The sequence below is a fragment of the Eutrigla gurnardus genome (assembly GCF_963514095.1).
Source record: "Eutrigla gurnardus genome assembly, chromosome: 9".
In the NCBI taxonomy this organism is placed as follows: Eukaryota; Metazoa; Chordata; class Actinopteri; order Perciformes; family Triglidae; genus Eutrigla; species Eutrigla gurnardus.
Window position 1 is genome coordinate 18,165,445 of NC_139923.1, and position 452,911 is coordinate 18,618,355.

General features: G+C 42.5%; 26 protein-coding genes and 1 long non-coding RNA gene across 52 annotated transcripts in view; 14 read left to right on the plus strand and 13 right to left on the minus strand.

Annotated features, from left to right (window-relative positions):
* Positions 1-38,005: 38,005 nt before the first annotated feature.
* On the minus strand, positions 38,006-39,708 carry c2cd4a (C2 calcium dependent domain containing 4A). Its single transcript, XM_084017634.1, has 2 exons — positions 39,568-39,708; positions 38,006-39,483 (listed from the first exon to the last, which is right to left on the minus strand). The coding sequence occupies exon 2, from the start codon at positions 39,454-39,456 to the stop codon at positions 38,110-38,112; it is 1,347 nt and encodes a 448-aa protein (XP_083873760.1). The 5' UTR covers positions 39,457-39,483; positions 39,568-39,708; the 3' UTR covers positions 38,006-38,109.
* A 2,846-nt stretch (positions 39,709-42,554) lies between these two features.
* tln2b (talin 2b) lies at positions 42,555-110,370 on the plus strand. 3 transcript variants are annotated; one of them, XM_084017702.1, is made up of 57 exons: positions 42,555-42,686; positions 67,776-67,949; positions 68,040-68,137; positions 68,247-68,376; positions 69,053-69,208; positions 69,564-69,706; positions 75,561-75,688; positions 75,974-76,037; positions 76,184-76,288; positions 78,217-78,372; positions 79,037-79,138; positions 79,233-79,309; positions 80,399-80,582; positions 80,888-81,001; positions 81,383-81,491; positions 82,117-82,325; positions 82,556-82,654; positions 83,142-83,309; positions 83,565-83,859; positions 84,988-85,154; positions 86,223-86,351; positions 87,529-87,642; positions 87,722-87,835; positions 87,916-88,050; positions 88,257-88,385; positions 88,476-88,578; positions 89,444-89,652; positions 90,060-90,179; positions 90,310-90,507; positions 90,938-91,077; positions 91,589-91,682; positions 91,986-92,075; positions 92,192-92,314; positions 92,859-93,002; positions 93,172-93,333; positions 93,484-93,624; positions 94,354-94,535; positions 95,208-95,340; positions 95,455-95,556; positions 95,679-95,849; positions 96,071-96,217; positions 97,178-97,279; positions 97,386-97,505; positions 98,129-98,275; positions 99,135-99,301; positions 99,575-99,758; positions 100,126-100,251; positions 101,544-101,660; positions 102,271-102,456; positions 102,867-102,974; positions 104,085-104,190; positions 106,058-106,182; positions 108,223-108,348; positions 108,442-108,504; positions 108,587-108,769; positions 108,856-108,981; positions 110,013-110,370. In XM_084017702.1, the coding sequence occupies exons 2-57, from the start codon at positions 67,814-67,816 to the stop codon at positions 110,139-110,141; spliced, it is 7,635 nt and encodes a 2,544-aa protein (XP_083873828.1). In that variant the 5' UTR covers positions 42,555-42,686; positions 67,776-67,813; the 3' UTR covers positions 110,142-110,370. The 3 variants fall into 3 exon arrangements, with proteins under 3 accessions (XP_083873828.1, XP_083873826.1, XP_083873827.1); XM_084017700.1 differs by lacking the exons at positions 42,555-42,686; positions 67,776-67,949; positions 68,040-68,137; ... (6 more) ...; positions 78,217-78,372; positions 79,037-79,138 and having other exon boundaries at positions 79,237-79,309; positions 93,172-93,357; positions 110,013-110,369; XM_084017701.1 differs by lacking the exons at positions 42,555-42,686; positions 67,776-67,949; positions 68,040-68,137; ... (6 more) ...; positions 78,217-78,372; positions 79,037-79,138 and having other exon boundaries at positions 79,237-79,309; positions 93,172-93,357; positions 108,226-108,348; positions 110,013-110,369.
* Positions 110,371-110,375: 5 nt separating this feature from the next.
* Positions 110,376-112,351, minus strand: LOC311018694. The gene is made up of 2 exons (XR_014597748.1): positions 111,278-112,351; positions 110,376-111,213 (listed from the first exon to the last, which is right to left on the minus strand). It is a non-coding gene; the product is annotated as an uncharacterized lncRNA (long non-coding RNA).
* A 10,332-nt stretch (positions 112,352-122,683) lies between these two features.
* tpm1 (tropomyosin 1 (alpha)) lies at positions 122,684-132,804 on the plus strand (the record flags this gene model as incomplete). Of its 11 annotated transcripts, none has more annotated exons than XM_084017718.1 (10): positions 122,697-122,951; positions 123,321-123,446; positions 123,641-123,766; positions 126,516-126,649; positions 126,862-126,979; positions 127,188-127,258; positions 128,074-128,149; positions 128,357-128,419; positions 128,542-128,611; positions 131,941-132,804. In XM_084017718.1, the coding sequence occupies exons 1-10, from the start codon at positions 122,838-122,840 to the stop codon at positions 132,021-132,023; spliced, it is 981 nt and encodes a 326-aa protein (XP_083873844.1). In that variant the 5' UTR covers positions 122,697-122,837. The 11 variants fall into 11 exon arrangements, with proteins under 11 accessions (XP_083873845.1, XP_083873844.1, XP_083873846.1 ...); XM_084017720.1 differs by lacking the exons at positions 123,321-123,446; positions 131,941-132,804 and adding exons at positions 129,172-129,250; positions 130,149-130,973; XM_084017717.1 differs by lacking the exon at positions 131,941-132,804 and adding an exon at positions 129,172-129,254 and having other exon boundaries at positions 122,698-122,951.
* Positions 132,805-133,601: 797 nt separating this feature from the next.
* Positions 133,602-138,784, plus strand: lactb (lactamase, beta). Of its 2 annotated transcripts, none has more exons than XM_084016715.1 (6): positions 133,602-133,996; positions 134,080-134,146; positions 135,494-135,684; positions 135,762-136,071; positions 136,161-136,326; positions 136,592-138,784. In XM_084016715.1, the coding sequence occupies exons 1-6, from the start codon at positions 133,649-133,651 to the stop codon at positions 137,112-137,114; spliced, it is 1,605 nt and encodes a 534-aa protein (XP_083872841.1). In that variant the 5' UTR covers positions 133,602-133,648; the 3' UTR covers positions 137,115-138,784. The 2 variants fall into 2 exon arrangements, with proteins under 2 accessions (XP_083872841.1, XP_083872842.1); XM_084016716.1 differs by having other exon boundaries at positions 133,602-133,984.
* Positions 138,785-138,916: 132 nt separating this feature from the next.
* Positions 138,917-140,607, minus strand: nrg4 (neuregulin 4). Its single transcript, XM_084016718.1, has 5 exons — positions 140,277-140,607; positions 140,022-140,059; positions 139,837-139,930; positions 139,578-139,730; positions 138,917-139,423 (listed from the first exon to the last, which is right to left on the minus strand). The coding sequence occupies exons 2-5, from the start codon at positions 140,029-140,031 to the stop codon at positions 139,351-139,353; spliced, it is 330 nt and encodes a 109-aa protein (XP_083872844.1). The 5' UTR covers positions 140,032-140,059; positions 140,277-140,607; the 3' UTR covers positions 138,917-139,350.
* A 1,904-nt stretch (positions 140,608-142,511) lies between these two features.
* On the plus strand, positions 142,512-166,839 carry tmem266 (transmembrane protein 266). Of its 2 annotated transcripts, XM_084017706.1 has the most exons (12): positions 142,512-142,647; positions 144,051-144,159; positions 149,216-149,404; positions 157,672-157,826; positions 158,969-159,042; positions 159,945-160,001; positions 160,219-160,357; positions 160,825-160,940; positions 161,958-162,150; positions 163,690-163,719; positions 164,937-164,999; positions 165,099-166,839. In XM_084017706.1, exons 2-12 carry the CDS (start codon positions 144,146-144,148, stop codon positions 165,734-165,736), a joined length of 1,668 nt encoding a protein of 555 aa, XP_083873832.1. In that variant the 5' UTR covers positions 142,512-142,647; positions 144,051-144,145; the 3' UTR covers positions 165,737-166,839. The 2 variants fall into 2 exon arrangements, with proteins under 2 accessions (XP_083873832.1, XP_083873833.1); XM_084017707.1 differs by lacking the exon at positions 163,690-163,719 and having other exon boundaries at positions 142,626-142,647.
* On the minus strand, positions 166,718-173,602 carry etfa (electron transfer flavoprotein subunit alpha). 2 transcript variants are annotated; one of them, XM_084017713.1, is made up of 13 exons: positions 173,477-173,602; positions 172,359-172,508; positions 172,107-172,188; positions 171,831-171,913; positions 171,022-171,121; positions 170,727-170,837; positions 170,439-170,540; positions 170,228-170,296; positions 170,053-170,135; positions 168,850-168,915; positions 168,512-168,592; positions 167,200-167,280; positions 166,718-166,963 (listed from the first exon to the last, which is right to left on the minus strand). In XM_084017713.1, the coding sequence occupies exons 1-12, from the start codon at positions 173,513-173,515 to the stop codon at positions 167,245-167,247; spliced, it is 1,002 nt and encodes a 333-aa protein (XP_083873839.1). In that variant the 5' UTR covers positions 173,516-173,602; the 3' UTR covers positions 166,718-166,963; positions 167,200-167,244. The 2 variants fall into 2 exon arrangements, with proteins under 2 accessions (XP_083873839.1, XP_083873838.1); XM_084017712.1 differs by lacking the exon at positions 166,718-166,963 and having other exon boundaries at positions 167,069-167,280.
* Positions 173,603-175,984: 2,382 nt separating this feature from the next.
* isl2a (ISL LIM homeobox 2a) lies at positions 175,985-180,379 on the plus strand. Of its 2 annotated transcripts, none has more exons than XM_084017628.1 (6): positions 175,985-176,219; positions 176,709-176,898; positions 177,199-177,458; positions 177,932-178,218; positions 178,990-179,157; positions 179,681-180,379. In XM_084017628.1, exons 1-6 carry the CDS (start codon positions 176,162-176,164, stop codon positions 179,795-179,797), a joined length of 1,080 nt encoding a protein of 359 aa, XP_083873754.1. In that variant the 5' UTR covers positions 175,985-176,161; the 3' UTR covers positions 179,798-180,379. The 2 variants fall into 2 exon arrangements, with proteins under 2 accessions (XP_083873754.1, XP_083873753.1); XM_084017627.1 differs by having other exon boundaries at positions 176,098-176,219; positions 176,714-176,898.
* A 1,203-nt stretch (positions 180,380-181,582) lies between these two features.
* On the minus strand, positions 181,583-237,992 carry scaper (S-phase cyclin A-associated protein in the ER). 3 transcript variants are annotated; one of them, XM_084017703.1, is made up of 31 exons: positions 237,716-237,992; positions 233,540-233,657; positions 231,710-231,786; positions 230,937-231,134; positions 228,409-228,509; positions 227,870-227,986; positions 227,215-227,342; positions 226,062-226,348; positions 225,233-225,577; positions 223,607-223,774; positions 223,445-223,511; positions 223,241-223,358; positions 222,802-222,913; positions 222,224-222,364; positions 221,769-221,924; positions 221,534-221,676; positions 221,262-221,343; positions 221,024-221,176; positions 219,788-219,895; positions 215,711-215,847; positions 211,519-211,584; positions 210,656-210,782; positions 204,289-204,404; positions 196,915-197,038; positions 195,228-195,448; positions 193,455-193,610; positions 191,133-191,367; positions 189,600-189,749; positions 183,398-183,589; positions 182,581-182,629; positions 181,583-182,296 (listed from the first exon to the last, which is right to left on the minus strand). In XM_084017703.1, the coding sequence occupies exons 1-31, from the start codon at positions 237,881-237,883 to the stop codon at positions 182,199-182,201; spliced, it is 4,458 nt and encodes a 1,485-aa protein (XP_083873829.1). In that variant the 5' UTR covers positions 237,884-237,992; the 3' UTR covers positions 181,583-182,198. The 3 variants fall into 3 exon arrangements, with proteins under 3 accessions (XP_083873829.1, XP_083873830.1, XP_083873831.1); XM_084017704.1 differs by lacking the exon at positions 237,716-237,992 and adding an exon at positions 236,556-236,864; XM_084017705.1 differs by lacking the exon at positions 225,233-225,577 and having other exon boundaries at positions 237,716-237,991.
* A 953-nt stretch (positions 237,993-238,945) lies between these two features.
* On the plus strand, positions 238,946-240,990 carry rcn2 (reticulocalbin 2). The gene is made up of 8 exons (XM_084017714.1): positions 238,946-238,992; positions 239,500-239,634; positions 239,725-239,827; positions 239,902-240,098; positions 240,185-240,298; positions 240,415-240,508; positions 240,617-240,756; positions 240,845-240,990. The coding sequence occupies exons 2-8, from the start codon at positions 239,500-239,502 to the stop codon at positions 240,986-240,988; spliced, it is 927 nt and encodes a 308-aa protein (XP_083873840.1). The 5' UTR covers positions 238,946-238,992; the 3' UTR covers positions 240,989-240,990.
* Positions 240,991-241,888: 898 nt separating this feature from the next.
* On the plus strand, positions 241,889-248,715 carry pstpip1a (proline-serine-threonine phosphatase interacting protein 1a). 2 transcript variants are annotated; one of them, XM_084017710.1, is made up of 15 exons: positions 241,889-242,006; positions 243,024-243,124; positions 243,858-243,932; positions 244,076-244,110; positions 244,201-244,307; positions 244,436-244,498; positions 244,985-245,089; positions 246,057-246,102; positions 246,332-246,411; positions 246,789-246,887; positions 247,028-247,124; positions 247,374-247,461; positions 247,563-247,639; positions 247,933-248,030; positions 248,113-248,715. In XM_084017710.1, exons 1-15 carry the CDS (start codon positions 241,977-241,979, stop codon positions 248,242-248,244), a joined length of 1,233 nt encoding a protein of 410 aa, XP_083873836.1. In that variant the 5' UTR covers positions 241,889-241,976; the 3' UTR covers positions 248,245-248,715. The 2 variants fall into 2 exon arrangements, with proteins under 2 accessions (XP_083873836.1, XP_083873837.1); XM_084017711.1 differs by having other exon boundaries at positions 247,936-248,030.
* A 612-nt stretch (positions 248,716-249,327) lies between these two features.
* On the minus strand, positions 249,328-253,219 carry tspan3a (tetraspanin 3a). Its single transcript, XM_084017727.1, has 7 exons — positions 253,029-253,219; positions 251,578-251,769; positions 251,291-251,365; positions 251,026-251,127; positions 250,742-250,894; positions 250,549-250,632; positions 249,328-250,169 (listed from the first exon to the last, which is right to left on the minus strand). Exons 1-7 carry the CDS (start codon positions 253,089-253,091, stop codon positions 250,077-250,079), a joined length of 762 nt encoding a protein of 253 aa, XP_083873853.1. The 5' UTR covers positions 253,092-253,219; the 3' UTR covers positions 249,328-250,076.
* A 10,492-nt stretch (positions 253,220-263,711) lies between these two features.
* On the plus strand, positions 263,712-268,365 carry LOC311018179 (uncharacterized protein). 4 transcript variants are annotated; one of them, XM_084017007.1, is made up of 12 exons: positions 263,712-263,817; positions 264,557-265,174; positions 265,805-265,864; positions 265,959-266,011; positions 266,091-266,235; positions 266,345-266,718; positions 266,792-267,020; positions 267,117-267,231; positions 267,391-267,508; positions 267,616-267,727; positions 267,925-268,037; positions 268,186-268,365. In XM_084017007.1, exons 2-12 carry the CDS (start codon positions 264,569-264,571, stop codon positions 268,253-268,255), a joined length of 1,995 nt encoding a protein of 664 aa, XP_083873133.1. In that variant the 5' UTR covers positions 263,712-263,817; positions 264,557-264,568; the 3' UTR covers positions 268,256-268,365. The 4 variants fall into 4 exon arrangements, with proteins under 4 accessions (XP_083873133.1, XP_083873131.1, XP_083873134.1 ...); XM_084017005.1 differs by having other exon boundaries at positions 263,737-263,878; XM_084017008.1 differs by having other exon boundaries at positions 263,737-263,878; positions 267,925-268,105; positions 268,171-268,281.
* A 2,836-nt stretch (positions 268,366-271,201) lies between these two features.
* ch25hl1.1 (cholesterol 25-hydroxylase like 1, tandem duplicate 1) lies at positions 271,202-272,110 on the plus strand. The gene has a single exon (XM_084017523.1). It carries the CDS (start codon positions 271,262-271,264, stop codon positions 272,093-272,095), a length of 834 nt encoding a protein of 277 aa, XP_083873649.1. The 5' UTR covers positions 271,202-271,261; the 3' UTR covers positions 272,096-272,110.
* A 691-nt stretch (positions 272,111-272,801) lies between these two features.
* On the minus strand, positions 272,802-275,914 carry kti12 (KTI12 chromatin associated homolog). The gene is made up of 9 exons (XM_084017524.1): positions 275,695-275,914; positions 275,173-275,224; positions 275,019-275,071; positions 274,865-274,920; positions 274,704-274,783; positions 274,411-274,570; positions 274,265-274,327; positions 273,646-273,716; positions 272,802-273,004 (listed from the first exon to the last, which is right to left on the minus strand). Exons 1-9 carry the CDS (start codon positions 275,843-275,845, stop codon positions 272,863-272,865), a joined length of 828 nt encoding a protein of 275 aa, XP_083873650.1. The 5' UTR covers positions 275,846-275,914; the 3' UTR covers positions 272,802-272,862.
* Positions 275,915-277,164: 1,250 nt separating this feature from the next.
* Positions 277,165-285,556, minus strand: znf592 (zinc finger protein 592). Its single transcript, XM_084016810.1, has 9 exons — positions 285,398-285,556; positions 282,703-284,915; positions 282,265-282,443; positions 282,005-282,178; positions 281,760-281,919; positions 281,131-281,355; positions 279,731-279,843; positions 279,493-279,634; positions 277,165-279,388 (listed from the first exon to the last, which is right to left on the minus strand). The coding sequence occupies exons 2-9, from the start codon at positions 284,893-284,895 to the stop codon at positions 278,897-278,899; spliced, it is 3,678 nt and encodes a 1,225-aa protein (XP_083872936.1). The 5' UTR covers positions 284,896-284,915; positions 285,398-285,556; the 3' UTR covers positions 277,165-278,896.
* A 2,551-nt stretch (positions 285,557-288,107) lies between these two features.
* Positions 288,108-293,621, plus strand: slc28a1 (solute carrier family 28 member 1). Its single transcript, XM_084016857.1, has 18 exons — positions 288,108-288,127; positions 288,363-288,439; positions 288,513-288,589; positions 288,844-288,935; positions 289,038-289,227; positions 289,321-289,462; positions 289,896-290,009; positions 290,622-290,696; positions 290,795-290,875; positions 290,969-291,049; positions 291,176-291,301; positions 291,673-291,803; positions 291,892-292,060; positions 292,408-292,596; positions 292,719-292,800; positions 292,882-292,980; positions 293,071-293,176; positions 293,292-293,621. Exons 1-18 carry the CDS (start codon positions 288,124-288,126, stop codon positions 293,407-293,409), a joined length of 1,953 nt encoding a protein of 650 aa, XP_083872983.1. The 5' UTR covers positions 288,108-288,123; the 3' UTR covers positions 293,410-293,621.
* A 119-nt stretch (positions 293,622-293,740) lies between these two features.
* On the minus strand, positions 293,741-306,849 carry alpk3a (alpha-kinase 3a). Of its 2 annotated transcripts, XM_084017783.1 has the most exons (15): positions 306,395-306,849; positions 305,815-306,094; positions 305,386-305,418; positions 304,891-305,012; positions 304,311-304,428; positions 302,841-304,185; positions 298,187-300,590; positions 297,418-297,565; positions 296,726-296,853; positions 296,605-296,640; positions 296,246-296,520; positions 296,057-296,145; positions 295,752-295,969; positions 295,610-295,658; positions 293,741-295,523 (listed from the first exon to the last, which is right to left on the minus strand). In XM_084017783.1, the coding sequence occupies exons 2-15, from the start codon at positions 305,952-305,954 to the stop codon at positions 295,187-295,189; spliced, it is 5,442 nt and encodes a 1,813-aa protein (XP_083873909.1). In that variant the 5' UTR covers positions 305,955-306,094; positions 306,395-306,849; the 3' UTR covers positions 293,741-295,186. The 2 variants fall into 2 exon arrangements, with proteins under 2 accessions (XP_083873909.1, XP_083873910.1); XM_084017784.1 differs by lacking the exon at positions 305,386-305,418.
* A 964-nt stretch (positions 306,850-307,813) lies between these two features.
* Positions 307,814-315,297, plus strand: malt3 (MALT paracaspase 3). The gene is made up of 15 exons (XM_084016693.1): positions 307,814-307,892; positions 308,142-308,211; positions 308,312-308,433; positions 308,710-308,848; positions 308,989-309,161; positions 309,365-309,461; positions 309,892-309,927; positions 310,066-310,269; positions 311,023-311,200; positions 311,399-311,473; positions 311,637-311,764; positions 312,882-313,031; positions 313,626-313,780; positions 314,352-314,468; positions 314,590-315,297. The coding sequence occupies exons 2-15, from the start codon at positions 308,169-308,171 to the stop codon at positions 314,926-314,928; spliced, it is 1,956 nt and encodes a 651-aa protein (XP_083872819.1). The 5' UTR covers positions 307,814-307,892; positions 308,142-308,168; the 3' UTR covers positions 314,929-315,297.
* A 1,651-nt stretch (positions 315,298-316,948) lies between these two features.
* On the plus strand, positions 316,949-365,212 carry frmd5a (FERM domain containing 5a). Of its 2 annotated transcripts, XM_084016695.1 has the most exons (14): positions 316,949-317,273; positions 348,642-348,746; positions 350,063-350,105; positions 350,648-350,726; positions 352,245-352,342; positions 353,041-353,164; positions 353,932-354,019; positions 354,173-354,261; positions 354,796-354,859; positions 354,976-355,058; positions 355,974-356,048; positions 356,802-356,870; positions 357,061-357,167; positions 360,040-365,212. In XM_084016695.1, exons 1-14 carry the CDS (start codon positions 317,172-317,174, stop codon positions 360,615-360,617), a joined length of 1,704 nt encoding a protein of 567 aa, XP_083872821.1. In that variant the 5' UTR covers positions 316,949-317,171; the 3' UTR covers positions 360,618-365,212. The 2 variants fall into 2 exon arrangements, with proteins under 2 accessions (XP_083872821.1, XP_083872820.1); XM_084016694.1 differs by lacking the exon at positions 356,802-356,870 and having other exon boundaries at positions 317,145-317,273.
* Positions 365,213-365,299: 87 nt separating this feature from the next.
* Positions 365,300-372,947, minus strand: blm (BLM RecQ like helicase). 2 transcript variants are annotated; one of them, XM_084018303.1, is made up of 22 exons: positions 372,592-372,947; positions 371,999-372,059; positions 371,332-371,908; positions 371,090-371,225; positions 370,838-370,941; positions 370,614-370,728; positions 369,898-370,520; positions 369,400-369,576; positions 369,181-369,299; positions 368,975-369,088; positions 368,770-368,868; positions 368,530-368,678; positions 368,332-368,438; positions 367,862-368,022; positions 367,557-367,752; positions 367,182-367,372; positions 366,942-367,086; positions 366,610-366,809; positions 366,316-366,511; positions 366,098-366,220; positions 365,817-366,003; positions 365,300-365,680 (listed from the first exon to the last, which is right to left on the minus strand). In XM_084018303.1, the coding sequence occupies exons 1-22, from the start codon at positions 372,684-372,686 to the stop codon at positions 365,500-365,502; spliced, it is 4,056 nt and encodes a 1,351-aa protein (XP_083874429.1). In that variant the 5' UTR covers positions 372,687-372,947; the 3' UTR covers positions 365,300-365,499. The 2 variants fall into 2 exon arrangements, with proteins under 2 accessions (XP_083874429.1, XP_083874428.1); XM_084018302.1 differs by having other exon boundaries at positions 371,332-372,059.
* An 815-nt stretch (positions 372,948-373,762) lies between these two features.
* Positions 373,763-394,910, minus strand: LOC311018439 (ras-specific guanine nucleotide-releasing factor 1). Its single transcript, XM_084017419.1, has 27 exons — positions 394,558-394,910; positions 391,071-391,177; positions 390,569-390,716; positions 388,952-389,044; positions 388,611-388,864; positions 387,764-387,843; positions 387,476-387,669; positions 386,255-386,364; positions 385,731-385,849; positions 384,998-385,158; positions 383,606-383,669; positions 383,176-383,318; positions 382,979-383,061; positions 382,644-382,892; positions 381,361-381,731; positions 381,156-381,275; positions 380,093-380,263; positions 379,844-379,950; positions 379,221-379,333; positions 379,052-379,112; positions 377,692-377,795; positions 377,509-377,593; positions 377,221-377,418; positions 377,048-377,127; positions 376,830-376,947; positions 376,672-376,740; positions 373,763-376,230 (listed from the first exon to the last, which is right to left on the minus strand). The coding sequence occupies exons 1-27, from the start codon at positions 394,831-394,833 to the stop codon at positions 376,138-376,140; spliced, it is 3,771 nt and encodes a 1,256-aa protein (XP_083873545.1). The 5' UTR covers positions 394,834-394,910; the 3' UTR covers positions 373,763-376,137.
* A 31,443-nt stretch (positions 394,911-426,353) lies between these two features.
* ankrd34c (ankyrin repeat domain 34C) lies at positions 426,354-430,077 on the plus strand. Its single transcript, XM_084017466.1, has 2 exons — positions 426,354-426,614; positions 427,481-430,077. The coding sequence occupies exon 2, from the start codon at positions 427,531-427,533 to the stop codon at positions 429,118-429,120; it is 1,590 nt and encodes a 529-aa protein (XP_083873592.1). The 5' UTR covers positions 426,354-426,614; positions 427,481-427,530; the 3' UTR covers positions 429,121-430,077.
* LOC311018470 (retinol dehydrogenase 13-like) lies at positions 429,674-433,313 on the minus strand. Its single transcript, XM_084017467.1, has 7 exons — positions 433,056-433,313; positions 432,216-432,356; positions 431,944-432,135; positions 431,701-431,862; positions 431,508-431,624; positions 431,215-431,419; positions 429,674-430,390 (listed from the first exon to the last, which is right to left on the minus strand). Exons 1-7 carry the CDS (start codon positions 433,126-433,128, stop codon positions 430,294-430,296), a joined length of 987 nt encoding a protein of 328 aa, XP_083873593.1. The 5' UTR covers positions 433,129-433,313; the 3' UTR covers positions 429,674-430,293.
* Positions 433,314-436,226: 2,913 nt separating this feature from the next.
* On the plus strand, positions 436,227-446,045 carry idh2 (isocitrate dehydrogenase (NADP(+)) 2). Its single transcript, XM_084017427.1, has 11 exons — positions 436,227-436,419; positions 440,206-440,297; positions 440,724-440,889; positions 441,686-441,846; positions 441,968-442,111; positions 443,207-443,343; positions 443,601-443,752; positions 443,901-444,013; positions 444,293-444,390; positions 444,486-444,578; positions 445,635-446,045. Exons 1-11 carry the CDS (start codon positions 436,305-436,307, stop codon positions 445,717-445,719), a joined length of 1,356 nt encoding a protein of 451 aa, XP_083873553.1. The 5' UTR covers positions 436,227-436,304; the 3' UTR covers positions 445,720-446,045.
* An 83-nt stretch (positions 446,046-446,128) lies between these two features.
* The window catches only part of znf710a (zinc finger protein 710a), a 7,945-nt gene continuing 1,162 nt past the window's right edge, over positions 446,129-452,911 (minus strand). Inside the window, exons 2-5 of the mRNA XM_084017423.1 lie at positions 449,458-450,936; positions 448,565-448,756; positions 448,295-448,469; positions 446,129-447,889 (exon numbers count right to left, since the gene is read on the minus strand). Coding sequence (XP_083873549.1) covers positions 447,720-447,889; positions 448,295-448,469; positions 448,565-448,756; positions 449,458-450,897 — 1,977 coding nt within the window. The 5' untranslated portion in view covers positions 450,898-450,936 and the 3' untranslated portion in view covers positions 446,129-447,719. The remainder of the gene's footprint in view (positions 447,890-448,294; positions 448,470-448,564; positions 448,757-449,457; positions 450,937-452,911) is intronic.

The window sequence follows — 452,911 nt, forward strand, 5'->3', positions numbered from 1 at the left end:
TGACAACAGACCAAGATATATTCATCAATAAAAGACTTATTACTCTTGATAAATGCGAGGATTGGGATTCGTACGCATTCCTTTTTAACCCGATTAAAAAGTAATTTGATTTCTCAAGTGTCGTTTATCAAAAAAACAACCAAGCATTGTTCACATCCATGATGAACACCAAACTATTAACTATCAACACTAAGGCATATAAAAGGATGCCCTTAATGAACGAATGCACTGCATGTGTCAAAATGAATCACATTCTCTTTAAATGGTGGAGTTTTTTCAAACTATAGGTTTCGGAAACGGCGTGGGTCTCTAAAATTCACCCAGACTAAAAAAAAAAGGGTGCCTGTAAAGAAAATTACACGGAGACAACAGCCAAAGCTGTCGTTTCCCCCCCAAGGTTTTTCTAAAGCCTGAATTGTTCACAGCAATGTTTGTCTTCAACAACAAAACGAGTCTCTTCTCTTTTTCCTAGGTGGGTTTTTTTTTCCCCCAGCCAGACCCCGTAGTGAGCAGCAGGCACCTTTTATTGATCAACACAAAGTCCCAAATAAATGAGCGCGGAATGAGAGCTATGCTCCAGGGAGTTCAGGGGAGCTGGAGCTCTATAGGTTCCCATCAATTTTAATCACTCCGCTAATGAAGAGGCTCCTCTCTGTTGGGTGTCCATAACTCACCGTGCCAGAGCTACCTCCGCTACCTCAATCAAATCCTTTCCAAGCAGCCAGCTCCTCTTCACAACTCTAATGACCTTTTCAAAAATAAACAATGCCCGCATTAACGGAGCTGAAAAATGGTTAGATATGAATAGAAAAGTTAAGTGTTTTTACAGAAGGAGTGCATGTGGGACAGAGGGAGTTAATCAGATTCAACCTGGGCTTCACACAGCTCCCCTGTAACGCATTCATAATGAGTAAATCACTATATCACAATGTATTTCAATTGGGAATACTCAGGTTGTAATAACATTGTCACTTACAAGACTAAATTACGCATACTGGTATACCTTTTATGAGATGCAACTATAACTAACAAAAATCCTAATTTGACTTCACGTGCTTATTTGCCAAAATTGAAATGAAACAAGAATCCATTGTATTTTTTATTATGTGATCCCTATGTTTTTCCTTTTGTACAATGCCAAGATCAAAACAACATTCCACTTGGGCAACACCAGTTTCTTAAACATAACATGCCGTTCGTTTCATCTACATGCAAATTCCTCTCGTCTCCCAATGTGTCAATAAAAACAACTTCAAGCCCTCAAATGTAAGAGGAGAGATCTGGGCCTTCCTGGAGAGAAGCTCACAATGGTGCGTATAATCTCCTTCCTCTCATCTTTTCTCTCCCCTCCAAGAACTTCAAAAGTTATTGAAACTCCAAAACTCTCTGAACTAGTGCTTCATGAAGCCACACACACACACACACACACACACACACACACACACGCACACACACACACACAGACGCATGCTCATATTTTACTTCTCGTGACGTCCAAAATCTTTCTCCAGCATCTGCTCCGCTCACTGTAGGTAAGGGAAAAAATCCATCACCTTCCCCCTGGGTTTGCATAAGCCTCTCAAAGAGGTGAGTCACTGCCATTGGGCTATTTGTTGCCACGTTCTGGGATTTGCCCTGTCTTTTTGAATTTGATATCTAAACTCTCTCGTTGTGGACATCTTGGCCGTTGCTCAACTTCGACCCCGGCTGACGATAGGCATTAAGCATTCTATATTTCTATATTCACACAACGTGAAATGTGCCATTTTCTCCCATTCTACTGCGGCAGTGCAATAACGTGTACATTATATGGAAACACGTTTTTTTTTTTTCACAACACACAGTTTAGTTGAAGTACTCTGGGGGTGATCTCTCAACTGGAACACATTAAATTCTCTGTGATTAACAGCGTGCTTGGAGAGCCGAGTGAGAGCCTGGTGAACGTTGATGTTTGAGCTTTCGTCTGTGATGTAGCACATGGGGCACTCTTTGTGTGCTGCCGCTGTAGCCTGTGGACACACTGTGCCGTGTGCACAGGCGGGGGGCGGCGGGCCAAGCGGACAGAGACGACGCTCCCGTCTCCGCGGCGACCCTGACCTGCTCGTACATCCACATTAAGAGCGGATGTGACCGGCTCCGGCGTTGCTCTTTAGACAGCGGACTCGTGACCAATTGTTAGACTGGAGGAAAAACACTGTATCCCTGCAGATTTCAACAACATCAAACAAACAGCTTTGAGGGTTTTAAAAGTTCTCTCGCGGCCTCCGACGGAGGATGAAACATTTCTTTCTGTTAAACTAATCATAAAGATAATGGCTGCAAGCTGATGAATGAGTTTGCGTGGCGGGACGTCTACGTCGAGATGTGTTGGTTATTATCGATCAAACTAAACAACCTGATGGAGCCGACTGAAAGTCACCTTGATATAATTCTCGCTATCAATCATTTGGAGTGCACTCTTAGTCATGGTTGGCAGTGCCATTAGCATCGCCGTGGCATTGTTTGGTGAAGACGACAGGGGCTGCTCCGCTGTGATTAACACAATGAAGAATCATATCCTCCTGTCCCGCTGCAGCGCCCATTGTTTCCCATTTAGCTCGCTAATCTCTTCTGGATGCATCATCTCTGCATTATAACCGTCCCAAAATGTCACTTGGAAAGTGTTTGTGTGCGAGATATAGTACACTTGCCTCTGCATTTGTATTTTTTTAAGCCTCGCATTGTCAAGCAGCTGTATCACAATGAGGAAATCTACCATGGATAATTAATGGAGAATAAGGTGCAAAGAAGCCTGGAGATTGCTGAAGGTTTTTTTTTTTTTCTTTCCAAACAGACACTTAAGACTTTATTTCTGCTTTTGTAAACACTGGCATGTTCCAAATGCACTTAAATGAAATGGCAACGACTGCCCAGATCAATTTCCATGACTTTATCTTAACAATTACAGTATCAGACCGAGCTACTTAGCAATATGCAAGCTGTTTACTATTAACAATACTATATTCCTTTGGATATAAGACCTGGCAAAGTCTTTTACTCACAATCATTACCTTTATCATACATCAACATCCAACCATTAGCTGTCTCGCTGCCAATGTTCACAACAGAGGCACAGAGAAGCAACTCGCTCAACACCTGGTCCGGGATCAGGGAGCAGAAAACATTCGCCCTCTGGTCTCGCATGGACCGCATACAGAAGCGAACTATGAGCTTCCTAAAGGTTCGGTTTGGTTGGGAGACATATGGCTTATCCTGGTGTTACGTAACCCTCAACCCCTCACCATCTGCCGGGAAGGCCCAGGTGTGCGGCGCTTGCCAGCCACCAGCTGAATCCGACGCCAGTGGAGCTCTGTCATTCACAGGGTTTTTTAAAAATCTCGCAACCATCCCTTTCCTTGTTCCAATTACCAGACATGCACACGTACAAATAAGCTGTATAAATAACTGTGGAAGCCCCCTTTTTTCTCAATTTGGCCCGACGAAGGAAGGAGGCACTGGTGAGAGGGAAAAGGTGTAGGGGGGATAGTCGTGCCCGGCGATTGTTGACAGGAGGGCCCAGTGCACAGAGCAGGCTGGGAGTTATTGGAAAATAAATCATAAATCATCTCACATCGGTGACAAGGGAAGGCCCTCACAGAGCACATCTCCTGTGCGGCCGGCCTGACTTTCGTCTGATCGCCCGCTCCTGTAACGCTCATGCTAATGCGGCTCTAACGAGTATGCACGCACCACACCGCCGACGGATAATTAAGGAGAAGATCTGAGACACGGATGAGGAAGGAAAACTTGAGTCCCACTAGCAAGAAATAACTTTGACCTCTCTATGAGCACCACTAAGAGTTCACTCCCGCAAACCCTCGGTGTTCCCATGAGGCGTCAAGGCTCGTTTCTACACCAAGGTGATTTAGCCAGCAACTCATCCCTTCAGAATATGAAGGGGGGGCTATAGTGGGCTTTGAAACATTGTGGGTGGCTTTATATCCAAAGCACTGACAGGTTTGTAGTCAGAGAGTGCAAATGCTGCAAAACCAACAAATACAATTTGCCTTTACAAATACAGTGCATCCAGTCAGGTGATCAAGCCTTTTGTAAATATTGAGTGGAGGGGTGTCCCAGTAGCGTGGTCTGCAGGTTTATCTGCAGAGAGAGGAGTACAAAGATGAGCCCCCACGAGGATTCAGGGAGAGATGGCTCGCGTTTGATCACCCATCAGGTGTCAGCGATGTTTCGGCTGTTAAAAACACAGGAGAGGCTGCCGCTCTTGTTTGTGCCAAGCACATCTCTTCAAAGAGCCTTGGAAGCTCTGTAGCTCCTCATTTAAATGAGAAAGTTTTCTTTCAGCTGATAGCGAGCGCTGGTGGATCTCCTGTTGACACAGGACATTTTTTTTTTCCCAGTGAAAACACATCACTGTTGTTTTTTCTTGCCTCGTAGTGAGAAGGTGATTAATGACCAATTTTGAGATTTTTATCAAAGCAACTACGCTGTTCTGCGAATCCACCCTAATTCCCACACGTTGTTACAGGTGTAAAGAGAATATCACATGAATGCTGAGACCAGAGGAAAGAACCACTTTGTATTTGAAATAGATATTTATATATTATATACAAAAATGCTTATCAATTCTAGATAATCACTTAATGTTTTTACTTTCATGATGCCTTTTTTTTAAAACACCATTTCTGTAAAAATTCCGATGTAAGCCAGCGCTCAGCACACACTTGATCAATTTTAATTGCCACAGCTCTCACCCCTCCAATATAAACAGAAAGTTGAAAGTTAAAGTGGAAAAAAAAAGAAGAATGAAATGTATTCCCGCATACTATGATATGGTAAATGTTAGCGCCTGCTGCATCGCACTCCATATCACTTCGCTCCATATGAAAAATAGTTTGCTATTTTGGAACCCCCTGGCAGCCATAGTGGATCACCACAGACCCAGAGCTCATTTATCTTTTGTCAGAGATGAAGCCAAACTAACGCCATCTCCTGAAGCTGCTAAAGAATGAGGAGGGACGTAGGGAGGGTAAAAATAAACCCGGAGCCCAGGTAGCTACACGAGCAAGTCACTCTACAAGTAATGGGTGGCTTCTGAAAGTGGAACTCTGTTTGGAACAGTCTCTCTGCTCGGAAATGATGCTATTTAGTGTCCAAGTTTACTCAATTACCTTTGCTGGGTTTCATCAGATTGGAGACATAATGAGAATGAGTGGACGTAACAGCAATGTTTCCTGATCAAATGACAGACCAATTAAATGATGGCATTGTTAAAATCCCATTTAAAAGCCCCTGTATGTATGATAAGGTTAGGAGCCAAAATTAAGCTTCCATTTGTTTCATAATAAACTGCGGCTGACAAGCTCCAGATCCAATTAATCACCCCAAAGAAAACACACTACTTTAACACTGGTGTAAGGCACCCCTTAATGCTTAATATATTACATCATTAAATGTTCTGTTTATGAAAGAGAAATACTGTTTCAAGTCTAGAATCTTTAAACTACGATTATAGAAGTATGTATTTAGAAGTATGTGATTATAAGCATTTGAATTATTTCTGTAAGGAACAGAAATAGCCATACTCTTTCATCCGATTCATTTTCATAACCATTTCATTAACAACGCGTTCTTTCTAAACAATTGCACATACAATCCATGAATTGTATCTTTGTATGCCCCTAAAACTCTACAAATGGAGACATAGCAAACACAGAAAGATCAGAATGACGCCAGACTTTTGTTTCAGACTGTAGCTTAACACTATAACACATGCCAAGTAATAACCAGCAACAAGAACACTTCAGCTAAATACCTGGATACAGAATCATTGTATACAGGGGAAACAAATAAATCAATAAAAAGAATACTTCATTGCAGGGTCACATTTGTATTAGGGCCACTGTAGGAAAAAAAAAAAAAAAAACAAGCCGAGAGAGGTGAGCAATATTCAGAGAAAATTTACTTTAAAGTCACAAATTTGCTACTTTATTCCAATGCTAACAATTGGCATTTATGCTAGCTAAAATCCCATGAATGTTGTAGGCCTATTTATTTTTGTAATGAATACATCACATGTGACAACACCTTTCTAAGGTCCTAAGGGTGATGGCTGTTGATGGTTATTGTTGGTTAATTTTATATGGGCCAAATTGTCATCTTATGGGTGTTTATTGGTCAGGCAGTTGATGCTAGCAGTAGCTTTCACTTGTTTCACATAGCAACAGCAAACATCTGGTGTTAGCGGATCCAAGCAACTTGTTTATATTAGCTATATGTACACGTGAATATATGCCAAAAGAAAACAGAGGCAAGAGAGGGGGGCAAGAGTCTTTATTGTATAAAAAAGTGGGAAGTTTGCTACTTTTAAACTAGCAAATTTGCTACTTTATGAAGTTGCAAATATGCTAGTTTTAAAGTCACAAAAAGCTAGTTTGAAAGTCGGACATTTGGTAGTTTTAAAGTCGTATCGTAATAAACTAAAATAAAACAGTTGTATCTTTACCTCATCTGCTCTTCCTCTGTAGCGCCACGTAACACAAGCAACACCTGTACAGTCGACACACACATAAAAACATAGTAACCTCAGCCTGATCGGTCTGTGCTAAATCGACTACTACTTTAAAACTACTTACTTGGCTTTAGCTGTTTACAAAAAAATAAATAAATTTGATAGCCTGCAAACGTGTACCCCCGTTGCCATGAATAAACCTGTTAAAAGAATGTTCCTTTACACCTGTGGTGCCCCAGATAGATGGGTCTGCCAGCAAAGACATGCAGCTGCCAGCTACAGCCTTCCTCTTTGACTCAGCTCTAGTAGAATTCTTCCTTCACAGGGAAAATACATATATGATGTATGATAATAATAGCAAAAAAACCTCCTCATCACAGAATGTACCGACATACAATATGCATTTGAGTTTCCGTACATGAGAAAGTATCAAGTCTCTGCTATGTGTCTGACAGCTTAACCAGTTTTCTCATAATTGAAAGATGAGTTTAACCAGTTTTTTTTTAACATAGTTAGAACATGTGTGTGTCTCATTAATACTGGTTGACTTGCATTCAAAGCAGTCGCTGACAGCATCAACATTTTCACTCACACTTTAAAAGCCACATTCACAGCAACACAACTCTGCTTCTTCTTTTTTTTTTTACCGTCTTTTCCAGGCCTCCGAGTTCAAACGGCAGCTCCCTTATATCTTTCTCTTTGGGGACATATACATTGCATATGTATGCACACGCAAACACATTGTCAGGTCTCAACTGGAATTGCCAGTTCATTAAATGCATGGCACATTATAGATCAGCAGTCCTTCCTCACAGCTCTTTTACAGTGTTCCTTACTCTCTCTAGGTTATAAACATAAAGGAATGGCTTCCATGTGATAACAGTTATCTGGTTAATGGCAAACTCCCTTAGAGAGAGAAAAAATAGGGCTACAGAAGTCTGCATGTCACAGTATAAATCATTCTCTGCACCCCGCACATATGATTAGCCCTCCTGTGCATCTTTTCAGCTCTCCACATGATTGACCAGATCTGTGGCGCAATAAACTGTAGTTGTAGCGTATCTTTCTGACAAGGCAGTGATAGATCAGTCTGTGTGGAGCCCTGAGTGAGCCATCTGTGGGTCCTGGTGCAGGGCTGCTTAGCGGACCTGCATGACAGTCCTCTGGTACATCTCTGATAGCGTAGTGGGGACGGCGTGATACACAGCACGGTTCACTGTTACAGACGAATGGCCCCGATGTGTCCCGACTCCCGTCTATCTCCACGCCTCTATCTATCTGTGCACCTCGGAGAAGTTCCAAACGCACCCAGTGCCAACACACGGCCAGCGAGCTTGTCATTGGGAGAGCACACCATGACTAAAAAAAAAGGCCCAGCTGTGATTGCCTCTTCATGCCTGATGTGGTCTGATGATGGCTCATCCCTGGCCCCCGGAGATGAGAACCTGATGAACTGTCAGGGAGGCAAACAGCTTTAAATGAGAAATCGACAGACAAGCGCTGCATATAAGGAGCGTAATTGACGCATCGAGATGCTCGGACATCTCCTTGCATGTGGCGATATTACGGCTTCTCTGTGTCTTCTTTGAATATACAGCACAATGTCCCCCTCAACACCAACAACATGTGCAGATATTGTCTCACACCCTCTCCAGTTAAATACAAAAAAAACTGTCCGTATTTCCATTGCAGTGTCTTGTTAATTATAAAACTGCTGAAACAGACGATGCATTGTTTCATGTTGCACAGCTATTATCAAAGACATGTATTATTCTTCCTCGCGGTGAGAGATTTCATCACATCTGCAGAGCTCGAGAGCCGTTTGACTTTGATCTTAACGCGCCTTTTTAATCAAGTTCCAAAAGAGACATCTTCATTGTTGCAGGCCCCGGTCAGACGGCACTGGGAGACATATGCTAAGTTTATCTTCAGCAAATAGATCGGCAGTGCTTTAATATTTTTGCTCTATAATGGTCTTCTCTCCCATTGCACTGGGCCCATTTGGCATTATTTGCTGCTGGGCATGACTTCTTAATAGAATCGGAATTCCAATTTGACTCTGCTGCTTAGCAGCCTAAATTTGAAGACAGGCTGTCCACAGCCTTGGAAAGTGGCAGGGAGTAATTTGAGCAGACCCCCTAGCATTACAAATGCAGCATAAAGCATAATTCATAGTTAGGTTTTTTTTTCCTTTTCTTTGAAGAATACAAATGAAACAACAGTATTTTCACTGTTTTCACGAGTAACATTGTACTGTATCGTCTTGTGATATAGGAAGTCAATCTGTTTGCTTGCCTGCCCCCCTGCAGTGTGGTCAAGGTACAGGGGTCGGCAACAGACCACCGGGGCTCCGGGTCGGATAAAAGATTTGCACGTTCGCTCAAGGACACTTCAAAACGATGGATGTATTCTGTCACGGGGGCCTGAACTGAGACCTGCTGGATGAAGGACGCTCTACCACATCGCAAACGTCTAACTAGTCTTTTAATTCACTTAGCACAAAGACGTCCAATAATATTGTGCCCCCGCGCTGTAATAGCGAGGGCATCAATAATAAAATATTAGCTTTAAGGCAACAGACACAAAGAGGCTGCTAATTGAATGTATAATTACCCGAACATGAAGGGAGGCAAAGTGGCTCATCAGAGCCCTAACAAGCATGTGACCAGTGGTTCCTTGAGAAGCCTCTTTGAGAATTAATTTCTTATACTTGCCCTGGAAGTGACTGCCTGCTAATGGTGCATGTGACGGGGGAGAGAAAAAGACCTCAAAACAGAACATTATATGGGCTCTCATAAAAGCAGCATTTGGTCGTCTAATGAAGAAGAAGGGATGTTTTTCAGGTAAAGTAGAATATTGTTTTTCTCACTAACTGATCATTTCGATATGACTTATAGGCTTGTCCACCATACACACGTATTTACACGTAACGAATCAAGTCATGCTCTGATATGAATGTGAAGGCAACTCGGTGTGTGTAAAGTGGACGGATGGAGAGAGGGAGAGAGATGAAAAGAGAGATGGCTGCCCAGTCTGCTGGCACTCAGACCCAGCTGGGTTATGGGAAGGTAGTGGCTGCCTAATGAGCCCCTCTCACCCTAGAGAGCTCACCCCACTCCTCCCCCTAGAGTCCCTAATATAAGGATGAAGGACTGCACACACTCCATCACTATCACATGTGTTGCTTTTCCAACACGCAGCGGGGGCGCCGAAAACACAATCTCCCGTCTATAAAACGGTCACTTGCTCACCAGTTAGCGGCGCGCTCGCATTGTCGGAAAACCTCGGGAGGAACGACAACACCCATCAGCACAAATACTCGCACTTACAAAACTGAGCCATTTCCCCCCCCCCCACCACCACCACCTCTCTGGTTTTTTCTTCCGTGTCAGCTTTCACCACAACTCCGCTCATGAAACGTACTCAGGGGATGTGTTTTACAATAAAAAAGCGTCGTAATGTTGTTACTAATGACCACCGTCGCGACTGTGGCAAAAAGGTGGACGCTGCTTTCGTCTTCAACGCTGCATTTCACTTTTTTTAAATTCACGGCTCGACGTCCATCTAGCTTTCTTGGGCTTGTAAAAAGCGTGCTTAATGGCCTTTGCGTTGTAAGGCCAAAGCCATAGTTCAGCCTCTGCTGAGGAACACTCCCCAGACAGAAGTAAATTCCAATAAAAGGTTAAAGCTAAAGTGAGCATGAGTGAGTTATTCTGTTGAGGAGGGTGGTGGGCAGAACTCCAGTGGGCCCCCTTTTCCATTACCACAGCTCCCCAGCGCCTAATGGTCAAGGCCTGTCTCCGCTGGGTAAATGTTTACTCTCCAGCAAGAAAGGGAAGAGGCTCACCACAAACAGGGATATAGAGGCCAGCATGGGCAGGGAGATAATGAGCTGCTATCAGCCTCCCTGCCTCAGCCACAGCCAACGCTCATTAGAGCCTCGGTGATGGGCAGGAGAGTCGAATGCACTCAGTCAAGTGGTTCTTCACGGAAAGAAAAAAAAAAAAACGCCTTCGTATTCAAAAACGAGAGAGAAAAGAATCAACAGTAAAAATATTTGAACAATCTATTCAAACACCTTGTGGATTGTACTGGAGGCGGGCGGCCAGAGAGCAGTTGTTGAGAATGGGCAATGAAGAGATGGCGAAGACTCGCAGGCAGTTCAGTGGAGTTTTTTTTTTCTTTCTTTTTTTTTTTTTGTCATAGGCTGCCAAGATGGCTTTGATTTACTGAGGGACCTATTGATAATTAATTGTATCATCTGTTTCCTCCTCCACTAATGCCAAGAAAAGCGAACCCCCTCCCTCAACTTTTCATCAGAGGCCTGGGCACAATTCATACCATCAGAGAGGGCGATTGGACCGGAGCTGGCTGCGCAAGCTGTCAGCAGATGGCAGCTAAAACTAAACAACTCTCAGCCCTCAGAGAACACAGACTCACGAGCCCACAACTTTGCCAAGGTGTGGAGGAAACAATTAATAGTCTACTTGTGAATCCACCACTCTAGAAACTGCTTACCTAATAAAACAAATGAGACGGTGTTCCTCACGCCTCACCTCCCCCATGAAACTGTAATAGTTTAACACTCCTTAATTCAGCAGTTACAATATGACATAGGAGGTTTCGGCTATCGTCTAACAGTTTTGACTGTCCGGAGCTTTGATGATGTCTGTCTGCCCGCTGTTTCACACCAACACAGATCTCCCGCACATCGACGGAGCGGGCGCCGTCTACAGCGAGCTACAGCACATGACCGTATATGGAACATACTTTTAGCTCAATAATTCATAATCTTGGAGGGATGCTGAATAATTGAAGTGAACTTGGAGGCCTTTCAGCTCAGCGGCGCTTTGCATGTAGCTGATGGATCTGTGGGATTCAATGCACATTACGGGAGGAGAGGGGAAATATAGTGCTAAGCTGTGTTTCTGTTTTCGCTGCACATTCATTGATCAATTATTCAGCCGGGCCCTCTGACTGTGACCTACAGTTCTGAGAGGAGGGCCCGGATCTTTTCAGCCTGAGACGGGTCTGTGACAGCGCTTGCTTCTCTTATTGTGCTTGCATTTCATGCTCCAGCCAGCGCGCTCCTCTGCTGTACAGTGTATCTAATGAAACACACTCGAACTTCCCTCGGAAAAAAAAAAAGAAACGCTCTCATGTTAAGCTGCGGTGGCGACCGCCTCGAATAATGCAGGGGACCGTCTTTCATCTTCTTAAATGAGTCAAAGTGGCGAGGGTGCTTATGAAATGAGCAGCATGGCTACTTCAGGCAACTTTGTTCTTTCCTTGTTCTCTAGTCTGGGGAAAGAGGTGAAAACGAGGGAGGGGGGGGGGGGTGCTTTTAGAGAGCTGGGGGGGTCCCCTGACTGAGCGTGGCTTTATCACACAGAGTGCTGGATCTTTTAATCAAAGACATTATTTCACAGCAAAAGCAGCCTCGCAGCCAACATGACTGGGAGTGTGTAATTAACACAAAAGAAAAGGCGGCGTGCTCGGGCAAAGTCCCTCAAAACATCAACCTCCGTCACTGCATCCTTACATTCCCCGAGAACGCTGTTTTTCCACAGTAAATGGATCCACTGTGGCTATTTCACCATTTTCAGCATAACTCGGTTTCTATGAGGACAAGAAATATCGCAAATGAAGATTTGTAATTCAGTCGTGAGCTCATTTAGATACCTAAAACAAGAGAACTACTGCATGTCTACTGTATTGAGAAACGGTGCAGCATCGCTCTCACTTCTCAGGTCTGATCTGAAAAGTACAGAAAGAGCCGTCGGACCAAAACCGGAGATTGTTTGCGATGCAGAATCAGCCCTCTGGGATCCCGTCGGCATTGTTCAAAGCTCGGATAAAGTAAGTATACCTATTGAGGCCAAAAGACATCCACACTGAATCAGAATAGCCTGATATACAACCGTTTAGAGGTCAAGCTGAGCTTTGTCTGCTATGATTTATGATCCACTTGCTCACCTACAGCTGTAGGGGAGAATACATGTCATATAACATTGCTTTGTTAGAAAAACACAGTTTGATACTGTTTTGATAGATGGATTTGAAGTTGCCCGGGCTTTCTGACACGAGCTGAGTGTGTTTTGGACAGAGGTGTTTAATCTTCATCCTGACTGGTAGGCTCCTCACGTCCCCTGAGCGCCTTGTTTTCCTGTATTGATTAAAATCTGCCCTATCCACCTTCCTGGTGTAAGAACTCCTTCAAAGAAGGCTCAGTGGGATTATTCACTGAGAAAAACTTACCCCAGTCTTTGTTCTACCGGTTGCTCCACCTTGTTCAATGAGGCGAGTCTGTGGGCCAATATTGGTACAGAATAAAAAAAAACTTTATGAACAGGCGGTTTGTAGTGAGCCCCTCTGTGACTGTATATCAGGTAATTTGTCATAATGCTACATCATAAAGCTTATTTAACTGCAAAGAGAGAAAGGTGACCTTTCTACGGCATTCCCTGTTATTTCAGGTTGACCCTCGATGCAGCGGTCTGCACGGAGCAAACGAAGCGGGGATTGAGACAAGGGATTAGTTTGGAAATGAGCCCTTCCCTATCTTTAAACACGGACTAGCTGACGAGTGTATAGCTTAACTCTTATCTTTTCTTTTTTTCCATTGTTGCCGGAGCTGAGGAAATAATTTGAAGACACATTCACAGGTCCGTGTCTGTGGGTATGTTCTACAAAGGTATGATGGCAACAACCACTTAATTTGTGATTAGGGCTTTATTCAAAGGCGTGTTTATTCTCCAAGGAATTCATTAGATCCAGAAGCTGCTTCATTTTTTCCCCTTCCTGCGACTCATTCCCCCAGTGAGGTGATTTAATGCCGGTCTCTAGGTGATAAAAAAACTGAAGAGCATGACCACAAATACACTGAATACATTAGCTCGTTTTTTTTTTTTCTCCAAACACAAGGAAGGTTATTCTATCATGCAAATTACCCAGTGCACCAACACATCTCTCCAGCGTCTCATTCCACAGACATCAAATTATTTTAGGTTTAGTGTCAGGTGACTTATCTGTGTGCAATGTTGCTATTGGGAAAGAAAAAGTGTTTTTATTTGGTATAAACTTTTCCGTTAGGATTAATGTAATATATATAGATGAGAAATGTATTTCAAATAATTAAAAAAAAAGTAGTTTCTAAGGTGATACAACTTCCCAGTTGCAGTGAAAAATAAATTCATTTCTATAATTATTTAATTTAACTTGTTTACTCTCACATATTAACTTTTCACTTGACAAACCTTGGCATATGCTATTTACAATTTGTATTTTAAATATGTATTTCTCCCCAAAAAGGTGATAGATGGTTATCATATCTAAAGTAAATATTTGATGAGCAGATATATGGAGAATTAACCTGAATCAATATAAATGTAGAAAACTGTGAGCATCTGTATGGTATGGAAGAGGATAAGGGCCACATGTGAATTTTGTTTTTGAGTTCTGACTTTAAAGTCAGAATTCTGAGAATAAAGTCAGAATTCTGAGAAAAAAAGTCAGAATTCTGAGAATAAAGTCAGAATTCTGAGATTAAAGTCAGGATTAAAGTCAGAATTCTGAGAATAAAGTCAGAATTTAACTTTATTCTCAGAATTCTGACTTTAGTCTCAGAATTCTGATTTTAAAGTCAGAACTAAAAAAAAAATCACATGTTGACCTAATCCTCTTCCGTAGTATGGAGATGACTTTGTCTATTTTTATTTTTTTATCAACGCTGAAGAAACAAATTTGGAAGGTTTTTTTTTTAAAGCTGAACCAAGACACAACAGATTTTGTATTTCCTGCCTAACTTTGAAAGTCAATAACACCATAATAATATCTGAACTCATCACTTCACATTCTTAGGCATTTCTGTAGTAAAACCCAGACAGAGCCCCCACAACCTGGCCCATAGAGCTTAAACACACCTTCTTCCTTAAACACACCTTCATTTCAAAGCACTTTGACCGAGCTTGAATTGTGACGATAAAGGTGCCAGGACTCTGAACCAGCAGCTGCACAGCTTTTATCTTAGATACCATATAGCCTGGTATGACTAATGAACGTCCATGTGAAATTGACTTCCGTGTGAAAATACAGATAGATCCAAGAGGAGCATATGGGAAAGTCATTATATCTCACATAATGAAATGCAGTAAATTTCTAAGGTGTAATTAGAATGGGAAAGACAGCTACTGAAGTCAAGGGCAGAATGTTTTGGATCATCTTCATGACTCGGGACTGTGAAGCAGCTGCTGGATTCAATGAAGAACTTTCATCAGTTGAGGAAATGTTGTCTTTTTTTCCTCCTCCTTCCTCCTTTTATGGGGCATCATTATAAGCTCAAACTATAAGCTGTTATGTGGACAAGCAATTTTAAAAACCCACTGAACTTCATTTTCAATTCCAGTCCAGATCAAAAAGTCACCATGCGTCACTGAATCAAAGGCGAAGATATATGGAATGATACACGAGTCATATACATTTCTTTTTGATGTCTATATAGGGTCCAGTCAATATAATATAAACATCACACAGCATATTTTACATATGACAGACGTTTTCTTGCTTTAAAGCTATATATTCTGCTTGGATGACTATGGTGTTTGAGGGTGATAACATCAACCATCTCTTTTTTTGTTGTTGGGTTGGACTAAAATGCGTACTTATAAATATTGATTGAGTTAACTCTCCTGTTATATTTCAGTTTGAAGTAGAAGATGCCTTTGCACCTGTACACTAGGCGAGCCTGCCTATGTTAAAGGATGACGTGTGTGCCGTGAAGGCTGTGTTTCCAGACGGCTTGGAGCCGAGCTGCGGTGCACCATCTGTAGCGGCCGAGGGGACAACTGTTGCTCATTAAATTAGCCAGTTCCATCATCCTGATGCATCAGAGGAGGACCTGGGATCTCTGTGACCTTTCTCTCCCCCATAACCGAGCCCTTTCCTTCACTAATATAGATGCAAACTCAAGTAGGTCAAACACCAGGTATAAATCTTCCTCGGCAAGCCACTGCGGCGTTTGCCAGGTATGCACTGCAGGCTGGCGTGACGGACTGTGAGTGGAGGTGTGGCTCGAGCATGAAGTGGGCACGTTGTCGCCGCCGCCAGCGGGCTGGGACCAGCTTGCCGCTGGCCGAAGGGGTTTGCCTCCTACGTGGGGACCAGTTGGCTGCTGCAATGTGTTTTCTTAAAACTGATATTTGTTATTAGAATCAAGATGATGGTGCATTTATAGAAACGGTTGGGAATATAGTGTGTCTGTAAGGAAGGTTTCAGGAAACTAAAACTCCTAAAAGAGGATTACATGCATTTTCAGCAGCAGAGCATGAACACAAGTAAGGTCAAGGTTATGATTTAGTTTATTTGATATGAGAAAATTACTAACTGATATGGTCATAAAGCTTTTATTTGAGTTATAAACAACAGCAATCGAGAAAGAGAGGTCCTGCATAACTGGGTTATAATATACCAATGAGGGGGATTTTGTGTCTGATTAAATTCCAAACACACTAAAAAAGTGGGGAACCAATTTACTACAGTAAACCCTTTCCAAACGTTGCCTGAATGCCTTTCTGAGCATCTTTTCAACAACCGTCTCTTTGGTGATTTGCAAATTGTACCTGCTGATTAAGCCAGACAAGCAGCTGATGAGCTAATGATTGTAGTCAAAACAGCTTGATGATATCAGCTAATTAACTGCTGACTGTGATATTAGCAATGTCAACAAGGTTTTTGGATTACTATTCAGACTTTTACTTTTTTTTACATATATAGATGATGAAATGACAAAGAAAACATTTATTCAGTGGAAAGCATTTCAAAGGAAAAATGCCTTTCTGTCAATATCTTGTTGTTTTGTGTCACTCTTGTTGGAAAACCCGAACAAACATCTTTGGGAAATCTCACACCAGTTGCAAATATCATTTTCACCTCTCCTCTGTTACACTTAGACGCACAGAGCCCTGAGGTATTGTATATGGTGTAGAGAGGGAGATATCTATTTATCTCTCCCTTTCTCTTTATAGATGCATGTCATTCCCCTCCTCATGTGTTGATTGTCAGCTACCTAAATGCATAAAATAATACAAAGAAAGAACATTCTTACCATTTTAAGTTTCATTTCCATTAGAAAGTATGACCTGTCTGGTCAGAATCTAATATTTCCTAAAAGGCAAAACTGTAAAATGTATTCACAAATCAAACCCTTTAATTATATGCAGCACAATAAACACAGAAATAAGCCCAAAAAACAAAGATTTCTTCCCTTTCAAGTTTCTGAATAACTTCAAAATGGAACACCGACACAAATAAAACATGTCTAGAGGAGCGCTCCCTGAGTTGCAGAGGTTGAGGAGAGTTAGCAGAGGTTGCCGTGCTTAGCCGGTATAAAAAATGGAGGCCCGTATTGAGTTTGTAGGCCTGCAGCTCCAGGCAACGGTGATAAATCCACCTGTGAGAGGAGCTTGTATCAGACAGGCCCAGGCCACTGGCAGATAAATGGACTGCCCCGTGCCCTGACTGGGAGACGCACCCCTGTGGGCTTCCCTGCCGCTGAGAGTTATATTTCCAGCTCCGTCCCTCGTAGGTTGGAGCAGCGCTTCAGGACACGAGCGAGCTAAATGAAACACTAATGCACCAAGTTTCCCATCAGAAATTTCCATAATTCATTTCCACACATTTTCCTTGAGAGCACACACTGTCGGATTTGAGGGAGGGGCAGGGAATCTAAGTGGACCAGCTGTGTGCAAAGACGTGTCTGATCAACAGCTCGGTGGCCGGGGCCTTATGGTGGAAGCCAGCCACCTGACTTTACAGGTGTATTCCCTATCTTTCAAAGCCCCCCCCCCTCCCCTCCCATCAGAGTGCAGGCAGAGAAAGTTCAGTCAGAATGTGCTCCATCTCCTCCCACATTCTCTTTGGATTTAGAGTTTACACAGTTTGAGAAAATCTATTATTTTATGTTGCACATTTCAAAGAAAACCCCTTTCTCAGCCGTTTCATTTTTCATCAAATATATAAGCCAGATTCTGCTCTTTCATTTGGCGCTTCAATCTATGTTGAATGATTTGAGGGGGTTTAAACTGCTTCAGCACTTCTCTTTGTGTTCCTGGTTAAACATTTCCCTCCAGTTTGATGTTGTTGCTGTTCAACGACTGAGTAAAACCATGTGTTCTCTGGAATAATAATCTCTTGGATTGCAGAGCCATGAACATAATACTTTTGATGTTGTTCTCTCAGACCAAAGGCGGTTTGCTTCAGTTGGTATATTGAACCATTAGCCAGGGATGTCCAATATTACACTGCTCAAACAGGCAAGAAAATATGTTTTTTAGGGCATTTTAAAGCCCTTTCAGAACTGTAGCTGTCCCGAACTCATTGTTTGTGGATTATTTCATCCAGCATCCAATCAGAAATAATGTAAAATAATGGTGAAAGTGAATTATCCTTTTATTTAGACTTGAAAATAACTAATAATGTGTTCTATAACAGTAATATTTAAGATGGGGCGTAAAAACCCTCCAAGAATAATGGAGCAGTAATGAGGCTTTGCAAGCTTTGTTGGATGGAGAACAAATGGTTTGTACCAACAGTGTTTAGAACACAGAAATAGTCTGAACACCAGGTGCTGTAGAACAATATTCCCTGCAGTGTGATGAATTGGTTGACTAAAGAGGGTATTCATCCAAAAGCACCGTAGTCTGCAATATGTGATTGCTAAACCTGACACACTAAGAGAAATGGCATGTTCTAACAACTCGCAATACATCCACTTTATTCTGAAAGGTTATAATGACACATCTCTATTTCACACTGTCGAGAATAAACAAAATTACACTTTCTATAACAGATTATAGAACAGACTATCATAATTGTCATCATAAATGCTCAGAAACCAAATAGACAAGGTGTTTTTGAATGATGGGATGTCATTACAATGACATGTTTCTTTTCTGCATCATTGTGCCAAAGCCACAAACAGACAGGGCTTTGGTGGGGAATTAAGTGTTCCATTGTCTAGAAAACAATCCTAATGCTGTTTTTTTTTTTTCCTGGGTTGGTCAAAAAAAAAAAAAAACAATCCTCCAGGGGAGCGTTTGCCCGAGGTAAGACACAGGTGGATGGAGCCCAGAGCAGGGTCACAGTAAAGATTTATACTATGTACAAAGTAAAGAACAGAAGAAAAATGGCTGTTCGTGTAGCATCTCAGTGAAGCGAGTGAAACAGCTGTTCACGGAGTGAGGAAGTGGTCAGGTAAGACAGGCCTGGAAATAATAATCACAGGCCCATCTGCTGACCTGGGACTGCATGGCCCCCGGGCTCCCGGCACAGGCCCTCCGTATGGAGCGCAGCACAGCCCTCGCCCCAGGAAACCTGGCCACGCCGCACTAGGCTGCTGACACTGCCACATGCTCTCTTTCTGTGGCCGAGCTCGCCTGCAAGCCGGCGCGCTCTGTCTATACGATGCACTCAAGTTAAGGTGCCACGGCAGATACCATCTATAACCAACTGACTGCTGTTAAATGTAGCGTACTCCAGGAGCCTATTTATACGGTACCTCGGGGAGCCGGTTTAAACTTTAAGGAACAAAAGATCCCAAACAAAAGCTCCGATACAGGTGATGATGATGAATTGTTGTTTTATCATAAGTCCCATTTAAAAGAAATGGGTTCATTAGATACGAGGACAAAGTTTTGGAGCAAAAATGACCAACGGTGGTGGGATAAAGGGGCCGGTCTCGTTCCAACTGCCAAACTAGTTAATTCCGATCATTAATTTGGTGACTAATCGCAGTGTAAAATGGCATTTTAATGTAACGTCGGATTAAAAGACATTTATCATATTATAAAGCATATTAGTGATTTCCTGGCCGTGCATCCTTGATGGTTCCTGCAGGAACAAATCAATATTGTGCTGTAATTGAGCGATGAGGAGGGTGAGAAGTGTGAACAGCCTAATCATAATTAAAGAGCGGGCTGCTGAACATGAGGGTGAACTGAGGCCCTGGAAGATAAACAGTGTCAGCAAGACGCCGCGCCGACACTCCAGCTTCGTTTTACGGCTTCCGCCGTGTTGTCCCAACTCACAAAACGCTGTGTACCACAGCAAGTTAAGGCAAAAGGCAAACCCTCGATTGATGGAGGATTTATAATGGGCGAAGACACATGGAATCAAAGGGTATTGATATTGTAGTATCACACACACACAATATTAAGACTAATCCCAATTAGTCCCCATATTCCCATCACAGTCTGAAATGTGATTTAGGTGAAACTTCAAAACTACTTAAAGAAAGCCGACGCTTCCTGAAAATCCACCTGCTCACGCTGAAAGCAAACACATATAAACAAGCTCCCACTTAATCACGCTCTCTTCCTTTCTATCTCTCTCTCTCACACACACACACACACACACATTCTCAGCTCTATGACGTGCCGTCAAAGCACGCAACACAAAAGCACCTTTAATGTATCGGAAGGAAAGTGGTAAACAGATTTGCATCACTACCCCACATTATCTGCTGACACCCACAAATGATTTGTTTTATGCACACTTGGCCTTGAAGCTTGCAAGCAGGTTGTCAGTGATGATAGAATTGAGGTAAATGGTGTAGACTGAGAAAACAACAACTTTGCTGAGGTCCCCACTTTGAGTTAGGAGGCGAACTGCTTAACGCAAAAAAGGCAATTTTAATTGTATCGATTCAGCCATACAAATGTAGAATTCTCTTCAGAAGTGCGCGAGTCAGCAGACTTTCTGTCTTCCAGTGCAGGCAAAAGGGGAGCTAGTTTATTTTGTAAAGCCCCTCTCAACCCAAGTAGACGGCGCACACAATCACAGAATGGGGTTTTAGTTTTGCACGATCCGACACAATGCTCAAAAGTTACTTGACAGGAAATAAAAGTGCAGATTGTTCAAAGCCCTGTTTGAATGTGATCGGTATTTGCAAAATGCAAACAGCGAGATAAATGTGAGTTTTTGCGCTTGCAATTTGATGTCATTTGTCAGGTGGGGGGGAATAGCAAAGTGGCCTTTGTTGCTCTTTTAATAGCTGAGAAACATTCTTTTGTTGTGGAACAAAATGAAGAAGTTTCAAAGATGTGCTATCAGGAAATAAACTGTGCCGGGGGGAAATGACAAAGTTGGACAAATAACCTATAATTATGACTTCAAGCTAAACAACTACTGGTGCATTACAGAGAATAGGAAGTATTCTAACATTCATTTGGTTGATTTAGATGCCAATAATCTTTGCCTCGTTTTTATTCCATACCATGTGTCACATGTGAATAGTTTATTGTTTAAATCATGAAAAATGAATGAGATGTGGTTGCCAAGTTAACCACAAAGGAGTCTCAGAGTGATCAAATATTATAAACTGCTCCTACATTTAGGTATTAGGCTTTGATAATAAGAAATTGTGTTTCTTTAAAATAAAATATCTTTAAGAATTTGGGTGATATTCAATACATATTAGAAATAAATACATGATTTATATCAGTCATAAGTAACGGCAAGCGTCTGAGATTACAACATACTATTTCAGTTCAACCGTGCAAACGAACAATTAAACAAGGTGAGACTTCAAACTTCGTTCAAGCTTGTACAAATGTAAATGAACATAGTCATTGTAAAAGGGTGTTATTTATTAATGACCGTATTAATCTCTGTGAAAATGAACCACTGTTATTGCGTGGGAGTTTCAAAAGTGGGAGAGTTACTGTTCCACAGGGACGCCCATTCATACAATGCAGCCTAAATGATATTACACACCATGTTTACATTCCGTTCACTGTTGCATGAGCAATGGATATTTACATAATTACACTTCATTATTAAATATGGACATTTATGATACAAAGTAACACCTGTGCAACACTCTGTCGGGTCGTCTTTTGTGTGCATGTGTTTAGAAGAGCGCGCTTTATGTGTCTTCATGCAGGTCCAGGTTCATCTCCGTCTTTGTCTGCACACACACACACACACACACACACACACTCACCTATCGGACCATGTGATCCTGCCTCACTCGGACATGCAGATGGCAGGCCTCTCTGATAGGGATGGTCATATCCCAGGTAGATCTGGGTGCACCGTGAGGGATGGCTTGTTGCATGGCTGTCATGAGATATTACCAGACAGCACCTATACAGTACTGCACTGCTCCACACACACACACACACACACACACACACACCGGCAGCACCATGAAGATGATCACATTTGATACACAGATGACATTCTTTCCCTGCTGTGACAACACGGGGCTCATTTTTCTGCTCTGACATCCGTTGCTGTGTGGGTGTTATTCAAGTCAAATCTATCATTTTAATGGAGAAGTAGTCAGACCTGAGGATTATTTGAGGGATAAATATATCATCGCCTGCTCGTTCGGTATCGACCGGATGTCATCGTGCCCCCCCGACTAACGCTTTCAAGACGAATGCCTTGAGACGCCGCGAGGCGCGCACCGGCTCCCATACCATGAAAACTTCAAGTGAACAAGAGTGGCAAGCTGTAGAAACATTTACATAGGCTCTGATAACAGGCTCTTTAACATAACCGCAGAGGGATAATGAACGGGGTAATTATGTTATCCGCGGCGAGTACAAAGAAACAATAGACCCATCAATTAAACAATCCTCAGGACTGCTCTTGTTTAGCGCCGTGAGTGCAACAAAGTGAATTGTCCGCCACGACTTTAGCTTTTTTTGTAAAACATCTTGAGCGCAGTAGATCTGATGATACTCCAATTTGCCAGCAACCAGTGCACACGGGGCACAATAGAGTATTGGAGCATATTGCTTAAACCGTGGCCTCGGAAAGCACCACTAATTGCATCTGGGATTTGGTTATCCAATCCCACAGTGCATTGCAGCCGGGGCGAGGAGCAGGGGGGTGAATTAGAGGCTGGCAGGGTGAAGCTTCTGCTTGCTGAAGCCTTGACAGTGCTTTGTACTGAATGATTGTTCTCCAGACAGCTGACGGAGGTAGCGGCGCACGCGGAGTTGTTTGAAAGCCCAAAAGGATATGCGGCTGCATCATCAAAGTCCAGCAAGTCTTCCATGTGTCAGGGAGAGATTAAGCTCTTCCAGAGAGGGCAACGCCTCTGATCACTCTATTCAATCGATGGGATTTGAATAAAGGAATAAAAGATCAGGCATTGTGTATCTGGGAGCCGTGCAACCGCTGGATAGGATTAAGGCGCGTTGGAGCTGCGGTGACAGACGCCATCAATCACAAGTTCCCTCCGCTAGTTAGCTAAAGTTGATATTAGCCCTAAATAGGACACATCTGTTTGTTGCTGCACACTCTCTGACTTTAATTAATTCTCAAGTCATTTTATTTTTAGGCACGGGGTTTTTTTTTTATTATTTATTTGTTGCTGCTCCTGTACATGTGCACGAAAAAATGTAAATTGCATCCTTCCTTTGCTCACAGTGAGGGGCTCACATACACTGTGATGCCGCAAACGAAGCTCGTACACACACACACACACACACACACACACAAACACAAACAATATGAAAGTCACTGTGCAAACAAACTTTGGTCCGGTGGTCTGCTCCGGCCTCATTTTCCTGGCTGAGTTCTCTATCATCGCCCAGCGTCTCCTCCACAGGCTGTGTCAGATAATAGCTTCCTTTTTCTCCACTTTTCAAGAGAGAATGAGTCTATTCCCTGGGAACGGAGTTCAAGGGCAGGTCTGTGTAACCCAGAGAGACAGACTCCTGCCAAGACCTTGGCTTCGGATCCTGGAAATGGCCTTTTTTTTTATTTTTTTTTATGCCTGATTGGAACACGCACGTCGCACTGACCGGGAGTCCTCAACTCTCCCACATCAGGCTGAAGCGCGTTGATCCAGTTCGGGTACTCGGTACTGTCCTTGCCATCGTGACCTCTAAGTCTAACCCACCACTAATTGTTCCGACTGTCATCCTCTTGCGTCAGAAAGAAAGAAAGTGGTCGTTTCTTGAGTTGTGTGTAACACCGACTCAACTTGCTCTGATTCTTTCCTCACTATTATCTTCTTGCTCTTAGCCCTCTCCCCTTTCCACCCATCATGTCACACAGTGGGGCATAATTACTAGAATCCTTCGCCTGGCTATGCTATTATTAGCATAGCGTTTAAGCCCTCTCCCTGGTCAGATGGTCAATGCTTGAGGGCAATATGTCACACTACATGGGCACAAAAGGTAGCCAAACAATGCCTATTGAGGACCAGGTGCCATTGCAGTATTACCATTTGGCGACCCTCCACCATTGTGGCGCACAGCGCTTGTTGATACAGTGCATTAATTGCTCGTGGTTTCAAGCGACGATCTTAATTAATGCACCCACGGACAAGGTGTGTGCACTCAACTGTCCGTAGAAGCCATTATGACTGTTCTCTGGATTAGCTGGTTGGCATCCTTGAATGACTTATGAAGACACAATGACAGAGAGGAGAAAATATAACCGCAACCCCACATAAAAGAACGCGCAGTGCCATCGTTGTAGCATCATTACGATGGCTTTTCATCATTATGCTGCATGAGAGAAATGGCCTTTTTTTTCTCTCTCTCTCCAAAGATATTCTTGGCGATTAAGCCAGCCTCTTTAATGATGTTTTGCAGCTTAGTGTTCACTGAAAAGAATAAATTTGATTGGTATTTTTGACATTCAGTCTTTCATTTTTTATACGGGCCCTTGACATAAAGCATCAAAATGTTCTGCACTTTATGCTGCAATAACAGAACAATTGTTTCTCTGTTTGTATCCGATTTAAATGAAGCCAGTGATTTCAATCCACTGCCGACTTATGAAACATGTCTATTGGTTTGTTTGTAACAAAGTGAATAATGTGTTGGTGATTTTTTTTTTTTTTTTTTAGTCATTAAATAAAACAAATAGACTGAGAAACAAGGTTGAAACCAGATTATGTTTGCTTGATAAATGATTAACACAGTTAACCAACTTTGGAACCGCTCTGTCAATCTAATCGATTGACCTGCTAATCATATCAGCGTGATTCATGAGAATAATTCAAGAAAAAAAGAGATTTTAACCAAAATTGCTACCTATTTTAGAAGTTGTAAATATATTCACTTCACACCATCCATAGTTGGTAGCCATTTTTAGTCTGGTGGTGACTGTACATTGTCTGAATCCTAAACAAGCTCCAAACGTAGAGGTAAAGGTGGGATGAAGAGGCCTCTGTGGGTCCGGGTCTTGGTCCGGGTCTGGGTCGGGAGCCCCCTGCTGCGGCAGCTTGCCTCCTGGATAGGGGCGGCAGATCCCGGTCTCTTTACTTACAGCCCGCTGGAGCAAGAGGTCGACACACACCTGAACCCTCCCCTGCACACAGTGGGCCGCGAGGGCCTGGCCGACACACAGGACAGCCGACCTGCTTTGACCTCTCCTCTGCTACGGGCCCCTGGGACGCCGGCCAATAAGCTGAGGGACCACTCACAACCACTCTGTTAGCACACTCAGCACCTCAGCCAGAGAGCGCTGCACTATTCAGAACACACACACACACGCCCACTCAGGCACGTCCACTGTACACACATACAAAGAGACACATTCAAACATTATACAGGCATCACATACTGCCTCGTGCAAACACAATCTGTCACACACACACACACACACACACACACACACACACACACACACACACACACACACACACAGCCACGTAGCGCAGCTCCCACTCTGTCTTCCTCTCCCCTCTCTCTCATGTGGAGCCAGGTGAGAGCTCGGCATTAAACTGGTGAATATCTCCATCTTGTGGACAACGTTTGTTTCATTACGAGAGATATTGTTGGGGCAAACGTTCATTGTCTGTTTAAGTACCGGTTAGAAAGGGTCAGAGCTCTGATTCTCTTCATATCGTTGACTAATGAAGCTCTTCATATGGGCTGCAGCAGCACACATGGTGAAGGTTTATCAGTGCAGCTCATATGGTAAACAGCAATTCTTCTCTTGGAAATTAGCATGTGAGCCAATTGTCTCCGTTGTAAACAAGGCATGTTCATGTGTGAAATCATTTGTCCACATCAACAGCCCGCCAGGGTCAAAGAGGCAGCAGGGTGACTTTATCTTGAATGTCACTTTGTTTTTGGTTGGTTAGACAGTACCCTCTCTTGGATTGGCTTCTCGGATGAAGGCACAGGTGAGGCCCACAGAGGAGCCCCCCCACCCCCCCTCTACAGCGTTTCCTCTGCTAAAACAGCCCTACATTTTAATATGCAACATCTGTGCCGGGAGAGCTTTCCAAAATGGCTGCTCCTTGGAGGATGACGGTAGAGTCTGCTCAAACTTGGGGTTGGGGCATTTGGTACTGCAAGGTTCTGCACAGATGTTAGCATTCACAATGTCACTCCGTCCTTTGCTTCAGTACCCAGGGAGGTCTATTTTAAGGGAGGGTGGTTGTGTTTTCTTCCTTAGTTCCCTGAGATCACTTTATCTGCAACTGTCATTGTAGCAATTCTACATAGAGCTGTTCCAGTGGACTGGGACTGCTGTCTCTGATCAGTAAGGTATGAAGGAGCTTTTCGCCTGTTAATTTATCATTCCGTCTGGTTCTACTGTACGGCAGCAGTGCCACGAAGACAGGCTTGTACGATGTAGTCACCAAACACTTACAGTACAATACAAAACATGAGGCGATGGCGGTAAAAGCTCCTTCAAGAGACACAGCGAACGGTAAAGGATAGCAGGACAAAGCCACGCTTGTTATCCTAGTCTGTCCAGTCGCACGGAGCCATGTTTGCGCTGCGCTTTCACAAAGAATCGGGAGTATTTTCTGAGCAGAGATGCTATGACCTAAAGGCTGCTTGTCAGCCGGATTATTCAGCTGATTCTCAAACAAGACTCCAGACAAGGCTGCACAGAATCAGGGAGGGAGAGAAGGGACCGAAAAAAAGAGAGGAAAAAGCCAAGGAGAGGGACATGTAGGGCGCCTAATGCATCACTTACACAAAGAAGATGTTCATATTTAATGCTCATCATTAAGGCAGGGTTGGAGCATTGGAAGACGCTTCTGCTATTTTCCCACACCCCTTGAGCCAAGTCCTTGTGACAGCCCTCCACTGCATCCCGGCAAATTATCCGCATGAGCTACGGTGAACAAAAACAGCCCAGTGCGGGGGAAGTGAGGCCCAGCCTCGACTCCACTCCGGTGATGGGGAGACACGTCACTTTGCATCAGCTCCAGCCCTCCGAACCATCATCTGCAAGTGAGGAGAACAAGCCCACTCTGTGGGGAAGGGGACAGTTGAAGAGAACGAGGCAGATGAGAATAAAAGAGATAAGGAGTAGGAATGCTAGGGGAGGAGAGAGTGAGGGTGAGAAGAGTGTAAAAGGTTTTGAGGAGACGCTTTAGTAGGTGAAGTCCATGCAAATCAGTGGGATTGAAGCGTTATTAACGAGCAGAACCGCCATATTGTTTTCTGTCAGATGTTTTGGTGAAATGATTTACTATAGCCTTGGGCCTTAAACTGCACGACAAATGAATCATTTAGATTTGCTAAATGAATGTTGTATTCCCCTGAGCATACATGCACTCTATGGGAAAAAATATATATTAGAAGCACAACAAGTACTTGCAGTATATCAACATGGTTTTAACATAAATAACACTTGGCTTTCACACGAGATATTTTATCATTTAACTGTGAAATGTAGGATGCACCTTCCTGGTTTCAGCCTGTGGTTTGGTGTTGTTCAGCCATCCAGTGTTAAACAGAGTCAGGGCACTCTCTGCTGGACGCTGCTAAACTTGCAGGACCTGTGATCTACTGACGCTGGTAGACAATGTAAGGGTTTTTGCTCACTTCATTTCAGATGTTTAGAAAAGTACGCCTATGGCCTCCTTCTCAAGGATATATCCCGATGGCCAAGGAGACTAGAGAAAAATTGAGTTCCACCAAAATAAACCTGTCTTCCAAGATGCATGTGCTCCAAGCCTAAATTGGCCTATTTAAAGGCATAACCATAGACAGCCTTTGAATAATATTGACTTGCAAACTATGCTGAGGTCAAGGACAGGAAGCTAGACCACGTTAGTTGGCACAAGAGTGATGGAAAGTAAACCAGATACATTTAGGACCGGTGCAAAGTAAAAAGTCAAGCACTCTGCTATTTTTACGAAGAATGAATGATTGGGTTTTCTGGCATGAAGAAAATAAGCTTACAGGGAAGAAAAAACCTATGTGGTAGTTTTTTTTTTTCAAATTCAATGAATATTTTAATGCTTATTTCCCATATTTGAGAATTAATTAAATTTCGTATGTAATGCAAATTGCTGTTTTATTCTTTTTTTAATCTTTTTTTTAACAGTACATTTCTGCATCTTTAATCTATTACGTTTATTGTGCGGCGATGCTATTTTTGCAAGCTCTGATGATCACAAGAATGATGTGCTTTAGAGGGAGATGAAAACATCGCAGCGAGCTGCGAAACCTTAATATGGTGCCGACTGAGGAAGCTGCTGTTTCGTGTGGTTGTACTTTGTGATACTAAGTGTGATTTTCATATCTCATAAGAATTAAGTGACTTCATAATCTTTGACATTGTCACAAGAAGACGCACATATTAAACCACTATTAAATCATCTTTTAAAGCAATAATTAAAAATAATAATAAAGCAATTTCACACAATAATATTCTGTAAAAGTATGGAATAAAATCCCAATTTCTACGTCATTTTTTTGCGTGAAACTTTGTTAAAAGACATATTTGGTTTGTATTCCTTGAAAGCCTAATGATACTCCAGCACCGACCGGTCCAGTATTTATTGAACACACACAGAGTAGGTGCAGGCTGTCTGTCTGAATCATTGCTCGCTTGCTGCAAACCACTCTGTACAGCCGAGCACACTATCCATATTCATGTGATTTTTGCCGGAAGGCATTTGTGTCTACTAAAAATAGCATGGTGAGAGAAAGGGTCTCACACTGTGTATCCTAACATTCATGAGCCCGGTCCCTGTGATTGGGTGTAAACAAGTGTCTCTTTGCCGAGACACTACTTCATGTTGTTGAGTAAACACTTGTAAATAATTGCTGTGGGCCAGAATAAACAGATACCCGAGGTGCACGGCGTAAATCAACAGAGTCGTGCATTCCTCAATTTTCTTTCATTTGTTTGCAAACCTAAATAAAGAGATTTCTGGGTGCTTGGTGTATTTGTGTGACGGGGCTTGCTGGTACATGTCCATTACAGCCGGTCCTGTATGAGTGCACGTGTTTCCATGTGAGTCAAAGAGCACATGTGGCTGTACGTAGGCCGTCTTATTGTAGAGCGGAAATTAGCAAGTCTATCTTAGGGAAAATGGTCATATTCAAGCCTTTTCAAACATGTTTAATGGACAGTGAACGCACATTTAAAACCTCATCACATGTGCTTACAACAAAGACAAATATAGTTTTGATTCGTGCTGAGTTGAGGTAGTATTGCCAGCAGATGGCAGCAAAGGTCAAGCTGCTGATGACGTGCAAACTTCCTGCTAACGCCATGATGTTCACAGCAGTCTGCTAGGAGGTGACTATACTGGCAACTAATGAATAGTTAATCATCCCCATTATTTAGATCAATAGGCCATAAGCTCATACAGTAATAAAGTAATATTACCAATACCAATACCTGGACTCTCGGTATCGACCACACCGAGTAATGAGATCAGTGTTTAATTAATAGGCTGTGTTCATAACTTTATGGGGGTGACAGGGTTCCCTCTGGCTATATTTGCTTATTTCTTCCTAGTTTTCCGGTGTTGGGGGTCAGCAAAGAGCATTTGGACCCCATGCATCCCTAATTTCAAATACATTTCAATGCAGAAGATCACAATAATGTCACTTCAAAAGTCAGTGGAGCATAGACATACTGGTATAATAAACATCATATTGTGCTTTTAGCACAATCGTTGTAATGTGTAATGGAAGAATTCAGTGCCAAGTGGGTGGTCATTTGCTATTCTGAGCAAAATACTTTCCTGGACTAAAGGGAAGTGTGTTCAAGATATGCAGGGTCATACTAATGTGGCAAAGATGTAGGTCATTTCCTTTTTGAAGAAATAAAAAGGTGCCTGAGGCTATACTCTGACTTTACTCAAACCGGACATGGAAACTGTGACAATGTGCATGTGAGCCTGGGAGAATAAGCAAGTGGCTGTGTGGGGGTGTATTTGCTGAAAATGACCAATCAGACCCGAGAAGGACCAGATACATTCAGTATTGTAGGACCCAATTCATCTACAGCACAGAACAGTAATGTTGAACTCATTTCTCTTAAATCACAGCTGCGTTTCCCTCACTTGCATCTTAGTCTCTTCCACTGTGATGCAAGGAGAGATATACTGGAAGGAAATCATGCAAGTAGAGAGCAAACAAGGAAATATGTTTTCAGAGAAATGAAGGGGTATTTCCTCTGAAGAGTCACGCGAAGCAACATGTGGAATGATATGAAGCGTCATATGAAGCGTCATATGACACAACGTCTGTTTGTGATGACAGCTGATCATAGCTGGATGAGCCATCAGTGGGATGTGAAAGCTATAGAGGAGGATATGTAATGTACATTCTGCATCACTAATACTCATAAAGTGACACAGTTATCAGAGCAGTGTGTTTTCTCTGTGTAGCCTGTTACCTGTTCAACAAAGACCTGCACATGAATTACTACCTGCATTCTGTATTTCTACTGGCAGGATGAGTTGTTATTTATTCAGTATCCGCCTCTGTATTTATTGATAACATGGTTTTTTTTGGGGGATTTACTGATTCTTATGATTTCACTGTGACTGAGGTTTCATTTGTCTCTTCCATCATTACACACATGTTGGTCACCTCAGTGCATGCCATTTATATGAAGAGTGTTTTAAGAAATGATGTAAATGATGAGACGTACAACACCACACAGAGTCCTTGTTAGACCTCATAGCAAAGCCTCAACTAAACATAAAAACACATTATATGTTACTGACATAATTCACACTCGTTGGCCAAAACTGATATGACCTTCTGCTTAAATGATGTAATCTCACAACCAGCTGCCTCGTTTCAGCTCCTTTCGACTCCAAAATATGTGTTCAAGTTATCCTTTCACCACAACTTGAAGCCCAGGGTAGGCACAGTACAAAGTGTTGCATGCATTAACACAGACACACTCACACACACACACTCCCTCTGAACTACAGCGCTGACATGTGTACCAACACATGCAGCCTTACATGGGGAGAACCACGTGCCCTGCTGAGATCTGAGCGCTGTTTCCTTTGAAACCCTCGCTTTCAACTCACTGCATGAAGCAAAGGATGCCCAACTGTGGAAAACATGCAGTTATTGTAGCTCTCCCATGCAAACTCAGAGCAATATTCAACAATTGAAGTTTTTTTTCAATCAGAAAGGCTAATTAGCTGTGTTGCTAATTTAAACAATTCCATTGTGGCAGTGGGCCAGAACGAGCAAATGATTCAGATATACAGTGGTGTGGTAGACGGTGCCGGAGGCTTTGTTGAAGAAAATCCGTCCACAATCACAGCTCCTTCACGTGTTTTGAGGTTTACGTTCACGGCCAAATCACTGTTGATCAAATCACAGTGACCCTGCCGGACCCCCTGCTGGACCCCTGCTGGACCCCCTGCAGCCAGCGGATGATGCAACGTGGGTCTGCACTCCATGCTGCTACACCTGGACTCCACTTTAATAGAAAACTGCTCAATCAGCCAGGATTATGAACAGAGTTTCTATATGGCGTCTAGGTTCTGACCTCATCACTCCCAAAGTGTACACCAGAAATTTCAAATGATTCATTAATTAATGCATCACAAATGCTCAGCTAGCCAGTTTAGCCCATGCTATTTTGAAATGGAGACTAATGCAGCATAGTGAGACAAAATAAGGTTTGACTGCTGGGCAACAAGTTTCCCAAAAGGAAAATAAATATGAATTTTGAGTGGTACAAGACAACACTCATATTAACAAAATATTAGATTTGACTAGATATCAGAATAATAACTGCAGACGAGCCGGTAAAAACACAAAATACCACAGCAGCGTCCCAAAATAGTCAAAGAAGGCTTTGTTGTTGAACAACTTAAAAGCATCATAATCCATTTGCCGAACATTAACCACAACGACCACAGGAAAACCAAGCTCTATTTCACACCACCACATAGTTGCAGCGTCATGTAGCCAAGCATGAAAACACCCACACAACACAGCTATACTCAAGTTAGCACTAAAGGTTACTGCAGAACCTACCTTGGTCAAGAGTAGCAGTGACACCCGCTAAAGAGCTGCCATGGTCCAAATCTGGTTCCACACAGGATATTTGACTGTTTTAAAAAAGACACCTGAGATTGAGTCTCTACTGTCTCCTTTACGAAATGGCATACTTATTTAAAAAAAAGGAACCATTGTTTTGATTCATAATAAGCTATAGAGGATAAGTGTTATCCTTTTATTAGTCCCTTGGAGCAAGACATAATTGTGACACTGTGACACGAAGACATTTCTAAAGATGCCTAATTGAAACAGAACTTTCATTGTGGTGGAAAAAAGCTGCACCCACAAGCTCTCAGCTGTCATTTTTATAACCGGCCCCCAGGCACCTCCGTCTGTGCCGTCTTCACATCCACAACTGAAGCAACGGCGTGCGCTTACAACCAAGTTCAGACATTTATTAAAGCGGTGTCAGTGTTTCACAAGCACCTGATTCTTCCCGCGTCAGATTGATTGCAGCTGTTACATTCTCTGACTTTGACTATAGCGTGGAAAATGAGGCGTCTGCTAACTTTATAGTGCAGCCTCGAGGTTTAAAGCATGCGGTTTCATGGCTAAAGTCTTTCCTCTGTGTCACAGGTTGAATCACAACACGGCTTACGTTTGCCCTGGTCTTATCCGTCGGGTCGTCCTGTAAATCAAATTGGCAAACAAAGACCCATCAGCTTCCTTGTTTACCATCCGTGTAATAACGTGACTAGATGCTGTAGACTGTCGTCATGCATTGTGATATTGACAGTCCTTTTAATAATTATATTACAATACAGTATGTCTATCTACTGGTGGGATTTTCCAAATGACACCATACTGAGGTTGTGATCATAAACTGATCACATAGCCTTCTAGCTAAAGCTGAGGTCTGCCTGACACACGTAAACGTTAATAAATCACCACCAGTGATAGGTAGGAGATAAGCTGAATAAATCCTTATTGCACTACACAAATCTGTGAATTGGGAACATTGTTTCCATTTTTATGGAGTAGTTATTAAAGCATTGCTTTGAAATCATAATGAATCTTTAATGGATTTGTTGGTTCTTCAAAATGCAAACAGGAGAGCCTGTGTGTCTCCCGGGCTCATTATAATGAAAACGGCAATTTAATGACTTTGGTGTTTGTGGAGCTACAGCGACACTGGATTTCTCCCCGAAAAGTGACGAATACATTGAAAACGAGCATGAATTGACTGTCGGCAAATAAATAAACAATTTGCTCTACAGTCACACTCAACTTCTACAATATCTGAAAGTCAAGGACAAACAAAGTCGAGGTAATTGGGACTGTTAGGCCCCTCTGTGGTTTGGGTGATCGTCGTGTAAGTGGATCATAGAAAGTAGGACAGTTCAAATGACACAGACAGACCTAGATGTGTCTCAACGCCTCTCCCTCTCAGGGAAACTGATCAAGCACCAGACTGTGGGGTAGACTGGGCAGACAAAACACACTGGCTAATAACCAGCATGCAATGCAAAGAGCTGTGATCTCAAAGTGATTTAGTATTTCTGAACGCGTGCACAGGAAGGATCTATTGACGGTCGGCTTTTGGATGCGAGCAGTATAGCATGACTGGAGCTGAGTTGCATCTGAATCACGCAGACAGGGACAGCCTCCATCAACTCATGTGTCGAAATAAAAGCATCTCACACATGAAAGGCAGGATCTCCATGGTTTCCCTTGGAGCCGGGCCTCGTTGCCATGGGAGTGGGAAGCGCTATTGCAAGAGGCAAAAAAAACACAGAAAGGCGGGCAGGAAGACGGTGTCATCTTTCCGTGCACGGCACCTTATCATGCACATGTTTCATTTTGCTTCCAGTTCGGATAAGGCTCGTCATTGCGACGTTATCACAATTTCACTTTAAAAATAAATGAAGGAACCGCTAGTTATTATTTTATATAACATGATGTGCATTTAATCACCACATTTGTGATCACATTTGCTGATAAGTTTAATCAAACAAGTCAACAGCACCTGTTACATGACCTGTGGAATAGCAGACTGTCTGCCTAATTGTTTAATGGCTATTCAAACTATTCAGACTATCCTGTTCTGATTGTTCTAATGCATTTAACCATCCCATCACCATGCGCCTGTTCACGAGTGTGATCAGAGCTATCACTCAGAAATAACACACGCAACCGGTGTGTTCCACAAGGCCTCATGATGAATTGTTAGCCTCCACTCTTTACTGACGCAGTCGACATAATCAAACCTCCTCCTCCTGCTCAACCTCCACGTGGAGTCGCAGCACCGAGGACACAGAGCAAGGTCGAGGGAGTTCACACGTCGGTCCTGTTTATATAAGAGCGATCAGATGTGAGGAAGTCCCACCTACAGTATGTTTGGTTGTTATGTACCCAACAGGTCACGCTTGGACTCGGCTGCATGCAGGAGGCGGAGGTGATGGAGTGGGCGGGTGGTGTAACACAGGGCAGGTGCGCGGGCTAAGTGATGAGTCTGCTACGTGCAGATACGGCGTGATTTGTTCCCCGGGCTTATCGTGAACTGGGAATTTCTATACAGATAAACAATACGTCGGGCAGATTCATCAGGTTGATTTTGTGCCACTGTTGAATAAAGATGTCGTAACTGACTAGACGGCGGCAGAATCGATGACCTCAATGGTCACCGTGACACTGGAAATGTCAATAAGGATGGATATATTTAGGCAAATCAAATATTCTGAGCAATGAAACCATAAAGTCGCTTTTGTTGGTTTTACCAATCATCTCAGCACACAAGCACTCTGTCATTCAATGGTTTTAGGTCAAGCTGACTATTATATTTGTGTCTTACCCACTGCTGGACATTTCTGTGCTGTGCCACATCTAATCACATTTATTTTATTCCGACAGGAAATAATGCTGAAAAACTCAACAGTTTAACATGTCCTGTAATGCAATAACAGAAGAAGAAGAAGAACATGCACGTTTACTATGCCTCTATGGACCTTTTTCGTTGGGAAAACCAAAAAAACAGGAAGTGCAATCAGGAATAATGGTGTTAAATCCTTGCTATTTACAAACATGAAAAACAGCATAAGATACAAGAACTAAACATTACACACTGTTACTGACAGTTTCTTATATCTTACCTGCATACACCAGCACTGACCTTTACGGTAGCTGGCTTGTGTCACTAAAATCATTATTTATTATTATTATTATTATGATTATTATTAATAATCATAATAATAATAATAATAATGTTGTGTGTGTGGCCCAAGGAGGGTGGTGCCTCAGCACCCTCTATTGGCCAGCAGCCCCTGGTCTTATCCTAATGAAGTACTGCAGACTCCAGTGAATTTGAAGCATCATCCAATGTGCGTGTGTGTGCGTGCGTGTGCGTGTGTGTGTGTGTGTGCGTGTGCGTGTGTGTGTGTGTGTGCGTGTGTGTGTGTGTGTGCGTGCGTGTGCGTGTACCGCGTGTGTCTGTTTCAGTCAGGTCTGGTTTCATCCTTCCATGATGTGTCCTCACACTGCCTAATGACGCAGCTCAAATACGGCACATAGCCCGCTCACGACTCCTCCACTAATCTGGTGCAAAGCTGAACACTGAAGGCGGTGTTTACCAATTTGAAGAGTGGGGCCATAAAGTCGTGTCCCTGAAACAAATCACTCACAGCATCACTGCTGACATCATGGAATCTTTTTTGACCTCTCTTAATCAAGCCATTTGATTAAAGTTGAGATTAAATCGTGATTTACCTTTCTTGCATCAAGTCAATATGAATATGGATGCTAGATTATTAGGAGACAAAGACGCTCTCTTTCAATGTTCAGTGAGCTTCACTCCTTTCACCATTCAAAAGCTGTTCCCCACTGTTCTATCAATGCTGGACATCAGAATACATTGTCCTGACAACATCCTGCCTATGCAACACGACTTTTCTCACAGGATATTTGATTGATTGCACTGAGAGGCGGGTCACAAAATGACAAAAGAGGCCCACCAGCCTTCGTCACTCCAATTTTAAAGCTGTTATTACCCCGAGAACATAAGAAGGAGGGGTCAAGGACCCACCGGTGACGACGTCGGTTAGACATGTTTACAGTGACGATTTACGGTGCATGGTATATGTCTTGGCACAATTTAAGGTGCCTGGAAAAATAGAAAAATGAGATAAGGAAACGAGTTTGAACAGACTCGTTTACACTGGAAGTGAGATATGGTAGGCGAAGGGGATAGCTGGCATTTCTTTCCAATTCAAGAAAAACACCGAATAGGGTTTTACAACAAATAGAAAGCTGATCATTTTTTGTTAAATGTAGCTGTTGTGTCATTTCCAGCTCATTACTTTGTCAGTTGTCAAAGACATCCTGGTGAATGGAGGTAACCAGGTAACTGTTTTCAGGCACTTGAGATTGAGCCAGTGCACTTCCCCCATTGGACGTTTTGCATTCGTGATGCACAGCTCTGAGGGAGACAGATGTTTCCTACAGATAATATAAAATCACTTCATGTCATCAGTAGTGACTCCAAAACACTGGAACGGTGTACACGGTCGCATGTTTCCATTTCTCAGGTTGCATTTCTCAGTCTTTTGGCAAATATAAAATTGGATTATGATGTATTTCTTGCTGAAACAGGTTAGTGAGAGATAAATCGTATGTTTATACCAATAACATGATAGTTATGGAGAGAAAGAGCATTGTGGTTAGACTGAACATACATTGTTAGCCGTTTTCCGGGAGTAATATGAATTGCTAACAAGCCATTATGTGATGCTTTTATTCAGTGCCCAAGCCCATTGGTAGATAGCATTCTTGTATGTGTAGCTCCACCTTGGATCAAGGCCCTAATGCTCCTGTAAACCACCGTGCGATATAAAACCAATGCCTCTTTTGAATGAAGATAAATCAGTGGAAATCCCTCCGAATCCTATCAGCGGTTGACCAGCAAAGGGGAATCACGGGTAATTCTCATTTATTACAGGGTATTTCACAGCTGAGTCAACACTCAATACAAAAGTGTCCAACAGTATCAGCCTCCTCTCAGGATCCGGAAACACATCCCATTCAGACAGGTATTGTTGAGAAATGTAGGTCGTCTGCGTGGGATGTGTATGTGTTTTCTTTTGTCAGGAAATGAGACGCTCCTATGTAGCACAGTAGCACAAAAGCATGCGTTGGGCCTTGCATTGAAGAAGCACACAAACCTTTATTTCCATCAAAACAATCGAGGAGGGATTGCAGGTTCCTTGCGGATACGCTGAATCTCTTCAAATTGAAAGTGGAATCATGAGCTATATTTGTCCAAAGGCTTTCCTCAATGGCACAATCCAAACTGTAAAATCTCGTCAAATATTTGCATTATAAAGCATGCGTCATTATAGGCGTTCAGCTTTAAGACCGGTCTCCCAGCAGGATTCTATTGTAGCTTTTGCGAAATAGCAATTTATTTGTATCTTCTCACATTATTGTGCTGTTTTCTTTTATATACTGTATAAGCAGCAGTTGCCAGTCCCATATCAGAGCCTTTCTGAGCCCTTAGAAACCTATTAATCTTTAACTAGGAGTTATAGTGGCTGCCGGTGCTTTTAAGCCCGATCTTTATTGCTGAAAGCAGCAGGATATAAGTGCCTGGAGTCTACATTAGGGGCTGCTGCTCTGTTCAGTTGGGTAAACATTGATGTATATTGCATAGAGAGATGTATGTTATGGTTTTGTTATGTAGTTTGAGTTCATACACAGTCGAATTCATCATGTTTTATTCAGCCTTTTAGCTTCCTAAATTATTTTCATATTGTAAAAGTCATTTGGAAGAAATCTTGTTAGCTAAATGAATGGTGTAAATAATAAGGAGAAAAAAGGTTTTGCTGATTAGATATCTACATTAACTTTGCCATGTTTAAATCAATTTATAGATTTCTCTTCAAGCTTCAGTTGTTATTCTGTTGTCATGAAATATAACAGTTCTGTAGAAGGAAAACAGATTGAGTTTCTTTTGTTGCACGGATTAAAATTATGCATACTCAACGGTGAAAACTCCCCCTCTAAGGTTTCTGGTTTCTCGTGATATTTGTAATCATTGTAAAGGTCAGGAAGAAAACAACAGGCTTAGAGAAATATGAGATGGCAGTTGTGTCAGGCCAGCTGATGCTGCAGCCGTATTAATACACCAAAAAGCTGTAAATTATTATATTAACATGTTGAAATTAACTGTTAGACACTATTTATAATATTAGAATAAAAAACATAGTCTTATTTTGAAATGTATTAAAGACAAACACCCTCAGTTTTTCCCATAATTTAATCATTATAAAATCCTGTTTTACAGTACAAAAATGAAAATAAATAATTCAACACATAAATAAACAGTTATGGAAGTACTTATGTTTATGATGTCACAATGCTAGAAAGAGGCAAATCGCAGTCTCCCAGGAGATAGTCCCGTTTCAGGGTGGACATTTTGTTCACCACTTTAAAGCGGAGGGACCGCTGGCTGAGGTCTTCCTCTGAGATATTATCAAAGAAGAAATCCTCATTGAAGATCGGATTACGGCTCTTTCTGATGACTGTGCTGCGTTGCTTCTGGATTTTTCCTGGCACCAGAGAGAGGCTGACGCTGCAGTTGATAATCTTGGGGTCTACGGAGAGTGGATAGAGGCCTTCGGCGCTGATCAGTCGAACCCGTAGTCTTTGGTTATCCGGGCAGTATTCTGCCGAGAGTCTCAGGCTGCCATCTTTCCCTATGGGGGCCATTCTCTCCTTCATTACCCTCTCCCTGTGCAAGGTCAAGTCCGTGGGGAAGATGTTGGGGGGTGCAAGGCTGTGGCTGCTCGGCAGGCCTTCAACTAACCCATCTGATGCCTTCCTCATGACATTGGGGCTGTTGTCGGTGGAGCTGCCTTCATCGGTGGACAGGGAATTGTTCCTGGACACCATTGCCTTCCTCATGTTCCTTGACAACAGCAGTTCATGGCTCAGTGCTTTGAAGAGGGAAGACTTGGCAGGGCACCTGGTCAGCAGCGGCGAGCTGAAAGGAGAGGATTCAGTGGAGGAAGTCGTATCGCTGTCCAGAGTGGCCTGCCAGTTCAGGGTGTATCCCCTCGGGGAAAGCCTGGAGGTCAGGCTGTTGAGGCTGAATGAGGAGGGAGAGGAGGAGGGCGAGGTGGCCGGGGAGATCCTGGAGCACACGCTGGATCGACTCCTGGGCAGCAGCAGGGGCGAGGAGCCGGGATCGGAGTGGAAGAGCGACTCCTTCCTCCTGGTGTGGGGGCTCTCCAGCAAAGTGCAAAAGCCGTAGCAGGTTTGAGCTTTGGCCATGTGTGGAAGGGAGAGGGCAGCTTGGCTCTGGGGATCCGCGTTGGTGGTCTCCTCATCGCTGCAGCCGTCGTAGGGGCTCTCATCCACACTCTCCACCTGGATAATGTGCGGGTTCATGGCCTCGTAATGCGTCACCTCTATTTCAGGGCTCGCCCTCTCACAGGGGGACACCTTGCCGAGGCGAGCAGCTCGGCCCGGCTCTGTATTCTTCATCTCCTGCAGGGACGGGATTGTTGGGGGGATGCAGAACTCCGGGATGTTGTCAGGGGTGATGACATTAGGACAGAGGGAAATCCTTTTGGGCTTGTCGTCTTTTTCTCCAAACATGATGTCCCCGATTTTAAAGCTGAGCTCCGCTGACGGGATGGGCAGGTTCGATCTCTCCACTGACACACGGATCTTCTCCACCACCCACATGGGTCCTCTGGTAGAAATGTGGAAAGTCTGTGAAATTAAAAACTAAAATTATTGTTCTGAAATTACACAGAATCATATGACATATCATCTTCAAGCATCAACTTTTCTTACCTTTTTGTTGTGAAAATATGGATAATCCACAAGGCTTTCCTGAACAGGATGGACTGATGGCTTCAGCTAAAAGGTCAGGCTGTGGTGAGAAATCTCCGAGGCTCTCTCGACAGCTGATGGAGGTTCTCTGTTGTCAGGACGCAGCACATCTGTGGCTGTTTGAGCAATGAAGACAGTTTAAATGAAGCAGGAAACAAAGTGGATGTAATGCACGCCCCCCCTGTGCCGATCCTCCCTCCCTCCTTGGCCGCTGGTTCCCATGGAAATATCCAAACCACAACAGAGCTCAATGCCCCTGTAGTAACCGCTGTACAGTGAGATAAGCTCAGTAGTTTGAAAGTGAACAGCTGTTTTTAAGTAAATGGCATGCTTTTGATTCCTATGTTTGCTTTCCATTTATTTAAATGAGACGGTGCGTATGACCTTGTTCTCCGAACATAAACAAGTTGAGCTGATAAGATAATAACTCAACAATAGTAAGGACATTTGCCAAGTGCTGTTACCTTAAAGGCCAAACAGTTTGTTTAGGAGAGCCGTCGGCCAATCTCTTTATAACTTATACAAAAATCCATGTAGCCCTGTTTGAATCATTCATTCATCAGCCAACACTTCACCATCACCAAAGCTCTGCTGTGTTGTCGGGGCAGATCAGAACGTCTCTTTATCAGAGAAGTGGCTTCTGAAAAGTCAACATCCGTGTTAAAAAGGACAAGGAGAAAATGTATTTATATAACCACACTGAACATTGCTCCTTCGGTCTTCGACCTTTGTTGAAACATTGTCATGTCGGTGCTTCCCTCTTGTGGCGGCACACGGAGCAGTTGTTTTGTGAATGATCACCAAATATGAAATTTACAGTGGGCAGTGATGTTGTTAGGCATATTTTAGGGGGGCTGGAGCGTCTTTATTTTCAGAATAATCTCATACAGGTGAAAGCGTATACATATAGTTTTAGGTTTATAGCATCATAGTCTGTAGAAAGAATATACTTTAGAAGGAAGCATTTCTGTAAAGCCTATTTTTTTTTTTTTTTTACAGACACTGTATCCTCATTTTGCTGGAATAAATAATACAGAATAAATACATACAAAATACAGTTATTTGGGTAAAGTTCATATTTATGTTGTCAGATTTCACTGTGACCTTTAAAATCAGTCTTGGTTATTTCTACTGTATACTTTATGACAGAAAATCACACTCTGTTTGAACCAATCTACAGTAACTGTAGTAATTAAAGTGCATTCTTTAGACCTGCGGCTTATCTAATGGAGAGAGGAATTAGATACGGTATCACTTTAAGACACATTTACATAATCAGGGCCTGTTCTAAGCATGCAGCTTTAATGTGTCTAAAAGGTAACATTACAGTAACTCTTGTTCAACAGAAGAGAATAGGAGAAGACTGTTGCTTTTAACTTGTTACTAGCTTGTCTTATTCACTGGCTGTGTCGTTATAATACAGTACTAAAATGATGCAAGCGCAAAGAAAGTGTGCTTCTCCTGGAGGCTAAACCCCCCCTGTCTTTAAATCCTAGTGTCCCTGATGGTGGGTCTTTACTGGAACAGCATTAACTTGGCATTTACTCTATAATCATCCCAAGAAAACCCTTTTCGACAACAAATAAATAAATAATCAAACAAACCTGTGTCAGCTCTGCTTGTTTTTGGACAGATCCTTCACTTTTGTCCCCTAGCTTTCCTTCTCTCATTGAAAAGTAGGAAGGGACAGTGGATGGATCCTGACAAAAAAACAAAAGCTCTACTCTGTCCTGTCCAAGGTTCAAGTGGAGTAACTTGGTAACCATGTGTTACCAGGCACCAAGATACAGAGTGATGTCAGTGCTAACATCATTAATAATATACCAGGAAGGAGTCCTTAATGGGGGGCACTTCTCAGAAATGTTTTGCCAAAACTTTTTTGTGACATCAGTAATTCACGCAGACCTCGCAAACATCTCGGACCTCTCAGACCAAATGCCTGAGAATTTAATGAATTTGAGGTCAAATACAAAGATGCTACAAATAGTTACTCTATTTATTTGAAAATATTACTTATACTATCTCTATTTTCAACACTCGTACTAATTGGTAGAAAGAAAGGGTTTAAATGTCGTGGTTCATTGTTAGCTTGCCTTCAACAATAGATTTTTAGGAAGTAGCTCTTTCTGAGATTCAGAAGAGGGAATGCATATGCAGTAATAAATATATATATATATATATATATATATATATATTCGTATTAAAGAACCTGATGCTTTAATAATGAAATATGTAAAATATGTAGTTGATATTGACAGCTTCTTCTTTTCAGTGTCCGAGCTCATCTCTGCACGCATACTTGAACCTCTCCGTTAGGGGGCAGTATACGCTCAAATTAAAACAACAACAGTACACCCACTGAAATGGTAACCTAGAGGGAGAGGTTAGTCTGAATGATAACCTTATACTCTCTAATTACCACACAGATTAGCACAACTATGAACCCAAACACACCTTATTGTAGTTAACATGATTTATGAAATCACATTCATCTTGCAGAAACCAACCAAACCCCCCTCCATACTGTTCTTTTTTCTGGATTCGTTCGTCATGTGCTGCTTATATATTTATGTATTGCTGTAGACAGGATACCAGCTCCAACATCATCTTCCGTATGCCATCGACCTTGTGTCGGGGCGGGATGGAGCGCACCGACGCACGGACTGCCGGCAGGTGTAGTCGACGTTTAAAAAGGTTTTCAAAATAAGAGACGACTCATTCAAACCTCGTTAGCGTTTCAACGCGTCGCGTGATAATCGGGTCTATTTTATCTCGCGGGATCGCTCGTGTGTCTCAATCAGCATCAGGCCCCTTAAACCCATCGTAATCCGGCTACATCTATGCTTATCAGAAACCTGACTGTGACGCCGCTTCCTTTTTCTTTTCTTTTTTGTCGGCGCATAGATATGCGGTCGTCCCCCACCTCTCCCTGTCTCTCTCCACTGTAACGAGGAGGGGCTTGGAGGAGGCAGGCAGGCTGAGCTGACCCGCTTGTGGTGTGTGTGCGTGTGTGTGCGTGTGTGTGTCGCCCAGCCTACATCCAAACCAGGTCGCATGCATTAACGAGTGACAGACGTCAGGTAGGATTTCTCCTTCATTTTTTTTCATTACCATGTGTGTGTGTGTGTTTTTTTTTAAACCCCTGGCTGTTCGCGGTGCTGTTCCTCCCGAACGGGGCTCACTTACAGGGAGGCGGACCGCTCGGTGTTCGGCTCGGCAGAAGCGCTGGGAACATTTCATATTAACAGCCTGCAGGCGACCTCTTACACACGATCGGTGCGATGTGTCCAACTTCGACACCCTTCACCCCCCCAGTCTCTCTTTTTTTGTGTTGCTTGCTCTCCTTCGGATTTCCACATCGGTCGATTTGCTTTATCGGCGCGCAGTTTTACAAGCCTGTCAAAAAAAAAAAAATCCTTACGCCTCATGTTTGACCGGCTGCTTTTGACATTGACAGATACGAGGTGATAAGATGAATATTTCATTGACCTACTTGTTTGGCCGCCTGTTAAATATTTAGGCTCGCCGAAATAATTTCGTGCTTAAAAGTCGGCTCGGATCCAGCATCCTTTGCTGCCCTGCTAAAGAAATGTGTTACAGTAACTTGGACTTGACCCGAATGGGATCTGGATCGGCTCAACATCAAAGCTATGCGAGGCTGTAGTGCGCGTGCAGCAGGCATGTTACAGCTGATGATGTACCCCAGGAGGGCAGACATGGAGGCAGGATAGACAGGAGATGCTCTGTAATGGTCAGTTTGGTCAAGTTTGCCAGCCCACTAATCCTTAGCCAGAGTGATTTAAAAAAAAAAAAAAAAATCTGCTAGGCTATATGTATCCATGTATTCCTTCTTCCTATGCACCTGCCTGCTTCGCTGAGGTCAGAGTGCTCACCCGGCTCTACTTTCTCCAAGATGTGCATCCCCCCCTCATAGAAGGACAAATGACCACTCAGCCACTAGGCCACCCTGCTGCCTCATACAGATGTGAGTGCGCTGCACTTGTGCAGAGATATTTTATGAGCTGTGACGTGTTTGCATCAGACAGGCGCAGGGCATTTAGTGTTACTCCAGCAAAGTGAGTGTGGGGTGAAGAGGCCACGCAGCACATCTTTCCGTGGGTTGGTTTATACAATTAGTTTGTGGAATCGGTGGATGAGTGTTGGCTTTGCAGTCTCTTCCGACATGTCATCTACAGAAGAAGCTTTTGGCTGCCACGGCCAACTGTGTGGGGGAAGAAAGGAAAAAAGAAAAAACCCACCGCACCCCTCTACAGCATAGAGCAGCTGAGCCTTTTCTTTGAGAAACATCTCGGGTTATTAAGGCTCAATTCAAGGATACTCGCGCCGTGAGGAACTGCTATTGAAGAGTGACACGTTTCTGCCTGAGTGATGCAACTAAAAAGAGTTGAGCTGCATCAGCAGACAGCTGTGATGCCGGATGGCTTGATACAGTATGGGGCTCGATTCCAACTGGGAGTAGCTATATTAAAACCGTACTCCCTGGTAGGGCACCAGTTAGTGTGGGATATAATGATTCACCAACCACACTGTAGGGATTGGCGTATGGGCCCCTCGGCGCTGGCAGCATTGTTGTGTGTTGCTTTATGAGTTTGTATAATTTCCACATATGATCATGTGTGTGTGTGTGTGTGTGTGTGTGTGTGTGTGTGTGTGTGTGTGTGTGTGTGTGTGTGTGTGTGTGTGTGTGTGTGTGTGTGTGTTGAGTATCAATTAAATGCTAGAGGGCTGCAATCTGCCTGCAGATGATGGCATACACATTTCCACTGCTATTTTTATTTGTGTCTGTACTGTTTGTCTTCTAATCGATGGTACTAGGATCCCTTATAATGTCAGTTTAGCCAAATAGAGATTAATCTCCAGATTACATAGTGCTGGGAAGGCTTTATTATAAATAAATACCGTTCCCTTAGAATAGAATTGAGCTGGATTGTCTAGGATTAATGTATTTATGTTTAGACTACAGATTTTCTAGTATGTGCATATAGCATTTCACATTCAGATATCTTATTATGTGGAAATACTGAATCCATCAGCAATGGTACTCTGCCCCTGTAGGTTGACGATATGAGCCCTTTGCTTGCCCAAGTTTAACCCAGAAGCGAAGACCTTTCCCCGATGTTTCCGAGCATCTGCAGTGAGCGCTGTACACTTTCCCACAACGTGGTACACGGATATAATTAGATCACAGCACCAGCAATGTCACAAGTTCACATGCAGCGTGCATCTGCCAGCGGTAACTGATAAAAGTCCACTGTTCCATCGAACACAACGCTAGATACTGTTCACAAGGGCCCAAGGTTATGAAAGCAACGTTTGTGAACTTGTGCCAAAAGAACTCAGGAGAGTTCTCAACTTAAAACATAAAAAAAGCAGCGTGAGCTCATCGATGTGGTCAACATTTTACACCTCCTCCTCCCGTCCGATCTTTTGAAATGTTGCATCCCGCGATTTTGCTTTGCAGTGGTAATTAAAACCAAGCGCTATCTAAACGGTGCCTTTCCCCCACTCATTGCCAGCTATTGAAGAGGCCATTACCACGGTGATTCCGTATTATGGGAAGCTATTAAGGGTATCTCTGCTACAACAACTTTAGTTCACTCTTTCTTTTTTCTTTTTTTTTAACTCTGCGCTTAATTTACTGGGAGTCACACATTCTCAAACATGGTCTTTAAATGCACCGCATGCTCTCACCAAGTGCTTTTTTTTTTATTCCTCTGCGTTCTGTCAAATTGTGCAACCCGGGGAGAAACACGTAATCCTTAAACTGTTCCATAAATAACTACAACAAGGTCATGCATTCCCAAGTAAGAGCCAGAAAGTGTGGAGAACAAGCGATTGTTGAAGACAAAGCCTCGACTGTATTTCCGTGCTGTTCATTAGAAAGTGATTTTCCTCTCAGCTGTTGCCGTTGCTCTGTCATCAAGAATACATTCCTGGTTGGAATTTCCCAGGAAATGTTCAGCTGGGGGGGGGGGGGTTAGGGGTTTTGAGTGTCATTGAGAGTATGATTGTTGAACCATATTTAATGCATGAATGTGAAAGAGGTGGAAACTCAAACACGCCCCATGCTGCCGCTGTGACCCAGCCTTTGTGTTTGCCGTTTACTGCTGAAATAGATCCCTCCTATGTATTTTCTCTCTGCTGACTCTCTGTGATCACAGCCTCTTTAGGGCCTGGCTCGCCTCCAGATCAGTTTTCTATAGAACAAGAGGTAGATGAACAAGCTGGCCGCCCATCCCTCTCTCTCCTCCAGTGGTACATCAATCTGAATTCATCATTTCCTGTATTTGTCCCCCCTCTCAGCGGATGACTGGCAGGCGGTCAATATGTGAGAGCTATAATGCAGATGGGCCTTTTTTTCATTAGCAAACACTCGATCACATTTCCAATGTACTGTCAAATGATCAGCCTTTATACACTGTCGCCCATAAAGTTGGAATATTTTGTTTTCAGATACAATCCTCCGTTTATTCCTATTTAAAAGCATCTGTAATCACTTTTGACCCGGTGCAATTTACATTATGTGTCGCAATAACCCAGGTGAATATGTATTCATGCATAACATTTGACAAGACATTTGCAAATTATTCCAACTATTTGGGCGACCCTATACATCGGTTGATATCAGTATTAGTACATCCATGCAGGTTACTCAATTGCTGATCATGTAATACCAGTTTAATAATTGTATATTTATATTTTTGATTGAAAGTTGATAAAAGAAAGCAGCTGTAGTTTCCTCTTTCCACTTCAAAATCAGCTGATTGTGTTTGCAGGACATGACATCATTTGTTCTAACTGAGCCTAATGTGAAAAACAAACACGGTGATGTGGCATGTATACGTCGAATGTGATCCTCACTAAGCCGGCGGTGGCGGATCTAGTACTCGCCAGAGTATTTACTGTACATGCGGTCTGAACCGACACGGCCCTCGCTCGTGATGCGTAAGCGGCAGACCGGAGAAGTAGGTCAGTAGATGCTGCCGTGCTTCAGGTCCGAGGCAGCGGCGCCGCCGTCGGCACTTCTCATCGGCGGGTCAAATGAGATGCCAGCTTGAAGTAGCTGCTGACTTCCCCGTCATGCACACACTACACGGTCCCAAATTGGGTTAGTGGCTTCTTAATAGAAAGGAGGTGTGATCTGAGGGTTCCCTGAGCACAGCTTCACTAAATAGCACTCCAATTACCTTTCGCTGCCTGGCTGGTGTGTGAATTTTCATAAAAGTATATTTTTTTTCGATTGTGGTTAATTTAAGTGTGCAGTTGACACTTCATTTGGTCACCTCTCTGCGGCGTTGCAGAGAAACACTGGAATGATTAGGAACATGACCCACTCTGCCTGAGGCGGACTGATTATCAGTGTTAAAGATCATGTGATACCTGTTGCGAAGGATCATGTGATGTACAGCCTCTGAAAGGGGGAGAAAGGTTCCACTTTTTTTCTCCCTTTTTTTGTCTGACATATTTCTCTGTATCTCAAGGTTGAGTGAACACAATTAAGAATCCGTTGAGTCGCGTTGGAGCACACGAGAAGCCGACGTTATTCTGTTTACAGTAAGTCAATATTTTGCCTTCTGTTCTTGAAGTGCGAAAATGCCGCCTCGGGTTTAATGGTCACAGAATCCATAGAACACAGTGTGTCATCTTTGGCTGCTTGTGTCGCCTCATTGTAACCGGCCCAGCTTTAGTGCTCAGAACATCCGTCTCTTTGCTGAGAGGTACATTTGAAGGTTTGGAGTATTCTCATGCTTTCACAGAGTCGTCTGTATGTACTATGACACTCGAATCGAGGAAATGCAATTACTCCTCCACACTGTACAGTATATGTCAAGAGCTTTTGTGTCATTATACATTTGGCAGCGTTTGTTGTGGCCGCTATCACAAAGAAAACACATGAGAGGCGCGGCCTTGGAGGTTCTGATGGTTTTCCCCCCTTCATCAGAAAGCTGGGAGTGTTTTTCACGGGCAGGGGGTCTCCCAGGAACACAACAGGAGCTAGAGTTCAACGGCAGCAAGAGCAGAGACCCTAGTGAGGGAGGCGCTCGCCATCGATCTACATCAATGATGCATCATAGCCCAATCCAGCTGATCCTCCACCACAGCACAGTCCAGACAATAATCACTTAATCACAATTTATTTATTTATTTATTTTACACCTATGACACAATTGTTGCACAAAAAAATCAAAGAGTGTCGTTTGAAGAAATCCTAGTTTGTGATTTGGCTGCAGCGGGAAAGGTCTGGAGGTTGAGAGGCGAGTAGCTTCACATCAAGGTTAATGGAGGCTTCTTTGTGTGTACAGCAGCTGTCAGTCCGTTTTTGTGAGTGCCTGTGGGGGGGGATCCTCTGCAAGGGTTGCTGACCGAGCGAGAACACTCTCTCTGTCTCTCTCTCTCTCTGGGTTGTGTAGTGTCAGCACCTTGGATGTCAAAGACAGACCGCGGACTGCTCTGACAACACACTCTCGTTGAAATCATTTTCACGTCGGCCTGGCGGACGTGCGTTCAGCAGCTGGATGGCGTGCTGTGTAAGTGATGTAAGCGCGTGTTACTTGAGCCTCGTGTCTCCAGCTCATCAGCAGCGCAGTGACCTTGTGTTAAGGGCAAAGGGACTCTCTGGTTACCCTCGGTGGAAGGCAATAGCTAGGATTACATTCTTGGCGCTGGTTTTCGAGATGGAATGATAGAGTTGACTCAAGAGACCGTGACATGAATTGTGTCGGTGTACTCTTCATAACGCTTTTTCTCACAGTGACTTTGAGCTTGGAACACATTTGGTATGGGGAGACTGAACCTGGAGCCACTGCAGATCAGAAAAACCCCACCGGGACCTCTAGCTATCAAATCAATCTCTAGGTAACAGTTATCATGGAATGTCTTCGACTTATCGATCAGTTGATTACTAAAAAAATCAATGAAACTAGATTGTCGTAGAGATGGATTTCTCGACAACGATACCTGATGAACTCATTCTCCTTAAATCTGCCTTGATTCATATTTGTATAATAATAATAGATTAAATAACCACGTATATGTGAAAGGGATCACTCGTAATGCCAAACATACACAGTTTCTAGTTGCATCCTTATTTTAAGTACAAACGGAAGGAATTTTACCCACAAATGAGCAACATTTGTACAGTATAAAGGAGTTGGTGGAGACCAAAACAGGACTCAAAGACAGGGAGAAGACTGAACTCACAATCACCAGCTGCCGACATTCACAAAACACACAAATATGCTTAAATATCTCAAAAGATGATAATATGCCTTCTGTCTTACGGCTTGTTTCCCTGACACCATGTAGCCAAAACATTTTTAAATGAATGCTTAATAAAACTAATGCTGCTTTAAAAAGACTGCAAAAACCTACTTGGGAAGCTTATTAAATTTTACAGAAAAAACATGTCTTTCAGTAAGGTATTGAAAATAGAATGGGTTTTGGTATTAGTGGCCTACTAAGGTAAACCATGAGCACGAGTCAACATTTCCATAGGCTTCCATAGTGAACTGTAGCTCATAAGTGTCTAACATCTGTTCATTTTATGAACTATTGGTCTGCCCTAATGAATGTGTTGATTCAACCTTGATTGTTTTGCTGATCCTCAGGGTCGAGTGCGACACAAATTCTAAATAGTCGCTGTGGGAATAAGGCCACATGGCCCGATGGCACAAAATCATTAGGAAAGGAGGACATTTTAATTCAAGTCAGGCATTAATTATACAGGATCCTGATGTTTCATACTGTAACCTTCCTGGAGCTGAATGAGAGCTGAATGTGAACGTTGCCTCTCTTGAGAACATGCATTATCTGGCAAATCAGAGTCGATGACCTGACTTGAGTTTATGTTGAGTTTCCTATAAGTGTGTCAGCAGCAACTTCCTCCTAAAGCAGACCCTAATGTAACCTCTCCTCTCTCAGCATAATTATCATCATATCCACACATCTTGGCCTGCTATTATTATTTGTCATCTAATACTTGGTTCCTTTATGATATATCATAGAAACTTTGTTTCTCAGGAATGCATCCTGGATGTTGTGTGATGTTTTGCTTAATTACACTGAAAAGAAAAACAGTATGCCATTTACACAACAGGAAAAAAATAGGAGAAGCTAGCATTCATCTCGTGTAAAATAGGAGTCATCGCATCACGTGACCTCTACAGTGGAGGAAAGAAAGCGCCTCCAGGCTATGGCAGCTGATGGCACAGTCACTAATAGCGTATCACATCGGGTGCATTACCTGTTTGATTGTTTTCCTTGCATTATGAGCTCTAACTGCGTCCCCGGGGCTATTTTTGCGACACTGGTTCGACCTGCGTATGAACACGTGCGGTGCCATCATTAAGTTATTAGAATTAAAGAAACAATCATGTCATTTTCTAGAAGCCTTATTCAATTTAATCCAGAGCGCTAAATCATATTGTCGTAGTCAGTGAGCCATCAAAGCAAGTGGTCGTTGTTCCCATGATGCCCTGCCTGCTCGGTGCAGCGCAACATGAATGGACGGTATTTATCTTGAAAATCCCCTAAATTGGACAACGCCTGCTCTATGCATTTGCTTGCACGTTTTCACGGGCTGCACTCAAACTGTCTGAATTGCTCCTTGTAATTGTAATTAATAAAAAGCTCTTGCACAATAAGCAGTATTATTTTTCATCAAGAAATCACATTTTTTCTCCAATCGATGTGAAAATGGTAGGGGTGCATGCATTGTGCCATTCCAAAGAATGGGCTATATAATGCAAAAGAAAAAAAAAATCTCAGTCTGAGAAGTGCATCTAATATTAGAAAAGTCTTGAGGTTGCAGACGTTTATTCTCTTTTCTTCGCCCCAAACGGAGATGCTGTGTGTAATTTTAAATGATAGCGTTCATTTCTCGCCAACGTTACCATCTGTCCGGTCCACTCCACGCCAGCTGTTTGCTTTTTCTCTGTCGAGTCTTCAGTTTCCTCAGACAGGAGGTTGATGGACCTGCAGCCAATACATTGTAGCTGCCCACCCGCAGTGGACATGCTATCCCCTTCGAGATGACACCCATCTCGCTTCAGTCCGGCTGGGATGGAGTCCTATAACATAGCCGGGTGTGTGTGTGCCAGCCTGAGGTCAAAGGTCATTCCAGTGCTAATGATCGTGGCTAGGGATCCTCTATGAAGTGGTTGATGTGCAGCTCGGTGCCTCTCGGGATTCTTAATCTCCTCTGATTCTGTTTTTGCTGTGTGTCTTATTCATTATCCGTGTTTTCTGCCCTTTTTCATTATCCAAAATCAAATGTAGTCCTGCCACAAGTGGGATTATAGATGTTGTTATTTAATGACTGTCAAGATCACGGTCTATGGGGGGAAAACATGCACTATGTTTACAGTTTAATTTGATTTCTCTCTTGCCTGGGATAAAAAAAAAAAAAAAAGGCTGTCATAAATTACAGGAGTCTCATGGAGCGAGGCGCTGCGAAGCTTTATACATTCCCCACTGGGAGGTGGGACAAAGAGACAGTGGAGGAGGCTGTGTTCTGAAAGGGGCGATCTGCATGCAACTTCAGTGGGAGACGGCATCCTCGACACATGGCACGAGCTCAGAGGCATTGCTTAGGATGTGGCTGGCTCGTCATGTAAGGCGGCTCACTCTGCACTCCGGTTGGCCTGCGAGCCCTCCTCGTTCAGCCACGCTCCCGTGTAGATAAGGGGGTTGCGAGGCGTATTTTAGGATGCGCCGCTTGTTGTTGCTCCCGCAGAGATTCCTGGGTGAATTTTTATTCCCAGCAGCCTTTAAGTGAGCGAGACTATCGTTAATGCAAACCAACAGCACTAATAACGCGTTGCCAATATCTTCTGTGCATACGGGCGGGCCTGCACATCCTGGATGTCTCAATGAGATGGATCTGTCCGCCTCGCCTTTGGTGCAGAACTGTGGGCCCTAATTGAATTACACATCCCCCTCCTCTCGGCCCCCATGGGAGTGCACAACTAATCATTGGGATATCTTTGTTTTTCTGAAACGGGGATGGCCGGGTGTTTCAGTGGGTCTCCGACTGGATGGCCGCTTTGGTTCACTCTTCCGTAGCATCTCCATAGCTACGTCGGGATTAGATGTCGTCACTCCAGAAGGTTCCTAACCTTTTGACCTCTAAAGGCTGTGGTCCGCAGCTGGTGCCCAGATGTACCCCACGGAGTTGCATTGCTCGCTAATGAGAGTGAAGGGTTCAGTTTATGAAGTGGGACTTTAGAATACAGAATTTGATATAAGTGACCTCACTTCACACATTTACTAGACTTTATTGTGTTGGAGCAGTTTGGTAAAATAGATTTGTTTGGATGGGTCGGCTCTTATGTTACATTTTGAGGATAATAGTGAGGACGATGGGCCTTTCCCTGACCTGTAGTGAAGGAGAGATGTGCTTAAATCACATTATTGCACAATGTCAAACGTGCTGGATGAAGGATGTTGTGAAGACACTGAACACAACGAAGCCTTGTTTACTTCACTGATGTAAAGCGTTGTTCCCAACATCAGCAATGCAGTTTGTATTGCCAGTATAACGGAACGTACCGTGTACAGAAAAGGGAAATTAAAGCACTGAAATTGTAATTGATTTTCATATGTTTCATGATTATCACTGCAGGTCTTACTCAACTGCCCTTCCTGTTTACAATAAATAGATTTTTCTAAATGCTCCACTTTTAGTCATGCTGTTCAGGTAATAAAAATCGCTCATATGCTTAGATAATCGGACTCTAACAGTGTTTCATACGACATGACTGCATCTAAATGCTAAACTGCCGCATCGAGGGAAGTATGCTGCACGTTTGCCCTCTGTCAAACATCGGTAAAGCTGTGGAGAAAACATTGCGTGTCCCGATCACCGGCTTTTATGAATCCCCGCTATCCTCCGTCCGTGGCGTTTTCCGCCATCGCCCTTTTCATAAATCAGATTTACTGCTACGTCTGTAGCGCCCATGCTAATGAAGTAACACCCAGTGCAGAGACACGGCATTGATTTCATTTCCTGCCTCTCCGGCTGCTCCCTCGGTAGCTAGATGGAGATTACATGGCGATGTCATATAAAAGGAGAGATTAAAAAGAATCTGTATCCGACCGGAGCGTCGCAGCTGTGTGCTCGGCCTCACAATTAGATGCCCAAGTTTAAGAGAGAGGAAGCGGTGGAGACGGTGCTCGTGGTACCCTGGGCTTCCTCTCCGTCCCCCCGCAGATCCTTGGAGCGTGAACTTTTTGTCTTGTTAAACCGAGCTGGATGTGGAGGTTGGCAGGTTTCTCTCCTCTCTCACACATCTCTGCCAATGATTCGGATGATGCTACTCCCTGTCAGAGATCTGTGGAGAGGCAACAATGAAATGGATGGCTTGTCCAGTTATTAGGGCACAATTTGTTGCCTGCCTTCATGGTTGCCTGGCTTCATACCCATGTGTTCATCCAGAGCCTGCAGTCTGACGGCCTGTCTTTTCCATCTCGACTGGATTGGAATGAATTGTGTCCGTTTTTAAATAAATCACATTCTTAAACTGTTTTTGTTTCCTGCATTCTTTTCTTTGGTTATCTCATAAAGGCTGAAATATCTTCATGTTTCGTTAAAACTGTCAAGCAAAGGACAGTTATGACACAAGGATAGCGTGTTGTTCAATGAGTGCAGTGTGAAGCACTCCAAGGCGAATGTATTGATTGACAGGAAATTAATTGCAGACAATTTTTGTAATCAATTACTCGCTTCAGTCATTTTTGAAGAAAGAATTCAAGATTTTCCAGCTTCCCAAATGTTCCAAAAGCATTAAGGACATTTATACATCTTTTCTGACATTTATAAACTATAACATACATTGATTAATCAAATAATATTTCTTTAACGAAATATCTTAATATCAATAGTGCGGCAATTGTAGGATTGACTGTTTTGTATTTACACAATGAGATCTTTAATACATATTCATCAGTAATATGGATATAGTGATTTACTGGGTAAAGATAAATCATGACTTTACTACTAAGATGATATCTAGACTTATATCACAATATCTATATATTGCCCAGCTCTAATTGTAGCCCTATTACAGTCCTATTTAGTCTCTCAATACATTGTATTGTCTATATACTGATCACATGACTTATTGTCACGTACAAACTCATAAATAGGCATTATTTGTTTTGTGGCTTTATCAGTTTCTTTGCTTCCTATTTCCCCTCAAGGTACTTTAATATTACAGTGCCCTGGATATCATTTGTGATGCACATATTTTGATAACATTTGGAGTTGATGCACTGAGATTCTTGAAGTGTATTTCTAAGTTAAGGCCCTGAGAACAACGGGGGGGCATTTTGAAAAACGCTGCACTCGAATGCTTCTGGCACATTACTGCGTTTAAGCATAGCAAATGCTTTCAGGGTTTTTGTGAGCGATTCCATTACTTCGGTTTTGAATTCATGCGGTGCTCCATTTGGGAATTGCACTGTTTACTCGCGTCGTTTCAACCAATTTAGTCCAATCAAATGTTTAACAATCTACCTCCGAACTTCCTTTACACCAGGAATGTCCTTGTGATGTTTGCCGGGCTGTCACCATTTTAAAACAAGTCAGAATGAATGAATGACACTTCATTTGGGCAAATTAATTCCACTAGTTTACAATCCCAAGACTCTGCAGAACTGATGCTGTTCCATTGATCTGCTTTGCCTCTGCAGCATCACATTGACTCCTCATATTTATTGCCTCCAAATTTAGATAACAGCCTTAGTGTTATTGTGATGTATAACGGCGGTATCCTGGTTCGCTCCGTCTGACACAACATGCTAATGTCCTCCATTTTGTGCCAGTGAAGGGAACAGCAAAAGTCTAATTTACTGCATGCGATAGATCAAAGTGACAGTGCACTTTGCGAACTTCCCCCAGCTGAAATTCACCAAATGGCCTGTTGCATTTATGAATGTTGAATTCAGTCATATCGTTACAGATCAATTATTAAATGCTTTCCTGTGTTGTCAGCCCTGTTCCTGTTTTCGTTCCTGCCTCTCCTCTTGAGCACATTTTCTGTCCATCAATGAACATAAAACATTTTTTGGGAAAAAAAAGGTTCCTTCTATTAACTGCTAACTCCATTGATCCCTAAGGGGTAAAATCCAGTTTGATGGTGCCCAGATGTAGTTCGGAATAGTTGGGCTTTTTAATGAGGGCGCTACAACTGATATGAGGATAAATAGTATAGGAGAAGCTTTCGTTTTACTCGGGTAGATAATCACCTCCTTCATGTCCTGATTCTTCGTTTCACCTGTAGTCTTTACTTGTTATTCAAAGCCACACTCTCTCTCTGTGGCAGGTGATTGCCACGTTTTGATCTGTGTGAAAAGCTGTCAATGAAAACAGCATTTATCCCCGCTGATAAACTGCTGTTGTGTTGAGCGCGGGATAATGAAATGTTGCAGTGCCTCAAAAAGCCGAAAACAACAAGAATCTAAATGATGGGCTGGCTGAATGCCCCCCCACACCCACTTTACTAATTAGAAGTCTGTGTCAGCATTAATGAGTTGTGTGCTGTGGTGGCAGAATTCATTGAGGCAATTAGCGAATCACAGAAAGCATGACGCTGCACGGCAATCTGCTGAGCTGCACGGTCGCCGGGTCACCCGTGGCTGACTGCGATCGGCGATCCGCCGCCCAGAGGATGACCCCGCGGTGCAGCCCGTGACTGACGGCCGTATTAACGCGTTACATTTACCATTGATATCATGAAGTGCAAAGTCTTGTTTTCGCTGCTTGTGCGCGTGAGGGGGAAATCCGTTCAGCCTAGCGAGCGTTGAACTCGCCGTGGCCAGAAATCAGGAGCAGCTGATGAGAATATGCCATGAAAGAGACTTTTGTAGACCTCCACATCAAAGTCCCATTCAGTTATCTCCGAAGACGACAGCGGACGCCTTCTTTGTTCAGCTTGTTAGCATGCTAGCATTTGCTAATTGGCATGAAAGTGCATCTGAGGTTGATGGTCATGAACCAATGGACAAATTAAGATTCCGACCCAATTAGGGTATTAGTTATTAGGGTTCATCATCTGTGATTAATGCATCCAATAGTTGTGGAGATGTTTCAGTAGTGGGCCGACCGACCCACAATGCCGTTCCCCGGAGTCACGCTACTAGCGTGTCCATAAATAGACTGGAATATATTCTTTCCCACAGTACACCCTCTGTATTGTAAATGTCATCCGTCACATCCTATAATACGGCATTTTCTTAGTCCATTTTTCTGTGTTTTTCATGTACGGAGCCTGACAGCCACCGTCGGTTCAAAATTGCTTCTCAGACAGACGTGATAACACCGTCTTCCCTGCGGCGTTAATCAGAGGAAGCAAGCGGGCGGGCGCAGAACGACACGAGGCGTCTAGTCATTTTGCGAAAGCTGTCGCGTGTCTTTCGCGCAGATGTGTCTTTATCTTCCGCGGACGGGACGCGATAAAGCAAACGGAGATTAGCGTGACAGCCGTGGCAGGTGGATGTGTTATTTTGTGTGATATCGCAGTTCCAACAGAGAGGATGATCATTCTCGATGCAAGTTGGGATCATTTAGGAAACGCTGCTGGTATGAGTGGATGCTGTGATGCAAAGTGTAATTTTTGCCTGCGAGTAATGCTTCTTCGTTACCTCCCCCTGTAGTCGAGACATCAGAGCTAGAGTGTATTTTGAAGTCTCCACCTTTTCGTTCCCTCGGGCAATCCTTTACCGATCGCAGACTGGACTTCAGGTGAATCGACACGGAGGAAAGCTTTCTGTTTTTCTAATGGGCTTCAGCTCACTACCATGGAGATGCGATGACTCCCGGCTCGATTTAGTGTTTACAGTATACACACACCCCAACACACAGCATCCTAAGTGGACAGTGTTTATGTTTGGGAAAACCTGCTCCTCTTTTGGAGGATGATGGAGAATAAAGCTGCAGAGCTAGGGGACAGTGAGTGGCGTGATACTACGGATGCAGCACTGATGAGAGATTATTCTTTTCTTGTGAGCATCAATCAAGGCCCATGTTCACCTTCCCTTCAGGAAGCCTCATGTGTATCTTTCTTTCGCCCACACTAAGGCTGGCTCAATTGTTGCAATTGGATGTATTTTTAATCAGCATAGTGATTATTATGATTTTCCTCAAAGACAGGATCATCTCTCAGCTTCTGGTCTTACATCCGCCTTGTTTCTCACCATATGCTCTGTCTTTGGCAGCCGGGCTAACAGGCTTAATTACACTTGGAATGCAGGGGAACAGCCCTCGTATTTTTTGGTCACTAAACCATGTTGCAGAGGGTTGTTGATGCTGTTTATCTGTCAATATTTGAAAGAAATTGGGTAAACTGTTACTATGGTTACTTAGTTTGTATGTGTGTTAATATATATCATTTGAGAAAGATGCATTTCTGAGTGTCAGCTGTTTTTCAGCAAACCATTTACAGTTTGCATACTTTGCCAAATTGCATACCACATTGTTAATTGAGTTTTATTTCCCTGTTCCTTTAAAGCTGCTGTGTGCATCTGGATAACCCGGATATAGAATCTGTTCATTCACTGTGTTTTTACACTGGATTTTAGTCAACATTCACAACTGGGCTTATACAGTACTTTGAAGAGTCTATTAATTTAGAGCGGTGCGCTTTCCCCCCTCCCCCTCCCTAAAAGCCCATACAGCCAGGCTGTGGCATACATGTTTTTATATTATATAATATATAATATATATTTATTTGAATTTATTTATCTCATTTTTTTGTTTCTTTTTCAGTTGTATTATATTCCACTGTTAAAAAGACAATTTTTTTTTAAAGTTCAAGAAATGCATGTTTCCAAAAATCCATGAGTAATTGTGTTAAATAATCGTGATCTCAATATTGACCAAAATAATCGTGATGATGATTTTTGCCATAATCGAGCAGCCCTAATGTGTGCACCAGCCAGGCAGGTGTTCATGGATGTTTTGGGAATCCATCAAACTTATATAAGTATGTGTAGTATTTAAAGCAAGGTCAAGGGTCACACTTTATACACTTCATGGAAAGTGAAAAGTAATGGAAAATATTGATTTTATTTGACCTTTGACCTGTTCTCATCCATAACCCTTGATGTTATGATGTTCAAAGCCAGCTATGCTGTGTTTGGGTCTGATGCTCCACATCCAGTGAGAATGCAGAAAGTGAATGCAGTGTGTTTGTCTGCATCCACATAAGATGCTGTACTTCCAACAGACTCACTTAAGCTCATTACAATAATCAGGTTAAAGGAAGGGGGGGGATCTGGGGAGCGCTTGTTTCGTGCTGCCTGGCGTGTTTTCCTCTGGACTGCCCCAGTGAGACGGAGAACCTCTCACACAGGCTCCGGCTGACTTATCGGGACCCGGGCCCTCGCAGGCCTGCTCCTAATGACCGGCCCCCGCTGCTTCTGTTTGTGTGAAACCCACACCGCACCCATGCTGTCATAATGACCAGCTTGTAATCGTAAAGCCCTTCTGATATACAGCCCTTCTCTTCTGAGTTTTCGGTCCATTTATTGTGGTTCTGAAGAAATCTTGCTTTCTGCAGCGGTAGGTTTTTGCACGATGTTTTTTAAGCGATGAAGCAGTGATGAAAAGAGATGAGCTGCAGGAACAGCCCGGTGAAACGGGGACTGTATTTACAAATGTTGCCCGACTGTATATAAGAGAGGCCTTTGTTAGCTTTTGTTGCTTTCGTTTTTTTTGTAGCTTGTATTTTGCTGAGTCACAAAAGCTGTGATTCAGCAGTAATAATAGTGTCTGGTTTGCATTATGCCCCAGCTGTTTACGCCCTGGTTTTAATTCAGTATTTTTAGTCGTAGGACGCCTGTGAAATCCTTGAAAACCTACAGCTGACTCTTTTTATCTGGCTTTGTGATTCAACATGAATCTGCAGTAGTGACAGCTTGTCTTTAAACACCCAGTGTGTCTAACGGCTTGAAGAAACTGACCATCTCACAAACCGCTAATAAAAGTCAGGGCTTTTTTAAAAATTTGTATCATTCATTGGTTTCTTTTGAAAACTGCACTGCCTGGAAAAGGCTCTATTTTTTTCTTCCTCCGGAGCTGACAGAAGTCACCTGACCTGGGAATTGCCCCAAAATCAGGGTTGCTGTGGTAACCAGCAGATGTGGAGCATGAAATAGTGAGCCTGCGAGTCTTTAACTAGGCATAGCAGCATCCCTTACACACTCTACTCCCTATGGTGTCGTTCCTCCGTCTCAGTAAGGGTCCAGCTGCAAGATCCAGAGGTGTGTTTCCCATCCGGCACCTCGGCTCCGAGCTTGAATTTAAAGTAGTCAATGTGATGTTCTCGTGACCCCCGTTGCACAATATGCTAAGGATATCCATGTTGAGTGTGGGTGGATGGGTGGCCAGATGTTTATGAGGCAGAGATGTTTGTTTCTAGTAATCAGGAACACTTGGGCATAGTTGAGGGTTGCAAAGTGGGAGGGAGGGGTGGGTTTGACAATATATATTATCTCAGTTGTTTTTATATGTATTATATGTCTTTGTCAGATCTCAGGGGTGGAAAGTAAATCATTACATTGTATTAACTGTTGTTACTGTGATTGTTTTTTTGTAGGAGTATACTCTGAACTTCTTTTAGAAATGCAAGAATTACAAAATAGTCTACATTTATGACAAAATCAGGAGGATATATTTATGTTTCATTGAACTTTTTTATTGAATTTAAACAGCTGACATTTGTTCTTTTCTCCCATATATATATATTCCTTTATACAAACACAAATGAGTGACTTTGGGGCTACGCACGTCTTTGAAACATCCTTAAGAAAAAAGGCTTGCAGTCCGTCGGCCGGCCTCCTGCACAACAGCCTCGGCTCGTCTGAGGGAAAGTTGTTGTATACTCCTTCTCCAGCCAATTTAAACATCAGACCCTCCAGTGCTTTTAGTCCTCGCTGGGAGAAAAACAAAGCTGCAAGGAGTCACACAATGATAATGTGTTTGGAATGTACTCCCAGGTTAGCCGAATAATGGCTTTTTTCTTCTTTTTTCCCCCATTTGCTTTGGCCTGACAGTTTGTTTTCAGCTTTTATTGTTCACTCTATAGCCGTTGACCAATCGTTCATCATTTTTGGGAAGGGAACAGCTCTCTGCAAAGCCGTTTGGTTAATTGTGCGAAGGGAGAAGGTCCTTGCTTAAGTGCTTCCTCTGTGCATTCCTTGTCTGCCCGTGTTTGTACACATACGTCTTCTTCACTGCACCGCGGGGATCGGCCCGACGGTGGACGATATCACAGTTCCTCCCTCGTTCTCACAGTGCAGCGAGTTACATTATGTTTCCACGCCCAAGCTTCAACAAAGCAGTTAAGCGGAGGTGACACTTTCGCACGAAGGTATTTCATTTTTCAGACACGCGCTATCAAAGTGAATCAAAGTCACCTCCCTCGATCTCTCCTTGTGCTGAACTTTTCCATGTACTCGTGACAGGATCGCTGAGAGGCCTTCTGGGTTAAACAGGGATGGTGCAGCATAGGTATGTGCACCCATGAAGCAGGCTTTAGCTCCTTCTTTTGACCTGCTTGACCTTTAAAAGCTGACTTCGGTTGGGATCCTGAAAACACCGGCAGAGCGCGGCCGACATCCAGGTGACCCCTGGAAGCAGTCGCAGCCGCCGAACTGAGGGGGCAGAGTGGATGCGGCTTCGGCTGCTGTCCGGCCTTATATGTCCAGGAAAAGGTGGGCATGGCCGGCAGCCATGGTAACTGTGGGCAGAGCTGCTGATCTGGAAACAATGGGCCGACAACATGGCCTCTGCCTGAACCTCGTCTCCTGCAACAACACGGTTCCACTCAGCATCAACAGTGGGATTTTATAGTTACAGAGACCACTTTGATGTGGTTATACATCACCACACCGGTGAGTGGTAAATCTAATGCTCCAGCAAGCTTAATAAGAGGACTACACTAATAGGAACTCCTATTCAACCGATACGTCCGCTTAGTTAAATGTTTGGTTTTGCTTAAAGAGCCAGAACAGTGAATCCCCTCCTTTCGTGTGTGTCAGATTTCTTCCTTTACCTCATGCCGGAGGATATAAAATGCTGATAGAGCCCCTCTGTGCTCGCGCTTTGGAGAGAAGCCAGTGTATGTTCCGTTCCACTGCTCTTAATGCTGTAATCGGCATGCAAGCGGTAGTAGGCAGTCGGCTACTGAGGTAGGAGAGAGAGAGCAGCCCAGACCAGAGCTTGGAGTCACCTGACTTAGGTGGACGTGACACTTCAGGCAGAATGTACCGATGGTGGGAGCCAGAGGTGCGTTGTCTAATCCTCACAGCGCTTCATTTTCAATACTCAAGTCAGCGAAGCCTGTTTGCTTTGTGTTGTTATGCGCACACAATTCCCACATTCCACTCACCTTACCAACTGCATTGTATTTACTTGGGCCGCCATCTCATGCATTCACTCCCGTTGTTTTTCTTACGCAGTTCATTTTTCACTTTACAGACTCTCGTAAGAAAGTGACGTGTGGCTGGCAGCTCTCGCAGGCTGTTGGTTTTCATAATGACTTGTCGGGTGACAGATTGATGTCAAGATACGGAGGGTGGGTGTGACCTTTTGTTACCGTGATGCAAGGATTTCACAAGCCTTTCTCTCCATTGTGCTTACGTATTCTTGCGCTAATTATCGTCACATCTGCCGAGACTTTTTCTCAAAACTCCTTTATCTTCCTCCGCCTGTCTGTCTTCATTTGATAAAACTGCATTTCTATTATGTCATACCGAGTCGCTGGCAGACACGCGATCACGTTTTGTAGCTGAAAGGAGAAACAGAAGACTTCTTACTTAAGTCTCCCCGTTGCTTTGAGTGATGTGGCTGAAGGGCTCTTTAGACACCGTTTTTGATTTTGGTTTGATTTTGCAATCGACTGTAATCTTTTCTCTGTAGGCTGGGGATGGATGCACATCTATAGGAACAAAATACACCTGAGAGGAGGGAGAGAAAGCTGAATTCCGTGTCCAGTGTGCCAAGTGCCAAAACACTCGCTCAGCTCGGGGCTTCCTCTAAAGAAAGGTTTAGTTGAAGCTGTCCTTTGTGATTTGAATTCTGTTCCGTTTTTCTGGTAGGAAATAATATTCCGGGTGTAATTGTGGGGAAAATAAGCCTTCCACCTTGAACTGTTCAGTATTTCTTCTCTTATTATGCATAAATACAGCAATCACATACCCACATATTTTCTGTTGTGTGAGATATACATGTTGAGAAATCCACAATGTTAATCTACCCATAGTGGGTTTAATATCTGTGATGCACCCTTATTCATAAAGAAGTACACTTCACTGATACTGAGAGTATTTGATGACAACCACTGAATACATCCTAATGTTAGCTTAACACCAACCACAGAACTCTGTTCTATATAATAATTAAAGGACCATACCAGTCTTATTCTGACTTCTTGCCATTAGCAGAGATTTCCCCTGTTGTCAACATCAGTGTATGCAGTGTAAACTTCAGTAGATCTCAGCTTACCTTTTTCCAGCCAATCGTTGACCTCCCCTTCATACATTGGTTCTGCCAAGCTGTCAATCCCAACAGAGCCAAGACAGCCATTGAGCCCTAATGCTATTATGTCTGGAAAGATGGTTTCTTATTCATATTCTGTAATGTTTCATTATGAAAAGAAATGTAAACCTACAAAATATCTCACAATATCTAAAAAAAATTAAGCAATTAAGGTAAACCTTATAACCTTATATATTTGGTAAACCCTTATTTGTCTCCTGCTGTTTTCTGTTCAGCAACTATGTTTGGTAAAATCAAATTGGGGAATGCCGCAAAATTCACCACAATGAGAAAAATGCTGATGGCGTGGAGCACGTACCCAATTTAAGTACAATTGTTTTTTAACTCAAGGCATTCGATACGCTCCCATCAGAAACGCGAGTTGCATAGAGCGCAGAAACGAGGTGCGTTCAGCAACGCAAAAGCATGCAAAAGACGCTTCACTCCCTTTGAAAACCATTACAAAGTGCCACCCCAGGCTGCTCAATTGCCCATTGTAGTCGTTTTTTTTACCAAACTATTTTTTCGACTCAAATTATTTGTAACTGTTGACTCCAAGCATGTTCCCTGTTTCACATCATTACATCACTTCATCTGGCATATTATCAGTCAGAAACCAGATGTAGGGTATAGCGGACCAGAGGCCGCCCCCCTGTAAATGCTCTTAAAGAGATTTATGGTTGAAAATGTGGTTGATAATGATAATGAAATCATTGTGGGCTGAGTACTTTGTTGTTGTGGACTGATCCGCATCCATCAGTGGATGTAATGAAAGAAGAATGTTTGGCCAACATCTGCCTGAGCCACCGGTAACCATTGACCTCCCCCTTCCTGACTAGGTGGACCGCCCTACCGACTAGCTCTTTGGTTGACTGAATGCAGCTGCAGAGTGGAGCTCTCCTCTTCTAGCTGTTTCTGTCTCTGCATCTCTAAATGAGGCATGGTGCATATTGGATGACTCAGAGTTGTAAGACTTTGTTAGACTATCTAAACCAATAATTTCTTAATAGTAATGTAACTGAGCCACATTCGATGCCCCGCTTTTATAATTTTGCACCATCTAATCTTCAAGAATTTCATTTAAGAATTAATAGAATTTCTTGTAATCCGCTGCTATTGTAGGTGCATGTATAATTGAATGCCATTGCCTTTTAACAAGCAGGAAGAAACTGTTACGTTTATGGCTTCGGCTCTGGATCCCTTTTGAGATCCTTGAATCCTCGTGTTGCTAAAGGACGCTCTACTTCGCTGGATATTTTTAGCGTAAGAGGAGCTGCTCCCTCCCTCCCAATACAAGAGCAAGATTCATAATTTCTGTCAGCATCCATACCCTCAAATTGCATTACAGCGTCAGAGTGTATCGCCCCAGGAGCAACGCCTGCAGTCCAACGACCGGGTCACGGAGGCAAGGTTCATTTTTAAATGTTGCTGGAAAAAAGAAGTCAGTGTTACTGTTAGTGGCGCTAAATTTAGAGCCTGGGTGTGATGCCTTTTAAAAGAAAAAAAAAAAAATCTGGATGGACGCCCACTAACGCTCTATTAAGTGAAACAAAACCATGCGAGCCACTCATAATACAACAGCTTGTTCATAGTAATCCTGATGATTTTGCTCCATAATGCTGTACTCAGCGGGAGAAATGATACATTAATTTATTAAACGTAGTGACGAGGGTGGAGGTGAAAGCCTTTTGACTTATTAATTGTTTGAACTGCAGGTAGTCTCCGGATTTAGTTGCTGCTCTTTGCAAGGAAATGAGCACAAGGACGTCTATATAAAGAAGAGGGAACGATTAATCTGAAAATAACGTGATGAAGCACTACTATAATAAATGCATGTTTACACCCTCCACACCTTTTTTTCCAAACACGTCACTTCCTCCATCATTCTTTCTGGCTGCTTACTAAATATTTCACTTTTTGCACCGGTCTTTAATCATATTCTCCACGTGTTATTAATGTGCCAAAGGCAGGCTGACAGAGTGATCCCTCCGTGTTGCCACTTGATATTACGGCCCCCAGACTATTAAATAGATGTATAATCATTTTTGCTATACGTTGGTTGTAAATCAGGTAAGGCTCACGCTCATAATAAAAATGTATTTATGGTGATTCATTAACCTTTTCCGCGCTGTAAGGGCCCTTGATTCAGTAAATCCAAATTAGAATGCGAAGCGCCAAAAATGATCATTAAATCTAGAAAAGGCTTTCGCGTGAAGTGGAAATAACACACCTGACCTTGACACTTCTCTCCGTTGCGGACTTGAACTGAACTGGAGTTCCCGGTTTGCAGGAATATGGGATTTGAATGCACAGACGATGAAAAGAACAACCGATGTTTGCTGTTATGTGAGCCATCATGTCTCCAGAGACTCACCTGCAGGACACTGACCTTGCTTTCTGCCAAAAGGCTGATGTTGTGGGTGCGGGGTGTAAAGAGGAGAGGGAGGGAGGCGTGCTGTGGAGCTGTTTTAGCCAATTGGCATTTTCTCAACGCACACATGTTTTAATCCTGCTGTTCTCAACAGTCCTGGGAAACGCTGATGTCGGAAATACTCCCAGTCCTCCATGCGATGCCGTTGGTGTGCTACATGCTTAATTCAAACAACAATAATAGTCCACCAGGCTGGAGATAATAAGGTGTAAAGTCAGTGACGGCAGCTGCCACTAGGTTTTTCAGGCGATTTCACCTGAGCTTTAGGGTTATTTTGCGAGTTCCTCACAGCCTGTTAAAATCAAATCGTCATCCTTAACAACAATTGCGCTTGCTTGAGAGTCGATATATGTATTTATTTATGTGTGTGTGTATATATATATATATGTGGCTGCTTGCGTAAGTAAGACGAGATGTTCTGCATCCCGAATGCTGCCGAAGCAGAAAAGAGTGCACCTTGTTTGCCGGGGAATCGTTACTGTTCCTCCCCTGATCTCCGTTTAATGGGCTGACCTTGAAAAAAAATCCTGTCGCAATGTGGGGGGATGGTGTAGATCCGGCGCTTTATGAATAAGGAATTCTATGTGATATGTATTTTGTTATAATTTTGCAACCTGTTTTTCCTCACAATAGCACACATTCCTACAGTAATTGATGAGTAACGAGCACAAGTGTTTGCACCATGTCCTCTTGGAACCTGCTCTCGGATTACACAAGGCACAAAGGTGAATAGATTAAATGGCCAACAGGACCTTGACGTCTGATGTGAATTGCAGAGGGCAGTCTCGCACAGTGTGGGTCACACATACAGTACAGTAATTGCCATATGATTTTTGCATTGAATGTGTTCATAGCAGGAATGGCCGTGACATTACTATGAATGCGATTTAAAAAAAACACCATCATTGAAGCACCCCTGTACAGAATTGTTTGCATGGTGTCCTTGAAGGAATGTTATTCATTCTCATCCACACCCTGGAGGTTCATGCTGCTTTAAACGCCTTGTTCTATAAGGAGCACCGGTCCAAACAAGCCCTTCAGGCCTGGACCAACACCGTCCACCGTCTCCAGTTACCGCGTGACGGACCGTTGCCGTGATCGCAGCGCTCGTTACTCTCGGGCTCTACCGGTGGTATTACGGTCGATCATTACAGCTGCATCCTCTCCAGATGGCTCCTTCCTTCCCTGCTCTCTATTGAATTGTCTACGTTTAGAGGCCCAAGCAAGCTGCGCTTCGGCCATTTTCATGCCTTAATATTTAGAGTAGAGGCAACTAATTCAAAGCAGGGCTCTTTTGCGGACAGACTAGTGATTTTCATGGCGAGATAGTGTTTTAAAATGACATTTTCAGGTCTACGTGGTGATCCAGGACAGGTAATAAACACAGATGTGACTCAACAGTGAGCAGTTTGCCGTTGCTCCCCTCTCTCAGACGTGGATCCATCGGTGCTTTAAACCAGAGCTAACGAGGAGGCTGGCTGCATTGGAGCGCTCGCACGAGCCGCCGTAGTGAAAAAATGTGCCACGCCACTGTAAGCTCGGGGATTAGCGTTATCCTCCTGGGTTTCATCGTGAGGTTTCTGCAGCGCTCACGCTCCGAAGTGACTGATGCTACTCACAGCAAATACTACAGTGACAGTGTTGCTTTAGCAGTAGACCGATCCAATTAACACATCTTGCAGAAAAGGTGTGTGTGTGTCTATATTGTGAGCACACATGTGGCCTGTCAGTGTGTGTCATGTGTTTGTGTGCGGAAGAAAGTATCTGCGGAAGAGCCGGATGACAAAGCCTCGGCGGGGCTTCTCTGAGAGGAGAGCCCACGCGGCGCCATTCCCCCTTCTTCTCTGTGCTTGTCTTTCCCACTTTGTGTGAAGAAACACTCGGGGAGGGAGAGGGGGGACCCACGACCACGGCAGAGCCACGGTCACAGGTGGGCTGATTCACACTGAAGACGTACCTCTCGGGCTCTCTCTCTGCTCGGCTCAAACGGAGGCCGGCGTATGACCCGTGGATCCCGAGCACAAAAAACCTCTTTGTTTGAAATCGCAGCTGAGATCTGAATCACAGTCAGTGTGAATGCTTGAACTTTTGCCACCGAGAGGAATACTGAAATTAGTGTTGAAGCAGAATTCGGAACAAAGTAAAGCTGAAATGATCAGTCGATTCATTGATTAGTTAAGTGCCAGAAAGTAATCTGACGCTCTTTTGATAATTGATTCTTTTTTTATGCAAAAATAAAAGAATCCATTTCTTCCAGTGTCTCAAATGTGTTCTCAAATTTGCTGGGTCTCTCATCTTCTATGATATTTATATTGATATGTTGGAAAAAAATCTGATGTTTTATGGACCAAAGGATTATTCAATTAAGGTAGAAAATATTCAGATTGTGAGTAAATTCAATGATGATGAAAATGATCGTTACTTGGGAATCTATGCTGATACACCCATCCTCTTCAAAGGAGAGTTGGCTTCGCAAAAAATCCAATAACCAGATTTTCGGTCTATAATGCGGTTAAGAATGAAGCAGAGAGCCCTCCGAGTATAGATGGCCCTATTTATCATGTTCATCCCGCTTCCTGTTGAAGCCAAGGTCAAGGAGGAGGAGAATCGCTCTGCAGTATCCGTCTCCTTCCTTTCTTGCGCACACGAGTCTCAGAATATCCGAATTGATTCGCCCTAATTGCAGCATGTGACAAAACACCCAGTGAGTCTGCTTCTGTGGGAGAGAGCGAGTCAGGAGGAGGAGAGCCGATAATGATGCTGGTGGTGGAATGTCACTTTCTGTGTTTTGACTCGGCTCCTCTTACTGCTGATGATGAGGGAGATTTTGCACAAATCTTTTTTTGTTGCTCCTGAAAGGTTAAGTCGCTTGCCTTGGATCACCAAATTTGACACAGCAATCAGGAAGAAGTCCCCCACCCTTGTGCACTGAACCCTTTAGTATAAGCAAGACCAGCAGGGAAGAATGAGGAGCTGCTGAGACAGGGGGTGTGGCTTAACAAACAATTTCACAGGTCAAAATGTCACCGGGGAGATAATTGGGGTGATTTGTTCTGTGCCGTGTTCTGCATGGGAGCCTTCCTCTTCACACTTATCAAGCAGGAATCTTTTTTACAAGAGCATATATTTTTACAACCATGAATAATAAAACATGGACATTCCTGCTTGGGGATTTTCCAGGTGTGTCGGTTGGTGAGGCCATTCTACTGCTCACCAAGATGGTGGCTCTGTCGCTGAAGATCTGCGTGCGCCAGTGCAACGTGGTGAAGACGATGCAGTTTGAGCCGTCCACGCCCGTGTACGACGCCTGCAGGATCATCAGAGAGCGGGTCCCAGAAGCCCAGACGGGACAAGGTTGGTGGAGGACTCGGGTTGGGGGATGGGGGGGGATGTGATTTACATAATCAAATAATTCACATTCACATGTTTGACTTTGTGTTCCAGCGTCGGATTACGGCCTCTTCCTGTCTGACGATGATCCCCGGAAAGGAATCTGGCTGGAGTCTGGAAGAACCCTGGATTACTACATGCTGAGGAATGGAGTAAGATTTAAGTCACATAGTTCTGGGTGGAGAAATGTCGGAGTCGCTTGTCATCTCTTAAAGCCATTTCCATATCCTGGAAGGTAACTGAGGTATTTATGCATCTCAGGACGTTTTGGAGTACAAGAAGAAACAAAGGCCGCAAAAGATCAAAATGCTGGACGGCGCCGTTAAAACCATCATGGTGGACGACTCGAAAACGGTCGGGGAGCTGCTCGTCACCATATGCAGCAGAATAGGTGAGCCATCACTGATGATACAAACCTCGCCGAGCCGTCGTCCGAAGCTTGAATTATTCACCTGCTTTATTTTTAGTCCAAGTCATACCACTTGACTCCATACTGAGCTGCATTCTATTTCCCCGGCGTTACATGCTGTTGAATTCATATTTCAGCAGCCGCGTTTGTTAAGTACTTGAGCATTCGTGTATGCTTGATAAAGTCCTAATTAGGTTTTTGTTCGGAGCATGTGAGCACGATTTATCAGGCTAAAAAAAAACTGTTTGCTTCTAATAAAATGCTGAAGTGTTCTTCGCGAGGGGCCCCAGGAACGTGCCACCCTCGCCTGTCACAGAGGCGTTCCCTAAGCTGTGTATTTCAATTACAGCGGGCTGCCATCATGCTCAATGGGGTGACGGAAAGAGGGACGTGTGCCTGGCAGATAGCTTTATTGGAAAATGTTTGTTTAGAGTAGGTCTCTCTGCTTGGCTTCTCCTCCTCCTCCTCGGCTCCCATTTGAGTTCTCTGGCTCCGTACCAGCTTCCCTTCACTTCGGCTCTAAAGCCGAGAGAAAGGAAAGATAAAAACAAGAGAGAATTCCAGAGGCACTTTTCTCTCTATCATGCCGCTGTTCATCGTCTCCTCCTCTAAGAATCCCCCGGATAAACTTGCGCCACTTTTGTTTTGTTTTTTTCAGGAATCACCAACTATGAGGAGTACTCCCTCATCCAAGAGGTGGTGGAGGACAAGAAGGAGGATGGGCTGGGAACGCTGAAGAAAGACAGGACGCTGCAGCAGCGAGACGAGAGGAAGATGGAAAAGCTCAAAGCCAAACTCCACACCGATGATGACTGTGAGTGGGAGCTGGAGATATCTCGGTGGCTTTTCTACGCCCGTTTTCTCTTATTTTCCCGCATTCGTGAATCGGACGTCATCCGGACGTGTGCTTTATCACTCAAGTTTCATTTATTGCATGGGCATATCAAAGTTTAATGAAATTACAACTATTATCTTTTGCCCAGAGGAAACCAATTACATTTGGAAACATGTGACCCTATAAATCACCCTTCAGCTAAAACTTCGCTAAAGTTAACTGTTGAAGATTTTCCCGTCTCCCATTCATTTGGTTGAGTTTCCTCTAGTAGCGTCTTCGTAAAGTCGATGGTATCGGCACGTGTGGTGACGGAGTGTGTGTTTGGGTTGGGCAGTGAACTGGCTGGACCACAGCAGGACCTTCAGAGAGCAGGGGGTGGAGGAGAGCGAGACTCTGCTGCTCAGGCGCAAGTTCTTCTACTCGGACCAGAACGTGGACTCGCGGGACCCCGTCCAGCTAAACCTGCTCTACGTTCAGGTAAAAACCAGAACACGCGACTTTATGCTCATGCACACCCCCTACAGACGTTTCTGTGCTGTTGCAGCCCACGCAGCATTTCTATTTTATTTGTGTGTGTGTGTGGCTGTAATTACGGTCAATAACTATGATAACTATGTTGTTGTTGTTGGACGGGACAATGTGGGAGGCTCAGATGTGGCCCAGGGCGTTCGTACAGTGGCACAGCAGTGGAAGCCAGAGCTTCTGTTCAGATAGATTACCATCACATTTGACTTTTACATAGGTTTCCATTGAGCAACACCAGTTGTTGGGCTCGAAATTTCACCTTGAGCATCTTTTCCAACAGACTGTATAATGATTAATTCTTATTGGATGCATGACTCAGTGGAATGGTTTTCATGTTTGAAAAGCCAAAGTTTTGGAAACGTAATCTACTAAACGTTTACCTTTACTTCCATTAAAATCTTTGCAGTGAGAAATGAGCTATTTGTTTGCTGAAATATTCATTTTATCACCATAAAATTAGTTTTTTCCCTTTTATGTAGCTTTAAGGTTGAATAATCAGCTTAATCCAAGCTTATTTCAGCTCTTAGACTCGCAATGCTTCAAATGAAACATTCAAACTCTGTTTTTTATTCATTCCTTTAAATGGCAACGATTCTAGATGTTGTGTGTATTTCCCCAATATTCAGCCGGGCATATTAAGGTATCATTGGAGACTTCAGTATCCCCACTGCAGCGTATATCCATCCGGTCGGTTCTACTAGTTTTTTAATCTGAGAGAACCCTGCTGGCACCGCCGGGTTCCTTCAGTCAGTCAGCTGAGTCCGGTATCACACTAGTCAGGATTTTGCTCACTGCACACTTTACTGCATGCACATGAATCCGTCCTGGAGACAGCAGGGTGTGGAGTCTCCAAACACACACACACACACACACACACACACACACACACACACACACACACACACACACACACACACACACACACACACAGACGTGGATGCAACATTGTTAATACCTAACAATAAGATTGTTACTTGCACTCACACACAAATCTCAAAAACAGCACTCATATATACACAATGTCAGCCCTGTGATAGACTGGCGACCTGTCTAGGGTGTACCCTGCCTTCACCCAATGACAGCTGGGATCGGCTCCAGCCCCCCGCGACCCTGAATACAGGATAAGCAGTAGACGATGGATGTATATGTATATATATATATATATATATATGTATACATCCCGTCTGAAATGTGTAGTTGTTGGAGTTTGACTCTCTTCATCTTTTCCATCCCTGCTGCGTTAACTGAACGTGTTCGTAAATCGCATCCCGCCACCCACGATCCCTGCCTGCTGCTGCTGCACTCCTCTCTTCTATCTGTCTCTTCCTGTTTTTTGCCTCTGTTTTTCTTGCCCTCCGTTTCCTTCCCTTCCAGTTCGCCTGTCTCCTCTCTCTCTCTCTCTCTCCCTCTCTCTCCCCATCTCCCACACATTCTGACATAATCGCACACATCCCCACCCTGTTACCCTGGCACACATCACAGCGCAGCGCATATCATGCTCTCCCTTCAACACCGACTCATATTTCCTTTCACAATAACAACCCCGCCCCTTGCCCCCGCCTCCTTTTTTTTGCCTCTCCGTTACCCTTCCCCATCTGTCTCACCCTCTAGGTCTCTCTCTCTCTCTCTGACACTCACTCGGATTGTTAGACGGCCAGATCACAGAGATTCTTCACATGGCGATGGCTCTAATTTGTCACTCTGTTAAAAAGGCCAGACAGAGCCAGGAGAGGGAAGCGACCCCAGGCTCTTCTTCCACTTCTTGATTCTTTTAACACAGCTTCCATTTTCCTCTTACTTCATCATTCACAATTCCCACATTTCTCAGAAACTCAACAGGATGGAGTAATTGAATTCAGATTGTGCGTATGATGACATTATTGCTATAATTTCTTTGAGAGAGCATCCCTGTGAATCAGCGATGATGTCAAATGTTTATTAATGATTTAAAGCGATTTCAAAACCCACACACACACACACACACACACACACACACAGAGGCATAATGGAAGCTCTGCCAGTAACAGACTAATCTCCTTTACTACTCGGCCACTCCCTTTTTGTCATGTATTCTTGCTAAGACCAGGATAAACCTCCGTAGCCAAAGCATCCCCCTGTGTGTCCTGTGTGTACTTTTACTCACTTTAGGTGATTCTGTTATTATCATACTACATTTGAACCACGAGACAATGTGCTCCAAAGCAGAAACAGATGAAGAATTTGCCTTCAAAATAATATACGAGCATTTATGCTTTATTGAAAAAAGGAAGAGAGCAAATAAAGAAATAAAAGGTTAGATTTGAACCAAGGCCAGTTCATGTGAGATGCTATAGCTAAGCGAGCCCCCAAATCATCTTTTCATTTAGGATTTGTCTTCAGAATGAAACTGTGTTGTCTAGGTCCTAAAACTCTTTAAGCTATCATATGTAATCCTTCAAAACAGTTTCAAATAATCCCTCTCAATCATCACGAATGAGCGACTATACAAGTGTGTGGCGTCTGCATCTGCAGAGACCCTGTCCTCTGCATCTCTTTTGCTGTGTTCGGGACTCGAACCCCCAGCCAATAAGCAGGGTGTGCAGCCTGTTCTCATTCCCGGGTCAAACACTGTGTTATGCCCTTCAGCGTACCGAGGCTGAGTGACTCACACGCCTGACAGAGAAAGCAAAGCGTGCTTTGGGCTGCATTTGTTAAAAATCCAGAAGCCCGCCCTGTGAGGAGGTGTGGAAGTGTTTATTTGTGCTTTAGAACATGACAAACGCTTCTAATTCACTAACGCCGGCCCCTCTATTCATTCACTCTCTTGCTCGCTTGACCGCTGCTGTTCTCCCTGTCATCGGGACCATGTTTTCTACCTTTTAAATATTCCTTTACTAACTGACTTAGCATCCTGGTCGAGCTCCGTGTGCATTTAGCGGCTTTACTGTATCCCTATGTCAGCATTTATTTTTAAGGCCGCGTTACACTCTGCACGCTCCGCTGGGCCACGATGGACCGGTTGACCTCGGCGTTGTAGCCTCAGGCTGTATGTGTCACAGCTTCTGATGTCTTGTGCTTCAATTCCACTCATGCAGCTCGATTAAAATGTCCTAAAACCGGCGCCCGTATCACTTGCTATATCCGCTCTGAGAACAGTCCAGGTCTGCCCTCGCTGTCCTGGTAGAAATAATCTGGTGGTTTTAACCAGATAGAGAAGCATGCACCTGTTAGCCACTTATTCTGGTGTTTGTGAAATGAAGTAAACGTGCCAATGCCAAGCTGAATAATATAATACTTAGAGGTGTAACGATTCATTCGATTAATCGATGAATCGATTGTCAGTCCTATAGATTCTACTAACTCGATCTGCTACAATAAATAAATAGAATTAATCATTTTGGCTTCACCAATAATCGATATAAATGCATTTAATCGGATGAATCGTGATTCTTACTTATGATTAATGTTTTAATAAATTTAAGACACTCTCTCCCCTGCCAGCATGTAGTCTATTGAATAATGTTCAAAATAACTGAGCAATGTTTAATACATTTTTGTATTCAGCATAAAATATTATGCAGGACTACTTTTTTCTAGAATAAATATGTTATTTTTCACCTTTCAGAAGAATACAGATAGTCTCACTCGCATTATTGCATGTTTATTTAATGGATATAGAATTTTCGTTACAAGTTACTGAATCAAATCGAATCGTTACAACAACAAAAAAATCGTCCTTGAATCGAATCGCTGTGAAGCCAAAGATTCACACCCCTAATAATACTGTATTTAGAATCTTAGCCTGGTTTTCATTATAAGGAGCATATGATCCAAACGCTCCACATGTGTCCTGTTTGCATGGAGTGATTGGCCTCAGCTGTTTCATTCATGCTGGCTCATTCACAGCTGTGCGGCGATCACCTGACAAGCAACTTCAAGTTGTATCCAGCAGGTGTGCAGCGCTGCCGTCCTAACCCGACGCTGCTCACTTTACTGTACCAACGCTGTCTCCCCTCGCATACCTAAGCATTTGCTAAAAAATGAGCAGTGATGTAAATGAGATATGACGTTCATGTGGAGCATTAACACGCTTGTTATTTAACCTGCGTGTAGACATAAGTCTAACAGACTAGTATTTCTGATGCTGATCGTCTGTGACGGACACAAACATTTAGAATGAACCCACTTTGGTTTCTGGCTGCCTGACCGCTGTTGCATTCACCACTCGGCTGGAGATTGCCTCCCATATCGTTTTGCCCTGTAATGGAAGATGACGGCAACAAGCGATAAAATGTATCCTTTGCATTACTGGTGTTATATTTATATTCATATATATGCAAACAGTATCCTTGTTCCTATCAGTGCTCCACCTAGCACATCTGGGTTTCCCAAAACCAGGAAACGTGTGACCTAGTTTATGAAATCATATTTAAATATGCAAATGCATTACCAGGATACTCCAAAAGCATGATGTGCATGTTACACGTTGGTTTCTGCTCAACTGAGTGGATCAAGGTTACTGTGACCTCACATTCGTCCCATTCTCATAATGAAATATCTCAAAACTTGGAATCCGGGATGAACTGGTTAGAATGTGCAGTAAAAGTCACTGTGACCTTACAAAACATGTGTTTAGCTCAAGAATTCAATTTAATACAAATGTCTAATAGTATAAAATGATGTGGTGATGACATTTTTTGGACAGGCGTGGGTGTAAACTGCACCGTTACTGGCAGGCGGAGGCATGAAACCGTGAGGCGGCAACTCTACTTTCTAAATGATCTGGGCCCTTTTTAATAATCCGTGCAAAGCGTCATCATTTAATGTAAAATGTTCCATTTACTATTTCCTGTGGCGTCGTGCATCACAGCAACGCCGCCTCGTGTGTACCGGAGTGAATGCTATGTGTTAGGTCTAATTTTAGAGCGTCTTCTTGTGTTCAGTGAGAGCTTACTGTATGTACTCCGTTGTGAATTGCACCGGGGGAAGGACTTGATTGTGAGTGGAGGAGATTGTTGTCCTCATTACAGCAGTAAGCTGCCGCTTAGTTTCCCAGTGATGTAATGGGACATAAGATTGAGTTGAGTCCACGCTGTGGCGCTGATATGCTAATGCTAAACATAAAAAATCACTTCCTCGCTGGCGGCGAGGCCTCTCGGCTTTTGGAGCCGCTCGTTTCGCAGCAGAGAACCGGAGAAGGGGGAGTGAGAGCAGAGCCGACTGCTCCCCGGAGACAACGCCACACACTTGACAACCATTTGAAAGATGTCAACAAAAGCGTCTCCCTTTCCGTCTACCTAAATGTGAAGATAATGTCGACAGCCTGACTGGAAAAAAAACATAAGTCATGTCCACACAGATGCAGAGCTTCCTCTCCTTTCTTTTCTCTTCTGCCTCGGCGGAAAAAAAACCCCCAAAACACAGTCATTATATCCGAACAACATATTAAAGGGCATTCTGTAATGCGGATGGGATATTGTGAAAAACTGATGCATGTCTGTAATGTGTTTTCCCCTTTTAATAACACTTAATGGGCCGTGATGAGAAATAGTTGGTGCTGTTACATTTGAAAGCCGGCTTTTATTGTAACAAACAAATCGTGTTTGGCTCCCCTGTGTGGATGAGTCTCCGTCGTGAAATACACTTAGTCACTCACTTAGACGACACCTCGCTGCAGCCACGGCGCATTTAAAAGACATGCTCATAATGGAGCTCTGTTGGGTGAATTTGGGATAATTCTCTCGCCTTTTTTGCGGTGCCATCCCTTTCCTGGATGTGTGTCCCTCTCCCTAACTCCCCTCTCCCTATCTAATCATGTCTTCTTCAGGCTCGGGATGATATATTGAACGGATCGCACCCCGTCTCTTTCGATAAAGCCTGCGAGTTCGCAGGCATCCAGGCTCAGATCCAGTTCGGACCCCACGTGGAGCACAAACACAAGCCCGGATTCCTGGAGTAAGTTTCCCCTTCGTTTATCACAGAGATGATTAACGCCAACATTCACAATAACTGTACAATAACATGTCAATTTCATCGGTTATTTCCTGCTCCAGTGCAGGCCGTTGCTTCATGGGATTTCCTCTAGTGGAAAGCTCAGGGGTGATGTCAGCTGTTACAACTGTTTAATGATATGTAGGCAGCAGGGCAAGAATGACCTCATACGTAGTGGTATGTTAACAGAAAAGGAAATGCCTGTAGCTCAAACAAGTAACCGTTTAAAAATGTCATTTATCTCCGCAGCCTGAAGGAGTTCCTACCCAAAGAGTACATCAAGCAGAGAGGGTCGGAGAAGAAAATATTCCAAGTATGTGCATAATTTAAAAAGAGAATAAAAAGGGTTTGAATCGCCTTATGGGAATAATAGTAATTTGCATAATTAAAATGACACGTAAAATATCTTACAATCAGTCCATTGGGGAGGTGCAGATGTGACTTCTGTTGTTTGTCCAGGACCATAAAAACTGTGGCGAGATGACGGAGATCGAAGCAAAAGTGAAGTATGTGAAGCTCGCCAGGTCCCTGCTGACATATGGAGTGTCCTTCTTCCTGGTGAAGGTAAGAGCTAACGCTTTACCCCAGTGGAAAGGTCATTGGATCCATAAACACAATATGCTCACATTACCACAAAAAATATCGCCCATTAAATGATAATTACAACTTACTAACTTACTCTTTATCGGCATTTTATCGTACAAGTTTATTGTATGAGATCTTGAAGCGTAGAAACGAAGGAGAAGGACTTCCTGGTTCAGCTCTGACCTAACATTTTTGCCTCCATAGAAAAGTAGCAGATAAATGGTCGGCTTGTTAACAAGCGTGGTCACTCGCGTTCCTTGCCTCGTTAGCTTTGTTGCAGCAATGTGCCACAGTTGCAGATCTCAGTAGTTACCTCCACATAACACACACAAACAAGGGCCACAGATACAAGAGATGTCCCTTCAGTAATTACTGAGCACTATCAATGTAATACATCTGCTTAGAGAAAAACAGCCGCATGACGCCTGGGTACAAACAAATGAGCACCGGTTGTGATTCTTAAGCCGCTCTGATATGCCCTGTGCTGTCAAACAGGTACGGGAAGCTTCTTGAAAGCACCACAAAACCCCGTTATCACGATCAATCACAAGCTGTGCATTTGCAGTTCAGCCACACTCTCGCTGCCCGCTGAGAAAAACTTACGACAATAGCAATTCTCCTCTGTTCTGCTTTGGCGAACGCAAAAAGTGGAATGGAAGCGCAGCATGCTAATGGGATGAAGACGCACCAGCAGGTATTAGAAAAGCTCTCAGCAGCATCAACAGCCCATTTGGTTTCAGACTCGCAGGAAAGAGGGGAAAGGAGGAAGTTTGTTGTCGTCTGGGGGACTTAATGGACGATAAATGGAATGTTTGGCCCCCGTAACTGCGGAGCTTCGTGTGCGTCGACATGGACGAGGACCGTCTGCATTCGATGAGCGGATGGAGTGATGGAGATTTCAAGACTTCGTTGAATAATTCACTCCAGCTGGACTCTTCTCTTGAAAGCAAAAAGCAGAGACCTGGCTTTGTACGAGCACATCTGAGGGTTTATTGCAAACCTCCATTTCTCATCTGCCAGCCTTCAATCAATGCGGGTTCTAGGCTTGAAAGCCCTCGATTGCTGCAAGCTTCACAGATACGACACAAACGCCGGACGCGGGCATTGAATGAGTCTGCGTGCTTGCGTTTGCTGCAGCCATGAATGCAGGTGTGTACACTATAGAGCCTCCCACTTCTATTGTGATTTCTATCCCAAGCAATAATCAAGGTCAAACCATTTAAAATGATATAATACCTTAGCTACCCACTTCAGATTAGAAAATCAAACTTCCTGCTTGATAATTATGACGTTCAAGTGAAGTGACCTAAAACAATGGAAGTTTTTAATAAACCCCGGCACGAAGATATCGTGAACCCCGAGATAATATTATCTGTCCTTGTGTTCAAGAGCCCTGGACCTAGAAGCTGCTCCACTTAATGGCCTTGCTACTCTCAGAGCTCTCAGGGTTAAAAAACAATAGCCTGGACACATAAAATGTAGGTATTGTGAACAAACTGCTAATTTCTGTGTTGCCCTCTGCACCCCTGGAGGGGAGCCAAGTGTAGGCTCAGTCTCTGAAGTGAGCGGTAATAGATTTCCAGTGGGCCGAGAGTGGAGGACACCGGCTCTTCTCAGGAAGAGAGAGCCGGTGGATGCACCATGCTGCTGTGACTAAACCCTGTGGAGACCCTGCTCAATAAAGCAGCCGTTAAACAAGGCTGAACTCTGCTGGGTCAGTTCACAGCTGCCCTTCTCCTCCTACAACTCAGGCTCTAAGCCACAGACGAGAGTGAGTGTATTAGAAGCGCACAAACAGAATGGAACAACGTTGTTGTTTTTTTGGTTTTCGCACCTTGAATGAATCATCTGCGTAGGCGTTTCAGCACCTACGTACACACACAGTCTAACGTTCTCCTATCCAACAGGAAAAGATGAAGGGTAAAAATAAGCTGGTCCCGCGGCTGCTGGGGATAACCAAAGAGTCAGTGATGCGAGTGGAAGAGAAGACGAAGGAGATGGTGCAGGAGTGGCCTCTGACAACAGTCAAGAGATGGGCTGCCTCCCCCAAGAGCTTCACCCTGGTACCGTGTAACGCTCCACATCACGTCCTCCGCATTGACTCACAGAGGCTGTTATTCACTCCTTAGCCTATGCACATAATCAGTTATTCTGTGAACACCCTGGTTTACACCGCTCTGCGTCACACATTCAATCTTTCCCCCCCGACCCGGTTTTTCATTTCCCAATACAAACAGCATCCTAAAAAAAACCTCTCAGACTCCAATATGGAAGGTTTTCAGCATGCTAGCCAGCTATCTCATCCGAGTTGACAATAGATGCAGAGGGAGGGATGTGCAGAATTTAGATGTATTATTCATCTGAAAGCTTTTTTCCAATTTTCTTTTTCTTTTTTTTTATATATATACTGGCTGTTGGCAACAATACTGTCTGTTTTTCTCCCATATTGGAAAGGAGCACTCCATTTAAAGATTAATAGATTATGCAAATAAAAAAACACCCTAAGGTATATTTGCCAACACTGATTTAAACAAAAAAAAAAAAATCGCCCTTTGAGTTTCTGTGGAATGTTTTGAAGTGAGTTCACTAAATGTCATTTTTTTAATCAGGTCTTTTGGAGAAATAGGATGCACTTTAAAAGCTTATTAAGTAAAGAATATTGCAACAATACCAGATAGATGTTAATACACTGCCCTGAATCTCTGCTGTCTTAAATACATTACAAAGGACTTCGGGGAATACCAGGAGAGTTACTACTCCGTCCAGACTACAGAGGGAGAGCAGATATCCCAACTTATTGCTGGATACATTGACATCATTCTTAAGAAGGCAAGTGATTAAAAAAATATCATTCAAACGAATACAACGTACATCTCACGCTGCACGTTGTTGACTGGGATGTCTGCCGCCCGTCTTTCCACAGAAGCAGAGCAAGGATCGGTTTGGCCTTGAGGGAGATGAGGAATCCACCATGCTGGAGGAGTCGGTGTCCCCTAAGAAGTGAGCAGCGCTCGTCTTATTGTCTGCCGCGGGAGAACGTTGACCGTTCTGATTCAGCGGACACAGTCTAGTTATTCTTCATGAATATAAACCTGTTTAATTGTGCGTGTAATTACATTCCTGACGGCACGGCACGGTATCCCCCACGAGAGGTGACGTGGAGAATTAAACACAAAAACAGCGGTTTGAATTTAAAAATAACACTCATCCCATTCCTCGATATTCCAGAACTTTATTTGCTAAATTGCGTCCTTGTTAGTTTTTTTTGGTTTGTGTGGACCTAAACTGGAAAAAAAACGGCCTCGGGGTGAGGACGCAAAAATGATCTTCTTAGTTCACAAAAGAAAGCTGCATCATTGAGCAGTTAAGATATCACACAGGTTAAGATATCATCTTGTTGGAAGGCGTTTTATTCATTAATTCTTTCATCTCCCAGTCGGGAGCCACCTCTCTCCTCATTTCCCTGTGTAGCTGAGTAACCGATGGAAGTAAAGGGAACGCCGTTGGACCGTTTATCACACGGAGCTTGAAAACGCGTTGTCACGGGAGATCCTCTTGGTGGAACTGCTCTCTGGCAGAACGGGGGCATAATATCCCTGCTGCTCGTGGGCCAATTGACTCATGTTGTGGTTCTCAGCACAAAATCATAATTGCTGCCTCTCAAAACAAGCCGTAATTAACCAATGGAGTCGGGAGCATCTGTTGAGCTGGGCAGGGAAACAGACGTTTTCTTTTTTCCCATACATTATCCTTTCTGGCAGTGCCCACTCATCGTGGAAACAGTTGTTGGTGTGATAATTGTTTAAATGATCATTTCTTGCCATTTTTATGTCATCTAAATTGGAAACAGTTGCTTTGGGCCAATTATTTGAATTTGAAGAATTATATCCACTCAAAAGTAACAACTCTGGAACGCCTTGGCTTCTTACGGACGTATAGATGATGCAGCGTTTCACCCTGATCTTTTTTATTTAGATCCTGAGCTCCTTAGCTTTGAATGCATCCTGTGCATGCATGTTGAATATACACACAGAAACAGCACCATGATTGTTTATGTAATCCAACCCTCCTTATCTCTTTCTCTATAAGGTCCACAATTTTGCAGCAGCAGTTCAACCGGGTGGGCCGCGTGGAGCACGGCTCAGTAGCACTCCCGGGTATCATTCGGTCGGGGTCCATCGGCGGCCCGGACACCTTCAATGTGGGTACGATGCCCTCGGCCCAGCAGCAAATCACCACGGGGCAGATGCACAGAGGACACATGCCCCCACTGGTGAGTAAGGGTGTCTTGGACAAATGTCCTACCCTCTATTTGGTCACCATGTTACGGTGAGATATGCGTAATTGCAATACAATACCAAACTAATTTTATCAGAACACATTATGTTAATATGACCCGTGGTGTTAGAAATATTGCTTGTGGTCCCTGCCGTCCACAATGACCCACTATGACCAACATGAGGAGGGCTGTGAGCGAGATAAGGAATGAGATTGAGATTGCAACTCACAAACACGCTGCAAAACATGTTGTGTTTTAAGATTTTGCTTTTGTCTCTTGTGTTCGTTTGCCGTTGCCAGAGTCTGGCCCAGCAGGTCCTGATGGGGACCATCAACAGCAGTATGCAGGCTGTGCAGCAGGCCCAGGCTGACCTGGGATATGTAGATAATCTGCCTCCACTGGGCCATGATCTGGTAAGCATCCTTCCCACTTACTACACAGCTTGATAGATATTTTAGAAGAGATGCAGCGTGGATGTAAAGTACCACTCCTTCCCCACATCCCATCATCGCACCCGCTTTTCTTAACACGCGTGCTTTCTGATATCGCAGCCGGCAGATTAGATTGGAGTTTTCCATCGCATCAAAGTCCATCGTACTTATTCAATATAATTAGGATATCAGACAGACTGTAAATATGGAGGCTGCATTTAATGCTCGAGTGTTTCCAAAGCTGTAGGTGTTGCACGGCCCTTTAATCCTGCACAAGAAGGTTTACTTGAGCTGAAAATCACCCACTGTGATGAAAGCCAATAGCTGTTCTTTTTTTTTTTTTTTCCCTCCTCCACCGAAAAGGCATCCAGGGTTTGGGTTCAGAACAAAGTGGACGAATCCAAACATGAAATCCACTCTCAGGTTGATGCCATCACCGCTGGAACAGCATCTGTGGTCAATCTCACTGCAGGTGAGTGCTCAGGACAATACCAAACAGCTATTCATCTATTTCTGCGTCCGAATTGTGTTTACGAAGTCTGTGCTGAGCAATATTTTAGAAAATATAGTGTGTCTTTACATTATGGCGTGAATGCTGTTACTGTAACAATTAAAAATGTTGATGTCAGCCTTCACTGACGGTCATCTTGGAAATAAAAGGGCATTTCCACATTTTTTCCATGATGGTATTTCTGTTGATAAACAAATCTGGATCGGTTGTCCTGGAGCTTAACTTACTGGAAGCGTCTCGTTCCGCGCCCCTCGTTGCCTGGCACAGTGCCAGTCAAGTTCCCGCCAGTCTTTTGTCAGGTTTTAATCTCACCTCGCCATCTGTTTGGTTGCACTTACCCTCCCTCCACCAGCTAATAAAAATTGTTTTCTTCTTCACGGCCACTTGCTTCATCAACGCGCTCACCTCTGCGGAACCGTCTCAAATTGGCTCTAATTATGACACCGACGTTGATGGGTGTGTTACAGCATATGACACGCGAGCTGCCCCTCGGATTAGCTGGATCGATGTGGCGGCAAGCACAGCAGATTAAGATGCACGGCCGGGGGTGTTGTAGTTTGTAACCGTGGCGATCCGTCCTACACAGGTGAGCCCACGGAAACCGACTACACGGCAGTGGGCTGCGCCATCACCACCATCTCCTCGAACCTCACGGAAATGTCGAAGGGCGTCAAGCTGCTGGCGGCGTTGATGGAGGATGAGGTGGGCAGTGGACATAAGCTCATGGGCGCTGCCAGGATGCTGGCGGGAGCCGTGTCGGATCTGCTCAGATCCGTTGAGCCCGCAGCCGCTGAGGTGAGACGCCCCGGCGATTATTGCACCGACTTTGGACTTCATCCTCCGCTGTAATCCTGGTAGCCACCAAAGCCACATGCAGTATTGAACCGCATGTTCTTGATTCCTATCAGTGTCCCAGTGGGATGATTCGTTTGGATCCAGAAGTCTGTTTTAGATCATTTAATGTAGGCCTGTGTGAGAACGGGCCGGGCCGGAGTAATGAATGTGGTGATGTCACTCTCATGCAGCCCAGACAGACGGTGCTGACTGCAGCAGGAAGCATCGGACAGGCCAGCGGGGACCTGCTCCGTCACATGGGGGAGGGCGAGACCGATGAGAAGTTCCAGGTTGGACGCCGCCCACTCGCTGTTCCTATGACACTGCCGGCCAAACAGGAAGGCACAAACATTATTCTCAGCCCACTTTAAAAATAAAACGCACTCAAGTGATCGCCTCAGGCTTTATTATTAGACTCGATGTTGGATTTTATAACAGAGTGTCCGAATGAGAGTTTTTAATAGTAAATCGACAACACAGTGTCTCAGACATCCATTAACTCGTTATGTGTAGTCTTCTAGATCTGCCTCATTTATGCTTTCACACTGAAATTCATTTACCTGCCACATACAGGCCACTTGTGACCCAATTGCTTTACTTAACAGAGGTATAAATTATTATTCCCTATCTGCCTGTCTTGGTGTTTCTACTGCTATTAGATGTCTTCACGCTGTTTCCACTGGACCAACCGATTTTAAAACGCTCTCCCGGTCCCTTCACTCACATGTGCGCAGCTGTGCCGTGTTTCAGTGAAGGACGTTGATTAATATGTTGCAGGACACCCTGATGAATCTGGCCAAGGCAGTGGCCAATGCAGCTGCTATGTTGGTCCTGAAGGCCAAGAACGTGGCCCAGGTGGCCGAGGACACCATATTGCAGAACCGGGTGATCGCAGCTGCCACTCAGTGTGCCCTGTCCACCTCGCAGCTGGTCGCCTGCACCAAGGTACTGATCCTCAACTTGTTCATCTCAGTAGCCAAGTAGGTAAAGGACATACCAACGGGCAGGAAATCTACTAAGTCGGATGTGTGACACTGGCCATTGCAGCTGTGTCATATCTTGAACAAAACAAGTGTTTTTTTGTCTGTAAAGGCCTGATTTATTGTACTGGATTAAAAAAAGAATGACATTGAAGCCTAATACGACAGTAGTCTTGAACTGTTCTTCTGGGTTCCTGCTAACGACTCCTGTGTGGTGCAGGTGGTGAGCCCGACCATCAGCTCCCCGGTGTGTCAGGAGCAGCTTGTGGAGGCCGGGAAGCTGGTGGACCGCTCCGTGGAAACCTGCGTCAAGGCTTGCCGCTCGGCCAGCGACGACGGCGAGCTGCTGAAGCAGGTCGGGGCAGCAGCCGGCGTGGTGAGCCAGGCCCTCAGCGACCTGCTGCAGCACGTCCGCCACTACGCCAGCTGCGGAGAGCCCATCGGACGCTACGACCAGGCCACGGACACCATCATGAACGTGACGGAAAACATTTTCACTTCGATGGGTGACGCTGGTGAGGACGGACCATATGTTGTGTGTTTTGAGTGCGTGAGACATCCTATGTGTCCATGTTAAGTGATCTAAGGATCCTGTGAAACGTTGTCCAAACTCAGACTGTTTGTTATGGTTCGAGACATGAGGCTGAAGAAATTCCAAACCCAGCCAATTCTCATGGGGTTGTAGAAAACATGTCATCCAAAACCACTACAGAACTCTCAATCTGGTCTCAATCAGCATCAGGGAGGCTTTGAAACTTAAAAGGAAACACATGACCGAGGCATTTTGGGAAGGACAAATGTTTGAGAAAGGAAGGGAAAAAAAATAGAAGCAAAAGATCAGCATTCAGTGATGAGAGTCCGTTCTACACGTGGTGTATTGATTCCCACAGCCGTCGGTTGTAGGTTGTAAAGCACCTAGTTGTCTTCTCTCTCTGGGTGAGTTATATCAAGCTGGAGGTAGGTGTTGGGAAAACACAGCTTTTTATAGCAGCGATGTGGGGAGATGTTACATATATCCCAAGAATGAGACTTTGGTTTGTGAGAGAGAGGGTGTGTGTGTGTGTGTGTGTGTGTGTGTGTGTGTGTGTGTGTGTGTGTGTGTGTGTGTGTGTGTGTGTGTGTGTGTGTGTGTGTGTGTGTGTGTACACACATATTGATATATATTGATATAGATATATAAGATATAGATATCTAGAAAACAACTATTGTGATTTAGCAAGATAGTGCACAGACATGGTGATGATGATGCACAAGGGTTGAGTGATATGATAATAATATACCATAAGATATTATACATTTGTATTGAAATTGTTGTCCTTTAATATATATAGTTGTATTGCGCTTCATGTGCAGGATTTTTGCATCAATACGATGTCGTATATTTATGTTTTATTCACCAAATTAATTTAAAAAAAATTATAATTTTCACTTGTTATTTTATCTCTACAGTCTCAACTGAATATCTAGAAAATATAACGAATGGCTGAAAGGTTAACATCACTTTCAAAAAGTTCCAGCAGTCAGAATGGATACAAATCTGCCACAAACAGCTTTGCAGCACAAAGCGGATCTCAGCTGTAATATGGGCTTCCAATGTGAAGGTTGTGTGACTTCATGTTCTTACTGTCTGTATGTGTCAACAGGTGAAATGGTGCGTCAGGCCAGGGTGTTGGCCCAGGCCACTTCTGACTTGGTCAACGCCATGAGGTCGGATGCGGAGGCAGAAGTTGATGTTGACAACTCCAAGAAACTGCTGGCTGCAGCCAAACTCCTGGCTGATGCCACAGCTCGGATGGTGGAGGCAGCTAAGGTAACAGCGTTTAACTGGTCTTGTAATTTACTTAAATAGCTCAACTTAATAGCATGTGCTGTCATTATGACATTACTTTTCCTGTAGTTTAATTTGTACATTATTCCAACATAATACAGAAGGTTTCTTTCTGAAATGGGTTCTTAAAGTTGTACTCCATACGATTTGAGATACGTTGCTTCTAGCGGCCTCTTTGGCGGTAGATGTAACTGCAGGCGAGCCTCTGGGACCTCATCTCCCAGAGTTCCTTTGGACCGAACAGTATTGACTGTATGGCGTCAATTGTGTTTGTTTTCCCTCGTTCACGGTCACTTTGCTTCTTCATTAGCTGCCCTTCTTCACTTCGATTAGTTATTTGTTTCTTTTTCTTCAGACTGGAAGTTGAATGGTCTTCTTTCTCTGCCTGTTAATCCCCCATTTTGAGTCGGCAGTAATGAATTTTAAGAGTGAATTTTAAGAAAAATGAGTTGGCACATGAGGCTCAATCAGTTTGATCCACGACTGATATTGTGTATATTATTATTTTTATTAGTTTTCTCTTTTTCTATCAGCCCTGTCATGGTGCTCTATACTAAATGCAGGCAAAAATCCACTGAATTGCTTTGATACAATACAAATTACTGCACTAGCGTAGCTACCAGCATCATTTCACATCAGAAGCAAAAGGGTGCAGCGTCAGTGGGTCTCCTTAATAAGCCGCTGGCACCGACGAGCAGGATGCTATCGGTGTGAAATACCCAGGCAATCCAAACGCTGACTGTGGCACATTAGATTAGATATTTTCTGATCTGTGATACATTAATCACCATATCACTGCCATTATCAAAGAGTAGGTGGGAATCTGGAACTGACGGTCTCCTTGGAAACTGCCTGAAAGCAGACAGAGCTCAACGTCTATTTGCATATGTTGCACAATGAGTGTTGCCGGAGTTTTAAACTTTCATTTCTGAATCGCTAACAGTGTGTGTGTGTGTGTGTGTGTGTGTGTGTGTGTGTGTGTGTGTGTCTGTGTGTGTGTGTGTGTGTGTGTGTGCATGTGTGTGTGTGTGTGTGTGTGTGTGCTCTCAGGGGGCGGCTGCTTACCCGGAGAATGAGGACCAGCAGCAGAGGCTGCGAGAGGCAGCCGAGGGACTACGCGTGGCCACTAACGCTGCTGCTCAGAACGCCATAAAGAAGAAACTGGTCAACAGGCTGGAGGTGAGTCACTGGAGTCGATGTGTCGTCTCATCGATGTGTCGTCTGGCTGTGATCAACACTCCTCCTTGTTTCTCGCAACCAGCAACGGTGTCACCTTAATGTCTGTTTCTACATTTCTCATCCCTATTTCGTCTGATCATATAAGACATGAATGGAGAGTTTAGACATTAGGCTAAAGGAAGCATGTGGCGTCTAATGAAATGCCCCAGCAGCCTTTTTTTTTTTTAACAAATACAGCCCATTTAGTATATTTGTCTGTGTTATTTCTCTTCTCCCGTAGCAGCGAGCTATAAATCCCATCAGTGCTGTAAACGAGCTATCTGAGTGTAAAGACCTGTGTTTAGCCCTCGGTATCAGTTTGCCCCTAATGACTACCCCCCCACCGCCCCCAGCTCCAGAGCTCCCAACGTTCAATTTCCTGAGCACATAAACTATGCATTACCCAGGGCTGCTATCACACATATATCTCGGTTCGCCCCGCTTGCATCAGATGGTCACAGTAATGGCGCTAATGGTCGCCTCCGTCAAGGAAATGTGCGAGGCCATTGAAGACTTAAGTGTCATTAATCTGCAAGTGTGCATGTAACAATCCAACCCCTTTAAGGAGCCATTCATCCTGGCTGTTTGTCTCCTGACACGCTGTCATCCAGCTGCTGTGCAGATGTGAACGTGCTTTTATTTAGAAGTAAATAAGGATGAAATATGTAGAGCGCGCTGCACCGTGGGTAGAAAATACTACTCCTACCTACCATGTCGATACTTCACGCAGCTCAGTCTGTTTGTTTGTTTTCTCTCAGTGTGATATCAGGTATTCTTGTATCATCCTTGCCTACTCATCCATAAGGAATGTCTTTTTCTCTCTGTTTTCAATCTTGTCATCACTTCAAAGCCAGTCTCGTTTCTATGAGTTAATGTGAGATAAGCAATATGTTTTTGTTGCTTTAGTTTTTGAAACATAGCAATGCTGATCATCCCATGTACTAAAAATAAAGCACTGCGATCCGACGCATTTCCCTCTTACAAAACGGTGGGTTTGTGGCACTCGTGTTTGATTCACACAACTATGTCCGAGTACAAGGTCTGATCGCTGCAGCACAATACTCGTGGATGTTACTCTCAGCCAGGCAGCACTATCTTACCTTAGCCTAAACGATTTCCATTTGTATTTCCTGCACAGATAGCTGCGAAACAGGCAGCGGCTGCTGCTACTCAGACCATCGCAGCTGCCCAAAACGCTGCCGCTTCCAACAAAAATACAGTTTCACACCAGCAGCTAGTGCACAGCTGCAAGGTACGCTCATATACTGCTTTTTTACCCGTCGTATTTAAACATGTGAAATAATGTACTAATCAAGAGTGTTTGAATGCAGGGGGTAGCGGATAGCATTCCACAGTTGGTGCAGGGGATGCGGAGCAGCCAGGCCCAACCCGAGGAGCTCGGCGCCCAGCTGACCCTCATCATGGCCAGTCAGACCTTCTTACAGGTTAGACCTTTCCCCCACGACACACTCAGCAACTATCACAGTCCAAAAAGTGTATGAATTGTTGTTTCTCTGTCGCTCAGCCTGGGAGTAAGATGGTGACGTCTGCCAAGTCAGCCGCTCCGACCGTGGCCGACCAGGCTGCTGCTATGCAACTGGGCCAGTGTGCCAAAAACTTGGCCACCTGCCTGGCCGAGCTCAGGACCGCCACCCTGAAGGTATCTATGAGTCACACTGTCAGAGATTGCAGGAGGGATCCCGCTGCTCTATTGTTTGTTGTAAGGCTGCACTTAGGTGAGCCCAGTTCTTTGATCTCATTTAGCGATACCCGCCTCAGTATATAGGCTGGCATCCTGTCTGCCCTGCATAATGGATGGGAAGCGTGCCAGTATCATTTACCGTATATGTGTGCGTGCTTTTAAAGGCCCACGAAGCCTGCGGCCCGCTGGAGATCGATTCGGCCCTCAAAACTGTCGTAACGTTGAAGAGTGAGCTTCAGGATGCGAAGATGTCCGTCATCGATGGCCAACTCAAACCTCTTCCTGGGGAGTCGGTCAGTACGCGCAGTAGCAACATCTGCAGTTCACATGCATACGAGGATGTGAATAAAATGGTGTATTTGTGCGATCCGTGTCTCCCACAGCTGGAGAAGTGTGCTCAGGATTTGGGGAGTACATCTAAGGCTGTGGGCTCCTCCATGGCCCAGTTGCTGACATGTGCTGCACAGGGAAATGAACATTATACAGGTGAGAGGGGGTTACTGTATGTACACGGAGAGCAGGTCTAGTAGTAGTTGCATTGCCAGAATAAATACAGTGGATTGCTGACTGTACGTTTTGATAAAAAAAAATAAAAAAAGATGTTCCTCCGCCAAGAAGTCGTGTGAGGATAAAGCATGCAAAGAAAACCATGACTCCTCTACACGTGCACCATCGCCTTAAACTGAACCCTTTGAATCCAGCGTGGCTCGGCTGTTTTTGCCCGTTAATTCTGGCCCAATCGAGGATCTCAGGGGAGGAGAGATGAAGACTGATAGAGGGGAAAAAAGGCCTTTCTAACAATGAACGCTCCCAGGCAACACTCCATGCTGTGACCCACGGTGCTGCTCCCTCCTCATTAATCTTATTTTCACTAGATTTAACATTCCATCAGCAAATGGCTCCACTTGGCTGGTTAATGCAATTTGATGCTCTTTTTTTTCTCTTTCTTTCTCTTCAGTGTATAATAAGTTACGGGCACCTCCCATGTGGAGCCATATTTATGATATTAACTCATTTATTTAAACAATGAGGACACTTCAGGATCACAGCTTGTTCTCGGCGTGGTACAGCTAGCCCCTGCCAGCTCATTTGCACAATGCAATTACAATGATAGGAAAGGCAGGAAATACTCGTACCTCTCAGTTGTTATTGCTGAAACGGCACTGCCGCAAATTTAAACTAATGAGATTGAAATTAATGTTTAGCAAAATGTCAGTTTCAATACCTACAGAGACACGGTTACTTACTTCACTGATGCTGTTATTAGAATGATTTGGTTTGCCTCGTGATATTCTCTCCAACCTTAACGATCCAAATGACTCGTTGTCGTCGTGGTCGTTTTTTTTCGCAGGTGTGGCTGCCAGGGAGACGGCGCAGGCTTTGAGGACGTTGGCTCAGGCAGCCAGAGGCGTGGCGGCCAGCACCAAGGAGCCTCAGGCGGCCGCTGCGATGCTGGACTCGGCCCAGTTTGTCATGGAGGGCTCGGCCATGCTGATCCACGAAGCCCACCAGGCCCTGGTTCATCCAGGCGATGCTGAGAGTCAGCAGAGACTGGCACAGGTAGCGTGTCTCCCAGTAATATGATAGTCTAGTAGCGATCACGTTGTCTCCCTCTCTCTCTCTCCTCCATTGATTTGTTTCTTTTTTCCACAACAATAATCCGCTCTTAGCTGTTTTCTCTCCGGCTGTCTCTCGCCTGCTATTCCTCTCTCCGGAGTGCCGGAGTCAAAACCGCTAATTTTTCTGCAGCCCTTCGGGTTCTAAACACATTGTTTGGCATATATCTGTGACAGCAGCATAAATTAGTGACAGGGATTACTGTGCACCACTGTGAGCCCCAATTTGCATGTGAGATGTATTCTTCCCCCCCCCCCTTATAGCTTTGCTCTGGGACTTTGCATTGTGCATCGCATTGTTAGAATGAATAATGGCGTCGTCCGTTGACGGAGCGCCGTGCTGCGTTTCAGGTGGCCAAAGCCGTGTCGCACTCCCTGAATAATTGCGTGAACTGCCTGCCGGGCCAGAAGGACGTTGACATGGCCCTCAGGAGCATCGGCGAGGCCAGCAAGAAGCTGCTGGTGGACATCGTGAGTCCCATATTCACAGACACAAACACATCTGTACTACCACCCCATAACTGAACAGGTTATTTCTAATATTGGCTTCGACTCCCACTGCTAGAGTATGCCCTAATTGATTGGTGCACTGTCTTTGAAGCTCCCTCCCTGCAGTAAGACATTCCAGGAGGCCCAGAGTGATCTGAACCACACAGCGGCGGAACTCAACCACTCTGCAGGCGAGGTCGTCCACTCCTCGCGCGGAACGAGCGGCCAGCTGGCTGCAGCCTCGGGGAAGTTCAGCCAGGACTTTGATGAGTTCCTGGATGCCGGCGTCGAGATGGCAGGACACACCCAAGTAGGTTTTAATGATCACACGAGCCCCTCCGCACTTAAATGAAACGGCCCAATGGTAATCTACCTTTTAAAGGACCAACACAAACGCAGAGATGCAACGCTCATTGTTTTATTGCCGAATCTATTTAAGTAATTTGTTAATCAGACTTTTTCATCAGATTCACAGTCGGATGTATTGACATCATGCGATGTTCTTGTTCTGGTGATTTTTGCTCATTAATTTGGAAAGATGGTCTGGGATTGGAGTTGATGTAGCATGACAGCCGAGCTTTAATCAGACTCGGCGGCCTGCTGAGAGAGGAAAGATGATATAGGTGGTGGTAGAGATTCTTTACAATGCCAGATCCCTTGACAGGTGCGACTCATAGACTACATGTAAAAAAAGTGTCTTAAAAATCACCTGCGCTTTCCTTTTTTCCTTGCCCGTGCAGAGCCAGGACGACCAGATCCAAGTCATTGGTAATCTGAAGAACATCTCCATGGCGTCCAGCAAGCTGCTGCTGGCTGCCAAGTCTCTGTCGGTGGATCCAGGTGCAGCCAATGCTAAGAATCTTCTGGCTGTGGCAGCAAGGTGCGATTAGATGCAGACATTCTCTTTTCTCAGTATTAAAAATGAACAACGTTGTCCTAAATATGAATCCCAGTCCAGATTTTAGCTTGTCAAGTTATGGAAAATTCCGATTTTTCAACCAAGTTGTCACAAAACCTCATCCCTGCCGCATCTGCATGCCACTCCCAAGCTGAGTCTGTTCAGCACTGCTGGAGGGAGTTCGTAGCGAGGAAGCCAACAGCTGGTCCCGCAGGGCTTTGGGCCTGTCTGACTCCTGTCTGTCTAATTAGGAAGATGGAAGCCTTGGCGAGGGCCTGTCTGTGCTCAGCAAGGCTGAACGCAAAACTCAAGACAATCTCAGCACTCCTGTGTGCCGCGTTAGCCCCGATCGCAGTGAGCGGGGGGCCAGCAAGCGCCATGCTCCAACAGGGGAGCTTAAAGCATCATGTGTGAGCAAAGCCAGGCTGTGCATGCAGGCGGAGGACACATATGAGAGCTAAAAGGCGTGTGTGTGTGTGTGTGTGTGTTCCAGGGCAGTGACAGAGAGTATTAACCAGCTGATCACGCTCTGCACTCAGCAAGCAGCAGGACAAAAGGAGTGTGACAACGCCTTGAGGGAGTTGGAGGTAACCACTCTCACATCCACTGTACAGCACACAGCCTCTGCTTCTCTTCAGGCCTGTTTTCTGTTGCCTCTACATGCCTGTATGCTTTTAATCAGGGGGAATCTATTATGAATGCTCCCGTAGAGACATTAATTGTAGATGGACATTAAATTCAGAGCTGCAGTGCATGTTTTCTTTCAGCTTGATTCTCATTATTTATGTTCTCATCAGCGTGGTTTACATGTATAGTGTTTCTCTGAATGAAGGGGCTGATAAAGATCCACAGTAGCATTCTGAGTGTCTATGATCTCTGTCTGTGTATAGGCTGTCAGAGGGCTCCTGGATAATCCCAACGAGCCTGTCAACGAACTCTCCTACTTCGACTGCATCGAGAGCGTCATGGAGAACTCAAAGGTGCAGGCTTTCAGAAGAATCGCAAGAAAGATGTACTTAAACTGTCAGAGGTATTTCACCTGGGAGGGCTGGATGTCTCACTCGTGCACGTTTTTCTCCATTTCCACCCGCCTCAGGTCCTCGGAGAGTCGATGGCCGGTATTTCACAGCACTGCAAGACGGGTGATGTGGTGGCCTTCGGGGAGAGTGTGGGCGTGGCTTCCAAAGCTCTGTGTGGGCTGACGGAGGCTGGAGGACAGGTGAGATCGCAGCATGGTACCAACGGCTCAGTCCCAGTTACTTCTGCTTTCATTTGAGCTCCTCTGCAGTCACTTTGCTCACCTAGTTCTCTTTAATATATGTCAAGAATTCATCATGTTGAGACTTTTTAAAGGTAGATACGATCCTCTGTACAATACATGAAAAGAAATTCAAACATCTTGACATGGTGGAATCCGTTCATTAATGATATTTAGACTTTTTACACTTGGCCGTGACAGTAAGTCAGGCTTCTTTTGAGGTTTTATAGTCTGTAAAATAACATTATCAACTCCATGCACCATTCAGTTGGCTTGTCTGGAAACAGGAACCATCTGGCAGATATTTTGTTCCATCTGCAGAAAACGTATGCACAATATATACAATATGAATCTGTGTTTGTATCTATTCATGTAACGTGGACAGCGTGTGGAGGGTGTTAGCTTGTCTGTGACAACAAGTGGGATCATGGAGGACAATGAAGACCCTGTCTAGTGAAAAACCGAAGCATTGATGCAACTCTGTGTTTGTTTTCCTGCCGTGTAGGCCTCTTATCTTGTAGGTGTGTCGGATCCCAACAGTCAGTCCGGCCACGAGGGGCTGGTGGATCCCATCCAGTTTGCAAAAGCCCACCAGGCTATACAGATGGCTTGTCAGAACTTAGTGGACCCAGCCAGTAGTCCCTCACAGGTAAGAAGGTCCACGTGGGGATGGAACCATTACAGGACCACACCCCGGCACCTGTGACTGTTAATAAACGGCTTGTTATGTTTCTTTCTGACCTGAATGTCATGAATCATTTCCTCTACACACCTCGCTGACATACATTTCATACGTTTGGTGCTTCTTTATTTGTCAGATCTTGTCCGCAGCAACAATTGTAGCAAAGCACACGTCGGCTCTTTGCAACGCCTGCCGCCTGGCTTCCTCCAAAACCTCCAACCCCGTGGCAAGGAGACAGTTTGTCCAGTCGGCCAAAGAGGTGGCCAACACCACAGCCAACCTTGTCAAAACCATCAAGGTCAACTCCCCAACCGATCAAAACGTTGAGTGTAAATTTGTTCCAGAATTTTCTTTCGTCACGTGAGAAGCCGTGAATGTGTGCGTATAAATCCACAAAACGTAGGACGAGAAACGGGACAAATATTCATACGGCATCGTCTCGTTTCAGGCCTCGGATGGGGATTTCTCCGACGACAACAGGAACAGATGCCGCGTTGCTACAACGCCGCTCCTCGAGGCCGTCGAGAACCTGTCGGCGTTTGCCAACAACCCGGAGTTTGCGAGCATCCCGGCGCAAATCAGCAACGAGGTCTTCATCCGTTTTTGATGCTTGTTTTACTGCCCCATTGAGAACGTTCTTTTTAATTTCCTCCTCTGTTCTCCATGCTTCAGCTGAATGAGAATGCATAGCACCCTTTCATCAGGTCCTCAGACTCTCAGAACCATCCAATTAGTCATCCCCCTCCACTCATCCTGCAGAGGGTCTTGAAGCCCTTCAGAGAGATTTCATGAATATGTTTGTGACTTCTTGCACTCGGTCCCGCTCAAACACACACTATTATATGAGCCAACACAAGAAAGGTTTGCACAGCGAACGTACGGGGAATTGGACTGAGGTCCAATTTTTCCCTTTTCTTTTAAACACCAAGAAAGATCCGAGGAGAAAGATGGATTTTTTATTTTTCAATCTGAAGCAGTTCTCGCACAGTCCTCTGAAAGTGTTATGGCTGTAATCTGTTGGAGGGCAGTGTTTAACGGCACTCTTTCTTAGCACAGCTGCTCTAATCTTCAGCTTGTTAATCTAATTGTCGAGGGAGGCTTTGGCTCGGATCATAAAGACTGAAGGTGTTTCGCCCCGCATCTGTGTAAAGCCGCCTTTCTAATCTCATCCCCTCCCTTTGATTGCACCTTTTGATCTCTTTAAGGAAGTCAAAGGAATATTAACAACTCTCGTCACACCAATGTGGCTAGCTCTTCGCCGTTGAGCTGCTAGCCGGGCTGTTGTTTCACGCACACTGATCTTTTTTCGTTTGCACAGGGCTCAGCAGCTCAGGAGCCCATCGTGCGCTCAGCCCGCTCCATGCTCGATAGCTCCACTTACCTTTTGGAAACCGCCCGCTCGCTGGTCCTCAACCCAAAAGATCCACCCATGTGGTCCATACTGGCCGGCCACTCCAGGACCGTCTCCGATTCCATCAAGAGTCTCATCACCTCCATCAGGTCGGTCTGAAAGGCCTACATTGTTACTATTTTGTCATTATTTTCTATCTCTTGAGATCCACGCTGCCTTATTATAGATGAGTAAATACTATACAGCAGTGGTGAGATGATAATGAGCCCCAGTGGATCTGCAACACATTTTATCAACGGCTGTTCCCCATCCACTTCTATCTCCATCACCCTCCTCCAATCAGAATCAAACACTGTTCTCACAGCAGCTAGGGTCCAAAAAAGACTGCATTTGGTCACAACCTGTCTTATAGAATTAGATATGAAGATCGATCCCCATCGGCTAATATTAAGCTAAAGTTAGCAGCAGATTACTTAGGCTTAGCATAAAGACTGGATCGTGCCCAGTGATGACGAGACTCCTGACTGAAACCCCTCTAAATCCATAACTATCTATTTTACATTAAGGTGTTTTTTTCCTGCAGATTAATCAAACATGATATAACAGGTTACCATGCCGTTCCCTCTGCTTCCAGACTTTATGCAAACCTGCAGTAGCTTCATATTAAGTGTGCAAATATGGAAATGTGTCAAAGTGAGGAAAGAAATGTCAAACTATTCCTTGAAATGTATGTATTTATTATTTCCACTGTTAATTGTATTGTATATGTATTGTACAATCATGTATTTACAGAATGTATTTTTCAACATTTCTGATGCTAGGGACAAGGCACCGGGACAGAGGGAGTGTGATTACTCCATTGATAACATCAATAAGTGTATACGGGACATTGAGCAAGCTTCCCTCGCTGCAGTCGGGCAGACCTTGCCCTGCAGAGATGATATCTCCATGGAAGTGAGTTCAAGTACCCCATCAGCGCTGTCTTGTCCGAGAGAAAAGAACTTAATGGGATCTGTAGTCGTTCTGTCGTGACTTATATCGTAACTCTCTGCCGTCGTAACTCACCAGGCACTCCAGGATCAGCTGACGTCCTCCGTGCAGGAGATCGGGCACCTGATTGATCCCGTCTCCACCGCGGCCCGAGGCGAAGCTGCCCAGCTAGGACACAAGGTGCTGCTTGGACCGTATTACCCCTTTCATCCCCTCTGGATTTAGAAAGAAAAACACATCCTGCCTGTTTTTCTTCAGATGCAATCCTTCCTCAGACCTCTCTCTTCCGCTCGTTCTCCCAGGTGACCCAGCTAGCGAGGTACTTTGATCCGCTCATTGTGGCGTCGGTAGGCCTGGCCTCGAAGCTGCACGACCACCAGCAGCAGATGAACATCCTGGACCAGAGCAAGACCCTGTCTGAGTCCGCCCTGCAGATGCTCTATGCTGCCAAGGAAGGCGGGGGAAACCCAAAGGTACGAAGCGGTTCATATCATGACAGTGTGTTTAGCCTACCGTGACCACTATTTCAAGGGTGACCTGAAATATTAAGCTAAATGTCAACGTAGTTTTTCTTTTCTTCTTAAGAGGATAGTGAAGAACTTGCCTCAAGTGTTACTGGTGTATAGCATGTGAACGTCCCATACTCACCATCTGTTGGGACACAGAAACATTAATCAGCTGACTGCGTCCCCAGGCGTCCCACACCCACGATGCCATCTCCGAAGCAGCCCAGCTGATGAAGGAGGCGGTGGATGACATCATGGTGACTTTGAATGAGGCGGCCAGTGAAGGGGGCATGGTGGGGGGCATGGTGGAGTCCATCGCCGAGGCCATGGGCAGGGTGAGTAAGGGTTGTGTGTGTTTTCATAGAGACTGTGTGTGTGTGTGTGTGTGTGTGTGTGTGTGTGTGTGTGTGTGTGTGTGTGTGTGTGTGTGTGTGTGTGTGTGTGTGTGTGTGTGTGTGTGTGTGAGAAGTCTGCCCAGGTGGTTTGTAACGGGTTTCAGGTTGACACTTATCGCTCATCCTTTGGGTCTGAAGGGTGTGGCGAGAGAGCGTGTCCTTGTTATTGACTCTCATTAGTCCAGTAATGACGAGTTTTTAAATCCACAGCCCCGATGGTGATGTTAGCTGTCACTCAACCTGCTGGGGGACATGTCACTGTCATGACAGTGCAGTTAGTGATTGACGTTGATTTGCTCATGCTCACACATCGACGCTGGGCTCAGATCTGCCTGTTAGAAGCCTATTTTAACATTAAGTTGATTTATTATTTTCTGTTTTATTATTATTTTTTAAATTACTATTAACAGTTTCCGGGCACTACTTGGTTTGGTTTACGCTAAATGTACATTTCCTACAGTAGCCTACATACAGTATCCAATGTGAGCCCAGGCAAATACAGGGTCAAAGTTGGAATCATTTGCACATGTCTTGTCTTTTATAGCAACAAACAAATGTTATGCATGAATTCATTTCACCAATAATTGTGACACATAATGTAATGATTGCACCTGGTCAAAAGTTATTACTGATGCCTTTAAATAGAAATAAACTGAGGATTGTGTCTGAAAATGAAATATTCCACTTTATGGGCGACAGTATAGTATTGTTGGCTTCTGACACCTGGATGCCAATAGCATCTGCCTTAATAAAAACCTCAAACCCCTTTGTACTCTACTTTATTGCAAAGTGGAACCAAACTAAACCAAAAGTCTCACATAGAGTAAATTGGAGTACATAGTGTTAAAACACATAAGATAGCTATGGAATAGTTGAGCACTAAAAGGCTGATCTTCACAGCTGGATGAAGGAACACCTCCTGAACCCGAGGGCTCCTTCGTGGACTACCAGACCACCATGGTGAAGTTCTCCAAGGCTATCGCCATCACCGCGCAGGAGATGGTAAGATGTTCACGCCGGCCTCTTGTGTGTTTGTCATCACATTTCCAATCTGCCGGAGAAACGTCAACCTGCCTCTGCTGATGATGTATGTCCTCTCTGTCCCCAGATGACTAAGTCGGTGACCTGCCCTGAAGAGCTCGGTGGCCTTGCCTCTCAGGTGACCGTTGACTACGGGCAGCTTGCACACCAAGGACGCCTTGCTGCAGCCACGGCAGAGCCAGAGGAGGTGAGAAGAAACAAGGGGAACATGATCTCCTCTTGTGAAATATTATTCTTTCTTTTTTTTGCAATTCTCCCCCTGAAATATCAGCTCACTGTCGGTCTGCGTTTTACACCAAATTCGCTTTCGGATGTATTGGCTCACACACACTGATCAGAGCAGATGTGTGCTGTTCTTTGAAACGATGGCCCCTCCTCAAGGCTGCTCCCGACTCCGTGAGATCAAACAGAAATATAACCCACCCATCGCTCTCAGCGCCCACATTGTCTTTTTTTCCCAAAGCTTCAGAGGACAGCAATGTGTGGAAACGTTACACTAACACGGCTCTTATCAATATCTTGTATGTAACTGGCTGCTAGAAACTCCGGTTACCATAGCGACATTGTGCCTCTACTAATCTAAAAGCCTATAGTGATGCTCATAATGAAGTACCACCCACCGGCGAATCTCTGTCTGTAAATTAAAGGTGCAGTGTTCAAGAGTGTGCTTGAAATCATCTATTTTTTTATTTTTTTTTACATCCAGCTACTAGATAAGCCAGTTGAGGACACGGTCGTCATAGTGAAGTGGCGGTGACAGAAATGAAAAGATGGATTGCCGTGTTAGTCAACGCCTGGTTATGCTTTCAGGTCGGCTTCCAGATAAAGACCCGGGTGCAAGAGCTGGGCCACGGCTGTATCTACATGGTCCAGAAGGCTGGAGCCCTGCAGCTCAGCCCCACCGACAGCTTCTCCAAGAGGGAGCTCATCGAGTGCGCCCGCGCAGTCACAGAGAAGGTGAGACGGGAACCGGCATTTTGAAGGGAAGCCTGTTTATCTGCTGTTAGAAGTTTGGAAGCAACTCAACATTTTTATTTAAATGCATTTCCCATGCATCTCTCAGCTCTCTCTGTAGCTGACAGGTGCTTTCGATTTTAATTATTATTCACAGTTTATTTTTACCGTCAGCCCTAGGAGTCAGAAAATAGTCAGAAGAGTATAGGATTCATGTGTGTGATTTTAGGTGGTAATTACTGTTGTTTTACCGTATTATTGTAGCCGTCGTGCAGGTCATGAGAGCACGCTCACCCTCACACTGTGCAGTTAATGATAATTCTAATGTCTCCCTGCTGCGAACCCTGGCAGCAACTAGCCATGTTGCACACACACACACACACACACACACACACACACACACAATAGAATGTCTTCCCACTTTGAGGCTGTGATATCATTCGGGGGCTCATACCGAAACTTGAATAATTTGTGGTCTCGCATTTGCTGATACGTGAAGCCTGTGCCTCATTTAAATGTACCTCTCGGGGCTTTCCATTTGTTCCGGAGGGACGGGGCAGACGGCAGTCTTCAAGGGAGATGAGTGATTTGCAGTTTCATTGGTTTAAATGTGATTGTGCAGCAGACTCTGATTTGGTGCGTGTTTAACCCTGCCGTCTTTCTTATTCCCAGCATCCTCCTTTACCTCCCTCCCCCCCCTGGTTTATAAAGGCTCCACCAACAAGAGAAAAAAAGCTGCTGGTTAATCATTAAAAATGTGCGCGGCGTACAGAAACAAAGGGGTTATTATCGGCTGCTTTTTACACCTCTGAAAAACAGCGCGTTCGAAGGACCTCTCTGTTTTTTGCTTGACATGCTCCAGGTGTCCTTGGTGCTGTCAGCACTGCAGGCGGGGAACAAAGGCACCCAGGCCTGCATCACAGCAGCCGGCGCCGTTTCTGGCATCATTGCTGACCTGGACACCACCATCATGTTCGCCTCAGCAGGAACGCTGAGCCCCGAGAACGACGAGACCTTCGCCGACCACAGGTGCACTGACCTTGACCAGGACACGATGTTAAATTATTACTTCTAATCACCAACGGAGAAAAACATGTTATGATGCTAATAATTAGCATATGATTAATAGGTTTCGTACTCAAAAGGGTTATTAAACTAAACTTGTGTATTACTAAGATTTTACACTCTTTATCTTTTGATGACTCACTCAGGAGGATGAATGTAAATTGAATCCTTAAACACAAAAAAAACCTTGGTATTACTGCTACTTGACTGTGTGACACCATGTGTCCCGTCGCTCAGGGAGAGCATCCTGAAGACGGCCAAGGCGCTCGTGGAGGACACGAAGCTGCTGGTTGCTGGAGCGGCGTCCAGCCAGGAGAAACTGGCCCAGGCTGCCCAGTCCTCAGCCAAGACCATCACCCAGCTCACCGAGGTGGTCAAACTGGGAGCGACCAGCATGGGCTCCGAGGACCCTGAGACACAGGTATTAAAATCCAATTTCTAACACAACCGTAGTTGTATGCCTTTATTTTCAAACAGAGCTCAGCTATTACTTTTTAATTCGGTTGCACAGAGCATTAACCATCTATTATGACATACTATCTCTATCCTTTTTTGTATTATTAGTCATCTACAATGAATGTCTTTTAGATGTAATTTCAGTTTCATCAGATACAGGTTGTGTCTTCCTCTGTATGCCTCTATCTCTGCCCCTCACTCAGTCTGGAGTATCACGACTACAGTAGGTGGGAGCGATAAGAGCCGCGGTGTTAAATCCTCTCCCCGGGGTGCTGCTGATAAACCTTTACTCAGACCACTGTGCCGCATTGATTCCAGCTCCGTCTCCTCAGGTGGTTCTGATAAACGCGGTGCGGGATGTGGCCAAGGCGCTCGCCGAACTCATCGGCGCCACCAAGTGTGCCGCCGGCAAGCCGGCCGACGACCCGTCCATGTACCAGCTGAAGAGTGCCGCCAAGGTAAAAGGAGAACGCCGCGGAACGAATGACATGTGATGGTTTATCTGTATTCATGAAGTCATTTTCATTATGGATACTGCATGTTGTCTTCTACAAATCCTGTTCTTATCACTGCTGGGTTTCGTTTGACATCTGGGAGCACAAAGCAAGGGTTTCTTTCAAAAGAATGATACAAGGGTCCTTATCAAGGTTTGCAAGGTATCCGTTTTTTCTGTCATATCTGTATCTGGGACTACTAGAGCCGTCACAAGGATGCATGTCGTGTGCATGCTTTACTGAGAACTATCTAGGACTATTCTATTGTGACTGTTGAGACTATAGTCGCTGTTGCATCAACCTGACTGTCAGGATGTAAGCGAAGCTTCAAGTAAAGCTCAGGTTAACGATTCTATTTGTCAGGTCGTGACAGTTTTATTTACATAGCTCAAAAACACGAGTCTCTAAAGGTGAAACTAAAAAAAAACACATAAGGGATTCCTCTTTGAGAAAATACAGACATTCAATACATGTTTGTACAGCGCAGAAGGAAATGGCCGTAGTGGCAAACAATAGTTTAAAAACAATGTGAAATAAAAAAATTCTAATATGAAATACACCTAAAAGCAGATGCAGTATATTATTAAGTAAATATAAAACTCTCCATGGCCATGTCACACCTGCCGACTGCTGAGGAATGAAAACTCTAGGATCAGACCTTTCACGTTTAACCTCACTTATAGAAAAGATCAAAGTATGTCACCAGTGACTGAGCTGCTCTTCTGCAAACTTCCTCCTATTATTTATTTATTGTTCCTACAAACCAACATCCCAAGCACAGCATGTAACTCTAACTGTTGCGTGGGGTTTCTTATGTTTTCTCATCTAGATGGAATTAGGGCCACCCATGGACCGGGTTATGTTGACAGATTGTTTCTGTTCCCTCCAACATATGGTGACCCCCCCCAAACGGGACCCTCTCAAACTCCTGGGGATCGTGTTGCTCAAATTCCTAACCTAATAATGTACACTTTGCCGAATGCGACGGAACACGTGTCACCGTGAATATTACTCTCCCTCCCTAGGTGTACATCAATAAACTTGCATTACAAGTAGTTTGATTTGAAACACATCCCTAATGCTTTCTACAAGTATTCAATTTTCATTTGAAAAGCATCTTCGTCACATCTTACCATCATTCCCTCTGATAGAATCAGTGACGGATGAGGCAAAAAAAAGAAGGAGCTGAGGGGAAAAATGGCTCCACCTGCTGGTCCGACTGTGAGTCTTCATCGCGTCTCCCTTTCTTTTGACAGGTCATGGTGACCAATGTGACTTCTCTTCTGAAAACGGTGAAGGCAGTGGAGGATGAAGCCACTCGCGGGACGAGGGCACTGGAGGCCACCATTGAGTGCATCAAGCAGGAGCTGACAGTAAGAGCGCCACTTTCTCCACGAGCCTTTTTTGAGAGTCGACTGATGTGACGCAGCCTCTTTGTCGAAGCGGGCTCAAAAAGGGTCAGGGATATCCATGTCTATTATTCTGAGCATAACAGGGGAGCTATTTGTTCTTTTCCTCTTTATTATCTGCCCGGCTCCTTTCCTTTCCTCTCGGCCCCTGCAGGATTCTCACAGCTCTTATCGGGCTCTGGGTAGCAGGCGCAGATAGAGTGAGAAAGGAAGGAAGATTTCAAGAGCTTGTTTTTTTTGTAATTTGCAGCTAATCCCTATCGGAGGACCCCCGGCCCGAAAAGGAGGCTTTACCCAGAGCTACAGGCAAATTTAAAACAGCTCATGACGTCCTGTCTGCCTCACTTGTTTATGGTGGCTTCTTAATTTATTCTCCGAATATTCTTGTCGATTTTAAAGCTAGTAGGAGGAAGTCTCATTTTAGTGTAGTCCCAATAGAAATCCTCTCTTTACTGCAGTAGGGTCTGATAGTCTGCCTTGCAATGTCCCGGTTCTGGTTCTCTGGACCAACAGCAGCTTGGTGACTATCTAGAAATATCCAACTACCTGTGTCTCTGGGTCTTCCTCATATCAGGTGTTCCAGTCCAAGGACGTCCCGGACAAGTCCACCACCCCTGAGGAGTTCATCCGCATGACAAAGGGCATCACCATAGCAACGGCCAAGGCCGTGGCTGCAGGCAACTCCGCTCAGCAGGAGGACGTGATCGCCACTGCCAACCTGAGCCGCAAAGCCATCTCCGACATGCTGGCTTCCTGCAAGGTGCTAATCCACACCGGCGTGCCAGAACGCGCCTCACGCCGACATCACGGGGGCTGCCGGCGTGAGGCCCGGCGAGGACACACGGGACATTAGAGTCCAGTCTATTTCACGGCCGCTCCCGCTGCTAATGACTTTTCAAAGTCGTGCAGCGGAGCTCAGGATATCCTTCAGTAACTGCAGAGCACCTGCAAGACAAAGTCAGAAGGAATACAATATCGTAGGCTATGCTTTGTGTGAATCATGTTGGAATTTATTAGCTACGAATATGATGTGTGATTTGCACTAGATAACGAGAATATTCCAGACCTCACACGGCATTCACTTTCATATCCAGATATGTGTTGAATCTTGACATTGAAATGCTATTGTTTTTGTGCCGCAAGAACAACATTGTTTTCTCACAATTCCAGCAAGTATCCTGCCACCCAGAAGTGGGCGAGGACTTGAGGAGCAGGGCCCTGCAGTACGGCTCCGAGTGCACAGCCGGATACATCAACCTGCTGGAGCAAGTCCTGCAGGTTAGAATGAGACAGTCACATGTCTCAGGAATAAATGCATTTCTGTGTGTGTGTGTGTGTGTGTGTGTGTGTGTGTGTGTGTGTGTGTGTGTGTGTGTGTGTGAAACCTGTGGATGAGTGGATCCCAATATTTACTTTTAGCGAATGAGGTTTCACAGGTTTTATCTGCAAGATTGAATTCTCTGATGCTTGAACATCCTTTCCTGTCCTTTACCTTTGTGTCAGTCATGCATGCGTTTACTGTAGACAGAATATGGCTGGTGATATTGTAATATTTGTGTTATTGTCTAAACATTTCACTCCCTCCCTCACTGGCGTTGGGTTGAGAGGCCCACAACACTCTAGAGGGCTCATCGCCGACGCCAGATGTTGTTGATACTAAAAACTATACTGCCCAGCTGTGTTAGAAAATGACTCAGCCTTTTATTAAAAACTGAAAGTATATATTGTTGACCTCTTTTCAAAGGTTGATATATTTGTAGAAAAAAATAGGCTTTGGCTTGAGTGCTCTAGTATTTTGCCAGCCTTATCTGTGAAAGAATGATTAGCAGCCTTCATCAATGAATGGCAAAACTGAAGATTTGAAATGTGCGTTCTGTCCACATCACGATCCGTCTGGAACCACATTCATCTTCGAAATATCCCTACAGAGGATGTGATTTAATGTCTGAACGCCGTGTTGCATAAATCTGCATGTTAATAGCGAAACATTCCATTAAATTCCTGGGTTCATAATAACTCTCACGGTGTTATGTTAAGACACGTGTGTCGAGATGTAACGACTGCTCATTAATGGATGAAGTAACTTTATTCATTATCTCACTTACGTAATTAGTTCGGAGTACGGTGTGTTGAGTTTGGCCATTAAGTCACACAAGTACCTCGTGTTATAATATCATAATATAATATAAAGAGTGTGCTGTCGCTGCATTGCCAAGTTTATAAATAATGTTGCTTTTAAGTTATTTTATATGTAAATTGTTGAAAAGTTACAGAACAGATACTTTGTTAATGGGGTTTTTATGTCAGCTACTATGACCGTTGCTCCCTGACTCATCTTTTACATCACATTGACTGTTGCGTTGTGTTGGTGGGCTCTTGTATGCTCAGGTGCTGCACAGACCGATGCCCGAGCAGAAGCAGCAGCTGGCCTTCCACTCCAAGCATGTGGCAGCGTGTGTGACAGAACTCGTCCAGGCAGCTGAGGCCATGAAAGGTGAGGCCACACACACTCACACACACTCACACACACACACACACACACACTGTCACGCGCTCTTACACAAAACACACAAACAAAAAGTTAGTAATGTCAGGATTATATGATGCGCATGGGAGCTTTGTGTATTTAGAATTCCGAGCGTTTATAGCGACTTATAAAACAGTATAATATTATTTTACTAGGCGATGGATTGCTTGTGTGCCGTCCAAAAAACTCTTGGCATGGGATCATCATTTTTTAATTGACTGAGACATTAAAGCCACCGCGGTGTAAAAGTGGGGAAAGCTGAAATTGCAAAAATACAGTCACGATTTTCACGATGAGCCAAATCAATTTTAAAAATGTGAAAAGAAAAAAAAAAAAACGTCTGACTTGAAGATTGAAGATTAGTCAAAGGAGCCCTAATCCTCTTGTGCCTGAACAATATTCCGATGTTATTGAGTCAAGCCACCAAACCATCATAAAGATGGGTCGTAAAAATCACTTGCGAATATTGAAATGGCACCATAGAGCGAGCGCCGGGCAATTTGAGCACTGTAGGATGTTATGACACCGAGTGTGTCCTATAGAAGCTGCACGGCTGCCTCTGACTGGAGTAATAGATTGTGTTTGAATGAGAATTAGATTTCAGCGTATAGCCTGAGACCCAGTGGGGCTATCCACTTCACCTCTCTAATGTGCTCTCTCTCCCCCTCTCTCTCTCTCTCTCCCCCTTTCTTCCCTCCGCTGCCTCAGATGGAGGTAAGTGGGATATGGTGTGTTTTGTGCCTCCAGATCACCTTTCATGGAGTCAGAAGTGGGGGGGTAGTGGAGTGCAGGACTTGGGGGGTGGGGGTGCTGAACAGATTTCCCCAGAGCTCCACGTAATCTATGAAAACATGGTTCCATCTGCTTTACCAAGCTGTTCCCAAGCAGCCCCGTTTTATAGGCACTTAAACCCCAATAAAAAGACAATGATCCATCAAATGTGCATTTCTCCTAACTTTTAGTTTATTCTTGTTTAACTTTGAGGCATTACTGTTGTACTGCAAACCGTTCTTGAGGGTACATGGTGGAGATTTAGCATTTTATAACTATTTTATAGTTATTATCGAAGCGTGATTTTGACCTATTAATACATAAAATATGATTGTATCACCGGAATGATTGGGCTTCGGGCAAGAAGCTCTCGTACAGACAGATCCTTCTTCAAGTGGCTTGTACACGGGATTGAGGAGAACTTGACACAATTTTCTTGTATGGTGCAAACATCATTTACGAGGGTCCAGGAATTAGTCTGTCATCATTCAAGTCTAAGGTTTTCACTGATGGGTTGCATATTTTTCATTTCATTTCTATGGAGCGACTTCCAGTCTGAAAAAATAAATTACACTTCATGATTATGTTGATTGTTTGACTGCATTTCAAATTACAGGCTAATGTAACTCTAAATGCACTCATATGGCCAAACAACAGCACCATTCATTTCAATTATTCATGCTCTTGTATAATCCTACAATATCAATATCAGCATCTGCAAAACGACTCATACTATTGAACCCTCCCTCACGTTGCCCCTTGCTGAGTCGACACGTTCTTCACGTCGAACTACTCCTCTTTATTCCAGTGACACTACGACCCTCAGGTGGCATTAACAGCACTTAATTCTGCTTATTATACTACTTTACATCATGCTTATGCTGGTCTTTTACACAGTTAGTGTAAAGTAAGCACACTCCTGCAACAACAACAAAAAAGTAAGAGGAAGTTAAATTCAGAATATGAACATTTTCTTCCATGAGGTACATTGACCGGGTGTTTAATGCAAGCGTTCCTTAAAAAAGCATGTGTTAACAAGTCTCTATGTGTCGATCCCTGTCAGGCTCAGAGTGCGTGGACCCCGAGGACCCCACTGTCATCGCCGAGACCGAGCTCCTCGGAGCAGCAGCGTCCATTGAAGCTGCGGCCAAGAAACTAGAGCAGCTGAAACCCCGAGCTAAGCCCAAGGTATAAGCGCCCCTTCTCGACCCTTCCCACCTACCAAACCCACGCACAGCTTTTTGCCATTAATCAGCGGGGAGGCGATGGGGCCCGAGGTAGGAAAAAAAGGTGACGCCGACTTTGAAGTGGAGTCCTCTTTTTTCGGTGACTGGGAGCCGCTATCTTGATTTTCCAGCAAAGAAATATTTGGTCCTTACACTCAGACGTTTCCTCCTCCACTCAGACAGCTGGTCCGGTGTGCTAACACATCACGCTCGGAAAAAACGTTCATCAAAGGCACCTCTGGACATTATTTTGAGTTGTGTTGCCAGGAGACGCAATTACACTGCTGGGTCCTCAAGCTTGTGTTGGAACGAGTTCAGATGTGTGATGAACTGTTGCGACCCCCCGTCTCAAAGAGAGGGCCTCTGTCTTATTCAACACATTTCCTTTTGTTTTTTTATTGTCTTCCTAATCTCTGAGGAGGTTCTTTCAGCCTGAGATTCTTGCTTGGGAGATGATAGTGATAGACTTTTCTGTTGTCCTGTATGCAGTAAGTGGTCGTGTTTGTGGCGTGCTGCTGCATGATTGTGTTGTTTATCTGTCTGGAGACTGGATAGTTGGATCCTAGTGCTTTCCTTCTGTGTCTGTAGTGCCTTTGCCCCTTTTTCTATACCTGTACGTGGAGTTATTCTCAGTCCCCCGCCTCTATGATATTAATTAAAGCGTATTTAGGTTGCCTCGCTTTTAATAATGCCCATATAATGCTCTGTCTCATACTATAATTCCTCAGCTCCAGACTGCATTTATGAGGACCTTTGTGTTTATGAAAAGGGATTAGTGAGTGAAAGGCTTTACCTCTTTTTAGATGTCAGTGTCTCCCTCTAGTGATCTAATAGGAAAACAGCGTTTAACAGGGGGGAGCGCCACTGAATGTTATTTCCTTTATATAGGAATTTTTATTTATGAGCATGCCTTACTGTACTTTATTCAGAAAATAGCTATAATATTTGTCCATCCATAATCTGCGTGCATGTACTGTGCACAGATTATTATTTATTTCTGCGTTAAAGCTCAAGGTTTTTTATTATGATAATGTTGTTCTCGGTTCTTTCTATTAGTCTGAGACAACAAATACCACATAGAATTCTTAGAGTCACCAAGTCTGTGAAATAGACATCAGATTGCAGCAGTTATTTGTCTGAAACGGCGTCTCTCTCTCTTCCTCCTTGTTACTCCCTCCCCTTTGTGCTCCTTCATCCCTCCCACCCTATAAGGAGGGAAGGCTCTTCTGCTCCCAGCATGCTCCCTCGCCCTGCTCCCCCCCCCCCCCCTCCCTCCCTCCCTCTCTGAGCCGGCTGTAGACCTGGAAGCCTTCTCTGCAGGGCTCTGTCTGATATGTTTGATATATTAGGTTGTTATTCAGTCCAACTATATATCAAACATATTCCTACAGTGTCCCGCCCTGTCTCCAGCCACGTGTGCCTTATGTCTTTATGGAGGTCTGCTGCCGACTGCTGAGGCAGCGGTGTGTGTTACTGTCTCTGAACTGATCTGGAATCTACATAACGGTGTTTAGTGCAGGTTTGGGAAAACGGAACGTCATGTTCAATTGTGCCGTTTGTGACAGATAATGGCTGAACGTTATAGGTTACGCTCCAGGCAGTAGCTGGCCTTGCACTCAGTGTTTTATGAGGTTACACACTACAGTAGAAATGTAATAGTTGGTGGATATTTTTAAGCTACTTTTTATATTCTCTGTATGCAAATGTCTACTTCTTTCAGGCCTATTAATAAAGCATAAATAAATAATGTAATATATCCCCCAGGGGTTTATCCCTGGCAGTGTAGGAAAGGCTTTGCAACAGCATTCCGGCCCTCATGTTGGGGAGTAGAAAACAGTGGAACAGTTAATGACAGACTCTTACAATTTGTTTTTGGTGATCATGACTCATGATCCTAGCATTCATAAACCCTGTTTAACCCGGTGGCACGGTGATAAAGATATTTAATACTAGGTGTAGGATACAGTTGTAGGTCTAAATTAACATGTGGTTTTACTTTCAGCAGGCAGACGAGACGCTGGATTTTGAGGAGCAGATCTTAGAAGCGGCCAAGTCCATCGCTGCGGCGACGAGCGCACTCGTTAAATCTGCCTCAGCGGCTCAGAGAGAACTGGTGGCCCAAGGCAAGGTCAGTCCACACACATACTCACGCACATTCCATTACTTATACAATAAAACAACATGCACATTATGTGTTTTTCCCCCCCAATGTCAACCTCAGGTGGGATCCAATCTAGCGAATGCAGTAGATGATGGTCAGTGGTCACAGGGTCTCATATCAGCTGTAAGTTCCCTTCGGCACGTTTACAAATGACTGTTTAACTTTTCCCGAGTCCAACCCGAACGCCTTCTGCGGCTCGTTGCAGGCGCGTATGGTAGCCACAGCCACCAGCAGCCTGTGTGAGGCCGCCAACGCCTCGGTGCAGGGCCACGCCAGCGAGGAGAAGCTCATCTCTTCGGCCAAACAGGTGGCAGCCTCCACGGCTCAGCTGCTGGTGGCCTGCAAGGTGAAGGCCGACCAGGATTCCGAAGCCATGAAGAGACTACAGGTAACGCAGTCCTAACGTGTCCAGGGAAACGGTGTGCGTGTCGTGCTGCGTCATAGTGCTAACGCTGAGGTGATGTGTGTGTGAAGGCCGCCGGCAACGCGGTGAAGCGGGCGTCGGACAACCTGGTGAAGGCGGCTCAGAAAGCAGCGTTTGACAAGACGGAAGACGACAGCGTGGTGGTGAAGACTAAATTCGTTGGAGGCATAGCTCAGGTGAGAGGGAAATAAATCCTGGGAAATGTTTATTGCGAGGCCCGGGACAGAAAATCATTCTCATCGTGAGGGTTCGCCCTTTTCCCTGAGTCTCCCTGATATGCCAAAATGCCAGAGTCGTTCCTGTTGCTGTAGATAAACAGCTCATCAGCTGCATTTAGAAGCCGTTTACCAGGTTTTACCCACAGCTAAGACGTCACATCTGTTGCAGACTTGACAACTGGCTCTTTTTCATCTTAGCAAAGTATCTCCAGGGTGCCACAGGAAGCGTTGCTTTTTTTCCCCTTGATTGATTTGCGTTCCTGTTCAGTGGGTGGCGCCCCCCAGCTGGGCATCAGTGAAGCCCAACGTCTCATAAATGTCTGGTAACTGTCACGCCGAGGGAACTTTGGGCGACGTTGTGTCTTTTAGCGCTTTGCAACTGTGATTGAGCATATTGCCTTTTTTAATGGCCCATATGATGATAGTATGATTAGCATTATTATACCTCTGAGCGGCGACAGCCATATGAGGCACTATGTCTTTGTTGTCCGTCCCATTGTTGTGAAACTGATACCTCAGGAACTTAAAATCTGGTCCACTTGGACTGAAGGAGCAACCGATTAGAATATTGGTGGTCAAAGGTCACTGTGACCTCGCAGAACATGCTTTTGTCCGTGGTTCAAGTTTTCATTTGCTTATTATGATCATTCAGACCAATATTTAATGGTATAAAATGATGAAAAACAAGCTGCAACTTGACGTTGGCAGAGGCAAACTAGTGTTAGGTGGTTTCCAAATATTAGAACCTAAAGTTAATGATCCTTTTCTCCACTTAAACACATGCATAGACATGTTTAGGACATTTTGGTTCATTTCATATAATATCAATATACAAGCCATACAATGGTGTTTTTCGCCATCGGGTGGTGTTTGGCGTTAACGGGCCGAGTTCTGCCATTGATTTTTCCGAATCAAGCCATCCACAGGGACGGGTTTGAAGATGAGTAGAAGCCACATTTTCCACATCAGCTGCTCCCCGTTCTCCTCAGATCATTGCGGCCCAGGAGGAGATGCTGAGGAAGGAGCGAGAGCTGGAGGAAGCCCGGAAGAAGCTGGCTCAGATCCGACAGCAGCAGTACAAGTTCCTACCCAGCGAGCTGAGGGAGGACGAGGGCTGATTGGCCGACGGGGCGATGACACTCTCTTGTGATGGGGGGGGATGTTGCCAATGAACAATTGGCTGCTTTGCTCACATATAACCAAGGAATATACAGCACTTGAAACAGGCCTCTTTGGTGGGAAATACAAGTGCCTGTGCTCTGTAGTGTATTTGTGTGTATGTGTGTGTGTGTGTGTGTGTGACGTGTGTATGTATTTGTCAGTGAACGGCATTGACATTCAATATGGAGACGTTTTTGTTTTTTTTACATTTGTCACTATAAGCGAGTTGAGACGGCGCGATGAAGGTGTATGATAAACGTATCATTGCTTTGTAAGTGTTGCTGCATCGTTACCGACTGTTACAATCACCAAGCAGAGATGTTACGAATGAAGAAGTAATAATCGCAGAATGTTCCGTAACTGTTGAAGGTTTAGAGCAGATGTGAATGAAGAGATGAGTTCTCTGAAGAACCAAACCTAAGGGTCCATAGCTTCTATTCTAAATGTAAAAACCTCAAAGGGGTTGAGAAAAAGGCAGGAGGGGGGGGGGATGCTTCATTTCACCACTGGCTTGCATGCACCATAATGTCTATACATATCAATGAAGCTACTAACCAATAGAGTAGTGGAAAGGCACTTGTATTTTACTAATAAAAATGTGAATTTTTAGGGTTTGCTGTTAAACGAGCAAATCCTTTGAAACAAAAGGATTCTGATGAAACGATGTTGTCCAGCTTGATGCCAAACAATGACGGGTTCTGATTGGAGAAAATAAGAAATAACAGACCACTGGCCAACGCTAGCTATAAAGATATTTATTCTTGGCAGATTTATGTTTTTATGTTTTTTTTTTTCTTAAAGAGCAGGCAAGTGTTATTCGGAGAATCTGGACTGTATGTGACCAAATATGTCATGCTGCTTGTACATCACGTCACTTTGTGAAGCAACGTCGCTTCTTCCCTCTCGTACACAGAGCTGTGTAAGGATCATGTGTTTACATTCTTCCTCGTGTTTGTTCTCCCTTGTCTCCGTGTTTTAATTCCTCTCACATCAACGCAGGCCAGATTTTTTGTTCGGGTACCCACTCTACTGTACACACACACACACACACACACACACACACACACAAACACACACACACACACACACACACACACACACACACACACACACACACAGCTAGTCATTCTCCACCAATCACGGCCCTGTCACCGTTAAGGCATTCTCCCTTTGGACTGACTGTCTGTAGAAATACATTACACTGAATATCCCGGTGAGATTATAACGAGTCTGCACTGTTAGTGGTTGTGTGCAAAGATATTTGGCTTTTTTCGCGAAGCACACGTTATGCACTGAAGTTGCTCATAAACAAACGCACTGAAGACGGCATTTTAAAGCTTCCATGTTATTAAATGTAGGACGTTCTCCTCGCAAAACCAGAAGGAAATCAAGCTTCAAGCTCCGATTGGGGGAATCTAATTCAATGCTTTTATTTTTCTCTTTAGTATATTAATGTATAATATATTGGAATTGTCAGCAGTTCATCTCCTCAGTCTGTTCTTGCCAGTGTCTGGACTTCATTGTGTACTAGTGCCTTACTTGAGTCTGCCCTGCAAGCAGCTGAAGATCAGGCTGAGTGGGAGCCTGAGCCTTGTCCTCTCTGGATCAGAACATTATGCCAGTCTAATCCCAATCGGGGTCTTAATAAACCGTCATCTAGTCTTTTGCCATACAATACAATGCCTTGGCTTGTGGCCTACTTGCCTACAGTATTATAATGCTGATATAAAAGGGCATCTGTGGATACCTTAGGACTTAGAGACCATGTTGGAAGACTAACACTAGACTGCATTCCATGAGCATGTGGCAATTTGTGTTTGAAGTCAAGAAATCGTTGAGATCATTATGCCAAGTCTCTTAAATGTTGGACTTAATAACTTCCATGTTTCATTGTCTATCACTATATATATATATATATAAAAAAAAAAGAAAATACGTTTTTATCAGTAAATGTAAGAATTACCCTGAAATATATTGTCTAACTGATTATTCCGAGTATTAACAGAAATTAGAAGAAAAAAAAAGTTACTAGCTCTGTTACGAATAGGTGTCGTGCTTTCTTTAACAGACTGCATTAGTTTTATGATTTGATGCTGTATGTATAATATTTATCTGGTCACAAAAGTATTTTTTGTATTCACCAAAAAAAATAAAGAGTTTCAGATAACCAGTACCATTAAGATTGCTTAGTATTTTTTGTGTGTTTGTGTGTGTGGTTGACAAAAAGAGATGTTTAATAGTAACAAAAACAGAAAAAAACAAGTAATTCTACATTCTTGCCAGCAGGTGTCAGCATTATCCTTCATAGTTCAGTCAGAGGGCTGAGTGGATGCAGAAATATGTTCTAGTGGACAGATTGGCAATGTTAGCCAGACCAAATATGGACATAGTGGATGTGCTTTTTTTCCCTGCTAGTTCACAGACCAGACCTTTAAGTATGCAAAGATTCCCACTGAGATATTTGACAGTTTCCATGTTGACATGTTGTTTGTTCCTGGCGGTAACTCAGACTTGAACTTAGTCAGGCCTTTTTTCCCCCTCAGGTGATATAAAACTGATTTCACTCCTTTCCTTTAGTCTTTCTGTGTCAGCAGACTAGAGGATGATTAGAGGTGGCCTACACAATATACCGAGTCGTCCTAATGAACACCATATTTGGTTGTTTGAGTGTTTTGGTCTCATGCAAGGCCAGGCCACACACTGAAGAGGGGAAACTGAAGCCATGTGTTTAACTGGGAGTGCCCATCTACTACTCGCCCTCTCTCCCTTCAGTCCTAAGGACCAGGAGGATGTTTGTGGGGAGCTATCAAAACCTCAGTAGATGAATGATGCAAAGCAGAGATGTGGGCCGGTCCAGGTCCTCCTCTTATTTTCCTGAACTTCCATGATTACGGACTGATTAATAAACCACTCTGCTGTAGCTATAATCACGTTTTCCACAAGGGTCCTGCATGTATAGCTCTTTTCTGCCAAATGTCCATTTGGCAGAAGAAGCATCACGGTCAGCATGACAGTTGAAATTAATGGGGGGAAAAAATAAGATCTGGGTTTCTCTTGCACACACCCTCTGTTCACTTGAATCTGTTTCTCGAGCTATCAAGCATTAACGAGACTTGTCGCATGTCATTTTCCTGCACATGGAAGAAGGTATGGCCTCGAGATGCACTTTGTTGGCACTAGGTGTGATGTCTGCTTAGCTTCTTCAAATCCACAGGCTTTTGGCAGGTGTTTTATTATCATGTTGCATGGAGCACGTTTCAAGATGCCATGTTCAGGTCAATAAAGAAAAAAAAGAATCATGCACAAGGCATCTTGATTTTTCTGTTTGAAATAATGGTGTAGACAAAAAAACAAAAAAATATCAAGTTCATCAATGAAGCACTGGAAGCTGAGAATGTTTTTGCTTTAGTTCCTAAAAGTCTTATACAGTAATCCATCAGTGGCGTGCATCTCTGGCATCGTAAATGTCTTATATTTGTTGTGTTGGGAGGTTTTATTTTGCAGCCACTGCAACTTGTGCCATTCCTAATTCCCCACAGCCTGGCAGTCATTTGGATCCAGGCTTTGTTCAAACTCTCAAAAACAAAACCCATGTGAACCCACGGATAAACGAAACGACACTGGGTCAACCCTCCGCTTTCATCGTTTCCACACTAATCTAAAATATGTAAAATACACCGAAACAGAGCCCAACACATGCACTTGTCTTGATTTGGGTTTCCTAAATCCATATGTTTATATATTTTCCACTGTAAATAACAGGCAATCGGCTCAGACGCGATACTGTGCAGGAATGGAGTCATTGATTGTGCCAAGAACAGCCACGCTGTGATGTCACACTGTGTAGTCAGGTAATGCATTAAAGATATGTTACGATAAGTACGTCAGTGAGTTAATTTGCCTTTTGGGGAATTAGTTCTACAGTTATATAACAAGACTTAACAATTGTGAATTCTTTATACATTCATAAGTATTGCCATAAATCTGACCACGAAACAAATCTGCATGTTAAATGTTTTTTTGTTTGGAACCCAGTTGTGATACGGATCGTTTATAAGCATAGAGAGGAAAACAAGCCAGTTTTCTCAACTTGTCAGGAAACGTTGAAAGAAAAAGTGAGCTTTGGAAAGATTTTTTTCTACAGAATTAACGTTTCGGACTCTTTTTTTGTTGTCAAAACACTGGTGTATAAAAAGGTCAAGTTGTAAACAATGTGATGGACGTTCTCATCCCTTGTCGTTTTTGGCAGCTTTTCAAGCACGCCTGCTGTTCGACATTTTTCATGAACATTTACAGACGTAAAGGAAGGGGTTAAGCAGCGCGCTTGCCAAGAACCTTCCAGCTTGCCCAAGCTGATAAAACAGTGGAGAGCAGCATTGTTCATTGGTTGAGTGGCTGTAATTAATCTTTGGCGTTGGTCCACTTTGTGAGGAAGTTTCACATAGTCCAGACCCAAAGATGGTATGGCAGACCCAAAGAGTATAGACGCCAGTTAACAAACTCACACATTCTGTCCTGCGTTATTCATCTTAAAGTTCACGTTACCTGTTTTTTTATGACTGAACCAACTCCTATCTTCTTTTTTTCTTTCCCAAGTTTCCTTCAACGAGACTCTGTGACACGTGGTGTTTGAGGGATGCTGCCTGCTTAAAGTGTAGATGTATGAACTTTGTCTCAACATACTGTGTTGGCAATAAATTCTCTGAAAAGGCTGATTAACAGAGTATATAGCAAATACTTTTACTGAAGGTCATTGTGTTAGAAGGGATGCCTGTTACTCACTCATACTGACTCGCCAGCCGTCTGCCGGCTCTCAGACGCAGGGCTTCCTAACATAAACCTCAGAGAAAGCAGCTGATGGATGTAGCCTTTTACTCAGGTCTGGAACACATGACTATTTTAGGTCATCCGTGTGCTTCTCCCAAAGGTGTCGGCTCCATAACGTATCCACCGTGCAGCCTGGGAGTCTGTAGAGATGACTTCTGTGCTTTCATAACTGAGACTGTCTTTGTGCTGTGACGTCTGTGTGATTGTGAAGTTAAAACCCTGAAAGTCGGTCCACATTCTCCTCCTGCTCAGTCAAATGTTATAGAAATGACATCTTGAGTGTCGAATTGCAGGAAATGCCACACATTTTGGCCTTTATCTAATGCCACAGCGGACAATAATTGGCCATGAGTTGACAAGTGGGCGGCGCTTTCATGAGAAGTATGTGAATCAGCCGCAGTCCCATTCAGAGTGTCCATCCTCTGCTGAGTGACAGTATTTGCTGTCTCTTTCTCCCGTGACGGCACAAACGGCACCTTTAGCCTTCATGTAAGGAGGGCAGTATTTCTCAGTCAGCACTGACAGCAGGGCTATATTGGGTCTCTGCTGAGACTCAAACCCCCGGGTGCTAATTTTGGACGACTCCACAAGTAACGTCAGGAATATCCATTAAACGTGTGTGTGAGACTCCCGACACCCAGGCTCTTCCCAAACTCAGGCCCTTCACCGTGATTCACAGTGATTTTTCCTTCCCGTCTTAAACGGTGGTGGGAATGAGCTGTGGAACCGTCGGTCTCAGACTGTGCTGCCGACTGGAACCGATCTGCAGTGTCTCCTGAGATTTAAGCTGTCTAGAGTGAAATGTAACACCCGTAACTCCAAACCCTCTGTCTTAATAAGGAAACTTTGCTCAACACTCTGTAGATGACAGGCCACATTTCTGCAGGGAAAAAAGGTCCTTGGCTCCGTTTTTCTTCTCTCAATCCTGCGGCCTCCCCGCCCTGTATTAAAGCTGAATAAACAGGCACTCCGCTCAGTGCTCAGCAGATTTTTCTCAACGCTGGTGCCGATTTCTAAGAGATGGTTTGGTGTGGGATCGGCCCGGATGATTAATCAGTGTGACTGTATCCATACTTTGCCCTTCTTCTACTGTATTCACTCAGCCAGAGACTCAGCTGATTACAGTTGAGTGACCCAGTGGTGAAAAGGAACTCTGCACATACAAGTACTATACTTAAAAACAATTTTGAAGTACTTGTACTTTACATGAGTTTTTTTCATTGTATGTCACTTTATACTCCAATTGCTTTCCTTCAGATATCTAAAGTTGTAACTAGTTCCAAATTAAGATTTTACATAGAAACATAAGCTCATTACATACAATGCATCATTAAAAGTGTGAATTCCCCTCTAAACTTTTCAGATGGTTTTATTTCAAAGCAAAGATAAAAGAAAACTAAATAATGGATACATATTTTTATAGCAGAACTTTCTTTTTTTGTTTATTTCTTTTGTATTAACCATAGCATGATGCTTCACATTGTATATAAAGATATTGAAACTTGCACAACCAGCTATAACATTAAAAATGTTGAGTTGTTTGATAATGTCATATTAGTGGTTTGTACTTTTACTTTTGATACTTGAGGTCAATTTTGGTGATGATACTTCTATTGATGTACTTTTTAAGTAAAAAAGGACATTTTTACATGAATGTATTGATTAACTAAAGCATCTGAATACTACTGAGTGCTCCCACCTCTAGTCTTTACCATTCTTTGGATGGGTGCGATGTGTCGAGCATAACACCCTCTCATTGTACCAGATGGGTTTCTATTTATTCTCTCATGCCTGCACTGAGACAGTTGTTTTATGACTGACTCTGCACAACTGTTGTATCTAGCTCCCCAGCTAGTGTGGTGAGTCTCACCCCTGACTGGGGAACGGTCACGGCATCTGATCAAACGTGGGGGCTTCCAGAAAGGCTTCGGTATGAGAATGCAGGTGCCGCAGAGCTGTGGGTTCCTTTGGCATTCCTCACTGCAGAGAGAGAGACCGCTGTGACCCAGTCGTAGTGAACGCAGCCCGCAAGCTTTCAAACAGCTACTCAAAACCACACTGGAATGTCTCATCACCATCCATTCTCACAAACGCTGCACATTACGGCTCTCCCTTCAGCCCAGCGATGGCCATTGTGTGGTTTTGGATTTCATATACGCATAAAAACCTTTACTTTCTCTTTTCAAATTTAGAAAACTGGACTTTTTATTTACCAGAAAATGGATGTCGTAAAGGTTTGGATGATGATTATTCTCCCCTCAAGGGGAGCTTATGGATTTAGTTGCTAAGAGTGGCTGCATTAAGAGTAGCGTCGTCACATAAATGAAGAACCCATAGACATAGTTCCATCCTCCTCCTTTTGCCGTTGTTTCATTTCTCCTGCCAGAAGGTCCTGACAGGCATTACTGTAACAGAGAGAACAGTGGCCGAGCTGGAAGCGCATACCAAGAAGTTTTATAGCCCTGTGGAATGGAAAGAAATATCGAATGCGTCTTTGGACCTCACAAAAAGCCCCCGCGACTTAGCCCTCTCCTCCGTCTCCTCTACCTCGCTTACACCAGAGAGCCCATATATGGACACACGTAGGAAAGATTCTCCCTCTGTGTGTGCAAACACGGAAACTTCTAGCCCTGTGACACGAGGGGCAAGAGATTGAAGGCAAATATTTAAAGAGGGCTATCAACAAGATGCTGGGCAGCTGTGGGACTGAGTTACAAAAGAGCGAGCAGCAATTATTCTGCTGTAGGAGGATGTCAACAAGCACAGGAGCGGAGGACAGTGAGTCAAAATTTGAAATAGATCTTTCAACAGACTCTGAAGAAAGAATATCTGCAGAAGGAATCACTTATCTGGATATGGAAGAAGTTAAAGCTGCCTGTAAACAAGCATTTAATCACTTCCCTCTTGCCCTTCCTTCTCTGTGTACAAATAAACACAACAGAAGTGCAAAAAGTCTTGTCCTCCGAAATCGAAGGCAGATTTGTTTTGGGGACAGATTGACGTTTCCGTGCCAGTATTCATGCTATGACATGTCCTTTCAGAGGATTTAATTCTACAGAAGGATTCTAGCATGGCGTCCCGCATGATGTCTGAAGTGAATCATGACAGTTCCCCCCATCTCTCTCTTCCTCCTCCTCTGTAAGGCTAAGCTGACTGAGCAGCATCAGATATGGCTGACATTCTTGCCTCTCTGTGTGTCTCCGTCTGTAGAGAGGGGAACACAAACAAACGGTCTGGGAGGAGTCCTGCCGAGGCCACAAATATTCCCCCATTATGACTTCTTCCCACATTTGTGTTTGCAGTGCTGGAAACATTCACTTTTGGTATTTTTAAACCGTAGCTGCAGCTTGTTTTCTCTCAAACAGTCATAGCTGCTCGCGTAGTGTCATTGAGGCTTCGCTCCGAACTTCCTTCTCTTAAATTTAGAAAGGTCACGTCTGAATCTCAACTTTGAGTGATCTGTAGAAGAAGATTTCCATGAAACAGCATAAGACTTAAAAACATTGCTGCCTCATCCCCGGCCTGTAGGAGTTTTATTACAGGTCTTCAGTCTGAGAGATGACAGATCCTTTCATTTAACAGCAGCTACTTGTACTGTAGTGAAAAACCTGGCACGGGAAAAATGTGACCCATCTTCAATGGAGCACCTGCAGCTCAAATATTTGACCTTCATACCTCAGGAATTTGACTCAAATGATTAAGCAAGGGCGTGGTGGAAATCCTGAATTTTCCAGCGGCTTATACTGTACTCTCAGTTTCATTGAACTAAATAGGAAGTTAAATAGAATTACAACTAACGGAAGGACACTTTGTTGTTTGATTTACACCTGTAATGACAGATTTACCACCACGGAGTCAAAGTGTCAAAGCCTTATTGCAACTATCCATCAAGTCCGTGGTAGTTTCTGTGCCCTGGTTGTGGTTCGATGCCCACCTGCACTCCCTTATATACCGGTTTGAGTCCTACGAGCAGCATGTGTCAGAGGAGCATTACTGTGAATAAACCCAGCAGCAGTAGGCCATGGACTGGGCTTGGGTTACAGATTGGGTTGCGCCCCCTCTCTCCGTTTTTTGCTATGCTAAATGATTATGCCCCTGCATGGAGCTGTCTAATCCCAGGGGCACCGTCTGAAAGAGCCAAGGAGTTCTCTCTATATATATCTGGACGATGTCTGCAGAAATCTTCAGCTGGTATTTGACAAGGAGCCTGCCAGCACTGTGCTTCTCAGAGTTTCACTCGATGGCTGTGCACTCGACACGGAGGCACGGCTACCCTCAATATTCCCTCGCCGCTCTGTGTCTGTGGTTAGAAAACAACCACACGCATGTTAGAATACTATGGCTTCACATTAAAAGGCGTCCTTTTTAGAGATTTTCCTCCCAGAAAAAACTCCAACTTGCATCAGACAGGCCTTGCGAGTGAGACCGAACAGAAGCAGAGGAATAGCTTCTCTAATGCAGTGGCATTGTATCCATGAGAGAGCCTTAAATGTCTCTCCCAAAGGTCTTCTTATGCAAACATGATTTCAGGCACGACAGCCAAGCTCCTCCCCGAGCAGCAACTGAGGAGAACCGGACATTCCATATGCATAGTGGGTTGTCACTGCAGGCCTAACAGATTATCTAACAGTATTAAAGTATTAGTATTAAAACACTTGAAAAGCCGTTGTGTCACTTCAGTTGGCAGCAGGACAGACCGCACTACCACCTCAGGATCACAAAGGGACAGAGCTGGAAGTCTAAGACTCGAGGGGCGTCTTAGGTCCCTGATGTCGATTTCTTGAACATCCACGTGAAATTCGGTTATTTGACACCGCATCTGCCCACTCGACCCCCCTTTACATCTATATTTACTGGTTTTATTGCTAGAAATACTTGTGAAATTAGAGATGACTCGTGTTTTAATGTGAGACTGTATACTTTAATTTTCATAAGCTTGTTTGTAACCATGGCTGCTGCTGCAAGAAAAACATATCACATGGTAGGAAAGTAAAGATAATGATAGCTAAATGTGAAAATGAATTCTGCTCATTTTTGCACTTGTTTCTCTCAGCTGTTGCCTCATGTAGACACGATCTCAGATCTGTCCAGGAAATGGGCAATTTGTCTGATGGCAAGTCTGTTTTTCTGTCAGTAAAATCAGGCTAAAGAATCTCAGCTCTGGGGGAAATATTCAAAAGATTCTTGACTTTTGAAACAAACTCATGCAACCACTGTTTTCAACACAATCAATTCAAATCAAATATGCAAATAGTAGCTCCTGACATCGGCTTAAAGTGTGTCAGATGCCTGTTCAGTTGTTCTGGTAGGGTGCCTTGGAAAGCACAGAATTATATAGCTGGAGATTTTTTAATTTTGTTTTTTACATCAGCATCCATGAAAAAGAAACTCCACCACAGCCTAAAATCTGCTCTAAATATTGAAAGATATAGTAAGTATAGTAGTACATAGTGTAGTCAACTGAAAGCTTTATGCCCTTTAGCTCTGCATGAATGTAACTGAGAACGCAGTAGCTTTTCAATAACATCTGGACAGAAGGAGAGAGAAGTAAAGTGAGCGTTTTGGGCCCTGGGCTATTTTTACTGTACCAGTAAAGAAACAACATAATGGAGCTTATTTTCATTCCCAGAATGCCATCGCAAATGCAACGTGCCATTGCAATCCTCCCCGCAGTCCATTAAGTGGAAGGGCGGTTTAAGATAATTAAGATCAAATTGGAAATCATGATTAAAACCACTGGTTTACTTTCAACGGTATAATTATGGAGAGAAGAAGATATTAACAGTATAAAATCTGTAAACATTTACAATGATTCAGCATATTTCACTTTAAATGTCCTTGTTTGAAGCACATGTTGAACATCCTAAATAACTTAATTCAGTAAAGCATTGTTACAGGTGAAAACAAGGCCTGATCTGTGACCAGTCATTTTAAGTGTCAATCATAATTACATAAATGCCAGTCTATTACTACATGGCTTGAGATTATCAAAAATATTGTTTCCTTTACTGAACCTGTCGATCAAAGTCTAAGACAAAACTGAAGGCTGAATTAGGACAATACTTAAATTCTAGCAAAGCAATGTTATGAGAAAATTGTAGACACTATTCCTGATATTGGTCATAATTTAAAGTCTGCCAGGCATTTAGCGATAATAATCTGTAAAACCGACCAAAGCCTGAACAAGACTAGGCTTATTTTAGGGCACATATCTAATAGCACTGGACCTTGGCCTCTTGGCACGGAGTCATGGGTCCATTTTACAGACGAAGGCAGGTGCAAGGAAGAGAAGGCGATCCTAAAAATACCCCTGAGGATCCTTGTGAAGACTAGAAGGAACCCTTTGCGTCCTCAGTCACTGCAGTCACCACCCAGTTTTGCATTTTAGCGTTTCATTACCTCAATGCATTTAGACAATGTTTAAAGAAATCAGAAAATGGGATTATTTGATCAAATAGTGAATGATTAATGTGTTATAATGACAGAATATAATAGAAATATACTGTCAAACATTCATACCCTTTCAGATGTAAAAGCTACAAATGAATAGTTCTTAGTACTTTATATAGCAGTGAAAAGTTCTCAAATGCCAAATCAATTAGCGGCTGGGCTGCAGTAATAGAGGTATAAAGCCTGCCCTGCCTAGCTTGTGCTGGACGCTGCGGTGCCACAGTCAAATGACACATCAACAGTTTACAGGGAGGATATCCGATACATTATCAGGTAAACACTTGCCCAGACTGTGAACAATGCCTCCAGGGCTTGCTGGGCTTATCGAAAGCATCCCCTCTTAAACAGCACACTTGCCTTGAGCTACGACGCTTATGCTCACCCACCCGCCCCACCCAAGCACACACATGGTACACACACACACATGGTACACACACACACACACACACAGAGAGAGAGAGAGAGAGAGAGAGAGAGAGAGAGGGAGAGATAGTCAGTCAGGTTTTCATGACTTTCAGCGACATTACATTGATTTAGATGAATTCCCTGGAAACCAGAATTGCTACCAGCCTATTCCTGACCCTTACCCTTACCCTAAACCTAAACCTAAACCTTATCCTAACCTCACCCGAACCTTAAACCAAGTCTTCACCCTAAAATGGATATATGTTTAAGGTGTTGTGCAAAAAAAGGTGAGTCCCCACAAAATGAGTTTTCATTTGTCCCCATATATATCACTGACTGCCAGCCAGTAAAAGCCTGGTAAAACGGTTGTTGTTGTCGCAGCTGTCTGTGGTCCCACTCAGCCTAAAACAGGACTAAAACACAGATGCTGAAGAGAATGCTGTCACTATACAGACATTATTTCAGGAATAGCAGAGGCCTACTGGAAATCAAACAAACTCCAAAGAATCCCAATATAGAAACGTGTGCCATATGCTGCTTTTTTAAATGTGCCATGCAGAGCCTGTGGTGTGGTCGTCCCTTAAACTTCATCTGCATATGCATATACTCCCCATGCATTAAACGGCTTCTGCCTCCATCACCAATAGGGCGTCGTTCCGTGGGAGCTGCCCGCTTGTCCATCACACCCCATATAAAGGCGTTTAAAAAGTCAAATGTTTGAGAGCAACGAATGGCAGAGCAGAGCCTTAAAAAACGCCCGGGCACCCGCACACGCCCCCCTCCAAAAAAGTATTGGATGTCCGGAGGAATCCAGTCACCCCCCCTTGAAGTACATATTTGACAGGGCACAGTCAGGCAGAGCCTGCACTCCAGCTTAGTGTTCAGTTAGGCACAGACGCCCTAGCCGCTCTCCCATTCCCTTCGTGGTTTTCTTTCGGACGTTTTGTTGGAGCCTCACAAAATAAACAGCCATGGATGCCATCAAGAAGAAGATGCAGATGCTCAAGCTCGACAAGGAGAATGCCTTGGACAGAGCTGAGCAGGCTGAGGGAGACAAGAAGGCAGCAGAGGACAGGAGCAAACAGGTCGGCTGATGTTTTTTTTTTTTTTTTTTTTTTTATATAAGTCTTTTGTGGAAAATCCCAAAGATCCATAGAAAAAAAAAGCAGGAATACCAGTAGCGGTGTAAAGGTGCTGCCCTGTAAATGGATCGCCTCCTAAATACGGATTAATTACTTTCATGGATAATCCCAAATGAAGATCAATTTAAGATTAATTCATCCTTCTTGATTTTTTTTTTAAGATTTTTTAAATCCTAATCCAACTTGTGTTGATAATTCAGAAAATGTGAATAAAATAGAAAATATTGCTTGACCATATTGAATATTGAATAGTTGCATGTTTATTTTCTATTCTGTTTAATGTTATGATGTGTTTTTTACACGCATGTTTAGTTAGAGGACGATATAAGAGAGTTGGAAAAGAAATTGCGTCTTACTGAAGACGAGAGAGATAAAGTGTTTGAGGAGTTCCAAACTGCTGAGGAGAAGCTGCTGGCCGCCGAGGAGGTCGCGACCAAGGTATCTGATCCTGACGTGCATGAGCTTCCCTAACTTTTCTCCTCTCTTTCCCCTGTCCTGTCCTGTCCTCTCCTCCTCTGTCCCGTGTGTCTCCCTCCTCTCTCTCTCTGTACGCGCTCTTGCGCCTGTGCGCGTTCACGCCTCTCCTCGCTGATCACCCCTGAAACTGTCCGGGCACTGAAACCTCACCTCAGCTCGAGGACGATTTGGTAGCTCTGCAGAAGAAGCTGAAGGGAACAGAGGATGAGTTGGACAAGTACTCCGAGGCTCTTAAAGACGCCCAGGAGAAACTTGAGCTCGCTGAGAAGAAAGCCGCCGACGTAAGTAAAAGGATAAGGGGGTTCACAAAGGCACCATTCATCCTGCACCACGCTTCTTCACACCTTTGTTCACCGGCATGCACAATCACGTACAAGTCTGCCCAAAGAAAATATAACTTGCATATCATGAGGACCCTTTATGTATAATCATATTGTGTTTTTCTATTTAGGGGGGTGTTCAGTCTTACATCTTACCCTAAATAAGTCTTTTTCAGAGTGAACAGTAAAGTAGACCGAAGCCCAGACTTTTCTCAGCGCGCATAGAGCAAGCGCCTGGATAAATATAGCCCACTGCTTTATATGGTCAAGATAGAGCTCACATCTGCGGGCTGCATGCGCCCTTTACATATCACAGCTAGGGGGGGATGTCCGTAAATACAATATTCCTTTTCAAATATCCACACTTTTGGATAAAATACATGATAAGAAAACTAATATAACCATTATTAATGGGTTATTTGTCCACGATGACCAAAAACCCGTGAATGAGCGTGTTCGTGACCGTCGGGTTCAAGTGACACTTAAGGACAATCAGTGTGTAGTGAGTCTTGTAAGTGGCCTCCGGGATAACCCGTTGTAATAATCCTTTAATTGGATTGATCGGGGGAATTAGCGTGACTACTTTATAGTCTAGTGAGTTTTAGCCTGCCCGGTCACAACTGATGCTGTGATTTCTTCTAGGTCTATATATTATTATTATTATATTATTTCTTAATATTTCTACAGGGAGGGTTAAGTAGCCTCTGGCTGTAGTGTAAATTAGTTGAAGTGCTACTTAGTGTGTTATGGCCTTCTAAGCCCCTTTTCATATTCTTGGAGGTTTTTCTGTGATATTTGCAAAGTCTGAAAATGGTCTGTAATTATGGCGTTCAGCGAAGGCTTACTGAGTAGTCTGTAGAAATATTTTACTGCCATGTGCACTGCTTACAGTTGACCGACAGAGGGCGCTGTGGCTCTGTCAGATCTTTACAAGCGTGAGCATTGCAGTCTACTGTAGTCATTAAAACGAATGCATTCTTACGTCGCATCAATTGAAATCCACATGCTATTATCTAATAGAGTGATGATAATAATTTCAACGTGTGGATCTTTACACAAACATTGATTTTTGGAGGTGTATTTTGAAATGAGCAGCACTTCCTGTACTAATGACGGGCGGTGCAGAGTGCGTCTCTCCAGAACGCTCGCGCACCTTCCGACCGTCTGCGAGCGCAGCTTTCAGCGCAATCAAGCGCGTCATCATCTCGCTCCTCGAAGCACTGCTGGGGAGATTGTGCTCCAGCTCACGGTGTCGTCTTTCTCCTGTTTATTTATTTTATTGTTTGGTGGGGGTGTGGGGGGGTGTGATATAGTTGTAGAGTAAACAATGGCCGGAGCTGCATCGCTCGAGGCGGTCAAACGAAAGATCAAATCTTTGCAAGATCAGGCGGACGGTGCTGAAGACAGAGCCGAGACGTTACGGAAGGAGTTGGTCGCGGAGAGGAAAGCCAGGGAGCAAGTAAGCATGTTGCGGCTTATCAAACGCGATGTTCCACATCCTCCTCTCCCGTGTCTACCTGTGTGTCCGCTGAATCGGCGGACTATGAAGCGAGATAGCGGGATTTGTGCAGACACGCCGCGGTGCTGTAAGCTGCAGACGGCTCCACGCAGCGCCAGCCACCTCTCCAAGGAGTCTGCTGAGGGCTTGGTAGCATGCTGCTCCCGGCTAAGCGGTTCTAATTGGTAACGTTAGCCTCAAGTCCAAATGACTTAAACAATCGTCGCCTCATGTTGCATCTCATTCGGTGCACTTTTTTTTTTTTTTTTTTTGCTGTCAACGCTCCCATTCAACACGCTTTCGAGTGACTTCCGTTCGTTCTGCTCTGCACCCAGGTCAGCTGCAGGTTTGAAACATTTGAACACGTTCATTTCCAGCAACCAGGAAGTGACACCTAAACTGTGGCATCACTTTGAGGTGTCAGTCTTCACTGCTCTTTGACTTGCCCATATAAGGACATATAACGCGCATAATAGGTTTTTTTCACAACTCCAAAAGGGTGATTTCGCCTCCATGAACGCGGCGGCAATTAGGCCTCCACTTAGACGTGGAAGTAAATCTTTCTGCAGGGGCTTATAGCAGTCTGAGCCTCCACAGGCTTTAAGTTGATCGTTCATTTAGAATGGTGGAGTCGGACAGCATTGCTTCAGCACATCACAGGTTATTAGTTACTTCCTTGTTGTTTCACAACCTCAGATGCACTTTGGTCCACCGCTGCACAACTTGAACACTGCAGCTGCAGGGGAACAGCCAAACCTGTGGTGGCTGGAGCCGGTTCTCAGGGCTGCACAGGCACCACGGAGCAGAAGTAGATCTACAGGTTTGAGTAATCATAGAAAATGTCTGCTCATTAGACACTGAAGTGGCTCACACAGTCCTCTTTGCACGGGGCGCCTTGTGAGCAGTCGATGGCAGTTTAATTGTCTCGCTTCGACTTGGGCCTTGTTAATGTGCCCTCAGGAGTCCAGTAATGAGGAAGGGTATTCAAACTTCTGTCAGCTTGGGACATTGTTATCATTTAGCAACAGGTAGCATACAGAAACACATTGAACAACATTGATTACACTCACCCAACCTGGCGTGAATCAAAAGATTAAAAAAAAACACTACCTGCTGTTACTTTTCTTTGGGCTGACGTGTACTTTCCAGGTTGTTTGTCAAAGATGGCGACCTCCAAGTGTTCTCTTGACCCGCTCTTCTTCTCCCCCCTAGGCTGAGAGCGATGTCGCTTCCCTTAACAGACGTATCCAGCTGGTTGAGGAGGAGTTGGATCGTGCTCAGGAGCGTCTGGCTACTGCCCTGACCAAGCTGGAGGAGGCTGAGAAGGCCGCTGATGAGAGCGAGAGGTGGGTTCTCGTGACCTCTGATCTCGCTCCCTCGTTGGGAGGATATCAGACAGTTCACTGTCACACTATGCTGTGTCAGATAGTGATTGACCTTCCAAAATTATGTATTTTCCCTCCTCTTTCATGTCAAAACAATTAGAAATTCACTTTCAGGAGGAGATCTTAAATATTTAGCTTTCTAACATCTCTCAACTGTGTGTTCCCTCACACAGAGGCATGAAGGTCATTGAGAACAGGGCCATGAAGGACGAGGAGAAGATGGAACTGCAGGAGATCCAGCTTAAAGAGGCCAAGCACATCGCTGAGGAGGCTGACCGCAAATATGAGGAGGCAAGTTTCTCAGCCTCCCGGAAACACTTCTGCAACATCACACATGCCGTTTTTATTGCAACACACTCATGGACTGCAATCAGTCATTGTGTCGACGAACGTATTTTTACTCATTGATAGGATATTCGTAGTTTCATAAGTTTCAAAGACTCGCATCACATCCCATGTATGTGTTGCACTGTAACACTTTGCTGTGCTGCACCTAAAGGTGGCCCGTAAGCTGGTCATCGTTGAGAGCGAGCTGGAGCGTACAGAGGAGCGCGCTGAGCTTTCAGAGAGGTAAGGTGTCACACCTTGTTTTACATGCAACCAGATCTGCACTTTTAACACCTTGCACGTTTGCACTGGCGTTTTTTCCAGTTGGAGCTCGGAGCTCTGTAACAAAGTGTCAGACCGTGTGTGTCCTTTTGAACAGTGTGCCCTGTGTTATTACTGTGTGCGCTGATCATTTGCATGCTCTCTGTGGTTTGGATGGTTTTTGGCTTGCACGCGTGCGCCGCGCCCACAAACAGACGAGCTCGGAAGGCGGATGATGAGCTAAGGGTTTTGGAGCAAAGCATGAAATCACTAAACTCCTCAGTCACGCAGGTACTACAAACCAAAACTAACACACACCTTCTGATGAGTGTCTCTGTTCCCACTTTCATTTCTCTTGAGTGCACCCTCTGCGTGGCTTGCTGTTCCTTTTCCTCTTTCGTGCTCTTTTATAAGGCCCTTTTTCACGCCTCTAACACGGTAGAGAATGCGCAAGAATACTACCTCGCATTTGAGAGAAGCATGACGCATTTAGATGCGGAAATAACATTTTAACCAAATTGTCGTTTCCATTGTAACCCACGACTCTTTGCGTGATTAAAAAGATTGACTTTGCTATTCTCACAATCCTGCTCTGTTAAGGCACTTTTAAGGTACTCTGGGTTCCCTCCGTAATCCCTGTAGTTCTTATTTATCTTGTTTCCTCTCCCCTTCTTTTTTCTACTTTCTACCTGTTTTGTGTCCACCTCTGGTTCTGTCCGTCCTCGCTTCCTTCCTGTTCCTCCACCCCCCCCCCCCCTTATCCATGGCAACGTTATCCCCTTCGTCTAAAACACCAGCAAATGCTCTGAGCTTGAGGAAGAGTTGAAAACTGTGACCAACAACCTGAAGTCACTGGAGGCCCAGGCTGAGAAGGTAAGTGCGACCTTCTGGGTGCATGCTGTGAAGCTCCTCAGCCTCCCCGTTAGGTGGATGGGGGAGCAGAAGAGCCAGGGGAATGTCCTCACTTCAGTTTTATATCAGAATCCATCCAAATTTGTAAAGAAAAAACTATCCAAATGTGTTTGAACACTGCTCTCTGTGCCCATGTGTTTGACAGCTGTCATTGTTTTTGGCCCACAGTACTCCCAGAAGGAGGACAAATACGAGGAGGAGATCAAGGTCCTCACCGACAAGCTGAAGGAGGTAAAGTTTCACGAGGCCTTATCTGGGGTTGCCGGCTGACTGGCTCCTGGATCACATGCACAGGTGCTGGGGTCACACCTTGAGCGTTGGACTAACTCGTAAATCTGTCTCCGTTAATGCAGGCTGAGACTCGTGCTGAGTTCGCTGAGAGATCTGTAGCCAAGCTTGAGAAGACCATTGATGACTTGGAAGGTATGTTTTTTCGCCCCTCGCCCCAGAATGCCACTCTGGTTGTTATGAAATCAGTCGTGGTGGTATTTGGGATTAAAAGAAACAACCTCTTTAGCCCATTATCTGCTTTGCTCTTTAACTTTATTTCTGCCTACCTCTGGCTCTTTTTCCAGACAGCATCATACTTTTGTTGCCTTGAATCTTATCCTTTGTAGTTGATTTGTTTTTTGGAGTTTCACGGTAGGAAAGAATGGCTTTGATGCTTATCGGAGGTATCAGGCCCAAATGTTGACTTAGTCAGAGAGTCATGTGAGGGCTAAGGACGGAGAGTCAACTATATGGTCCATTTCTTCATGGCGCTGAGGAATTTCCCCTCACTGTTGTTGTACTTCCATTCTGTCATTTTCTGGTGTAACTTTGTTTTTCCTCTTTTTCCCCCTGTTTTCATTGTCTGTTTTTGTTTTCTGTCACCTCTTCCTCTCTCTCTCTCTGTCTCCTATCAATATTCTGGATGCTTCACCCATCACCTCTTCACTTTTACCCTCCCTCCTCCCCCCGTGCGCCCCTCGGCCTACCAATAGATGAGTTGTATGCCCAGAAACTGAAGTACAAGGCCATCAGCGAGGAGCTGGACCACGCCCTCAACGACATGACTTCCATGTAATTTTCAACCTTCTGCGCCTGCTTGTTCCGCCCCCACCCCCCTCTCCCCCTGCACCTCCGCACACCAGCTACTTCGTCTCCACCTCCTCCCTTATATTTTCTACGACATCATAGCCATCACATCCGACCTTTGTACCTTTTTTGCTATATCAAAATGGCCATGCAGCTATGTCTTTGTATAGTCTTAACGTTGGATGTCTTAAAACAGACATTGTGCTCTCCCGTGTCTGTGCAATTGAAGAACACAATTATTACAACTCCCCTCCCCCTCCACACTTCTTTTGTTAATGTGGTTGCGATGATACCGAATGCCCCTTTGTATCGGTATCATTGCTGTTACTGTGAACTGCACTTACGTAATGTTATGCATTGTGGATTTTGTCAGTCTATGCATTTTTATAGTTTAAAAAAACATTCATCGTGTTGTCCCATCCGAAGCAATGCATGCAAGTTGTCTGTTGAAATGTGGTTCGCTGTATTACCATTTCAATGAGTCTGATTCTAAGATCTGAGTGTCTCTCCATCTACTAACACGGTCTACTTCTGAAGAAGAAAGGCCCCTGCGTGTTGTTGTGAACCCCCCTCTCTGTTCTGTCCTTCTGTCCTATGAAGGTCATAGTTTAGCATCATTGCGTTTGAGCCCCCCAATTTTGCTAAATTAGTGTTGTCCCTTAAATCTCAGCCAACGAAGCGCGCAGCATCGGTCTGGTCTTGCTGAAATCCGAGGGGATTAGTTTGTCCGACCTCCCGTTTGTGTTTGTCAGTGTGTGCGCTACCTCACAATGCGCTGTCATTGTGAATCGTGGCTTTGTCGTGTCGTGCCGCGCCTCTCGAATTCCCGTAAGGTCCCACGCTGGACCCCCCTGGTTCACTGTACTTCTTCTCTCCCACACAGATAAATATTTCACACCTCTTCATAGACGTCTCCCACCGGCTGAGCGGCATCTGTGCGCTCTCTTCTGCCACCTCTCAATTGCCCCCGTCCCATCTCTGTCTTCGCTTTCCTTTCCTCCTCATGATTTCATCCTCATGTCGAAAGTTAATCGCATCCCATCACTTGTACAGAATCCTAGAATCTTTCTGCATTGTGTAAAAAGAAAAAATAAACCTCCTTCCTTCTATGTAAGCTGTATCTCTTTACTCTGTCCTTTTTTTTTCTCCCTCTTCTTTATTATTTATTTATTTTCAAGCGACTCTAATAAAAACATGGAGCCTTGATTTCTTTTTTTTTCTTTTTTCATTTTGTTTCTGTACATCAACATACCATTAGTTGAGCTTTGCCCCGCTTTCCTTCTTGTTAGTTTTATTTTCTTCGACTATTGTTCTGTGAAGCGGCTACATAAAGAATATAACAGCAGTGCAACGAGCACAAAAAACCCTGTAACAACTACAGGTCCTTGACTGGAAGCTGAGCCAAGTTGTCTCCTCTCTTAGCATTTAAGCCTGATGCATGCAAGCACTTTACAACGTTTAGTACTGTGACAGGAAGTGCTGACTGGGAAGATTTGAGAACCGTAGGGGATTAGTGTTGGATTGTATTCAGGAAGATTGTGGTGAAGAAGAGTAAAGGGTGTAATGAAGGAGCACAGGACGGCATGTAAGATTTGTTGAGCCTCATCTGGTTGCTGGAGAGATTGGATGAAACATCGGTGATGATGAGACATGGGCTTTGTATGCTACACAGTTACCTGTCATATATTTGAATAAATATACAATCACACACTCTGAGTCTTTTCATTAAAGTCGTTCCCGTAACTTCAGAATAATGGAAGTAAGCGATTTTCTGGTGTTGTGTGTGTGTGTTTGACACATTGTAGTTGAGCTACACAGCTTAAAATGTCAGGTTATCCTGTTCTGATGTTGATGAGCCATAATTAGGTGTATTATAAGATTAATTTAGTAGAGAATTGTGGAAGAGAACATCTATTTTGTTCTCACACTCTCCACTTTTAAAGGGTTAAATCTGCTCATCCTCCGTTTTCAGTATAACCACCTCTTAAGAACATCAAAACACTGTTTGATCGTGTTATTTGATGGCCATTCAGATATTGCCAATGTGTTTTAAAAGCCTCTTGGTCTAGAGAAGGTAGGTGTCAACAGGTATTTCCTCTTTTCCTGTTTCCCTCTGATCTCCTGTCTCTGTTTTTCTACTTGCTTTCCGACTGCAAAGATCACCTCCACCGACAACTTCAGAAAAACCGCCTTCTCACTAATGAACTCCGTGTGGCCTTGAATGAAGACTAATTTGTGTGGATGAGTTTTGTGTTTAATGCGTGTATGACAATCTGGTCCAGAGCAAGATCCAAAGCTCTTCCATTTGTCCACTTTCACACTGCTTGAAGTCTGTGTTGCTGTTAGTTGAGATCAAGATAGTGGAAAAATAGTAATTAACTCAAACACATAATTTATAGTCTTGCAACCTAGTATTATAATATTATACAATAATCATTTGTATGGATTGTTGTGTTTATACGTGTTAATTGTTTGCATGGTTGCTTGAACATCATCATAATATGAGCCTGTTTAGTCGATGTTGTTTTTGGTGTTTTCTGTGCGTAAAGTGAAGATTTAAATCATTTTAATGACTGACCTGTGTGATGTTGCCTGCTTGATTATTAATGCAAGCTAACCAAATGTTCCTCCCCGCTTGTGTGAGATTAAAACCTCTCCATTTGATGTTCTAACAGAGAAACTGTCACAAGCTAAGGAAGAGAACCTCGATATGCACCAGATGCTGGACCAGACTCTAATGGAACTGAATAACTTGTGAAAGCACGGTCTGACCCCACATGCACTGTGGTTTTGGCTTTTTTTTTTGTACTAGCACCTTGCTTACCATAAACCCCTCTTGTCTTTACGTTGTCCATGGTGGACATGAAACAGCCAGATGCTTTTCCTATCGCACCGTCCTGCCTTCAGTAGAACTCGACAAAGGAGCAAAGACAAGGGGAAGCAAAGCTTAACCATTCCCTTTTGATGAAGCTAAGAAACAGGATGGGTTTTCTTTCACAAGCCAGTTTTCAATCTTGTAGCGATGTCTGCCTTTTGCAATCCTTGAGATAGTTTTCTTTTCTTTTTTTGACAAGTCATCTGGTGAAATGACATTTGCAAGATTGTTTTCTCCTGCATTGAAACTGATCTGGTACGTTCCATTCCACCTTGATTATGCACATACCGAAGGACAAAGTGGAGAAATGTTGCACTTAGTTAAACCTCAACACGATACACATTTTGAAATCCGTAAGATAAAGCCTCTCTTTAAGAGAAGAAACATGCCCTCCTCCCAGAAACGTAACTCACAAATACATCGACGATGCCCGTCAACATTCATGCTGGTGCTACTCCGTTGTTAAGCAATGACGGAAAATGCGTTACTGTATTCTTATTCTTCAAAACCACGGTTCAACATTTTTTCATTTTGTCTATAAAGTATGATTTCGGTCATCTGGTTGTGCATTGTTTAGCATTGTGTTAATGTAGATGTCTCAAGTGTTTATTACCTGAAATGTGCAAATTATGAAAATAAATAAATAAAAGCACATTTGAAAGTTTTCTAACTTTGTTTGTGATGCATACATGGCCTTTTTCTCCATCATGGTCAATTAAAGGCCCTGATTGGGCATAGATATTTTGATAGATTTTTCAAAACTATGGAAGCTGATTTCTGCCAATGTCAGAAAAAAAGAGAAACTTTCTCAAAATAATGTCTTAGCATCTCAAAATATTGACTTAGTATCTCAAAATAATGAGAAACCTTATAAAAAATGACATTTCAAAATTATTTGAGTCTGTATTTTGAGAAAGTTTCCTTTTTTCTGATGGTGGTGAATATCTGCTTCCATACAGTTCAGGTTTATAATAATCCTACCATGTAGCAATGGTAGAAAACTTAATAGATGTTGGGGTTATGTATAAAAATGAAAAGCCTTATCTTGAATTAAGATTATTTTTCGTTTGAGTGGAATAATTGTCAGTTTTTTAGCGCTCAACACCAGTACTGTATATCAATACGTGTTGAGTAGATTGTTTAAACTTCAATCATTTAGAATATGTTATGACCTAAAACCTTGACACACGTTATAACAACAATAATGTGCAACTATCAGGGGTTAAATTCTCTTTACACCAGTCTCCTTAACAACAATAGGTGGGCAGAATACTTCTACATTTCTAGTGGGTCTTTTATACCCTGTGTCGTTGGTACACGTATGCAGATATTTCTAGAAATAACTCGTAGATTTACAAACGTACGAATCATGTTTTGTAGTTCCATTCTGGGATGAATCATTTAGTCGGAATCGGGATTCGATTGCTTTGGTCTGGCTCGACGATGCAAAACAGGAAGGAGGACTGTTATCGACAACAAAAGGCAAGAGGAGCAGCATAACGGACGATATGTCACGATTGTTTTTGCCAAATTGCATGTTTGCCAAATGTACCCTACAAACAGTTCGCGGGTCGGTTTATCAGCAGCAGGCCGATAAGCTGAGGGGTTTTATTCAACAGCAAAAACGATACGTCGGAGGGTCAAACACGGGGTTTTTCAAATACAGGTCAAAGTCCAGGATTTGGGTATGTGGGGTCGGGGTGGGCATCGCTATAGCTGTTGGACTGAAATACCGCGCCGACGCGGCCAACAGTTCCTGTGATGATAAAGTCAAAGAAGTCCAGAGGACTGGTCGATACGACGATGCCATAAAGGTTAGCAGGGACCTTGTGGAGCGGATACAGGTAAGCACTGAGGTAGGCCTATGAACCGCCCGGTTGATTACTTCCCCTCTCTTTCACGTTATATCCCCGTCCTAACTGTGTCTGTTGTCCCCCAGGCTGAGGTGGGAGCTCCAGGCCTGGTTGTTGGGGTTTCTGTGGACGGGACTCAAGTCTGGAGTGAAGGTTGGTGTCTGCAAAATCCACTTTCAGCATAAAAAAAAAAAAGCTAGCTCCTGTTGGTTGCCCTATGTTTTCCTGTTATAAATGCTGGACCAGTGATGGAAGACGTGATGCCATTTTTCTAAGTAAACAGCAGCAACAATGTCGCCATAACCTGTGTTACACACAGAATCTACCACACAGTCCAACATGCAAACTCACCTCAGTGTTAAAATCCTTCTTTTAGCTCAAATTTGAGTTTGAAATTCAGTTCTTGTAAGAAACTATTTTTCCAGGTGTAGTAATGGCTCTCTTGGCTCTGTTGTGATTGACAGCTCAGAGGGCCGAACCAAAGTATAAAGGAGGTCAGTGATTGGCTGAAAGTTACACCTCGTGCTTGGGTGAATTTCAGGCTTGTATGGCTCAACAGCTGCCATTAAATGAATGATTTTCAACTTCTCCCAGTACGTCTTCCTCATATTCATACTGGGACATGTTGTGAAGTTGTTCTCTGAACAGTATCTTCTTCTCTACATTGACTTCCGAATCATTAACCAATGTTGAGCAGTATCTCATACAAGTGTTGTTTATCTCACCACTTCCTGGTTACAAAGTCCAATCAGAGCCAACCAGAGAACTTTTGGCCAATGAGATGCAGCCACAGGTTTGTTCCTTATGCAGAAAATAGGGAAAGGAGAAATATGCTAATTGTAGAAATCAGAATAAGACTGGTAGGGTCCTTGAAGCCAACAATCGTACAATACAATAATTTATATTACCAAGTAATCTGCCACTTATTTTTAATTGATTGAGTAAAAAAAAATTCTAGTAAAATGACAAATAATCAGTTACTCAAAGTAGCTGTTTATAATTGTTTTATTACATCAACTTATCACTTTATCGACTAATCATTTCACGTGTAGTCCTCACAATGTTGAAATGCTGTTAAAGTACTTATTTGTATTGTTGACTTGAGCTTTGTAAACTGGTTGGGCCGATGCGTCACCAGTCTGGCTGGTCTAATGTTGGCCCACAGGACAAATAACTACTGTGTTGGCTCGATGGCGGAAAAGTTCCCACCCTTTCCAGTTATGGCACAACAATTGCCAATATCCTCGAAGTCTGCCGTTCTCACTGCTGGCATGTCACTTTTGTCAAAATAAAGTTGATTGGAGAATGTCAACCAAATTAACAGTGACTCAGCATTGGCTTAATACAAAGAAAAACAAGTAAATCAAATAAAAACATACCAGACAAATACATTATTAACAAACAAATCACTCTTAAACTCTGTTTACCTTGGAACACAAGTGGCTCACTTCCAGTTACCAACTTAATTGGCTTTTTGTTTGTGTCGTTTTCTCAATTCAGGGTTCGGTTATGCTGATCTGGAGAATCGTTTGCCATGCAGCCCAGAAACAGTGATGCGAATCGCCAGCATCAGTAAGCCCTTAACATCTGCAGCTGCTGCACGACTGTGTGAGGAGGGGAAACTAGAACTTGATGTCCCTGTCCAGAAATATCTCCCAGAATTCCCCCAGAAACAATTCGATGGACATGACGTAAGTGACTTGAACAAAAATAAACAACATTTCTCATCATGCCGTTGTACTCACGTGCACGTCATTTATTATTTCAGATCACAATAACCCCTCGGATGATCCTGTCCCACCTGAGCGGTATACGGCATTATGAGAAGGATGCCAATAAAGTGAAGGAGGACAAGGAGAAAGCTAAGCGTCTTTTAAAGCCAGAAAAGAAAGCGGATCAACAGAGCTCACCTGAAAACAAAGAGGAACCTGCAAAAGAACAGAACACCAAAGGCAATAAAGCCACTCAGGTGACGAAAAAAGAGTTTGAGAACGAGGAATACTACTTGAAGGACAACTTTGAAAGTGTCACTCACGCCTTGGATCTATTCAAGGACGACCCCCTCATTTTTAAACCTGGTAAACTACATACCTGCTTGCTAAACCATTCAAATATGATACAATGTATTGATGAGTAAGACTGAGGATTTTTGTTTTACTATGTGCAGGCACCACTTTTCTGTATTCCACCCATGCCTTCACCCTGCTTAGTGCTGTTGTGGAGCGCGCTGCTGGACAGCGCTTCCTGGATGTCATGGCGAACATGTTCCGGGAGCTGGGAATGCTTAATACTGTGCCTGATGAGAACGACCCCATTATTTACCACCGCTCCAGGTAACCTATGACGTGTGTTGTTGTTCCTATGTAGTGCATTGAGCTGATAAATGATAGGATCTGCGTTTGTGCTCGTCGATACTGGTTTTAGACTGTAGCGGAGGCATTTCTACTGGTATCAGTAACTGGAGGGATTTATTAAAAGTATCACATTGTGGAGTGTCATTGAGATGTTTTTAATATCTCCTGTTTTTTGTTTCATGACTACACAACATGATCAACATGCAATAGTGAGACCATATTAATTGATGCTGCTCCTCCACAGATTTTATCACCTCAACAAGAGAGGACGTGTGGTGAACTGCCCATACGTAGACAACTCCTACAAGTGGGCAGGAGGCGGCTTCCTTTCCACTGTGGGCGACCTGCTGCTGTTCGGTAACGCCCTGCTCTACAGCTACCAGGTGGCCCACCTGAAAGACACAGAGGACCTCCTCCCTGGCTTCCTCAAACCCCAAACGGCCATTGATCTTTGGGCACCAGTTGACAGGACAGAGGCCAGCTGGGATAAGGATGGACTGTATGCCCAAGGCTGGCTAGTTGTGGAGAAGCAGCAGAAATATGGCCAGTGCAGGAAGCGCAGACACTACGTGTCGCACACAGGAGGCGCCGTGGGGGCTAGCAGCGTCCTCCTGGTGTTTCCCAGTGAGAAGATAGAGGAGCGCCAAGGACAGACCCCCCTCCCACAGGGAGTGGTGGTCACCATCCTCACAAACATGCAGGCAGTGGGACTCAACGGCACGGCACTGAAAATTGCACACGAGTTTGACAAAACCAGAAGCCTGTAAGAGTAAGTTGTTTACAGAAGTGTGTATGGGCTTAAATCTTACTGAGAAGGATTTCACATCAACCTTTTATGACATTTTACTTAATTTTTTTTTTTTTACTTTCCATTACAACACTTGGCAGCGAAGCCATTCTGCCACTAGGTGGAAGCAATTTACTACATTTCAAACACATAAAATGAAGGTACTGACCTTAAGTATTAGTTTGTTGGCTTAAAACAGACGTTCTTACTTTCTTTTAAAAAAACTTGTAAAATATTTTAATACGTGTATTTCTGCATTTGGAGGAGAAACAAAAACATTTCATTCACAATGGAGAGAGGTTGGTTGCTATTTAAAGCAACATGGTACACCTCGAAAGTCTCCACGTCACATGTGATGACATTTCGGGCCCACCCCAAACAGATATTTCCTCATAGCAACATGACATTGTTTGGGGTTAACTCTGTAGTGTCGACCTGAAACTGTCCTATCAATAATCAATAGGATGACATATTCCCAATGAACTCACGGCTGAGCCTTTTGAGTGTTAAAATGTACTTGAGCCACGAGTACAATCCTTACTGTGCTTGAATTTAAGAAAGTTGAGTGTGCTGTGAAACTAGTTCATTGATGGTATCAAGATATTTTCTAGAATAACTAAGCTGTCAGAAGTCCATATTTATTGTTTTTTCTCCCACTGTTGTTTTTTTAGCAACTGGTTGAAAAGTTATCAAAACAGAATGACTAACAAACGTGTCCTGACTGAATTGAGGTATTTGAAGCCATCATTTTCATTCTAATGTTTCTGGGATCTCCTGTGTCCTTGTTTTTAGATTAAAGCGGACTGATGAATGTCTAATTACACTAAACATACAGACTTCCACACACAATGTTTCACTAAGTTCACTGCTCGTGTATGTGTTCCTGCATGTCCAGCTTTGCCGGAGCCAATTTGAGTGTTGAAACTGCAGAGTAAAGACATTTTTTGCAAAGTGAGGACATCTTGACCGTTCCTTCGTGCTTCAAGGGGCAATTATGGTTTTGGGTTAAGATTAAATTTAGGATTAGGCTAAGAATAGGTTAAGGTTGAGGTTGGGAATGAAGTGCTTATGGTTAGAGGATGGAGAATGACAAGTCCACCATGAGACTCATGACTGCGTGTGCATGCATGCACATAATCCCACCAGAACTTAAAGTAAAACATTTTCTAATTGCATACATTTACACAAAATATTTACTAATAGCACCTTGAGCATATCCATTTACTCAATCAAAAGGTTATTTCATCGTTCAATATTTCACAAAATATTTTTGTTATAGTCCATCTATGCTTTGTAAATTAATTTCAGGCAAAGCACATAGATTGAAATGTGATTTAACATGAGTAACACCAGTGTGCAAGGGTGTGATTCAATTTCCACCCACTCATTTTTAATTCACACCATGTTTGTTTGTGTATTTTTGAGTTATTACATATTACTTTCTATAGCAAACAGCATGAACTCTAGAAGTGTAATAAAGGTACATTTCGGTATTTTTTGTTCGGTATTTAGGGATAAGAGGTTTATAAAAAAAATGTATTAGTGTCTGAAAACATTATGGAAAGGACTCGGTAGAGAGAAATCCATCGGTTTTCTTAACCTTTTGCTTTGTCTTTGTTATTGTGTCATGTGACTTATATCTAGTGAGAGCTGGACCCTTGTGTTGTCATTTTGTTGTGGCTAAATATTTCACTCATTTTGACAACGTGGATGTAACGCACGATTTCAAGAAGAGACTTCTCAGAGCAAGACGCATAATAACAAATGGACCAGATCAAGCGGAAAGGTTAAGAAAAATGTTTTATTTAGTTCTATAGGGTCTTTCCATCATGTTCATAGGCACTTTAATAACAATGTGAGCCTGTCCACGGTAAGAAGCAAGCACTTTTAGTGGATGTAAATTTACAGTGAGCAGTTGCCACCAGTGATCACATTATAGCCTCTTTAATGGTTGCTGTATAGCAGCATACTCCTCAATATTGAATCAATTAAAAAATATGCTGTCCTCATTCGTCACAAATGTGAGAAAATGAGGTGAAAACACCGAAGTTGCCCTTTAAGGTCAGTGCAGCATTCCTTTTAATCTATTGGTCTTTAATCACACTCAAAACAGTTACCGTGTCTGACAAGGCAAGTCACACTCATCTCTGAGAATTGCTTCATCATCCCACCCAGCATTGAGCCAAAAGAGAAACAAATGTGTGTTAGAAGAAAGGTCATACTCTGGGTTTTACTCTCCAATACTGTTGCCCATTGTTCTGTTGGCTCTGTTGCTTGGCTTTCATCATCCTGCGTGTGGACACAAGTAATGGTTATCAGCTTTGAAGGAATACATACTGAGCTGAAGTTAAAGACTGTATAATGCACAAAACACTTCCTCGTCTTGATGCTATTTTTAGACGTCTCGACACATTTGGTAATCCTAAATCCACGATGTACTTACTTGCGTATGTAGTAGATAACAACTGCCAGCACCACTAAGAGGAGGAGGGCAACAACGACCACGGCTGCAATTAACCCTGCTTCCCTCGCATGTATGTGGGTGCTGAAGAGCTGGAACTGCTCACATCGGCTGCCTTTGTAATTTTCCTTGCACCTGATTTACGACACGGGGACATTTGTCAACAATATTGCCATCTGGTGACATCAACAGATATTTGCACATAAAGCTTCAAAGAGGATTGTAAATGTTTTGAACTTACACACAGGAGAGTACATCCATGGAATGTATTTTATAGCATGTTCCTCCATTCATGCAAAAGGTGGCATCCTTTCCATCACACAGGTCTCCATGTTCTACAGATAACATTTCAGGAAAGAAATGTCAGGGCTGGATAGTCACAACTCCAAATGATTTGATGTCTTCCCATCAGTTTTTTATCATTACCTGCCATCATTTGGAATACGTTTTCTTCTCAAGCTTTCCTGAGAACACGAGAAACATTTGTCTCAGAAAAGGAAGTAATCTCTCAACACTAAGGAAAGCTTAAGCAGACGTTTCAGATGCCAATGAAAACAAAGCTGCCGCTGCTGCATTTAGACACAATTCTAAAGAGAAAACACACTGAAAGTCCTGATGAACTAATATTGTGTTGTGAGAGGAATATATAATCACCTTCACTGAAAACAAATCTGTCCTTACCAGCTTGTGAAATCCCAGCTTTTGGTAGTGAGTGCAGGTTTCCGAGGTGAGTCATAGTGACGCCTCAGAATAACTCCTAACTGCTTTTTGTTTAACCTCTGAAGACGCTGTCACGTGGGCGTGCTCCTCCCTTGGCCTAAAAAAATGTTGTGATTGCAGTTTGTCCACATTGTAAATGGCGAGCTCAGCGTCAGGATGCTACCCACTGATTGCAGGTAATTTTTACGGTGTGTCATCAATGGTGTCATTTAATGGTATGTGAGCGATACGAGCCACAGACAAACGCTGAGATCCGATTACGGCGGGGTTTACCTTTTTTGGTTTTTGTTCCCCCATGTTTAGTTTCATCACAACAGGCGGAGGACAGCTGAGCGGATCACCTGTTGTGCATGTGAGCTCAGCGTGTTTGGGTGAAGTGAGAGACAGGTGAATGTTTGGTATGCGGAGATGGCATGAATGGAATCGTGGGAACTTTTCTGTAGTTTATAAGAACACGTCCTTCAGACAGATAATTACTGTTGAACATTCAGAACCGTTAGTTGACTCATCAGCTGGTCATTTTTTTATTGTTCACGATGTTCCTGTGGTGGAAGAATTATTCAAAGTATTTAGTTATTAAAGACAAGTAAAAGCAGAGAATCACTGTATCAACAAGTGTACTTTGAGATTCATAATACAGAGCTCAATGAGGTGTGGAAGTCACAAAAATGTATAAAAATCTGTTTCAAAGTACAATGTCAACCATGTTTAGCAAATCAATTGAGAATGTATGAATCTATTGGTCAACACTTCATTATTAATTAGTGGTTCTGTTTCTATCATATAACGCCTCTTTGAAACTTTAAAATCATTCAAATCACTTGAAACTTTATCATTCCATTTTTCCCATTCACCTCCATTTTTATCTATTAATTTGTCTTACTCGTACCGCTCAGAGTTGCTAGGCTACTGTGCTTTATACTATATTGAAATGAATCATTATCATCGTCATTAATAGGCCTACTATATGTAGTACAGTAGTAGTCAAGGTGGAGCGAATTTGAACTACTTTTAATCAGTAACAATGGCTCACAATACATAAACTGATCATGTGTTTTGTATGCAAAATCATGATTTGAACACAATGAATAAGAATCTTACATTTATTCGAAGTACCTCTAAATTGCACTCAAATACAGCATTTGAGTAAATGCACTTAATTACTTTCCACCGCTGCTGCTGCTGCTGCTGCTGCTACTGCTGCTGCTGCTGCTACTGCTTTCTTTCTAAGAAAGTGTGTTGTTTCCAGTAGTGGTTCACCAGCACGAGACCTTTCACAGGTTATAATCAACAGACTCCATCAAGAAACAGTGTGGACATTTGAGGACAAATCTCTCTAAGGAGGGATTCTTATACATCCTGGCAACCCAAAAGGCTCTGCCTTTTCAACATTGCTAAAATTAAACATTAACAACACCATTAGTTACAACACATAGGTGAAGCCCTTTATAAAGGCTACTTTATTAAAAAAAAAGATAGAGGTATTGATGACAATGACAAGGCAGGTGTGTTCTTTTCTCCACCTATCCTCTGTTCTGTTCCGAGGCCTCATTCCTGCGCTGTAGGAATAAACATCTCAGCAGGGCCGACTGGGAACATCACAGTGACGCTGCAGCGTGATAAATCACATTAAACAGACTCAGCCATCGTGAACACCACAGAAACACTCGAGGTCACTGTATGAGTACTAGTGATGTTTCTTTTTTATATATATCTCTGTGGGTTGTTATCGCGAGGAACTCTGAAGCTGACTTGATGGGAGTATATAGGTAGCTGTGTGTGTGTGTGTGTGTGTGTGTGTGTGTGTGTGTGTGTGTGTGTGTGTGTGTGTGTGTGTGTGTGTGTCTGTGTGTGTGTCTCCCACCCAGGTTCCTGCGCGTTAACGCCGCGCTGCTCATCATCACATCTGTAGCCGCTGGAATCCGGGTTTTTCAGCACCTGGACAGCTCCCGGTCGTGAACCTCCTCCTCCTCCTCCTGTGTGTTATTACCATCGGGCACATGGAGTCTCTGGTGTGATTGTGGGGGAAGCCCTGCAAGCACATTGTGCCTCCCTCACGAAGATGTCGTTATCTCCCTGATCCGGTGACGGTGCCCCCGGTCGTCTCCGTTGAAGGATGCTGCTTTCAGTCCGGAGTCGGTGTTTTCGTCGCGCGCTGCCTTCCGCGAGGCGACACGGCCGCTCGGCCAACGCACATCTGAGGGGAGTCGCAGCCTACACACCGCAAGATCCGAGCTTCCCTCAAACTGATCATCGTCGTCGGCGAGAAGGGGGATATTACCGTCATCAAGGAGCCGAGACCACACTTTCCACAATGTAGAAAACACTGGAGGTCGGTGCGTTTTTTTCTTTTCTTCTTTTCTTCTCGAGTCGTTGGTTTGAAAGCGCGCTTGGTGAATTTGTGTCGGTTTGAATGAGGACGAGCCTGCGTGGCCTCTAAGCAGCACAGCGGGGTGGGAAATGTTAACAGCACCATAACTGTTTATGTAGCCTAGCTACGACTTGGTGAGGAATGATAGAGAATGCATCATGATTGGGTGAAACGCAGGGATGGCTCTGGATAATTGCTGCTCTTTGTGGACAGCCACCTGCACCGCCGAAGCACTGACTGTAGACTTATAGTAATAAGTGGCAGCTCAGGATGCTGACTGTCAAATGCAATCTCTCTGATGCTGTAGTTTATTTAATACTTTCTTCTGCAGTAAATTACACGCTCACCTTTCTGTTCACTGCTAGTTATTCCTTAAAGAAGGTGAAGCACCTTGTTAAGGCTGTGTGACTTTCTGCTGTATACGTGTATTTCTATATATATTATGCTAAAGACCACTTTTTTAATACGTGCTGCAGTGAAACCATGTCAATCACAGCCTTTGAATGACCTGGGCTGATTTATCCTGAGTAGCATTTAATGTGCTGTGCTTCACTACATTACTCTGCTGTGGTCTGCTGCGGCTGGGAGTGCTGACTCCTAACCTCTCCATGACTGAAGGTTTTTGCTGTGCGTCTGTGTCACACACACTACCCAGGATCCATCAAATATGTAGTATAATTAAGGAAGGTGGGAACAACAATGCAAAATATATATATGTACAATCGTCGCATTTATTATTCTCTTGTCAACAGCTGAGTTCAGTGTTACTTTTACTTTGCTCCATCGACAACTGGGCTCGTTCTTCTGTAATGACGGCTGTTTCCTGTTGAAGCAGAATGCTATGCGTTTGTGATTTCCCTGTCTGCTCGTGTCATGTCTGTTCCCTGCAAAGCAGCTGGAGTGGGCTTTCGCTGAACGGACTTGGACATCAATGGCTCTCTATCCCGTGGCACAAAGAGCTTGCATCCTGCTGTACTTGCTATGCAAGAGGTGTGATGTTCTCCGGTCCCTGATTCACAGAGCGGAGCGTATATATTGGGGGAGATTTAAAATCCATTACAGTTTAGCGCTCCCCAGGAAAATAGTTGAACAGAGCATAGCTGTAGCTGAAGTTAGGACCGGGGCGCCTTCAAGAAAAACCTTATCACGGATACCTCGTTGATATTTTAGCATGCATTTGTGTTATACTCAACTGTATATAGATATTTCATGTTTTTTGAGATTAAACATTCATCTTTGACCTTGGAAACAGCAGATGGCAACAAATGAAAAGCTGCTCTGAAGCTCACAATCCACCAAAGCAGATGGAGATTCATGATGTCCTCTGCTGTAGTAATCACACTGTTCTTTTGTATGTTCTATAGGTGTGGTATGATCCAGGTCTCTGCAGCGGTGAAGTCACATTTCACATCTGGGGTCATTTAGTGTGGACGTGTATTTGCAGCAGCGGGACCTCGACATGAGCAACCCCCAGTGAGTATAACGCCTTGTTTGAAACCGCCACGTCTTAAATCTCTATTTACGAGCACACAATCTGATGCTAACGACATCTCAGCATGGCAGGGTCTGATTGGCAGGATGGGCGCATCTGCATATTCTCGTGACCCTCCTGTGAATGACTTCAGTGGAAAGAGATGGATTGGCCTCGTCCAGCATCTCAGAGCGTCTCCAGTTTCCACCGGCATCTCTTAGCATTCAGGAGGGATGTTCACTTGTCATCTTCTCTTATTAATAATTACGCTGTGTGTGTGTGGTCCTCCGGACAGCCCCTGCATTCTGATGACAGCCAGGGTTGGGGCTGAGCGAAGGGAAAACAGGGAGCAGAGGGACTGGAGTGGAGTGGGAGGAGGTGGAATAGAGTGAAGGGTGAATGCAAAATGGGTTCAGTCAGCTGCATCTTCTTGTTAAAGGCGCAGGATGCTACTTCCAACCGACGGAGACCTCCGTCTGGACCTCAAACTGTCTTAGTTGATGGTTGATGCAAAGGAAAATGTTGGGGCAAAATATCTGGAACCAGATAATGACATAAGGTTAGCGGTACAGAGGCGTGATTTAAAGCTGCCGAATGTTGGTGACTCTCTGTGAAGTGAGATGGGAAACTCATGCAGAGAAAGGTCTTAGTTATTTTAGACCAAAACCATCAATTCTTCAAACGAGTTTTATCTAGCCAAAACCTCACTGCATGTAATCCTCATTCCTCTCTGCCCTGAACCTCCATTGTTGTCCAAAAAACTATAAAAACACATCAATGAGCCACACTGTTGCTCAGGATGATGTGTTCCCCCATCACGATGAACCTGGGCACTGATCTTTATTTTGAGTCTGTCACAGATCCCGTCATTTTGCAGTAAATATTCACTGCACATCAAAGCGTATTAATCCTCGGCTGAAAATAGTCCCGACAAATGCCTTTTTGCGAAAAACAAAAATGCCATATCGTTTCAGGAAATTACTTTGCCCCTTTTTTTAAAATAAATAAATGAAACTATTTATTTGTGACCTGTTTTTCAGATTTACATTTTCAGTGGGAAAGACGGCGTAGGGAAGAGGAAACTACTGAGAAATGGACTGTTGTTAGTGTTGGGCTTTTCATGGGATATATCTTTGACAGAAGGATCTAGAATAAAGACAGCCTTATACTGTGTATTCATATCCTTAAATTACTTATTTGAATGTTACTGTCGGGATGTCTGCAGAGTAAACCTTAATATTTCAGGCTTCACCTTCTCTGCCTGTTAATTGATGTGATATGGACACAAAGAGACATCTGAGGTATTGTATCTATTGATAATACAAAGAAGACTCCAAAGACAAATAAAACATGTCCACTCTTCATTGATGCAGCGGAAACTGCACTAATGTCCCTTTGGACGTTTGAAAGAGCGGGCGTTGCCTACCATCTGATCTTACAAATGTACCATTGTGTCCGGAGCTCGTGTCAGAGCTGCTGCTGCTGCTGGGAGATCTGGATGGTTCCCATATAAGCGATTTGGCACGTTCGTTCTGCTTTCCTGATTATATCAAGGCAGCGAATTGCTGTGCGCTGAGGAAGAGCCAAAGCGTCTGGATACAAACGTATTGGGTAAGACGGAGCAGCTGGTTTGTAGACAGTTGGCCAGAAATACCGTGACAGTGAGCACTCAGAATGACAATGATACCAATGTCCGCTGTAAACCAGCCGTTCATGCTGAGGCAGCACTTTATAAATCCACTGAAGTGATAGGAGCAGGGAATGTATTGCTCAGGATGGGTGACTTAAGATATAATGTAATGGCATCAATCTCACACCTTATCACCCCATCTCGGCTGTATAGCTGTATTATACTCCGCTCGATCGTTGTTGCCTTTAAAGCCATTTCTCCATGGAAACTAGCTTCTCGGTATAGTGACACCTGAATGTTGAAGACTGGGTATCTGTGCCGTAGGACATGTCGGCTACAGTTTTACAGCCATTGACAGACTATTCAGCCACAACTGCTCTCCAAGCCTATTATCTGCAAAAAAAAACACAGAGAAAAGTTAAAGTTAAAGTTAAAGCAAGTCTTTATGACCAAATTACAAAGATTACTAAGTAAAATACAAAATGATATAACTTCATGAGGGATTTAACATGTCCTGACTTAAATAAAAGATCCCATCAACACTAATTTCAGTCTTATCTTAACTTAACATATTACTTTGAACGGACTTTACAGGGGCCCTGAAAGTTAACACATTCCAAATTCAAATATTTGTATTGCCCTTTACAATAGCCAGACGGTACCCAAAGTGCTTTACATCAAAGCAATAAAATAATACATAAAACAATACATTAAAAACACAAGAAAAGTGCTACTAGTGCTGCAGGGTGTTAAAGGCCCTCTAAAGTGCCTAAAGTAAAAACAGGCAAAAAATTCCCTCCTGATGCATCGTATATCTGCATTTAAACCACATTTATGTGCACTGCTATTAGTATCCAGAGTGAATAAATAGAATTGAGTTTTACTTTATGTTGAGTCCAGCAGTATTGGACTTCAGTGGTATTTGAGTATCTGTCTCACAGACGACTGCAGAAGACTGAGGCTATAATCGATGCCAAGTGAGATTAATTTAAACTCCAGATCTATGGAACCACTGAATATTGACAAGAAGATGTTCTTATTGGAAATCTCCAAGTGAAAAAAGTTGTTCTCATATGTATTTCCGAAAATTGTCTCACTGGCGTTGTAAATAAAAAAGGGGCAACCTGACAAACCTGAGCACATATTTTCTTAGTTATTTTGACTCTCTTAAACACAAGGTAATGTTATATCTTTGATCAATGCATTGAATCAGGATTACCAGTTAAAGTTCTCTCTTTTTTTGTGTAGTAACAGTATAATTACTATTATAGCTGTATGAATAAATGAACTATTACCAGTTTTATTTAAGTCTTTTGCATTATGATATAAGTTAGCATGTTAGTTTAGTTTTAGTTTTAGCTACAGCCTTAAAATGTGGCTGTAAGAACAATACCATGTACAACTAAACCAGACCAGGCTAGTGTCGGAGCATGTTTTTGCACCTTTTGGGCTTCCTGGTTAGTCTTAGCTCTTGAGTGTGAGATTCCCCCTCCAGCCAAGTGTGCTCTATGTTAACCTTTTTGCTTCCTTCTGCCATTTGCTAATATCACGTGTGTCTGAAAAGATCCCAACCTTTAGCATTCTAGCTGTCCTTGCCTGCATTGTTTGAGCAGTGTTTTCAAATGTGAAGCCCCCCCCTCCAGGATGGCAACCGGCCACGCCACTGGGCTCTGCACATAATGGCTCCTGGCCCACTCTGAGATTGTCTGGAAATGTGATTTTGATTTACTAAACAGTTTGTGTCTGTCATGACTGATTAGCGTCCTTGTTGCAGTTGGACAGACGTGCCAAGTCCACAAATACCACTGGGGATGCTCAGGCGCGTTTTGTGGCGTGCATGTTAATATACGGGCATTTGACCCTCAAGCTAAACAACACATCTAGCAGGAGACGCATAACGAAAGGATCAGATGTTATTAAGGGTGGAAGGGAGAGGCAGTTCATGTAGTGAGGACTCCCATAGCCATGGTGCCATTTTTAGACAATATAGTTTGAGGTGTTCGTGAGAATAAGAAAATAACCTTTCGAGGGAGTCCATTAAACCGCTATTAGGCAAGAGGTTGGTCAGGAAAAAGACCTAGTTTCCTTTCCATGCCTACATTAACATTTAACAGGAAGGTGGGTCTGCTTAGTGATCTTTACTAACTGTCTCCTCCCACACTGTTTCACCTCTGGCATAGAGGTTGTAGAATTCACCAAGCCAATGGCCTCTGTTCCCTGTGCCTTGTAATCAATGCCTTCCTCCACTGTTAAGCACTGGAGTTATTGATGTCTCCACACTGGCTGCACTGGGACGGCTGCCAAGCCGTGTGAGACTCCCGTTCCAGGGTGACTTCTCCTTGTCAGCTATTGGCTGAGCTGGAAGGATCACAGCCCCCCACGCATTTTAGTTTCAGGACCTCAAAGGCAGACAACATGACACTTTATCTGCTTCTGCTGAATATAGACAACCTGATGGAGAAAATACAGTAGATATATCAAAATGGGGGAAACAGCTGAAACAAACTTTTTCTGTGCCCTCCAATGTCATTTATCCCATTTCACTTTTTTTCCCCCATGTTTTGAGCCATGACATGTGTTTTTATTTCAAGCATTCACTGTAATAATCACTCACCTCAAGCAAGTTTAAAATTTGAGTATCACACTGTAGTGATGAATGGAAACCAATGGCTGCCTGGGAAATCATTCTAAACATCTATGATGTCTGAAATGTCCATATTCCATATGTTTAGAATGCAAATTGCCCTATTTACTCCTGCTTGAGACTTCCGTCACTGCATTCTCTATGAGAAATGTAGATCAGCTTGTCATCACTTTCCAGGTAAATCTGTCCTTGTTGAGGGTGCCAGAAAACACTACAAACAAGGACAAGCGTAGTCCAAGTAATTATTATCCCATTCTGCCACCTGAAACATGTCGAAAGTAGGTGCATTGGTTAAGTCAAATAAACAGCACACTTCCATACAACCTTGGGTAGCGGATGTGAAAAGGGCATGATGTAGATGTAGTTTTCCAGCATTGAATATAGAAGATATGAATTGTCTTCTGTCTCGCTTTTTTGTACCTCTCCTCCCTCTGCAATGCAAAACGTTACTGTTTTTTTTTCATACATACAATTTAATTAATTTACCATTTTAATATGTATTAAATCAGTGCAATAAATGCTCAAGCTATGCACAGACATTAACTACCAAAGATGGCGAATGCAGCCTAAACAAATTGACTTTCCGGAACCGTGTGCTATTATTGAGTGGGTAGATTACATTAGCAAGTGACCCAATTTTAGTGGCCAGATATAAACTGTATATACGTGTATTTTTTTGACTCCAATGCTGCTCTAAATGTGTGTGTGTGTGTGTGTGTGTGTGTGTGTGTGTGTGTGTGTGTGTGTGTGTGTGTGTGTGTGTGTGTGTGTGTGTGTGCCATAGGCCTCCTCCCAAGGCGGGAGCCTCGGAGCTGGAGGTGATCTCCCAGCAGGTGGAGGAGGACAACCAGTGCGTGGCCCCTGTCCAGCTGGTCAGCTTCGCCTACAGGGACCTGCCTTTGGCCGCCCTGGACATTTCCCTCGCTGGATCCCAGCTGATCTCCAACCCGGACGAAGAGGACAACAGAGAGGGGTACGTCCCACATGCACGTTGGGCATGTTGGTGGATGTTGCTGATGTTTACCATCACAGTTTCGAAGATACTAGAAATATGACGTTGGAGACGTTGTCTTTGCTTGTTGCGTCAAAGCGCTACATCCATAATGAAGGCCGAACAGCAATTACTACAATCTATAATCTCCCCCGACAGAGGAAAGCTCTGCCGTCACTCTCTCCATTGACCGTTATTGCACATGATAATTACACCTGGCGTATTGACTCACCCCTCGTTTTATATTAGAGTCCAGGAGTCGAGGCTGTTCGGCAATGAATTCATTAGTGTCACAGCGTTAAACGGACAACGTCTCCACTGATGTGTTAATTTCAGTTCAACGACAGCAATTTCTCAGCTACCAGACAGGCTTGTGTTCATAATGTCGATTTCTGGCAGAAAACAAAAGAGTGTTGTTAGCGCCACAGCTTTCCCTGAAAGGTCAGAGCCCTGCGGCGGTGTTGTATCTGTCCGCGAGGCCTACTTGTCCAGGGTTCATGTTGTTTTCTTATCACCATGCTGGAGGCTCAGTACTCTCAGGACAGGACCGACCCATGCAAGAGCACCCCTGTAGCAAGTGTCTGTGACTCTCCGCTCAGAAAGCGTGACTCACAACCCTCTGGCATGCTGTGATGCTGGCATCCATGCAGAGAAAGTCGTCAAATACCATAAGCTTAATAAGAGCATCCGGCATTTCGCCATCTGAGCCCCCAGTGTGTCAGATAACAACGTCCGGCTTGACTTGGCCTGGTCTGGCCGGTCTGGGCCAATGCTCTGTGGGATGAAGGGCGTGGACAGATGGGTCCGGTCCAGAACAGCCACTCTCTGATCGTACCTCATAGCTGTCTCACTCCGTTTTGCTCATAAAAAAAGGGCAGAAAAGGCACACCTAGCGATGCCACAGCAGAGGGCAGGATCTGGCAGCAAAATGATCATCACAGTGGGTATTCTCGCATATGACGCCCTGGTCCCCTGGGATTTGGCATTGTGCGATGGAAAAGTCATGCAGTGTCAAAACGTGTCTCTGAGGGATTTATCAAGTCAACAATGTGAATATTCTTCATCATGAACAGTAAGACGACAATCCTTCTGGAATTGGAATTTATTGTAAGGATAACCCCTTGAGATGCAGCATCTCATTTAAGGGGGTCCCATAGACACAAAACAGCAATACATGACAAGCATAAACAACAAGTGAAGACGCTCTCACATCCCAACTAGCCCTCAACTGTGAAAAAAATATATCAATTAGATGAATTGCATTACCATAAACAGTTAGACTAGTTTGACTGTTAAATTATCAAAGCATGAACAGGAAGTTTTTAGAAGAGAAAGTAAAGGATCAGAGAAAATCCCTCCTCAGAGTCCAGGAAGCTTGACTAGTGAAAAGTGGTAGTGCCCTTCCGTGCAACCTGACACCCACATGAGCGTTATAGATCGGAATTCACGATTTTCAGGTCACAGGCATTCCGAGACATACCTGTCATCACATTTTCCTCCACATTCGTCTTCTGGAAGAGCCCCTGGAAAAAGCAACAAAGCCAGCTCGTCGATACAGATTCTGACTCATGCGTGTAACATCAGAGGGAAAACACAATGTGTTGCATGCTGCAGGATTTTAAATCACTAACAGTATCAAAGGCCCCCATGACAAAGCAGATGTTGACTGACTGATGTTCTTTGCTCTGAAAACTAGTTTCCTCTCATTTTTTTTTAATTCTAATGTGTCGTCAGAGGCTCTGCTTTTTGTAGGCTAATTTTAGCACTTTATAAATTGTCGTGCACAAGAATGTAAACCCACTTTCATTGTGTTGCGGTGGCTTTGTGCATCGATACTGTTGAGTGGGAGGTTTGTTTTCTCAGCCTACTATGACTTACATTCCTGAGATGTTTTTAATATTTCGTTATGCTATTTTGTAGGCGTGACTATCCTGTGGTTCTAGACATATGAGGAAGGGCATACTGATTTCAATTTACTTTAGTTTGGATCTGGACATGATAAAAGAAACGCATGGAGGTCAAAGGAATAGCTTTATGCTAATGGTCAGAGAAAAGAAAGCAAGGGGCGATTACTAAATCATTTGATTTGAGGCCGTGGTGTTGTTTTGTTCCATATGGTTGTAGAGAAATAAGCATAAGAATATGCACACACCACAGATGCGCATTGAGTTTTGCATGGCAGCTCCTCGTGGCTCTCTTTTCAGGAGCCGTGGGCGATTATGTAGGAGGTGGATGTTCTTGCGGTCTACGAGGGGCACACGCAGTCCTCGCAGATTCTGTGTAGCGGTGAGCTGGATGGAAATATTAATAGATTTCTTTGCAGCGCCATCTTCTCCAGAACTTGCTGGAAAGTCCAAGATTAGCGTGGTGTGGTTGCACATCCACCATTGGTCACTGAATCATTGGCTCATTTGTATTATTTCAAAGATTCTGCCATTTAAATGGTGGATAATGTTTTAGAAAACGAGAGAATATCAGATTGCTTTGTCGTGTTCAGGACTCTAAAATTACCTGTTGGTGTGAATGTGAGCGTGTGTCAACCTGAATAGGATAAGTGGTTACAGATGAGGGCTGGACAGTTTTGGATTTTACCAATAACTTATCTCTACAGGCTTATCAGAATACGTCATAGATCCCAGCATCGTCCTGCATTCATCCTGGGTTATCATCCCCAGATCAGCGGTAGCATATGCTGTTGATCACCAGGGGCCGGGCCGAGAGGTGTGAGGCACCGCAGCAATGACAGATGGTTCATATGGGTCAACCTGCCGCTGTGACTGGAGGATGGGGGAGGCGGGGGAGATAAAGAGAAGGACGGAGGGAAGACGATCCTCCTCCGCAAAGCTGCTGGCTGCAGATCACGAGGAAACGGCTCCATTTGCTGAATGTCATATCCGTTCACGTCGGACGGCGGAGTGGGATTAACCCTGTGCCGTGTTGCTAGCCACAGTTGCTAGCTTATACGCCGTCGGGTGAAATGTCAAACGTTAGATAAGCTTAAGTGAGCCCAGGCCGGCTGAGAGTGATTATATTACTCAACAGTGCTCAGACTTTCCAGATCTAGTCACTAAAACGCATTAATAAAGCAGTATGGCAATAATCACTACTAGGTTCATTCAATACTCAAGGTTTAAGAATAATAGAAAAATAGCACCGACGGAACATGCCAGAGTCTAGTATGAATCTTGGCAGCAGCAATATTTCAAGGAGCTTTGTAGCCACAGCCATAGGCTACTATACCTGTTCTGTGTTGATGGATGTTTGAACCGACTCTATTTCAAACATGCAGAGAAACAGTCCTCTCCATCAAATTGGTTCTCTTGCATGGCACCATGTGCGTCACAATGGATGACATTTGAGTGCTGGGTTTGAGGGGTTTGTTAATATTCACAGACATGCAAAGTGTGAGATTGCTTTTTAGGCTGAGAGCAAGGGAGATCAAGTGTCCTGGTGAAAAACCCATTTATCAGAGGCGGCTCGTCTGCCGCTCTGCACACGGAGCCCCATCCATCTCCATTTGCTCAGTGTCTGTGGCCCGTTTCTCTGACAGAAACCAGCTCAGAGTCCCCTCTGCTGGCTAGCAAGATGCAAGGAGTGCACAGATGATAGCCAATTGAAAACCAGTGGAAGTGGCCTGGGTTGTATGCTGGAACGCTATGTGCATTTTCATAAATAGATGGTTAAATGGTTTCCCTATTCCTCAGGGGGAATGCGGAAACCTAAACTTTATTTATTGGTATATGTAATTGAGTAGGCCGTTTCATTTGATTTGTTGATTTACCGCAAACGTGCTTTCTAATTCCCCCGGCGTGACAGTGTAGGAGATTAATAGTGATGAGATGTGGAAGTAAAATGTACAATTGATTACCTATGATAACTTCACTTTATTCAGCATATTTATTGCTTAGCTGGTTTTCCTCTCTCCGGCTTCATTTGGCTGTGATAACACAGATGACTCAGCAGCGGTTACACTGGAGAGGATTTAGCAAGTTGTTATGCCTGCATTTGTCTTGATTTCCAAGCAAACAGATGCCACACCTATTCTTTCTCAGGAAACAGAAGCGGGGGGAGGAAATGCATATATAATGGATTAAATTAAATGCACCTTCAAGTGCATGAACTGAATTAAGGAACAAGAGTAATGTAGAGTTTGAATAGCCTGAATGGGATCCTCCAACCTCTGCTGTTCAGAAGCCTGCAGGCGCACAGTCGAGGTCCGTTTTCTCCCCCGCCTGAGCTTGCTGCGTTCAGCAGATTGGTGTGAATTGGTTGAAGTTTATTCTGGAGGAACCATGGGCTTTATAGTTATTGGTACGGAGAGAGAGTGCATTTTTAAAATGCTGCTGTAGCATCTGACATTGTCCCTTACACCTTCAAAGTAGATGCATTCAATTCAAAAGCTTTTCCCCCCAGTGTTGTTCCTCACCAACAAAAGGACTTTACATATCATCAAAATATTCAGGTTCTTACTTTCTAACTCTTACTAATGGCATGCTCTAACCTGCAGGTCTGGACCCTGATAGGTGTCACAAGACAAATATGACATTATTATTTTTTACATTACATTCATACATTACGTTACATTCTTGATACTTTCACAAATTCAAGCCCCTAACTCTCTAAATGTCCTTATAAACTCGTAACATGACTAATCATTTTGGAAAAACAGGTAATTGTGTGAGGGCTGCCACAGGTCTGTACCCTAATGCGCTGGAGTTTTGTACCAAATAAAGGGTCTCTGTTGTAACTGTCCAATCAAGACATCAGTCAAGAGTTCCGATCAATAATTTGGAAGGCCCGTGCACAGCGGTGTCATTCAGAGCGTCGCTGTTTTAGGCTTACCTCTGCAAACATTCTGAGGGAGAGCTGGCGTGTTTGTGTTGCAATCAATAGCTCAGACGAGTTGATAGAGTCTTTCAGGCTCATTACTTCTGAATGAATTTTTCTCTTTGAAGCCTTTCTCTCTCTCTCTCTCTCTCTCTCTCTCTCTCTCTCTCTCTCTCTCTCTCTCTCTCTCTCTCACTCAGTCTCAAACAGAGCACCACGTCTCTCATATACATTTAACTTGTACGTAATGAGTTTCCATTGTATTTTATCGCATCTCAATTACAGGACAGACAGTATAATGAAAGAGATGCTCCCTGTGATAGGCTCCGGGGCCCGGAGCCAAAGCTCTGTCCTGTCTGTGTGAATGGGCCCCAACAGGGCTACCTCGACACCTTCCTCTGTTCCAGTTACTCTGCCTGACGTCTTCGTCAGCCCCGTCCCGTCTGGCCGTTCTGCTGCAGCGGGTGTCATGCCTTCACAGCTGCTGGCCTGATGTTTTTATTAATCTGTCCACATGCCAACGCGCTGTTCTTAACAGTGTTAAAAGTTTGCCTGTGTACGCACATATTTGTGCATGCCCGACCTTTAAGGTATTGCCAATTTGATCCGCACATGCCGTGACCCCGGGGGGAAGAGTGCGGCGACTAGCTCCGCCACTGAAGCAGCACTCACGTCCTCATAAATACTTCAGGTCCTCGAGGTTCGAGGTTTAAAGTGATTTTCCAAAGAATTACGTTTCCGAGCTTGGAGTAATCCATCATTGCCATTTACTCTGCTTCCAGACAGGGTTTTTCTGCACAGGTTTATTAAATTAATACCTGTTCTGCCTGGCTTGTGGGAGAGGTCTAAATGAATTATGATTCCGCCCAGTATGAGTTAAATCATGCTTTTCGGTCCCGAAGGGGAGGCGAGGTGTCTCTCTCGGAGTGCGTGTGCTGCTCGTTCCGTCTTGTAACTAATGATCCACAAATGTCCGTTGACTGTGCGTATTATTAGGCAAATGGTTCTTTTTCTTGGCTCTCCTCCACTGGCAGATGGGGTTTGACATTGTTCCTTGGGAACAAATCGGTGCTGGGGAAACTCTCGGTGGTATCTGCTAATGATATCATTACCCTCCACCACCTCTTTGTCATCACAGGTGTTGAGCCCCTGATCTGTTGACTTTGGACGGTACTGAGGGTTGCTGCAGAGGACTGAGCGCACCAGTTAGCCTCTGGGAGAGCATTGACAAAACATGGCCGAGCTCCAGCCTCGCCGCTGACCTTGGTGAAGGATGGAGATAATGTGTGGCCGTTCAGGTTCAGCTGCAACTGTAAAATGCCGCTTACTGGGATCCCCCTCTCTCTTTTTAACCTCAAAGGATATGTTTTATTATATTTTAGGATTAGTTTTATGGTTTTGGTCATGATTCCTATTCGCCATCCAAGTCATTGCTTGGATGTGTGATCATGTGGACGTCACTTCAATCCAGTCCAATGGGCTATTAAATACATTTATTCCCTCAAATATGAGGATTTTTTACCTTTCATTATCTTATAACATAGTAAATTGAATATCTGGGTCAATATTTCACATCATGGTTCATGAAATTATAACAAACATTTTTGCTATTTTCTCACAATTTATAGACTAAGTAATTGAGTGAACAATTAAGTGAAAAAAGGTATGACTGGTGGCACTTCTGCTTCTTTTCATGCCCCTTTGGACTTCTTCTAAACAGTTTTGCCACAGGCACAAATCCTAGAAATGGTCTTGGTGAGTGCAGTTCTGTCCTAATTTGGTCGTTATTCCCATCGGTAATATTAACCAATAGGAATGATGGCCAAACTTATGACAAATAAGACTCAATCTGCATCTTTCTCTGTTCTTTATTTCTCATTCTTCTTTCTCCAACTCCCCCCTCCTTCCTCCCTGGCTCTCTCTCTCTCTCTCTCTCTCTCCAGTTCACTTTTGGATGAGTCCCAATGCCTTTGAACCGGATGCACCCTGTTTCCTCTCTGTGTGTGCCTCTTTCATTTTGAGCCGAACCGAGAGGAGAATGGAATAAATTGCATCCCCTTTTTGTCCTCTTCACAGACATTGCCCATTGCTTTCCTCCTATGGGGGACAGGTGACAACAGATTATATTTGCAAAATAATATACACTGTGTATATTCTCAGTGTTGCCTCAGAGAAAGGACTGTCACCCCCCATACACACACACACACACACACACACACACACACACACACACACACACACACACACACACACACACACACACACACACACACACACCTTCCTTTTTCTGTCTGGATTTCTAAGTGAACATCTAATGCAGAGCTGCGACAGGAAGGGAAAGCCTGGTGTGCCTCCTGGAGATTTGTCATTATTTATTGACCATAAATCCCCAGGAGTCTCAGTCGGTCACAGGCTCTGATTGGTGGACGTTGAAGAGGCGAGTAGGGTTGGATTTAAGGCAGATCCGGCACTCACGTCTTCAGGCGTAATGTACCTGGACGCGAAGCAAGCCCAGGAGGGACACCGGGACACTCCAAACTAATGGAAAATATATAGCAACGTGGAGGAAGGTATATAAAGCAGTCGCTGCTTAACCAGGAAAGACACATTATATCTCAGTCGCCCAGATGGGCATTCAGCCAATCAGTAAGCTAGCCAATTTTCACCCAGAGACCTGTCCTGTCACCCAGTGAAGCAGCAGGGTGGAGTATTACAGAAGACTCCAATCACACTTTGTTCATGTGTGATATGTCTAAACAAATAGAGGATATTATATATATATATATATATATATACAAGCACGTTCTTATAACACAAAAACAAATTAATGCTTGGATATGGATTACAGCCGATGTCATATAATCCAGAAAAAGGCAAAAACAAACAATAGCTGTCATCGTAGTCTTGTAACTGGATGATGTACTGAAGCAGAGTTTTAACGGGAAGAGGAAGGTTGCTGAAAAGGCCAGAATGAATGGTTTTATGAGGAGATGAAGAAAGGGGCGGGAATACAACGACAGCGTGAATTCATGAACAGAATTACCTCACTCATAGATCACCTCAGTGCCAGCAGACCATGTATTTATGCTCCGTGTCAAATTAAAGAGTGTGAATTCATTTCAGCATGCATGCTCTGAATGTGTACGCAGAATAGTGCCCTCTGTTGAAAACTATTTAGAAGAGCACTGACTGATGGGAAACGGAGCGAAGTCAAGGTTGACTACACCTCCCAATTTGCGTATCTTGACGTTTCTTGTGTTTTATTGATTTGACCTTGCATGCTGCCTGTCAGGTCCGCACTCCGTACCATTATTACACTTTAAAATAACACCGTAACAAGGCCCACCATTTATCTTTGCACACACAGCTCTTCTAACACCCCACCTTGTCTCACACTCCCTCTCCCTCTCCCCATCCGTCAGGTCCAACTGGCTGAAGCCATGCTGTGGGCGGAGGGCAGCGCTGTGGCAGGTCTGTCTGCTGTCGGCAGGCTTCAACTGTTTCCTGGTGGCCTGTGTCATTCTGGTGGTGGTGCTGCTGCTGCTGGAGCTGCTCATAGACACCAAGCTGTTGCAATGTGAGTGGTAGGAACCCAGACAGTGATGACATGATAAGGGGGGGGTTATTATGCTCATTGTTTACGGGTCCTGGCTTGCAGTGGCATTCTTGAAGAGGGCAAAAAAGTGGATTACTCAGCACGATTGTTTGCTAATTGCTTTACAGAGACATTGGGCCAATGCCTGGAGTTAAGATCTACGGTGTGACAAAGGAGTAGTTCACGGGAACTTAATTGGCACAAAAACTAAGCTGCAAAGAATGAAAAACAGAAATATATTCAGATGTACAAGATTTGTGGAAATTTCATTGGTGAAAGTGTTTCTTTGATTCCTAAGGATAGACACCATTTACCTGACGATATAATGCAGGTTACAGCTGTTACAGGTACAATGTACACAAGCAGCACAGTCACATAGTGTGAGCATGTGTAGACGGTCTTATACAATTAATTGTATAATGAGTCTGTACCACCAGATGATCTATCATGGGACCTCAGGCTCTGATCAATCATAGTCTGGGGAATATAATCCTCCTATTAGTATTCCACAGTTGTCACAAAATGTCAAGTGGTCGAAAATACCACCGTGACCCCCGTTACTCCAGCATTGCCTTCACCTACATCATCTGGCGCGGTGGAGACATCCACATTTATCACAAGTGGAAGGTCAGAGGTCATACCTGTTTGATGTCATGGGGCTGAGTGAAGAGCACACATGGCAGAGACCGTTCCCTTGAGACTGACTGACTGACTTAGACGTGGCGGACAAAGGAAGAGTAAGACAAATATGTGAAGGGAGATTAGCGGACGACGAAATGAGGAAATACAGAGTCGGCTGGTGGATGAAGGTGGGGAGGACTTGGAGAAGATGAATGGACTGATAGACAGATCAGTGAACACGGCGAGTGCAGACAGATGTGGGGTTGGGGGGGTGGAGCATGAAGAGAAATGCCTCAGTTGACAGCCGTGGTGTTTCAGTCTTTTCACAATAAGCCTAATAGATAGGAAGATACAGACACATGCATGTACAGTAGGTATATTTATTTATATATATATTTATATATATATATATATATATATATATATATATGTATATATATGTATGTATCACCATTTAATGTCACAGAAACTGTCCTTAAAAATAATCTGTTTTATTCCCACAGTTAGCAATGCATTCCAGTTTGCCAGCATCATCCACTGGATCAGCCTGGCTATCCTCTCTGTGTTCTTCACCGAGGTGAGTCTCAGTCGTCCTCTCGCTCATCACGGACAAAGTCTCACTTACAGCTGATGCAGCGGCCTGTCCATTAATGCCGTGTTGTGCAGTACGTGTGGGCCAGTGATTAAAACACTAACCGCACCATGAAATGCCCCGTGTCCTTCATCACCGCTTGATTAGATTCTGATTATTAGTAGAGGTGATCTTGTGTACGGCTCCATTAAAAGTAAACTTAATGGATGTGACTACAACATCATGCAACAGTGATGAACAAAAACAAAAAAAAACGTATAACTGCAGTTGTTAAAACACACAAAGTTGGGCCCTCTCGGGTTATTCAATTGATCCGCGGCACTCTTTAAAATGCAGATGGAGCTTTTCTCTGCTGCTAGTTTTAAATAATTTCGAGGTCTCAGATGTGCTGTATTGATTCCCATTTTCTTCACAGCCAGCCACATTTGTCTTAGTTCCCTACACTCGACCACCCCACTGCTAACTTTTGCTTTACCTCCACCCCCCCCCCCCCCCCCCCCACAAGGAAGGCGTAGAAACAGAAGTGAGGCTGATCTCTGCTTCGATGTAACCTTGAATATCTGAAATGAGGTTGGGGGCTAGTGAAGAGACAAAGGGAGAGTTGTTCGCCCTCTGCAGCCCCTGCTGCATCAGCAGAACGAGCTGAACGCGGTGCCTCTAATTGTTTGGATGAAATCCTATCTCGCTGCCTGGGATGTGCATGAATATGATGTCATTGATGAATTACCGGTGGAAGGGGAGAAACAAATCTGGATCGTTAACTGCATATGACATTTACTGGGACTGTCGGGTTTATTATTGGGAGTTTCTACCCAGCATGCTCAGCCTTCATCCTCTGTTTAGCAGTCATTGTTTTCTTCTTCTCTCCGTCTCCACCTCTGTCTCAGACGGTGTTCAGGATCGTGGTGTTAGGCATATGGGATTACATAGAGAACAAAGTAGAGGTAAGCTCCCATGGGTGCCATTAGTCCTGTTACTCAGGGCCCCTTTCACTGCAGTGTCATTCCTTCAATGTCATCCCACTGTGGAAGCTACAGACTTAACAGTAGCCGTGTGTGTGTGTGTGTGTGTGTGTGTGTGTGTGTGTGTGTGTGTGTGTGTGTGTGTGTGTGTGTGTGTGTGTGTGTGTGTGCGTGTGTGTGTGTGTGTGTGCGTTCTCAGGTGTTTGATGGAGCTGTCATCGTCCTGTCTCTGGCCCCCATGGTTGCCTCTACAGTGGCCAACGGCCCCAGCAGCCCCTGGGACGCTATCGGTCTCATCATCACAATGCGCATCTGGAGGGTCAAGAGGATCATTGACGGTGAGGCTGGGAGGGGCTGATGTCCTCTGCATCCTGTCCTTTACTGTCAGGTTGCAGCGATAGATACTGCAGTGTGCTCTCTGCGGTATCGCCTACATTCGATCTTGAGGTTGTTTGCTGATTTTTTTTGTTCAGCCCTTGGTGTCTCGTTATTTTTTTCACTAGGTGGGACATCGTCCATCGTGATGAACCCGTGGTTTGAAGCCACAACAACTGCTACATGCAATTTATTTGATCATATAGGTGCACACAGTGTATTTTAGTTATTGTGAAGAATGCTTTTTTAACAGTGTTGTTCCCCCTTGTGGTTTTTGATTAAACTACATTACGTGTTCAAAGGGATGATATGTATAACGTAGTACAATAAAAACATGACCAATAATAATTTAATATTAACAGACACAAGATTAAATGTTTAGTTGTTTTTTTTGTAGGGAAACTGACTATAATATGCCTTGTTGTTTTAGCCTATGTGCTGCAGGTGAAGGTGGAGATGGAGCTGGAGATCCAGCAGTATGAGAAGGCCAAGGCTGTGAGGGAGGAACAGCTCGACCGTATCACCCAAATCTGCCAGGAACAGGCAGTATGTCCTCTTATGTATCATGACTTTTACCTTACAGCAGAGATGGGGACTTGGACTCTAGTCACAGACTGGACTTGTGAGCTTCTGTGGGTTTGAGAGCCTGGAGGGATGTGTTAAAGTACATTATAATTATTATTATTATTTGGAGACTCAGTGTGAATATACAATATGGTTGAATTCCAACTGTTGTTGCAAAAATAGCATATACGGATATTAATGGATGCCTAATATGTTCCTGTTACCCTAAGTAACATTAGTCTCTGTATATTTTAAGGGACAAAGTACAGTTATTTACTTGAAAGGAATATTTTATATTGCACTACAATAACCTGTTTAAACAAACAACTTATCAATGTTGATACTGCATGCAGTAGATAAGAGAGTGATAAAAGAGACTTGAGACTTGAGACTTGTTATCTCTGCCTTACAGTACAATGTATAGCTGTGACCAGCAGAGGGCAGCAACGTCCTGTAAAAGAAAATAAAAATTGTACTTTAAAAAGGCATAAAAGATGCCTGCAAAGTGTATCCCATATAACCACTGGATAATACTTTTACAGAAGCCTTGTGGGTGTCGGATAGCCGGACATTGTGCATTATCTCAAAGTAATCTATTGACTACTTCACAATTTAATAATGATAGTTTCAATCCTGTTTCTAAGTCATTTTAGTCAGCTGAAGAATACATTAACTTGTGTCACTGCGAGGGCATCCACTGAGTGCTCTGTAATTCTCAGATGTCGGCCCAGAGGAAGAGAACAGTGTCTTCTATGTGCAAATGTCAGAGAGGTTGGAAATCAGCAGTTTGCCATAAGTCCCCTGTATATGTGAAGGTCAACTATGATGCAGGAAATGCAGTAAAATAATACAGCATGTAAAATGCTTGGACACAAGTTGGAAGCGTTATTAGCAAGTAGAATATACAGTATGTTTTTAAACGGTCTGTAAAAAACCTGTGTGTTTCTACCTTGATGACTTTTCTCCAGTCCTCCAATTTGTCCCCCCCTTTTCTTTCAGTTTGAAATCAGGCAGCTGAGGGCTCACCTCGCCCAGCAGGACCTGGATCTGGTAGCAGAGCGTGAAGCAGCCATGCAGATCCACCACATGTGGGGTAAACAAAGCAGCAGTTTCCACGAGGTGGACGGACTGGCCCCTGGGGTCTCCGAGCATCACGGGCCAGCTAAAGCTAGAGAGGCTGGGGGGGCTGCAGGTAACTGTCATTGTATTATAAGCGATCAAAGAACTCATGAGGGAGGATTCAGGGTAAGAGGAGTTGGCTCATGCTAGAAGGTTGTTTCACAGTATAGTGAATCATTAAAGTCATTGTGAAGTATGAAAGAAAAATCATAGTATAGTGTGAGATAATAAGTCAAAGTATAGTATGTGATTAAAAAAATCATAGTTGAGTTTCATAAAAAAAATAGTATTTCACAAAAAGTAAGTCAAGAAAAATAATAGTGTAGTATTATCTGAACAGTTATAGTATAGTATGAGATTAAAAAGTCATAACAATGTAGTTGTAATATGTCATAAAGCCTTCGTATCCCTTAAATCTGTCATAGTATAGTATGACAAAAAGGAGTCAAAGTACAATAAATCATAAAAACCCAATTGTATAGTATGTCATAAAAAGGCATAGTATATTATATTATAGAGCAGTATAGTATAAATCATTAAAAGTGATTGTAGTTAATTGTAGCTTGTCATAAAGTAATTATATAGTCAGTGATAAAAAAGTGTTGGTGAGTCATAGTCATTGTATAGTATGTCATGTAAAAAGTCATAGTATTGTAAGTTAGTTATAAAAAATATAATTTAGTAAGTTAGTGAAATAGTAATACTATGGTAGAAATAAAAATGTATTATAGTGTGTCAGAAAAAAACCCAAATATAGAAGCAGGTTATAAAAGTATCAGTTTGTCATAAAAAAAAAAGAATCCCAGTACAATGTGTAAAAGAAAAAAAAACTCATGGTATATTATGACAAAATGTGGTATAGTATGACATAAAAAGTCATAGTTTAGTTTCACATAAAAAGTCGTATAGTATAGTAAGTCATCGTAAAGTACATCATTATAAAGTCTTGGTATGTTGTAAGCAGTATTGTAGTAGTATAGCATGACATACAAATATAGTATGAGATAAAAACATGTCATACCAAAGTGTGTCATTAATATTAGCAAGAAACGGTGGTCCAATCAGAATGAATAGGCACGCAAAAATGTGAAAATTGGGGTTGTGTTTATGGTTGGGGTTAGGGTTAGTGTTAGGGTTTAGAGTCAGGGTTGGGGTTAGGTTAGAGTTAGGGTTAGGGTAAGAGTTGTGGTTGGGTATTAGGGTTAGGGTTAGGTTACTTCCTTTATTATTTTGGCTGTATCTCCTGAACGGTAAGTCGTAGAGACACGGGCTAAAGACTGGTGTGTTCAGAAGGTTCGAATTAGGTCAGACGCGACCCACTCCCGAGTCTCTACGACCCTCCGTTCCCGAGATATATGCAAAACATGGTCGTCCATTCAGAATGATTAATCCATTATGTCAAAGTTTTAGTATAGTGTGTCATATATAAAGTAATAGTATAGTATGAAAAAAAGGTATAGTACAGTAATTCTTGAAAACTCAAAGTATATTTGTTCCCTTTGAAAAAATAACCTATGCATAATAGTAGTTCCATAGGACTTTGGATCCATGGATTACTTACATGAAATTATTGTTATTACTATTATTTTATCTTTGTATCTTTATGTTGTAGGCTGGGTGAAATGTTGGAGGACCGGTCAAGGTATGGGAAGGAGAAGTGGTGTGTGGGTCTGTGTTAAATGCAGGTTACAATATTTCTTACCTATAATGTGTGGTGTGGTGTAATGGTATGTTTGTTACCCTGTAAATGTGGACAATGAATAAAGATAATTTGAAGTCATACTATAGTGAAACATAAAAAAGTCATAGTATAGTATAACATAAAAAAGTCATAGTATAGTATGTCATATAATAAGTCATATTATAGTATAATAATATCAGTATGTATCCTCATGTACGTAATATCACTCTAGATCATCAAACTACTAATACACTAGAATATTCTCTACTGTCATTGCAGGTGATGTCAGGGCTCAAAACACTGAGGCTTTTGCATTATCAAAGCTATAAATCATAGTGTGTGACCTGCCATCTGATCTATGGTGTTTCTAGTCAGACATCCTTTTAACTGGGGCTGCTCCTCATTCACACATGTGGTATTGATCATCCGGAGATGGCCCCTGTCACAATAAAAGCTCAACAATGTGGCCCCTCCTGGGACATTCATAAAATTAATATGTGAAAGCCAATCGGACAGTCCCCTCGAAGAGTCCCATCATGCTATCCCGACTGGGACAAAACATCCACAACAAGTGTGGTCATTGATGCTTCTGTAATATGAGGATTTTTTTTTTTTTTGCATTATTTGATTGTAAAATTAGTAACTTTGGGTTTTGGACTGCTTGTAGGACAAAAACGAGCAATGAAATGATTAACTAAAAATGAGAATAATAAGCCACAATTTACATTTTACTTCATGTCCCCTGATTTATCAGCAGTATATAAACGTAATAGCTGCTTTATAATGTCCTACAAATGTAGTTGTGAGGAGATGTACAGTAAGAATATTTCTGTGTTAGTATTTTTGTATTTGTCAACCATTATAAGTTCTCATACATCATATGAAGACATTTTATATTATTCCAACTATGGTTTACTATATTATCATCCATTATCATTAATTAACACATCTGCTTACGACTGCAGTATATTGTGTAATGAACCATTTATGCACAATTAAAGGATTAAAGGAGAATTGTTGCTCCTTTCTATTATCCAACTATAAGTTGGTTTCTTAATAATTCAGAAAGTTATTGCCCACACATTGGATTATGAATCACTACCTATGATTAACTCCTGGATTCCCTTTCATTGTGTCTGAGACTAATTACATTAAGTGACCGTTTTCATCCTCTTCAGATCACCACGGTCAGGATGACATGAACAATTACATCAGCCAGTACTACAGTGAGCCGAGCAGCGGTGAGCATCAACAACATCCTGCTTAACCCTTCAACGGCCCGAGAAGCGTCACAAAATGTCACGGTAACTGTGCATTATGGGTTGTTCTTCTATCTGCAGATATGGGAATCCCAGACCCCGCACGTGTCATCACCACAGCAGCCATAGACGTGCACCTGCCTAACAACCCCAGCCAGCTGCCCTCCTCCTTGGTGAGTGCCGACGCCGTGCCCTCCAGCCGCCTGCAGCGCACCGGCAGCTCGGTCAGCGAGGCCTCCGCCACCACCGTGTCCCGCAGCAGCTTCAGCCCTTGCCAGCACAGCGTCAGCAGCCACACGCTGGGCTCCACCACGGACTGCAGCTCCACGGTGCGCGAGGCCTCCACCTCCACGGATTACAGCGACCAGCGCTGCTATCCGCCGCCCTACAGCAGCCCCTTGGCCCTGGGCCCTCAGCCGCGAGGGAGCCCCAGCGCCGTGATGCAGGAGCTGCTCTCCTCTCTGTCCGAGAACACCTGTCTCACACAGAAGGGCCTGGACCCTGTCAACCTCAAACCACCCAGCCCAGCAGGTTCCACCAAAACCAGCCCGGAGCTGGAGCACAGGGTCAACATCTACAACAAGAGGAACCGGGAGAGCAGAGTCGGACTACATTCAAAGCCTCTCATCCATCTGCAGGGCAACGAGACTCTACTAGAGGAGAAGTACAGGATGATGCAGCCGGTAGACGGCCCGGTCAACCGTCTGCCAGAGACATAAGACCCCAACGTGGGATTTCACAGGACTCGCTCTTCAGATCAACAGCAAAAAAATGACATTCTACTAAACTCTGGTGTTGTTGGGAGTCACTGACGCATCAACAGTGTCCGTCGTCCTCTTTGTACTGCAGGGACCGAGAGGACGGCGTTGCCAGAGCAGCACAAAAACAGAGGGCGTGAAAGATGACGAGGCAGATTTGTTATCAGGCACTTATCAGGAATTAACTTTCACAGAAACACTTTTTGAGTTTTATGAAAAATGTTACCAAAAGAAACCAGCAACAGGGCAACATTTTCAGACGACTGGTTTGCGCAAAAAAAAAAGAAAATCCGGCTTTTGATATGTTTCGTTGTGGTTTGCTTTCTAGGAAGGGAAACCAGTAAGTAGGTATGGTGCTGAGGGCTTAGTTCCTCTGATTCACTTTGTAGGAAATGGAGATGCTGAACAGATGAGATCATGTACCGGAGCGCCACGAAGCGGATTTATCACATGTGAAGGTGTGTCAGCTCTTTTCATCGTCAGTCTAGTGTCTCCAAACTCACAAAGAACAGTCCGCTTTGATGGGACTGCTGCAGGGTACATTGGATTAGTCTCAACTTCTTTCTAATCTTTGTCTTTCTATATTAGCAATGTTAACATTTTTATCTAAATTCTACAAGTGGGAAGAGTGTGGCTGACTTTTGACTGGTGGAAAGTGTTTTTATCCAGGTGCCATGATTGGAATCTGACCAAACCCAGTGTTTACTGAGATGTTGCAAACTAAAGCATGCCCCCCCCACACACACACACACACACACTAAATTCATTGAAAAGCTACCTGCACATAACAGATTTGATATCGTTCTGGTCAAAAAAACATTTCATGTTTGTAAGCTGTGTGTAAATATTTCAGAATGGGTTTATCACGGCCGAAATAGTGAGGGACCTGAAGTGGGGCTACGATGAAATGTGAAATGAAAATTACAGCATGAGCCTTGAAGATTTGCCTCTCATCCAAACCAACCCTGTTTATTGTACCGTCAACAGGCTTTTTTCTATCTTGATCATGGACAGAGGGCAATGCAAAATCAATCCAATAAAGAGAAAACATGGCAAATTAAGAACTAGTTACTAGTTGTCAATTTAATACATTATTTTCCAAGAGCATCTCAGTGAGTACACATCCTCCAGGTTACCACGAAGAGCTACGTCTTACAGTCGACTGCTACGTCAGTTCCCAAAGATGCCCTTTGCAGGAACAGAGAATTAAATAGAAATTAAAACACACCGTCCCCAGGTAAGTACAAATGTAATGATAAACAATGATATTGAATAGATTTATAGTATTTATAAAAAGAAAAAATGTTTATTTCTAAGATTAAGAATGTTCTTCTGTTTCCAGTCAGCAAATTATTTCTGCATGCAGACACTTGTTAAGGCAGTGGCTCTGGGGGGCCTGTGGTCGCTCTTTCTAGTCTTCTTACTGCAGACTTCAGCTGTCCGAGGGGTTGGTAGGACTTTGTTTCTCCTCACTTATCCAGTGCTTTAGTCATCTCAGGTACAGCCTGAAGACAAAACAGTGCAGAGACTTAAAATATCATATTCTGCTAACATTTCATGACATTATGGCAGAACCAAACAGAATATTTCTTGTTAAGTGTGTTAACTACAAGAGCCAAACCACATGTATGGTTGTGTCTGTGCTTCTTTCCGTAATAATATGTATTGAACTAAGATATGCTGTGGAAATCTTTTAGGCATTTAGATGTTCTGCATTAATAACTACTTGAAATATTTCAAGGCTTTAAATGGGGAGAAAAATGTCCTCCAGCACCTGTCATTTTCATCCCCAGCATATTCCATAAAATAAGATGTATGGATTTATTTAACAAACCCTCATGTGTGCCGGTGCTCGCGGTATAAATGAGCATGCCGACTTTCACCTGAGATTTATCAAGCCTGCAGCAGCTTGCACACATTCATCAAAGTGTTTGCAAGGTTGACAAATGCGAGCATGATTCAACAGGGGAGGCATCTGGCCCATAAATTTACATGCTGATAATGTTAGTGGTGTCGTTTTAAGATGACAAATTCAAAAAGGCCTTATGATAAATACGAGTGCCTTTTTTCCCCCCTTAAATGGCTCCCCTTGTGAGTCGAGCATCTTCAGAACTGAATCATCAGTCACTGCCCGAGTTCGTTCAAGGTATCAATTGTCTATTCTGGGGAAACGTAGAAAGCCCATCCATTTTAATCAGCTATCTGAGGAGTGATCACATGTAAGGTGAGCTCACCCAGTAGGTCACAACTCTACTGCCACCAGCTATTATTACTAATCACTTCTACAGGGTCTGTCAGGACACATTACTGGCAGGCTTAATAAAACATGACCGATAGGACAATGTGAAAATATAAGCTAGCCTTTTACAAGCTAGACTGGAGTTCAGTGTTAGTTGTGCCAACACTCCTGGCTCACTATCCCCAAGTCCCAGCTAGATACAAGGCAGCAACTGTGTGTGTAAGTGTGTGTTAAAAACCTGACAACTCAATACAAAAAAACGATGCCACCTTTCTCTCTGCACCGCAAGTTAAGCCATAACTCTCTTCTGATTAATTCAAGAACTTCAGAATTCCTCAGTTTCACACTTCCATTAGATGGAATAAGGCATCGCACAAGTGAGAAAACAAATGTTATAGTCTGACTGACGAGTTATTAAAACAGAGTAAGTCCAGGCAGAAGATGCATGAATGTTTTTGTCTCTTTGATTGGTTGCAACATCAATCCCCGACACTTACCTTGAAAAGATCAGCGACCAAGCCGTAGTCAGCCACCTGGAAAATTGGAGCCTCTGGGTCCTTGTTGATAGCAACGATAGTCTGGATAAAAAATAAAAAAAAACAGCATGTTTAGCACCCAATCCAAAATAATAATTTATAGACTGCCTGTGTCTTGTTTAACCAAAAGCAAAGGAACACAGATTTAAAGGTGGTTCTCAACTGCAAACATAGAAGTTCCGAACATCATTTCCAAAGGTAATCTGAGTTATGTTTGTGGGTGCTTTACTCATTGTGTGTGTGTGTGACACGTGCATGCAGAAAATGCATAGGTGAAATCGTGGCTCCTGTGACTTTACCTTGCTATCTTTCATTCCAGCCAGATGTTGAATAGCTCCAGAGATACCAACAGCAATGTACAATTCCTGTGGACACAAACAGATGAAGTGTACCATCAGGCCTTTGGGAAAGGAGAGCTGACTGAGGGTATAATGACCACAGGGCTGTAATCTATCAGAGGATGCTGGGGCAAAGGGTCAGCTGTTCACGTATCTCCCCAAACCCACTGGGAAAACCAGCTCTGTCATATGAATATATCAGTGCTTATTTAATTTTGTAGTTGAAGTCTCGTGAGATTATGAAAGTTCATGGAGAAGGACAGTCCAAGCGAAGTACTTTTGGCCATTCCAACTGATCTTCTCAATTTTTTTTTTTTACCAAAATACCCTAAGAAAAAAATGTGATGTGTGTGGTTCATCTAGTGTCTTCTTTACATACATTTTAACACCATTGAGCACCAAGCACCTTTATTCAGAGACAAACAATGACCAAAACCCAAACAAACCAATTGATTCTGATGCCGATACTAAATCTGGTGGTAATATATTGCATTTTAATCAGCAGACAAGGGATGATTTTACATGTAAATAAATGTGATGTTTTTCATTTACTGAATACACAACATGTTAGATTGGTTTGGTGAGAAAATAAACTCGCTTCAAATCATATATGATCAACTTAGCCAAATTCAACAAGCTTGTCATAACATTTGGAAATCAAATTTGGAAAACTGGCCCAGCCCGAGGCTATGACCACACATCCACTGCACTCTGCTTTAATGGATAGCTAAATCATTTAGAGCGCTAAATCTGCCATCAAGTACAGTCTGCAGGGCCTAATGTGGGGATAATCACGGCTGGAGTAACCCGGCTGGATAACATAATGGGAAGTTAACCTTTTTAAAGGGCTGAGCAGCCACCCTGATCATTCTGGGCAGCAAGCATGCTGTTTGTAAAAGGTAAAAAGGCATTCGTCAAAAGAAGTAGGTTGCCCACTCTGACCTGAGTCCAAGTGTTTCCAGCATTTAAACATGATTTTCAAGGTAACTTCTATTGCCATTTGAAAAATGTTTGCAATTCATTATTTTCATGATTTGCTACACAAGATGAGGCTCCAGCCCCCCCGTGACCCTGAATACAGGATAAGCGGTAGACAATGGATGGATGGATGCTACACAAGATGATGTAAATCCAAACAACCACTTCAGAAAACAAATAACTTACTGGTGCTACAATCTTGCCCGTCTGTCCAACCTGCATGTCATTGGGGACATACCCAGCATCCACTGCAGCTCTGGAAGCACCGACTGGAAAAACAACAGTTTGCCATTTAAACTCAGTACGTAAAATAAGGATAAATTAATGTGATTAATAACATAGAAGGACAACACAATTGTACCTGCAGCATTCATTTTGTCAGCAAGGTCAAAAAGCAGCTTGAAGTTTTCTCCACTCTTCAAGCCTCTTCCTAGCAAAAGAAAGCACCATTAAGTCTACTTTGTTAAAAAGTAGCACACATTCTAATGAATTCAATAAAACCCAACGGCTCCCACAGACATATAAAATAGTTCTGCAAACAAATGGTGACATTTCTTTGGTCATTCCCCCACCTCCTGACACCACAACTTTAGCGCTGGTCAGATCTGGGCGGTCGTTCTTTGTCAGATTCTGTTCCAGCCACTCGGAAACTCCAGCGGGAGAAGAAGCAGCCACTGCAGTCAACAAAGAGGAGGATCACAAATGACAAGGAGGATCACTATTTCTTAGGGGTATACTGTTTATTTTTATTTATTAGAAAAACAACATCAAAAGTAGTTCATAAATTACCTCACAAAGAAAGACACAACAATACTTTCATAGCATGCACTGTCTCAGAGTAATACTGTGAGCTACTGTACCCTCTACTGATGTAGCACTTCCTCCCTCTGATGGAGCGGCCTCAAAACACGTCCCTCTGAAAGTGATGACCTTGACCGACTCGTTACATTTCACTGTGCTGAGAGCATTTCCTACATCATGGAAATATTATTAAGGTGCAATATTAAAAAAAAAAAACTCTCAAAGCAATTGTCAATGAAAACTTGCCAGAGCAAAATCCTGTCACATAATCTGTATCACATTAAAGCTTTTACTAATAGGTAACTAAACTCAATACTTATTTAGAATGTATGAGATTTAAAAAAAAGGGCTTACCGGCATAAATGGTTCTGACAAAAGTGTCTGGAGACTTGATCTCAATGATATCTGAAATTGGAGCAACATCCAACTTGGCAGCCACTCTGGGAAGCAGGTTCTGGAGAACAAGATGGTGAATAAGCGTGCAACGTGCACTGATCAGCTTCGATGAAGAATCAAGAGGCAAAAGAGAGAGTATAGTTCCAAGACTGATAGACAAAGCAGTTTGTATATTACAGATATTTTTTTTTAATTCAGATATTTGAAGCAGGAGCCTCAAACTTTTGGTAATTTGGTACAATAGAAACTTATCTAAACTCTGATTACAAAATAAAATGCATTTCTATACTATATAAGGACTATTTATGACTTGCTATACCATTACTATTTTCATGACATACAATAATATACTATTTATGACTTAATATATCATATATTAGTATAAATACTATGACTTATTATTCATTTTAGGAAATATATACCATGAGATTTTCAGGACATGCTTTCTGTCACTTTTTGTTTTTATGACATAATATACTATGACTTTAAATTATAACTTTTTATGACTTATGAAACTGAGTTTGTATGGCTTTTTACATGCCTGGATTTTTTAGACTTATACACTACAATACTAGGACTTTTTGATTTAATATACTATGGCATGCTGTCTGTGAATTCTTCTGACATACGTGTATACTATGACACTTTTAATGACCTACTATAATTTGAGGTTTTTATAAGTTACTACTATGACTTTTTATGACATGGTATAATATGATTTTTTTTCTATGACATCGATTTACAATAACATGACTACCATGGCTTACCTTTCCAAAGGCAGAAGCACCAGCACAGATATGAGTGAAAGTGAATTGCTTTTGTGTTTCCAAGATAAGTGGAGTTAACTCCTCTGAGGAAGAAAAAGAGAATCAGAAACAAAATCAGGTGTCAACTATCTGACTACTAACTGACTGCTGCCAGTTCTAGCTAGCTTTAAATTTAAAACAATAAATAATAAGCAGGCAAAAATATTCAGCATATATTGGCTCTGCGAGTGCAACATAAATACACAACAGGCATTTGGTTGTTTTCATGTTACAGACCTGGCAGGGCACCTTTGTAAGAATCATGCTGAGCAACCAGAATCTTCTGTACACCTTGTACTTTGCTGATTTGCTCTACAACCTGCGATGACAGAACATGTGATTTCTCCATGTATGTTCAAAATGCACTCTATACATTCTTCATTATACTGTGATATGTATTTATCCGTATGTTAATGCCATATGGAGATACCCAATGACCAATGTGTTGTTTGGTGACCCCTTAAGCAGGTCAATCTTTTATTTGCCTACCTTTGCACAGTTTGTTCCAGCAACCAGACAAGACACCTCACCACCGAGCTTACTGGCAGCAGTGATGGCATTGAGTGTAATAGGGGTCAGACTTTCATTGTTGTGCTCTGCAATCACCAAGGTACTTTGAAACCTTCGGAGGACGCCCGTCTGTTGAGGAAAATATAAACACCTCGGTATTCTAAACACTCCAGCATCAGTAAAACCAAAGATCTGGTGGTGGTGCTGCCTTTAAAACAGCCTGTCAACATTCAAAGTTATTCATATAAATCAACACAGAGAATTCCAGCACTGGACAAGGTATCACTTATTTACCAGTAAAAACATGTTTGTGATAATCTTAATAAAACAATGCAAATCAATTACTAATCAAATTTGATGTGTAATTTCTATTACTATTATGGCATACTTGATCTTTGAAGGTCACCTGTGATCAAAGATATTAATATTATCAGGCAGCTCTAGAAATCAGTTGGTTTTATATGACTGAACAGCGTTTGTCTAGGTTTTAGTGTTACTAATAGTGGAAGTGTACACGAAGCTTAGTGCAAACCGTCTGATACCGCTCCATTAGGATCGGTCAGACTAAAACAGGATAATACCAGCCTCGTCTGGACCCAACTGGACACTATCAGTTGATGAAGGTCATTCAAATGAAGTCCAACAAATTTGACACAACATGAAATACGACATGCTACGTAATATGCAATTATCTACTGCCACGCGTCTCACTGGAGAGCCAATGCTTTGGTAACGCTTTGGTAACACCCGCTGCGTCAATGACAACTTTACAGTTTCGTAACTGCAGTTTAACGTAACGAGATTTCATAATTGCTAGGCTAGCTATGCTAACACCAGGTAGCATAGGTTCAAACACAAAAAAACGTGACTTAGCTAAATCCTCTTATACTACGATGTATATATAAAGTTGTTGCCAGTCAAGTCACATAACTCTGCCACGCAGAAACTTAAAAATAATACCACAGCAGCCAGACGAGCACGGGCGAGCTAGCAAGCTAGCAGCCACAGCAAAACAACGTGTGGTCTTCGTGCGATTGTGCTACAACAGAACAATACATTATGTATACGTTATAAAGTTAGAACTGTCATACTCTTACCAACTGTTTCAGACTCGTTTTGTTGAAAGCTCTGTTCATCTTGGACCCTTCTAGCTGCTTGCTCCTCACTGCTGCAGGAACAAAACTGTGTCAAAGGTAATGTGACGTTGGCGATGGGATCTCGCGAGATCATGGGAGGTAACTTCCGCTCTGTCTTCTTATATACAAAATAAAATACATTTCGTAAGAAATGTTTACAGTGTGCTACTTGGTGGGCATCGCAATATTACCAATACGAAGTGAGCTGTGTCACTGCAGCACACTGACGTGTGTGTGTGTGTGTGTGTGTGTGTGTGTGTGTGTGTGTGTGTGTGTGTGTGTGTGTGTGTGTGTGTGTGTGTGTGTGTGTGTGTGTGTGTGTGTGTGTGTTCTCTCTCGTTTGTAATCACGGTTTACATAAAGTGACTGATGGGAGCTGTAATTAAAATATTTTGAAAGCCTGATTCTGAGCTTGCTGTTAAAATAGTTATTCTATTGTACTTTCATTTTGAAGGATCGAGGGTGAATTAATCAGATTATCTGATGTCCATAGAGAGTTTATTGCATGAGAATTTGTAATGACACCAGACAACCTCTGGTTCTGAAAAGTGAAGTGAATTTATGTGCCCTAAAGTTGCATTCTCTCCACTGGCCATCAGGGGGCGACTCCTCTGGTTGCAAAAAGCAGTCCAGTTGGATAGAAGTCTATAAAAACTTGATTTATCGCTTGATTTATCATTTCAGTAAACATCAGTAAACATTAAACAACCAAATGGTGGTCTAGGGTAAAATAGACGATAAAGTAGGGAATGCTTTAGGGTTCTGCTGCCGGTGATTGAGGTGATTCTGAGATTAGTTTAACACTTAGCTGCAAAGTTTACTTCAAATTATGGAAGCTAACTTTGTGTTAAATACATCCACCCTTTGCTTGTCCGCGGTCCAAATATGGCCGTTTCTGTTTACTGGTTACAAAAATTCCAAGCTGGTGACAGCCAAAATCCAATCTGTGCTAATCATCAAAATTAACATTTGGCACAATAAAGTTCCAAGTCTCTTGATTAATTTAAACTGTTGATAATCTTTCTACGTTAAATAATGGGTCCAAAGAGGAGCATTTTGAGCTCTCTTCACTTTGATTTCCCCTTATTCTCTCTGGGGAAGTTTTTGCATTTTTTGTGAAAATGGCTGGGCAAATCTCGTAGAAAACATATTTCACACCATCAAGCATTCGTTTTTATGTATTTTTGCATGCATGAATAAGCCAGCCACATAGTAATCACTGTGTGCAACAATGGCTATATTAAGTTAAAAATATAATAAAAAGTTATTCTAAGTTTGACATTTTTGTTAAATTTCTCCCTCAAAGATATGATAAACTAGGAAGACACTTTAAATTCCTCTTTGGAAAGCATATTTTCTTATACGGTTAAAACAACTGGCTTAAATTGGCTTTTAAATTAGTAAAATTAATACAGTACACAAGTTGAGACCCAAAATGATTATATTTTTTTATAAATCAGGTTAAATATATGTAGCATACATATTAATATTTAATATCAAAATCCTAGAATGTTCTGTTTTCGTCTGTCGAATCTAATAAATTGCATTTCACTGCTTTAATAGCTGGCTTAAAGCACTTTGTGTTTTCAGTGGCCTGTGTGACTCTCCCTCCTCTCTTTGGTCTCTTTTACGCTACAGATAATAATAGTTGATTCTTGTACATATGATGGTAAATTAACTGAATTGTCCATTGAGTCCTGCTATGTTACAGAATTATCTTTCAACTATCAATCACATATGAATACGAATTTATGGATAAGTCATAGCTACAAAAGAGAAAAAAAAGATACTAGAATTGAACGTTTATTGAACACTATGGGATCCAAGCTGTCAATATGTTTTGTATCCAGTAGAGGGCTCTCTATAGTAGGGTGCGACTGTTGGTTAACTATCAGTCACTTAAACAGAAGAAAATCAAAGAAAAAATAAAGTTTAAAATATTAAACAATAACCAGATGGACAGAAATAATAATAACAACAACAAAATAAAAATAAAATATAATAACGATGATGATAATAATAATAAAAATTACAATTATTATTATTATACATTTATAGCTGTAACAAAAAATACTAACCAGTGATTTTAAACATTTTACATTTTCAACGCTGTATTTTGTTGGGAAATACAATATGATGGATTTACCAAAAATGAATAAATAAACAAAACTATAAAACACAATATCACAGTAATATTGAATATTGATGAGGATAACCCTACCATAAAAAAATATATATTATAAATATAGAGGGAATGTGATACCAAAAGAAAAAATAACAATAGCCAAGCATCTAAACTCACACTTGATATCTCACATTTACTCCCTTATTGTTGGCTACAGGGAGTTAAGAGGGAAATTGCTTTCACTTAAAGAAAGAGAGGCCGGCAGGAGAAAAAAAATCCCACAGCCAGTCCAAAGAGTCAAAAGAGAAAAAAAGAGCAGGGGTCCAGGAGGATATTTGCATGGCACCCTCTCCCTGGACCACCAGAGGTCCAGGTTTGCAGACGTCACTGGTCGAGGATCTTTGTTTTCTCTCCACCTCTCGGTGAAGGAATACAAGTTCATCATCCAGCCAGGGACGGGACGGTCTCTTCTGCCGCTCCTCTCCCCCATCTATCGGCTTGCACTGGGCTACTCTTCCTGTATGGTGGATATCCTGCTTAATACTTCTTTCTTGGATGATATGGGGGATCATTCCAAAAGTAAGTCGTTCTCCTTCAACTCCTTTATTATTGTGAGCTTATTTGTCCTTTTTAAGGCATACCCGGCGAGAGGCTGGAGTCTCTGAAATGTGCTGATTAATTACTCGATTGATTTCGACATTTGCGGAATAATACCGTAAACTGCAACTAAGGCAAGATCAACTGAGTTGTCCTAAGGAGAGAAAAAAACCACCACATTATTCTTTAATCCTCATAAAAACTTATATTGTAATTTAGGTCGCTCGTGCCTCATGCCGTCGGTTACTTGCTGATATGTTTAGCTCCCGCGCCTCATAATAATAATAATAATAGCCCTATAATAATAATAATAATAATAGCCTAATAATAATAATAATCTTGGAAAACCACGTTTGTGTTGATACGCGCACAACCCTCGGTCTCCCTGAGGTGAAGGGGGGTTTAACGGGGATGTCATGGGGATTAAAAGAGCGCACGGTGTTGCATTAATGCATTCCCCTCCTCACACAGAGAAGTCGGGACTCGCAATGTGTGTGGGCTGTGGGAGTCAGATACACGACCAGTACATCCTGAGAGTCTCCCCGGACCTGGAATGGCACGCAGCCTGCCTCAAGTGTGCAGAGTGCAGCCAGTACCTGGACGAGACCTGCACTTGCTTCGTCCGAGACGGGAAGACTTACTGTAAAAGAGATTATGCAAGGTAGGAGTGTGCAACAGTTTTTAACTCTGCTACGTTTTAAAAGCTGGGTTGTTGAAAAGAAAGTGGTGGATAAGTAAAAAGGGGCTGATATGATGAAATCATATTCTCATAGTGATAATGTTCATTCCAATTCCAATGCAAACTTTGCATGCGTTCAAATGTGTGTTTTCATTGTGTCAGCTCGCAGCTTGGTTGCGCTTCTGTTGACTTGAACACTGAACCGAGAGCAACATCACATTCGTTTCGCATACTTTTAGGGCCACTGCGTGAGACCAATGCAGTCTCCGTGCTCATTTCCAGGTTATTTGGCATCAAATGTGCAAAGTGTAACATGGGCTTCTGCAGCAGCGACCTGGTGATGAGAGCTCGGGACAATGTGTATCACATGGAGTGTTTTCGCTGCTCGGTTTGCAGCCGTCACCTCCTGCCGGGGGACGAGTTCTCTCTGCGGGACGACGAGCTGCTGTGTCGGGCGGATCACGGCTTGCTGGTGGAGCGGGCCTCTGCAGGGAGCCCGCTCAGCCCAGGGAACATCCACACCAGGCCGCTGCACATCTCAGGTACACGCTGCTGTATTATCACTGTGAACGAAATGATCGGCACAGGCCTAAAAGTCTTGAATGCTACAGTCATATTTTAGTATTATTTTAAATATTATTATTAGTAGTAGTAACAACTATTAACATGTTTATAAACACGTTATTTCTTGCAAATGTTTTATTTATATTTTCTAGGCAAAATCTTAACAACAATAATATTATAAGTCAGTATAATCAGTGTGCCTACTAAAATTATTAAATATAATTCACAATTTGTATTGTAACAATATAGGCTACAGTTTATCTGGAAAGGTTTATAAAACTGCACAGCAGCCTTATAATATTTGGTAGGCCGTTTCTATAACTATAATATTTTAAATTTCAGTTAATCCATGCTATTTTTTGCTTTAATTTCTCTATTTAATTTTGCTATAATTTGTCAGACATAAACATATTTATTTTAGGCTTCTAATTTAAATGTACCTTTTTTCCAGAACCGGTTTCGGTCCGACATCCCACCCATCACCGGAATCACGTCCACAAGCAGTCCGAGAAGACCACCCGGATCCGGACTGTGCTGAACGAGAAGCAGCTCCACACCCTGCGGACCTGCTACAACGCCAACCCGCGACCGGACGCTCTGATGAAGGAGCAGCTGGTGGAGATGACCGGCCTGAGCCCCAGGGTGATCCGCGTCTGGTTCCAGAACAAGCGCTGCAAAGACAAGAAGAGGTCCATCCTGATGAAGCAGCTCCAATCACAGCACCACAGCGAGAAAACCGTGAGTTGTGAATTATCTTTTTATGTTAAAAATAAATATAAATAAATAAATAAAGCATTAGTGTTACTACTTTTACCATATTTTCTAATTATCCTCTCGCTGTCACTCACTAGACATATTGACCTGCACAATTTGATTCATTTCTGTTCGTTTTAAATGGAAAACTTAACTAAAGTGTATGTGAGTGATCAGGCAACCAAATAATGATCATGTGTAATGTTAATGCCACACCTTTGATGTATGAAAAATGACTAAATGGCAATACTGGTGGAGAGAAATCCTGGCAGATAATATAACATAATTTAGACTGATAACGGTGAATAAAAATATATTATACAACTCTTAAGAAACAGTAACATCAAAACATCTGCTTCTTGTTTTTTTGTTCATTTTCTTATATTCCAGATTCATCTTATACACATGTAGTATATTTCATGATTCAGAAAATAAATGTCAATTGAATAAGCCGAACTGAATTATTTTTTAATAGAAAAATAATACAATTGTGTAGCAGAGAACATTAAATCTAATGTATCTTCTGACTATTACAGAATTAGCTTCAGGCTATTTTACAGGTTCATATAAATGCAACATGCATTAGTTGGTGATCTGTTGAATCTTTTCATGCACATTTTTCTTCTTTTTGTTGAAGCAGCATTGACTGTTGGTTCTCTTGTCATATCAAACATTCAGATTTGTATTTATCTCTGCGTCTTTTGGCTGAACAGTAGAATATCTTCACGAACTGAGCGTTTTTTGTTCCTCCTGCAGAATCTGCAGGGCCTGACGGGCACGCCTTTGGTGGCAGGTAGTCCGATCCGGCATGACAACACCGTGCAAGGGAATCCCGTGGAGGTGCAAACCTACCAGCCACCGTGGAAAACCCTCAGCGACTTCGCCCTGCAGAGCGACCTGGACCAGCCCGCCTTCCAACAGCTGGTAGGAATCAACCCAATCTATTTCAAATAAATGATTTTAATAGTACAAAAGGGACTGCAGGCTTACATTCACAGAAAGAGAATCGTCCAACTTCAACTGATAAAATTCAGATAGGCGTACAAATTGATGGCCTGTAGTTTTATGATGATTATGGGCTTCGTTTAGTTTAAAAACAACCCTTAGTATTAGAAAATGTCATCCAGTAATATTTGCCACTTTGATTTCCAAAAAGATTCAAGTGCAAACGAGCTGTTTCTGAACCTCGCGAGGCCCCCACGTGGCGTCACTTGATATGCTGATGTGGTCTCGTGAGATTTACAAGACTGATAAAGTGATTTGTTGTCGTATGTTTTAATAGATAGGCCTGATACTTTGAGAAACAAGACCCTCGTCATCAGCACGTTCACATGTTGACATATTTGTAACTGGGGGTGCACGTGAGACAGTGTTGCACCCGCGAGACAATCTGTAAAACAAAACAAAAACGTTTGGTTGACCCGACTCCTTCTGTGTGTTCCGGCAGGTATCTTTCTCTGAGTCGGGCTCTCTGGGCAACTCCTCGGGCAGCGACGTGACCTCTCTGTCGTCTCAGTTACCGGACACGCCGAACAGCATGGTGCCGAGTCCCGTCGACACGTGAACAGGCCTCGAGCTCAGCTGGAGCCCCCCTGAGCGCGCGCCCGCGCCCTCCGCAGGGGACGCGCCGAAACCTCGGAGACAATTCAATGAAAAGAGAAACGAATGAAAAGGGACCAGGGTGGATTAATGCTCGAGGATACGTCCAGGTGCCGAGTGGAGGATTGGAGGTCTGACTTTTAGCTCACTGTCTTGCTCAAGGATACTTCGGCAGGACACCCAGCTTGTTGATGGACATTTTGGGCTTTATGGGACCTTCTATCATGATGTCAATGCCTGAATTGGCTATAACGGTATCGGGATTCAAACACGTATCAGGAACCCAGAATACAAACTGTGTAGATGTGCATGATTTGTTTCAATATCAACTATTGTGTAAAAAAAAAAAAGAAAAGAGAAAAGAAAGAAAAAATATGAAGCCGAGATGCGCACTGTTCGCGTTTTCTCCAGAAAATAAGTTATTATTATTTATTATGAAGACAGACATAGCCGAGTTTATCAATAAAACCATGCTTTTACCTGGTTATTGCATGTAATTTCCATTTGTTCCATAAACTTTCAGAATATTTTTTTTTAAATCAGTCGGCAAAATAAATCACTTTGAAGGTTAATTAAAACATCTGCTGCTTATCATGCTTGACACCGTTTGGAGTGGAGGAGCACCACCGTTTAGACTACAACTCTAATTCTAGCTATATCGCCGACTAGAAATAAAAATAAATAAATGAAAAAATAAAATGACTATTTAGGCCTTTTAAGTATTACATGTTCAGTGGAGATTTTTGGGTGCCCTTCTCTGTCAGTAAGCTTCAGTTCACAGAACCCTGAGGTAGCAGCCTTGAAGCCCTGCTTATATTTAGGCCTGCTCAATTTCCCAGCCAAGTGGATCAGTGACTGATGGCTGACACGATATTATTAAGCATTTGGCCCTTTGTGTCATAGGTCATTGAATCCAACACAATAGGATAAAGGCCTGTTTAATTCATTTTATTTGATTCTTATTTTGAAATTTTGAAATCAAGGCCTAGAAGCCAGGGGCAGGATTTACATAAGGTGTTGTTCTCGCCATCGCGATAAAACGATAGAAGTGGTTTTATTTAGACATGTGTCACAGTGCCACACCGACCTGAAACCCGTGGTTACAAGTCTAGACACAGGACAGGCAGTGGCGGCCGCTTATCTGCATCTGGCATCACCTGCAAAGGATACACTGAATGGACCCAAAACAAAACGCGCAGCCGCGCAGCGCTGAGGGGACTCCCAGCCTGCAGACGCATCCTGGCGTGTCCTGAGTTTATTTTCATTCCAGTAGGAATTCTGAACAGCAAACAGCCGCTGGACAAGAGAGCATGCAGGTCAAGCCGGGAATGACACACTACACCTCAACAATTTGTTGGGGAGGACCGGCTTTTATCCGAGGAGGAAGTGCAGTCATTTAAAATCCAGTCTTTAAGAGACTAAAAGTTACTAAAACCTGTGAGTACAACATCAACAACGCCTTTAAGAAGAAAGTTATTAGGAAAACTACAATATATATATGCGATAAATATGTAATGATAGCCCAGTCTTGTATTTTTTTCTCTTCTGGAGGGTCAGTTTATAATTTCAAGGGTCTAAATATCACACCAGCTTCTACATGTATTTCCTGGAGATTCAACAATGGAATTTATTTTCGACAAGTTGCAAGTCTTGAGGATGTAAACAAAATTTACCACCACGTGTTGATGTTTGTTATATATCAATTTAAATCAGTTTACACTGAATAAAAGTGAAAAACAACACATTACGATAGGTGCTTTTATTTTGAACGATACAGGTAAATAACTCAATAAATTATATTGTAAGTCCACCTCCTACGAGAGAGAGAGAGAGAGAAAAGATGTGAAAAATAGAACTCTTAGTACAAGTTTGCGATCATGGCAGGTGATGTTACTTGTAACTCTGTGTGGACTAGAAATAACATTCTGGCCTTTCACATTCAAAAATGAGACTAATACAATAAATTAACAAAAAACATTAATGAAATTATAAATTACAGTATGAGTAAATATTTCAGGTTCAGATCGTTTTGAAACGGATCCTTTTTCTACCAACAACAGGAACAAAAAACATAAGCAAACTGCTTGTACAGACATTAAATGGAATAGTTGTGCATGTGTTCTAACTGTGATGAACAAACAAAACATTTTGTGCAATTCCTCATGAACATCAATCTCATTTCAAAGAAATCAAAACGGATGCACCAACGTGGGATAAGGCTTCAAAGTCTTCACGTTCGACAGAGTCTCTTGTGCAGACTTTAAATCAGGAAGAAGGAAAAAAAAAATCCCCAAATAACTCCACATCTCGCACTTTTGAAATGTTTATACTGTGCTTATCCATTTTGAGGGCAGTGGGCAACTCCATCACTCTTCCTCCTTCTTGAGAAAAAACTGTAGGGCTGAGTCCCACTGATCTCTTGGGAAGCGGTTGGACAACTGACAGAAATCCAGCAACTGGAAAACTGCACAGACAGAAAAGAACTACTTTGTACCAGGTGTCCAGCAGAAATCCCTTTCAAACTGGCAAACAAATCAACCAACATGTGCAGAGGGAAATTCTTCACAATGAAACATGTCTTAATACTGTTCAAAAAGAATACAGATCAATTGGGGAACATGTCTGGTCTTATAAGGCAACACATTTTTCAAACCATGAAAATAACTATTGAATTTAAATTATGAAATCAATACAATCCATCCCATCAATTTTGGTTATGCTGTAGATACGTTAATCAGGATAACTTACCTGGATGCTTTATTTTGTTTTCTGAATCTTTCTCATTTGGAGCACAGTCCTATGGGAATTAACAAGGAGCATTAGTGCCTTCTGACTATAACAGTATACTGCATGTACGAGTAGTGTTGTGTGTGTGTGTGTGTGTGTGTACGATTTCATCCGTCCCATCTAAGGTGAATTAAATTTTCAGTCCAAAACGATGCATAAAAGATGAAGCAAAATGTAAAAGCTGCTACTACATCCCAACGTGTTTATTATAACGAGCGATAAACAACATCGCCGGATCAAACCGTTTCGCTCCCAGGAATGTTCTTGAGGTTAACTCAACAACGAGGGCGGCAGACACCAATGCGTTATTGCTTTGTTTGAAAGAAATGACAATAGCTTGTCTTTCCTCGAATGGAAGTTAATCGGTGTCTAAACAGTGGTGGTTGCAGAGTGGTGAGGGCTGGTTAGTCAGTGGAAGATGAAGGGGACAAGCTGTTTACTGGGAGTCAAACCAGTGGCAGGTAAATCCACTGTGAAGGAAGCCATTCATCTTTGTAGAAGCCCGCGTGTTACAGATTCACCAGGGCTGAGATGAGCAACTGTTCATCGGCCGAGGCAAAGAGGTTTCCTTCTGATATTAAAGATATAGATTATGTTTGGGTATTTTATGCGGAAGCATGAAACCGTTAAAATAGGTTGTTTTTAAATATATATTCTCTTTATAACCGCTTTATTTTTTAATAGCCCACTCTGAATTGTTCAGTTATGTTACATCTGTGTGGAAAACATATATAAATATGTGCGTACATGTACTGTATTACCATGTCTCTATATTTACCTGAATGAACGTAGCCAGCAGCACGCAGCTCATCTCCTGCTGCAGGATGACCTTGTTTTGAAAGTTGTTGTAGCAGGCCGAGATGAGGGAGGGGAAGAGCACTCTGATGAGACGCGGGTGGCTGAAGTACTGGAAGGGCAGCTGACACAGTTTCTGCAGCACGCTGGGCTGGCGGCCAGACTGCACTATCACCTGGAACACACAGGGAGCAGCGCCAGTCAGTCACTAAGCCGGTCAGTGGCACTGGCTGGTTGTAAATCACCATCGCCGTGTTCCTCCCACATGTAAATCTGCCACTAAAACAACACACAAACAGCCATTAGGAGGAGACGTGGGGGGGCACAGCCTCCCACCACGCAATTATGGGCTATAAAACACAATGATGGGATGTTTTGTTCTTCCTTTGTACCAACAATAGCAATGCTGCTGTAACATAAGAGGGACGTTCGAAGTGACGTCATAATTAGCGGTTAAAACGTCACTTTCATGTTCCGCGTTAAGCACACTGTGCAACACCGGAGCACAGAATCAGTGCGAACGCTTGTTACCGCCCCGCGGGAGTGAAGCACAGGTTGAGAGGGCATGCACAGTGCAACGGGGGAGTGGAGGGGTGGGGTGGCGGGTGAAAGGCAGGGTGAGCGAAACCTCCACCGACAGTGTGGCCAGTACCCCCCACTTTAAGAAATGAGCAATACCATTAATGGTATTTTCACCCCGCCGACATCCTGCTCTTCATCGCAGCTCGTCAATCACACACCATCACATCCGGGCCACCAGTATTAAAACCAAATCACTCCCAGCCTCATTTGATTAGAAAGGGGGACCGCTGCAAAGGAAGGGGTCCTGGCCTAATGCTCTGGTCATCTCCCTTGAGTCTGGGAAGATCATGAGCACCCCTCTGAGAGCCAGGGGGTCAGCATGCTAAATCCTGGCTGCACTACTTTACACTTTCAGACTACGGGACCGGGGGCTCAATGCCAATGGAAACCAGAAGGGCAAGGTGAGGTCCCGAAGTCACGGTGACATAAATTCACAAGATTTACAAGATTTTAAAAATACACTCTCTAATACTCTTCCATTGGCTTCTCCTTTGATAATGCACTCCAAGTTTGAGCAGCAGGATAAACAAAGCAATAATTCATTGCTTTTATCAGTTCAAGGTGAAGCTTCTCAGAGTCGCTCTCTACAGCGGCGTTCAAAGGGAAACAAAACAGCGCCATTTCCTCTGTCCTCTGCTTAAAGGACCCATATGGACAGGTCAGACAATATGAACTTTAACGGCTTACAAATACTTAAAAATGTGCAGAGCACCAAATTTAGCGACCTGAAATGTAAGTGTTTTACAGAGTGCAGTTTTGAAATACAGCATACTCTGGAATACGATACAAAGATGTACACCGTGCCGTGAATGTGTGTGCGTAACAGTGGGAGAACAAAATCCCCACAGTTTCACTGACTCAATAAGTGTTTTTCAAAAAGGAATGTGGGACTCGGACGAATTCATCCAATGACAGAAGGAAAAGAGAAAAAAAAAAGGCAAGCTCTGGCTGTTTTCAAAAGTAGAGCTGCTCATTTTCAGTGCATGTTTTCGCATTTTCATGCTACTTTCCACGTCCTACGTCATCATATTTATCTCGTCTGTTGCAACATTGCACAAAAGACAAACTGGCATGGGGAGGGGGGGGAGGCGTCATAAATCTATGGAGCTGGAAAAAAAAAAAAAAAAAAACATGATTCTGCAAAAGCAAAAAAAAAAATACATTAATTCTTTGGTTTTAATCCAGATATTTATGGTTTAGGTATCATAATTTAACACCATAGCAAGTGTTGGATGTTTGAGCTGGGGCTCTGAGAAGATCCAACCCACAAATCACCCAGCAATCTCATAATCCTCTGCTACGCACAGCTCCATCTTCAGCTGCCTAAACAAATTGTCCGCTCTCAAGTGCCTGACGCAGAAAGACATAAAATAAAACCTGGTGGCAGCGAGAGCATGGATGTTACAAAGAAACCAAGTCCCCTGCCAACTTTCCGTGCCTCTACCAGGTGAAGAGCAACACCAGAGCCCGGAATGGTTTCCAACTGGAGATTATGTCGTAGCGTTGCCTCTCCCAGCTCAGCTGAAGTATCTGCAGCTCAAAGCCTGACATCATAAAACTAACAACAAGCATCTGAACCCATGCATCTGGCCCGCGTATAAGGCAGACCCAGTAAAAACTCAAGTGTCTTGGCTGCTCTGGTCTTTCTTAAGTTCAGAGACCTGGTATTTTCAAACAGTGCTGCGTTTTATGATGCCTCCATTACATAACTTCCCCTTCACTGTCCACAATGACAACAAAGAGTGTGTAAAGTTAATGTTCTGAAACGCAAACAAATTCTTCGGGAAAACCCAGCGTCAAAGCAGAAACCAAAGTTAAAGCAGATTTAAGAATGGAGGGGAAGAAGAAGACGAGGCAGCCATCATCCAGCAGCTGGCAATAAAGCATAAATCTTAAGGAGGCATAATTACCAGGAGGCTGTAACACTGCTGGATACGGCAGAGAAATAATAAACCTCATTATACATGTTTAATGTCACATGACAAGTGACGATCTTGAATATGTGGAGGAATCTCCATTGCTTGTAGCGTCTAGACAAGCCGAACACCTCAGGAGGAAACCGCGTCAGAGCGGGGGGGGGGGCCATATATCCGACACTTGAATCCACAATACAAACCAGATCCATCAGAGTGGAACCGCCTCACTGATAAGACGAGACCAGAACAGCATACACCACAAAACAAAAGCCGGTCCAATAACTGTTCAGTGCCTCTTTACAACATTTACAATGGCTGATTGAGCCGAGCTCAGGACGCTGCGTAAATTACCTCCGGACAATCGGACGCTGGCGACGCAGACATTGACATAGACACTCCAACTTGACTTTTAAGGCGGGTTGCCAGTTGTTTTAAAATCCCATAAAAAAAAAACGTCTGTTTACACAACGAAGCTTAATAACTCTTTATTTATCTCTATGGGCCGACGCTGTCATTTCATGGCAGATCTTTACTGCTGATAATTCTGCTCTGAAACTAACCCGACGACAGTGTTGCAGACAAATGGAAACTCTTCTCTGAAAGGTTTGTAGGGATAAAAGTGTCCTCAGCTTCACTTCCAAGTCGGATGGACCTGCGCTCACCCTTGAAGCAGGGTGTAAATCATCTACCGAGCTAACAATCAGGACCTCTCCTGCCAGTCAGTGGAAGACGTGTCTGTCTATGTTACTCTGCCTCTGTTTACTCTGCTGGGTGATACAGAGTGTGCATTCCCCAGTGCTGGCTCCCTATGGTCTGCACGAGCTGCACTTACCCTGCAGGCAGTGAGGGCTCGGTTGTCTTGGTTGTAATGGACTGCTGAAGGGAGCGTTTCAACATCAGGTTAACAGGAATTACAGGCCTAAAGCTGCGCTTGGGCCTGCGGGGCAAAGGAAACGCCCTCGTAGAGAATGGGAAGAAGAGGAATGACCCCACAGATAAGGCTGAGCTCTGGAGACGTGTGTGTGTGGGACGTATACGGTCTAGATGTGATCCACGGCTCATGTGATGCTTACAGGTATAAAGAAAACAGTTTTACGAAATACAAGCACAGAGGAGTCAGGTGATCTCGGGAGCGGGTGCGGGGAAAACGATCCCATTACATTTGTAAAACGTCCATACGCTACCTGAAATTAGACCCGCTGCTGTGTGTACGTGTGTGCATTTGTGTGTGTGTGTGTAGCTCACTCTGCTCGTGTGCTATTTTCCATTTACTGAAAAAAAAAGTTTTCTTAAGATTTCCACACTCTCAAATTGCTCGTGTCCTTCTAAAAAGCGAGCAGGAATCAGGCGGGTTAACATGTCAACGGTTTACAATTAAAATCTCGTCGGCTCAAAGATTCAACAGATCATCACCACGGATGATTCACAAATGAATCACAGTTTTTCAAAGGCAAGGAGATTACTGGCGCGGACTCACAAGGAAGTACAGTTACACGTCAGTTGCAAAAAGAGATGTACTTTGTTCTGTTTTTTTTTGTCGAAAGGTCTCTCCAGACACGCCCAACAGACAATGAAACATATGGCTACATGGCTCAGTGGCCCCCACGAGCAGAGACACTTGAAAAACACACATGCGTATATGTCACTCTCCCAATGGCTTTTTGTGTGACAAGGTGAATTATTCATGCCCCCCGAGCAGAGGGAATACATCACTACATATAGTGCTGCTTCAAAGTTCTGCTTTTTATGAGCAGCCCTATTTCTAGAGCATATATAAATATATTCATATATATACACACACACACACACACACACACACACACACACACACACACACACACACACAAAAGCTGGTGTGCCGACAGTGAATCAGCAGTCTCTGCGGCCGCGCAGGGCCCTGGGTCGGGATGCTTTTGTGTTCTGCCAATGCTTACATTAGCTTGAGAAAAGCTCAAGCTGCTCTAAATATTCTCCTTAACGCCATCCATCTCGGTGCGGAACTGAATGAAAACTGGATGGACGCGATCCAGGAACTGGACCGCTGGCAAAGATCAACTCCATGTAAAAGTTGAGTGGGATCTCATTTCCAGACAATATATACTTGAATGAACTTGTTTTCATTTAATGTAAATCCTTAACCCATAAGCAAGGCAAACATTATTGTAGTTTTTTTTGTTGCTTTTACACAAAATGTCCATATTGCAGTGCCATGGTTGTGGAGGAATTCATTTTGCATCAAATTAGCAAAAAAAATGTTTCTCCATTTGCCAAATACCGTCAAGCATGACTGCCCAGTTAGCGTTGCTGCGGGTGTACAAAGACGAATCATCTGTCACCCGCTTAATTTAATCATCAGTCCCCCTCATTCAATTATTCAATATAATATGCAAATCGGGTCTACAATGACCAACAGATGTTAATTCTGTACATCAGAATAATTAAATTGCATAGGGCCCGAGAGGAAAGAAAAGTGCCACAGACCGGAGGAAGATCCTTTAATTAGAAGTAAAAGATCTGCTAAATGTGAATCAGTAATCGGCCTATCAATTGTTGTGATGGGGGTTGACTGGGACTGCGGCGACATAAATTACATATCAGAGGTTCGGGACTAAAGCTGGGGCTGCTGCCTGTGTGGGTCAGGCTTAACATAATCAAAACCCAGCCAACTGTAGCATGGCTAATCAGGGGCCTGGTAGACGGGCCATGCATGACAGCCAATTACACAGCAGCCAGGTCTGCTCCATCACATCCTGCTCACTTCCACAGAGCCCCCTAAGTAGTTGTAACACCGGGGCCAGCACGCTGCTCTGCTTTACCAGGAGGGAACAATGGGTCACTCTGTGGTACAATAGACGACACACAGACCAAAAGCAGGAAGGTGCCAAGTCATGAATCTTTGAACAGGTGCTTTTTGTTACAATTACAAAACTACACCCTTTTTTTCCTGACACATTATACACGAACAGAACAATAGTAAGATGATATTAGCGACCGCTTCTAACTCAGCAGACAGCTTTTCACGACTGAAATTGTTAAATGGAACTTGTGCCAAATTAGATTGACAGTACATGTATCAATTGCAATTTTAGCAATTGATTATTTGTGTGTAGGTAGTTTTGAAACATAAAGGTGATTAATTTATTACAGAAAATTTATAGGCAATTATTTTGATAATGAAATACAACTTCTGAAATTATGAGGATTTGATGGTCATCTTTTCCATATATGAAAGTAAACTGAATATCGTTAGACATCAGCTTGGGTAATGGGGGAAATAAAATGGACATTTTCAAACATTTCTTATCCAAAATGTTAGAAAATAGCAGTCATACAGTATATCAAGTGAAAACATTCAAGATTTGGAGATTTATTTATTTTTGCCAACATCATTTCTGAGTGTATTTAAATAAAATTAAATAAAAGTTTTACTGTTGGCCTGACAAATAGAGACAAATAAAAAATACCGCTTTTGGTAATTAAGATGTGAATTTGTCATGACTTTTTAAGATTTACACACTGGTGAACTAAACAATTAATCAACAACAATCTGTTGATCGGTTAATAAAAAAAGCAATTGTAAGTTACAGCTTTAACTATAACACAAATATATCTCAATATTTAGAGGAGTTTGGTCTGGTTAAACTAAAAAAAGAAGTGAACTAACTGTGCGGGTTCAAGCTGGTTTACCTGGTTGTCCGGGTGGTTAACAGTAAAGTATCCCACACTGATGATGACTTCGTGCAGCAGTTCTTCAGAGGAATGCTGGGTACAGTACCAGAGCAGGGAGCTGACAATGTGTCGGAAAGCTAGAGACAGGCCCTCGGCTCCTAGGACAGACTGACGAGTCACAGAAAATAAACATGTTAGTATGTTTAACAGCCAATTAAGCATGAATTGTCTATGACTATGATTACAAACAGCTCAATAAAATAACAATGTATAGTAATGAATGACTATATGTTTTGCTGGTGAGAACATGCGTGGTGTAAGAGTATAAGCAACTCAAGTGGGGTCCCGCCATAAAACACCCCAATCCCGCTCAGAAATGACATGCAAGGAGCAGCTCACAGACAGTATTTATTAAACACGTCAGTGTGATGGAGCACCATAAGATCATCACTATTCCACTGGAAGTTTGGGTGTGTTAGCATCGTAACATCCATAAATGCAGCACCTGAGAAGCTGAAGGCCGTTTTCAGGCCTCATAATTTATGCATGTAGGCAACATATTAAACTCACTGAACCATGTAAGCAGCTGTCAAATGGAACAAATGCTAATTTTTCATTCTAAATTTAGATAAATAATAACAAATTATTTAACAAGGAAAATGCAAATTCTAATTCAAATGTGAAATGCTCCTTGTTTTAGAGGATTCTGCAGAAATCAACAATTGCAAAGCCATTTATTTATAATGCACTGAAGCTGAAATCCCTCTCTTAAATGTGCTATTGGAGCGTTAACAGTCTGAATTCTGATCATCTGCCCACCGCAACACATATTAGCTGGTGCTGTGCAGGTAATGTGAAACACAAGGTGATTACAACCCGCGGGCCCAAAAAAAGAAACATTATTTAAAATGTTCATAAAATTCCAGCGGTGAAATGCTTTCATTTGCAGCTGTTTCCAGTTGCCTGAATGTTGCAGGTCAGTGAGAGGAAGCTGCTTCAAAGTGATCACCAAAAGACATTAAAATAATTAACAGCACTCTGGCTTGCTCTCATGCCTTCCCGTCTACATGGTGACTTAGCACAGTGAAGCTGTCGCCCTCTCCTCCTCATGGTGGGTAATGTACAGCCCTGCATACAGTGATAATCACTCGTGCTCCATCCTGACTGCTGACCCACCGGGCTCTATTCAACCCCAACAACTGACCCGGGGTCAGAGGGCAACTGTGTTTATGTCCACAGGTCAGCTTTGTCCTGAGGAGAGTAACTCCTCTTCTAATGGCTCTTAACAAAGGAACCAGCATCAATCTGGCCATGTATACAGATTTATTAAATCCAGGGAGGATCATTTAAATATTTGTAGGAAATTACAAGACATTTCTACCGTTTATTCAAATACCAGTTATTTAACATGAAGGTACGAGCTATTCCCTCTCCAAACCATGTTCTGTGATCATAAAATATGCATGATATAATCATCAACAATCAGGAAAAAAAAATATTTAATGATTTTTTATTTGTGAAAGTGAAAACAGAATATATTTTGGATAATACCTGGAAGGCTGATAGGTCAAGCAGGGCAAAACTGTTGAGGAAGCGGATGCCTTGCAAAGCCACCTGGATGACCCCAGGGCTGTAGGGTTCCTGACTCTGGGAAGAGGACTCTGGCGAGAAACTGTGCATCAGGATGCAATACAGAGTGTGAACCACTCCCACCAGGTCTGTGGAGTGCAGCAGGGCCGTCAATCCGGTCGGGTCCTGGCGTTTATTGTCAAATATACTGGGAGCACTGGGAGAGGAGGAGAGGGCAAGTGAGCAAAAATAAATGCTCATTAACAGATTCACAGATGGGATACTAGAAAGCACTATGTAGCACAGCGATCTTTATCACTTTATGTGGTTAGTGTCATGCAAAAAAATTCAAAACAGAACATCAGACTCTCGATATGACATCCCAAGACGCATATAAGAGTCTAGGCCTCGGCGGCTTCTAGATTAACTCCCCAGACAAGGGTTTAGAGACGACTTTTCCTTTAGATAAGAGATACTACCCTGCTCGTGCTGCTGAATTTCCTGACTTAACTGGCTGCTGCGAGTGGAAGAACACCAAGTTTAACATGTGTTCCATATTGACCATGTTGGATCACAGCAGCTCCATAAGTTCATCTTCTGCCCCTCATGCGCTTCAGGTTTTAACAGTTTTTCAGTCTCTGCATGCAATGAGCTTCCAACGTGCCTCACTTTTTTCAACTCAACTAGTAACATTTCGCTGCCAGCCAATTTGGGTGCAGCTGAAGACCTTCAAGATTCAAGATCGGCTCTTCCGCTCCCACTCCAGCTACAGTAAACATAGTAAAGCCATGACGTGAAGCTCATGGCAGCGACATTAAGCTGCCGGATTGTACTGAGCTGGCTGACAAGGTGCTGAGAGCTCCGGCACGTTTAATCAAGGCCCGCCTGAGAGGATTCAAGGTGATATGTTTGTTTGGTTCCAACAAGATGGCACCGTGTTGGTTAAAGGGAAACAACCATCCTTTCATTAAACAGCAGGTTGAGCAACAAAGCCAGGGATAATAATGTTTGAATATAAGCTTGACAGTATGGAGAAATGGCTTCAGTCTAGTTCCGTTTTTTCTTAAGCAAATCCTGGTAGGAGCTTCAAAAGATAGACATTTAGATGTAGAATCCACTCATTGAAAATGAACAATTACAACATTTTTAATTAAATAAAATAATAAGAATTTAATCATATCAGTACTGCAGTATGCAACATAAAAAAAAAAAACCTGCAACGTTAAAGAAAACGAGAGCAATGCATGCAATGAAGTTATCAATTAATTCCAGTCGCAATGCAGAAGACGAGGTGAAAATCCTCGGCTAGTGCAGACGGACAATTTAAGACTCCTGCAGCAGCACCGGCTATGATTTGCAGCCATGTAGAATGGAGGGCGTGTGACCTCTGAATGGAACCTACGATGCATGCTGATACTTGATGTTAGCCAACAGGCTCTATGTGAAATATGCTGCTAGGCAAGAACACAGAATCCTAATGCCATTATAATCCCCTGACACAGCAACTGGCATCGCCAAAGTATTCTACAGGCCCACGGAGCATTCTTATGTACACGGGGAATCTTGGCAGAACGGCGCTTACTGACTGCTGTATTGATCATAACACTGGTCTCATTAAACCGAGTCTGACATGATGTCTTTCTCACAGATATACAGTGACAAACTGCTGTCGCCATCTTCCGCTTTGCCTGTGTGAAGCAGCTGGTGGTCGTTACCGCGGCACCTTGCGGCTGGTAAAGTACAGCAGGCACACTGGGTGACACTTCAAATGCAATGAGAAGATCATGAAATAAGGTGCTGCCAAGCGGTGGGGTTGTTACCTAGATTCTGTATGACTATTAAAACGCAGCATTGACACTAGAGCATATCTGCTACCGCGGTGAGGATTTCTTCTCCTTTCAAGTGAGGAATTGTGATACTGATGTCCCTCGGTGTGACTGTGTGTGTCGCCTCTGTCAGCGGCGCCACTGAACCTCTCTGAGTGGAGGTCACTGTAGCACACGTGGGTGGGCTCCCCCCACGCTGCAGGCTAGGGTTTATGGTGAGTGACAGAGCGCTGGGTCAAGTAGATGCCTATCTCTATCTGCAGTAATGACAGCTTAGCCAGCTCGCTGGCCGGAGGAAACGACTGTCTGCTTGCAGAGGAACCACAGTCTTTGTTTGAGCAACCCACGAGCCCCGTCTTTACGCATCCTTGTGACATAAAAAGAACCGACGGCGACTCTGTCATTATGCGCACAGAGAAAGGTGCACGTTTGCCAGAGGAAGATCAAGGGATCGCATATATGTGCAGAACATGCTCACCGTCCGGTTACGATGAAGCACAGCTTACACATGCTGTGCAACAGAGCGGAGGCTTGCTGGAGGAAAGCAGACATCTTGGGGTGCTCGTCTACGGGACTTTGGATGGACAGGAAGCACCCGTACAGCTTGTCAATCAAACCCATGTTTACCACGTAGCTGGAAGAAACACATGAGAAAAGAAGAATAGACATGCAGCGGTTAATAGCATTTACAAATGTACTCTGGGAGACTTCGCTTTGAAAAGCTCATCTCACGCAGGCAAACAAAGGACTTCACTGTGCATACTTCCACAGAACCGCAGCTGAAAGCGGATACCTCACCTAAGCCTTCACCCCTGCTATTACTGCGATATCTCCAATTTGTCTTTGCCAATGACAGGTCTCATGATCATGTTCCCTGTACTCTTTCAGCCACAAATCACTGCTAATAGTGTCATTAGAGAGCTGTTGTGGCCCCTGTGCCAGCCCAGCTCTGGGCCCTTGACAGTGTGTTGACCTGGGGCCGTCTTCTCACAGCTCCGGTATGCTCGGACCTTTGGGCTCAGCTTGGGCACCAACAGCTTACGGAAATCTTTTAGAGCACTACAACTGTCAATCAAGGATTTCTAGTAGCCGACGTCTTCAGTGTGAAGCCTTCGGTTCCTCGACGTCTCACTATCTTCACTTCTTTCACATACCTTTTCTGTTCAAACTGTCACTCACGTAGATCCTCTTAAAACAGGTGATTATGATCGTTTTCAACCTCCACTGCAGGTCATCTGACACTTGAACCAAGTCCCATTGTTTTGACTCGATCCTCTTCCACAGCTTTACGTGGGTTGAAAGGATCTTTCCTCACAAGCGACTGCTTTGTTCAATGCCTGCTCTGTTTGACAACCTGCTTGGTGGTCGAACTTGCCACTCGACGTCTCAACATTCATGACAATGACAGGTGACTAAAAGCACCGAATGCCAAACTGAGAAACTGCTAATGAGGGGGGAAAGGAAATGTTGATCTCCTTTCCGTGTGCTGTGATGTATGGTTTGCCTAATGGGAGATTGTTGCAAAAGCTAAAACCGTCTTGATCTTTTGTCCTCACTAGCATATACATTATACAAGGCAGTCGAGGTAAATCTTGTGCTCGAACTTGGGATTACCAGTCTGACGACACCATTTTTCTCAGGCCCTTCCCTGTCTCCAGGGTTACGACTGGGTCAGTGGATGAGAGTGGTGGGCCTGTGCAGCTGCTCCGTCCAGATGAATCATGGCTTGTGGGAGGCATGGTGGAAAGACTGCACTCTTCCACAAGGCTTCATCAGGCCTGGCCTGCCTTTCCTCACAGTCCACATTTCTCCAACACAGCCCCGACTCCTACAGCCCAGACTCACAAGGCTAGCTCTAGCGCCAGGTTCAAGGAGGCCTTTCAAAGCTTTGGAAGTGCTCTCTGTTTATGCTACTTTGTGTGACCCCCCCCCAAACTGATTTTACTTTAAATATGGTGCTGAATGTGTGGAAAAATTTGAAGCTGGAAGGATGCCAGAATACGTCCTCATTCTCACACTACTCCCATTCTAACAAGACACCAGTTGGACCATTTCCAAGGGATCTGACATTTTGTCAGCCTATTCTTAACATAAGGCACGCTGCTGAGGAAATCAGAGGTTGACCAACTCTCAACCCCGGTAAAGAGGAGTGGAGGAGGGATGTGCTAAAGGGGGTAAAAAGGTTGCGAGATGAGGAAAAGAGGTGCCATGTAGGAGGAGGAGAAGCACAGAGCGTTGGAAGGGAAAATACCTGATGAGGTCTTGTGTACGAGTGTTGAAGGACTCTGTGGCAGAGCTCTTGACCTTGGCATCTTGGGAGGAAATCCATGTGTTTTCGCCATGTCCAGACTCAGGCCACAGGGATCCCAGAATGGTGGCAGTGGTCTGCAGCAGTCCTGTCGTCAAACCCTCAAAGACTTGCTTATTCACACTGCGCCCAAAAATAGATTTGTCCTCATCTGGGACATATAGCTGCAAGAATTGAAGAAAAAATAATGTTACAGAGGGTGGCCTACCTGTATACTGAGTAGTTAATAAAAACAGTGTTCTCTGATAAACCCTCATGCTCACAGGCTGCATTAGAAGTCTGACAGCAGTTTAAGGCATTTCCTCAGTCGCACAAATGACAAAAAGCTGGTGTAAACAAGAAAGGTTATGCTGACAAGATAAAGCCCAACTAAAAAAGGCAACGCGGTGAAATTAAACAGTGTAGTCAGACGAGCAGTATCTCATTTGCATTACCAGACAAACTTTATGACACACACAAGCAGTGGTCCACGTTTAAAATATATCGCTACCGCGTAACGTGGAAAACCCTCGCAACGGTAAAATCTTCTCATTTGGTCTAATGGTTGGGGTGCATGCTGACAGCATAGGTAAATCCACCGACATTCTCCACAAATCTAATTAAAAGGGTACATGCTCATATGGCAGTGCAACCCCCACTGCTTTACTCTATTCCTCACAAACACACACACATACCAGAACGTAGACATGCACATGAATATGCACTCAGTCAAGCAATACTAATAAATAAAGTAAATAATAAAAAAAACAACAAAGCTGTGAATGTTTTAAGACTTTAAGCCTTTGTTGTCTGGCTCTGACTAAGCAGGGTTTGTAGGAGCACGGACAAGTCTTGAGCCTAATTCTTAATCTGCAATGAACACATGGGGAACAGTTAGTTTGTCTCCTGCAGTGCTGTTGGATATGTCAGTCAGCAGAACAGCTGCTGGGATATGTTTTATATAAACTGAACCATACAGGCCTACCTCTCCCTGTGTGCCCTAAGGAAATATGACTGCTTCGGATTGGAACTCACTCGCTGGAGGAGGAAGCCCCAGAAGAGTTCATGCATGTACCGAAACTCTGCCTGTGCCTTGTCCTGTCTGTGTTGTGAGTGTAGGCGGCCCCAGCGAGCCGCCACCGTTAGATGTTTGGAGTGGGCTGATGTTTACAGTCCTTCTTACAGAGTGCTGAAGGATATGGGCTGACATGTCGCCGCAATGCAGCTTTGCCTGCCTGCCTGCCTGCCTGCCTGCCTGACTGACTGCACTCTCACATTCCCTCAGTCAGGAGGCATCTGTGAAGAGGCTGGGCAAAACGGTTTGTTACTCGCTAGCTTGTGTCTCGCTCTGTCTTTCATTAACACTGTGGCAGGAGCAGACACCAGCAAAAGTGCAGGGTTTTCACAGCGGTCGAGGCACTGTATATCATCGGATCATTGTAAAGAAAACAAGGAAGGTTTAATAAAAAGGCATGTGTGGCTACATTACAAAAACGTGATCATGCCTCGGATACCCTGTATTTAAACACCGCATATTCTTTACATTCACTGAACTGAATACAAACTGAAATATTGCTGTTGGCATGAACTAATTACACAAATACTGAGTCTCATTGCATCATTTCTGAAATATATATGTACATAAACTTACTGTTAGCTGATGCAGGAGCAGGTCCATGAGTAGTGCTATCTTGTTACTAAACAGTACATAGGAGCAGCTGGGGGGGCAGCAGGAACATGCCAGATAGTAGGTATTTACAGCAGCACAGAGGGATCTAACAACGAGAGATGGCAAATGGTTATTGGTCACAAAACACACACAGTCATGTTTTCAAGAAAATACATCGATTTACCCTAATCTTAAACTATTCATACATCTAAAATGTAATGATTTACGTCATGGGGATGTGCAGTGGTAAAAAAAACAAACAGAAAAATGGCGAGTGACACAGTGAGTGTGTTTTATTTAACCTATCGTGTCGCCACATTATAGGTAAAATACACCAACACACACCAAACACACACACACTTCAAGGCAGGCTGCGACTCCCCCTGCAATCCATTAAAGAAACACTATTACTGGGATGTAAATGTCTAGCCCCGGGCACTGACAAGACTATCTGCAGCCATCAGGAAACCAAACACACTCTTCTGTATTTGTGGTTCCTTAAGGGTGCAGTTTGTCTTCACAAGTCAGAAGCATAACTCACTGACAGCGCGAGTATGGAAGCCGATTGAGGAATAAAACACTCATATCAGCTACTTATGCGGACACTCCCTTCACTGCAGCCACCTTCAGAGGAGCGGGAGCGCAATCTCAGTCCCATCTTGGCTGAGATGGTGCAGTATTTCCGCCGGAGAGATAAAGCTACTCCCTCTCAGCAGCTCCTCAGAGCCGCCAGGCAGCGGACCAGTGCTGAGGCAGTCAGCGTGCCTCTGCATCATGTCTGCTCTGAAGCAAGCCCCAGAGAAGATTAATGCTTCAGATAACTGGTCATCGTTCTGCTGGGACTACTACTCCCCCTCGCCCCCCGTTTCATCAGTTAATATTTTCTGACAACTGTATATTTTAGCCATTGGCGGAATGGCGTGTCCTATCTGCTCGCTGGAAGACAGGAATCTGCCTCTCTAGTGTCTAAAGTAGGCCATGTTTATTCCAAATGGTAAACATTTTGATATCTACCAAAACCTTCACATCTGCTGCGCGTTTTCGGTCAAACCACGCTGGCAAAGGGAAGGAAAATAGATTAGGCTGAGGCAGACCCAAGTCTGTCAATAACTTCCTCTATTCTTCGCTCTGCCTTTTGCTCATGGGCGGATCAGTCGTTTTTGCCGCATCATTATTGACATTGCGGAGTTAAGCTGTCAGACGTGGAATGCGGTGTTAATGTGAGAAGCACTATATTGCGAGTGATCGGATAGTGTCCAAATCTGACATCAAAGCCCACTTCCGTCCACCTGAAAACAAAAACAGAGCAGTGCCTTCTTGGAAATTGTTAATGTCCTATATGGCAGCTATATTGACAGTAATTCTATTAAAAGCATAAAGGCTGTGGAAAAAGTTCAGCCATAATGGTTAAGTGCACTGATTGAGCAGTCTGTGCGGAGCAAGAGGTGAGGTAACATGAGCTCCTGACCAAACTACGCTGTGTGCAGCCATTCTGCATCAGGCCTCCGATTCTTCAGTGAACATGGGAGAACGATCAGCTTCTATGCAAAGACCAAAACAACAACTCCTCAAATATTGTTCATGAAATTCAAGATGCTGTAGCCATCGTGTACATCTCTTCAAGGGACAAGAGTAAGTCACTCTCCAGGTATTTAAGATCATGTGCATGTTGAGTAAAGTAGGAATATAAGTTATGGCCTATCAGAAATTTAAAGAAAAATTACTAAGCACAAGGAGTCGTTTCAGAACAGCAAGATAAAGTTCATCTTGGTCAACGGTAACAGTCAGGGTAGTGAGATTTTGATTATATATTTTTCCGATGCACTGTAAGGCGACCTTGGGTGTCCTGAAAATCACCCTCAAATAAAATGTATTATTATTATCATTATTACCACCTGGGAAGCAGTACTGTCACCATCTCTTTTATAACAGCTTCAATCCTTCTTGGAGTGCTGCCATGCAAGTTCCTTCTATGGGACATTCAATTGCTGCTTCAAGAAGAAATGGAGGAGGCAGATATCTTCTTTGAACTCTCTAATTAACTTCTTGTAAAGATTTAGGGAAGATTTAGAGTTTCAGAGTTTTTACGTTTTAGATCAGCGGACTGGAGAGGCAATGCACTCTCTCTGACTCAATAACATGCCCTCCCAAATGGAATCATCTTCAAAAAATACAAACAGACAAAGAGTCAAGGACAGTTCATAGCAAATTGTTTTCAAACTTTTCAAATGCAGTTTGTCCATATATGCATTTGGTGCATTGATTTGTTGTTCCCACGGTCACATACTACAGTACGGAAGAGTATCAGTAAGGTTCTGTAAAAGTTGAGCTTTTAAAAGGAAAAATAAATGACATTATTATAAAAATGAACAAAAAAGAAAGACACACATACGGTATGACAATTGCAATTCTAATTATTCTCGGCATGAATGTGTTTTCTCTCTGCAAACTTACAAGTATATTCTAATTAAATCACTTGACTCCTGTCAAGACAGATCGGGGCCTCTGGCTTTACAATCAACTCACTCAACTGCTCATGTAATGAGCGTGCGATTGCTTTGTAACACAGCTAATCAGGCTTGTCTTTGGCCATCTCTGAGGAGGCTGTCAAAGGCATGTTTGAGTTATGCCCTTACACCAGCTTGCACAATGAACCATCACAGTGATTTGTCTTTGGTTTCCTCCCACCTAATTGAGCTTGATGAGCACGACACCTGATAGTCGGCCCTCTCTGGGATTCTCACTATCTCAATGCCCCTCATGACAGCTCCAGTCGGTGATTTTTTTTGAGGAACAATTTGGTAAAGTGCCACGCCGCCGCGTCTCATGTTGCACAAAAACTTTGTGGGGACTGATGTGTGCCAGTCTATCTGAGCAGGCGACGTTTCTCCCACCTCACCTCACTGAGAGGTGCTTAACATGTCCCCAAAATGACCACGGCCGCTAACCATCCAGTGAATCACTATTCTGCTTCTGTTTCCACGTTGGAAAGGAGATTGAGAACGTAAGCGAGATGCAAATAATGAGCAACGTAATCTGACAATCGACATTAAACCGCTTAACCTCTCACAGCCGGGGAATACCATTTTACCTGCAAAGCTATTCAGATGCATAGAGAAATGAAGCCAAGAGGTAGAGGGATGGAGCACATCTGATCCCGCCTCGTCCCCCCCCTGAAGCCCTCTGGGGTCTCTGCCTGGGTGGCCAACAGCTCTACACACAATAAGGTGGAGGCTTGGGTGGAGCTTGGATTGGGTGTGAAACTGACCTCTTAATTTAAACTCATAATATTCAAATACACCTTAATTTTAGACGAAGTGTGATGGAGACTATCCAGCATCCAGATTTCACTGCCTGATTAACTCTCCAGCATAAATCAGAAATAAAACACATAAACAAGTTTTTCCTAGCAGAGAGATATACGGCTAGATTAAGTCCATCTTACAATGTAAAGCCATTTAGAATAGTAAATGGTCCACTCTCATTCAGTTGACAACAGGACAACAAGCATGTAAAAGGCTCTTTTATACTTTTTGTCACTGCCTCGACTTATCAACCCCCGAGATCTGCGCTCCTCAACCCGAGTCTCACGTTTCTCGCCCTCTCTGTGTGTTTCCTATGTGCGCAGTCAAGCCTGTCTGGAGCAACGCTGCAGAAATCTGACCAACTTCCAGATCAGGTTGAGTCCCTACCTCTTCAACGGGGTAAATTTGTGTTGAGGGGAAGAAAAAGAATCCTAAGCCAAAATAAAAGGTGAGGAGGCAAATCCGTTTCCTTGTGCTGTCAAACAATCCCTTCATTCACTGCTATCTAAATGACATTTAATTTGAGTCTGCTGTTGATCTCTCCGATACCCTGAGTGCTTCCATGATATCGGCTCTGGCTGCCGTGCCACACTGGCCAGGTATGAAGGGAGAGAAATCTGATGAGCCGTCACACAGCATCACGCACAGGAGCACAAGTGTGTGCGCACACACACACACACACACACACACAGACAGACACACACTCTCTCTCACAAATGGTGGAAAACATCCTGAAATAAAACCACAGGTAGCAGGTCTGATTTCACAGGATACACCAGGTCATGTGAGACAGTGGTGGAAATACAAATTGGGTTAACACGCACTGTACAAAGACTAAAGCCTTCACTGGAGATCACCTGTTCAAGTTACACTCGCAGCTCTGCTTTTCTTTTTAACTCATTGGAAATAGTTAAAGTACAGTATGACCAAAACATTACAATATTACATTTTGAATAACTTTTTAGTCATAGATGAGCATTTCTGTTCTCTTTGTTGTTTGCTTTTTAAAAGTTATGTACAGGCATATGGAGTCTAATACTGAGATAAAAAAAAAAAAAAGTCTTTCTTCCTCTCATCTCTTCAGTGACCCCTAATGGAAGACACAAGGACAAGCCAAAAGAGATTCTAGACAAAAAGGATTCTTCCATCCAAACTAACTACAGAAATTAAAACAAGAGTTGTTCCCTTTATTTATTTACTTACTAGTTTAACAGTCTGGGACAAAACAGCTTCAACTCCATAATAATGGTAATATACTGAAGGTTACTGGTATATGTGATGGTATAATGTTTACTTTACACATGATTTTCAATTTAAGTCACATTAAAAATAGAGCTGAAAAAAATATTTGGGTAATGATTTATCGACAGAAAATTTATTATGACAAAAAATAACTGGTCCTAGTGTGCTGAGAAATATTTACTGATGTTCTATAACCTCTTTTTCTTAATGAAATGAATCAGTAAATTAATTGTTAGTTGCCGCCCTAGAGATATAAATATATTTAACAATAGAGTGAAAAAAGTGATTTAATGTATATGACGAAATAAAAATAATTTACATAATGAAATTCTAATTAACTAATACAATTAACGTGAAGTAAAATACATAATGCACGCGAACATTTGGGATGTCACTGTGCCTTTTATGAGATACGACTAGCTGCAGCTAATGACAGCGGCAGCATAAACCCTGATCTAGACATTCCAGTGACCACAGGGTTACACCAGGACATTAGCGGAGCCTCGCAGAGGAATTAGCTCATTAATGTAATGGTAACAATATGGAATCAGCCTCCCCGGGGAGAGATATGGCAAGAGCATCTCCGCAGCTGCCTTTTTTGTAAATCACTCAGCTTATCTGGTAGGAGGAGGTGATCAATACGGCAGCATCACTGTAAACAGATAATGTAGCGCACTCTGGGGCGGGCGTCTACACAGCAGCCCATTAGGCCACACAGCCATCCAGATGACTGATAGTGATAAGTAGACAGACGGGCTGCGTCCTTGTGTTGCATCTCGTCACTCGCTCCCCGACTGAGGTGCATCGCAAGGTTAAAGTGTGACATCTGCTGCACCTTACACATTTATTTGTTTTTACAAAACAGGGGGAAAAAAGGGAGTCTTTAAGGTTCGTTTGCATGAAATTGTGACTAATAAATCTGCATATGAATTCAGATTTACATACACAACAATAGCCTGTAATAAAGAAATTAATGTATCACTGTATACTCTACAAGCTGTTTCAGTCTAATGCATAGAATATATGGGGTCAGGATGAATGTCTCCACGGTGCTGGATTGATGTCTTCATCTAGGGCTTATCTCCGGTTGAGTTCTCCACTCTCAGCTGGCAAAGCTCTCGAGGGCCCAGCAGTATTAGCAGCACAGGGCGGACTGATAGGCACGCCGCTGAACTGAAGGTATTAAGCTCGATTCTAAATAAGCTACTGAAGTAACCCATTAGGCCATGGACATACCATAGTGTGACTACGGTTTATCATGCTTGTATAAAAACTCCTCTGCAGAGAAACATGTTTAGCCACGTGGGAAAGGTTTAGTTATGAAAGTAAAACTACTTCAAGGCCGCTAGTGTGCAGAGGGCCAGAAACACAAGGCCCTAATCTTCACCTCCTGCTCCTTCGCCACAGCATGTCAAGAAGAGGTCTTAAAAGCCAAGGAGGTATTGTGCTAACACAGCATCATGCACGGATGTAAAAGACAAACTCAGCAAACAAACGCTTTGTCCAAGGAGATAGTCTTTCCATTTGAGATAATAACATTTCTTTCAGAAGTCTACTTGAAATTCCCTCAGATTACAATGATTGAGGAAGAGAGAGTAAAAAAAAAAAAAAAAAAAAAAATCAATAAACATGTGATGCCCTTTAAAAGCCTTATAAATATAAGAAGCATTTGTCCATTAGCAGAGATTCAGAGACTAGTAAATGCTAATGAATGGGAGTGCAAGGCCATTCGAGTCCATTACAGAGTCTCACTAGTGAGTAAGGCAGCCTCTTTGAGGTTATCTACTGGCAAGCTATGCAAACGCCAGACCCACAACTCAAAAATACTCTGCACTCTAAGTGATAGATGGGACACATGTGCTTTTTGTGTTTCAAGAGAAAATAATGAACACAAATTGATTATGGAAATGGAAAAGCTCTCCATTTCTAGAAGGGCAGCACTGTTACTCATTTATACATTCTGAGGATATTTATTGAGATGAAGCAATATAAACAATGATAAAGTAGGTTAGTTGGGATTAGCTCACTCACTTAGGGCAATTGCAAAAAAAAATGACAAAGAGAGAGGAAATAAAAATTGTGTTGTCAGTAGGGTCAGAGAAAGGATACAGTCAAGAGAAGTCCTTTAGGACTATTACCAGCTGTTTGAGGCCTTGTGAACATACAGCAGACTCAGAGTGGACAGACATAAAACAGTACGTTTTGTAATCGGAGATGCACAAATGAAAATCTGCTATTACTATTTTTATTCTTTCAACACTGGCTTGAATGTATCCTGACAGAGAGCCTCCAGTGTATTTGTACACAGCCGAAGAGAATTGTAAAAAAAAAAAAAAAAAAAGTTTATTTTGATATTACATTAGAATAATATTTGTGTTATTATATGTACTTTAAGTGGGGTCGTCGTGCAGCCGATCACAGATCGCTGACAAACGCAGGCTCACAGGGAATATCTGTCATTGCAGATAAATCACTCCACACCTGTTCCAGTCCCGACAATGAAGCTAAATTTAGTCTTACACCTAGTCAACAAGATCACATTCAGCCATGGCTAAAGTCATGATTGATCTCAACAACAACTGGTCAGCGTTTCAGAAATCAAACGGTTCTAATCATAAGCTAAAGAGACAGCTCTCCCTGCTGGCTTGAAACAGAAACTTGATTAAGTCTTCTTGATAATGATCTAAAGGGCATGGTTTGATTTTGAGTCGCGTTTAAAAATCAGGGTGCCATTCACTTTTATGTATTCTAAGGTATATTATTATGGTAAGTTAAAATGCAAGCATTTCAATTTGGTAACAGTACTCACTTGAGAGGAATACGAGGAACTGCATTGGGTGTGGAAGTAGCAGCGGCGACCTGCAGAATTTGTTCCAGAGCCGACAGGCCACCGCCTACTTGGAAGGCCACTTGGTCTGCATTGTTCTGTTGAGGCAAAGACAGAGAGAGAGAGAGAGAGAGAAGGAGACTGTCAGGGGACAACAAGCCACAGGCCGGACAGGGGATTACATGGCTCTCACCAGAGAGGGAACCGCTCTTTCTCCGACAGGGGCGAGGGATTGAAATTTGAAACAAAGTGATCCCAAAAGTATTCCTGTTTAATCTCAAAAGTGCACAACCCGACTCCGCCCCACAACAGTGGAGTTTCAGTGGACGGCAAATGATCTGCAGGCTCCAGTTAGCACCGGGGTGGTCTCAACGGGTGACCACAGTGAAAGGGAGAAAATGCCACTCGGCCAAACAAAGAAGGGGGCAATTCGATAACTTCAAAATGTAAAAGTCATTCCAATAAGATTCTTATCATAATCAGACCTAAGTTAATAATGCATTATTCATTGAGGTAAAAAAAAATTATTCACCTATTGTGTCAGCAGTTACAGGGATTAACGAGCTATGTAATCCTGTTCAGAGACTCTTCTTCAACCTTCAACACTATCCAGCCTCACAAGCTTGCAGAGGAGCTTCTCTCACACTTCTAATTACTATAGATTTCAAAGTTTTGCACCGACAGCAGACTTTTCTCAAAACCGGATTTCAGTGTGATTGACTTAATGGTGTCTTCTCAAAGTGGTGGCATTAGAGGCATCTAATGGCTCTGTTCAAATTCTCTGCACCCCCCCCCCCCCCCCCATCCTATTAATTTTATTTTAGACTAAAAAATGGTTAAAAAAAAAAAAGGGTATAAAGGATAATTTTTTATAAAAGTCATTGCTTCCCGTTGTTTTTAAGTTATTTTTTCCCTCAGTTTATTTATAATAACAAAAAAAGATTAAAAGAAAATGACTTAGTAGCAGGAAAAAAAGTTAGTCCAGTACGTAGGATTTATGAACACATGTAAATAGTTAGGTCCTGCCCTCCTGTGACGATAGAGTAATTGGCAGTAGGTCAGAAGCTGTTGCTACAGTGTCTTATAAATCAACAAGTACAAAGCCTGGAGCAGGCGCTGACTATCAGGCATGTTTGTGCCTGGGTCGACAGGGAGGAAAGGAGCTGGAGGGGAGCTGCTGACGGAGGGGGCCTTCTTCACACAACTGCAGCAGGCCGTGTTACACCGCAGGTCACTCCTCCACCTAATGAGGATACGAGCTCCTCGGTGCTGTGACAGCGCTAAAATCCAGCCACTTCACAGCGCTTTTGTTCTGCAGATGGGAAGTCGCCAACAAGCCTGAACACATTGAGAGAGGAGCGCTTTACCAAATTACAGATAAGCTCTTCATCTGTCATTCATGCCCGCTGCTGAGGCAACGGCTCCTCGATTCCGGTGTTCCACCCACACAGAAAACACAATCATTTAGGGTTCGGGACAATTATCAAACACGCCAACGCCGCCTTGCCTTCAACACAATGAAAAATGCCTCAAAGACGGTCGCAGGAGTCTAAGTAATGTTTGTGAAAGACCTCATGATGACTTTCTGAATGTTGCCAGCAGTTTCCATGCCTTATCAATCGGGTCTCATTCACTGAGCTTGGCTTAACCCATCTCTTAACCCTCCCATCAACACACCTACCTAAAAGCTTCTAGGCTAAATGAGAAAAGGCAGCTCTTTCATAGCAGCTTATCAAATGGTATTAAAGGAGGTAACTGGGACCTGCCCAGTCCTGGCTGGGTTTCTCGGCTACTCACTGCCTTTTCTGCTCTGCTGACAGATTTATCTGTTGTGAGGATGGAACAATACGAGTGGAGGGGATTAAGTTCAAACTGCCTGACATACTATCTTCAGGTGGTCTATGCATGCGACGGGGCCACAGAAAACAAAGCGAGCAACAGAGTATTACTATGAGAACTAACATTTCACCGAAAATATAATGTGTATAGTAAAGTTTCGTTTTGCATAATAACAGAGTTGATGGTGTTGACTTTCTAAGCAATTGGGAAACAGCATCCTTTCTACAAACCCCGTCACCCAGGGCAACAGGAATATGGTTTGTGATTACAGTGACAGCCTATGTTTGCGCCTATGCCTTGAGGCTAATGACAGAACCAAAGAGACTACAAAGTTGGGATACAAATGTTAGCATGCTAACAGGCTTACTTAAAACGGTGAACATGGCAATAATTCTACCTGCTATATATCAGCCCGTTTACATTTTCTGAGTACTGCCAGCCTTTGAAAACAACTGCACAATGTCGTCTGTTGTCAGTGACGCATTAAACAGCTAACAGTCATGTTTCCCAAAATGTAGGGAGTGGCCCTTTATATTCCAATCTGTCAGTGCTTGGTTACACCCCAACAGAAGCTACAACGACACATTAACAGGACTAGTTTCCCCTCAAACAGAAAGAAGAGGCACCGCTAAGGGATGAGCATTGAGACACAAGCAAAGAGGATGGTTCCTGAATTATACAACAGGGGGAATTTTATCCAATTATTGTCCAGAGTGACCATTGTTAGCCCAGCTGATGGGAGGCCCGAAGCAGCTGGTTAGTCCTGCAACGGTGTCCGCAGACCAGCCAGATTGCAATGTGTACTGTCCCACCACCAGGCACTTTAATTAAGCAGAAAGGAGGGCACGGCCAACAGATGGACAACAACTGGCAGAGTTCATGAAGGACTGGCTTCATCTTTGATCTGTACCTTCAAATCACAAGTTCACTCCTTCACAACTAAAACCCCGGCCGTGACAGAGACGAGTATGATCAGCCTCTCCTTACAGCAGTTTCATCATTATGCAGCCTTACAGAAAAGCTTGAGAGAGGTAAACAATGCTCTGTGGACTGAGTCAACTGTAAACCACAACAAGGCTGCTGGAGTAAACATTTTAAAGTCCAGTATAAACTTGAGTGTTTACGTGACATAATGGCATATCACTTAGTACACTACGTGAGTGCAGGGCAAACATGGAATAGGACGATTCCACAAACTGTGTTTATTCAATGAAATGAGCGGAGATTAATCAAAGGCCACTGTGGCGCAAAATCAAACCTTCCACAGAAACCACAGACGGCCTCAAGTTGTAACTAATACACCAGGAACCATTTCACTCCCTATTTGTCTTGTGGTGAGGAAACAAACATGAGACTGTTTGGGGGAAATGACAGCCTGTGATGAGAAAATAGAAATTACATTAGAGCTGAAAATTTGATTATTTCCATTAATCTATAAATTCATTTTCTCAATTAATGATTAATGATGGCAGCCTCAATCATAATGACATGGACGTCTGAGGACATTAGGGCTGAAACTAACAATTTTAGTCAAGAAATATTGTATTATTATTTTGATCAATAATCTCATCTAAAATGACAAAATCACGACAAATACCTCTTACATAGGCCAAATTAATCCTCATACTTTTAGATACAAATTCTGAATTAAGGGTTTTACTGGCCAATCTACAAGCTCTACATTAAAAAAAAAAAACTTCACTGATGAATTATTTATTAAAGTTGCCAAAACAATGAAATGACTAATCAGCTATACATAACTTTTTCTAATGAATAAAACTAAATATCCACCCATTAATATACATACAAGTTTATCATAATGTTAGGATTGATGCTTTTAAAATGCTTGTGAAACAAATAAGACAAACAAGGGGTTCCCATCTACCGAGCATCAGTGACATTGGTGAGAAGAGGTGACTGCAAAGAGCCCAAAGGATATTAAAGGACAATTCCCACCCCAACCACAGCCTGTTCAACCTGCTGCCGTCTGGCAAGCTTTACAGACATATCAGCTGCCGTACCACCATGCTTCAGAGCAGCTTCTTTCCTCAGGCTGCAAGACTCCTAAATTCATCCTCCACCCTCTAATATCACTTTTAATGTATTTACTTATGTAGCAAAATGGCACTACAAACTACATTTTGTTGCAAATGCCTGTTGTACAATGACAATAAATTAACCTTGTAATTATTGACGATTAAATACAGATCTTTATAACTTGTTATGTACACTTTGATTCAACTATGACATATAATATATTGCTTATACTGTTGGAATGTAAACGGAATAGCATGTTGCTCACTTTTGCCGTTTGACAAAGTTCTGACACCGCTGATCTGGGCTGTATCTGTCAGTCTGCCAGAGGCCCAAGCAAGAGACCTTGTTATCCTGCTACACTGCCCTTCACCTTCCCCCATGTCCCCAGATGACAAGTCCCACCAGTACCCTTGGTTGGCCCAACCAGACTCTGACAGCTGACAAATGAAAATGCTAAGTCTTTGGTTCTTAAAACACGCTGCTCCTAACAGGTCCTTACCTGAAAGCAGTGGTGTACACCACTATAAATACAAGTGCTCAATAATAAGGCAAGAAAGAGCAGCACATTGGGAAAATTGATATTTTCAATCACAGAGAGTAAAGAAAAAAAAATCAGGTTTGACACAAAATAAACCATTAGAGGCCACAGAGGGAGAAACACACTGGGGTCAAAGACGTAGCGTAGAAAGCAGGGGAGGAGTGAGGGGGGTGGGACGCAAACAGCAGTGCAGGAGGGGGAGTGTCGGGTGTTGTCTAAGGAATTAGCAGAGAAAGTGGAGACTGAATCAGATATGGGGGACAAAAACAAATCTCTAGGTGAGTCAATGACATGAGAGATGCTTGTTAGGTCAAATAATCTAAACGGTCCTGACTTGATGTGACTCAGGGGCCACACGGCCATGCTAACGGAGACTCCATTTATTTGTCTTTGTCCAGGGATTAGAGTGGGAAGTGCTCCCCAGGCTGCCTCATCGGCCAATCATATTGTTCCAGCCAGTTAAGGGTGGATATCACTCCAACAAGCTGATGAAGCAGAACTTGACAAAACAGTTTTTCAGCTGAGGGAAAAGACAAAGCAAGGGCACCGTGACAGAGCTGCCTCCTTCCAGAGCGACACCGCCGCTGAATAGAGCACATCTACTCTGGCCCACTGACCTCTGACCTCCCACTGGGAGTATGTGGAGCTGAGGGGAGGAGCCCTCATGTAGTGACAGCTTGTGAGCTACTCACATCACACTGGTAACCTCCTCTCTCCTTTCAGGACGCTGTGCCACCCACCTCAGCCACCTCTTTCTTTGCCTCTCTCGGGAAATTCGGTAATAGCCTCTCCAGCCGGCCCCCTCGTCATTGATGGGACAACATAATCTCTCCATCCTCACGCCCAGAGGCACGCACAGTGGGGATGTTATGGTGGCTCCAACAACTTAGCAGGAAATTTATGCCTCATTACAGGAAGTGGGCTGTATATTCTCCGCATCATAAACACGGTGGCAGGTGTTTTAATTCCTCCTCTCAGTTTTACCGGAAAAAAGAATGTCATGCGACAAAGCCTCTGGGACAGATGTTTCAAATAAACTGTAATTATAAATGTCTGCCATTATATCTCACAATTATGAATAGTTTTACAGCTGTAAGAAGTGTAAGAGAAAAGGCAAATCTCTGAAAAAATGTCAAATTCACTTGCTTTTGTTCAATAAAGCCCTGTGCATCCCTGGCATTTCATCTGGAAATCCAATTAACTATTGTCTAAACCAGTGACATCTGAGTCGTGCAAGCCACATCAGACATGAGACAATGCCTGCTCGTGCTAGGAAGCTCCTCTATTGGTACCATGTGCACAGTGAAAACACAGGTAATCTGGTCTTCATTAGTGGATAACCAAAGGCAAGTTGGTTTGGAGTAAGTGATACTCTACATGGGGAGGGTGAGACACAAAGCGACGCAGCCAAACACAACTCATCACTGAGCCAAAGGGCTGGCATGTCCCGTCCACTGCTGCAGACTGTTTAGGTGACTGATGAGCAGCACAGATCTGTGTGTCGTTCGTTCTTATCTTATCGTTCTTTCAAAACAAAATCAGAAAAAACAAAAAACAACTTTTATTCAAGTTCATAGATTCAAGGAAAAAGGTTCCGACATAACTACGTTATTGTTTTTTCAATCTTTTTTTAAACATTTAAAACAGTTGTTTTTCTGATTTTGTTTTGAAACAAAATAAACCAAAGAACGAACAATACGCAGATAATTAACAAAGCAGTCATGAACATGATACACCAGAATTAAGAAGATGTGAAGTTGTAACAGGCAACTTCAATCCATTGCGATAAATAAGGGTATAGTTGCATAAAACTTTTTGATGATTAATATTCAAACAATATATTAACATAAGAATTCCGACACCAATAAAACATACTTATAACTCAATCCTATTGTCTAATATATCTGGATCTATGTGATGCATTTGTTGCTCTACCTGTTTCTCTAGGATGCGAGAGATCTCTCCCAGAGTTCTGTCCAGACCAGACACTTTGTTGTTGGCGCTCTGGCCACTGTCTTGGCCCTGCAGCTGCTTCAACAGGTCCTTTATCAGGCGCTGTAGCCTGAACACACAAGAGCCAATAGTTATTGTCAAACCTGTTTACAAACACCAGTTCTTAATCCATGTTTCCATGCTACTTTGGCAAACTTCTATCCATCACAGAAGAGTTCAAACCCTTGGTGGATTAATCAATCAATGGAAAAATTATACAAACAATGAATTGTTTGTCATTGTTCAAGCAAATATAACAAAATATAACAAAATCTCAAATGTGAAGATTTGCTGTTTTTGTGCGTGTTTTTGGTATAAAAAAACAATGAATATCACAGAGAAAAGAGAACAGAATCAACTTGCAGTAATATGGAGCATTTGTGAAGCAAATGTCCAAAATGTACATCTTCCAGACTAAAAATTGGAAATATTGCCAGTTTTCTTATATCAAAGCAAATCAAATATCTGTGGGTTTTGTTCTCTCTATTACACAAAACAATAAAGATGTCACCTTTGGGAAATTGTGATTTTACCCCAAATTTGATTGATTAACAGATATGCAATTAAATAATTATTAGTTGAAAGCCACCATGCATTTGAGAAATTTTTATGTGCATGTTTATCATATTATTTTTCAGATAAAAAAAAAAAACATTCTGGACCAAAAAATAAATTAATTTAAATATAGTTGGTTTTCATCCCTTCATCCGCTTGTAGTTGGTTGCAGCCCTCCAACCAAAGCTTTAAATCATGAGTAAAACGTACAAAAAAATACTCTGGAATTTTAAATCATAAAAAACACTCACTTGGCCTTGTAGGGGGAGTCAGGGACCTGCGACTTTGCCTCCATTGACGTCTCATATTCCTTTGCCCTGCAGAGGGAGGAGTAGGAAAAAGTCTTTGAATACCAGGAAAAAAGTGTTTGGCCTGTCAGTAAAGAACACAACGGACGAAAGTGTGAAGAGAGAGAGAAAAAGTTCAAACTGAGTCTGTTTATTTGGCCTGTCAGCTGCTCACCAAGTAACTTGGCTTAAAATAATCAGACACCGGCTCTGCAGGGACGAGTATTTTGCAGCCATCGCCTCATGTTATGAACACTTGATTCTACCTTTAAAATCTGGCTTCCTTTGAGTCGTTTTTTAATAAAGGGAGGCTCAAGTTCTTCACTTGTCAAATAAACAGTTAAAGGGGGTTACAAACAGTGTTTTGAATGGGCAACCTCCTAAAAGGTCATGGTCATGAGGGGAGCGGTATCTCTGTGGCATTGCTCCAACAGCCATTCTCTGAGAAGTCGGAGAAACACAAACCGTGTCCTTGTACGTCTGTGGGAAATTGGGTGGGGGATTCTATCTGTCAGTCAGGTTTTCCCAGACATGATAAGTAACTATTGATCAGAGTTAGATTGCGCGTCTTCCGGTTACCCATCTCTCGCCTGATAGGATCTAAATCTTCCTGGAAGACGACAGGTGGATTTGTCCCGGCAGGACAGACCTAAAGTCTCATCCTCTGCAATCTCTTGTATTCAAGGGCAGTCATCTCACAGCGACTGATAACTCACCTCACAGCCTCAGACCAGGACATTGAGATACCAAAAACCTTGCAACTGCTCATGCAGGGCATATATTCTAGCAGTCACAAAGTGTTATTACTTATTTATTCTTACATTTAAAATCTCAACAAGCAAACTACGAAACTATGAAAGCAGAAAAGAACAAACAAACAGTCTTATTGCATTACAAATTCCCCATAAATAGACCATGTTGTGAGGGACAATAAGAATAAACATTATTTCTAGACAGTCATTTTCCATGTCGGGTGAGTAGGATAAATTTGTGGTACCGACTATCTTTCAGAAGGGCCTGAACAATATCCGCTCTGTTTGTCATCCGTGACAGTGCAATATTAATCTTAGACAGGTTATAGCTAACCAGGTTAAACAAGGAGCAATTGCAGAGTTAGTCATTATTGTCAGAAGCAGCCCATGTTAAATGGGCCTCGGGCAATAAATATCAGTGATCAGCAAAAAGACAGAAAGCACGCTATGATCTATATAAGCATATCTGATCTAAACCTCTAATACACAAAGACACACTTCTCTCCAATGCTGCAAAAACGTGACGACAATGAAGACAACACACACCTGAGAAAGGAAGCCAGACAGACTTCCGTTCAATGGCAATAAAGAGGAGTAGAGCCTACAGAAACCTAAAATTATACTATACTTTCATAACTCAATGTCCTTAAACCCAATTTAGCTTCTCTACGCTTTCTTAAGGATGTAAAGTTAATTTACGAGCAGCACCTTTCCCCCTTCTACGGCAACGGATGGTAAAATGAGTAATGGCCATGCTCACCACCTCATATTGTACACCACACTCCCTACAGGAGTTTCTTTGTATACACGCTACCATCTGAGGTCCTCACACAACAACACACTGGCCACTCTGTTCCCTGCTGAGCGAACCACAAGTAACCAGCTACAGACAAGCAGCTTGTACCACAGCATAAGTGGAGACTCTGGTTTCCTGGTCCAGAACCCATCCTGACACTAACTGACAGACTACAGTACTTACGGAACATTTTTATAGCTTTTTTCCCCCCTCCTTCCCAAAACACGTATTATTATTAGAGGTTAGCCAAACCACAAAAAACAATGTGGGTTAAAAAAAAAAAAAAAAAAGTGTAGTCGCTGCTTTATGACAAACCGAGGCTGCGACGTTGACCTGGTGAGAACCACTCACGTTTTACGGACACCATACGGTGTTCCAATAAAACGGTTCATTTCCACTCGGTGGTGAAGCGGCTCACCTTTATGTTTACTGGGGCTCTGTGTTATTTATGACCTCTGAAAGCCTGCTGCCTTTGAGTGCTAGTCTCAGCAGGACCGGTGCAGGAGTGATGGTGAACAGAGACAGATCATGTTGTCACTTTCTCAGTGCCGCTGAGCCTCACAAAGCCAAAAACAGCAGCACTGAGAATAAAGCACTGTAGCAGGTACAGTGTCTCAGCCTGTAGCTGGCTCTTATTCCGCCTTTGAATGAGTACTTTCTCCTGAAAAGCATAATGATAATAATGAATTCCCTTTTTAGAAATCTCACACAGGGTCAAATCCACAGTGTAATCATTACAGGTTGGAGGCTCTATTGTTATCATTAAGTCTGCCTACATTCACACTCTAGAGATAACAAACAATGCAATTAAAAGATTATTAAAATGATTGCATGGGAATAATAATTGGCTATCATACACACATCGGATGCTACTGTACAAATAGACTTTGTTCTTAATCATAATCCCAATAAAAGGTCATTTAGAGCAGACACTTTGCAATAAATCAGTTAGTGTTGTTTTCATCCCAAACTGAATCTTGAAGGTTAAATACCGTATATTTATCATAAATACCATGATGAAACCCCCTTATAGATCTTTCAGATTTGTAAATTATCATCATTATTATCATCATTCACAAATAGTGTGATAATTATTCCAGTAGCTCACATACGCTTCATCAGTGTGAGACAGAAAACAACAAACAAAAGAGTTGAGCTGGCATTTAAGTAAGTTGTTTGCTACTCAGCATGTTAGCAGCCTTTTACTATTAGATGGCAGAAAAGGGAAAAGTGATTCTGATGTTGATGCATGTTGAAGTCAGTGTACATTATATGCAATGGAAATGTTTACCGTACTTATAATTTGAGAAGCCAAATTGACATAGTCGTTGATAACGGTATAGATTGGATTACTTATGTCCGAACTTTAAGACCACATTATCAACACGCCCTCCATTAGATCGTAAATGGAAAATGGACTGCACTTAAATTGCACTTTTCAACCTGAGTGGGACAAAGCTGCTTTACAATGCCTCTCAGCCCCACACATGCACCGGCAGAAGGCACTGGCCTGGCCAATGGGGGGGAATTCAGGGTTCAGTGCTTTGCTTTAGTGTTTAAAAGGATTCTGGTAAAAGTAGAAGTACTGATTAAACTTCTTCTTTACTCAAGTAAAAGTGAAAAAGTAAAGGCCCTGAAATGTACTCAAAGTATAAAGTATATAATATCCCTATGAAGAACATTTCTACTGGCTGACAATAGGAAGAAAAGACGAGTGATATGGATTGATATGGTTTCAGACCGATGCCAATGAGTTTTCAATAGGGCCAGTTTTCTATTTTCCATGTAGATAGAAAATTATATTTCACAAGAAGCACCACCACAACAATCCTAAAGTAAAAACAAAAAGACCATTCAGTTTCACTCAATATGCAACAAAAATATGTTCTACTGTTCATCTACTGTATACATTTCATGTTTACATTATGTTCGTGATTCCTCAGCCACTGACTGAGATCGATAGAAGCCATGTCTTATTTTATGCCTCATTATTTCTTTTTAGTACGAAATGTGCGTTTAGAGCGTACGTCTCAGATATTAATGTCGTCCTATTTGTGGTGGAATACTTCCAATAATCTGCATCAATAACTTCTTACAGTAAGTATTGTCAACATGGTGTCTCTTTCCACTGCTGTCCCTCCCAGTTGTGACAGCCAGTTAAACTGATTGCGCTCAGGTCCAGGGTCTGTCACACAGCAGCTACGCCTCCTATTTGTTGATTACTATTGATTTTCTTTGATACTTCATTTAAAAATCAATAGCTCAGAGGAAGAAAAATAGGCATGGCTCATACATACTTTAACATACCCCCTGTACACAGAGGAGCGCTTTAGATTTGGCAATGCCATGGCAGCAATTTGGAGGAAAGCTCTTTACAGGTGAAAGCCAGGGCCCTACGGATCGATATGCAGTTTTGCTCCCCAATCACAGAAAGTGGTCATAAATTAAGCTCATCAGTGTTACCTTGTGGACAGCCAGGATGCACATAACATCTGCTTTCCATCTCCTTGTCACTCATAAAAAAAAAAAGTCCTGGCACAGTTTTGTCCTCTGTGCGTGTGAGAGGATAGAGAGGGAGAAACGGAGAGACAAAAAACGGATATATTACCTGGAGTTCATCCTGGCGCGGAGCTTCTTTGCTTTCTTCCGTGCCTTCTGCCTCTCTTCTCCATCCTTCATGCTCTCAGAAGACACAGAGCTGTCCATCACTATATCCACGACGTATTTCTTCAAGGAAAGGTGCTCCTAGAGAAGATGAAATCAATACATCAAAGAATGTTGTACCATAACTTATAACGGGCTTCTATTGTGTCTTATTTTTTAAATGCAAAAAACAAGCTCATGAATCAGCATTGGAAAGTAAATAAGTACTTTTACTCTGTACTGAAGAACAGTTTTGAGGTAATTGTAGTTGAGTACTTCCATTTTCTACTTCACTAATATTGTACTTTTTTTTTTTTTTGAGATTTAGATTCTATTTAATCTGCAGATCAAGATTTGATTCACCAAACACATACAGTACGATGCATTGTTATGGATAAAACTACCCAGGGTACAAAACAGGTAAAATTAGCTTTACCCTGTCAGCAACACCAATTATAAAAAATTCCCAAGTTAAGGATCAGAGTACTTCTTCACTACTGACACAGTTACTGCAAAGAAAACAAAGATAGCAAAGGTAAGACTGCCTTGCCTTATCCTAGGATGACTTGTGTCTAATGTGCACCATCAATTAATATTAAGAAGTTCTTCTCAAAATGACTATGGACATAGAACAGCAAATACCATATTTCTCTGACTTTATACACTTCAGATGTGGCGCTGAATATATTGTGCGACAGGTCGATCTACGCCTCTCAATAACACCATTGTGTCCTGTAATTACCTCAAACGATCTATCGTCTTTTGAAGCCCCCACGCCCACGGACATGCTAAAAGGCTGGAGGTGTTGCCTCCTGTCCGGCCCCGTCAGATGATTCTGATATTTCCATCAGGACAGGGGAATGTAACCCAATTTGAACAACACGATGCATGTGCAAGAAACCAATTACCCAATTATGCTGTCATCCTGCACCCCAGAGGACATGATGGCCTCACAGATAAAGGCTTTCCATTCAGCTGTCGGGGCTAACCTGTGTGTGGGATGCCATACCCGCTGGTCACAAGTGTAGCTAATACACCTGCTGCCTGAATAGGGGTTTTTCACTGAGGGTTGTAGGAAAAACAGGTGTTCGAAGGTCGACGAAAGCAAATTTTTTACCATTTTGAAATCCTATTTTTTTAAATGAGCTTCTTACTGTAAGTTTGAACAAGTCTGGTTATACTACAATACAAATATATTGTTTTCTTTTATTGTCTTTTTTCAATGGTCTGATTATACCAAACCAACACAACCCTAATTATGTAATTTGATGTAGTTTTTGGGTGAGAGAGAGAGAGAGAGAGAGAGAGAGAGAGAGAGAGAGAGAGAGAGAGAGAGAGAGAGAGAGAGAGAGAGAGAGAGAGAATATTATTAATGGTTTACATTTGATTGTTGGACTTTTAGTAATTAATAATACATATTATGGAGAAATGTAAGATTTTAAGGAGATTAAATGCTGATCAAGAAGTTAAGTTATAAATAAGTTGGTAACTAACTTAAAGAAATAATTTAGTCTTGGGGACGCGGATATCTGTGAGTGAGACTATTATGTTTCCTTGGAAGGGCGTGAGCGTCTGTATTTGTATGTGCACACCTCTGCCCTCTACTCCATGACACTGCAGGTCGCTCATGACGACCGTAGCTGTCCCTCTCTTGGGAGGCAGCTGTTCAGTAATCTCTCTGAGAGGCTATCCAGTGCATGAGCCACTCACCTAATGGAATTTTTTCAGTAACACATCCAAAACATCTTTGCAAAAAAGAAAGAAAAAAAAAAATCACACTGGTAACATAAAAGGATACCTGAAGCATTAAGCTGCCAAATATAGCAAAAATGCTGACGTTCAGACTGTGCAAGCAAATAAATATATAATGATGACATCCCATTTCCTGTTGCTAGGAGGCGAGTCTGAATGGAAGTTGTGTAGACTTTGAGTGTTTGAGGCGATCAGACGCGGTGACAGACAGGCGTCTACCACGGAACCGTTGCAACAAAGCAGCAAACGCGCTGGCCTAAGGGCATTGCTAATGCACAATACCACAGATTGCCTCTGGTGGGAGTAATCTGATAGCACTCAACACATCTCTCCCTTTCCCCCCGACACAAAAAAACCTATACAGATCTAAAAAGGCAGCAAACACAAAAACAGATTACATGGGATATGTTCATCCACGGCCTCTATTGTCACATACAAAGGCCTGAGAGGTAGGCTTTCCATTTGGCGTGAAACAAACAGCTGGATTTCATGTTGGCTACTCGGGACGATACGCTGTATTGGGTTACCATCACTATAGTGGTTTACATGACATTTTTGTATTAAACCGCATACTATCAGTGACATTTAAGGAGGGGACAAGTCGCTCAAAGACAAAAAACTGAAAACTATTCATTGGCTGTCTCTTACAACAGCAGCTTCACTGCTATGACTAGACAAATGTCAGATTTCTAAACGTAGTGGGAAGGGAGAGGCTAGTCAGCTGGATATTTCATCAAGGTTCTCAATTTTTGGCTATCAGGGCAGCTTTGACTACGAGACCTTTATTACTATTCTTTGGGAGGTCAGCTCTGAATGATCCCTTCTGCTGCCGGGTGATTCCTTCATTGGCCACTGAAGGCAAGCAGGACAGACGAACAGTTTTTCCTCAGAGAAGCCACCGCGTTTTGAGCCGTCACGTCTAAAGGTGATCAATAAATAAAGTCCTAATGTCAGAAGCCACGCGTCTTGGATATTACCTGCATAATTTTAAAACCAGGGCAGATGGTGGACGTAAAGAGCAATTGCAATTGTCAAGAACTCTCTCCCATACATCGATCCTACCCTGTTGATAATCATTGTATTTTCAATTTAATTCACAAGTCACAATGTGAGGAAATGACTAAATGTGAAGGCACAGGGCATCTGCCGCCCGCTTCAGCCGAAAAACTATGGAGTGACCTCTGCACAGTTGAACCAACCATCTTCATTTTAATTAAAAATCTTTCATTGCAAGGAAGAGTTATGGAGCCGCAGTCTGGAAAATAGTTGGCAATGGCATGAATGAAATAGTGGATACCAAAATTAGGTTTGATATAAATAACAAGGGGCCACATAAGTCTATCTAAACAAAGTCTCAAAGGCGTAGAGCTGTTGGACAGCTTAATGTTCTTTCACATAGAATAAGAAAAAGTAGTTCCCGACATCTACATATTATCTATTAGAGAGAGGACAATGACTAATAGCCCATTCCAATAATAACACACTTAATACAAACTGTTCACATTAAGATTTATCTAGATGCAGAACAGCACAAGGATGACTTGGAGTTCAGCCAGGGCTTGAACTTTGACTGAAAGGTATTGTTAAAAAGACAATATGCAAGGTGGGAAATGGCAATTCCTCAACATGATGGTTATTGGTAAAACTCTATTATACGGAAAGAGACATATTGCAAATGAGTATGAAGTAGTGCTCATATATGGACTGTTTATAGTGCTATATTGGTGAAGTGCTTCGCTCCATTCCCTTGTTTATCACACTGTCAAACAGGGAAAAAATGACCTGCATTTGGAAAGAAAATGATTTAGAGGAAAGGAAGGAGGGGGTATCAATTATTCCCAGCTGAAAAAAGCTTTGAATAAAAGGAGCTGCTGGGGCCAAAGGTGCTACCTATAGTACCAACAGTTGTCAGCCTCACAATGAGGACCGCTGAAAAGCCAATCTCATATTGCAGCCTGAGAGGTTACCTTGCATTAACGAGCTGCCTTCCCATGGAAAAGCGCTCCATGACAAAAACAGCCTGGAGACAAGGGGGTGATGTCACCCCTCCACCGAAGCACTGAACCCTAACTGTGTACATTTCAAGGTCCATTTGCAATCGCACAAAAGGCAGCAACGGAGCCGTGGCAGTAAACAAGGGGATGCATCAACAATAATAATGACCACGTCATAAAAGACAACCGCGATGTCTCTTTGTCTTTTTTACATGACACATGCGGCAGTACGCCATTATTCCTTGACAGGATGAGTGGGCTGTTTGTTCCTGGCGGGGTGTGTGGGGGATACGCACCACTTCCTCGTCGGAGAGCTCCCGTCCCTGGATGCTGCTACTGTCTCGCACAGCCTGTTGGTGCCTCTTGCCCTTGGTGTGGCTGAACAGGTGCACCTCTGAGGTAATCTGCAAACACAAACACAGTGGTCAGAGGTCACTCCGGCGGACACAATGGAGACTGAGGCAGGAAAGGGTCAACAGAGCCCCATGGGACTCTGGTGAAACGATATACCACATGGGCTTTTTAAACGGGACATGACCCGTCTCTCCTGAAACTCAGTTTAAAGCAAAGACTATGGAAAGGAAATGTGATGTTATGTGTAACTTGGCGATACAGATAGGATGCCTCTATGATTGTATTATGTTGTTTTTTAAGCTACTAATTGATCTTACAGCAACAGTGTAGACAGGGAAACCGTTAAACTCTTCTGTGATCTTAATACTAAACAAAGACAATTTCAATGTTTTAAAAAAGAAAGAAGAGATTATAGATACGAGATATGCTTAATTTTCTTGCCCTATATTACAACTCAATCAGATATAGGCAAAGAGAAGATGTGAACGAGATGTCTAAATAAAAGCTCTGAGAAATGGCCACAATAACAGGCAGGTGTAAAGCAAGCAGTGTTGTTCTCCCATCCCTGGAAACCAGCCCATTTAAAATGGTTTGTGTTTTAATGTCATTAAATGAAGTGCTTGCAGCTGACCCACCCGTGATCCCTGGTGTCAGATGCTGGCCAAGGTCATCCAACATTTTAACAAGATTCCCTCTTTCAACCCCAACCCTCCTCTTTATCTGACGCTGGTCTGAAGACTCAAGGTGTCCCACCCTTGTTGCTGCGGCAGTCCGTCTGCCAGAGATAAATATGTCTGCTTGTGAGTTTGTTGCCCTGACACTTGAAAAAGCATAATCATGCCCGGTCGTAAATCTCTGTTTAAGAGTACACATTTAATCAATGCAGTTAAATCCTCATTTAAATGTACCCTCTTCCAAAAATCCTCTGAATCACCTTCCTCAGCATTTTTATGTTTTAACAGCCTGTCAAATAGCACAGGGGGACTTTGCTTAGAGCTGTTCTGTTGCAGCACCTGTTTCTTCTTCTTTTCCTCACATCCAGGTAAGAAAAACACACATATCAGTTCAGGAGAGTAAGATAATTAAATGAAAGGATGGAGAAAATGACACCCCATTGGAAGGTAATCAATGGGACACCAACTTGAGCTCTGAGACTGACGGGTTGAAAGTGTACATACCACAACGCAGCACAGGGAGCAGTGTTTCTTGCGCTCGTACGGTGTAAGTTTGGGGGCGTAGTCTGTGTTAGCATGCCGACCACTGCTGAGCTCAGCAGCCTTCTCCTTCCTCTGCTCAATTTGCTCCATATGCCTGCGGCTGCTCTCATCATGCTGTGGAAGAAGCCAGAGATCGTCATATGGGGGGAACTGGGATCCCTATATGATGTCGGAAGGAAATGGCACGACATAAATTTACCTTCATCTGTATTTTCTTCTGCAGCTCCTCCATGGCTTCCTGCTGAGCAGCACTAAGGGCAGCCAGACGCTCCTCTCGATCCCTTCAAAGAGGACAAAGAAGAGCGGTGTGAAACAACTGCGTGTAAATAAATCTCACATTTATCATAGTTATAGTGACATCTATCAAATCAGCCACCTGTGTTCATATATATATATATATATATATATATATATATATATATATATATATATATATAAAAAAACACACTGAAGTGATTTGGGACTAAATACCTGGCCCTTTCCCGTGCTGCATCTTCTCGAGCCTTCTCCTTTTCCTGCCTCTGCTGTTCAATACGAGCCTCCTGCTCCTTCCTCCGCATCAGCAGCTCCTCCACCCGTGCCTGTCGCTCTGCTTCCAGGACCCGTTTACGCTCCTACAGAGGGAGTAGAAGGAGATTATTGAAGATGCACCTAAATGGGGAAATTGCGAGTGGAATAATTAAAAGTGAATGGGTTTGCGTAGCACCTGCACAGCCTCGTCTCTGGCCTGCTTCTCCTCCTGTCTCCGCTGTCTCTCCTCCTGCAGCTCGTTGAGGCGTTGCTCATACTCATTTAACTTGGCCAGAGCATCATGCCTCTTGTTTTGGGCTTCCAGAGTGTTGATGAATGCGATTTCATTCACCTATATAGAGAAATATACTCATGACTGAGGATATAAACACGCACAGAGAATATAATATGTGACTAAACATAAATGCATATCCATATTTGCAGACATCTCTAGCCTAAATATTGTAACATTAAGTTCAATAGTTTTGCTAGAATCAATCAGACTTACATAACCAGTCCACAGCACTATGTTATTAAGGGACATTATTTATATATGAATGCAATTTAACACTTGTGAAAAAGGTACAACTGCAAATTCACAAAATCGCTTAGCTATCACAAGTATATGGTTCCTGCATTTCCCTCCTCTACCTTTGCCTCTTCTTCTTGAGCTTTCTTCACAATTGCCTGGAGCTGCAGCTCTCGCTTTAACTCTGCGTGTAGCAGCTTTTCCTCCATCATCCTCCGGCGCTGCTCCAGCAACTCCTCCTTCCATTTCCTCACCTCCTTCTCCTGCGGAGAGTGAAGAGTGAGGCGCATGAAAATTAAAAAAAAAGGAATAATGTACATTATGAAGGACAATGCATACAGTGGATGCTCAATCGGCTGCTATCCTTTCCAGTGTGTGCACATGGGATTTAATGCAAATATACACCACTTTATGTTTATGTTTTTATGTGGTTAATCCTGATTTATTCGAGGACCAACTCTTCTTGCCATGGCCTGGAGAACAAAAAAAAAAACTTCATAAAAGGCTGTTGATTTTGGCCAGGGGTCTCTCTCATGGCCGGCTGTGGCAGCTGGCCTGGATGAAACTGGAGGGGGTTATAATATTTAGTGATTCTATTAGGCAGTGTGCTGACAAAACCTCTCGTTAAGAGCCAGGCTGGGCTTGGCTCGCATGGAGTTTCTTCAGGGTGCTTTCCGTCAACTCGGCATGTCTTACTCACCCTCTCCAAAAGCTTCAGCATTTTGAGCGCCTTTTCCTCCCGGAGTTTGTCCCTCAGCTGCTGCGCCTTCAGCTGTTTCTCCTCATGTTTCTTCTTTGATTCGGCGATGGTTCTGTCAAAAACATGGAAACAACTCATTCATCTCAACCTGCTTATCAACAAAGGCAGACGTGGACCCTGATAGGCACTAGGGCCTGTTTAGACGTGGGTGGTAACCTAAAATTAAGAAAGAGAGGTCATATGTAGTAAGTGGGCCTTTGACTCCCAGGCTCCTGGGTTAAATCCTTGTAAAAACTAAGGTGAGGGGATTGTAAATGAGCAGATTGAGGTGCTGTTCAAGAGCTGATTGCTAATTATAGTGTGTTGATACTGTCAATGTGTGTTAGAAATAAATGAAGCAGATTTGCTTCATTCACTGCATAATGAAAATGTTCTGCACCTTTTGCGTGACGGCGAGGACAATTTCTCATGCATGTGGATCCCATGTCCAGGAGGCCGAGCGGGTTCTTCTTCTACTATGTCCCCCCATGAGGTACTCTGACGCCATGGCTCACGAGCTACAGGAGAAACGAGCACGTCAGTGTAATGTATGCCATTACAAAGAATGACAGCTCAGTTTTCATTTAGATGATGAGGTCCATACCGTCGTAATCTGCCAGCATGTCGGTCCAATCGATATTGACTCCACAACTTCCGTTGCCAATACTAGCCTGTGGTGAACATTTGTGCCGTTTACATGTCAACATATAATGAAGTAAAAACCAAACCAAACATTTACAGTATAAATGAGAACGACTCATCTTACAGAGAAGTCACTTTCGTTGTCGGTCTCCAGGTCGTTGTTCTCGGCCTGAATCTCTCTGGTCAGCTGTTCTTCCTCAGCAATAGCACTGGCGATCGCCTCCTCGTTGGCCTTCTCCAGTCGGTCGGCAAGCTCCTCTTTTTTGGCCAGGACCTCTGCCATAGACTGTGGCTGAACACACGGCACAGATAGCACCTCACACACACAGCATTTCACACTTCATATATGTTGAGTTCATTCAAACAAACACCGAGTAACCAAAAACCTTATTGTATTATAATATACCTGTTTTTTTAATGTCATTCTGACATGTCACAATAAATTTAAAAAAAGCAGGTATAAATAGTAAAATGAATGAAAGCTGCATTCCATTTAGCTAATTCAGGTTCTGGTGTTTTGCATGCTGCTCACTTTCACATTCTTCCGACTTGGACACTCGGAGAGAAAAGTGCCTTCATTACATGTACCTAGTTTTTTTTTTTTTTTTTAGGCGTTTCTATACTTTTGCCCCTCCCTATATGTAAATTATGTTGATTAATCATTCAAAACCTATAATTATAATGCAGCATATCCCATCTACTAAGAGAGCAGGTGTTACTATTCCTCTTGTCAATGAGTGTAAATTATGAAATATCTTAACAGAGAAATTAAAATAATTAAATATTGCTATTTAATGTATTCAATGTGTAGAACCTGCAATAGTACATTTTAGCTTCCGTGCTGTTGTTCTGATTTATACCCGATTGCACCATATAAAGACCGAGGGGAACACCATATCAACCCAATCACAGTTTGTAGCACACAATCATCACAAGAATCACAAGTGAGGAAGCATTCAAGAGTCATGCAGGCCACGTTTACCATGAGGATGAAGAGATGGCGGAAGGAGGCAACTGATGGTTTTGCGCTGGGAATCCATTTACTTTAAGTATTTTGGGATTTTTCATGACATGAAAATAATAACATTTACATTTACATTTAGGTCATTTAGCAGACGCTTTTGTCCAAAGCGACTAATAAGGGAATGACTCACAGATTACTCCTGAGCAGCAAGTAGGTTAAAATGTTCTGGATATGAATCTGATCACAAGTGTTGCCTGGAAAAGGCCAAAGACTAGACTGATAAATTTGAGGCCAAAAAGCTTTCAATGCAGATTTTCCACATTTTCATTCACAAGAGGTGTTTTCATTTTCGATTAAGTATACAGAGCTCTGTGTTAACACACACTCCATGATGCTTAATAATACCTGATGTAGGCGGACATTGTTTGCCTAACATCTGACCCACGGTTGACTACAACCTGGAAAACTGTTCGGTGGTATTCTTTTTTTTTTAATACACAAAATTTGGTGGAAGAAGTGACCAAAATAACTAAAACAAGTTGAGAGATTAGTTTTGGGCAACACCCTAGGAGCACTTTGCTCAAGTACAAAAGTCTACTCACAGCTATTCTTCACAGTGAACGGCACTATAACAACACTACACAGAGCTATGCAGTTTTGCCTGCACATTTGGTCTGGAGGTTTCTTAAGATTGACTTTGTTTTGGCGGCGAAGTACCCTTGGGGATGCCGGCCCGCCCCCTCCCTCCCCTCCCCTCCCTCTGCTCCTCCATCTCTCAGCACTCACAGTAGAAAGCTCTGTGGAGTCCAGCACACTCTCCAGTTTCACCGCTGCCACGGGAGTCTCAGCCTGTCCTGGAACAGATGTGGCCGTGCCCTGCGACGCGCCACCCTCAGCCCCAATGTCCCCCAAGGCCAACAGTGCACCAAGCCCATCCGTCTGGGGAAGGTCTGGGGATGTGGAGAGGGCCAGAGCTGGGACTGATAAGGTAATGTCTGGTGGTGGGACTGTGGCCGAGGATTGGGGGGGCTCTGGGGCTTGGGAGGGGGTAGGAACTCGTATGGGGGGAGGTGCGTCTTCACAGGGTGCGTCGACACACTGCCCCGAGTCTTGCACACTCTCTGCTGGGGGCTGCACCGCACAAACACACGCAAACCCAATTAAAAACATGCATATTTCAAGCAATTTATGAGAGCAATAACAAACAAAGAAACCCAAAACACAGTCAATACACATAGCTGAAAACACAAATCATGCAGGAAAGCTAGTACTGACATGCCGTAAATATCCGATCATGATCAAGATAAGCCGATATATTGGAAATACTCAACCGATGGCTTTAACACACTCTTACCATGTGTGTCTTGAGGCATCGACACAGTATTTATTTCATGAGAGTGAAAATGGGTTTTCTGCCTCTGAAATGTCAGTGTACAATCAATCGCCTTAAAGTTGATATGCCTGTCTGGACAGTATGTCTATGAATACCAAGGAGCCCAAAACAAAAACAAATGTGGCTGATAAAATGGTCTAGTGTTACTCTGCTCCTTGTGAATAATTGATATCCAGGGACTGCTCTGGGAGAGAGATGTCACAAGGTACTGAACCTCCGTACCTCCATCACGTTCCCGTTCTCCGGACATCCAACCTTCTCCATGGGGTCAAGATCCACAGGGACCGGCTGCTCAGAGTCCTGTTGGGTCGTGTCCTTGTCCGGCGGGCACTGACGACAGAGTTGTTGCTCCTCCTTCGGTGGTGGCTGGGACTGGTCATTGTTGTGGCCGTCCTGCTTTGGGGTGACATGAGCTAAGACAGGAGTGACCTTGGCAACGATAGCAGCCGAGCGAGGTTTGGCAGTACGTCCTCGCTGGACCGTCTCCCAGCCCTCAGCATCCTTTTTACCTGAAAAACACAAGAGGTACTAAGGGTTTTTCCTGCATATAGAGAATTACGATGCGGCTGTCTTTATAAAAATCCGTCCCACCTCCAGCTCTCTTTAGTTGTGTTTCCCCCCCACTTTATCTAATACAAAAGTTCAGATATATCTGTCAAAACTGGTGTTAGTTCATTTTAGTAGCCTACATTTGAGAACATGACATAAAAGTATAAAAGTGGCTTGTGTGAAAGGGGATTACCGTTATTTTATATATTATGATTATTATACTTATCATATTTTTAAAATGCTTCACAAACATCTACCTTTGCGAAAATAATATTTTGTCAGCAGAACCCATTTGTTTTACAATCCGTTTCATATATCAGTATGCGTAGCTTAACCATGTCATATGATATGCTATTTCAGGACACAGAACAAATATTACTACATAGAAGACAACAGATAATGAAAATTAACATTTCTAGGAATTAACAATATGTAGGAATTCCCATTCAATTTTATTTATATAGCCCAATATCACAAATTTGCCTCAGGGGGCATTAAAATCTATAGGACCCTTGCATTAGATAAGGAAAAGCTCCAGAGAAAAAAAAACTTGACGAAGGGGGGAAAAAAACACTTGTATTGTAAATGTATATTTTCTTCAACCATATAATGATTTTGCTTGAGCAAGTTGAAGGCTCACCGCTACAGTACACGGGCACACGTGTGCACATGATCAGTGTGGTTCCACCTCCATCTCATTTTGAGCAAGGGAAAACCCTGCAGCCGCGTCAGTCAAGGAGAAGAAGCGTTACTGCGCTCTTCGCGTTTGAAGGAACGGCGTTCTTTCAAAGTGCATTCTGGGTCTGTGCAGGAGGAGAATTCTTACCCAGTTTTTCTACTGGAGCGGTGGCCGGTTGACTGGAGCTTGGGACGTTCTGAGTGCTCTTCACACGGTCCGCCCAGCTGGGGCCTGTGTGGGCGAGCCGGACTGCAGCCAGATTGGGTGGCGGACCGCTGAATGAGACACACAACATCAAGCACAAGAACAAACAAATGTGCACCTGAACAACGTAACCTTTACTGTTGGTAGGTATGATTTTCAATTTGATCAAACTAGTCCGTCTAAGATGCTTCGGCAGTCTAAAGACTGTCAGTGCCTGGAAACGGGCCTTCATCATGATCAATATCCATTTCCTGCAGCATCCGATTACAGAGCGGTGCACATATTGAACCGATGCTTCAGCAGTCTTTAACTGACACTTTCATCTACACCTTCCACTCATTCTGTGGCCAAAGAGTGAGAGACTCAACAAATTGAATTAAACAAATGCTTCACCATCAGGAATCAATGGCTGTATTGTTAGATTACGTAGTGTGCATTTTCTAACCCCTTTAAAAAAAAAACAGGCATCGTTTCAAAATATTGATTGGTTCAAAACAGGATACCTTATGATACAAATTTAATCAAATAGAATGCTGTGATCCCTAATGGGGTTTTGGTGCAGCGTACGATGAGAGATAAAGACAGTAAGAGAGCTTACACAAAGTTGAGGACGCGACGTGCACCTGGCGAAGGAACCATTCTGTCCGCCGAGGGGCTTGGCATCACATGGCGTCCCGGAGACATCTTACGCACCTCCCAGGCTAAAGATGTGGGCCTGAACAAAGTGAAAATGGCAAACGCTACTTAACCAACACCAACTATAATTCCTACTTGCCAAACACGCACAGACCTGGCTCACACTTTGGAAAATCAGTTAAATGGCTTATTCGCTTGCAGTGATCTACAATAAATTGAGCATCTAAAGGTTTCAGGTTGTCTTATTGATTAACAGTATGTTTTAAATGAACACATTGCGAGGTAGCACATCGACTCAGTCAATTTCCGATTGCAGTGGTCACTGTGTTAAAGAGAAGCCGATAGACTCTCTTTGAATTAAAGCCAAGCCTATTGATCCTTTCCGTTTGTGTCTCGAATCCAGGGACCAGACATCGGCACTTCCAGTTCCACCTCAGGGAGCAGTTGTAACATGGGGAGTGAATGAGAGTGAGGGGTGAAGAAAAATGAAGTGACGATCACCTGTTCTGGGCATCCGTTTTCTCTAACTTCTCCTGAAGCTGGATCCAGTCAATGAGAGCTTTGAAATCTCGTACGTAGTTGTCCAACATCATCAACACCTCCTGAAAACAGTAGTTACAGTGACAGGATGGAGAATGATTACGCAACACAAACATGAACAATCAAAAGGTAGGTTGACACACATGCTTCAGTCTATTTCCATTCAGTGACGATAAAATGCGGCACTCAAACACTCGAAACATAGAACAAAACTTGACTTCATGTAACAATGTTTTCTTAGATTTTGTAATGTTTTCAGTATATCTCTACTTTACCTCTTCCTAGTAAGTTAGTATTTTCTATTCAGGGCTTGTGATATTAACATTTTCAACAGTTAAAAACGTTCAGGGAACTTTAGTAGATCAAGGGTGATGCTGTCAAGCAAAAGCTGGCCCCCACATATTCATGTGCAAAGACGAAATGTTGCCAATTATGTCTTCTTCCATTTATCTAAATAGAAGTATTTAGAAACTAACCTTTTTTGTCAGAGTTAGGTCTTGACCTCTCCTGTCATGTTTTTTTTTTTTTCATTATCATGATTTAATGAAGTCTTGTGTGTGTGGAAATAAAATAAAAAAGAGATCCAAAGTTTTGAGGAACAACAGAGGGCAAATTCCTTTCAGCAAATTCCTATTATCTGCACTTGAACCGACTCACAGCGTCGGTCGTCCAGACACGGTGGGCCGTGTGGAGCTTTTTCCCAGAGCTCTAATGAAACGCACACAACTGATTGATGGGGAGCGTGAAGGGAGTGGTAATTGAGAGTAAAGCTTCACAGTGCTTTTAGTTAATAGACAAGTCAGGCCAGTGAAAGATGTGTCCAGCAGCGGGTCTGCTGATTAGAGCTGGTTAACAGGCAAAGACCACCGCTATGGCGTGGCGTTCATTTGGTAATGAAGGTCAAGATGGAGAGGGGTTTGCTGCTCCTCTGACAGATAAACCAACAATGAGTGAAGGCACCGTAAAGTGCCTTTCAGCATGTTAACAGGCATACTTATCCAAATACAACCCTCACATAACATTTCATGATGAATGACAAAATGTTTAACCTTCCAGAGGCTTTGCCATAAAATAGGAGGGGCAGTAAAAGCCTATGGTCCATACATAGAGACAAGATTGAACAGGTACAACTACCTTAGAGTGACTGCCTTCTTGTCAATAATTAACAAATTGTTTGTGGGATTTTTTTGTTTAAAGTTAAACCATTCAAAAGCAATGAGCCCAATTAAAATATATATTTATAGATTAAAAGAAATTCAATTAGTTCGCCTCCAAGTGAACAGGAACGCCAAGTACTTTTCTAGCCTGGTCCGGGTGATACATCTAATAAATCAGGGATGGGATAAAGGAACAGTTGATAGGAACTAATTAGGCCTGGGGGCTGGGGGTTAAAGAAGTTAGGGCATTATTAATAAGCATATATGAATCATTCTGCTTGGGGAACAAATTCCCTGAGTGTGAAAACATATATCAACGCTGAGGTTCCCATTCAAACTTAAACAAAGCATTACAGGAACATAGTCTTGTCTGAGAATTAGACATCACTTCCTGATAATGGTTCCATTTATGCCTTATACATTTGTGGGTGTTAGCTATTTGTGTGAGAGCACACAATGCAGATTCCCCACAGCTACACTGGGGGTTTGTGGCCAGGGGCTATCAGAGCACTCTGCTTCCTCTCCAGATGACTCCATCATCTATCAGTGTCCATTAAACCCAAGCTGGGTGGGATGGGGAATTACGAACAGCGCCCAGCTCCATGGCCATTAGACAGCATTAGGGTGTAGAGAGATACAGTGGTATGAGGAGGGGGGGGGGGAAACACCGACCGGCCAGATGTCGGACACAGGCCAACCGACAACATGCTGATCACACCACAGGGAACTGTGCTGTGGCACTGACAGCAGGCCAACCACACCACAGGGAACTAGTGTACGGTACTGACCGCAGAACGTCACCAGAACCATGCTCAGCATAATGCAGCATGGCAGAAGAATCAATAAAACACACGACCGTCAAGATCATACCAATACGTCCCAGAGCAACATCACAGTGTCACGCTGCACCAAAACAAACACACAAATCCAAGAATCATGTCAAAAATGCTGTTAATTATATAAGCCACATGTAGACCAAAGGGAGCCAAAAACGGCCAACCTCCAATTCAGCAAATGCCTGACGAAAAACACAACACAAATACATATATTGTTTACGGTCTGTCATCAATATTCGGTCTGGTCAGTCAGGCCCAAGAGAGAGTCCTGTGATAATTCTTTCACCAGCAAGCCTTCAGAGAGCCCCTCTGACATAAAGCAGATATCAAGAGGAATGTAAGCTGTGAGGGAGATATTTCTTCTTTTTTTTTATCTCAAAGTCCCCCTCTAGTGGTCATAAATCCTAACACCCTTCATGAAGCCACTGATCTGAAACTAGTATTCACATGTCTACCTGGGTCATTTTTTTTTCTCTCTCTTTAAAAGCAGACTAACCTTGCATTCTACGACACTCTGATCAGATTCACAGGTGACGTAAATCTCGTCCACAGCCCGACGCAGGTTGTCAAAGAGGAAAGCCCAGTAACGTGCTCGCAGGTCCACCTTACGGGGCTGTCTGGCTTTGGTGGGACTCTTCTCTGTCCCCTTGTCCAACGAGGCACCAGCTGTGCCTTTACTTTCCACACCAGCATTCTGGGGAGACAACGTTTGGACCAAACATTATTGATACAAATGACAAACTCATTGCAGTGTCATGCTTTTCAGCTATTGCATGCCTTATATTGCCAATCATGCATATAGATGAGCATATTGGGACAGAATGAAAAATAAAATGAACATTTTACTAGCCCAGTGAGTGACAGATTGTTATTGGCAATAATTTTGCTATCACACAATTATATAATGTCCCATCTCATAAAATCCTCCTTGGAGCCTGCTGCAATCTAGCTCATATCTTTTTGCACATTTCGCAACCTTATGTAATAATATATAATGAACAAAAGGCTATATGCTGAAAATGAAGTTACGTTGGATTTTGGTCGGTAGCCACAAATGAATATAACGTCACAGACTACAGTTGCAGGCTAGGAGTGGTCACCTTTTTCCACTTTTCTTTTTAAACTCAGGTTTTCCAAGACTGACTTACAAAATGCAAAAACAGGGAGATTCATGACCATCACAGATCCACTTGCAGTGTGGGGGCAAAAGAAATAGATGACTTAGCTTGGTGAATGGTGCCCCCTAGTGGAAGAAAATGGCATACCAACCTGTTTCTTATTTCTCTGTTGCCCAGAGTTGATCCTCTGGGACCTGGCACTACCACTGGAGTTGCTTTTGGACTTTGCTATGGAGAAGAAAAATGACGCTTATACTGTGTAAAGCGGCAGATAAAATAATAATATTCAATAATCCTGATGAAGGTAACAATCGAACATGAATATGGGGTGATCATGGACAATTATTAAGCCGGTCACAGTAATGTGGTTTTAAATAGTTGTTGATAAATGTCATAAAAAGAGAAACAATGACTCTAATGGGAGCGTCCAAGGTTGACAGACTAGACAGAGAGTTCGACCAGCAATTCCAGTGTTCTGCAATGCAAAATTACTGTTTTTTGTCAAATGAGTTTGGTGGCTTTGACAAGAGCATAGATTGGTAAAGTCAACTTCAGTTACAGAAGTTTCAGAAAGAATGTTGAACACACTTAAGTTGAAATTTACCACCATCAGTCTTATTTTTTCTTTTCCATTTCAGGATTTCAAAAATGACAGCACTGTAAACGATTCAAAGCCTCTTCCAGAATATTCTATTGACCAAAAACCTGAACCACAGTATAACACAGGGTGGGCGAAATCATTCAGTTTAGAGACATATTTCTTTCGAATCTGTTAAAAAAAATGTATTTACATTTACATTTAGGTCATTTAGCAGACGCTTTTGTCCAAAGCGACTTACAATAAGTACATTTGTCAAAAGAAGGAAACAAAGAAACCACAACGTATCATTGCCGATAAAGTAAGAGCTAAAAATAGAACAAGTGTTAGGTCCTCATCTGAGTAAAGTAGTACTTCAAGACCAACAGTGCTACGATCAGAGTGCTATAGGTAAGGTTTTTTTTGGGGGGGGGGGGTGTTAGTGGGTCATGCTATGTAGAGTTGAGGTGAAGTCTGAACAGGTGAGTCTTGAGCCTTTTTCGGAAGATGGCAAATGACTCTGCTGTCCTGACATTGGTCGGGAGTTCGTATTTATTCCTTTTCGTTTCATTTCGCTACTTTCAGTCCTTTCAGTCTTTGTTCTGTAAAAGCATGCTACGCCTTATGTTCTGTAGGAATCAAATACGCTTGTTAATGACACCAACTTGCATTATCATAAAGAAATACGCTTACTAACAACTTTACTGCATTGCTAGTGCATTCATATAGGTAGATTATACCCAGTCAGCTCTGTTTTGGGCTTATAGGCAAAGGCAATCACAACAGTCATTGTTCGCCTCTAGGGGGCTATCAAACACGAGCAGCGGTTTCATACTTTGTCATCGAGTTATTAGCCTGAACTAATGTCCAAGTCATGACCAAGTTTCAGGGAATTTGAACTTCTGCTGCACAGACTTGTAAAATAAAGTCTAGGGAAGGAGCGAGATGGAAGATTGACATGAAAGAATCGTTCTCGTTCACTGAAAAGATTTGTTCAAAGACAAGCTCACAAACGACACATCTGTGCCACCAAAACATAATGTTCTTCTGCATGACAAAGGACCAGGCAGTTGTGTAAGCTTTAACCTACATAAGAGATTTTCAACACTCCTTTATTTATCAGTCTAGCCATGAGATAAGACATTTGTTCCTTCACAGACTGTGAACGGCATTACAAAATATGGTCACTGTAATACTCAAAATAAATGGCTGAATTTCTTCCATTGGCCCCAAGATATGAGAAATCAACAAAAGTAAACGTCAGCTGCAACACCTCCCACAGCACAATGAGGACCTAAACAATACAAATGTCATATTCCATTCACTTGTGATGTTAATGTGGCAATAATGTGAAGCCTAAATAAGAGCATGCGCAGAAAGTTTGATTTGCACGCAACTACTAACCTTCCTCCTCTTTGCTCTCGAGAGGCACGCTCCAAGCAATGAGGTTTCGAGCAGCACGGCCCTCTTCAGCAACTATCTTCCTCACCTTGTCATGGCTGTTGGAGCGCTGAAAAGATGCCTGCCGGAAAAAAAACAAAAAAACAGATTCAAAATCTGAAAGTTGAACTTTATCCAAGAGCCAAGGAGAGACGGTGTGGAGCAGCACAATATGAATCATGCCATATGTAAGAACACACAGAACAGAGAATAGATATGGGATTCATTGAGTTCAGGAAAACATGGACTCCATTTATCTAATTTCATGTATGTCAACTTGGAATGACTCATATTGCTCTCTTTATGTAGGAATGCAAGAATGGGTGGACCAATATGTGAAGCTGTGCCGCATCCGGCAATTCTGAGAAACATGATGTATAGGGGCACATATAGGGAATATATGCACAATAAAGCATCCTTAGGTTGCAGTCAGTTTAAAATACAAGTCTGGTCGTAGTCAAAAATCTCCTGAAAAGATCATCATGTACTGCCAATTCAGCCAACGCCTGATATATTGAAACTTAATCCTCTGTGCCATAGAACTCCATTGTTGTCCAAAAAACATTAAACAAACATTGATGAGCCAACCAGTTCGACTGGTTGTCAAATTCCTTCATTATAACAAACATGGGCACTGGAGCATTTTGAGTAATCCTACGTCTTTTTGCATCAAATATTCACCTGCGCACCACAACTGAAAATAGTCCCCAACAAATATGCACACGATAAATCCTGAAGAGTTACATTTGCTAAAAGAAATGACAGTTCCCGGCTGTATTAGGAAATTACTTAATTTTTTTCAAATGCAACCAAGTATTTATGATGCGCTACAGACAGAGTAGGGACGTTAGAAAGTAATAGACACAGACAAATTGGTTGTGATCTCCTAATGGATTTGCTAACCAGCTAACCAGTAACACAGCCTGAAGCATGGGTGGTGTTGCTATGGTTACCTCCATTTTAATACACCCCGCACACACATTTTGTGCAGCACTTCAAGTATATTTTACAGCAGAATAGATCTAAAAATATTTTCATACAAGCAAGTCAACGGTCTGCATTTATTGAAAGCATTATGATTTAAAACAGGTCACAACCTATCAAATTGTCTGTATATACACACACACACAAGTTAAATGTTTGTAGAAGAGGGATGATACACTTATCTGTACCTTTAAGAGGAAATTATAAATAGATAAAAGTACTAATTGTTATAAAAACGACTACTTTAAATCACTAACCCCTCCATTCAATAAAAAAATAGCACTGCTCAGTACAACATGACTCTATTGCAATATGTTGTTTCAATTATCCGTCCCATCCCTGGGGTGTAGCTGTGAGCAGGAGGTTGAAACTACAACACTGCACAAATTAAGTTTATGGGATAGCTCTGCTAGCACAGACTGACAAGAAACAGCTAGAGGCGAGAGCTCTGAACCCACTGTGTGCCCAGCATGCATCATGGTTGACCTACACATTGACTATGCATCAGTGGGCTTGACTGTAACATCGAGTGAAGCAGACACTATGAACCAAAATAAATGTTGCAAGAAGTCATTCATCCCATCCTTTACTTAAGGAACATAAAGATGTGCCCGTGATGAAACATGGCACCAACGACTCCCTGCATCCCTATCTCACTGTCACACAACAGTTTGAACAAACGGCTCATGCATTAATGCAGAGACCGAATCTGCTGAGCACCCGAGAAGCAATAACATCTACAACTCAATTTTATTTTATGCAATTACGCAGACAGAAAATACACTGTGTGCCAGACAGGCTACTTGAAATAATTTCCCTTGGTAATCTCGTATCTAAATATTCTGGCAATCTGGTTACAAAACAAAACAGAATCTAATACCTAGAGGCTTATCATTCGGGACCTTCCACTCCCTGTGTTCCCTCTCCCAGCAGAATAGCCTGTTCTGTACACTTCATAAATTATTTAGTCTAATGTTGACCAAGGACCAGAACAATTTTGGTTATTTTGGTCAGACAACTATAAGATGTGGTTTCAGACTTTAAAATAAATTATTACCTAAATCCAACACAAAAATCAAGAGGCAGTTCTCCTCTTAATAGCAAATGAGTCATGGAACAAACCGTTCTCCTTTTTCCTAGCTGTCTCTCACTAGCAACACTTCCAAGAAAGCTACAGCTATGCTTGAAACACACAATCCAAAACAAGAGGGATACAGTTTTGTCTTGTCCTAGGCTTTGAGAAACAAGCGATAATAAGGCCTTTATGTAACATAATATGTAACAACCTTCGCACACTATCCTTCAATGCCGCTGGAATATGAACATGACACATTAGGAGTCACACATGCAGAAACAGCATGCGTGTATTGGTCCGATACTATTTAATGTCCCAGAGGGAGATACCCAGCTGACCTACTTTTGTTGAGCAAAATTCTTCACGTCGAGTTGCCTGTGCTTTATTCGGCCAAGTACAAAAAAGACGACACAAAAGATAAAAGAATATCAAACAACAAAGGCCAAGCTAAAATTTGCAGAATCTAGTGACGTAGGTCAGCGTCAATGCACCATCTCACGTCCACAATTTGTAAATATTTACTGGATTTGGCAGCCATTTGATGACAGAGAAATGTTGTTGGAATACATTGCCTACTTACAACTGATAGCTGGCTAACTGTGTGCAGTCGACTGAGGCAAAAAAAAGGGCTAACAGTAACATTCTCTTGATCCACTCAACCAGCTGTAAACAAGCTGTCTCTTGGGCTGCACTGTAGAAAAATATGATACATTGTGGAGCATAACTCCTGTTTTATTCTCTGGCAAAGCAATCCATATTCACCAGAGAATGCTTATCTTCTAGACTGTGCTGAATAAGGGGCACGTATAAGGTTTCCCTTCTGGCAATGTCTACAAACAGACGCAAGTCGCAAGACAGTGGGTGAGATCTCGCTCATTAGGAGAGACACAGACAAAAATCAAAAGATTAGAGGATACATACAGAATAGAAGTACAGTCTGTAAGCAGGTTCCTCGTCCTGATCCACCCCTGACATACTTTTGCGGCCCACTTCAGGCAACCTGTTCCCCCTCACCAGCCCTGGCACTTGTGCAAGGTGACATCGTCATCTGACAGCAGGACCAAAAATAGACTCCTACTGTGTAGTCCACACTGCTATAGCAACTTGCCCAGCTGTGTCAACTCCTCTCCCAGTGGCGATTGAGAGAGACAAGTGCTCAGCGGTCTGTCAGCCCCGTCTCTCACTCTTGTCTGTAATCTAGCCTGAGCCCTCACTGCCCTGCAGAGTTTACAGCCATGTCTCAGGCCCCGACTCTCCGCTGCCCACTGCTCTCCGCCTGCCTGCCACACTCTTCTGCTCTCCGCTGCATGTAGCTTCCTATATTTACAGCTTCTCTTCTCTGCTTTCACTGCTCTGCATCAGAGCCCCCCCTCTCCCTCTCACTCTCTCTCTCCTTCTGCCACAGCACTACGCAGTCATGTGCACACATCAGGCCTGCCGCTCTGTGTTGCCAATGATGAGAGTATAGCTGCAGGCTCAGAGACAGTGTGTGCTAACGCAAGCCCGGCCATGCATTAGCTTCCCAGGGTGATGCTCTGGATGTGATTGGACTCGCCATCTGATGATTCATAGGTTGCTTGGGGACAAAACACACAAGCCCACATGGTCTGGCTGCCTACAAATTGTACAAAGTTGCACAGTCTGCAAGTAGAAGTTGGCACAAACAGGATAGCTTACCATGTGATACAGACTTGTCATGATTACTCTCAAGTTGCCCTGCTCAACACTCCCCCTGTCTTGCTAAACGAATGATCTGACTGCACATGTGTACACACAATCCCATGATGCATTGGCGTCCTCTCACAAATCTCAATTATCATCATTTGGTTAAAAAATGCATGGTGGTGCGGGTGGAAGTGCAAACGTTTCAATTATTTACCACTAGGGATGACAACTTGACACAGGTCACCCTTAAAAAAAACCTTTGCTGCTGTAACTGTCAACATGTATTAATCCATTCTCAATTGTCCAGTCACTTAGCTCAAACTAGCTAGGCGTGCACTGGAAATGTAATGCTCCAAACGTAATATACTGCTGTATTTTAGCTGTAATCAACCAGATTAAAAAATGCCATCACGTACCTTTAAAGCGGTTATGGATGCATTCTTGTTTTTGCCTCCTCCGTGCGAGGAGCCTGAGCTGTTGCTACCAGACCTCTCCCTCCCGTCCCCACCTTGGCTAACTCTCGGGCCGAGACGGTGCTGCCCAGCGCCACGCCGTCGTCCATCATGGCGGTTGTCTTTGGACATCGACACGCGGTAAATTCAACGTTCAGTCGGAGGGAAATGAAAGTCAGCGGCCACGGTTTTCTTGTTGTCAGAGTTGATGAAAAAACATGTCAGATAAAAACATGACAGCGAGGACAACCTAACAAAAGCAGGAAGTCTGTGAAATTTACTGGTGATGGGATTATCCAATGAAATCGCCGTAACGTTGACACGGCACAGGTGCCAGCCAATCGCGTACAATATAGTTTAGGTCAAAGGGCGGGACTTCGAACTGTCTACCATGGCAACCATGAAGACGGAAGATCGGGCGGGACGTTTGGTTGATCGCTGCTGTCAAGCACGAAAGCACGACGCCAAGAAGACGTGAACCTGCCTTCAAAATAAAAGCACTTGGGATACTTTCTCAATTGGAACTATAAAAATAGATACACCAAGCATTGCCACCAACCATTTAAAGACACTTACACTAGCATTTAAAGGCTATTAAGGCTCAGATTATTTAAATTTCAACTAGTATTTAGTACACTAGTATTTAAACAGCTGTCTTCTCTTCACATTGCTTTTCAGCGTGTCATCTCCTTGCACTATTTGTAACCCTGTATATACTGCACATTAGAAGTTATAATTTAACCTGTATATATGGTGTTATACATTTGTTATTTGTCTCTGTATGTCTATTTATTCATTACCTTTACATTTACATTTAGGTCATTTAGCAGACGCTTTTGTCCAAAGCGACTTACAAAATGTGTCATCTATATCTATCTGCACATTGCTTATATTTGCTTAATTTCTGTGTTGTGCTCATTTTCACTCTATGTTTTTGTTACCACATTCATTCACACTATTGCTCCTTTCCTCCTCCACTGCTGCTGCTGTAATAAAGGCCACCAAGCAGAAACCTAGTCTGGAAACATAAACAGTAGATTTTCATTTATCTTTTGAGATGTATCTCTTGTCAGTCCTGTGTGTATGGCATCCTAGATGAGCGTGGTGTAGTTAGATTTTAAATTACAAACACATGCCAGAATCACAAAACGTTTACTTTGAAATGAGCGGCCGGAAGTACACGTATCCTCTGGGTTGATTGGCTGAATCACACGGGCGTCAGAAGAGGACATTTTATCAACGTAAGTTCTTTAACGGCATTGAGAGCACATTAGATTTCCATTATTTGTCAGCTTATCGCAATTACTTTATGGTTGGCTTGTATGCGTTGTCCGGAACTGTGTCTATTTGTGGTTAATGTAGTTTTTGAGCTGATTGTGTCACTGCCTGTTTGTATTGCGTTATCTGTTTTCGTACACAAAAACTATGAACAGGACTGAATTAAAGCGACTGCAGACAACAGACAGTTGTTGCACTAGACACACTCTCTCTCTCTCTCACACACACACACACACACACAGACACACACACACACACACACTCAGACTTATGTACTTAGATTTAGCAGGATTCATCCAACATCCATGGTTTCATCATGTAGGACAAGTCTCACACACAGAAAGTAATGAACTTCCACCGGCTCACCACCAGGTCGCACAGTTACATTAGTTTTCAATTAGATAGCATTTTGTGGTGTTTTTCCAATTCACTCATTTGTTTTGCTGTTAAATAATTGTGTTACTCACCAGATGGGATCATCTGCATTGTGGGTCCTGCTGGCACTGCAGTTTGGATTTGGACAAAGCTCTCATAAACATGTCCATGAAGATCACGGCCAGCAGCACAGTCCTGAACATGACATGAACATCCTGCTGGCAGATGAGGTTTCTAAATATTCTTTACTCAATTTCTTACATCTACTCTTCCTTCATCACCTGCTCACTTTCCCCTCTCCTTCCTTTGTGCACCTCTAGGACAACGAGGAGATGAAGAAACTGAGCCCAGCAGAACAGAGGGAAAGGATGATGGGAATTGTGAAGCGGATTGACACAAATGCTGACCGTCTGCTAAATGCGGGTACGTATTTGTCTCTCAGATAAAACAGAGGCGTTGAAACGTCAAACTCAAGTCTGTTGTGTTTTTATCAACAGAGGAGATCGCGTTGTGGATTCAGCACGTCTACAGAAAATATGCTCTGGATGATGTAAAGGAGCGCTTCCCTGAGTTTGACACGGACAAAGATGGCGTTGTCACATGGGAGGAATACAACATGGTCACTCATAACCAGCTCATCAGTTTTGATGACGACACTGTTCTGCAGGATCCAGAGCAAGAGTCTCTCAGACATGTCGGTATACTTTTACTGTCCCCATCACACTGAACTACAGCCTGATTTATCTGTAATACCTTAACGTGGACACATATCCCCGTTAGCTCCACCTGAAGGAAAGGAGGCGCTTTGACTTCGCTGATGTGGACGGCACGTCCGGCCTTAATGTGACAGAGTTTCTCGCCTTCACCCACCCATCTGAAGTGGATCACATGGCTGTAAGACGAGTTTACTCCTGCAAAACCTGATGTAATAATCCATCCTCCCACCCGTCATAAGAGTGCCCTTCACATGTAATCTTACCATTGTATCATTTACCATTTTGTCATCATAGGATTTTGCCATCGAAGATGTGTTGAGTGAATATGACCTAGATAAAGATGGACTCATCAGTCTGAGTGAATTCATTGGAGATGTCCAGGGTGATGGTAAGTTGACAGAGATCAATTTAAAAAAAATAGAGGGATCTGTTTGTTGTTAGTCTTCTGCTATGCCCAATTTCCAACCTCAATGTTCTCACTTTATTTTGTTACCAGAGGATTCCCCTTCACAGTGGGAGATTGAAGAAACCGTGCAGTTTAAAGATCTCTATGATCACGATAAGGACGGCAAGTTGAATCGAGCGGAGCAGCTTCGCTGGGTTGCCCCTAATAGCTACGGCGCAGCAAGAGAAGAGGTAAGACTATACATCATTTGGCTACATGATGGTACGGCAGCATGTTCACTCATTTATTATCCTCGTTTTGCTTGCTTGTCATCAACAGGCTCTCCACCTCATCAAGGAAATGGACCACGACGGAGACGGGCAGATCTCGGAGGCTGAAGTTTTGAAAAATCAAGAAACATTCATGAATAGTGAAGTAACAGACTACGGCAGACAGCTGCATGTATCACACGACGAACTATAACTGTTCTTTTTGAAGTTATTTTCTGGATTTTAATGTTTATTTTTGTTGCACTTTGTTGGGATTGACATCATCGTTGATCTTATCCATCGACAGTTGTTTGTAATGTTGTATGGCTTGGACAAAACGTATATTACAACACATAGAAAACAGTGGGAAATAAGAGGAAATAGTCAAATGTCCTGGGAAATAATTTCAAAATTCTCCTATTTTGCTTTAGCTGAAAATGAGCTACTTGACTTACCTACCAGAGCTCCCAAAAATGGATAACATTGCCATCTGAAAGGTTATGTTCAGGATCATATTAAGTTTCAAATGGTAAATTATGGATGCATGTATTTTGTATCCTTGGTTATGTTGAGGATAAACTGTGAACGCCCCCACGAGTCACGTCACATGGTAGCACATGCAGGTTACGATTTAAGTAGCTGAAACTCTGAATACAAGTTACATTATCCTTCAAATTAAAAAAAAATATTACACACAGCTGTCTGCTAAATGTGGTAGTTTTTATTATTATATTACTATAGTACCAAAGTGTTACATTTCCAGGCATGTAATAGATTATTTCATCAAAAGTTCTAGCCATGGACTGCATGCCATTTACATAAGAGTTGCACAGAGACGAATGACCGGTGTTACAACACCAGAAGCATCACTAAGTAGTAGATGTTGCTTAAAGTGGGACGTTTCTCTTATTGTGTTAAGGACAAGACACTTGGATTTGCTATGATTTCGTTTGCAGACAGGTTTGTCGAACATCCGTTGTCGCATGCGCCTGAAGTGAACTGACATAATCGTCAGTGGTAACCGCTGACATGTTCCTCATTTAAATCAAATGAGCAAGTGAGCGAGGGGATCTGTTTGAAAGCTGGTTTCCTGATTGTGCCCTGATTCGTTTCACTTGCATCAAGCAACTGCCTGTTACACTTCTAGGTGTCGTAAAGTGGTGTGGATTCAGCAAAGGGGACTATTCTTAACCACTGCCAACATGACCTTACAATTTAAAGATGCCTTTTGGGTGAGTTAGTGCGATGCTACTAATCCATACTTGTAATGTTTGTGTTTTGGAGCTCAAGTTAAGCATGATTTATGAGCTGTGCAGTCCAGCATTCAGTGGTAATGTCTGCCATGCACCTTTCAACTTCCATGGTATATAAATGCCTTTCATTTGGTCTGGACAGTATCCATGTGATGTAATTATTTATGTGTAATCTTTGACTACAGTAGCTAAACACTTTAGACTTCTAATCTTCTTTGTTTTCTTTCTTTTTCTCATGTTGATACTCACCGAACAAGTACTGAATTCTTACTTGGATTAAAACTATTTTTTATGTAATCAATGCAATTGTTTTTTTTATTTTTTATGTTTCTATCTAAAACACATACAACGGCTTTTAAAACTGTTATGGTGGTACTGTGTGTTCTGTGTAGTTATTGAGGTTTCCTGTTAAACGGGCTAATCTCATGTTCCTTATGTGCCTTTGGTCTTCCAACTCTGCCCTTTCAGAACTTAACATAGGACCTTTTAACACGTGCGTGTGCAACAATTCAACATACAGGAACTCAAAATCTTCACGTCAAGCAAGGTCTTGGAAATTGGTCACTCGGAAACAACAGTGTGACTTCTGTAGCTTCAGTTTACATTGGGACGTCCTGTACTTCCCCTTTTCTCTTTATTCTCAACTTGTTATCAGTACACAAATTTCAACTGTAACCCAGAGACAATATAAAGGGACATCAGACATATAAGACCAGTACTTTTACTTCCACATTAGTAACTCAGTAAAGCATGATACTTTATAGTGTGAGTGGGTTCTCCCACTTGTTTGCTTTCCATTCAGGCAACAGCATGCAAACATTTCCATCCTTGATGAGATACCACCGTAATACCTCTATGTGGAAAATCTAACAAGTCATCAAAGTAGTAACACTTACACCATCAGCGATTGCCTGATATGGCTCTTTTGAAAACTGTGCGTGTTGTTTGTATTAAGACTGAGATGTGACAATAATGGTGTGGTATTTATGGTTCCAGGGAGCCGACTTCATCAGTAACATTGGCTATGAGACCATCAGCCAGAGGGTTAACGAGGGTCGACGGACGTGCAAAGACATGGAGGAGCTCTTGAAAATGAGGTTGGCTCACAAAATTCTGATGTATTGTTTATTATTATTATTATTATTATTATTATTATTATTATTATTATTATTATTATTATTATTATTATAACCTTCATTTAACCAGGTTTGTCCCATTGAGATCCAATGGCAGCACGTAAAGTTTCAACTCATCGTCACATTAATCAAAGACAAAAAAGAACCAAACAAATAGAATATAAATAATAATTGAATTTTCAAAATTAGTTCAAAGAGTTTACAAGATTAGTCAAATATTTGCACTCAAATAAAAACATTTACACCCCTGAAGCCTGGATGTAATGGAATTTATCATGGACTTGGATACATTCAGAGATACCAGACTTTGGAGTTTGAGCTCTGACTGCAAAATGTTCCATGTACTCGGAGCAGAAAATCTAAAAGCTTTCTTCCCCAGCTCTCTGTTTTGACCTTGGGAAAAGTAAAATGACAAAAGTCCTGAGAGTGGAGACTGTAGGCCCTACTATTCAAAATTAAAAGGGATGATAAATAAGATGGACATCATCTCAAGAATAGCCTTGTAAATCAGCACATACCAATGGCCGATCTGGCGCACATATAAGGATGGCCAATTTACATCACTGTATAAGACACAATGATGAGTTAGAGCTCCACAGTTTGTAATAAACTTTAGAGCACCATATTGTACTTGATGAATCAATAAAGTCCAGTCATACTGTGGTTGAGCTCTATTGTGGGTTTGTCTGCGTAGGGCATCTGCAGAGGAGAAGTATGGCAAGGAACTTGTCATGATCGCTCGCAAGGCCGGCGGTTTATATGAGATCTGGTAGGTGTGTGTGTCCATTTGAGCATTGATGCACTCATCAGTAAGTTTAAGTCTACACATTTGTTCTGCCGGACTGGACATGCAGAAAACGTAACGTGAAAAAGTGCATGAAACTGTATTGAACATTTATTTTGTTTCCACAGCACTTTGAGAACATCTTTTGATGAAATGAAAACACGTAAGCACAGGATCTATTTACGGCATTATTTATTCCTGTGCACTTAATTCATATCAGTGAGTTCTGAGTTGTTATTTGTATGTTTTGCAGAACTTGAAAACGTAGGAAACCTGCACATTCAGCTTTCTGGGTTGCTAAAGGAGGAGGTGAAGCGGATGGAACAGTTCAGAGAGCGACAGAAAGAACAGAGAAAAAGGGTACCTTTTTGTTTTATCTGCACGCACAGAGGAAATCGAAAAAGAGTAACCCTTCGCTCAGTGTGGTTTTCTGATGACGGCGCTGTGGGTTTCTTTTAAAAGTAAAACTTACGTTTTTCACTTCTTAGTTTGATGTCATTATGGAGAAGGCCCAGAAGTCAAAAGTGTCCCTCTACAAGAAAACAACAGAAGTAAGGTCAAGTCATATCTCCATTATGATCTGTATGATTAAACCATGTGTGTGTGTGTGTGTGTGGAGGCCTTTGTTAATAGTTTCATTTCAATGATTGTGTGTTGACTCTTACAACCGTGGCAGTGATAAACAGCATGCATCATTTAAGTGCAGCTGCATATTTGCTTGTATCTGCAGGAAAAGTACATTCTGAACTCATGCAGAGAAGCATGTGTAATTAAAGATACATAAGAGGAAGATGGTTTCGCAAGATGAAGGAAATGCCATTCTGGTAAATTGGTATGATAGATACAAGCCTGAGTTTATACTTCTCTGAAAGGAAGGAAGTTAGGTCTTATTTGCTTTTAAAGATACATGGCAACTCTCTCCGTGACTGAACTTGCCCCCCCCACACCTCCTTCCTGTCAAGGGTTCATAGAGCAAGGAGCTGATAAACAAAGCATGTGTTATAGTTTCATATGGTTTCTGTTCTGTTTTCTTCTAGTCTAAACGATCCTACGAGCAGCGCTGCAGGGAGGCAGATGACGCAGAGCAAACTGCTGAGAAGATGTGCAACGCTCCTACAGCCACACCCAAACAGATCGAGAAGGTAAACCATGGCGTGACTCACGAAAGGTCCAATCATTTCAAATCTGACTTGTAAAAGGATAAGTGCTATTTTTTTGTCTTAAAAATACATCCAATCAATTAGTCTTTAAAGATCCAAACCAGATATGAGATATTAAGACATAAAACGACTAAAATAACCTGTATCCGATATGGTTTTGTCCACAAAATGTTCCATTTTTCTAATTAGAAGAACAACATTCCTTTCATTACATCTAAAAGTCCCTTCTTGAAAAACCCCGAATCTATATGCAAATATTGTACATTTCAAAAGTTCAACTACAGGACACAAGGTGTGTCTGACTTCACTTGAAAGTCTGTGATGAACACCACTCCAGTACGTGCAGATTCAAGCCTCCAGATCACAATTGTGCAAGTTGCATAATATTTGACTGTTTGTGATATCACTAATCCCTGCTTGTTGTCTTAAACTCAGATTTAAGAACGAGCGGACTCATCTGGTTAACACATTTTCTAACACATTAAAGGTCAACCTTCCGCCTGAAGTAACGAGTAGAAAGTTGCACTCAGTAGAGTGCAGATCTCCGTCAGATGGGTCTTCACAGACCACTGCTGTATTTTGGGATTGAATGGCTGTAACCCAGAATTGGCTAGCCCCCACCTCGACACTAATGGGCCGTGAGGCTTCCTATTTCACTCTTCATTCAAACGGAAAAATAAGTGGCAATGTATGCAGGTGCAAAACACTGCAGCTTTCTAACCGCTGTGAGCATCTAAGCAGTCGGGTCTCTCAAAAAAGGTTGAAGACAAGAAATTCTCTTTGCTTTCTTATTTAATGTTATATTTTATTATAAACTGTGCATTTCTGTTCAGATTTAGAATGTCAAAGCACTTTCTCAATACACTTTATTTCCTTTTATTTGAAAATGCACAGGTCTACAGATATGAAGTCACTGTGTAATTATTATGTATTATCTTTTCTTTTTCAGATGAACAACAAATCTAAACAGTGCAGAGAAGCTGCAGAAGAGGCTGGTAAGGACACATAATAGCAGCGAGATGCAGCAAGAGCTTTGTTATTTCATGTATGAAGAAGCTATGGTTTACCAGAAAAAAGGCATTTCACGGGTGTGGTTACATTTACTTCCTTTTTATTGAGGATTCCTCAAATAGATTTAAATACCAGTTAAACATCAGAGTTTATTAAAGCGTTATAGAAGATCTGGGCTTGCTTTTCTTTCACCATGAATCCTTTTGTCTTCAGAGAAACAGTACATGTCGAACACTGAACAGCTTGACAAGACTCGTCAAGAGTGGGAAACAACACACATCAACACATGTGAGGTAAAATATTTTTCTCCTCTCGCTGTAATAATCAAGTGCAGATTGCACATTATTGTATTATATTCAAAATGTACTGACTTAGAGTGTCAGTGATGAGAGTCTGATAAGAAGACGATAAAGTGAGTCAGTCATTTGTGAAACTGTTTCCGGGTAACAAAGTCTTCCTAGATGTGATAACATCAACAAAGCCGAGGCAGCCATTCAACTGTATTATTCATCCCGATTAATAAAGGTCAATTAAACGCAGGGCAACACATGAAAGACAGTTAAAACAATACATTAAATCATACACTTCAAACTAGGAAGCAAATTAAATTTGAGTTGACCGAGTCGTGTTGATGATTTCCTTTTTTCCCCCCAATCACACTGTTTTGCAGATGTTTCAGCAGCAGGAAGAAGACCGCCTCAGTGTACTAAGGAATGCTTTGTGGGTGCACTGTAACCATGTATCACTGCAGAGCGTGAAGGACGATGAGGTGTGTGTGTGTGGGTGCAGTTATTCAGCAAGCTCTCCCTGAGCTATATGGCTACTATATATCTATATATATATATATATATTTTTTTTTTATTATATATAATATAATAAAAATTCACCAGAGACAAACTGCTCTTTCAGTGTTACGAGGATGTGAGGAAAACACTGGAACAGTGTGACATCATCGCAGACAACAACTGCTTTGTGGAGATGAAAAGCACTGGCTCGACCCCGTCAGGTAGGCACCGGCCTCATGCCTTTTCCTGATTGGATTTGAATATGTTCCAAGGTGGAAATTTTAATATTATCTTTCAGCTGCTGCTAAAACATAAAAAAAAAAATGTTGCCACTTTTGAAATCGGGCGATGGAGTGTGAGTTACAGGGCATTGCCCCTGTAGCATTCTGTTTAATCTATATACTATACATAGATATATAGTAGATATAGATATAGTATAATATATACTAATATCAATGGTTCTTCCATAGCTCCAATTGAATACCAAAATTACTACGAGAAGCACACTTCAGATGACAGAAACGGCAGTGCTGGATTCGTAGGGGGAGTGATGAAACGGTCAGTATTACTCTTACAAATAAATTATGAAGACGACGGTTACTATGTAACATTCTTTAATTTACATGTTTTTCTTACCGAAAACTCTCCTTGCTTGGTAGGTTTTCAAATCTTTTGCAGTCGAACATCTCCGGTGGCTCCAGATTGAACATCAACGATCCAGCTCCACAACCTACTGGTAATGTGCCAAAGTCGTTCAAGTTACACAGCAATTTCTAAAATGAAAGGGTAAAATCAGTTCAAATGAACACATTTGGGGCATGACAGATGGGGTCTCTGCAGAGGTTCTTGAGCTCACCTGGGGGTACATCAGCCAAGAAAAGGGGTGGAGAACCACAGCTTTAACACCACCATTAACATCAGATCATTTGTTCAGCCTGCCAGCCATCATATTGGGGAAGGAAGTTGAATATAGCACATGGCTTCACACAGGATGTAAATCAGTGCTGAGATCATGTCTGAAATCCTCAGCAGAAATATCTGACGGAGTATACGCCTCCATCCCTGGATGTCCGGTCTCCCAGCCGAGCAGCGAGGGGTACAAGGTCGTGTACGACTACACGGCACAGGTCAGCCTCTACATCACGCCCATTCAAATGTTGTAATTCTTGTTCTTTTATCTGTTAGTTTAACGTTTCTGTCCTTATTCAGGGGGATGATGAGCTCTCCGTGTCTGTCGGGGATGTTGTGGTCGTCATGGATCAAGGTGAGGATGGGTGGTGGATGGTGAAAAGGAATGGCCTTACTGGATTGGTCCCCGGCTCTTACCTCGCCAAAGAATGAGTTTCCCTGACAGCCATATGGTTACTACATTCCCTTATGTAATATTTTGTAAAACCCTGATCGTTTTTAATCACCTAATAGTTTTATCTTATGTGTTGTTCTCTTGTTAGGATCATTTAAAAGACACTTGTATCACATAATAATCCCACAGAAGTGGGTTCTCACGTAGCACGAGACGGTGATGAATTATTTATTTGCTATGGCATGCATTCGTGTTACTTTGCCCTTCCTGCTAGTGTGCAGAGTTCTCCTCATGCCAGTGACAGCTGGGAGATTAAGTGATCGGTTGCACAAGGTCTCTGCACTAAGTTTATTCATATACTGATGTATTCTTGTAATCTGTGATCCGAAATATCGGGCAGAATATTTGATTGGTGTTGGTCATTGTTTCTATTCTGAATGTTAAATATAATAATTGTTTGTGAATGGGCGTTTATTTGTATTTATAATTCAATATGAAAAGAAAAATGTTTTTTTTTTTTTACACATAACATTGTTTTTAGCCCCTGCAAACTATGTTGCCTGATTACTTTCTCTCACTGTTCTCAATGTGGATTAGAAGAGAACCAGAACAATCCAGGCATAGTAGCTGAAATGCAGCCAGGCACTATTCGTGGGTCATGTGGGCGAGCAGTCTGCTCCCTCTCGTTCACACGTATCTGGTTTCTCTGCAACGGGGGATGCGTGGCTTAGTCTTACCAAAATTAAGTGTGTATAAATGTCCATGGTGCTTGTTTGAAAGCCACAAAAAAACACACAACTACATCTAGTGATTTCAGTAACACCTTGATAATATGCATGCGTTACATTTTGGGCCCGTGGTAAACCAGAACCTGAGTTTCAAGCGGTCAAGCTACAAAACACAAAGACCAGACACAGACTGAAGCACTGAATATGTAAAGCTCTTATTTCGCTCCCTCAGGGGAAACATCTGAACTTTGAACTCCCTTTTAGGGATCAAATCGACTTGTGAATATGAGCTCTGTCTGGACAAAAGGGAAGGAAAAAAAAAACCACACATTCAGTGCTGCAATTTCATCTCTTTGTAAAGATGTGACATTTCCGTCACTGAAAATAGAACAGAAAACGCACTCTTTTCATTTGAGACTTTCCCCACATTTTATTTACATTCTTGAATCTTGCTTTTGCTACATATCAGCAGAGCAAATTCTAAAACTACCATCAGTAGACTGTTGAGACAAACACAAACAAAAGTCTATCTTGATTTAAGAATGTATAACTACTTGAAAAACCCCGCATACTTGAAAAGCTTGCGTCTTAAAAGAAAGATTGGACAAGCCAAAAGCTAATACTTATATAATTTCATGTAGAATAACTTGTCATTGGCTTGGGCTGTGTTCGCTATCTCTTGACAGAATACTGCTGGTGAAAGGTGAGCTTTCAACCATAACTGAGCTTTAATAGTAGTAGTAGAAGTAGAATAGTAGTAGTAGTAGTAATAGTAGTAGTAGTGGAGGTTAAGGATACATTTAATTTTATTCAAATTTAATTGAAGTGCATGACAGATTTAAATAGAAAATATTCAAAGCGATACACATAGTGCAAACTAACAAATGAGGAAACGACCATGTCCACAATTTACTTTGTATGTGAGGTTTCGCGCTCTCGTGCAATCCTCAGAGAACAGAGAGCTTCTCTACATCTCTCTTACCTTGACCGTTAAAGAATTTGGTCTTGAGCCTTTTTGGAAAAACAGGTCAAATATATAACTTAAGTGTGGTTGCTGTTCAGGGTTAGTGTGTTCAGAGATTACCGTCATGCTCTCACCAATGGCACGTTAATGAAGGTGTGTGTTATGGTGAGACGTGTCTTTATGCGTAGGTGCCCCCCGTAATGAGAAGTTCATAGGCAGGATCTCTGCTTCTGCGGCAAAGCACGACAAATGCACACAACATCCCCAGCATCTGGAAAAAAGAGACACCTTATGAGTGTTTTTGGTTTTGAAAGGTTGTCAATAACCTTAAAAACTGTTTGTGGAATCTCACTGTAATTGTGTAAATTTGGGAGTTTTCCATTTCTTTAGCAACTTGTTACCAACTGTCTTTTTCAAACATGTAAAATCTTCAAAATTCATAAGAGGGTTATGTACTGACATATTTTATATCCTAGAAAACATTCAAATCTCTCAATCTTGTGTTAACCACAGACCTTATTTCAGGGCGAAAACTCACTTGACACCCTATAGAGTTACAGTAAATGCGGGCCAGTAAATAAGAGAATACAGGTTCTACAGGGAACTGGCGATGTCCTGCAAAGCAAAGTATCTTGATGAAAGGCACATACCTGGATGGCAGCAAATGTCAGTGCAGTCCAGATGACATACATCATGATCTCCTTCAACTTCTTCACAACCAGAGCTTCACAACCCTACACCCAGAGAAATACATGTTCAGACTTACAAAACTGTAACAAGTCCTCTTTTAAAATAAAAGGCATTTTGGTACAAAACAAATAAGACATGTGCTTTTTTGTTTACTTCTTGGTAGAGATCTTCAGCATGAGCGAGGGAGCCCGTGCAGCTTCCAATGTTTGTTTTGCAACAGCTGATGGGCGCGCTGTTGTTTTTGGATTCTTCATACCAGTGTGTATTCTGCCAGTCTGAGTAATTGTGGATCCCACAACACTGAAGCTGTGGAAATGAAAACAATGGAAAGTCAATATGATTAACTGCTTGCTCACTTGGGGGACAGGTCTAATAGAAATGCAGAAATGCAACCATCATCTCATCACATCTGACTTACAGAGGAGACTCATCCTCACCTGTCTCTGGATGTAGTCAATGGCACGGCTCTGGGCATTGCTGTTGGTGCCATTGTACTCATCGTACACTTTCTTGATTGAAATATTGACTTCGTTTTCAACCTGCAATGGTTAAGTATCGTGAGACTAAGCATTTGATGCCAAACCTCTTTGAACAGTACAAAGCAACATGATCGTAAACACAAGGATATTAGATTAGGTTATCGACGTCATTTGGAAGATCTGCTCGATAACAATCTAAGCAACAAATGACAAATTGTCTCACCTTTGCTCTGTAAACATATCCAAGAACCACCACGGCCACTTCCGTCATGAAAACCAGCAGGAGAATGACAACAAACTGTGGACCGGATTTCAACATTAAAGATGCATAAAAGTAAAAAGTGAACTGTGGATTTGACACGTTGGCATTTTAAAGTTAGACAGCACACAAGAGGCTTGAATGATGAATCACTATTTAAAAAACGTCACTAGATTTTTGTTTTTTAGAAAGTTCTTGCATTTTATACCTTTAATGTCCTGTTCTAATGCATCCCTATCCTTATTACTGACCGTTGTAAGACCACAGTAGCTCTCTCTCACTGTAGCACAGCATCCAATGAGCCCAATGATGAAAAGAAGGGCTCCAACTGCAATAATGGTCACTGCTGGGATGAGAGTGTAGACGTCTTCAAAGAAGTGATCATAGTCATCGTATGTTATGAAGACATAGGCTCCGACATAGCACAGGATACCAGCGGCGGCCTGAGGGTGACAGAAATATCAACATTTTTATCATTTCCCCGAAGCCGGTCCACAAAAGGGAAACAAGTGGTAACAGACCATCACAGTACACCAAGTAGTGTCTGGGTTCTACTGCATCATTAATATACATGACAATAAACAGTTGTGTTTATTATAATTGACCAAAGCGACACAAGGGCCTTTTTTTATCAATATAAGATAACAACTTACTTCAAAATGTATTTTGAACTAGGTGAAGTAAACTGTCTTTTTGTAGTTTTATCAACATGTATAGTTGAATCATATCCTCTCAGATCATATACTAAAAGAGTAAAAGTATACCATCTTTCAAAAAGAATCCATTAGAAGTACAAGTTCTGAATTCAAAACGTTACTTAAAAGTTTAGTATCATAAATAAAATGTGTCATTATGCAAAATAGCTCATTTCAAAGTGGCATTTTATTGTAAAATATTATACAATTCTGTTTTTTTCACCGACGAATACTTGCAAGAGCATTTTAAAATTATAGGTCATGAATTGTGAAGGCAATCTTAGATACTTTGTATACTACTGCATAGATTAGTATTACAGTACTGCATAATGTGTGTGTGGGCAGTAGTATTCATATTATTAGTTCATTAAAATATCATAACCATGGTATAAAAATGATCTGTAACAAATAAACATCATTCATTCAGAATCATACTTATGTCAAAGTACAACATTAGCCATTTTATCTACTTGATATACTGCTGGGTAGTTTAATCTGTAATAATACATCATAATTTTTTTACATTTTGGATATATTATGTAAAACTGAAAAGAAACTAAAGCAATCACACACATGTAGTGGAGTAAAACGTACAAATATGTCGTGGAGTTGAAGTAAAAGAGATCATAAAATGAAAAATACACAGTCAACGTTCAGGTACCTCAAAAACGTAGTTAATCACAGTACTTCAGTAGATGTACTTTACAGTTACATTCCACCACTGGCGACGGTGCATTTTTAAGCAGGCAAACGGTATTTTCCCCCACTCTCAAACGTAATAAAAGGTACCTCGTTTAACAATGACTTGTTACCAGTTAATAATCAAACATTATGGGATGTAATGTCTTTCCTGCTGCCTTCTACGACTCGTCCCTCCCTGGATAAACAAAGGTCGGGCTGCCGCAGCTAGCCCGAGCGAGCAGCTGATCCGACACACAGCTAACAAGGCTACACGCAGATAGCTCAGTGACGCACGTTTAAAACTGTCACAAACCCTCAAAACTTACCCAAAATATCAGGTTCAGAAAGACCAGGACCGTCTTGGACGACGTGGTGCCGCATTGCCCCATCTTCAACGCGAGGGTTTAACGACGTACGAGTAGGGGGGGTAAACAAAAATGCTGCAGGTTTCTACTCGGACATGTCCCGGCCAGCTCCTGCACTCATCCCAACGCTGTGGCTGTGTTGGAAATGCACGAACGTACTGCCTACTACATACTCAACGTGTATGCACTGCATACTGCCGACTAAATGAACGTTGGAGCACGCAGTTATCCTCAGACTGTTCACATGGAAGTATAGCACACATCTCATACTACATTTATTTTATTTATTTTTACTTTATTGACATCTCGTCCTCATCTTCTCTCACGTAACTGAATCGATTACGTTAGCGGTTCTAGCTTTAATGGAAAGTACTTATCAAAATATAAAGCATGATTATTATAACACTTAATTAAAAGTTTCTAAATGTTTTTTTAAGTCAAATTACCATTGTCAAATGTTTTCTACGGTTTATTATATATGCGCGCGTTTTATTAATATGTATGAGTTTGGTGGGATAAACAAGTAGTGGGCTATTTGTGAATAATTTATTAGACAAATAATCCATGTTATACATACAGGTTGCAATACGTGTATGATAAGAAGTAAGTACTGTTTATCAACAAATGAATAGGAAAACATTCAGAATAAATGTAATGTATGATGTTTTCTGTTACAGGTTGGTGCCAGAGGGCCGTACTGCAGGGCTGTGTTCAAAATGCCACACTAACATCCTACTCATACTAAAATGTGACTTTAAACACATTTTCTGCTTTACACACATTTTAAAATTCAAAAATCATAAAGTCACATTTGCCATTTCAAAACACTGCCATTCAAAATGACACTACATGAGCTAATTGGCCACTATTTGTGTTACCTGGCCAAACAATTGTTAATTGTTACCACTTCAACCTGAAAGTAGCACTAAAATACCACAGGTGATGTCGTGTTTTTGTTCTTTCTTTTAAAGCATGTTGTCCCTCTCTCTCGCCCTTTATCTCTCACGCTGTCCTCCCGTAATAAAAGGCCAAAAATAATAATAATAATAATAATGTGTTGCTGACATGTATATATCAGCCTCATTCTTTCAGCTGCAATCCTGGCGGTGTAAAACAGACTTGGGAGCAAATAAAATAAATATAAAAACATAATTCAAAGGAAAATTCATTCCCTCCGATGAGAATCTGGATCTCTCATATAAAACATCGTCAGGGAAAGAAAAGGGGTTTTCCCTGTCTCTGAACACTCTAGTTCTCCTAAGAGACCCGATCTACGATCCACCGAGCTCCACGGGATCTTTTACATACGCTGATGCCATCAAGAGAGCTGATTTGTCAATAGGCAGGTTAGCTCTGCAGCATAAGTTACCATGGTGATGTACCCCAGTAAGAAGTGAACCTGAAGTTACCTCGCTAAGCCCAAATCCTGCTTCATAGTAGAGGCCTCAGGAGAATGAATGATGGTGAACTGGGTGAATGACACAATGACTGTACTCTGCTGTCCCTCCAACTGAGGTTGCACTTGTTGCACACAGCCAGAGAGCACCACAATATGTATTGAAAAGAGGACATTTGTCTGAATATCACCAGAAATGTGTGTAACCCGAAAATGTTATCCTAATTTCCTTTCCTGGATAGTGTTGCAACTTATTTTGTTTTGGCGGCCACATCTTTTCCACAGCAGGAAAAACAGAGCAGCTTAGCAGCTTGTTGCCACGGAGAAGCCTCACAGAGTACGGATATCAGGGCAGAGGCAAAACTCTACACCACAGACAAAGCCTCACATCTTGTTTTTTTTCAGACATAGGTGTGTGCAGCACATGGTGAGCAACGTAGTGAATCTCACTTTCACAACTAGAAGGTAACAACTGTCATTCTCGTGTGCTGGCGTTTTTGTGCTCAGTCTAAGAAAAAGGTCTATTCTGTCTATTCTAGTATGAGGATTTCATGAGAATGAGTCTTTCCTCACCAACGACATAAATCCTCCTTACTTAGCAGCAGAAGAACTGGGGACAGGATAGGGCTTGGCGATATGGACCAAAAGTCATATCTCGATATTTTCAAGCAAAATGTCGATTTAAGATAAATATCGATATTTGTTGACGCAATAACATAGATGGTGTTGCCGTGTTCCAACTCGTCATTCTACATCAAGCACCACTGTGCATTCATTTCCAGCCTGCCTGCGTCCTTGTGCTCGTAACTGGCTGATTGCAAACTCAATACTTAATTTGTCAAATTTAAAGGGACTTGTCGCCTTCCACCAAAAACTCCTCGTGTGTCCTGTTCCCGTTAAACGGTGCAGGGCCACTCGCGCAAGTTGCTAATTGACATCATGTGTCTGCGTGTCTACTTTGAATGTGGTAGAAACAGTGGTTTTAAAATAGGCAAAATGCTGCATGCGATGTGCCGTCAGCCTGTCATGAGCCGCAAATCTTTCGGAGATGAACCAGGACGTGTAACGGCCGCTCCGTTGCATTATGAAACTTTTTTTTTTACTGTGTGTAACTTATAGAAGAAGGTTCTGGTGTAGTAAATAATTGCAAAGTTCGCAACCCTGGCTAAACAACTAGGCTACGGGCGGTACAGACGGCAAGCGCTCCAAATGTGCACTTTAAACGCAAATTATTTTATATCGATGTTGACGATATCTCGTTTGAAAAAATATCGATATATTTTAAAAATCAATATATCGCCCAGCTCTAGGACAGGATGTCTTTTTACGGTTCAGAGGTGACTTTAAAGTCATGGATGATTTAACATGGGCGAACCGGAGCACCCAGCAGACTGATCTCATGAAGTGGCGTATGTATGACACGCCAACTCGTATGCCATTATGGCGTGTTATCACTACGCACAATCGCCTTTTCGCGTGTTTATCAATGCCAAACCCTGACCCCAACCCTAACCCTAAAGGGCGTTTACATACACGCGGATGTGATGGGTCATTTCGCTAAAGGGGGGGGCCAAACACGCGGATGTGATGGGTCGTTTCGCTCAGAACGTACACATACACACGGATAGCTCGAATTGCGTACAGATAACACGCCGCAGGAAGTGGCGTGTATATTTACGAAAAGTCATGATGTCACGTTGCACCCGGAGAAAACCCTTTTATGCCTGCTTTCTGCCACTAACAGCAGCATGACAAGGTGAGGTCCTGAGTTCCTTCCTTAAGGCAGCAGCAGAACAACTGGGGACAGGATGTTTTTTTACGGTTCAGCTGTGACTTTAAAGTCATGGCCGATTTAACGTGGGCGAACCGGAGCACCCGGAGAAAACCCTTTTATGCCAGCTTTCTGCCACTAACAGCAGCACGACAAGGTAAAGTCCTGAGTTCCTTCCTTAAGGCAGCAGCAGAACACCTGGGGACAGGATGTTTTTTTACGGTTCAGCTGTGACTTAAAAGTCACGGCCGATTTAACGTGGGCGAACCGGAGCACCCGGAGAAAACCCTTTTATGCCAGCTTTCTGCCACTAACAGCAGCACGACAAGAAGACTCACTACTCCTTCTGCTGCCTGCAGCAGAAGAACTGCTGGATCCTCTGCAGCAGAGATGTCTTTTTGGTCGGTGCTGCCTGAACCTCAGCTGAAGGAGGCTCACCAGGCTGGCGATGAGAAGAGCTCCTCATCTCGGCCTGAGCTTCAGCCAGGGGTGGGTTCTTTCGGTCACCTCGGACAGTGACCGCATGATGGAGAGTGCCACGTCTCCTGGAGGATGACGGAAAGATGTTGGCTTTGGCTTGAGGAATTGTGGAGGGTTGCCGTCCAAATGGCGCTTGGATCGATGATGAACTGACAGCCTCATCCATTTGCTCGACTGGAGCAACCTTATTTTTACTAAAGTTAAGGAAGCGGCCCTTCTTCTGGATTTTGATGGTATTTGCATCTGCTTCTTTGTTGGTTTTCCTTCTTTTTTTGAGGCAACATGCAGACATCATCCTCCGATAAATCTCGCTGACTACAGATTTACGTTCTTTCCCATTGTTGTCCTTCTGACAGGATGTATCCATTTCAGATGAGGACAGAGAGGTTCCTGGTGATGCTTCCATTCCAAGAGTGGGAGCCTCTTTCCTACAATCCTGATCCTGTGCAGGGTGGATTTTTGTTTTCCATCTTTTTTTGAGGCAACATGCAGACATCATCCTCTGATAAATCTTACTTTTGAGCCTGCCTACAGATTTATCTTTTTTGGCTTTGTTGTCCTTCGGACAGGGTGTATCCATCTCAGATGAGGACAGAGAGGTTCCTGATGTTTCCGTGACAGAGCCAGAGCTCAGGTCTGTCTCCTCAGAAGCCTTGCTGTAGTGACGTTTTGTATGTTTCCTTCTTTTTTTGAGGCAACATAGAGACATCATCTTCCGATAAATCTTGCTTTTGAGCCTTCCTACAGATTTACCTTTTTTGGCTTTGTTGTCCTTCGGACAGGGTGTATCCATCTCAGATGAGGACAGAGAGGTTCCTGATGTTTCCGTGACAGAGCCAGAGCTCAGGTCTGTCTCCTCAGAAGCCTTGCTGTAGTGACGTTTTGTATGTTTCCTTCTTTTTTTGAGGCAACATGCAGACATCATCTTCCGATAAATCTTGCTTTTGAGCCTTCCTACAGATTTACCTTTTTTGGCTTTGTTGTCCTTTTGACAGGGTGTATCCATCTGAGATGAGGACAGAGAGGTTCCTGGTGTTGTTTCAATTTCTGTGTCAGAGCCAGAGCTCAGGTCTGTCTCCTCAGGAACCTTGCTGTAGTGACGTTTTGTATGTTTCCTTCTTTTTTTGAGGCAACATACAGACATCATCTTCCGATAAATCTTGCTTTTGAGCCTTCCTACAGATTTACCTTTTTTGGCTTTGTTGTCCTTCTGACAGGGTGTATCCATCTCAGATGAGGACAGAGAGGTTCCTGGTGTTGTTTCAATTTCTGTGTCAGAGCCAGAGCTCAGGTCTGTCTCCTCAGGAACCTTGCTGTAGTGACGTTTTGTATGTTTCCTTCTTTTTTTGAGGCAACATGCAGACATCATCTTCCGATAAATCTTGCTTTTGAGCCTTCCTACAGATTTACCTTTTTTGGCTTTGTTGTCCTTCTGACAGGGTGTATCCATCTCAGATGAGGACAGAGAGGTTCCTGGTGTTGTTTCAATTTCTGTGTCAGAGCCAGAGCTCAGGTCTGTCTCATCAGAAGCCTTGCTGTAGTGATGTTTTGTATGTATCCTTCTTTTTTTGAGGCAACATGCAGACATCATCTTCCGATAAATCTTGCTTTTGAGCCTTCCTACAGATTTGCCTTTTTTGGCTTTGTTGTCCTTCTGACAGGGTGTTGAATCCTTTACCAGATCTTTTTCTGTCTCTCGGTGCTCTTGCTGCACGAGAGAAGCGTCTGAGCCTTGAGCTTCATCGTCATTGGCTTCTTGTCCTGCTGGTCCTGGTGTTGAATCCATCACCAGATCTTCTTCTGTCTCTCGGTGCTCTTGCTGGACGAGAGAAGCATCTAAGCCTTGAGCTTCATCGTCATCGGCTTCTTGTCCTGCTGGTCCTGGTTTTGAATCTATCACCAGATCTTCTTCTGTCTCTCGGTACTCTTGCTGGAGGAGAGAAGCATCTGAGGCTTGAGCTTCATCGTCATCAGCTTCTTGTCCTGCTGGTCCTGGTTTTGAATCTATCACCAGATCTTCTTCTGTCTCTCGGTACTCTTGCTGGAGGAGAGAAGCATCTGAGCCTTGAGCTTCATCGTCATCGGCTTCTTGTCCTGCTGGTCCTGGTGTTGAATCCATCACCAGATCTTTTTCTGTGTCTGCCATTGGCTTTCCATAGCGCTCTAAATAGATTTTTTCCAAAATAGCAATAGAAAATTTAAAATACAGCTTTGGGCGTGGTCGGATAGAAGGTCTGGTTAAAGCAAACATCTTCCTAAGATCTTCTGGAGGGATTGAGGATGGTGGGACGTAATATCCAGTGCTGCTTGGGCGTCTGGGGCCTCTGGGGGGGTCAGGGGGCAGATTTTCTAGTTTTGGGAATTCAAAACTAGGAAATCTGCGTCTGGGTCGGAGGAGTCCAGCTCCAGGCGGTTTGGGTCCTTGGGGTTTGGGTCCAGGAGGTCCAGCTCTGGGTTGTCCAGCTCTGGGTTGTCCAGCTCTGGGCGGTCCAGCTCTGGGCGGTTTGGGCCCAGGAGATCCAGTTCTGGGTGGTCCAGCTCTGGTCGGTCCGGTTCTGGGCTGTCCGACTCTGGGCGGTTTGGGTCCAGGAGATCCAGTTCTGGGTGGTCCAGTTCTGGGTGGTCCAGCTCTGGCCGGTCCAGTTCTGGGTGGTCCAGCTCTGGGTGGTCCAGCTCTGGGTGGTTTGGGCCCAGCTCTAGGCGGTCCGGCCTTGGGGGGTCTGGGTTTACGACGTCTTCTCCTCTTCCTCGTTTGAGGAGTTTTGGAGGGTTGGATCAATGATGCAAAGACAGAGTCATCCATTTGTTTGACTGGAGCAGAGTGGACCTTAGATTCACAATCACAACAAGGTCTCTCTCAAGGTCCGGGGCATCCAGCTCTGGGTACTTCAGGATCTTGGTACAGAACAAAGAGAAGGGAGTTATATTTATAGTATTCCAGAGTGATGTGGCATCAAAGGCACATCAAAGGCACATCAAAGTTGCTGCGACATCACGCGACTGTGATGACGCATCAGAGGCGCGAAGCCAATCAGCGTAGAGGTTCTACCTCGTGTCGGCACTCGTCAGAGAATCAGTAATGGCTGCCAAAACATGTCTCAGTGGGGCGGGGGTTCGCGCAACATGTCGACCAATGAAGACGTAAAGTTTAGTAGCTGATTCGGAGTTTTCAGTTTTCACCCCTCACTGTCGATTATTATTTTTTACCGGTTTTTGAGACTAGAGTAAAACGCCTGCCAATACTGCTTGTTATTGCTTTTTTTCCCTACGGGAATCAGTTGAGTACGGCAGCTTGCTCGTTAGCTCTTAGCGTTAGCTTACTTACGGCTAACGTTCCACGGACCTGAACTGCTGTCACCATGTTCAAGTCTGAAAGCAAAGAGCTGCAGCTTTCTCACGGAGAACCACCTGATATTTACTCTGGATCTTACTGCGGCTGACAAGGCACTACGGGAGCAACGTTGGCCACTGACCGAAGCTACCAGGTAAGTAGGAAAGAAAGCTGTTCACAGGTAGCCTACAGTCTCGTTTAAAACACTAGTGCCTAGCGTTATATTCAGTGTTTATGGAGATGCTACAAGTGTTGCATAGCCTAGCTCCATTGCCATTTTAAAAGTTATTTGCATGTTGACTTCCGGACGGGGTTGACCATGACTTCTGCTTTTTTGTCTTTTTTATTTATTTATTTATTGTTTACTAATCGTCGTTACTTCGGCATACTCTTTATCCATTTAATGTGTTTAAATCACAACACAGTTTTGGGGATTCCTATGTGTCTCGCTATTCACAGCGGATGAGGCTCTTGTAGGCAGATGTTACAGCTGCTAGACATCAACAGAAAATGAACGGGTGAATTTTTTTCACGTTGGCGTGACATTTCGTTCGTGTGCGTGACAGCGTGAGATTGATGGTGAAAGCGTGAATGTCACGCCAGGAGCGTGAGAGTTGGCAACCCTGGGCTCTATGACGTCCACCGGGCACCCGTGGGTGACGTTATGAACTCAGACAGGACGCCGTTTTGTTTACCAGTGTATCTGGGATTGCCACAACACGTACAAAGCAACAATAGTGGTTATTTCGGCCATACAAATATGAAACATTGTCTGTGTCAGAGTTAAGCCCCGCCTCCTCTGACTCGTCCAGCCTGGTTTATATACATTTTGTTTGTAACGCACGATAATTTATTAAGCAGCTATAAGTTCAACTGTATTTATAGTGTCATATCACAACAGAAGTCATCTCAGGACACTTAACACATTGAGCAGGACTAGAATACGCTCAAGATTTCCGGAGAATACAATTTCAAACTCCCAATATCCCATCATTGCTACACAGGCTGGGATGACAGAGCAAGATTGGTTATATAAGTGCATTGTCCCAGTAGGCGAGCAGCAGCAGCAGCAGCCTGGGCACACTGGAGGGCCAGACGGACTCAGACAGCAAGAAAAGTGACAGATTTCTGTGAATAATCCTGTTTCTGGTCCTCAACAACGGTTTAGTCACTGCAGGTCTACTTCCCTCCCATAAACGTACAAAGAGAAACATTTTTTCTCTTTAAAACATGCCGAGTACAACACTTCTTTTCTCGACCACACGGATCACATGTGGTCTACACCGCCAACTGCTTCTGGATGTAAATAGTTTGTTTTTTAAGTTATCCTCAGATGTAGAGTAGGCTGTGTCTAATGCAATATATGGACAATATATAACTAAACAAAACAGAAGCATCTAATGAAATACACTCAAAACTGTAACCTCTGCAGGACGGAACAAAAATAAAAGATATTTATCATTAATAATTGATTGATTAAGCTGAGAATTAAATGTCGTCACTAAATGGATATTAACCGGTCATTTTTTTTTTTTTTTGCAGTGTCACTGAACGTCGACTTGATGTGTCGGAAACATGAAGTGAGCCCACTTCCTTCTGATGAGGATGTGACGAAAACAGTGTGGGCAAACAAAGAAGGAATGAAGCTGCAGAGAGAGTAGTGACAAGTCTGTGGGAGGGGGGTGAGGGAGGAGCGCGGGGGGAGGAAGTGGGACCATCCAAACCCAGGAGAATGTTGAGCTGCGTCAGTATGCTGCTGGAATTTGAATTTCTGGTTTGGACGACGCACATTTTTTTTCTGGCTCTAGTTAGGCATAAGAAAATCAGTTAGGAAACTTAAAGTCACTCCTATTAAAATATTATTAAAATTTAATGAAAAAAGTATAAAAATGTCTATGATTATTATAAACATGATTACAATGAGCTGGGATCGGCTCCAGCCCCCCCGCGACCCGGAATACAAGATAAGCGGTAGACAATGGGTGGATGGATGGATGATTACAATGACCAATAGTGTGAGATGTGTATAATACAAAATAATTGTTAAATAATAATCCAGCCAATATTAGGCTTCAAACAGTGCTGGTTCACCAAGTAGTCCTAATACACCAATGCTTTATCGTACAAGGAGATAGATAAGCAAGCTAGTGAACTATTCCTGGAGATGCCAAATTATGTTTGCCTCATAAAGTGACCCCTTTGTAATTGATGGTCTTATATTGCCATCTAGTGGTCGAACGTCAAAGGTATGTTGGTCTCCAATCGAATAGCTCAGTAGTAGCACTTTGTAGCACATTTAACTGATGTTTTGGGCCCACTGCTACAGTAAACCTGTTGAAACTTAAGGAAAGGAAGAAGGAAGTGTTGGGAAAGAAATCTCACTTCAAATTCCATTAATTGTATACATTGTATTTTCCCACTGTCCTGATGATGATGAAAATACACTGGAACTTGTGGGTTAAAAACAACTGTTATCCACTGTAACACATTTTCAGCAGGACTATTTTACTTCTCTCAATGTAAAGGTGTCACCTTTCTTTTTAACATAGACACATCTACACATGAATACAACTATGCCAAAGTACTTCACACTATTGTTGTCTTCTGTAATAGCCATGGACTGCCATGTTACATCTGAATGAGGGCCAGTCAGGGTTGGACATCATTCATTCCATGAAGTGAACACTTGTGGTTTAGACATGGTCGTCTGGTCCTCCATTCACATCTATGACGCCAGTGTGTAGACTCTGCAGTGATAATGATATAAGGCCATTATGAATTATATGATATTTAATTGATCCTTCTGAAGAATCACAAATGAAACAGAACAACGGTATCTGCCTCTACACACAGCCAATGTGTCCTATATCTTCCCCCATTGAAGTCACTGCGCCAGGATCAGACATGAAATAACGACATAGTTCATCCCTAATCTGTTTAACCCTCGCTGCTGCATTGGTGGCTTGAGGCAGGGAGGCTTGTTGTAGGGAGGGGTCTTGCCTCCATCTTCCTGGAACGATGTCTCTATCTGGTCCTTCCTGGTCCACAATGTCTGCCGTGTATACATCACAGCCCTCACTCTGTAGAACGTTATGCAGAGCACAACAAGCCAGTACAATGTACTCCACTTTGACAGTGTCTTGGATGTTGATGGTGGTTAGCAAGACATGGAAGCGGTTGTTGAGCCTGTAGTCGAAGCTCTTCAGTGAGTCTGCGGTTTGCATATGGCTTCAACAGGTCACGCCTCATCTGCCAGCATGCAGTATGGAGACAGCTGGGAAGAGGAACTGGGGCAGGGATGTTGGGGGTTCTGTCTACCAGGGTATCTGATAACGTGCATCCACGAAACACTTCACCATCACAAATGATTCCATTACAACCGACATCCACATACAGGAACCTGTACGAGCTGTCGATCAGTGCCATCAAGACAATGGAGAAGTTGTGTTTCTAGTATGTGGATCCTTTTGGTCCAGAGAGATGTTCCGTCATTCCGGTTTTCTTATTTATTTATTTTTTTGGCGACCATTCAAATTAGCGCCGCCTGCTGTTCAGGAGACATTACGTCTCGCGCAGGCGCAGAACGTACGCTGAAGTCGGTCGTCGTTCATGTGTTCGAAGACAGGAGCCGACTGATCAGTCCCACTGCCTTTTCAGAACGACCGGCCGTCGGATTGGTGCGTCGGGCCCTATGTTGCGAAACCGTTTGTTACCCCCAGCCGATTCGGAGCCTCGTACGTGATGACGTAAACGACAGCGCTGCTGAAAGCACGTAGGCCTACGTTTCCTGTAACACACACACACAGCGGTGCTGCCATTTGATAGGTAGCAGGGTAAGGCGAATTTAAAATGTTATTTCTATTCAAACACATGTGGTTTTGTACCACATTAAAACAATAGCTTTGATCTTCACGACGCGACTTACATTAGCAAAACACGTAAACGCTTATAACGCACGTAAACGTCAGGCAGCCACGCAGATACCTAACGTTGCTCTTTTTGTTTTGGATTTCAAATGATAAGTGTACAATGAATGCACCACACCGTTAGACCAACTGTAACCAATTCCATAATAACCCAATTTCTGTATTTCACAGATAATTCACGAAAAACAACACATCTGATTGACCTTTGTATCTGAGTTTCACAGTGCTGAGTGATCACATGCTACACAATCTGGCCACAAGTATACAGACACAACTGTACAGATCTCGGTTTCCCATTTCTTTATGTTGTCAATAATGATGTCAACGTGTTTTAAATGGGTTTGTGGAAAGTTTTGCATTGTTAAAGAGAAGAGAGAAAAAAAGGATTTGGGGGAATATCTTAGCCGGTTGGATGGGTGTGTCTGTTTGAATGACTAATAATAAGTAAGTAAACAAACTTATCATGGACAAGTTGGAGGAACACATAAAGAAAAGGTCCTCACTTTGGCATGGATGAACTCGAAGTGTTGCCCTGTAGTGTTTACGTGTAAGTAAAATATTATTCCGCTGTATTCATTCATTCAGGTGCAAATACCGATGGAGGATGGTGAGGGAGAGAAGTCAGGTGACTCGGAGCCTGTGCTTCATACACAGCAGCCATGTCGCTTCTTCTCTCAAGGAAGACACTGCAATTTTGGGAAGAAATGCAGATTCCTACACGTACGGGATGAGAAGAGTCATGAGAGGAAAACCGTGAGGACACCCAGGCAGTCAGACATTACGTCTGTGAACCCACAGGTCCCTGGAGGGGATGAGGGGTACAGGCTGCCTCCTGGTAACACCAGGGTTCCCCCAACAGCCGGACGCCGCCCCTGTCGCTACTTTATCTCAGGCCACTGCACCATGGAAGACAGGTGCCGCTTCTGGCATCCACCGATGCTCCCCGCGTTGGAGGACCAGCCTGATCCTGGCAACTTCCCGAGACCTGCTCAGAGGAGGCCACCAGCCCCCCGGCCTGTCGTCCTCCAGGAGATCAAGCTGTGTGACCTGACGGAGGATGTCGGCAAGCAGCTACGAGACACGGAGATCAAGCAGTTGAAGAAGCGTTTTCCCAAAGACCAGCTGATTATTCAGGAACAAAGTGATGGCAAACACTTACTTACATATTACAGGGCGGCTGTAGTGGCCACTGATCCAGACTGGGTAAGTGTTGTCTTCCACCTTCTTTCTCCTTTCCTCCACAGAGAGTTGAGAGGCAACATCCACCCACATATTTCTGTAATACAGTGCAGTTTGAATTAGAGACCTTGAACGCAGTCTCTAACGAATCAACACAAAGTGAGGCTGTGTTTGGGGACAATAAATAGTTCCATTCCTACGATGCTGTGACAGCACCCATGTTGATTTTACTGTGAACATGTAATTGTTCATTAGTACAGGAGAACGTGGGATTTGTGTGAATTAAGTAGCAACAATGAGATTAAATGAATCCTAATTGTTATACGAGAAATGGGGTAAAGCAGTGATTAAGACTTGGCAATTTTGGCTCATTTGAAAACAAGTAATTGGGGAAATATGTTTTTGCGTTTCCACTGTTCCCTTGTGATGTCTCTAACTAACTAACCCACCGTATGGGGTAAAACATAGCCACGCTTTTGACTGAATAAATATTACTGGGAATATCGGCACTATTAATCCACTTTATCAGCATTATTATAAAAGCCATAAATTCATGAAGCAACTTTTGTTACACCTGCCATGCATTGTTTTGTTTGATAGTAGATTAAAATGACTTTATAGTATAATCTGGATAACCCTGTGTTTGATTTACAGCCTTTTGATCTGAAAGAAGTGGACATCATGGTGAGCTTCCCAGAGAGTTACCCCCAGGAGGTAAAGCCCACTGCAGTGCAGCGTCTAATATACTATACAGTAAGTGGTTCACACGGAAAGAACAATTCCTCATCACCTTGATACCTTTTCATAGATTTTCACCTTGGACATACCATTGGACCAGGAGCTGCCACCAGTAATGGCAAGGTAGAGCATATTCAGTGTATTTGAGACATTTAATGTTTCGTGTCATCGGTGCCGACATCTGCCATCTCTGTCAAAATAGACACGTTCAGTTAGCGTCCCTGGAGTGGCTTCAAGCCAAACACGCAACCAATCAGCTGCTGGGGAAAGTAGAACTGCTCTTCCGGCCTTTTCTCCGCTGGCTCGATCGCAGTTTGGAGAGGCTGTTCACTGAAGGAGCCCGGCAGGTGAGACTGCAACCTGAATTGTGTGTTTTCCCCTTTTTTTTTTAATTTACTGGAATGACCCGAACATCACTGCTTTACTTGATTTGATTCATTGTGAATGTTTTTGCAGTTGAAAAAAGACATCGATTTAGAAAAAGCCGGCTTGCAGTTCATATCGTACCAGGAGCTCCAGGCAACGGTGTGCGAAAAATCTGGGAACGATGGTTCTTCTGACATCGTTGCTGCCGATGAAGATGTCGGCGACGAAGGAAAACCGGACGAGACAGAAGGCGAGAGGACAATGGAGGGAGGGAAGTTATTGCTAAGGGAGGGTCAAAGTTGTGATGAAGAGCAGGAGGATGAGGAAACCAGTCGTCTGGTGGAGAACATTAAGATCAGTGACCCCCGCAGAGGCACAGAGGTGAAGCTGTTGGGACTGAGGCTGGGAGAGAACACGGCCACTGTAGCAGCCCACGAAATCACTGTTTGTCTTCAGTGTAACAGGTGAGGGGGGCGGGGTTTGATTCATTAGAATGACATGCGACCAGAAGCTTTACCGTCTGTGTGCTGTCTGCAGGTGTAAGGTGACTGCAGACCTGTCCCTGACTGGACGGACACCCTGCACAGCTCAGTGTGAGAAGTGCAGTGCAAGCATCAGTGCTGCGTTCAGGCCCTGCTTGCTGCACCATTACAGCGATGTCCTGGGGTACTTGGACCTTCAGAACGCCACGCCTGCTGACCTCGTGCTTCAGGACTGTGAACTCATTGTTGGCTGCCTCAGCTGCTCCAAGGAGGTCCCTGTTCAGGTGATACAACATGCATACATACAGCAGCGTGAACTGAAATATATCTCGATGCCTTCTCTGTAATTGCTTCTTTTTTTTGTGGTCTTTTGTCATCAGAACATTTCCTACGGTCAAACAAAGGAGTTTAACTGTGAACACTGCCACGGCAAACTCAGTATTCTGGCCGAGAGCACAAGATTCCAGTATATTCAGCCACGTACTACCGGAAGAGGTCAGAGCTCACCTTCACTAGCTAGCAAAGGGATCAGCAAGGGTCTAAGCTGTACAACAACTTACCTCATGTTATTTACCATTGAGAAAAAAAAAGCCACACACTGCGTGAAACTCCTGATCCGAAAGTCCAACACAATGTATTTTTTTCTCCGTGCAGGTCCAAGTGCTTGTGCTGTTAATCACAAGACTATAAGAGATCCTGCTGTGCAAAAGGGGAAGCCACTGCCAGAAAAGGGAGCATGCAAACATTACAAACACAGCCACCGCTGGCTAAGGTACCGTCGTCACCGCGTCCTATACCTCACGTCACACGTCTCACATGGAAGCTCCGAGAAGAGCATGTGAAGTATTGTGAAAGCTTCGTGCGACTGTCTTCCCTCAGGTTTCCCTGCTGTGGACGGGCTTACCCCTGCGATGTGTGCCACGATGAGGACCAGGACCACCCCATGGAACTGGCCAACAGGATGATCTGTGGCTACTGTGCTAAAGAACAGGTGAGCCAAGGAGATGAGATGAAACTTTATTTGTCCTGAGGGGAAATTGATGAAATTGATTGTACTGTTATTCATGCTGACATGCGTTAGAATAAGTCTAAATCACAGACTGTCAAGATAACAATATCAAAGAGCATAAAGGACAGTGCCGGGAAGCATGAATAAGAAATTTTTTTTCTTAATTTTTGTTGTTGCAGCCATACAGCAACGGAAAGCCTTGCATCAGCTGTGGAAGCCTGATGACGAGAGGAGCACGCACCAGCCACTGGGAGGGAGGACTGGGATGCAGAAGCAAAGTCAAAATGAGCAGGTGCATCTATCTAATGACATTCAGGTCCACATATCTCTACCTTTACTGTTTACATTACTCATGAAAACGTCACGGTAGTAGTAGTTTTATTTGTTAAAAAAAGATTTACACCTTTTTTCAGTGGTTAAAAGAGTTATTTTCTTTTCAGAAACGATCGACACAAATATGCCAACACCAACAAAACGGTTTCAAGAAAGGCCCTCGGTGAGAAGAAGTAGATGAAGAGCCGCATTAATTAGTAAAAAGACTTCATTGATTCATGAACTCAAATGACATTTTTGCACATTTTACCCAATAAAACGTGTTGTTGTGATTCGGATTGATTGATTAATATTTTTAAACATGGATTGAATAGGATGACTCTTCTCTTTAACTTTGGCACATTTCTCAGGGTTTCACTGTTCAAGGTATTTATTACATGTAATTGGATGCACAATTAGTAAAGACACACAGTGTATTAAAAGATCAATTCAAGAAGTCCAGTGTTCTAATCCAGTTGTCCTGGTGAATCGTTTTTATACGAGGAGGTTTGAACATTCAGATAACTTTAATTGTATTGACATATGTCCTGAACAATTTAATCGTAACTAAAACAAGTAGTGGTTTCAGTTTTAAAATGAGGGTTTATTGTGCAACTCGGATTAGAAAACTGTTCGGTTCATATTCCACTTTGACATACTTGTCAAGGCAAGGCAAGGCAAGGCAACTTTATTTGTATAGCACATTTCATACACAAGGCAGACTCAAAGTGCTTCACATCATAAAACAAAGTGAGAAGAAAAAAAAATAGAAGAATTAAAAGAAAATAATAAAAATTTAAAAATGCATTACAGAAAGAAAAGAGAATAAAAACATATTTGCAATAATTAAAAACAGTGCAGACATTAAAAGATTTAGCAGAAAGCTATGGTGAACTTAACAGTTTTCAGTCTAGTTTTAAAAGTGGTCAGAGTTGGGGCAAGTCTTACATCTTCAGGAAGTTTATTCCAGCCATTTGTTGCATAGTGACTAAATGATGCTCTCCCGTGATTGTTGTTTACTCTGGGAATCACTAACAGATTGGTCTCAGAAGATCTTAGTGGTCTAGAGGTCTTATGTAGTGGGAGCATATCAGTGATATACTTCGGTCCTAGACCATGTAGTGATTTATATGTGAGCAGGAGGATTTTGAAATCAATCCTCTGACATACAGGGAGCCAATGTAAGGATTTAAGAATTGGTGTAATGTGCTCACATTTTTTGGTCTTTGTAAGAACTCTAGCAGCAGCGTTCTGAACAAGCTGTAGCTGCCTGACAGTTTTTTTCGGAAGACCTGCAAGGAGACCATTACAGTAGTCTAGCCTACTAGTAATAAAGGCATGTACAAGTTTTTCTAAGTCTTGAGCTGACATGAGCCCTCTAAGTCTTGCTACATTTTTTAGGTGATAGTAGGCTGATTTTGTTACTGATTTAACGTGACTGTCGAAATGTAAATCAGAATCCATAATAACCCCAAGATTTCTGGCTTTGTTTGAGGTTTTCAGGGACAGAGAGTGAAGGTGTTGAATTACTTTAAACCTTTCTTTTTTAGCACCAAAAACAATTATCTCAGTTTTGTCCTCATTTAGTTGTAGGAAGTTTTGGCACATCCAGTCTTTGACTTGCTCAATGCACTGGCACAGAAGATCTATGGGGCGATAGTCGTTTGGTGATAGTGCTACATAGATTTGGGTGTCATCGGCATAGCAATGATGGTCAATGTTATTATTTTGCATGATTTGTCCTAGTGGGAGCATGTAGATGTTGAATAAAGTTGGCCCCAAAATTGAACCTTGGGGGACTCCACACGTTACATTGGTAGGTTCTGATACAAAGTCGCCAATGGAAACAAAATAGTTCCTATCTTGTAGATATGACTTGAACCAGTTTAAGACTGTGCCTGAGAGCCCCACCCAGTTTTCCAACCTGTCCAAGAGTATTGAGTGGTCGACAGTGTCAAATGCAGCACTGAGGTCTAATAGCATTAATATTGAAGTTTTGCCAGAGTCTGTGTTAAGACGGATGTCATTTACAACTTTAATAAGGGCCGTCTCGGTGCTATGAAAAGGTCGAAATCCTGACTGGAAGTTGTTGTGGCAGCCAGTTGAAGCCAGGAAGTGATTTAGTTGTTGGAGGACAACTTTCTCAATTATTTTACTTATGAAGGGTAGATTTGAAATTGGTCTGTAGTTGTTGATAATAGAGGCATCTAGGCTCCGCTTTTTTAGAAGAGGTTTAATGACTGCAGTTTTGAAGGCCTTTGGGAAATTGCCTGATTGAATGGAGTTATTAACTATTTGCAATACGTCTATTGATAGGCAGTCAAAAACATTCTTAAAAAAGTTGGTAGGTAAAGCATCAAGGCAGCAGGTGGATGATTTTAGATTTGTCACCGTTTCCACTAGAGTTTTAGAGTCTATGGCATTAAAGCTTGCCATCATTGCTGTGTTACTTTTGCCTGAACAGGGTGGTGATCCAACTTGTTTGAGATATTGATGGCGCGTCTGATGCCTTCAATTTTATTAGTATAAAAGAATGCAAACTCATTGCATTTCTGCGTGGAGTGGAGTTTAGCTGGTATTTGTGTTGGGGGGTTGGTCAGTCTGTCAACAGTTGCAAATAGGGTTTTCGCCTTATTAGTGTTGTTGTTTATGATATTGGAGAAGTATGTTTCTCTCGCACTTTTTAAGACTAAATTGTAGGCCCGGAGGCTCTCTTTATAGATGTCATGGTGAATATGAAGTTGTTCTAGCCATGTTTCAGTTAAAAACATAAAATCAAGTTTAGAAGTGGTAATAAAATCATTGACTAAAAATGATTTGTTATTAAGAGACCTAACATTTAGCAGACCCATCCTGATGGTGTTATTGACAGGCTTTGAGGTTGACTTTGATTTTGAGAGAACAGGAATGAGATTGTTTAGGTTAGCAGTGTGTTCAAGTTTCCCAATGTTTACTCTCTTAGTAGTCACAACAGGAATGCAGAAGGTGCCATGTTTTGATGTAGGCGACCTTGGGTCCAGCTGATAATGCGGTCTACTGCTGAACCCTTTTCTGTCTCAGTAATATTCAGTCAACATTGAGCTGTGTCGTGTGTGTGTGTGTGTGAGGGGGGGAAAGCTCCTTCTGTTGAACTCCACTATATAAAGGCAGAATTCTTGCCTTAATCCTGAGACTTGCAGCAGAAATCAGAGGTGCTACAGTGAGATGTTGAACATCAGCGAGCTGCCTCTGCAGCTCCTGCCCTCCCGGGCCTCGGACCGTCTGCTGCAGCCGTTCTGGGATTACTTGCTTTCACACCACCTTCCTCTCATCTCGTCTCCTTTCCTCCCCGTCCTGCTCGCCTTCTCCAGCTATTTCTTCTTCAGCATACCTTTTGCTGTGATGGACCTCTTGGGAGAAAGAGTGCCTTTATTCTATCAGTACAAGATCCAGCCAGACAGGCAGCCAACACTGGGAATGATGGCGAAGAGCTTCATGACGGCGCTGTATAACCACGTATTCTTTGTTCTGCCGAGTGTCATAATTGCCATATTCATATTGCCTGCACCGATTCTGCCGCAGGATGCTCCCACCCTGTGTGAGGTATTCATCGATGGACTGGCCATTCTTCTCCTCTTTGACACTCAGTACTATATTTGGCATTTCATACATCACAAGCATCCACAGCTCTACCGGTGGATTCATGCAATCCACCACGAATACATGGCGCCTTTTTCTTGGTCGACCGAGCAGCTCAGCATCCCAGAACTGATGACTGTTGGGATCTGGAGCAACCAGGATCCCATTCTTTTAAAGTGCCACCCATTAACCACATGGTGCGTCACGGTTTTAAGCATCTGGATGTCCGTGGAGGACCACATAGGCTATGACCTGCCATGGACCCTTAACCACCTGGTGCCCTTTGGTCTGCTGGGCGGCGCACCGGCTCACGACATGCATCACCAGAAGCCGAGTAGCAACTACGCTCCTTTCTTCAGCCACTGGGACAGAATCTTTGGCACCGCCGTTCCTCTGAAGAAAAAGACTATGAGAAGATAAGCAAGCGATTCTGTAAATACTGCAAGATTAGTGTCTTCTGAAGTTGTTGTCACTATCATCCATTATGTGTATTATATTACTATGAATTTTATAGCATTTTCTGTCTGGTTGCTGCTGTTTTATGGCTTTTGTTGAATTCAATAAATAAAATGTTAAAGATTATTGCACTATTGTTTGCATTGGTGCATATCACATGTGCATATTGACACTACATTCAAGTCAGAAACCAGTGGTAATTAGTTGCACTTGCAAGCAAAGCATTCCTAGTAAACAACTTCCCGTTCTTGCTTTTCTCACAAGCTTCTTACATAATACGTAATCCTGGAAAGAGCTCGACTCAGCAATATTTTGTTTACAAATCCCACAAAGAATTCAGAAGCTTTTGAGCGAGACAACAAGTACTGTGTGTCAGGCTAACCAAGAGGAAGTAATACACGGGGGAATTAAGGAAAACCCATACTGGAGAAAGTGCTGAGCTTTCTGACTTGAATGTGGAATTTGTTACAGAATGACACAGCAAAACAATGTTACAAGAAAAAATACTGTGAATACCACGATAATGCATGTAAAGTCCTGGAATGATGTTTAGAATAAAAAACGTTACGTTGAGCTTGGTGAGTCAATATTGACCTTGGGAATAGCAGTTTGATAAACACTTTTTTGCAATTTCTCCATTAAGAAAATACGAAAACATGCAACAATATATTATTAAACATATTTATTTGTCACAGATAAAACAAACAAAAACAAACACTGCTATAAAGAATTCAGTGAAGACTCTTATTTAAATACTGCACAAACATGTTGGAAATGTGTCCGCTGTTCTCCGTTGGGTGCATCTTGGTGTAGCTGATGAACTGGCGGCGTAATTTCCTCAGCTCTGCCATGTTGATGCTCCTGGTGAGCTCGATGTTAAATGGCAGGTTAAGAACATTAAGTACGAGGAGAAGACAGGAACGTTTTCTACAGTAGAGCTGAAAACTGAAGAAGTGAGAACTAACTGACCAAAAGTATCTGAAGGTCACAGTATTGCATCTCAACCCAACAATGTGCTGAAAGTTACTGACGTCATCTCAAATGTTATAATCATAAAAGGTGGACCAGCATAGAGCCTAGTTTACTTTTAAGTTAGCTTCTTCTTCAACATGTTCAAAAGGAGAAAATCAAAGTGTTTGCTTCTGAGAAGGTCCGACAGTGCAGCCGCCAATTAAAATCCACTAATCTATGCAATTTGGTTTCTCTCCCCCAATACGTATCCCACAGTTTGTTATTACGGACGAGACCTTTAACCGTGATTGGCTGCTGTGCCTTTAACTTTACGTTTTTTGATGGACTTGCACCCATCCACCTTCTCCTTCAAACAGGTAATTTGATGTAGAGTACATTGCCTCCTGCTGATGAGGGAATTAGCTCCTTAGCACAAATTAATTTAAATCATTTGCTGTGAAAGGCCACTGGTCGTGTGACATGCCACATGAAACTAGAACTACCAAAAGCTGTGAAATGATTCTGGGAATAAAAAAGTGGACGTGTAAATGTGTGAAAAGGATATCTTTTCTGTGGCTCCTGGAACAGGAATAAGATCCCCGGGAACACTCGTCTTCTGTGAGTTGAAAATTGCCTGAAAAACGTAAATGACCTTGATCAAACATAACATATAGACTTTACATACAGAAAGTAATGTTTTACCGACGTGTAAAGCCCCCCAAACTAAAGTGGGAAAAGTATTTCTTCTTATTATTCATTTAATTTACAGGGAATTTGTGCGATAATAGTTAAAGAAGTCAAATCAATCAAAGCAAATCAAGTAAGTTCATAAGTAGGGACATAAATCATTAGAGGTAGACTGCATGCCAATAATGAAGTCAACCTAACGTCACTTTATAGAGAGAGTGGTTGCAACGCATTCATTTGACCAAATTACCAAAATGTAGCAGAAATCAGTACGATCATTACATCAGTTGTGTCACATCCCATTAAGTTACAATAATAAAGCCTTGCAGTAGTTCAGGATGGATGTCATTAATGTCTATAAATGTTACATTTTCAATGTGTGGGTTTTACTTTGGTGATCTTGAAATATGACATTTCCAGCAAAAAGAGTATTAGAAACAAATCTGAGTGACTCACAAATAAGCAGAAAATCCAAAAGAACATATGAAAACATACCATTAACACATCTTGTGTGATCTTGTCCAACTCGTACAAGAAGTTTGCAGACGATAGTGGTTGCTGCAGAGAAAAAGAATACCTCTATTACCATCAGATAGTCGTCTACATCTATCGTAAACAGGCCGCGTGTGTACGTCTCTTACACTCTGCGTAGACTGGTTACGTGGGGGTGCTTTTCTTTTGAAAAGTGCGTCAGAAATGGCTTCATATGGAAGCGCGTCGTCTTTCAGGATGGTGAAGAGGGGACTGTCCCATCGGTTTCTGGAATCCGGAGCTTCAAATCTCAGCACTAATGCATCATGGCTGCAAAAGATGAAACCGGAATATCAGGCAAAATACAGAAACTAAAAATTGCAGTGTTCATTTTCGCCAATGACGGGCATAAAAGCGTGTTTAAACCCTATATGTACTGCATGTGTAAAGGCTTCTCACTCACATGTCCTGGGTGTACTGCTCACCAGCATCTCTGCTGGTATTCCAAGCCGAGCTCTCCTCCTCTGTCGTCAAACAGTACACCTTCAGCAAAAGAACGCATATGATTTTGACTTGTGTGGTCAATGTTTGGGTTCTAGCCTTTCAGATATCTCATATACTTACCAGGCAGTGTGGTGTCTGTGCATGCTTGGTGAGACAGAACAGTTCATAGCGGTAGCCTGTAAGGTATTTCAACTTTAAAAAAGGTTAAAAAAAAAAAGACGTAAACATAATGTTTTAATGCAGAATATAACATGCTATTGTTAGCGAGATTTACCTTTTATGTAATTTAATGAATCCAAAATTACAATGGTATCCTTGTTGACTTTCCTAAACAACAAATAAAAGGTTAAAAAGGGATGTGACGGCAGGACATCACTGATTAATCTAATAAAAAAAATAATAATGATAATTAAATCTGAAAAACTCACCTCTCTACTTCAGCTTTCAAAGATGCTCTGACATTTTTCTCCTTTTGAGAATCTGCAACATATCCAACAAGGTTTCATGTCCAGGGTTACTTTCTAGTCTTCTTTGTGGCAAAATGTAAAACCAGAATATCTAGTCATGTGCAGTTTAGTAAGATGACCGTAATGTATGAGAAAAATATTCTGAATATCCATATTTCTGTTATGTCGCGTCTAAGAAGACCCTCCATCATAGGACAGCGATGACATTTACACGCCAATGCCATTTAATTAATGCTAGCCAAACCCTCGACACACACGCACGCGCGCAAACAGTCGGCGGCGCGCCAACGCCACAGAAAGTCTTTTTTTAAACTATTAGCTGTTAGCGGAAAAGCTAGCCTGAGTTCAACCAGTAGCGCGACAAATTAAAACATGTGAACGGCTTTTACACGTGACTTACATGTAAGAGGACTTTGTAACGGAACTCTTGACTATATTCGCATAAACAGCTGAACGCTTTGCTAAAACACTAGCTTGACTTGCCTGCGTACGCCGTGTTTTTCTCCACGTCCAGGGCTCCGTCGCCTACAACGTGAACCTTTCTGTCGGTGTTGCGTTCCAACAACACCTTCAGTTCTTCTGCCCTTCGTGTTTTACCACTACAGGGGTAACCACACATCACTACCAGGGGCATAGCTGGCGTTAGAAACTGTTAACGCTGCCAGATAAACTAGGTGGTGATGAGAGGCATGTTGCCACTGTAACCCGGATGTGATTAGACCTCAAACAGTTCAACCGACGACCAACAGGAGGCGCACCAAAACGCAGCTATAATTTGAAAATACTTGTATTATTTGGAATAGAAACATATTTCTATTGCATTCTTTCTTGTTTTTTTTAAATATAATAAAATAGAATATTTTGCAAAAAAAAAAAAAAAAAGGTTAAAATCAGCAAAAGTGGCTTTCAATGATGGTTTATTAACAGGTGGCACTAGTACATTAATATTAGAAGAACAAACGGGGCAGAATGGCATTGCATTGCCACATATCACATTAAAAACGTAAACTATTCATATTAGAAGTTTTTATAAGTATCCTCTTCATCAGCAGGGCTTCAAGTGTTGATATTAATGGTCTTCAAGACGGATCCCCTCCTCCTCTAAATAAATGGGAAATGTAATCAGTTGTGCAGTTAATTCATTTGTATAATAATTGTAATTAGGCCAAAACCTACATAAAAAGCCAGCAAACAAAGTGCATTGAATAAAAACAAAATACAATCATTTGCTTTTTAAAATAATAATAATATTCTTACATGTCCAATGCCTTTTTCTCTTGTGTTTGTTGGGCAGCGTTCGACAACTGATTAAGCAGTGCCGGCAGGTCTTCCACTTGGTAGAGAGGACTAACAGCTCTGCCTTCAGTGGGAACATTTACATCTTCAAAGGCAGACTTCATAAAGGAACTATCTACAACACTTTTCTTGCCCATGAAATGCCCTGAACACAAAGCACAACATTAAAATAAACATCAATATTTTAAAAAATAGCATGAACTAATTAATCAGAATAGTGTTATTTCTCTTACCTGTTGCCCACAAACTCCCCCTCGGATTCACCTTGAGCTTTGAAACTTTATTTCTCAGCTCAGTTAAATCAAGCGTCATTGCGGACGTCATGGCAATGTACGAGATAAGGATGAAAGAGGACAGAAATCCTGCCCTACATATCCTTGTCAAAGTGCCTTTCATTCCTCAAACAGGTTCTGCGCAATTTGGTGCCGGTTAATTAAAATCTCTTTGCTCTTCTGTTACTTTGGGGCCAGACATTTATACAGAGATAGGATGGGCTTAATATTCGTATGTGATGAAGTCATTCGTCAGTTGGTTTCTTATTGGATGCACAAAACCAACAAATCATCACGTCCAAATGCCATTAAACGCTTTCCTCTCCCGCATCCAGTACTTTAATACAAGTCTATAACACAAGACAAGAGACAAACGCAGCAGATGTATAATTAAATGCACCAATTTATTTGTAAGTACTTTGACGTAAACATTACAGCAAGGCACGGGGGCCACTGCATGCTGAATAGACGTAATGGCTTAAGAAATGCTGTGAATCTGGGGTTCATTGGCTATTGTATGTACACAGGTTACTTTCTTATACAAGTCCTCGCCGTACACTATATATAAAAAAAGTACAAACGTCTTTCAATGAGCATTACAAAAGAACAAGTAGTGAACAAGTCATTCTTTTCAGTCTGCAGTGTGGTAAATTAAGGATTTAAGATTACAGAGAAATAAAGAGCTCACATAGTACTTAAATAGAAAAGTTCACTTGCCAGTCAATATGACCATATAGCCTTAGTATCATTCCCAAAATAATTTATAAAATTTTATAATGTGGGATAATACATTTTATAAACTAATTTTACATTGCACTGAGATTACCTGCAACTCATCAAAAATCTTTTTTTTTCTTTCTTTTTTTTTTAACAATCACTGCCATTAACCATGGAGGTAGGAACTGTCATGTATTCAATACAAAAACAAGAGGTGCTGGTTTACAAATTAGGACATGTGAACAAGAAGTACCCATCATCATGAGCGTTGATTTAAGACATTTCTTTCCTCTGAAGTCACGGTAGATTTAACAAACTCCTCCAAACATACTAGCATCATCATCATCATCATCATCATCATGTTAACGGTTTCTGATTTATAAAACGCTATCTCAGAAATGCCGCCACCTTCACTTTCACACCTGCTGTGGATTATCCAAAACAATGTACCCTGATTTGACATTACATTGACGGTTCACCTGCCTGAAAAATACACTTCTGGCAATTTGAGGTATTTTCAATACTGCTGCAACACACATCCAATACCTCTCCAAGTTACCCATTGACACTTGTTCAAAAAAAAAAAAAAAAAAAAGGCCACAAAGAGACAACACATGCACATAAACATAGAAACAAAAGCATTTCAGAATGCTTAAAAGTCAAAAGAAAGTCTTGTTCTTATGTGTAAAAGAAAGTAAAAAGAAAACCTTACGTAGCCTAACTTTAGTAGGTTTTGCTTAGCAAGACAACTCGCCTGTAATTCATGGGATAGTTTTACGAATAACTGTTTATCAAGAATATAGAAATAAAACTTTAAATGAATACCGAACTATAGCATGTTTTGAAATAAATGGTGACTTAAATTGTAGTTTTGTACTGGACATTAATTGCCACACAATCATGTCATAAAAACAGCAACCTGAATTCCATTCAGGTAATAGTGTATCGCAATAAATACACAAAAAAAAGGCAATTCAAATAAAAGTCGATTACAAAGATGAAAGTCCACCTCTTCACTATTGCCTCAACCAAATCAGACCTAAACACTTAACAGACCTTCCTGAGTCTCATGTCAGGGTGGATGGAACATCTGGGGGGGAATAAAGAAAAGCTTCAGCTGTAATACGTGTGCAGCTATGTCTAAAAGGCTAGACGAATATATTACCAAGTTACAAAAAATAAAATAAAGAATTAACACTTATATGTCCTCTCATTTATGAAAATACTGTTCTTTATCAAATGTTAAGGATCCGCTTGAATATACTGCACAGCCTCTGAATAACTTGAGAGAAATATAAAATAAAATAAAAGGCGCAAACACTTCCATGCAGAACATCAAGCATCCCTAGTGACTTTCACATGAAAGCTGAAGATATTAAAGCGACTTTAAAGAGGTCTCACTACCGGAGAGAGACGGCTTGTGTCTGAGAGTGTGTGCTCAGTTTTAAATTACAGTCCGACGTCTTGTCACAGTGAAGCCTCGCTGGCTCTCCTGCCTGTGAGGGCTCAGGTTCATTTAGCTCTGGGATCAAGTTATTGACCTCATCAGTATCTGCTGATCTAACTGGCTTATTAACACGCTTCTCCTGCCTCACCACTGCTTCTTTCCTCGCTTCCTCGGGACCTTTGACTTTGTGAACAATGAAAAGGTGTCTGTTGAGGGACAGCACAGATGTGAAACACAAGCCACAGTGGAGGCACTGAGGAGTGTTTTCATCACTTTTATGCTGTGGTATATGCTGCTGGAACTGTTTACTGTCATCTGTGACAAAACCACATTTTGAACAGCGGAACTGAGTTTTCAGACGTTTCGCCGGAGGAGCCTCAGGACTAAAAGTGCCACCCTGGCCCTCTTCCTGTGCATCCATGGCAGGTCTTTCTGATACAAGCCCCTGCAAATCATAGAAGGCACACACGTTAAAATGACAACTAGCAAGATTCCTGATGTGTATTTATGCATGCAATTATTTTGCTGTTAAAAGTTAGGATCTAATACCTTGCGAAAAGCCTTTTTTGATTCCTGGATGGCTGTTTTCTGCATTTGGCCAAGATCAGGATTTTTTATTCCATGCATTAGACTGATGTGGTTTTTCAACATCACACTGGTTGTGAATATTGTCTTGGTATCTGTGCAATACCTAAAGTGTAAAGAAATGGAAGTGGAATTTAATGATTTCCAGGTTAAAACTCGGTGTCAGCAGTAATATGTTCATTTTCAAACATACACATCTTACCAGCATATGTAAATTTTCTTCTTCCCATCATGGTCACTGCGAATGTGTCTTCTCAGACTGTATGTAGTGTTGAAAGACTGCTCACAATGTCGACATGGATACTTCTTCAATGACTGTTGAAAAAAACAAAACTCATGGTGTGACGGATCACGCTTGACAAACGTCTAATGAGTTCATAATCCTCATGCAACCCACTTAGAGGTTATTACTTTATGATTTGTGGCAATTATAACCATAACTAAAATCTAATTTGTAGATTTCCGAGGATTCACATTAATCCTCATTTCAAATGTGCCATAAAGTCAGTTTTAAAACCCCTTACATTTTTTAAAAATCTTAAAAACCAAATACAAGAATTAAACATGATGTCACGTAGCTGAGGATTACCAACAGGGCAACACCACTCTTTTAGCTATAAGCCAAAATCCACACTAGAATCAAGACATCGGCAGCGTGTCTCGTGTCATGAAGCTTCAGTCCATTTAATCAACAGGCACTCTGACTTCAGGTACAAGACTCACTGTCCTCATAATCATTTCAGAAGCACAGCTTGAGAGATGCTGAAAGGACAGCGTTTTAAAGTCAGAGCTAGTGATCGGGTTGAATCTTCAGCTAGACTACATGACAAATATGCAGTTATAAAATTGGGGGATTGTTTTTAATGTATTGGTACAATTATATTTACCAACAGAACAGAATTCTCACTGTGAAACCGAATGCTCATTGTGAACCTGTAGGCCTTGATCAATTGTAGGCATTACAGCCCATTTCAGCTATCTATGTGACCTTTTGACATAAATAAACAAGCATCTGAAAGAATTTTACTTTTTAGTACTTTAAATGTAGATGATACACATTCAATACTGTGCCTGAACGTATTCTGTGCCAACACAGAAGGATTGATGCTGCTGATCTGTTAACATACTGCTTTCGCTACACAACTGGTGTGATTTTAGTGTGATAGGAGTGTAAAAAAGGGGAGTGTTATGTATTGGTGCGTGTCACACACGTTCCTCTCTGAATCTATGTGAACCGATACATCAGTAAGGGGGCTCTACCACAAATCAAGAACATGCTGTCTGCAAATTATTCTTTTTTCATAATAAGATGTTTGGCAAATTGATACCATATGAAGATACAATATTTATATCTGATTTAAACCGAAAGTTATATATGAATTTAACAGACATTAGTATAATTAAAATATTGTAGTTTCAATTTTCATCCTGGAATCTGGACAAATCGAGTGTGATCTCGTGGTTTGAGCTTATTAAAGTTGCAGCAGACTAAACCACCCCATCTCCCGCTGCTTTAATATTCTATTATGAGCGAGCGCAGCAGTCATTAATGTTGTTGTTGAACACATACACATTCCAGCATGGGGATTCATATTGGCTGACCTTTCCATGGTTGGCCTTCATGTGAGAAACATAGGAGTCTCGCTCAGGGAACCACTGGAGACACTCGCCACACGTCCAGCCGGTGGGTTTTACACGAGGCCGCCTGTCCTGCTCAGTCTTTTTTCTGGGACTCTCAGTGTGTTTAGCAGGGCTGTGAGTCTTCTGTTGGTCTTTTGGTTTACTTTTCTTCTCCGTTTCTACAGTCACGTTTCCTACATGAATGCCCTGCAAAACAGAAAATATGTTACACAATATAACAAGAGCCCTTTCTCTCCTTTATGTTTATGATCATGTACTATAGGTCATCATTTACTCAGCAATATTTTACTTCTCTTCTGACAGTGTGGTGAAACAACAAGATACTAAATAGCGTATCTGTACTGTGACTTGAAGTAATTACCATGTTGCCTTCTCTGCATCATGTGCATGGTTTTGTATATCACATAATGTGAAAAAATTGCATTAAAAGCAGCAGATCCAAAGGAATTTCACTTTTTCAGCATGAAACTTTGAGAATGCCAGAAATAAGTAGGGACTAGGCAGTTGCAATTTATATTGTGAAAGTTTCAAATAGGTAACAAAATGGATAAACATGTAAACACTGTTAATACAATACATTCAGGGCTAACCTTGAAGTGCTGCATTAACAGCTGCTTTTGTGGAAAGACCGAGTTGCATTCTGGACACTTGAATACACACGTAACACGCTTGTTGGCATTCTGATGGAAATGCTGAAACAGTAACTGCTTTTTCTTGAAAACCGTCTCACATGAACACTGAAAGATTAACCTGCAAAAGAAAGAGAGAAGAGTTCAAATGACCCGTAAAGGAAATGTGTAACTTCTAACTGCCGTGTCATGAGGCGTTGACTTACAGAGGGGATATTTTGCTTGCGCTGTGTTTATTTTTTAAATGCACTTCGCAGCTGTCAAAGGTCTTGAAGGCAACTGGACAGATGGAACACTTGTAAAAGACTTCACAGTGTTTCTCCTCTATGTGAGTCTTTTGTCCTTGAAGCGTCTTGAAAACCATATCGCAGTGAAGACATCTGGAAGGAAAGGAAACACAATGCCACTTTTTTTGCAACGCTGACCTGTATGTTACGAGGCCTGCGTTTCATGCTTGCTCACTTACTTGTACCAAGCCTTGCGAGCATAGTGCAGACAGTTCTCCCTGACATGCTTCTGTATGTCTGCAGAGCGACACAGGGCACCACACTCAGCACAGCAGTACGGGGACTTGTGTGCATGAATGCGTTGGTGAGCTCTGAAGCTGCACTTGTTGGGTAACAACATTGAGCACACCTTACATGTCTGTTTTACAAAAGAAAAGAAGAGAATGGTCAAAATATAAAGATGTGAAACATCTGCTCATAAGGCTTTTAAAAGATGAATCTGGTCATATACTGTATTTTTCCTAGTGTCAACAAATACAATGAAAAGTCTTTTTAAAGATGTATGTCGGGAGTAGGAACTTCTTGGCTCGGGGTGAGTGCCACAGACGGAGGTTTCATTGGAATTTGTTCACAATAACAAAAATATCCTTTAATAATTCAATAAAACATCTACTCACGAGTCCTTCCACATCGTCAGACGGCCTCTGGTAATGGCCTGCAAGTGCTTTGCAGTCAGACAGCTGTTTGTTACACTCCAGGCAACGGAGTCGGTGGCGAATGACACTGTCTGGATATAGGGGCAGGACAGGTTGACTTTTATGTGAGGGTGAAGTGTCCACGTTCACAGTACTCAGGGGTACAAACATGTTTTCCGCTGCTATGGGTTTCATATGGAGCTGTGTGCACTGCATCACCATGCCATTGTTCTTGTGCTCCCTTGCATGTGCCAACAAGGCACACTTGTTGAAGAACACCATAGTCTTTGCACAGTGCGTACATCCTACTTCAATGTGAACACTCCTCCTGCTGTAATGATACGAAAGACTCCTCTCCACTCCGAAGGAGTCGCCACACTCGAGGCAGCAGTATCCGCGTGGTGGTAGGGTGATATTGCTCTCGGGAGGGGGGTTCAGGTTGGGCACATATGTAGGCACAGGGTTGGCATTGTTCAACAGTCTGTTTAAGGTTCCTGCTGCTGTGTTGGGAATGGACGTGCGGGGATGAGGTTTGGCTGATTTGACCTGATGCACCAGTGGGACGGTGCTGTATACTGTAGAGGAGAGTGCGTGTTGGCTTTGTTGATGAGAGGTGGACCGTGCAGCTACTGAAGCCGCAACACTGTGAGGGACCAGGTTCAGACTAGCTAAGTGCATTGCTTTGGGAAGGAAGTTGGTGGTAGTTGCTTGGCCTGTTGTGGCTGATCTTCTCTTTGGTTTCTGCCCCTGATGTGGAGCAGACCGTTTGACAGCACCAACAGTATTATGGAATACTGTTGGACATTGCGTCATACCTGACTTCCTGGAGTTAACTTCTGACTTGTTGCGTAAAACCTTTGGTGAAGACGCAGTAGCTGGGGTACCTTTAGTTTGTACTCCAACCAAACTATCAACAGATGCAATTTGAGACTGTTGAGGAGACATGTTACAGTAAGATTCTTCACTAATCATACTCTGTGATGGAGAGGATTCATATGCAGAATGAACTTCATCGGTTTCTGAATCAGGCAACACACTGGTGACTGTGCGCTTGATTTGCCCGGATGTAGTTTTAATGGTTTTAATTCTGACCCTGGGTATGGCAGGGGGTGACCCCGTTGCCACTGCAGGGGATGCTTTGCCACTACTATCACTGCAGATGCTTGCAGGACTATCAGAGGGTTTCATTAACCGTTTCACAGCTTCAAGTGGACTTAGTGGGGATCTAGGTAAGTTGGAGCTTGCTTTCACGCAGTCATTCTGAATAGTTGATGGCTCTCTGGGAGTAATCTGATCACTGGTATCATTTCTAGCATTCAGAGCCACCAGAGCCTCAAGGCAAGATGATAATTTAGATGTCTGAGATTTGACATGTGGATAAATGGGAACATCCAATGTGGTTCCTGAATTGCAGTTGGTCTCGATCAAGTTCTGGTTTCCACTTGGTTGGGGATGTGCACTGACTAGTCTAGGTATTTTATTGGTTTTGTTACTGACACAGATGTCAGAAGACTCCTCACTTCTACTACTTTCTTCTCTGCTCCTCTGAGTGTTCTTGGGGATGTCAGAATCCTTTGAACAGTCATCAAATATGCTGAAATCCAGTTTTTTTGGATTGTCTGGAATAGAAGGTTCCACCAAATCTGAAGCTTCCGGGACACAGGTTCCGTCTCGTTTTGGATGGATTTCATCTCTACTACACCGATTGTCTTCAGACTCAGGACTGGAGATGGGACTAAAATGAGAAAGTGAATGGGAAAATAATGGTGTTCCATCTGGTTTGCGTTGAATAGGTGCGTTTCCAAGAAGCTCTCCTGAATTATCCCCATTCAAAACAGAGACAAATGATTTGGAAAAGCAAGTGTTGGTTGTCTCAACAGAGTCAATGGAGGTCCCTTGTCCACCGAATCCGTTCGGCAATGCTGGTTCAAAACTTTCCAAGGACTCCTGTCGACTCGTGTTTTTCACAATTACACTTACAGCAGGAACATCTGCTGCTGTGACAGCTGGGTTACTTAATAAACTGTCATCCAGACATATCCCTGTGTGTTTCAGCTGAACGTCTGCCTCCTCATGACTCCCCTGGATGGGCTCTTTGGCATCCAACCCTGTGGCATCTGGGATGTCAAAGGCAGCCAGAAGATCACCAAAATCTGGGGTTTTCATGTCACCCATGGCTGCAGAGTCTCATAAACCTACAGAAACACATACAGAGTTAGTTAGTTAATGTCCTATATTTCAATTTACACATTGGACCCTATAGGTAAGGCTAAATGATCGGTTGTCAGCATAAGAAAAACACTGAATGTGAATAATAACTGTTCGGCGTTAGCAGCTGGGAAACGTCAACTATGCTAACGTTAGCTTTAGCTAGCAAGCTAAACGCTAACAAGATCTTCGTCTGTGCAGCTAACGCTACCATTTCATTACAACGCATGCATTCACACACAAACCAATATCCATATATGCGCATATTAGCGTTTAATTAAAGCCAGTACGCGTGACCAAACAAACGCTTTCATATGTCGAACTAGCTATATTAATGTTGTTTTGCTGTTAGCATACACAGCTAGCCGAGTAGCTACATAACGGAGCCAAGACAGCAAGCTAGCAATCTAGCTTAGCAACATGCTATCGCTTAAATCATTTAACCAAGTCAATAAAGTCGCGCGCTCACCATTTGATCCGGTTATGTTTAACAGCTCTAGCGCATAATATAAATGTTTATATAGTATAGCCACTTAATTGTGGGGCAGCTAGGTTTGACTGTCGCAGGGTTTCATAGCTAGGCTACAAGCTACTAGCGTTAACTTCGTTTTCCTTTCCCTCTGCGTGGGCGATCCAAGTCCTCGGTGTTGTCTTACAGGCGAGAGGCGGCGCCATGGGCCGTTGCTGCCTTGCGTACTGGACAAGGGGAGAAGTCTGCGTGCACTTCAACATCAGGACAAACGTTCACTTCAGTGGCTCAGCTGCGGTATTGTCTGTTGGAAGTAGTCAGAGCCAGACATAGGTAGGTATTGCATCGTGTTATTTTTTTAATTACACCCTCATCAATTATAAAACAAACGTGCCTGGTATGGCAGGCCAACAACCCGAGGACCCGGAGTAAAATGTAAAGAGCCCTTTCCTCCACCATGCCACACTGTCCACTCCTGTTTGCATCAAACTTGCTTTCAGTGATAAGTTGATACAAAATAAAAATGTTATTGACTGTTATTACGTTTTGTTAGACCCTACATCCCTGATGGAAATCCAAATGAAGTCAAACATGGAACATTTACTGCACATACAGTGAATTATAGTGTCAAATGGTGATCAAAATATATATTTTTGCTATATTGCCATTTAGCTAATTTAACAGCAAAACAACTTGTGTATCTTTTATTATGCTAAACACCCTCCAATCCTTTGCGGTAGTTCTTTAAATTAGTGTTGATCCTTGTTCATTTATAATCAGGATGTAAATAAAGGAAACCAGGCATCAGTATTGCTGTTTGTTCTTTTTAGCATCCTGTGCCGTAAATCACATGATATTACACAGAAAGATAAGGTATTGTTTTACTGTTTGTTTTTAATATTACACACCAAGGATTTCCTGGCAAGAGCTATTGATAGAGTGGAATTCAATCTAAGATTGGCACTGAACTGGAAATTACCCCCCTTTCCCCAGTGGTTCCCCATTTAAGGGAGAGTGTCACTTAAATTGTTGTCTTTGATTTAATAGGTTGGCTGCAAGATCCAATGTTTCAGAGGCCTCTGAGTTGTAACCACAGAGCATGGCATTCAGTGAAAGACCTCATTTTTGATATCCTGTAAGACAAAGGGAAGGGAAATCAAATTCCCTACAGCCTACAGTCTACTCTTTCTTCCCGCTAGTCAGGCTGTGCAGTGGTGACAGCAATTCCTGCACTTTGGTATCTGATAAAAAAAAAAAAAGGAGAAGAAAAAAGCTTGAGTATAACCTGAAGTGGACACCCTGAATGGTGAGATAGGCTATCGCATAAATACAATTTAATATCCCATAAATCATAGACTGTCATATCTAATCATCACATTGAGTGTTGGCCAACAAGTTTATGGTGTCCATAGAAAAAATGTCTTGGGTTATTGAACCAAGATGTTTAATGTAGTGCTACGAAATCTATTATTAGATCATTAACATATGCTAATGGATTTCAGGGTCTGCAAGGCTTTCTGAGAAGGTAGTGAACTCAAAAATATCCTGTCCTTAAAAACAAGAGGTAATGTTTATCGTATCCATCCAGACAGACTGAGCCCCCATTGAGTGTTATGAACCACGAACAAACATATTTTTACGAGGAATCAGAGTTTTTTGTGTGTAATGAGATGAAATTTAACAGCAGCAAGTAGAACAAATAGCTAAGATTACATCCGATCCTGAATCATCAAGATGAAATTAAAGTGCAAATTGCACTGCAATATGTTTAATGGTCCAAATAAAGGCTATAACTGATCCGCTTCTGTGGAAAAGATTCAAGTGCTTAATCCCCAAAACAATCATTTAAAGATCTTCTTATCTGCCATTAAATACAAATGAATGTTACGCTGCAATAAAAGTACCATGCGTGTATTGCATTAGGATTTAACTTCTCATAGTTATACGACATAGCCAAAGTTCACACTCGTATCCTTGGGCTATTTTACTAGAGGGCTTTGTGCTCTCGTTACAGGATAACTAGTTCTTTATATTCTAACCTTATAAAGTTTGAAAATGTGAAGGGTCACTTGCTAGAGACCTAACAGCATTTACAACTTACACCTGTAGGTCTGTCTGTACAAGGACCACTTAAGTATTGATCGAAGGGAAAAGTCAGTATCTCCACTATAATCTAAGTTTGTATTTCCTTAAGATGTTTGATGTTTTTCTGCAGAATTAAACGGTTGTGTTATTGTAGTTCAGTAAAATTAGAAAAGACACAAAATTCATATTTGAGTTGAGTCTCATTCATCACATTGGTTATTCCCATGTTTCTGAGAAATGCATTCTTTATAAATAGTAGTACCATGACCTTTTTATGACTAACTCAAAGCACCGTTTTCCTCCCACAGATAAACTCATCCAAGACTTCTCCCCTTCAAACTCGGATGTCCAGGCCCAGCGGATTCATATCTGTCAACAAGAATTCACATCTTATCATCTGTTGCACCAGTGAACATGTTCAACATCACGTCTAATCAAATGTTGCTTCATGTGGCCCATTAAATCATTTCTCCCGCATTACCACACTTATGACTGTGTGCTGTACTTCCGGTGAACAATCAGAGCAGTACGTAACGTGGCTCTTCATTAATGATTAGATGTTTCACAGGCAGGCTGTTTTTCCCGCAGTCTGCTTAACAGAACAGCATTTGACTTAGCATTTGGATTTAGGAGGACGCAACATGAGTAAGCCAGTAGCTCTGCTTTTCCTTTAATTAAGCTGTTTTGTTTTGAAGTTATGATCTGGCATTTCTGTGCATCATACTTCACAAGATAGGACTGTGGACTTATTTCAAGTTTTTTGTTTGTTTTGTTTTTATCACACAGCGTACGCGTAAACGCATTGTGTTATAAATGTGGCATTCCTGGTTGTTAAAGTTGAAGCCGCTGCGTCAAACTGATCAATGATTGTGTTTTTCAGCGGAAACCAACGGTGTCGAGTTTGAAAATTCAACCCACGCCCACGGAAACGGCGTGGACAACCATGCTTTTGAAATAGTATGTATCACATTTCTTTTTTAAAGAAATGGCACGTGATAATTACATTTAATTGAAACAAATATTTTCTTAGGAGGACAACATTCCTTCTATTGACAACGACAATCCGAAGACAAAAAGGTCTAAGAAGGGATTGGGATCATACCTAAGGTGAGTCAGTTCAAAAGATTGCTTTCTGTTTCTTATGCTCTTATCACAGCAGGTGCTCAGCAATGCACCTCTGCACTGTTGATCATGTTTATACTATATGTAAATGTACTTAATATACATGGAACAGAACATCTGTGCAGCTGTTTTCTGTGCATGTGAAAACTTGCATCTTATACAAATTTGGGCAAATATACATGACTTGATATTGAGTGTTTAATGACGTGAAGGACATTTATATCTTTCCCTTAATCCAGCGTGGTTTCCATGCCGATAACCGCCACAGAGGATTACATCAAGGCTCATTCCCAAACGTTCAAATACATTGTGCTGGGCTTACTTGGAGCAGGTAATATTAAATGACCGTTCATTTGTGTTAAAAAAAAAAGAAAAGTACAAACCGTGAATATAGACAATGTTTTTTGCTCAAACACTCCTTTCTGTCCTGTAGGTTATGTGGCATACTTCATTGCAGCTTGTGTATTGAATTTCCAGGGGGCCATTGCTCTTGTAGTCCTAACCAGTTTGGCTGTCGTTGCTAAATCATATGAACTTTTGAAGGAGTACAAAGGAGAAAGCATCGTTCAGTGTTTCAGACCTGCAGTCAGATGCTTTACATCTAACTTGAAGTGGTTAAAATGGTGAGTAGATTCATCGTTTTCAGTTGATAATAATAATAATGAGCTGCACATTATGGACTAATGAAATGAAGGTGTGTTGTATTGTGTTTTCAGGGTTTTCATCTTGGCAGTTATTGTCTTGCTTGTTCTGTGGCTCGCCTTAGACACAAGCCAGCGTCCTGAGCAGCTCATTTCCTTCGGAGGTGTGTGCATGTTCGTCGTGCTTGTGTTCCTCTTGTCAGCACACAGGACAGCGGTGAGTTCACCATACTCATTGGGCGTTATCACTCGAGTTATCTCTGGTCTGTTTTGCTGAGACTTTGGATATTATTTGACCTTGTGACTGTATCATCTTAAGGCTTAGAGCAGAAGCGCTTCCTTGTGATAACATCAGGTCTCATGGAGACTCCCTGATATACTGACAATGATCTAACCGCTTCCTTTTTTAAAAAGACGTTTCTATAATCCAGTATGAACATATAATGCGTTATAATCTTCTTATAGTACTGTATAATTAAAGTATAGTCAATATATTTATAATGTGTGTACTGTTATAAAGCATTATAAATATATATAAGTGCTTTACAACTAAATTGTAGAGCTATAAGCAGATAATAACTAATTATAAGTATGTTAATGATGCATTGTAGACATCGACCTCATAGAAAATGTTTCTAAATCTTTTTTAGGTGTCATGGAGGCCTGTGTTTTGGGGGCTCGGGCTGCAGTTCTGTATCGGCCTTTTCATCATAAGAACACAGCCTGGACTCGTAGCGTTCCAGTGGCTTGGAAAACAAGTGCAGGTATCGGATTTTCCTTTCTCTTTTTTAAATGTACATATTCACAGGTGTCAGCTTACATTTTGGATCCACAAATAGTAAGGCATGTGTGTGACCTCAGTGTTGACCATTTCACGGTAATTTCCTGTTGCACTGTATGTAAGCCCATAGGATGTAAACATGGAGCCAAGCTGTTGCCTAGCAACACAGTCCTCCTCCCCATTGACATATCTTTTTTTTATTAAAGTAGATTGCAAATACCATCATCATCATCATCATGTTATTCTTGGCTTGTTCAGACTTTGCTTGTATGGCACACGGTGTTCCTTATCGACCAGGGCATGATCTTCTTTCACTGATTGGGTCAAGCATGCTTATCTTTAGATCTACTTTATTATTTTGCTCCCCCTTAATCTTGGGTCATCCGAGGGTTGAGTCAGCAAAATGTGAGCGCAGTCACGTGGTCTGTCAATCAATTTTTAATGTGCGTTTTAGCCTGCTATCTCTTCTTAGTAACCACTTCCTATTGTAAAATCGGAATTATGAGTCAATGGATCATAAATGTCATAAATGAATGACTTGGGGAAAGACATAATCATTTAAAAATAATGTAACCTATGTATCTTATGATTACAGATATTCCTCGACTATACCAAAGAAGGCTCGCATTTCGTTTTTGGGGATCTGATTTACAACATTTTTGCCTTTCAAGTAAGTTGATGACGTTGTATTTTTTCATAAACATGAGCCGTTGAGCACGATTCTGAAGTTGAACGTGTACATTTTTCGTTTTGGGATTCCTTCCTCAGGCCTTGCCCATTGTTGTGTTCTTCAGCAGCGTGATGTCCATCCTTTACTTTTTGGGAATAATGCAGTGGCTCATTCTGAAGGTAAAGAACAATTTAAATCTCCAACCTCAACACGTCACTGCTTCCTTATGGTTTATCCTGCTTTAACCTGCACCATGTGTTTTTTCCACGCAGATCGCATGGGTTATGCAGATAACGATGGGAACCTCTCCCACAGAGACCTTGAGTGTGGCAGGCAATATATTTGTCGGACAGGTACTCTGAGCAGGATTTGATGTAACACTATCTTTGACACCATATCCTCTCTCTACTTTACTTTTATGATTATAAAAGAATCCTATAGTTACACTGCTTGTTTCCTCCACATCTTTTGTGCATCAGACCGAAGCTCCGCTGCTGATCAGACCTTATTTGAACGACATGACCAAATCTGAGATCCACGCTGTCATGACTGGCGGATTTGCCACAATTGCAGGCAGTGTCATGGGGGCATTCATCTCATTTGGGGTGAGATAAAGCTGTTTCTTACCAGCACATAATACATCCATGATACAAATAAGGATAATACAAATAAATCTTGAGCAGCACATTTCATAAAAACAGAGATAACACATAAGAAAGTCTTAAGAAAAAATACACAGTGAATGTTTAACAATCTAAATTGTGGGTGTAAAACAAAGTAAACAATGATAGGTGCACTCAGTTAAGCCATGGTAATTCTTCACAGCCACTGTAATGCTTCATTGATATGATGGTTCTGTTTAGTTGAGTTATAGTTTAAGCATTTCAGTCATGCAGAATATCAAATACTGTATCTGTTGCTGATTATTGCAGTAAGGCCACCACAGTGCCTCACATTCTTTCTTTGTATTTGGCAGATTGATGCATCTTCCTTAATATCAGCCTCTGTAATGGCTGCTCCGTGTGCCTTGGCCATCTCCAAACTCTCTTACCCAGAGACAGAGGAGAGCCCCTGCAAGTCAGAGAAGAATATCAAAGTGGCTTGTGGGTGTGTATATCCATCCCATAATTTCTTCTCTTCCTGTTTCACAGTTTTTCTACTTTTGTGAATGAACTTACTTTTTCTCTCTCCTTAGAGATGAACAGAACATCTTGGAGGCTGCTAGCAGTGGAGCATCTGCTTCAATAGGCCTTATTGCTAACATTGCAGCAAATTTGATCGCCTTCCTTGCCATCCTCGGGTTCATAAATGCAGCTTTGAGTTGGCTTGGTGGTATGGTGGGATATCCTGCAATCACATTTCAGGTACGTTTTAACACAAGACCGTTAACTTTAAGTCTGGCATTTTGAAAATGTGCAGTGCTCTTTTGGATTTTTAAAAATTGATTTATTCATTTTTGCACAATTAATTCATTAATTAAAGTAATTCCAAAAGGGGTTATCCGAATGTGCGCAGGTGATAAAAAGATACAAATAAAACAAGTGTATGTATAATAAATAAACATTCAAATAACTGACATTTGTTTTGCTTATGTATTGTCTCATTTATTATTTGTTAAATATTTATTCAGGCACACATTCACAGATTTTCCTTGCTTATTCTGTCAATCAATGCAATGAGTAAATAACCTCATGCCCCTCTCTGCCAATAGATACTCTGCTCTTACATATTCATGCCCGTGGCCTTCATGATGGGAGTTCCATACGAGGAGAGTTTCATTGTAGCTGAACTAATTGGCACAAAGCTCTTCCTCAACGAGTTTGTGGCTTATGAGAAACTATCTGGACTGAAGGACAACAGACTCAATGGAACGATTGGAGGAGACAGACAATCGATATCTGTGAGTAAATGTTCTTAATTGGAGTGAAGTATAACTCAACGAGCACTGGACAAAAACAATGGGGGAGAATCTTTTTACACAATGTAAAATAACATTGATGATACATGATTTTCTTACTTCAGGTCCGATCAGAAATAATCACCACTTATGCTCTTTGTGGGTTTGCCAACTTCAGCTCACTGGGTATCATGATTGGAGGCTTATGTGAGTATTCGATCATCCCATCCCGTTATTGTCCCACCACAGGATATCCCCCCCACTAATAGGATTTTTCTTTCCTCAAAGCCTCCATATGCCCAGCCAGACGAGGCGATGTCTCATCTCTGGTGTTGAGAGCTATGTTGACTGCCACTTGTGTTTCTCTCATCAATGCGTGCGTTGCTGGTAAGAACTTTTGAATTGGACTGGCGGTGCAGTTTCCTGTTGTGCTGTAACTGAGTAGCCTTTTTTTCTTTTCTCCACTTTATTTCTCAGGGATCCTCTTTGTCCCCCCACTTGACTGTGTGACACTGTTCAGTACATCTGCTTTCAATGCCACGGATGTAAATGTACAAACTTGCTGTCAAGATCTCTTTAAAAGGTGAGCATGTACATTTTCATTATAGTGGCTGAATTAAAATGTAATTAAATCTTAAATGTGCACTCAGGTAGCTGTGAGTATCTCTCTGTAATATGTTATTTTATATTTTTTGCAGCACTGTAAACAATGGGACCATCTCATTTACAGGATCGTGGAGCACAGTAGCAAACGTCACTGTGTTTTTCTCTCAATGTTGTCAGTGTTGTGGTCTTTCTGATGTGGTTTGTAATTAGGGAGGAGAATACTACATCGCACATCGTCTGTTTTTATACTGTAGTTCATTTACGTGCCTCTCCATGTTTGTATATTCATGTCACAGTTAATGTAAAAATGTCTATATGCATATCTTTTAATGGTGAATGTATCTCTCATGTATTATATTGTAAATTAATTCAAATATGAACTTTTATTTAAAGCCAATGATTCACAATTTCAGGAATATAACTCAGGCATCAACAGTTTGATGAATGTAAATATTTAAAATAAAGTGACTCAATTCATTCATAATGTTATTAATTATTATACATACAGTCATAAAAAATATTTGCTTGGACACAATTGTTGTACATATTTATTAAAAAAAAACATTTGCTGACATAATGTGACATAACAAAGACACACATTACAAACACATTTATTCTTCTTTCTTAAACATTCATTAACTCACTCGTTCACTCGCTCGCATGTTTACAATTTCTTTTAACGCTCCTTCAGATATTCAGCATTTTGACTTTATACAGACACATAAAGACAATGCAGTTTGTTTGAATGACACTACACCTTAACATTACAGTGTTTTCACCACCGTTAGCTGGCCATTATTTCAACCTTAAAAAAAAAATCATAAACAATCATGCAATTACAGTGATTTAAAGTAATGGCAGTAATGGCTGAAGTTTAAGAGCAGAAGACTCTAATCGATCATTAATCAATAATCCCTTACAGGAATTCTTAAAGATTTTGTGTTAGTTCTTTAATATTTGTAAAAGGCAAATGACTGAATACTGAGTACTTTTCTTTTTTGATTCTTATACTGCTGACAAACTGTACACTTGCAAAACTCACAGCTTTCTCGTTACTGTAAAACATTTCAGAGCATTCAGGGAGCCTTACTTGGGTTTTGAAAGTCCTGAGTGCTCTTTTGGTTATTTTGTTCAGTGTGCTTTTATCCCACAGTCCAAAGCTCAGATCCCAATGTGGAACTCTTTCAGTCGCTTCCTCATTGCTGGGAAAGCGTGTGTATGTCAAATAGTGGGAGCATACCACAGTTAAAGAGTTAACTAGTAATCCCTTTACTGCACATTGCTCTGCATTCACCGGCATCCATTCTGAAATACTATACTACACATTAAAGACGCGGACTCAACATATACAAAATACTCAAAACTACTAAAAAGAAATGTCAAAAACAAAGTGCACACAAACATCTGTGAACTAAAAGTGGTGCTGTAATTCCCGAGCATGAGTAACTTTGCCGTGTAAAGAAACGCTGCATAGGCATTTCTAACGCAAGCCAGAAATAATGTGTCTAAAATTAACTATATGTCCTTCACACATGCTGTACATCACAGATGAACACGCAGCGTTTCATATAGCACTCCTCCTGTGGCTGCATTTAAAAAAAAAATCAAACCATGAAAATGTGCATCGCTTCATTCACCTTCAATGTAACGGTGTGAATGATTTTTGAGATGTCGAGACGTTGCTTGTAGAGTTGTTAGTCCACTCACAGAGCTCATACGATTCGTTAAAACACTGCTTTTGCTGTTATTCTCATAAGCCTTTCGACTACAGCAAGTGGCTGGAGGACGGATGTCTTCCTACTGCAGTCGTAATGGCGACTGAGAAATTCACAGTAACTCTTTATGACATGTCCGGTCAACAAACTATTCCTTTTCTTTTAATCTCACTTTTCAAGTCCTTGCTGGTTTTGGTAACTGGAAAGAAACGGGCAATACTAAATCATTAAAAGCAATCAAAACTTGCTCGACACAGAAGAGGCGCTTCTTCCTACCTCGTTTCAAGAACATCAACAGTTTCTGCAGGTTTGGGTTTGGCGTCTGATTTATTGTCCTCTGCCTCCTGAATTTTTCTAGTCACCTTCGGGCTAGAATTGGCCTTTCTAGATATCTGAGGGCTGTGTCCTTTCCGCTGCAGCTGTGGGCTGTTAGAGCCCACCTTGCGGTTGAGCAGGGGGCTCCTGGAGCCCTTTATCTTGGCGGGTTGCAGACTATCCGCAGTTTTAAGAGGGCGTAGGCCAAGAAGTCCACAGTAGTAGTTGCACTGATGGTGTGTCAGGAACTGTTCAAACACTTCAGGAGAGCCACGCTCTGTTAATCCTTGATATCTGAAATACAGGAGACACATTGTTAATCCAGCTATTCCAACAGAAAACAAGCAACACCGATTTCGTGTCCTGGTTTAGATACAAACCCTTTTGACTTGGTCACGACTCTAACATTTGTAATCTTTGTTTCAACGCCTGCAAAAATGAAATCACAGATGATTAAACACATTATCATCCCAACAAGCCGATGCTCAATCAATGCTTTATGACCTTGGACGTGTGTCTTACCCTCCAGTCGAGTGACCAGCAAATTGCCGTGCGTCCACTGGTGGAGCCAGTGCTGGAAGGTGCAGCATTTCTGCTCCACCTCGGAAACAGTTCGAGTAATCAGCTTGCCCTTAGGCTCCATCGTGCAGTAGTTGAGAAAGACACCCTCGAGATGAGCCTCCACTGTGGCATACGGCACAGAGTTCGCAGGCCGGTACATCAGATACTGAGGAATCACTCTGCGAGGCAAACACACGGTGGGTTGAACACAGGCATTCCTGTACATTTTAAATAAGAACCAATTATCAGAGCTACTGAATACTTACTCTAATGAAAAGCCAAAGTTCTCAATAACTCTTGCTTCAGCCGCAAAGATTTTACAGTATTCTCGAATCATGTCTTGGACTTTGCATTCCTGGCAACACAGATAATTTCATAAAATAGATCACTGGACTGCAACTGTCATCCCTAACGGACATTCTTGGATGAGATGAGACAATGAGTCCACCACTCACTTGCTTGGTAATCTGCAGATTCCTCTCTGTGAGGTTGTTCTCCTTGGTGCTCCCGTAGGCGATGGGGCTCTGGACTTTGATGATGCAGGCGCTTCCAGACTCAAAAATGGGATCCAGGCCATAAATGACCTTCACTCTGCTGGCTTTGTGAGCGTAGCCCTCTCCGATGCGCACCGTCTCGGTCATTATGCGGCCAAAGTACTTTTCGCCCCAGCTGCCACAGTCAGCCAAGCCTTTGTTGAAAAGCAGCGGGGTCATCTCAATCTCTTCTCCGACTGCAAGGAAAACACAAACCCATGTTTGAGCAATGATTTACAGGAAAGGTTTACAAATGGCTGATATGTTACTGAAAAATGTACCTTCCAAATCCTCTTTGAGTAGTATCCCAGACAGAACTGTAAAACGGAAAGCAGAAAGACTCATAAAAGCATTATTTATTTATTATAAGATTTAGATTTCTCAAGGAATACTGTATCTTACTGTCTTCGCTGAGCAGGAAGTCAGTGGTGTCAGTCCCATATTCATTATTGATGGAACAGCCATACACGCCACAGTCATGACTGGCTGCCAGGACAACGGCCAATGCTACTTGGCTTTCATCTCCTCCACTTGAGGACACAAAAAGGGGGAAAACACAATCATGAAATGTGTCAAGTTGAGTTCGACCTCACGTGAAACATTCAACAACAACCCCACAAGGTGTCACTGTGGCCCAGGCGGTCACACCGTGTGGCAGCATTCTGCTGACACAGCAGCCAGTAGCACATATATATAGACTTTTAATGCCCCCTGGAGATGGGAAAGATATTGTGTCAGGTTACAGTTTCTGTGTCTAGCCAGAGATTCACCTCTCTGTGTCACAGCTGTGTGGGGCTCACAGTCACATGAGCTGGACGTCTCTGCAGTGAGAATATGAGAATGAGAGGAAGGCCAAGGGATGCACGGATGCATGAGGCCCAAATAAATCCTGCTCATCCTCGTAGCATTATTGTTTCAGATTTGGAACTTGTCCATTTTTTAAACCCGGTCATGTCTGCTGGAAAATCCTCAAAACAATAGCAGCGGGGTGGAAAAGGTGACATGGAATACAACAAATTGAAGAGCATTATGATACATTTCTGTTGATTTGTGTTACAGGTGGTTCAGGTGGGTTGACACTGTAGGCGATTTACCTTCTCTTCACCTCTAGTATTTCCTCCTCGTCTCTGTACCACTTAATGGTGGAGTCACTGAGCACGTTGAAGAACTGGCACCAGAGCTTCAGGTGTCCCGAGGCGTCTGGGAACGGCTCTCCCCTGATCTTACGGATAACCTGTGGAGCTGGTGGTGCATGAGAGAGGCGGGGTGAGTATATACTGTCTTAATGTTTCCACTTCCTCGAGCTCTGGTGAAGTACTCAGACTCCTGTGATCATTTGAATTATGATATTTTGTGAAAACTACACATAAAAGTCACATCTTAAAGCCATTTAATGGCTGTTATTAGCAATTATGTTGACATTTTTTGGGTTATATTTAATAAGTTAAGGCAGAGTAGGTCATGGGGAAAAACCAGAGATTTTGACTATGAATGCAGCACAGAACTGAAAAAGTCTGTTCAGACCTCCATTCAAAGCAGCTTCCCCAGAACGCCCCAACGAGTGCGTGAGATCATCAATGTGCCCACAATCAGGAAGGAAGCATTGACAGACAGGCAGGAAGTCCAATTATATTCTCCGGTCTGACTTTTTGGATTGGATAGGGGATTTACAGTCCTCCCAAACCATTTCAGAGCATTTAATTTATTCATTGCCATCGATATGTTATGAGGATTTCAAGTAAGTGTTTCTGAATAGAATCACCTACTCAACCTTTAAGTTAGATGATGAGTTAGTTATTGAGTTAACAAGGTAGCATGTTGTTCTAAATTCCATCTTTTGGGTCTGAAAGATTAATTATTTACCTTTCAAAGGGTCTGGCTTCTTTTCAGCTGGTTTCTCCTCTTGCTTGGTGCCGACCGGCTCTTCTGCCGGAGGCTCCTCCACCAGTTTTGGGACCTCCAAGGTGGCCTTTCTGCGGCTCACCAGCGGAGAGCGCCTCTCCATCGGCGGGGTACTTTGTCCCGTGGGAGCCTGCAGTAGTGCTGCTCTGCGAGCCTGGCTCGGTGACATGTAAGGGCTCTCCTTCTTGTTTTGAGCGTCCGTCGCACCGACCGCCGCCCCTTCTCCATCTTCTTTAGGTTTTGGGATGAAGATTTTGCGACGAGCCCCGGAGGCCAACTCCTCGGGCGTGGCCGAGCGTATGAGTGACAGGCTGTCCCGCCGCTTCAGGCGGGGACTGCTCTCACAGGAGAGGGATGATGTTGGCGTTGAGCCTCCACTCAGATCTTCGTCGTTCTGGAGTTCTGAGTCTGGAGAAGCTTTGGACATGAATTTACGGAGACTGGCAGGACTCAGTGATGGATGTGCCGGAGGTTTAGAGCAGAGTCTCTCCACTGATGATCTGTTTCTTTTGAGGTCCTCAACAGACACAGGATTCTCTAGCTTGGCCTCTTTAAGGGGTTTTGTCTTCAGGACTTCAGGGACGCCATTTTCTTCTCTTGTTTTACCGAATGATAGTATACTGTCCTCAACCTTTGGTATTGGAGTTTCGTACAACATGAAGGGAGTGTTTTCTTTTAAACTTCCCATTGTTTCTTCTAGGTTCTCTTTTTTGCTTTCGGTTTTCTCAGATGCAGCTGCATTAATATCGTTGGCATCATGCTTTGTTCCCCTTTGCGTGTCTGTCCACTCACTTTGTGTGGTAGAGCTGAGTCCAGAGTCACTTTCATGACAAGTGACAGAGATTGGTGGCACCACGAACAAAGGCACAGCTGATGTTTCGAAAGGTTTCTGTGTATCAGAAACATGGGTGTTGACGCGGTCCTCCTCTTTGTCATCGGTGCACAAAACATTTATAACAGGAATTGATGCGTAGTCCATCTGAGGGAGCTGTTCACCGCTTTTCACGCCGGGCTCAAACATTTTTGTCTCGTCACCCGATTGTGCAACTTCCTTTACTTTCTCTGCGACTGAGACGCTGTCATCGCTCTGCATTTTTTCGTGCGTGGGCAACACGTTTGGAGAATTAGCCAGGTTGTGGTTTTGGATCGTTACCTCATGCACATGAGTTGCATCATGTTTTTGCCAAGCAGGCTCTGATTCTTCCTCGTCAAGTGCCAACATAGTTAACGGAAGATTGCACTCTTTGAGCTCAGGCTCCACGATTTCAATTTTGGGGATTATAAAATGTTCATTTGGGTTTACACCTGCCACGCTTGGCGTAACATCCGGGGTGTCTTCAACCGTAGATATTTGTATTTCTGGAATATTCGCTGAGGGCCGTACCTGCTGTCCCTCCCTGCTGCCTTGACGTGCAATATTACCCTGTTCCTCCAAAACATCGACATTATTCTTGTTTTCTGTTCCTGAGAGGCTTTCTGGTTCGGCCAACGCCTCTACTTTCACCGGATTTCTCTTTTCCGTCTCCACTTTAAATGGTAAACTCTCATTCCTCACATCGGTGTTCTCACTTTCTTGTGCTTCAAGGTTGTTACAAGTAATAAACACCTCTTTCAATTTGCCCCCCTCGTCACGGCTAAAACCCGTGTTTGAACTCTCTATTGCATTGACATCGTGGCCTTCAGTGCTTTCCTCTTGCTGTATTTTTGGGTCACCCGCCTCTACACTCTCTCGGGCTGCAGTGGGCGGAAATCCTACATTCATTTCCTGCATCAGTGAAGTACATTTGGTCTGTTCTTTTACATGATCTCCCTCCACATTGTACGCTGCCACAGCAGGCAGACACGGAAGCACATGATCTGGTGTTTTAGATCGACATGGCTCTATTCTCTCTTCCGGTGAAAATGCTGTTACTTCAGTAATCTCAGATCTGTTTGTGTCTGAACATGGCTGTTCGTTTGATTTCACTTCAACTTTTTCTTCCAAACATAACTCATCGGAGGGATGGCCCTCCTCCGTGTCAGGCTCACCCTCTTCGCCACTTTTATCAACGCTCATCTTCTTTTCTTGTAAAGTTTCAGTGGGTTCTCCTCCAAGGCTGTGACTGTTTGACGCTGAGATAAGAGTTTGTGGGGAAGTCCAGCTTTCTTCCAAACTAGTGAGGGTGGATGTGGTGGAACATCCCTCTTTATCACCGGCTTGGGTTTGTAGCAGCACAGCTATTTCTTCCCTGGGTGGAAGACTGGACGACTCATCTCTGGCAGCCTGGTGATTAGGCTTCGGTGAAACTACCAGGCAATCTGGCTCTTGCTGGTGAACGGGGTCCTCTTTGATAACTGATGCTATCTGAGAATCTTTCTCTTCAGCCTGATGGAAAGAAATGAAATAATGAATTTTAGTACTTCAGTGTGTTTGCAGCTACAGTCTTTCTTTCACAATAAACTGCGTGAAACACACCGTACACTGCTAGTTTTACTTCTTATGCATGTAAAGCCATTATAAAACTATAATAACAAGATTTGCGACACAACCTATGGAAAAAACATTCACGTTGAGTAGTTAAAATTATTTTAAGAAGCTTGTTCCAGCCAACTTATTGCCTTGACCTTTGCGACACTTTTAGACTCAGACACCTTTTTCTACCATAAATTAACAGAAGCAGTGACAGATTCTGACATACATGGTTTTGCAATGAGGTGTTATATTCCCAGAAGGAAAGGTAGAGCACAGCCGTCAGTCTGTGAACAAAGTGGATAAATAACTAGCTGAAGGGTAAATAGTTTTTTAAGAAGTATGCGGAACAACTACAGTAAGTCAAGATGTTCTTGTTTTCATTAACTGTCAGTGTCTTTCTGGAACTTCTTTACCCCCCCCGTGACATGCAAGGAAGCTGAATCCAAGTGTTTACACAAGCAAGAGTACAATTCAAGGTTTAGATTTTTTTAACAAACAGGGTTTTGATTTTTTTTTTTTTTTTTAATTGCCTGACTTTAAGCCGTGAATACATTTTATACTAATTGTAAGCAAGCAGAGTTTGAACGCAGTCAGTATGCCGGTATGTTGAAACACCGACGGGGAATCCCCACATGATTGACACATACTATATGAATTTGCTGGGTGGGGAATAAATGATTGTTTGTCTCTCAACAAAATAATCATAACATGCATGATTCACACAAATGCCAAGCTGTTGAGAAAATGAAACCATCTTAAGTGCATGGTATCGACGAGAAAATGTATAGATTAAACTTCAAGCTACGCTTCACTGGCCCTGTTTTTGCTGTTCACACTATTTAAAAGGAAACATAAGAGTGATGCAGTCACTTGTCGTCTCGTGACAACGTGTCCAGCAGTGACTACTTAGAAAAAAAGAAGTTGCTGCTTTCGATGGAAGCGGACTGGTGTCACGTTCTAAAAATGAAGCTGTGGTCATCGCCACGCCTCCAGTGTAAATAGATGTCAGAAACGTGAGAAAACACACAACAGATATATCGTTTGACTTCCTGCAATTATCCACGAGGCCTTGCAGTATACAACCATTAAAGTATAGATGCAGTTATAATTCCACATTATGGACAAACAGTCGCTCTGCAGGTAATTTCATTTCCCCTTTTCACATGTCTTTGTGCACCAGAGAACTGAATGTTCATGGACAACGAAGAAGAAGCGACAAATTCAACTTACTTAGAATTTTAATGTTGAATCTCTCGTTTAAAAAAATGTGTGACCTTGGTGAAACCTAGTCGTGTATTTGCCACTTGAAAGAGTTTTTTATCACTTCAAAGAAAGTCATAAGACATACGCGAGCATCCCTATCAGCTTTCTTACTAACTACGTCATACTGAACAGCACATTAATCAAAGTATGATCCTTATTCCCCGCACATGACAGCCATGAATGACTTCTTCGAGCTGAACATTGCCTTCCCGTCCCTTCTCTGGATGAGGAAGAGGTTTATTTTGAGATATGGGGTGGAGGGGCAGTGAGGAATGTGTTCAATGTGTGAAGACACTCCTTTCATGCAGAGACCTGCCGCTCCACTCCTGCTCATCCAGACCACACGGCCCTCTGTCATGCAAAGCCCTGTTTGTAACCTGAGACCCGCTCCTGACATTCAGGTTTCATCATGATCTCTGACGCACTGGTGTCCCACTCATCGTGGCCAACATGCGAGATATTCCCCATCCTATCTTAACGTGTGCAGTGCAGATCCACAACATCCCCCACCCCCACACATATTTAAAGCAGGTTTCTCAGTTCCTATGGTTCTCTATTTTCTCCCACACTATCTTGTCTGGCTTGTCGCTCGAGTGATATCGATGCAGTGCGACCACAGCCCTCACATGGCCAGGCTGACTCACTCCGCCCGTCGCCTATCACTCGTACTATACTGTACATTTTGTATAGTCTGACTAACATCTAACGATGGGTCGACATATGCTTCTTATCGACCACATTTACAAACAGCAGCAGTTCAAAGCCTGACCTGTGTCAGAGGTGACATAGCTCAGCCTTTGGCCCTGAAGGAGCTCATCTTGTATTATCTTGTCACACAAATGCAGCCTATATATAACTCTCAAGTGGCAGCCAGCTGCCCTTCAAGACCATTGTACGTACCTCAGGGAGAACTCGAGGCCCAGACAATGACATGTCTTCACCTGGACTGCTGCTCTCTCGCCCCACAGACGCCTCCACGGCCTCCACGGCCTCCATGTCCTCCACGGCCTCCACGGCCTCCACAGCACAATCAAGCGCTTTGACACTCTGCCCTGCGGACTCCTCTCCACTCTCAGGTGGCAACGTGTTCGCTGGTGGCACATCCGTGTGTAGAACGCTCTCTTCATGCTTATGTCCGTGTGCCTTCAGTGACATCGACTTTTGTTCTATGCCTGCAGTTTCCGAAGGCTCTTTTGGTTTATCTATTTCCATAGGGACAACGTCCTCTGTGAGGGGCTCGCACACTTGATACGGCTCCGGTTGCAGCCGAAATGATGGCGGCGTCGAGGCAGGCGAGGGGTCACACCCTCTCTCGTTGCTCTCAGTGTGATCATGAGGGTCCTTCTTGCCCTTACCAAAGAAGAAGTCTTTGACTGTGTGTAGCACCGAGGAGATGGACGCCTGGATGTTGTGGTGCTCGTGATCCTTATGAGCCTTGCCGTGATGTTTGACTCCCAAACCATGTCTTGTGTATGGTACTGTCTGCGACATGTTCAACCTTTCTTTCTCCCTCTCCATGTCCAATTCTTCTTCTCTCCTTTTCTCTCTCTCGTACTCTTCCTTGAGGGATTTTTCTTGCTCTTCCCTCACCTTTCGCAGTCTCTCTTGCTCCCTCTCTTTCTCAATACCGGCACTTTCAATATGCACATCTATATCATTAGGCCTCTCCCCTCGAGGTGAGTTCTGCTTCTCCTCAGCAGCCTGGGACTGGATAGTCTCTGCCAGAAATTGTGCCAAGCCGAGTCCTCCATCATAACCGTTTTCACCTCCGTTCCCCATCATATGACTTCTACTGATGCGTCTGCTGCTGTCAACATCACCATCTATGCCATTTGTGATCTTTATTTTCTTTTTGGCCAAGGTTTCCTCGGACGGCGATATCTCTTTCTCCATGTCTTTGGACGTGGCGGGGGCTGCTTCCTTGACTTCGGAGCTGACACCATTAGGTTCTGCAGCAGCTCCCAGTTGTTCCACAGCCACGTTCTCTTTGACCGCCGGCTTCTCCTCTGGTGGCGGGACGTGACGCTTCCTCGGAGGGCGCTCCGGGGTTTCTTTGTCCGGCTTCTTGGTGGGTTCCTCCACATCTTTCTTCTTCTTTTCAGCTTTCTGCTTCAGCTTGGCAAAGAACCTCTGGTGGATCTGGAACTCGTTCATGGTGCCAACCTCCAACACTCCTGAGCAGGAGACAATACCTTTGGTATTGCTGGCTGAAACCTGATAGATGGCTGCGTCATCCAACGTGCAGCTGGAAACAAAAAACAAACGTATTAATCTCATATTAAGTTTACAGCGTTACAATTCCCAACAAATAGATACATTTCTAATAGTTTGAGGTAATATATAAGGTAATTGTAAGGTTTTGTTACATACTTGTAAATATGGAGGGTATGGTTTTTTCCATTGCGACGAATTTCATACTTTGGGAGTCCGCAATACCGGTCCAGTTCCATATCATCTTTATACCATTTCAGTTCTGGCGCTGGGTAACCTGAAGACACCGAAAGACTATAATGAACTGATTTCCTCTTTGTTATAAATAATATAAACTGGTACCAGTACAGTTTGCACAGAATATAACTTAATCTGGGAAATGATACCGTAAAAAAACAACAAAAAACTATAGAAGCGTTTGCATTAACATGTTTCTCAGCAGTCACATTGTCTTTGTTATGTGTCAGTTGCTGGAACAGCTGCTGCTGTTGGACCGGCCCAACCACATCCAGTCCGCCTGCAGTCGAACGCGCAACATCCTGAAAAAACTGCTTGAATATGACGTGGTCTGTTGTGTTTGAAGATTAGTTCAAGCGGTTCCCTGTGTTGCCTTTATAGTGAAATCGTCCCTTTGTTTTTTTCAGATAAGTCACATCCTGTCTCTACACAACACAATCAACCAAAGTTTCGCTTCCCTCCAACAAACAACAAGCCGAGGCATGCGTATGAACAGACCTACCTGTTACCACACAGGTGAACCTCACGTTACAGTTTTCTGACACTGCCTTCGATTTCAAGGTGGTCTCAAAGCATGGCTGTATGTCCTCGGTCAGCTGTGCCATGACGCTGCACAACGTGCTCCTGAAAGCACACATCGACACATACAGTCATCGTCAGTGCTTTCAAATCATACAAGGTTTCACTCTTCACGTCATTGACCCCTTCACCTCTGTGCAGTACATTCCAATCACTTCTTTAATGAAGAGAAAAGGATTGTTAGTGGAGATTTGTGGTAGTGACAAGGAAGTGACATGGAGACTTGTGAGACATCAAGCAAAACAAAGTTGTCAATCCAACACTAAAAACCGATGTTCATCACTTGAAAGTGAACGCAACACTGGACAGACTGGACACTTACGTAACAGTTCAACAGTGGAGGTTTCATTCTTGGGGGTAAACTGGTTTTGGTGGTTAAGATATTAGTTGGGAAGAACGTTTTAAAAGTGTGGATTACCTCGGTGATCTGTAGTGAGAATACCTTGAATAGCTATTCAGAGAGGAAGCAAACGATTGAGAAGTCAATGATTAAGTTCTGTGTCACACCTGCATCAAATATTTTAAAGACTGCCCTCCTCTCTGACAAAAAGAGCACGTCCTTCTCATCATGGTTTGTAGATTGGAAATAGAAACATCCATAATTGATGTGATGGATGTGACTTTTTGACCCACAATGTGAACAATACGGTAAAAATCATAATGTACTCCTTCCAGCAAAACAGATTTAAATATACAGAGACAGTGTATGAATGTTTTCACTTGATCCGCCTGATCTAGATGCCTTTTCTTTGCCACCATGCAATCTAAATAATAATAAAAAAACTACAAATCTGCTTTACAAGAAACATCCCGTGCATATACATGGATTATGGATGAGATTGTCTACCTGTTTTCAGGCCTAACACTGGAGAGGTAAGGATTGCGGCTTTCTGTGCGGCCATTGGAAGAGCTGCCCTCCTCTTCACTGAAGCTGCTTGTTCTCCCATTGCCAGAGAAAGAGCGAGTCATCGGCCTTCTGGAAGTCATCGTCCAAGAAAGTAATTCACCAAAAAAAAAAAAAGCTCAAATTTGTGGCAAATGTATCCTCCGCAGTATGAAACCACTCCGTGTTCACGTCCACAGTTTGTCAAGGCTTAAATTTAATGGCATTATCCATGTAAAAGCCCCTGCAGAAGAAAAGAAGAAACAGTTCAGAACGGTAACCTGTTAGTTCATGAAATGAAGTGAAAATCCCCTCATTTGCTCGTACAAATGTACAAACACAGTTCAAAATCAATGTTTGTCCTTTTTGCCCAAGCAAAGTACTTTGTGTTGGAGCAAGTTATAAATAGGATCAGCTATCAGGTTGTGGAAGGGCTGTTAGTGGTCAAACACAAACCAAAGACGTGTTATTGACATGTTCGTGTTAGGAATATAATTCAGGTGTTTCTCAGTCCCCTTAAAACTACATACATTTCCCAACTTACCATTGAGATGTTGTCAGCCTTGCTTTGGAGCCAGAGTCTGTGAAGAAATCTCTGTAACTGCCTATCCTAGACACGCATGTGTTGCCAGCAGAGGCCTATTTATAGCAGCCCTACAAATAGGTGCAAGAGCCCATCAGATTTTCCCAAACTAGACTTTAGACTCAAGAAAGATGTCCGAAAGCGAACCTGAATTTAAAATAAAAAAAGTAACCATTCAAAGTTTCTAAGAGAAATTTCATCGATGTTCACGCTAAAAAAATGTCAATAAGTTGTAAAAGTGGTGTCCCATCTTTGAGACACTGTGGTGGAGTGGATGTGGACTTGCAAAACATGTCTGTGTCTGTAGCTGATGACGACCAATGGTCCACGTCTTACGTTTTGCTCAAGAGTTGTTTAGGGACAGCCCCCCTCAGTTCGTATTCCAACACATGGTCACAACTTGCTGCTCATGTTTCACATCAATAACACAAAAACAGGTTCGTTGACGAATTATATCGGCCTACGACTGAATGACGTAAGGGTATTTTAGAATATTGATGTTAGTGATGTTATTGTTTTCAGTTTGTCTTATTTTTATGGTTTTAGACAGTTTTTGGGTTATTTTACAGTGATAGTTGTTTCTGGATGAAATATTGTATCCACTTGTATTATAAATTGTATTTATAATTCAAATCACATCTTTCCGGGTTGTCATCAAAACACTGTTCCATTTGGCTAAGACACTACACAAAATGTAGCTTTAACAAACAAAATGCACTGGAAAATATCTTTATTTAAACCATGTACCTGTATGTCTGCTCTGTGAAAGGGATGCCTAATTTAAGTTGTACAAATGAAACATTAATAAACTATTTTAATTGGTTTTATTTAATAATTCATTAATTCAATAAATAGCAAATACGGGATCATGAACTTATACAGGATTTGAAGAGCACATATTTCAAGACATAAATATGCTGTGTTAAAGTGCGCTGTGTCCCCTTTCTACAAGGAGAAATGTGTTTATTATGCATGCATCTTGAATATACCATGTTTATTTTTATTTCATTACTTTATAATACATTTAACAAAATCAGGCTAAATGTAGAATAACCTATGATTTCTGCATGTCAGTGTGTGTCTTATTATCTCTCTGAACTCAACATCAGCCTGGTGTTTGTACAACACCTGAAAAATCGCCAGATACCGTAATGTCTGAAAAAGTAGCCGCACTTAAATCTCCATACGTAATACACACCTATGAAAACACATTGTATGGACGGGCGCAATGCTAGTATTTCCATCGTGAATGATTGAAAAGTAAAACAAAATCTCTTTTCCATTGAACCCTTGGTTACGTTCTGTGAGATGCGCCTTTATTATCGGCTTTTCGGTAACATGTGTACTGTGTCGTTCCGGGAAAAGGGCAGGGTTTTCTCGATATGATAGAAGTTATGAAGCTTCAGAGGAAAACATTCAGTCCGACACAGCTGCTCGACTGGTACGCGGCTGACAGCAGGTATGCACTCTAACACATGTGTTTAGAACACTGATTGTTTTAATGTCTAAATTAGGGACATTTCTTACTAAATCTACAGCATTGTTCAACTATTATAACTGCCACTAGAAATGAGAAGTTCAGGTCCGAGGCTGGACGTTACATTTACAGCCATTTCCTTGTGTTATTCATTCAAACGTATTCATACTTATTATTTTTTAACGCTTTTGGGCCGGATACTAATTGATAAACTTTGACTCCACTCCCTAGTGCGTTATAATAAGAAGAAATGCACTGATGACTGGATGCCGCAACAAACCCGGTCGAATAATGATCAGCGGTATGACACGCGCCTCTTCACCGCATGAATGTTGACACATTTAACACAGCAAAGCCTGTGATTTCCGATGACTGAGATTCTCACATCATTTGTTCCCCAGGCATTTTTATAGTGCGCCATCCCGTTTCCGTGTGTGTACCTGCGAACCTCAGGGTGACCCTGAGTGTACGCGCCGAGGGCACAGGGATCCTCAACTACCAGTGGTTCACCGATGAGAACGAGGTATGTGGATTTCACCTAGAGCCTCATATGTGTGTGTCACAAAACTTTCCATTCATTCCTTTTAGAGACGTACAAAAACATTTTGAAGTACTGTTTATTGTGTGAATTTTCTGGTGTACAGCTGATGGTCACCATTAAACCACCAGTTTAAATAAAAAGAAACAGCATACAATGACAAACTGAAAAGTTACATCTTCATGTGGAAGCACTGATTTTTTCCCCCTCCTACCCTGAATGTTAATTATTAATTTACATTACTTGTGTTTTGTGTTGAAGGTGCTCGGAGGCACTGAAGCAGACTTGACCATCAGAGCTACAACAAGTCAGCTCTACGTGTGTCGAGTGAATGACCACGCTTGTAACGTCGTGTTCAGCGACTGGGTGAAAGTCAAGGTGTTGGATATTGATAAATCAGGTATGCATTCTCGTATTGATTTATAGTGTGCTGCTTGTTGTTTTGCATAATGCAACATTGCCTGTCAGTTGGCAGGGAATCAGTTTTACACATATCGTTGGTGTTCTTGCCGTGGGTTTGAATCTCTTATTTACCACCAGGGTTGCCGGTACACTGGCAGGGTGAGCCGCACATCGCCGTCAACCCTAAACCCCAGACGGTGGAAGAAGGTACAAAACTCACCCTCCGCTGTGCTGCCTTCGGCATCCCGACACCACACTACCAGTGGTACAGAAATGGCCAGGCGCTGGACAAGACAAGCAGCACGCTGCAGGTAAGGAAGGCGCGTTTACTTACCTCAGGGGTTGTTTACACTGTGCTGTATTTACTGTGCCATTTCACTGGCTCCGAATCACGAACCCTTTGGTTAATATTTTGCCAAGGTTTTGATTCATGGATTAGTAATCTTGCATGTGGAGTAAAAAAGGGCCAGCAGACAAACAGTGGTAGGAATGTAATCAATCGTGGTTCCTGCAGATCGAGCGTGCGACGGCTGAACACAGAGGATCGTACCTGTGCTCCATATCCAACGTGCTAGAAGAGACGTGGACCGAGCCAGTCGATGTTGACATTGGTAAGTCATAACTGAAACAACTGATTACAATTGAATTGTGTCGTCGTTTTTTTTTTCCCTTCAGACTTTACTTCCTCCACCTCCAATGAAAGGGCTCTGAAGAAAATCTCTTTTCTTCACACTCCTTTCATTCCACTGATTTAGCGCGAAGAAGTAATTTCCATTGTGCAGCAGGTACTTTCCCATTTCTACAGATGAAGGGAAAAGGGAAGTTAGACTCCAAATAGTACTTGATCCGAGCCTTAGACACACAACAGGAAAGTGATGTAAAGTGAAACTAGTTCTTGCAGTTTCTTGTGTTGAAGCGCGTATAGTGCAAATCACAGAAAATAGTTGTGAAATTCTGACTCTAGTACTTTGGATCAGATTTTTGTTTCATCTGAATTAATTTTGTGCTTCTCTCTCTCTTTAAAAAAAAAAAAACCTTTAGTGCAAACTGATCAGCCTCCAGTTGCAGCACCCACAGGTACGTTTTTATGGAAATAAACTGTGTCAACCATCGCTATTTTTAGTGTGCGAAATCAATCTCGGTATGTATGAGAATTTCCTTGTGTTGCTATAATTAGAATTCTTCTGTGCTTTTTTTTTTTTTTTTTGGTTTCAGCCACTGATAAAGTTGCACTACTTATCGGCAACTTGAATTACTCCAACCACCCTGGCTTGATGGCCCCCGTTATGGATGTACACGAGCTGGCCAACCTCCTGCAGCAGCTTGGCTTCAGAGTGGTTTCCCTGCTGGACCTCACCAGGAAGGAGATGGAGGCTGCTATCGACAAGTTCATTCAGCTCCTCGACAGAGGAGTTTATGGTGATTATACATTGAATTTGTTCTGAAATTAGCTATGTTGATTCTTCAGCTTTTGTCCTTGTAAAAAAGACTTTAGTGGGATCTGAAATCCAACCTTGCAACTTCCTCTCTCGTGTTCTGTGGCTCTCATCTGTTGTTGCCCATGTGCACGGTTAACAGGACCGGTAGCTTCACACAAATACGTGGTTGAGTGGGCAGGCAAGGGGTAGTTAGAAGCGTAGGCGTTTGTGTGCTGTGTATTGCACTTCCTGGATTCCTGTTACACTGTGAGAGAGATTTATACAGTATTTGAAGAGGGTCACGCACAATGAGGCAAACAGTCATCCTGTCTGACGTGATAAGCAGTTATCAACAGTGTTAAAAAAAAAGAAAGGTGGCATTGTAGCGTAAGACTTCAGCTTCACGCGCAAGTCATATTGTTCAGGGGAACTGGTCCACTTCTGTTATAAAACAACACAAATAAACAGGGACAGAGATGTGATATGAAATTATGATCACCATAATGTGAAAATACTGATAAGAGAACTGACATGCTGTATTAGAATGATACTGTATATTCACTGCTTTCTCTTGCTAATAACGAAACAAAGAAGACAGTTTTGAAACGTGTCATACTGTACTAAAATCAGAAGTGTTTTGCACCCCAGTTTGACCTCTGCCCTTAGCTGCTTCAAGAATGTCATAATTAGTGTAGGGTTGTGTATGTGATGACTAGAAGTGGTAACTAGATGTGTGTTTCAACACTCTTGGCAGGCCTGTTTTACTATGCGGGTCATGGATATGAGCGTGTTGGGAGGAATTACTTGGTGGCTGTTGATGCTCCCCAACCATACCGACCTGAAAACTGTGTCTGTGTGCAGAGGGTCATGCACAGCATGCAGCAAAGGAAGACTGCCCTCAGTGTAATTCTCCTGGATACCTGTAGAAAATGGTAGGTGCAGAAATTAACGTCCGTTTTCCCTCAGATGAGACTTTTACTTTTTTTTGCTTTTTATTTGCAAACAAATGATTATAAATACTGTATTACATAAGCGTACAAACTGTTATATACTGTACCTGTTAGTAGAAGTTACCAGGATTTAGTTTGATTGCTTTATTCATTCTGAAAACTGTATTTATTTTCCAAAAGGTACAACCACGACTGCACGCCTTCAGGCATCATGCCATTGGGACCCAGCGGAAACACAGTTTACGGTTACGCCACGTATGTACTTTATGTTCTTTTATAAATGATTAATCAAAACACAGAAACTGCCCTCATCAACATGCTGTAGAATGGAAAGATGTTCCGTTTATAAAAAAACAAAAGCAGAACTACATCTTTTGCTGTCTGTTTTTATTAATATTCCCTTTGTTTACCACTGCAGATGTGAAGATGCGGAGGCGTACGAAGTCCAGGATGGAGGGAAAAGTACTGGAATCTTCACTAAGTACTTGAACGCACGCATCCTACAAACGGAGAAAGTCACACATGTCTTAGAGAAGGTATCCGAGGGTAAGGACTACTTTTTTTTGCGATTTTTAACGATGATAAATCCAAAATATATCAGATAGGTGTCGACCATGCCTGTGAGTGTGTGAGTGGGTAAACAGATCTGAAGGGAACAGGTTGTTCTTTGGAGCTCTGGGCGGACCACGCACAAGTTTTATACTTTTGGTTTTGTTTACTCGGTATAGCTGAGGGGGGCGCGTTACCAAGCCGTCTTGAGAGTGTTTGTCTGGTCGATGGGTCTCTGGTGGAATAATCTTTCGAGGTACCATAAGCATGTGACCTCATTCTCCAGAAATTCACACTGTTGGCAAGAGAACAGCAGGAAACCTGAGAACCGCAGGGTGCAAGACAGCTGCTCTGCCGTTTGGGCTGCCCCTGCCACTGATGTCGTGGGTTCACAGGACGCCCTGCTGACAGCACTCTCTGTGCGCCCGGGCATGTCGACGCATTCGGATGAACAAACGCGCCGTGATTAAAACATACTTGTTATTTGAATTCCCAGAGCCATAATATTGGCAGTAACTTAATCATTCCCATGCCTCTGGTTTTTGATATCTGCTTATCGTGTCTAGGACTAATTTAGAGATGGAAAAAGCTGATGATGACGAGCTGCCGGTCGCTCATCCATTACAGTGAAGACAGCTCGCCCCAAATATTCCTGATGCCAAAATCTATTCAAAAGCCAAGCATAAATCTATATTAAATCATGGTTTCACTACCGCCCAGCCGTTCCACCCTGTTAATCTTTTACATTATTCCAGCGTTTGCAAGTATTGCGTCTTGTGAAGAGGGGTTTTCCAAACCTTTAGTCTAGTTTAGCGAATATTAATATTTCTTTTTTCAGATTTCCCTCAGTTCCTCAAAGCCAGCCATGTGAATCTGATGAGCTTTTTCTCCATGCAATTGCAAAACTTAGGCATCCCCATGAGGCAAAGCATATGAGTGGACCGGCTGTTGTCGTTGCTAAAGATGTTTTCATGGTTTTAGCAGTTAATGATGTGGGAAAACACCTTGGAAATTATTCAGTTTGTATTGAAAGTGGCTGTAGAGTTCAGATCTTCAGATAATAAAGGTGTCATATATATATATTTACCTGCACTTTTCACCCTATCTACACCAGATCTAGGCAGAGACCCTCTGGTTACAGGCAAGCAGCAGGTGGAGATCAAACACACCCTGAAGGAACCCCGATCCCTCGCAGACCCAGTTCGGACCACCGGCCACACAAGAGAGCTTCACCTGCGAGAGGCCTGCTGGAGACAAGCAAACGGTGAGTTAAAGAAACTTTCCCTGAACCCATGTGTGTTTTTTTCCTATCTTTATTCAATCGCATTGAAGAAAGCATATGTGAAATACACCCACATTCAGTTCATGTACCATAACGTAAACCCCAGTTCCATTTCTTGCTCTGTTGTCATCGTGAGTGTGCGAGATAAAGATACGCTCGATGTGCGCTTACCCACACCTCCCACATTACAGCTTGTGACAAACCAATTGTAGATGTTGTGGTGTAAGGTGATATTTTCGGCAGCATTATTTTTATGAATCTTAATAGGGAAGTGGTTCATTTTACAGAGCATATTCCCGTTTGATGGAAGGAAGTTGGCTTTTGACATCTTAACTTCCTAAAACTTACTTTAACCCTCTTAAAAAATGGTGTATTACAAACTAGGAAATACATATAGTTGAGCTACTCTGAGAATCTCCTCAGTGTCCTGCAGAGTAGATAAATGTCTGCTGTTTAAATTAGCAGCTTCATCAAGGGTTTGACAAAATCAGCTGCTCTGCCTCACACATGTGTAATACTACAATAATGTTATATTTACTCATCATTGAAATAAACAAACACTTTTTCTCATTTCAGAGCTGCCACGGAAGAAGCGGCTGATGTTTGTTTGCGGAGTCGAAGTGGAAGTCAGCTTCTCAGCGTTGTTCTCTAATGTCTTGGTGACGTTTGCCACTGTAAAGACTACCGGCCGCCGAACCCAGGACTGCACCGTCACCCTGAGCAGCATACCTGTAAATATATATCTTTACTTAAAAAGTAACCTATACAGTGACATTCTTGAACCACTGCACTTAATAGACACACAAAACACACTACAGGTTAAAACATAAATGTCAGCATAACTGCCTTCCTTCCTTTTTTTTTGCACCTCACTGAAGTCTCACTTGGTTTTAAAACTGCAAGTTGTATCTACATCATAAATTCCACCGTCCAAAACGTAGATTGCTGTTTTTCCATGAACCCACGAGCTTTTCTCAACGATGACCATTCACGTCACATGTCTGAGGAAGTTTTGCCCATATATGGACTTCCAGCCTGCCGCAGCCACATGCAAAGCAGGAAGTAGCGATAATCATCTGCTTTACTTCCCTTGGTGTCATACTGCATGCGTTTGAAAGCAGAATATTGGCCAATACTGCCGTCTAGTGGTAGATTTACGAATGAATCGGTGATGTGCATTTCTAGAAGTGAGTGCCAGGCCACTCAAAATGCAGAATGTGTTTATTGATATTATTAATGTTCTGATATAGTTGCTATTAACATTCATAATGCTGATCAAATCTTTATGCTCTAAATCCTTAGCCGATGGAAGACATATTTTCTGGCCCTGGCAGATCAGAGGAGATGGACACTCTACTATTTAATAAATCTGACAACCCGGACTGTACTCTGCAACTTTGTGCTCTTCAAAAGCTTACGGTATGCAGTTAATGATATCCTGATTCTGTTCAGGTGTTTCAGTTTTTTTTTTTAAGCGAAGGTCTTTACATAAAAAGTCTGTACTATAAATATGATTTTTTTTTGTTTATCATTTTGTTAGGAGTTGCTGGTCATCAAGGTGGATCTACACTATACTCACATCGACAGTAAGCTGCGGCAGACAGAAAGCCAGCAGGTGGTCATTGGAAAGCCTCTGGTGGCGTCCTGTAAACTGCACAGCAGGAATCACGCAACGGCAGCCAAGAAACAAGAAGGTGCTCCTGCTCAAAGTATGGGCAACATTACAAGCTGCAAACCACAGGTGCATCAGACTCCGGCTGGGCCATGTCGCCCTTGCACCAGAAAGGCAGATTGCACTGCTAACGTTGCAGCTCCAAGGAGCAACGAACCCGAAGAGAATGACGAAACTGAACTGCAAGACTTCACTCTTGGACATTAGACTTTTCCGATCCTTATTGTAAATATTAGTTTGAAACTGTGATGCTTTTTACTGATGTGGTTAGGAATTACCCAGTTACTCATCGTGCATTTGTTTCTCTGTGGTTGGTGGCGATGATGAATGAGTGAGTGAGTGAGTGAGTGACTGACTGTGGTTTACGTTTGGTTTGCATTACCAGCCTTTATTTCTTAGCTCAACACTGAAGAAACATTAACACTTACTTTCGCTGACTACTGATTTAGTCATTCATTGTACAATACTTTTAAAATATCGCATTTTTATCAGTGGAAAGCTGGCTAGCCTAATTTATGATATAAAGACCATTAATATTAATATTTTCTCTAATAAAGACCACTACTTTCATGACTATTTTGAACATGCCATTCAATTATTATCCCTGTCAAATCAAATGTTAAAATGGAAGTTTTCTCATTGATTAGACGACTAAACTAATGAATAGTCTGATGCTGAATGCTGGTTTGTTTATAACTTGAAAGAGCCAACAAGCGCGTGCACGCTACTTTTGACCCAATCCCATTGCTTAAGACGGACATTACATATACTACCTTCAATATGTGGGCAAAAATAAACAGAGACGTCATGTCAAGATGTGTTATGGTAAGGAAGCCTATTTGGTTTTTCAGTGTAAAGTTAGTCTGTAACATAAAAGTACACAGATAGTTAAGAGTAGCATAAATTAGCTACGGTAGACTTAGCTTTATATTAAAAAACTAGTTTTAGGAACTTACAGCCTTGACGTTCAACGTTACACTTTGCTATGCCAATAAATGTTTGGCATTACCATTACTGTACACGTATTTAGCAGGTCTTAGCTCCAGCAGTTACGTCTGCTAGCCTGAGTTAGTGAACGCTAGTTTAACTTTAGCTAAAGTTAGCCAAACGCTTTTTACCATATCAACCGTTACCTTTACAATTCAAGCCGAACGTTGTTGTTCTTACTATATGTCGGTCACATTAGCCCCCGAGCGTCCCAGAGTCGAGGCTTTTTTCTGGTAACCGATATAACGGCTCTCATCGCTGCCGTGGGTGTTTGTCTTATACACAAAATGCGCACGAGTGGAGCCAGTCCCCGCTAGCTCGCCGTGATCGTATAGTGGTTAGTACTCTGCGTTGTGGCCGCAGCAACCCCGGTTCGAATCCGGGTCACGGCAGGTGATTGAACCAGAGCGGGTTCACTTTTTACATTTCAGTTATACAAATATCACAATATTTTCAACGCGGACAAGAAATACCTCACATTTTTATGTGAAATGTATTCTGCTGTAAACGAAGACATGGCCATTGTCATGTGGAAATACTACATGACTACAACTACAATACTATATTGTTTTCCAATTAAGATTTTAGAGCAACTCTGCTATAAGTAAATACAACAATAGTAAAATTACACCACCTTTGATTTGGGAGATCCTCCACCAGCTCAGGGACCCCAGAGGGTCCTCCTCACACCAAACCACTGTTCTGATGCATGCTTTAAACGCACTAATGGTGTCTGGCCTGTAGGCGGCAGTAAAACACATTTAATGTTCACCCAATATGACCCAGGAAGAGGCTTACCTTAAGTTTGACAAAACTATTTATGTATAGCCTTTTCTATCTGATATATTGTATTCAAGCTTAGCCCCAACCATAATTATTCATGCATACCCAAAGTAGCCTGGTTGGATGCATTTATCATCACAGCTTTATGTTAAAAAATGCACTGCAGCTTTTCCCAACTGCTATATTGGGAACAGTTTTCCCAATATAAATAAAATGTATGACCCTATATTTAATAGTACATATTTTCTGGAGCTAGATAGCTGTGTGTCTGGAAAGAAAGTGACGAAATAAAACCCCAATATTGGATATTAAAGCGCAGAGGAAACGCCACATACTCCCGTTGGTTCACTTTGACGTCAGTGTTCAGTGGGACCCGCCCGCCTGCTCAAGTGGCAGCGGTGAGTGGTGAGAGATAATCCTCGACTCTACCACAGACACACAACGGGGCTGAGCTGCCTCCGGATCTGGATGCTGGCATCCTTGGATTCTGCTCTCACCACGGGGCCTATACTGCGCGACAACTTAACGGGACAACAATGGTGCGCGCCTCGGCGGCTGTATCCGTGGCTGCTGGTCGTTTAGGGGACCGGGGAGTCCGGTCGATGTGACGTTCACTTGCACGCCGGCTGTTGAGTTTATTGTTCTGGTCCTAGACGCGGAGCAGCGATCCCTCCGAGACGATGTTGAGCCGATTCATGAGTGGCAGCATCAGGAATCTTGAGCGGGAATACAGCTGCACCGTCAGACTGCTGGACGATACGGAATATACGTGCACCATTCAGGTCAGTCACCTGTCGACCGCAGTAGTCGATCCACTTCGCAGAGATCTGGATGGTGTGTGTGTGTGTGTGTGTGTGTGTGTGTGTGTGTGTCGGACCTGGCAGACGGAGGAACGAGTGTTTGAGCAGAGGGGACAGCAAGTGCCTGCATGTCCCGCTGCTGATGTTTACCGAGAGACTATGTAGAGAGCCTCACTAGGATTATGTGGTTATATATATATATTTTTTTTTACATTTTAAATAACACAAGACTGATGCATTTCCTTCACGTGACCCACCATTGCCAGGATCCAAGTGTGAATTTAGTGGCAGGTTTTCAGGGAGCATTGTAGTACAGACAGTTCCCTCAAGCTTAGCGTGATGGGGTGTTATAGAGCACTGTACTCTGAAATTCATGACTGAAAGGGCGTTTTGGCAGGAATGTGTCAGTTTGTCATTTTGCTTCCTCTTTGCCAGACTACTGCTTGTTGATATCAATTATCACCATTTTGTGTTGCTCCTCATGCAGTTTACCTTGAACCTTTGACATCAATAATGCACATAGGGTATCCCATTGCCGTTCTGGAGAACATGCCTACTAAGTTACATTGTGAGGCCACACTGGTAGCAACATTTACTTTAATCTAATTAAGTGACCACAGCATCCTTACATGCATGTATATATTATCTTAAATGAAAATGGTAATTTTCCACAGTGGAAACCCAACTATTGATATTCCCAGCAGACACGTATTGCTTGTAAAGATGAAACCATCACTAGGTCCTTTAATATGTTGGATTTCTCTGCCTTGTCTCACTACAATCATTGCTTTGATGACTGTGCAGTTTTATGCTCATGCTGATTTCACAACAAGGAGGGGAGAGGGCCTGTCACATCTATTGCAACTACAAAATTGTTCCCTTTGTGGATGCTGTACAAGTTGTGTTAAAGGTGTGTAAGGAAACCCTTAGAGAATTGTCTGAGTAGTCAGCAACATGTAGACGCATTATAGCCGCTCCACGACCAAAGGGATCCTTTACATCAACCTGCAATGTGAAAACAATGAAACATTAATAAGACGTGCATGATTCTTGTCACTTTCATATCTGTTATCAGGCTGCAATCGCTCCTCTTTTTCTCCCACGATCAAGCGTGAAATAGGTACTGCAATTACGGTAGGATCGTGACTCTGTGCCGAGGTGGTAAACATATCAGCTTGAAGAGCTGAGCCAGAGATGTAGCTGTGCCAGGTGGACTATGAAGCCAGCAGGTGTGCTGTGTTGCAGCAAAGTCGTGTGGTTTCGGGGTGGCTGACGTCAGCAGGCTTTGAGGAGGGGAGTGGAGTGCAAGAGGAGAGCGCTCGAGCACTGTGTTGTGACTGTCTGGCATCCCATCTTTCTGTCTAACCGAGGGAACGCGCTTATCCAGCTGACGAGTCACACGGCTGAAGTGTACTCTTCATTTAGTTCAAACTTTGCTTTGTCATTCCCTCCAGGCCTCTGGCGTGCCAAAAAATAACCAAATCACCCACCTAGATAAGGAATGCAAAGAGGCATAACTAGGTCAGTGTCTGGTGAACTCTACCTCTCTATGTTTTTCATGACGTATCTCTCCCTCTTACTCCTTTTCACCTTCCTATCCTGTTTCCAGGGGGCTGAAAATTGATTCCCACAAGACCTCTTCCCATGAAACTTGGTTTCCCTAAACTGTTCAATGGCTCCATATTCAGACTTGCCCCTGACTTTCCTTAGCCTCCTTCATTTCTCTGACATTCACTCAGGTATCAACTTCCTCAATGACAGGCATATCCCCATGGTGTCTCCATTTATAAAAAAAACACCTTCAGCAGAAACGTCCCCAGCAAAAATAAAAAAACACAAATTATGCATGTGCCGCAGCTGAGCATTGAGGGCTTTCAAAAGAAGGGCAGGAAACGTGTCCATCTTTTTAAAGCAGTGGCAGATGTAATGCATTAACTCGAGTTTTGCTTTAATGAATTATGGATCTTTCCACTATGTTTGGAGGAGGGAAAAGTGAGCACTCATCATCACACAGCTCTGTAGACTTAGCTCTCATCCAGGCGCAGGTTGACGGAAGTGCCTGAAATCCTTTGTTGCTCTCAAGCCTCTTCTGCTCTGATTTTAATGCAGTCTTGCAGCAGAGAGGCAGACATCAGCAGAGCCTCTTATTTGTGTCACATCTGAATAGCAGATAAATCACTCTTAAAAGCTCTGTCTTTTACTTTATGCATATAAAGAAGCCCCAAATATACAGCTGTTACACAGTCATTTGCTATAATTTCTTCTGCATCTCCATGTGTTAAAGTATCTGTTGTCACAGTAAAACAGTTGAAAAGGTATTGTGAGATTTATGTGGGGAGAGGAGGCAGAAAGAGAGTGAGAGTTTTTTACATAAAGAAAGAGTAGGGTGTGTTTAAGCTCCCTTCCACTTTTGCTGATTTTATTATGTCATCATGCTTAGAAAAAGCATGATGACAATGTAAGACATGGATAAATATGATTTTGTCCTTAGTTTAAATCTGTTCTGCATTCCAAAAAACTCCACTGTCTTGTCCTTGTGATTCCCATTGTTAAGTGCAGGTTAAACAGACGTTCTCAAACCTTATTCCCATGTCACACATGTTTTTTTTATCATGTTATTGTACAGGTTTCAACATATTATAGGAAAAAATGCAATTTGAATACTCCATCCTTATTTGTTTATTCCAAATCCTCCCAGCCCCCTGCCCCCACACTGCTTCACCCATGTAGCTACACCAGAACTGGAAACTAGCTCACAGCTGTATGTATCCCTCGCACATATTGACAAACTCTCCTTGATAAAGACGTACTAGTGAAACAAAGCAAATGTGTAATAAACGGTTGCCAATTTCCAAATAATTTCTTAGAGTTACCCATCAGTATAGCTGATCTTTTACAGTTTTAGAAAACAACATGAAACCTGTGATTTGCCTTGGTTTTCTATTTTTTGTTTTTGTTTAAAGAAACTCCAACCAGCTTTCAGGTCACTAAGCTATTCAAAAGTTTGATAAAATAAATAACATAAAAATGAACTGTGTTCTGGAGTCTGTACTAAGATAATTAAGAGGTAATGTAGGACTGTTCACTATTTCACTACTGTTGTCACCATTCTGCTGACATCTACACGAGGAGACTGCCGGGGGATGGTAGCCTGTGTGTGTGTGTGTGTGTGTGTGTGTGTGTGTGTGTGTGTGTGTGTGTGTGTGTGTGTGTGTGTGTTGAGGGGTGCTTTACTTTGAAACATTGTGCCAGAGTCTCAGCTGTTGCTACGGTGACTCCACAGTAACCCTAACAAAATGTGAGCTCACTCACTGGTCAGGATTCCCTTTGCAAAAGCCCTGACAAAGAACTGCCCGTTAATGCTCACAGGATTCAGGAAGGTCATTTATTTCCTTAATGCCGTTGGAGGGCGGTGGTGGTGAGGTGACTGACGCCATGCTCACACCAACCAGGGCTTTGGACTCTCCTACTGTTCCCCTGACACACATCCAGTCTTGCACTTCCTGTGATGTCATTACCGTCGTCATACAATCCCCAAGTTTTGGTACGAATAGACAGAATACATCTTGTCATGTCTCAATATTGAGTAACAGGTGTAAATAATGGAATTAATGATGGCTGAATTCCAACTGCTTTTTGTATTTGAGTATAAATCAAAATCCTTGCTCAAGGTCTTCGTAGTGAATGCAGCCAACTCAAAGTTTTAGCTGCAGTGTCCATTGTGACATTTCCGGGCCCCCTGGTGACTGCAGGTCTTTGCTGACTTCACACTGTCAGGACCTTCAGTGTCCTGTGCCAGGTCTGCGAGGCGTACACTATGTCATCCACGGTTACCTCTGTGTGCGTGCGCGTGTGTGCAGGAGTGTGTGTTCAGAGCTCACTGTGGCTGACAGACTGTTGCTATGCTTCATATGAATGATTAAAATGTGTGCTAGGTCTGAATGTTTCATGAGGAGTAACCTCGGGAGGACGTCACTTGTGTTTACCAGCATCGCTGCACACCGGCATCACGATTGGCTGAACCTGTGGCGCATGGCAGGTTGCGATTAAGTATTACATCACTTTAGCGTCCGTCCAGAGAGCAGCGTCGGGGGCAGGACGGCCCCAGCTTGCAACCCGTCTCTCATGGGGATTTGACATGTGGGAGCAGCCACTTGCCGGTTACATTTGATCGTTCACGTCTTGTACAAAATGAAAGGGCTGGTTCCCCCGTAGTCAAGGTTGCAAAGGGCGGATGCTCTCTAGCCGCCTTTGGATGTGGTCCTTAATCTTCAGTCTTGCGTTTCATGGCTGTCTCACACACAGCTCTGATTCTCCAGCGGGGTATTACTTTGAAGGTAAACATCGCCTGACCTGCATTAGCTTACTGACATTTATGAAAGAGCTTAGCTGAAGATAAGATGCCCGACGTCTCTTTGGCTTTGAACTTATTAAAAAAAAACAAGCTCACACACACGCAGGAACATTTCCACGTCAATTTGTTGCATAGCATCGTATCAAGTTGCCGCGGCCACAAAATGTGGTCACAGCGCTTGTTTGGGTTTGTCTGACCAAATGGCCCTCTCATATTCCCCAGTGTCTCTTTGTGTGTGGGCTGGATGCAGAGCAGGCAGGCAGTCTGTCAATGTGTCAGTAGCAGTCGGCTGAGCCTTCCATTGTGCCGTCTGGGGTGTATTGTGTGACGGAGAGAAACACAGAGGGGCCTGAGTTTATGCTCCACCTGGAAGCATGAATATTAAACATCCTCCCAGAGCAATGTATTCCCGTGGTGACTGGTCCACTAATAAGAGAAGTGGACCAGAGCAGAGCAGTGATGATCCCCTTCCCCTATCAGGCCAAGGTTCGCTTTAACAGGAGACAGCCTGCAGCCATAAGTAATAAAAGCAATTTGTGCAGCTTGTTGATGATATTTATACACTTCAGTGGCCTCATAAATGAGTTATTTGAGAAGAATCTCTGATAGCTTAACTAATTTAATAAGGGGGAAGAAAACGTGTTGAGTTGAGCTTTGATCATCTACAGATAATAAAGGGTTTGTAAACCTGCAGCTATTATGCACAGGAGTGAAGCGCCACCTCAAGCCACGGAGTTAATCAGATAAGAAGAGCGGTCTTCAAACGCTGACCTCAAAAGTTTGTGAGTGCAATTTGTTAGCAAACTGAATTTTAATTGCAATGTTGTATCAGGGCTCAGCATTTATTGCAGCATGGACAGCACAGCAACCTCGGTTAATATTGGCTTATGTTTCATAATGAGACACAATTTGGTGCTGAGCAATTTGTTTTGTAACAGGGCTATTGGTTTTGTTATGGAACCACAGCATGCTCAACCGCAGCTCCGCAGACAGTTATGAATGGAGGAGACAAACATTTGATTTTATATCAGTCGTGATAAATCTCTATATGTTTTCTGCCTTATTGATTCTGTGGTGTCTAAACATACACATTTAGAAGAAAGTAATGCTTTTGCTGATGTTCTCTTTGCAACTTCATTTTCAGTTTAGGGATTTTACTCTATTGCTCTGCATCCATATTGCTGACCTGTGTGCCTTAAACAAGTTTAAATAGACCAATGTTACTGTGCTGCTGTCCATAATAATCCAAACTTTACTCTTTGTCCTCGCCTCTCTTCTTCGTCCTTAGCGCCCTGGTCCTGTTTGTCCCTGGGCCACAGGGCTCTCTGCTGTATAAGAGAATCCAGCCTTTGTCTCACTCTGTACTTCCAGGCCCTGTGCCTCTGCAGACTAATGAGGAAACACAGGCATATGCTCGCACTACCACACTCGCAGTGAGAAAACAGCAGAACTGCACTTTTTGTTGGAACATTTAGTGATTTGCGTGCAATTCCTATACAGCTTTGTGAGACCCAAGAGCATGTGTTTACTCCTTTTCTTTCAGCCAACAATGATGTATGAATAATCCTTAGTGGCGCTCTCCAACACAAAAGTTGCTTTATCATGGAAATTGATTAGAATGTGGGTGTATCGGGACAGGTGCTGAGCTGAAATCAGATGCGGTCTGACAGCCGTGACACTCTTCTGTTGGCCAAACCAGCCAACGGAGCAATGAAAGTCGGAGAAGTACTCATAAAGAACGGAGCAGAGAGGTTAATTCAATCTTTAACTCTCAGTTCAGTCGTCAATGCGTCACTTAAGTTGGATGTCCTACAAGGGAGCTTTATTCAAGAGAAGAAGTGAGCTGTTTTTATGATATTGCTCCTTTCTCCCCCCCCTGTCGTCCTGTTATTTTCCTGTCGTCCCGCCCTCATCTGCTCCACGGCGGGTCACCTCTTTGTCTCTGTCTGCACCATCAGGCTTGCGGCGCTGCTGCACACAGCCTCACTGCAGGGTTTTTTTGAACGAATGATTACCGTCCCTCCCCTCCTTCTTCCATCTCCCCTTTTCCTCCATCCATGGCTCAGTGTCGCGTGTCTTATTAGTCTCCACAGCAGATGTGCTTACTCAGCGAGCTCTGCGGGATCTTGCATCTGTGATGTTTTTCAGCGTGGCCATTGCTGTTCCAGGAACACTTCATTTGCTGTTATTGTTTGTACGTCTGGAAATCCAAATGCTTTTTAAAGTAGTTTCTTTCTGTCTTCCAGCTTTGCCATTTGACAGACTCATACCTAATTTGATTTCAAGCTTTGACTGTGTTCATAAAAACAGAATTTGTGGTTCGGTTTATTTTCTAAAGGCAGCTTGATTCATGTATCATCTGGGATTTAACTTCATAAAATTGAGGTAATACTTCCATATTAATTTGACTGGAATTATGACTTTGTGTTTTCTGGATATTGTCACACAATGTATGTAAAGAGCTGTCGGATACAGGCTTAATGTTTAGCAGTTTGGCAGAATTATCATTTGGTGACAGCTTATTTTATCCTCATATAAACAACACTTAACCACTGTATATGCATAGCCTTATTTTCATATTTTTATACATCGAAGCAGTTAACTCCACCAGGCAGGGAGTCGTGTATAAATAAAACATAAACATAAAGTAAGCAACTAGGGTTGAGAAGTTCAGCAGCAGATTAAATAGTTCAAATAAGTTCAATGTTTTAAGCAATGATTAAAGCAATATGAGGATTGCTGCAGTTTCTAACCTCTAAGAAATAACAGATGTTCAGAGAATTGACCAACAATATTAGTTTACCAAGAGTGGGTCAATGAACAGAAAGCATAATGTCTGCAGAAATGATTCAAGTTGGTGCAGTAGTGATTTGCATGAAGGAGTCTCAGAATGCACAACCTGTCCACTGCAGCTGGAGAGGACAGAAGACGTTTCTGCTCCCGGAGAAGAATATAAAACTACTGAGAGCTTTTGATTGCAGAACTTGTAAAACCTAAAATGCATACCTCACTGCCTGGAACTGAATTGCTGCAGCGATAAAGCAAAGGACTTGTATTCTATGTGAATTGGTCATGCCACAGCAGATACCCATTCTACTTTAATCGTGTCAGTAACGGCGCCGATGCAATTCGGTGTATCAGATTGCTGCATCAGTGTAAACAAGTATAAGTGGTCAGACAAATCCAGGCATTTGAACCGACATGCTGGTGTTAAATTTAGAATTTGAGTGAAGCACTGAGGAGTCTCGCTGGTATCGAATGGAGGCCTTGTTTTGCTGACGCACATTAAGCTCTTTAGTGCCAAATTATGATTGTTTTAACATCGGTGGATCCTCAAAACAATAACAATGAAAAAACCCTTGACACTATTTTATAATGAACTGCATTCCTCTTTGTAATATATTCCACATATGCATAAGGATAAAATAAAACCCTGCTGCTGTTTACCAGGAGAAAGGAGGCTGAACTTCACCATCACAGTGAAAGTGCTCATTGAGGAAAGCCGTCTGCACTCTTACAAATGAGAAATACAAGATGCTGTCATCTTCCTACTGATGTGGCTGGGAGCCCGTGAGGGCCACTTGAGCTGCACTGCGAGTACAAGGTCTGTCTCTGCGGGTCTCACTCCTGCTATCCTTTACCGCCTTTTATCTCTCTGTTCAAAAGAGTGACGGTGCACGCTGTCTCAGGTGTGCCACGGCACACAGTTGAACAAATCCGCTTATGGAAATTGGAAAGGAAGAGAGTGGAGGAGCTTGAGGAGAGCCATGTGTATTGGTGCAACAAGACTTTGAGACGAGGCGGGCTGGTTGTTTTTAGTATTTAGTGTTTGCACGTTTAATTCGTCTAAATTTGCCACCCACTCTGGAGCATTTTCCAGGAGTTGTGTTTTCCACTAGGTAAATAGACGACAGGCTGAGTTGCTTTCATGATAGTCAGTGTGTGTGTCAGCACTGTATGCTTGCAATGCATCGGTCTGTGTGCATATAATATATTTGTATGCCATATCCATCACTCCGTGGGTTTTATTCCATCTTAGAATCAAATAAAGGCTGGGCTCTCGCCAGGTGTCTGGGCCTGCAGATTACACTAACAGCTATTCACGCATGCAATCAGTCTCCTTTTCCTTTGTGTGTGTGTCAGCGCAGCAGTCAGGAGAGATGAGTGTCTCTGGAGAGGAGATAGATGAACACACACTGGAGACAAAGAGGCCGGCCAGTGGAAATACACAACAAGCCACAGACATAAAGGCAGCTGTCCACTGCAGGTTCTGGGTCATTCAGAGCATGTTGACTGAAATCAGTAACACTAGTGTTTGCTACTAAAGTATTGTTCTGTCCAGTAATGATATTTATTTTTTTAATGTACTAGAGAACTAAGGTTTCCTGACACTAAAAAAGTACAGACTGCTGTCTTTAGACATCTTGGATTTTCACTTGGTCCTTGTTGACATGTAGGTCTACAACCATTTCTTACACTTCAGCTGATGTGTCATACATTTCTGCTTCTGCTGCAGTCAAATGTCACCCTCAGTTCCATTTCCCTTTTTTCCCTGCATGCGGTTCAAAATACATATATATTTAGCATGTAGTTAATGATGTGATGTGGAATGATAGATTTAATTTGCAAATAGTCTAGTCATTTTAAGATCTTTGGTTTCACTGATTAAAGCAATCTCACATCATACATATTTATGTTTATAATATATATATAGAGGAAAAATCAACAAATAAATGAATAAAGAAAATGAGTTTCTTTTGGTTTTATATAATTAATAAATGTTTTACTTTTAACTCCTGGTCTCCCATTTTTGTTGGCACCTTTGAGGCGGGCTGTAACAGTTAGTTAGTTAGTTAGTTGCAGCCTCTTGGCATCTTTGGAGATTTTTTAGCCCTCATCTAATAGCATTGCAAGGATATCATAGGTAAATTGTAGATATCACACGACTCCTGTGGAATGTCCTTCTATTCAGAGCAATCTATTCAGCCTCTGATTAGCTGGCCCACCTGGAAATCAGCCAGGTCGGCCTCAATGACCGAGACAACCCCTGCCTGTCACAAGATATTTCCCAGGTGTCTTCCTCCGTTAACCACAACAGTTGCGAGAAATCAGTTAAGGAAAGACATTCATTATTCCCGTTCCATTATGTTGTGTGTCTGGATTAATTACACAACAAGACAAGATAAAGACTTGTTGTCTAGGTTCTCCTATCCTCCTCAATACCCCTCTGTCTCCATTTGCCTTCACACCTCACTGACTATAGTGAGTACACAGTGGACTCAATCACGGCAATCTTTTCATTTAGGTTAGAAAATTCCATTTTGCGCCCTATAATGTTTGTAATTGAAGACTATTCCCACGTCTAGCACAAGATAATCACATTAGGAACAGCTTAAGCACTGAAAAAACTGCATTGCTGTCTTGAGGAAAAATGGGTTTTCAGGCCAAGTGGTGACATGGGTTTGTCACAGTTGTGCATATGATTGTCTCTCTGTTGGTGTTTGTGCCATGACTGACTTAACATTTGATATCTTCTGAGCCATCAGATGTGCACGCCCCTTCCCTCTGTTATGTAAAAGTATGAGGTGCTGCTGTTATGTCCTGTCTTGTGCAAACCAAATATCAAATGGAGCGGGTACATTGGGATGCCAGCATTGTCTTTAAGATTCAACTTCAGAAGAATTTGATATTGAATGAATAATAATGGCACTTATAGGTCAGTGTTTATTGTTAGAGTGTACCCCAACAACTCAACAATATGATGTCGGTATATTTTGTTTGCCAATATCTGAACTTGTAATTGAAAACAAATGAGGACGGCGCTTTAAAAATGAATGCCTGTAGATGAAGCCTGTCTGTATTTGTGGTTTCTAAATTACCCTTCAAGCAGGAATATTTGATAAAATAAATTTGTAGACGGTCTCCTTATTTTTCTCATTGTGTGTTCATATGTTATGAGCTGTGGTAGAAACCGAAAATCTGCAGAATTTGTACAAAGAAAAGACCTCGGGAAACAATCTTAGCCTTTGGTCACAGCTCTGTGTCTTTGTTTTGGCTGAGTACACAGACAGAGGTGTGGCATATGGCAGAAGAATAGCACTCTGGAGGGGATTGTTTCAACGGTGGTGCTTCCCTCTCAATAAACGGTGTTCAGGGAGCTCCCCTCTGTCCCGTGGGTGGGAGACTTGTGCCGCTGAGGGGAATAAAACTCTGTTTGCACAGCTACGCTGCACGTCAGTCTCACAACTCATTTGGAAGGGAAAGAGTTTGATGGTTCGCCCTGGGCCTCTTTGGCTGCGTTATACAGTGCAAGAAGGGAGGAGCCGCTTCAATAGAGTTTCACATAATATGAAATAGTGAGAGGATCATCCAAAAAACCTCCACACATCCTCTTGGCTGTGTCTGTTTGCACGCTACTCTTCAAATATATCAGCTCAAAAAGGCTTTTGAGCTTGTGAGCTATCCCAACTGTAATGCAACTTAGAGTGGATCAGTCCAATCAATACAGAGATCAATTAGGTATCCCCTTGGCTGTCGTTACACTCTAATGATGACGCTGATCGCGCTGTGGTCCAGTTTGTGGTGAGCGTATACTATTTTTAGCGCAAGTCATTCTTCGGTGCAGGTACAGAGAATAAACTCTACAGAGGAGTTGACCTAGCCACCTCCGCCCACGCGCTGCCTCAAGCACAATGCAAAGCTAATGAATCATGAACACATTCTGGGACTATCATTATCTGATACGTCGGTTCCCTGCGTACAAACGCTCTGGGAAGATTCAGCGATGCATCTTGAATTGACTGTGTGCTACAGTTTTATTGCTTTTCAAGCCAAAGGAGGCTGAGGAGTTTGCCTTATTGTATAATGTGTATGTTGTGGCCTCCTTCTTGAAAGCTCACAAGAGGGCACAAGGCAGAAAAAAAAGCAAATTAATAGTCACGTTTGCTGCTTTAACAACACAAATGCAACATAAGAAATGTATACAGATTCGGCCTAACGATCTAAAGATATTGGCTATACACCTTATATAGGTTATATACGTAGCCTTTGACTAATTAGTGTATCCATATACAGGGTTAGGGGTAACCTGGGAAAACAAACTGTTTTCAGAGTATTATTGTCGCCTCTAGGCATTGCTGATATTATTACCACTGAGGTTGATGTATTCCTGCACATTTGGTCTATCTGCGTTGCTTGACTCAGTTTGTCGCTTATAACTTCTCAGTGTTGGACTCAACAGAGAAACGAGGTCCCCAAGCTCCTGAATGGAGTTTTGCAGCGTCTTCATTGACCGTTGCTTTCACTCCTGGCTCCTTAGGGCTTTCCTGAAATGCCACTTATACAGTAGGCATTAACGTGCCTCTATAATTAATGAGGGTAGCTAACTGAAGAGTGGCAGCAGAGCTTTATGGAAAGACCCCAGGAGTGCCCTTCAGGACATCCCATTATCCTTCTCCTCTGGTGGGAGCCGACTCTGACGGCTGCTTGGTAATGATGTAGTGAGGTGGCAGTCATGTCTGAGGAGTGCTGCGTTCTGCAGGAGGCACAATCAAGCCGAGATCATTCTTCATTGTAAATCTAGTGTAACTTTTTCCTTTTGCGGTGTACTTTTCGTCCTGCATCACCAGTCCTCCAAAGCTTGATTCTTAGTCATTCAACAAAACGATCCATACACAGGGACATCATTAAAAAACAAAACAATAAAGCAGGTCATTCAGTCACCAGCGAAGAGATGAAATTGCAAGATGATGTGGTACTTTCTCTGTTAAATGTTGTATTAATTACATTATTCTCAACCAGACTGTTTCTTAAAGTTGCAGGTGGCTAAATAATAGATGAGCCGATGTATGAATGATGTATTTTCATGGTTACTGGGGATGTTTAATATTCAGATAATACTGTGCTTTACTGGGAAATTGATAATGCATTCCCTCTTGCATAAATGAAACTAAATGTGGGGTGTGGATTTCTCCTCCACCAAAAGCCAAGGTTGGTTGTTGCTAATTTAGCAGAAAGCTGTCTCTGGTCTTTCACTCAGGTTTGAAATTGATCTTTTGTTCTGTATTGTTGGCAAAATGTGTTGGCATCAAAGGTATAAGCCTGCATACCTAACCACTTAGTGGTAGATGTTAACTACAATTCCTCAGGTGCATTTTAGTGAGAAACATCCAATCACCAAACATAAAATGGCACTGTTGAGGAATTCACTTTTGATTTGATTTCTGGATGATTTTAACAACTGTAGCACCGTCTTTTGTTCCAAACTGCATGCCGAAGCGTTTTCAATCCTCCACTGCTCTGGTTCGAGCCTCTGTCTTCTTCTCCATGGCAACGGTGGCTGAGTCTCACATGCTTTATAGTATTAAGAGCTATCTGGCATGCCAAAAATGATGAGCAAAACATGATTTCTCAGAAACTAAGACCAAATAATTAAAGCTGGTGGTCATAGCATAAACCTATAGGGTTATTACATTATCCATGAGAGTCCCATGTAAGTCACATTGAGGAGATTGTTTAAAGAAACATTTGAAATGGGAATTAGGGTTAGGGTTAGCTGGCCCACCCACTTCACAATTCTAATAGTTACACCTGTGCTTTTCCTGTTTATGGGTGAACACATCTGCTGTGAAAAATCTCCATTCCCGGGCACAGTCGTTGCTAAACACAACTCCCATCTTTGTCCGTCTGTGTCCGCGGAGACTGATGCACGTCTTTGTTAATTCCTCGGGTTTACTGCTGAAGGTCATGGCTCTGCGATGTACATTATGTCTACATGGATGTATTAAACATTAGATGGAGCATCCAAACCAAAGTAGTCCGTCCATTCCAGTCAAAAGCTTCTTACTTGCATGTCCATAATGCATGTGCATTAGCTTGCATTATTTCCCGCTGGGCCTGGCTGACTGCTGGTCCATGTGACGCTTGGTGGCTTTTAGATTAACAACATGTAATTATTTGAAAGACGCATTTTTAAATCTACGTGATTTCCAGTTTTGTAATGCATGCATGAGTGTGGCAAAAAAAAAAATCTGGGCATGATGCAGTTGTACCTGAACTGTATCAAATTGTCTTGCTGAATTGTAACAAGACAATTAGCTTTGGAGCAATCTGCTCCTTTTCTGTCATACCTGGACAGCTAGTTACCAGTGATACACAGTGATGCATACTGATTCACACAGTTTCTGCTATTTGAATATAATGAATGTGATGAAGTGAAAAAGAAACTTCTTCCAACCTACAGTACTGGTTATTTTATGCGCAAAACACAGGCGTTACGTCTAAACTACATAAGGTGTTCAACACAAGTGTGTCTCTTTGGCCAAATTCATAACAGGCACAGGCATTTTTTGGCAGTAACATGCTTCACATCTCATTCGTCCCTCAGGACAGTGCTTGGCATATTGCACTGCTCCACTTTTCCTCCTTGCCTACTCTACACCACGGATTATCGTGGCTTCGTTTCCCTCACGAGTGACAGTAACCCTCATTCATTTGAACACAAATGTAAAGAAAATAGATACGGTCGTCTACTTGGTGAAACCCAAACAACAAGGCTGCACCACTTCCCCAGCAAGCATACAGCATGAAACAAGCTGAATCACATACATGATGGAGACCTACGCAATTGGGAAGATGATAAATGGGAGGAAATAAAGGCTGATTCTAAAGTGCTTTTGGAATCTTGTCAGTTTTGATGTGCAGAGTGTGGGTTTTGAAGGTCATTTGTCAAGGTTATTGCCTGATGCGTCACCGTGGGGAAGCGATGAGAGCGAGGGAGAAGGGACACAGCAGACTGCCAAACGGACAATGTAATTTTATTTAAGTGTTGTCACATCCTTCAGTATGTCCACACTGAAGAAAGACAGATGGAGGCCTCATTCCTTTTAGAGAATATGTTGAATATGTTGAATATTAGAATATGTTAGAATATATTGAAATCTCATATAACATTGCAACCTATAGCTTTATACTGTTTCAAGCGATCAAACCACATAATCATCTCACATATGCAAAGCTGATGCTTGTTCTTGAGCTCAAACAGCCGTGCAGGTCTAATCCAGGTTTCGAAGCTGAGTCTCCATCTGCACTTCCTTCTGCACACAGACCTTTTTATGTGTAGATCACGAGCCACTCTGCAGGTTTATTTCTCTGTGACCCTGTTCTGATATCCAGTAGTGGATTATTTCTCTCAATCAAGATGTTTTATGTAACCACTGGCCTGAGAGGATTAGAGAAAAACATTCCGCTTTTAGAATTTTGTCCAATGAACCATTAAGATGTGGCCCTGCTTTCCGTCGTATGTTGCATGTGGATAATAATCCTTCTGGTGTGAACATGTGGTAGATTTAATATTTCTGCAACATCATTGCACATGTAAGTAAACATATATTTGATAAAGAAATATCAGGTAGAAATAAAAGGTCCTTGATTTCTTGACCTTGAAGGGTTTCCATTTACATCGTGGTATAGCAGTTTTTAAAGATGAACTTGCGTTGTAATTTGTGTTCTCATTTATCTGTGGTGAGTGGCAGCCAAAGAAGAATGACATTTCCATGTCCTTGAGATGCTGTAGCACCTCATCGCCATGGCAACTGCTCATTTTGTCATTTCTCCCCAGGTGTTCAGTGTAATGTGTGCCCAAACACTCTTTGCTCCCAGCTATGTCTCGACTCGTCTTGCACCTCCTCGCTCACCTTGGATAACACTCTACCGCTATCGTGACGGGGCTGCATGTTATTACATTATTTAATGATTATTCCTTGTTTACGCTGAGCGTTTCCTTTTGTTTTCTCACCCAATCTGTGAGTCATCACACTAGTTGAAATGCAATTTTTGGGACCAAACCTGTTATATTTGAGATTTTCTGTTCAGCTCTCTAAGCACACTGCCGTCTTCCCTTCCTGTATTTACAAATCCAGCGTGCTACAAAAGACTGTGAAACAACATCAAGTGGCAGCACATTACAGTGAGCACTACAGACCGCAGATGAAAATCTGCTTGTTCTGGTAGCATAATTAGAGCCTGAAGGGTGCAGCATTCTGCTAATCCAGTGCCGGTGCTCCAGTGGGCTCAGGGCTCGGAGAGTAGGACTGAGTCCCAGTGGAGCAGACGGATGATGTGATCCGAGGGAGGCTGATCATTAAAAAGGTTGATTACATGGTGTAATGAGATCAGCGGGCTCAAGGATGGTGGTTTGTGGAGTTCTGTCGGGGCTTCCACGGCACAGTTTAGAGGACTCTTGTCTTTAAGGGCTTTTTCTTGTGAATTTGACTCAAGGTCGTGGTTGACTCCAGGGGATTTGTCAACCTCCGCACGTTGTGTTTATGACATTGCCTTCATTAACCAAGATTGCATGACAATACCCCTCTCATCATTAGATGAAGACCCATAATTTGTTTTGTTTTTTGGCTAAAACAACGTGTATTTTCCCCATACAATAACATATGGAACAACTTGAGATGTTCACTGTTGTGTTCAAACGGTACAACATATGCACAAATACAATATTTCCATTAGAATAGACACAAATTAATTAATTGCATGGTGCACAGTAAAGATACAATTGTGGAGTCTTTTGACTCTTGCGATAGGTAGCTGATAAGCTCAGTGTTGGCAGTGTTGTGATGAGGACCGGAGGTGAATGGGGTGGAGGAGGGTCGTATCCGTTTGTAGTGATGATGGGATAGAAACGATTGAGAGAGAAAGAGACAGATTTGTGAATGAATGAGAGTGTAAAAGAGACTCTCCCTGACTGCTTCATTTGACTATAAAAAGAATGATAATTTGTTTTGTTTTTATTTGCATTATCATCACAGAATCACATTAAATGATGGCAATTGATATTCAAATCAGTGTTGCATCATCTTAAGTACCTTGAGCGTACCTTCATCCATCACACACACACCCACACACACACACCCGCACACACACGGTTGATGCCTCCTTGTTTTACATGTCCCTAATGATGGACCAGAGACCAACGTTGTATTTGTCTTGCCATTGATTTCAAATAATGAAAATTAATGGGTGGCTGTATGTGCCCTCATTCATTCAGGGATTACAATTTGATTACAATATTATTTTAATTAGGGAAAAAGAAGCATGAGTCTAGTTTGGCAGGATTAGAACAGATTTAGTGGCTGTGTTGTTTGTGTGGGATGTGGGGAACTTTATGTGTGGATGTGGCTTTATTCAATTTAGAAAGTAAATCTGAACAACTTCCTGAATTTTGTGGACAAATACTGCACTTTGAATAAAATTCCCAAGTCGCCATCTTTTTCATTTTCAGTTGGCGTGTTGACTAGTTTCTGATATCTGCATATTTCTCAAACCTCAACCAAATGTGTGAACGTTATGATTTCACGTGTTTCCAGGCTTCGTTTCCCTGTTTTCTGAATCACCCAAGAGTCATGAATTCATGTATGCTGACAATCCTATCAGCATTCTTCCCAGTTGCAGTTTTCCTTTGCTGACGAAGGCAGTTCTCATTTTAAGGGCTGTGCGGATTTCATGATACAGCAACTCATCCATCTAGAGCAGATCAGCAGGTGATGATAATGTTGAGACACACGTTTTTGTTCTGGGACCACTGCACTCTGTTGTGATCGGATGGAGGCTTGCATTACCATTTTCTGTTGATGGCCCTTGCTAATTGGTTTTCTGACCATATTCCTTTGGGATTTTAGGGAAATTATTATGCATGTGAGCACAGGCTGAGAGTTAGGGTTAGGGATGCATCACAAATTGACTTTGAGTATGACTAGATTGTTATTTTATTATGGAAAGGCATTGTGATTTAAGGATTTAAGCACAGTATTTTTTAGTGAGACTCATCAGGGAGGCTATCCACTGTCTGATGCGCTGGATGACATCATAGTTCCCAGAGCTGCTTGACTGAGTGGAGTTTGGAAAGGGGAAAGGGGGGGGGGGGGGGGGGGGTGCAGACCACATGCCACCCTGTGCAGCCAAGCCATGCCATTCTTGCTTCCCCCTGGGCAAACAAAGACCTCTTTCAGGCCAGTCCCTACTGTGATCATGCAGAGCAGAAGCAATCTGTTCCTCTTGGCTGCTCACTGTGAAGTGACCCAGCCTTTTGGTTGCTACAGCTTTGCTGGTTTGTGCAGTGCTCAACCAGCAAGGCTGATTATGCTTTTTGAATTTTTCTGCTCGTTCCTGTCCATCTTGAAAAGGGCATGAAGACTGAGATAAGCCATCCTCTCAAGAATATGTGAATGCATCTGTGTTGTCAGTGGGGTTTGTGATTTGGGAGTCAGGGAGTCTATTGGTCTATGTCCTTCAACGCTATCCACACACTAACAATTGTGACATATTTAAGGAAATGGCTTAAGTTTTTGTTGACTAAAACTCAAACGACAAAAAATGTACTCAAACTTTTATACAAAAATCAAAGAAAAGGTTCTGTAAGTTGCAGCGTAGAAGTTAAATGCAATAATGCGGAAGCATCTTACGTTCTTCTGCCTGTGTAAGAACAATGATTTGAAAGTGCAAATACCAACATCCACCATTCGATCGATGTCCTTTACAAAACAGAAATGACTTACATAAATGTAGCATTGTATAGAGGCATTGCAGAATCCATCATCACACATCACATATGTTGTCCATATCCTGCAGCCTTCATCTTTCATGATGTGCATTCTTTTAGTGAGAAAGTGGAACAGTAGCTGGAAGTATTTCACTGATGTTGAGTGACTTTTTCTAAATGCACCTCACTTTTGATGGCTTAGGATGCTCCAGGGCCTGAGTGCTATTTGTCTGACTGAGGAGGTCCAGACTGGACAGTCTGGACCAGCATGCACCTGCATTCCCATCAGCCCTCTGGGGTGATGTCACAACTCCACTCTGTCAGTCAGCTAAATTCCCTTTTTTTTTACCTGCAGCATCAATTCAGTGGCCTCATTCAGTCACTCTCTGCAGTAGTCAAGGTGTTCAAGAAGCCTCGACCTACAAAACGAGAAAGCCTTAGAACCCTAAAGACATGTTTTATGTTATCAATTAAGTGTTTTTCTGCAGGGAAATGAAGGAAAATACAACCGTTGAAAGGTGTATCAGGTTTTATGTAAGGCAAAGGAAAAATACAAAAAGTAAAGGAGAAAACATGGAAGTATAATATTTCACCTTTAACTCTAACATGTATCTCTTCTCCATTGACGTGTTGTGTAGTGTCAACACCCCACACTCTCGCTTTGTCATTTGGTCATTTGTTTCACATCTGTTGTGAAAAATAATCAATACTTGAGTAAGATGTATTTGTCAGTGGGTATTGACTGGTTGGATTACAAGTCAGACCAGAGAAAGAAAAACCTGATTGAGGTAACCAAGCACTGATACATATTGCATTCCCCCGAGTATTGTTGCATCCATCACATCATTGCAAAGGCTTAAAGAAAGCAATAAATTAATGATGAATATTTAGCATTTTTGAACGAAAAGAGTGTTTGTGCTGACATTACACTATCTCAGCTCTTTATCACCCTTGTGGATGTGGGAAACTTGAATAAGCTTGATGAAAAAAACACCCAATCCTTTCTTTATATTGTTACGTCTCTTTGTGCTCCTGTCTAAGTTGGAGTTGGGTATTCAAAGGAGGAATACAAAGAGCTCTTCATTTTTAGTCACAATGGCAGCGCACTTTTTCCACTGTGGTATAACAATGCTGTGGGCAGGAATCTCATTTTACCTAGTGTATAGAAGGCTCTTGTAGACACTTGTTTTTTAATTGTGAAGATGCAGCTGTCCTAATTAGAGGTCGAAGACAGAATATTACTGTCATTTCGTGGTTTGACTTTCATAAGCTGAAATGTTTTCTCTATGTTGTTACTGTTCTATCATGTATGCATTACTGAATCATTTCTGGTGTGTCGTCCTGTGTGTTCATTACTCTATGAAGGCTAATGGGCATTTTGAGATTAAATATGCAACTGATAGTTGTCACTTGGCATGGGACGATATAAAAATTGAAAAAGATGATCATGGCCAAAATAATTGCGATTCAAGATAGTATCCTGATAATCATCAAAATATGCTTAAAACTCTTAGATAACACTAAAAAATACTGGAATCACTTTACATTTTTTCAAGAAAGAAATATTTTTATTGCCGATAAGACATCCTTTCAAGTGGAAACATTCAAAGAATCTTCAATATATGAACATAAACCATCTCCCTGCAGTAAGGATACATTCATTTCTAATGAAGGTCTATTTTAAACTTGTAAACAATGTTAACGATTATCCTGGAAATAGAAATTTACCACGAACATCTTAGTGTGAGTGTTTTTTATTGCGGCAGTGTACCATCTGCAGTTGTGGCACACATTTATTAGACATTACAATATAAGAATGTTTTATAAGAATAAAAAAAATATTAAAATGTTCTCCATACACAACTGTAAAATAAAGCTCTGTTTAAATCATGTTTTAGATATAACTCAGAGGCTATTGGCTTAATTATCTAAAGCTGAATGAATGAAATAATGAATTTAAGGGAACAAACAAAACGTTCCCTTTTAGTTAATGCAGTCCATCATTGTTTTTCCCACAATCAGCGGTACTTATAGTGTGTCAAATGGGCTATATAAAAAAAGCCCAGTGTAAGGGACTGTATTATTTATTGTGAAGTGTTGTACTATTGCTCAAAAAGCAGTTTGCCTCATACATACTCGAGATGACTAGCGTGACAGTAATTGAAGTGTGACAGAAGCTGAACTGAGAGAATGTCTCGCTGCCAACATGATTGTTGTAGAAATGAATTTCAGTCCTCCCCAGACATGCAGAAGTCAGTTTTTCTATGGTAGACTAGTTGTTTTATGGGCCAATAACTGTAGCGAACTGAATGTGATGAAGCAGCATTTGAAGCAACAGCAACTTTATTTTTTGCAATGACATAACTTTTTATTTATTTATTATTTGTAACACATTGTCTTCTCTTCCTTCTCTGCTTGCTCGAGAAGTACATACATGCATGTCTTAAGTTTCACATAACATTTGGATACTTTGAGGATATTCTGCTGTATAAATGTCGGGGAGAAATGGTGGAGGGGTGTGTGTGCACTGTAAGAGCCGAAGCAATGATACCACAAGCAGGTGACCACATTACTTCCTCCAGACATTAGACATAAATAATGTTACGCGGATTCTGGGTCCTGCTTTCTTTCTCAATTCTTTGCCCAAATGTTCAGTTTTAGGGGGGACATATTCACGGTGCGGTTGTTGCCTCAGCCAAATAATTTTTCGCAGCTCAGTCTTCCCATTTCTAAGGTGTCAGTTTCCTGCCATTTTAAAGTGAGATTGACAGTCAAACAGATCACCTTTGATAAGATTTAAATATTTTATATGCTACTCCTTTTAGAATTGTGTCTCGCTTGTTTTTTTTCTTCTCCCATTTGAAGTCTGGCACACTCAAATCAATACCTTATGTAAGCTGCGTGGGAGACAGCTGAAGATGAATTTGAGACTCCGTTACTGAAGAAGACCGAGTGCTATCTTTACACCATGCATGGTGTGTGTTCGGCAAGAAGTTGCCTACCTACATTCAAAGGGCATGCATTGAAGAGCGAGGCCCTGAGTAAGAGATGCTCGTAAGAAGTGCTGCTCACGGATACCGCTGTTGCTATGAGACTGTCGGAAACGTGTTTGAAGTACAGCTCTGTGTTGAGAAAAGTTGAAATATTTTTAACACCTAGCGCTTAGGCTGACGTGCACAAACATTATGCTAAGCCCTCTGCTATGAACATGCAATAGTGTGCCCATTGAAGGCAGGGAGAATAACACACGGGTGCTGGAAAACTACGTTGTCGGATTTGTGCTTAGCTTTCTTCCTGTCTCTTTCCCTGCCGACTGCTGTCTGATCAGCTTATGAGGGACAATATTTTCACACAGCATGAATAACAGGGAGAGAAAAGGCCATGTTTGTCCCTCTGGGTCTGTGTTACATTTTAAGGAGTTGTGGGGGCTTGCGGTTATGGGAACACACTCAAATTGTGAGTGATGGATTTAGAAAGGGCACAACTCTGGGGTCACATGACAAATTGTGTATGCAATTACTGTCTACAATAGCTAAATGACACAGTTAATCACCCGTGCTTCAGCGTGTCAGTTTTGTTAACATATCCTTACCTGCTCAGCAATGTGTTATGCTGAAAACGGCCACTTCTCTGCCTTGTGTTACCACGCGATGATGCCGGATCCCACATGATGGTATGGGAGGTTTTTAAACCTCGCTCCCTGTGGGGCCATAAGACAATCAGGACCGTGTCTCCCTCAAGGAGAACAAGCTAAGCCGCGTATGGGACTGAAGCTGAAAGGCGGCGAAAAACGGTTCTCACGGCTGCCTTTGAAAGTTCTATTTTTTGCTCCACTTCGGGAGATTCATAAGAGGCTTAATTTATATTAGCTGTACAATGAGATTGCTCTCAAAATACCAGCTTTTAATTGAGAACCAATTAATTTATGCTCTTCTTCTTTTTCCCCGTGGTTAACCTTAGACAAGGTTAGCTGCTAATTCTAAAAATTAGAAGTTTGATATTGTCCTTTCTAGAATAGATTGCACAAATATATATATATTGTCCAATATAGCTCTAACAGTGTTAAGGATTAGACAGGGGACTCCTCCTCGAAGCTTCATAAGTGACACCACAGTAAATCTCTGAAATAAGCTGTCACTCCAAATCTCAAGCCAACAATTCAACAGCACTCTGTAGCTCGTCCTGCCCCGCTGTTTGGTTGCCAAGTACAGCAAAGTGGATCTCTCATAGTCAAACTCTTCACGGCTGTCACACGAAATAATCCACGGAAACAACACAATCTTAAATGAAGGGCTCTGCTCACTTTTGTGTCCATGCGGTGGTTGGAAGTAAGTAGAGCGCTGTTAGGTGACAGGTGTAGGGCCAGCCATGAAAAGTAGCCAGAGATTACATCACACCATCTTCATTACTGAAGAGTTAATCTCTTTAAATTAAAGCAATTATAATTTTTGTTCTGTGATCAAAATGAAAACTTGTGGTTTATTTTTTACACCTGTTCTAGTAGAAAAACTAGTTTTATGTTGGTTAAGAACTGTAAAAAGTCATAATGGACATGGGTTTGAGGCCTAGTGGCTTTAGGACTTGCTACAGTGTCGTCAGGGAGTTTTTAAAGACACGGCCCACTGTTTCCCAGTAGACCATCCAAGTGTGTGACCAATTAGATAATGTCCTAATTTTCCCCATTACAGTGGAGCCTGGCATTTCTTGGCTTTAATGGGAGCTTCTGACTTTTTAAATATATTAGTGCACCCCTAAAGGAATACGATTTAGCCCTGTACATGCACATCATTTATATTTTGAATGACTGCTGACCATTGTGTGAAGCAAGGTGTAGTGTTTTAAGATTTTAAATACATTATAAACATCAATTTGCAGACTTGAATCTCGTTAAGTTATCTTTTTGCAGTGAACATTAAGGCTGTAACAAACGATTGTTTTCATTCTTGATCAATCGTGTCAAATCATAATAAACCATAATCTAGTACCGTAGAAGAGGAATAAAACACATATTCACGTTTGAGAAGCTTGTGATCTTTTAGACACTTTTGCTTGAAAAGATACTGTAACCATTAAGTGATTAAGGATTGAGAATTGTTACGGATGAATCTAATCAATTAAGCACTCTGTAACACACAACAATTACAAAGTTAAGGGGAATAACAGTTACAGTGAAAATAAAAAAAAAACTTATTTTGCATCTGACTCCTAAAATAACTGTGTTGAGCTGCTCCTCCTCATTGAATTCATTCAATCTTCTCTCCAAACATTCATGATATAGGAACAGGAGCAGGAGGTTTGATGAGTCACCATTGGCCAAATTTATCCTGGTTATAACTAGGTGGAACTGCATTCTACGAAAACCCTTTTTCTCTGAATCATTTATTGAGAAGATTGCATCTCCCTCGGGCCTCCATTAGAGCGTTGACACACAGTGGCAGTGGTGGGTCTTTCACGCCTGTGTGCACAGGCAGCTATTCTCCAGGGCCAAACAGCTTTCTGCATTTTTATGGCTGGATTCACCACTGGAAATGGATCTTTCCTGGGGCTCTGAAGACAATGGGGGGGTGAAGTGGCACCATGGAGGGCCCTTCTGCTCGGCGTTAGATGTTTAAAACAGCCAAAGGGTGCCAATTGTGAGAAATGGAGCTCAACATCTTTCCGGCAGTCAATCAGCCAGCCCGTCTGCCAGTCACACAAGTGCTGCTCCTACACCATGTGTGCAGTGCACATCCACATATTCAGACACATATTACAGTAAACCGTGAAGGAAAACAACCAACTGCAGTAGCTGTTGTTATATTTTGGAGCAGCGGTTTACTTCAGAAGCCTGAGCAGACTCTGATTTACAGCTCAGCCTCTGGCATGCCGAGTCAGAAGCAGCTACAAAATATGTGGGAGGTCATCATAAGTACTAAAGACACGCTGAATGAAATTCAGGCATCACTACAGTGAGGGGGCAGCTGAACGCAGTTTACAAAGAAGCAATACTTCATAGCTGAGTACTGTGTCATTGTAAAGAACTTCTTTATTAAGAACTTTTGACGAGTCCTCCAACCAATCATTGGGCGACAATTATCCTCGCTAAGATATTTGTGATTCACGATACCACCCTGTTATTCACCAAAATATGCTTAAAACTAATAAAAACATAAGACATACTGGACTCACTTAGTATAAAAAGCAACTTTGTGTGAGTGTTCTTTTATGATAATTTTTTTAATCAGGCTCTATTTTTCCTCTACCCTGATGGTGAGCTTGACAGCTTTTTAATATCCTCACTGGCGAGGATAATAAATGCGTCACGATACGGCGTGCAATGAAAATGTAAAATTAGAGCGTGATGAAAAGTAGTACTGTTAAACAGCTGTCAATTGCAAAATCTAGGCTATTTCATCCATTCTAATTCGGTTATCCATCCCCCTTCCCAGCAAATTCTAAAGACATTATGTCGTGTGCAACTTTCTGTGTTGTTTTCCCTTCTTTTAAATCTTTTACAATTATTTATTTAAAAGAATGACATTTTTCATGTTAATATGCCACTTTAATCTAAGAGCATATCCAATCTTACAATTTATGACACTTTTTTTTCACAGTTTTTATCTAGATATTACCCCCCCTCCTCCAGTTCTGTACATTATTTTTTTTTCTTAGCAACAAAAATCACCATTGATGGCTTCTTTTTCACTGCAACCTAATTGACTCTGTAGTGCAAAACTATTCTTTAGGTAGCCAAACACAACACAAAGCAGGTGTATTTTTAGGAAACCAAGAAAACGATGGTGATCTGCTATCCTGGTCTTAATATCCAGATATGTGTACTCTAGCTGTGATTCTATTGGAAAGATGGCAAAGGGGCCATTCCCAACTGATGTTTTCTCCTGACTTCACATTCAATCAGCTCACTTGGCAAAAATAGGAGAGGCTGCAGCTGAGAAACATCCCTCTTCAATAATGATAGAAAAAGACCAAGAATTCAGAAGGGAAATTACCGTTTGACAGTCAAAAGATAAGTGTGTCTGAGTGAATTCTCTTCCCTGACGGCCTTTTTCTTTTGCCTTCTATCTCCTGTAGTCTTTTTTTTATTAAAGATCTGACGGCAGCACTTCATTGAATGAGACACACAATGCTTTAACCAGCTATTTTGTTTGTGTCAACTCATTCTTTAAGTAGCGGCTAAAAGTTTTTGAACGTTCCTTGTTTTGAAAAAAACAAGGAACATTAAAAGTGAAGTCAGTGAATGTGCAGATGGAATGCTCTGACACAGGAAGGCAATCAGGGCACATCAGTGTACAGTCAGGAGGGGATCGTGAGATGAAACCAGCGAGTGTGTCTGCCCGCACACAAAGGGGTTTCACATTATCAGAGCAGTGTCACTGATAATCGTGCCAAACAGAAGGTGTCGTGCCAGTGGAACAATTAGGCCCGATGGGTGTCCACGCATATTTGGGAGACAGCAGGCTGGAGAGAAGGAGCCAGTGGTGAGGACTAACCCTAACCCTAACCCTTTACTGACAGGGGGGGAAGCCGGAGCTCAGTGAACTCATTGTTTGATGTAAAAAGGGCTGAGGCACATTGTGGAAGTTATAGCCTGAGACCAATTAGCAGAGCATGTCGTGCAGCTTTTGACAGTAACTTATATTGGGGTTCTTATGTTCTTAAAAGTAATATATGAAATGGGTGAAAAGGGCTTTAACAGCTTCCCCTGCCAAGGAATCCAATAGTGCTTGTGGCTATTACACTGATAAACAACAGACATTAGTCATAGTGTGAGTGAGTCTCTGACAGTAACTCGAACGCACATGTCTGGTACCACTGGTTGGGCCTGTGGGCCAAACCCAGATGTAGTTATAATCATATTGCATGCTGTAAGACGGCTCAGTTCAGATTTCATGTTGAGGTTAACAGTGCATGGGAATAAATGTCAGGTCTGGCGGGGGGGCGATACAGTCTGAATTAGCGACACCAAGTTGTTGCCCGGCAGCCTTTCACTACACTTAAGGAGACCAAGCTGTGCAAATGCCCCCAAAAAATGAAGCATTAGTTATATGCTAATCCCAGCCATAACACCAATTATGCTGCTTATTCTGTTTTGGGGAGTTTGTCACACTTTTTACATAAAAAATGTTGGAGCAACTCCAAGCTCACTTAAATATATGGTAACCAGGCGTGTGGGGAGTAAGAAAAAATAAATGTTTGATGGCCAGCAAAAGACTATTCTTTAGTTTATGTGAAACCCATGTGCACCGGGGTCGACAGGGGCTTTATTCCTATATACAGCAGTTGAGCCCAGCTGTATGTGCAGCTGAGAGATGTGACAGAAAAGCTATTAGAGCCAGGCTGGCAGTGAAATCCATCGCTGGTGGGCTTAAGGACTTGTGACTCAGAAATCCTCATTGAGAAATGATTATTTATTTCCTTTTTCCTGCAGGGAAGCACGCCATCATTAAGGCACTTTTCACAAAGAAGTCTCCATCAAATGCACATATTCAGCCACTTGCTTTAGGTGCATCTTGAGTGTTTTTGAAGTGTATGAATGGCTGTGAATGCTGTTATGAACGCTAGTGACAGCATCGTACGTACAGGTTAACACTCCTGTACCAGTCTCCTTCCAAACCGGTCTGATCGTTTTTTAATTTTGTAATTTTAATACTTTTGACTAGAATAACAGTCTCGCAGATCAAGTCTTCTCTGCTATTCTTTGTGTCAAAGAACAATAACATTGATCATAATGCCGTTGACGCATTAAGCCTTGCCAACAGGGTCAAGCAGGCTAACAGCTAAACATATCAATTATGAAAAGACGGTCTTGGCATTCAGCTAAATAGAACATTCCTCTCTCATGAATTCCTCTTTTAATCATAAATGCCAACTCGCATATCGCCCGTTCAAACTATCTGCCGTTGAGAAGCTTTAAAAGCAATTATCCATATTGCTCTCTCCACAGCTCTCTTTTGCTGTACTTATTCTCTTGATTCCTCCCATTTCTGGGGCAAATCCTCACACATTCCCATCATGTTTCGCTGACCCACTTTCTGCCTTGTAACTGTTTTCCTGGTTCACAGCATTGTCTTGTACAAAACTCATTACAACTGCATTACATTATATCTGTGTATACCATTAAGCCAGTTAATGCGTTATATGAATGGGAAAAGGAAATGTGTGTTTATTCGGTGTATGCTTGCTTACTTTATGCTGTATTATTCCTCAAGGCATCACTCTGACATCGTGGTGTTTCTGTCAGTGTTGTCCCGTCCCTTTAGCATCCATATTTTCATGATCTTTAAAATAGCCCGAGTGAAGCATCTTAATCAGTCTTGAGATATTCTGTTACTTTTTATTACAGTTCTGTGACTCCTTCAACCGCCCTTGATTTTTAGAGTTTTATATTAAAATGCCAAATTATTTCAGTTTATACCTTGTTTTCAGGGTTAGGGCTAGCCACTGGCATTGTTTTGAGAAGTGACTTTGAAAATTCACCCCTTGAATGCACTTCATTGCAGTCTTCTCTTCACAACTGTTTGATTCTAAGTTGTATTTTAAAAAGCCGATCTCGTAATTGTTATATATATACTGATGATGGATGAGTCAAAAAAAACTCAACTTGTGTGAGTCAGTACTGTACGTACTGGTTTGGCTTATAATTGTTTAGTGACAATAATAAGGATATTGAAATGTGATTCTAAAAATTTAACAAAGCAGTGTGCCTTGAATTTGTGCATTATGAGCATCTTCTTTGTGTGTTATTACCGTGACACCCGAGAAGCATTTTTCTAAATTTACATAATTTTTTTTCATACACAATTAACTTCGTCCTCATCAGCTTCAAACTAATGCTATATGTGGCATTTATTTCTTATACAAAGATATGTTAGAAATGGCTGCTGCTGTAATGCTGCAACAACCTGCATTACTCTGTTAGTTTAATGGTATAATGATGGTATTTACCACAAAATACCTGCTAATAATGTACATGATTCACAACTATAAATGCAGAGGCCGACATGATGTGCTCTATTTAAACACCGTCATAAGAAATAACTTTTCGTGTGTGCAGTTAAAAGAAACAGACGTGATTTTACAACAAAGAGAGCTTCATATTAAATGGAAGTGGTTGTGGGTTGACCTTTGTGTGCCCCCAGTCCTAACCGAAGTGGCAGGGTCACGACTCGAACTCCATGTAGCTCGACGCTGAATTGCTCTCCCTGCAATCACTCAACCTCCTGGGACAAACAAAAGTAATATGCTTATGACACGCTCGCTGTAACTCTCACACACACACAGTCAATGGCATTACGTTTCACTATGAAGTGATACAATCTTTTATTAATGGTCTGTGCTCCTGCGTTGACATAGAGACCGTTTTAATGATTAATCTGAAAGGAAAGTGCCCATTGTACCCTGGGGCCTCTTTGGGAAGTAAAAAAAACACTGTGTTGTTTTCAGTTAGAGGCACGTCAGAAAAGATCTGTTTGATAATGTGTCTTTCTGAAATGCCCCTTTCTCAGGTGACATTTCAATATTTTGCAGACATTTAGCGACGTGTGATTTCCTTGTCAAAAATCCATTCCCTTTTGCATTCTCACAATTTATCCTATTCTTTTCTCACAGTTTATTAACTTTATTTCACGTAGGATCTGACCTGATCACCTGGTTGATTTTAAAACTCAGGTCAAGCCTTTTGAAAGTCTGTCGAGGCTCATGCAGGGCTATATTGAGATGCCGAGGAAAAGGGTTAATTAGTGCTAATCAGAAAATTCAGGGCATCTTGCATCTCCTGCAATCACCTCATTCTTGTAATTAGAGAGAGCAGTGGAGGAATAATGCAGCTGTGTTGGAGACGGAGGTAGGGGGCACCGGAGAGCCAGAAAGGGGGGGGGGGGGGGGGGGGGGGGAGGTGGTTGGTGGGAGTGCTGTTGAATACAAACACACTTGCTTGTTGCAACAAAAGACCAGATGTCTTTGACTCCTCACCATACAGAGAAACATTTTTTTAATTTGTGGTTGCCATTGTCGCTCCCAGTTGCTCCGTAGCAGGGTTTCATAATGATAAAACCAAAGGCAGAAGCATGCTTTACACTTTAAAAACAGGAATATTATTTTTCAGCCTTCGTTGTTTCCTTTTTGTATTTTAAGTGCATACAACCTGAAAATATATAGATTTATATTTTACATACCTCGACCAAGAAATCGACCTTCTCAAGAATAAATCTAGCAGGAAAATCCTACTTCTCTAACCCATTGCTTGATCACGGAGACAGGGTTTCTCACACACGTTGAGAAGTCTGTCTACTGTTTTATCTTGCATGTCTGTGTGTTTCTGTGCCTCAACAAACCACGAGGATTGAAGCCCGTTAAGTTAGCAGGCACGTCAGATTGGTTGGTGATGTTACAAAGAAGTAATAATCTTGATGTGACAGTGGCGAGTGCCCACGAAGCCCTCGATCTGGTGACAGAAAGGTCAGCTACCTCCAGTAGCGGAGCCCTTATCGACATTTGGTGACAGAGAGTCACAGCATGCAGCATCGACAGACCTGTGTCTTAACGAAGTGCCTCTTCATCTGCAGCCTGAGTAGTGACATGGAGGAGACAGAGGCTGCACAGCCTTCACCTTAGCTGACCTCCTGATGAGCCGTTATTGAGACTGAGCACCCATCAGTCTTCAGCTAACGTGTGATTTAATCATGGTCATGAATGGGGCCGGTGCCTTAGTTTTAGGAATGTTATTACATTTTCCATTTGTATAGAAAAAAGGAAACCTATTTACGGACAGTTTTTCCAATAATTGATATTACAGACATATTTTGCTTGGTATTGAATTGAGGTTTGATATCCAGCCAGAGACACGATAATTCACATCCCAAATCTTCATACATTTATTTATTTTTTGGCCTTTTTTCACAACAAGCTATAAACACAGTGACATATCAACTTATCTTCTGAAGTTGAACCAGATGTCTGTTTACACATCCACAGAGTAACATTAGCATTTGCAGTGAGTGGACGGAACAATCCAGCTAAAGAGTGATTGAAGGACCCGGAGTAGATAAGCTGGCACTGATGAGGTGCAGGTGTGTCTCGTTAGGCGCCAAATATGGGAGGGAGAGAGAAAGGGAGTAGCCCCGCCCTTAAAACTGACAGCAAAGAGAGGAGAAGGGAAGTCACTTAGCAGATCATTACACAAAAAGTGAGGGAAATATGTGTCTCTTTAGCTGCTAAATGCTCACTCACATGCAGTGGGTTTATAAGAGAAGTTCTTGCTTCAAACCGCTGCCTGGTGTGGATCGATACAAGGTTGAAACAGTAGAGTTGGAGGCCAGAAAACCCAAATGTGGTGCTGAGAATCAAAACTACGCTTCATAAAGTTGAACAGAACTGCTGTCACACAAGCGACACCTTTCACATTACTCACAATGGTTTATTATTCATAACAAATTATGGATTAGTTCAACAGATGTATGGACATACAGTAAAGTTATCTGCATTAAATATGTAAAACTATGTAAAGATAAGCAGTACTCTGAATTGACATTTGCCTCTAAATAACAGTGACTCCTCATTGGTGTTTGTGCTGAATAACCCATTCAAATGTTCCTCCAAAGCACCAGCACCAGGCTTGTTCTAGCTCTAATGTCTGCTGTCTTTCTGATACCGATTAATCACACCCACCTTTTAACCTCATCGCATTTACTAGAAATAGGAGCCTGGGTTCAAATCCGGGTTCAGACAGACTTCTGTGTGGAGTTAGCATATTTTCTCCATGTAAGTGTGGTTTCTCTCCAGGTAATCCAGCTTCCTCCCAAAGACCAGCATATTAGTTTAATTGATGCCTTAACTTCTGTTTGACTAGTGTTTAAGAGGAATTTCCAAACAGAGAATGCAGTGAACGTTTCTAACTGTATTATGTGCTACTATTGGATCTCTACAAGAAAATCAGATCCTAATAATCTGCTTTGAGCCAGGCTGTTCAGCAGTGTTATCCAGGTACATTGTTGTAAACAGGAAGTATCGGATATTTACTGGACACAGTGGAGGATGCCGAGGCTTTTCTCGGTACTGCAGCACACGCAAGTGTTTAAGTGAAGCGTCCTCATGAGGTTCAGAATGCTGAGTATTACTTTAGCGAAACCCCAGTGAGATTTCAGCATATTTAATCCATCCTCTCTTTGAGCTCTTCTTTGAGCTGTGGATGGGGTTTATTTCAGACACTTCAGATAGGACTGTGTATTAATATTGGATGAATCTGAGATATCTCTGGCAGGGTTTGAAAAAAAACACAACTGAAGCACATTCTGCTGCAGAAATGATTCCTCATGTTTGAAATAAGGACAGTACCCTTTTTTTCTTTTGTTGAATATTTTCTTGGCACATATTCAAATATGTTTGTGATTTGTTTTAGGCATGCTTGCTGATTTTTTTAATTTATTTTTGTATTTCTTCTCTTCTAATACAGCGGGATGCAAAGGGACAGTATCTGTTTGACGTCATCTGCCACCACCTCAACTTGCTGGAGAAAGACTATTTTGGCATCAGATATGTGGATCCAGACAAGCAGCGGGTAAATATGTGTGAGCATGTCAGAGGATCTGTAAATGAAGCAAAGTCACATATCATCGTACACATTACCATTCAGATCCATGACCCAAAGAAGCTACAAATGTTCAAGAGATATCCTTGCTTCAAATGTAGTGCTTAAGTTTATAATTTGTGTGTAAGTGTGAGTTTCCCTGTCTCTTCCTTGATTAGCGCCAATAAGTGTCAATACCAGTTGAGTATGGAGCTGCAGTCCAACGTGGTTAGCCTAGCTTGGCATAAAGATAGGAAATAAAAGTAAAACCATGCAACACCCTTTTTAAGACCACAAACAGCTGCTTTTACATTTCTCTTACAGAATACAGAATGTTGATTAGTTGGATTTGAAGGTGTGAGTAGACCTGGTTTTGAATTTTCATGAGTCAGACAAGCAATTTCCCTCTGCTTAAGCTAAGATAAAAGAGTGCCTGGCTCCAGCTTCGTATTTAACGCACATAGTGGCGTCAATCTTTAAGTATTTAAGTATTAAATCTTTAATTTAAAGCGGGTTATGTCAAACTTTGACTGGAACTTGGTATATTCACTGCATCCAAAGATTTAAAGGTAGAAGTGGTTGAATGTGAACTCCAAATGACTTCAAGCATAAATAACTGTGTTGCACATGCTTGGCTATACTTTAAAAAATGGATTGGGTTTGATTTAGTTGGGAGAGCGAGACTGCGGGTCAGAGTGAAGAGTCATGTTCTTGATTTTTCTCTTATTCACGATGCCTTTCAGACCGGCGGTTGTTCCATCAGCCTCCTCTGCTGTGAGGCATGTAGTAGCACTGCTTGATTCATGAAGTATTCACATGTTCACAGATCAAGTCGACACTCGGACAAGAGCCAAGTCCTGATGCTGTGCTTCCTACACTGTCGCTCAGGAACTCTTTTAGCCGTTGTCCTTGTGGGTCAGTTTGGTTTGGCAAGGAGGCAACCTGGAAGAGCGATGGGGAGACATTGAAGAATCTGAATCTGTTTGTAGACACACAGATCCAGCTGATTGGCACCCGCAGCAAGAGCCCAATGTTATCTCATAAGCTGGTGTCTAATTAGCCTTCCTGCTCTCAGGGTGTATCGAAAAGAAAAGAAAATCCTGCAATCCTGCATCTATGCCACTTCAGTATAATTGGATATCCCGCTGTAACACCGTATGTGACAGGAACAGGTTCCCCCAGAAAACCGTCAGTAACAGTTGAACGTCATGGCAACTGATATTGACGTGTCAGCTAAATGGTTTGATGTGTGGATTTTTTAAGGAGACGATTCATTGATTTGCATGTATGTTTTCTTTCTAATGCAGCACTGGTTGGAGTTCTCAAAATCAATTGGAAAGCAAATGAAATGTGAGTACTTTGCATGTTTATAATCTTGGAACGTGACGGACCTGGAAATTGTAAATATGTAAAATTTCCTGGGCTCTTGGGTAATTGACGCAGCAAGACATGGACTCTCTTATATGTGTTAGATCCATATAATTTACTGTGGACTTTATTTAATAGAAAATTAAACAGTGCAAAATGTCCAATAATTGATTAATATTTAAGTAAAACTTACTCGCTCTGTGCTTTAATACATGCTACTTACTTCATGCTTTTGTGCACTTTATTTGAGAGGCAAACTCAGTTTGCTGAATAACATTTTACACACTAAACATTATATCTTATAAAATGAATACAACATGATAAATATGCACATAGAGGACCAATCAAGACAAGCAAGTAGTTGCTGTTCTAAGAAGCTGATATTGAGAACTTTTTTTTCATTGGGGATAAATCTGTGACGGTCTGAGTCTTGCTGTCTCCTTTAATCTCCTGTTGTTAATGTTTGATCACTTACAATCAAGGGATTCCTGTCGGTTTCTGACATGTTTTGTGTGTTTCTCCAGCTCAGCCTCCATTCACCATGTGTCTGAGAGTCAAGTTCTACCCTCCTGAACCTGCTTCTCTAAAGGAGGAAATCACTCGGTATGACCTCCCGTCAATGTACATGAATGTAAAGGCCTTCACTTGTCTTTTTGTGTATAAATGCACATGGTAGTTTACATTGCCTCCAGATAAAGCTGCTATATGTGTGTAATGTACCGTTTAATGATACACACTCTCATTCGGAGGTGTAATGTGCTCAGCATGCAGAGAGAGGAGGGAGAGTGAAAAGGAAAAGGGAGGGCGAATGAGAGGGTGGGGGTGAGGAGGAGTGAGTGATACATCATGAGATCGGAGAGGGCAGACCACAGAGGGAGGCGAGGGTAAATAATCATATAGGCTCATTCTGTGGGTGCATCATATTGGACAGCCATGTTTTTGGACAGTGCTAATGCCACATGAAAATTATTTCCCCTCTGTGACACGTCAGAATATCCTGTGTGAAATAGGCCTGTTCAGTATTGTTAACATATTTCACCTTTTTCCCAAAACAAATTTATGAAAAAGGAAAAGGAATTTTTATTTATTTTATCAAGGAACAAACTGACAATCCTCCTGATGCATTTTGACCTGAAATAAAGAGCGTTTATGACTAAATATGTGCAGTTACACCTTTGAGAAGCAAACAAAGAGGGGAAGATCATTGGGACACTAATTGGGTTCATTTCCTGGGGATAATGCACAACAATCAACAATGACATTTTACAAACATCAATGTAAATATGCCAAGGTTGGTTCAATGGCTAATTATCCCTTATAGTCCAAAGAAAACTGATTTCAAATAAAGAGGAAAGGTTAAAAAAGTGTATACCATCTTCCCACCGTGTACTGTAAAGGTGAAATAACAGAATGTCTGAGTGCATGTTTGTATTGTGCTGATGTTTTGTAATACAGTCAATACATTAGCAGCTTTCAGCATGTTGAGTTATTACCCATTTATTGTACCCATCACACCTTCAAAAAGGTCTGTTTCAGAGTGAACCAGGTGGGAAATGTAGGCAGCATTTTAATGTATCTCTCAGCACAGAAAGCGCTACTACACTTTATGGAAATGGCCTAGATAGAGAGAAGCAGGTCTGCTGGCTGATTGTGAAAAACGAGATGAATGTCGGATTTCCTCCTCATGGTTGGTGGAGAATGTAAAATTTCAATAATTCCACCTCTAATATGGATAATAACAATAGTAGCTACAATCACCATGATGCATTTGCATCAGACAATGACATTGTTGTCAGCTGATTAGTAGAGTCTAAAAATAGGCTGGAGGCTTTAAGAGAAGCACGGCGTCGGTACCAGCGTTTCCCTCCGGGCCTTCCTACCCTCCTTTCCCCAAAACAAAACCCTCATTTCAGCGAAATCAAAAAGAAATATTCAAAACACCCATAGGGACCATGAACTCAACCGCCTTTGAGGTTTATCTGGTTTGTTGTTTCGCTGCTCCTCCTCTTGTCTTTTCCTTTTTCGCTGAGAAACGCAACTGGATGACTGTGTGAATATCATCAGTATTCTCATAAGCAGGCCTGTCCGACTGTCTGACGTGATTCCCGTCCCTTTGTGTAGATATCTCGTCTTCCTGCAAATCAAGAGAGACCTCTACCACGGCCGGCTCCTGTGTAAAACCTCGGACGCAGCCATGCTGGCTGCACACATCCTTCAAGGTAATGGGAGGTGACAGAAGGGAATGACTAGCACCCTTCTACGCTTCACGCTGTGTTCACGACCTCTGTTTCACCGTGACCTGTAGTTCATCATGCTAATGTTCCTACCAATCCAATAGATGTGTGTGTGGAAAGCACCTGAATTAGGTGATAGTGAGTTTATGCAAAATGGTCCTCAAAGAATATGCCTCCAGTGTTTTCTTTTTATGTATTCATGAATATATGATTGTCTATGCTTGAAGGCATGTACAATTTTCATGCTCATCGGATGCGATAGGAAGCTATTCTGTACCTTTTATGATAATTAGTGGTTATCTGGCATCTTATTGTGATAACACACACACACACACACACACACACACACACAGGCATGAATACAACAGAGGTATGGTGGCACAAGCTAACATCCCAGAAAGCACAGTGTTTGAGGAGAGGCAGGTCCTCTGGAGGAGGGGCTTATGAATTAAAGATGGGCTGCCTGGTCAGCTCCTCCTCACAGAGAGAAATCAGCATCAGGGTCATCCGAGGGAGTGCAGCGTGGCATGAAGGAACGCAGATAATCCTGGGCATGTTTACCCCGCAAAAAGAAGCACCGCGCTGAAAACTGTAGACGTCACTTTAACTTTTATTCAACCCTGAATGTTTGTGAATACGTTTAACATTTCCCCCTTTTTCTTTTTTTGTGATCCTCCCTCCAGCTGAGATTGGTAATTACGACCCTGGGAAGCATCCTGAAGGTTACAGCTCCAAATTCCAGTTCTTCCCTAAACATTCGGAGAAGCTGGAGCGCCGGATTGCAGATATACATAAGACAGAGTTGATGTAAGAGACAAAATATAAACCTACACTGTCAGTATCTCTTGTTGTCACATACCTACAGATCCTGCTCTTATAGGCTGAACAAGCTATTAGACTTTCGCTGACATTGATGTAATTAAGTGCTGAAATGAGGTAACGTGTTTAGGGTTGAGCAGATAGCAGTTAGCTCAGTTATCCACTCACATAACTCTGTCAGATTGTCTTGAGCTCATAACCTGCCCTTTTATTATAGTTGTTAGTGATGTGTCCGAGCCAACTGGGAGACCAGCAGAGCACAATAATGGAAGTGGTCCATTCACAGAGATCTCTCTCAGACAGCGCTTGAGCTGCTGAAATCTTTTATTAACACGTCGAACTCCTCCAGACGATTCTTGTTTTCACTAAAAATACACAGTTTTATTTGTAAAGTGATTCAAAGCTGCTGTTTTAACGGCACATTGAGACATAATAGAGGTAGAAAGGCCAGTTTTGATGCTGTTGGAGCAGAATGACAAACCGCATGAGACTCTGCTGCCCGCTAGTGGTTTCTTCCTTCGTCACCAACAACTGATCCCAGTGCTCCACTATGAATACTCTCACTGATTCGACAGTCTGAATGTTTCTTAGGAGTTGAAGCGAAGATAAACCATAAATGTTTGTTTTTTAATAAATCATGAGATATTTGTTTGTTTGTGCCACTCTCAGAAGTGCCACTCAAGATTGTTGTGTTACACTTCTTATGCTTATGGTGGACTGACACAGATGTTCCGTGTTTTGTTGCCCTCCCTCAGTGGACAGCCACCTGAAACATCAGAGCGAAATTTCCTGCAGAAGGCCCAGATGCTGGAGACATATGGTGTTGATCCGCATCCATGCAAGGTTTTCTGAAGCACTGCTGCACTATTTTTAGATAGTAAACATTTCAGAAATCATATCTGATAGTTCCGTCCGACATGAACATTGAAACGTACAGCACACGCTGAAACATTAGTCTCACGATTTGTGTTTTATTTTGGAATTGCTCTCTTTCAGGATGTGTCGGGGAACCCAGCTTTCCTCGCCTTCACTCCGTTTGGTTTTGTGGTGCTTCAGGGAAACAAGAGAGTTCATTTTCTGAAATGGTGAGACAAATGCGCAACGTTGTCTAATTGTGAGCTAAAGACAACACACAAGCTCTATATGCAGGAAACATACAGCGGCACGTACACTACAGCTGGTTGTACAGTCGCACTCAACAAAACTCATCCATCTGCTTCTGCCTTTGGTGAGAGCAGGCTAACATGTGCACAGGTGGCTAATTACACCAGCTTACTCATTTGAATTCAGCAAGATGCTTTTCTTTTGAATTGAAAATGTATTCAAGACGGTTCTATTTATTTGTTTTTGTCTGTTTGCTTTTAGCTGAAAAGGTTCCTTGTTTAATGATGACGGCAGACTTTATGTTTGCAGGATTTATACTGGCTTTGTTTGGTAGTGCTCAAGTTGCCCTCATTCTCCATTCCCAGTCTGCAGGGAATATTATCATTTATTTGTTTTGTCAGCCAAACACGGAGCTCCGTGGCTGTTATGTGATCTCAAAGTGGTTCTCCTGAATAATTAAAGATCGTATGGCTTTCCTGTTTTCTGCCTGCTGCATGTGTGACTGTGTGTGACAGGAACGAGGTGACCAAACTGAAGTTCGAAGCCAAGACGTTCCACGTATATGCAAATCAGAAGGAGGTGAGAGCATGAATTGTCGGACTAAAACTCAGCAGTGCACGTTTACTGTCTTTTTTTTTGTCGGTTTGTTATATTTTCCTGCACGTTCTCTCATCCTCAACGTGCAGGACGAAAAGCTCATCCTGACATACTTTGCGCCCACGCCGGAGGCATGCAAGCACCTTTGGAAGTGCGGAGTGGAGCACCAAGCTTTCTATAAGTGAGTCCACACAACACTTTCATTTAACTGCAAAGTTCTTCCTATCCCTCCGCTGTTAATCACCTGCCCTACATCTTTGAGCACTGTCGGGTAGGTGACCGTCACGGTACCGTGGTGTCCTCACAATCCCCTTCCCTCCGCGTTGTTTGTCAGCGGGAAAACGAGGTGTGAGTTGCCTCTGACATTTAGTGAACGAGTGTGCACTGGCACGAGACCGCAAGCCCTTCGGTGCTCCCTCTGAGATATGGCTCCCCCGTCTCAGCCGTGAATAATAGCGCGGGTCCTTTCTGTTCGCTCCAGCGAGAAAAAAACAAACAACCAAGCAGCCTGTGAGCTCAGTGGCCATGGAGAAGTGGAATAATGATTCGGGCTGATGGCTCGGGTGATGAAGGGTGTGTAGGTTAGTAGATATAGAGGGGGCACGGGAAGGGCAGAGACATTGGAGTTAATATGATGTGACCTTTCGACGACTCTGAAGTGGCAGACAGATAATGTTTTATCAGCCTCCCACTTATTGAAGTCGTGCTGTAATGAGGAGGCTGGGGGAGCTAGAAGGCAAGAGGACATGTGATTAAGATGTCTTTCAGAGCAAACATACTTCTTGAAAGCAAAATGAAACATTAAACATTAATGCCTCACTTAGGATGACAATATAAATACATTGAATACTGTATGGAGCAGTGCCTATACTGCAAGGGGAATACATGCATAATTTAATTGGGAGGTATTTGATCCTAGTTTCTGCTTTGGTTCTGGGAATACTTATATACATGCTTCAACAGTGATCATATTAGGAGCATAAAATGTCTGGGGTGTTTTATTTTAATGTGATATATCATATTATTAGCTTTCCTTCATGTTTTTTTGTTGAGGTGCATTGGGCTTAATTCTTCTTTTTTTTTCTCGGTCCATCAGGCTTGAGAAGTCAAGTCAGGTTCGCACGGTGTCCAGCAGCAACCTGTTCTTCAAGGGCAGCCGTTTCCGTTACAGGTAGAGTACACAACAAGATGGTATGACTGATGACAGGAAGGGGAGGACACTGCTCAAAACCCCCATCTGGCAGTGGAAAGAAGAAGTGTTCCCAGAAGATGTGGCCTCCTGGCCTTCTGTACTGTAACGTCAGCACACTTTTGCCCGGTGGATAGGACTGACACCTAATGAGAGGACGGGGGGAAGTGAAGGAGAATGATCACATGAGGCATTATCACCTTATATGAGATACTAACCTATAGTGTAACAAGGAGATTGTCCTTCATAAAAGGACCAGCTCACCTTATTAAACAAACATTTCTCACTTATCTTTCGTGGCATCTAGCTTAGATGATAGTTTTGGTTTTATTTGCAGTTTCTCTGGATAATCCACAAACGATACAAAGGATTTCCACAGAATTTACTTAGTTGGTTGGTTTCGAAATATGGATCTCTCAAAACCTCAGCTGTAAAAAGACTTGAGGTATGCGATGTAATATTGCATTGAAAATAGAATATTCATATATGGAGACTGTATATGTACTGAAATCAGAAGCCCAGTCAGTTAAGTGGTGAGTTTACTGTTGATATTCTTGCATGCAAGTCAGGTTAATTCAGTCATGATGCTCATGCACTTTACTCATCCACTGCAGTGATGGCTTTCATGGCATTGGGTGACACCAGGGTGCCTGGTTCTGTGTGTGATTGTGTGTGTGTGTGTGTGTGTGTGTATGTGAAACTCATCCTGAGCATCGTCTCTGTGCTTTATAACAGTGGGCGAGTGGCAAAAGAGGTGATGGAGCAGAGTGCCAAAATCAAACGAGAACCTCCAGAAATACACAGGTAGAGTTGTAAACTCAGGAGAGGTCAGAATATCCTCAATCAGATTTCTGTTGAATTTTTTCTTAGGTACCAAGCTTCTGTAGATGTCTTTATCAGCAGCACCTACTCGCTACAGTATGAGTTTCCTCTGCTCACAGCTGTTTTCTCTCTGCAGTGACGTTTGTGCATTCGTGTCTGTGTGTCCTTGCAGGGCTGGCCTCGTGCCCAGCAGAAGTTGTCCATCCATCACCCACGGGCCTCGGCTCACCAGTGTGCCGCGCACGCGTCGGAGAGCGGTGCACATATCCATCATGGAGGGTAAGAGTGGAGCTCCACCCCCGTGCTTCACCAGGCCTGAGCAAGTGACAAATACCCCCCCCCCCCCCCCCCCCCATGGAAGTGCTAGGGGCAAATTTGTATTTTCACATGACATTACATGTCCTGTAGAGTCACAGTGAGTACGGTATTGTGTCACTGAAACACACCATTTGTGGTTTCATTACTATCAGTACCAAGCCGTTAGGGTCCAACTCTTCAGATATAATCGCTCCTAATGTGTTATTACTCCTATGCGTTATCTATTAGTCCCATTTCTATGAGAAAATACTGCTGCATGCACACACACACACACACACACACACACACACACTGTAACTTGAGCCATTTGGCCCAGTTCATGCTTACAGCACTAGTGGAACATGCTGCAGGTGTGTGCGTCAGTCAGCCTGCTCCACTTCACGAAACAATGAGTTGAAGAGCTGTGATTGTGTATTCCGTGTGTCAACCCATGGTAGCATAAGTCACTCATTCAGCTGACCTGCAGGATCTTGGCCCAGAACAGGGCCCAGAAGTAGCGCTGTCCTGCATGGCTCTGGGTAAAACCGGCAGTGAGACCCCTTTTTGCCTTTCCATTCGATACCGTAACTCTTGTAAGTGAGATAAATACAGGTTCAGAGGCAGGTGTACTGTTTTGTTTATTGAGGGCATTTTGCTGTGGGTTCAAGAGAGCCATAACAGCTTCCCACAGTCAGTGTGTGCTGACTGGGTGTCTTAAAGTGGTATTAATACCCCAGCTGAAAATAGCCAGGGTCTTCTACTCCATGTATGTCACTGTCCTGGGCGGGGCCAAACCAGGCCAGGCCAATGCCGACGATTGTAACACCGCTGCAGACAGACACCGTTTTACCTCACACACTCCTATGTGGAAACTGCAACTAAGGCGGAACCGTTTGGCCTAATTCAAACACAGCGAGACTGTGGCCTGGACTCCAGGACAGGGACCATAAGGACGTTCTAAACGCGCGCCGCAACCATGGTGAAGTGTCTTATCCGTATCACCACCCGGGTGAACGTCCACCTGCGTATGATCAACCACTGCTACCGGGATGTGAAGGTTCGAGTGCTGAGCCTGGGGCCTCGCATGCTGGGCAAGGCCCTGGGCGTCCTGCCGCTTTATCCTGCCCTGACGGGGCAGCAGGAGTCTGCCAGCGCCAGCCCTCTACCTGGCACTCCACTGCCCTGCGTTCAGCCAGGCACCCCTCCAGGTAAAGTCATAGCAGAGCCAGCCAGGGATGTGCTTTACATGGAAGTGCCAGTGGCCTTCTCTATTTTAAATCGGCCTCTGCCTCAGCAGCGTTGGCTGGGGAGGGAGCAACACCATTCCTGTGGTCGTCTGTGCCTCCTGGAGGTTTCCTTCTTGATGCTCTTGTTAAGGACATTGTGTTGGTTTAGATTGGAGGACTCTTTATTTAGCAGCTATATTTGGTTCAAATCAGTCTACAGTATTTCAAGAGGGATGGTGCGTTTGGTTTATGCATTTCCTTTCAAGTTAAGAGTTTCAAATTAAAGGTCTAAACCTGGTAAATACAAACTAAAGCGATATTTTTTCTGCTTGCTGCCTCACTATTTTAAGGACAACACAATAAGCTGAGGCAGATCAACACTAAGCTAAGATGTCCACTGACAGTCACCCAACCTTCAGACTTCCTCACTTAGAGAGGAGTTTCATGTCAGTAGTCTTACACACTCGACACAGTCGGTCCTACTTTTCCTGCAGATGAAAAAAATATTAATCCTTTTCCATTTTAATCCCTTCCCTTTATACTGGAGGTGTAATGTTGCTGCTTTGGCACTGGAGAATGTGATGTCGTCAGCAAAGGGCTCAACCGCAGGTCATCATTACTGACATGTACACTGTACTGAGGCTCTCGTATACTGTACTGTTACTTCTACTGCAGAAGGTACAGCTGCAGTACAAGTATACTTGTCATGCCTTGAAGTCGCTTTGTCTTTAATAGCTCCAGTTGCATACAATGATTGTGGGCAATATTGCAAGTTAATAAGCAATACTGTTTTATGGCAATATTGGATTTGCAATAGACTTTATCTAGATTCTAAGTTTTTATTTTTTTATAGACATTCAGGCATTTCTCAAATCTTAAAATAACACTCACATGTACTTTAGCTTATCTACTGCAAGCCACATACCCATTTATAATAATATCTTCAGCTGGGCTTTGCAATGCATTTTTGCATTTTGGACAATAGCTTCAGCTACACTGGAATTACATTGGACAGGGATGTCTGCTCTGTCAGCATCCATGGAACAACTGTGTGGAATGAAAACCTAAATCTGTTCGATTTCAGAATGAGCCTTGTGGTTTGTATTTGTTTCAGGGTATGAGGCTCAGTTAGGTATATCAAGCATCCGTTGATCAATCTAATCAAAAGTGGAACCAGTGCTCTAACCTCAAGTGTCTGTTTCTTCAAAGATTGCTCTGAAAGTACTATTGCAGAAAGGGAGGATGCTGGCTCTTTATCAGGAGGCAGGCTTGGTTAAAAATAAAATAAACTTAATGTTAACAGGTTTGTACACTCTGGTCGTTGAATGAGATTTCTTCCATTCGAGATGATGATTAGGCATCACATCAGCTCATGAGCATTCTGTATAATGACAATACGCCTCCCTGTCTGCTTGAGTCTCTGTACCAGACCTCTGCTGGACAAACACCAGAATAGAGCTCTCAACATTAAGTAGCACTACAGTATATTGTGGTAGCGAATGCCACACTAGTGTAGATGAATGAATGAATGGTCACATCATGTCAGTAATTGTTTTCCATGTGGTAAAGCGTGTGTAATATTCCTATCTTCTTGTCTGTTTTTCTCCCTCCATCAACCACTCCACAAGGTCTGGAGTCGTTGCGTGACAGTGCCCACTCCACACCGGTGCGTTCAGTGTCCCACGGGGATTGCTTCATGCCGCGGTCCCGGAGCCAGGCCACAGTCGCCAGCGACAGGACGGCGGTGATCTCGGACGAGGCCTACAGCCCGTCCGACAGCGTCCTGCCCACCCCCGTGGCCGAGCACAGCATGGAGCTGGCCGTCTCGCGCCAGATCAACGGGGCGCCCTGCAGCATCGAGGAGGAGAAGGAGTCAGAGGCGGGCACCCCCATGCGAGGGGACGGGGGTGATTTTGGTAGATCCGCACAGGAGGGTGCAGGGGGGGATTCAGCCCTCAGCGAGGTGGAACAGGTGAATAAATTTGTCTTAAGTGTCCTCCGTTTGCTCCTTGTGACCATTGGACTCCTCTTTGTCTTGCTCCTCCTCCTCATCATCCTCACCGAGTCAGACCTTGACATTGCATTTTTACGTGATATCCGCCAGACCCCCGAATTTGAGCAGTTCCATTACGAATACTTTTGTCCCCTCAGGCGGTGGTTTGCCTGCAAGCTCCGCTGGGTGGGCGGGTTGCTCATTAACAAGTGAGAGTGAGGTCGTAGTGTTCGTAAGCCCGTTCGGGGGTCTGAGATGACGGTTAGGACTCCGGAGTGATGGAGGGCAGCCTCGTCCCAACCATGTACCCCGCTTCTCTCATCATCGTCCTGCAGACATACAGCTTGGACCACTCCTGGCCAGGATCTCTCCTCCTCCCCCTCCACTTTCAGTTTAAACCCCCCTCCCACCCGACCACCACCTCGTTTTGCTTGTTTCCTCCTTTTTTTTCTACAAAGCCAGAGGACACCTTTTTGCATTTTTTTTTAAAGTTTCAACTCATTTCAGGTATTTTATTTTTTCAAGTAACACAAAGGAAAAAAAATAAAAACTGACATCAAAGAACTGAAGAAGTTTAAACACTTCCTTTCTACGGGAGCGGAAGATTCTGTTGCAATGGATGAACGTTGCTTTCATTTATTATTTATTGCTTTTAAACATGTATGTGCAGAAGAAGAAGAAGAAGAAGAAGAAGAGATGGAGCAATGGAGGAAGTTGATTTGTCATTGAAATGAAGATGGAAGTGAGTTATGTTAGAGTTGATAGGCCTTCTGATGTGAAGTGTATGCGAGGCAATGTAGTATATCTTTTGATATTGGTTCATCCCTATCAGAAGTCAACAAGACAACAGCACAACAGCAGATTCACGTCGGAAGGAGCGACTTTATGGGAATAATGATGAAGGTTCATGCAGCAGAGCAGACAGGGTGATTACCAAATGCCTTTTTGAGAAGATGTTGTTTGTTTTTAAGACACAATTACATACAACAGTGTACGAAGTTAAGACTGATGAAGAACAAAATTGTTTTTCTAAGATTTTATAGGGGATTCAAATACAAATACACCAGAACCAGTAGTGTTGTGTGACCCAGTAGTATCAAATGTGGTTAGAGAAATATTCATGAAGAGCAAAGATTAGCCGGCACCGATAGATGATAGTCTAGATAAATGTGCAATGCTCATATGGTTTAAATAATGAAGCACTTTTCAATGTGCTCATTCGCTCAATTGTTCTGTTATTTCTCCAATTTTTTTGTTTTTCATTATTCGTTAAGTTGAAATACGACGAATTTCAAGAATTTCTTTGTATGAAGAGTTACTGATTTATTTTGGTTCCATATCAACTTTGCTCTAGATTTATGTAACATACTTTATTATTATTAGAATAAGAATAACGATGTACTTTTGGACAAATTAGTTTTGTTTCCTAATATATATTGACAGGTTTTTCCATGTATATTTTAACAGAACTGAAATGTTATTTTGTTATTGAAGATTAAATTATACCTTTTTTAGCTCTGTGTTTGAAGTAAGGTCAGAAGCATTTATGGAAATGTGGAAGTGGGGACAAAAAACAGGGTTTTTATCCAGATCCACTCGACACTGATCACACCTCATCACTCCACCAGCAGTGAATCAGCCTTTCAATGTGTGGGCAATTTTAATGATCATTTTAATGAACGTGTATTTGTATAGAATGACATCTGGAGATTTTACCACAAATACCAAATAATCCAAAAGCACATTTTCACCTTTCATAAATTTACCATGACTTATTTAACTTGAAGAGTTTGTAGAGGTGACTGGAAGCCTGACTGACCCTGGATCTTGTCGCTTGTTCCTTGACCGGTGACCATATCCTCACACATTCATTTTTAAAAGTATGGCGGCAAAACTAGAGGTGAAACGATGAATCGACTGACAGGAAATTAATTGGCAGCTATTTTGATAATCAGCAAACAGCCATATTTCAAGCAAAGTGGCAAAGATTATCTGGTTTCAGCTTCTCTGATGTGAAGGTTTTCACTTTTTTGTTTGTAGATTGAATATCTTTGGGTTTGGGACTGTTGGATTTAAAAAAAGGCTATTTTAAATACATCACCTTGGTAATTAATCTTAAAAATGAATGGGCAGATTCATTGATAATGTAAATAAAACATGTCACTAATAGATTTAAGAATGAACAATTGTAAACACAACCTACTGCTGGAAGTAACAATGGAGGATGACAGACTATAATATGTATTAATGACATGTTCTGAGGTTCAGTTCTTCATTACTTGCTTCCCTGAATTTCCATATCAGCCTAAATAAAAGCAGACACTAATAGATCTGTGATAAACCAATATTGATGAATAATAACTGCCCTTGTATTTGTTGGTAGGGCTCTAGACTCTTCTGCCTCCAGGAAGCAATAACTGCCACGGCTGCTGGATTCTGGGTAAAATCTGTTTTTTGTATTGCGCGTCTACTTCCTGCACCAAGTGCAGGTGTAAGAGTTATTGTGTCTGTATGTAGGAATGGAAACGGCGTTCATGGTGGTAGTGATGAAGGTTCAGACAAATAGAAGTAAAAGAAGGGAGCAGAGGAAGGAAAAGTAGATGAGGGATATCAGAGGCCTTAGTCAGAAGTTCTTTGAAAGTGTGATTTAAAAATAACTAATTGGGAACGGAAGGCTACTGGTGACTCGTCACTAATGGCTGTACAGGGTTGCTTGTTCTTGGCCTGCGATTTCAAACGCCACACTCTCATATACCAGCACCTGCAGCTGCTCTACTGAAGGCCCGATGGTGCTACCTTCTTCGTTTGCTCCTGTGTAACCCGAGCGCCTCGGCGTCCTTGGCTCAACTGTACTGTCCTGATCACAGAGTAGCACTTTGGTGTTGTGGCTGGATCCACTTCTGTAGCTCGTTATCCTTCAATTATCTGTGGTGAAGGGGGAGCAGCACTGACATTTCCCAGCATGATGCCAGAGGATGAATCTCAACTCATGAGAGATGCGTCGCACGTACAGTATAGGAGCTTATTTGTGTCAAGTGAATACATTTGTAACGTGGATACATCCAGTCAATAGCAATGCAGAGATGAAGCACACTTTTCTAACGGGGTGGAGCCGGATGGGCAGGTTGACTTTATTTGTGTGTTCATTCATGCTTCATATTTATTACTTCTTTACTGACATAAAGGTCAACATGACTGACTAGTCCTAGACTAGAGTTGTCAGCAGGACGTCTTTTAAAGGTCAGTCTGCATCGGTGTTTCTCATTCTATCAGCATTATGTAGCTTCAGTGGTCTCTCTGAACGTGAAACAATTCAAAAAGAAAAGAAAAAGGCAGCATTATTCAAGGAGCAATAATCAGCTGTAACAACAAAACGATGTGATTCACAAACTTGTGTATGAAAAGAACTACGAGTAAGTTAAAAATGTCCTTTCTCTTTCTAGAAAACCACCTACCAAATTGTTGTGTTGACTCTAACGACGACACGACCACTGAGACACTTAGTTACCGTTGCATTCATTGATAACATTTTATAAAAAAAAAATTTTTGTTTTTTTTTCCTTAGAGACCTCTTGTGTGAATGTTTGTTCAGCTGTTTTCTTTGCTGTTTCATTGTTAAGTGATGGATTGTTCCCTGTGCCTGGATCCTAACTGCAGTTTACCAAAGTGTCGAAGATGAAGGAATGGAGAATGAACCTCCCTAACAACTGTACGACAGAACTCTCCATCCTTAAAGCTCCAGGCCAACAGGGGAAAACAGTGTTCACCTCTGTCTGAAACTGAAATGTTGTGTCTTCATTTGTCTTTGAAGGTTACAAACCTTACTTTCATTTTACGTTTCAGTTGTTTACATATTTTACAGTTCTTTTACTTCATGGGAGACGGCTGCGGTTTTGGCCAGATGTGTGACTTTTTGATGAACGAGTGCGATTGTCATCCATGGGTTAAAAATCAGAGACAGCTTGTCCGTCCCTGAAAAACGGCAGCGGAGGTACAGCCGTGCAAATACAATGTGGTGCATTGGAAGATGAAGCGTCTATCCTTGTGTTTGAATTTAATACAGAGAGTGGACTCAATAACAGAAACACCCACACGGTATCACGTAACAACTAACCAACAACTCCTACATTTGTAGAACTTCATTAAGTTGGATGGAAGCATATCGAACTTTACCGAGGTGTTTTTGTTATTGTGTCTACTCTGTTTGCTACATATTTTCAGCAACCAGAAATTAAAGTCTCAAAAAACAATGTGTATGACGTAATCGGGAGATTGTTATTGGCTGGTCTCTAAATGTTTTTTTTTCTTAAAGGTTTTTGCTATTGGTGACGAAAAATAATTACATATCCAGGCTACCTAAATTGAATTCCTGACCAAAGTCCCTGTCCCAATAATGTGGATGATGCATGTAGAACTGGTGAGTCGATATAGGAAACTAGTCACTGAAGGGATCTTGATCCGACTCTTTGCTCTCAGTAGACAGATGTCAATAAGCGTATATGCATATCCATGTCTGGTGGTGTTATGTAGTCTGCATTGTTTTATCCTGGGATTGGAGATTGCTGTTTATTACTTTACATATACAAGTCTATATATATATATCTGTATATGTATATACACAGATATATATATCCATGTGCCAAATCCAGTTCTTGTTCAGTCCGATCCATTCCGAACCCATGTTTGTACTGTAGGTAACCTTCTGTACAAGTCAGTATGAAACATTGTTTCTCTCCAATAATCCCTCGTAACTGGTGCCATTAAATAAAACGATTCAAACTTGAAATAAACATTGAATAAAGATGTGATGTGGCTCCCTGTGACTTTGTGGTACAACACAAATTCAATAACGGCCTGCTTTTCTCGAGCAAAAACACATTACATTTTTAATTTGTCTTATTTGTTTATTATAAAATAGTGAAGACAGTGAAAAATGACAATTTACAATAACCAATATAAAAAAACTAGACAGACATCGAAACAATTACTGTACAGAACATAAATATACAATTTTAGCAGTTACCATTACCAACTTGAACTGGCTTGATAGTGAAAAAGTAGTTCTATCCTTGAAGGTCAGATCCAGAAGACGGCCTTAGCCCAGGTTTGAAAAGGCCGGCTTTAAGAAGGGTCTCTGGTTGGTTTGAGGGGTCGGGATGCTCATGAAGCCCGGTCTCCTGCCTGCTGATGCATCCCCCGCCGAGCTCCTGGACCCCCGGCCAACAGCATTCGATCCACCTCTGGAGCTGGATGATTTATTGCTGTTGTAACCCCGACTGAATCCACAACATCACCACACCAAGACAGAAGAGGGGAAGGAAGAGGAAGTAAGATTTCAGCTATAAAGTGAAATGTCTGGAAAAATACGATCCCTAGTTACATCACATCATGGGAGCCGAACACATTACAGACCCTTTAGAGTTGCCACTTGATTTCCTCTTCTTGGAATATTTGAAGAATGGAGCTTTCTTTCTCTTCTGTCCCTGTGCAGACTGACCACGGAAGTACGTGGAGGACTCTCTGTCGTCCTCCTCGTCTCCAAATGTGCGGCCTTGTGCCGTGTCTATCCACCCATCTCCGCCATTGTCAGTCGGTTCCTCTGTGTGTGCAGAATATATATATGTGAGTAATTTAGTCAAGGAAATGAGGTGCAAAACCTTGAAATTTGCAAAACCTATGTTTGGGTGTCTTACCAGGCTGTTGCCACTCAAAGTATTTCTCAAGGACCTTCATGACTTCAGCTCCATACTTCTCCAGTTTGTCTTCCGTCACACCATCAATTTGTAGGAGGACTTCGCGGTCAGAAGAAAGCTTTTCTGTTCGTGTGGAATCAAAAGAAAAAGGTTCAACAAGTTATAACACGCTTGCTGTATCATATGAGATATTTAAATGACAGTCTTAACAAAATTACCAGCTATCTTTTTCAAGGTGGCGGTGGAGAAGATGTTGTAATAATGAATGCCGAAAGCTTTCCCCAGCTGCTTGCACAGATCCGTCAGCTCCTTCAGACACTCCTGAACCTTCTCCTCTCTCTGGGAGACGTTCTTGCACACAGAAGCTTTATGTTTCCTGATGCTGGATGCACTTTCCGTCTCATAGAAGTCCACCTGCAATGAGCCAAATGTTTTGATTTACATCTTTACGATGTAATAATGTTACATATCGAGCTCGTCATGCTGCCGTACGCTGGATCTCGAATGGTTACCTGCATGTGTCCAGAGAGCACGTTCATGGCTTTGGCTCCAGCAGAGATGTAAGACACAGCTTGTCCGTTGTTAGTGATGTAGAGATCCTCCTCCAAGACGTTGTCCAGAACAAGTTTTTTGAAGAGACGGTCAGCATTATGCCTCGAGTAGGCTCCTCCTATCCCAAACATTCCTGTCTGTACTTTGGCAGATTTAGACCCTGATAGAAAAAATAAATCACCACATCAAAATATTCAGTTTTCCCCCACATGGAATAAATCAGGACAATACATCATGCAGGGTTCACCGTGGCAAAATGCCTTTTTGTTGCTAGCATGTGAATGTACTTTACCTAAAAAGATATCCACCAACATATTCAGTGTTAGTCGGTTTTGCTGAGCAGTCCGGCCAAACCTCGATCCAACTTTCTCGCAGTTTTCCTGGACGAACCTCGCTATCTTCTTCACATCTTCAGTGACGTTTCTCATCTTGTATTGCTGCACACAGGAATATACAAACATTGTTGCTTACTGAATAAAATGGCCAGGTAGGTTTTGAATTTGTACCGATTTAAGAAAGAAATCATTCCTACGTTGGGTTTGGCACAGTTGTCACAGCTGACGTCCGCGTGTTCCTTACAGAAGCTTTTGTTGAACTTCATCTCCCCAAAGTATGCAAGCAGTTGAATTCGTCTGCACTCCATCAGGTTCTCACAGAAGTGCACCATGCTGTGGAGGTTGTTGAAATGAGTGGCCTTGGTGTATCGGTCACCTTCTCTGTCCACTGTTTTTTTAAAAAGAAGAGCCGTCAGAGCCTACATTGACTAATATATACAGTTAGTTATTTGGGAAGTAAATATGCTTTTAACATGTTCATAGACTTAAGATTGATGGACAAAAGAAAATGACTCAATACAAAACTATCCGCATACATTTTGAATAGGAAAGGTCTATATACTGTCACATACTGCCGATAATCCTCTTGATGCGTTGGACGTCGGTGTAGGAATAGAAGAGAATACAGTGAGAGATCTCTCCATCTCTGCCAGCTCTCCCAGACTCCTGGTAGTAACCCTCCACGGACTTAGGCAGACTGGCGTGGATGACATAACGCACATCAGGCTTGTCAATGCCCATGCCAAAGGCTATGGTTGCACAGATGACCTGACAAGGAAAAAGTCAAACAATAAATCCTTCAGTCAACCTCCGGCTTTTTCATGTTCATTGCTTCGTATCCATCTATTATTAAACGTCACATCAGTGTTGGCCTCACCTGGCAGCCGTCCTGGTTGATCCACTTGCTTTGCACATATTCTCTGTCACCGTCACTCAGGCCCGCGTGATACGACAGCGCTAATATCCGTGCTCTCTGCAGACTCTCAGCCATGGCATCGCAGTCATTACGGGACAAGCAGTACACGATGCCAGAGTCACCTGCAACATGCAGATTAATAAACAAAAGACAGAGGGGGGTTGTGATCACTGACAAAATATTCTACATTAAGATCATACAAAATATGGTCATTCTTTCATATATTTCAAGAAATTAAGTATTTGAGAAAAGCAAGGATTTCTAATTATTTCTGATATAAGCTCAAGAATGTTATATGCTTTACATAACTGTCCCCTCAACATGATTCACATACCACACGTACACATACAAATGGGAGTTGAATTTTCAACAGTCATGGCAGCGCTCTGAAAATAACCAAGATCAGAAAAAAGTACTCCTGAATTATTTACGTGGGTAGTGCTTCTTGATCCAGTCGATGCAGTCTTCATCAACCTTTTTGGGTTTCTTGGGCAGGACAGAGTATTTCAGGTTTGTTCTGTTGAAACTCATGGTGAACCTGAAAACATACGAGACGGTAACAGCTGTTATAATATGAAAATAGAACCCATTTAGAAAATGTGAGATAGATTCTATAATGCAGCACGTACACCTGCGGCCGAGTCATATTCAGCTGGTTGAGGATGTCTTTCTGAACGCGGGGGGTGGCGGTGGCTGTCAGGGCCATCATCGGCACTCTGGGGAACTTCAGACGCAGTTCATGCAACTTCTTGTAGTCTGGACGGAAATCGTGACCCCACTGAAAGATTTAAGGTTGCAGGATGATTCACAATAGCTATTGATTAAACTCAAAGCATACTGCAGAGTGTATACAAAGCAGAAGAACACACCTGACTGACACAATGGGCCTCATCGATGACAAAGCGGGCCAAAAGGCCTCGCTCAAACAGGTTCTGCAAGGCGGAGATCAGCTTGTTGCTTGCACTCACCTTGGGGAGAAAAAAAGATACATCGGTCTCGAGTAAAACTCATAGTCACTACTTACTTTATTTATACAAACAAGAAAACACTCATAGTCAATCTGTCATTTCTTACCTTTTCAGGAGTGACATAGAGAAGTTTAATGATGGGGTCTTTCCGAGAGAGCTGCATATAAATCCTCCCTGCTTCGCTGTCACTTTTACTACCAGAGAGGCTTGTTGCTGGGATCTGAAAATGGGTGACATGACATAATACAACTTCTGGAGACGAAACATATTATAGCAAGGTCATACTGATCCAATTGGAGCAGACATCCTTACATCCAGCGTAGTGAGTTTCTGGATCTGGTCTACGATGAGAGATTTAAGTGGGGAGATGACCACAGTGACTCCTGGTGACAAGCAGGCAGGCAGCTGGTAGCACAGGCTTTTACCCCCACCTAAAAATGCATCGGGTACAGAGAAATGTGGACACTGCAGGTGACATCTTAATCTAGAGTTAGTTGGCTCAGATAAAACTTGCTTTGGATCACTACTAACCTGTGGGCATCAGAACAAACGTATCTTCAGCCAGAATTGTTGCATTAATTGCTTCGAGTTGATTGAACCTGAACTGATGAAGACCAAAACGCTTGTGAAAAATCTTCATCATCTCCTGTGAGTGGGGGAAGTTGAACCCTCTGAAGCGATCATGGGCTGGGTTTCTGAAGGTGGGTTCTGCATTGAAAAAAACGTGTCAGTGAAATGCACCACGAAACCATCATCCTAATCAGGGCCTGTGTTTATAGAGTATTCCTCATTAATTGATAAGCATCATTTTTGAAAAACACTAAAAAAAAGATTATTTCTTACTCATAACTGTTTGGTCTTTAGTTAAAATATATATATTTGCTTGTTGCATCCTACCAAATGGCATTCAATAATCCACCATAGAAGAATAAGACGATTATTCCATTATCACAAAAGTTGACGGTTAATTTCCTGTCAATCAACTTATCAATGAATCAACAGGCGGAAAAAGATTTTTACATGACATACCAGGAGAACAGATCTTTGAAGGCTTGGCGGCAGGCAAAGGCGTTGTGGGTTTCTTTTCCCATGTAGACGTGCTTGGTCCCCCCTCTTTCACTGTTGTCGTCACGGTGCTGGACTTTGGTGGTTCATCAAAGTATTCAGGAATATCGTCATTAAAGTCATCTATGTCAAAGTAGTCGGTGTAAAAGTCATCAAGTTCTACGTCTGCTGCAGCTGTGCTGGCTGCTGGGGTATTGGATCTGTTCTCAACAACGGTCTCTGGCTTTTTAGGTGAGAAGAAAAGGGTTGAATCATCCATGTCTGCGCTCATTTTCTTAGAGAAATTAAAAGATGGATTTGTAAGGCCGTGGGTTGAAGGAGAGTCACAGATTTTCACTTGTGTCCCGTTGTTCTTACTATGCAAGGGGTTCATGTTAAGCATACTGTCAGAGTGATCAGAGTCGTAGTCCACAGAGATGACTGAGGATCTCCTGATTTGAGGAAGCTTCATGGAGTTGCTGGATGACATAACACTAGGCGTATCACAGCTAAAAGATTTATCTTTACAGCTGGATTGAGATATCGCAGTGCTGTCCGGCTGCTGCATCCTCACCAAACTTCTACCACCAGTTGCCAGAATTCTCTTCCTGCAGAAGAAAGGCAGACGATTGCAATCATGCTGAGATATCATTAAACATCGAGAATAACAACAAAGCTGCTTTCCATCCAAATGTACACACCTGTGAGCCCTCTTCAGCAAAAGCTCACTTCCACAGGACAGAGCAATTAATTCATGTTCGGGGATGGAATCAACCAGAGAACAGATGTCCTTCATAATGCTGAAAAGCTGTTCATCTGTGATGTGATCAGAAGAATTAAACTAAATTAAAAAGACAAACAAGGACAAACAGAGCCCTGAATCTGCAAGAGGTCTGGACAAATCACAAAAAGGCATAACACCCACTGGTTTTTTCTTCCGAGTGGTGATCAGAGGCTTCATGTAGTGTCGTGATGGGCTCCTTTGATTGCACAGCAGTAGCTCTGCTTTCAGCCTCAGCTGATTTAGATCTGTTTAAATCAAAGAACATTATGCCAAGTTTATTTTTTTAAATGGTCTTTTAAGTCAAATCAATCTCACATTCATGCCAAAAGCTCACATGCTTAATGTTTACATGTTTAATTGTATTAAAGTGATTAATAAAATGAAAGAACGGACCTGGTCTTCAATACAGAAGTAGTACAAGAGATCTCCTCAGGGCTAGGAGAAGGGGGAATGTAATCAACATCATCTTCAGGCTCTGAGTTGCCATCGAGCTGTATAACCTTTGGGTCAATCCATTTTTTCTCATCATCTAAAAAGGCAAAAATGTGTTTGTATGATGTATATTAGTTTGTATGATTCAATGATTTACCCCACAATGTGTGAATAAAATACAAAAGTTGCAAAAAGCTTGTTACCTGTCTTTCCATTGAAAGGCTCAAACACATCATTGTTGTCCTCTTCACTATCACTAATGGCAGGACGTCGTCTTCTGGTCATTTTTAATGGAGAATCCTCAGGTTCAAACTCTGCTGGGTCCCGATTCAAACTAGGTCCTGGTGAAACTGCAGCTTTGTAGACATGGTGCTCCAGTTCATCCGTTTCCATGCACGACTGTTCACTTCTGGAATGATCATTGCTGTTTGCAAACTCTGGTGTCGTAAGAGGTTGTTTTTTTTCTTCACTGAAAGATGGCACTGGATTGGTGCTCTTCCCAGAACTGAAGGAGTCATTTTTTGCTTTGACAGGAGCTTCAAAATCATCTAAATCATCCCAGTCATCCATCGGGAATCCAAGCGATGCATCCAGACCTTTATTGCCACCAGTGAAGCGGTTGTCAGATTTAGCTGGAGCTGATGCCACCTTAAACGCAGACACTGCTGAGGGAGTCTGGCCTGCAGGAGTACAGTTATCTGCTGGGCTGATGGAGCCTGACTTGCCTTTTGAACTTACAGGGAAGAAGTTGTTGATTTGGGATTTTTGAGGTCTCTCAAGCTTGTTTGAAAATGTCAAAGGAGATTTAGTCACCAAACTGCTCTTAGGGATATTGACATTCCTGTTTGCCAAAACATTAGAACTGATTACCTTGGTCTGGACTTCAACCTTAGTAGTGCCTGATAAGGACTTCTTTTTGAAAGAAAAGGTCCTGAAAAAGAAACCAGAGGGAAATTATGAAAAGAAAATCAGATGTGTCACAGGTGTAATGCATGTTCAACTGGAACTTGGATTTAAAGGGAAATTATATTTTATAGTTATACATACACTTGTGTTAACATAATCATCGTTATTAATCTTCTGTATTTATATTGTGCATCTGTGATAAACACAACCACAGTAGCTGATAGCAACAACTGTTAATATGGGGCTTGGTTTAAGCATTGGAATAATATTTGGAAAGTATTGAAGCCAGTTAGAGTAGTATTTCTTCATACTAACGCGAACCAACATGAACTCTTTAAATTACACTGTAGGACTGAGACTGGTTCTAGCTGCATGGCGCCTTTTGTAAACAGCAGATATACTTTCTGCACAGTATGTTATCTCTACCAAAGCTAACTCCCTTGCTGTGTTAATAACTAACGTGAATATGACGCATCAGTTAGCACAGCTGACAGCTCAAAGCTAAATTGGTTAGCTGCTGTAAGGTTAGCGCGATGTCACTGTAACGTCAGACTTACCCCGGTTTGGGTTTAGCCAGAGACAGCTTGCTTTGAGCAGCATTGCTGTGCCTAGCCAGTTGCTCTTGCAGGTTATTTTGTGGAGGACAAGCCATTGTTGGTAAAAGGCTGCGCCAGCGAGTGCTAGCTTGCTAGTAGCCGTGTGGAGCTCAGTTCAAGAGGCGACGGCCAGTTTCTTCTGCATTGCTCGCGACACGGAGTGAGACAGGTGAGCGGAGTGAGACAGGTGACCGGAGGCTTGAGTTGAGCATTTAACGTCACCAAACACCGTGTTATCAACTAGTTTTACGGCTACGTTTACTCCCTCTCTCTCTCACGGAGTCTGAGGTAAACAGACACAACGGAATTTGCGCCCATTCGACAAACTCTTCCTTATTGGTCGAGGTCGAGTACCGATGAGTATTCTGGGAAATGTAGTCTTCGGACGTAACCTAAAACTTGAGGGGATAACGTGGCTGGGACACATACCTGTATATATCTCACTGTTCTTACTGGTAAATCATGATATGCCTCTGAGGTAGTGGGATGTAAAAACGCAAAACAATTGTGTTTATTTGTTTTATTATTGATTGTTGGGGGTAATTGTGCCTTTTTAAAGTTTCTAGGACAAATAGAAGCATCAAATTCACCATTTAATGTTTGTAAATGCAAAGCTGGAATAGTGAAGCAGACAATTTGATAAGCTGTCAATTTATAGGTTTCCACAAAAGGCCCCTGTGTCAACATTAATTTTAATATATTGCGGTCACATTTTCCTAAATAAAGTTGTCTTTAATTAAACTGACTTAAACTATAAAGAAAACCTGGGGCCAGGTTATTGATTTAATGAAGGAGGGTGGCTCAAAAACAATGTAAAATACATACCAAGTAAATACAAAGAGATAACAAATCCTGAATGTAATCACTACCTCCTTCGAGAAATTAAATGATTTTCATTCAATTGACACATTATATCCTGATGGTAACTTTCCTTTCAGCATTGATCAAAACTATGTGCAGCAAAACGTATTTTTAAAATGTGACATTTTATGCCATTTTTGAAATTGTGTACTTCTGAATATGGTTGTGTGTTTTTTCTTTTCGATAAAGCTGCTCTTTTACACTTTGTCCACTAGGCTACACTGTGGTAGAGATGCTGATGTGAAATGCTTTTGTGTGTTATTTCATTCTGAGTAAAAATGATGTCAACTGATGGATGATCTACAAAAACACTTGAGACAAAATGCCCCTGATATAAAATGGATTTATTAGCAAGAGGTAACTGGGAACATATCTTTATTTGTTGTTATTGTCATCATCATATTTTTTCTTTTGTTGTCTTTTCCATTTGTTTTTCTTACAAAACTGGTAATATTTCTTAAGGTGTGGAACCATGAGGGTTGAAAGATAATTTTCATACCACTGGGTATTGCTAACAGCAAAATGTTTATTTGTTTATATACCTTTTATAAGAGTATGTGCATGTATAAGTGTATACAGTATAAGTATATAGTATTATTTTGTCTGTGAAGGTGTTGCATGCCTGCCACATGAGCTTCAAAAGTGTACTGTACATACATAGTAAAAATACATACAAATATTCACAGAATAAGCACTACGTTACTATATTCCTGCTAACAGAAATGGTTATAGACAGGATTACAGTATAAATGCAAAACACTTTGAAGTTTTCTCCTACCTCTAAGTCGTGGTTTCAGGACCACCCTGTTGTAGCGTTTCGCATTCAAACTCCAGATACAACTTTTTTTTTCTTTTCTGAAAGGATTACATTGTTCCACATTGAGAAATACGCAGGGTTGCATGTACAAAATGTACAGCACATCTCTGTGAGGTGAATTAACAACAAAGTACAAAATACTTTCCCATTTTCATATAAAGAGCAGGTCACTCTCTCTTATACTACTACAAAAATAGTGTTTGAATGCTGCAGGCAGAGGTCATTCACATACGTTTTTATCATAGTTTTAAACAGCGATGCATATAACAGAGTGATATACAGTCACGTTCCACAATCACTGGAACAGCAAAAAAGGACAGATTGTCTTTTAATTACAGAAGAGCAACAACCTTTTACTCTACAGAAGTATCGCCGAACCTGAAGGGACAACACGTTCCACCGCACGTGATCTTTTTTCTTAATGAGTTGAACTAAAAACTGAGAAACCGTGAAATTTGAACATAGGAAGAACTCATTGGATTGTGTCGGTATGGTGAGTTTGAGAACCTTGTGAGAAAAGAGGCGAAGAGGGAGAGTGTAAAGGCAGCAAAAGACACTTTTTCAAATTTCGTAAGTTTAGGTTCATGAAGTGTCTCAGTGCAGGTTCCCGACCTCTGTGGACTACCAGCCCTTGGAAAGTTCGCTATCGGGGAGTGAATAAAATGTATGAGTCAGCAAAAAAAACAAACTATAAATGACTTTTTGATCAGCATGTGTCACATTCTCGCCAACAATATCTTAATTTTTGGCCACGATAGCAACTAGAGATGGCAATGCAGGTCTGTCTGTCACCACCACTTTGATCCAGACTGAAATATTTCAACAGCTATTGGATGGATTGCATTGATATTTGGCGCACATTAGAGGCGATCCTTCCTAGTCAATTATTTGACATAATCAGTCATTTTAGTCATAGCCGACTAGTGACTTATTTCTCTGGGAAACACACGATTTAAAGAATTAAAGAATTGTTGAGTGTTAGTCGACTAAGAATATCTTTAGTTGAGGACAGCCCCCATGAGCTTCACACATTTGTGTTTTCTAGTGAAAAGTCTTTGATGGATTGTCATGAAACTTGGTAGAGACACCGTTGTCCCACTTATGATAAATTATAATAACTCCCATGATCCCCTGACTTTTCATCTTGTGCTGTTATCAGGTTGACATATAAATTGTTCCAATACTTGATGATCAAATACTAACATGTTAGCGTTAGCCTTTGACTCAAAGCATGGCCGTTCTATTTGGGCTAGTCCTGTTGGGAACCTCTGACTTTAGAGGTGAAAAAATAATCCCTCTTCTATTGGGAAGAGACAATTATGCTTCAGGTACCTCACTGTTATCTCCACTGATCATTTCCCCACACCTTTAATGACGGCTCTATTCTCTGTGCTCTTTTACCTGATTTGATGCAGTTACATTTTTACAGTGCTACATTGCTTGCAGAGAAACTCAGTCATTGATGATGGTCGGCAGCACGAGTGCTCAGAAAGTGCAAAGTCAACACAGTATGAGATGATGCAAAATAATGTCATTGGTCACTAAGAAGACACTCTTGTGTGCAAGCAAAGGGACCTCTGTTATTATGCTTGAAATACCCCTTGAAATAAAGAATTAAAGAAAACAACAACCTTAAAGCAGGTGGCGTCATGACAACGGTAACACAAAAAAAATATACACCGAAAGGATTTGTGTCATCAAACAACCTTAAACATCTATACTGTACAGAAGAGTAAATATCTTAAACATGTACAACTATACAAAAGGTAATGTGTTTAACTGATGTGTAATATTAACAGAGAAAATAATGTGGACGACCAACTTCCCCCTCAGTTGGACACTTTAGGCTCAATTCTGAGTGAGGCTTCGTACATGCTCTCTTCATCCAGAACAAAGCTATTATCCAGTAGATACTGGGCTACCTGGAATGTAACAAAACAAAGAAGAAGTTTGAGGAATTTTGTTTCATTGAAATGAATCTTAACACTTTTCTAACAATACGAAAAGGTGAAGTTACCTTTTTGTGGTTAAAAGCATTTAAAACCAACATTTCTGATGAAATTAAGGTGTTTAATATAACAAAGCATGGTTCTAGTCATATTCTGTACAGATTGTAAAACTTCTTGAGGCAAAAATGTGATATTGGGCTCTACTAATACAATTGACTTTGCTTGAACTCTTTCTTTTCACCTTGCTCTGCCTCAGATGGCCTGAAGATTAGATTTCTGTGATCAGTGCTTCAAATGCACTCTGTTTCCCTGTATTCACGACGTTGATTGAGCACTTGGCCTCTGCATTTGTTACAGCCTTTCTAACGGCGTCACAAGCCAGAAAGCTGGTCTACACTGTTGGTACTCATTTACCTTTGGTTGTAGGTCAATCTTGTATGCCGTCTGCTGAAACTGCCTGATTTCTCTGATGATGTGAGAAATCTGATAAACATGAGAAACAGGGTGTTCAAATCTGAACAAGCACAAATAATAACACATATTTTCATCAAAAAGTCTTGCATGCATCTCACCATTCTCATCTTGGAGAAGTTGACCAGGTTGTCTTCGGTGTAGTTTGGCGTTCCCTCCTCAATGAAAGCCAGGTCTGTGAGGTACATCCCCAGATACGGCACACAGGGAGGATCACAGCTGGTGGGAGGGGAGTAAAAAAAACACACACATCATCCACTGGTGCTGCATGTCTGCTTTATTGATCCACTACAAAACTATGTCCTTGAAGTGAACTCACTTCTTCAAAGCCTCTCTCAGGTTTTTGAACCTCCCCTCTGATGAAACCAGCTTCTGCAGCTTGTCAATCAATGCTTTTGTCTAGAAAATAAGGTTGTAAAGAACACAATTAATGACAGAACGAAGCACACTGAGAAGAAAGGGCTAAACAAACGTACATAGGGAGATACACACCTGCTTGGAAACCTTGAGCCAGGTCTTCTTCAGGCGGAAGACGGAGCTGCGGTTGAGGGAGGAGGTGATCTCGAGCACGGCGTTGTAGTTGTGGAGACAGCGGCAGATGTCGGCTACAGCCACCCATTTCTCTATGACCAGCACTCGAGTGACTACGTCGTCACAGCGCAGGATCTCCGTGGCAATAAGGTTGCTTATCTTGACAGAAACAAGGATATTATTATTGTTAGTAGACAATCACTTAAAGTTATGTGAGCTGAGTCGAGGGGCTCGTTGATTGGAACATACATCATTGAAGTGCTTTGTTGTTCTCATGATGTACGGCGTCTTCTCATTTTTGTCATTCTTCATCCATCCTTGTCCAAAGAATTCCCTGTGAACAGATTAACAAACAGTCGATCGTCAACACTGAAATCCGTCCGCGTGCTCTTCTTGGCATCGGGGCAACAGCTGAGACGTGATGTCACTCACGCATATGGGATGACCTTAAACACCAGGTGGTCCAGCAGAGTGAGCTGTTCGGCGATCTCCAACGCAGAGTGGCTCTCAAAGAGCTCCGCTTTCCCTTCTACCGTCTAGGAGAAACAAAACAGACCAAACGTAACACAAATTAGAATGTAAGCCCAGGCTCTGGCCACGGCCTCAGATGGGTTGTGTTTCATATCGTTGGAAATCGCATACTATCGTATAATTCATACTGTGTGGCATAACTTTGAGTATGTGGTGTGTTTACACTGAATAGTATGTGGATTCTGTGTACGTGAGAAATGCCTGGATGTATACTACATTGGCAAGAATGTCTGAGTATATGGTGGAGCTTACAGGTGACTTTTGATTTGTATTGATAATGAATGTTGGTTGAAGGAGAGGGGAAACATGGGAGCTCACATTTATAATATAACTGTAGAAAACATTTAACAGACGTTATCGTTCAGTCACGTGAGAGAAGATGAGTATGAGATGTGTATACTTCAGTGTGAACACGGCCTCTCCCCCTCCCTGTCTGTGGGTGCTAATTCCAATCACCACTACCTGGCTCACCTGCACACCTGGCTGCAATCACCTCATCACCTCCAGCATAAAGTCTCCAGCGCTCATGCTGCTCGCCGCCACTTTGTTCTGTCTCTCTTTGTGACGATATCTGCCTCACTTATATCACCAGAGAGTTCTTGTGTTGCTGCATGTTTTCCAGTGCTTTTCTTAATGTCTGTACGTAGGATCTCCTGTTTGTGCCTGATCTTCAGTCACTCTCAGTTTCGGCCGTCCTCAAGCCACATCATCCCCTGCCTGCCTCCCATCTCCTTTTCCCTGTTACTCATTAAAATACTTTCTTTTTCACCTCGAACTGCTGTTTCTGTCAGCATTCTGGGTCCACTCCAAAACAAAATGTAACATTGTAAGTGAAACACAGAATATATATACAGAATATATATGATTTTTGGCAAACAAGATGGGTGCGAAGCAAACATCTAATGGCTATCTTTAGAGTGGGCAATGACTCACTGATTTTTATGTTTTTTTTTCTCTGGGAAGCCAAAACAAGAATTTCACTTTCTGAATGTGCAAATGTACTCAGCTAATGGGGATTAGAGCTGAAATTTCTTGTCAATTAATTACATAAGTCGAGCAAAAGAAAATCAATTGACAATTTCCGCAATTGTAAGAAAAAATGCCACAGATTCGCTGGTTCCAGCAGGATTTTCTTTGGTAATAAACTGAACATTTTGGATTTTTGGGTTGCATTTTATATGAAATAATGTTTAATGCATTTGTTTTGTTCAATAAAAGTCCAAATATATAAGCATCAACAGCTGCTGCTGACTTGACTCACCAGTTGTGTGACGTCTTCAAAAGTGATCTGATTGTCACCGGGATCTTCCTGAGTTAGAGTCCTGATGGGCGGCAAAATAAAAAGTCAAGCTCTGAAGTTTGTGCTGTATAATCCTTTCAAATGTTGGGTGAACATGATAGTCCCACAATGGAACGAGACACAGCAGTACCTGATAATGTTGGCGGCTGCTTTCCTCTCCTGGGTCAACAGCTCGGGGTCATGCATCACTTCCTCCAGGAAAGCAATGACTTTTGTCTTCAGCTCATTGTTGTTCTCAAAGTCCTGGAGAGAGACAGCACACATATCATCAATCACCATGTTTTGATTTTTTAGATATTATTTTGAAATTAGGTCTATTTTTCAGTGAACAATTCAGTTTTATTGGCTGCTTCATCTATCGTATGCTATTTTGTATGCAATGTAAATGGGTTCCCGTTACTAAAGACAAATCCCAAGATGCATAATGATACAAAGACAGCAGCTGACTTTGGGACTGACCAAAGGCCTCCTGAGACATACTATAAATTACCTCCAAGGAAGATATCGTCATTTTATTTCATATCACATTTTATTTGACTGATTGGAAGATGGATATCAAGTTTTATGTTAAGTCTCAAATACAGAGGATGTTCTCCAGTTACCCGTATATGAATTGAAACATTTAGCAGAAGTGTAAAATGCGTGACTGCTACAGAAGCTGAATCAATTCAAAAAGAGAATGTTAATCAGTATATGAAGACGTCAACTACACCGATGTTCCAGCAGCTTATGAGCTGTGTTGGGAGGTTTTACCGGAGAGTGCTTGGACACCCAGTGCCTCAGGACATTCAGGACTCTGTTGGTCGCTGCTCGTCTGATCACAAACTCTTTGTCTCCGTTTCTCTGATCTGTTGGGAAGCCTGCAGAAAACACACGGAGTACGTTCTGACATGATGCTTTCACTTTGGCAACAAAGATCAACACAGTTTGGGAAATCCATTAAACTGATATCAGTTGACCTGACGCAGGGATGTCACTAGAAAAGTGAAAAGGTGTGTGTACCAGTGCTGGCGAGAGACATCCGCCGATATTTTTCCTTGGTAGGAGTGCCCTCATTGGCTCCAGCTGTAGCGATAGCAAAGGCAGAGGCAGCAGACAGGGCACTGCGGTTATTATCCAGCTCTCGACACGAGGACATCACCATGCCATTGTTGTAGGAAAACAGGGAGAACTCTGTAGGAAAGCACAGAGAACAACCCTCTGGGAACTGGCAGAGACTGAGTTTGGTGTCATATACATGAAATGGGTGGTCAGTTGGAGGAGAGACATAACACATTATATGTGACACAAAATGTACATAAAAAATGTTGGTAATATATCATTTATGTCACTGAGTGGGACTGCAGAATGACCTGCTATTTGTTGGGGGAAGTGTCCACTAGGGGGCACTACATGCCAACAGTTTCCCTCCAGACTTTCCTTTACAAGAGGCTTTCATATTCAAGATGGTTGCAGCTAAATATAGCCACCAAATATCAGCATAACAGGAGGAATCAACAGATTATCTGCAGTCTGCTATGTTTAAATCCTGGGAACATAGACGGATCATAAGCAGCTAAGAACTCGCTGCTTCACACTTTTAGTTAATTCCTTGCTTCAGTGGATTCCTGTGAACTCTGTTGTGTGATTTTTGTCATAAGATTCAGAAGGCACAGATAATGTTGGTTCCAGTGAAACAGCCTCATTAGCGGGGGCGGGAAGGGAAAACACGCTCTTGATGTAGTTGCTATGACACAAGTTTCCCTAACACCTACTGAAGCCAAGCATTGGCTTTCCCCACATCATCATAACCATCCACCAAATCATATTTTATATGAGTTACGCTTCACAGTGGCAGGTTGGTCTTTGTTTGTGTTGCACAAGAATGATTAACTAATTGACTATTTGAAAGTGAGAGCGAGAGTTTTCCAACCTAAGAAAAAAAATGTAATAAAATTCAGCTCCAAATTTTGTATTATGTAACAGATTAGCGTAAAGGGCTCTAATGATTGTGGTAGTGGCTGATGCATTGGATTGATGTTAGCATGTATTTATGTCACTGCCCATGTTTTAGGACACATTTTACCTGAGGAGTTTTTGCATTTGATGTTTTTTGGGGTGGTTGGTGACTTGGTGGGAGAGGCTTCTACGTCCCCGTCATCACTGTGGTTTTGATCGTTGTCACTTTCTTCTCGTACAGAGTGGTCTAAATCACAACAAAGTTATCATTAACAACACAATTCCTGCAAATCGAAATTGGGAATAATTCACCGCTGATATGCTCTTGCTACCTTGCTTGCTCACTGAGGTATCCTCCGACTTGTCCTTCTTGTCTTCTCCCTCATCAGGGATTTTGCTCGAGACGGGGCTGGACACGTACAGTTTGTTGATGTCCAAGGTGGTCTTGCTGAATGGCGACATGGTCGAGTACATACTTGCATAGCCATTTGAGGAGCAGCTGAGGGCAGCCAGGTCGAGAGCTTTGCCCCCGGTGATGATGGGGATGTTGAGGGAGAGCTTGCGCCGGCGGTTTGGGGATGAATTCTTGGTGATGGCGAGAGGAGGTGGGGAGGAGAACTTTCTGCTGGCCCTGGGGGAGCTGGGAGGCTCTCCATACAGGAGTTTACTATTCTGACTGCTGGCAAAGAATAACTCCAGGGACCTGCGTCAAGTGAAAATATATGCATTTGAATTTAGAACATTGCATTTTTCTTTGACATTTTTGTAACTATTCTCTGTCTTTAAGAGCTTAGCTAAATACACAACGCTTCCTGAATAATACACACAACCAGAAGTCTCTTTGCAGCTGCGTCTCGTCGTTTCACATCAGGATACAAGCTGCAGTGTTGCAGAAAACCTCTCCCATTCCCTGCCACCCTCCTGGCGACCTCACGGGTTCCCATAAATAGCACACTGAGCGATAGTGCGCATGGCCGCTGCTGACACAGGCAGCCGAGTGTAGGTGTCTCACAGTGACATGACAAGCGCCACGGGAGAGCATGCTGCAGGGCGTGGGCATGGGGAGCTCCCCGTGATCTGAAACCCACAGTGGGGCCCCCCCCCCTCGCTCTGGGCCTGCGAAGCGGTGAGTTAGCCCCACTGCAACACTCCCGTCAATATTTCACACTATGGATCGTTTGCAGACAAGGAGGGAGGGAGGGGGAGGGAGGGGGAGGGTGGGGTCCTGCACCACCGAGGTTGGTTGCCATAGAGCGACGGAGCCCAGTTGAGACACTCCCAGGCAGGCAAGGAGATACTGGACCCAATTACTGACTTTGATCACTGAACACACACATGAACACACACACACATAGTGAAACTGAGGCATCTCCAGTCTGTTTTCCCCCACTGCTCCTGCTTCTCTGACCCCCAAAACAAACTCAAAAGCGTTGAAGATCACTGGACTGGTATCATCTCCATGTTGATTTACTGTAATTTTACTAAGAGCTCCTGTAAAGCACGTACTGCCTTTATATCTTACGTCTGAAAGGATGCCAAACATATCAAAATAACATGTTCATCTGTTGTTACAACCTCGCAACATTCAAATCTGTCCACGTGTGACGCGACTCACCGAGCAGGGATGGCACTGATGGGCTTCTTGTAGATGGTGATGAGTTTGTCTAGCACCACATCGGCAGTGGTGAACACGCGGTAGGAGTGCAGGAAGGTGTTGAGGAAGTCGATGGAGAGGAAGCGGAGGTCGGTCAGCCTCTCCAGCAGGCGCTCCACGCTGGCGTAGCGGATCTGCAGCACCTTGCAGGAGTTCATCATCTTACTGAAGCGGATGTCCACGTCATCGCAGTACAGACTTGAATCTGACCTGCTCAGAGAATGAAAAAGAAATAGAAATGAATGCGGCAAAACTGTAAAGAGTTGCATAACGGCGTCTTTAAAAATAATGCTCACTTGATCATCTGTGGCACTGTGACTTTGGAGTTGTCTTCGAAGGCGTTCATCATCAGCCCATTGCAGCGGATGTTGTCTATGCACTGTGGGACAAATACATTCAAAGGTAGACAGAGAGGACAATGTTAGTGAGGCTTTCTGTCGACATCCTCGGCTCCTCATCTGACTGCTGGATACGGTGATGCGTGTTGACGTGCCTGGCTGATGTCACTGGTCCAAGCCGACTTCTCCTGCCTGGAGGAGGCCACCAGGATGACTGTGAATGACTGGCTGTCCTTCGGTTCCACCACGATCTTGAAGTCCAGGTGCTCCAAGTCCTGGCCGCTCTTGTCTGTTTTGGCTTTGAGGCAAACACAAAGACCAGCTATTGTTTTCTCTATAAATGCATGCACATGAACAGTAAAGGCATACATTGAAAGTGTTTAGAGTGTATCTACATTAATGCAGCCATAATCTAAGAAAGGATCAACATTTGGCTGAAAATAGGGGAATGTTTTCATTTTGAATATGTGTTACTTTGTAGCGGCGCTGCCTTCCTTTTTCCAAATATGAATTATAAAATAAATATACACTCTGGCAAACATGGTATATATGATGCAGACGTATCATATATAATAAAACACTCACATTCATCATCGGTCCCCTCAGGGTCCTCCAGTAGAGTGCAGTCTATAAGCGACACTACTCCATTCTGGAAAACACATACAATATATATTTGTGATTGTGAAAAGGGCTCAGCATCAACTCTACTGCCTATATACCGTCTGTGTTTAATGTATTTGAACCTTTTCATTTATTTTCAGTTTGTTTTATTATCCATTATAAAGGAATATCAATATCAAGCAATAAAACTTCAATAAAACGACAAATCTACTTTTTGACCATTGTGGTGCAAACAACTGTTGGCTGGCTGCAGATTGGATCACTGCCATTGTGTGTTTCCTCTCTTCATTTAATAATACAGCTCTGAAATGGATGCAGGCATTGATATGAGATAAAATGATAAAGCGGTCATGTATCATTTCCTGTGAAAACATGAGACATGAGCACAATTTGAATCGGGTGCGGAAATGGCGGACGCCGCCACTTACAATAAAAACTACAGAGATAATGCGGATCACCCTGTATCACAAACAGGGTTTGATTCCATGAATATATTAAGGATTATAATTATTAAGTGGCTACGATCAGTATTTTTTTACAATCACAATGTAAATGACAATGTGGAAGGGTTTGCTTTCTAGTGAAACATCTCCTCAAACTACATCTCCCCTCGGCTTTGCAGAGCTTTGTAGCGAGCTTGAGCTTGTTGTTTAACTGTCTGCAAGTGTTTGAATTCACTCTCTCATAGCTTTTTACAGTGAAAAAGCTCTACAAACCCACTGAACACACACCTGCTCGGCACCAAAGACAGACAGTTAGTGGTGAACAATGAAAATAGTGGACACTTTAGCAGCTAAAAAGCCAGATATTCAACCTCAGGTGTTAATAGATGCCACAACTAGAGCTAAAAGAGAGTGAATATGGGATTAACATTCATCAGGCAACCAGACTCATGACTTCAAATGGATGATAATGCTACTCCATAACTACTAGACGTGTAAATAAGAAACTGTTTGCAACAATTTTAAAACATCTCACAAGAAGACTATAGTTTTACTGTTATGGATCTGAGGCCTTCAGCTTTTTCGTCTCATCTTAGACTCCAAACATCAATCGCCCTTTGCAGTGTTGAGTAACGTGCAGAAATAATACACAACCACTCCATAACACACGTCAAAGTGGCGTCGAGCTGCTTGCAGACATGTAGCCTGTTGGTGTGCAGGCTTGTATGAGCATGCTAGCTGCAGCGGTCATGATAAAAGACACGACATCACTAACCCTGTAGCTTTCATCCCCCGTCAGTTAATCTGTTCCATTTAGCTCGGAGATTCCTTTTCTTTTTCGTGGCAGTGCCATAAGATTGTGACGTTTGAAACAAGGAGCAGCTCCACCGCTAGCTCAGCAGCACAGGCTCACCTTGGTGAGATGAAGCTTCCCTCCAGAACCCCTGGTACAGATGATTAAATGTTTGGAGAAGAGGAAGCACTGCCTCTCCCCCTCCTTCTTCAGAGACAGAGAGCCCAGTCGCCCACGGGTGATCTTGCCCTTCTCGCTCATCGGCACCTGGATGAGAGACCCTGTATGTGGGAATAGAAGAGCATGTGCAAAAGGAGGAAGAGAAAAAAAAAAGGAGAAAGACACATATATGAGTGGAAAAGAGGCAGAGATACGGTGGGGGATGCAAGAGGACGGAGCAGGGAAGAAACTGAATAACAGATAGAATCAATATCAAATTGCTTCTCTTGCTGTCTTGCCATCCTCTACACATGAATATAGAGTCTCACGAGATACTAGGGATTAAATAATCTACCATTTCTGTTTTCCCTCTCCTCATCCAGCAAGGCCTGTTGGGGACATGTGACATTTACAGTCCCACATTCACCATCAGTTTGCCTCTGAACAGTCTAATTACTACTGGAAATTCCTCACGAGGAGTACAAGTTATTCCCCAGGGAGAGAGGGAGAGAGGGAGAGAGGGAGAGAGGGAGAGAGAGAGAGACATGGGTCTTTCCTTTTAAACCGAGTATTTCCTGCTCAATACAGGGCTGAAGATGTGAGATTAGGCTGTCAGACAGGTAAAAGGGGACAGGAAATCCCCCCCCGCCGTAAATCTGCTTCTCTGTGGGATCTGAAGTACAGCAGGCATTACCTTGTCTTACAAACGTCTGGCTGGTGTCGAGGAGAATCTCGCAGCCCTCTACGATCATGCGCTCTATTGCCAGGTTCTTCCTGATGTTCTCGGTCTCGCTCACTTCGTCATGCATGATTCTAGGGAAGAGGGACATTTAATCACTAATCATTCATCTGTATGGGACTGAATATGTGTGGAACCCAGAACAGAAATGACACAAGAGCAAGAGAAAAACACAAGATATTTTACTCATTTTTTTGTGGTCTCACTTTGATTTACTTGTCTATTTTATTGAGAGTTATAATACATTGTAAAGTGGCCTTCAGTTATCTGTGTATTTACAGCAATAGGCAAGTGGTGGTCATAGTTTCTCTGTATTGTCTAAGCATACATATAGTTGGCCTGCAGATACTTAACTCCATGTTTCTATATACAGTAAATACTCTCCTAAAATGTTTTCTATTATAATAATAGAAAGTTTCATCATAGAGGTGGTTTGTTGAGATAACATGCAAGTCTTTGACCTTATTATATGAAAGTACCTGGAAAGCTCCTCCAGCTTGGATTTGGCGTAGTCCAGACTGGTTCTTTCGACGTGTTCATGGGGTGTGTGGGCCAGAAGTTCGTGGAGCGTAAGAATGTAGCGGGGAATCTACAAGGACAACAAGATAAGCAACGGCAGGGGAGTTTCACTTTATTTAAATTTAAAAGAGCTCGCATCCATCCGTAAATGCAACAACAACAATACAAAGACGCACACACGGGAATACACACGTGCCAACGTACATGTACACTAATGAGAAGGAGATAGGTGGAAATCTACACTCATCAGCAAAATGTATTATCAACATAGCACAGCCTGCAGGAGGCCCCAGCAGAGTGGACTGTCAGGAAACTGCATGCCTTGCCAGAAAGGAGGCATTATGAAAGCCTGATCTCCAAAAACAAGCGCTTATTATAGACATAAAAAAAACACTACAGGGATATTCTGAGCAAATGCAGTCAAATGCCTGCTGTTTCTTTTCTTAATCAGCGACGTTACAATATGGTACATTGCTCAGTGAGCCAACGAGCGCTCAACAAGGAGGTGGGTCTTTGAAGCCAAGTCCTGACTGAGCCATGATGGCCAGAATAGAGGCCAGAAAATATATCTTTCGGTTAAAGTCCAAATTATTTAAATTTGGTGACAATTATTATTTAATCCCACGTTGTATTTGCCATTCATCATCCAAGAAGTGAATTTACATCCATTACTGTGGAACTACAGATGTAACGAGAAAGAAAAAAACAGGTTTCATCTTCAACTTAGCCTTAGATAACAGTGACAACGACTAAAACTGGTTTTCAAGGTTAAGCTCTGTCCATTAATTGCAATTAGAGAAATAAGTCTATGCTAGGCTTTGAAGGCAATAAATAAAAACCTATTATTATTGATTGGAATAGAGGTGAGGGCAATACACTGTCAATGTGAGGATATTCACAGACGGTGTTTGAGCGACATCCAGCTTTGAATATCCAGAAAACAAGGCGGCCGACTGCTTTACACAGAGCTACAACTGGGGTTCATTGGCATAGCTTTAGCCAACTCGTGTTAAGTTGGTGAATTATACTGCCCAAGGGTAACATCTCTCTATGGAGAGAGGACCTTGGCCCAGAATGGCTGCGAGAGCTCAGAATTAACGACAAAATCTGTCTCCAGGCTGCAGCAAACAAATGGCTCCACCTTTATTTCTCGTGTACATCAGTGAGACAAATGAGCTCACCTGGAACATGGGGTAGGTGAGGAAGGTCTCCAGAGTCCTCTCCTCACAGTCGGGCTTGGCTTCGTACTGCTTCAGCAGCTTGTCAAAGTCGCGGTTCTGCTTGCAGTGAGCCAGGATCTGCAGGCTGTACTGGTGGTTCCTCACAAACTCCTGGTAGATGTTCAGCATGGGCAGCAGGATGTCGAACAGGTCGGCTGTAGAGAGATCAATACCAAGATGCTGTCACAACGACACAAACATTGCTGAGGGCTTCAATAAGAAAAGGCATGGAAATTAAATGGTTCTTACCCAGCACTAATGTTGGCCAGCTTGCTATTCTGGCTTTCAGACCCTGGTAAAATATCTGATGCAGAAACATGATAGTTTCACTGAAAAGCAAAACAAAAAGAAAAACTGATTATATTCTCAAACAAATACAGAGTTTGTGTTCATAATTCTGCCAGCATCCATGAAAGTTGTGGTGGAGATGAGTCCTGACAACAGGAAGTGTGTAGGTTTTGAGCATGGATGTGCTTGGATGACTGTGGGCGGTTTTTGAATAGGCCAATGAGGGTGCCGGCAGATTAATGTCATTCACTGTACTGTCTGTGTCTGCGTGTCTACATAGTTGTCTGAAGGGACTATCAATCTGGAACCTTGAAGCTAATAGAAGACAACCCTAGTCTAGGTACAGCTGACATCTTGGGACATTTCAATTGACATGAATTTTTCTTCTTTCATTTCTGATTTTCTTCAATTTCAGGAATTTTCTTTGTACTAAAGTTGGAATAGAGTACGTGACGAAGTCTGATAACTTAATTGTTGCTTTTCTCACCGCAACATGCAAGAAATGCATTGAGGTCTTGAAAATATTCCTTTCCTCATGAAACATCTGATATTGAAGTACTTTCTGCATTGTTTACATCTATTTTGCCAGCTGGTCGTCTTCTTTTCTTGACGTTTGTTCGAACATTGTTATGTTTCTTGACCCATCACTGCCACCAATTGGCTATTCATGCAATAGCGCATGGGCACGATATATAAAAATATCTAGCTACCATTTATAATAGTGTTACTGGTGTTTATAAAAACTCCACAGGGTGCCTTTAAGATGATTACGTTTTGTAAGGCAATTAAAGGAAGTGCTCTGTGGGACCTGTTGAGGAAGATGCTGCTGACGTCGTCGTGGGTGATGGGCGGTTTCTTGGAGCTGGCCGCCATGCGGAGCGGCCTCAGGAAGTTGTTCACCAGGATGTGAAGCTGCTGGACGTACTCGGCCTCCGAGTCCAACATGCTGAACACAACCTGGTTCCTCTTCCTCATGCTTTCTGCATGAGGTGAGCGGATGTAATCCTGGATTATTGTCTTCCACTTCCTCCTGCAGATCCAGCCTCGCAGGAAACTCTGGACCTGAAGTTTTAAAGGCTGTTGTTAGTCTCCCAGCAATTTTAAGAGACAGTAAAAAGTGTAGCGATGGGTTGTAATCACATGCTTTACTTTTTTGATTTTCTTGATTTCTGAGTCGTCATCGGTTGGGGCGGCTGCAGGGCTGGCGTGAATCTTCTCATTGTCTTTGAGCAGACCGGAGATCTGCCACGGAGGCAAGAAAGACCAATCATTCCCACTCGCAAACAGTTCCTGAGCACTGTCAACACCGAGACATTAGCCTGAATAAACTAGCCGTGTTCACTTAGCTGGTACCTCTCCATCAATATTTATTTACATTGATCATTTAAATGCAATAAGTACCAAACTGTCCTGCGTGTTGATAAGAGGTAAACAAAACCAATAAAGACAGACTGGAGCTGCCTTGAACTGTTTGAAGCTAAGTGTCTCCATTTACTTTGTAGACTGCGAGAGAGTTAATTGTCGTTGCATTTCATAGAAGAGATGCACTATAAAGCCGCGTTCATGCATATTCAGCGCGTATTTTGATTTCAAGCATCACATTTGCACATTAAAGTAAAATGACTATTTGATCTGAACAATACAGCCGGGAACGCGGGCCTATCGGAGGCATTGTTTCCGAGAGGAGATGCAAAGTGGAGTGCGGTCGGCCTGAACGCGTCACAGCGGCGCTTCCATTTCTGTCCTCTCACACTGCTTAATACACATATGAGACAAACATAGCAATAATCAGCATAATCCATCATTTCCCCACTGGTTCAGCTGTTTGTTGTGCTGGCAGGATGAGGAGAGAGGATGGGGCACAGACACCTTTTGGAAGGGAGTGTGCGATGTGCAAGTGGTAATATAGTTCAGGAAGTCTGTTGATATTTGATTGGCAAATGCCAGATATTTGTCCATGGAGGGAAAATTCTCTCATTCTTTGTTATTATGGTTCAGTCAGAGTGGACAAAAGTTTTAATCGCCCAGACAAATACTCCTGAGAAGGGATGTAATGCAGGGCTATTAACTGTATCTGCTTATCCTGCAAAAATATGTGTATTTGGATCTACACTCCGGTGGTTAATCGTTTCCCACTCCCATTACCTCCTCAGGAGTATTTGTGCAACTGCCAACATAAAATACAAAATAACAGAACACATTTTTATTGAGCCTGAATAAAAGCTGTGTTTGTTATTTGTTAATTGTCCAAGTGGAAATTAATAGTCATTGTGGAAACAGACCAGGAGGTTTTTACAGCAACAACGGGGAAATAACGCTCAATTTTTCTTTGTATCTGTCAACATGATGGGAGGATAATAAAGTTGATATCTACTTAAACACGGGAAAGCTAACGACGAAAGGCTTTCTCTGCCCGTTAGCATGCACTCTTCAGATCTCATGAGGTAAAAAAGGGAATGTGCTTCATCCTGAATGGCACGACACATCTAGCAGTTTCTGTTCATACTGTACCAACAACAGCCGTAGAAAAATTGTGATAATGAGTCTGAAATGATAAGGAGCACCTTTCTTCTAAGAAACAGATTCATGGACATATTTCTGAATTAACAATTAAGAAAACAGGTGTGATTTTGGGAAAACTGTGTCAATTTGTGAGGGATTGGTGCAAAATGTGTGTGCTGTTAGTCTCCTTCCAAATCTGAATAATGTATTCGTATTTGTTTACATCCCTACTCCTCAGTGTAAAAGCATCGCAGTGAGTATTACCTCCGACTTAAGCCTTTCAATCTCTATTTCCCCATCTTCTATCTGTTGTCGAAGTTGCTTAGCAACTGTTTTCTCCGTCTCCACAATCTGAAGCAGATGAAGATACTTCTGCATGAGAGTCTCATGCTCGTTGGCCAAGTTTCTGTAACTGTAGCGCATGCAAACACACACGCACGCACGCACACACACACACACACACACACACACACACACACACACACACACACACACACACACACACACAAACACACACGTTTTTCATTTTATTTATAGCTTAAGTAATGAATTTCACATCAGTGTCTGTAGTTTCGTCTCACATCAAAGCAATCAGGTTTTTCTTGTGAACAAATCATTTTTTCTGTCATTCCTCATATTTTAACCCCACTTATGAAACCATGGCAACATCCCCTACAGGCTGAGCAGTCAAAGATGACTTACCCTCTACTGACTAATTCTACTTATAATTGGCGTGTCTGTACATTTCGCTGATGTGTGCCTTTACCTGGCGTGTGAAATCGCAGCCACCCATTCATCGCAGTCCTTTACGTCTTCTGTGCGTAACTCCAGCGCCTTTTGGTTTTCATGGGTGAAGCTGACAGTGAAATAGTACTGAAACAAACAAGGTGGGGGGGGGGGGGGGGGGGGGGACAACAGCACTGTCATTAACCTGACATGTTATATGTTCTACTTGAAAGGAGCATGTATTACTGCATAGATAAATCTATTATATAGTGGCTTAACTGGAGCCTCTGCACATGCTTTTGTCTTTGTGTTTGTTCCACTGCCTCGCTGCCGCCGACATAAAGCGGCTGATTTAAAACCACACAGGGCCTGGGGAAGCCACATCTTCCTCGCCCACCAGTGCAATTGATGGAGCACACTTAGGGAAGCCTCCCCCAACTTGGTTCCTGGGATGTCTCCGGTTCCCAGGAGGAAATGCCATAAGACATGGAGGATGGAGCCACGGCCAATTACATAACTGTGCGATACCTGTTTCCTAGCAACTGAAGCTCAACCGAAAATAAGGTATCAGGCCTATTATTATTATTATTATTGTCGTTTTTTTTATTATACTTTTAAATCATTAACTAAGTAAGGTTTTGGGGTTTATATAAGATCTATTTGTAATTTCCTTTTATGTAGGGAGTAATTCTTGAGTACTTTTACTTTTGACAAAATTTGGTTAACACAAGTTAGTGTAACCAGTGACAAGTTAAGTGAAATATGGTGATGTTTTAGCCACAATAAGGTGTTCCAACAGCTTCTAAAAATATGTTATATCTTACAAATAGTGAAATTAAGTTTCTCAAATCAGGGAACAAGTTTTTTTAAGTTTACCTTTAAATTCTAAATGTAATGGTTCTTGGGTTTCTATCGTGTTTATGAATGCCTTTATGATATATATCCTGCTTTTAAAAACAAAAGGAAGATCTCAGAAAAAGTCAGCCATGATAAGACGATACCACAACTCCCATAAGTGAAATGTCATCTTTCCTGTGGGCTGGTCCAGCCGTGTGCTGAGGGAGACCAGACTCTAATCTTTGGCCTGCAGATGTTCAACAGGCGCCTATCAACCTGCAACTGATCATTATTCACGGCTGACTGCTCTTCCATCTTCACATTCATTAGCTATTCATCCTACCGTCAAAGAAAATCTATTTCTGGCAGAGAGGCAGGCATGTTGTTGTAGTTTTCCCTCATGATCTCTCTGAGAGCGCGGTGAGTGTCTGGTGTGAGGCAATGTGAAGCACACTGTCTGCTTGCTGCTTTATGTTTATGGCTGAGTCATGCGCCTTTAAACATCATTACTGATCTTAACAGAGATATATGAGATTGATGCGGCATTGATAAATGCAATCTATATATATATGTACAGTATTCCTTCTCTATATATAGAATATACATACATGTTGTATTGCAACACTACGGTAAAAGCTTCCTGGATTGTAGAATGAGATCTATACAGTATACTCCCTGGAGTACTAAGTGTTGGTAATCACTCTATTTGCACTTACTTTAATGATAATTTTAATGATTGATTAAATGATAGACATTCATTTTTCCATAGCAACATCTCCAGGATATCATACTTTACTGGTACACCAGTCAGATCTGTTCATTTACAGTGCAGTTTGTAGCCGATCAACCATCTCTTGCTCCCATAGCTTCTTGTGTTATTGGTAAGTGCTGCGGTTTCCCAGTGCGAGCGTGTTGTGTTTGCTATAAACGGATGCTGACCCCTCCAAGGTACCGCGAGGAACAAATTTAGCCCAGATAGCGCTCACATTAATAGGAGAGATGCGACACACTACTTCCCTCGTCTCCGTTACCCCGCCTCCTCCAACTGCATCGTTCTTTAGGATGCAAATAAGGGTTGCCATAGAAACCCCGGGCTCAAACGCATTATCATTTTCATACTAACTGCATTTGAGGATAAATATAATGTAGGGATTATGTCGGATTGCTAAAACGTTTGCACAAAACCATCAGTCCAGGTGGGAACACAAGATAGAGGTGGTGTTTTCTCCCTCGTCTTTGTCCTTGTAGAGGATCTGTGCGTTTGTTTACAGTGAGAGGTAACTCTTCAGCAGCCTGTCAGTCACATTAGCCATTCATTATACCTCTCAGTGCTTTCAATCTCTGCAAACGGGATCCGCAGAATGAATCAAGCAGCTTCTCTTCAATGCATCATAAATTCAGTCCATCTATTGATCGGGCTGTTCGCAGCATGTTCACGCTCACATTTATGCATTTAAAACAGCACAATGCAGAGGAAACAGCGCTGCAGGCGGAAACACAAAAGAATCCAAAATCTTTCAGGGAGGTTGTTTTTTTTTTTTTTGTTGGGGGGGGGGGGTGCCTTGAAAGCAACTGTGAGAGCACAACATTAGCCACTGTGTTGCGTTCTGCTTTGTCAGCACAAAGGCAGCTGTTCACAGGAAGAGCCTGGACTCACTTTGGATTGCAGCCCTACAAACAGTCAGGCACGGAGCCTGAAGAGAGGGGAGCAGAGCATGTTCCTCCACTGTTTGTTCACCATGCCAACAGACCCGTCACCTCTCTAGTCCTCACTTTCATATTTTTGCTGACCTAAGGGAATCTTTTTCAAATCGAGTGCTTTATTTGCAGATATGATGCATCCTGCTACATGAAGTCTTTAAAACGGCGTAACAATGTGTAATAATATCCTTTGATTGATACCATGAATACAAAATGGTCAAACAATTACAATCTATGGTGCAAATTTAAAATTCCAGTATTAGACTGCATCACCGCTAGCAGGTCATCCAGATCAGAGCTGACTGATCACTGGCACCCTGCTGCTTCTTGTGCTGGAGCTGTAATTATGTTTCACCACAAGATGGAAACCCTGAAGCAACTTTTTCCTTGCGCGTTTTATCAGAAGGAGCATAATATCACCCTCCGCCTTAAAAACGTAGAAGAAATAAACATGATGACTGAAAGTCAAAAGCAAAAATATGTCACCAGGATGCAAATCCATCACCGTGATGAGAAAATAACAATTTGCATTTTTATTATTATTTTCACTGAAAACTATGCCACCAATAAAATAAAGCATCAAGCTGTAACCTGAAGCAAAAACAAAAAACAAAAAAACACTGCATAGCCCGGTGCCAGGGCTGCCATAATGTCATTAGGTGTTAATATTGTTACCTCATCATTAATGCCATGCATGGATTACATAACGTGGGATACAGCAATCCGGAACCTCGTGCTATTCTGCTGCGCTGGATTTGAGGTCATCGTGCGATTGGATGCGAGAAGAATAGAAGCATAAGAAGAAAGGCGCTTTTGTTCGAGACTAAAATAGTTCAGAGGCGTTTTGCGTCGCGGGAGCAGATTTGTTGTGTTGCGCCAACGTCAATATGTATTTATATTTACCACGAACTGAACAAATAATAATAAAGCAGTGAGGGAGAGGGGAGAGAGAGAGCGTGTGCGTGTGCGTGTGCGCACGCTCTCCATACCTGCTTTTCCAAACACTCCTTGGCTGACTGTGAAGGTTTCGGTGAGGGCGCCCTGTCGCATATGCATCCCTCCAACAGGTATAATCCCGAGGGTCGCGAGCTGGACTCGTTCTCGAAATAAAAGAGCACGTTTTGTAGCAAAGCGAACCACTTTGTGTGCCATTTGGTGTTGTCCGAGCTCTTCTTGCTCAAGCACCCTCGCCTCGTGCCATCCTTTTTCGCCAAAAGCCCCAGGTAGGTGACATGACCGTCATTAAGTCGTATTCCCTTCTGCATTTTGATGAGGAGGCTTCAGCTGCGCGAGGTGGATCGGTCGTTACATCCTTCTGAAGTCGCACCAGGGGGGGAGGGGAGGGGAGAGGGGGGGTAAAATCAAAGAAAGAAAAAAAAAAAATGTTGACTTTCTGAATGCGGACCACTAGCAGCAGGCTTGTCCACTCTGTCCGACGCATCCACCGTGTTGGTATTTAATTAAAAAAAGCACAAGTCCAGCATCCTGAAATCTTGTGTCATACTCCGAGCACTTCGATGGTCCACGCTGTCCGAGGAAAAAATGGTAAAAAAAAAAATGGGGGGCGGGAAAAAAAGCAGTCCAAACAACGCAAGATGAGGAGAGGGAAAGGTGGTTCGGGGTTCGTCCCTTTTCTCACATGAAATCTCCAGAAAGCAGCTTGGTGCTGCTGAGCTCGGCAGTGCTGGGGGAAGTCACGTGACGCATGCTTGGGAAAGCAGATTTCAGGACCTTGGACGGGGACGTGTCAACAAGACGCAAGTTGAGTTTCCTCTCCGGTGTTAAGTCATGTGGGGATGCGAGAGGAGACGATGGAGAACGGCAGCTTCCAATCGGCCATTTGACTGGCTGCGGAAAAGGATACACGCATCCTCGCCTCGTTTCCTTTCCCACTGATCGATTACATTCTTTCTGACAAAGTGAGCACATGTGGATATTTAGAGGTTTTTTCATGCGGTTACATAAAACACTAAAAGTTGCTCTGGAGGAGTTTTTTTTTTTTTTTTTTTTTTTTTGGTGCAACCTCTGGAGGATAATATATTTAGTCCACCACTGAAAGTCTGAATAAAAACTTCGTGTATGTGTTCCACTTACTGCCTCTTTCAAAGCTTTCAACCGCATCTCACGGTATTCATCCACCTTTGAGTTGGTAAACTCGAGTTGAAATGATTTTTCATTTATTTTATTTATTATTTTTGTCACAGATACAAGTAAAGTGACATGTATATATATACACAAAGACAAGAAAGAACAAAGTATTTATTTACTCAATTCTGTTTTTGCATGTTATGCCCATTTACCACAACTAAAAATCACAATTAGGCCTACTTTACTTTCTTTCCAACAATTTATGTGATGATATTTCAAGGGGTTTTTGTTTTCCAAATTCAGTTACTGTATAACAAGTAATCTGCGTTACCATTCATCAATACCTCTGATGAGACCGTGTTCACTGAGATGGATTACCAATAACATCATTAATTTATCAGTAACACTGGTGTTTTTCTGACTGCAACATGTCAACATATCTTCTACTGAAACCACCCTAAAACAAGATTAGTTGCAGTGGTAAGTTTATGTATGTGATTTGGAAAAAAAACACACATCACCATCCTTTAACATGTGGCCTCACTATTTAAGCTGTTATTAAATGCCAATTCTGCATCATACAGTGCAGAAACAAATACACAATAATAACAAATAACACAATGATACATCGAGGTAAAACTACAATTTCAAATGGTTACATTTCAAACACTTACAAACATGCAAACAGTACCATTTTGTTCTGTTTATTTTTCATTCTCATTCCCTTAATATAGTGTTAACCTTGGCTCAGAACACTGCATGTGCAATGGGACAGCAGTTGACAGGTCAATTAGTTAAAAAGGGTGATTGCAACAACAAAAAAACTGAATTTGCAGCTTGAGTTTCTTTGAACTGCACCATGATGTCATGTTTGAACTGGCAGACTAGTTGTGTGTCTCAGTGGTTATGGAGCTGCACAATAAAACATGTTAAAGCACACAGCCAATATGCCTCTTTGAGCGCCCAATTTGTTTAAAAGGCACAGGCTGTAATCTAATGCTGTCAGTCCTCCGGCTACTTCTCAGAGGAGGAGACTTATTTATTACTCCATCTCCATTATTATCGGTGCTCTCTCTGATCTATTCTGCCATAAATCCTTGAAGGCTCTGTCTTCCACAACAAACCCCTTTCCCTTCAAATGTTCTCTAGTTAGATATTAACCAAATATTTAAAATCAATATGATACAGGTGGTCAGTAAACCTCTGGTCGAGATGTGGAGGAATTATTTGTTTTGTAATAAACTGACGCATCGTTGACGTGCAACTTAGCAATTGATGCTGCCAAGTTTTGAATAGATTTGCAGAGACACACGTGTGAGATAAAAATAAACAACAGGGAGGTTGTGTTAAATGTGAGCATTTTCACTCCAAATCTCTGGATTATTGAATCTCAAGAATGCCACAAATGTGAAAAGATGTATCTGAAAGAAATGTTTACTTAAATGAATGAGCGTGTTTAAATTGATCTAAATAAGCAGCACCTCAACAGCTTCTCAAACTGAGGCTCAGCATCTCTGCTGGAGAAAACATCTCACTGAGGAGGGAGGGTGTCTGCGGTTTATTATGAAGCTGTTTTTCCCTCATAAAAATAAGTGATCGTTGCATTGAAGACAGTTAATCAATATAAACAATTAAAATTGCTTCCATTGTCCAACCAAGATAATCTCAAGTTTCCCAAGAAAAAAAATGGACATAAAATATATGAAATTTCATTTGATTTTAAATTGATTTCAGATGTGGAAATCCAAATCTTCCCTTAAAGCTTCTGCATCCACATGTTGTTTGTCACATTGATGACATCTGGTCAGATATGTGAAACAAGAGAGAAACCAAAAACTACAGCAGTCATGCATCACTGTCAGTCTGGGTTGACATTGTGATCGGCGCCCATGTGTGTGTGTGTGTGTGTGTGTGTGTGTGTCTGTGTGTGTGTGTGTGTGTGTGTGTGTGTGTGTGTGTGTGTGTGTGTGTGTGTGTGTGTGTGTGTGTATCAAATGGTGTTTAGTGCTGTCAGTGTTCAGCAGAGGACGCTGCCGTGGTATCCTACTTCCCTGAGACGCCTATAAAAAGGCTCCAGTCCTAATTACATGATCCACTAGGCTTCTAATTCGCCATACTCCTCTAAAATGACATTTACTAATTACTCTTTCCTTTTTTTAGAAACGGCGTTCTGGATTTTACCCAGGCTCCCTCGTGCTCATTGTCGTGTAGGAGCAAACAAGTTGGCTGTTGTAGCAGTCACAGCCTATTTGATTGAAAGTGAGGAAGCAAACATACAAACAGATTTTGGAATCCCTTTAGAGCATGATGTTGTGTTAAACAGTCTGGATTATCTGTAGAGGGATTAAATAAAACGACAGAGATGGGTGTGTGCAAACGGCTGACACCAAGATCCATGTGAGTGATAAAGCATGGGAAAACATTGTTTATGTAGACCTGTCTGGATGCTGCAGTACCTCCTGCCCAGTGCATACTGGGAAACCTCTGGCCGGTGGCATGCACACACTTTTCACACAAGAAGCAGGGGAGAAATTAATGCACGACCACTTTCTAGGTCTCCTTTATAAATGTATAACCGTCAGTTTAAAACTAACAACTTTTTTTATTTTGGAAAAATTACTTTTTCTGTAATTCTCCTCTTCATTTAAAAAAAGTTTAAAGGGTCTAACTTTTCACAAGTCATCTGCTCTGCAGTGATGAATGTTAATATTCCCAAATAAAGGGTAATAACTTTCACATTTTTCAATAAACAACAAGGCATTTTAAAATAATGTATTAATAAACATTGTTATATATTATACATATACAAATATATTTATATATAATAAAGTTGGCAGTTGTAAATGTTGCTTAGTTGGTCCAGATGCATCGCAGCTCGTTTTCCAGAAGGTTGGAGTTCAGTCTTCCTGATTAATTAAAGAACTACAACGATGATGCAAGTGTCACCGTGTCAGAGGAAAAACATCAGCACGTTCTTATTAATTCTATAAAGCATTACTATGTATTAATATTAATAAATCCTTTGTGTTGCCACCTATGCAAACAGGAACTTGTTTGAAATAAAAGTAACACGTCACGGTTCGTTTTTACCCTCAGGTTTCATCAAAGTGGCACTTGAACTAACCAGAGGGCACTTTTAGGAGCACTTGGGCAGCTCAAGCAGCCCTCCAGCTGAATGGGTGAATGCAAAAATGTTAATAATGAATGACATCGGTCTTGGAAGAGAACACCTGTGGTTGAACATGAGGCTGTGCAAACATCCCGCATGTGTTTTGTGACATTAAATTAACATGCCGCAGAAACGTGCTCGTTTTGCGTCTCTGTGTTCTACAGGCCTCGCCGGGTCGCGCTACAGTACAACGCTGTTTTGGGACGTTAACTGGAACGGAGGCAGACATGTCTCGCTGACGCTCCCCAATGTGACAGGCAGCCATTGCTCCCACGGCTGCTCTCTCTCAACTCGGGCTGATTCTCCCGTGTCGAGGCCGGTTAGCCGGCCTGCCACTCACGCCTCATGAGTGGGGGAAAAAGACCGGACCAACCAGACACCGGCAGTACAGTGATACTACTGGCACAATATCTAATCTTCAACTCACACGTGTTTAACAAGTTACAGGATAAAAAAACCTGCTTTCTGTCTTGACATTGGAGCTGGCTGTGGCCGTCTGTTGTGTGCTGGAACTGCCATCACATACAATCGTTGTGTAACAGCACGGAGACGTTCCAAGGTCCCCGGGGCCACTGACTCTTAGTCACATGGAGGAAGTCTGGGCTTGCGCACATGCAGATTTCATGTCTGACTGGGTGAGCCTTCACCGAACGGAGAAATTTCACTTTTCCTTACAGTTTGCCCTCACATCAGCCAGCATCCGCCTTACATTTGATTTCTGCTTGTGCACAGAGATGACCACACAGACCACAGACTGTGATGCACACGTCACTGTATAAATCTGATCCAAACACAATAACCCACAGGCAGCCATGTGTTAATACACTCAAAGTCAGTTTTGTTTAGTGATATTTAGCCTATTATCACAAATCATACATTTGGAAGTTGTGGACATAATAAAATGGCAATAAAACAACCCATACGGCAAAATGTTATAGTGAACAAAGATATCTGAAAACCTGCAACTTTTCACTCCACATGCGTGACTATTTTTTGCAGCCACCGATGAAACAGTGAGTACTGTTCGAGTACTCTATTTTAGGAGCAGGACATGAATTATAGAGCAAAGTGGCCGACGATGTGTATTGCATTCCTCCTTCTACTGACCAGAATGCACCGAGAGAGAGAGAGGGATGCAGGGTGAGCATCTGTGATGAGTGACCATGAGCTGCGTTTGGAGTGGTGGTGGTGGTGGTGGTGATGGGCTGTGTGATGGCAGAATCCCAGCCCTTGGCAGAGGCCCAGGCCATTGTGATTTGCCGCTCGTTGCTGCCTACAGGGTCGCCACCTGGCTGCCGCTCCCTCCAATTTCCCTGGGTAACACAGAGTGCATCCGCAGCAGGTCTGTAATTGAATTTCACACATGTCACAGTCAGCTTAACTGCGTTTTCTGCGAGGTGCATGTACCTTGAAAAATTCAATCTTGATATGCTTGAGAATGACCGTGAGGAGGGAGAATGCACTTCAGTTCCTCTGCACACTTTGAACAGCTTCACCGAAATAAATGCCGTGAGGACGGCAACAAAACAGTAGAAACTTAAATGTATAAACATTTAGAGGGTTGACCTTTGACCTGCCAGAGGTACCGCATTACCTTTGCCTGCAGAGCAACATGGTTTTCTTCCTTGTTGCCTTACTGAAGTCTTTGAGTTGAGACAATCTTCACAAATTGACACACAATAAAAAACAAAAGTCTCGAGTCAATGCATGAACCAGACATCTTTGGTTCTCCATATTTTAAGGACTGGTTTTCCTCTGACCTTCTTCATTCCTATATTTGTGTGTTTGCTCTTCCACCCGACTGGAATCTGCAGGCAGCACAAATCCCGTTTCCTTACTGTACAATTCTACATCTCGCCTCAAAGTAGGCCAATTACCAGTCACTATGAATAAAGACGTTAATGCAATGTGGCAGAGACAAGAAGAGCCGCAAAGGCAGGGTGTCTTCCTTCAGCTAACATGAACTCAGAGGGGACACGTAAACAAGTCCCTCCATTACATAATCAGTCCCTTTCTGCTCGGAGGATCTTCTCTTGTTTTACACACCCGCTCCTCGTCACGTCTTCTCTCTGTTCTCCGGCTAAAGTGGAGACTGAAAATGGTCATGTTGTCTTATTTCATACTTCCTGTGGTGATTACAAGGCGTAGCCGCCTTATTACTTTGTCATGGTCCCCAGAGGATGAACCCTACTGATTTTGGTGATCCTCTGACTTTCCTCTAGCGCCACCATGAGATTGACAAGAAAATATTCTGACAACCATTGCATGGGTTGTTGTGAAATTTGCTAGAGATATTCACGGTATCTAGAGGATTCATTCTAATGACTTTGGTGCAGAGGTGGAAATAATACATTTACAAAGTCGATTTTTCTTCATTAGTGCTTTTTTCTTCATTTGTGCTTTTTTTTTACTTTGTAAAAAACAAAAGTCACATGAAGGAAATACATAAGGATTTGAACAACTGCATCCACAAACAATAGTAGGGATGTGTTTAACTGAAAATAAAACCCCTAAGACCAAAATGCTGACCCGATACAGTAGAACACAAAGTGAATTTCTGTTTCTGTATTATTTGGGTTTTTTAAATTACTGTAACTGCAACAGGAAGACTAATATGAGAAACAAACAACAGTTGTGCCACGGCCACCTGTGCAATTGTGTTCACTGCCCAAATGAAATGGCCACAGGAGATAGTTGTGCCATAACGGGTGGCAGGCACAGATTTCATCTGGAGGAACAGGGGTTATCACCAATAAAGGCTGCGCAGCACTCAATCACTGTTCCGTTAAATCTAAGGATGACAGATGCTGCCAATCAGCGACAGGTTAGTCAGGTCAAATTAAGATCCATACGCTGACCTTTTCCTTGGCTGGCTCCTTTCAGGGTGCCTATCATCAGGGCTATCAATAGGGACTAATGAGCCTTAATGGTCAGATGCTGGCAGAGTGCCATCGCTTACACTACAGCCAGTGCTCACCAGGGCCAGGCAAGGTTATACCACTGTTGACAAGCGCTCAAAATAAAAAAGGCTATTATCTCAGCTGTTGCAGTCAACACCACCGTCCCACCCAGCATGAACCCCGAGTCTTCAGCTCCTTGGTCTTTTTCTTGTCTGGGTGACAACGCAGGACAAGGCTGGAGGTTTTCTATCATTTTTTTGTTATTGTCAACAAATAAAAGGACCAAAACCAACAATGGATTAATCCTGAAAACAAGCATGCCTTTTCTCTCTGCCATAGACATTATTGTTGTCCAAGAACTGTTAAAACACACTTATACGGAGTGGCCATGTTGCTCCTTAATTGTGATTAACATGGGAACTGGAGTTTATTTTTTGCCATAGCCCATTTTGCTGGAGCGTTCCTCCTGCGGATATGTCGGTTACAGACACCAGCCAATGGTGACGACCTTCTCACTTCAAAATCCACAATCCACTGAGTTTAAATGAAACCTGCCACAATCATCCACTAGTCTCCTCTGATTGATAGTTGTTCATCAAACTGCTACCCTTTCCAGTCTGCTGCGAATGAGATTCACATTGTAAGCTGTTAAATTTTTTTATTGGCTATGTACACACTGTGGCAAGACATAGGTTCTTATCATGACGATACATGTATGATATAAGATGAAATACTGTAAAGTAATAATTATTTGACTCCCCTTCGTCTTCATCACCTTTTTGGTTTTTGCAGCAGTTATTGTAGAAGTAGATCCATGTGCTCTCTCACTGCACATTTATCTTCAGCTTTTATCTCTACTTCAAAAATGCAGTTATGAACAAATTTGGACACTTGGGTGAGCTTTTATGCATCATAATACAAATGTGCAGGCTCACCAAGGCTTGCACAGAATGATTAAGCCGTGAACTGTGAAAATGTCAGCCCCTATGAATAACAATGCCGGATCAAGTATGCTGGATGTTAACGTTGGCACTTCATATATTTAGATGATCAACATTAGAAGTCTATTTATGTCACAAAGTGAGTGGATTTTTTTCCCCTGATTGTGGCCTTCAGAGTGAAGCTGCAGCCCTGGGATTTATACGCCTCTCTCAGTCTGCCTCGGTTAGACTCAAAACCACAAAGCCACAAGGAAGCCGAGCAGCAGCCGCCCGCAGTGCACAACAACAGCTCCAAATCGGATAGAATTTGACAAGTCAATGTGGAGAAATTTTGTTTTTCCATTTTAATTGTAAGGTATCTAGCTGTAAAATTACTCAAATGACAGAGACTGCTAATTATTTAATTATTTCTATTTTTATTTGTGATCAATTGATGAATCAGATAAAGAAATGTAAACGTTAGACTCAAGGAGATGTCTGACCAACAGTCAAAACCCCATATTAGTCACAGAAAAGCATAACATCCTCACAACCAATGTTTGTTTAAGTCTTCTTATTCTTTTTTTTTTATTATTATATGCAATTTGTTTGTGCTTGAAATATGACTTAATGTTCTAAAAATAGCTTTGGAAAGAGTCATATCACATCTTGCCAGGTCAGATCTCTTCTGGCTTTTCAGGCTGAATTTCCTCCGATCGCGTTGACGCGAAGCAATGCCATCTCTGTTCACTGGAGATCTCCGGAGCCACATTTGGACGCATGCATCTGTTTATTCCAGCCTACACTGTGCACACCCTGCCCGAGGGTGCCTAATTACATTTGCACAGTTCAGAGGTCCTCCGTCGCCGCCTTTTGAGAGACCTCCCCAACACAATGGCGGAGCAGAAAGTATGTTGAGATTTGAGGGAAGATGAAGCCTTTAAACTGTGATTTGACAGAGTCAGTAATGAACACGCAGACATCACACAATGTTTAAAAAGTGCACGGACGCGTAAGCATGTTTACACACAGCTGAAGGTTCATCTTCATTAGCATGTCTGAGGTGGAAGATACAGAGGAGCAGAAAGAGAGAGGGAAGCACAGTTGACTTCCTCTGTCGTTACTCACACCTGCAGTAGGATGCAATCTCCATAGCAACAAGACTTGGCAACACTGTGCAGAGTTGATATTTGAGGTTGTGATCTTTAATACCCCCTTTTCTCTCCTTTTTCTGCTGCAGTATTTTTTTGTGGAAACTGCATTTCTCTGTTGCGCCTTTTATCCCACCTTTCGCTCATAATGTGTTTGGGTCACAACTACCAAAAAGTTAACCCTTTGCTGTCATCAATCTATCATTAAAGTGAAAAAAATGTAATCAAACCCTGATTTAAAACCAGTAAAAAGATAGGTGGTATAATTATTTCTTTGCACACATTTCTCATTCTGCCTCAGACCCAGAAGTGTTTGAAGGAATGTGTAGCTGAAATTTGCATATTGTGCTGGTGATATGACGCCGTTGTTTGTTTAAGTTGTGCCCGTACTTTGACAGTCAAAATATTGTGTCCAATATAATCTACAATCATTTACTAAGCAAAGTCAGTTTAGCAGGAAAACCGTGTTTATCTGACGCCTGTACAGAAGAGATAATTAACAGTACAACACTCCAGAAATATTGTATTAGCTCAGCAGAAATAAATGTAATTTCAGCTTTATAACATTCATTTAATAACAAATGCTGTATGTGTCATTTGCTGTAAGCTTTGGTCCTATTAACATGTCTTTCTCCTGAGTGGCCTTCTCTTTAATTATTGTTTGTATTAAGAAAATACTTCTTTAAAGCAGGCTACTTGAGATGTGTGTGGTTGGTCAAATCTCTGCATTATTAATCATCACATGCTCTCAACACTCCATACACTATCACCCAGCATGCTTGTAAGCCCTCTCATGTAAGCATGTCCAAAACCTTTAATCGTAATCAACCTAGGCGATAATTGAAAATGCATACGCCATGAAGGAGGTCATAGCAAAATGGCAGTTGCATAACCTTTGAAGATAAGAGATGCGACATTCATAACACATAAAACACCTTAAGACCATCTATAATTGAATCCATGATGAGCATAAAAGCTGCTGCTGCCGCAGAGCCCAGAACCTCGGGGGTGGTTTTCTTATTTCACAATAACCTTGGATGTCCTCTTGTGTTGAATTTGTTACTACTCCGTTTGTTTCCTTTATCCCTCTTAAATATGTATCTAGTAGCCTGCATTCGCTTCTCTCAAGAAGTGCAGCCTCATCATGTGCTAATAATCAGCCTGGTGGCCACACACGAGCTGCCTGATGGTTGACTTGACGCTGCCATCTAGTGGTCATGCAAAGGAGCAGGTCTTAGGGGGAGCAGCCAAACCACCTGATAAATACTATTAGTACGGCTATACTTTAACCTTTCATCAATGGACAGATCATGAGAGAATGGGCCCCTGCACAGACATGTAACAGAACAACAGCCATAGATTCAAAGATGCAAATTTCCAGTTGTATTGCATCTCTTTGTGGTCTTTTAGTGTCTCTTTTTGGTTGTTTTGTCTCTCTTTTTGGTCATTTTGCATCTCCTTGTAGACATTGTTTTCATCCCTCTGTAGTCATTTTACACCTCTGTGGTCTTATTGCATTTCCTTGTAGTTGTTTTGTATGTCTTTTTGATCAATTTCCATCTCTTTGTAGTTGTTTTGCGTCTCTTTGATAATTTTGCACCTCTTGTGGGGTCCGTGATTGACGAACCACTCGTTGATGTCTGTGTTGACTTGCCAGCTGTAGCCTACTGGTGTCAAAAGGTCCATTTCTACAGCTCATGTGACATGTGACATAAGTGCAAAAGGTAACCTCTAATGTCAATATTCAACCTGGTCTCACAGACATCCGTGAAATGGCCACGGCTAACTCAAAATCCGTGACAATATAACGGAAACACCCGAAATTCTGTGAAATGACCACGCAAATCACGCCAACGCAAATCAATGCCACTGACCTCCCATTGTCTACACACGGAATTCCCCATACAGATCTCACTCGATGGACGTGCTTTCTGACTTGGAAACGCAACATTTGAAGCAATATTTAGTTAATTTTCCATGATATAGACACGGACGGCGAGATTCCGTGATATAGAAACGGACGGGGAGATTCCGTGATATAGACACGGACGGGCAGATTCCGTGATATAGACACGGACAGTGAGGTTCCGTGATATAGACACGGACGGGGAGATTCCGTGATATAGACAAGGACGGGGAGATTCCGTGATATAGACAAGGACGGGGAGATTCCGTGATATAGACAAGGACGGGGAGATTCCGTGATATAGACAAGGACGGCGAGGTTCCGTGATATAGACACGGACGGCGAGGGACCGCAGTTTGATCGCGTTTAATAGCTCGGTAGGATAGCCCGAACTCAGTTCTGTGAAATAAACACAGATTAGCCTATTCTGTCATATGAACACGGATCTTGGACGTCCTCCTCCAACATAACAACCGTTGCTAGGTTGCCCCAGAGAATGCCCAATTGAAAAATAGCCTACTTGTATTAATCTTTCATCTGAATACTGATTAAGTTGTGACATTACTAATAGACTGCAGATTTTTTTATATCATTCTTCTGGGCCATCCTCAACCTTTTTTGGGCTCGCTAAATTAACCCTCTGAGACCCATTGTAGCGTATACGCTACAAGATCATGTTGTCTTTAGAGCGTCATAACTCCGTAATGGTTTGCGCTAGAAACATGCGGTTTGTTTCCTCTTAAACGAGAGAACAATCTCGCTGTCGGAATCTCGCTGTCCGCGTCTCTGTCACAGAATCTCGCTGGGAAGGGAACAGAATTGAACTGACGTTTTATGATGACAGGACAACAAGCTGAGCCTTCAACAACTGTGAGGGTATATATGGTGTTGAAAATGAACTAAATATTGCTTCAAATGTTGCGTTTCCAAGTCAGAAAGCACGTCCATCGAGTGAGATCCGTGTGTAGACCATGGGAGGTCAGTGGCATTGATTTGCGTTGGCGTGATTTGCGTGGTCATTTCACGGAATTTCTGTTATATTGTCACGGATTTTGAGTTAATTGTCCATGGCTATTTCACGGAGGGGCCGTGGCCATTTCACGGATGTCTGTGAGACCAGGTATTATAAGTCGAAAATACAAATGAACCTGTAATAAACTACTAAAAATGTAATTTAATTAATTAATTATTAATTAAATAAAAGTAAATGTGTTACGTTTTTTGATGATGAAATTGTATACTTAACTTATGTTAACTTGCCACAATAAATCAAGACATTCATTACCCAACTTCTCTCTCTACCCCCCCCCCCCCCCCCCCCCTCTCTCTAGCGCTTTCAAATGCATACCATTTCCTGTAACAGCCATTTTGTTGTCATGGACACAGATACAGAAAAAAAAAAAAGTAGAAAAAAAGAAAACATCATCTGTGTCCATAGCAACTGAGTCAAGTTTAGTGCTGCCAAAAATGGTTTAGGCAAAAGTCTTCTCAGAGATGTGAGATATGTGTAGTAGATGCCAGTTAGACAAAGACGCCATTAGACAAATGCAAAAGCATTTAACAGCATCTTTCCTCACAGCCCATAAAGAGATCAAATCAAAAATACTGCTGCTTTAGTGTCAGGTAAACACCACGACACAAATGCATGCTGACCCCATCCACAGTGATAATGTTAATACAACACAATTATCACTGTTGCTTAATACTGACGAATTGATAGATGGCTGCTCCACAGTCTCCTATTAGTGCTCAGTCAGCGAAAATAGGCTTTCCCCCTGAAAACTGAGCAAGACATCCTCAGGAAGCCTCTAATCCCCTTTAGAAATTGTAGTCAACCACTATAAATAGAAAGCATCCATGGTGCCCTCTGCTGGAGATACATTTTGGGCCACTGACGTGCACTGCACTGCATTTCGGAGAATCAAGCAATGCTGCAGGACTGCTCACAGACTGGTGATATGTTCATGTACGCACGATGAGCCTACGTTGCTTGTTTCTTGCAAAATGAATCAAAAGGCTGGTACTTGTAATTTCACATCGCCGCCTTGATCAGCCGTGTCTGTGTGAATGTTGAAGGCGAGCTTGCTTCACCACAAAGACATTTCCCCACATGAATGCCTGCATAGTACTGTAGTTATGCTCTCTCTCTCTCTCTCTCTCTCTCTCTCTCTCTCTCTCTCTCTCTCTCTCTCAGGGCGTCATTAGTGGGAATTACCTGGTCTAGGAAAAGCCTAATCAAGCCTCCACTTAAACCGAGTGCCTCTTTTGTTGTGACAAAAAAACAGCAAAAAAAAAGGTGGAAATCCCACCTCTGCCTTAGGCTGATCAACTACCATTATTTAACTGGCAATCATAACGGAGAGGAGGCAGCGGGGTTTCCAAAGTCACGCCGGGTGCCCTCCGTTGGGAGGCGACCTCTTTAGACTGGCTGGGGAAGACACAGGGGAGATAAACAGTGATAGGTGGTTGTGGTTGGATGTGGAGCTCATTTATTTCACCAGATGTGGTGGGAATCAGGAAAGGCCTTTTGCTTTTGCTGAATGTCTTGGTCAGATTACGACTAAACACATACAAGTTAATAATATTCCTGCAGAGATTAGACCTATTAGGTCTACTAATGAATGTCACTGTCTTATTTCAAAATAGTTTTAAGTTCAGCCGTGTCTGTGTGTAGTTTGACTCCAGAAATGGAAGATTTTGCTTTGAAATACAACGCCTCAGCCTTCCGGCGATATGTGATGATGTGTGCGCTGACCTCTTGTTCATACAATCTGATCCACTGTCCCCGGGGCGGCGGAGAGGTGGGGAGAGAGGGGGTCTGTCCTGTGGGTTTGGGGAGGACACAACAAAACCACAACCTTTTCAACACTACACTACTACTATCTAACAACATCACTCTTTAGGGTGACGCTCCACTCCTGAAGATCACGTCGGTTAATGAGACAGAAAAGGTAAAACCAAACTGGTGTGAGTCTGTGGGAGACAGAAAGACAGAGAATAGAAAGAAAAGGGTGTGTGTGTTTGTTTGCATAGATGACCCGCCCATGCCTACACTGAATTGTGTGTGTGTGCGTGTGTGTGTGTGTGTGTGTGTGTGTGTGTGTGTGTGTGTGTGTGTGTGTCCGATGGCCCCGGCGCTGCTGATGGTGGGAATGCAGTGCAGCTAATCCCACAGGAGAGCAGAGCACTGCAGAGGAGATGCTTGGCAGATCTCCCCTCATCCGTGTGACTGCTGTTGGCGGCTGGTGTGGAGAAGAAATCCGGAACTGGATCAAAAAGCGAGCCAGCCGTGTTTAATTTGCACAGGACTTTTCACACCGAGGGGAGGAACTAGGCAGAGATAACCAACACCAAAGCACACAGAGACGTCTGCTGTCCTTCCTCTGCCAACTGCATGCCCAGGAGTGACTATAGATAACAGGCAGAGGGGTCAGGAGGTGTCAGTGTACTGGGTGTGAAGCCATCCTGTCTAATTCTCCCTCAAAAAGACTGTGTTAGAATGAAAGGTGTGTGAAAATGTGATAATCACCGTTGGCAAACAAAATGCAACTTTTTGCTATTTTTTAAGACAACTAAATAAATATTCTGATATCAGTTTCACATGTGAAACAGTTTCTTTTTTAGTAGAAAAACAGCAGTTTAGCTTAAAACTTGATTGAATCAACCTCCTTTACAGATGGTGTAGTTTCCCCTTGTTCCCCAAATTATTATCAATTTGTAAACTTATCACGACATTTAGCTTTCTTCAGCTGAAAAACATTAAAACATTAAAAATAATATATTTTCTTATGAAATGGATTTCTTCCTTAATGGATTGCAATTTGTTGTGAATGTTGTAATGCCAGTATCTCCTTTTATCAATTTTATTTCACTATTAATTTGTTACTTTTACTGATTCAACTATTTGTATCTGGGCTTTACAGCAAAGCCCCTCCTAACAGCGTGTAGTGAAGTTATTACAAATATCAGCCTTTCCTGGGAAAGTGTCCCTGTAACACAATGACTGTGAAAAGCACCGATCAGAGATGGAAAAGATAATCTCATTACTGGTTTTTCGACCAGTCAGAGACGGACCAGCAGCGGGGATGAGGTGGGGCCAGAGGCACATAAAACTGCTCATGGGACATGTCGGATGCAGATGAGTGCTAAACGGACACTGAGCTGCTGAAGCGAATGGACAGAGACTGCAGCTGGTTGGCGTTTCTATGAAGTGATGCAGCGTGATGCTTCGTCTGAGGACATTTGTGTTCATCAACTTTCATTTTCAACTCAAAACAGAAACGTTTGTAAACGTATCGGATGACCATTTTGTGGAGGTAATATGAAGGCTGTGTGAGACTTTTTAAAACATGTTTTTTTTTTTTTTTTTTTCCATGACCTTTGCTAAGGTCAGTTTATATGTTTTCATTATTTCTTTGTCACAAAACTCTGTTCAGGTTATATGTTGTCGAGCACATCTCCTTATCACTTTTCCAGCCCAGCTATCTGTCAAATGTTTGTTGGACGGAGAACTGATAAGGGTATGTGTCTGACACTTTCCATCACTGATAACTGGACAAAATATGCTTAAAACCTTTATTATATGAACCGGTGACACGGTTATTAGCACAACCAGGCCATAACGTTTGAGCTCAAAAACATATTGTATCAATGATCAACTTCATTTGGCGACATTTACTTATATTTCATGTCATTGTGCTGCTTCATATCTGTGAATTTGTATTGAAACATTTTATAATCCTGTATGGATGTCAAACCATTTTAAAATCTGTCCAATTGAACACATTTACAAAACTGTTTTAACTGAATGTGATATTTTAGCCTTTTGTTAATGCACATTTAATACATTATTTACTGTATCAGAATGTTTTAAACCCTTACTTTGTTTAAAATGTAAATTGATTTTGATCAGCTGGTGGTTTCGTTATTTTTTGACTTCATTGTTTGATGCAATAATTTTTTAACACATTTAATCCAAGCACATTGGCCACTTTTATTATCTCAGCATGCAAAGTTTACGTCATCCCGCCGCCAAGTCAACTTTTTTAAGTGTGAGTTGGCATATTGTCACATGTTAAGGGTCTTTTTTTTATTTGCACGTACTGTGTAGACATTTACCATTTCAGTGCATACTCTAACACAACAATGGTTTAAAACAAATCAATCAATTCCACATGTTTTCATGTTTTCAACATGAAAATGTGACTGTAATAGGACCCCAGACCCCTGCCCACTACAAAGAACAAATACAAAAAGGGTGGACTTTTTTATAGTTGAGAAATGCCCATTCAGCTTTCCGTCCTTGTTTTTTTTTTTTTTTTAAATGCTGCGAAATGCTGGGTTGCAAACGATGTAACGATGGTGCAGTACACAACTATTTGAAAGGATGAGACCACATTTCACCAACTCTAAATCCTTATTATTTTTCATACTTTTTCAATAAGTCGCAGTTTTAACTGCTATTTCTCCTCTAAACACGATGAATGTGTTATGTTGTGGCTTTAATATATCATCTAATGTCTGACGTATTTGTGCATCTTGTGTGTCATATGTGCTTGAAGAAATGCAACCATACAAATAGTATAGGAATTAAAGGAGTATTGCACATAAACACACAGAAAAGCTCCTGTGCCCAGATCTGGATTGCAGCCTGCAGCTGCGGCATTCAACACAAGAGGGTATTGTTCCACTACTTTCGTGGAGCAGCTTGCGCGTCAGATACAGGTGGAGTGGATGTTGAACACACAGGACGCACCGATGATACGCCTTAAAGCTCCTGTAATGACATCCCCGACAAGAGCGAATGCAATCAACTTAGATTAGGAAAATAGAATGCAATGACCATTAATCATGTCAAATATGCAGGATAAGCCAATGTCACTGAAGCTGATCTGTGAACAGGGCAGACTTTGGGCTCAGGGGTCATTAACCTGTGCTTTAAGCGTCCTCACCGGCCGAACTTAAGGACCCTCCTGTCTGATTTGTTTGCAGAACCTTTGCTGGAACACTCTGCTGTGCCGTGATGGGCTTAGCTTTTGACTTTTCTAAGAATAGCCTTTATAATTATATTTACAATAAGGCTCGTGGGATATTATGTGCAGCTTGGGGGGCAAAAGGACTTCCAGGGAATTATTTATAAGATTAATTGTATTACTGTTCTTGAGTTTGTGTGATTGAGTGAAAGATTCATCTAATAGGACAAAGATGCCTCGCTTTAGTTAGAGATAACGCAGTGACATAAAACAATGATGCCACTTCTTTTTGACTCTGCTGCCATTATTTACTGAAGTTCAGAAGCATTTATGATTGTGTTTATAGCTGTGTTTATATTTGCATAACAATAACTGGTGTATTTCTCTCAGCTTCCTCTCTAATAGAACCTCACACTCTTCAGTCACCCCAAAATAGTGCCAATAATCTCAGTGAGGAAAATATGTTAATTATAAGAAACAAATTATAAGGGAAATGTTGAAAAGGTGATGCTGTCTCGAAACATCACCGCCATTTTAATTAAGAACTTGATTTGTTTTATTTGCTGTGGGATAATTTGTGATTTTTTCCTCTTGTTTACTGACCCCTGTGTCTCTGACTAAAGGTCACACAGAGTTTATTTGTGAAAGTGTGCATAAAAGAATGCAGGATGCCCCTCAACGTGTGAGTAAATCAACAGTGATGACAGTAAATAACAGTGCAACGGCCATCTCTGTGTCTGATACTACCAGGTTCTGTCCACGTGCTCTGTATGTTCTCTGTGGCTGCACGTGTGCGGTTTCTAATTAAAGATTGACCGTTTGATGACGACACAAGGAAAGGTATTGGGAGAGAGGTGTTCTGTCATCTGAGATAGTCAATACATCTAAAGCTCTCTAATTAGACACAAAGACGAAAACCCATCACCATGACGACACCATAAAAAAAAAACTGGAGACTTAGGAAGAGGGGTTGGTGTGCATCTCTGGAAGCTGAAATGGCACTGCGCATCACCATATATTTGGCTACGATTTTGTGATATGATCACCGCGTTCCTATTAATATCTGCCGCTAATTCTTTTTGACACGGCCTTGAAATCAGCTGCGACCACGTCGTTACACATGATGTCCTTTTAAAAGGGTGGCAGCTCCTCAGTGGTCAAAAATATAGAACAGTTAATGAGATATGATTATGTCAGGATAAGGATATTTGAGAGATGAAATATGGTCTGCTAATCATTTTTAAGGACTTGAAGAGGGGGAGCGATAAAGCACACCTTTAAATATAGTGGGTAGCACATCCCCCTCATCTGGAGCTATAACACCAGACCTCCCACTGATGCTTGGAGCTCCCCACCATCATCTGTTGCCATGTGCTAAGTGTTTAGCCAGACATCCACCGCCTCAAATGCCACAGTGGCACAACACCAGCCCTTTTAACACCTGCATCATCCGAACACCAGCCCACCACAGACGGCAGCCTGAATGAGAGATCCCATTGAATCTATCCCAGGGTTGGTTCAGGGCAACCAAGAGAAGAAGCCCAGTAAATCATTTTTTTGGAGAGCAGCACTGTGTCCGTTGGGACTGGTTTGTCTCCATCTGCTTGATATGATGCTCAGCAGTTACTATGGCTTGACACGCGGCAAAGCAACTGCTGGCACTAATTGCTGCGAGCTCTTACGTCAGAGTCTTACTCACAGGAGGAATCCATGACACTGAAGATAGGGCTGCAGGGCTGGGGCTCTACGAGCTCTATCTCGTGCAAATAATGAGAAGGACGCGCACAAAACCAGGAATCCACCCGTTATTCATTCAGTTGAATCACCATTGGAATCCCGTGCAACTCCATGTTAAATTATATGCCTCTTTAAAGTCATTGCCCTCTAATAAACTGAGTTTTCCCCATCGGGTCCCCAGCTGCTCCGTGACACCCTTTGCATTTTCCCTCATTCCTATGCCGAAGGATTCTGACAAGACCTGTGAAGGTGGTTGCTGGCAGTCTGCCAGCGACATCTTCATGCCTCTGCGCGTCAACTCTGACAGGAAGTCTGGCAAAGAGCTAATAAGGGATGTGCTGCCATACATGAGCATATTTTTGGGCCAAATATTATCATTTATTTCATACACCACCAACCAGTAAGCTATAACAAGGCAAGGAGGGCGCATTCACACCTAAAGATGAGCCACTACACAAGCAGAGAAACAAAAGGAACTATTTCAGATTTTCCTCCCACTGGAGATCTGGAACTCACTTTTTTTTTAAACCCTACTCTCCATTTTGTTTTGTTGGACAGTCGAAGTCGGCCGGCGACCACAGAGCTGCCCCTCAAGGATGCATGGGCCTTACTATTCCCCTTCTGTATAATACAAACTAAATCACAAACTAAATCCTTGTGATCATGATGATGATAGTACATTTGAATCAACACCTTTCTAAAACATCTTCATCAAAAACTGAACTATAACCTTCATGAAGGAAGGATTATTGCAGGACTGTTATTTTAGACAGCATTCATTTTTGATATTATATGTCAAAAATATCTAAAATATATTGCAAAATAGTTGTAAGTCACATGAAAGGAAACACATGATTCAAGCAGAGCTGCGTGCTGATATTTCATCAAAAACAAGCTAATCAGAATGATGCCAGCTGTACCTCTGGCAACAAGCAGCTCATCATTTGATGTCATATTTGGGTGTGAAGTAGCTCTGTGGGAAGAGCGTTGGCACAAGACTGGATTAAACATTAACCAGCCTATAAATAAAAACAGTGCTGTAATGTCTAAAAGACAACGGTTATGTCAAAAAGACAGAGCTGACGTATTCAGTCGTCTAATCTGTTACTTTTATTCCTGCCTGACATCACCGCATGCCTCCACATCTATTCATTGTCACATTCAAGGAGCCTAAAGTCGATCTGCACATCCTCAATACTCTCTTTTTTCGTCTGTGTACCTTATATCTGCAGGGCATGCAGTTTCTGCAGTCTGGAAGCAGTGGGAAACAGCCTGGACCTGTCCATGCTGCTATGCTAAGCTAAGTGGCAGAACAAAAGTCTGCAAACGTGCGTGCGTGGTCACACATTTTGGGCTGCACACAGACGTTACATTAACATGATGACATTTATGTCACGCAGATTGGCCTTTACATGAGAGTAGCATCTGTCTTCTAATCAAATTTAAATTTCCCAACAATGCCAAGCACAAATATTGTGTTCACATTCATTATGATTAAAAAAAAAGCATTAAATTGAATCCAATTTGGAGATTGGACAAGAAAATGCATGCTTGGACTAAAACGGTGATATGTTGTATTTTCTATTCTAGGAAACATTCATAATAATAATGAGACTTGATGTGCAGCAAACTGGTGATCTGCTAACTGTCACGTTTGAAAAGGAGAATGAAGAATCTTCATATTGATAACTATTTGTGTGAGAGCGGTGTAATGACAGCTTTGGCAAGCCAACACATCATTACCCAACAAAGGATGCTTGATTAGACGAGTGATTTTTAGTTGACTGTTACACCACCAGCGTTTTGCTACTGTGTGTTGCAGGAAGAGAGCTGCTGTTGGCAGAAACAGATTGCATTGTGAGCCCGCTCTGGCTCTGCGTGTTCCTCGGTGGTCTTGGCTGGATGTGTGGCGTGGCGTGGTGGTCATCTCCCCTCAGAGACATGATCAGAGCGCTGCTTCTCTCTAATGATGCTATTCTGGGCTGACTCACCTCCCAGCTGACAGACAGTGCTTTATTAGTTTCTTCAGGATAAACGTCTGCCTTTCCACCCCTTCCAAAGCCACATCTCGAGGGTCACTGACGACACCGCCCTTTATTCGGTTTATTTATAAATTCTGCCCCTGTGCCTCACTGAGCTCCTCCCCACACCTGACGGTGCAGGGCTGATCACATTGATTGAGCTGAAACCTCCAGGAACAACGTTTGGTCAACAACACCTTGAACATCTCAAATCCTGTGTTTTAAACATCCTCACACTAAATGTCAATCATATCTCCATCATCAAATGTCACAATACGTCAACGTTGAGATAAAGGATATCGTTGGGTTTAGACAGTGATGAAATCCATTATTGTGTATATGACATTATCAAAACAAAAATCAGGATTGCTCTTTTTCAGTAAAAACCTGACATGTAACATAAACATAGGCACTGCATAATGCATTATTTAACACAATCTCTGGTATTCATACATTTAAGGTGGTCTGTGGAAATTTGCAGGAGGTGTTGTTTATTTCTCAGGGGAGGGTCTTATTTATTTATATCTTTATTTTTGTTTTCTCCTTATTAGATTTTGGAAGGTTTAACAATTCAAACACATCAATAAATCCACAGGTCCTGGAGGTGTTTGGTCGTACAGAGGACAACATTCATGCCTCTGTAGCAGGATTTTATTTTTCACATTAGTCTCTGTAGTAGTTTCTGGGTCCAATATGTACGTTTTGAGAGACAGAACAGACGTGGATCTTGTTTTAATTTTGTGAGTCTGTGTGAGTCATCACGGCCAAATGTGGTGCTAGAGACACCTACTGTAGCGGGAACTACCACAGAGGCGTTTTTCAGTGCTTTGCCAGGTGTTTATATGTCCGTGGACACATTTTATCAACAGAAAAGATGTTAAGACGGGCATGGTCGGAGCAAGGGGGCGAAAGAGTTCACAACTTGTTTCCGTCGAAACCCAAGCGACCAAAATAATCTGTTATTGCAGGCTCAAGCAAACTGAAGGATGACATCACACGGTGTTAATGCGCTCCCGCTATTCTGATCATCAGTGTTCTGACCCTTTTTTTAAACTTGTTTTTCCATAGTGCTCCTGAGTTGCCTGTCAGGGCCGTGATTGCTCCAGTGGTTTCCTGGCTGGACCCGGCTGCAGCTCGTTTGGTCTGACGATCCTCCCAATGTTGAAAAAGGCCACAGTGAACACTCTCTGTCTCTCTTCCAGCCTGATGGAAGCCGTCTGTGGCTTGTTGTGGGGGGTTATGTGTTTAGCACATCTCTGGTGCCCTTTAGGGTTCAGAACGGATGAGACTGGCATACGTGTGGTTCTGGGTTTTGTTTGGTAGATTAGTTCCCCGTATTGGGCAGTATTGGGGTCCGATGGCTAATGGCGTGGCTGACCTGAGCCCTTAGTTGTTTTTAGCCAGTCCATCTGATTATGTTGTTAAATTTGGGTTCATGGTTTAATTTGCGTTTACTTTAAATAAATACTTTTTCACTTTGAACCTGTTTCCTTCTTTATGTTATTTGGAAACATTCATAATAATAATGAGACTTGACGTGCAGCAAACTGGTTATCTGCTAACTGTAACGTTTTAAAAGGAGAATGAAAAATCTTCATATTGATAACTATTTGTGTGTGAGAGGTGTAATGACAGCTTTGGCAAGCCAACACATCATTACCCAACAAAGGATGCTTGATTGGACGAGTGATTTTTAGTTGACTGTTACACCACCAGCGTTTTGCTACTGTGTGTTGCAGGAAGAGAGCTGCTGTTGGCAGAAACAGATTGCATTGTGAGCCCGCTCTGGCTCTGCGTGTTCCTCGGTGGTCTCGGCTGGATGTGTGGCGTGGCGTGGTGGTCATCTCCCCTCAGAGACATGATCAGAGCGCTGCTTCTCTCTAATGATGCTATTCTGGGCTGACTCACCTCCCAGCTGACAGACAGTGCTTTATTAGTTTCTTCAGGATAAACGTCTGCCTTTCCACCCCTTCCAAAGCCACATCTCGAGGGTCACTGACGACACCGCCCTTTATTCGGTTTATTTATAAATTCTGCCCCTGTGCCTCGCTTGAGCTCCTCCCCACACCTGACGGTGCAGGGCTGATCACATTGATTGAGCTGAAACCTCCAGGAACAACGTTTGGTCAACAACAACATCAGCGTGCCTTGAACATCTCAAATCCTGTGTTTTAAACATCCTCACATTAAATGTCAATCATATCTCCATCATCAAATGGCACAATGCGTCAACGTTGAGATAAAGGATATCGTTGGGTTTAGACAGTGATGAAATCCTTTATTGTGCATATGACATTATCAAAACAAAAATCAGGATTGCTCTTTTTCAGTAAAAACCTGACATTTTTGTGAAAAAAAAAGGTTATAGAAGGTTTAACAATTCAAACAGGTACATCAAAAAGTCCACAGGTCCTGAAGGTGTTTGGTCATACAGAGGACAACATTCATGCCTCTGTAACAGCATTTTAATTTTCACATTAAACTCCAATATGTACGTTTTGAGAGACATCTATATCTGCATTTGCTGAGAGGGTGTTTTATCAAGAATGTCATAGAGTAGAGAAGAGTTGATAATATGAATCACAGAACAAGCAGCTCATAATCAGGACCCCTAAGGCCCCTTTGGTGACTAGTTTACACCGGGAGCATTTCAGTTGAGGCATTTGGGCTTTAATAGAGCAGTTAGATCAATAGCATCAGTGGGAGCAGCAGGAGGACCAGGGACTCAGCATGGCTACTTACATATTTATTTAGGGCACATCCCCTCCATCTGTGCCTGTATCAACAGCGACGCTGTAAAACAGCCACATCTTCCCGTGTCTGTGACGGTGCAACACTTGTGATACAGCAGATTTATGGCTGGCACCCAGAAAGGCTCCCAAGCAGTTAAGATTTGATTTAACATTCAGCACTTTTGCCAAGATTCTGACATACAAACAGTTACAGTCAAGATGGCAGCGGCTGAGAATAGATCCGAGTTCTGCAGCAGCCCTGATGTAGAGCAAGTAGCGTTTGATAAATCGCAGGTTTGGAGCCGTGCTGTCGCAGTGCACTGCAGAGCGTGTAATTGATTTCACAGTGATGACCCAAAATCATCCTCCCCAATATCTACTCACCACTTTGGGTGCAAACAACAACCACAGCTGGCTGTGAGCACAAGAAGAGTGAATATCTCTAAGCCCAAAGGGCTGTACCCAGATCAGTCATAACCGGGTTAAGACTTTGCGAAGCCCAGTAACTCCTCATGCTGTATCATTTCCTCGGAAAGACAACTTATTATCCTCTTGTGTAGATGAGATTTGTCGCTTCGTGACCATTTCGTTAAGGCACATTTGGACATAGAAAAGCTTGGTAAACCCTTTGATCAGAGTCTGAGGGCAACACACTGCTTTCCAAAGGAGACGCATTTATTTCTCTTATCTTTGCTGTATATATTTCATTGTTAAACACAGACACTAATATAGCCAACAATTTGTCTCATTTTAGCAGGAGGCACAACAGGAGAGAAGCTGATACACATGAGTCACCACATTGTGAAACTGACACAATCGTGCCATGGAAAACATCCCAGCGGTACTGGGTGTCTCCGACTCCTCGGGATGGGTTCGATGAGAAATGTAGCTTAAAAGGAAAAGAGCATCAGGGATCCTCGCGAGTAGGACCTATAGCATTAGATATAAAGTTTAAAAGTAGAATTATCAGAAATATAATGGTAAAATAAATAACACGACACAGAAATAATCTCAGTAAGCCCATAAGAGATATGATTTCAAGAAAAATGTCTCAGAATGAGAATTTTCCCCAAAGCCAGTTTTGAGGTCAAAGCAAAGATGAGGTTGATCCACACGTCCCTTGTGTGACCCTGCAGAATGAAGGTGATTCAGCTTCACACTGGCCAGATAGATTATCTGGACGAAACCTTTCAAACCAAGACACAATGCCGTCATCCGGACACACAAGATATTGCCCTCCAAATGTGTCAAATGGAGCTCTGTCACTCTGAGCCAAATTAAACCGACTCCCCTTCACACAAATGCTGGGAGAGCCCGGTGTCATGAAAAGGGCCGACGCCAGTTCATCCTCCGCTCAAAGACATGAGAAATCTGAAACGTCAAATCAATATTTTTATTGAATACAAATTTTAATTCAAGTATATATTTTTTTTATTTCTCTGTTTTGTCAGAGATTTCCTTTCATTTTTTTATTTGTTCCTTTCATGAAAATGCACATTACAATATAAAGTTGACACACAAGTCCACATCACATGTCAAATTAATGCGTTTCATGATTGGAAAGGAGCAGAAAGAAGAATATAATTCTTATTTTTTTGTCTGCCCCTTACTTGAACAAAAAATTCTTCGATGGTCTGCCATTTCCATTAACCTACACCATCACCTACACCTGGGATGGAGTAATTTACATGTGTTCTGTCAAATTAGTTCACATTTTGAGTGATTTCAGTATTTCCAGAACTTATTTTCACACTTTGCCTCTTTTTGCGAGCAATGGTGTCCTAAACGAACATGTGACTTTCCACCAAAGTTTAAATTCTACATTCAGGTTTTTTGTGTGTTTTGCCATTGCTTTTCTCTTTGATATAAAATGGGCCGGGCTAAGGAAGATGGTGACGTCACACAATCGGAGTTTACCGTTAACATGTAAACAAGGTTGTTTGCTTGTGTTTCAGCACTGTTGCTCCACTCTGATCAAACGACTCACACAGTAGGTTTTTCAGCATTAACGTCGACCTGCGTCCACGCCTCCCTTGCTGCACAATTCACTGCTTCATGATTACGTTGCACCCTCTTACCTGCTGAACAATAACTCAAAGTGCCTGACTAATATAATAATAGCAAGCTGCATCTATTTTAATTCACTCCATCTTGCCTGGGTAATTTGGGCAGACGTAGGATTTAAGCACTTAAAGCAGATGTCCACTCATTCAAAAGCCTCTCCTGTGAAATTAATGACATTTCAGTGCTTTTAAAGTGACTGTAGATGGAAGTTAGAAAGACGTGCAGTAAATGGTATTATTCTTGTTTGATTGAATCCCAGGCTGCTGTGTCTACTCGGAGAGGTGATCTCCCTCTGGGAGGTGGAGTGCTGTGAGGCAAAGATAACTGGTTCTTATCTTGATCTGCTCAGTCAGGTATGAGAGCTCCCGGCCCAGGGGAACACAAGCGGGGATCTCAGCGCTTTGGGCCTCACGAGCACACTGGGAACCGGGACGCAGACGCATTCCCCTTCCCCTTTAACTCGGCACCGCGTGTTTTAATTGTGTCTATTATCTTCCTCACAACATGTATTTTTGCCAGCAGGCTAGCCGCCAGACCGCCGCGGCGGCGTATTATTGTGCCTGTTTTGAATTCGAAATCAGACGAGATGGGGGGATTGAAAACCAGGAGAGTTGTGATTCAAGCAGAGGCTGCGCTCACTCAGCTCTACCTCCTGTTGGAAACTCTGATGCGAGTCCCTGTCTGGTCTGTGTGTGCAAACAGCAGGATACAAACACAGGCAGCTCAGCCAATTGTGTCTGCTGAACCGCTCCCATTTAGAGTAAGAGAGTATGTGAGTGATGTGCAGGCGATACGATGCTTTCAGCACCAGGATGGTGGTTTAGTGCTCTTTAAGTCTTGTCTGCCAGCATATTCAGTCATTTGACATCAAAAATGACAAATCCAAACGCCGACATAACCTCCCATTGGGTCAATTTAGATCAATGACTGCTTATTGACATGACTATAGATTGAACAGGGATACCATACCATCAATCTGGACATTTTAACCCAGGATAGTGGTTCTGTGGGCACAACAATGTCCAGACTGAAATTTCTCAACTACTTTTGGATGCATTGGCATAACATTTCTTACAGACATCAATGACTGGAAGGACAAGCCTTTCTGACCAATGATTTCATCTCACAGCAGGTCAAATCTTTTAATTTTGTACAACCAGTCACGGTTCCAAAACAATGCATTCTACTAACTTTGATGATCCTCGGATGTTTCCTCTAGCGCTGCTCTGAGAAAGTGGGCATGCATGTGGATGAGTTGCAATAACGTGTGTAATTCCTTAATTTACCATCATCCCATCAAAATAAATGCCTCATTTTGTAGCCAATATTATCACACGCTATGCTAAGATGTTGAACCCTGCAACCACACGGACTACTATCAGCGCACTATAAGAGCGCACCAGAAAGTGTGTGTAAGAGAGTAGTTAATCTCTAAGGAGCGGGAATGCATTCAGTGTGACAGCTTTCATTGTCTCACGGCTCCTTTCTTTTAGCACCCAGCAATAATTACTGACTTGTGTTTTTCCTCTGGTACCTGCCAGCTCTTCCCGCCTCCTTGCACAGCTGATCAGACCCAGCTGCAAAACACTTGTCCCAACGTCTTGCCACGTTTTCTTATCAGGAACACGGAGAACAAAAGCTCCATGTTGCCTTTTCTTATTGGAGCAGGATTATGGATGATAGATTTTATTAGAGATGTATAAATAGATGTAAAGTTCAGCCTGCTATACTGTAGGTTGATATGGTTAATGCAGTTGCTGAGTGACTAATTATGTATGTAACCAGTGGAGCATGATTCAGTCTTATATTAATAGGTGGCAGGTATGCTGCCTTACAACCGTGTTTATGAAGCTTTCAGATCTATTTTTACTTCTGTCACCTACAGAGGACTCATTTTTGCAGAGGCCCAGCTGATCCTGTTCAGTCCTGTCATGTCTGATTCTGTCAATGAGCTCTGACAATCGTTGGGAACCAACAGGATTCATTTGACGTCACCAACGACAACAGACACAGAAAAAGCTCTTTCTCCACCTTGTGCTGCAGAGGAGGTGTATTTTGGTCAGAGTGCCTCGTGGTGTCAAAGACGTCACAGTCTCAGGGGTGTGAACCGCGAGCGGAGTGAAGTTCTCGAACTCACTGTCAGAACATCCACTCATCCACACTGATGTACCCACATACTCTGACAGACCCGAACCGCTGACAGATGCAGCGCTGAAACAGTCTGTGATGAATTTGCGGCGCTAAAAAAAAAAAAAAGAAAGAAAAACGCACTGAAATTGATTCAAATCCCATCAAGATTTTTCTTCCTCATTCTACGAATGTGTGTAAATTATACAAAATTTCAAGATGAGTATATTCTTTAAATGAAAGGTTGTTGAAGGCATGTGTATTGATGTCTGTATGTTTTCTCTGTAGATACCCTATTTGATAGAAGGGAAAGTCTCTGCTGTCTGGTAGGCACGTTGGTACGCTTTTTGATTTGGTGGTGTGAACAGAAGTGTGACCAAAACATCAATTCTGCCACTAATTACTTCTGTGAGGTGGCTGTACAGAAGCTCAAACTATGTCCGAAATGCACACAAGATAAATTGTGGGAACGCATGTCGATTTAGAGGACGGGAGTAAAGGCAATCATGAAATGTGAAGAGCAAAGTGTTCGGTTGGGGATATATTTTGACCACTTGATTACTGACAGGCCATTAAGGCGCTTCCTATTTCAATATCCAATTAAAGACTCCACAACAACTCTTAATAAGTGGGGCGCAGAGTTGATAAGCAACCAATTCTGAAGCTTCGGGGCCTCTGCTTCATTAGGAAGGGTGTTGTAACAAAAACAGAAAATTCAATGTGGTGCACATCAAAGTGCCCACTCTGCAAAATGAGTAACAAACTCCTTATTAGATATGCACCGATCTCCTAGGATACAGCTGACACACACAATGATCACCAAGCAAAATTGTTGCCTGTATAATGGTCTTTGAATAATGCTTTTGAATAATGCTTTACTCAATTACCGCTCACCAGAAGGGCAGGTGTCGCTTTGCACTGCGAGATGTGAAAGAACAGAAGAAGTGATGAAGGAGATATGAGGCAGACGAGGACTGGAACCGTTTCCAGATTTCGAGGATGAGAAAGTAAGCGCCATATCAAAAGATCAAAGTGTCTCAGGAAATGTGTTATACCTCATAATGCGAGTGGATGAGTTGAAGAAAACAAACTTGCAGCATATGTGAGCGGTGGCAGGTTTTTAAGCTGCACTGGAGGCATGTTTTCCCCCCTAAATGTGTCCGTGGTAGGAGTGAGGCATGGAGCGGTCCAGTGCAAAGCTGCAGCAGGGTTCGTGCCAGTTCATTGCTGTCGCAGCCCACACATTCGCTTGATACAATCGCAGAGACACCAAATGCCATGAAAATGTCAAACACAGTCTTTAAACAGACATCCAGCACAGAGGAAGAAACACAAACAGCACCACAACAGTAGAGGAGACGCTCTGGGGGAAAAAATCGACTTCGCTGTCGAAATGCAAATGCAGGGAAAAAAGAGATCTCCCTCATGAGTTAATTGTATAAAAACAACTTGTGTGGATTTCTGTATTCACAATATCAAGCATCCCTTTGTATGACAACAACAGATTTGTTCTGGAGGACAGCAAGGATGTGTCTGCACTAAATTCAAATTCCAAAAAACAGTTTTCCAATCTTAAATATGAGCGAAACTCCTGGAGGTCATTATTCAATCATCTTAAGGAAAAGTTTGACAATTTGGGAAATGCACTTATCTGCTTTCTTGCCAAGAGTGAGATGAGAAGAGGATGCTTTTGTAAACTATTTCAAATTTGAGGTTTTGACCCTTGACCCTTTTGAGGTCAGAAATGTTTGTGACATTGTTTGACTTGAGGAAAACCTGAGACCTTGATTGGTTGTTATTGAACTAGCATATCTGACACCTTCAGAAAAAAATGTTCACATCAAATACTTTCAAATTGAAAATATTTTCTAATTGAAAATATTTTCAAATTGAAAATATATTCAAATTGGTTATCCAGAAAAATAATCTATAATACAGCCATGTTTAAAGCTAATTTAAGACTTTGACAGTTAGTTATTTGCGTTCATGCATTTATTATATCCATTTATTTTAACTTAAATCCATATCCTTTATTTTTCTTGAAATATTGGAATTGTGTGGAGATTAAGGTCTGACATCATGTTTTCTGTTGCTGACTCCTTTAGGGGATATTCTAATCAGACACATTTAATAACTGTTGATAACTTTAACATGTACTTTGAGAGGATCTATAAATAGTTTCCGCGGTACTGTAGTCTGTTGAGTAAAAATCTCTCAATGCAGACTGAAGGAACAGATATATTTAGAAAGGAGGAGAGGAAGAGCAGCAGCTGCGATGTACGATATCTGAAAATGGAAACTGCTCCCAGGGGTGACAGCGCTTATTCTCTCCACTTTAATTATTTATTTTCCCTTTAATAGACCAGCGATGACATTACTGTCGGGGCAAAGATCACGCTGTATGAGGACTGCTGACGTACCTGTGGCTCACAGTGCGAATGAATGTGTCCGAACCGGTGAGCTTTGGCCTTGGTCTGGTCCCCGGTCCATCAGGTCCCCCTGGACAACAGGTCTGTCCATTTTACAGGTCATATCCATTCAAGTGCACAGAAATTCAACAGTATACACAATCGAAAGAAGAGCTGCCATTTAGATTCCCTCTGCCCAAAAGCATTGAGACAACTACATTAAAAATGATTACTTTAAGGGCCTGCATTCATCACAATATAAAAACAATATTTTGTCTTATTAAAACTATATATTTGACTAAATCAAGAGCATCATTTTGCACAGACGTTTCTTCTACAATCTCTCTTGAACGGGGGAGACGCATTATTTCGACTTGGACGACTGTGCTGTTTTGTAAAACCACCTTCACTCGTGAACAACATGTCCCTGGGGGCTGAAAAGGCAATCACAGGTGAGAAATCATTGCCAGCATCGGAGACGGGAGTTCTGAGACATCAAGCCTTTGGACGGGTCATGCAGTGATTATTCCCCCAGTCTCAGAGGAAGAGAGCAGAGGTCAGAGGACGGATGACTGAACGTGGTGGTGGTGGCGTGCTTACTTAAAATCCCCCATTAATAAAATGGTTTAGTAAATACCATACGATCCTCGTGGTCCTTGGTGGAATGTTATGTGTCTGATTTACCTGTTCCTTGCAGGGCTGAGAACATCACTGTTCTCATTAGAAACTGCTTCTGTGCTGTCTCATAGCAACCTAAAAATAGAAATGTCCCTATTAGGCTGTATAGCAGTGATGGCAGCTACAAGTTTTGGCCTCTTTAATTGTGCAGTATCTATATCTATCAGATCTATCACATCCATTTGTCCGTCCAGCTACCCATCCATCCATCTCTTCATTTATTGAAACAAGCCAAATGGAGACGCAGGTGTTTGGAGACTTGCATAAACAAGCTCAAATGATTAATTATTATGGATTAATCGATGCTTATGAAATATGATCTCGTGATTTGAATGTACGAGGAAGCCCATGGAGGTACCATATTGGCATTTCCTGCAAGAAGCAGTGTGGTGGTGATCCAAAACAGATTCCTTTTTCATATTTGAATTGTCTGAATTGCCAACACTGTGCCCTTTATCACACGGTAGATAGGAAGACTGTGTTTATTCTAACAACTGATGTCCCACACTGCAGACAGATTAAATCTTATTTATAGCACAGGCTTACTATCTGAGGCATGGATTTATATATATATATAAAAGATAAAAGAATAGCCCAGCAAAATTGTTATTCATCATTTCCCTTGCATCTCTAGGCCCAACACTTGCTTTCATTTACAAAATTGTCCTTTTGATATTATTTAAATGAAACACACACACACACACACACACACACACACACACACACTCACGCAGAGCGTTTACATGTCTTTGGGAGGTAACGTTTGCATGCTGCTTTTATGAAGACAGAGGTTTCCATCACGCAATTTATTTCGGTCGACTACGCTGACGTCAAGAGAACACACGTTTCATTCAACAAGCAAGAAAGTAAGTTATTTATAACCCGCAGCATCTCCAGGTTGTGATCCTTGAGTGCGCAGTGAAAGGCATACTCCCCATTGGACTAATGAAGTGAGCCAGCATAACAAAAGCCACACAGCTCATGTGCGATGGTGCCAGAGAGGGAGAGCGCCCTGTAACCTAAACTAGGACGCGTCGGTGAAGAATCGGGATATTGCGAAGAACTGCAACAAACTTTCTCTTCTGAATCATTCATTCCTTTCCCCCTGATTTATCCCCTCTTACACGACAAGACTGGGCTACTTTGAGCATGGGAAACCTCTCCTCTGACCAGGTAAGATCATTAGAACGCATCGAATTGCTCTGCGAAAAATATTAAGCTTTATTAATTGAAAACGAAGCTTAATTAATTCAACTTTGCGTCGCTGCTTTATCCATCATAGAGGAGTGTGTTAAAATAGATTGACCTATTGCATTATAATTAACATGACGTGTATCTGTGATATTAGAACGCCTACAGTATACATTCATATTTACATAATAAACACACTTCCAACGCGGGATTTAAGGGAGAAACAGACGACCCAGTTATTTGTAATGGAGCGCGTTATTATTGTCGCCAAGTTATCCAAAATGAGAACCATGGACAGCGACTCTCCGATCACAGCCTGCCGATGTTTAATGTCGCCTGTTTAAGCGGATTGTGTTGTCACCGTGTTGGTTTTAGATATTAAGATGCAATCTCCTTAGTCTCTTTATTTTGTAGGCGTTTTTGCGCACTTGTAGGATGATGGCCGCTTTTGGTCGTCGTTCCTCTTCGCTTCCACCAACACTCGAGCTGCTTGACAGGGATGCAGAGATCAACTTTGATATTTTGATATCCGAATATCATGATCGTCCATCAGTATTTGTGAATCTAACAGGTGCTGTTGCCATGCCGTCTCCTGCCTCTATGTGATTCTTTGGGAACGGGCGTGATCAGTTTCCACTTTTGTAAAACTATATGATTACCTTCATTATTATATAAAACAATCTATTTCCCATATCAGAAATCTGAAACAGTGCGTGATATTTGCCACCTTTAAGTTGTAACAGGCTGCCACCTGCTGGTGATGATTGAGCAAAACAGAGGAACACTATGTGTTATTTTTTAAATGATAAAAGCTTGTAAACTGAACCACTTCAATGATTTGTTCAAAGGATCGTGAGCTGTAAGTTCAACACCGAGAAGACCTGTGATTGGCTGGGACATGGCAGACATACTGGAGCTGCGGACAGATGGGAACTCTCTCCTGAAGGCCGTGTGGCTCAAACGCTTGAGACTCACCCGACTCCTGCTGGAAGGAGGAGCGTATATCAACGAGAGCAACGAACGTGGAGAGACGCCGCTCATGGTGGCCTGCATGTCCACACACACGGACCAGCAGAGTGTGAGCAAGTCGAAGCTGGTGAAATATTTGCTGGACAACCAGGCCGACCCCAACATTCAGGACAAAGCCGGTAGGACGGCTCTAATGCACGCCTGCATCCACAAGGCTGGACACGAGGTGGTGGATCACCTGCTCAGCAATGGAGCCGACCCCAGTCTGGAGGACAGGAGCGGGGCTTCAGCCCTGGTCTACGCCATCAATGCCGATGAAAAGGAGACCCTAAAACTTCTCTTGGATGCATGCAAAGCGAAAGGCAAGGAGGTCATCATAATCACCACAGACAAGTCCCCGTCTGGTACCAAAACTACCAAACAGTACCTAAATGTGCCCCCTTCACCGGCGCTGGATGACACCTCCTCCACGGCATACTGCACTTCTCCTTCTGATATTAGTGTCACTGCATCTCTCACACCGGAACAAGAACAACAAAACACAGTTTTCACTTTCCAGACCAAGCTGAAAACCTCTAGTTCCGCTGCGAAGCTCAGCAACGGGCCCACGTCCCCAACGCGGCGGCCTGCAAACCCCAAACGTGCCCGTCTGCCTCAGCTGAAGAGGCTGCAGTCGGAGCCTTGGGGGCTGATCGCTCCCTCGGTCCTGGCTGCAGCCGCCGCCCATGAGGAGAGTAAAAAGGCCAGCTCTGACGAGGATGTTGTTGCAGGGGTAAATGGACTCTCTTTGACCAAGAGGTCAGCATTATCTCAACAGAGCAGCGTGGAAGGGAAGGACGGCTTATTCCCACCCGTGGGTGAACAACCCTGTAAAATGACAACCTCGCTCTCGGTTCCTCCGACCTCCAAAGCATCGTATGAGCGATCTCTAGGCCAGCACCAGCTGCTGACACGGCGCAGTACCGTGCCCACAGAGCCGGAGAGCAGCAGCTGCAGCAGCGGACTCGCCGGTCTGAGAGACACAATGCATAGGAGACATCTGGGCAACGATCACTATGACTCAGACTCACAGCTCTACTCGGGCTCTGCTATGTCTGACTCTCCTAAGGTCCCAGTGGAGCGAAGGAAACTAAACACTTCTCCTCTCGCGATGCTAACCAGCTCCAGAGAATCTCTCGACAGCAACGCCAGCACGTCCTCCCCCAGCAAAGCACACCGGCGCGCTCCAGGCCTCCTGGAGAGGAGAGGCTCAGGAACGCTGCTGCTGGACCACATCTCCCACACCAGGCCCGGCCACCTGCCCCCTCTCAACATCAACCCCAACCCTCCCATTCCTGACATCGGGGCTAGCAGCAAGCCTTCCTCGCCTCTGGCCTCGGGTTTCAGATCTATAGCTCCAGTAGCCCCCAACACACCAAAGAGAGGCGGCCTGAAGTCCAAGAAAAAGCTCGTCAGAAGGCACTCTATGCAAGTGGAGCAGATGAAACAGCTTTCCGATTTTGACGAGCTGGCTCATTAGTTAGAGGTAGTGTTTATGCAGCACATGTTGTGGGAGTAGCAATGTTAACTCCTGAAATTGTCAGGAAGTACATCCATAGGTTCAGGTGTGTCCGTTCACAGCCATCTAGATGTTGAATAATGTGTAATTTATTTAGAAAAACAAAAATGTGATTGATTGATTGAAAATCGAGCAATATAGACTTCCTCCCTGTGTTAACACCCAACCTTAGAAACCATTCGGTGTGTATGCATTGCAGTTTTGAATGTAAATGCCACGACACGGTACTATTCCTCTGAACTGGCTTTCTTACAGGGTAATTTAATGCATAGGGAACATACAGGGTCCATTTGTAGCCAGCAGGCCACTTGGGTGCACATCGTGCATAGATGTAATTAGAACCATTAATGGCACTTTCTTTTGAAAAGACAAATGTCTTGCACTTGTCTGAGATGTAGCTTTGAGTAAGATGAAATTTGACTGTAGCAAATGTGTACAAAGTGCCTTCAAGATAAAGACATCTACAAAAAAACAAACAAAAAAAAGAGTGGACAGATACATTTAATGTATTAGGGGCATTTTTAATTCATGATGATGTAACCAAAATGTGTTTTATTTCAATATTGTTAGTCTTACGTGGAGCAAAATGAAGACTCAGAAATACACATGATGGGAATGAATGAAAACATGCCTTAAGAAACAGGTAAAACAATGGGCTATGTATAACAGCACTTTAAAAAATGAGAAGAAAAAATGAAAATGTTATGCTCAACAGTGTTACAAAATCTTTCAAAGCACACAGAATTCATAATATCATAAAATCAAGTAACACAGGATGACATTCAAGCCCTTAGTCAACACAGACATTGGTGAAACTTGTCAATTAAATTGTCATTTCACGCTAATGGCAATCAAAACTAAAGATCATACAGCTTCCATGTAACTTACCTGTGAAGCGTTGCTTCTATTTAAGAAAAATCCATAGTATTTTTGCAAGTAGTTTGTTGTATATTCTGAATAAATGTCTATCACTTGTGACTTCCTGTCTGTTTCACTCATTTGTCACATTAGGTAGGAGCTCAGCTGATAGCGGCCACACAGATGCTCATTAGAAACAGCACCGGTCCGTCCTCGGGCCACTTGGCCATCCTTTGGTGCTGCGAAGATGATGATGATGATCATCATCGATGTCACTCATGTCAGGCCAACAATAGAGGCACTCAGATTCCACAGCTTTCTGGCAACTTCATCATCCAGACCCTGGGGGGCTGCGGTTTTAGGGGCGCAGTCGCTGCAATCAGTTTAGAATTAAGTCTTAGTGACTCGATCCGACACGACAGTGCTGATTTTTATTTGTCAAGAACAAGTTCTCATTCAGCAACCGTGATGAATGAGAACTCAGTTACAACACAATGGTGCTACTGTTTGTCCAAGATACTGACGGTAATTCAGATTACAACATGATGAGCTGACATATTTCCCCAGATTCACTAAGTGGCCATTGGTTTGTGCTAATTTAATTCATTGAGATTTTCTTTTGGCACTACTGTAGCATGACCAGGCCAGGCCTTTAGTTTTAGTCCTGGCTTATTTACTTATCTTGATGCACAGTTTTGAAAAGTATCCCTGTGCTAAAATTTTGTTTTAAAGGTTTTACTGATAAATATTTTTTTTTCCAACAATATGAACATTTAATGACTGCCGTGCTACATAAATAATGTGAAAGGGATCGCTTGTAGGTGCAAACCCACATATCAGCCACCTCTGTAGTCCCTCATCAGCTCTATGGAGCCTTTAATTAATTAATAATTAAAAGCCAGATGCTTCCCTCAGGAGTCAGTGGAGAGCAAAACAAAAAGTGTGAATACGGGCAAAACATTGATCAGGTGGCCAGGAACGTGAAATTCAAATAATGCTACTCCATATGTGTGCTGGTGTGCTGAATGAAGACCAGTTTGTCATTTTTAAACCTGCTATGATTGTAATAAAAATTAAAGGAAAGTTGCTACCAGTCTATCGACACAGAACGTTGATAAATTGAGATATCTTTTTATTTTAAGATATTGTCTCACCACTAATAATAAAGCTGCCACCTACTGATTTACAATCACTGACCTGTAGTAGAGTCCACTTTCATGCTGCAGGCTTTCCTCCACGGCGCAGTAGATGGTGGTCTGAGCCCCTTGTGTCGGAGACTTGATGAGGAACCTGAGTGGTGTGAACACAACTCTCTTCCACAGGGGCATCGCGGGCCAGAAGTGTCGGCCGAGCTCCGTCCGGATCACTCCAGGGTGGAGGCTGTATGTCGTTACTCCCGTTCCTGCAAAATGACAAGACGGGACATCGTGTATCGACAGATTATAGAACACTGCAGAATGTCTGGTGTCAGATATAAAAGCTGTCAATACCTTGAAGCCTGTTGGCCAGCTCCCTTGTAAAGAGCACATTAGCGAGTTTACTTTGTGCGTAGCTTTTCCTCGGGAGGTAATCTTTCTCCTGATGTATGTCATCAAAATGGATTTGACCTGCTGAGGGAAAGCAGTGTTCAGGCGTGGTATTTAAAGGAGAACACTGCTGGTAGAGAAGAGAAAAAAACGGCACCTCTTTCATGAGCTAAACTGGAGACATTGACGATGCGGCTCGGAGACGATTTCTTCAGGAGATCCAAAAGACAGTTTGTTAAAAGGAAGTGGCCCAGGTGGTTCACACCAAACTGCATTTCAAAGCCATCTTCAGTTTGCCACTTTGGACAGCTCATAATACCTAAAAGTAATAAATAAAAGTGAATAAAAAGCTGTTGGATGTATCACAGCATCAGGGGTCGGATGTGATTTATACATCCACCTGCATTGTTGATGAGAACATCCAGCCTCTCTTCACTTGCTAGGATGTCTTTGGCTAGTAGTCGCACCGACTGTAGAGATGCCAAATCCAACTTTTTGACGATAACGTTTTCATTTCCGGTCCTCTTCTTCACCTCTTCTGCAGCTTTGTTAGCTCTGTCCATGTCTCTACAGGCCAGAATGACTCTCGCACCTGAAACACAGCAGCAAATCATCCATGTTTTATATGAAATTAGACATTTAAAGGCTAGAATATGAAACCAGGTCACGAACCCCTTCTAGCCAGGTCTACAGCAGTCTCTTTGCCAATCCCAGTGTTGCCTCCCGTGATCAAGACGGTTTTTCCTTCCAACGAGGCTTTGCTGCGACACACTCCGCCTGCCATCCATCTCTGCAGACCAAAAAGTCCAACTCCTGTATGAACAGACATTTTTTTAAGACTTCAATTGAAAGATGAAAAAGAACAAAGCTAGTTCCAGCCTCTCAAACACACTTTTTTTAATATGAAAACAAGCTTTTATAAAAGGACAATTGAGGAAAGTCTCAAGGATTAAATGATTCATTCATTAAAAATACATTTCTTACTAAATGTCTTGTGTTTTCTGTTTTGCCTGGTTGTATAATTCAGTCGTGGCTGATGTATTGGACATTTTTCAATTTTTATTATAACAATGTAAATGTATGGCAGGAATGGTTCTGGTATTTACTTTGTATCTGACCTTTATTACAGTTCCTTTATTGTTGTCAAATAAATCTATCTCTCTCGTCTGTTTATTAATAACATACTTTACGTCACGTGACCACACAGACAACAATTTGTGTAACTATAATGGGAGCTAGCTCACATGTTTTATTTAAGCTATGGGCTAGTAAATATGTACTAATGTTGCAACAATGCTGTACATGTCAAATGATTCCCAAAACACATGAAACTTTTGACGATATGAACTAGTTTCCGACTGAATGGACGTTCAACTCAGTCCTTTTCTAAACGTGCAATCCAGCTCATTCTAACAAGCAGGAAATAAGAGTCAGGTTCATAATCTTAAATATCGCAGAATGAATACGGATTAATGTCAGCGTTCAGACGGAGACCACCCAAAGAGGAATTACCTGTTACCGTGACCACGGCAATACTTTTAGGATACTGGAAAACAAATGACCGTACTGCTGTGAAGGTCTGCATTGTCCTTTCAATCCTTAACACTGTTTAGTTGAATCAACCCTTCCGTTGTTACAGTCCGGTTACAGTATCCGCCGTGTTTTTATTCACGTACGGTCCTTTTCGTATGAGATCACAACAAAAACAACCGCAAACCAAGACGAAATACCCTCAATAGTTTACACGTACATAACAGCTCAGCCTTCCTCCAGGAAGTCCCGCCCACCGGCTTCCCGTAGAAGAATCCTATTGGCTCTTCTTATTAATGATCATATTTAATTGTTTTTATTTTAGCAGTGAGCCTCCTCTGTGTCTCAGACATACAATAATAATAATGATAGATTACAATAACAGGAATAATAATCAGAATAATGAAAACATGAATATAAATAATGAAAAAATAAAAGAAACGTTAAAAAATGCAATTTATTTTTTTAATTTACATTTAAAAAGTGAAGACAAGAGGACAAGACAACATTAAAAAATATAAAACGAAATTAAATTGGAATCCAATAAAATGAAATAAAAATATAAATATAATAACAGCATGTAGCATTACAATAAGACATGTGATTCCATTATTTGTTATTCTTTCCTATCCGCCTCTCCTATATAAAGAAGTTGTAAGTAAAGACAAGGCTACGAAGGTGAGTGCAAACATATGTAAAGCATGATTTTGCAACAACATTTTGGGTCCAGAACTAAATTGTTTTTGGTACCTTATCTGTGTACTACCTCAACGGTCATGGGCAACACAGCTACTGTACTGAAATTACTGACTGGAAGCCTGCAATGGTGATAATGTTTAAATATTGATTACTGCGTTAGATGATGATGGCTGAGTACCATTGGTTTGTGTTCAGATTGGGGTTTAAATATCTAATTTGCGTATTAATCTCATATGTTTTGTTTATTTAATTGAGTGAATTATGTTTACATCTGTATTTGTTCTGTTTCCGACGGACTCAGGACACATTTCCCTCCGGGGACAATACATTTCAAATTGAAGATCCTTAATATAACATTAAATGTCTGTAATGACAAAATCCATGAAATCAAATACCTACAAATTCTCCAGCAGAGGTCAGTGTATGCTCACCACCACAGTCCCAGCGTCTTCTAAAGAAGTCCAGTAGATGGAGCACATATATCAAACTCGGCCCAAGACTGTTTTAATTTTATCCCCACAGTTTCCAATGAAATCTAGAACACTGGGGAAGTACTTTATATAGCATCAAATTATATCCCAAACTCCTACGAGCAAATTGAAATGTGTCTCTGCTGGTGTGCAAGCAAACAAAAGAAGCAGCAGCAGAAAGCTGACAGTAATAATAGCATTACACCCTTAGATCTGAATTCAACTCTGCTCAGAACTGCAGCTGAGCAACTGACTCTTGAAATAAAAAACATTTAGCTCCTTGCAAAGTTTTAATGTGTCAGATTAATAAGTCACCGCCTTTCTCTGAACTCGGCAGCACAGTAGGTCTACAAGGACTAAATACTGTATAGTGCTTTGACCTTGGGGTTAACAGGGTGAGAGTGCCTGTGAAGGTGAGCACCATGTTGTCACTGTTTACATACCTAAGTGCCAAAGGCAGATGTAGAAAGTCAGAAGATCGTGTACTGGCACTGCTCCGCCTGTCTGCAAATAACCTGCTTTATGTTCTCCAGTGCATTTGTGGTACAAAAACAGCTGACTTTCTCTATCATGTTATAATGGTTTATATTTGTGGAAGGTTATAGTTTCCATACAACTTAAGACATGTTGATAGAACATTTTTATTCGACTGTAGCATGTCTGATTTGGCAAGGCATGAGGCCCCTATACTCAAAAGAAAGAGTACTTCAGAGGTGACCCGCAGGCTGTCTCTTCTGCTGGCACACCGCCTGTCATGTGACTGCACTGCACACTTCCCAATCTCTCTCCCAGTATGGTAACCTTCCCCTGCTAAAATTAGAGGGCCTTCTGCCGAGGCTTTTTGGAATGTGACTATCCTGTACCCATCCTGGAGATGACAGGGGATCTCAATAAATGTCACGGCAGTTTTTAATGTTTGTTAACTCCTGCGCCAACTTAAGAAGTATCAAGGCTTTAATAAAAATCATACCCTGTGAGGTTGTCCTTTTTTTGTTTTACAAAAAAAACAGTACTCTGGGCAGATAGCTTAGCTTTGCCGTTTCTGATTCAGAGAACACATTCAATTGTTGTACATCTCTGAACTATTTTCAGTTCAGCTTGTTTTAAAGGTAAACAGCTACTGCATATTGTCCACTTCATCAAATGTAGCCTATATATTTGGTCAGTTTAGTAGGCCTAGTGTGATTTTTTTTTTCCATTTTACAAAAGCATGTGCTTGCTATTATCATTTGTATTGCTGTATTAATGCATTTGTCTTTGCTGCATCATATGTTTGTGCATTTCTCCTATCAAATAATGTTATTCTAACAAGTATGAGGTATTCATATCGTGCAAAATGACATCAAGAGTAAAGCTCTCTTGAGGCAAATAATGAAACAACGGCAAGAATTATTTCAGGAAACACTAAATTGTTTTGTTCTTTAATTGTTATTTATTCTACTCACTCATGTCTGTATGGCTACTTTCTACCAGTTATTATTGGTTTGCACTGACCCTCCATACACTGTGTCTGCAATATAATCGCTTATATTGACCTATAGACACAGTTCAGTGCAATAAGTCCCATGGGACATGTCTTTGCAAGATTTATAGGTTTTTTTATGGCTCCCCCTTAAAGGAGGACTGCACTTATTTACATATGACTGGAGGGCTCAGTGTTTAGTGTAGAACAGTAAGCATGTCTTTAAATGTATTGAGAGAATCATCTATACGGCCATGTTGTCTACAGTGTGTTGTTAATGGAAAGACAGACTAGTTATGCAATGGTGGCCGATGGGGACTTTTAGGGGTCATGAGAAGCTCGGAGTTCACCTTCCCCAGTCTGCACTAAAGTCCAGACGGAGGAGAAAGCGGCTCCGTTTCACCGCTGATCGTCCCTCCTCTGTGTCTGTTTGTGCGACTGACGTAGCAACCAGCGTGTCCCGCCAGTGACCTGAAGGAGGGCGGCGCTGAATCTCTCCGCTGCAGCTCACTATATTTCGGACGGACTCGAACCTCTTTGCCCTTTCTCTGCCCGAGTTCCGTCGAGTGTCAACCTCACAGCGCATCGACTCAGGGAGACATGGCCGGATATCTGAAAGTCGTCAGCGCTCTTTCGAGGACAGCAGTTGCTTTTTCCCGAAACCCCGCGGTGCTCGCGCCGGCTGCCCATTGCCAGACCTCGCAACAAAGGAACTGTAAGTGAAAGATAACCCCGGGTCATGCTCAGCATCTTTCGTTTCAGCGGCTAACCGTGGCGTTGTGCTTGCTGTGATGGTACATCCAAAGGTTAGCTGAGGTAACGTCGGCGACAGCCAGCCTGCCGTTAGTTCAACCATAGAAGCCGGGCGGCGAACGAGCTACGCAGCTAGCCAAACTTGCCTGTGCTGATAAAAGCGCTAATGGTTTTTGTCTCGGAGCAACGATGCTCGTAACGGTTTCCAGCGTATTACCGGTTGTTTTGTCAGGGGTTGACTGCCGGTTGTTTCTAATAATACGGAGACTGTAAACGTCGAGAGAGGGCCGAGAAAGCGGGGGGGTATCCGTCTTTGTCTCCCCCCCCCCCCCATTCAAAGTTTAAAGGAACCCTCGATGATGGCGCTGAATGCATACTTGTCACTTAAACGGTCAAAAATACTACCACTAACAAAACAAAATGTTAAGCGGGCAAGTTTAATCAAGCGGTTAACCTACACCCAGCTCGCAGTGTGACACGGAAACGCGCTGCAAAAATTGGAAGCAAATGAATTAAAACAAGTGTTCCGTTTTTAGCTGTCTGAGCGGACATTTTATTGCTCGTCGCCGGGGCCAAAAATAGAGTAATTTACGACCAAAACCAGCCATCCAAATCGAAACTGACGTGTTGCTCATCTGGTGTGTCATTAGTAGGACACTGACTTGAGGAAAACTTTTTTCCAAGGTCAGCTACGTATACGAGACTCCGCTGTAGTGAGTAATGGCTGCCGGTGTCCTACATACTGTTTTCCATCTGGGTTGTATTCAGTTCCCCAGGGCTGCACATCCTGCCACATCTAACCCTTTTCAGTTTGCCCGTGCATATGGTTACTTTCACTTTAAAAGTTGACTTTCTATTTTAATTCATTTAAGTGCCAGAAGAGCAATTAAAAGCAGTTTTGCCTGAATTGCAACCGGTCAATCACGTGGGATCTGCAGACATCCCACATTCTCAGCCTGCAGGGATTTTGTAACTAAAGTCATTATGCTTGTAGATGCATGTTTCCCATCCAACCCGAACTAGCACCATTAGGTGTTTACAAAGCAGTGTCAGGTGAAGGCCACTGGACTGTGATTGAATCACACATGAGTCACATGAGCTTTGTAGTGAACCAAGCTGTCAGGGTGAGCTATGGCAGTCCTGTTTACACCACCAAGAATGTCTCGGGTAGATAAAAGGGTGCACTACTCTTTAACTCCTTGAGATACCCGAATAAGGTGCAAGATTAGTGCTTTTTGTTTCAGTGTTTAATTCGGTTATCAGGGGTGTAAATTGGTGCAGTTTGCATCGTCTTTGCTTTGTCTTTTGCTCAAAAACAAACATGCTGTTTCTTCTTGGCTGTGGATTTTTTATCAAGAGACAGTATTAACTTTTAATTTGTCAACTTTTGGAAAACTTGCATTTCAGCCTACTCTTTTGTCAGTATGGTTTAACAGTACATTAACTGACCTTCTCACTCACTTCTTACCTGCAGCTTAGTTTTACTCATTTTGTTTACTCGCTGAAGACCTTTTCTTGGTATAGGATTAAAACTGAAGGGGTTTAATGCTCAGCTCCCTCCGTTGAAAGTTAACCAGAGAGGCCACATAGACACAGGTTATTGCAGTCATCTTGTCAAAGCACACTTTGATTTAGACCGCCTTTGGCTGCTTGCCTCTAATGTAAATTGCACAAGTAATGTCATTACTTATTATCAGATTGTTAGTCTTATTTACTTGCTTTTATCAAATGGGGCCGTGTTCTGGTTTTAAATTGAATTTCACAGCAGTTTGAGTAAAAACAACATTAAATACTGAGGCTTTGGAGAAGTATATTAATGTGAATTTAATACTAAAATTAACATTTATTGTTTTATTGTTGGTGCTTAATTCTGAGTTTGCTCTTCTGTTGATTATTTTGTGTTAAATTTGATCAAATACCTCTATTGATATCGTGACCATATTGTCAGAATGACCATTGGTGCTTTCACAAAATATTCACACAGTGATATTTTTTGATGAATAACGATCAGTTATGTGGATATAATGACTATGGGTTGTAAAGGCAAGTAATAGAACAGCTAGACCAGTCTGGGGAATTCAGAAAATGACACCCCTTTACTGTAGTATTGGCTTTAAATCAGGAAAAGTCTAAACTTGTCCCATTTTTTTCAATAACAAAATCTAAGACCATATCTTGTCTCATATCCTGATACCGGTGCATATTTCTGCTAGCGACTGGCTCTGTCTAAAGCCAAAGCTACCGATTTGAGAGAGAAAAAAAAATCTTGCAGGCTTATCTCTGGTGCATGTGCGAATTATGTGGCAGGAAGGCCCACATGACTTTAGTGCAGCCCACCCTTCAGCGTCCAGTTTGTGATGCATTCAGAAGTTACGTAACCTCCCTCCTGCACTCCCCTCCCCCTGCACTGTGAGCCCTGTTATAGCAGATTTAGCCTAGATGAGCCAGAAATGATGCCAGTAGCTCTTAATGATTCAACCACAATGCACTGCAGCTGTGCTGATTCAGTGGCAGATGTAGAATGACCGCCTATATTATGATCATTTTTACTCTTGATCAATCTTCCGATCACCTTCTCGATCATCGCTGGATAAATAAAATGATGTGAAATGCCCATCAACATTTTCTAAAGGCCAAAGTTAAAATATATTGTAAGCCAACTGTACCAAACTTCCAAAATATTTAGTTATCAGATGCCACAAAGAAAATAAACACATCCTTACTATTGATAATGTATAACTTTGGCATATTTGGTATTTTTGCACTATTATTCAATTATAACAAAATGTTGGCTGTCATGTTATTTTCCAAAGGGACCCAAAAATTCACTAGAACCAGTAAAACTGAGTGAATACTTTTGTTGTTTGCTTGATGCTTTTGGTTAACTTGACTGTAACACAGAGGTTACAACTGTCTTTTCAATGAGGTTATTTTCAGTGCTTCGTGGTCACCATGTGCCTGGAGTTGGCAGGTCTCATGTGTCAGGTTTGGAGCATGGGAACAGAACAGAGGCTGTTTTGACAGGTGTTACAGGGACTTCAGAATCCCAACTAGGTCAGATATCTCCACAAAGCCAAGTGGATGTTTGAGATCTTATTAAATTAATTTAATATAGGAACATGTTAGTTGTGTAACTAGTCCACTGGGTTTTCATGTTTACTAGCATTATTCTGGGAAGGCTTTGAGTAGCAGTGGGGGAGCATTAACTTGGCTGGGAAATCTGAGAGACACTTGATCCTCTGCACCTCCCCCTGTACTTTTCTATTCACTCGAATGGTCCTGCTGGCAGGAGTCTCACACACTGAGCTCAATGAGAGCAGATATGATTAGAGATACTAATCCATGTCGATCCGACTAACTGGAAAACAAAAGTTAAGGGAGCTCTCTCTCTAAAGTCATTGCTGGCGTGAAAATAAAAGCACACTTTGGGTTATTAGTGTTTGAAAATGTATAATTTTATAATAAGTTGAGAAAATTACATTCAGGAGAAACAAAGTGTTTATTTCTTTGTTATTGTCTCTAAAACTAGAAATTAAGAGTTGCATCTTTTTATCAATGATTAAACTGTAGACGTGGATTTTATTGGAGGGTTGCAACTACAGATTAGAGAAAGGAATGTTCAAGCAAAATGCTCAAAAACATGAATGTAAACAATGAAGGCTTACTCATCAGTCTTTGACCCTTAATAAGCATTTTGTTGTGAATGGCAAGCCAGATTCATTTAAAATCTTCTCTGTGTGATTGACAGATGCCGACAAACGCATCAAAGTGTCCCAGCCGGTGGTGGAGATGGACGGAGATGAGATGACCAGGATCATCTGGGAGTTCATCAAAGAGAAGGTGACAAAGTGGCATCCGGGGGTGGAGGGGTAAACACACAGACACTGGTGTGAGTCTCGGAGGACGACCTGCCCACACTGTCTCACTCAACTATTTTTACACGGCAGACTGTTGCATGGATGGGGGGGTTTCATTCAGTCACCGACTTCTGAAGAGAGCAGATGGTGCGTTGGCTCAGGATGGAAACGTGAAGAAGCATGTTCCATCAGTGGACGTGTAATTCATAAATGATATCTTATATCTGACACACACCTTTTTACAATACATTTTCCATACATTTGGGGATTTTTATGTATTCAGAGCCACTCCTTCTGTTTACCGTGATGTGATTTAGAAAACTGGACAAAATAAAGATTCTGGACAGAAGAACGGTGTAGATGGTTGTAAATATTGGATGCTGATCTCTGTTTTTGTTGTGTCTTCTAGCTCATTCTGAACAATGTTGATGTTGAGCTGAAGTATTATGACCTGGGTCTGCCATATCGTGACCAGACTGATGACCAGGTCACCATCGACTCTGCCATCGCCACTAAGAAGTACCACGTGGCAGTTAAATGTGCCACCATCACACCTGATGAGGAGAGAGTGGAAGGTATTTACCATTGATAGTATTTGATATTACTTATTACTACCCATCACCTCCTGAATTGTGTTTGCCTTTGTAATCTCAGATTTTTATTTTTAAGTGCTGTATAAACATGTTATAATTATTTATTATAAGAATAATATTCACTCAAAGTCAAAGTATTTTGAAGGCAATGTGGATGAAAACACCAAATATATTTATCTTTTAGTAGGTGCTAGCATTATGTACAATACATTTTAAGATCCAAAGATGGAAGTTGAATAGTCCATTATGGAGGAAAATGTTCACGGCAGCGAAAACGCACGATATTAATACAATGTACATACTTGCAAAAGTATTTGGAAAGTAGGAAGAATCCTGATTGATTGGAAAAGGCTTAGCAGGTTATATGTGTAATCAATATCAAATGTCAAGAAAATTCAAATCTTCTTCTCTTCTATCAGCCGGAAACAATTACACCTATTTGCCTTTTAGATTGGTGGTGATTTAGGAAATCGGAAGGACCGAAGCCCGATACTTCATTCATAAATGCAAAGATATTTTAGGGAAATCCACTTCCTCATTTATTGAGGCTGAACATGTGACTGGTCCAGCTAGCATATGTCAGCCAATAAACAACCAGAAATTAAAGTAAAGAAATGTCAAAGAGAACCAATATCACAATTCTCGTTTTTCCAACAATTTTGTTTAACTGGGAAATGACCTGCCCAATTCGTTAGAAAAACAAACTCAAATATTAATATTGTCGGCTTCAGAACAATGCATCCTGTTCTAACACTGATTTCTGTTTTTCTTTCTTTAGAGTTCAGCCTGAAGAAGATGTGGAAGAGCCCCAACGGTACCATCAGGAACATCCTGGGTGGCACCGTCTTCCGTGAGCCAATCATCTGCAAGAACATTCCCAGGCTGGTTCCAGGCTGGACGCAGGCCATCACCATCGGCAGACACGCCTTTGGCGATCAGGTGAGTCTCCTCTAAATGCTGACACGACTGTAGCAATTCAATTTACAGTTTATTTATTTTGCCCCTTGATCCCAATGTAACAATATATAAAAGTTAATGACATGTACTGTTTGTTCTACAGTACAGAGCAACAGACTTTGTTGTGGACAAGCCTGGCAAATTCAAGATGATCTTCTCACCTGCTGATGGTAGCGCAGGCAAGGAGTGGGAGGTCTATGACTTTCCTGCCGGTGGCTGTGGAATGGGCATGTACAACACAGACGAGGTGAGTGTGTGTGCCTCTGATTAAAGGTTAAGGTGGTTTATACTTTAGTAGATCTCAGTCTACCTTTTTTTAAAACACCGTTCACTGCCATTCATGTTGAAACGTGTGAAACACATTATATGAGACTGTTAAGTATCTAGGTTTAGGTCATTCACCCTTGTGAAAATGTGTTGTTTTTTTTAATCTAAAATAAAACCCATTTCAAATAAGCGCATTGATATGAAATCACCTCTACGTCCCAAGCTAGAAGCAGTTTCTGGATGCACTTGTTATCCAGTTGCTTCCAGTTTACGTGAGCTACACAGAAAATACTTAGTAGTGGAATCAATTAATTGTTGTTGTTTTTTTGTCATATTTTTAAACTGAATTTGTCTGATAAGAAATGACTTGGAATAGAAAACATTTTTTTTACAGTCCACTGGAGTGGAAATTTGTCTTCGGCTCCCATGAAATATGAAATAGGAAATAACAAAAAGAGTCAGACAGTTGGTTAAAAGCAGACACGTTGATAAAAGACGATACATACAACAATTCTTACAACAATAGCAGCAGCAGAATCAATTCCAGCCATGTTTGTGGAGGTTTACGTTTTGCTCATTTCAACCTCAGATTTTCCTTTTGTGCTTTACAGAAGTCATAAGTCTCTGGATAAAAGATCATAAATGGCCATGCATACCTGAGCAAGATGCTTGTCAGATTGAAATGTTTGCTATAAATATGAAATTAATAATGACATAATGTAGGTGAAAGCGAAAGAAAATGTGTTTCTTTCTAATTGTTGCTTTAAAATTATAGATCCAAACTACCCATTAGGCATATGAATTTTTAATACTAATACCTTTTCCTTACCTTGAATTCTATTACTTGTTCGTGCTGAATGCTGTTTGCAAAGCAGTAGTTACAGTAAACGAACCTCATTTAAACTTGCTTGGCTACTGTTTTGTTTGCCTTCATCAGCACAGGTCTGTTTGATTAAACAACATCAGAGGTCATAGTAGATGACTTTCAACTCGTCAAGGGGAAGGTTGTTAACCCCTGTACTACTGATAAAGTGCTACAGCAGTCGTGAGCTGTTTGTATTTTTCCCCTCAACAGTCTATCACAGGCTTTGCTCACAGCTGCTTCCAGTATGCCATTGGCAAGAAGTGGCCCCTGTACATGAGCACAAAGAACACCATTCTCAAAGCCTATGATGGGAGATTTAAGGACATCTTTGAGGATATCTTCCAAAAGTGAGTGTCTTATGTCTTTTGTTTTTTTATGCACAAATAAGCACATGCACATTTTTGTTAAAGTAACATTTTGCTTGCTTTGTCATTGCTAAAATAGAAAATAAATGTATGTTATTTATTATTATAGAGAAATTATTTGAATATTTAGGATTTTGTGCAATATTGTTGAAAAATTAAACCTCTTTCCCCTTGTTGTAGACCAAGGTAAAAGTTCAAGAAGTAGCTTTAGTTGAATATGTTGTTTATGCTTCCTACAGGAACTACAAGCCCGAGTTTGACAAACTGAAGATCTGGTATGAGCACAGACTTATTGATGATATGGTTGCACAAGTGCTGAAGTCTTCCGGAGCCTTTGTGTGGGCTTGCAAGAACTACGACGGAGATGTTCAGTCTGATATCCTTGCACAGGGTGAGATATTTGAAAAAAAAAAACATGACTAATGCTTCTTGGGAAAATGTGTTGTTCCAAAACATGGATGACAGCCTGTTTTTTTTTTTTAAGCAGATGTAGGTTGCGATAATGAAGGAATTGTGCGTTTTGTATTTCCCATTTTTAGGTTTCGGCTCTCTGGGATTGATGACATCAGTTCTTGTGTGCCCCGACGGCAAAACTATCGAGGCTGAGGCTGCCCACGGCACTGTGACCAGGCACTATCGCGAGCACCAGAAGGTTGGTAGCCAACTTTATCAATCATATGGCTCTCTATTGGAAAACATTCAAAACAAACTCAAATTGGGAATTGAAAAAGAGAATGTGTGAAGCCAAATTATGGCCTTTCAAACAGGCTGTGTAATATATGGGGTTGTACTGCCATCATGTGGCGAAACATAAGAATGAGTATGCCCTTAGATGCCCAAAACGAGTAAATAAATTATGCTTTACATTCATTGAAGTAAAAACTTGTGAAGTAGTTGCAAACTCTAATATTATCCTCAACTCTACTTTCAGGGAAGGCCGACCAGCACCAACCCCATTGCCAGCATTTTTGCCTGGACCAGAGGCCTGGAGCATCGTGGCAAACTTGATGGCAACCCCGACCTTATCAAGTATGAGATGTTTTTTTATTTTGTTAATTTTTTTAGGAGTAATTTTGACCCTGGGATGCAATTTACCTGTTCTAAATAACTTTGTTTCTCTTCAGGTTCTCCCAGACCCTGGAAAGGGTGTGTGTCGAGACTGTTGAGAGTGGTATTATGACCAAGGACCTCGCCGGCTGCATCCACGGCCTGCCCAAGTAAGTTCATCTTGTGTGTCAATCCTTATGTTACTGAGACCGGTCAGGGCTAAATCAACAACAGCATCGTAAAAAATATTACTTAGGAAGATAGTGATTAGATATGCTTAGTACAAGTACATGGATCGATGATCCAGCAAAGTGTTGTAAGAGGGATCTTTGTCCACACACAGCTGCACGCCATGATGGCACTCTTATTATAACATACATCGTTTGAAAGGTCTCATTGGTAATTCAAATATTTATAAAGTAAAATACAAAACAATACAGTGTTACAGCTTTTCGGTTGCTTTTTTTTTCTTGCTTTTCTATATGATTTTAATTGAATTTGAGTCAGACAAGCTATCTGCAGATTTCACTTTGAACTGTGGAAAATTGCAATGGCCATTTTTCACTATTTTCTGATTTTATCCACCAAACAGTTTTCAGAAAATAATGTGCTGATTAATCAATCATACAAACCTCATTAGTTGCAGCCCTAATTTGAAGTTCGTATCCATTTAGTCAATCCGATCTTCATGTTTTGGAACATTAAATCTATAATGTCATCCAAAAATGAATGTTTGGAGCCTTAACTGAATTGAAATATTCCCTTTTGATTACAACCATCAGTCTGAAAATGGACTTAAGACAAGGTGTCATTTGCCCTGATTCTGACCTGCCAGCATGTGATACTCAAACATTTCCTCATATGTGGTCTTCTGTAGACAAATAATTTTTTTATTTCTCAAAAGGGTGTTTTTGTTTTTGGTTTGTTTGTTTGTTAGCAGGATATCTTAAAAACGTTAACAATCTCAATGCCGTTAAGAGAAAAAAAATAGTCTCCGATCAAAATGTGGATCCAGGAGATTTTTTAAGTATTCTCAAGTTGGGAAATGAAAAAAAAAAAAGTAAATGTATGTGCTCATTTGAATATTTAAGTATTGATAATGATGTTACTAAGTAACAACCCTAATAATAATAAATATGGGTTACTAACTGTATTGCTTTAGTATTGACTTTTCCCCCTTAAATATGGTACTGAATTTTCTGTTCTGCCTTGTTTTGCCTTTTCAGTGTCAAGCTGGACGAACACTACGTCAATACCACAGACTTCCTCGACGCCATCAAGACCAACCTGGATAAAGCCCTCGGCAAGTAAAAGACTTGAAGGAATATAGTCGGCCTGGAGATGGCAATGTCAAACTGTTTTTGTACCTCATTTTTAACTTAAAAGGTCAATAAATCACTTGCATTTCGTCTGAAGGAGAACGTACTGTATTAGGATTATATTGTAGTGGTCATTTAGATTAATATTAAATGGTTGCAAATTGTGCTTCCACTTGATGCCCCCTGACTATCTGTCCCACTATTGGCAAGGTTTTATTTTTGTAATGTGAAGTACTGTATTCAATACTGTTGTCAAGCCTTGGGCAGGACTGAAGCCTCTGTCAAACATATTGCCAATAAATCCCGTGTTTGACCCACTATTATAGTGTATAGTATATTTTTTTGTTGTCGTTTCAAAGCAAACAAAGGTCAGTCATTTTTAAAGGTAAATAAATGTATTATTTTACAGTCTGGTACACAACATTGTACGTACATTTCTATCCACATTATCTCCACACTAATGTCTAATACAGAAAGTTATTTAAGCTGAACATCTTCCTCTTTTTGTATCATCACTAAAACAGTGATGGAATGAACACAGAAGCGGGCAAAAAAAACTCACAAAATTGAGCATTTTTACTTTTGATGCGCTATATCAACATGGCAAATGGATACCTAGTTTTGCAGGTTACGACTTTGAGAAGCTAAGCACTGGGAAACTGAATATATTGAGCATTTCCCAAATCATTTTCCACAAGGTCCGTGGCCCTGTCACATGTTGGGAGGTTGTCGTTCATCACTTGAGACCAGTGTACAGCATGATGGATGGCATGCTCTTGCAGACACACTGGGGCACTTAATATTTTTGTCTTGAGTTTTTTGGGACACCTCCTTGTTGAGATTCATCTATTTAAAAAAAAACAACTGCAATATCAATGCAGGGTTTGCATTGCGATTGAAAAATGCTGCAGTCTTGTGAAGGCTTGGGGGGGGGGGGGGTGTTGAAAGAGAAGCTGTACCACAGTCTGTTCTCTGTGGCAATCTTTTGAGGAGATCTACAGATGGGTGGAAGGGGAACCTGAATGTAATTTCATGAGGTCTGCGATTGGACCCCAAGAAATCCAATGTCCCAGCTCAACACAACAGCATGGAAAAGAGACGCGCTGTCCCTGTAGCTGCGAGATTTGATCCAATTCTTTGGTAAAGGGGTCCTACCATTTAAAAAGGGTATTTTGATTAGCGTCTTAAACATTCCACAGAAACAATTACATTCATAGACTAGAGATCAATACAGCGTGATGCTTGTTAATGCAAAACCTAAAAAGTAGATACAGTGGTTCTCAGTACCAGCCACCATACAAGAGGACCGATACATTCTGTACAGTAATATACAATCAAACACAGCTGGCAAATCCAATGGAATTTAACTTATTTAGCAGACCTCAGAAGTCATTTATCACAGCATAGGTCAAAGTGAATCATTAACCTCTGCAACGTGATAAGCTTTGGCAAGTGAAATGAACCGTTCCCTTCTTTAACCCTTCACATTAGTTTACCCCAGTAGACTGAGAGAGACTGGGATTGTCTGAATGAGTAAGTGCAGTATCACATTATTTTTTTCTTCCTTTTTTTTTTTTACGCTTGTAGCTAGAAACGGGCTTTTTAAAATCCGGCTCAGATGATATCCTGTTTTAAAGCAAATGAATAACATCTATGTATTTTATATATACATTTTTATTTTAACCTAAATTCTCCTGTTTTAGACAGTCCACCTTTCTCAAATATAATATATATATATTCAGTAGATTTGCTGTGTTTTTAGAGATGAAAAATATGTAATAAGGTAAAAAGTATACATTTTTAAATTTCTGTATCAGTACGAGTGATTCCAGTGCATATGAATGTGCAGTTTGCTTGGTTTCTTCATGCTCCTGAAGTACAACCCAAGCACGATGCTTTTAAAAGCAAACAAAAAAAAACAGAAAACATGAAAAAACAATCCTGTTTTCATTAGTTTACACTTATATTCAATTTGGGGGTCATTTCAATCATTCATGCATTGCTGAAGCGACCTGTGCCTTTCCCATAGGTGCTGTAATACTCCATTTGAGATAGTTTAGCAATGTCCGGTGTGTTGTTGTTGTTAGCTCGGTTTTCTCGCTCGCTGAATTCAAAGCTCTCCTCTTCGTAGTCCTCCTGGCCTTCTGGGTCTGGTGGGGGTTCTGGTAAACGGAAGCACATACACAAATGTGATCCCACTTTGTCAGCAACGCATACAGAGCTCTTCCTCAAGTGACATAGCTTCACTGAGGACAGCCAGTAGATTGCCCGTCCTCCTCTGCCTCAGTTATCAGCCCCTACTGATAGACAGCCATGTCTAATCCAAGCATTGCTATATTTACTAAACACACGGGGAGGGACGGACGGAGACGCATCAAAACACTCGGCCACTCGACTACAGTACATGCCGAGTCAAAGTGCATTAGAGGCAAAGAGGGTGACAATAATGCAACATGAAGCCCGGAGTCCCATGAGGAAATTCGTCACGCGCACTTCGACAGATTCAAGTGTCATCAAGGAGTTGCATCCATTTCAAAGCAGAGACTGTATTTAATGGAGATATTCACCATGTCCATCTATTGAGGTGTCCATGATCCCGTGTTTGACCTTCATGTGTCGGCTTAGGTTTCCCTTCAGGTTGAACTTGCTGGTGCAGTAAGGGCACTTGAAGGGCTTGCTGCCGGCGTGGAGGTGCATGTGGCCGAGGAGGTTGTACATTCTGTTGAAAGACTTTCCGCACACCTGAGAGACAAGAGAGCAATAGTCAGTACTCCATCACAGCGGGACCTAGTTTTTTTTTTCCCCCTTGAAGAAAAAACTCCACTCGTTTCACCCACCTTGCATTTGAAAGGCTTGACCGGCAGGTGGACAATCATGTGCGTTTTAAGGGTCTGCTTCTGGACAAAGGTCTTGAAGCAGACGTGGCACTGGAACGGCCTCACACTGGCATGTATCAACATGTGTCTCTTCAGATTGGCAGACAGGGTGAACTCCCTGGCACAGACGTCACACTTGAATTCTTTCATACCCTGCAGAAACAAAACAAAACAAAACAAGGGCCTTTTAATTCATTTGGCTAAATATACGGTTTAGAAATAAATAAATAATGAGTCACGGGGAGAAATACACACAAAGAGGATTTGCAATCTGGTTTTAGATCCAACACATGTAGATTACATTAGCCCGCCCCCAAGTGTTGAAAGAGTGGAAAACAATGGTAAGTTTTCAACATTTATTTAACTTTTTATATTAATATTGAACTAAAGCAAATACCATTGAAATTAATGTTTTCCTTTCGCTATAGAATAAAACAGATCATATAATGAAAGGGAGAGAAAGACCAGGGTGATTCATTGGACACAAAAGGCAGTAGCTCTGTGAATGACAACACAAAACACATGCAAGTGGGGGATTGAGCCAAACCCAAAAAAAGAGGACTTTGAAGGCTATGTTTACAAAGCAACTGGTTTTGAAGGGAAGGCTCTGGTACAAGTGTGCAAAAAAACCCTCCCATTTTCCAGTAGGGATTCATACAGAGGATTCGTGAAGCTAAAAACCTTCCCGTCTTCCCTAATCCCGTATATGTTCCTATCCTAATAATGACATTTTAAATACAGGTTTAGTCCGCTTACATGAAGCCAGCCGGATTTTGTTTTGAACACAACTAGCAGACAAAGACGCATCATATGGGTTGCACTACCTTACGTGTGAGGGTGTGCGCTGCCTGTACCTTGTGAGTGAGGGCGTGTTGCCGGAGATGGTGGATCTGGACGAACTCCATGCCGCACTCGGGGCAAACGTAGGGTCGCACGTTCTGATGCTTCATCAAGTGGTTCTGCAGCTGGCTGCGGTAAGCGAAGGACTTGTGGCACTCGGTGCACTGGTACGTGGTCGGGCCCTGGTGGCTGGCCAGGTGGCGCTTCAGGTGCGCGTAGGTCGGGAACTCCAGGCCGCACTGGGTGCAGACGTGGCACTGGCCGTTCTCGTGCTTGTTCTCGTGGGTCCTCAGCTCGCTGGGGTAGGCGAAGCCGCGGCCGCAGAAGCGGCAGCTGTAGGGCTTGACGTCCGAATGCTGCAGCATGTGCCTCTTCAGGTGGCTGGTCTGCGTGAAGGCCTTCTCGCACACGGTGCACTTGTGAGGCCTGGTTCCCTGGTGGGTGAGCAGGTGAGTCTGGAGGTGGCTTGGCTGCTTGAAGAGCTTTCCACAGTGTAGACATTCGTGGGGCTTAATTCCATTGTGGCCCAGGATATGAGTGACGAGGTTGTATTTGGAGGTGTATGACTTTTCGCACATGCGGCACTTCCAGCGCTTCAGGCCTTCCCCCACATCTACGCAGTAAGACTCATCGATCTGCACGTTGATGTCCAGGCGGTCGATCTGCATTCGCCTGGCGAGGCCCTCTGGGTCTGACCACAGCATGGCCTGGCCGTTCTCCTCGTACTCTCCCGGCAGGTCAGCGGACTCGTAGGCCACCTCATTGGACTCGTAATAGCGGCTCTCCAGAGGACTGCCTGTGTCACCACTGGTCTTGAGGTTTAATGCTTCCTCTTCTTCTTCCTCCTCCACCACCAACTCTTCTTCCTTCCTCTCTCTTTCTCTGCCAGTGTGTTCTTCTTCTTCCTGTTCGGGCCGCCTGTCTGTTTGTGGCCGGGGTGTTTCCCTCACACACGAGGGACAGTCTCCGCCGGCGTGCTCCTCTTTCAGAGAACATTGCTGTGTGACCGGACCTTCTGCTTTGCCAGGACTTCGCCTGCTGTTCATGTGAATGCAAGAAGGTGGAGTATCAGACTCGAGCCGTTCACCTTTGACCTGAGCCTGCGGACTCGCTACTTTATGTGGGTGAGTGTCCTCACTCCTGGGCCTCTTGGTCCTCCCTCGGGGTCCGGGCCGTCTTCTCTCGCTGCAGTGGGGCTGGGGCTCCGGCTCCCCGGCAGGCTCGGCCAGGTAGTCCCCGTTGGCCCCTATTAGCTGATCCGCATACTCGTACTCCACTGTATCAGGTGGAGGAGGGGGACACTCTCTGGTCTCCCCCGTGTAAAAGCCATTAGGAGCAATGGTGGCCCCGAAGATTTCATTCTGGGAGATGAGGCCGAGAACGGCGGCCTGAGCCAGAGATAGCACCACCACGGGCTCCGTCTGTGTGCCCACATCCACGTGGCCCTCAGTCATCTTGGGGTATGTCCGCACCAAGCGGCTACTCTCCTCCTCCTGGAAGACACATACAAGTTTGTAAAAAAAAAAGGAACTTGAAAACAGCACATCTGTGTGTGTTTTTTTATTACTCTGTTGCACAAAATGTTTCCTCACCTAATTTCCCCATTGTAGCCTCATGATATTGGTAACCATCCTATTAATATCAACAAAAGATTTTGTGTTGCCACAATATTGAAATTATCTTAGGATTTAGTTTTTAAGACTCACAGGCTGACATCAGAAGCTGCACCATGTTCCCCTCCCAAGACATCAGGACCTATTAATACAATGTGTTTCAGGGTTACTCTGTGACGGCTGCGTTCATACTACGCCTTGTTTCTTTGCTCTGAATCCACAGAACATTCGATTGAGGAGATAAGGCAGATCTGTGTTAGCACCCCGTTTCCTTCCTTGACAGGCTTTAGAATAATAACGAACACAACAAGGGATGCAGGTCCAGCCAGGAAGTAGACTTCCGTGGACTGTCCACAGCACTTCCTGTGGGGTCCCGGGGCAGCCTGGCTGACCAAAGTCGGCTCATCACCGGTGCTGTCCGTTCCATTCATGAGGAGCAGAGCGCCTCGGCTCTACACTCGCCATAGCCCGACTTCATAATGCCTGCCACACCGGGCTTCCTTAACAAGATGATATATGCCAGCAGGCAGTCTCATATCCATAACAGACATTCGATTGAGCTCCGAGCTCATTCTGTATTCCAGACCGATGCATAAGACTCGCTAACGTAATTGTATGATTCGGGAAGTGTTTCAGACCCACACGCACATGTTTACTGGGCTGCCTGTGAAAGCGGAACAGTGAAACTATGAGGAAGAAACTGTGGTACGACCAAACTGGCTGTCTGTGGTAAAGGAGAAGCAAGTATTGGAGTTGTTTCTCAGCATGGAACAGAGTGGTAGGAAAATGTATAGAGAAAAAGCCTTCTGACCCCGACTTTCTTTTTCAGATTACACACTAGTCTTCACTGTGTGCACACACACCAGCCAGAGCTGCTTCCTTTCTTGACACAATACTGAGAGGAAAAGAAAAGTGGATGGAGAAAAGGAAGAGGAGATAGCACAGGAATAAAGGTGTGTGTGCGCGTGTGTGTGTGTGTGTGTGTGTGTGTGTGTGTGTGTGTGTGTGTGTGTGTGTGTGTGTGTGTGTGTGTGTGTGTGTGTGTGTGTGTGTGTGTGTGTGTGTGTGTGTGGGAGAGGGGAGTAGACCTGGATGCCCTGATAACCACGTCATTTATAATTACTGCTTTTAAAGTAGTCAGACAGAGACAGACTGTGTGTTTGTGAGAAAGAAAAGGAAAGAGACTGGGTGTGTATTTGAAAGCATGTGTGTGTGAGAGAGAAAAGAGAGGGAGGGAGGTATGGAGAGAAGGAGAAAGAGCTGTGGGCGGGGGAGGAGTGGAGGGAGGGAGACAAGAGAGAGAAATGAGATGGAGGGGCTGAAAGATAAAGAAAGAGGGGAGGGGAGGGAAGGGGAAGGAGAGATTGAGTGAGCATGTGAGAGGAGGGAAGAGAGAAAGGAAAAGGAGAGGGAGGGGGTTTGCGAGGGGGGGTGGTGGAGAGAGACAGAAAGACAGAGTGAGTGAGTGACTGAGTGAGTGAGTGAGAGAGAGAGAAAGAGGGGAAGGAGGGAGGGAGGGGAGCTGGAGAAAGAAGAAAAAGCACAGCAAAATGAAAGGCTGACAAAATGAAAGAGAAAAAGACAAATGACAAGGAGAAAGAGTAGGTAGGGTAGTAATTGCGAGAGTACGTACTTTCACATTTAAAGTTGCATCTGAGAGACACCTAAGGACAACAATTAGAGCAGCAGCAGAGAACGTGTGGCAGAGATAGAAACACAACTCTTATCTTTAAAAAAAAAAAACAACATGTTCTCACTGCGGTGCTCACATGAATGTGAAAAGTAATCTCGCGTCCCCTCGCACTCACATACAGACAACAGTGTAATAAATACCTCACTAACTAACAAACTGCCA

Coding starts and splice junctions, on each gene's coding strand:
- c2cd4a (XM_084017634.1), bottom strand. CDS start 39,456: ATGTGGGTGGTGGAGAAGATCCGTGTGTCAGTGGAGAGATCGAACCTG.
- tln2b (XM_084017702.1), top strand. CDS start 67,814: ATGGTGGCTCTGTCGCTGAAGATCTGCGTGCGCCAGTGCAACGTGGTG. Junction 85,155..86,222: donor GGATGGTGGAGGCAGCTAAG/GTAACAGCGTTT, acceptor GTGTGCTCTCAG/GGGGCGGCTGCTTACCCGGA. Junction 93,003..93,171: donor CAGCCAGTAGTCCCTCACAG/GTAAGAAGGTCC, acceptor TTTATTTGTCAG/ATCTTGTCCGCAGCAACAAT.
- lactb (XM_084016715.1), top strand. CDS start 133,649: ATGTCACGATTGTTTTTGCCAAATTGCATGTTTGCCAAATGTACCCTA. Junction 135,685..135,761: donor AACAATTCGATGGACATGAC/GTAAGTGACTTG, acceptor TTATTATTTCAG/ATCACAATAACCCCTCGGAT. Junction 136,072..136,160: donor CCCCCTCATTTTTAAACCTG/GTAAACTACATA, acceptor TACTATGTGCAG/GCACCACTTTTCTGTATTCC.
- nrg4 (XM_084016718.1), bottom strand. Junction 139,731..139,836: donor ATGGATGTACTCTCCTGTGT/GTAAGTTCAAAA, acceptor GTCGTAAATCAG/GTGCAAGGAAAATTACAAAG. Junction 139,424..139,577: donor GTTATCTACTACATACGCAA/GTAAGTACATCG, acceptor GTCCACACGCAG/GATGATGAAAGCCAAGCAAC.
- tmem266 (XM_084017706.1), top strand. Junction 157,827..158,968: donor AGACACCAAGCTGTTGCAAT/GTGAGTGGTAGG, acceptor TTATTCCCACAG/TTAGCAATGCATTCCAGTTT. Junction 160,358..160,824: donor GGTCAAGAGGATCATTGACG/GTGAGGCTGGGA, acceptor TTGTTGTTTTAG/CCTATGTGCTGCAGGTGAAG.
- etfa (XM_084017713.1), bottom strand. CDS start 173,515: ATGAACAGAGCTTTCAACAAAACGAGTCTGAAACAGTTG. Junction 172,189..172,358: donor CTGGAACAAACTGTGCAAAG/GTAGGCAAATAA, acceptor CTGTCATCGCAG/GTTGTAGAGCAAATCAGCAA. Junction 170,541..170,726: donor AAGTGCTACATCAGTAGAGG/GTACAGTAGCTC, acceptor TGTTGACTGCAG/TGGCTGCTTCTTCTCCCGCT.
- isl2a (XM_084017628.1), top strand. CDS start 176,162: ATGGTGGATATCCTGCTTAATACTTCTTTCTTGGATGATATGGGGGAT. Junction 176,899..177,198: donor TGTAAAAGAGATTATGCAAG/GTAGGAGTGTGC, acceptor GCTCATTTCCAG/GTTATTTGGCATCAAATGTG. Junction 177,459..177,931: donor CAGGCCGCTGCACATCTCAG/GTACACGCTGCT, acceptor CCTTTTTTCCAG/AACCGGTTTCGGTCCGACAT.
- scaper (XM_084017703.1), bottom strand. CDS start 237,883: ATGTCCAAAGACAACCGCCATGATGGACGACGGCGTGGCGCTGGGCAG. Junction 222,914..223,240: donor TCCTCGCCGTCACGCAAAAG/GTGCAGAACATT, acceptor TGTTTTTGACAG/AACCATCGCCGAATCAAAGA. Junction 193,611..195,227: donor CGTACACAAGACCTCATCAG/GTATTTTCCCTT, acceptor TGTTTCTTCCAG/CTACGTGGTAAACATGGGTT.
- rcn2 (XM_084017714.1), top strand. CDS start 239,500: ATGGGATCATCTGCATTGTGGGTCCTGCTGGCACTGCAGTTTGGATTT. Junction 239,828..239,901: donor TGACCGTCTGCTAAATGCGG/GTACGTATTTGT, acceptor TTTTATCAACAG/AGGAGATCGCGTTGTGGATT. Junction 240,299..240,414: donor CTGAAGTGGATCACATGGCT/GTAAGACGAGTT, acceptor TTGTCATCATAG/GATTTTGCCATCGAAGATGT.
- pstpip1a (XM_084017710.1), top strand. CDS start 241,977: ATGACCTTACAATTTAAAGATGCCTTTTGG. Junction 242,007..243,023: donor AATTTAAAGATGCCTTTTGG/GTGAGTTAGTGC, acceptor TTATGGTTCCAG/GGAGCCGACTTCATCAGTAA. Junction 246,888..247,027: donor AGAGCGTGAAGGACGATGAG/GTGTGTGTGTGT, acceptor CTGCTCTTTCAG/TGTTACGAGGATGTGAGGAA.
- tspan3a (XM_084017727.1), bottom strand. CDS start 253,091: ATGGGGCAATGCGGCACCACGTCGTCCAAGACGGTCCTGGTCTTTCTG. Junction 250,633..250,741: donor CTGAAGATCTCTACCAAGAA/GTAAACAAAAAA, acceptor CTCTGGGTGTAG/GGTTGTGAAGCTCTGGTTGT. Junction 250,170..250,548: donor TGACATTTGCTGCCATCCAG/GTATGTGCCTTT, acceptor TCTTTTTTCCAG/ATGCTGGGGATGTTGTGTGC.
- LOC311018179 (XM_084017007.1), top strand. CDS start 264,569: ATGGAGGATGGTGAGGGAGAGAAGTCAGGTGACTCGGAGCCTGTGCTT. Junction 265,175..265,804: donor TGGCCACTGATCCAGACTGG/GTAAGTGTTGTC, acceptor TTTGATTTACAG/CCTTTTGATCTGAAAGAAGT. Junction 266,012..266,090: donor CTGCCACCAGTAATGGCAAG/GTAGAGCATATT, acceptor CTGTCAAAATAG/ACACGTTCAGTTAGCGTCCC.
- ch25hl1.1 (XM_084017523.1), top strand. CDS start 271,262: ATGTTGAACATCAGCGAGCTGCCTCTGCAGCTCCTGCCCTCCCGGGCC.
- kti12 (XM_084017524.1), bottom strand. CDS start 275,845: ATGCCCCTGGTAGTGATGTGTGGTTACCCCTGTAGTGGTAAAACACGA. Junction 274,921..275,018: donor TTCATTAAATTACATAAAAG/GTAAATCTCGCT, acceptor AATACCTTACAG/GCTACCGCTATGAACTGTTC. Junction 274,571..274,703: donor GAGCAGTACACCCAGGACAT/GTGAGTGAGAAG, acceptor CATCTTTTGCAG/CCATGATGCATTAGTGCTGA.
- znf592 (XM_084016810.1), bottom strand. CDS start 284,895: ATGGGTGACATGAAAACCCCAGATTTTGGTGATCTTCTGGCTGCCTTT. Junction 281,920..282,004: donor GCAAGCAAAATATCCCCTCT/GTAAGTCAACGC, acceptor TTTCTTTTGCAG/GTTAATCTTTCAGTGTTCAT. Junction 279,389..279,492: donor CAAAAAAGGCTTTTCGCAAG/GTATTAGATCCT, acceptor TATGATTTGCAG/GGGCTTGTATCAGAAAGACC.
- slc28a1 (XM_084016857.1), top strand. Junction 289,228..289,320: donor AACTTGAAGTGGTTAAAATG/GTGAGTAGATTC, acceptor TTGTGTTTTCAG/GGTTTTCATCTTGGCAGTTA. Junction 291,302..291,672: donor GGGCATTCATCTCATTTGGG/GTGAGATAAAGC, acceptor TGTATTTGGCAG/ATTGATGCATCTTCCTTAAT.
- alpk3a (XM_084017783.1), bottom strand. CDS start 305,954: ATGACTTCCAGAAGGCCGATGACTCGCTCTTTCTCTGGCAATGGGAGA. Junction 297,566..298,186: donor GAAGCCAGACCCTTTGAAAG/GTAAATAATTAA, acceptor ATGCACCACCAG/CTCCACAGGTTATCCGTAAG. Junction 296,146..296,245: donor ATCTGCAGATTACCAAGCAA/GTGAGTGGTGGA, acceptor CTGTGTTGCCAG/GAATGCAAAGTCCAAGACAT.
- malt3 (XM_084016693.1), top strand. CDS start 308,169: ATGACTGGATGCCGCAACAAACCCGGTCGAATAATGATCAGCG. Junction 308,434..308,709: donor GGTTCACCGATGAGAACGAG/GTATGTGGATTT, acceptor TTTGTGTTGAAG/GTGCTCGGAGGCACTGAAGC. Junction 311,474..311,636: donor ACAGTTTACGGTTACGCCAC/GTATGTACTTTA, acceptor TTACCACTGCAG/ATGTGAAGATGCGGAGGCGT.
- frmd5a (XM_084016695.1), top strand. CDS start 317,172: ATGTTGAGCCGATTCATGAGTGGCAGCATCAGGAATCTTGAGCGGGAA. Junction 317,274..348,641: donor AATATACGTGCACCATTCAG/GTCAGTCACCTG, acceptor CTTCTAATACAG/CGGGATGCAAAGGGACAGTA. Junction 348,747..350,062: donor TGGATCCAGACAAGCAGCGG/GTAAATATGTGT, acceptor TTTCTAATGCAG/CACTGGTTGGAGTTCTCAAA.
- blm (XM_084018302.1), bottom strand. CDS start 372,686: ATGGCTTGTCCTCCACAAAATAACCTGCAAGAGCAACTGGCTAGGCAC. Junction 369,300..369,399: donor GTTTGTTCTGATGCCCACAG/GTTAGTAGTGAT, acceptor ATGCATTTTTAG/GTGGGGGTAAAAGCCTGTGC. Junction 366,512..366,609: donor TGCTCTCTGGACACATGCAG/GTAACCATTCGA, acceptor GGCTCATTGCAG/GTGGACTTCTATGAGACGGA.
- LOC311018439 (XM_084017419.1), bottom strand. CDS start 394,833: ATGCAGAAGGGAATACGACTTAATGACGGTCATGTCACCTACCTGGGG. Junction 389,045..390,568: donor TTGAAAGGCTTAAGTCGGAG/GTAATACTCACT, acceptor CCTCCGTGGCAG/ATCTCCGGTCTGCTCAAAGA. Junction 385,159..385,730: donor CCAGACGTTTGTAAGACAAG/GTAATGCCTGCT, acceptor TCCCACATACAG/GGTCTCTCATCCAGGTGCCG.
- ankrd34c (XM_084017466.1), top strand. CDS start 427,531: ATGGCAGACATACTGGAGCTGCGGACAGATGGGAACTCTCTCCTGAAG.
- LOC311018470 (XM_084017467.1), bottom strand. CDS start 433,128: ATGCAGACCTTCACAGCAGTACGGTCATTTGTTTTCCAGTATCCTAAA. Junction 432,357..433,055: donor TGCCGTGGTCACGGTAACAG/GTAATTCCTCTT, acceptor CTGTTCATACAG/GAGTTGGACTTTTTGGTCTG. Junction 431,625..431,700: donor CAGTTTAGCTCATGAAAGAG/GTGCCGTTTTTT, acceptor TTCCCTCAGCAG/GTCAAATCCATTTTGATGAC.
- idh2 (XM_084017427.1), top strand. CDS start 436,305: ATGGCCGGATATCTGAAAGTCGTCAGCGCTCTTTCGAGGACAGCAGTT. Junction 443,753..443,900: donor GTCTGATATCCTTGCACAGG/GTGAGATATTTG, acceptor TCCCATTTTTAG/GTTTCGGCTCTCTGGGATTG. Junction 444,391..444,485: donor GGCAACCCCGACCTTATCAA/GTATGAGATGTT, acceptor GTTTCTCTTCAG/GTTCTCCCAGACCCTGGAAA.